This window comes from Engystomops pustulosus, chromosome 8 (assembly GCF_040894005.1).
Source record: "Engystomops pustulosus chromosome 8, aEngPut4.maternal, whole genome shotgun sequence".
In the NCBI taxonomy this organism is placed as follows: Eukaryota; Metazoa; Chordata; class Amphibia; order Anura; family Leptodactylidae; genus Engystomops; species Engystomops pustulosus.
The window spans coordinates 98,512,236-99,033,000 of record NC_092418.1 but is presented as its reverse complement, the minus strand read 5'-3'; the positions used below and the strand labels follow the sequence as shown (position 1 = coordinate 99,033,000).

Sequence of the window (520,765 nt, the reverse complement as noted above, 5' to 3'; positions counted from 1 at the left end):
GAAAAACTTGGATGGGGGGCAGGGGGTTATACAAGATAATGTGTGTGACTTCCCCCCTTTAACATCAAGCCCCCTAGTAGAGTCAGGTCCCTCTAGATCAGACCCTCCCCCCAATTCCCGTAGTGAGCCCCGTCAGGAACCTCCTAAAAACGCCTGGAGCCGCGGCGCTCCCTCCTTCACCTCCGGCGCGCACTACTCCGGGCAGGCGTTTAAGAGGAGGAACGTGGTGCGCTTTAAGACCCGAGGCACCAAGGATGATCTACCAGATAGGAGGTTTGTGGTGCGGGATCTCCTGTGCCGCCAGATGGGGTTCACGCCTGATGACATCCTGGCGGTCATTAACCTGCCAGACAGACAGGGCTACGATGTCAGCTTTAAGCTCATGTCTAGTCTGGACAGGTTCTGGGATAAATTCCCCCGGCTTAGGGACACCGACGGCTGGAATAAGTTTATTTTTGTCCCCATATCCAGGCCAGATACTGTGGTAGTTAATATAATATTCTGGAACGAGTCAGTTCCTCCCCAGGACATTCTAGTGTGGCTAAGGCGCCATTGTGATCTGCTGTCTGACCTCACTAAGAATAGAGATAGTGACGGTATCTGGACTGGAGGGTGGAAGGTGCTGGTAAAACTGCGCCAATATAACAATATCACCCTACACCGCCCCAACTCCTTCTATATAGGTAGAGAAAAGGGCGTCTGCTTCTATCCCGGACAACCACGAAAGTGCTTTAGGTGTGGTAAGATCGGTCACGTGGCCAAAATATGCACAGTGGCAAAATGCAACCTGTGTGGGGAGGTCGGCCATCTCAGTGCCACCTGTGAGACAGTCAGATGTAACCTCTGCGGAGAGATGGGCCACCCACACAAGGATTGCCCGGAGGCCTGGCACAACATCGCCAGGGACTTGTCAGATGATGAAATGGTGCAGGAGGCAGACGCCTTAGAGGAGGAGGCCTTGGTGTCGGGGCAAATTCTGACCAGGCGGGAGGTACAGCAGGGGTCAGGTGAGACAGTACCAGAACCCCAGCAGTCAGACAGCAATCAGGGGAATATGGAGATGGTCACTCGGGGCCAGCCTCAGGCAGCCACCTCTGTAACACTATCTGAATTTGAGGAGTCAAAGAAGAACAAGAGGAAAAAAAAAGATAAATCCTCTCGTAAACCTGAGGAAGATTGTAATTTAGGCCCAAAAACCAGGAGAAAAGCCAGTGGTGATGCCGGGGTCATGGTCCTATCTAACAGATATGATGCTCTGTCAGAGTCGGATGGGGATTATGAGAGAGAGTTACAGCGCATTCAAAATGAGTGTGAGGTGGACACAGGGGATCCTCCAACTAAAAAGAAGCCCCCTCCTGTAGAGGCTGCTGAGGAGTCAGACATGGAGACTGGTGGTGTACAGGGGGAGGATGACTCTGACATATGATGATGGAGGTCGCTGCTTTGCTTATTTTGGTTATAATGGCTGGGTTCTCTCTAAAAGTTGCTTCTAGCAACGTCAACAGCATTAAAGTAAGAAGGACCAGACACGCTGTATATGACCACCTAAGATATCTGGACGCTGATGTCATCTTCCTGCAGGAGACCCGTCTGACCACCTTGGGGCATCTCCGTGAGGCTGAGCGTGAGTGGCGGTCTGGTCCTTCTTACTGGTCACTGGCTGTGGAGCCGTACGCCGGGGTCGCCATACTGTTTAACACCACAGACGTGACGGTTCACAGGCTGACGGAGGTCGCTATGGGGAGGTGCCTGGTGCTGGAAGTGACCATCCATGGTAGGCGGCTCCGGCTGATCAACATCTATGGCCCACAGACAGTGACAGAGAGAATCCAGCTGTTCAATGAGGTGAAGCAGCATTTATTTACCTCTATCCCTGTAGTAATGGCGGGTGACTTTAATGTTGTCATGACTTCAGGTGACCGGTCCTCGGGCAGAGCAGTGCTTAGAGACTCCAGGGTCCTACAGAGCATAATATCACAGGCCCATCTACGTGATGTATTTACTTTGGACGGGAGGAAGCCTCGGTACACCTATACGTGTGCTGACAGGCACAGCAGGATCGATATGGCATTTGTGAGTCCCTCAGAGAATGTTAGTAGTATATGCGAGAAGGTTGTCCCATATTCTGACCATCTTGTCCTAATGTTTCACCTAGGAGCCACTAACCGCTCGGATATTGGTCGGGGGTTATGGAGGCTCAATTCTAGCATCCTGGATGATATCTATGTCCAGAATTGTATCCACTCCCTTTTTCAGGACCAGCTCCAGAGAGTAGACTTCTATGACAACATATCTGACTGGTGGGAGAACGTCAAGGAGGAGATCAGGTCCCTCTTAAAGAGACTGTCAGTGAAGAAGGGTAAGAGTAAGTACAGCCAGTATCTCAAGCTGCGGAAAGAATTGGAGTCACTGTATTCGGCGGGCGGGGATGACAAACAAAATATTGACCGACTGAAATCTGAAATAAAGCAGTATCAGTACAGCCGCTACACGTCCCTGGTAATAGAAAGAGATTATGGAAAACTGGGCGCTCCTGATCCGTATGAAAATTGCCGGGAACGTGTGGCCAAGAAATTGATCACAGGTCTCACTGACTCCCAGGGAGTTTTGCAGGAATCTCGGGAGGGTATCCTGGGGGTGGTGAGATCGTACTATGCTGAATTATTTCAGAAGAAGGTTTTGGATAAAGAGAAAATGGCTCAATTCTTGGAGGCAACTCCAGGTCCTGACACTAGAGATTTGGACTTTTCTCCTTTGACAGCAGAAATAACAGAGGAGGAGGTTAAAGAGGCCATTGATAAGTTAGGTCTGAAGAAGGCACCAGGGCCAGATGGTATAACATGTGAATTCTATAAGAAATTTAGAGACCTCTTGGCTCCAATCCTTGTGGATGTGTTTACTAATTGTTTAGAAAATCACCTGATGCCTCCATCCATGAGAGTGTCCTCCCTTATTCTGCTGTCTAAAGGTAAGGAGCCTAGTGACATCAAGAACTGGAGGCCGATCGCCCTCTTGAATGTCGACCGGAAGATTCTGGCAAAGATTCTGTTTTCTAGATTAGTCTGTTTGTCCCCGGCACTGTTGGCAGGCTCTCAGTACGGCACGGTAAGAGGGCGGAACATCTCTGGAGCAGTCATCTCGATAAGAGAGATGTTTGAGAGATGTAAAGCTCTGAGGTGTGGGAGATATGTTGTAGGTCTGGACCAGGCTAAAGCCTTTGACAGGGTTGACCACGATTATCTATGGGCCACTTTGTCAAAGTACGGTATTCCGGGACAATTTATAGATTGGCTGAGAACTTTGTACAGAGAGGCGAAGAGCTTTCCTCTGATCAATGGTTGGCAAGGGGACACTTTCAGGGTAGAGGCAGGGGTGCGACAGGGTTGTCCTCTGAGTCCACTGCTGTATGTGTTTGCCATAGACTTGTTTCTGCGATCACTGCAGCGGTGCGATTTTCAGGGGGTGCCGGTCCCCCATTGCTTGCCTTTGAAGGTAGTCGCCTACGCAGATGATGTGACTGTGGTGTTATCTGAACCTCGTGAGGTGGAGATGTTATCTGCAGCCATCAGAAGCTACTCAGAGGCGTCCGGGTCTCTGGTCAACCTAGAGAAGAGTCAAGCTTTCTGGACATTGGATGCTGCTCCTGGCTTTGATCTGCCACAATTCGCCAAGGCCTCCACCCATATTAAGATCCTTGGGGTGAAATTTGGGAGGGAAGATAATGCCAAACTAAATTGGGAAGAGAAGTTGGAAGCCGGAAATGCAAAGGTTCAGCGATGGAAGAACTGGAGGCTGACCTATAGAGAAAGGGTTACTCTGATGAAGACTTACCTGGTCCCTGTCTTCCTCTACGTCTCTGTTGTCTTTCCTTTGCCAGTATCTTTCTCCGCTAGGCTCTTTAGCCTGTTCTTCCAGCTTTTATGGGGGAACAGGTTGAACCCAGTAAAAAGAGGGATCACCTACCTGCAGAGGAGAGAGGGTGGACTGGATATGTTAAATCCAAGGGTTTTCTTTGACTCCATGTTTCTGAAAGTTAATTTTGGTTGCCTGGACTCAAACAATGGTCTCCTGTGGGTAAGTAGTGTCAGGGACTGGATATTGCCTTTTGCAGAGTCTTGGGTGCGAGGCGGCAGTCTTAAGAGGGGCCGATGGACTCCTGGCTTCCTCCCCCAGTACCTGGAGTATGGTCTCAGGTGCATGAAAAAGTGGAGGCTAGACAAAACATTATTGGAGAGTAACACCAGGAAGGACCTCTATACCAGTGTCTGTAGGACCTTTTATTCGTTACAGCCAGCTCTGAGGGACTGCACAACGGCCACCCTGCAGGAGAGCCTGAAGCTCCTTAATGGACCGAGGCTTCCAGCCAAATTCTTTGGCATCGCCTGGTTGTCTCTGCATGGGAAGCTTTTTGTCAGAGGAAATTTAAAATTCCTGAGTCTTTCTGACCGTTTGTGCCCCTTAGGATGTCAACAAGAGGAGACTATGGAGCATTTTACCACCGAGTGCCAGGGAGGGAGGCAGATATGGCAGGAGGTGTCCCGCAGGCTGAATATACCACGTCTACAGTCTCTTAAATACCCAGAGATCATCTATGGCAGTGATGGCGAACCTTTTACAGACCGAGTGCCCAAGCTACAACCAAAATCCACTTATTTACTGTGAAGTGCGAACGTGATATTTTAAGCAGTAATTTATTGCTACCTGTTCTTTCACATTTTTCAATCGTATCAGCCCCTGAGGCCACCAATACAGTTGAAAGAAGGAGGGCAAATCAGACTCTCATTGTAGCTTCTCTCCAGGGTCTCTCTGTACAGGAAGAATGGTTGGTCCAGCAGGAGAACATCCAAAGATAATGCAGCCCTGTCCACACCTTCTTACTTTCCCTGCAGTTCCAAACAGCCAATAAAGTGTCGCTTTAAAACGGTGCTGAGAGCAGCATCTCTTAAGTTGGCTGGGACTGCAGGAAAATTTGGTGGATTTGTTCCAGTGAACTCTGCCCTGGGGTGATAACCTGAGTGCCCACAGAAATGGCTCTGAGTGCCACCTCTGGCACCCGTGCCATAGGTTCGCCACCACTGATCTATGGGGTAACATCACACATAACGGACATTGACCGGGGGAACATGTACCTCATTATCACCATCATTAAGTATTATCACTGGCACAACAGGACTCGAGTCTCCATCCACAGCGAGACCTTCCAGCACATGACCGCAGTCACACTGATCATGTCTGAGCTCAGGTGGATCCTCCGATCCATAGAGATTAGGAAAAGAGAAGGGAATAGGAAGTTATGGAGGAACATAAGTCTATACTGATGCATCATGTAATTCTGTTTATTTCTGATTTTTTTTTTTTTTTTTTTTTCCCCCCTTAAACCAGTGATGGACATTTAAGTTATTATAAATGGAATTTTGATGTATGATTTCTTGTAAATTCTGATAAGAATGTAAAATGTATTTTGTTTGTTTTTTACTAATAAAAATTGCCCCCTATGTACAAGAATATAACTACTATAATACTGGCTCCTATGTACAAGAATATAACTACTATAATACTGCCCCCTATGTACAAGAATATAACTACTATAATACTGGCCCCTATGTACAAGAATATAACTACTATAATACTGCCCCCTATGTACAGGAATATAACTACTATAATACTGCCCCCTATGTACAAGACTATAACTACTATAATACTGCCCCCTATGTACAAGAATATAAATACTATAATACTGCCCATATGTGCAAGAATATAACTACTATAAAACTGCCCCCTATGTACAAGCATATAACTGCTATAATACTGCCCCCTATGTACAGGAATATAACTACTGTAATACTGCCCCATATGTACAAGAATATAACTACTATAATACTGTCCCTATGTACAAGAATAAAACTACTATAATACTACCCCCTATGTACAAGAATACAACTAATATAATACTGCTCCTTATGTACAGGAATATAACTACTATAATGCTGCCCCCTATGTACAAGAATATAACTACTATAATACTGCCCCCTATGTATAAGAATATAACAACTATAATACTGCCCACTATGTACAAGAATATAACTACTATAATACTGCCCCCATGTACAGGAATATATCTATTATAATACTGCCCCCTATGTACATCAATACAGCTGCTATAAAACTGCCCCCTATGTACAAGAATATAAATACTATAATACTGCCCCTATGTACAGGAATATAACTACTATAATACTGCTCCCCTATGTACAAGAATATAACTACAATAATACTGCCCCCTATGTACGAGAATATAACTACTATAATACTGCCCCCAATGTACAAGAATATAACTACTATAATACTGCCCCCTATGTACAAGAATACAACTACTATAATACTGCCCCCTATGTACAGGAATACATCTGCTATAATACTGCCCCCTATGTACAAGAATATAACTAATATAATTCTGCTCCCTATGTACAAGAATATAACTACTAGAATACTTCCCCCTATGTACAAGAATATAACTACTATAATACTGCCCCCTATGTACAAAAATATAACTACTATAATACTGCCCCTATGCACAAGAATATAACCACTATAATACTGCCCCCTATGTACAAGAATATAACTACTATAATACTGCCCCCTATGTACAAGAATATAACTACTATAATACTGCCCCCTATGTACAAGAATATAACTACTATAATACTTCCCCCTATGTACAAGAATACACCTACTATAATACTGCTCCTATGTACAGGAATATAATTACTATAATACTGCCCCATATGTACAATAATATAACTACTATAATACTGCCCCCTATGTACAAGAATATAACTACTATAATACTGACCCTTATGTACAAGAATATAACTAATATAATACTGCTCCCTATGTACAGGAATATAACTACTATAATACTGCCCCCTATGTACAAGAATATAACTACTATAATACTGCCCCCTATGTACAAGAATATAACTGCTATAATACTGACCCCTATGTATAAGAATATAACAACTATAATACTGCCCACTATGTACAAGAATATAACTACTATAATACTGCCCCCATGTACAGGAATATAACTACTATAATACTGCCCCCTATGTACAGCAATACAGCTGCTATAATACTGCCCCCTATGTACAAGGATATAACTACTCTAATACTGCCCCCTATGTACAAGAATATATCTACTATAATACTGCCCCTATGTACAGGAATATAACTACTATAATACTGCCCCTATGTGCAAGAATATAACTAATATAATACTGCCCCTATGTACAAGAATATAACTACTATAATGCTGCCCCCTATGTACAGGAATATAACTACTATAATACTGCCCCCTATGTACAAGAATATAACTACTATAATACTGCTCCCTATGTGCAGGAATATAACTACTATTATATTGCTCCCTATGTACAGGAATATAACTACTATAATACTGCCCCCTATGTACAAGAATATAAATACTATAATACTGCCCCTATGTACAGGAATATAACTACTATAATACTGCCCCCTATGTACAAGAATATAACTACTATAATACTGCCCCCTATGTACAAGAATATAACTACTATAATACTTCCCCCTATGTACAAGAATATAACTACTATAATACTTCCCCTTATGTACAGGAATACATCTGCTATAATAATGCCCCCTATGTACGAGAATATAACTAATATAATTCTGCTCCCTATGTACAAGAATATAACTACTATAATACTTCCCCCTATGTACAGGAATATAACTACTATAATACTGCCCCCTATGTACAAGAATATAACTACTATAATACTGCCCCTATGTACAAGAATATAACTACTATAATACTGCCCCCTATGTACAAGAATATAACTACTATAATACTGCCCCCTATGGACAAGAATATAACTACTATAATACTGCACCCTATGTACAAGAATATAACTACTATAATACTTCCCCCTATGTACAAGAATATAACTACTATAATACTTCCCCCTATGTACAAGAATATAACTACTATAATACTGCCCCCTATGTACGAGAATATAACTATCATAATACTGCCCCTATGTACAAGAATATAACTACTATATCACTGCCCCCTATGTACAGGAATATAAATACTATAATACTACCGCCTATGTACAAGAATATAACTACTATAATACTGCCCCCTATGTACAAGAATATAACTACTATAATACTGCCCCCTATGTACAAGAATATAACTAGTATAATACTGCCCCCTATGTACAGGAATATAACTACTATAATACTGCCCCTATGTACAAGAATATAACTACTATAATACTGCCCCCTATGTACGAGAATATAACTATCATAATACTGCCCCTATGTACAAGAATATAACTACTATATCACTGCCCCCTATGTACAGGAATATAAATACTATAATACTACCGCCTATGTACAAGAATATAACTACTATAATACTGCCCCCTATGTACAAGAATATAACTACTATAATACTGCCCCCTATGTACAAGAATATAACTAGTATAATACTGCCCCCTAAGTACAAGAATATAACTAGTATAATACTGCCCCCTATGTACAAGAATATAACTAGTATAATACTGCCCCCTGTGTACCTGTGTACAAGAATATAACTACTATAATACTGTCCCCTGTGTATAAGAATATAACTACTATAATACTGCCCCCTATGTAGAAGAATATAGCTACTATAATACTGCCCCCTATGTACAAGAATGTAAATACTATAATACTGCCCCCTATGTACAAGAATATAACTACTATAATACTGCCCTCTATGTACAAGAATATAACTACTATAATACTGCCCCCTATGTACAAGAATATAACTACTATAATACTGCCCCCCTATGTACAAGAATATAACTACTATAATACTGCCCCCTATGTACAAGAATATAACTACTATAATACTGCCCCCTATGTACAAGAATATAACTACTATAATACTTCCCCCTATGTACAAGAATATAACTACTATAATACTGCCCCCGTATGTACAAGAATATAACTACTATAATACTGCCCCCTATGTCCAGCAATACAGCTGCTATAATACTGCCCCCTATGTACAGGAATATAAGTACTATAATACTGCCCCCTATGTACAAGAATATAACTACTATAATACTGCCCCCTATGTACAGGAATATAAGTACTATAATACTGCCCCCTATGTACAAGAATATAACTACTATAATACTGCCCCCTATGTACAAGAATATAACTACCATAATACTGCCCCTATGTACAAGAATATAACTACTATATCACTGCCCACTATGTACAAGAATATAACTACCATAATACTGCCCCTATGTACAAGAATATAACTACTATATCACTGCCCCCTATGTACAAGAATATAACTACTATAATACTACCGCTTATGTACAAGAATATAACTACTATAATACTGCCCCCTATGTACAAGAATATAACTACTATAATACTGCCCCCTATGTACAAGAATATAACTTGTATAATACTGCCCCCTATGTACAAGAATATAACTAGTATAATACTGCCCCCTATGTACAAGAATATAACTAGTATAATACTGCCTCCTGTGTACAAGAATATAACTACTATAATACTGTCCCCTGTGTATAAGAATATAACTACTATAATACTGCCCCCTATGTACAAGAATATAGCTACTATAATACTGCCCCCTATGTACAAGTATATAACTGCTATAATACTGCCTCCTATGTACAGGAATATACCTGCTATAATACTGCCCCCTATATACAGGAATATAACTACTATAATACTGCCCCCTATGTACAGGAATATAGCTACTATAATACTGCCCCCTATGTACAAGAATGTAAATACTATAATACTGCCCCCTATGTACAAGAATATAACTACTATAGTACTGCCCTCTATGTACAAGATTAAAACTACTATAATACTGCCCCCTATGTACAAGAATATAACTGCTATAATACTGCCTCCTATGTACAGGTATATACCTGCTATAATACTGCCCCCTATGTACAGGAATATCTACTATAATACTGCCCCCTATGTACAGGAATATAGCTACTATAATACTGCCCCCTATGTACAAGAATGTAAATACTATAATACTGCCCCCTATGTACAAGAATATAACTACTATAATACTGCCTCTATGTACAAGAATATAACTACTATAATACTGCCCCCTATGTACAAGAATATAAGTACTATAATACTGCCCCCTATGTACAGGAATATAAGTACTATAATACTGCCCCCTATGTACAAGAATATAACTACTATAATACTTCCCCCTATGTACCAGAATATAAATACCATAATACTGCCCCTATGTACAAGAATATAACTACTATATCACTGCCTCCTATGTACAAGAATATAACTACTATAATACTGCCCCCATGTACAGGAATATATCTATTATAATACTGCCCCCTATGTACAAGAATATAAATACTATAATACTGCTCCCCTATGTACAAGAATATAACTACAATAATACTGCCCCCTATGTACGAGAATATAACTATTATAATACTGCCTCCTATGTACAAGAATATAACTACTATAATACTGCCCCCTATGTACAAGAATATAACTACTATAATACTGCCCCCTATGTACAGGAATACATCTGCTATAATACTGCCCCCTATGTACAAGAATATAACTAATATAATTCTGCTCCCTATGTACAAGAATATAACTACTATAATACTTCCCCCTATGTACAAGAATATAACTACTATAATACTGCCCCCTATGTACAAAAATATAACTACTATAATACTGCCCCCTATGTACAAGAATATAACTACTATAATACTGGCCCCTATGTACATGAATATAACTACTATAATACTGCCCCCTATGTACAAGAATATAACTACTATAATACTGCCCCCTATGTACAAGAATATAACTACTATAATACTTCCCCCTATGTACAAGAATACACCTACTATAATACTGCTCCTATGTACAGGAATATAATTACTATAATACTGCCGATATGTACAGGAATATAACTACTATAATACTGCCCCATATGTACAATAATATAACTACTATAATACTGCCCCCTATGTACAAGAATATAACTACTATAATACTGACCCTTATGTACAAGAATATAACTAATATAATACTGCTCCCTATGTACAGGAATATAACTACTATAATACTGACCCCTATGTATAAGAATATAACAACTATAATACTGCCCACTATGTACAAGAATATAACTACTATAATACTGCCCCCATGTACAGGAATATAACTACTATAATACTGCCCCCTATGTACAGCAATATAGCTGCTATAATACTGCCCCCTATGTACAGCAATACAGCTGCTATAATACTGCCCCTATGTACAAGGATATAACTACTCTAATACTGCCCCCTATGTACAAGAATATATCTACTATAATACTGCCCCTATGTACAGGAATATAACTACTATAATACTGCCCCTATGTGCAAGAATATAACTAATATAATACTGCCCCCTATGTACAAGAATATAACTACTATAATGCTGCCCCCTATGTACAGGAATATAACTACTATAATACTGCCCCCTATGTACAAGAATATAACTACTATAATACTGCTCCCTATGTGCAGGAATATAACTACTATTATATTGCTCCCTATGTACAGGAATATAACTACTATAATACTGCCCCCTATGTACAAGAATATAAATACTATAATACTGCCCCTATGTACAGGAATATAACTACTATAATACTGCCCCCTATGTACAAGAATATAACTACAATAATACTGCCCCCTATGTACAAGAATATAACTACTATAATACTTCCCCTTATGTACAGGAATACATCTGCTATAATAATGCCCCCTATGTACGAGAATATAACTAATATAATTCTGCTCCTTATGTACAAGAATATAACTACTATAATACTTCCCCCTATGTACAGGAATATAACTACTATAATACTGCCCCCTATGTACAAGAATATAACTACTATAATACTGCCCGTATGTACAAGAATATAACTACTATAATACTGCCCCCTATGTCCAGCAATACAGCTGCTATAATACTGCCCCCTATGTACAGGAATATAAGTACTATAATACTGCCCCCTATGTACAAGAATATAACTACTATAATACTGCCCCCTATGTACAAGAATATAACTACTATAATACTGCCCCCTATGTACAAGAATATAACTACTATAATACTGCCCCCTATGTACAAGAATATAACTACTATAATACTGCCCCCTATGTACAAGAATATAACTTGTATAATACTGCCCCCTATGTACAAGAATATAACTAGTATAATACTGCCCCCTATGTACAAAAATATAACTAGTATAATACTGCCCCCTGTGTACAAGAATATAACTACTATAATACTGTCCCCTGTGTATAAGAATATAACTACTATAATACTGCCACCTATGTACAAGAATATAGCTACTATAATACTGCCCCCTATGTACAAGAATATAGCTACTATAATACTGCCCCCTATGTACAAGAATATAACTGCTATAATACTGCCTACTATATACAGGAATATAACTACTATAATACTGCCCCCTATGTACAGGAATATAGCTACTATAATACTGCCCCCTATGTACAAGAATGTAAATACTATAATACTGCCCCCTATGTACAAGAATATAACTACTATAGTACTGCCCTCTATGTACAAGATTATAACTACTATAATACTGCCCCCTATGTACAAGAATATAACTGCTATAATACTGCCTCCTATGTACAGGTATATACCTGCTATAATACTGCCCCCTATGTACAGGAATATCTACTATCATACTGCCCCCTATGTACAGGAATATAGCTACTATAATACTGCCCCCTATGTACAAGAATGTAAATACTATAATACTGCCCCCTATGTACAAGAATATAACTACTATAATACTGCCCTCTATGTACAAGAATATAACTACTATAATACTGCCCCCTATGTACAAGAATATAACTACTATAATACTGCCCCCTATGTACAGGAATATAAGTACTATAATACTGCCCCCTATGTACAAGAATATAACTACTATAATACTTCCCCCTATGTACAAGAATATAACTACTATAATACTGCCCCCTATGTACAGGAATATAACTACTATAATACTGCCCCCTATGTACAAGAATATAACTGCTATAATACTGACCCCTATGTATAAGAATATAACAACTATAATACTGCCCACTATGTACAAGAATATATCTACTATAATACTACCCCCATGTACAGGAATATAATTACTATAATACTGCCCCCAATGTACAGCAATACAGCTGCGATAATACTGCCCCCTATGTACAAGGATATAACTACTTTAATACTGCCCCCTATGTACAAGAATATATCTACTATAATACTGCCCCTATGTACAGGAATATAACTACTATAATACTGCCCCTATGTGCAAGAATATAACTAATATAATACTGCCCCCTATGTACAAGAATATAACTACTATAATACTGCCCCCTGTGTACAAGAATATAACTACTATAATACTTCCCCCCTTGTACAAGAATATAACTACTATAATACTGCTCCTATGTACACGAATATAACTACTATAATACTGCCCCTATATACAGGAATATAACTACTATAATACTGCCCCCTATGTACAATAATATAACTACTATAATACTGCCCCCTATGTACAAGAATATAACTACTATAATACTGCCCCCTATGTACAAGAATATAACTACTATATCACTGCCCCCTATGTACAAGAATATAACTACTATGTCACTGCCCCCTATGTACAGGAATATAACTACCATAATACTGCCCCCTATGTACAAGAATATAACTAGTATAATACTGCCCTCTATGTACAAGAATATAACTACTATAATACTGTCCCCTATGTACAAGAATATAACTACTATAATACTGTCCCCTATGTACAAGAATATAACTACTATAATACTGCCCCCTATGTACAAGAATATAACTAGTATAATACTGCCCTCCATGTACACGAATATAACTAGTATAATACTGCCCTCTATGTACAAGAATATAACTACTATAATACGCCCCCTATGTACAAGAATATAACTACTATAATACTTCCCCCTATGTACAGGAATATAAGTACTATAATACTGCCCCTATGTACAAGAATATAACTACTATAATACTGCCCCCTATGTACAAGAATATAACTACCATAATACTGCCCCTATGTACAAGAATATAACTACTATATCACTGCCCCCTATGTACAAGAATATAACTACTATAATACTACCGCCTATGTACAAGAATATAACTACTATAATACTGCCCCCTATGTACAAGAATATAACTACTATAATACTGCCCCCTATGTACAAGAATATAACTTGTATAATACTGCCCCCTATGTACAAGAATATAACTAGTATAATACTGCCCCCTATGTACAAGAATATAACTACTATAATACTGTCCCCTGTGTATAAGAATATAACTACTATAATACTGCCCCCTATGTACAAGAATATAGCTACTATAATACTGCCGCCTATGTACAAGAATGTAAATACTATAATACTGCCCCCTATGTACAAGAATATAACTACTATAATACTGCCCTCTATGTACAAGATTATAACTACTATAATACTGCCCCCTATGTACAAGAATATAACTGCTATAATACTGCCTCCTATGTACAGGAATATACCTGCTATAATACTGCCCCCTATATACAGGAATATAACTACTATAATACTGCCCCCTATGTACAGGAATATAGCTACTATAATACTGCCCCCTATGTACAAGAATGTAAATACTATAATACTGCCCCCTATGTACAAGAATATAACTACTATAATACTGCCCTCTATGTACAAGATTATAACTACTATAATACTGCCCCCTATGTACAAGAATATAACTGCTATAATACTGCCTCCTATGTACAGGAATATACCTGCTATAATACTGCCCCCTATGTACAGGAATATCTACTATAATACTGCCCCCTATGTACAGGAATATAGCTACTATAATACTGCCCCCTATGTACAAGAATGTAAATACTATAATACTGCCCCCTATGTACAAGAATATAACTACTATAATACTGCCCTCTATGTACAAGAATATAACTACTATAATACTGCCCCCTATGTACAAGAATATAACTACTATAATACTGCCCCCTATGTACAGGAATATAAGTACTATAATACTACCCCCTATGTACAAGAAAATAACTACTATAATACTGCCCCCTATGTACAAGAATATAACTACCATAATACTGCCCCTATGTACAAGAATATAACTACTATATCACTGCCCCCTATGTACAAGAATATAACTACTATAATACTACCGCCTATGTACAAGAATATAACTACTATAATACTGCCCCCTATTTACAAGAATATAACTACTATAATACTGCCCCCTATGTACAAGAATATAACTAGTATAATACTGCCCCCTATGTACAAGAATATAACTAGTATAATACTGCCCCCTATGTACAAGAATATAACTAGTATAATACTGCCCCCTGTGTACAAGAATATAACTACTATAATACTGTCCCCTGTGTATAAGAATATAACTACTATAATACTGCCCCCTATGTACAAGAATATAGCTACTATAATACTGCCCCCTATGTACAAGAATATAACTGCTATAATACTGCCTCCTATGTACAGGAATATACCTGCTATAATACTGCCCCCTATGTACAGGAATATAACTACTATAATACTGCCCCCTATGTACAGGAATATAACTACTATAATACTGCCCCCTATGTACAGTAATATAGCTACTATAATACTGCCCCCTATGTACAAGAATGTAAATACTATAATACTGCCCCCTATGTACAAGAATATAACTACTATAATACTGCCCTCTATGTACAAGATTATAACTACTATAATACTGCCCCCTATGTACAAGAATATAACTGCTATAATACTGCCTCCTATGTACAGGAATATACCTGCTATAATACTGCCCCCTATGTACAGGAATATCTACTATAATACTGCCCCCTATGTACAGGAATATAGCTACTATAATACTGCCCCCTATGTACAAGAATGTAAATACTATAATACTGCCCCCTATGTACAAGAATATAACTACTATAATACTGCCCTCTATGTACAAGAATATAATTACTATAATACTGCCCCCTATGTACAAGAATATAACTACTATAATACTTCCCCCTATGTACAGGAATATAAGTACTATAATACTGCCCCCTATGTACAAGAATATAACTACTATAATACTGCCCCCTATGTACAAGAATATAACTACCATAATACTGCCCCTATGTACAAGAATATAACTACTATATCACTGCCCCCTATGTACAAGAATATAACTACTATAATACTACCGCCTATGTACAAGAATATAACTACTATAATACTGCCCCCTATGTACAAGAATATAACTACTATAATACTGCCCTCTATGTACAAGATTATAACTACTATAATACTGCCCCCTATGTACAAGAATATAACTGCTATAATACTGCCTCCTATGTACAGGAATATACCTGCTATAATACTGCCCCCTATGTACAGGAATATCTACTATAATACTGCCCCCTATGTACAGGAATATAGCTACTATAATACTGCCCCCTATGTACAAGAATGTAAATACTATAATACTGCCCCCTATGTACAAGAATATAACTACTATAATACTGCCCTCTATGTACAAGAATATAATTACTATAATACTGCCCCCTATGTACAAGAATATAACTACTATAATACTGCCCCCTATGTACAAGAATATAACTACTATATTACTGCCCCCCTATGTACAGGAATATAACTACTATAATACTGCCCCCTATGTACAATAATATAACTACTATAATACTGCCCCCTATGTACAAGAATATAACTACTATAATACTGCCCCCTATGTACAAGAATATAACTACTATATCACTGCCCCCTATGTACAAGAATATAACTACTATGTCACTGCCCCCTATGTACAGGAATATAACTACCATAATACTGCCCCCTATGTACAAGAATATAACTAGTATAATACTGCCCTCTATGTACAAGAATATAACTACTATAATACTGTCCCCTATGTACAAGAATATAACTACTATAATACTGTCCCCTATGTACAAGAATATAACTACTATAATACTGCCCCCTATGTACAAGAATATAACTAGTATAATACTGCCCTCCATGTACACGAATATAACTAGTATAATACTGCCCTCTATGTACAAGAATATAGCTACTATAATACGCCCCCTATGTACAAGAATATAACTACTATAATACTTCCCCCTATGTACAGGAATATAAGTACTATAATACTGCCCCCTATGTACAAGAATATAACTACTATAATACTGCCCCCTATGTACAAGAATATAACTACCATAATACTGCCCCTATGTACAAGAATATAACTACTATATCACTGCCCCCTATGTACAAGAATATAACTACTATAATACTACCGCCTATGTACAAGAATATAACTACTATAATACTGCCCCCTATGTACAAGAATATAACTACTATAATACTGCCCCCTATGTACAAGAATATAACTTGTATAATACTGCCCCCTATGTACAAGAATATAACTAGTATAATACTGCCCCCTATGTACAAGAATATAACTACTATAATACTGTCCCCTGTGTATAAGAATATAGCTACTATAATACTGCCCCCTATGTACAAGAATATAACTGCTATAATACTGCCTCCTATGTACAGGAATATACCTGCTATAATACTGCCCCCTATATACAGGAATATAACTACTATAATACTGCCCTCTATGTACAGGAATATAATTACTATAATACTGTCCCCTATGTACAAGAATATAACTACTATAATACTACCCCCTATGTACAAGAATATAACTACTATAATACTGCCCCCTATGTACAAGAATATAACTACTATAATACTGCCCCCTATGTACAAGAATATAACTACTATAATACTGCCCCCTATGTACAAGAATATAACTACTATATTACTGCCCCCCTATGTACAGGAATATAACTACTATAATACTGCCCTCTATGTACAGGAATATAACTACTATAATACTGTCCCCTATGTACAAGAATATAACTACTATAATACTACCCCCTATGTACAAGAATATAACTACTATAATACTACCCCCTATGTACAAGAATATAACTACTATAATACTGCCCCCTATGTACAAGAATATAACTACTATAATACTGCCCCCTATGTACAGGAATATAACTACTATAATACTGCCCCCTATGTACAGGAATATAACTGCTATAATACTGGTCAAAGTCCATAGAAGCAGCACTCCAATCAATAAGTGCTTCTTATTCCAAAATGTGTAACAGGCAGAGGGGCTCATTTACTAAGGGTCCTGTGGCCGCGATTCCATCGGGTTTCCCGAATATTTCCGATTTGCGCCGCTTTTTGTTGAATTGCCACAGGTTTTAGCACACGCGATCAGATTGTGGCGCATCGGCGTCCACGCGACAGAAAACGGTTGTCGTGGCCGTCGGACAGCACTTATATGCAGCGGGAAGAAGAAGGTGAACTCAGGCGGACTTCGGCGAAGCAGCGACACCAGCTGGATATCGGGCGCACGACCGTAGTGAATGCCGGCAGACCCGAATCCTCGTCGGAGAACGCGTCGATGGATCGCGACTGGACCTTCTCCATGAAGGCTTTTTCAAGAAAAGTGAAGGTGAAACGTTTCTGCTTCTATGGACTTTGTTTAATTACTGAATACAGGGTAGTCTGTGGTTTAAAACCCAACTTCACAGGTATCCAGAGCATTTCCTATTAAATTCACATAGCGGAAAGAAAATTTTCTTCACAGAACAGAAATTGTCAAACAGTTCCAGTGATTTAGCTAAAACTGTAAAATTTCAGGATATTTTTTTAATAAAGAGGTTTAATAATATCTAAAACAAGCATTTTTAACATAAAAACCTGAATAATCAATTTTCTAACTGTACATTCTCTTCAATAAACAAATTCTGGTAGAGTCAAACAGTGACTTTACATGACCCCCCCCCCCCCACTTGCTATCCAATGTTGGAGTGGAAGGTTTTTCCTACAACGTGCAACAGTCCTGCAACATCTGCTCCATTATTTGTGTTATAACCTTTTGAATGGAAATTGTGAATGTAGATCTCCCCAGTCACTAGATGGTGGTGGATGTATGCCCCGATGAGGACATGACCGAAGCACTCCGGCTATACCGCGACAGTCTGTCCTTGCTGATGATTCCCTTGTTGGCCAGGATAGTCAGGAAACTTTGACGGAATTTGTATCCTATAAAAGCGTAAAGAATGGGGTTAATGCAGCTGTGGGTGAAGCCAATGACTTCAGTGATGTAGAGAGCGGTGTCCAGTTGTTCCCTTCGGGCACATGTTTGGTTGATATGACCTGTCCTCATGAGAGAGTCAACAATGCCAGTGATATTATAAGGTAGGAAACAGATCAAGAAGACAAAAAACACCGCAAGGATGACCTTCATGGCACGGAACTTCTGCCTGTTTTTTGTCTGACAAAGGGTCTTAATGACGGAGCCGTAACAGAAAATCATGACCAGCAAAGGCAAGAAGAAGCCAATTACATTGCGTCCAATCCTGATGCGTATAATCCAGTTCTCTGTATCGTCTCCTAAGTCTTCGTGGCAAAGCCTTACCCTTGAGGGTGTCACGATTATGTTTCTAAACCAAATAGTCGGAATAGAAAGGATAAATGAGATGGTCCAGACGGCAGCGGTGATGAACTTCACCCAATGCTTCTTTTCTGTAAAAAGTTCTGTGGCCCAGACAATTGCCATGTAGCGGTCTACACTTATACAAGCCAACAAGAAGATCCCACTGTGGAAGTTGACTTCTTGCAGTATGGAGACCACTTTGCACATGCCAATGCCGAACAACCAATCGCTGACTCTGTAGGCGGCCCAGAAGGGTAATGTTATGGAGAAAAGGAGGTCGGCAAAAGCCAGATTCAGCAGGTAAATATCCGTGGATGACCTCTTCTGCTTGTTGTAGTAGAGAACGACTATCACGAGGCTGTTACCGACTACATTGAGTAAAAAAACAATGCTGTAAATCACAGAGACAGCGTATTTGTTGGTTGATACTGAATCTCGGCATGGGGAGGCGTCGTCAGATGGACTGTAGGTGTTGGCATCCGTAAAAAGTTCTGAAAAATCATCCAGGTCCACGTTTATGCTCATGGCTGATTCTGATGGAGAAGAGAGTAAAAAATTAATAGACATCAAACCATTAACGAATGTCTTTAATTTCTAAGGATCTTGAAACAGGACCTTTCGGATGAAAAAGATCAAGGGGCAACAAAATGGGCCAAAATTACTACCTAAATATGTGGAGTCCCCAATGGGATAATGGAGCAGCTGGTCAGGAACCAGCCTAAAACTTTCCAAAATCTTTGTCTGGCCACAGCAATGACATGATGTTAACTTCTGCTTTGCAGTCAACAACAGTTTTTGTAGACATAAAGGAGAAGTTTGGGGAAGGAGCTTCTCCCCCTATGCTACAATGCTGTAGGTTATCGTGATGGATCAATGATTGTAGGTCCTGACTAATAATCCCCCTAAACTCAGTCTCCTTGATTGTTAAAAAAAAGGTATGAGTAAAAAAGTGCATCCGTTTTTAAACACTGCACGTGGTTGTCTGTTTTTAATTGCGCAAATTCGGAAAACCGGACAAAAACGCATGCGTTATCTACGATCTGCAACTAAAAACGGCCCAAAAGCGCCATGTGTGACATCTCCCTTCAGAAGTAACCAAAATTATCAGACACCACAATTCCATTTTGTTCCGGGCCAAAACGTGATAGTATTCAGACAAATCCACCATTAAATTGGGTTTTTCTAGATGGGAAGGATGCAATTGCTTGAGTTCTGCCGCCCACTATCCATAAAATTGGAAAAAGTTTTCCATATTTGAGGAGCATGCGGGTCAAAAATCCCTTACGACATTGGTGGTATACTCTGTCAGTGATGTTGTGACCTTCGCTAAACATGGTGGACAAACTATTGGTGGTGCTAAGGAAAGAATTGGGCCCAGTCACTGCTGTTTCCTTTTAGTCAATAGAAACCTATGAGCCTACATAAAGCTGAACATGTGCTGTGGTTTACTAGTGATCATTGGTGGTGGTCTCCATGCTAGGACCACCACAACAAGAAATTAAAGTATCTGGAGCCTTCTGCATTGTGTCCTCCTATAACTCCTCCTGGAAATGTAGGTACAGGCTGGCACTGGTGCTACCATCCCTCCTGTCTATTGTCTCTACAAGGTTACACTTAAGGTGTTGTCACACATGGCGTTTTTTGGGCCGTTTTTAGTTTCGTAAAAAACGCATGCGTTAACAAACGCATCTGCTTTTAAAAAACGCATGCGTTTCTTAAAAACGCATGTGTTTTTGTCCGGTTTTTGGAATTTGCGCAATTAAAAACTGACAAAAACGCATGCACTAACTAATAACGGCCCAAAAACGGCTAAAAACGCCATGTGTGACATCACCCTTACAGGTCTCCAGGAAGCAGATATCTAGGCTCCTGTATTCACCAAGGGACTGGATTAGTTGCCTATATAAACACAACGTAAAAATAATCATCAGTTTCATAAAAAAAAGTCATGTGGTCCTGCTGAAATTGGGGCGCCAACTGACATCCCCACCTATCAGCAACGGCCGGAACTACAACGTATCTAGATATTAGGAGCAGCTAATATAAGATCATTGGTTGATGGCCCATGCTGATAAGTAACTGATGATCTATTCCAAGCAGAGATCATCACTGAACCAATGTGACGTGCAAGCAGTAAGGGTGCTGGCACACGTGGCGTTTCGAATGCGTTTTTGGTCCGTTTTTAAGTCTGTTAAAAACTAAATGCGTTTTTTAACGGACTGCTTAAAATTAAAAATGTAAGGTTAAAATTTTTTTATTTAAATTTAAAAATACAATCAATTTACATAAGATATGCATAAAAGTATCACAGCTCTCACAGCTTCAACGCATTTTGAACAGTTTTATTTCAAGAAATAAATGCGTAATGCGTAATAATTACGACCTGTGATACTTTTATACAAATTTTATGTGAATAAATTGGATTTGGAATTATTGCTTGGACCTGGTTGTAAGGTTATTGCAGCGCTGAGACATTGGCGGGATTTGGTGCTACATCAAGCACTGATAAGCTACAGCCCAGAGGTATTGAGGTAAGCAGATTTGAGGGGGGGGGGGGCGGGGTACTCACACCTCATATTGGGGATTTAGGCCCCTCCTGTGTTCCTGTTTTGTTTCTCTTCTTAGTGTCATGTGTTGTCCCTGGAGACAAATATTGATGTACATGCCAAGAATTTAGCTTCTCCAAGTTGACGATACAACACGATACAATATAACTTTCTTTGCAGAGAAGGAGGGGGTGTCTTCGTATTTTTGTGCTTATTGTACTTTGTATTAAGCTGCTCTACAGCCCCTCCCCTCTGCTCTGGGTGACTACTATAGTATCCACCCAGGGGCCTTCTGAAGCATTTATTTAGAGCAAAGAGGAGGAACTATAGAGTGTAAGGACAGTGCAAGGCAATGCAAGGACAGTAATAATAATCCTGGAATATAAATCCAGTCCTGTTGCTACTAATAACATATCCAAAGGTCTGATTATGCATCTCTTCAGGGACAATACATATCACTGGCTGCAAAGAGCACAGAGCTCAGCAGTGTGAGGGCATGCCTGCAGTGCGCTGCTTGCAAAGAGCACAGAGCTCAGCAGTGTGAGGGCATGCCTGCAGTGCACTGGCTGCAAAGAGCACAGAGCTCAGCAGTGTGAGGGCATGCCTCCAGTGTGCTGCCTGCAAAGAGCACAGAGCTCAGCAGTGTGAGGGCATGCCTCCAGTGCGCTTCTTGCAAAGAGCACAGAGCTCAGCAGTGTGAGGGCAAGCCTGCAGTGCACTGGCTGCAAAGAGCACAGAGCTCAGCAGTGTGAGGGCATGCCTCCAGTGTGCTGCCTGCAAAGAGCACAGAGCTCAGCAGTGTGAGGGCATGCCTCCAGTGCGCTTCTTGCAAAGAGCACAGAGCTCAGCAGTGTGAGGGCAAGCCTGCAGTGCACTGGCTGCAAAGAGCACAGAGCTCAGCAGTGTGAGGGCATGCCTCCAGTGTGCTGGCTGCAAAGAGCATAGAGCTTAGCAGTGTAAGGGCATGCCTCCAATGCGCTGCTTGCAAAGAGCACAGAGCTCAGCAGTGTGAGGGCATGCCTGCAGTGCACTGGCTGCAAAGAGCACAGAGCTCAGCAGTGTGAGGGCATGCCTCCAGTGTGCTGGCTGCAAAGAGCACAGAGCTCAGCAGTGTGAGGGCATGCCTCCAGTGTGCTGGCTGCAAAGAGCACAGAGCTCAGCAGTCAGAGGGCATGCCTCCAGTGTGCTGGCTGCAAAGAGCACAGAGCTCAGCAGTGTGAGGGCATGCCTCCAGTGTGCTGGCTGCAAAGAGCACAGAGCTCAGCAGTCTGAGGGCATGCCTCCAGTGTGCTGGCTGCAAAGAGCACAGAGCTCAGCAGTGTGAGGGCAAGCCTCCAGTGCGCTGCCTGCAAAGAGCACAGAGCTCAGCAATGTGAGGGTTTGCCTCCAGTGCAAGTGGAGAAGCTAAAATCTTGAATTATAAACTCATATTTCACAGTCCAGTTTCTACTAATAAACTTCTCTCCAGGGGCCATACCTATCACTGGCTGAAGAGAGCACAGATCACAGCAGTGTGAGGACATACATTCTGTACAATCTATAAATTCATCAATTACAGTCCTGCAGCTTCTAACAACCTACACAAAGGTCCGATTACACATCTCTCCAGGAACAATACCTAAGACTGTCTGCAGTGTATATGGTCACACCTCCTGACAAGTTCCCTTTTGAACATAAGCCTTTTACACCCTATATATGTTGCTTTTGTAACTGCTACCTGGCATTGAGATCCTTTGCTTAGCTTTATGAATGGTGACATTCTGTGTCTATTTTTTATTACTTCTATTGATAGCAAAAAGCATCATAACCTTACAAATATTATGCACATTATCAGCCAGGAATAAGGTTTTCTGCCTTCATTCAGGCTCTAAGGAGTTAATATGTTTTGAAGGGGAGATGCAAGGACCTGTTACCACACAGATACAGGCATTGCACAAAGCGCACGGATTCCTGACACCTGTGACGAAACACGCTGTTGCAACATATAAGGGGTTAATTTCCTAGGAGGTGTTAGTGTCCAGCTCGCTTTGCGGTTGTTGTTTTTCTTATTTATCGAAACTAAATGTTGACACAAATCATTGCAATTAAATTGAGGGAAATACAGAAAAAAAAATCACTCTCTAAAATGTGATTTATTTGGGTCTACACTACACACATTCTAACAACAGAAATATGTTGTATTTTTTGGACCGGATTGTAAGGTGCACCATCAATAAATGCCTGCTAAAACGTCAGGTTCCTATATAAGGCGCACCTGATTATAAAGCGTACCTGATTATAAGGTGCATCTGATTATAAGGATGAATGACCGGCAGGTGGCAGACCTGTGCACGGTTCAAGTACGGTTCATATATAAGGTGCACTGGAATATAAGGCGCACCTTTGATTTCTTCGAAAATCAAATGTTTTTTGTGCGCCTTATAGTCTGAAAAATAGGGTATGTGTATTCAGCTCCTGTGCAGAAGAATGTGTCACCATGGCTACAGACTTCAGACAGTCAGTGCAGTCTGATCCTGTCAGTCTGGAGGGAGATGGAGGAATATCAGAGGGCTGGATGGGACTACACAGGATTTATTTGTAGTCTGTAACCATGGAGACACATATGTCTGCACACAGAAGTAATTGGATCACCGGTGCCCCATTTATATAAAGATCTGACCCCCTTTTTTACTGACTTCTGGGGGTCCCTTCCATCAGACTCCACAATGTCCATGCCCTATGCCAGTGATGGCGAACCTTTTAGAGACCGAGTGCCCAAACTACAACCAAAATCCACTTATTTACCGTGAAGTGCCAACATGGCATTTAAGCTGTAACTTATGTGTTCTAAGTGTTCTTCCACATCTTTCAATTGTATCGGCCGCCTAATGCCACTAATACAGTTGAAAGAAAGAGGGCAAATAGCTTCTCTCCAGGGTCTCTCTGTACAGGAAGAATGGTGGGTCTAGCAGGATGACCCCCAAAGATAATGCAGTTCTGTCATCACCTTCTCACTTTTCCTGCAGTTCCTAACAGCCGATGAAGTGTAGCTTTAAAATAGCGCTGAGAGCAGCATCTCATAAGTTGCCTGGGACTGCTGAAAGATTTGGTGGATTTGGTCGTGTTTGGTGTACTCTGTCCTGCAGTGATGGCCTGAGTGCCCACAGAAAGGGCTCTAAGTGCCACCTCTGGCACCCGTGCCATAGGTTCGCCACCACTGCCCTATGCTGTGTACAGAGTATAAGTGTCCATAGTGGAAAATGCCCTTTAAGTTCTGGGATTCTGAGCAGTGTCCCCCTGGTCCAGGGCAGTCCTGCTTGAGGTGCTCTGTGCTGCTCATATGAGAACTGTAGCTCCTTGTGCAATATTCTGCCGTCATGGAGCAAGGTCCTCTTCTCTATTACAGACTTTGTTTATGACTCTTAGATCCCAGTTTCTAGAAATCCCCTCTGGTTGTAAGTCATGAGCTGGATGGGGGTCAGGAGGAGGGTAAAGGACCCCCACAACCATCTATAAAATTCTGCAAAGAGATGCCCTATGTCTGAAAGCTCAGATGCAACGGTGCTGGAAAGATGAAGAGGCCGCGGATCATCAAACGCCCAGTGACCGGCTAGTCCCGGGGAGCGAGGGGGACCGGCTCATAGGGATCTCTAAGCCTCTGAGTTACTCCAGCGCTCCACCATCTTGAATGCAAGGTCATCCTATAGAAACTCCCAGTACAAACTAACCTCCTATCCCTATGACTTGTAAAGCGAGGGACTCTGGGAAGCGAGGGACTCTGCGGTGCTTGTTATATGACATAACCGCATTGCAAGTGAAGGGGTTTGTGGGTTATTAATAACTTGCATCACTGAGACCCCTCTATGTGGCCATGTTGAGTCCAAAAGATACTGGAAGTACATTTTCCGTATTTACCAGACTATAATGTGGGAGGTCCTGTACTTACAGCAGCATAGTCCTCTGTAGTCCTCTGTGGTCCTCTATAGTCCTCTATTATCATCGCTTTCCTCTGCGCTGCTGGGAGTCATTGCCTCTTTATAGGACCATGGTCCGGTAATGGAACCATAATTACTATACAGGACTGTATGCTATAGTTACCAGACTTGGTTCTGTTTGTGGGCCTGTACTCACAGCAGCATAGTCATCTATTATCATCTATAGTCATCCATAGTCCTCTCTGGGTCATCTTTAGTCATCTATAACCATGTATAGTTCTCTATAATCTTTATGGTTCTCTACAGTCCTCTATGATCATCTACATCTATGCTGCTAGGAGTCACTGCCTCTTTCCAGGACTTCAGTCCAGTACAGGAACCATGATAACAATATAGGACAGTAATTCCGTGCAGAGATATTATAGATAACAGTTCAGCTGTGAGAACAGATCCTACACAGGGAAACATGGCTGATATCTGCATCACATAGACTGAGCATGGACATCAAAGGTGATAGCACACATGGCGTTTTGAACTTGTTTTTGGCCCATTTTTAAGCGGTCCGTCAAAAACCGCATGTTTTTTGAAAACGCATCAGTTTTTGACATGTTTGACCAATTATCTTAATTCAAACTGATCAAAAACGGATGTGTTTTTTGATGAACTGCTTATAAACGGGCCAAAAATGTGTCGTGTGCCATCACCCTAACGCTCGTCTAATTGGCATGTCCGCTCATAGCTCTGTGCCACCCATGTAGGGTCCCCTGTGTCTTCCAACCATGCCCCTTCCTTACATTACATTACAATATATTTGGGAGAATCCTCCCCTTGAGTAAAGTGCTGTCCTACATCCATGATGGGGACTAACTGTATGTGGTGGGATGTCCCCTTTAAAATCCAGAAACTGAGAAAGTAGCAGCACCTTTGTTGTGGTCTCAAGAAATTATCATATTGTCTGATAAAGCAAAATGTGTATAAAAATATATCACAAAAATCGACCCCCAGGTCTGTCTAACCCCCGTCTATATAATATACATAATATTCATGTACCTGATGCTTCATCAACCTCCGGAGGCTGCTGGTTCAGCACAGGGTTCAGCCAAGAAATGACTAATGAGGAACTGGCTTCATTGTCTTCTTCTTGAGGGGGGAGTGGAAGTCAGAAACTTCCCAAATTGATCAGAGTACCATCTCCAGGAAGATTATCTCCCCTCCTGGGATGGGGAAATCCTCAGAGGGTCCTGGGGGCTTATCACGTCACGTCCAGGAGGAGCCTTGTGTAACTATCACATGTAGGAGTATCATAGGTGCTCGCAGGAGGATGGGGCCATTCACTTGGGTTTCCTGTAAATTGCCCAATGCAGACCTATGGTAAAGCCGTAAATATGTGTCTTCACCCCTGCAGTATCTGCTCCTGGGAAAGCTGGGTGACATCACTATGGCCGGCATTAGCACAATGCAGAATCCTCACAGTGATACATTTCTTGCTACATCAATGGAATTGTTACTTATTTATCAAAACAACCAAAAGTGGCAAAAGTCAGCAACATTCATCGAGATTCTGTCAGCTCGGGACGTGTCCATGTAGGTGAAGTGTCCAGCATCATAATCCGGTCTTTCCAGGGAAAATCTGCCACCTAAATGCATAAAAACCTTTGTTTCTGTCAATATGCAAATGAGCATTTAAGTGCTTAAGGGGTGTGGCCACAAAATTACTGCAATCTCTGTCCTGCATTTTACATCGCAAACATTGGAAGGTATGAGATAAACCCTTAACTACCCTACCTCGCCTCAGGGGGTGCCCAATTCCTACACTACTCTTAGGTGATTCATTCACAACTACAATGTTCCTATTTTTTTAACCCCTTTCACACCAATGGATTTTTTTTAATCCCCACCTTCAAAAACCCATAACTTTTTATTTTTCGATGTAGGGAGCTGCATGAGGGTTTGTTTTTTGCGGAACACATTGGGGCACATTTACTTACCCATCCCGTCATGATCCCCGAGGTGCGTTGTATGAGGATTCGGAGCCCCCGCGATTCAGTAAGATTGTGCGTATAATTTCCTGCATGTGTCGCTTCCCTGCTCAGAGTTCACCTTCTTCTTCCTGGTGAATGTAAGTGCTTGGGCTTTGCAACACAATTTTAAATCCTGCGCTCAGTCCGAATCAGTCCGGTTGCCCAACGGCAACACCCCCCCGATTTGTGTCGCATGAAAGTCAGCGCGATTGCGGCAAAATCTGATCGCGTGCGCCAAAAACCCCAGTTAAAGGCAGCGCAAAACGGAAGAAATTGAAGGAAAAAAGTTTTCTTGTGGACTTTTTTTTGACACTCCTAATTGGTGCAATAATTGTGGGTTATGACATTTTTGATAGGTTTTCTTAGGTTTCAATACATTTCATTCAAAAAGTGATGCTGGTCAAGCGCAATGTATTTAAAATTCTTATACTTTCTCATGAAGCGACACAATCAGTAGCGCAAAAGTCCGAATCAGGCACAAACAGGCACAAAATTTTTTCAAGCAATAGTCTATGAATAGTCCGTCCACCCGGAATCAGCAGATAAGTCTAAGGCCCCTTCCACACTAGCGAGTGTGATGCGATGAACTCGCATCACACTCGCAACGCAAGCTGCCGGGAACGCACGGCCCGAACGCTGCACCGCGGGAGTGAACTCAGCATGTCAGTTCACTCCCGCGGTGCAGCGTTCGGGCCGTGCGTTCCCGGCAGCTTGCGTTGCGAGTGTGATGCGAGTTCATCGCATCACACTCGCTAGTGTGGAAGGGGCCTAAGGATACTGAGCAATTGATGCTTGACAAAGGGACAGTCCCCGTAACACTGCACCTCCTGCTGTATATTGTCAGTATAACGCTGTTTATACATTTTAAAAATTAAAACCTTTTGTAGATAGGGACACAGCAATAACATGTTTATACAGGCGGTCCCCTACTTAAGAACACCCAACTTACAGACGACCCCTAGTTTCAAACGGACCTCTGGATATTGGTAATTTATTGTACCTAGGCTACAATAATCAGCTGTAACAGTTATCACAGGTGGCTGTAATGAAGCTTTATTGTTAATCCTGGTTCTTATGACAACCCAACATTTTTCTGGGGTTACATTGATAAAGTATCCATTCCGACTTGCATACAAATTCAACTTAAAAACTTTATATTTATTTATTTTTACTGATTTATTTTTATTTGTGATCTATAGAAGCTGATTTGTCTTTTAGGTTTTTTTTAATTTTTCTTTTACTTGAACTCTAGGGAGTCTGATGACTTATACAATATACTACAATACTACAGTTTTCTATATAATCAGAGGATCTACTAACAGAAGGTTTTTTCAGAGACCCTTCAGTTCCCTCGGTGAGGCTCCTACACGGTGCCCTCCAAGAACATCACAGGGTTATCAGCCGTTTCCAAAATGGCAGAAGCCACTTAATTGGTGCCATTGGGGCAGATTTACTTACCCGGTCCATTCGCAATTCAGCGGTGCGTTCTCTGCGGACGGCCGGGATTTATTAAGGTAGTTCCTCCGCCGTCCACCAGGTGGCGTTGCTGCGCTGAAGAGCATCGGAACGCCCTGGAATACACCGAGCCGGGCCGAGTGAAGGTAAGTGCAATTTTCGCAACACATTTTTTAAAAAAAATGCGCCGGTTTTTCCGAATCCGTTGCGTTTTCGTTCGGCCACGCCCCCCTATTTCCGTCGCGTGCATGCCGGCGCCGATGTGCCACAATCCGATCGCGTGTGCCAAAATACCGGGACAATTCAGGGGAAATCGGCGCAAATGAGAAAAATTAGGGTAACACGTCGGGAAAACGCAAATAGGGCCCTTAGTAAATGACCCCCATTGTGTTTGATGGTGGCTCTTAAGGTCACTCCCTGGTGTTAGCTGCATAATGCCTGTGAGCCCACTACATATATCGTTAACAGGCAATTAGGGCATTAACATTGGGAATATTAAGCTACCTGAAGAACAAACCATTTATTATTGAATGTTTGCCTTAAGTTCTGGGTCAAGAATTATTTTAAATACAAAAATGATTTCTTTTTACATAAATGAGGCACCGCCATAGGTTCCAGACTTGTGCCGAGTTTCGCAAACCTCCATGTTGGACGGTGGTTGGACTATAGGAGGGGCATCTATGGACCTGTGGAAACGGCATGTACAGAATGCAAAACATGTGCTGATTGTTTGGCAGCGATCACATGTTCTGATTAGATTACATATAGAAAAGCGATTGTGAGCAGCACCACGTGTTTTTCATTGTTTACCAGCAAAATATGTTGTTCTTTTAGTTGCAGGCGCATGGAGCTCAGCTTAGCCCCTTTCTGTTCCAAGTCATATATATTTTCTTCCCTGCAGGTCCATGTCAGCTATAGGCAGTTAACATGCCATGTGTGACCCCACGTCTATAAAAGTACTAAGCAGCAAAATGGTTTGTGGGACAAATTGGACAAGTCAATTTAGCAGCTGGATGGGGTAAATACCGCCTATAGGTAGCGCAGCAGATCCGTATCCATATTGTCCCACCCTCATGGACTTGGGGTCTGCCCTGCAAAGGTTTGGTTAGACTTGAGCTTAATGGTAAAGTAATAGCGTCCCGGCCCAATGTGAGGGGGATCTACAAAGATAAGGGTAGTAGCAGGTAGTAGCTGACTACAGAAAGGGGGCGCTATAATCCATGGATAACAGACAAGGGGCATTAAAAGTAAGGGATAGCAGTAAATGAGGCTTTATTACTGGGGTCTATTAGGGGGCTTCAGTAAAAGGGACATCAGGAGGATATTAGGGAGTACATTATAGGGATAAATAAAGAAAGGGTGTTATAACCGAGGGGGCTTCTTGACAATGGCATTATTACTCACTCTCATTAATGGGTTTTATATCTGGGGTCCACAGTAGGACAACATTCCTCCCAACTTATGGAATGGTGAAAGAGTGCACAGCCAACACCCTTAACCCCACACCCTAGTTTACAAACAACACTCTAGCCCCCTCCTTATAATTCCCAATAACTTCTTCTACCCCTCTTATAATGCCCCCCCCCCAGATGCCCATTTATGATGCCCAACTGTGTCTCAGCAGCATCACTTACAGCACTTATTTGGGATCGTCCCGCTGAATCGGGGACAGTTGGGAAGTATCTTATGTAAATGTATCTATGTAAAGGGTGTGACTTCGGACATGTGGGGTACACCTGACTGTTTAAGGACGGTACCCCTAGAAGGGGGGCTGACGTTATTAGATGCAAAGAGGTAAAAGTTTGGGTACTATTGCACTTTAAAAGGGTTGGTGATCTGTGCCTTTAAGATGTGTTCTCACTCCTCCTCTGTTGCTTACCTCATAATGTCCTCCCCTCCTACAGGACCAGAGGGTATATATATGACTTATCACTCAAGGATAACTCCCTCTTTTAGGTGACACTAAAGCTGTCCCTCCCTCCCTATGTTACTAAGATGTTATGTAATTTTTTAATTAATTTCAAGTCAAAGCAGGCTTAATGGTGGAATATTTGAGATGGTGGTTGCTCGGTTGACCGACTTGTCAGCTGGGAGTCCAGCCTCCATACAGCTTCCAGAGCTCAAAAATGTGTGACTTTCTTCCAAGTGCCTGATTTTGGATATTATGGGTTAATCTATAAAATAAATAAAGCTGTGACCTAATTTTCCACCCAGCAAGAAGTGTCTGTCATATTTTGGAAGTTAGTTTACTGTTATTTGTGTTCTGGGTAATCAATTAAAGTGTCCTTATAGGTGGTTTACATAAGGTGTTTTGTCTGAATGTGCTACAGACTCCATCACTTCTGTCCCTCTGTGTTCCTGTAATCCTATGACCGCTCTATCCACCCCTGACAGTCCCAGAGACATGTGAAGTCGGCCCCAGAGTCATACACAAACTCACGAATGATATTCCATAGAATTTAAAACTGATCACAATTACAGCAACTTACCACCAGAGGGAGCACAAACATCAAGCTTCATTATGTACGGTAAGTATACACAAGCCCACTATCCCCTAGAAAAGTGGCCACAACACTCTTAAGATAAGGGGGATTTTACTAGATTTCTGCCATCTCTAACCTTGTCTAAGAGTTATGGCTACTTACTGTTTGTGAAATAACTACTTATTATATGCTGGATGTGACACTAATATGACCATGATAGATTTATTGTGGACTTGCCTAACAAATGTGACTAAACCATGACTTAACCAGTTCTGCACAAACAGATGATTAATTAGGTGCCCACGTATCTTAGCTTTGTCCGCCTAATTTTTGCATTTGGCTTTTCTGCTGTCAGATGTTTCTTAGTGCTTTTTCCTTACTGATACATTGTGGCGTTTGAGAAGTTTATCTTGTTTTAGAACAAAAGTAGCAAAAAGTCTACAAAAACACAGACAGCTCCAAGCTATTTTCCATGCCTGGTAGGGGGCAGCTATGATTGTGTGCCAAAATGTGACTATTTTGTTGCAACTTTTTCAAAAATATGCACCTTTCACTGGAAAGTGGCAAAAGAGAAAGAAAAAACCAAGCTATAAAGTAGAAACATGTGCCCCATTCCCCCCCCCCCCAAAAAAAAAGTATCTTAAAGTTTTTCCAATACAAGATAAACATGTGCCCCATCAATAATGATACTTAACAGAATGATATAAGTTTAATGGCAAATCCAACATTTTGTTTTTCACAAATCAATAGCTCTTGGAATTTAGAATAGCTTCTTCGATATCCTCCCCAGTTTAGCCTAGTCCTGAAGTAGATGCTCCTCCTATCTGAGATTATAAACCCTGTGAGACTGTCTTGTAAACATATCTATGGATTCAAAGGTAAGAGGGACTGTTGTTCCCTGCTCACAGAGGAGGAGGAAGGGGGAGGTCATGTGACTGTGCTCTCTGTGTAGCAAAGAGGTGTAGCAGAGCTGAGTGTGTTCAATGCTGTGGATGCAGAAGTCTCCTATACAGAATAGTGAGGTACAAGAGCTCCCATTCCTTATCAGTCCCGCCATCCCAGGCTGTGACTCTACAGAACTTTCTGGGGCTTATTTACTAAGGGTCCGCGAATCGCATTTCCGTCGGGTTTTCCAACTTGTGGGAGATTGCGCTGCCGGGAGAAGTATTTAGAAGCGCATTGTGTCGCATGCGACACAAATCGGTGGGGTGTTGTCGGACAATCTGACGGATTCGGACAAACCGTGGGATTAACTTTAAATTTGTGTCGCAAGATCAAGCACTTACAAGCAGCAGGAAGAAGAAGGTGAACTCCGGTGGACCTGAGCGGGGAAGCGACGGATGCAGAAAATCAGGCGGCGTTGTTCATTCTCGTTAGACACTCCGGATCGGGGGACGGGCAGGACCGGGTAAGTAAATGTGCCCCTCTGTGTCTCTTTTCACATCGTATAGCACCCCCTTCCCAATTTTGTACTTGCCACTTTGTGTACAGTGCAGAGAAGTTCACACAGCAGAGACTATACACTTAATGTATGTTACACTGCTGGTTCCTACTACTTATTTCCTCCATGGGATGAAAACTACCAGGCTAATCTCCCTGTAGATCCTGTATGTATACTGTACAGTCTTTGCTGGATTTAGTAGTAGTAATCTCAATGGATTTGCTACTCAATTACAGACTAAGAGTATACAAGGTATCCTGGGAAGTGAGGGAAACCTCATTTATACTCAGCTTCACTGCAGCTGAAGAAAATTTTTGAATGTCTTCAGAACAGAAAATGTCATGACTCAGTAAAAAGAAGGGCACATGACACAATATTGGCATCATTCTGTTAGTTTTTAAAGGGGGGATTAAAAAGTATGATTTGGTCAAAATCATTATGTCACAGGTGTCCTTGCGATCCTGGTAACGGATCGCGGGCACACCCGCGCTCCTCTCTGTGCCGATGTCTCTGCCCCATCCCCAGACTTACCTATCCTGGCTCCTGGTCGCCCGCATGCAGGCCGCACGTCTCCTGCCTTCCAGGCCACGCGCCCCCGCTCCTAGGGAGCGCACGCAATGACTCTTCAGAAAAGGCCAGCGTCCTTTTTATTGGCGATGGTCACTTCCGGGTTTCCTATATAACCCGGCGGTCTCCTTCACCCCCTGCCGGATCTTCAAGTCTTACCAACTGAAGTGAAAGCCTCCTGTGTGTATCCCAAGGTCCCCTTCCTGTGGTCGTGTCCAGTCGTCCGTATCCTGTGGTCCGTGTCCGTATCCTGTGGTTCGTGTCTGGTGGTCCGTGTCCAGTAGTCCGTATCCAGAACCCCCCAATACACGAGCCAACTGCCGAAGGAACCCCCCCAACACATGAGCCAGCTGCTGCAGAACCCCCCAATACACAAGCCAACTGCCGAAGGAACCCCCCAACACATAAGCCAGCTGCTGCAGAACCCCCCAATACACAAGCCAACTGCCGAAGGAACCCCCCAACACATGAGCCAGCTGCCGCAGAACCCCCCAATACATAAGCCAGCTGCTGCAGAACCTCCCTTTTAACACTTATAGACAGAATAATGTCACCTAAAATGGCTGTTACTGCTTAGACTGCTTTATTACTGACTGCATCACATTTATTACTGACTGCTCCACATTTATTCCTGACCGCGCCACATTTATTACTGACCGCGCCACATGTATTACTGACCGCGCCACATGTATTACTGACTGCGTCACATTTATTACTGACTACATCACATTTATTACTGACTGCGTCACATTTATTACTGACTGCGTCACATTTATTACTGACTGCATCACATTTATTACTGACTGCATCACATTTATTACTGACTGCGTCACATTTATTACTGACCGCTACACATTTATTACTGACTGCTACACATTTATTACTGACCGCATCACATTTATTACTGACTGCACCACATTTATTACTGACTGCTCCACAATTATTACTGACTGCTCCACATTTATTACTGACTGCATCACATTTATTACTGACTGCTCCACATTTATTACTGACTGCTCCACATTTATTACTGACTGCATCACATTTATTACTGACTGCTCCACATTTATTACTTACTGCTCCACATTTATTACTGACTGCTCCACATTTATTACTGACTGCATCACATTTATTACTGACTGCACCACATTTATTACTGACTGCATCACATTTATTACTGACTACATCACATTTATTACTGACTGCGTCACATTTATTACTGACTGCGTCACATTTATTACTGACTGCATCACATTTATTACTGACTGCGTCACATTTATTACTGACCGCTACACATTTATTACTGACTGCTCCACATTTATTCCTGACCGCGCCACATTTATTACTGACCGCGCCACATGTATTACTGACCGCGCCACATGTATTACTGACTGCATCACATTTATTACTGACTACATCACATTTATTACTGACTGCGTCACATTTATTACTGACTGCGTCACATTTATTACTGACTGCATCACATTTATTACTGACTGCATCACATTTATTACTGACTGCGTCACATTTATTACTGACCGCTACACATTTATTACTGACCGCATCACATTTATTACTGACTGCACCACATTTATTACTGACTGCTCCACAATTATTACTGACTGCTCCACATTTATTACTGACTGTGTCACATTTATTACTGACTGCATCACATTTATTACTGACTGCTCCACATTTATTACTGACTGTATCACATTTATTACTGACTGCATCACATTTATTACTGACTGCATCACATTTATTACTGACTGCATCACATTTATTACTGACTGCTCCACATTTATTACTGACTGTACCACATTTATTACTGACTGCTCCACATTTATTACTGACTGCACCATATTTATTACTGACTGCGTCACATTTATTACTGACTGCTCCACATTTATTACTGACTGCATCACATTTATTACTGACTGCTCCACATTTATTACTTACTGCTCCACATTTATTACTGACTGCTCCACATTTATTACTGACTGCATCACATTTATTACTGACTGCACCACATTTATTACTGACTGCATCACATTTATTACTGACCGCATCACATTTATTACTGACCGCATCACATTTATTACTGACTGCATCACATTTATTACTGACTGCATCACATTTATTACTGACTGCTACACATTTATTACTGACTGCATCACATTTATTACTGACTGTGTCACATTTATTACTGACTGCACCACATTTATTACTGACTGCATCACATTTATTACTGACTGCATCACATTTATTACTGACTGCTCCACATTTATTACTGACTGCATCACATTTATTACTGACTACATCACATTTATTACTGACTGCATCACATTTATTACTGACTGCATCACATTTATTACTGACTGCTCCACATTTATTACTGACTGCATCACATTTATTACTGACTGCCCCACATTTATTACTGACTGCATCACATTTATTACTGACTGCCCCACATTTATTACTGACTACATCACATTTATTACTGACTACATCACATTTATTACTGACTACATCACATTTATTACTGACCACTCTACATTTGTTACTGACTGCACCACATTTATTACTGACTGCACCACTGACTGCACGGATGCGTTTTTTAACGCATGCGTTTTTAACGATCTGAAAACGCACTAAGTAAAAACGGCCCAAAAACGCCATGTGTGTCTTCACCCTAAGGGGTTAAGGCAGAGGAGTGTGAGGAGGCACTGGGGATAGGGAGCATTTAGCTCTGGCCATTCCCAGCTGCTATGGAGGAGGCTGCTGCTTCTCTTCAGGTGCCCACATCTCTCTCAAGTTGAATTTCCCGCGCTGCTGACATGCCGAGCAGGGATTGGCTGTAGGCTGGCTCCTCCCCTCCCTCGCTCCCTGCTGTTTGCCAGATCCGGCGTGTACGGAGCAGAAAGTTGGTACACGCCCCTATATCCAGCCCTGCATCTCTGCGGTATCGCTGCGCTGCCCATTAGAGGGGCGTAACTACAGCCAAGAGGAGCCCGGGTCACACGGCCGAGTACGGGCCCATGACCCTGCCGGGCCCCGTAGCAACTGCTACGTCTGTTACGGCTGTAGTTACGCCCCTGGCTGGCCCTGTTGATCTGTTGTCATGAAGTTCTAGATTTCTGGTAGAAATAGGGTGTGATGTTGCCATCTAGTGGTCAGAAATAGGAATAATATATGTCTGATTATGTAGCAGTTTGCATTTACCTAGTTTTAGCCAATAATGTTATCTAGGGGAATTGAGATAAATGAGAAATGAAACCCTATTGATAAAATTAATGGAACATTCTGGAAGATTCCGCTCCAAATTTAGTATAAAACATTAAATGGGGCTCCATTTACTAATAATAATTCTTTCTTTCTATAGCACCTACAGATTACACGGCACTGCACAAAGCTTGCCAAATTGGCCTCAGGGCGGCACGTCTCCTGCTGGACAAGGGAGCGGCCTTTTGCAGGCTACCAGGCTGCTTAGTTACTTAGTACTTGCATCATTCAGAATCAAGTACTATTTCTTACAGTGCCGCGTATCTTCCCTGTGTGTATGTGTTTTGTCATGTATATATATATGTGTGTGTGTGTCTTCCCTGTGTGTATGTGTTTTGTCATGAATATATGTGTGTGTGTCTTCCCTGTGTTTATGTGTTTTGTCATGTATATATATGTGTGTGTGTCTTCCCTGTGTATATGTGTTTTGTCATGTATATATATGTGTGTGTCTTCCCTGTGTTTATGTGTCTTGTCATGAATATATGTGTGTGTGTCTTCCCTGTGTTTATGTGTTTTGTCATGTATATATATGTGTGTGTGTCTTCCCTGTGTATATGTGTTTTGTCATGAATATGTGCGTGTGTCTTCCCTGTGTTTATGTGTTTTGTCATGTATAGACATTCTAAAAATGTCCATGCACTTCAGCCATTCTTACAAAGCCAAGCACACCCTCCTCGAGTTGCAGAGCCAGAACAGCCTCCCCCAACATAGTCTGATGTGCAATGTTCCACCCGCTGGAATTCCAGCCTCGATATGTTAGATTGTGATTTATGTATGAAATTGAAAACGTATTTTATGTAGAAACAGTTTTGTATAAATAAAGCTAGAGGACGGACGCTAATCATGCCCCGGAAGAAGCACAGAGGCGAAACCCTGGGTCGGGCAAGGATTGGCGTCCTCGTGGAGTTATTTGTGATATGCGTATTTTTTATCTACATATGTGAGTAGAACTGGAAATAAAAGTTTTAAAAGTTTGAAACTGTCTACACAATGGGGGACATTAATCATAGTCTGTTAGACTGTTTTGAGCGTCTTTTAGCGCAAAAATCTGGCGCATCTCGTTAATTAGGCGCATTTATGCGCCATTTTCTGGCGCACGGCAAAGTTCGGCACTTAGTGGTTCTGAGTCCCTGCGCCTTATCTGACATAGTGAGTGCGTCCTAAACAGATGTTTGCACGGGATCTATCACAAATTTTCGCCCAAAATAGGCGCAGAAAATGCACCTACTCTGAGCAGGTGCACTTCCAAAAAAAATCACTTTACATTACTGAAAACATAATTTTTAGGTTCCAAAATGAAGAATTCCCTCTATGCAACATGGAAAATACTTCGGAGCAGTTTTAAAATGTAAAATTTCTCCAGTAACGACTTCATCACTTTCTATGGGATCATCTCTGTGAGTGATTATTGTCTTATTGTACAGATCTGAGAATATTATCAGTCTCCATTTCCTGTACATTATAATAAAAAAGGAAAAGACTCATTTCAGCAAGAATTTATTTATTTTTTTTTTTTTACATCTCTGTAACTTTTAGTCCCTGCAGTTACATCACAATGATAGTTTTTTTGGGCAGAGATGACGCCCTGAACGTTCTGTCACATTTTCTCAGTCTCCTTTCATTATTGCTCACAAATGCGATCTAACAATTAGAGACAAAGTTAGGCTCAAACGAAACGGACATGAGACCAGAGGTCGCACTAACATTTTTCCAGAAGGGTAAAAATACTCCTCTCACCATTTTTGAGGAGTATTTTTACCCGAGGAGGAGTATGAAAATTTCGGTAATACACCGCACACACTACACTCGCACACTGCACACACTACACTACACTCGCACACTGCACACACTACACTACACTCGCACACTGCGCACACTACACTACACTCGCACACTGCGCACACTACACTACACTACACTCGCACACTGCGCACACTACACTACACTCGCACACTACACTACACTCGCACACAGCGCACACTACACTACACTCGCACACTACACTACACTCGCACACTGCGCACACTACACTCGCACACTACACTACACTCGCACACTGCGCACACTACACTACACTCGCACACTGCGCACACTACACTCGCACACTACACTACACTCGCACACTGCGCACACTACACTACACTCGCACACTGCGCACACTACACTACACTACACTCGCACACTGCGCACACTACACTACACTCGCACACTACACTACACTCGCACACTGCGCACACTACACTACACTCGCACACTACACTACACTCGCACACTGCGCACACTACACTCGCACACTACACTACACTCGCACACTGCGCACACTACACTACACTCGCACACTGCGCACACTACACTACACTACACTCGCACACTGCGCACACTACACTCGCACACTGCGCACACTACACTACACTACACTCGCACACTGCGCACACTACACTCGCACACTGCGCACACTACACTACACTACACTCGCACACTGCGCACACTACACTACACTCGCACACTGCGCACACTACACTACACTCGCACACCACACTACACTACACTCGCACACTGCGCACACTACACACAGCACACTCCACTACACTACACACAGCACACACTCCACTACACTACACACAACACACACTCCACTCCACACAGCACACACTCCACACAGCACACACTCCACACAGCACACACTCCACTACACTACACACACTCCACTACACTACACTACACTACACACAGCACACACTCCACTCCACTACACACAGCACACACTCCACTCCACTACACACAGCACACACTCCACTCCACTACACACAGCACACACTCCACTACACTACACTACACACAGCACACACTACACTACACACAGCACACACTACACTACACACAGCACACACTACACTACACACAGCACACACTACACTACACACAGCACACACTACACTACACTACACACAGCACAGCACACACTACACTACACACAGCACACACTACACTACACACAGCACACACTACACTACACACAGCACACACTACACTACACACAGCACACACTCCACTACACTACACACAGCACACACTCCACTACACTACACACAGCACACACTACACTACACTACACACAGCACACACTACACTACACTACACTACACACAGCACATACTACACTACACTACACTACACACAGCACATACTACACTACACTACACTACACACAGCACACACTACACTACACTACACACAGCACACACTACACTCCACTACACTACACACAGCACACACTCCACTCCACTTCACTACACTACACACAGCACACACTCCACTCCACTACACTACACACAGCACACACTCCACTACACTACACACAGCACACACTCCACTCAACTCCACTCCACTACACTACACTACACACAGAACACTGCACACACTCACCCGGCCTTGCTCTGAAGTCCCGACATAAACGCAGCCCCGCTGTCTACAGGTATCGCGGGGCCTGCGCTCTCGCTCCGGAGCGCTGATGACACAGATCACTGTGTCACGTGTCCCGCTGAGCGGCCCGGTGCGCGCTGTGATCGCGGGACATTTACCTCTTTTGCAGCGCGCGCCGAGCCGCTCAGCCTGCGCGCTGCAAGGAATAATTGCCAAGCGTAACTTTACGCATGGCAATTATTTTGGGGGGTAATGGCGCCTCATCACGCGTCTATGACGCGTGGTGAGGCGTTAATGCGACCTCTGCATGAGACAAATCCAAAGTGCATTTACTAAGGCAGAACTAGATCCATCATAGATCAGGAGCCAAAAAGAAGATCAAACCAGGCGCAAAAATAGGCGAACCTGAGACCCACTATGATTAATGTCCCCCTATGTCTGGATATGTCTCTTATATACAGTGAGTGGAGGAGACTAGGACAGGAGTGAAAATATTGACGGTTTCTGGTCTGAATGGTGACTTATCCCTGAAAGTGATCCCTTGTGTTTGGTGCACAAATAAGGAGGAAACGTGCATGGATCGTCTTTTTCGTTTTTGAGCTCCGGTCACAAAAGATTTTTTATTCTACTGGATTATGTTAGACCGCCTGTATGAACAGAGAAAAGCCATTAATGATTTTTTGATGATGCAAGCGGACAAGAGTACTCCCCTGTGTAACTTTGATATCAACCACTGGCAGCTCATGCGTGACACCTGCCGTTTGCTCAGGCCCCTTGAAGAGGCCACGTTATTTGTCAGTCGCTGGGACTGCGGGATGAATAACGTCATTCCACTGCTTCATGTCCTGGAACTCATGCTGCAAAATCTGTCTGGTCAGGGCACTGGAGAAGTGGAGACTACATCTTATGGCCACATGAGTCCGGTGGAGGCTGAGCTGGAGGAGGAGGAGGAAATTGGAGCAGGATTTTTTTTTCCACTCAGGTGACAAGAGAGGAGGAGCAGGAGCATCTGGAGGAGGTAGAAGACAAGGCAGATGACCCAGAAGCATCGTGGCAGTATACTGTGGTTATGGAGACCGGGAGTCCCTCAGAGTCACTTGCGCAGATGGCCCGCAGCATGCTGCTTTGCCTAACTAGTGACAGCCGAATAGACAACATCTGGCATAGGGATGAGTTTTTGCTCTCCACCCTCTTGGACCCTCACTACTGGTCAAAAATGGGTAACATTTTTCCAGCTGCCGAGAGGGAGGAACAACTGGCGTACTATAGATGTTAAGGGGAGGATTTATGATATCCTCTTTTAGTTGGCATTGGTCGTGTGTTTCAAAGCAGTTGAAAGCATGTGTGCACGTTGCAAGGAATGACTCAGACACTTGCTGATTTAAGTCTCACTCATGCTCCCATCGCCCTGGGCAAATCAGCACTGCACAAGTTTATTTGGTTTCACAAGTCTATATAGAAAAGCAGGAAAAAAGTAGAAAAAGAGGAGCATACAAAGCATAACATATCAGACATCTTGGGTCTTGTTTGGAGACTTTTCTGCTGTCTCATGCTCACATCACCTCAGAGAATTCCTGAAATTCCTCAGCCTCGAAGATTTAGGTGCGGTCCACGATGTCGGGCAATTTTAAAATATATTCTCTGTTACCGTGCTTTTAGGAAACTTAGACAAGTATAAATGACAGGATTTGATCTGTCAAGCTAGGTTTACCTTATCACAGAGAAATCCTATGATAAGTTGGTCGCTGCCTATGTGCACCATTGTTCATCCACTGTCAGATCTGACCAAGGGATTCCTGGCAGTCATCGCTCACGTACTACTGCCACGGCTGTTGTGGGGAGATGGGGATGGGGGGGGGGTAGGAGCAGTAGCAGCTCCATCAGCAGCAGCTTAAGTCTGGAGTCCTTAATGAGCAACTTCCTTCACCCACCTAGTGAAAAGGGTAGCCGCCACCAGCAGCAGCAGCAGGACATGGAGCAGACCCTGCATCATCATGTGGTGGCCTACTTGGACAGCACTTTACCCCCCCCCCCCCCCATTTAGAGGATCCCCTGGACTACTGGGCAGCCAAACTTGATGCCCGGCCGCAACCTGTGGGGTTTGAAGTTGAGAATCTGTGCTGCCCGGCCAGTAGTGTAGCATCATAGCGGGTGCTCAGTGCGGCAGGGGCCATCGTTACCCCAAGGAGAACCCACTTGTCCACCGGTAATGTGGAGAGACTGACCTTTGTCAAGATGAATCAGGCGATTTCAACTCGCCAATGTCTAATGCATCAGATTATATCAGCCATGACCCTCCCCCAAATGTTGAGAAATGAGTCTGGATTCTAATTACCTGCCTCAGCCACTATTCTGATGCTGCCACCTGCCTGATGCCAAACATCTGCTGCCAGTTGCTCCATCGTCCTCCAACCATCTTTACTAGGGACTGGAATTGTCCGCCACCTCCACAAACTATCATTGTGCCACTTTGTGGTCTACCATGTTGCTGCCAGCTCCAGAATTTGGCATTGTGTAACTCTCTGACCTCCTGCTGCTGCTGCCACCTTTACCATTCTTTTTTGGCAAAGACATAATATTTTCAGGAAAATTGTAATGTATGATGCATATGGCATCTCTAATCCTCAAATTTAAATTGAAAATTTCAACTTCAAATTGATGTCAAACTTCATCATTGTACCACAATGTGGCCTTCCATGTTGCTGCCAGCTAAAGTATTTATCATCATGCCACTCTCTGACCTCATGTGCTGCTGGTGCCACCTTTGCAGTTGTTTTTTGGCAAAGACCTGATATTTTCAGGAAAATTGTAATAAAGGATGCACGTGGCATCTGTAATCTTCAAATTTAAATTGAAAATTTCAACTTCAAATTCATTTCAAACTTCAAATTCATTATAAACTTTATCATTGTGCCACTCTGTGGCCTACCATTTTGCTGCCACCTCCATAAAGTCATTGTGCCACTCTGTGGCCTAACCGGTAGCTGCCACCTCCTGCTCTGACCTTGTGCTGCCACCTACGCACTCTGTCCTTGTGCCACTTTGTGGCCTCCTGCTGCTGCTGCCACCTCCTCACTCTGTCATTGTCCCTCTCTGTAGCCTTCCATGTTGCCGCCACCTCCAGTCTGTCATTGTGCCACTTTCTGAGCTCTTGCTGCTGTTGCCACCTCCACACTCTGTCATGCTGCCACTTTGTGGCCTACCATGTTTCCGCCACCTCCATAATTTGTCATTGTGCCACTCTGCGGCCTACTCATGCTGCTGTCAACTGACCGCTGTCTCCCTGGAACACCTTGTGATTTCCATAATGCTGTTTTCACCCTCCACCACTCTATGATGTTACCACTATGTTTGGTTTTCCCCTTCATTTCATCTGTCAGAAGGAATGAATAGCCTCAGGATTGATAGCCAAAAGCAGAACTGGATACAGAACACAGAGGACATGCAAGTATCCCATTTACTGGTCATCTCTGTTTTGGATCCACTCCTGTTTGTTTTTGGCTTTAGCAATAATGATGAATTATTGACCGATTGAAAAAGGACAGTGACGGATGAAAAGAAAGGCAAAATGATCAGTGACGTCAATGCAGAATTACTGCTGACATCCTCTGCACTCTTTTGGGGGGTTTCTACATGTATCCGCGTTTAACAGAACAGGTTCTGTCGTAATCTATGGAATCATCTGAAGTCAGTGTAAAAAGAGTGCACTCTCTGATGTTATAGTGGGATCTTGGCCCTCAGCTCAGTCCTTTTGAGCTGGCACAGACGTTACCTTGTCAGTCTGCGTTCCTGCTTCGCTTATTTGGGGAAGTTGGCCTGTGTAAGTGCACATGGAAGTGAAGAGTGAAGCGATTCTAAGAGCGGCGGCTGTCATGTGCGCGTCATACTAAAACACATAATTGTTTGAAGACCAAACCACGCTTCCTATACATATTTGAGCATGGCACAACGTTCTACAACACCTCACAGGCTCTCTGCAGCCAGGAAATGCCTGTTTTTTTAACGTGATTTGTCATGATACGAATCTAAATTATTTTTAAAAATTCGGTGAATCGGGTCAAACCGAATTTCAACAAATTTTCCGATCTCTAATGACTGATGCTCCAGACTTCCCGGACCAGACTGCCTCCCTTCAACATACCCCTCTAGACAAGACTATGACTGACACCAGCCCATGAAGATTGAGGCCAGCCAAACTTAGTATATCTATCCTTACCATTGTGGACCACTTCACTAAATTTGCTGTTGTGGTACCATTCAAGGATGTGTCCTTATAAACCTCCTACGGACTGCATCAAGCTCTAAGAGTACCAACTAGCCAAATTCCTTGCCAGAGCTTTTTTACATGCACAACAACTCCATACTTAAAGGGAACCTACCACCACAAATCTACCTATAAAGGTAGATCGGGTGGTAGGTGGATCAATGGGACGTGAGGATAGCCCTTTTAAGGGTTAATCCTCACGTTCCCGCACTTCTTTAGTAATTTTTATTTGACTTTTATGGTAATTTTATTATGCGGCTACTGGGACGTGGAGTAGCCGCATCTGAGTTTACATGGAGCGGCTACTTCACGCCCCGGTAGCCACTTTACCCCTCCTACTCACCATCTTCGGCGCGCAGCTGCGCGCCCTCGTCCGACGATCCTGCACTCTGTGCATGCGCAGAACAGCAGGCCCGCGCCTGCGAGGTCACTGCTCCAAAGCCGGGGCTGCACAGGCGCGGGCCTGCTGTTCTGCGCATGCGCAGATGGCAGGATCGACGGACGAGGGCCGAAGATGGGGAGTAGGAGGGGTAAAGTGGCTACCGGGGCGTGAAGTAGCCGCCTCGTGTAACCTCAGATGCGGCTACTCCACGCCCCAGTAGCCGCATAAGAAAATTGCCATAAAAGTCAAATAAAAGTTACTAAAGAAGTGCGGGGACGTGAGGATTAGCCCTTAAAAGGGCTATCCTCACGTCCCATTGATCTACCTACCACCCGATCTACCTTTATAGGTAGATTTGTGGTGGTAGGTTCCCTTTAACCAGCGTTGCCCTAAATTACATTAGGAAGCAGATTTTAACTTCAAATTCTTGCATTGAGACCCTGTAAACACGTGATCAGGTCTAGTTGAGAAGTGACCTCCAGACCAGCAAGCTAGACTCGAAGTGGGAACTGAAACCGTACACAGTGATTGAGACTTCATACCCCCGAGACGACGGAATTCAGAAAGATAGTTAGGAACTGCAACAGGTTGAAATGCTGTTTGAAGGAGGAGCCTCCGGCTGACCTAAGAGCTCCTGGACCTTGTATTCTATGACAAGAGACACCTTACCAAGCAAAATGCAGGAGACGCATAATGCAGGAGACCCCCAGACGTGAACACTCCGTGTAATACATTGTCAGCACCCCAATAGTGCCCAATTTCTATTCCTTTCTAAATATTATTATTACTATCAGTCCCATTTGGCTATACCGGGTTTTGGTTCTGCAATCAACATAATCTTCACTGGTCTTTTGGGTTTTTATATGCATCTTACCAAGGGGTAACCAGGTGAGCACCTTCTGTTACATTACTAACTCTTTGGCCTGACAATAACATCAAAGGTGCCGTTCTTTGTTGTTTTTTTTGTTCTTTTTTTCTGTACTGAGGATGTGGATTGCTACACTTGAGAAATGGGGTTCAATAATTGAGTTTAAATAAGTAATCAGCTGCTGACAGTTCCATTCCTATTCCTCCATATAATAACTTATTACCTACTATATGGAGTCATAGCAGATGGGTGGCAGTGCCCTGCGAGAAAGAACAGCCTACAGACAGAGGGTCCTGATCATAACTTCGTAACTGAGATGTTGAAATCAATTAATTATATAGTTACTTAGTACAGTTGAATAAAGACATATGTCCTTCAAATTCAACCAAGGAGGCAATGGAATAGGACAGTGATGGGCAACCTTTTGAGGTTGGTGTGTCAAAATTCGCCAAAAAACCGAGCATAACTCGGGTGGTGTGTCACCTTTAGAAAAAAAAACTAATTTTGTGATATTAAGAGTTTAAATAACAAATATGTATAGTTATTTAACTTACCTGCTTAGTGACTTCTTTGTTAATCTGTCAGTTGGTTTCTTTTGTTGGTCTTGCTGTTATTTAACTTGTGTGGGGTGCCATGAACTAAGATAAGTGAGGGGGAGGGGGAATTCTTCCAGTGATGGCGAACCTGTGGCAGTCCAGCAACAGCTGGACTGCCACAGGTTCGCCATCACTAGTCTATATGCAGCTATTCTGTACGTATAATGAGTCCTAGTGACTTTTTTGTTGCTGAATTTCATTCGCTAAATCTTCAATTGAAGGCTGGTATTTTGTACACTTCAAGCCCAAGCAAGCGCTACTAAGTTCATCTGTCAATCTGTTTCTTTTGTTGGTTTTGATATTATTTAATGCTGAGAATAAGGTCTCACAAAAGTATGTAGAGGGAAAAATAGTAAGTAAAGCCATTGCTATATTTTTCAGGGTGCTAAAAGTGTCTGGTAACCGGTTCCAGGCACTCCAAATTTCCTGTTCATAGTGGCATTCCTCTTGATTCTCCAAGCGGCACCTTTCTAGGTTCTCAAGTTTTGACCTCAAGTCAACAAACACCTGACCCCAGATGCTTTCCTGAAATTCTACAAGTTGCATCTCCAAGTCATCAATTTGTATCCATTGAAAACCATTTAATTCCAAACTACTGTAGACTACTACATCAGGATACTTCATTATTTTCATGGTCTGTTCTAGGCTTCTAAATTGATTAAACCTGTCACTGAACTGGTCAAGTAAGGAGTCTAAAACATGCTGGTACTTTATATGCAAGGGTTCCATTTCATTTTGTACACCTGCACTGACCTTCTCAAAATACTTTGTTACTCGAGGAAAATACTTATACCGTATATACTCGAGTATAAGCCGACCCGAGTATAAGCCGAAACCCCTAATTTCAACACAAAAAACTGGGAAAACCTATTGACTCGAGTATAAGCCGAGGGTGGGAAATGCATTGGTTACAGCCTCCCAGTATATAGTCTGCCAGCCCCTGTAGCATACAGCCTGCCCAACCCCTGTAGCATACAGCCTGCCCAGCCCCTGTAGTAGGAAAAAAAATAACACTGTACTCATCTTTCCGACGTCCTCCATAGGTCCTCTTCTGTCTCAGACTGTCCCAGACAGAAGAGGACATACAGGTGATGTCAGAAAGGTGAGTTTTGACTTTATTTTTTTAGTTGACTCGAGTATAAGCCGAGTTAGGGTTTTTGAGCACAAATTTTGTGTTGAAAAACTAGGCTTATACTCGAGTATATAAGGTAAGTTTTAGTTTCTACATCTTGCTTGAAAATTTTAAGTTTACTTTCAAAAGCTTTTATGTATCCAAACATAACATCAATACTTTTGCCAAAACCTTGTAGGTTTAAGTTCAGTTCATTAATATGAACAGAGATATCTGTAAAAAACATCAGGGTATTGACCCACTTACTATCATAGAGCTGAGGAAAGTTTCCCAGATCCTTATCCTCAAGAAATACCTTAATTTCTTCAAAGCATTCCACAAAGCGCTCAAGAACTTTGCCCCGGCTCAGCCATCGTACATTATTGTACATCAGCAGTCCACTGTAGGTGGAATCAACCTCCAATAAAAGTTCAGAAAATTCTCGCTTGTGAAGGGGGCGAGCAGCTATTAAATTAACTATTTTTGTAACAACTGACATTAAGTCGTTTAAGTCAGTGAATCCTGCTTTGGCACATAAAGCCTCCTGATGGATAATACAATGAAAAGGCACAATCGGGTGTCCAACAGCTTCTGTAAACAACGTAACAAATGCGACTTTTTTACCCACCATGTTTGGTGCCCCATCTGTGGTCACTGACACAATTTTAGAGATATCAATGCTTAGGTCACAGAATGTTTGCATAACAACCTTACATATTTCGCTTCCTGACGTACTTGTTGGCACTGATACTAACTTTATCAACTCTTCTCTCATTGTGAGACCATCAGAATATCGACCAATATTGGCCAACTGAGCATGTGATGTGACATCAGTAGTTTCATCAAGAGAGATTGAAAAATATTTACAATTACTTATGTCTCTCTTTAATTGCTGTTGTACATTTGTGTTCAGTCTGATTATTCGGTCTTTTATGATATTTCTACTGAGTGGTAACTCAGATATTCTCTTACTAATTGCATCTTTATTCTGCATACCGTGAAATAGAACTGGTGCACATCTGAAGAAAGTTTCTTTAATAGATTCTCCCTCACTGAGTGCTTTTCCATGCTGAGCTATGGAGTGAGCGATTCTCAGACTTGCAGATGTTAAATTTGTAGAGCTTTTTACAAATTTAAGGATGGAATTAGATTGGCTTTTATGAAGGTGTAGCTGCCTGGAAATGTATTCCTTTCTTTCATCCTCACTTTTTTTCAAGAGCTCGGAATGATTAGTTTCGAAATGTCTATTTATATTCCACGTTCTGCTTACTACCGTTTCACTACATAGAACGCAAAATGATCTGCCATTTTTTTCTAAAATGCCATACATCTCAGTCCATGTCTCTTGAAAGGGTCGGCTACTGCTACCACCACTTCCTTTACTTAACTTTGTTTTTTTATTTTTTGGCTTCTCCATCACAGGGGCAGTGACTTATAGATAACCCCTAATTGCCTGCGGGCTAGCTGTCTTTTAGGAAAGGGCAAAGTTAGTAAGCAGAAATAGTTAACAAGTGTGCGCAGTGTGAAAAGGAGCCGTTCCTTATGTAAATTAATGGCGAGAAACGGCACCCATAGCACAGGCCGCTTCCAGCCTCCCCCTCACTTATCTCAGTAATGGCCAATCACACAGATATGTGATCACAGGGCCTCAGATATGCGTCCCACGTGGCATTCTGCTGCTCATAATGAATGAAAGAAGCGGATGTCCAAATTCATATAATAACTTTATGAATTCTTAAAAATAAAAAGACTTAAAAAGGCACACATCGGTGCTTAAACCAAACTAATGTCTCCAGTACTCCAAGGCATAGTTGTAAACAGGCTATACAGGCAGTCCCCGGGTTACATACAAGATAGGGTCTGTAGGTTTGTTCTTAAGTTGAATTTGTATGTAAGTCGGAACTGTATATATATACAGAACTTTTTTTGGTCTCTGTGACAATTGGAATTTAGTAATGTTGGATTGTCATAAGAATCAATATTAACACTAAAGCTTCATTACAGACACCTGTGATAACTGTTACAGCTGATCATTGTAGCCTAGGACTAAAGTACAATAACTTACCAATATCCAGAGGTCCGTTTGTAACTAGGGGTCGTATGTAAGTCGGTGTTCTTAAGTAGGGGACCGCCTGTATTGGAAATACAAAGAACAATATCAGTCACATTTATAGGATTTGGCAAATTCAGTAAAACATAAGAAAAAATATTCAATTATGGTATTCCTGTAATCGTATCGACCCATAGATAAAGATAACATGATTATTAGGCTTTACGGTGAACACCAAAAAAGAAAAAGTAAAAAATCCAGTACAGAATTGATGCTTTTCTACTCCTTTTCAACAATAGGAGATACCAACCCCAAAATGGTAACACTGGAAAAAGCGTCTCATCCCGCAAAAAAAAAATGCCATCACATGGACCCAATAACGCAAAAGCTAAAATTTTATAGCCTACAAAAGGGGTCAATGAGGAAAATACTGGCAGCTGCAGGGCGCTCCTTCCCTTCTGCACCTCGCTGTGCGTCCATAAAACAAGTAACGGCCACATGAGGGGGTATTGTCACAGTGCCCCCCCCCAGTATAGTCATAGGGCCCCCCAGTCTAGTTACAGGGCCTCCCCCCCTCCCCAATATTGTCATAGGGCCCCCCAGTATAGTTACATTCCCCACCCTTCCCCCCTCCCCAGTATAGTCACAGGGCCAAATCACAACCCTCCACATCACTATAGTTACCAGGCTTTTACCACTGGGAAAATAATAAATATATATTTACTTTGCATGTGCAGCAGACGCGGGCTGGAATGCAACGAAGTGCAGGTGTGATGACGTCACCGCGCAGGAAATCACCTCAATGCCAGGCGCCGCCGGGGAGAGGAATTTTGTGCTGAATTTTATTTCCTCTCAGCGCAGGGCGTCGGGGCCAGGGGCCGAGGCTGGAGCTGAGTGGGCCGGAGCAGGCACATCACAGGTCGCTGGGGCTGCTCTGTCTCCACGCTCTGACGTCAGTGCGCGGCCTCCGCAGAGCAGGATGGGGGAACAGGAGCAGCCCACCGCCCGACCGCCCACCTGCCCAGCCAGCCCACCTGCCCAGCCAGCCCACCTGCCCAGCCAGCCCACCGCCCACCCGGCCGACCGCCCACCCGTCAAGCCGGCCGATTGTCCACCCGTCCACCCGGCGTGTCAGCGAAAATGACTACGCGTGTCAGTGCTGACACGCGTGTCATAGGTTCCCCATCACTGGAATAGGATGAGGAGGAGATGTAAGGGAACACAATTTTAACTCCTTAAGGACGTAGCCAGTTTATAGCTTAAGACTCAGCCCCGTTTTTTGTATTCTGACATGCATCGCTTTATATGGTTATAACTTTTGAACACTGTTACTTATCAAAGGGCCTCATGTATCATAGTTTGGTCTCTCTGAGTTGAATTTTAGAGACATTTGGCGGCTCTTTTTTGCACCTTATGTACGATCCTGTCTTTTTACTTGCGATACATGTTCAGTTTTTCCTATCCTGGCAGGTGCAAATTTTGGCTTTTTTTTTAGACTTTTTGTTGCAAATGTCTGAGGAGAGGTGATTTTCCTAATTACATTACTGTTTACATTTGAATTAACAAAACGCATAGTAAACGCAATGTTAACACCTGCGTTAACGCAGCGTTTATATTGCATTGTGTAAACGCAAATGTTAACAGTAATGAAATAAGGCAAATCACCTCTCCTCTGCTGTTGTAGTTGGTTTCAAAATGCATTACACCGCTACGTGTGACCTCACCCTTAGAAGTAACCAATAAATTTAAAAAAAAAAAGTAAATGCAAAAATTTCTGAATTTTGACAAAAAAATTTACTGTGCAAAATTTTAAACATTTAAAGCATGTGAAATAATTCCAATTTACATGTTAAAATAGGGTCCATGAAAAAAATCCTTCCTTTGCACCTGACATGGGCAGGGGCAGATTTGCGCCAAAAATGGCGCAAAAAAATACAACCTTAGTGAAAAGTCGCACAGAACATCTGGGGAAAAAAATGATACATAAGGCACAAGGCATATTTGAAAAGCGACAAGTCAAAAGTTGCAAAAATGGTGCAAAAACTTCTAAAATTAGACAATTTGCCCAGCAGAAATAATGATACATTTCCCTTAAAGTGATTATGAGATTGTTTTTTCCTCACATGTTGTACTTCATTTTAGTGGTAAATTTTGGCTGATTTTTGCATTTATTTACAAAAAAAATGAAAAAATTATGAATTTTTTGAAAAATGTTCCATTTTTCGAAATTCTAAATCATTGCAGTTTCAGGCAGATCGATTTACCACCTAGATTTCCCATTTCCCATTTGTCTACTTTACATTTTCATAATTTTTCAAATGTAATTTATTTTGATGTCACGCGGCTTACAAATAGATTATCGATTTTCTGTTTTTTCAGAATTTACAATTTTGGGGATAATAACTGTTTTAAATGAAATTTTAAATATTTAGCATTAAACACCTCCTATATAATCAACCCATTTCCAAATCTGCACCCCTCAAACTATTAGAAACAGCTTTTAGAAAGATTGTTAAACCCTTGAGATCTTCATATATCAAAATATGGTGGAATTTAGGTGAAATTTAGAATGGTCAAATTTTGTTCAAAGTTATATGTTTATTTAGCCCTTAAATTTACACATTTCCAAAAGATAAAAAGAGAAAACCCATCTTACTATTTGTTATGCAATTTCTCCCGAGTACAGAGACCCCGACATGTGGCCGTTACTTGTGTTATGGGCGCACAGCGAGGCACAGAAGGGAAGGAGCGCCCTGCAACTGTCAGTATTTTAGTTTCCTCATTTTGTAGGCTATAACATTTTAGCTTTTTCGTTATTGGGGCCATGTGATGGCTTATATTTTTTTGCGGGATGAGATGCTTTTTCCAGTGTTACCATTTTGGGGTTGGTATCCCCTATTGTTGAAAATTTAGGAACTTTTTTTTGAGAGCAGGAGTAGAAAAACATCAATTCTGTACTGGATTTTTAACTTTTTTTTTTTTTTGGATTTCACCGCATAGCCAAATAATCATGTTATCTTTATTCTATGGGTCGATACGATTACGGGGATACCATAGTTGAATATATTTTCTTACGTTTTACTAAATTTGCCAAATAAAAACCTAATGTGGGGCAAAATCTACCATTTGTGCATCGCCATCTTCCAAGTGGCATAAGATTTTTACTTTTTTGGCTACAGTGCTGGTTGATGGCTTGATTTTTGCGGGACATGTTGTACTTTAGAACACTATAATTCTGGAGTACATATTTTTTGATCACTTTTTATTGCATTTTTTATGGGATTGCTTCTTCAAGATAATACCCTGCAATACTTATGTATTGCAGGGTATTACAGGCAGTCCCTGGGTTACATACAAGATAGGGTCCGGAGGTTTGTTCTTAAGTTGAATTTGTATGTAAGTCGAAACTGTATATTTTATAATTGAAGTTCTAGACAAATGTTTTTCTTTTGCCCCAGTGACACAATTTTTGCCTTAATTGGACCAAGGACCATCAATAAAACTTCATTACAGACACCTTACAGCTGATCATTGCAGTCTGGGACCATATTAAAGCATCCAGAGAGCTTCACCAGATGTCACAGAGGGCATAGGGGTCCGTCTTTTAACTATGGGTTATCTGTAAGTCGGGTCTCCTTAAGTAGGGGACTGCCTGTATCTGTGTCAGCCTATGCACATGCATAGGCTGACACTGTGCCTTTAGGATGAAGTCATAGACGCATCTTACTGGCATTGCCTGCAGGCAGCTCTAGAGTCCTGCTCAGACCCCAAGGCTGTCATAGTCAGTTTCTCTATTTTTCAGGCTGTGGGATCAGTAAGGAATCACACATAGGCATTTGGCTTGGTAAACACTTTTAAATGGAGTTGTACGTGTATAACAGATATTGCAATGATTGAAAGGTAGTTTGGAAAGTAAAAAAGAATGACGGCGCAAGAAGAAACAGGGATAGAAAGTCCAATGTCCCGTTCACAATAAATATAAAGATACAAAAATGTTCCTCTGCTTCAACGTCTCTTTCATCAAATTAATTGGATAAAAACAGTACCTCTAGACTGCTTCACTCCAAGCATGGGGGATTTTCACAGTATGGCGTTCGTCCTCCTGGAGTAGCTCACCCGTTCCTCAGCTTGAGGAGTGTTGCGGTGTACGTGTATAGTCTTCCGGATCAGGAACCTGGTCGCTCCACCGTTAGTTCCAATTGTTCCTCCAGAGCGTACGTTCCGCCAGTAGGAGGAGGAAAGGATCACAATAGTGTAACCAGGTTTTGTGTTATTAAAATTATTTTTAATCAATATACTCACACTCAATCAGTAAAATACAAGCTTTTAAAAGGTTTGTGCAGTCAGCACTGCTCGAGTTTCGCCTAGGAACAGCTTCTTCTGGGGATTGTCCACGCTAACGTGATCCCAGTTTTTATAGGTTCCAACTAGAGATGAGCGAACATGCTCGTCCGAGCTTGATGCTCGTTCGAGCATTAGCGTACTCGAAACTGCTCGTTGCTCGGACGAATACTTCGCCCGCTCGAGAAAATGGCAGCTCCCGCCGTTTTGCTTTTTGGCGGCCAGAAACAGAGCCAATCACAAGCCAGGAGACTCTGCACTCCACCCAGCATGACGTGGTACCCTTACACGTCGATAGCAGTGGTTGGCTGGCCAGATCAGGTGACCCTGGGATAGACTAGCCGCTGCCCGCGCTGCTCGGATCATTCTGTGTCTGGATGCCGCTAGGGAGAGAGCTGCTGCTGGTCAGGGAAAGCGTTAGGCTGTTCTATTAGAATAGTGTTAGGCAGGAGTGATTCTCCAAGAACCCAACAGCCCTTCTTAGGGCTACAATAACTCTACTTTTTTTTTTTTTTATTTGCATCTAGTACCATTTTGTGAGGAATTAGCAGGGGGACTTGCTACCGTTGTGTTTAGCTCTTAGTGGCACACATATCCACCTCAAACACCAAAGTGGGAAAATTTAGTAGGGGTTGGATTTCAATTAGGCACAGTCTGCCATTTTTCCTTTTTTATTTTACGTTTATTTTGTTTAATAACTCAGCGTCATCTCATCTGGCATAGTAGTGTGCTTTCATACTTGGCTAGAAAATAGCCATAGGAGAATCCAAACGGCTTACTTACGCCTACAGTAGCGTTATATATTTGATTTCTGGTTGATCTGCTGGTGGCTGTACTTGCTGCAGTGCATCTACTAGCCAATTGTGAGCAATTTGTAGTGAGACTTGCGACCACTGTGTTTTGCGCTTAGTGACGCACATATCCATTGCAAAGACCGAAGTGGGAAAATTTAGTAGGGGTTGGATTTCAATTAGGCACAGTCTGCCATTTGTCCTTTTTTATTTTACGTTTATTTTGTTTAATAACTCAGCGTCATCTCATCTGGCATAGTAGTGTGCTTTCATACTTGGCTAGAAAATAGCCATAGGAGAATCCAAACGGCTTACTTACGCCTACAGTAGCGTTATATATTTGATTTCTGGTTGATCTGCTGGTGGCTGTACTTGCTGCAGTGCATCTACTAGCCAATTGTGAGCAATTTGTAGTGAGACTTGCGACCGCTGTGTTTTGCGCTTAGTGACGCACATATCCATTGCAAAGACCGAAGTGGGAAAATTTAGTAGGGGTTGGATTTCAATTAGGCACAGTCTGCCATTTGTCCTTTTTTATTTTACGTTTATTTTGTTTAATAACTCAGTGTCATCTCATCTGGCATAGTAGTGTGCTTTCATACTTGGCTAGAAAATAGCCATAGCAATAGGATAGCATCGTTTAGTTTTAAAAACTCAAAAACACAAAAAAAAGTAAAAAAAAAATTAAAGCTATAACTCTCATTTTAAAAATGTTTAACCCGAGGGCTAGGGGTAGAGGACGAGGGCGGGGACGTGGGCGTCCAACTACTGCAGGGGTCAGAGGCCGTGGTCCTGGCCGGGGTGAGACACCACCTGCTTATGAGGGAGCAGGGGAACGCCGCAGAGCTACACTCCCTAGGTTCATGTCTGAAGTTACTGGGACTCGTGGTAGAGCACTGTTGAGGCCAGAACAGTGCGAACAGGTGATGTCGTGGATTGCTGACAATGCTTCAAGCAATTTGTCCACCAGTCAGTCTTCCACGCAGTCCACCCATGTCACCGAAATCGCCACTCCTCCAGCTCCTGCACCTCAGCCTCCTCCCCCCCAGTCTGCCCCCTCCCAGGAAAATTTGGCATTTGAACCGGCATACTCTGAGGAACTGTTTTCTGGACCCTTCCCACAGTCACAAACCACTTGTCCGGTTGCTGCTGAGCAATTTTCCGATGCCCAGGTTTTCCACCAGTCACAGTCTGTGGGTGATGATGACCTTCTTGACGTAGTGGAAGTGTGTAAAGAGGTGTCCGACGATGAGGAGACACGGTTGTCAGACAGTGGGGAAGTTGTTGTCAGGGCAGGAAGTCCGAGGGGGGAGCAGACTGAGGGATCGGAGGATGATGAGGTGACAGACCCAAGCTGGGTTGAGAGGCCGGGTGAACACAGTGCTTCTGAGACGGAGGAGAGTCCTCGACCAGAACAGGTTGGAAGAGGCAGTGGTGGGGCCAGACGGAGAGGCAGGGCCAGAGCTGGTGCATCAGCGCCAAATGTGTCAACTAGTGAAGCTCCCGTGGCGAGGGCTCTTGCGGCAAGGGCTAGATCTTCAGAAGTCTGGAGGTTCTTTAAGGAAACACCGGATGACCGACGGACTGTGGTGTGCAACATTTGCCAAACCAGGCTCAGCAGGGGTTCCACCACTACTAGCTTAACTACCACATACAGGCACTCAATCTATTCAATTTTTCTGGAGGGCCACCTACCCGGTCCTCTGTTTTAAACAATTTTTGGGAGTGCCACATACAGGCACTCAATCTATTCAATTTTTCTGGAGGGCCACCTACCTGCTCCTCTGGTTTGAAAATTTTTTTGGACTGCCACATACAGGCACTCAATCTATTCCATTTTACTGGAGGGCCACCTACCTGCTCCTCTGGTTTGAAAAATTTTTGGGACTGCCACATACAGGCACTATCCAAATTAAATTGTCTCCATAGCAGCCTCCACACGTTGTCTCCATTGCTACCTCCAAAAGTCGTCCATATAGCTGCCTCCATACATCGTCCCTTTATCAAACGAGGTGTGTCAGGCAGAAATTTGGGTTGTTTTCATGGATTCCACATCAAAGTTGTTAACTTTGTCGCCACCCTGCTGTGTTATCCACAAAATATACTGGCAAACTTTTATCATTTACCAATATTATTTCAGCGCTTCTTGCGCATCTGTTTACATTCCCCTCACCTGGCATATCCTAAACTTATAAGAACGCTACTACACTTGATCTTATACAAAAGGTTCTTAGAAGTGCTGTTTGGGGAGTAGCCTAGAGACAGGGGCTTGGATTGGCGAAAGCTCGCCTGGCATAGTTTTAACTGCAGCACCTTTAATCTACTACTAGTTCACTGCCTCCATACATGGTCCCCTTATCAAACGAGCTGTGTCAGGCAGAATTTTGGGTTGTTTTCATGGCTTCCATGTTAACTTTGTCGCCACCCTGCTGTGTAATCCACAAAATATACTGGCAAACTTTTATCATTTACCGATATTATTTGAGCGCTTCTTGCTCACCTCCTTTGGTTCCTCTCTGCCACCCATTGGTTTGAAGCCTGAGTCCATTTAGGGTATGTCGCCATGCCACTCTCTAGCCTGCTGCCGCTGCCTCTGCATGCCGTCCCCTATAGTGTCAGGGTCAATTATTGCATGTTTTAGATGCTATCTAGCTTCATTCTGTCACTCTGTCATGGCCATGCTGTTGCCCATAATTTTGGCATAATGGTGCGATTATGCAGCCTCAGAGGCATCCATGCATGCTGCCCCTGCTGTTTCCTGTCCATTTCCGTGGTGTTTCCATCCTTTTCTGAGGTTCCCAGGTGTTTGGCCAAGCTTCCCTGTGCAGAGCCTTGGTCCCCTTGAAAAATGCTCGAGTCTCCCATTGACTTCAATGGGGTTCGTTATTCGAGACGAGCACTCGAGCATCGGGAAAAGTTCGTCTCGAATAACGAGTACCCGAGCATTTTAGTGCTCGCTCATCTCTAGTTCCAACTCAAAAAGTTCTTTTTTGATGTTTCTAAAATGTTCACTGATTCGAGTTTTTAATTTTCTTATGGTCCTCCCCACGTATTTTAGACCACAAGGGCAGATAACCATATATGATAACCAGATAACCAGATAACTATATAACGTTATATATATGGTTATCTGCCCATGTGGTCCATGTGGACCTCAAGCTGAGGAACGGGTGAGCTACTCCAGGAGGACAAACGCCATACTGTGAAAATCCCCCATGATTTTTTTTTTTTTTTTTTTTTTTTTTCTCTTTTTCTCTCTTTTCTTTTTCCTTGGGGGGGGGGGCCCGAACACTTCCAGCGAGGGGGGGGGGGGTATAGGGGAAAAAGGAAATAAATAGGGACTCCAAGAAATGCATCGGTTAAGCTGCTAAGTTATGTCGCATAGAAACTATGATTAGCGCCTTGGGCGAGAAAGATAATGGTTACCGATGCGCTATCGTGTTTAAATATGTAAGATGCTATGTATAGAACACTTTATTGTGGATGGATGTGTAATTTTTATGTGAAAACCTAATAAAGCTTTTTGAAAATTAAAAAAAAAAAAAAAAAAAAAAAAAAAAAATCCCCCATGAAACGCATAGGGATTACATATTAGGGACTAACAGGGTCTGTAAGGGACAGTACTGGGACTGTCCTTGTCAGGGTGGGAGCAATATTGCGGGGTCAGGATACAAACCGATTGTAGGGCTTAATAGGCCCTGTACCTCCGGACCAGTACCGCTCGACCAGGAGACGGCGCATCGAAGACTGGTGAGATCCACCCTATTATTCCTTACTGTCCGGATTAATGTTGGTCCGTGGTTTTGAGAAGATGCACTGTGTCATATACTATAAGGCACGGAAAGGTATTAATGGGGACCGTGTCAGACGAGACTTATTGGAGGTCTGAACAAGCTCCCTTTCTGATGTGTTTTTGCTGACTAGATGGTTGATGCATATACTATTGTGGTTCACTGTGAACTTATTTCATCAGTAATTACTAAAAGTTACGTTTTACTTATGGTACTGGTACATTCTGCTCGATTTCTTCTCGCAAAAAGAAAACAGCTAAAAGCTGATGTTTGGAGGTCTAAACCTTTTAGTCTATGCACCAGTTCATTACTCCCTTGCGCCACAAACTTGCATCCCACTGAAAAATGTAAAACAGTTCTAGCCCCACCATGCGCCAAAATTAATAAATGCCCCTCAATTTTCAACCATATTTTTTGTATGACCCATTTATATATTTTTATAAATTAATTATACCTTCCCCCCTTAGTCCCCATTATGATGACAAAGCTTTGTAGTATGATATTTTCCTGCTCCATAAAGCCATTTCCAGGACAAAGCAGTCACATAACCATTGGAGTTGTCTTGTCTGCATTGATGTGTTTTCCCTTTTGCCCAGGAAGTTGAATCAGTAGGGAATCACACAGAGACAATGGGCCTAGTAAACACTTGTAAATGAAGGTAACTAGTTCCATTAGAAAGACACATCCTGGACATATTTGTTGTGCGGTGGGGTTGTTAAATCCATAACAAAGAACAACACACAGGGCGTCTTAAATGCTAAACTTGGCTGCTAACTAAGTAACACTAACACCCTTCATTTACATGGGGTAAAATCTTTCATCATTGGGGTGGGACATCTCCAAGAAGGGGCAGACCAAGAGGTATAAAAGACCAATGTAGGACTCACAAGGGCAGAACTTCTTGGATACAGAATCTTCTGACATGGAGGTAAATAACACTGAGGAGAGAGTGATACCCAAGGTGGAGGAAGAAGAGCCAGAGGAGCGAGGCTGGGAAGGAGGATCTGCTGCTGGTACCAGGGACCCTCAGAATGGTGAGTACTGACAGCCTTTCCATTCATTGCTTTATAGAAATTACTGCTTCTCTTCCATCTGCCTAAATCCCCCTTTATATATCATGTTCAGAAAAGTGTGTGGATGATGAGAGCATTCCCTGAAAAGAGTTTTTACTGTTTCCAGTTAAGTCTAGGTGAGGTGTTGAGGTATCTAGGATAAGCCCCCAAAAAGAGTAACGCTCAACAAGTAGATTAAATTATGTAATGGCCGATAACAAAGACACAGACATTGTTACTTTCTTTTTTTTTAACCCCTCTGCTCCTTGATTTATCTTTGGGCTGATTTCCTTAAGATAAATCGTGCTTTTATTTTCCCACAATTTTGTGCACAATTTCTGTAATTGGCGCAATTTTGTCGTAACCTATACCAATGTTTTGTTTATACCATTTGGGGACCGGAGTGCATTTGCAATTTTTTTTTGCGCAAATCAATGATACATCATGTGCCAACATCTGCCAGCAGTCACAGCTCAAAGATGAATTAGGTGCAAAGCAGGAAAACCAGTGCGCTGAAAGTTTCAGAGAATGCAGGAAAAAGTTTAAAAATAGCTGCAATAAGAGATACATCTGCCCCTATCTGTTGCAAGAATTTGTCACTGCCAGTGTCCGGGGCTGTGCGATCTGCTTCCTGGTGCTTCCGGCAGGACCCGGCTATAATACATCTGTATTACACTGTGTAAGGTGATGAATAGCTTGAACAAGCGATCAGTGGATATTTGGTATCGCCGCATCCGTAACAATCTGTACAATAACTTAGAAACATTATTGGGCCAGCTCGGTGAATGCCGTAAAAGCAAAACACGAAAAATTCGCCAAAAATTTACATTTTTCATAAAATCTCTTCGCAAAAATGTTCTAAAAAGTGATCAAAAAAAGTTATGTGCGCCAAAATGGTACCAATTGAAAGGACAACTCAACACGTAAAAAATAAACACTAAACTAGCTCTGTCAACCAAAAATTATTAAAGTTACGTCTCCGAAAATATGGCGATGCAAAAACAAAATGAGATTTCCTCTATTTTGGTTTTTTCCAGTAAAATTGTAAAAATAAATGAAAAACAATATAAATGAGGTATCACCGTAATCGTAGTGATCTGTAGAATAAAGATAATATAGTATTTTTAGTGTACGGTGTACGACCCCCAAAAAATATAAAAAGCAAGGAAACCAAAATTGACAATTTTCTTTTCACTCATTCATTCAAGAGTTAAGAAAATCTCATCAGTAAGCTACAGACCCACTAAAATGAAATATTTGTAAAGTGCATCTCATGTCGCAAAAAACAAGCCCTTATATGTCCAAATTGCCAAAAGAATAAAGATTGTATAGCCAATAAAAAGTGACAATGCATAATCTGCCCTGAATGGCGCAGCTTCCCTTCGATGCCCTGGCGTGCGCCCATACAGCAGGTTACCACCACATATGGGGGATTGTTATACGCGGGAGGGATTGGGTATCAAATTTTGTGGAGCGTTTGGTATTTTATCCACTGAGAATTTGTACATTTTTTGAAAAAACACATTAATTTAGCCAAAAAAAATTTACTTTCAAAATTGCATCCGATTTTGTTTTAACCCCTGTAAAACAATTAAAGGGTTAACAAACTTCATAAAAGTTGTTTTGCATACGTTGAGGGGTGTAGTTTCTATAATGGAGTAATTAATGGGGTTTTACTTTTATTTAGGCCTCTCAAAGGGACTTGAAACCAGAGTAGGTCCCTCAATAGCAGGATTTCGCATTTTTTATGATAAAGTGAAAAATCGCACCTAACGTTCAAAGGCCCATAACATCCTACAAAAATAAGAGTGTGCATAAAAAACCATGTCCACATAAAGAAGACATTCGGTGAATGTTAGTTATTAAGTTTTTTTGCTGTTATGACTATGTGTGGAAAAAGTAGAACATTTTGAAGTTCAAAAATCGAGAATTTTTCCAAATTTTCACCAGATATCTGATTTTCTCATAAATAAATGCAAAACATACCACCAACATTTTTCAACTAACATGAAGTACAATGTGTCACGAGAAAACAATTTTAAAATCACTTGGATATGTTAAAGCGTTTCAAAGTTATAACCACATAGTGATACAGGGCAGATTTGAAAAAATGGGCCGTGTCAGGAAGGTGAAAAGTGGCTTCAGCGTTAAGGGGTTAATGAGTGTGTTTTTGCCCTTATCTTTTGTTTGTAGTCAGGGCTCTCTTGGGCAGGCGAAATACAGAGACAAATTAGGCAAAAACCAGGTTTAGATGGCAAATTATGCACTGTTTCAAAAGGTGACTAATAATTGCCCCAATGCACCTTAAAAGTCACAAACAAAAACACAACTACAACAAAGAAAAATAAGTCCTATTTTATGTAGAAATGTTAGAAATATTAATATAATTTCATTTTTTTATTAACTAAATTATCAAAAAAACCTATTGTTTTCAGCAGATGACATCATCCAGAGGTCAGAAGAAAATCTTATATCTTCATATATTAAAGCCGATGATTGTGGTATCACACAAGATACAGATAAAGAGAGAACCATGAGCATGGATCTATCCTCAGCCCTTCACAACAAAGATCCATCCCCTGATCCTATTACATTGGGCATCTGTTCTGATACATCACAGACTAATCAGCAGAAAAGAAGTCACCAAAAGGGAGCTGAACATCCAAGAGCTTCCACCGTGGAGAAGACAATTTCATGTGCAGAATGTGACAAACATTTTAGGTCTAAATCAGAACTTGTTAAGCATGTGCGAATTCACACAGGGGAGAAGCCATTTTCATGTTCAGAATGTGGAAAATGTTTTGCTCAGAAGTCATCTCTTGTACCACATGAGAGAAGTCACACAGGAGAGAAGCCATTTTCATGTTCAGAATGTGGGAGATGTTTTGCTCTTAAGTCATCGCTTGTAGACCATAAGAGAATTCACACAGGAGAGAAGCCATTTTCATGTTCAGAATGTGGCACATGTTTTGCTCACAAGTCCTCACTTGTAATGCATGAAAGAATTCACACAGTGGAGAAGCCGTTTTCATGTTCAGAATGTGGCAAATGTTTTGGTTGCAAATCAAACCTTATTAGGCATGAAAGAATTCACAAAGGGGAGAAGCCATTTCCATGTTCAGAATGTGGCAAATGTTTTAGTCGTCAATCATATCTTGTGAGTCATGAGAGAATTCACACTGGGGAGAAGCCATATTCATGTACAGAATGTGGCAAATGTTTTATTCATAAGTCTTCACTTGTAGAACATAATTTAATTCACACAGGGGAGAAGCCATTTTCTTGTTCAGAATGTGGCAAACGGTTTAGGTGTAATTTGCAACTTATTATACATGAGAAACGTCACACAGAGAATCCATTTTCATGTTCAGAATGTGGGAAATGTTTTGCTCGTAAGTCATCGCTTGTACAACATGAAATAATACACACAGGGGAGAAGCCATTTTCATGTTCAGAATGTGGGAAATGTTTTGCTCATAAGCCATCACTTGTAATGCATGAGAAAATTCACACAGGAGAAAAGCCATTTTCATGTTCAGAGTGTGACAAATGTTTTATGTGCAAGTCAAAACTTATTATGCATGAAAGAATTCATACAGGGGAGAAGCCATTTTCATGTTCAGAATGTGGCAAATGTTTTAGTTGTCAATCAAATCTTGTGAGACATGTGAGAATTCACACAGGAGAGAAGCCATTTTCCTGTTCAGAATGTGGCAAATGTTTCAGTCGTAAATCACATCTTATTATACATGAGAGAATTCACACAGGAGAGAAGCCATTTGGTGACAGACCTTTAACTTACAAAGGAATCAAGGCGCAGAGGTCGTGATAAATAAGCCCCCAATATCTTCATGAACAACAGATTCACAAGGGAAAAAAAAACACATTTTAATTTTCAAATTGTGGCAACAGTTTTACTTAAGATCTTATTATAAATGAGAGAAGCCACATTTAATTTGTTTTTTGAATTGTATCTGTTAATGAGATTTTTGAGGATTTACAGGAAGTCTCCGAGTTATGTACAAGATAGGTTCTATAGGTTTGTTCTTAAGTTGAATTTGTATGTAAGTCGAAACTGTATATTTTATAATTGTAGTTCCAGACAAAATTTTTTTTGCCCCAGTGACAATTTTTTTGCTGTAATGTGACCAAGGATTATCAATAAAGCTTCATTTTATATTCAATACGGTTTATTTAGTTGGAAAGTGTTTGCATACAGTTCAAAAAACAGTGTAAAACATTTTTGGCAAAAATGACAGCATCATAACAGCAATGGGACACGCAGGTCCCAAGAACAACAAATGTGGATCGGGAGCCCTCGCATGCCGCAAGCACACTGCAGCGGGGTGGTAACATACCGAACCTGTACAGAAAAACTGACTCCATAAACCAATTATGACGAGTAATGAATAAGAGTAAAAGTGCAACTAAATATAGAGTCAGAAGTAATACATATTAATATGTTCATGACACATAATGCAGGACCGACTAATCAGTCCTCATGAAGCAAATAATAAGGGTAAGGGAACTAAGAGTAAAGGGAAGGAGGTTAAGTGGGGGTGGGGGGGTGCTTGGAGACAGGGGGAACCAGAAAGGGACCAAGAGTAGAGAAGACAACATGATGGATTAGGGACACAATACAACTGTCGCTCGCCGACGACTTCAGACGAACAATGCCACATACTCTGGTGTGCCTTTAAACAGGAACCACGGTTGCCAGATTCTAGTGTATTTCTCCATGGTTTGATTAACCTCTGCCGAAAGCTCCTCCATGCGACAGATATTAGAGAACTCATGAATCCACTTGAGGAAGGGAGGAGGGGTGGGGGATCTCCAATGACAGGGAATGACGGTGCGAGCAGCTGTGAGGTAAAACCTCAATAGGCCCTTTTTCTGTGACCCTATTGTACCCGGGAGGAAGGCCTATCTGAGCTCGGGTCTCCACTGAGCGGCCTGTGACCTTTTCGTAAGTAGCAAACACTCTGTCCCAGAAAGGTTTGAGAGCGGTACAATCCCACCAGACATGCAACATTGTTCCTCTGGAGTCATGACACTGCCAACATCTGTCGGACACTGTAGGGTAAAATTCGTGTAGGACTGTTGGGACCCGGTACCATCTTGTCAAGATTTTGTAATTTCTCTCCTGTGCAGAGCATGCAGAAGATAATTTGTGGGTAAAGATAAACATTTTTTCTTTTTCCTGGGGCCCAAACTCAACACCCAGTTCCTGCTTCCATCTTGCCAGAAATGCCGGGTCTTCTGGATGTAGCTCGTCTTTCAAGATGCCCAGCTGCTTAAGGGCGGCCTGCCTGAACCCCCAGTGCACCCTATCGAACGTCTTTTCGGCGTCAATAGATAGCAGACAGAATGGCATTTTTGGATGTTTTAGTGTGTGAAATCAAGTGTACCGTTTTATTGAGGATGTCCCGAGCCTCGCGACCGGAACAAATCCTACCTGGTCGCTATGTATCACAAAGGGAAGGAGCGGACCCAGTCTGTTCGCTAATATCTTTGAGTCTACGTTAATTAGCGATATTGGCCTGTAACTACCCGGTGCCGCAGGGTCCTTACCAGGCTTCGATATAACACTAATTGTGGCTGCTAAGGATTGGGGAGCAAAAGGGACGTCATTGGTGACGGCATTAAAAACTTTTGTGAGAAAGGGAGTCAATATTTCCCGTGCGAATTTGTAAAAAGCGGGTGTGAACCCATCAGGAACAGGGCTCTTTCCTGCTGGGGTTTCTTTAATAGCATGGTGTATCTCGCTTTCACTTAAAGGTTGTTCTAGGGATTCAATAGTGTCATCTGAAAGTGTCGGCAGCGCAGTGCTACTAATATAAGCATTTATTCTCTCCTTTTGCTGATGTTTATCCATGTCTGTAAATCGAGTGTGGATGTTATATAGGTCAGCGTAGTATGAACGGAATACATCTAGAATCTCAAGAGGGTTATGGGTTAGGGTCCCCCCCCCCCATGTTTGAATTTTGGGGATAAAAGTTGCCATACTACGCGGGTGCAAAAGTCGAGCCAGGGAACGGCCACATTTATCAGCATGGTCATAAAGGTATCTAGAGAACTGTGCCCTGTACTGAAGGTGTGTCTGGTCAAGTAAAGACCTTAAGCTCTCACGCTTTTCTGTGAGTGTGGCTAACACTTCGTGATCCAACGAGTCCTTATGACGCAGTTCTAATTCGCTAATGGCGTGCAATAGTGCAGTGATTTTAGCCGCTTTCTCCCTCTTCAACCTGACGCCATGCTGAATAAAAACTCCCTTAAACTCTCCCTTGAGGGTTTCCCATAGGAGGGGGGTGGAGTCATCAGAGTGCTCTTGCAGAAAGCGCTCCGCAGAGGTCTGCAACTCTGCTGCACATAAGGGGTCTTTGAGAAGGTTGTCATTAAGCCTCCATGCCCACTGCCTGTGTAAAGAGTCTGGGGGTGAGAATGTTATAAAGACCGGGGCATGGTCTGATAGGACCATATTCCCAATTGTGGCAGTGGGGTGCCATCCCAACAGTTTGCGGCTCACCCAGAAGGCATCTATTCTGCTATAAGTTTGGTGGGCAGGCGAAAAATAGGAGTAGTCCCTACCCGACGGATGGAGAACCCGCCAGACATCTGTTAAGCGCAGGGCATGTAAGTCTCGATGCAGGAGACGCATTAAGCGCACGGAGGTAACAACGTTACCTGAGGTGCTAGCAACCTGAGGATTCATTGTAAAATTGAAATCTCGCCCTATGATAAGTATGCCCTCCGCAAACTCTGTCAGAGTTCGCAGAATAGTTCGGCAAGCAGGAACCGGGCGTGAGTTGGGCAGGTACCAGTTACCAATTGTATAAACAGTGGTATTAATTCTCAATTTAAGGAACAAGTACCTCCCCAGGGGATCCAGTTTAGTTTCTAGGACAGAGTGTTGCAGTGATCTGTGTAGTCCTATGGAGACCCCCTTTGAGTGTGAATCGGAATTGGTGCTGTGGAACCATGTGGTGTAATTGCGGTCCTGTTTGGGTGGCACGTGTCCTGTTTTAAAGTGTGTTTCCTGAAGGAGGAGGATCTGCACTTTCTGTTTATGCATCCCATAGGTAATCTGGGATCTTTTTTGCGGAATGTTAAAGCCCCTTACATTAAAGGATCCTAGTTTAAGGGTTGCCATGACACCAAGCCTTCCAAAGCGAAAGGTAGTACAAGAAGATGGAGTGACCTAAGGCAGTAGGTCACAAAGGGAAATCACAAAGGGAAATCACGAGGGGAAAGTTAGGAAAGGTATAACTACACAAGGGAAGGATAGGTATTAGTGCACTTAAAATAACACGGTAAATAAATCTGAGCGACCGCTCAGAACAGTGGGGTATGTACTTTTAAAGCTGCAAACAGACCAGCTGAGCGCAGCACCCCTGAGGAACGTAGAATTGCCAGGGAAGGTGCCCCCGGGTCCCCGGATAAAGCTTCATTTTAGACACCATACAGCTGATCCTTGCAGTCTGGGACTATAGTAAAGCAATCAGAGAGCTTCACCAGATGTCACAGTGGGCAGAGAGGTCCGTCTTTAACTAGGGGTCGTCTGTAAGTTGTATGTCATTAAGTAGGTGTTGACCAACAAACTGTGCACAATCATTCCCCACAATCAGAAACTGAGAGGAAAGTGTAACTTAAAAGCAGGAATTTATGAATCCACTTTGGGCAGATTTCTGGCTTAATTTGCATTAATTTGTCCAAAATTCCGACAAGGTCTAAAGTTGAACTCTTCAGTTTTACAATGCACCTTCACACAGGGGCATGTCTGATGCAGGGACCATTTTTTTGGGTACACAAATCATGCAGGTATTTGGAGTATGATTTCATGGAGGAGTTATAGAAATACATCCACCAATCAGCAGCCTTCTCTATCACTCTCTCAGTTCCCTTTTAGGTCCACCCCAAGTTAGTTGGTTTTCTAATCTACCTCAATATCCCCGCTTCTCCTCAGGTCATCCGCTTCTACAGTCATCCAATTAGATTCCTACTTCATACAATTCTCTTTCAGGTCAAATGAAACCACCAATAATAAAGCTCTAAATTAATTCTCTTAAAACGCCCTCCATAAAGGTCACCAATCAAATCTTTAAAATTAACACCTATTGAAAAAGTGTGAAAATTATATTCTAGAAAATTCTACTCTAATGTTATAAATATATTGTGAGACAGTGGGGGTCCTTTATCTTATTTCGGATTGTTTTGACTAGTTTTTGCCTGTCCTTTTTCCATCAGTTTCTTTGGTAATTTATTAACCCTACTTTTTCCCTGTGTTAAATGGGGGATTTTTTAAAGATCTCTTTTTGAGACATTTGTTAGAAATATCGCAAAAATGTCTCACAAATGTCTCAAGTCACTTCTTTCCATTTTCTAAGCTTTCCTTAAGTATGGTTTAGTCTGGAGTTTTTTTGCACCGAAAAATGTTGCAAATTTTAGTCAATTTGATAAGATAAATGTCATTTGAGACATTTAGCACATCTGGAATAGAAGATAAATGTGTCTTACTGACAAAAAAACAAATGTCCGGCGGACATTTCAAAATGTCCCCAACAAAGGTGCAAAAATTGCAAAAAAGACAGAAAAAACAGGAAGAAACATAAAGATAAATGACCCTCAGTGACTGGTAAAGTGGTAGGAGATCACAATATTTCGCCAGATTCATGAAGAACATGCGCCAAAAATCTTGAATCTTGCACCATTTGTACACTACACGGGAAAACTACATATAGTACAGATTGCAATGTTTGTAGTAAATATGGGCCAATGTCTCATGTTGTCATGTTTTTTTATTTGATATCAAAAAGGAAAACAATAGTAGAGAGGGGGGTACAGAAATGAAGGCATTATAATGGTAACTATTATAACAAATTGTGTAAAGAAAAGGGTACATATAGTGTAGGCCACATTAACCCCTTCCCGACGCGCGCCGTACTAGTACGGCGCGTGCCGGGTCCCGGTGCATGGAGAGGGCTCGCGGGCCGAGCCCTCTCCATAGCCGGTAAGTCTTTGCTGCATATTGCAGCAAAGGCTTACCGGTAACACCCGCGATCGGTGCTAGCACCGATCGCGGGTGTTTTCTCCACGATCGCCGCCGGCAATGCTGCTGGCGGCTTCAAAGAGATGGCGCCAAATGGGCGCCGCCATCTTGTCGTGGATCGCTGCTCCCCGATGCCGTCACGGGGAGCGGCGATCCGTCGCCATGGTAACCTCGGGTGTTCCGAACACCCGAGGCTACTTCGTTTTAACCCATGCATTACAATGTGCTAATTGCACATTGTAATGCATGGGGAGTAAAATCCACATATACTGCCATACTGTAGTATGGCAGTATATGATAGGCTCGATCAGACTACCTAGGGCTAGAGTACCCTAGGGAGTCTGAAAAATAGTAAAAGTAAAAATAAAAAAAAGTTTAAAAAAAAAAATTATAATAAAAAAACCTAAAAATTCAAATCACCCCCCTTTCCCTAGAACTGATATAAAAATAAATAAACAGTAAAAATCATAAACACATTAGGTATCGCCGCGTCCGAAAATGCCCGATCTATCAAAATATGATAATGTTTTTTCACTATGTTTAACCCCGTAACGGAAAATAGCGTCCAAAGTCGAAAATGGCATTTTTTTGCTATTTTGAAAAATATAAAAAAATTAATAAAAAGTGATCAAAAGTTCGCACAGTCCCAAAAATTATAGCAATGAAAACGGCATCAAAATTCCCAAAAAATTACACTATCCACAGCTCCGTACACCAAAGTATGAAAAAGTTATTGGCCCCAGAAGATGGCAAAATAAAAAAAAAATATTTTGTACAGGAGGTTTTAATTTTTTTAAATGTATGAAAACATTATAAAACCTATACAAATTTGGTATCCACGTGATCGTACCGACCCAAAGAATAAGGTAGACATGTCATTTGGGACGCAGAGTGAAAGCTGTAAAATCCAAGCCCACAAGAAAACGTCACAAATGTGGTTTTTCACCATTTTCACTGCATTTGGAATTTTTTTCCCGCTTCCCAATACACACCATAGAATATTAAATACCATCACTATGAAGTGCAATTTGTTACGCAGAAAATAAGCCATAACAGAGCTCTTTATGTGGAAAAATAAAAAAGTTATAGATTTTTGAAGTTGGTGAGTGAAAAATGGAAGTGAAAAAACTGAAAAAGGCCAAGTCGTGAAGGGGTTAAGGGGACACTATAAGTTGGGGGGGGGGGCTAAAGAAATGAAGCCAAGAAATCAACTGAAAGGGGGCATAATAAGTGGGGGGATAATGGTATTGTAAACAATAACCCCCAGTTACAGTAGAAAAGCAAAATGTAAAAACAAAATAATTAAAGAAATAACATTTCCAAATCTTGGATATGATGATTGAGGAACATAAAGTAAAAATAAAAAAAAATTATGAAGAAATTAAAAAAAATAAATAAATAAAAAATGTGCCCCTCCAGTCACTAGCGTTACCCTTGTCACTTATGTCACGCCATGTGAGATAACAAGATTAGCAGGTAACACTGTAACAATCAGAAAAAAATAGCTACAGCATATAATAAAAATATACATCATTTTTATAATTCATAATTTTTTAATTTTATCAGATTTCAAGCTTAAAAGTTTAAGTGAAAAAGTAAAAGTCTAGAACGATATAATAAAATAAGAATCTTGTTTGTTTTCTGAAAAAAAAACTTGAAAAATCTTATTATAATGGAAAAGCTTTGTAGTATGATTTTTTTCCCAGTTACCAGGATATTGCAGTCACATGGCCATTGGAGCCATCTTGCCTGAATGGATATTCAATACCTATTTTTACAGGAAGTTGACTCAGTAGGGAATAAAACAGAGACAATAGGACTAGTAATCACTTGTAAATTAGGTAACAATTTCCATTAGGAAGACACATCCAGGACACATTTGTTGAGGGTGGAGGGGTCTGTTAAACCTGTAACAACACAAAATGCGTTATAAATGCTAAGCTTGGTTGCTAAGTAACCGATACCAACACCTTCATTTACATTGGGGTGGGACATCTCCAATCTACAATGGGCCTAGTAAACACTTGTAAATGAAGGTAACTAGTTCCATTAGAAAGACACATCCTGGACATATTTGTTGTGCGGTGGGGTTGTTAAATCCATAACAAAGAACAACACACAGGGCGTCTTAAATGCTAAGCTTGGCTGCTAACGAAGTAACACTAACACCCTTCATTTACATGGGGTAAAATCTTTCATCATTGGGGTGGGACATCTCCAAGAAGGGGCAGACCAAGAGGTATAAAAGACCGATGTAGGACTCACAAGGGCAGAACTTCTTGGATACAGAATCTTCTGACATGGATGTAAATAACACTGAGAAGAGGGTGATCCCCAAGGTGGAGGAAGAAGAGCCAGAGGAGCGAGGCTGGGAAGGAGGATCTGCTGCTGGTACCAGGGACCCCCAGAATGGTGAGTACTGACAGCTTTTTCATTCTTTGCTTTTGGAAATCCAATTGTCACAGGGAGGAAAAGAAAGTTTTCTCTGGAGCTTCAATTATAAAATATACCTGTTCCGACTTACATACAAATTCAACTTAAGTACAAATCTAAAGTACCTATCCTATACGTTACCCGGAGACTGCCTGTATAGGGGAAGAAGGATGGAGACAGGTAGGAGTGAAGCGCTGGAGATATTAGGCTGCTGTTTTCACTCTTTACTTTCTAAATATAACTTATTCTCTATTTCTATGCCATATGCCTATATAAACATATACAGTATATATTATGTTTAGAAAAGTGTGTGGATGAAGGGTAGCATAGAGATAGAGAGGCAAAGCAGTCCAAAGTAGCAGAAGTGCAGGGTTAAAATGGTACAGAGCTAAGAGATGCTGAAATATAGGGGTGCAGAGATGTACATGTATAGGGGTACAGGGTTCCACTGGTATTGAAGTGCTGGGACATAGCCATAACTTCAGTCATAACTGATATGTCGAAATCTAGATATGAAATAGTTAAATAGGTACAGTAAGGAAGGAAAAGGATGAGATGAGGAAGAGATGTAACACAATTTTTATAATAATAAAACCAGAAAGTATTGAGAGTTATTTTGGTTGAAGAGACATCTAGATCCTTTTGAAGCTTTCTACTGTCCCTACTGTGACCAGCGCCTGAGGCAGGCTACTCCACAGATTCACAGCAAGGAAGTCTTGTCTGTTCTGGGGATTAAACCTTTTCCCAGATGTCATTTCACCTGGGACAACTTTAAACCATATCTTTTGTATTTTTATATGAATTAAATATGCCCCGCTTATTGCCTATAATGATGGGAAAGCTTTGTAGTATGATATTTTCTTAGTCATTTCCAGGATATAGCATTGGGGCCATCTAGTCTGCATGGATGTGCATTCCCTATTGTTCTAGATGTGGAATCGGGAGGGAATCACTAAGAGACATTCGGTTTAGTAAACACTTGTAAATTAAGTCTTCTAGCTCCATTAACATTTGTTGTGGGGTGGGGGTAAACCTATAACAAAGGATAAAACACAGGACATCATAAATGCTCAGCTTGGTTGCTAAAGAAGTGAAACCAACACCCTTCATTTACATGGGGGAAAGTTTTTTTTCATTGGGCTGGGACATCTCCAAGAAGGGGCAGATCAGGAGGTATAAGAGATCCATGCAGGAGTCACAAAAGAAGAACTTCTTGTCAACAGAGAGCAGGTTATGTATGAGGAATATTACATCGGTGAAAGATCTTTAGATGCTGTAATCTTGGGATTTGCTTCATGTGCATGTAAAAAGAATATTGATTTTAGAAACAATGAGGGGAATTTATTTCTATATTCCCGCTGGTGTATGGTTCTACTAAGAGGCTCTGGCCAAAGTCTTCTTTGCTGTGTTGGACCCTTCTTCATGTCATAGTAAATGCCCCCCATATTTTCCCCTTGTACAATCTCCAGATACAATTGGATGTTGACGTCTATATTCATTTCCAACAGGAGAAGAATCTTCTGACATGGATGTAAGTAACACTGAGGAGAGGGAGATCCCCAAGGTGGAGGAAGAAGAGCCAGAGGAGCGAGGCTGGGAAGGAGGATCTGCTGCTGGTATCAGGGACCCCCAGAATGGTGAGTACTGACAGCCCTATTATTCATTGCTTTCTAGAAATAATTGATCCTCTGTCCCTCTTCATTATGCCTATATCCACCTATATAAATATATATACGACTAGAGTGCACGCTTTCCAGTTCACTCCAGGGGAAGTATCGCAGACAAGCCCTCAAAAAGGAGTAATGCTCAACATGTAGATTAAATTATGAAATGGCCGAAAACAAAGACTCAGACATTTCTTACTGTATGTAAGGAGATCTGAAAGACCCCATTCAAATATCTTTATGAGTTATGGTTCTGAAATCTGGAATTGTTTAGTTCTCCAAAGTTGGACATTACTTAGCAGTTACTTAATGTTAGTTCTGACTATTATTCTCATATATATATATATATATATATATATATATATATATATATATAATGCAGAAAAGTGTGTGTGGATCCATAGTAGCAGAAGTGCCGGGTGGAAAAGGTGCAGGGGCTTCATAGATACAGTGCTATGGAGGGGGGGATAGGAGCGTTGTGCTGCACAGGTATAGGAGTGGAGGGATGCAGTCTTTTTCATTCAATCCTGTCTAGAAATGATTACTTTTGTGTTTCTCCTGTATCCACCTATATATTAGCATGTTAAGAAAAGTGTTTAGGATGAAGCAGAGATATTGGGTATTGGGAAATGCAGATAGAGAGGCAAAGTGATCCATAGTAACTGATGTGCAGGGCTGAAAGGGTGTAGAGCCAAGGGATGTATTGGTATAGGGGTGCAGAAATATACAAGTATAGAGTTACAGAGATGTATTCCTATAGGGGTGCAGGGATATAGACATATAGGGGTGCAGGGATATATTGGTATAGGGGTGCAGGGATGTAGAGGAATGGGGTGCAGAGATATACAATTGTAGAGTTACAGGGATGTATTGGTATAAGCGTGAAGGATGTAGATGGAAAGGGATGAAAGCTATGGTGTAACTACAAGAGACTGGACCCCATATCAGACATTGGATTAGGCCCCCCTTCATATGCAAAAAAATATATTTATTAAGACATTTATATTCTAATATACACACAGAAACATTTATGGTCTTGTTTCACACAATAATAGGTTAGTCAGTAGCTGACGGTGGGTACTCACAGGTGACATGTCTTCTCCACTTAAGAAGCTCTCCCAGTGGTGACTTATCCGTGCAGAAAGTATTGGGGAGTGCTGCCAGTTTTTTGGAAGTATGTATAAAATGTGGTAAATGCTGGTCTGCAGAAGTGCAGATTTATGGGTGCATAGATGTTGATTTATAGGGGTGCAGGAATGTAGAAGTAGAGTGATACAGTGATGCTGAGGTATAGGGGTGCAGAGATGTACAGCTATAGGGGTGCAGAGATGTACAGCTTCTATGGACGCACATATGTGACTGGGCCAAGCCAGGACCACTTTTGTTTGTTTTTTTTCAAGGGCCACTTTAAATTTCCAGACCCCCCTGGATGCAGAGGTACAGGGGAACACTTCTGCTCTTGAACATATCTGGTGCATGTTTCATTTACCAATTTTATCCACTGACCAATTTATCCCAATATTATAGTCCTCCTCTGCCAAATTGAGAATAAAGTAATTATTATCTCTAGATAATATGTCACGGACAAGTAATTACTGACTAATTCAACAATTTACCATCAATTACCCTCATAGCAATAAAGGGAGGGAGTTATTATGGCCTTTCAAACAGAATACTTGCGGTGTTTTGTTTTTCTCCCTTTCTGTGCCTCTTGCACCAAAATTTGTGAAGTGTCGGCGCCATAATATTGGTGTTTTCCGACACTCTCGACTTTTTGACGCCACTTTTGAATCCAACAGTTTTCTGGCACCTGTTATTTTTTTGGCACATTTTTTGGCATAATCTGTGGCGCTAAATAAGAGCAGCTAAAAGCCGGACTAGGGAGTTCTAAACCTTTCAGTCCGTGCGCCAATTCATAAATCCCTTGCGCTACAAATTTATATCCCACTGAGAAATATAGGACGGTTCTAGCGCCACCCTGTGCCAAAAGTAAAAAATACCCCTCATAAAGTCTTTTTCATGTCCAAAATGTAAAATAGGTTTTATGTTGAGACCTGAGCTTAAGAAAAATTCACAAAGGAGCAAAGCTGGTTTTGTGTTCAGCATGTGGCATATCCATAAAGCTGAAATCTAAGCTGGTTAGACATGAGAGAATTTAGGGGGTTATTTATATCTTTTTCCCCCTCGCTTTGCTCTTTTTGAGTTTCTAGTGAGTGTGTTATTACCCCTAATTTTTTATTGTAGTATGCGATCATTGTCAAATGCAGGTTTTCTTTTTACGTTTTACTATAAAACTTTCAAAAAGGCGCAAATTTTTGCACATCTTAATCCAATGTCTTCTCTTCATCTGGTGTACAGAGTGTTTTTGCACAATTGTTTGGAACTTTTTAGGCACAAAACAACGGTAAACCATGTGCTTAAAATCTGGAAGCCCGAGAAATATAGAAACAAATTAAACAAAAAACTGGTTTACTGGTAAATGTTGAATTTCTATGCACTGTGTGACAAATAATTGTGCAATTACCCCAATGCACCTACAAAGTCAGAAAAAAACTCATCCAACAAAGAAAAATCAGTCCTATTTTATGTAGAAATGTTATAAATATTAATATTAACTCTATTTTTTATTAACTCAATTGTCAATCTACCTATTGTTCTCAGCAGATGACGTCACCCAGAAGTCAGAAGAAAATCTGATATCTTCAGATATTAAAGCCGATGATTGTGGTATCATACAAGATACAGATAAAGAGAGAACCATGAGCATGGATCTATCCTCAGCCCTTCACAACAAAGATCCATCATCTGATCCTATTACATTAGGCATCTGTTCTGATATATCACAGACTAATCAGCAGAAAAGAAGTTACCAAAAGGGAGCTGAACATTCAAGAGCTTCCACCACGAAGAAGACAATTTCTTGTTCAGAATGTGACAAACATTTTAGGTATAAATCAGAACTTCTTAAGCATGTGCGAATTCACACAGGGGACAAGCCGTTTTCATGTTCAGAATGTGGCAAATGTTTTACATGTAAATCACAACTTATTATACATGAGAGATTTCACACAGGGGACAAGCCATTTTCATGTTCAGAATGTGACAAATGTTTTACTTGTAAATCACAACTTATTATTCATGAGAGAATTCACACAGGGGAGAAGCCATTTTCATGTGCAGAATGTAACAAATGTTTTAGTCAGCAATCAACTCTTGTGAATCATGAGAGAATTCACACTGGCGAAAAGCCATTTTCATGTTCCGAATGTGGCAAATGTTTTAATCATAGGTCATCGCTTGTAGAACATAAGAAAGTTCACACTGGGGTGAAGCCATATTCATGTTCAGAATGTGGCCAACATTTTAGGTATAAATCAAAACTTACTATACATGAGAGAATTCACACAGGGGAAAAGCCATATTCATGTTCAGAATGTGACAAATCTTATAGGTGTAAAACAAAACTTAATAGGCATGAGCGAATTCACACAGGGGAGAAGCCATTTTCATGTTCAGAATGTGGGAAAAGTTTTAGTCGTCAATCACATCTTGTGAGTCATGAGAGAATTCACACAGGGGAGAAGCCATTTTCATGTTCAGTATGTGGAAAATGTTTTACACAGAAAGCACAACTTGTAGTCCATAAGCGATTTCATATAGAATGAGTAAAATGTTTTGGTAATTATTCGTTGCTTTTAAATCATGAGACATTTCATACGGGTGAGAAACCACTTCCATTTTCGGAATGTCGGAAAGGTTTTAGACAGAAAGTACAATCTGTTATTCATGAGCCAAGAAATCGCATCTTTAATAACATTAGATAATTCACACAGGAAGAAAACATTAAAATATTCTAATTGTTTCAACAGTGTTACTGTAATTCAGATCTTAATACACATGAGAGAAGCCACACAAGGGAGAAACCAATTGAATTTGTTTTTTTTTAAATTGTATTTGTGATTGAGATTTCTGAGGAATTGTATAAATTGTGTTAACCAATAAACTGTGTATTAAAAAAGTTGAAGGACTTGAGCAATTATTCACCAGAAACAGAGAGGAAAGTCTAAAACAAAAGAGGGAATTTATTAATCTATTTTGACCAGACGTCTGGCGCAACGTGCACCAAAATAAATGTCTAAAATGCCTTGTGGTAGATCGTAGCCGACACTTTAGACCAACTACAATGCGCCCAAATATCTCATCACACTGATCCAGTGATCTGGTACCTTCACACTGGGGCACATTATTATTCGTGTAGCAGGGTGCGCCCGAATCATGAAGGTTTTTAGCCTGTGATTTTAGATTAAGTCTCCAGGTGCAGGGCAATAATTTGGTGCATGGCACAAAGTGTCTGGAAGGACTCTAGACTTTCATGAAGGAGTTTTAGAACATGATAGAACATGGGTCTACGTGTACGACACAAATCGTGCCTTAAAAGTAATGAATAAAGTGCAGGGAAAGTGTTGGGATTCAATAGCTGAGCAATAATAATGCAGTGTCATAGAAGAAATTAGGTTGTGGGACCAACATATAATTAATATGCAGCACATGGCAAAGCCAAATTTTTTTTTAAAAAGTCTGCTGAAAAATCCGGTACAAAGCCCAAAATAAATGTCCCGCCACAGTGATCTGGCACTAGCAGTGGTTTATCTCATGGTATATTAATTATTATTATTTTTACATCATTTTAGCGCCACCCTGAAGCAAAAATAATAAACGCCCCTCTTAGTGTTTTATGTTGAAATGTTATAAATATTTATATTATTGAAGATTTTATCAACTCATTTCTCAATGTGCTTATTATTCCGAGCAGATTAAATCACTCAGAGCTGAAGAGAAAATCTGATATCTTCATATGTATCTTGTAAAATACCATAATTATCGACTTTAAAATATAAAGTGTGCAACAGGAGAATTGATTACCCCTCAGCCCTTCACAGTAAAGATCTATCCCCTGATCCTATTACATTGGGCATCTGTTCTGATACATCACAGATTAATTGGCAAAAAAAATCTTCAACTAGAGCTTCCACTAGAGAGAAAACATTTTTCATGTTCAGAATGTGGCAGATGTTTTATGTAAAAAAAATCAGAACTTATTAGACATTAAAGAAGTCACACAGTGGAGAATCCACATTCCTGCTCAGAATGTGGCAAATGCTTTACTTGTAATTCTTTGCTTGTAATACATGAAATAAGTCACACAGGGGAGAAGCCATTTTCATGTTCAGAATGTGGCAAATATTATGCTCGGTTGTCATCGCTTGTGATACATGAGAGAATTCACACAGATTGGAAGCCATTTTCATGTTCAGAAAGTAGCAAATGAGAAAATTCACAGAGGGGAGAAGCAATTTTTATGTACATAATGGGGCTCATTTACTTACCCGGTCCAGTCGCGATCCAGTGACACGTTCTCTGACAAGGATTCGGCTTCTGCCGGGATTCACTAAGGTAGTGTGCCCGATATCCACCAGGTGTCACTGCTGCGCCGAGGTCCGCCGGAGTTCATCTTCTTTGTCCCGCTGCATGTAAGTGCTGCACAAATGCTTTTTTAAATTCCGCAGTTTTTCCGAATCCGGGGTTGTCCGACCGCCACGCCTCCTGATTTGTGTCGTGTGAAAGCCGGCCCCGATGCGCCAAAATCCGATCGTGTGCGTCAAAATCCCGGGGCAATTCAAGGCAAAACGGAAATCCTCGGGAAACCTGATGAAAGTGCGCGATTCGGACCCTTAGTAAATGAGCCCCAATGTGGCAAATGCTTTGTAATACACAGAAGAGAAAACAGTTTCATTTCTAGAATTTGGGAAATTTTATACACAGAAATCACAACTGCAAAAACATCATAGAATTCTTTCAGAAAAATAAAAAACATTTAGGGGGGACTTTCAAACGTAAAACCGGTAGAATTATTTTCCCTGCTGCGCCTTAGTTACGAAATGTGGACCACAATATAAGTTCTTTTCCAATACTCATGACTTGTTTTTTTTCTGGGTGCAAAATTGTGGCACCGCATGTGAATCCGGCACTACTAATTTTCAGACTGATTTTTTGGTGCACTTTGTGGCGCACACTTAGTACACCTTCATGAATGGGGAGACTGTTCTAAAACTTTCTGCTCTTGTTCCAAATGATTAATCCCTGTGCCACAAACAAAAAATAATGAAGAAATAAAAAAACAAGATCAGGAGGTAACTAGAGATGAGCAAACACACTCGTCCGAGCTTGATGCTCGTTCGAGCATTAGCGTACTCGTAACTGCTCGTTGCTCGGACGAATACTTCGCCAGCTCGAGAAAATGGCATCTCCCGCTGTTTTGATTTTTGGCGGCCAGAAACAGAGCCAATCACAAGCCAGGAGACTCTGCACTCCACCCAGCATGACGTGGTACCCTTACACGTCGATAGCAGTGGTTGGCTGGCCTGATCAGGTGACCCTGGAATAGACTAGCCCCTGCCCGCGCTGCTCGTATCATTCTCTGTCTGGATGCCGCTAGGGAGAGAGCTGCTGCTGCTGCAGGGATAGCGTTAGGGTGTTCTATTAGCTTACTGTTAGGCAGGAGTGATTCTACAAGAACCCAACAGCCCTTCTTAGGCCTACAATAGCGTTATATTTTACTTTTTTTTTATTTGCTTGTGGCTGGGCTTGCTGGCACTAGTAGTGCAGCTCGTACCATATTGTGAGGAATTTGCAGGGAGACTTGCGAACGTTATATTTAGCTCTTAGTGACACGCATATCCACCTCAAACACCGAAGTGGGACAATTTATTAGGGGTTTGATTTGAATTGGGCACAGTCTGCCTTTTTTTTTTCAAAACTTAAAGTGACTTAAAATCCAGTTCTTGTGTGCTGTCAGTGTTAGAAACTAGGCATACAAGAACCCAACCGGCTTTCTTAGGCCTACAATAGCGTTATATATATATATTTTGTTGATTTGCTTGTGGCTGGCCTTGCTGGCACTGGTAGTGCAGCTAGTACCATATTGTGACGAATTGTGCAGGGAGTCTTGTGAACGTTCTGTATAGCTCTTAGTGACACACATATCCATCTCAAACACCTAAGTGGGACAATTTATTAGGGGTTTGATTGAATTAGGCACAGTCTGCTTTTTCTATTCTTTTTTTTTTTCAAAACAAAAAGTCATCAGGCACAGCACAAAATCCTGTTGTGTGCTGTCAGTGTAGGTTAGAAACTAGCCATAGCAATAGGATAGCATCGTTTTCTTAAAAAAACAAAAACACAAAAAAACACAAAAAAAACACCAAAAAAATTTACAGTTTACACTTTAATTTTGAAAATGTTGAACCCGAGTGCTAGGGGTAGAGGACGAAGGCGTGGGCGTCCCACTACTGCAGGGGTCAGAGGCCATGGTCCTGGGCGGGGTGAGACACCACCTGCTGATGAGGGAGCAGGGGAACGCCGCAGAGCTACACTCCCTAGGTTCATCATGTCTCAAGTTACTGGGACTCGTGGTAGAGCACTGTTGAGGCCAGAACAGTGCGAAGAGGTGATGTCGTGGATTGCAGACAATGCTTCTAGCCATTTGTCCACCAGTCAGTCTTCCACGCAGTCCACCCATGTCACCGAAATCAGCACTCCTCCACCTCAGCCTCCTTCCCCCCAGTCTGCCCCCTCCCAGCAAAATTTGGCATTTGAACCGGCATACTCTGAGGAACTGTTTTCTGGACCCTTCCCAGAGTCACAAACCACTTGTCCGGTTGCTGCTGAGCTCTTTTCCGATGCCCAGGTTTTCCACCGGTCGCAGTCTGTGGGTGATGATGACACTGTTGACGTAGTGGAAGAAGTGTGTAAAGAGGTGTCGGACGATGAGGAGACACGGTTGTCAGACAGTGGTGAAGTTGTTGTCAGGGCAGGAAGTCCGAGGGGGGAGCAGACTGAGGGATCGGAGGATGATGAGGTGACAGACCCAAGCTGGGTTGATAGGCTGGGTGAACACAGTGCTTCTGAGACGGAGGCGAGTCCTATAGCAGAACAGGTTGGAAGAGGCAGTGGTGGGGCCAGACGGAGAGGCAGGGCCAGAGCTGGTGCATCAGCGCCAAATGTTGCCCGTAGTCAAGCTCCCGTGGCGAGGGCTAGATTTTCAGAAGTCTGGAGGTTCTTTAAAGAAACACCGGATGACCGACGGACTGTGGTGTGCAACCTTTGCCAAACCAGGATCAGCAGGGGTTCCACCACTACTAGCTTAACTACCACCAGTATGCGCAGGCATCTGAATGCTAAACACCCCACTGAATGGCACCAAGCCCGTTCACCTCCGGCCGGGCACACCACTGCTCCTTCCCCTGTGTCATCTGCTAGTCAGCCCCCTGCCCAGGACCCCGGCCCAAACACCTCCCATGCGAAAACCCCATCTTCGCCTCCACGATCCTCCACAGCATCCACCAGCGTTCAGCTCTCCATACCCCAGACGCTGGAGCGCAAAAGGAGGTATAGCGCAACCCACCCACACGCCCAAGCCCTCAACGTCCACATCTCCAAGTTGCTTAGCCTGGAGATGCTGCCCTATAGGCTGGTAGAGACCGAGGCCTTTCGAAACCTCATGGCGGCGGCCGCCCCTCGGTATTCGGTCCCCAGCCGCCACTACTTTTCCCGATGTGCCGTCCCAGCCCTGCACAAGCACGTGTCAGAGAACATCCTCCGTGCCCTGACCAACGCCGTTTCTGACAAGGTCCACCTGACCACGGACACGTGGACGAGTGCTGCCGGGCAGGGCCACTATATATCGCTGACGGCACATTGGGTTAACTTGGTGGAGGCTGGGACCGAGTCTGACCCTGGGGCTGGTCATATACTGCCGACGCCGAGGATTGCTGGGCCTACCTCGGTCCAGGTCTCAAAGGCCTACTATGCCTCCTCCTCCTCCCACCCCTCCTCCACCTCCTCCTCTGAATTACCATCCGTGGGCATGGCGCCATCAGTCGGTAGCTCTAGGCACAGCAGCAGTGCCATCGCTAAGCGACAGCAGGCGGTGCTCAAACTGCTGAGCCTAGGCGATAAAAGGCACACCGCCCAAGAGTTATTACAGGGCATCACGGCGCAGACTGATCTGTGGATGGCCCGCTGAACCTGAAGCCAGGCATGGTTGTGTGTGACAACGGCCGTAACCTGGTGGCAGCTCTGCAACTCGGCAGACTGACACATGTGCCATGCCTGGCCCATGTGTTAAATCTCATAGTTCAGCGTTTCCTCAAGACATACCCCAATCTGTCTGATTTGCTCACGAAGGTGCGCCGCATCTGTGCGCATTTCAGGAAGTCCAGCACAGATGCTGCCACTCTCAGGGCAGCGCAGCGCCGCCTCCAACTGCCCGCTCACCGACTGTTGTGCGACGTGCCCACGAGGTGGAATTCAACACTAACCATGTTATCCAGATTTTACCAGCAGCGCAGAGCGATTGTAGACTGCCAGATGTCAACTTCCACCAGAACTGGTAGTCAGGTCAGTCAGCTTCCTCAAGTCTACAATGAGGAGTGGACGTGGATGTCTGATATCTGTCAGGTGCTGAGTAACTTTGAGGAGTCAACACAGATGGTCAGTGGTGATGCCGCCATCATCAGCCTCACCATCCCGCTGCTTGGCCTGTTGAAAAACTCTCTGGTCAGCATGAAGTCGGAAGCTTTGCGCTCGTCACAAGAGACGGGGGAAGAAGATTCCCTTGTTGATAGCCAAAGCACCCTTAGGTCTGTTTCTCAGCGCATATCGGAGGAGGTGGAGGAGGATGAGGAGGAAGAGGAGGAGAATGTTGGCGAGACAGAAGAGGGGACCATTGTTCAGTCCTTCACTGTTCAGCGTATATGGGCAGAAGAAGAGGAGTTGGAGGAGTTGGAGGAGGAGGAAATGGACAGTCAGGCCAGTGAGGGGAGTGAATTCTTGCGCGTTGGGACTCAGGCGCATATGGCAGATTTCATGCTAAGCTGCCTATCCCGTGACCCTCGTGTTCAAAGAATTTATTCCAGCACCGATTACTGGGTATTCACTCTCCTGGACCCACGGTACAAGCAAAATCTTTCCACTCTCATCCCTGGAGAGGAAAGGAGTGTGAGAATGCATGAATACCAGCAGGCCCTGGTGCACAAGCTGAAACAGTATTTCCCTTCTGACAGCGCTAGCGGCAGAGGGCGTACTTCTGCGGGACAAGTAGCAAGGGAGAGTAGGCGACCAGGCAGCTTGTCCAGCACTGGCAGGGGTACGCTTTACAAGGCCTTTGCCAGTTTTATGTCACCCCAGCAAGACACTGTCACCTGTCCCCAGTCTCGGGCAGAGTAGGGCTGATCTTTACAGAAAGATGGTGAGGGAGTACGTAGCTGACCATACCATCGTCCTAAATGATCAAACAGCTCCCTACAACTACTGGGTTTCAAAGCTGGACATGTGGCACGAACTGGCGCTGTACGCCTTGGAGGTTCTTGCCTGCCCTGCCGCTAGCGTGTTGTCCGAGCGGGTTTTCAGTGCAGCTGGTGGCATCATCACCGATAAGCGTACACGCCTGTAGACTGACAGCGCTGGCAGGCTGACGCTTATCAAGATGAATAAAGCCTGGATTTCTCCGCATTTCCATTCTCCACCAGGTGAAAGAAGCTGAACCTGAATAATGTATGCACTCCTCCTCCTCATTGTCCTCCTTCTCCTCCTCTTTGTACACTAAAGCAGAGGAAACTGGCTATTTTTTTGCCAGGGCCAACTGGCTCTGGCTATAGTACTCTATGTATTTAATTTTTCTGGAGGGCCAACTACCCTGTCCTCTGTTTTAAACAATTTTTGGGAGTGCCACATACAGGCACTCAATCTATGTAATTTTTCTGGAGGACCAGCTACCTGCTCCTCTGGTTTGAAAACTTTTTTTGACTGCCACATACAGGCACTCAATTTATTTAATCTTTTTGGAGGACCAGCTACCTGCTCCTCTGGTTTGAAAACTTTTTTGGACTGCCACATACAGGCACTATCCAAATTAAATTGTCTCCATAGCAACCTCCACACGTCGTCTTTTTAGCTGCCTTCACACGTTGTCTCCATTGCTACCTCCACACGTCATCGCCATAGCTGCCTCCAAAAGTAGTCCATATAGCTGCCTCCATACATGGTCCCCTTATCAAACGAGCTGTGTCAGGCAGAATTTTGGATTGTTTTCATGGCTTCCATGTTAACTTTGTCGCCACCCTGCTGTGTAATCCACAAAATATACTGGCAAACTTTTATCATTTACCAATATTATTTCAGCGCTTCTTGCGCATCTGTTTACATTCCCCTCACCCGCCAGAACCCAAACTTATAAGAACGCTACTACACTTGATCTTATACAAAAGGTTCTTAGAAGTGCTGTTTGGGGAGTAGCCTAGAGACAGGGGCTTGGATTGGCGAAAGCTCGCCTGGCAGCGGAGCGCCAGCTCCATCCCAAGATCCAACTAACATAGTTTTAACTGCAGCACCTTTAATCTACTACTAGTTCACTGCCTCCATACATGGTCCCCTTATCAAACAAGCTGTGTCAGGCAGAATTTTGGGTTGTTTTCATGGCTTCCTCATCAAACTTGTTAACTTTGTCGCCACCCTGCTGTGTAATCCACAAAATATACTGGCAAACTTTTATCATTTACCGATATTATTTGAGCGCTTCTTGCTCACCTCCTTTGGTTCCTCTCTGCCACCCATTGGTTTTAAGCCTGAGTCCATTTAGGGTATGTCACCATGCCACTCTCTAGCCTGCCCCTGCCCCCGCTGCCTCTGCATAGTCCCCTATAGTGTCAGGGTCAATTATTGGATGTTTTAGATGCTATCTAGCCTGATTCGGTCACTCTGTCATTGCCATGCTGTTGCCCATAGTTGTGGCATAATGGTGCAATTAAGCAGCCTCAGAGGCATCCATGCATGCTGCCCCTGCTGTTTCCTGTCCATTTCCGTGGTGTTTCCATCCTTTTCTGAGGTTCCCAGGTGCTTGGCCAAGCTTCCCTGTGCAGATCCTTGGTCCCCTTGAAAAATGCTCGAGTCTCCCATTGACTTCAATGGGGCTCGTTATTCGAGACGAGCACTCGAGCATCGGGAAAAGTTTGTCTCGAATAACGAGTACCCGAGCATTTTAGTGCTCGCTCATCTCTAGAAGGGAGTTATTCTACATTTTTTCCTAAACAGGAATTCTCAAGGATATCTTAACTGACCAGGGAAACCATGTCAAATCTGATGAGGGAACTGTGCAAGGTGTTAAAAGTGACCCAGTTGCACACATTAGTCTACCACCCCAGACAGATGGTCTTGTGGCACAATGTAACAAGACCTTGAAGGCCATGCTGTAAAATCGTGGGAGAGAATGAAGGGCGGGACTGGGACTGTCTTTTACCTTATTTTTTATTCTCAATTAGAGGGTTGCAGTCATGTCTCAAGTAGTGAATGGGGAAGAGCACCCAGTGATTATCTTTGAAAGAAACTGTCCTCACTGGAGATAAAATTAAGTCATCATTGAGTAAGAAAGTGGCCATAAAGTGGGTGCTAGACTTTCTTAGGTACTATTTATTGGGAAGGTTTAAGATAGTGTCAGACCATGCCCCACCATAGTGGAGATAAAGGGGAATAATAACCAGGACACCCGTTGGTTCTTGGCGTTCAAGATTTATCTTTTTTGGTAAAGCACAGGCCAGGAAAAATGCAGATGCTCTGTCAAGGTTGCATAATCTGGTGGCTGAAGTTGCAAAAACCCCTGGCTTTGAGCTGGAAAGGGGGAGGGGTGGAATGTGAGAAGTCAAAAGGGGCCATTATAGATAATAATAATTCTTTATTTATATAGCGCACACAGATTACACACAAAGCTTTCCAGATGAGTCCCTGTCCCCAATGGGAATCATAATCTAATCAACCTACCAGTATGTTTTAGAGTGTGGGAGGTAACTGGAGGACCAGGAGGAAATCCACGCAAACACAGAGAGAACATACAAACTCTTTGCAGAGTTTGAAACCAGGTCCCCAGCGCTGCAAAGCCGGGGTGCTAACCACTAATCCACCGTGCATTATTGATACCAGATGTCACCAAGGTGCCTGGCCTCAGTGAAGTGAGCCAGTTAGCGTTTGGTCAGAAACCTTAGGTTTTTGACATTTTTAATATGTAGTATGGCTGCTTCCCACAGTAGATCCGGTCTGGCTTTTACTCTAGTAATCAAAGGGAGGGATGACTACTCCCACATATCCAGGGCAGGTTTTGGCTAGCAGTGAAAAAGCCAGGAAGCTCAGGTGTGAGTGTTGTGTCTGAGTGTCTGCTAGAATTCGAGTAGAGCTGTTGTATATAAAGCAGCTCGGGACTGCTTTTGCCGCATTGAGGGTGCGGTCACACATGGCATTTGTGACGTGTTTTTAAATGCATTAATAAAACGCACACGTTTGGTTAGTTTGAAAGAGTTTTTCTTCATTGCTAACATTTTCATTGCTAACATTTTCATTGTTAACATTTTCACAGATGTTTCCACTTCAAACCAGCCAAACACATGGTAAATTGTAAACTATGTGTGTTTTAAAATGCATGCATTTCTGCGATACGCTTGAATATGGACAACAAACACTACGTGTGGCCGCACCCTGACTTCCCGCGCTGTTGGATAGATTCCACAAGACTGGGAGTCAGGAAAGTTTATATGGACTGGGGTTTTTCATTTCCTTTTAATTATGTAATGAAGATAAAGATATTTCTGTTTCATTAAACTGTTTAAAGCAAAATAAACACTTAACTTGGACTAAAGCTGGAGAGCCGAATGATTAGACCCCCCACAATATATATATACATGCATCCTCATAGACTAGGGGTTTATGTGAGCGGGGATGTCTGCGCTCCGGAATATGATGGCGCTATACAAATAATGTTTATTATAATAAATATTTTTTATTGAGGAATCTCTATATGGATTATAATGTGCCGGACCTTATTAATTGAATTTAGGTGCATTATATAAGTTTTTATAGGGGGAGCATATGTATTGAAATGGGAAAACTATAAGAGTTTATTAGGGAGTCATTATATGATTTGTGATGATGAAGGTAATAAAGGAATTGAAAAGGAGAGGAAATATGTGAATTGCAGCGGCGTAACTTGAGGGGGTGCAGAGGTTGCGATCGCACCCGGGCCCAAGAAGTTTAGGGGGCCCTTATGGTGTCACTTTCCCATATGAGAAGACTATTATTATTAACCATACATTATAGTCGGGGGCCCGGCACAGACTTTGCACTGGGGCCCATCAGATTCTAGTTACGCCACTGGTGAATTGTAATTATATATAGGAAACTATATGATATTTTTTGGAAGCATTATATACATTTAATGAGTTGATATATGAATGTACATGGGGAAGGCTCTATATGAATTGTAATGAGGTGCATCTTGTAATTTGTAATTGCTGTGGGATGAGTTTGCTGCAGCCCATTGACATGCAGATGACAAAACCTGCACCAAATCCCGCTTTCCGTGGAGAAGAAATAGATGATTGTAATTTCAGTCACCAAAAAATTAATGTATTATACAGCAGATTCATCTTATCTCATTTGGAATTTCTGCCCAGTAATCCTATAATATTGGATAACATCATTCCTAATGATATCATATCTTCTCCCAGGAGTCTCCTAGTGATATGATACGAGCAGCAGGTCCCCAGCATGATGTTCCTCACCCTAGGAATACCACACACCAATATAAAATATGAAATACATTGTCTGATGTATATCTTGTGGCTTTCTAAAGCTGAAAATCCTGGCAAGACCACATGTGTGTTTAAAATCCTTGATCATAACTTCATAGCAAAATGTTGCAATCTATGAATTGGGTGAATTGGGTGATATCCCCTGCTCCATAATGGATATGGCAGTCACATGGTCGGAGCCGTCTTGTCTGAATGGATTTGCATTCCTTTTGTTTAGGATATAGTAAACACATGTAAATGAATTTATCTCGGTCCATTAGAATGGCACATCCTGGCCACATTTGTTTATGGGGGAATGATAGAACAATGGACAACATTCAGGACTTCATCATAAAGGCCCTGCCCTTCTGGTAGGGAAAAGGCATCGACGCCCTTCATTTACATGTGGAAGTCCTTTCATCATTAGGGTAAGACATCACCAAGAGGGGCAGACCGAGAGATATAAGAGAGGCAAGAAAGACTCACATGGAGAGAACTTACTGGAGGTTGGTCTTATTGGAGGCTGAGGAACTGAAACGCTAAAAGGAGAGAGAGCAGATCTATATATATGTGGAAGAGCGAGCCTGGACAGGAAGACGGGATACTACTGCCATGGACCCCCAAAGCGGTGAGTACTGATAATGTTTCATCCATTTCTTTTTAGAAATTGATTGCTCCTCTGTTCCCCTTTCTTCTGTCTATATCCCCTACCTTAAAATGTGTTCAAGGATCTAATCAGTCATACAATTGGTAGGGCAATTAACTTTATATATAATAGATCTATGTACCAAAATATATTGTGTCTGATCTACTATGGGTAAAAATATGTGGTTGAAGAGAGCAGGGATGTAGAAATATTGTATATAAAAGTTAAATTTATCTACTAACCAATCTATCACAAGTCCTCCCCTGTCTACGGCTAGATCACATCCCTAGTGTCTTCTATGGACTCATGCACAGGGTTGTATATTCCACTGTCTCTGTATGAGTTGACTGCCTGTGCCAAAATACTCAGAGCAGGTCCTATTCCTACCCAAGTTTATGGAGTGCACATGCCGGTGACTGTAGGGAAACAATGAACCACAGGACCATTGTTTGTGGCCCAATACCTACACAGGTTTGTGTGAGAGAAACTTAACCTTCAGTTTATATGTCGAGGACAAAGATTACTAACTAATACAACATAAACCAATTCTTCTAGAAATAATATATAACAAAATAATGTCTTATTCATGTCCGAAATGTAACCCAGGTTTTACTTTGAAACTTGAGCTTTACTGAGAACTCACACAGGAGAGAAGATGTTTTTATGAGCTGGTTAGACATAAGGAAATGTAGTGCTTATATAGAAATGTTTTAAATATTGATATCATGAGTGATTTAATTAACTCAATTATCAATGTATCTACTATTCCCATCAGATATTAAAGCCGATGATTGTGGCATCACACAAGATACAGATAAAGAGAGCGCCATGAGCATGGATTTACCTTCAGCCCTTCACAGCAAAGATCCATCATCTGATCCCATTACATTGGACATCTCTTCTGATATATCAAAGACCAAGAGTCAGAAAAGAAGTCTCAGAAAAGGAGCTGAACAACCAAGAGCTTCCACTAGAGAGAAGCCATTTTCATGTTCAGAGTGTGACAGATGTTTTGCATTTAAATCAGAACTTATTAGACATGAAAGAAGTCACACAGGGGAAAAGCCGCATTCATGTGCAGTATGTGGCAAATGCTTTTCACGAAATTCTTTGCTTGTAATACATGAGAGAATTCACACAGGGGAGAAGCCATTTTCATGCTCTGAATGTGGCAAATGTTATGCTCGTAAGTCAGCGCTCGTAAAACATGAGAGAACACACACAGGTGAGAAGCTATTCTCATGTTCAGAATGTGGCAAATGTTTTGCGTGTAAATCAATACTTGTTATACATGAGAGAATTCACACAGGGTTGAAGCCATTTTCATGTGCGGAGTGTGACAAATGTTTTAGCCATAAATCAGCCCTTGTGAAGCATGAAAGAATTCACACAGGAGAGAAGCCATTTTCATGTTCGGAATGTGGCAAATGTTTTTATCATACATCAGATCTTGTGAAACATCAGAGAATTCACACAGGGGAAAAACCATTTTCATGTCCAGAATGTGGAAAATGTTTTACTCGGAATCTGGAGCTTGAAATGCATAAAAGGACTCACACAGGGGAGAAGCCATTTTCATGTTCAGAATGTGGCAAATGTTTTGCCCGTAAGTCAGGTCTTGAAATACACGAGAGAATTCACACAGAAGAAAAGCCATTTTCATGCTCAGTATGTGGCAAACATTTTGCCCATCATTCAGGGCTTGCAGTACATAAGAGAATACACACGGGCAAGAAACCGTTTCAATGTTCCGAATGTGGCAAATGTTATGCTCATAAGTTATCGCTTGTGAATCATGAGAGAATTCACACAGGGGAGAAATTGTAATGTTTAGAATGTCGCAAAATTGCTGATCTGTTTTAGAGCTTAGGACATAAGAGAGAAACCATTTTCTTTTTCTCAGTTAAAAATGGCATTGAGATTGAGAAGGAATCGTTATAATGTATTGACCAATAATGTGCGCATTTAAAAAATGTGGAGAACTGGTATAATCATTCAAAACAATCAGTAAAAGAGAATAAAAATTGTAACACTCAAAACTGTTCTGTGTCTACTTGTGTCTTTGGACAAGGCCTGATGTCCTACTGGTACAGGACCTGCGGTGATGTCAGAATCATGTGACTGATCACATGCTTCTTACATTACCGCAGGTCTCATACTGTCATGCTGCACTGGGGCAGGGTGAGAAGAAGAGGAATGGGGGAAGTGTGTGTGTATAGGTGAGCTGAGTGAGTGTGTATAGGTGAGCTGTGTGTGTTTATAGGTGAGCTGTGTGTGTGTATAGGTGAGCTGAGTGAGTGTGTGTATAGGTGAGCTGTGTGTGTGTATAGGTGAGCTGTGTGTGTGTATAGGTGAGCTGAGTGAGTGTGTATAGGTGAGCAGAGTGAGTGTGTATAGGTGAGCTGAGTGAGTGTGTATAGGTGAGCTGAGTGTGTATGTGGATGGATGATGCAGAGCTGTGTGTGTATGTGGATGGATGATGCAGAGCTGTGTGTGTATGTGGATGGATAATGCAGAGCTGAATGTGTATGTAGAAAGATGATGCAGAGCTGAATGTGTATGTAGAAAGATGATGCAGAGCTGAGTGTGTAAATGTATGTCTGTGTGCGCTGTGCTTTAGTGCGACCAACAGGGATATTTTAATTGGTGTAAAATATATTTTTCCTTTTTTTGGAAGCCTAAATCTGGGGTGCGTCCTATAGTAAGAAGCGTCTTATAGTCCGAAAAATACCTTATTTACATAAGTAACAATGTTTGTTTTGTCTTTTAACAGCAATAATAAGGATTAACAGTGTAAAACACAAGTTACTGCTTACATGGCACATGCATATCGTGATGAGTTTTGCAGATGCAGTCAAAATGCATCTCAAACATCTTCACCTTCTTCTTCCTGGTGCATTTAAGTGCATTGTCTTGGGACACAATTTGAATCTTAAATCCCACGCTCAGTCTGATTGTCCGACGGCCCGGTCCACGATTTCTGTCGCATGGAAGCCGGCGCAGCTGCGCCACAATTTGATCGTGTGCGACACAATCCCAGAGCAAACCCCTAATAAATACTTATCAAAGCTGGCCAAATCTCAAAAACGGTGAACATCTCGTCGAAAGTGTGATACGCGACGCTTAGTAAATAAGCCCCATTGTGTTTTAGACATGTAATGGCTCTTATTATGTATTTATTGTTCCTCACGGACTTGCCCACTGCATTTTCTATATTTTTTTAAACTTATCCAAAACGTAACTTTTTCTGGTTTAGGTCCTATTGTCAAATTGTATATCCTAAAGGGGCTGTAACTCCATGCATACAGGGCCCATATTATGTACTTGTTTTGTCACACAGGATTCATGCACTGCAGGTTTTCCTTCCGTGTTTTCCTGTTGCATAGTTTGCAGTATCTACCAGTTTCAGCAAAGTGGCTGAGATTTGAAGGGGTGTTCCCATTAATAGCATTTAGAATAAGGGGGACAAATATCTGAGAGCAGGGGGTCCCAGCCGTGGAGTCCACCATAATGAGACAATTTTGCAATTCACATTCAGATAAAAATTTTTATTGGTTTCCATCACCTTGTTTTATGAATTGACCAGGAAGATTTTTTGCCCTGCACTACATATATCGCTTTGGGGGTTGTGGCGCTCCTGCAGGGCTACAGTATTGTCTCTACAATGTGCCTCATGCTCCAGTAAAGAAATAGTTAGAAACAGGCTACAGCAAATTTGACCCTACAAATCTGCATACAGTGTTAGATATTGTCCCTTGATATTTTTGTTATCCTACCTATAAGCTGGTAGCAGCAGGACTGTGAAATATACATTTATATTCCAGTGAAATCTTTCCGCTGAGCACAACACAGCCCCGTCCCCTTTATTTTCTAAAAGCAGCAGCAGGTCTCTAGTTAGATATTACAGCTGTGGGGACGGGATGCAGAGTAGATTAATGGTTGGGATCACAGAGCACAGCAGTGTGGGGCCAGTTCCTCAGTGCCCTATGTCCAGATACAGATATAGGATATTCTCTGTACCATTAACAAACTAGCGCTCTGCAGGGGCGTAACTACAGCGGTAGCAGCCATAGCAGTTGCTATGGGACCCACAGTGTCAGGGGGCCCTGGCATTCAACCTGACACACTGAAGAATGGAGGATTTGCACCATTTTGGACAGGTTATGCTGAACATTGTACACCATGAAATCTAATAAAAATATAACAGTGCACATCATCCAACTTGAACGCCACAAGTGAACAAATCTAAAAGTTTTCACTTAGATATCTAATTTTTCTTTTATGCCTTTAGCAAGATCTGTAGGATCGATCCATCTGAATTCTCATGCGGCCGCACAACCTTTTATAAATATATGTTTTATTTATTTTCTATGCGTTTATATGGATTTAAACTTTTCTATATTTTTATGTTTTTTATTACGATTGCTTAGAAAGCAAACTTAGTCTTATTTTGTTATGTGCGTCCCAGTAGAAGCGGTAGAAGATAGACAAGCGTATCATTCTACGATAGTGCTGATGCTCTGCATTGAGGCTCTGACGTAGCACACAGAACGAAAATGAGGTTTTGTTTGTTTGTATGTATATAAGGCTCCTCATTATACAAACCGTTATCCCTCTGTATAGATGTGGTTTTAACCCGATGAAGGCATTGGACAAATGCCGTAACGGGTTGTTTCATTCACCCACCTATTGTGAAATAAGGATTTGGAACCTTAGAGGATGCTTTATCGGAGTGGATACTCTCAATTCCAGTGTACGGAACATCTGAATCAGAATCAGCAAAGTTCTAGGACAACACATGGGTTTCCAGGACATAACCAAGTCCTTTCACTAAAAATATCAGTTAAAAATGTACAGTATTGTACTGTATTTCCTATAAAAGGAAACCTACCATAAGGAATCTACCATCACAAGTAGATGTGATAGTAGATTCCTCCTACCCACGTCTGCCCTAATCTGTAATTTCAATAATCATGTAACCTAAATAGAGATGAGCGAGCACTAAAATGCTCGGGTACTCGTTATTCGAGACGAACTTTTCCCGATGCTCGAGTGCTCGTTTCGAGTAACGAGCCCCATTGAAGTCAATGGGAGACTCGAGCATTTTTCAAGGGGACCAAGGCTCTGCACAGGGAAGCTTGGCCAAACACCTGGGAACCTCAGAAAAGGATGGAAACACCACGGAAATGGACAGGAAACAGCAGGGGCAGCATGCATGGATGCCTCTGAGGCTGCTTAATCGCACCATTATGCCAAAATTATGGGCAATAGCATGGCCATGACAGAGTGACAGAATGAAGCTAGATAGCATCTAAAACATCCAATAATTGACCCTGACACTATAGGGGACGGCATGCAGAGGCAGCGGCAGCAGCGGAAGGCTAGAGAGTGGCATGGCGACATACCCTAAATGGACTCAGGCTTCAAACCAATGGGTGGCAGAGAGGAACCAAAGGAGGTGAGCAAGAAGCGCTCAAATAATATTGGTACATGATAAAAGTTTGCCAGTATATTTTGTGGATTACACAGCAGGGTGGCGACAAAGTTAACATGGAAGCCATGAAAACAATCCAAAATTCTGCCTGACACAGCTCGTTTGATAAGGGGACCATGTATGGAGGCAGTGAACTAGTAGTAGATTAAAGGTGCTGCAGTTAAAACTATGTTAGTTGGTTCTTGGCATGGAGCTGGCGCTCCGCTGCCAGGCGAGCTTTCGCCAATCCAAGCCCCTGTCTCTAGGCTACTCCCCAAACAGCACTTCTAAGAACCTTTCGGATAAGATCAAGTGTAGTAGCGTTCTTATAAGTTTGGGATATGGCGGGTGAGGGGAATGTAAACATCTGCGCAAGAAGCGCTGAAATAATATCCGTAAATGAAAAAAGTTTTCCAGTATATTTTGTGGCTTACACAGCAGGGTGGCGACAAAGTTAACAAGTTTGATGTGGAATGCCCTGCAATAGCTCTTGGGCGGTGTGCCTTTTATCACCTAGGCTCAGCAGTTTGAGCACCGCCTGCTGTCGCTTAGCAACGGCACTGCTGCTGTGCCTAGAGCTACCGACTGATGGCGCCATGCCCACGGATGGTAATTCGGAGGAGGAGGTGGAGGAGGGGTGGGAGGATTTGGAGGTATAGTAGGCCTTTGAGACCTGGACCGAGGTAGGCCCCGCAATCCTCTGCGTCGGCAGTATATGACCAGCCCCAGGGTCAGACTCGGTCCCAGCCTGCACCAAGTTAAGTGTAGTAGCGTTCTTATAAGTTTGGGATATGGCGGGTGAGGGGAATGTAAACAGATGCGCAAGAAGCGCATGATGCGCATGGAGCTGGCGCTCCGCTGCTAGGCGAGCTTTCGCCAATCCAAGCCCCTGTCTCTAGGCTACTCCCCAAACAGCACTTCTAAGAACCTTTTGTATAAGATCAAGTGTAGTAGCGTTCTTATAAGTTTAGGATATGGCGGAGGAGGGGAATGTAAACAGATGCGCAAGAAGCGCTGAAATAATATCCGTAAATGGTAAAAGTTTGCCAGTGTATTTTGTGGATAACACAGCAGGGTGGCGACAAAGTTAACAACTTTGATGTGGAATCCATGAAAACAACCCAAATTTCGGCCTGACAAACCTCGTTTGATAAAGGGACGATGTATGGAGGCAGCTATATGGACGACTTTTGGAGGTAGCAATGGAGACAACGTGTGGAGGCTGCTATGGAGACAATTCAATTTGGATAGTGCCTGTATGTGGCAGTCCAAAAAATGTTTCAAACCAGAGGAGCAGGTAGGTGGCCCTCCAGAAAAATGGAATAGATTGAGTGCCTGTATGTGGCAGTCCAAAAAATTTTTCAAACCAGAGGAGCAGGTAGGTGGCCCTCCAGAAAAATGGAATAGATTGAGTGCCTGTATGTGGCAGTCCAAAAAAGTTTTCAAACCAGAGGAGCAGGTAGGTGGCCCTCCAGAAAAATGGAATAGATTGAGTGCCTGTATGTGGCAGTCCAAAAAAGTTTTTAAACCAGAGGAGCAGGTAGGTGGCCCTCCAGAAAAATGGAATAGATTGAGTGCCTGTATGTGGCAGTCCAAAAAAGTTTTTAAACCAGAGGAGCAGGTAGGTGGCCCTCCAGAAAAATGGAATAGATTGAGTGCCTGTATGTGGCAGTCCCAAAAAATTGTTTAAAACAGAGGACCGGAAAGGTGGCCCTCCAGAAAAATTGAATAGATTGAGTGCCTGTATGTGGCACTCCCAAAAATTGTTTAAAACAGAGGACCGTGTCGGTGGCCCTCCAGAAAAATTAAATGCATAAAGTACTATACCTAGAGCCAGTGGGCCCTGTCAAAAAACAGCCAGTTTCCTCTGCTTTACTGTAGAAAGAGGAGGAGAAGGAGGAAAATGAGGAGGAGGAGGAGTGGATAAATTATTCAGGTTGAGCTTCCTTCACCTGCTGGAGATTTGAAATTAGGAGAAATCCATGCTTTATTCATCTTGATAAGCGTCAGCCTGTCAGCGCTGTCAGTCGACAGGCGTGTACGCTTATCGGTGATGATGCCACCAGCTGCACTGAAAACCCGCTCTGACAAGACGCTAGCGGCAGGGCAGGCAAGAACCTCCAAGGCGTAGAGCGCCAGTTCGTGCCACATGTCCAGCTTTGAAACCCAGTAGTTGTAGGGAGCTGTGTGATCATTTAGGACGATGGTATGGTCAGCTACGTACTCCCTCACCATCTTTCTGTAAAGATCAGCCCTACTCTGCCGAGACTGGGGACAGGTGACAGTGTCTTGCTGGGGTGACATAAAGCTGGCAAAAGCCTTGTAAAGCGTACCCTTGCCAGTGCTGGACAAGCTGCCTGCTCGCCTACTCTCCCTCGCTACTTGTCCCGCAGAACTACGCACTCTGCCGCTAGCGCTGTCAGAAGGGAAATACTGTTTCAGCTTGTGCACCAGGGCCTGCTGGTATTCATGCATTCTCACACTCCTTTCCTCTCCAGGGATGAGAGTGGAAAGATTTTGCTTGTACCGTGGGTCCAGGAGAGTGAATACCCAGTAATCGGTGCTGGAATAAATTCTTTGAACGCGAGGGTCACCGGATAGGCAGCCTAGCATGAAATCTGCCATATGCGCCAGAGTACCAACGCGTAAGAATTCACTCCCCTCACTGGCCTGACTGTCCATTTCCTCCTCCTCCAACTCCTCCAACTCCTCTTCTTCTGCCCATACACGCTCAACAGTGTAGGACTCAACAATGGTCCCCTCTTGTGTCTCGCCAACATTCTCCTCCTCTTCCTCCTCATCCTCCTCCACCTCCACCTCCTCCAATATGCGCTGAGAAACAGACCTAAGGGTGCTTTGGCTATCAACAAGGGAATCTTCTTCCCCTGTCTCTTGTGAGGAGCGCAAAGCTTCCGACTTCATGCTGACCAGAGAGTTTTTCAACAGGCCAAGCAGCGGGATGGTGAGGCTGATGATGGCGGCATCGCCACTGACCATCTGTGTTGACTCCTCAAAGTTACTCAGCACCTGACAGATATCAGACATCCACGTCCACTCCTCATTGTAGACTTGAGGAAGCTGACTGACCTGACTACCAGTTCTGGTGGAAGTTGACATCTGGCAGTCTACAATCGCTCGGCGCTGCTGGTAAACTCTGGATAACATGGTCAGTGTTGAATTCCACCTCGTGGGCACGTCGCACAACAGTCGGTGAGCGGGCAGTTGGAGGCGGCGCTGCGCTGCCCTGAGAGTGGCAGCATCTGTGCTGGACTTCCTGAAATGCGCACAGATGCGGCGCACCTTCGTGAGCAAATCAGACAGATTGGGGTATGTCTTGAGGAAACGCTGAACTATCAGATTTAACACATGGGCCAGGCATGGCACATGTGTCAGTCTGCCGAGTTGCAGAGCCGCCACCAGGTTACGGCCGTTGTCACACACAACCATGCCTGGCTTCAGGTTCAGCGGTGCCAGCCACAGATCAGTCTGCGCCGTGATGCCCTGTAATAGTTCTTGGGCGGTGTGCCTTTTATCGCCTAGGCTCAGCAGTTTGAGCACCGCCTGCTGTCGCTTAGCGACGGCACTGCTGCTGTGCCTAGAGCTACCGACTGATGGCGCCATGCCCACGGATGGTCGTTCGGAGGAGGAGGTGGAGGAGGGGTGGGAGGAGGAGGAGGCATAGTAGGCCTCAAACACCTGGACCGAGGTAGGCCCCGCAATCCTCGGCGTCGGCAGTATATGACCAGCCGCAGGGTCACACTCGGTCCCAGCCTCCACCAAGTTAACCCAATGTGCCGTCAGAGATATATAGTGGCCCTGCCCGGCAGCACTCGTCCACGTGTCCGTGGTCAGGTGGACCTTGTCAGAAACGGCGTTAGTCAGGGCACGGATTATGTTGTCTGACACGTGCTGGTGCAGGGCTGGGACGGCACATCGGGAAAAGTAGTGGCGGCTGGGGACCGAATACCGAGGGGCGGCCGCCGCCATGAGGCTGCGAAAGGCCTCGGTCTCTACTAGCCTATAGGGCAGCATCTCCAGGCTTAGCAATCTGGAGATGTGCACATTAAGGGCTTGGGCGTGCGGGTGGGTTGCACTATATTTGCGTTTCCGCTCCAGCGTCTGGGGTATGGAGAGCTGAACGCTGGTGGATGCTGTGGAGGATCGTGGAGGTGACGATGGGGTTTTTGTGGCAGGGTCCTGGGCAGGGGGCTGACTATCAGCTGACACAGGGGAAGGAGCAGTGGTGTGCACGGCCAGAGGTGAACGCGCTTGTTGCCACTGAGTGGGGTGTTTAGCATTCATATGCCTGCGCATACTGGTGGTAGTTAAGCTAGTAGTGGTGGAACCCCTGCTGATCCTGGTTTGGCAAATGTGGCACACCACAGTCCGTCGGTCATCCGGTGTTTCCTTAAAGAACCTCCAGACTTCTGAAAATCTAGCCCTCGCCGCAGGAGCCCTCGCCACGGGAGCTTCACTAGTTGACACATTTGGCGCTGATGCACCAGCTCTGGCCCTGCCTCTCCGTCTGGCCCCACCACTGCCTCTTCCAACCTGTTCTGGTCGAGGACTCTCCTCCGTCTCAGAAGCACTGTGTTCACCCGGCCTCTCAACCCAGCTTGGGTCTGTCACCTCATCATCCTCCGATCCCTCAGTCTGCTCCCCCCTCGGACTTCCTGCCCTGACAACAACTTCCCCACTGTCTGACAACCGTGTCTCCTCATCGTCGGACACCTCTTTACACACTTCTTCCACTACGTCAACAAGGTCATCATCACCCACAGACTGCGACTGGTGGAAAACCTGGGCATCGGAAAATTGCTCATCAGCAACCGGACAAGTGGTTCGTGACTGTGGGAAGGGTCCAGAAAACAGTTCCTCAGAGTATGCCGGTTCAAATGGCAAATTTTGCTGGGAGGGGGCAGACTGGGGGGGAGGAGGCTGAGGTGCAGGAGCTGGAGGAGTGCCGATTTCGGTGACATGGGTGGACTGCGTGGAAGACTGACTGGTGGACAAATTGCTCGAAGCATTGTCGGCAATCCACGACATCACCTGTTCGCACTGTTCTGGCCTCAACAGTGCTCTACCACGATTCCCAGTAACTTCAGACATGAACCTAGGGAGTGTAGCTCTGCGGCGTTCCCCTGCTCCCTCATAAGCAGGTGGTGTCTCACCCCGCCCAGGACCACGGCCTCTGACCCCTGCAGTAGTTGGACGCCCACGTCCCCGCCCTCGTCCTCTACCCCTAGCCCTCGGGTTAAACATTTTGAAAATGAGAGTTATAACTTGTATTTTTTTTTTACCTTTTTTTTTTTTTTTTTTTTTTTTTTTGTGTTTTTTAGTTTTTAAAACCAAACGATGCTATCCTATTGCTATGGCTATTTTCTAGCCAAGTATTACAGCACACTACTATGCCAGATGAGATGACGCTGAGATATGAAAAAAATAAACGTAAAATAAAAAAGGAAATGGCAGACTGTGCCTAGTTGAAATACAACCCCGGGCCCTAATAAATTTTCCCACTTCGGTCTTTGCGATGGATATGTGCGTCACTAAAACGCAGTGGTCGCAAGTCTGACTCCAAATTGCTCCCAATTTGATAGTAGATGCACTGCAGCAAGTACAGCCACCAGCAGATCAACCAGAAATCAAATATATATAACGCTACTGTAGGCGTAATTAAGACGTTTGTATTCTCCTATGGCTATTTTCTAGCCAAGTATTACAGCACACTACTATGCCAGATGAGATGACGCTGAGTTATGAAAAAAATAAACGTAAAATAAAAAGAAACTGGCAGACTGTGCCTAATTGAAATACAACCCCGGGCCCTAATAAATTTTCCCACTTCGGTCTTTGCGATGGATATGTGCGTCACTAAAACACAGTGGTCGCAAGTCTGACTCCAAATTGCTCCCAATTTGATAGTAGATGCACTGCAGCAAGTACAGCCACCAGCAGATCAACCAGAAATCAAATATATATAACGCTACTGTAGGCGTAATTAAGACGTTTGTATTCTCCTATGGCTATTTTCTAGCCAAGTATTACAGCACACTACTATGCCAGATGAGATGACGCTGAGTTATGAAAAAAATAAACGTAAAATAAAAAGAAACTGGCAGACTGTGCCTAATTGAAATACAACCCCGGGCCCTAATAAATTTTCCCACTTCGGTCTTTGCGATGGATATGTGCGTCACTAAAACACAGTGGTCGCAAGTCTGACTCCAAATTGCTCCCAATTTGATAGTAGATGCACTGCAGCAAGTACAGCCACCAGCAGATCAACCAGAAATCAAATATATATAACGCTACTGTAGGCGTAATTAAGACGTTTGTATTCTCCTATGGCTATTTTCTAGCCAAGTATTACAGCACACTACTATGCCAGATGAGATGACGCTGAGTTATGAAAAAAATAAACGTAAAATAAAAAGAAACTGGCAGACTGTGCCTAATTGAAATACAACCCCGGGCCCTAATAAATTTTCCCACTTCGGTCTTTGCGATGGATATGTGCGTCACTAAAACACAGTGGTCGCAAGTCTGACTCCAAATTGCTCCCAATTTGATAGTAGATGCACTGCAGCAAGTACAGCCACCAGCAGATCAAACAGAAATCAAATATATATAACGCTACTGTAGGCGTAATTAAGACGTTTGTATTCTCCTATGGCTATTTTCTAGCCAAGTATTACAGCACACTACTATGCCAGATGAGATGACGCTGAGTTATGAAAAAAATAAACGTAAAATAAAAAGAAAATTTTCCCACTTTGGTGTTTGAGGTGGATATGTGTGTCACTAAGAGCTAAACACAACGGTAGCAAGTCCCCCTGCTAATTCCTCACAATATGGTACTAGCTGCAAATAAAAAAAAAAAAAATTATAACGTTATTGTAGCCCTAAGAAGGGCTGTTGGGTTGTTGTAGAATCACTCCTGCCTAACAGTAAGCTAATAGAACACCCTAACGCTTTCCCTGAGCAGCAGCAGCTCTCTCCCTAGCGGCATCCAGACAGAGAATGATCCGAGCAGCGCGGGCAGCGGCTAGTCTATCCCAGGGTCACCTGATCTGGCCAGCCAACCACTGCTATCTACGTGTAAGGGTACCACGTCATGCTGGGTGGAGTGCAGAGTCTCCTGGCTTGTGATTGGCTCTGTTTCTGGCCGCCAAAAAGCAAAACGGCGGGAGCTGCCATTTTCTCGAGCGGGCGAAATACTCGTCCGAGCAACGAGCAGTTACGAGTACGCTAATGCTCGATCGAGCATCAAGCTCGGACGAGTATGTTCGCTCATCTCTAAACCTAAACTAACTTGAAAAAAAACTGTTTACATATTTCTGAAATAAAGTTTATAACAAGCCAATCTTCCCTCCCTCAATCCCTCTGAGCTGTGCAGCACTATATGTGACTGGTCCCATGACTCTATAAAATTACTTATTTCCTTACAAGCAGATGGATGGCAGTGCCCTGCAGGCTATTTTCTCCTGCACACTCATGAGGTTGGAGGTCCCTGATAATAACTGAGATAATGGAATCTATCAACTATGATGGGTGAAGCTATATATAGTAAGATATAAAGCTAGGAAAATACATTTCCAGGACATAGCAGTCAAATGGCCATTGGAGCCGTCTTGTCTTCATGGATGTGTATTCCCTATTGCTCAGGATGTTGAATCAGTAGGGAATCACAAGGAGACAATGGGCCTAGTAAACACTTGTAAATGAAGTTTTAAAGCTCCACTGGAAAGACACACCCTGGACACATTTGTTTGGGGAGAGTGATGAACCCATAACAAAGGACAACACTCAGGGCGTGATAAATGCTCAGCCTTTGTCTTGTAAACCGACCCCCTTCATTTACATGCGGAAAGTTCTTTTATCATTGGGGTGGGACCGAGGGGTATAAGAGGCCCAAACAGGACTCACATGGGGAGAACTTTCTGGATCTTCAAGATCTTACTGGAGGAGCTTAGACTAAGGGACTGATACACTGATTGAACAAGTGAGTAGGTGGGTTATGGGATATGTCACATCACTGGATCGTCTATAGATTTTGTTATCTACAGCTTTGCTTATTGCAATTCTTATTCTTCATGAGAAAATTATTGTATCTGTGGATAGAAATATTGTATAAATCTGATGGTATTTTAACTTAAAATACGATGGGGTGAATTTATTAAGACTTGTGTTTTTATTATTTTACATGTGTTTTCTGCCAGAAAACTGGCGGAGAAGGCATAGTAAAATCCCACCCCCATCGTTTTCTGTTGTACAGCCTACATTTTCTCCACTATCTTCTATATTAATTGCATTTAATTTTCTGATCAGAGATAGAAGATATGACATGGGATGTTTATGTCCATAATCAATTGCCAGGAAAAGAATCTTCTGACATGGATGTAAATAACACTGAGGAGAGGGAGATCCCCAAGGTGGAGGAAGAAGAGCCAGAGGAGCGAGGCTGGGAAGGAGGATCTGCTGCTGGTACCAGGGACCCCCAGAATGGTGAGTACTGACAGCCTTTCCATTCAGTGCTTTATAGAAATCATTGATTCTCTCTTCCTTTTCGATATTCCTATATTCACCTATATAAATATAACATGTGCAGAATAATGTGCTAATGAAGGGAAGCAAAGATACAGAAATAAAAAGGCAAAATGATCCTTAGTAGCTGAAGTGCGTGCTTAGTGGGTGCATAGATGCAGGGGTATAAATGTGCCGAGATCATAGAAGTGTAAGCCTGCAAAGGCATAGAGATGAAGGGCTGAAGTGGTGTAGGGGTGCTGATATATGTAGGAATATAGAGAAATATGCCCCATACAGAAGTGAAGGGCTGCAGATGAGGTATAGGGGTGCAAGGATGTAAAGCAATACAAGTGAAGGGTGCTTAAGATATATAGGATACAGGGATGTAGAGGTATTTATTAGCTTAAATGTTGCAAACAATATGAAATAAAGACCACTAGGGTATATTTTTTCATCATCTACCTGTTGAGTGCTGATTATTTATTGAACTCTTTCATATGTATCAATCTATTTTATAGTATCTATAATCTAATCTATAATCTATGGGCCAGATACTATAGGGGGAAACTAGGGGGGAGTCAAACTCACCCCTGCTGCCACATTGCCCTACTTCACCACTCAGACACAGCACCCTTCTAACCCGTTCATGCCCACTTGGTGGAAGTTGGCGTAAGGGGATAATTAGGTACAATTCCTAGCCATGTACCATGAATTGCATTTTACACAATAGAATATTCATACACAGTGATCTATGTTTTTACCATGGGGGGGGGAGGGGGTGATTTATCACAGCTTACTTGTATCAAGTAATCGGAACCTCTAGATTATATGTTGGGGACAAGTAATTCAACTATTCTACTATTTTGTATAGAAATATAATTCATGTCCACAATGTAACCGGTATTATGCTAAAACCTATGATTTACTAAAAATTCACACAGGAGAGAAGCTGTTTATGTGGTCAAAAAGTGTCATACTAGATATATAAAGCTGAAACCAGAGCTGGTTAGACATGCACAAATTTAGGGGGTCATTTATCTTTTACCCTTCTCTGTGCTCTTTTTGTACCTCTAATGAGTGTGTATTTTGTGTTGTGTGGTTTGTAGTCTGGGCTCTTTGTAAAATGCAGCTTTTTAAAAAATTTTTTTTTTAAAAGCTGCAATTTTTTACCCAACTAACGACACTGTCTTTCGTACACCTGGCGGGCAGTGGAGTATTTTTGACAGGGCAGATTAGGATTTCCATGGGCCCGAGGCTGTATGACTATTATAGCTACTACCAGTTTGGAATTCCATTCCGACATATCATACTAGAATCCAGCTTCTTGAGAAATGGAGGATGTGTCCCTTCATTTCTAAATTATATTGTATTATAGTCCACTTTGGATTTTTCTCCCATTGTATAGGCACAAACAACAATGCTAAATCAGGCACAAACATCTGGAAGCAGGTAAAATACTAAGACAAATTAGGTGGAAACCAAGAAAACTGGTAAACCTTGTGCACTTTTTAAAAAAGTTGCAAATAATTGTCACTAAAGTACAGCCTACAAAATAAATCCAACAAAGATAAACCTGCCCCTCAGTGTTTTATGTAGAAATGTTATAAATATTTATTTTATTAGATATTTTATCAACTAAGTTATTAATGAACCTTTTATTCCCAGCAGATGACGTCACACAGAGCTCAGAAGAAAATCTGATATCTTCAAATATTAGGACAATTGATTTTGGTATCACACAAGATACAGATAAAGAGAGCGCCATGAGCATGGATTTACCCTCAGCCCTTCACAACAAAGATCCATCATCTGATCCTATTACATTGGGCATCTGTTCTGATATATCACAAACTAATTGGCAGAAAATAAGTCAACGTAATGGAGCTGAACATTCAAGAGAGTTCACCACGGAGAAGACAATTACATGTTCAGAATGTGGCAAAGGTTTTAGGTATAAATCAAAATATCTAAGCCATGTACGAATTCACACAGGGGAGAAGCCATTTTCATGTGCAGAATGTGACAAACGTTTTGCTAGTAAGAAATCGCTTGTACGACATGAGAGAATTCACACTGGGGAGAAGCCATATTCATGTGCAGAATGTGACAAATGTTTTGCTCATAAGGAATCACTTGGACAACATGAGAGAATTCACACAGGGGAGAAGCCATTTTCATGTTCAGAATGTGGGAAATGTTTTGCTCGTAAGGAATCACTTGTACAACATGAGAGAATTCACACAGGGGAGAAGCAATTTACATGTTCAGAATGTGGGAAATGTTTTGCTCGTAAGGAATCACTTGTACAACATGAGAGAATTCACACTGGGGAGAAACCATTTTCATGTTCAGAATGTGAGAAAAGTTTTACACAGAAAAATGATCTTGTTAGACATGAAAGAATTCACACAAGGGACAAACTATTTTCATGTTCAGAATGTGGAAAATGTTTTACTCGTAGGTCATTGCTTGGAAAACATGAGAGAATTCACACAGGGGAGAAACCATTTTCATGTTCAGAATGTGGGAAATGTTTTATTTGTAAATCACAACTTGTGAGACATGAGCAAATTCACACAGGAGAGAAACCATTTTCATGTTCAGAATGTGGGAAATGTTTTGCTTCTAAATCAGTGCTTGTAGTACATGAGAGAAGTCACACAGGGGAAAAGCCATTTTCATGTTCAGAATGTGGAAAATGTTTTAGTTGTCAATCACATCTTGAGAAGCATGAGAGAATTCACACTGGGGAGAAGCCATTCTCATGTTCAGAATGTGGAAATTGTTTTGCTCATAAGGAATCACTTGTACAGCATGAGATAATTCACACAGGGGAGAAACCATTTTCATGTTCAGAATGTGGGAAATGTTTTGCTCGTAAGGTATCGCTTGTACAGCATGAGAGAATTCACACAGGGGAGAAGCCATTTTCATGTTCAGAATGTGGGAAATGTTTTGGTCGTCAATCACATCTTGTGAGACATGAGAGAATTCACACAGGGGAATAGCCATTTTTATGTACAGTATGTGGGAATCGGTCTACATTGAAAATAAAGCTCATTAGCTAAAGCTTATGAAATGTTTCAACCAATAAACAGTATATTAAAAAAAATGGAGGGCTTGTACAATTATTTGTCATCAAAAACTCACAGACTTAGGTTCTTACACACTAGTGAGAGTGATGTGTCCAACTCGTATACCTTTAGGTAGGCAGACATAGCCTCTATCTCGGGCACAGATAATGGGTAACATGTCCTCGTGGAGGAGAAATAGAAGTTGCAGTGACAGCCTCAAGAACCTGTTGCTGTTGCTGGGTAGCTAGCAACTGTTGCAGCATGGCAGTGAGTTACTCCAGCTGATCACGCTATGCGGCAATCTGCCGAGATTGGTGGATCACGATGGTGATTGGGCTTCCTGGGAGATGGAATCTCTGCGGGATCCATGGCCGGATCTTACTGTCAGACTCAGGGCTTGTGGATCCTCTGGACCACTGCAGACGATGACACAAGCCACTACCTGGGACCGGGTGGTACCCGGTTTTCACCAGAGCCCAACGCAAAGAGGGTTGGGCTAGTTTTGGCATGCTACCATCAGGTCTTTCCACAGGCGTGACTTGTCTGCAGTGGCGGCCAAGGTCGAGGTACAGAAACGGCAGACAATCTCGTGGTCAGGTCCCGGCATAAGGTCAGGGCAGGCGGCAGAGATGCGACTTCAGAGTCCAATCCGGGGTCAGCAACGGGATGTCCAAGCAGATGGGTACGGGAACACAGGCACACAGCAGCACGGAGGAACACTGGTAACACAGGATCACGGAGGGACTCAGATAGCACAGGAATACAGGAGACACAGGAACACAGGAGACACTGGAACTCAGGAGACACTGTAACGCAGGATAATCACTATAGAGATTTCTCTGAGGCTGTGAGGCATAAAGATCCGGCAAGGCAGTAAAAAAGGTGCTGGACTTTTAAAGAGGAAGTGTTCAACCAGTGCACCAATCTGCGGTGCACTGGCCCTTTAAATTTGAAGACGTAGGCGGCTTGGAAGACGGGGACGTGCGCGCACAGAGCTGGGCCGAGGATCCAGAACAAGGAGAAGTGAGTGGCGCTGGCGCCGCGCCTGCGAGCCCTGGAGAGCCAAAATTTTGTGCCCAAAAATAGAACAAGAGCGTTGGAAAACATTGCCAGTTTTCAGTTTAAAAGGCCATAAAAAATGCCCCCTATATGATTTATTATGTCATTTGCATGTAGTTTGTAATTTGCATGAACATCAGAATCAAAATCATGTAGAAAAAAATAGATTGAATTTGTGCCAAGACATTAACATGCTGCATATCATTAAATATTTCCATATGTCTTGTCCATTTAAAAGAAATACATCCCCGTTAATCTCATTCATCAGTATAATATTGCATTACACATATGAATAAATATATCTATTTTTTCAAGATTTCATTTACCATATATACTCGAGTATAAGTCTAGTTTTTCAGCACAAAATTTGTGCTCAAAAACCCTAACTCGGCTTATATTCGAATCAACTAAAAAAATAAAGTCAAATCTCACCTTTCTGACATCACCCGTAGGTCCTCTTCTGTCTCCGATGCTCCGGTGCCACCTCGGGTCCTTCGCATCCTCTTCGGGTTCTTCCGCTACTCTTCGGCTCCTCTGGCTGGGCAGGCTGTATACTACAGGGGCTGGGCAGGTTGTATACTACAAGGGCTGGGCAGGCTGTATACTACAAGGGCTGGGCAGGCTGTATACTACAGGAGCTGGGCAGGCTGTATGCTACAGGGGCTGGGCAGGCTGTATACTACAGGGGCTGGGCAGGATATATGCTACAGGGGCTGGGCAGGATATATGCTACAGGGGCTGGCAGACTATATACTGGGAGGCTGTGACCAATGCATTTCCCACCCTCAGCTTATACTCGAGTCAACAGGTTTTCCCTTTTTTGTGTTGAAATTAGGGGTCTCGGCTTATACTCAGGTCAGCTTATACTCGAGTATATACGTTAAATTTCACCAAATAATTCTATACATTGAATAAGTTGAATGATTCCCTCTGCAGTTCTGTTGTCAGGAGGTGCATGAAAAGTCTAGTACATTCTGAGAACTTTATCTCCTGCCACATAAAATTGTATTTAATGTGAATCATGTTCTAGTGTAAATTGAGATAAATACTGACAGGTGTTTGTACAGAAATTCTCAGCATTGTGACTGATAGACCATTAAAACATGAAGAAGACTCATGACAAGGGGAGTCTGACACAAACTTATCAATCATAAGATGTATTTTAGCATCAAACAATCCCCAAGAAAGAGACTTTGATATACTCTCTGATATTAACAAACCCGTGCTGTGGCGGTAATAACATCACTGAGTCCCTGGTGACAGCTGTCAAACCGGACCGTCAATCTTACTAGAAATGATTCGACAATTCGTGTCAGGATTCGGGATGCAGTTGTGGCAGCATGGTGGTGATTTGTCCCAGCTGTTCACGCTGTGCGGCAATCTGACGCAATTTCTGGAGCATGATGGATGCAAGATCGGGCCGACCGGGAAGCGAACCTCGACGGGATCCATGACCGGATCTTACTGTCAGGATTTGGGATCAGCGGATCCTCTGGACCACCGCAGAAGCCAACACCCAAGACTGGAATGTAAGTGACACCTGGTCTTCACCAGAGTCAGCCGCAAAGCAGGATGGTCATGTTGCGGCGTTGTTCCACCAGGCCGTTCCACAGGTGCAATTAGCCCACGGTGGCAGCTGAGGTTGAGGTACCTTAGCAGAAGACATTCTCGTGGTCAGGTTCAGGCACTGGGTCTTGGCAGGCGGCAGAGATGCAAGGTCAGGTCCAATCCGGGATCAGGAACACACAGGAACGCAGGAACATGGGAACTCAAAAGCAGGATCACACAGGAACGCAGGAATATCACAGGAAAGCTTTCATCTTAGTTGTTGACACAAAGATCCGGCAGGGTTTGCAGGAAGAGGCAGGCTTAAATAGATTTCCTGAAAATGGCCAATGCCAATTAGCCACACGCTGGCCCTTTAAATCTTTTGAAGCCAGAACACGTAACCTAGAAGTCAGGAATACGAGCGCACGGCCAAGGAGTATGAAGCTGGGCCGGTAAGTTGCGGAGGAAGATGGTCGCGGGACCACCAGTGACAGTATCCCCCCTTCGGCCTCCCCCTCATCCTGGGGTGGAGGAATCTCTGCAGGACCAGGTCTTGGTCCAGGATATAATCTTTCCACATACATATTAAACTCATATGAAAGATACCTGTTAGAAAAGGGACTCTCCTTCTGTCCCACTAACACCATGAATTGCTTCGATACATTTCTTGACTTACAAAAATTCATAAGGAAACTTACAATTAAGAGACATTTTGCGATTCAACAACAAAAACAAACCCATATTTGAGACTAATACAACCAAAGATACATATATACATATGGAAGTAAAGACCCCGAGCATTTTGTATCCCATTCATAACCAAAGCCACTTTATAAAGACCTTCCATGACCTAATACTAAGTGATTTGCAAAAACTAATCAAAAATAAGAATAAACAAAGGGCAGGCAGAAACAAGTGAAAAACCCCAAAAGACCCCACACGTAACGATACCACCAACATCTCACAAGAAGAATTCAGTTCCCTTAAAAAATTGGCCAATAATAATGACCTTATATTTAGGTCAGCAGATAAAGCGGGGGGGGGGGGCTTGTCATTCTACATTTTGTAGACTATGTAACTGAAGCCAAACGTATCCTATCCGATACACTGTACTATGCGGAATTAAAAGAAGACCCATTCCCCCAGCTAGAGAGAAAGTACAGAGGATAAATTAAACTTTATGCAGAATTAGGCAAAACAAAATTTCCTTCCAATAGAAAATCCCCGCCAATCGTATATTTATTACTTGCCGAAAATCCGTAAGAGCCTTACTTCCTCCCCCTTGTCGTCCAATTATTTCCAACACAAACTGTTTAACCAGTAATTTCTACAAAAATATGTTATAAATATGGGCATTTACCTCAGAGACTCTTCACAACCTATCAGCATCTTACATGATATCCCTTGGAAAAGGACTTCCTACTTGCCACCCTAGACGTCACGGCCCTATATACCAGCATTGAACACTCCTTGGGCCTAGCATGTTTCGAAGTCATTCTCGAGGAAGACAGAAATATGTTGCATGTTCAAAAACAATTCTACTTGACAGTCTTTCCTTCATCCTAAAAAACAACTATTTCACACACGGAAAACACATATTCCATCAGCAAAAAGGTATGGCCATGGGGAGTAAAGTACTTCCACCATATGCAAATTTATTCATGAATATATTTGAAAACATCTACATCACACCATCAACTATACATTCAGGAAAACTGATACTGTTCATAGTGTGGCAGGGGGACAACACATCCCTTGAACCTTAATAGAGATAAATAAAAATGAGTGGGGACTAATTTTTACCCCAAGCTATAGTTCAGTAAAGGTTGAATTCCTAGACCTTGAAATTGGACACAAAGATAGTAAATTCACTACAGCAACATTTTTTAAAACAGTAGATGTTAATAGTTATTTAGACTACCACAGTAACCACCATAAACCACCAGAACATTCCTTACAGCCAATTTAGGCGGCTCAGGAGGAATTGTTCAGACACTCAAGTATACAAACAACAGTGCCGAGTCCTAGTGAAGCGTTTTAAAGAAAAGAAATACCCTAGGAAACTAATCATGAATGCCATCCAAAGAGCTAGCCAATACAGTCAAATAGAAAGCCTTCAACCTAAGAAGACCACTGCTCGAAACAAAGAGGAACCATCTCCCCAAAAAAATTCATTACGACCTACAGCAAAGATAGTCAGAGTGTCCTGAATATCCTAAAAAAACAAAGGCCAAATCTGACCCATTATTAACTCAAATAGTACCAGAAAATATTTCATGTATATACAGGAGATCCCCCACAGTGAAGAACATACTAGCTCCCAGCATCCCTAAGCAATATAAAGCCAGTACAGAATCTCTAAACACCCACAAATGGAGCTCAAGATGTGGCAAGTCCCAATGCCTATGCTGCAGAATAATAAAAACATCTGACTCCTTAAAATCCAACAGTACCGGTGTAACATTTAACCTAAAATCTAGCCTGAACTGCTGCAGCAAATATTTGATTTGTGCATTGAGTGTCAATGCGGCCTTCAATATGTGGGAAGAACCACACAAGCCTTGCATCGTAGAGTCAACCAGCACAGGTTCAACATTAAACATAAGGTCCTCAAACATGGATTATCCAAACACTGCACAATAAAGCATAAAGATGAAAAGAAAATTCACCCAGAAACCAATAATAGGTTCGGGACCCTGAAAAAGAAAGAAATTTACTGGATTTACAGACTAAATACCCTGAAACCGGACGGTTTGAATGAAATGAGACCATACTGAATTGAATTGAATCCACTAGTACGAGACGCAACACTTTGCGATCTGCTTTTTGGACCACGTCGGCTTCCGTAGTCCATTGACTCAGATAATCGCGAAAACACTGCATTTACAAAACTATCCAAGTTGGTAGATTATTCCGATAGCGACAGCACATCAGGGATTGCACCTAATATTTCTTCCTCTACAGCGCACCATCGCTGAGTTTTTATTCATCTTCACGTCCCGCCGTCTTGGTACCTATTTTATGTACTTTTTAATAATTTGTCTTAAAGATCTCTATTTATTTAAGAAGTCGGAGCCGCGGGGTCCGGGGAAAAGAAGCCAGAATGTGAGTATAGATTTTTTCTTTTAAGAGGGCCCTGCTGTGGACAATTCATTAAAAGGGGACACCTGGGGTGGATATTTTATTAAAGGGGACCATCTAGGGTGGACATTTCATTAAAAGGGGGCATCTAGGGTGGATATTTAGTCAAAGGAGGCCATCAGGGTTGGCTATTTCGTTAAAGGGGGCATCTGGGGTGGATACCTAGTTAAAGGGGCCATCTGGGGTGGACATAACATTAAAGGGGGCATCCGGGGTAGACATTTCATTAAATGGGCATCTGGAGTAGACATTTCATTAAAGGTAACAGTCTCCTCAAAGATCATATAGCTATATCAGCAATTGTGAGTGCACTAGAGACTAATTATAGGTCCTAAACTGCAGTTAGGAACAACTATTTTCTAATATTATATCAGGATATGGTGTAAAACACCGATAATGTGTATTAAGCTGATGTACTAATCTCTAATAAATTGATGATAGCAGTCATTTTTTTTAACAAAACACATGAACAACAATGGCAACCAGAATCTTTGCTTGGCAATTTTCCCTTGTTGTCCCCAGGACATAGCAGTCACATGACTATAAAAGCCGTCTTGTCTTCATGGATGTGTACTCCCTATTGCTCAGGATGTTAAAATCAATAGGGATACATAAAAGAGACAATGGGCCTAGTAAACACTTGTAAATGAAGTTGTCTAAAGCCATTGGAAAGACACACCCTGGACACATTTGTTTGCAGAGGGTGATAAACTCATAACAAAGGACAACACTCAGGGCGTCATAAATACTCAGCCTTTGTCTTGTAAGGAAGCAAAACCAACCCTCTTCATTTACATGGGGAAAGATCTTTCATCATTGGGTTAGGACCGAGGGGTACAAGAGGCCCAAACAGGACTCACATGGGGAGAACTTCCTGGATGAAGATCTTATTGGAGGAGTTTAGACTAAGGGACTGAGACTCTGATTGAACAAGTAAGTAGGTGGGTTATGGGATATGTCACATCACTGGATCGTCTATAGATTTTGTTATCTACAGCTTTGATTATTGCAATTCTTATTCCCAATAAGAAAATGAATGTATCTGGGAACGTAATTTTGTATGTTTATAGGAAACTGATGTAATATAGAGTCTAGATACAATGGGGAAATTTATTAAGACTACTAAGTGGCTCCGGCCTCTCAGTAGATTACAAAGCCTTCTCTGCCAAGTCAAACCCCTTTATTACAGGTCTGACCAGGAAGAGATTTCATCTTTAATATGGTATTTTCTTGTTGAACAAACCTCTAATGTGGCCGATCTTCCCTCCCTCTTCCCTCCTTCACTCCCACTGTGCTCTGCAGAACTATATGTGACTGCTTCCATTCCTGCCTTATGCCTCTATATAACAACTTATTACCTTACTATACAGAGGCATAGCAGGTGTATGGCAGTGCTCTGCAGGGTATTCTTTCCTGCACACTCCTGAGGTTGGAGGTCCTGATCATAACTTAATAACTGAGACAATGGAATATATCAATTTTGATGGGTGAAGCTTTAAAGTATAATATTTTCCTGCTCCATAAAGCCATTTCCAGGACATAACAGTCACATGGTCATTGGAGCCATCTTGTCTTCGTGGATGTGTATTCCTTATTTGCTCAGGAAGTTAAATCTGTAGGGAATCAAACTGAGACAATGGACCTAGTAACACTTGTAAATGAAGTTTTCTACCTCCATTTGAAAGACACATCCTGGTCACATTAGTTATGATAAACCCATGACAAAGGACAACACTCAGGGTGCCATTGTTTGCCTTGTAAGGAAGCAAAACCAACCCCCTTCATTTACATGCGGAAAGATCTTTCATCATTGGGTTGGGACCGAGGGGTATAAGAGGCCCGAACAGGACTCACATGGGGAGAACTTCCTGGATGAAGATCTTACTGGAGGAACTTACATTAAGGGACTGAGACTCTGATTGAACAAGTGAGTGGGTTGGTTATGGGATATGTCAAATCACTGAATTGTCTAAATATTTTCTAATCTATGGCTTTCCTTATTTCAATTCCTATTCTTCAAAAGAAAATTATTGTATCTGTGGATTGAAATATTGTATATTTGTAGAATAATTATGGAATATTGACTGCTATACAGGTTATATTTTCACCACATCTCTTGTATTAATTGCATTTAATTTTCTGATCAGACTCCATAAGATGGTAGAGATAGAAGATATGACATGGGATGTTTACGTCCGTAATCACTTCCCAGGAGAAGAATCTTCTTACATGGATGTAAATAACACTGAGGAGAGGGAGAGCCCCAAGGTGGAGGAAGAAGAGCCAGAGGAGCGAGGCTGGGAAGGAGGATCTGCTGCTGGTACCAGGGACCCCCAGAATGGTGAGTACTGACAGTCATTGATTTCTAGAAATGATTGATCCTCTCTTCCTCTTCCATATTCCTATATGCACCTATATATATCATGTGCAGATAAATGTGTAAATGAAGGGAGCAGGGAAGCAGAAATACATAAAAAGGCAAAATTATCCATAGTACCTGGAGTGCAGGGTTGAATGGGTGGAGAAGTATGGGGTTATAGGGTGCATAGATGCAGTGGTGAAGGGGTGTAAAGTTTCAGGGGTGCAGGGATATAGAGCACTAAGAGTGAAGGGCTAAAGAGGTTTGAAAGGTCATAATAAATGTCCCCCAGTGGATCCATTGAATTAAACTGTGTTCTTTATTCCACAGATTAGGGTGAAATTTTTCTATCCATATGTTAAAAGGATTTGGCCCCCAGCCCTATGGTAGCGTGCACCTACCGTACCTCTGGCAATGCTACAGTTGATCTTAGGCAGACTCTATAGGGAGACACTAAAAGGGGGGGCAGTACCATTTTTATGCCAGCAAGAGTGTGCCTACCTCGCTGGAAATATATCAAGAGTCTGGAGCCATTAGATATATCCATATCAGCCAGAAGGGCAAGGCCAACATCAAAAGCTTAATATGCTTGACCCTATGTTTTAGAATTTGGGAATCCAAATATGGTGCATGGCCTATGCAAATTACCAATCTACCACAATATTGGAGTCCTCCTCTGTCAGAATTAGTGTAAAATAATTAGAACCTCTAGATTCTATGACAGGAGCAAATAATTGATGACTTATACAACTTTTTAACTATAAATTTTCCAATGTAGAAATATAATTCATGTCCACAATGTAACAGGTTTTGTGTTAAAATCTAAGAGTTACTAAGAATTCACGCAGGAGAGAAGCAGTTTCTGTGTTCAAAGAGTGTTTTTTTCCCTTCCCTCTGCTCTTTTTGCACCTTTAATGAGTATGTTTTTTTAACCTAATTTGTCTTTGTAGTCTGGGCTCTTTGTCAAATGTAGGTTGTCTTTCAGAGTTTTTAGGCTTACATTTTCAAAAAAGCTGCACATTTTTTGCGCAACTCATCTGGCAGATTAAAGGAAACCACTTCTAAAAATTAAAAGGCACCTCGAAATACTCACCTGTGCTTCTCTTCATTTTGATCCCGGCAGTGTTCTTCTTTAATGTTGACGCACCTGGATCAAGATGAAGAGGAGCGCAGGTAAGTATTTCTAGGTGTTTTATACTTTTCAGAACAGGTAGAGACACTGAGAGGCCCTGAGCTGCATAACTACTTAATCTGCTGTTTCAGGACTTTCGGAGGACCTTTAAAAATCCTGGAATGGCTCTTGGGTAAATGTGTATTGAAAGTAGGAACAGATGTACAAGGATTTAATAGTTTAAGGTCCTTCTCAGTATAAAGCTCTTTGGGTAGTTTGGGTGGCCATTGTCCCCCCCCCCCCCTCCCCCAGAGGGCTTGGGCCCCAGACCACGCCCAAACCTCCTACATTATAATCCACTACTGATTTTTGTGCCTTTTTTGCATGTATATAGGCACAAACAATGGCAAATCATGCACAAACTTTTGGAATCAGGCTAAAAAGAAAGACAAATTAGGCGGAAAAATGGTATACAGGTTAACTGGTAAACATTTTGTGCACTTCTTGTAAATGTTGCAAATAATTGTGCAAATATCCTATAATATAAACCTGTACCTTAATGTTTTATGCAGAAATGTTGTAAATATTTATATCATTAGATACTTTCTTAACTTAGTTATTAATGAACCTATTATTCCCAGCAGATGATGTCACACAGAGCTCAGAAGAAACTCTGATATCTTCAAATATTAAAGCAGATGATTTTGGCAACATACAAAATACATATATAGTGCATGCCTCAAGTAAGGATTTACCCTCAGCCCTATCCCCTGATCCTATTACATTGGGCATCTGTTCTGATATATCACAAACTAATTGGCAAAAAAGAAGCCAATGCAATGGAGCTGAACATTCAAGAGAGTTAACACTGGAGAAGACAATTTCATGTTCAGAATGTGGCAAAAGTTTTAGATATAAATCAGAACTTGTAAAGCATATGAGAATTCACACAGGGGAGAAGCCATTTTCATGTACAGAATGTGGCAATTGCTTTGCTCGTAAGTCATTGCTTGTATTACATGAGAGAAGTCACACAGAGGAGAATCCATTTTCATGTTCGGAATGTGGCAAATGTTTTGCTCGTAAGTCATCGCTTGTACAACATGAGATGATTCACACAGGGGAGAAGCCATTTTCATGTTCAGAATGTGGGAAATGTTTTGCACGTAAGTCATTGCTTGTAGAACATGAAAGAATTCACACAGAGGAGAAGCCATTTTCATGTTCAGAATGTGGGAAATGTTTTGCTCGTAAGTCATCACTTGTACAACATGAGAGAAGTCACACAGGAGAAAAGCCATTTTCATGTTCAGAATGTGGGAAATGTTTTACACAGAAAATGGATCTTGTTAGACATCAGAGAATTCACACATATGAGAAACCGTTTTCATGTTCAGAATGTGGGAAATGTTTCGCTTATAGGTCATCGCTTATAAAACATGAGAGAGTTCACACAGAGGAGAAGCCATTTTCATGTTCAGAATGTGGGAAATGTTTTGCTTGTAGATCAACGCTTGTAAGACATGTAAGAATTCACACAGGGGAGAAGCCGTTTACATGTTCAAAATGTGGCAAATGCTTTGCTGTTAAGTCATCACTTGTAAAGCATGAGAGAATTCACACAGGGGAGAAGCCATTTTCATGTTCAGAATGTGGAAAATGTTTTACGCAGAAAATAGATCTTGTTAGACATGAGAGAATTCACACAAAAGTTTTAATTTAGAACCTATTACACATGGGAGAAACCATTTTCATTTGTCTTTTGATTTCTATTTGTTATTGAGATTTTTGAGGAATTGTATTTATAATGAAATGTATTAACCAATAAATTTTCTATTAAAAATGTTGGAGGATTTGTACAATCACTCACCACAATCAGAAACAGAGAGGAAAATCTCATACAAATAGGGGGATGTATTATTCAACTTTGGCCAAACTTCTGATGTAATATGCAATTAAAAAACTGACTAAAATGTCTTGTTCCACTTTGTGGAACACACTTTAGACCAGCTCAAACATGGTCTAAAGCAATCTTACACCAGTGTAAGGCCTCTTACACACTAGAGAATGTTATGCATCCAACTTGCATCACACTTACAACATGTGTTGGCTGGGATGTCTAGGCTGAAAGCGGCGCAACCCAAACTAAACTCCTCGAGTGTGGCATTTCTTATTCGCTATCCAACTTTTTTTTTTTTGTGCACATTTTTATTTGTTGCAGCTCCTTGTGCTCTTTATTTATGAGTGGTGGTGCCACAATTTAGCTTTTTTTCTGACACACACCATTTTATATTTTTTGTTGCTAAATTTGGCTGCAGCTTTTGCAATATGATACTTTTCTAGTTTCCAGACACTTTTTTGGCCACAATTTTTGGCACATAATTAGACCACTCAAAAGCAAGTGTACAAAGTTCTATTTTAGCTACATGAATAGGGAGTAATTTCAGTCACTAAGTTATTAAGCTCTTCTGTAACAGTCAAAATTGTGTGCCAAAAATAGACGAATGCTTCAACAAGAATAATTCATGTGTTCCAGCATGTCAGTTCTGGTTGTTAGTGTTGGGGCTGGACGTTCCAGCCAGGTCACGTTTCAAGTGTGATGTGAGTTGGATGCATCCCACTCGCTAGCGTGTAAGGGGCCTAACACTGCGCCAGAAGTTATTGTCTCAGAGAAAAACTGCCACATCAAAAGACTAGTGTTGCCTTGCTCAGAGCTGATGTACCCTGCAACACATTGATAAAATCCCCCCAAAGTGTTCTACACATGGATCCAAACTGTTTGATGTTTTTGAGTCATTGGAATAGAGCCATAACTTCTATCCATGAGATTCACGCACAAGAGGCGGAGAAAGGGGAAAAAAATAAAAACACTAACAGTTTTATGTTTGAAAGTCCATAGTAAATGCCCCCCAAGGAGTTTAGATCAGCGGGGGCAACTCCTTCATCAACCAAAGGATAGTCCTCTACAATCCAAGCCTCCCCTTGGAACATATCAGCATGTATAGATGTCGATAAAGAAATCTATGAAAGCAAATAGCAAACATTTAAATATGTTTGGAAATAATTCCTCTACAATTTTGGTAGATATTTTATTTTGTTGCCATGTTTGTGATGTGATGGCACCAAAATTCAGCTTCTTAACTGACACTTACGTTTATTTGCAACTTTTTAACCACGGTTTGCGCCAAAATTGCGAATTTTTTTTTCCATACATTCACATCTGTATTTTAAAGACATATCGGGTGCAACAGGAATTCTTGCGCTGCTAGTCAAGTGGAAAAGTTGCAAATTTAGGCACAAATATATAAAAATTGCCAAAAAAGTCACAAAAATAAGAGGCATAAAAGAGAAAATTCTAAGATAAATGGCCCTCATGTGTCACAAGAAAACAATCTTATAATCACTTGGATTTGTTGAAGCGTTATAACCACTTATAGTGACACAGGTCATATTTGAAAAAAATGGGACGTGTCAGGAAAATGCAAAATGGCCAAGTCGTTAAGGTGTTAATTGATGGAACTCCATGCACTTTATATGTTAGTGAGTACTGCGCTTGACTATTTTTGGCACTCTGATTGGTCGCTACGTATAATTTTAGTGAAAAGCTGAGCCCCATTTTTGTTAGCAATACGGGTTTCAGTGGCTGGACCCCCACCGATAACACAGTTGTTAATGTCATTGAAAACCCCTTAAGGACTGGGTGGGGCAGTGAATATACTAATAGTAAACTTAGTAAAATACTATAGTAATGAGTCCCTATGATATTATTTATCCCTCTTAGCCCCATTACCTACCCCCCCCCTCCTGCAAATTGTGTCAATCAGCTTTGATCCTTCCTGTGCTTAATTCATATGCAGCCCCAGCACCCCTAAATATAAAAAGTACAAGAGAGGCACCCGTTCATGAATACACAACAATTGAACTATCCCAGAGCAGCACTCCTCATGACTAGTGCAGTGTCGGGGTCTCCTTAAGTGGTGGCAGGGGCCTGCACTTACCACAGGCAGATGTGGGCCACCTCCAGCCCTGGTTGTAAGGGAATTGTTATGCCGCTTCTAGCTACCTGTCTTTCTTAAATTTTATATATAGCTTTTTACTCTATTAATAATATGTTTTGGGTAAGGATATGACAATGGCAACAGCTTACAATTGAAGATCAAATGCCCGCCCTACATATGGACCACATCATAATACATTTATATATAGCACCTTCATTTAATGTGAATAATTTTCAAGTGTAAATTGAGATAAATACTGATGGATGTTTGTACAGGAATTCTCAGCATTGTGACTGATAGACCATTTATACATAAAGAAGACTCATGACAAGGGTCATGACACGAACCTATCAATCATGAGATGTATTTAAGCATAAAACAATCCCCATCGCGAGACATTGGCAAGGAGACTGCTGAAGTCTCACGATAGCACGATGCTAGGCTGGATTATATGGACGGCTTATGGTCGCGATGGCCGGATTATATGATTAACCAAAATATGTTCCTGCATCATCTCAGCTACACTTATGTGCAGGTATGTGTGGGTCAGAACAACCACTTCCAAATGGTAGGTTTCCTTTTATAACTGCTGGGATATGTAGTCCAGTTTACTGTACGAGAACATGTGCTTATGACTGCTGGTCTTAATCCCTTCTTCACATTCATTAATTCATATCAGCAGTCACATGACTATAAGAGACATCTTGTCTTCATGGATGTGTATTCCTTATTGCTCAGGATGTTAAAATCAATAAGGATTCATAAAAGAGACAATGGGCCTTGTAAACACTTGTAAATGAAGTTGTCTAAATCCATTGGAAAGACACATCCTGGAAACACTTGTTTGGGGCAGGGTAATATACCCATAACAAGGGATAACACTAAGGGTGTCAGCAATTCTCAGCCTTTGTCCAGTAGGTAGAAAGACACACCCTGGACACATTTGTTTGGGGAGGGTGATAAACCCTTAACAAAGGACTTGGGGCGTCATAAATGCTCAGCCTTTGTCTTGTAAGGAAGCAAAACCAACCCTCTTCATTTACATGGGGAAAGATCTTTCATCATTGGGTTGGGACTAAGGGGTATAAGAGACCCAAACAGGACTCACATGGGGAGAACTTTCTGGATGAAGATCTTACTGGAGGAGCTTAGACTAAGGGACTGAGGCACTGATTGAACAAGTGAGTAGGTGGGTTATGGGATATGTCACATCACTGAATTGTCTGTAGATTTTGTAATCTAGGGCTTTGCTTATTGCAATTCTTATTCCCAATAAGAACATGAATGTATCTGGGAAGGTAATATTGTAGGGTTATAGAAAACGGATAGAAAACGGATGTAATATTGACTCTAGATACAATGGGGGAATTTATTAAGACTACTAAGTGGTTCCGGCCTCTCAGTAGATTACAAAGCTTTCTCTGCCAAGTCAAACCCCTTTATTACAGGACTGACCTTGCAGAGGTTTTAGCTATAACCTGGTATTTTCTTGTTGAACAAACCTCTAATGTGGCCGATCTTCCCTCCCTCTTCCCTCATTCACTTCCTCTGAGCTCAGCAGAACTACATGTGACTGCTCCCATTCCTGGCCTATGCCTCTATATAACAACTTATTAACTTTCTATACAGAGGCATAGCAGGTGGATGTCAGTGCCCTGCAAGGTATTCTTTCCTGCACACTCCTGAGGCTGGAGGTCCTGATCATAACTTAATAACTGAGACAATGGAATATATCAATTTTGATGGGTGAAGCTTTAAAGTATAATATTTTCCTGTTCCATAAAGCCATTTCCAGGACATAGCAGTCACATGGTCATCGGAGCCGTCTTGTCTTCATGGATGTCTGTGTATTCCCCATTGCTCAGGAAGTGGAATCTGTAGGCAATCAAACAGAGACAATGGGCCTAGTAAACATTTGTAAATAAAGTTTTCTATCTCCATTTGAAAAACACATCCTGGACACATTAGTTTAGGGAGGGTGATAAACCCATAACAAAGGACAACACTCAAGGTGCTACAGGTTTGCCTTGTAAGGAAGCAAAACCAACCCCCTTCATTTACATGGGGGAAGTTCTTCCATCATTGAGGTGGGACCAAGGGGTATAAGAGGCCCGAACAGGACTCACATGGGGAGAACTTACAGGAAAAGCTCAGACTAAGGGACTGATACACTGATTGAACAAGTGAGTAGGTGGGTTATGGGATATGTCACATCACTGGATTGTCTAAATATTTTGTAATCTTAGGCTTTGCTTATTACAATTATTATTCTTGATAGGAAAATTATAGTATCGGTGGATGGAAATATTGTATATTTGTAGTTAAATGATGGAATATTGACTGTTATACAGGTTATATTTTCCCCATTAACTTGTGTATTAATTGCATAAAATTTTCTGATCAGACTCCATAAGATGGTAGAGATAGAAGATATGACATGGGAGGTTTACATCCGTAATCACTTCCCAGGAAAAGAATCTTCTGACATGGATGTAAATAACACTGAGGAGAGGGAGATCCCCAAGACGGTGGAAGAAGAGCCAGAGGAGCGAGGCTGGGAAGGAGGATCTGCTGCTGGTACCAGGGACCCTCAGAATGGTGAGTACTGACAGCCTTTCCATTCATTGCTTTCTAGAAATGATTGCTTCTATTTTTTTCTTCCATATTCCTATATCTACCTATATATATATATCATGTGCAGATAAATGTGTAAATGAAGGGAACAGGGAAGCAGAAATACATAAAAAGGCAAAATTATCCATTGTACCTGGAGTGCAGTGTTGAAATGGTGGATAAGTATAGGGTTATAGTGTGCATAGATGCAATTGTGAAGGGGTGTAGAGTGTTAGGGGTGCAGGGATATAGAGCAATAATAGTCAAGAGGTTTGAAAGGTCATAATAAATGTCCCCCAGTGGATCTACTGAATTAAACCGTGGTCTTTATTCCAAAGTTTCGGCTGAAATTTTTCAATTTATATGTTAAAAGGATTTGGCGCCCAGCCCTACGGTAGCGTGCACCCACATGTAATTTATCAGGTCTATCGCCTTAATGATGTTATGGATATGAGATTAATTTTTTATTAAATTTTGATTCAAGAAAATCAGTGTGGATGATGATTATAGAATGATACTATACAGCAATGGTTATGTTACCCAGATAATCTCCCTCTAGCAAGACTGCAGTTGGTCTTAGGCAGACACTATAGGGGGACACTAGAAGGGGGAACAGGACCATTTTTATGTCAGCAAGAGTGTGCCTACCTCGCTGGAAATATATCAAGAGTCTGGGGGGTCTATATATAACCAATTTTTAGAATTTGGGAATCCAAATATGGCGCATGAGCTATCCAAATGTCCAATCTACCACAATATTGTAGTCCTCGCTCTGTCAGAATTAGTGTAAAGTAATTAGAACCTCTAGATTCTATGTCGAAGACAACTAGTTGATGACTTGTACAACTATTTAACCTTACATTTCCCGATATCGAAATATGATTCATGTCCACAATTAACAAATTTTTATGCTAAAACCTTTACTAAGAATTCACACAGGAGAGAAGAAGTTTCTGTGTTCAAAAGTGTCATACTCAACATATATGAAGCTGAAACCAGAGATGGTTAAAGAAAATTTAATTTGTTTTTGAAGTCTGGGCTCTTTGTCAAATATAGCTTGTCTTTCAGACTTTTTAGGCTTACATTTTCGAAAAGCTGCACATTTTTGCGCGAGTCATGCCACTGTCTGGGGTGGGTTAAGGAAACTTCTAAGTAAAAAGCACCTCAAAATACTCACCTGCGATTTTCTTCATCTTGATCCAGGCAGTGTTCTTCTTTATTGTTGACACTCCAGGATCACGATGAAGAGGAGCGCAGGTGAGTATTATAGATGTTTTATACTTTTCAGAATAGGTAGAGTCCCTGAGAGGCCCTGAGCTACATAACTACTATTGGCGTACAAGTTTGTAATTCCCTTCTTACATATAGTTCTAGAACCAAACACCTTCTTGGGAAATGGAGGATTTGTCCCTTCTGTCTGCTTTTAATCTGTGTTTCAGGACTTTCATAGGACCTTCAAAAGTCCTGATATGGCACTTTGGTAAATGTGTATTGAAAGTAGGAACAGATGTACAAGGATTTTATGGTTAAAGGTCCTTCTCAGTACAAAATTTGGTGGGTGGTTTGGGTGGCCATGGGCCCTCCAGAAGGCTTGGGCCCCAGGCTATGCCCAAACCATCTACATTATAATCCACTACTGATTTTCGTGCCTTTTTTGCATCTATATAGGCACAAACAATGGTAAATCATTCACAAACATCTGGAAGCAGGTGAAAAATTAAAGACAAATTAGGCGGAAACAGGTCAACTGGTAAACCTTTGTGCACTTCTTGTAAAGATAAACAAAGATAAACCTCAGTGTTTTATGTAGAAATGTTGTAAATATTTATATCATTGAGCGAGGATGGAGCATGGCATAGGATGGAATAAACACCCTTTTTTTCACACTAACGGAGTGCTGCCAGTTTCTGTTTTCTCTATTTATATCATTGGATATTTTATTAACTCAGTTATTAATGTACCTATTATACCCAGCAGATAATGTCCCACAGAACTCAGAAGAAAATCTGATATCTTCAAATATTAAAGCAGATGATTTTGGTATCATACAAGATACATATAAAGTGCACACCTCAAGTAAGGATTCACCCTCAGCCCTTCACAGCAAAGATCTATCCCCTGATCCTATTACATTGGGCATCTGTTCTGATATATCACAGACTAATTGGCAAAAAAGAAGTCAACGCAAAGGAGCTGAACATTCAGGAGAATTCACCATGGAGAAGACAATTTCATGTTCAGAATGTGGCAAAAGTTTTAGGTATAAATCAGAACTTCTACAGCATATGAGAAGTCACACAGGGGAGAAGCCATTTTCATGTTCAGAATGTGGGAAATGTTTTGCTCGTAAGGCACTGCTAGTAGAACATGAAAGAATTCACATAGAGGAGAATCCATTTTCATGTTCAGAATGTGGGAAATGTTTTGCTCGTAAGGAATCGCTTGGACAACATGTGAGAAGTCACACAGGAGAAAAGCCGTTTTCATGTGCAGAATGTGGGAAATGTTTTACACTGAAACTGGATCTTGTTAGACATGAGAGAATTCACACACATGAGAAACCATATTCATGTTCAGAATGTGGCAAATGTTTCGCTTATAGCTCTTCACTTGTAACACATGAGAGAATTCACACAGGGGAGAAGCCATTTTCATGTTCAGAATGTGCCAAATGTTTCAATGATAGGTCTTCGCTTGTAAAACATGAAAGAATTCACACAGGGGAGAAGCCGTTTTCATGTACAGAATGTGGGAAATGTTTTGCTCGTAAGTCATTGCTTGTAACACATGAGAGAAGTCACACTGGGGAGATAGCATTTTCATGTTCAGAATGTGGGAAATGTTTTGCTCATAAGTCATCACTTGTACAACATGAGATAAATCACACAGAGCAGAAGCCATTTTCATGTTCAGAATGTGGGAAATGTTTTGCTTTTAAATCAGTTCTTGTACAACATGAGAGAAGTCACACAGAGGAGAAGCCATTTTCATGTTCAGAATGTGGGAAATGTTTTGCTCAGAAGTCATCGCTTGTAACACATGAGATAATTCACACAAAGGAAAATGCATTTTCATGTTCAAAATGTGGAAAATGTTTTTTGCACAAAATAGATCTTGTTAGGCATGAGAGAATTCACACATATGAGAAACTATTTTCATGTTCGGAATGTGGGAAATATTTTGCTTGTAGGTCATGGCTTGTAAAACATGAGAGAAATCACACAGGGGAAAAGCCATATTCATGTCCAGAATGTGGGAAATGTTTTAGTCGTCAATCAGTTCTTGTGAGACATGAGAGGATTCACACTGGAGAGAAACCATTTTCATGTACAGAATGTGGAAAATGTTTTTCACAGAAAATACATCTTTCGAGACATGAGAGAATTCACACAGGGGCAAAGCCATTTTCATGTTGAGAAAGCAAGAAATATTTTACATAGAAAATACAGCTTGTTTGAGAATTCACACAAAAGTTTTACTTTAATTTAGAACCTATTACACATGGGAGAAACCATTTCCATTTGTCTTTTGATTTCTAATTGTTATTGAGATGTTTGAGGAATTATGTTTATAATGAAATGTATTCACCAACAAACTTTGTACTAGAAAAGTTGAAGTATTTGTACAATTATTCACCACAATAAGAAACAGAGAGGAAAATCTCATTCAAAGAGGTGGATTTATAATACCTTGTGACACTTTGTGGAACATACTTTAGACCAGCTCAAACATGGTCTGAAGCAGTCTTACACCAGTGTAAGGCCTCTTACACACTAGAGCCAAAAAGAATATGCCTGGGAACGGGGGCTCCGGGCAGGGTAGGAGCACCCCGAAAGTCAAGATAAAGGAGGAACAAACAAGCGCAAACCTTGTGTGATATTGTTGAGTGAATGTTACACTAAATGTGAACATTTCAAAACTCACCTCAAATATGGTGGTAATAAGCCTTTTTAAATTGTTAAAGTACAGCTGCCTGTCCTTAATAACCACGTCCAACCATGAACCAGGATCCCATAGACGTGTAGAGAAATGCTTGCAAGGACGCCAGGGGTAGCGGACCGGCGCTCAGCAACTCGCTCAAAGAAAGTCCCAAGTTGTTGGAACCAATTCACATTAATTCAGATTACAGGTTGCAACCTGCACTGGCTCTGATGGCCCGACGTGTGCGTACCTGGCTCCTAGGCGCCGGCCCACTGCCAATTCTGATAAATTCCCAGCCCCTTCCTGTGTTCCCTGCCCTTGTTTTGTGCCTTGTGCCTTACAGATAGCTGTGTTCCATGCTCTGTGCTGTTATTGTGATTACCAGTTGTGACCCCAGTTCCATTCCTGATTACGCTCCTCCACTGTCTGCCTTGTCTTATTGCTATGTCCCCAACTCTGATCCCGTGCCGCCCGTCCTAACCTCCTACCTGTCCCCAACTACGATTTTGCTCAACATCTTTGTACCTTGCTGTGGCTGCCACCACGAACACCTGTGGAATGACCTGGTGGTACCACACCGCAGCCAGTCCAATCCGGTTGCCTCTTAGATTCCAGTCCCAGTTGTCGACTTACATCATCGTCCGCGGTAGTGTAGTGGGTTCACTACCCCTGGTGCGTGACAGTAAGATCCGGCCATGGACCCCGCCAAGCTTCCACCACCTATACTAGATCATACCACCGTCGAGGCCCAACAGTCCCAACAGGGTGAACAGCTCGGAGAAGTCACCGCCATGCTGCAGCAGTTGATGGCTACTCAGCAACAGTGTCAGGTTCCTGAAAATTCTTCTGCTACTTTGGTTTGCCTGCTGCCACTGAACCCAAGTTGAGACTTTCCATGCCATCAAAGTATGATGGGGACCCCAAGTTGTGCAGGAGCTTTATCACCCAGTGCTCGCCGCACTTTGAGCTTATGCTGACTCAGTTCATCAAGGAACGGTCTTAGGTGGCATTCATTATCAGCCTCCTCTCTGGGAAGGCCCTGGCATGGGATACTCCGATCTGGGACAGAAAAGACCTTGTTACAGCTGACATCACCTCTTTCTTCACTGAGTTCTGGTCCGTCTTTGAGGAACCTGCACAGGTGACTTCAGCTGAGACCGCTGTCAGGCTTCTGGGGTAGTGAAGCCCGTGGACCACCGCGGACGATGACACAAGCCAACATGTGGGACCGGAATCTAAGTGGCACCCGTTTTTCATCAGAGCCCGCCGCAAATCGGGTTGGACTTGCTGTGGCGCGGTACCACCAGGTCCTTCCACAGGTGCGACTTGTCCGCGGGTCGAGGTACAGAGTCAGCAGGCAATCTCGTGGTCGAGGACAGGCTGGAGGTCAAGACAGGCGGCAAAACTTTGAGGTCAGGGCTGGCAGCGGAGGAGCAAAGTGAGGAACAGGTCCGGGGTCACAACGGGAGGTCAATACACAGGTCACAGATAACAGCTTTCTCAAAGGCATAAAGAACAAAGATCCAGCAGGGTGTGCAGGGAGAGGCTCTGTTAAATTGAATTCTGGGATATAAATCTATTGAAGCCAGGGCATGCCCTAGGACACGTGGACGCACGTGCATGGCCGAGGACCCAGAACAGGGCCCCGGAAGCAGGAGCGAGGATGGGTAAGTAGTTGTACTATGAAGCGGGGCACACGGAGGGGCACGGGTGAGCCGCGACCCATGTCTCAGGTCGAGGGACCACCCGGGACTCATCTGTCAGTGATTACGCGCTTCGGTTCCATACCCTTGTCTCTGAGCTTGCCGGGAATGAAGCCCCTGATTCGGACCTTTAAAAAGGGACTTTCGGGGCAAGTTAAATATGCGCTGTCTGCAAGTGACAGTGACAGTGCAAGAGTGATCTCATCTCTTTGGCCACTCGGATTGTCATCCGATTTGCTGAACATACAGGGGAACAGCATCTGGAACAGTTGCAAGCCAGGCCTCAACGTTTGTCCCGCCTGGCACCTGTCTTCCAAAGACCGCTTCATCCTCCTGCCATCACAGCTGCAGAGGAACCAAAGCAAGTGTGTTGGAGTATAAGAGCAACAGCTGCAGCTTAATGATGGAGGAAATATACTGTACTGACAGTAGATGGCACTGTCCTGTTTTGTAGCTGTACTGTATATAAACACTGTTTATATGTGCTGTTTTATGTTGTGTACTCTCTGGTGTCCTCCATCTTGCTATCAATGGAGGTGATATATATGTGATGGTTGCTGTTCATTCCTCCACAAAAGGAACACAGTTTGTTTTTCTACAATGTCTGTGTGCTGCTGAAAGACAGAAAACTCTGTAACAAAGGCGACAGAGCTCGGCTGTCTCTCCAGGAGCGTTCCAGGCAACATCAGGAGAAGCTTTGCCTCTACTGTGCCAGCCAGGAACACTTCCTTCATTCCTGTCCTCTCTGTCCTCAGCGTCCGGGTAATGCACACACCTAGGGTTCTCAGGAGAAGCGTCCCTAGGTGAGAACAAAGCTTCTCTACGTCTGAACATTCCGTTCTGCTCAGCACAGGCACTGGAAGCCAGTTCCAATTTTCTGCCTTTTTGAATCCGGCAGGAAACTTTATGGATGCTGCCCTGGTCTTTCAGAAACGTCTTCCTGTGGTCCATCTTGAGAAGCCACTGGTCATCTTGTCAGTCAATGGGCAGATTCTTCTGGACCCGAACCGGTTCCGCACTGAACCCCTATGTCTACAAGTGGGGGTCTTGCACAAGGAGAGACTTTCCTTTTACGTGCTTACCCGTTGCACGTCTTCAGTTCTTCTGGACCTTCCGTGATTGCAGCACCACGCACCGGTGCTTGACTGGCAGGTGGGTGAAGTTCTCTGCTGGGCACCGGAATGCCAGTCACGTTATCTGGAACTGCCTTGCACCGACTCCACCGTCTCGCTTCCGAAGTCCACCAAGCCTCTGGTGGGTCTCCCAGCTCCATATGTGGACTTTGCTAATGTCTTTTCAGAGAAGCAAGCAGAGACTCTGCTGCCACACCGACCCTATGACTGTCCAATGGAAAACCACCTTCAATACTCGAGATGGGAACTTCAAATACCTTGTTATGCCCTTTGGACTCAACGGCGGTGTTTGTAACGCACCGGCGGTGTTCCAGGAGTTTGTCAACGACATATTCAGAGACTTACTTTATATATATACTGGTGTTCTCCGCTGACATTGAGTCCCATCGGGTCCATTTACACCAAGTTCTCAGGCGCCTAAGGGCCAATCGCCTATACGTGTAGCTCGAGAAGTGCCAATTCCATCAGACGAGTCTCCCATTCCTAGGATATATTATCTAAGACAAGGTACTACAAATGGATCCTGCAAAGTTGTCTACAGTACTTCAGTGGCCGCGTCCAGTAGGACTTTGAACTGTCTAGAAATTGCTGTGTTTCGCCAATTACTACCTGCAGTTTATTCCACATTTCTCCTCCCTGGTATCTCCCATTGTGGCACTGACCAAGAAGAACACCAACCCTAAGCTCTGGCCTCCAGAGACTGAAGAAGCTTTTACTAAGCTGAAGTCTACCTTTTCATCTGCTCCCGTTTTCACCCGGCCTGAGAAATCGTTCCTGCAAGAGGTTGATGCCTCCATTGGTGCTGGAGCCGTTCTCACCCAGAAGGAGCCCAAAGGCCAAACTCTCACCTGTTGGTCTCTCTTCTTCTCTTGTTTTAACGTCCTGATACATTTCCGTCCTGCAGAGAAGAATATTAAGGCTGATGCTCTCTCTCATGCCTCAGATGTTGTTGGGGAATATCCTGCTCCCAGACATATCAATTCTCCTGAACCGCTGGTTCTTGCTGCTCCAGTGGACCTTCGGCAACTTCATCCTGGCAAGACTTATGTCCGACCTGCCCTTCGGAAAAGGATACTGACTTGGGGACATTGCTCGCATGTGGCTGGGCACCCTGGGGTGCAACACTCTGTTGCCCTCATTTCCCCATTTCTACTGGTGGCCAGATCTGGTCAGGGCTGTAAAGGATTTTTTGGGCTCCTGCACTTCCTGTGCCCAAAACAAGCCATCTCATCTTAAACCTGCTGGTCTTCTTCTGCCGTTACCGATACCCAGCTGTCCATGGACTCAGGTGGCAAAGGACTTTATCACCGATCTTCCGTCTTCCTTGGGCAATGCCATCATCTATGTGGTAACCGTCCGATTCTCCCAAATGTCGCACTATGTTCCTCTGCCAGCTCTGCTGTCAGCTCCATACCTTGCCAGCCTGTTCTTCCTGCACATTTTCCGGCTCTGTGTACTTCCCTTGCACATTGTCTCGAACCATGGGGTCCAGTTTGTTTCCCATTTCTGGCAATCCCTGTGTAGTCAACTACAAGTGAAGCTGGACTTCTCATCTGCTGCAGTCCAATGGACAGGTTTAAAGGTTTAATCAGACCCTAGGCTGCTATCTCTGCCATTTTGCCTCCGTCTGACAGGATGACTGGTGCCATGGACAGAATTTTCTTACAACTCTCTGGACTCTGAATCTGCCGGCTCTACACCATTTTTTATTGTGTATAGACTACACCCCCGTCCTCCTCTCCCTCTTGCTGGGAGTTCTGATGTTCCTGCCGTGAAGGAATAGCTATGTCCCATTGACAATTCCTAGCTATAAACTTGGTCCTCGATTCCTGGGTCCATTTGAAGTACTAAAGCGTATAAATCCTGTGGCGTATAAGCCTTGCTTTCCTTCATCCATGCACATCCCGAACTCCTTTCACATCTCTCTCTTGAAGCCAGTCATCCTGAACTGCTTCTCTCGGAAAGTGCCTCCTCCTGCTCCTGAGGCTGATTCCACCAATGTCTTCAAGGTAAAGGAGGTCCTGGATATGAAGACAGTTAGAGGGAAGCAGTTCTTCCTTGTCGACTGGAAGGGGTTCGGGCCGAAGGGGAGATTCTGGGAGCCAGAGGTTAACATCTTGGACGTGGCCTTCTGCATAAATTCCTAAAGTCCAAGAAGAGGGGGAAGCTGAAGGGGGGTGGGTATAGTCACGGGTGCTCCTGTGCCCCATGACCCGGGTCGCAGACAGATCCATGCTCCTGTCTGTGCCTCCGGACCCCCACCACTGCTCTTACCTCTCCGCGATCCCACACTGGCTCCGCATGCGCCGGCTTACGGAGATTTAAAGGGCGAGACCGACGATAATTGGCGCTGGTCTGCTGCCACTTCTGCTAAATTCCCAGTCCCTTACTGTGTTCCCTGCCGGATCTTCGTGCCTTGTGGCTTAGAGAAATCTGTGTTCCATGCTTGTGCTGTTATTGTGTTTTCCCATTGTGACCCCAGTTCCGTTCTTGACTACGCTCCTCGGCTGCCTTGACCTATTGCTATGTCCCCGACTCTGCAATGACCACCGGGCTTGTCTGGGATTCAGGCGCTGGGCTGTCTGGAGGTATAGCAAATTCTTGTGGTCAGTGTACACACTAAAATGATGGAGAGCTCCCTCCGGACAATACGCCATTCTTCCAGAGCAAGCTTGATGGCCTATAGCTCTCTGTCTCCAAGTTAATAATTCCTTTCAGTGGGAGAGAATGAAGCTGCATGTGGAAGTTCGACCCATGGGCTCTTTCTGGGTGAGCACCGCTCCAGCTCCAATGGAGAAAGCATCCACCTCAAGAAGAAAGGGTTTGTTCGTGTCAAGCCTAGTGAGCACGGGAGCCGAGGCAAAAGCGTTCTTCAACTTGGAGATGGCCAGTTCAGCAGCAGGGTTGGCACCCTTCGTGGTGAGTGCCACGATGGGAGAAACCAGAGTTGAGAAGTGTGGAATAAACTGCCGGTAATAGTTTGCAAAACCCAGGAACCTCTGTATGGCTCGTCGGCCCTCTGGGCATGGCCACTGAAGAACTACAAACAGTTTTGTGGGGTCCATCTGGAAGCCTCTGTCGGAAATTATGTAACCAAGGAATGGAAGGCTGTGCTGGTGAAACTGGCATTTTTCTAACTTGGCATAGAGGTGATTGGCATGAAGTCGACCAAGAACTTGTCATATGTGTGCCTGGAGAGTACACTAAGATGTCATCTAGGTAGACCACGACACACATATAAAGAAGGTCTCGAAAAATGTTGTTCACAAACTCCTGAAAGACAGCAGGGGCATTACACAGTCCAAAGTGCATTACTAAATATTCAAAGTGCCCGCCACGGGTATTAAACACCGTCTTCCACTCGTCACCCTTGTGGATCCATATGAGATTGTAAGAACCACGGAGCTTGGAGAACACCCTGGAACTGCGCATGCGATCAAAGAGTTTTGTAATTAACTGCAGGGGATAGTGGTTTTTAACCGTGATTTTGTTCAGCCTGCAATAGTCTATGCAGGGACGTAAGAATACGTCCTTCTTGGTAACAAAGGAGAGACCTGCACCAGCCTGAGTGGAGGACTTGCGTACCCCTCTGCGGATTCTCCTTGATGTAGTCAGACATGGCAGCAATCTTGGGTACAGAAAGAGGATAGACACGACTTCTGGGAAGCGTGACGCCCGGAAGGATCCACAGGGCATTCATAGGGATGGGAAAGTCTCTGCTTGTTTCTTAGAGAAGACATCAGTAAAGTCCCGGTAACAGGCTGGCAGACCATCCAGAGACTTGGAAGACACAGAAGGACAGGACCGGAAATGGTGCCACCGTACATTGGGATTGGCATTCAGGGCTCACCAGTCTTCCATTTGAGGTTCGGGGCATGGCGTTGGAGCCAGGGAAAACCCAGAAGTAGAGTTGATGTGGAGCGAGGCAGGACATAGAAGGCCAAGTTTTCCTGACTCGAACTTGAAGACGGATAGGTTCTGTACGGTACCGGACCAGATCGGAAAGAAGCTGTCCGCTTACAGAGGAAATTATGTGGGGTGACTTGAGGGGAACCACCAGAATGTGGTGCCGGGAGAGCAGCATCCACAAAGTTCCCTGTGGAACCAGAGTCCAGGAATGCTGAGACTTGCACGGGAGCACCGGTGTCGACACTGAGGAGCACTGGAATAGTCAGACACGGAGAAGCTGAATTTACACCTAGGGACGCTTCTCCCAGAAGCCCTAGGTGCTGGGGTTTCCCAGACTTTGGGGACGGACTGGACAAGTCCTGATTAGGTGTTTGGGACTAGCACAGTACAGACAGAGGTTATCCTGAAAACATCTTGAACGTCTTGAACCAGGTGTGAATTGGGCTCTGTCAACCTGGATCGGGTTTTGGAAGACCGAAGGCAACCGAGGCAGACATGGAAACCAGACTAGAGGTTGCTTGTGCCGCAACTCTTCAGCTCGTTCCAGAAACTGCACATCTATCTGAGTGGCCAGGGTGATAAGACCACTCAGAGTAGCCAGCAGATCACGGGCAGCCAAAGCATCCTTGACTCGTGAAGATTGTCCCTTTTTAAAAGTCACAGATAAGGCCGAGTCGTTCCAAGAGAGTTCAGACGCCAGGGTACGGAACTTAACAGCGTATTCTCCCACAGAAGAGTCTCCTTGATTGAGGTTCAGTAGCGCTGTTTCAGCCGAGGAGGCTCGTGCAGGTTCCTCAAACACGGATCGGAACTCAGCCAGGAAAGCAGTATGGGTGGCCGTAACTGGATCGCTCCTGTCCGACAGAGGAGTAGCCCAGGCCAGGGCCTTCCTGGAAAGGAGGCTGATTATGAATGACACCTTGGAGCGCTCAGTGACAAACTGGGATGACATTAACTCTATATGCAGCGAGCACTGTGTAATGAAAGTTCTGCATAGCTTGGGATCACCATCGTACTTCTCATACACAGTCTTATCCTAGGTTTTGGTGCCAGTGGACAGGCCGGGACAACAGGAGAAGAAGCAGGGGTAGATGCTGGAACTGCCGCAGGAGTGGTCACAGGAGCCTGAGGCGGAGGCTGAGAGTCAAGCAGTCGTTGGGAGGCGGAAGCAACTTGACCTACAAGTTCTCCCTGATCAGCAATCTGCTGAGACTACCGGGTGACAACACTGGAAATTTCAGCCAGTATCTGACATGGCTCCTTGGCGAGGTCCATGGCCGGATTTTACTGTCAGGAATTTGAGTCTGTGGACCCTCTGGACCACCGCGGGAGATGGTAATAGCCGACACCTGGGACCGGAGTCTAAGTGGCACCTGGTCTTTACCAGATCCTGCTGCAAAGTGGGATAGTCTTGCTGCGGCGAGGTACCACCAGGTCATTCCACAGGTGCAACTAGCCCGCGGTGGCTGCCAAGGTAGTAATGCAGGAGACAGTCTGTATCCGAGGTGACAGCGGGAGAACAGCACTGAAAGGCACACTAGGACTCACATCAGGAATTGCAGGAGTTGGCACACAGATTAGGAACACAGCAACGGAATGGCAAACAGATCAGGTACACAGGAACTGACTGGCACACGGATCAGGAACATAGGAACGGACTGGCACATGGATCAGGAACACAGGAAGAACTGGCACACAGGAACGAAGGATACACAGGGGGCTTTCTCTTCAGCGGATGGTTTGAAGATCCGGCAAGGGTCACAGGAAGGGGCAGGAACTTATGGCAACCCAGCGCCAATTATCGCCGCGCTGGCCCTTTAAATCTTTGTGTGTGAGCTGGCGCGCGTGCCCTCGGAGATGCGGAGATGCGTGTCGAGCCACGGGAGCCAGAGAGACCGCCACTGGAGCCAGAGGTAAGTTCTGCTGGGCTCTGGGGGCACACGGAGGGACACGGGTGCGTCCGCGATCCGAGACAGGGATCGCGGGAGCACCCGTGACAATTGTCCTCTACAATCCAGGCCTCACCTGGATATGTTCAAAGCGTTCAAAAGTTATAACCACTTATAGTGACACAGGTCATATTTGAAAAAATGTCAGGAAAATGCAAAATGGCCAAGTCGTTAAGGTGTTAATTGATTCCATACACTGTATATATTAGTGAGTACTGTGCTTGACTATTCTTTGCACTCTGATTGGTTGCTTCATATAATTTCAGTGGGAAGGTAAGCCCCATTCTTATTAGCAATAAGGGTTTCAGTGGATGGCCCCCCACCGATCACACAGTTGTTAATTTCTCTGAAAACCAGTTAAGGACTGGGCGGGGCAGTGGAGATAATAGTAAACTCTGTAATATACTTCATCATAGTAATGTATACCTGTGATATTCTTTATCCGACTAAGCCTTGCAATTTGTGTAAATTAGCTTTTTGCCATGTATCACTTTCTTTCGACATGTTAGCGTACAAACACGGTTTTTCATCCTTTAATAGGGATAATAATACATTCAGGAATGGACAGGTTTTCTCCTCAGATATCACACAATCCCACATCTCAGCACTGGGACGGCAGCCATCATCTACTTACAACATGCAGCATTGTAATACTTACAGCAAACTATAGTTAGATGCTCATAAATCCCATAACATGTATTTATTGACTATACAGAAGTAACTCACTATTCTGTAAACTGGATTGCGGGGGCATCCGTTACACCCTGCACTGTGAAGATTTCTGGGGGAGAAGATGCTAGGTCCACATCTGTGGTAATGACTCATCAAGAAATGTTTTGCTTTTCTTCTTTTATTTTGGTAAGTTTTTACAAAACAAAATGTCACCTTCTCTTTCCCGGTGCTTGTAAGTGCGTGTCTTGCAACACAATTTTAATGTTAAATCTTGCAAGCGACCCCTCCCCCCCCCCCCATTTCTGTCACGTGCAAGCATACTAAAATCACAAAACGCAAATCGTAGGGAAACCCAACAGAAATGCACTCCGCGGACCCTTAGTAAATGAGCCCCTATATCTCCTGCTGATCTTAAAATAAATAAAGATGCATTTAAAGGAAATCTACCATCAAAGTCAGGTATAATAAACCAGGGGCATTTACTCATAGCTCCAGGCACAGTGACTGTGGTAATCTTCTTATATTTGTTATCCATAACAAATCTTATAATGTTTTATACTCCAATACAATTGGCTAAAAATTTACTTTCTCATTTATGTAATGCTCTCTGTATACACTAGATGGAGCTGTACAAAAAGAAATCTCTGCAGAAAAAAATACAATTTCTATTCACGGATACATTGAAAATGGTCAAATGAGCCCAGAGCGCAGCTTGTACGCAGCGAGGTTATATCTCTTTAATGTAAAATTTATGGAGCCTTTAAGCAGCAAAGGGATTTGTGCCCGGTGTTTGAGGCTAATAGCTTTAAACTGCTGTGAGTTACTCTGCTTAGCTGTAATGAGGTCAGATTGTGCACAGACTTTACTGTACATAAGTTTGTAAATTCTGCTAATTTCTCCATTTTTTGCTGATTTGGATAATGGCCTTAATGGTGCAGTCATCTCAATTTGTAATCTGGTCCTCGCTGGGATCACAAGATTTCATTTTTACTCTGGTCACTGCTGGTAATAGAAGAGCTGATGCTGATGAGTGGAAGCATCTACTAAGTGCAGGTGTCCTACAGGTAGCGAGCGGCTCAATATTCTGCGGATAAATGGGGTTGGCACATTAGGGGGGCCCCAGCATCGGCCTATGATAGTGGCCACACCCCCTCGTCGTGCCAGATACATCAAGAGATTTAGAACTCTTGATGTATCGGGTGGGCCAGGTCGGACCTGTCGTAGTTTTATGTAAAAACCAGCGAATAAATGTTTTGCAAAAGAACTCAGGTACAGGGTGGGAATTCCCCCTTTCATTGGCTGACGCCCCCCTATTTGTCCCCTCCACGCCCACATGGCGTATTCACAATTTAAATCACTGTTTCTTGCACTGCTCAAGAATTTTTCCACTGCTTCTATGCCAGAAAATCTCTGATGTGATGGACATGCAAGAGCCATTATTATCACAGAGAGTAATAGGAGTTGTGTGATAATAACTGCTCATGCACCTGTGTGTCCATCACATCTCCATGGACATATTGGGGCTTATTTACGAAGGGTCCACGGATCGTACTTTCATCAGATTCTAGAAATCTGCAACGCTGTGACAGGTATTTAACTGGGGATTGTGTCGCACGCAATCGGATTGTGTCGAAATTGTGCTGGCTTTCATGCGACAAAAATCGGGAGGCGGGCCGTCGGACGATCTGACTGACTGGACTGAATGCGGGATTTAACATTCAAATTGTGTCGCAACTAATGCACTTACATGCACCAGGAAGGTGGTGAACTCTGCCGGACCTGAGCGGAGAAGCGTCACATGCATGATATTGGGCGCACGATCTTTGTGAAATCTTTCATTCTCATTGGACAACGCACACCGGGGATCGCGCAGAGACCGTCTAAGTAAATGTACCCCATTATATGCAGTGGAAGTAAACTTAGAAGCTTTGTATAGCAGTAAAGCAAGAACAGGTCTAGGAAACGGTGGGGAAGTGATATAAAAACTATATTGGAAAATTGTATAATTTTCCTTACATAAACAATATCAATTATTTGCTGAAAGTGGACAACCATTTTAAATTGACTTATAGATTTCCTTTAAAGTAATATTTTCCTGTGTCTTTCCACTGAAATCTCCTCAGAGAGTAGAAACATCAATGGAAATGTTCTTTGGTCTTGGAAAGAATTAATCATTAATTTTTTAATCTGTTGGAAGGAGCTTTGAATGCTCTCGGGTACAATGCTCACTGCAGGAGAAAGAGCAGAAACAAGGCAAAGAAATATATATTAGAAAGGTATAGTATATGTAAATGTACATTACAAATAGAGATGAATGAGCACTCAAATGCTTGGGTGCTCGTTATTTGAGACAAACTTTTCCCGATGCTCGAGTGCTTGTCTCGAATAACAAGCCCCATTGAAGTCAATGGGAGACTCAAGCATTTTTCAAGGGGACCAAGGCTCTGCACAGGGAAGCTTGGCCAAACACCTGGAAACCTCAGAAACCGCCAGCTCCATGCCTGATCTTGGCATGGAGCTGGCGGTCCGCTGCCAGGCGAGCTTTCGCCTGTCCAAGCCCCTGTCTCTCAGTTCCTCCCCACCCAAAATGGGCCTGGGGGCCAGAGGGTTTACTTAGAAAAAATTATAATTTTCAAAGCAGACGGGGCTACAAACAGCACTTCTAAGAACGTTTGGATAAGATCAAGTGTAGTAGTACTGTTCTTATAAGTAATTGGCTTGGTTATGGCGGGTGAGGGGAATGTAAACAGATGCGCAAGAAGCGCTGAAATAATATTGGTAAATGATAAAAGTTTGGCAGTATATTTTGTGGATAACACAGCAGGGTGGGGACAAAGTTAACAAGTTTGATGCGAAAGCCATGAAAACAACGGGACGATGTATGGAGGCAGCTATATGGACGACTTTTGGAGGCAGCTATGGAGATGACGTGTGGAGGTAGCAATGGAGACAACGTGTGGAGGCAGCTAAAAAGACGATGTGTGGAGACTGCTATTGAGACAATTAAATTTGGATAGTGCCTGTATGTGGCAGTCCAAAAAAGTTTTCAAACCAGAGGAGCAGGTAGGTGGTCCTCCAGAAAAATTAAATAAATTGAGTGCCTGTATGTGGCACTCCCAAAAATTGTTTAAAACAGAGGACCGGGTAGGTGGCCCTCCAGAAAAATTAAATAAATAGGGTACTATAGCTAGAGCAAGTTGGCCCTGGCAAAAAATAGCCAGTTTCCTCTACTTTAGTGTACAAAGAGGAGGAGAAGGAGGAAAATGAGGAGGAGTGCATACATTATTCAGGTTGAGCTTTTTTCACCTGGTGGAGAATGGAAATCCTGAGAAATCCAGGCTTTATTCATCTTGATAAGCGTCAGCCTGTCAGCGCTGTCAGTCGACAGGCGTGTACGCTTATCGGTGATGATGCCACCAGCTGCACTGAAAACCCGCTCAGACAACACGCTAGAGGCAGGGCAAACAAGAACCTCCAAGGCATACAGCGCCAGTTCGAGCCACATGTCCAGCTTTGAAACCCAGTAGTTGTAGGGAGCTGTGTGATCATTTAGAACGATGGTATGGTCAGCTACGTACTCCCTCACCATCTTTCTGTAAAGATCAGCCCTACTCTGCCGAGATTGGGGACAGGTGACAGTGTCTTGCTGGGGTGACATAAAACTGGCAAAGGCCTTGTAAAGCGTACCCCTGCGAGTGCGGGACAAACTGCCTGCTCGCCTACTCTCCCTCGCTACTTGTCCCGCAGAAGTACGCCCTCTGCCGCTAGTGCTGTCAGAAGAGAAATACTGTTTCAGCTTGTGCACCAGGGCCTGCTGGTATTCATGCATTATCACACTCCTTTCCTCTCCAGGGATGAGAATGGAAAGATTTTGCTTGTACCGTGGGTCCGGGAGAGTGACTACCCAGTAATCGGTGCTGGAATAAATTCTTTGAACGAGAGGATCACGGGATAGGCAGCCTAGCAAGAAATCTGCCATATGCGCCAGAGTCCCAACGCGCAAGAATTCACTCCCCTCACTGGCCTGACTGTCCATTTCCTCCTCCTCCAACTCCTCCAACTCCTCTTCTTCTGCCCATACACACTGAACAGTGAAGGACTGAACAATACTCCCCTCTTCTGTCTCGCCAACATTCTCCTCCTCTTCCTCCTCATCCTCCTCCACCTCCTCCGATATGCGCTGAGAAACAGACCTGAGGGTGCTTTGGCTATCAACAAGGAAATCTTCTTCCCCCCGTCTCTTGTGACGAGAGCAAAGCTTCCGACTTCATGCTGACCAGAGAGTTTTTCAACAGGCCAAGCAGCGGGATGGTGAGGCTGATGATGGCGGCATCGCCACTGACCATCTGTGTTGACTCCTCAAAGTTACTCAGCACCTGACAGATATCAGACATCCACGTCCACTCCTCATTGTAGACTTGAGGAAGCTGACTGACCTGACTACCAGTTCTGGTGGAAGTTGACATCTGGCAGTCTACAATCGCTCTGCGCTGCTGGTAAACTCTGGATAACATGGTCAGTGTTGAATTCCACCTCGTGGGCACGTCGCACAACAGTCGGTGAGCGGGCAGTTGGAGGCGGCACTGCGCTGCCCTGAAAGTGGCAGCATCTGTGCTGGACTTCCTGAAATGCGCACAGATGCGGCGCACCTTCGTGAGCAAATAAGACAGATTGGGGTATGTCTTGAGGAACCGCTGAACTATGAGATTTAACACATGGGCCTGGCATGGCACATGTGTCAGTCTGCCGAGTTACAGAGCCGCCACCAGGTTACGGCCGGTGTCACACACAACCATGCCTGGCTTCAGGTTCAGCGTTGCCAGCCACAGATCAGTCTGCGCCGTGATGCCCTGTAATAGCTCTTGGGCGGTGTGCCTTTTATCGCCTAGGATCAAAAGTTTGAGCACCGCCTGCTGTCGCTTAGCGACGGCACTGCTGCTGTGCCTAGAGCTACCGACTGATGGCGCCATGCGCACGGATGGTAATTCGGAGGAGGAGGTGGAGGAAGGGTGGGAGGAGGAGGAGGCATTGTAGGCCTGAGAGACCTGGACCGAAGTAGGCCCCGCAATCCTCGGCGTCGGCAGGGTCAGGGTCGGCAGCCGCAGGGTCAGACTCGGTCCCAGCCTCCACCAAGTTAACCCAATGTGCCATCAGCGATATATAGTGGCCATGCCCGGCAGCACTCGTCCACGTGTCCGTGGTCAGGTGGACCTTGTCAGAAATGGCGTTGGTCAGGGCACGGATGATGTTGTCTGACACGTGCTGGTGCAGGGCTGGGACAGAACATCGGAAAAAGTAGTGGCGGCTGGGGACCGAATACCGAGGGGCGGCCGCCGCCATGAGGTTATGAAAGGCCTCGGTCTCTACTAGCCTATAGGGCAGCATCTCCAGGCTAAGTGGGTTGCACTGTACTTCCTCTTGCGCTCCAGCGTCTGGGGTATGGAGAGCTGAACGTTGTGCATGGAGACATTGGTGGATGCTGTGCAGGATCGTGGAGGCGAAGGTGTGGTTTTCGCACGGGAGGTGTTTGGGCCGGGGTCCTGGGCAGGGGGCTGACTAGCAGAGGCAGCAGATGACACAAGGGAAGGAGCAGTGGTGTGCCCGCCTGGAGGTGAACGGCCTTGGTTCCATTGAGTGGGGTGTTTAGCATTCATATGCCTGCGCATACTGGTGGTAGTTAAGCTGTTAGTGGTGGAACCCCTGCTGATCCTGGTGTGGCACAGGTTGCACACCACAGTCCGTCGGTCATTCGGTGATTCTGTGTTCACCCGGCCTATCAACCCAGCTTGGGTCTGTCACCTCATCATCCTCCGATCCCTCAGTCTGCTCCCCCCTCGGACTTCCTGCCCTGACAACAACTTCACCACTGTCTGACAACCGTGTCTCCTCATCATCCGACACCTCTTTACACACTTCTTCCACTACGTCAACAATGTCATCATCACCCACAGACTGCGACCGGTGGAAAACCTGGGCATCGGAAAAGAGCTCAGCAGCAACCGGACAAGTGGTTTGTGACTCTGGGAAGGGTCCAGAAAACAGTTCCTCAGAGTATGCCGGTTCAAATGCCAAATTTTGCTGGGAGGGGGCAGACTGGGGGGAAGGAGGCTGAGGTGGAGGAGGTGGAGGAGTGCTGATTTCGGTGACATGGGTGGACTGCGTGGAAGACTGACTGGTGGACAAATGGCTAGAAGCATTGTCCGCAATCCACGACATCACCTGTTCGCAGTGTTCTGGCCTCAACAGTGCTCTACCACGAGTAACTTGAGACATGAAGCTAGGGAGTGTAGATCTGTGGCGTTCCCCTGCTCCCTCATCAGCAGGTGGTGTCTCACCCCGCCCAGGACCACGGCCTCTGACCCCTGCAGTAGTTGGACGCCCACGTCCACGCCCTCGTCCTCTACCCCTAGCCCTCGGGTTCAACATTTTCAAAATTAAAGTGTAAACTGTAAATATTTTTTGTGTTTTTTTTGTTTTTTTGTGGTTTTTTTTGTTTGTTTTTTTGACAAAACGATGCTATCCTATTGCTATGGCTAGTTTCTAACCTACACTGACAGCACACAACAGGATTTTGTGCTGTGCCTGATGACTTTTAGTTTTGAAAAAAAAAAAAAAAAAAGAAAAAGCAGACTGTGCCTAATTCAATCAAACCCCTAATAAATTGTCCCACTTCGGTGTTTGAGGTGGATATGCGTGTCACTAAGAGCTAAACAGAACGTTCGCAAGTCTCCCTGCAAATTCCTCACAATATGGTACTAGCTGCACTACTAATGCCAGCAAGCCCAGCCACAAGCAAATCAACAAAAAATAAAATATAACGCTATTGTAGCCCTAAGAAGGGCTGTTGGGTTCTTGTAGAATCACTCCTGCCTAATCTAATAGAACACCCTAACGCTTTCCCTTACCAGCAGGAGCAGCTCTCTCCCTAACGGCATCTAGGCAGAGAATGATCCGAGCAGCACGGGCAGGGGCTAGTCTATTCCAGGGTCACCTGATCTGGCCAGCCAACCACTGCTATCGACGTGTAAGGGTACCACGTCATGCTGGGTGGAGTGCAGAGTCTCCTGGCTTGTGATTGGCTCTGTTTCTGGCCGCCAAAAATCACAAGGGTGGGAGATGCCATTTTCTCGAGCTGGCGAAATACTCGTCCGAGCAACGAGCAGTTTCGAGTACGCTAATGCTCGAACGAGCATCAAGCTCGGACGAGTATGTTTGCTCATCTCTAGTTACAAAGTATACTTTTATCATCTACTCTATTCAATTCTCTAATAAAAAAAGGTTTAGTTGCTTTTTAAAGGCTGTAATGTGGACTCACTGCTTTCCTTCCTGCTCCTCCTCCCCTCTTACAACATGAGTCTCATACTGAAGGACATATACTGCAAATGCACCTCCCTCTTCTCCCATCATTTCACCTTTCTTTCTGAGATACTGTAGTTTCTGACACCTCAATCCGCCTGTTGTCTTGCACTTTTCTGTTTGAATTACTTTTGTCTTATGTTCCAACAGTAAATCAGAAATGTGATCCATGTAACAAAATGATAGGACTAATAATGCATTTAGGAATGGGGAGGTTTTATCTCCAAACATTGCATAATCCCCGAATCAGCAGTGGACAGCAGCCATTATATACTCAGAATAAGTTATAACAAAAAAGTCAATGCTGAGCTCTCTTTTCCATGAACAGTACTCTCCTGTCAAAAAGTCACACATATCACTCCACCATAGTCAAGAATGGAAGATCCACAGCAATCCATCCAACGTAGCTCCTAAATAAGATCAATGGTATTGGCGTCAGTCCACCTCTCTATCTTGCCTTCGTGTCTTGAAACCAGTCATGGGTCCTACATAAACGGATCAAACCAGTTGTGCAGATCACCCCAAGAATAGTCTCACGCCAATAGTGTGGATCTTACTTAGGAGCTACCGACGTTGGATGGATCACCAAGGGTCTTTCATTCTTGACTATGGTGGAGTGGTATGAGTGACTGTTGTGCCTGCCAAAGAATATGGACCCTTTGTGTGCCACCAAACTTTGTTCTACTACGGATAATTCCATATTCTAACTAGGTGTCTAGGTGTCACATTTCCCATATTTCTTAATAGAAGTATGCAGGTTAGGGTAGTACATGGCTCAAACTTTACATGACTTGTGTGCCCAGCGTGCCAGTCTCAGTAAGTGGCCCCCATTGGCCATGATCCATCCATTGCAAGATTGTAAAGCTGATCACAAAGACTTCATTTACTGTTATTCATTATTAAACTTGGCTTGAGATTGGGAGATTACACCTGACCGGTCATGTATTTCACAATTGTCCTATCCTGGAAGGAACAGTACCTAAAACTGATCCAAGTTACACCATGGCTTCATCTTGTTGTTGTTTTTCAGGGAACATAACTGTTACAGATTGTAAAATTGTACCTCTTAAAGGGATTGTAATTATATGAAGACAGTGCAAATGTTAAGCACTTTAACATTTGTTAATATAGGTGTCATATTTACATTCATATACTCATTCCAGCAAAGTGGTGAGATTGAAGGGGGTTTTCTGTTAGCAACATTTATCCCCTATCTGCGAGATATTGGGTGGTCCCAACTAAATTTTTTTTTCCTTTCATAGAAATCTTTGTTAATTTTTTTCCATTTTACAAATTAAATAGACATCATAAAAACAACATAGCAATAATATCTAATACAAAAAAAATCCCTTATATAAAACTTCAAATGTAATATTGCTAGGATGTACGAATCTCCCACCTGATCCTAACCACCCCCACCCCCAACCTCTTCCGAACTTCCAAGAGGAGAAAAATAAGACGATCCCCATCAAACACTTATCACCTGCCATAAGTCCCCATTTTGACGACTTCCAGCATCTGCTCGTTCTGTAACCTGCACTAAAAGATTCATAAAAGTCAATGAAGCATGGGAAGATATTTTGCCTTATGCTATAGATTACTATGGGGCTTTAGACGTACCCTCCACCCCGCGATCAGACATTTATCCCTTAGCCTTATAATGATGTTAATGGGAAATCCCCTTTGAACAAATAGGCTCATACAGTTAAGTTTTGCAAATTTTTCTGAAAGGTATAGATCTATGTATATAATACATGGATGCCGGCGGAGACTATACTAAATGGGGCACAATTACTTACCCGTCCCGTTGACGCCGCCGATCCAGAATGTCCAACGAGGATTCGGGTCTGCCGCGATTCACGTCCAAGTTCCTGCATGTGTCGCTTCCCCGCTCAGGTCCACCGGAGTGCACCTTCTTCTTCCCGATGCAAGTGAGTGTTGATCTTGGGACACAATTTGGTTTTTAAATTCCGCGGTTTGTCCGAATCAGTCGGGTTGTCCGATGTCCACTCCACCCTGATTTGTGTCGCATGCAAGCCAACACCGATGCGCCATAATCCGATCATGTGCGCCAAGAACCCAGGGGCAATTCAGCGCAAAATGGTAAAAATGCACTGTTCGGTCCCTTAGTAAATGTGCACCAATGTATCAGGACCCACTCCATGCCTCCTCTATGCCCCGAGATGCCCATAGTGGCGTGCAGGTCTTAGAAACACAAAAAATGTCAGAGAGAGGAAAATTCTTATGGTTTCTCCACCTGAAATCTAGTGGAGAAGCCATAATAAATCTGGGCCTCACTGTCTACAACTTTGTATGGTCATACTGCTGTTAGACTCCCTTTAATGACTTGTATGTATTATGTGATGTATTACTATTAGACTCTCTCCACCGATCTGCTTGATTACCGTACAAGTCAGTGGATTAGCATAACTAGCGAAATTGATGTAACTGATCCAATGCCACAACATGCAAAATCTTCCCTCTATTCCTCATACAAAAAAATCTTCTACTGTTAATTGCCTTTAGTTCACGTGTGCCCATTCTGCTAATTTGCATAGCAATAAGTGATTCAGATGCTCATTAGAAATGCAAACTGTGAAGATTTCTGGGGTAAGACGCTGGGTCCACATCTACGGTAATGAAGTATCAAGTTCTCATTTTTTTGCTTTTCTTTTTCTTTCTTTTAATAAGATTTCACAAGAAAAACAAAGACAATTAATTATACCATTAGTTATTCTTGACTTAACGCAGAGTTTTCCCCTCAGGTAAATTGTGTATCAGATCATTTATTTCTGCTAGAACTCAGAATTTCATTAATTTAATGTAAACCATAGACTCCGTTTCATTACTACAATGATATGGAAACAGGCAATGTATTGTTAGGTTTAGGGTGACAGTGGGCATGTATCGCAGTGGGGTACTCCAAAATGTCACTTTACCAAAGTACTTGCTAGGCAAATATGTCCTTAAAAAAGAATTTTACCCATCACACCAGTAATAACTGCTTGTAAATGGTTGAAAATGATCACTTAAAATTATTTGCACTGTACCTTAATCACAGCAATTTTTCTGATATATCAATAACTAAGCAAATAAATATAGAAGAGTCAATTTCTGAATAGAAGAGTCATGTTTTCCCTTGACAGTTCTGTGTCTCTTCAAATCTCAGCCTCAGCATCAAAGAAGTCTTCTCCCTGTCCACCTTGTGTCTTCTTACCAGAATGATGTCCCTCTCACTGCTTGTTGTAATTAGCAGAGAGTACTGTGTGGAAAACTGCAGATATTCTCACCATTTCAGGAGCCCTCTGACGGGTGGGACCAAGTGGCTGTGGGCGGAGCCAACATAGACAAAGGCATAAAAAGTTTGGAGAACATGTCTGGGACCATGGCTCATGGTAACCAATAAGAGCTCCATTTTTCCACAGCAGTTTAAAATAGCTGTATTCATTTCTATGTACTGAGCTCCCCCTGGTGGTGGCTTCAGACTGCCGGTTATTCACTCCTGGCATGTATACTGGGAATTTATTAAAGTTGGCTAGTATAAATACATTCAAAAATATACTGTTCAGTATTAGGGCAAGGGGTGCAATTACAAGACAAAAAAGGTGGGGGCAACTACCTTTATTCTGGGTTTCCATAACATTTTTATACATCACTTATCAAAACATATGGTCCACAGAGGTTTACATGTGAATAAATGTATACTAGCCCAGGGGGTGCATACTTTTAATTTTCAATGAGGGTGTGTCTAAATGTACTCTATGAAAAGTAAAGGTTGCCACCCCATTGGCTAGAATGAGCTAATTCATATATAAATGGAGCTGTCCAGAACACTAGAGTATGGAGACATTACTTCAGGTTACATTTGTGTCCACAGTGGTTCTAGAATTACCTCTGTATAGGGAACAGAAAAGCCTCATTATAGTGTATCCTGTACCATTGTTCTGTATTGTGGCTGCTTATGTGCAGCCATACAGACTCTTGGAAGGATTTATCATAAGTCGATAATAATAAAGGCAACAGACCCCTGTCAAGGAGGGTACAACAAAAGGCTTCTATGTATCTGTCGGGAGGCCATGCCACCGGGCAACACTATGTCGGGTCTCACCTGGTGTTGTTTTGCGTAAAATGGTTTTTGAAAAGTAGGCAGTCGCGGGGCAGGAAGGTGAGAAATTGCAATTATTTTGGGGATTCTACACCGGTAACTAGCATCGAGGCACTGATAAAGGCCCCCATCTGTGTCTATGGCTCTGTTATGTGGTTGAGGCTTAGAATAGATATGGCCAGGCATGATAAGAAGCAGCAGGGATGGAGAAATAGACTTGTATAGGAACTAATCACTGATGCCAATGTGTTGATGCCGCCTGCCCTGACATTCTTCCTGTGGAGCGTTGGCGCTGGGCATCTCTATCTGTCACAGGAGTAACAATCATACGGGTCACCAGAAGGACCTCAGGGCGCACTGGGCGGCTTTTTATCTCAACTCAGTGTTGAAGGATTTGGAAATGAATGTTCAGGTCATCCATTCCCAGCAATTATTTCGTCACCAAATGTCAGATGTCTCTCGAAGCGAGTAATGGGGTTTACATTGACCTCTGCGAGTAGCTGCCATGAATAATTCTTACCATCTCTTCACCTGTTCCCTCCACCTTTCCGATGATTTCTGGGCCGTGTCACTGCGCTCTCTTTTATTTTTCTAAATATCTATTTATGGAGAGAAATGTCAGCCTCACCTTGTAAAATGGAGCCTGTTTACTAAGTGGCGTTTTTGGTATTTACAAAGATTCCTTTATTCTGTCCAAAAACGAGCAAAATGTCAACTTATTTTTACACCGTTTAATCATTACCGAAACTAGACAAAAAAATAAACAGCTCAGGGGAGTAAGAGATTAGCGGACAGTAGCGGGGCAGAACATCAACAAGACCTTGATATGTGATCCTGATGAGGCCATGAATAGGGGAAGAGAAACTGGGTTTGCTGATAATGATGATGAAGATTACAGTATAGACTGGCCAATTTAATTATTGTTAAAGAGCATGGGGACTGATTTGTGTGTGAAATATAGTCCACACATCCCAAAAAAAGGCATAAACATGAAACAAAAGGATTTTATTCAGTAAGTCAAAGGTTAAAAACATTTGGTGCCGCCATTGTAGATCCAGCCGTGCCAACTATGGTGTCAAGGGTCCTGTGTGGCTTTTATAGCAGGAACTGTGAAACCAATTTTACAATACACAGCAATACAGTGACATAATAATAATTCCTTTATTTATATAGCGCCAACATATTCTGCAGCGCCACACAGAGCTGCCAAATCGGTCCCTATCCCCATGGGGTTCGCAACCTAATCAACCTACTAGTATGTTTTGGAGTGTGGGAGGAACCAGAGGAACCGGAGGAAACCCACCCAAACACATGAGCAGGGGGCAGTGACAAGGGACGTGTGGAGGGGTGGGTTTACCAGACACAGGGGCTGCAAGGGAGCGGGAGAGAGCTTGACTTGTCTCCTGCCTCCTTGACAGCATCAATTGGAGAAACCAGGCTGAATAAAAGTGTTTTTGGAACGAAGCTGCAGCGTACAGAATACACAAAGAAACCATGAAAATACAATTACAGTCATCCAAAAGGTTCTGTTAGGAGTTTATAGTGTGGTTCTGTGGTGACAGGTTCCCTTTAATAACGCAACATTATTATATAAATATATATTTCTTGAATTGTAAAAACCTTATTAGTGACAGTTTCTTAGACAAGGTCACATGGTCTCTGTAATCACTTAGGCCCGCCCACATGACATCAGTGGCCTGGACATTCCATCATGTTGATGACATCCCAATATTAGTGACATCAAAATGATGGATTCTGCCTTTAGTATACAGTGTATGTGCTAGATACATCTGAGGGTTTTAGTGAAGGCCTTGATGATGGATGGTTATTTTTTGCTCAGAAATTTGCTTTTATTTGTCCCCTGTCATGTGAAGGGAACCCCCACAGGGAAAACACCAACAGGTTAGGAACATTTAGAAATTTATGGGTTCAATCATTCAGAGATCAGGGGCAATACATTAGTGTCACTTATCTCCTCATTATGATAAATATGACATTTTATATGAAGTTGCTTCTCTTTTGTCACCAACTATTTGCAATGTAATACTTTTCCTAAAAAGAGGTTCTACAGCAGCTGTGATATGTATCACACAGATCTGTGCCCCAGCTGCTGCCAAACTTCTTTATTTTACCTGCCCTGAATTTGTTGTACACTATCCACACAGGAGATAATGGGGCAGATTTATCAAGCTGTCCAATTACACCTCAGCTTTCATTTTAACCAGTGCTCATGAATATTTTAAAGGTGAGCTGTGATTGGTTGCCATGGGCAACTAAGAATATTCTGACTTTTAGACAGCTTGATAAATCTGCCCCAATATTCTGTGTTATGTGCAATTATTAGCCATTGGTAGAAAGCAAGCACTTTCTATTCACTGACCGCAAGCAGAGATGTTAAAAAATCTTAGCTAGGAAAGATTTTATTATGTAACAAATGATAATTATTTGATAAAAAATAGATAATGCAACATTCACTTATGACCCTTTTATAAAACAATGGGCGGTCTATGGAGAATCGGGCAGGGTATCAAATGTCTCCTCCACGTTGTATCATCACTTATAATATAAAGTCTCACCACTCATATTATATGTTTCTTGACAGTGGCCTCCTACACAGTCACCCAGGATCCAAAGAGTCTGAAAAACATAAGTGAGTAGTGACCATTATCCTATAAACAGTACGTATAGGGACTCATTTACTTACCCGGTCCTGTCGCGGTCCCGCGGTGCGTTGTCCGATGAGGATTCGGGTCCGGCGCGATTCACTAAGATCGTGCGTCCAATTTCCTGCATGTGTCGCTCCTGCGCCAAGGTCTGCCGGAGTTCCCCTTCTTCTTCCTGGTGCATGTGAGTGCGTGATCTTGCAACACATTGGGGCAGATTTATCAAGCTGTCTGAAAGTCAGAATATTTCTAGTTGCCCATGGCAACCAATCACAGCTCCCCTTTAAAATATTCATGAGCACTGATAAAATGAAAGCTGAGCTGTGATTGGTTGCCATGGGCAACTGGAAATATTCTGACTTTCAGACACTCGATAAATCTGCCCCATTTTGTTTTTTAAATTCCACGGTTTGTACGAATCCTTCCGGTTGTCCGACGGCCACGCCCCCCCCATTTCTGTCGCATGCAAGCCGGCCAAATTCCGATTGCGTGCGCCGGGGCCATTCAATGCAAAACGGAAATATTCAGGAAAACCCGATGGAATCGAGGTCCGTAGACCCTTAGTAAATGTGCCCCATAGAGTGCACCATGATGGACATATCTCACCTATCCCTCACATGTGTGACCTCAGAGATGAAGCCACCAAAATCTTTTATATCCAATATGTGGACTCCATTCATGGGTTGTGGTGGATGAGATGTGACATGATACTGCTAGGCTACCCTCCAGTGTCTAGGCCCCATAGTATTGATGGTTTAGGTCTTCTCTCCGGGGATACTCTAGGAAAGAGAGTGGCCAAACCCTATATCTGTTGGGTGTCACTGCCCTGGTTTCTGGTCAGGTCTGATCTATATAGACTAAATAGACAACACTAAATGAATACAGTGATTTCTGATGACCTAATTTTGGGTCGATAATGATCTGAAGAGTCTTGAGATACCATAATGTTTTACTTACTCTTTTTTTACCAGTCAGATTCTTCAGCTTGCAGGATGGACTTGTCATTTTTGGTAGCATAATACTGGTCCTACTGATCGGATTTGTTATCCACTTTCCGTAAGTTTTCAGCATCTTCAAGAATTATATTTTATCTGTAATGAAGGAATGAATGAGTATGTGAGGGACATGTAAGGGGAGGACATGTGTAATACTGAGTCACTTACAGAGTACTGAGATATTTTACTGAACGTGTTAAAGGGGTATTCCAGGAATAAGGATAATCTGCATTTAGAAAGTTCATTAAAATCTAATGTAATGTGTAATTGATTGTTATTTTCAATTCTGCTTGGTTTAGCAGAAAAAGGATTTTGACCTAATGTTTCACAGTTTAAAAAAACCTACTGGCCCTTTAATCCGTCCTGTGCCTTCCCTCCACTGGGAGAGGACACAGGACGGAAGATGGCGGCTGCTGCTGACGTCAGACGTTTGTGTCAGCAGCGTGAGGTCAGATCTGCCTCATCCACACGATCTGAAGCTGGGCCGTTCACATGACCTGCCATTGCCTCACACAGCAGAGAGCACAGCTTCCAGATCCTCTGCTCCGTGCTGATTGCTACAAAAAACAAAGTTTGCAACATTGTATCATGTAACCAGGTACAATCCATCTCCTGTATCTTTATTTAGTTCAATAAATAAACTTCACTTGTACCTCAGACAAGTGGATACAAGGCATATCATGCATAATAACATGCATGCTCCATAATCTAATAAAGAAATACATAAAATGTGTGCATCTATAGAAATGAAGATAATTGAAAATGTATCTCCTGTCACTAGATTTAGAGTATATATGAATATATAATGTATGTAGAATATGTATTATATATGGATATGGGATATTAATATATAGTTAGAGTAGATGTACATAGGATGTAGATAGAGTATGTGTGTATATATGTGTATATATATATATACATATACATACATAGAGTATATATATATCCTAAATCCATCTACATCCTATCCATATATTGCATTTATCTATATATACTATATACACTATATGCTCCTGGGACCAGCAGCGCTCAGCCTTCTCCACTAGTTGGCTACTACCATATAATAATACATAATCAATTAAAAAAAAACTGGTATACTCAGTCTAAGCATGATTCGCACATCCAAAGTGCAGCAGTAATTAATTATGTGGTGCAGTCTGCACCAATGGCCCAAATTTATCAAATGTAGTGCAGTTTGCCTCAGTATTAATAAATCTGGCCAGTGTGTTTACCACACTGTGATCAAGTGCCATAGACCTCTATGGGGGCTGTGATCTGGATGCAATACGGTCGTGTGAACAATAACTGGATGCACATAACAGTAGGAGAAAACTCCCTATTGATCTTGATAAGCTGAGGTGCTGCTGTATGTTACTACACTTAAAATGAAGATAAACTGGTTCAAAGCATCCAAACGCATGCGGTTTTAAATGGACAGAAAACACTTGTTTTAAAGCGATCCAAAGACGTGAGGTGTGGCAGCATCCTTAGGCCGGCGCCACACGTGGCGCTTTTGTCTGCGCTTGCAAACGCAGCCGATGCGATCGGGCCGAGGCCCGCCCCGGTGGGCGCGACTTTGTCTGCGTTTGCGTTTGCAAACGCAGACAAAAGCGCCACGTGTGGCGCCGGCCTTATGGAGCGTGTTGCGTTTTCATAGCGTTTGAAATGCATTAGAGCAGCTGATGAGAGTTTATTTGCCTAATTACATTACGGTTTGCTTTTGTTAACGCAATGTTAACACATGCGTTAACAAAATGAATGTGTTAATGTTTTTGTAAATGGAAATGTTAACAGTGATGTAATTAGGCAAATCGCCTCTCCTCAGCTGTTGTAATGCATTTCAAATACAATGAAAATGTAGGTCAAAACGCAACGTGTGAACGCGCCCTTACTGAGTAGCAAGAGCAATTGCTAAACAGAGACTCTGAAACACCTGTGGATTTCTCAGCTTAGGATGGACTCTTGGTTTTGGTTTTCTAATATTGATGCAACTACTAAGCAGGATACTGATGTGTAAAACTAACTTTAGGGGTGCGGTCACAAATCATGTATAACGCATGCGTTTAAAAACGCATTGCAATAGCTGTAGAGTGATTTGCCTAACTAAACAGCAGTTAACACATGTGTTTAAAAAACGCAACCGTTAATGCGTTGTTAACACATGTGTTAACATCACGGTTAACACATGTGTTTGTTAACACAATGTTAACACATGTGTTAGCATTTGTAACAGCTGTTTAATTAGGAAAATCACACTTCAATGCCTTTTTAAATGCATGCGTTAAATGCAACGTGTGATCGCACTCTAGGATGTAAGACTTCTTGGACACTGAAACATGGACACTAGAGATGAGCGAGCACTAAAATGCTCGGGTACTCGTTATTCGAGACGAACTTTTCCCGATGCTCGAGTGCTCGTCTCGAATAACGAACCCCATTGAAGTCAATGGGAGACTCGAGCATTTTTCAAGGGGACCAAGGCTCTGCACAGGGAAGCTTGGCCAAACACCTGGGAACCTCAGAAAAGGATGGAAACACCACGGAAATGGACAGGAAACAGCAGGGGCAGCATGCATGGATGCCTCTGAGGCTGCATAATCGCACCATTATGCCAAAATTATGGGCAACAGCATGGCCATGACAGAGTGACAGAATGAAGCTAGATAGCATCTAAAACATGCAATAATTGACCCTGACACTATAGGGGACGGCATGCAGAGGCAGCGGCAGCAGCGGCAGGCTAGAGAGTGTCATGGCGACATACCCTAAATGGACTCAGGCTTCAAACCAATGGGTGGCAGAGAGGAACCAAAGGAGGTGAGCAAGAAGCGCTCAAATAATATCGGTACATGATAAAAGTTTGCCAGTATATTTTGTGGATTACACAGCAGGGTGGCGACAAAGTTAACATGGAAGCCATGAAAACAACCCAAAATTCTGCCTGACACAGCTCGTTTGATAAGGGGACCATGTATGGAGGCAGTGAACTAGTAGTAGATTAAAGGTTCTGCAGTTAAAACTATGTTAGTTGGATCTTGGCATGGAGTTGGCGCTCCGCTTTCGCCAATCCAAGCCCCTGTCTCTAGGCTACTCCCCAAACAGCACTTCTAAGAACCTTTTGTATAAGATCAAGTGTAGTAGCGTTCTTATAAGTTTAGGATATGGCGGGTGAGGGGAATGTAAACAGATGCGCAAGAAGCGCTGAAATAATATTGGTAAATGATAAAAGTTTATTAGTATATTTTGTGGATAACACAGCTGGGTGGCGACAAAGTTAACAACTTTGATGTGGAATCCATGAAAACAACCCAAATTTCTGCCTGACACACCTCGTTTGATAAAGGGACGATGTATGGAGGCAGCTATATGGACGACTTTTGGAGGTAGCAATGGAGACAACGTGTGGAGGCTGCTATGGAGACAATTTAAATTGGATAGTGCCTGTATGTGGCAGTCCCAAAAATTTTTCAAACCAGAGGAGCAGGTAGGTGGCCCTCCAGAAAAATTGAATAGATTGAGTGCCTGTATGTGGCAGTCCCAAAAAGTTTTCAAACCAGAGGAGCAGGTAGGTGGCCCTCCAGAAAAATTGAATAGATTGAGTGCCTGTATGTGGCAGTCCCAAAAAGTTTTCAAACCAGAGGAGCAGGTAGGTGGCCCTCCAGAAAAATAGAATAGATTGAGTGCCTGTATGTGGCAGTCCCAAAAAGTTTTCAAACCAGAGGAGCAGGTAGGTGGCCCTCCAGAAAAATAGAATAGATTGAGTGCCTGTATGTGGCAGTCCCAAAAAGTTTTCAAACCAGAGGAGCAGGTAGGTGGCCCTCCAGAAAAATGGAATCGATTGAGTGCCTGTATGTGGCAGTCCCAAAAAGTTTTCAAACCAGAGGAGCAGGTAGGTGGCCCTCCAGAAAAATAGAATAGATTGAGTGCCTGTATGTGGCACTCCCAAAAATTGTTTAAAACAGAGGAACGGGTCGGTGGCCCTCCAGAAAAATTGAATAGATTGAGTGCCTGTATGTGGCACTCCCAAAAATTGTTTAAAACAGAGGACCGGGTCGGTGGCCCTCCAGAAAAATTAAATGCATAAAGTACTATAGCAAGAGCCAGTGGGCCCTGTCAAAAAATAGCCAGTTTCCTCTGCTTTACTGTACAAAGAGGAGGAGAAGGAGGAAAATGAGGAGGAGGAGTGGATCAATTATTCAGGTTGAGCTTCCTTCACCTGGTGGAGATTGGAAATTATGAGAAATCCAGGCTTTATTCATCTTAATAAGCGTCAGCCTGTCAGCGCTGTCAGTCGACAGGCGTGTACGCTTATCGGTGATGATGCCACCAGCTGCACTGAAAACCCGCTCGGACAAGACGCTAGCGGCAGGGCAGGCAAGAACCTCCAAGGCGTACAGCGCCAGTTCGTGCCACATGTCCAGCTTTGAAACCCAGTAGTTGTAGGGAGCTGTGTGATCATTTAGGACGATGGTATGGTCAGCTACGTACTCCCTCACCATCTTTCTGTAAAGATCAGCCCTACTCTGCCGAGACTGGGGACAGGTGACAGTGTCTTGCTGGGGTGACATAAAGCTGGCAAAAGCCTTGTAAAGCGTACCCTTGCCAGTGCTGGACAAGCTGCCTGCTCGCCTACTCTCCCTCGCTACTTGTCCCGCAGAACTACGCACTCTGCCGCTAGCGCTGTCAGAAGGGAAATACTGTTTCAGCTTGTGCACCAGGGCCTGCTGGTATTCATGCATTCTCACACTCCTTTCCTCTGCAGGGATGAGAGTGGAAAGATTTTGCTTGTACCGTGGGTCCAGGAGAGTGAACACCCAGTAATCGGTGCTGGAATAAATTCTTTGAACGCGAGGGTCACGGGATAGGCAGCCTAGCATGAAATCTGCCATATGCGCCAGAGTACCAACGCGTAAGAATTCACTCCCCTCACTGGCCTGACTGTCCATTTCCTCCTCCTCCAACTCCTCCAACTCCTCTTCATAGTTTCATAGTTTCATAGTTTCATAGTTTATACGGTTGAAAAAAGACACTTGTCCATCAAGTTCAACCAAGGAAGGGAAGGGATTGGATGAGGAAGGGATTTAGGGGAAACAATTCTATATAACATAACCATCAATGTTATTTAGGTGTAAAAAGGCATCTAGACCCTTCTTAAAGCTCTCTGCTGTCCCTGCTGTGACCAGCGCCTGAGGCAGGCTATTCCACAGAGTGACAGTTCTTATAGTAAAAAAGCCCTGTCGCCTCCGGTGATTAAACCTTGTTTTCTCCAGACGGAGACAGTGCCCCCTCGTCTTTTGATTTGATCTAATCTGAAACAACTTTCCACCATATTTTTTATATGGACCATTCATATATTTAAATAAATTAATCATGTCCCCTCGTAGTCGTCTCTTTTCCAGACTAAATAAATCTAGTTGTTTTAATCTTTCCTCATAACCAAGACCCTCCATACCCCTTATCATTTTTGTGGCTCTACGTTGAACCCTCTCCAGCTCCAGGGCATCCTTTTTATGGACCGGTGCCCAGAACTGGACAGCATATTCCAGGTGAGGCCGAACCAGTGCCTTGTACAGGGGTAATATTACATCCCTATCACGAGAGTCAAAGATTCTCATGCATTCATGCAGGGCCTGCTGGTATTCATGCATTCTCACACTCCTTTCCTCTGCAGGGATGAGAGTGGAAAGATTTTGCTTGTACCGTGGGTCCAGGAGAGTGAACACCCAGTAATCGGTGCTGGAATAAATTCTTTGAACGCGAGGGTCACGGGATAGGCAGCCTAGCATGAAATCTGCCATATGCGCCAGAGTACCAACGCGTAAGAATTCACTCCCCTCACTGGCCTGACTGTCCATTTCCTCCTCCTCCAACTCCTCCAACTCCTCTTCATAGTTTCATAGTTTCATAGTTTATACGGTTGAAAAAAGACACTTGTCCATCAAGTTCAACCAAGGAAGGGAAGGGATTGGATGAGGAAGGGATTTAGGGGAAACAATTCTATATAACATAACCATCAATGTTATTTAGGTGTAAAAAGGCATCTAGACCCTTCTTAAAGCTCTCTGCTGTCCCTGCTGTGACCAGCGCCTGAGGCAGGCTATTCCACAGAGTGACAGTTCTTATAGTAAAAAAGCCCTGTCGCCTCCGGTGATTAAACCTTGTTTTCTCCAGACGGAGACAGTGCCCCCTCGTCTTTTGATTTGATCTAATCTGAAACAACTTTCCACCATATTTTTTATATGGACCATTCATATATTTAAATAAATTAATCATGTCCCCTCGTAGTCGTCTCTTTTCCAGACTAAATAAATCTAGTTGTTTTAATCTTTGAGGCTGATGATGGCGGCATCGCCACTGACCATCTGTGTTGACTCCTCAAAGTTACTCAGCACCTGACAGATATCAGACATCCACGTCCACTCCTCATTGTAGACTTGAGGAAGCTGACTGACCTGACTACCAGTTCTGGTGGAAGTTGACATCTGGCAGTCTACAATGGCTCGGCGCTGCTGGTAAACTCTGGATAACATGGTCAGTGTTGAATTCCACCTCGTGGGCACGTCGCACAACAGTCGGTGAGCGGGCAGTTGGAGGCGGCGCTGCGCTGCCCTGAGAGTGGCAGCATCTGTGCTGGACTTCCTGAAATGCGCAGAGATGCGGCGCACCTTCGTGAGCAAATCTGACAGATTGGGGTATGTCTTGAGGAAACGCTGAACTATCAGATTTAACACATGGGCCAGGCATGGCACATGTGTCAGTCTGCCGAGTTGCAGAGCCGCCACCAGGTTACGGCCGTTGTCACACACAACCATGCCTGGCTTCAGGTTCAGCGGTGCCAGCCACAGATCAGTCTGCGCCGTGATGCCCTGTAATAGCTCTTGGGCGGTGTGCCTTTTATCGCCTAGGCTCAGCAGTTTGAGCACCGCCTGCTGTCGCTTAGCAACGGCACTGCTGCTGTGCCTAGAGCTACCGACTGATGGCGCCGTGCCCACGGATGGTAGTTCGGAGGAGGAGGTGGAGGAGGGGTGGGAGGAGGAGGAGGCATAGTAGGCCTGAAACACCTGGACCGAGGTAGGCCCCGCAATCCTCGGCGTCGGCAGTATATGACCAGCCCCAGGGTCAGACTCCACCAAGTTAACCCAATGTGCCGTCAGCGATATATAGTGGCCCTGCCCGGCAGCACTCGTCCACGTGTCCGTGGTCAGGTGGACCTTGTCAGAAACGGCGTTGGTCAGGGCACGGGTGATGTTGTCTGACACGTGCTGGTGCAGGGCTGGGACGGCACATCGGGAAAAGTAGTGGCGGCTGGGGACCGAATACCGAGGGGCAGCCGCCGCCATGAGGTTGCGAAAGGCCTCGGTCTCTACTAGCCTATAGGGCAGCATCTCCAGGCTAAGCAATCTGGAGATGTGCACATTAAGGGCTTGGGCGTGCGGGTGGGTTGCACTATATTTGCGTTTCCGCTCCAGCGTCTGGGGTATGGAGAGCTGAACGCTGGTGGATGCTGTGGAGGATCGTGGAGGCGACGATGGGGTTTTTGTGGCAGGGTCCTGGGCAGGGGGCTGACTATCAGCTGACACAGGGGAAGGAGCAGTGGTGTGCACGGCCGGAGGTGAACGGGCTTGTTGCCACTGAGTGGGGTGTTTAGCATTCATATGCCTGCGCATACTGGTGGTAGTTAAGCTAGTAGTGGTGGAACCCCTGCTGAGCCTGGTTTGGCAAATGTTGCACACCACAGTCCGTCGGTCATCCGGTGTTTCCTTAAAGAACCTCCAGACTTCTGAAGATCTAGCCCTCGCCGCAAGAGCCCTCGCCACGGGAGCTTCACTAGTTGACACATTTGGCGCTGATGCACCAGCTCTGGCCCTGCCTCTCCGTCTGGCCCCACCACTGCCTCTTCCAACCTGTTCTGGTCGAGGACTCTCCTCCGTCTCAGAAGCACTGTGTTCACCCGGCCTCTCAACCCAGCTTGGGTCTGTCACCTCATCATCCTCCGATCCCTCAGTCTGCTCCCCCCTCGGACTTCCTGCCCTGACAACAACTTCCCCACTGTCTGACAACCGTGTCTCCTCATCGTCGGACACCTCTTTACACACTTCCACTACGTCAAGAAGGTCATCATCACCCACAGACTGTGACTGGTGGAAAACCTGGGCATCGGAAAATTGCTCAGCAGCAACCGGACAAGTGGTTTGTGACTGTGGGAAGGGTCCAGAAAACAGTTCCTCAGAGTATGCCGGTTCAAATGCCAAATTTTCCTGGGAGGGGGCAGACTGGGGGGGAGGAGGCTGAGGTGCAGGAGCTGGAGGAGTGGCGATTTCGGTGACATGGGTGGACTGCGTGGAAGACTGACTGGTGGACAAATTGCTCGAAGCATTGTCAGCAATCCACGACATCACCTGTTCGCACTGTTCTGGCCTCAACAGTGCTCTACCACGAGTCCCAGTAACTTCAGACATGAACCTAGGGAGTGTAGCTCTGCGGCGTTCCCCTGCTCCCTCATAAGCAGGTGGTGTCTCACCCCGGCCAGGACCACGGCCTCTGACCCCTGCAGTAGTTGGACGCCCACGTCCCCGCCCTCGTCCTCTACCCCTAGCCCTCGGGTTAAACATTTTTAAAATGAGAGTTATAGCTTTAATTTTTTTTAAACTTTTTTTTGTGTTTTTTTTTTTTTTTTTTGTGTTTTTGAGTTTTTAAAACCAAACAATGCTATCCTATTGCTACGGCTATTTTCTAGCCAAGTATGAAAGCACACTACTATGCCAGATGAGATGACACCGAGTTATTAAACAAAATAAACGTAAAATAAAAAAGGACAAATGGCAGACTGTGCCTAATTGAAATCCAACCCCTACTAAATTTTCCCACTTCGGTCTTTGCAATGGATATGTGCGTCACTAAGCGCAAAACACAGCGGTCGCAAGTCTCACTACAAATTGCTCACAATTGGCTAGTAGATGCACTGCAGCAAGTACAGCCACCAGCAGATCAACCAGAAATCAAATATATAACGCTACTGTAGGCGTAAGCCGTTTGGATTCTCCTATGGCTATTTTCTAGCCAAGTATGAAAGCACACTACTATGCCAGATGAGATGACACTGAGTTATTAAACAAAATAAACGTAAAATAAAAAAGGACAAATGGCAGACTGTGCCTAATTGAAATCCAACCCCTACTAAATTTTCCCACTTCGGTCTTTGCAATGGATATGTGCGTCACTAAGCGCAAAACACAGCGGTCGCAAGTCTCACTACAAATTGCTCACAATTGGCTAGTATATGCACTGCAGCAAGGACAGCCACCAGCAGATCAACCAGAAATCAAATATATAACGCTACTGTAGGCGTAAGCCGTTTGGATTCTCCTATGGCTATTTTCTAGCCATGAAAGCACACTACTATGCCAGATGAGATGACACTGAGTTATTAAACAAAATAAACGTAAAATAAAAAAGGAAAAATGGCAGACTGTGCCTAATTGAAATCCAACCCCTACTAAATTTTCCCACTTTGGTGTTTGAGGTGGATATGTGTGCCACTAAGAGCTAAACACAACGGTAGCAAGTCCCCCTGCTAATTCCTCACAAAATGGTACTAGATGCAAATAAAAAAAAAAAAAAGTAGAACGTTATTGTAGCCCTAAGAAGGGCTGTTGGGTTCTTGGAGAATCACTCCTGCCTAACAGTAAGCTAATAGAACACCCTAACGCTTTCCCTGACCAGCAGCAGCTCTCTCCCTAGCGGCATCCAGACACAGAATGATCCGAGCAGCGCGGGCAGGGACTAGTCTATCCCAGGGTCACCTGATCTGGCCAGCCAACCACTGCTATCGACGTGTAAGGGTACCACGTCATGCTGGGTGGAGTGCAGAGTCTCCTGGCTTGTGATTGGCTCTGTTTCTGGCCGCCAAAAAGCAAAACGGCGGGAGCTGCCATTTTCTCGAGCGGGCGAAGTATTCGTCCGAGCAACGAGCAGTTTCGAGTACGCTAATGCTCGAACGAGCATCAAGCTCGGACGAGCATGTTCGCTCATCTCTAATGGACACTACTGTTTGACACCATCCATGCTTTGGCAGGAAGATGTAATGATAACCACAGACAGACAAAACAATGGTAGAGGGAAAAATGTGATTTATTAGCTATTATTACTGGAGTGGGATGATCACCTTGGAAACCACTGGGAGCAGGAGAGGGAGGCGCTATAACTGACATCTCTGTGAAGATAAGTAAAAGGTCAGGAAGACATGTCTCATACTAAAGGCTCATGGGACTTGTAGTACTGAGTGTCGGCCATCTTGGATATGACTCCACCTACTTTACAAACCCTATAAAGGTTTTCAGAACATAAAAACAAACTAAGTAACCTTAATTTTGTGATTGTTGACACTGTGTATTATTGTAGTAACATAATTATAGCATTATTGTTTTTTTTTATCAGAGGTTCATATTCCTGGAATACCCCTTTAAGTCTGTTATATCTATTGCCCCTTTATACTGCCCCCAATATTTATACATTAGATGTGGAGGGCTAGATCTATATTGCTTTATCTTATAAGTTTTCCTTACATTTTCAGTTATAATCACTGTTGTCGGGAACCTGAGGACCACCGTGAGGAAGAGCTTATTGAAGTATTGGTGGAGAAGCCTGGTAATAAATGTTTTATTTTCACCGACCAGTGGTGAAAATGGAGGCTTCTGGGTAGCAATATAAAAAAATAACAGACCCCCTCAAAAGATATCACTTACTATATAGAACTGATATTCCCTTTTGGAGAAGAGGGTGCAAGATCCGACTTAAGACGGAAACGAGGCCAAGTAGACCTGATACCTCCTGCAAACTATGAATGAAGTTACCAGAAATCCTGGTGCTGATGGTTTCTATATTATATATATATTTGTATATTATATATAGGTTTCTATATTGTTACCATTGATGATTGCTGGCCATCCCTCCATGTGTACTAGATATTACGTCTATGTCCTTCAGACCAGTAGATCCCATATTATTAATATGTATGTTGGGAATGTATTCATTCTCCATTGCAGTCCACCTTGGCAGGTGTAGGGTACATCATGCTCTTCTGCGGATTCTGGGTAAGGAATATGCAAACAAGTAAAGGAAATCTTCCATCTGGAATCTACTTACTGAAATAAATACAGTAGCAGATTCTCCAGGGCAGAGTGATCCAGAACTTGTTTTTTATGTCCCCCTATATGACCTCCTTTGTCCCTAAAATTAATATTTTACAATATGCAGATCACCTGCAAAGGCTACTGGAGGTGTCACCATAGCCTGCAGGGGCAGTGTACTGCAGTGGCGCCCCCCTGTGTACTGGAGGTGGAATAGGCCCACATCCCCTTCAGAGATCCTCTGCTTTGGCAAGAAGATTCCAGATGGTAGATTTCCTTTAAAGGGGTTTTCCCATGAACAAAAGTTAGGCCCTGTCAACGGGATAGGCCCTAACTTGCTGATCAGATGTCTCAGTACTGAGACCCCCACAGATCACGAAAACGAGGGATAGAGATTAATAAAGTAGAGATTAATGTAGCAGAACGGTCATGCACGGCCGTCTGCTCCGTTAGTCTGACGTAGCGAAGAGGGGTCCAACAGATGTAGGTGGGACTTCATCGGACCCCTCGTTTTAGTGATCTGTGGGGGTCTCAGCACTGAGACCACTGATCAGCAAGTTAGGACCTATCCCATGGATAAGGCCTGACTTTTGTTCCTGGGAAAACCCCATTAATCACTGGAGGCATGGTTCCCTTTTCCACCCTAGAGAACTTGTTTGCACATTGATATGTAGTAATATTATGTTGTCTCTTTCCATTTGGCTACACAGCCCTGTTAGACTTACACTCTTCTATAATGGGAGACATACGTCTATTCACTTCTGATCCTTTCCATCGTTTGTTCTAGATCCACCTGAGATTCTAACTAGAAAACTACCAGGGATTTAAGACCTAATAGTGGAACAACTGCTGAACACCATGCAAGAACCTGGTAGGAACCAGACATGACCATCGTCTATTGTCTTCTTGTGATTTATGCAGATACCCCAATATATAGTGGACGTCACATACCTCCCAACTTTTGTCAGAGAGAAATGGGGAAAAAATATGTAACGTGCTAAGAACGTTGTGGAAATAGTTTTTTAGCTTAGCCATGCCTTTTTGCTCCACCCCCAGCTCCCTGTCAAATTGTAGCCCCCAGCTCCCCCTTATATTAAAGCTCCCTCTTATTGTGCCCCCAGCAGGTCCCCCTTATATTGTGCCTTCTAGCATCACCCCTCTTATTCCCCCCCCCCAGCAGCTCCCCTGTTATTTTGCCCCCCACACACAGCAGGTCCCCTTGTTATTGTGTCCCCGACAGCAGGTCCCCTTGTTATTGTGCGCACTTTATAGTGCCAACCCCAGCAGCTCCCCTTGTTATTGTGCCCCCCGGTAGCTCTCCCTGTTATTGTGCCCCACAGCAGAAGCTCCCCCTGTTATTGTGCCCCCAGCAGCACCCATTGCTATGTGCCCTCCATCATCTTCCCCTCTGATTGTGCCCCCCCGGCAGCTCCCCCTGTTATTGTGCCCCCCAGCAGTAACTCCCCCTGTTATTGTGCCCCCCAGCAGCAACTCACCCTGTTATTGTGCCCCCCCCCAGTAGCTCCCCCTGTTATTGTGACCCCCGGCAGCTCCCCTTGTTATTGTGCCCCCCAGAAGCAGCTCACCCTGTTATTGTGCCCCCCCCCAAGTAGCTCCCCCTGTTATTGTGACCCCCGGCAGCTCCCCCTGTTATTGTGACCCTGACAGCTCCCCCTGTTATTGTGCCCCCAAGCACCTCACACTGTTATTATGCCCCCCAGCTAAAGCTCCCCCTGTTATTGTGGCCCCCAGCAGCTCCCACTGTAATTGAACCACCCCCAGCAGCTCACTCTGTTATTGTGCCCCCCAGCAGCAGCTCCCCCTGTTACTGTACCCCAAAGTAGTTCTCCCTACTATTGTACTCCCCATAACCTCCCATTGTTATTGTGCTCCCCTCCTCAGCAGTTCCCCCTGTTATTGCCCCCCGAGCAAAAGCTCCCCCTGTTATTGTCCCCCCCCCCCTGCAGTATCTCCCCCTGTTATTGTGTCCCCGAGCAGAAGTTCCTCCTATTATTGTACAACTCCTCCCAGCAGCCTCCCCAGTTATTGCCCCCCCAAGCAGCTCCCCCTCTTATAGTGCCCCCACAGCAGTTTCCCCTCTTATACTGCCTCCCCTCAGCTAATCCCCCTGTTATTGTTCCCCCACAGTAAAATAATAAACACATATACTCACCTTTCCCTGTTCCCCCACAACAGCTTCTCTATCCTCTCCTTCTGCTGCATGTAGCAGTGAAGACGGTAGGTAGGGATGACTTTATCAGGTGATGTCATCACACACAGAGGAAGCTGCAGTTGCCTGTGCTATCTCTGTAATCAGCTCAGTCGATGTCTGAAGAATACTGACAGAATTGATGTCCTGACACATACCTCCCCTGCGCAGGACAGCGGGACCCAGGACAGATTGGGCGGTATGGATGAGTAGGTAGAGCCGCTGTTCAAAATATAAGTAAGAAGGTACAATATATAGATGGCATCTAACAAAGATCTTTTGTTTTGTTTTAGGTCCCTGAGATACAACGAAGAGGCTGTGAAAACATTTGCTGAATCTGGAAACAGTCATCACTCTATTCTAGCTGTCTCTGTCTATCCCTCTTATTTGGATGTTGTACAAAGCGCACCAATATAAAAAAAAACACTAATCCTGGACAACCCCTTTAGTATTTAAACCAGGCACCTTTAATGATTTACCCACAGTTCTCAGGGTATTACCTATTCTTATTATTGTATAGCTTTTCTCACGCGGCCTCATGTCCTTCGTATTTGTGTCATTACTGCTGGAAGCTCTAAGTAAACACAACATGTTGTACCTTCAACCCAAAATGAACTTGGTTCTTTCTCTTTATTATGTTTACAAAATGAAAGTCATGGGATCGAGGGTGTGAATTTACAAGCGAATCGTGTGCAAACATATGAAGTATATTGAGTTCAAAAACTAAAAAAATCAAAACAAAGCATAAGCGTTATCAGAAATTTTTCAATGTCCGTGAAAATTCAGAATGATGAGTTACAACCTTTTAAGACTTTGTCTCGTCCTCTGATGACCTAACACCCATATAATATCAATATTAGTAAAAGCTCGCAGACAGCTCCCCCCTGCTCCATGGCTGTGCCTGGTACTGCAGTTCAGATGAATGTGCCTGAGAAAAAATTAAATGTAAACAATTCAAAATAAATTAAAATATTCGCTAAAAGAGGGAGTAAATCAGTAAGAGATCCAGAGCTCATGTTAGATTGCACCAATCCCTTACATCGTATGACCCTATTCTGTGGTTATACGACAATAAAGATGGAAATATGGATCCATATTTCATTATTAAGTTTTTGTAGTCATGCATAATTCCATGGTAAAACATTTTGTCGTTCTTAAATAAAAGTGTGCTTTATCACAAATCCCTGTTACTTATTACAGCTGACAACAGCAGCCAAGGTAACAAGTGGTGGAGGAGCCCTACTTCTCCAGATAAATCATGGATCAGTGGTTTTTCCCAAAAATTCTTTTTTTTTTTACCTCTTAAGCACTTAAACTTAATGGGAAATAATAGCATGTGTGCAACCTGTTACCAAGGGTCTGGCCTTTGTGTATTATCCCTGTACTGTGACATCATTGTGTGTATTATCCCTGTACTGTGACATCACTGTGTGTATTATCCATATACTGTGACATCACTGTGTGTATTATCTCTGTACTGTGATATCACTGTGTGTATTATCCCTAGACTTTGACATCACTGTGTGTATTATCCCTGTACTGGCACATCACTGTGTGTATTATCTCTGTATTGTGACATAACTGAGTATTACCCATGTACTGTGACATCAATGTGTATTATGCCTGTACTGTGACATCACTGTGTGTATTATCCATATACTGTGACATCACTGTGTGTATTATCCCTGTACTGTGACATCACTGTGTGTATTATCCCTGTACAGTGACATCACTGTGTGTATTATCCCTAGACTTTGACATCACTGTGTGTATTATCCCTGTACTGGCACATCACTGTGTGTATTATCCATATACTGTGACATCACTGTGTGTATTATCCCTGTACTGGCACATCACTGTGTGTATTATCCATATACTGTGACATCACTGTGTGTATTATTCCTGTACTGTGACATCACTGTGTGTATTATCCCTAGACTTTGACATCACTGTGTGTATTATCCCTGTACTGTGACATCACTGTGTGTATTATCCCTAGACTTTGACATCACTGTGTGTATTATCCCTGTACTGGCACATCACTGTGTGTATTATCCATATACTGTGACATCACTGTGTGTATTATCCCTGTACTGGCACATCACTGTGTGTATTATCCATATACTGTGACATCACTGTGTGTATTATTCCTGTACTGTGACATCACTGTGTGTATTATCCCTGTACTGTGACATCACTGTGTGTATTATCCCTAGACTTTGACATCACTGTGTGTATTATCCCTGTACTGGCACATCACTGTGTGTATTATCCATATACTGTGACATCACTGTATGTATTATCCCTGTACTGGGATATCACTGTGTGTATTATCTCTGTATTGTGACATAACTGAGTATTACCCATGTACTGTGACATCAATGTGTATTATGCCTGTACTGTGACATCACTGTGTGTATTATCCATATACTGTGACATCACTGTGTGTATTATCCCTGTACAGTGACATCACTGTGTGTATTATCCCTAGACTTTGACATCACTGTGTGTATTATCCCTGTACTGGCACATCACTGTGTGTATTATCCATATACTGTGACATCACTGTGTGTATTATCCCTAGACTTTGACATCACTGTGTGTATTATCCCTGTACTGGCACATCACTGTGTGTATTATCCATATACTGTGACATCGCTGTGTGTATTATCCCTGTACAGTGACATCACTGTGTGTATTATCCCTGTACTGGCACATCACTGTGTGTATTATCCATATACTGTGACATCACTGTGTGTATTATCCCTGTACTGTGACATCACTGTGTGTATTATCCCTAGACTTTGACATCACTGTGTGTATTATCCCTGTACTGTGACATCACTGTGTGTATTATCTCTGTACTGTGACATCACTGTGTGTATTATCCCTGTACTGGCACATCACTGTGTGTATTATCCATATACTGTGACATCACTGTGTGTATTATCTCTGTACTGTGACATCACTGTGTGTATTATCCCTAGACTTTGACATCACTGTGTGTATTATCCCTGTACAGTGACATCACTGTGTATATTATCCCAGTACTGTGATATCACTGTGTGTATTATCCCTGTACTGTGACATCACAGTGTGTATTATCCCTGTACTGGCACATCACTGTGTGCAGAGATCGTATTAACGCCTCACCAAGCGTCATAGACGCATGATGAGGCGCCATTACTCCCCAGAATAATTGCCAAGCGTAAAAGTACGCTTGGCAATTATCCCTGGCTGTAGTGTGTGGGCTGAGCGGTCCGGAGCGCACAGCATTGGTGTGCAGGACATTACACTGGCAGCGCGCGGGCCGGCACTGCTTAGCACACACTACAGCGCTGGTAGCCTCTAGACTGGAGCTGTTCCAGGTAGTCGTGATGTCACGGGAGGGGCGGAGCCTCCGGGAAAGGGGCGTGGCTTACTACGGAGTCTCCTCACAGGAAGTAGAGCTGTAATGGCTGCCTGCAGGTAGAACTAGTAAAGGTAGTGTGTGCATACATGTGTATGGAGGTGAGGGGGCCTGACAGGAGTGGATGTGATAAGGTCAGGGAAGACCTGTACGTTACATGGGACTGCATGTCTTGCAGGTGCTGAGTTGGCATGAGGTGTATTTTACATAGGACTGCATGTCTGACAGGTGCTGAGGTGGCATTAGGTATATATTACGTAGGACTGCGTGTCTGGCGGGTGCTGAGGTGGCAGGTGTATGTTACGTGGGACTACATGTCTGGTGTTGAGGTGGCATGAGGTATATGTTACGTGGGACTGCGTGTCTGATGGGTGCTGAGGTGGCAGGTGTATGTTACGTGGGACTGCGTGGCTGGCGAGTGCTGAGGTGGCATGAGGTATATGTTACGTGGGACTGCGTGTCTGGCGGGTGCTGAGGTGGCAGGAGTATGTTACGTGGGACTGCATGTCTGGTGCTGAGGTGGCATGAGGTATATGTTACGTGGGACTGCGTGGCTGGCGAGTGCTGAGGTGGCATGAGGTATATGTTACGTGGGTCTGCGTGGCTGGCGGGTGCTGAGGTGGCAGGTGTGTGTTACGTGGGACTGTATGTCTGGTGCTGAGGTGGCATGAGGTATATGTTACATGGGACTGCATGTCTGGTGCTGAGGTGGCATGAGGTATAGGTTACGTGGGACTGCATGTCTGGTGCTGAGGTGGCATGAGGTATAGGTTATGTGGGACTGCGTGTCTGGCGGGTGCTGAGGTGGCATGAGGTATAGGTTACGTGGGACTGCATGTCTGGTGCTGAGGTGGCATGAGGTATAGGTTATGTGGGACTGCGTGTCTGGCGGGTGCTGAGGTGGCATGAGGTATAGGTTACGTGGGACTGCATGTCTGGTGCTGAGGTGGCATGAGGTATTGGTTACGTGGGACTGCGTGTCTGGTGCTGAGGTGGCATGAGGTATTGGTTACGTGGGACTGTGTGTCTGGTGAGTGCTGAGGTGGCATGAGGTATAGGTTACGTGGGACTGCATGTCTGGTGCTGAGGTGGCATGAGGTATTGGTTACGTGGGACTGCGTGTCTGGTGCTGAGGTGGCATGAGGTATTGGTTACGTGGGACTGTGTGTCTGGCGAGTGCTGAGGTGGCATGAGGTGTATGTGAAACAGGACTGCATAAACAGTAAAAACACGTAAAAAATGACAAGGACGCAAATTCAATTAATAAAAAACCTTAAAAAAAACGCGTTCCCCCAACACAGACACCAAAAAAAAAAACCAAAATTTCTTTTAAAAAAAAAAGCATTTTACAAAGCAACTATCATGGATTTGCAGGGTCGGCTGCAGTCTGGCCCCAGGGGCTCGGCAGCGGCTGCCACAGTCTGGTCACATGGGGAGGGGGATACATTGTGCGTTAGCCGCAGTCTGGTCACATGGGGAGGGGGATACATTGTGCGTTAGCCGCAGTCTGGTCACATGGGGAGAGGGATACATTGTGCGTTAGCCGCAGTCTGGTCACATGGGGAGAGGGATACATTGTGCGTTAGCCGCAGTCTGGTCACATGGGGAGGGGGATACATTGTGCGTTAGCCGCAGTCTGGTCACATGGGGAGGGGGATACATTGTGCGTTAGCCGCAGTCTGGTCACATGGGGAGAGGGATACATTGTGCGTTAGCCGCAGTCTGGTCACATGGGGAGGGGGATACATTGTGCGTTAGCCGCAGTCTGGTCACATGGGGAGAGGGATACATTGTGCGTTAGCCGCAGTCTGGTCACATGGGGAGGGGGATACATTGTGCGTTAGCCGCAGTCTGGTCACATGGGGAGGGGGATACATTGTGCGTTAGCCGCAGTCTGGTCACATGGGGAGGGGGATACATTGTGCGTTAGCCGCAGTCTGGTCACATGGGGAGAGGGATACATTGTGCGTTAGCCGCAGTCTGGTCACATGGGGAGGGGGATACATTGTGCGTTAGCCGCAGTCTGGTCACATGGGGAGGGGGATACATTGTGCGTTAGCCGCAGTCTGGTCACATGGGGAGGGGGATACATTGTGCGTTAGCCGCAGTCTGGTCACATGGGGAGGGGGATACATTGTGCGTTAGCCGCAGTCTGGTCACATGGGGAGGGGGATACATTGTGCGTTAGCCGCAGTCTGGACGTTTGGTGTCAGCGGCGTTAGCCACAGTCTAGTGGTGGGAGGTTTCGGCGGGCCGCAGTGTGGTGGTGGGAGGATTCGGCGACTGTGGTTGGGGGGTTGGTGGCGTCAGCTCCAGTCTGGGCAATGCATGATATAATGCACTATAACTGCCTCAATTTGCTATTTAAACACAGAAGATACTGACACATGATTTTCTTATATAAATAGTGCAACATCCCCCACCGGGGCCTAGCCTTTGAAGTGAGGCCTGGAGACAGCCGGGGCCCGCTGTACCGGAGTGGCTGGCGGTTGCGGCCTAAGCACGCTATTGTCACGGTGCTTGGTACGGGGGAACCGGAGGGCTGTCCTACAGCCTGGCAGGTCTCCAGCAGGGTGGTGTTGGCAAGAAAAGATGAGGGAGAGGCTGCTATAGCGGATCTCCCTGGGGCAACCCCTTAATGTCCCGAGTGTGAGTCTCTGTGTGGTGGACAGGGTGCCGGTGATGATGGGAGTTGTAGTAGCAGGGACCAGACGGAGGCAGAGGTTGAAGAAAACAACTTACAGTTCTTTATTTGAACCGGCAGGAACTTCAGCAAACGTGCCTTTAACAGGTAGATGGAATACTGGAGAGGTATTTGGAGGGAGCCGCAGGATGTAGGTCACCAGCCTGGATGTAAGGGCAGGCTGGGAGGCAGCTGTGTCCTTAGAGGAGGCTTCAGCTTGGTCCTGGATCTCTTCAGGTATCACCCTTGAAGGTAGGATGATACCCCTTTCCTCACTACACTAACTCTAGTCTTATTGTTCCACTTCAGGCAGGGGCTAGGCTCTTCCTGCACTGGTATGGTGTGCTAGAGACTCTGAGCTACTGCTCAGCTAACTACTCTCTGCTTGCGTCCTGCAGACCCAGAGGGCCTGACTAGGACCGGTCTCTCTCCTGAGAGAGATTTCTCTCTTTCTCCTCTAGAACATTCCAGGCTAGGGGGTTTTATTACCTCCCTTTGGTCAGGTGGTGGCTGCTCCTCCAATTACCTCTCAGTGCACAGAGACAGGATGCAACACATATCATTGGATAATAGAAATTACATCACATATTAACATCTGCCTTGCCAGGCAGGATTAACCACTGCAATTTCCCCTTGATCCTATAAGGACCATGTAGTGTAATGTGGTGTTACCTACAGGTGGGACGTATTCGCAAGCACTACCTCGCCATTGCATCGGCGAGGGTGTTGCATACCCCGGGGGCAATTGAAAGAGCCGCCCTCGGCTCGACTACAGATGTTTTGGGGCACAGAGGGGGCTAAGGGCACTTCTGGGAAGTGCAGGCTATGTGAGGTGTAGGGACAAACCGCCCATGGTCCTGGAGACAGGCACCTGGGTTGGTGTCGGACTAAGACAAAAATATGTAAGAGCTGTATGACAGTTGGTCGCTGACGCCATTAAACCGAACTGTACAGTAGGAAAGGTGTGGTGTCATGTCCTGTAATCCACTCCTTGCACCAAGGCCTGTATATTTGTTATGTAAACACTTCTTCCCTGGCGGCAATTATATGGTGTCTATCTGCATTGCATGAGCATATGCGACACGAGTACCTCCTGACTGACAACCTTACCCATGTATGAGTGGCATCCAGGTGCTATCTCTGTAACACCCCCGGTCCCCGAAGGACCCGCAGTTTACGGACTACCCCCATGTGCAAACCTCAGTTTGAGGGATCAGGTAGCGGTCAGTGTTTTACACAAAAAGACGGTCCGACACAGCCACACTACAACCTGAAAAGCCTATGAAAGGGTTAATGCAGACTACTGGCAGATATGACAGTGTGCAACAGGTTAGCAAAATCACATTGGCTTAGCAGCCCAATGGGTACACATCTTATAACGTGACAACGTTACATAGGTAAATAGGCTACTCAGGGTAGCAGCATAAAATGTCTCTTTTCCTGAAAAGGAAAGGCATAAAAGTGCATGCATAATGTCCGTACCTAAAAAGGAAGGCATTAAGTGCAGAATAATAAGTCAATAGACATAGCAACTTTTCCCTGGAGTATCTGGCAAAAGTCTCTCAGAAGGTCTCTACTGACAAAGTCCATCTTCTGGGTACAGCCCTTGAGGTGGGGAAAGGTGCAATGAAGAAACAAAGGGTCTCCTCTTTTTGGAGAGGGACAGAGTCCTTTGAAGAAATCTCTGCTGTGGCAGAGGAAGGGTGCTATCATAGCACAAGACAATGTATAATCTCTTGACTGAGATAAATAAGGGTAAGAGTCTCAGGACTGTCTCTGGCTCTTTGGGGAAAATGGAGCTATACACACAATATGTACAAAGTACCTGGAGAGGGCTACAGCCCTTCAGGGATTAGTCAGTATCGCTGGGTTCAGCAAAGACAGGATCCAGCTCCTGCAGGGAATCCTGTGCGTCCTCAGCGGGAGTAGGTGCCGGCTGGGGACACCCGGTGGCAGCAGTGGATACTGCAGGTGCAGCAACATCCTCCGGACCTTCAGGGGGAGGAGCGCTGTCGCCCGGGGTGTCGGCTGTTCCAGCCGGGGGCTCAACTGAGCCAGGGACCACGGAGGGGTCCAGGAAAAAATAAACGGAGTCCAGCGGCCGCGCCGCGGCTCCTTCCAGCTCCGGTTCTTCCGGGGCCGGGTCATCACCCCATTGGTAACCGGCAAGGGGAGATGTGGGCCTAGACGGAACCTCCGGACAAGGTTCGCCAACCGGGATGTCCTCTCCCACAGAAGAGCCGCGGGACCTGGCAATGCTCCCGGCAGGGGAACTGGTGGGGGTGGCGCCCTGTATCATGCCCGGCCCATGGATGGCAATGGGACCCGTACTCACAATTACTGTGGATGGGGCATTCACGTGGGTCACCGCCCGGGGACTTGCAGCCGAGGAGGAAGAGGTGTTCGGAGACTCCGGCCACTCGTCGTCCTCATACCAGTCGTCTTGCGGGAAGTAACGGTCCTCGTCGGAATCGGGGATCCGGATCACGCCAGCCGCCCAGGGTCCTCGAGGTCCTTCCTGCAGGGAGAACTCGATGCACTCTCCCGGCTTCAGGTTGTGCAGGCTCTCCGGCAGATCAGGTCTCTTGACGGACCGGCGGGGTATAAATACTTCCCGTCCGGTGTAGTCCTGGGTGGCGAAGCCATAGCCCTTCCGCTTGTCGAAGAACCGGACCATGCCGGTGGTGCGGTTCTTCTCGACCCAAGCTCCAGCTGTAGATCGGCCGGCCATGTACCGCTGGGCCTCCTTCTCTCGGCGTCGCTGGTCTCGGAGTCGCCGGCGGGCGGCCTCACCTCGGCCTTGAGGCTGCGGAGGTGCCGGTGCTGGGGCTCGTGGCTCCGGTGCAGGCTCGGATCTCCTTGGACGACAGGTAGGTGCCGGAACAGGAGCAGGAACCACCGGAGGGTCAGGAACCACCACAGCGGGGCTAGCAGGCCGCGCAGCAGGAGTAGTAGGCCTCGGAGCAGGTGGAGCGGCCACACTAGGCCCAGGCGTTGGCTCAGCAGGAGTCGGGGCCTCCCCACGTGGCGCCTCCACGTGGACCCGCGGTACCGGGATGGTAGCCGGGATAGGGACGAGGAACCGCCCGGGTGGGATTTGGTACTGCGTCACCGTTTGGTAGCATGTCCTGGTGACGAAGGCCCGAGTCAAACCTCGGTGCAGCCGATGTCCAGCGGAGGGTCTTCGGACAGGCTGCGCAGAGACCACCACCATAGTCTCTAGGACCTCGTAAAAGTCCGGACGCTCCACAGGAGGGAGAGGCGGAGGACCCCACATGGCGTTGTCCTCTCTGTCCAAAGTCCACTCCAGTTCTGGCGCTTCTCTGAGGCAGGGCAGGAAGTCCGCCTCGAGCCAGTGGGAGGAGTCCGAGTCCTTCCCGCCAAGAGCTGTGGCGGGCTCCAATTTTTCCTGCGCCACAGGAGGCGGGGTTCGCGCCATTCGCGCGGGGGTGGAGCTTGATGCGTCATCTGGGTTTCCCGCCAGTGAAGGTTTTGGCGGGCTGGAATTATTTGCTGCGCCACAGTTTCTGAGGTAAAAATCTTCAGACACGGCAGCGCCGGATGTAGCAGAGCTGGTACAGTTCTTGCCAGGATTAACCTCTGGAGTGTGGGAGCGGCGCTCGACCGCACGTGGCAGCAGTATAACACAGTTCATTCCAGAAACACACAAGTCCTTGGGCCTAAACCCGGATGGCAGCGGGGTTAGGCAGCACAGTCTTTTAATAAAGGAAAGTCTTTAATGCCGTAATAAGGCACAGAAGTCTATATCCTGTTCGTGACGCCACTTGCAACATCCCCCACCGGGGCCTAGCCTTTGAAGTGAGGCCTGGAGACAGCCGGGGCCCGCTGTACCGGAGTGGCTGGCGGTTGCGGCCTAAGCACGCTATTGTCACGGTGCTTGGTACGGGGGAACCGGAGGGCTGTCCTACAGCCTGGCAGGTCTCCAGCAGGGTGGTGTTGGCAAGAAAAGATGAGGGAGAGGCTGCTATAGCGGATCTCCCTGGGGCAACCCCTTAATGTCCCGAGTGTGAGTCTCTGTGTGGTGGACAGGGTGCCGGTGATGATGGGAGTTGTAGTAGCAGGGACCAGACGGAGGCAGAGGTTGAAGAAAACAACTTACAGTTCTTTATTTGAACCGGCAGGAACTTCAGCAAACGTGCCTTTAACAGGTAGATGGAATACTGGAGAGGTATTTGGAGGGAGCCGCAGGATGTAGGTCACCAGCCTGGATGTAAGGGCAGGCTGGGAGGCAGCTGTGTCCTTAGAGGAGGCTTCAGCTTGGTCCTGGATCTCTTCAGGTATCACCCTTGAAGGTAGGATGATACCCCTTTCCTCACTACACTAACTCTAGTCTTATTGTTCCACTTCAGGCAGGGGCTAGGCTCTTCCTGCACTGGTATGGTGTGCTAGAGACTCTGAGCTACTGCTCAGCTAACTACTCTCTGCTTGCGTCCTGCAGACCCAGAGGGCCTGACTAGGACCGGTCTCTCTCCTGAGAGAGATTTCTCTCTTTCTCCTCTAGAACATTCCAGGCTAGGGGGTTTTATTACCTCCCTTTGGTCAGGTGGTGGCTGCTCCTCCAATTACCTCTCAGTGCACAGAGACAGGATGCAACACATATCATTGGATAATAGAAATTACATCACATATTAACATCTGCCTTGCCAGGCAGGATTAACCACTGCAATTTCCCCTTGATCCTATAAGGACCATGTAGTGTAATGTGGTGTTACCTACAGGTGGGACGTATTCGCAAGCACTACCTCGCCATTGCATCGGCGAGGGTGTTGCAATAGCGTCTAGCAACATTATATACAGGTATGAGTTATATACTTGTATTACTGAAAATTTCATACTCCTTCCCGGCTAAAAATACTCCTCAAAAATAGTAAGAGGAGTATTATTACCCTTCTAGAAATATGTTAGTGCGACCTCTGACTGTGTGTATTATCCATATACTGTGACATCACTGTATGTATTATCCCTGTACTGGGATATCACTGTGTGTATTATCTCTGTATTGTGACATAACTGAGTATTACCCGTGTACTGTGACATCAATGTGTATTATGCCTGTACTGTGACATCACTGTGTGTATTATCCATATACTGTGACATCACTGTGTGTATTATCCCTGTACTGTGACATCACTGTGTGTATTATCCCTAGACTTTGACATCACTGTGTGTATTATCCCTGTACTGGCACATCACTTTGTGTATTATCCCTGTACTGTGACATCACTGTGTGTACAGGCAGTCCCCGGGTTACATACAAGATAGGTTCTGTAGGTTTGTTCTTAAGTTGAGTTTGTATGTAAGTCGGAACCGTATACTTTATCATTGTAACCCCAGTCAAAAAATTTTTGGTCTCTGTGACAATTGGATTTTAAAAATGTTGGATTGTCATAAGAACCAGGATTATCAATAAAGCTTCATTACAGACACCTGTGATAACTGTTACAGCTGTTTATTGTAGCATAGGACTTAAGTACAGTAAATTACCAAAATCCAGAGGTGCGTTTGTAACTAGGGGTCGTATGTAAGTCAGGTGTTCTTAAGTAGGGGACCGCCTGTATTATCCATATACTGTGACATCACTGTGAGTATAATCCCTGTACTGTGACATCACTGTATGTATTATCCCTGTACTGGGATATCACTGTGTGTATTATCTCTGTATTGTGACATAACTGAGTATTACCCGTGTACTGTTACATCAATGTGTATTATGCCTGTACTGTGACATCACTGTGTGTATTATCCCTGTACTGTGACATCACTGTGTGTATTATCTCTGTACTGTGACATCACTCTGTGTATTATCCCTGTACTGTGACATCACTGTGTGTATTATCTCTGTACTGTGACATCACTGTGTGCCTTATCTCTGAACTGTGACATCACTGTGTGAATTATCTCTGTACTGTGACATCACTGTGTGTATTATCCCTGTACTGTTACATCACTGTGTGAATTATCCCGGTACTGTGACATCACTGTGTGTATTATCCCTGTACTGTGACATCACTGTGTGAATTATCCCAGTACTGTGACATCACTGTGTGTATTATCCCTGTACTGTGACATCACTGTGTGAATTATCCCTGTACTGTGACATCACTGTGTGAATTATCCCAGTACTGTGACATCACGGTGTGTATTACTGTGATATTACTGTGTAAAATATGCTGCTGAATGTCCCACGGTCTAATGGGGTCCCAATTCCATGTTTTGCTATGGGGCTGCATGGTTACTAGTTACACCTCTAATATTTGCCTTCTTAAAAGCAGCCTTTTACACTGACAGCATCTATTACAGATCAAGCCCCTTTTTGCATAAGGCCCCTGCACTATCGGTATTTGTGCTTGTTTTTTGGTGATGGTTCCACCATTAATGGTCATATTGATAAATATCTCTTGGATCTCCCAGGGCAGAGACATATCCGGCTCCCATCAGATTGAATGATTCTCTCTGCAGCTCTGGTGTCAGGAGGTGCAGGGAAAGTCTAGTACATATTGAGAACTTTATCTCCTGCTGATCTTAAAATAAATAAATTTCATTTAATGTGAATCATTTTCTAGTGTAAATTGAGATAAATACTGACAGGTGTTTGTACAGAAATTCTCAGCATTGTGACTGATAGACCATAAATACATGAAGAAGACTCATGACAAGGGGAGTCTGACACGAACCTATCAATCATCAGATGTATTTTAGCATCAAGCAATCCCCAAGTGAGAGACTTTGATATACTCGGCGGTATTACCAGTGCTGTGGCGGTAACGACATCACCCATTCCCCGATGGCGGCTGTCATACTGGTCCGTCATTCTTACTGGAAGTGATTTGCGAATAATAAATAGGCGAAATGGTAACAAATAATGGAAGAAGCCGCGCGGGGTTAATCATCTACTGCGGAGTCAAGAGATCTTACCAGAAATATCATATCATGTATTTTTGCTGAAAAACATCTACTTCATTCTGTGGATTCAACTATTGTAAAAACATTTATTGGGACATGACGACAGCGGCACCGAGCGTTACGTCTATACACCGGCCAAATATACTCGAGGTGGCTGCTACAGTCAGTTAACTGAGGATACAGATTCTCCATACAGACTTGAAAAGATTTACTGATCTTAAAGAGTAACCATCATTTCAGCTGATCTTTGATACTGTGTGTGGAGGAGTCGTGAGAACATTTTTCTAATGTACTTCATTAAGAAATAATGCTTAGTGTGTAAAGAATCAGGCTGCAAAGGGCCCCTTAGTTACTATGTTACTTCTACGTTGCTATGACAACTCTGTTACAGGTTTCTCTCTCTTCTCATGTTTGTTACACAGCTGTGAGTGGTAACACTTTCTGCTCTCTCTCTCTCTCTCTCTGGCTGTAGTATGCTATGAGCAGTATTTTCAAAGATCAAGCTGAAAGTGAAGGAGTTTATCCTCAGAGCTGTGTAACCAAACACAGGGGATTACATATTAGCTCATGCAGCCTCAATAGACACACATTGTACAGGCTGGGATATGCATCTCTATGGAAGGGTGTGTAACATCCTGCCGCACTGGTTATGTTACAAACTTGTGAACCTTTAATGCCTTCTAGTTGTAGGAGAAGTATGGCCAACTAATCCTGGTACTGCAGCTGTATAATATCAGCTTGAGAGTAGTTTATTATGTGACCAATCACAGTCCTTGTTATTATGATATTGTACAAAGGTACTTATTGGGATAACAAGCTTGCCGCCTTACAAGAGGAGTTTATAAACCCCCATGTGGCTGGAAAGCATGATCTTTTCTCTCTCTGCTCAGGATGGAATAAGAAGCACATGTGCCTGAGGTCTGCTGCCCAGACATGCGGCCTACCACTAAGGATTGCAGGTCTCTGAGCCATAAACCAAATTCCCTTTAATAAGGCCAGACATAAGACTTCTAGGCCAGACATCATCTTTGGGTGTCAGCAGATTTAGGAGACTGGTGGGTGAATCCAACAAAAGAGCCAAGGTTGGAACAGAGAAGACCAGAGAAGGGAGCACGGGAAGACGATGTGTTAGGTTTCCTACCACCAAAAGAAGGCTGCTGGTCAGGACCGGATGCTGAGTCCAGAACTCTTATCCATACATCTTACCTGGATACATACATTACTGGGGATCTGTACTAGTACTACAATCCACATAATGCTACATGATGATCCAACAAAACCTTTTATATCAGAACAGAAGAATTAGGGCCTCTTAGAAGCCTAGGGAAGCTTAGTAGGTGTAACAGTCTGTTTCTGCATGGCCATCATACATTTTTGGCCCTATATGAGCAAATGAAAGGCCACAAAATTTTTATGTTAAGTTTCATCTCATACCCTATGACAGTGGTGGCGAACCTATGGCACGGGTGCCAGAGGTGGCACTCAGAGCCATTTCTGTGGGCACTCAGGTTATCACCCCAGGACAGAGTTCAGCAGAAAGGAACAAATCCACCAAATATTTCTGCAGTCCCAACTTAAGAGATGCTGCTCTCAGCGCTATTTTTAAGCGACACTTCATTGGCTGTTTGGAACTGCGGAGAAAGTGAGAAGGTGTGGACAGGGCTGCAATATCTTTTTGAGGTCCCCCTGCTGGACCCTTCATTCTTCCTCTACAGAGAGACCCTGGAGAGAAGCTACAAAGACAGTCTGAATTTGCACTCTTTCTTTCAACTATATTGGTGTCCTCAGGGGGGTGATAGATGAAAGATGTGGAAGAGCAGGTAGCAATAAGTTCCTGCTTAAAATGCCATGTTGGCACTTCAAGGTAAAAAGTGGATTTTGGTTGTAGCTTGGGCACTCAGTCTCTAAAAGGTTCCCTATCACTGCCCTATGACATGCATAGTTTGGGTACTGTCACACTACTTTTACAGGAAAGTATATGAGGAGAACAGAGCTTGATCCTATTGAGGAATCCGAAATAATAGGGACAATGTTGGAGACTGGTTTAGCCCATTTGATAGGGTTCTCTCTTTTTATAGGTTTAACAGATCGAATATGGCAAAAGGTGGGTAGGTGTCATCATTGTCAGATGGATTATTGCTAACAATCTCAATTTGTTGCTTGTTCCTAATAAAGCCAGATGTTTCAATGTCACCTTTGCGTGATGATTAAACCTCAATGAATCAACTATTAACTTTAAGATATAAACCAGATTTAGCAAGTGCATCTTCAAAGTTACTCTTCAGACTGATTTTATCTTTTATTTGGAATGTTACGAGAGAAAGACCTGAGTAGACATAGGGAGAAAAAAAGCAAAAGGTAATATCTTCCCGCCCGCAGGCTCTTAGACCTACTTTCACTATTGTTTTGAAAACCTACAAAATGTTCAATAATAAAGCAGCTCAAAGGAAAAAAGTTCCCACCGCCGGCTGCTCGGTCTCATTAATTCACTCCCGATTCCTGGCAATAAGCATTGTTATTAAGTGCACACCTGGACACCAAGAAAGTTACTTTACACAAAGGATTAGTTCCTGGTAACAAGCATACTCCGTCTCTGCTGGACCTAATTGCACGCCAATTGCTTGTTTGAACTAATTTGTGCCCCGTTGATTAGTTCGGGTGATTGAAGTGCGATTAGCTCTAAAATACCAGGTTAACCGTTTACAAGAATAAAATGGCATCAGTTCAGGAGCCTCCTTCATTACAAAGTAACAATTTCACAGAATGGATAAAAAAAAATGTTTGAACACAAACTTTTTGTTGTATTGTTGTTCGGGGTGAGTTAAGGCCATTAACACAGCTAAGTTTTGGCAATTCCCCCCCCAAGGTATTGACTTTGAACCATAACTGCCTCCCTTGACCTCCGTTTTGTACCACGGACTGCACCAATGACTTCTACAGGCCCTGACTTTTGCCACTTGTTCTTGTTTCACCCCCTGGTGCCTTGCCTCAGCATGTCCTCATCCACCTGGACCATTTGGCACCAGTACCAGCACTATTCCAAAAGGTAGCGGCCTAAAGACCCGGATTTTGGCTCACGTGATCCTTTTTTGGCGCGGCTGCACTGGCTTTCATGTGACGATCCGACTGATTCGGACTGAGCATGGGATTTAACTTTCAAATTGTGTTGCAAGCCCAAGCACTTAGATGCACCACTAAAAAGATGGTGAACACTGTCGGACCTGAGCGGAGAAGCATCACATTCATGATATCGGGTGCACGATCTTAGTGAATCGCGGCAGAGTGCATTATCGTCGGACAATGCACTTTCGGTAAATTCCAGCAGCCGGGTATGTAAATGTGCCCCAATCTGTTGGATGACAACTGTGGAATCAGGCCTTGATCAAACCAATCTGGTTGTAAAGTGGGTCACAATTTCCCCTCTAATACATGGTGTAGAAGGAAGGAGCTCAATACACAAAATCAGAGATCAGAGTCTAAGATAACCTAATCTGACATGGCACATGTAGAACATGTCTTGTCTTTGTCTTGTTTTATAATAGTAGCATTTCCCAGCAAGTGGAGAGGTGTTATGGGGGGTGTACCCAGCGAGTCAGTGGGCCAGTGTAGGGCGCTCCTGACCTGTCATAGAAGTATTTTATGTTTCTTCTCTCTAGATTGAAGCCAAGTTGTAGAAGGAAAACTGTTGTAGTTCTCTTGGTAAATGGTGGGTACTAAGTTATGCATTAAATGTGCATTAAATGGCCATGGGCCCTGGGTTGTATAAAAGTTCTTGACCATTACGGGTCTAATTTTTAATAGCATATATTTGGGAAAGGGCAGGTCCATTCAGTCCACTTTTAGTTCTGCAGTTTGAGGACCTATATATGACCTTAAAAGGTTCTGATAGGACCCTGGTACAATTATGTGTGGAAAGCATGAGGATTTAATTGCTGGAGATCCTTGTCTTTATTATCCCTACAGGACAGTATCAATCTTGCCGGTGGTCAAGGTAGTCAGGTGGTCAAGGTGGCCACCCAAACCTCCTATATTATAATCCCCTGCTGTATACACCTTTCAGGAATACAAAAAAAGGAAGATGAGTATAAAATCCTATATTCGTTACTTATAAGAAGAGTGATTGAACTCTACATCAGAATTGCTACACAATCAACCAACCTAAACCCCAATGGAATGAGCTTGGCAGTTCCAAGCACCTCTGGGAACCTTTTGGAAAACCATTTAGAGTAACTACCTCACGACTGGTTAAATGACTATGCAAAGCTTTCATCAAAAGAGGGGCGACTATGAAGAATGTGTTCCCATTCTTAATTTTCCTGTCTTCAATACATATTCACAAATTTCGGTTATAACATTCGGGGCATGTTGGTGAGTTTAGAGAAGAATATATACATAGAAGGTACGGAAGAAATATAAACTTTTGTACAAAGTCCAAAAAAGCCTTACTACCCCTGTTTGCTCTTCTGTGTACAATGCTCAGGACTATGCAATTATTAAGGCGCTTTATAATTAAATAGTAATACGACGTGATTATTGAATATTTGCTTGGAAATTAAACCTATTCTTACAACCCCCTCCTCATAATGACATGTACGATGTATGAGACAATCCAGCTCATCCATTGTCTCTTCCATCATTTTATATTTTCAGTTTTTTCCCCCTTTTAGAGATTTATGGAGAACGTCCCATGAATGAGCAGCTGTGTTTACACAAGGCATAACACAATTGCGACAAATTTGCAGGAAGCTTTGAGAGTTGTGATGGATGTGACCGGTATAAACAGCCGATGCTGTCATTGGGAACCTGAGTGCCACATTGTACGCTGCAAGTCTGGGGCTTCAAACGTAACAGTGAGACTTTACATTCTGAGTGGTTGATCCTCCAGAAACATAAAATAAGTTCCGGAAGCTGAGATCCACATATCGTACAGTGGTTTAGACAATTCGCCCATGTGGAAATATGGATGTCGTTTTCACTGTACAAGGTGATTCAAAAGTCCCAGGACACATTCTTATTTCGGACACTACAGGGAAAATATCTGATACCCAGCAAGTAATGGGTACGGGGTCTGCCTTTAAGACTATGTCAGGAACATAGCAGCCATGTTTAAAGCTACCATTTTGGATCAAGGGCATAGTTCTAAAATGCAAGTTTGTTTTGTAGCATATGAAGGTGAATTTTCTCAGGAATCGATTGCCGTAATCAGTTTTGCAATACAGACAGGGTTAAGTACAAAATGGTTTGTTCTTAAGTTGAACTTGTATGTAAGTCAGAACTGTATATTTTATAATTGTAACCGCAGCCAAATTTTATTTTCTCTCTGTGACAATTGGATTTAAAAAATGTTGGATTGTCATAAGAACCAGGATTAACAAGAAAGCTTCATTGCAGATATCTATGATAACCATTATAGCTGATTATTGTAGTCTAAGGCTAAAGTTCAGTAAATTACCAGCATCCAGAGGTCCGCTTGTAACTAGGGGTCATCTGTAAGTCGGGTGTTCTTAAGTAGGGGACTGCCTGTATCTCTTGTGGTCCAAAATATATCAACACAGAAAGCTGTAACAAGAAAAGGGAATGTTCCCCGTGATGTACTGCTATTTGTTGTGTTTGTTGTGGTGCTGAAGGCGCTGGATCCAATCATTATGGGGCTCATTTACTTACCCAGTCTAGTCACGATCCTGCGGCGCGTTGTCTGACGCTGATTCGGGTCTGCCGGGATTCACTAAGGTCCGTGCTCCCAATATGCACCAGGTGTTGCTGCTGCGCTGAGGTCCGCCGGAGTTCACCTGCTTCGTCCCGGTGCATGTGAGTGCTGATCTTCCGTCACAAATTCTTTTTTAAATTTCGTGTTTTTTCCGAATCCGTCGGGTTGTCCTACGGCCATGCCCCCCCGATTTCCGTCGCGTTAAAGCCGCTGCCGATACACCACAATCCGATTGCAAGCGCCAAAATCCTGGGGCAATTTTGCACGATTCAGACCCTTAGTAAATGAGCCCCTATGAGTCCAAATGACAAGCTAAGAAGAATATTTGTGTTGAGAACTTTTGAACAACAAGAGATGATCAATATGATAGTCTTAAAGATAGCCAATAATAGACCCATTACTTGCTGGGGCATATACATTTGTCATTTTTTTCCGTTCATTTATGCAATATGGGGGTTTTCTGGGACTTTTTACTCTGTTGATCGAATAATTTAGTCAAAAACAATACAGGTATGGCAGAATAGAGGACAGATATTAAATGGGGATGATAACATAATGAAACATTTCCACAGTTCAGTTTGAACACATAACTTTGGAGGAAGGACTTAATGGGCAGTGATTAATAGTGAAATATGGGGCTAGGCCGGGATCTTTTATCTATTCACACGCTATAAAGGCAATGATCGGTAATGGGAAGAAGAATGTACAAGATTCACCATCTGCCGAGGATGATATGAGGGAAGCGGTGATTACAGGAGCGCCTGCTATGTCAGGGCAGAGGGGTCGCTCAACCAACAAATTACCAAGTTCGATTTAATGACTGAGGCAGGAAAATAAGATGTCCCATGGGTAGAGAAGGTGAAGGAAGGATCCAGTTATAATGGCTGTTAGCGTAAGATTAATAAACATCTATTCTAGAGACAGTTCCTCTGTGCAGGCCTGTGTAAATAACTAGGCCTCAACAGCATCTCCCCAGTCAGTGGATTACGATGTCTCTAATTAACACAGAGATGGTTCTAAGGACTTTCCGTGGAGTCTATATGACCATTGTACACACAGCCTTATTGCCAGCTAAATGTGAACTTCAGGTCTAGTTGAGTTTCAAATGTGTCCCTCAAGAATTGACAAGAATGATGTCTTTATATCTCTGATCAACGATTCATTAAAACCAAGCCTATGACTAGACCAGAAGGGAGTACATCCTACTGCAGAGGAGATCATCCACCAGAAGAAGTGTACAGCATGAAATACCCATAACTATTCCTAATAAACTCCAGATAAGTCATGTTTGGATCATCTAGGCCTGCATGAGGAATTATCCACTACCAGGTAATTCGGTTATGTCTTGTCTTTCTAGAGAATGTATATCAACTTTTCAGGTACCTTCTTCCTTCAAAGTTTGCAGAATGAACTACATCTGAAGACTTTGAACAGTTTATATTAGACGGTTGAATGATCTGAAATCTGAGGGTTAGAGTCATGTAAGTCTAACGTTTCATGGCCACCTTGAGGTTGTGTTGATCCACATAGACCTCACAAGATCTAGAATTAGTCCATCCTTTTTCCCTACCAGAGATGGGATCAGGTTCTGAAGAATATGGATATTGGGGTGACTTGGCTTAAATCTGGGAAGAAACTATTGGGATGTCTGATTAAAATTTTTCATAATGTTTTGTATACACTAAAGTTAATGTAGTCAAATTCCACCATAAACCCAACTAAGAAAATGTGTTGGTGAACAAGACATTAGGGTGAAAGAGGAATTCGGACCCAGTAATTGTCCTCAGTTTTGGTCCTTATGCTTCTCAGTTACATTCTTTATGTTTCAATACATCTTGTGCCTAAATTTTCTGAATGACTCACCTTCATGTTGTATAATAGTCTAATTGGTCCTGATGTTCCAAGAATAAAGTTAGAAGATCACAAATATTTTCAGGTGCCATGTGACTGATGATGAAGTCACAAGAAGGCCATATAATGTGCTCAAACACTGTGACCCCTTCCAACAACAGATTTGTGAGGGTGCTGGGACCCTTCACTCTTATATTGATAGTTTATTGTAAGGATAAATCCTCAATACTAAAGTCCTGAATAATTCCTTTAAGGCCTCATTAACACAATTGTGTTCAATTTACGGGCCACAAAGAACAAGCCATGTGGTATTGTTAGCGTCCTGTCTGACATGAGTGTACGAGTGTAGCTCACTCCACCAACGTTCATATGAAATTTACTATCGCCACCAATTCCGGCAAGAATAGGACCTGCTCTATAATGTGTAACCAGACGGTGAACCTGCACAATGGAGGTCAATGGTGCCATGAATTAACCTTATTTGGGCATGAAATCAAAATATAATAAATGATAACAAATAATATTTATCAGGGTTTAACTAAAGGAGTTGCAGAGACAACAGTAGTCCCTAGGCCCTCTGGAGACCTAAAGGTCCCTCTTCCTTATAATAAGGCACCACATTATAAATGGCAAATTTGAGTTTGATCTGATATAATGTATAAACTTTACAACACATTTTTTTTATTTCCTCATTGTGTATATATTTGGTATGCAAATTAGGTAAAAAACAAGTAGACTTGGCACCGACTCTGCTGGTTGTATTGTAAGGTAATTGACCTTTGTGAAATCTGTTAAAAAGTTACATGACCCTCGGCAAGTTCTGCTCCTGTCACGTGTACTAGTGGCTGCTGTGTACATTGTATTGGAATGTGAGAAACAAATTTATAGTTATCTAACCCCTCTTTCTGGACGAGGGGCGGATTAAGACCACTATAGGCCCTAGATTTATGAAAATTATAGCCTCTACAAAGTCTGGAGTCACTTCCTACATATGGTACAAGGAACAGTATTTTGGGGAATGAAGGATGCATCCTTTCTAATTGCTTTCAATCTGTGGATTCAGGACCTTTGGAGGGCCTTCAAAGGCCCTGAAAGGGCTCATGTGTACATGTGTATTGAGAGTGGATTTCATGGGTGAAGGTCCTTCTGAGTATAAAATTTTGTGGGTGGTTTGGGCAGCCATGGGCCCCCTAGAAGGCTTGGGCCCTGTGCTACTGCCCAAACTCAACTATTCAAATATTGCAACTTATGCATGTAAAGTGGTACAAACAAGAGCTGGGCATAATGGGGGGTATATTGAGATTGCTATTTACAATTTCAGTCTTAAAATTCCCCCCGGCCATTCTACACCCTGACATGCCCATAGTGGTGTGAGGTTCGTAGAAACCCGAAAAGTGTCAGGGATGGGGAAATTTATATGGTTTCTACACCAGAGAACTTGCAGAGAAACCATAATGTATCTGGTCCAATGAGTAGAGTTTCATAGTTTCATATGCAATGTACATTGTTTGCAAGATGTGAGACCCCTACTTTTAGGGCCTAAATGTAATCATAGTAGGAGCGCAGTGGTTGCTGACTATGGGACTCCATCTCTCATGGAGCTGCCTATATCATGTACGGCCCAGCAAATGTGGAAGGGGGTGAGTTGTCAAAGTGTTGGCCACAAGCTTATAATAACCGGTCTGATAGTTGCCATAATTTACAGATTATCTCTATTACTTGGATGATAATGATAAAGGAGATTACAATAGGCAATACTATTGTGAAATCAGGTCAAACTCTATAGATTTAGTAAATTAAATATTTAGCTTTTGTTGCACCCACCACCCTGTCACATTCCGGTATGTAGGTGGAATGACCGACAGTGTAAAGGCTCATAGATTTCACAAACCTCTTTCTGTGAATCTACAGTCTAGGCATTGAGGATTAGTCCCTTTAACGAGCGGAGGCGTTAGAGCAGTGCATTTTATCTATACCACTTGTGTACTGCAACACCCCTGCCAACTCATAACCAAGGTGGTAGTTGCGAATTGGTGCCTGTTCCATGTCAGGAGCTGTTAGGGAGACTGATCACCTCTCTGGAGAACTTTGTAATTGCAGCTGTAGCCACTGCCTGGTAAGGCAAGAGTTAACAATGCCAAATGTTATTGCCCAATTATATTTCTTGTGATATTGTAAAGCATGCTGGAAGCTGATTGGAGAAGTGCTACCACCTGACCAAGGGAGTATATAAACCCCTGGTGGGCGGGAGCACATGGTCTTAGGTCAGTCTGCAAAGTCAGAAGTAGGAGAGTGGGAGACTCCATCTTGTAGCACATGTCAGCTACTGTAAGCAGAGAGAAGTGCAGCTCCTGTGTATTAATACCAGGATGCTGAAGTGTCCACCCAAGCTGCCTGCCACATTAGGGCAAGTCAGGAGACTTCAGCCCCAGAGCCGAGGTCCACCATCTGGACTCAGCTCCATCTATACCAGCCCAGCCTGAAGCTACTATGAGGCTGTGAACAACCTTCCTGCGGACCAGTTATACACCAACAGCTCACCAGCTTACTGAATCTACTTCTACCGTTCGGCCTTTGCTTTCTTTTTAACATTGAATAAAGAACTGTAAGTTGATTTGCACAATGTTGCCTCTGTCTAATCCCTGGATACGTCTGCTTACCATCACGGGATCCCCATCCATCACCCAGGAATTCATTGTACATACACCTCAGGGAGAAACCACTGCATCAGCCTCTCCCTCAATATTTCTTGCACACACCTCCTGCTGGAGACCTGCCAGGCTGTAGGTCAGCCCTCCGGTCCCTATACCAAGCACCATGACCACAGCGTGCCCAAGGCCGCACTAGCCAGCCACTCCGGTATTCTGGGCCCCAGCTGCCTCCAGGCCCCAAGAAAAGGCTAGGCCCCGGTGGGGGATGTTGCAGTACCATATAGTCATAAATATACCGTAATTATACATTACCCAGATAACTTGATATGTCAAACTGTGATAAACTGGGAAGCACAGCTGGCTCTGGCGGAGCTCCCCCGTCCATTGAGCAATGTAAACTTCAGGTACCAGGTCATCAGGAGTGCATGGTTGTAATGTCGTAAGCCTGTCCCTTTTTCACTGTGATTCTTATATTATCTTGTATGCTACTCTATGCTGTTCAATTCAAACTAAATTACAATTTAGAAGATCCAAAGGTGAGGATTATAACCCTTTGTCGCTTCCTGATCACATCTAGGCAGGAAAGTAGTTCCGAACATCTTGGACAATTATGCCCAAATCTTCTGTAATGTGATCAAATTCTGATCTCTACATGTAAACCAGACAGACTTGATTGCCTCGATTTGCCTCCTTTAAGAGCTTCAGCCTTTCCCTGTTCTCCCAATGCTACCCTGTTACTCACTCCTTCAGTCCATCCTAAAGGCATCACCCACTAAGTCTCTCTTTTCACTGTTCATCCTCACTGACTGGGAGAGGGGAGGGGGAGGTAGCAGGATGAGTCATAATCTCCTGCTGCAGCTCCTACTATTCATCAAAGCCCAGGCATGTAAACAAAGAATCATGGAGGGTCTACACATAGCACCAAAGTAAGTAGCAGAAATGCTGAATCACTTAATGAACATTCACGGATTATCCACAAGGCAGAACAGAGTGGCCAACACCTTTAATTGTATTTCTGGATGTTTGGGATTGTTGTCCTGCTGTAGAATTAATTTTATAAACAATCCTATTTTTTCAGCATTCTTCTACAAAGGCCTAAAACTTTCGCCACTTGCGGCAGATAAGAGATCCCAAGAATGTTTTTTAGAAGGGTTATCTCCCCAGTCCAATTTCAGCTATTCTGGTAAACAGATGATTTTGGCCTGAAAGTTACCAGGGAGTGATGTAATATTGCATGCTTCCAATTTGAAGTAATGTTCCCTCTTTTGATAACCGGATGCTTTGGCATAGGTAAAGCATTAGAAATCACTCACATTGGGGTCTTAGAATAAAGATTCTGGCCTATTTGAGTAAGTAAGAGGCATTTTTTACATAGAATATGTCCACAAGGGACCAATTTCACCTAATTCTGGCCACAGACCTGAGAATCCAGGTAATTATTTAATACAATAAATCAAGAAGGGTTTTTACTCAATGGTATTGAGCCCCCCGCAGTCTTACACATAAGTACCTCATATTTCAGTGAATTTCCAATGTCCATTTGGTGAGTAATCCGAATAGATGAGTATTATTAGTCTTTCTAAGCATCCGCTCCGTGGTTCAATCCAGGCTTGACCACTTAACTATTCTTATATGTCAATTTAGATGCATTCGGGAACGTGAATTATTATCATTAGAACACAATGTTTCACACTTAAATTGTCATAGAATTACAAGTAGATTACTATCCCCGCAGCCCAGTAATGGCCCATTACACTGAGGACATAATGATGCAGGATGGGGGCCAGCAGTGACCTCTTGTGGCCAGAACATGAACTACTCATTCATATGTGACATACGCCAGGACAGGTAGATTAGCCTCTAATGCATCTGCTAACACGCAATTGTGTTATAACTAATAATTCAGAGATATCAGGGGCCACAACATCCCCCCAGTTATCACAGCTCATTGCAGAAATTTAAAACACAAGACTTACATACATACAGACATAGGGGGAGATTTATCAGAAGTGTCTGAGAGCAAAACTGTTCTAGTTGCCCATGACAACCAATCAGAGCTCAGCTTTCATTTTCCCACAGCTGTTTATAAAATTAAGGCTGATCTCTGATTGGTTTCCATGGGCAACTACAACAGTTCTGCTCTCAGACACTTCTGATAAATCTCCCCCATATGGAGATAAAGTGGGAAAATGGATTGTTAATAAGTTCAACCAAGTTCAACCAAGGTTCAACCAAAGCCAAAGTTACATAGGGTATTAGCCATGTGTTTATACTCTAGAGGGATATTTATGAAAAAAGTCTGAAGCAGAACTGTTCTAGTTGCCCCTATCAACCAATCAGAGCTCAGCTTTCATTTTGCCACCGTTGTTTATAAATTGAAAGCTGATTGGTTACCACGGCCATGAGACACTTCTGATAAATCTCCCCTTTTCACCATTATAAAGATTGATACTATAGAAAATTCATCATGAACCCTTGCACAGCATGTGAACACAATGGGGCACATTTACTTACCCGTCCCGTTGACGCCGCCGATACGGAATGTCTGACGAATATTCAAAGCTGCCACGATTCACTAAAATCGTGCGCCCAATTTCCTGCATGTGTCGCTTCCCCGCTCAGGTCGCCGGAGTTCACCTTCTTCTTCCTGGTGTACGTAAGTGCTGATCTTGCAACACAATTTTGAAAGTTAAATTCTGCGGTTTGTCCGAATCAGTCGGGTCGGGTTTGTGTTGCATGCAAGCCAACGCCGATGCGCCAAAATCCGATCGCGTGCGCCAAAACCCCCTGTGCAATACAGGGCAAAATGGAAATATTCGGGAAACCCGACAGAAATGCGCCCGACGGACCCTTAGTAAATGTGCCCAAAAAAGTATAAAAACAATCCCCTTTAACACAATGCACCCTTAAGATGAGGGCGCGATACAAGTTTATTCCAATCTAAAAAAAAAACCACTCAAATTCTGCCCCAACCTGGATTACCCACTTCTTCACACTGGGGCGCAGTATCTTCGAAAATTAGGGGCTGTAAGGTTGGGGCATTATTCGTTGTATCCCTTATTATTGTAGTAATTATACACACATTGGCCCAGATTTCACACAAGAAGTGCTCTCTGTAAGAGGTGCAGCTTCCTCACCGATGTGCAGTGTGTGGCAGATTATTGACTACTTACCGAGCATGATATTCACCTGCTCGGGAAGTGTGCACCATTTTTTCTTTGGTGCACCTTTAACATAGAGGGGGGGGGGGGATTTACTAATTCTGGCACAAGCACGACTGTCGGCATGGGAGATCAGTCTCCGTAAAGCACAGCTGGATGTATTGAAGTGGCTGGAAGTAAATAACGGGTAGACGGTAATAATCAGTCGTGCGCCATAAAAATGCCGACATCAATGAGATGTGCTCCAAAATCTTACATGGACTGCGCCATAATTTTGCTCTCTGACCATTTTTTCCTGGTCTATGGTGCACCAAAAATTGCACCTCGAAATGCAGACAAAATACACATAAATTTAACGGATAATGTGGAATGTGGCCAAAAAAAGACGGAGGAGTCGGGATAGTCGGAAACATCTGTTCTTTCTGGCGCAAACTCATTATAAATGATCCGCAACAGTTCTGCGCCAAAAAAAACGAAAGATCCCGGCATTTTTTAGGCGCAGAAACGATTATACATGTCCCCCAGAGTGTGCAACACAATTCTGTTGATTCACAGTCATAAATGTGGCGCACACACCAAATTGCCGCCGAATTACCCTTTAGGTGCAAAAGTGGCGCAAACACTTCATAAATACATACACAACTGTGTGCACATTCTTTTTAGTCAGACAGAATACCGGCGGCACAAACACTTTAATAATTGTTGTCCAGTGTAGTTTGGTTTACTTTTTAGTTTGCTTTTAGTCAACAACAAAATTGTATCTTATAGAAAACCCCCATGAAAACATATAGGAGGAGATTTATCAGAAATGTCTAAGGTAAAACTGTTCTAATTGCCCATGGAAACCAAGCAGAGCTCAGCTTTAATTTTATAAAAAGTTGTGGGAACTTGGCATGTGTAAGGGGGAGTCGGGTGTCATCCATCGTACAGGAGGCGGGGCATGAGGTTTGTTTTTGATTCTCCTGATTTGTGTTATGCTCCACCCCCTGCTTGGAGTGTTCCTTTAAAGGACATCTACCACCAAGATGAAGGATTGTAAACCAAGCACACTGACTTACTGCTGTGTGCTCCCTCTGGTAAGATCTGCTCTTTTTTAATCTTCTTATGCCGTTGTTTTTATGAAAAAAAGGCTTTAAAAATTATGCAAATGAGCCTGAGGGGCTACTGGCTCCATTAGGAAATATATGGAGCCCAGCACCTCAGGCTAATTTGCATATTTTTTAATCCTTTTTTTTTTACAAATCAGGTAATAAGAAGCTAAAAGAAGAGTAGATCCTGTCAGAGGGGGCACACACCAGTATGTCAGTGTTCTTGGTTTACAATCCTTCATCCTGGTGGTAGATGTCCTCCCTCCAGATACAATCATCTAGTCTAGCTTAGCCATTGCCTAGAAATATTAAATCTTTTTATACCTTGTGCTATAATCAGCTACTAGATTTTTCTAAAATGAAAAAAGGCATAAAAGACATCACATGATTTTTGCTCAATAATCAGTTACAGGAATTTACTACATATTCCCAGCCTCATCTTACAGTAATCAGTAACCACAATATTCCGAATCATCTCCGGCATTTAGTACAGTGATGGGTAACAGGCCCCTTGTAAATAATCACATGGGCTAATCAGTAACCAATATTTACCAAATAAACCCAGACAACACCTCCACAACGACAGCCAATCACAGTCCGACGTTCACATTCCTCATATGATGTCAGCTTCCCGTATAAGAACCTCCCTCCCGGTGACGTCAGGACAGTAGTTCTGCAGTAACAGTTGGAAAAAAACCTAAGGCCTAAGGACCGTGTTATTGTGGATTGGGACAGAGACAAGCGATGGCTCCAATCTTAGTGGATAACAGCAACTCAAATCTGCCTGAAAGGGACAATTATGTAAAGTAAGTGCCTGGCGTGGAAGAGCGGGTAATGGATGATGACAACTAAACGGGAATTATATCTCCCCTTATAGTCTGATAGACACAGGGGGCACATTTACTAAGGGTCCGCGGACCGCATTTTCATCAGGTTTCCTGTCTTTTTTCGTTTTGCGCCGCATTTAACTGGGGTTTTTGGTGCACGCAATCGGATTTTGGCGCCTACTTTCATGCGACACAAATCAAAATTGTGTCACAAGCCATGCACTCACAAACATCGGGAAGAAGATGGTGAACTCTAGGGGACCTGAGCGGGGAAGCGACACATACAGGAAATTGGACGCACGATCTTAGTGAATCGCGGCAGCTCCGAATCCTCTTCGGACAAAGCACCTCGGGGATCGCGAAGGGACGGGTAAGTAAATGTGCCACAGGGACTGTCAATGTTATCTACAGAGAGGTCAACGCTAATCGATTTATCATCCCATAAGAAAATAGCAAAAAAAATGGTGCTTGGCCGAGTTCTACCAATTTTACTTATTGGGGAAATTGTCTTCATACTTTTTGGTAAAAAAAAATGGAATGTTCCCATGTGGAAAAACTTACCTCAAAAAGTGGCACCAACTTTTTTCTGAAACTCTCACCCTTGTGTTATATTCAACTATGGGGGAAGACGAGGGCAATTTTTTTGGTGTATCTACAGATTGTGATAGTTGTTGGTTGTTTGTTTAGGATGAATTTGGGAAATTGCATATAAAAATAACATCAAGTCCTTCAAAGAAATTGTGGATAAGAATTAAAAATGACCTGTTCCCAGGGCCATCCTGTAAGGGGATCTTTAATTTCCAGTCATGTCAGTCAGTGTGAGAGGAGGAGTTGCGGATTTGTGGGGGTCTAATTACTGTAATCCCTGAATGACCCGGCACTATATTCATATATACAAAGTGGGGTTCATTTACTATGGGTCCAAACGCCGCGATTCCGTCGGGTTTTCCCGATTGTTTCCCATTTGCGCCGTTTTGCGCCGAATTGCCCCAGGTTTTTGGCGCACGTGATCGGATTGTGACGCATCGGCGCCGGCTTGCATGCGACGGAATTCGGGGGGCGTGGCCGTCGGAAACCCCGACAGATTCTGAAAAACTGCGGTATTTAAAAAAGAATTTGTGTCGCAAGACACGCACTAACATGCACCAGGAAGAAGAAGGTAAACTCCGGCAGACCTCGGCGCAGCAGCGACACCTGCCGGATATCGGGCGCACGACCTTAGTGAATCCCGGCAGGACGCAAATCCACGCCGGACAACGCGCCGCTGGATTGCGAATGGACCGGGTAAGTAAATGTGCCTCAGTGTGTTGAATTTTTGGGTTTTGCTCATGCCTTTTAAAAACTGTGTTCCCTTCAAACAGCTGATGTGTGAAGATGTTGTACCCCTTCCAACTTGATATTGCTGACCCAACCTAATGATAGCTGCTCAATATCTGTGTTCTGGAAAATCTATTTAAAGGGAACCTGTCAACAGCTTTTACACCACTATCCTACTAGTGCCTCAGGCGGGGGGTATGAAAAGTTTCAGACTGCTCTCTTTTATGTGAGATCTCATTTATAAAAATCTCCATAAAAGTCAGAAAAATTTGACTCTTCTTATCACATTTTCACATGAGAAGAGTCAAATTTAGTGAGTGCATGGAAAGTAACACTTCAGAATCTTCTGTTCTATAGCACCTAGAAACAAGTTTTTTTTGTGTGTCTTATTAAAGCGAACCTGCCACAAAGTTTTACCGCACTGAACTACTAGTTTAGTGCCCTTTCAAAATTCCCTCTTTTATGTGAACTCTCATCCATTTACCTAGGGAAAAAAAATATCCTCCAAAGTCAGGCAAATATGACTCTTCTCGTCCCATTTTCACATGAGATTAGTCAGGTTTAGTGGTTGCAGGGGTATTGTCACATGCTTTTTTGAGGCATATTAAAGATGAGAATCTCATATTACCCATCACATTAGGCTTATGGCTTTGTGAGCTACAGAACTGGACACGCAGGCAATAAAAATAGGCAGGACCTGGATCTTTATCTGCCGCTTGTATTTCCAACTATGTCATCAGCTGCCTGTATCTCTGTTTCTGTAGATCACAAAGACAGATCAAAAAGATGAGATTATTTTCTTTAACATGACACCAGCTGCATGTCTCTACCTGCTATAAAACAGAAGATAGTGGCATCGGAAGTGACATTCCCCCTGCAAATGCTAAACTTGACTCATCTAATGTGAAAATGAGTCATATTTGCCTGACCTTGGAGGAGATTTTTTTATAGGCAAACAGGTGAGATTTCACATAAAAGAGGAAATTCTTAAAAAGGACATCTCATACCTTAGCTGTAGAGAGTTAGTAGTTTAGTGGGGTAAAACCTGATGACATGATCCCTTTAAAGGGGGTCTGTCATCTCCACAATGGAAAAGAGCATTGTTTAGGGCACTGTATGAGCTTTCCAGAAATATCTTTCCTGTTCGCCATTGATCTGTCATTACAAAGAAAATGAATATTTCTGTCTTTGTGCAAATTAGCTACTCGGTGCACAGGGGGCGTGTCTGTGCCTCCTGGTGCACCTAATTTCTGCTTTCATCACTACACAGCATGTTCCTTTACATAATGTTTGACATTTTCTATAGAAATAAGGAGTAAAAAGAAGAAAATGGATGTTGACCTGAATTGTATATGTGATGCATCACATGACATAATACTAATGAGGGGGAGGGGGCAGCTCCCGATACTAAATGATGGTGATGTAAGGGATGTGATACCCTATAGTTCTGTCTAAGTAATATTTTGGAAGGAGACAAATGCCCATGACTTGTGTTTCTCTTCCTCAGCAATGCATTTGGATATGTTAAAAATCCGCACCTGGACCTGTTATCAGAGGACATCCTCTACCACTTTGACTTGGGAACACGAACACATGATCTGCCCTCCATGTTTGGCGATGTTAAGGTAATTCCGATATCTCTGTACAAATAAACGTGACATTTAGAGGATCTAATACTTCTGTTTCAAGTGTCAGTCAACAAATCATTTTTATTGTTGTGTCATTTTTGCTTTGTCTCATGTAAGTTTTGGAGCAATATAAAGCCACCTTCTCAGTCAATGTCCGACCCTTTAAAGAGCCTTGAGCCAAAACAGAGTCTACTTAAAAAGGATAATATTTGTCCTCATGTCACATGACACTCTGAATCTCTCTGACTTATAATCCCCGGAAATGTTTAATGGGTCTTCAATGGGTCAGACATTGGGGCACATTTACTTACCCCTCCCGTTGCCGTTGCCGATCTGGAATGTCCGACGAGGATCCAGAGCTGCCGCGATTCAATAAGATCATGCGCCCAATTTCCTGAATGTGTCACTTTCCCGCTGAGGTCCGCCGGTGTTCACCTTCTTCTTCCCGGTGCATGGGAGTGCTGATCTTGCGACACAATTTGGTTTTTAAATTCCACGGTTTTTCCGAATCAGTCGGGTTGTCTGACGCCCCCCGATTTGTGTCGCATGCAAGCCGGCGCCGATGCTCCACAATCCGATCGCGTGCGCCTAAAACCCCTGTGCGATTCAAAGCAAAGCAGAAAAAGTGGTGAAAATGCTGTGTTTGGACCCTTAGTAAATGTTCCCCATTGACTTACAAATTATCTACAATTATTACAGAATTCATGGATCCACAAGCTGTAGTAACCCTCCAACTAGGATCTGCCCTCAAAGCGGCTGAACTGCTTCTCTTCTTGCCCCATGTCATATCAAAACTAAACTAACTGTATACATTTATATTGGGGCTTATTTACTAAGGGTCGCAGATCACACTTTTGTCAAACTTAGCACCTTTTTGGGGGATTGCACGGCTTTGACAGGTATTTAACAGCGGTCTGTGCTGAGATTGTGTCGCACACAATTGTTTTTTGGCGCAGCTGCGCTGGCTTTCATGCAACACAAATTGGAGGGAGTGCCATCGGACGATCCAACTGATTCGGACTGAGTGAGGGATTTAACTTTCAAATTGTGTCACAAGACAATGCACTTACATGCACCAGGAAGAAAAAGGTGAACTCCGGCAGACCTGAGCGGGGAAGCGACACATGCAGGATATTGGGTGCACGATCTTAGCGAATCGCAGAAGAGTGCCTTCTTATTGGACAATGCACTTCCGGTGAACTCCGCGGACCAGGTAAGTAAATATGCCCCATTAAGTTTGCTCCCCCTAGTGGTGAGGGAAGGCACTAATAATTTTACTAATGAACTTTGGAACTATAAAGATAAGTAGAGGATGTGGAGCCGTTTGTGTAAAAACAATAATGCAAACTTTGAAAACCACATTGGGATGGATGATTGCCATCAATTCCTATACATTTCTACAACTTGAACACGATTGTTTCTCTACTAAACATAAAGTGCAGGACATTGTGCGGTCATTTGCTGCTTATATATACTGTATATTCATGTATTTTTCATATATTGTTATGGAGGATTATTCTCAGGAGCAGTCGTAGACAGAACTCATTTGTAATGTTCCTGAGCGTGAGCAAAGAAAAGTGATTACTCGGCGTTCTATTTCGGAGAACTGAGCTTGTAACCCTAACGTTCACTATTTGCCTTACTGCAGTGAAAACAAAGAGCAGCGTGAAGCCCAAATTACAACACACATACATCATACAGCTGCTTATTCCCACTTCAGCGCAGGCTGCATATTCATAACACAAATTCAGGGATCGCTACGTCATCCAAAACAGAAGATTTAAGTCCGGCTTGGTTTTTTAGGACTTTTCTTGGCTTTTCTGCTGGTCAGATGTATCTATATCTCCTTATTGATACATGTGGTGTTTGGACTTTAGTGAATTTGCAACTTTTTAAAACAAAAGTCTCCAAAAGTTGCAATAAGTTCCAAGCTCATTTCTACACCTGGTCAGGGGCAGCCGTAGATTTGCACCAAAATTTGCAACTTTTTTAAAAAAGTCGCAACTTTAACATCTGGAATCAGGTGATAACTCAGTAAACACTGCAGAAAACTAGACAATGGCGAACTTTGGACGGAGACTGTTTTAGGCGCAAAAAAGTCGCAAATGAGCACATGCGCCATGAAAAGTCTCAAAAATTATAGAAAAAGGCTGCATTACAAATATGCATCTGAAAAAAAAGGTATCATAGTAAAGACAGCATGTTATACAGCAGGAGGAGCTGAGCAGATTGTACATAGTGTCCTATCTGCAGGCAGCATGTTATAGAGCAGGAGGAGCATAGAATATAGTACATAGTGTTCTATCTGCAGGCAGCATGTTATAGAGAAGGAGGAGCTGAGCAGATTGTATATATTGGGGCACATTTAATTACCCGTCCGGAGGAGTTCCCGAAAGTGCATTGTCCAAGGACAATGCACTCTGCGGCGATTCACTAACATCGTGCGCCCGATATCCTGCATGTGTCGCTTCCCCGCACAGGTCCGCCGGAATTCACCATCTTCATGTAAGTGCTTGGGCTTGCTACACAATTTGAATCTTAAATCCTGTGCTCAGTCCGAATCAGTCGGATCATCCGGCAGCACGCCCCCCGATTTCTGTAGCATGAAAGCCAGCGCAGCTGCGACACAATCCCCTGTTAAATACCAGAAGTTGTGCAGGTGTATTCAGTGTCCTATCTGCAGTGCAATAGAGCAGGATAGGGAATGGGTGTTTGATCACAGGGGTCTGGCCACTGAGACCCCCAGCCAACACATGAATGGAAGTCTTTAAGTGCCTCCACGGTCCATATTAATGGAATATTCATATTGGAGATCCATTTTTTTTCTATAATACAGTATTTCGGTATAACCCCCTAGGGATATCTTATCACCTATCTACTTCCACAGACTATTAGACTCAATGGAAGCTTTAGAAACCTATATGCAGAGAGCTCCCCTAGTGGCAGCTGGTGGTACATTATGATGTAACTTGCACTGGGTTCTTCTCACCACATTGGTAGGTTGCGCCACCCTGGAAGGAACATTCAATTTTGTACAGTTTTGCATATTTATAATTCCTTAATTTTCTATTTTGTTTGTGATAATTCACATCTGCCGTACATTTATTACTATTCTCTTTTGCTGTCACTTTCCTTGCAGTTTGTCTGCGTTGGTGGAAGTCCAAACAGAATGAAGGATTTTGCAATATTCATCCAGCAGGAGCTGGGCCTGGACGGAGATGGCAGTGACATTACTGATATTTGTGCTGGCACAGACAGATACAGCATGTACAAGGCCGGCCCGGTGCTGTCCATTAGCGTGAGTGGCATTTTATTGAAAACTGAAAGATAACAAACTGCACAGACATATTCAATATTTGCCGGGTGTAAATGACTTTCCATTATTATTTATATCAGAACACAAAATTGAATCTTTCAGAGTAGAGGGAACTTTTTTTTATTGTATGGAAACAAAATTACTTTTTAATAGATAAGAAAGTTGAGCTCCTGACCCAATGCGCCCTCTAGTGGTCACATTTTCTCCCACACTTCGTTGGATCTTGCAGCTTATTTTTTTTCCGTGATTAGTTTTGGATATTGGATCCCAGAAGTTTTTCCCATTTGTTAATGTGATGCCATATGATTTATATATTTTGTGAGAACAGAGGGGAGGGGCTGTGCAGCAGGTTAATTAAGAGATCTAACACACCAGAGTGCTTTCGGTACAGCTACAATCCCGGAATATAAATGCATTTTTTTCACAGTCCAGCTGCCACTAAAATCACGGACATATAGTATATATATATATATATATATATATATATATATATATATATATATATATATACAGCTCTCCAGAACTGGAATACTATTCTCTCTGTAGCTTTTTATGTTGCTAAAACTCCCTTTAACAATCTTTGGTATTTTCACTAATCCTAAAAATAAAGTGTAGGGGATGTTTTAGCCATCTGGCAGTGCTGGGAATTACAATTGTCCCACAATGCCATCCCATACAGCCATGTGGTCAGGGAAGTATTACAGAAAGGAAAAATTGATGGAATCCAAGGATTACAGGGGTTGCCCACTCTTTTACTTAAATTGCCCATGCGCTTTTACTGCCTTAATAATAATCCCTGAATGATAATCAATTGATTCATCATCCATGATGCTTCCTTTAGTGCTGTCTGTAAACCCTCTGTTGATCTTTGTGTACATGTCTGAGCACTGATAAATAAGCCACGCCTCAGGTGCCTACAAATTTCCAATAAATTCCTAAATTCCAACTATAGCGCCTGAACTGTAAAAATGTTGTGCGCCCCCAAAAAGTGTTTACAAAGAAACAGAACCAAAGACACTACATAGATACAGTCTTATAATACAGATTACTAATGTTGAACCTTAGGTGCAGGGAAGTCAAGAGCGGGTGGCGCACAACAAGACCAGGTAATGGTTCCAATAGGTTTTCTTTAGGTTTTCTTTTTATTTAAATCATAAAAGGTACACAGAAGACACACAACGCGTTTCGGGGATCAGTGGTCCCCTTTTTCAAGTGGATTAGTGATCTGTTAATTGACGAAGAACAAAGGTGTATACACAAGAATGAGAATTGGTATAATGGGTTACTGGTAGATGTCGGTAAAAAGTTTTTCAGTTTTTTTGAATCATCATCTCTGATTTCACTGTTCCTATTTTATCCTTAAATACCATTGTATCTTATATCATTCACTATCCATCACCTACTATCCATCTGTGATTTATTATGCTTTATACTGTCACACACATCAACTTGTCTATTATCCATTACCAACTAATAATGAATTAAATAATGAATTTATATCCCACAATTTATGTTTTTTTTTTTTTTCTTTTTTCTTCCCATGTATTTTTATGTATCTTTTTATGTATCTATTTTTTATATTTATATATATATTACATCTTTTACATATACCTCATTCACCAATGATGCCTTATTGACATCAGGTCACAGATATTTTGTGATCCGAATTCTTAACCTTACACCTATTAGTCCCTTTGTGCTATCATATCATATCCTTATCTATACTGATATATATTTTTTAATAATGTTTTATACTCACTTATATCCCTCTGCTTCTCCTTTTTACCGACATCTACCAGTAACCCATTATACCAATTCTCATTCTTGTGTATACACCTTTGTTCTTCGTCAATTAACAGATCACTAATCCACTTGAAAAAGGGGACCACTGATCCCCGAAACGCGTTGTGTGTCTTCTGTGTACCTTTTATGATTTAAATAAAAAGAAAACCTAAAGAAAACCTATTGGAACCATTACCTGGTCTTGTTGTGCGCCACCCGCTCTTGACTTCCCTGCACCTACCTTCTGACTCCAGCCGAATTAGCAACTCGTGTCTGGAAAACAATAAGACGCCGGCTGCACCTTGACCTAAAAAACAACCCTTTCATGTCAACAAGAGAGTTGTGCCTTACTTTGAAGCACAACTCCATCAGGTAAGCGACTGTCCAACCACGTCATATACCCTGAACCAAAACGATATCACCCTATGAGCGCTGTTGTGTTCCTTATCTGCTATCCCTAATGTTGAACCTTGGATTACAAGCAGAATTTGTGCTTGTAATCTATGGAGCCAGGGGCCCTGGGCAGTCACCCATATTGCCCTAATGAGGATTCACCAATTTTCAGAATATTTGCATTAGCCATATGATGCCATCTTGATCAATCCTGCATAAAAAGGGAGCAATTTGGAGGTATTGAGCCACCCAAAATGTGGGATTGACCATGGTTGGTCTGAATGGTGATTTATTTGAGTGATTAAATCCATATTCATGTTTGTGGTAGTATGGGAGTGCGGTCGGAGGTGACCATCGATGATGATTAATACATTAAATACATAAAGGTTCCTAATATGAAGATCTCTATCTCCTCAGCATGGGATGGGAATCCCTTCAATCTCCATAATGCTGCATGAGCTCATCAAGCTTCTTCATCATGCCAAGTGCAAAGATGTGACAATTATACGTATCGGGACATCGGGTGGAATCGGTAAGGATCCCTTCTCAAAAATATTTGAAAACTCCATTATTGAAGCACTTCTTTCCCACATCTATAGGACATTATATTTCACTGCCACCTAAACCAACCCCAGGTGTACCACTAACATATTGGGTTTTGGATACAGTGAGATGTACAGAAAGAGGTTCTACTTAAGGGTTTTCACAGACCCACAATGTAAAAACATAAACATTTTAGAGAAACCCCCAATGTTTAGTTTATTTTAAGGAAACTGAACAGACAGTTGAGCTCAGTAGAGAATGAATAGCCGTCTATGTAATTTGGGCTGGTTCAGACGGACCGTTCTGGCTACTAGAAGCATCTAATAAGCAGATGGCTTGTACTATGGCATTCATGTGCCTTTATCAGGAATGGGCAAAAGTATTGTGAACTCATTTATCATACTTCTTATCCCTTTCACAACCTGCCCACTCTCCCTACCCCATCTGTTTTATAGTAATTCTAAAGTATCTTTTCTTAAAGGAAACCTACCACCACGGATTGGTAGATCCGGTGGCAGGTTCCTCTCATGTAGATTAGTATAGCCCTTTTTAGGGAAAATTTTTTGGTGGCCGATAACTTTAATAAAATTTAATTCACACAATACTCAAATTTTCTAAAGAGGCTACTGCGGTGTGGAGTAGCTGGAGCAGAGACTACATGGTGCGGCTACTCCACGTCCAAGTAGCCTCTTGTGTTCCGCCTACCCTGACATCTTCAGCACACAGCTCCTGGTAGCTGCTCACACTCGTCTGAGAAGCTGGGTTCTGCGCATGCACAGAAGCTCCGGCTTCAGGACCGAGACCGTACAGCCGGCGGCCTGCGTTCTGCACATGCACAGAACCCAGCTTCTCAGACGAGTGCGAGCAGCTACCAGGAGCTGCACGCTGAAGATGTCAGGGTAGGCAGAACATAAGATTCTACTTGGGCGTAGAGTAGCCGCGTCGTGTAGCCTCTTTAGAAAATTTTAATATTGTGCGAATTAAAATTTACTAAAGTTCGGCCACCAAAAAATTAGCCCTAAAAACTGCTATACAACTCTACATGAGAGGAACCATAATAGGTAGATCCATGGTGGTAGGTTTCCTTTAAAGGGATTTTGTTATAATAGAGATGTATTCCTTATCTACACAGGATAGTGGATGAACAAAGGATTGTGGGGGGTCCATCTGAGATCAGCTATACTTCCCTTAAACTGCCCAAACTGGCTAGGACTTCTGGGATCGGATCACCCTTCAATTCGACCCATAGGTCACATAATAATTATAATAATTATTATTCTTTATTTATATAGCGCCTACGGATTACGCAGCGCTACATAGGAATCATGGATGCTCCTCAAGACCTTAAAGGACTAGATGATTTAGAAAGTCCTCAGTAGTATAGGGAATATGCTTTGTGGAGGCAGCTGTAGGACCCTAAATCTGTTATTCCTCTTGGAAATAAATTGTCAACTGGCAACTTTCCCTTTTAGTAGGACAAGTCCTTATCCAATTTTCCCCAATGACAAGGGGTAATAGCTAGGATTTGCAGGAGCAGAACAAGACCATGCAGAGAGGAGATGCTCCAGAACTGTAATTTTATTGGACATGAAATTATTTACTAGTAAATAGATATCAGGAGAGAGGGCAGGACCTGTGAAATGACTGTAGCTCCTAGTCTATTGAGCGTAATACGTAGGATCACCCTAACTACATAGATGGCGTTATGATCATCCATCCAGTTCTAATTATATGGGGTGCTGTAACCTGCTCTCTATTCCAATAGTATATGTCTCTATTATAATGAATATGACACATAACATATGTTCCCATATCATTGTCTCTGGAGCACTAGAATTCTTAACACTAATTACTTGAGTGTTACTAAGGGTTACAACCCATCTATAGAGTGTTGGCGAATAATCTATCTGCCGTTACATCACCCCTGTGGCATTGATCCAGTTATTGATCCCCACTAATGTATGCATTGCAGGCATTGAACCAGGCACGGTTGTGATCACAGATATTGCGGTGGATGCATTCTTCAGACCGCAGTACGAGCAGGTCATTTTAGATAAGGTGGTTATCAGGAACACTCAGCTCGACCAGAAACTCGCAGAAAGCCTTCTACGCTGCAGCAAAGAGATCAATGATTTCCCAACTATTATCGGTCACACCATGTGCACCTATGACTTCTATGAAGGTAGGTGTTTCGAAATATATACTGTTGGTAGTCACTATGTCTTTTTAGTAATGTCTTTAATTGGTAATGATAATGGATGGAAATACCTCAGTAGGTAATATGTTAGTCCAGTAATTGGTATCTTCAAGTGACGTCCTCTGTATAACGCGTCATTTTGTATCTGCACATTCATTTCATTGTATCTAAAGTGCTCAGTATTCTATATTCTGACAAAGAGCTCCAGATCCTAATGAAAAAAAAAAAACAAAGTAAACTACACAATTTCAGCTAGCTGTACCCACCACTAGATGGAGCTTTTTGCATACCTGTTCATCAATCCTCATATTTGCATAAGACACAGGAGTCAATCTGCTGATCTGTTTCCACTGGAGTATTTGTGGGGGCAGGGCTTAGTAGAGAGGCGGGGTTAATAGAGACCGCCCAAGGTTGGTTGTCTTACCAGAACAGTAAAATAAGGCCCAATTTGACAAAGGAGAAACATTTTGTAATATAGTTTCCTAATATTACATATATTAAATTCAAACTAAAATCAAAAGAAAGTCGGAAACTAAAGGAAATAACTGGGATCATAACTTCTCCAAATGAACTGGAGTATATTATAGTGTAGTATAGTCAGAAGATTATTAGTGTTCAAGCAGTTGAAAAATACAGAAATCACAGCAAGCAGGGTTGTTGAATATGAAAATGCCTATGGATGAAGGAGAGAGATGGAAGCTATAATCCATTAGATTGCCATTTTTATAATTGGTATAATTATAATATATAGCAACACTGGTGCTTAGAGTACAAGCAGCCTAAGCCACTCCCTTGCTATAGTATTCAACCAGAAGCCTTTTACAGTGTTAAAGGGCATCTACCACCAGGATAAAGGACTGCATGCAAATGAGCATGAAGGTCTCCTGGCTCCAGAGGTGTTAATGGAGCCTGGAGCCCCTCAAGCTCATTTGCATACAGTTCTTCATCCTGGTGGTAGATGTCCTTTAACTCAGGACAGATAAGAGGAGCTTTTAATTGAACCAAAGTCAAGAGCTAAGCTCACAGCAGTGCGAAGCTGAGTGGTTTTGCTGAAAAAACAATTATAACAGGACCTTGGGAAAGCTGGGTCAGCATGCCTGCCTTGATCAACACTGAGCTTGTAAGTACAAATGGAGGTTAGTCAAGCATGACTAATCAACATGAGCTGGATCACTCATACACAACAGCTGGGGGATGGTGCAGCAATTGATTATTCTGTCTGGCAGGGAGAACAGTGATTGCATCATCTTCTCCTGCCGAGAAAAACTGACATGCTAGAAGAAGCACGGCAGCAAGCGCTGAAGGAGCCATAGAAGGGACAGAGCTTCATTATCATAATGTTATATCTGTTTTATCAGCAAAACCACTCAGCACAGGGATTTACCAAGATATGATCCTGCATCAGTGTAGCTACAGCATTCTCAAGGTATGTTTGCTTCATAATGCATCACATCAAATGGTAGATTTCGCATAGTAAAATCTGATGATGTATACAGAGCAAACTGCTCCACTACGTCTGGGGATTGTTTTTGCATTAGGGGGCGGGGCCAGCCCAAGAATCCTCCGATCCCCTGGTGGGACAGTCCACCCTGTATATAGTATTATACAGTGCTGGGATATATTTTCTGCATTTTAGTGCTTCTTTAACTATTTTATTATTGGATTCTATATGGGATATTGTGACACCCTAAAGCCTAGGGCACCCCGTATGATGGATACTAATTTCCCTATTATTACCAGCCCGATCCAGCACTGCTCCCCCATTAAGAAATGTTCTCCCTGGGATGGATTTTCAGTACATGTATTATTATTATTTCATGGGACGTCTCCTAGCAGTAAGCATGGACTGCGGGCAGAAATGGCTCATATGAAATAAAATAATTGTGTGTTTTTTGTGAGTAATAATATAAGGCCATGAGAAGTAAAAGTCATTTATTTCTAAGGTCAGGGGAGATTGGATGGAGCGCTCTGCTCATTTTCCAAGGAAGAAAAATGTGAGTATCTGCAGAAGGCGTATATAGCGGGAGTCAGGAACATCGAGATGGAGTCTTCAGTCTTCGCTGCTATGTGCCATTTATGTGGACTAAAAGGTATGTTATGCTTCCTATAAACGGTATATGAACACGATGCAATGGATTATGTCCTGTTTATATTCTGTATTATTTTGTTGTGTTACCTCTATATTGTCATTAGAGTATATACAATATCTAAATATTAGAGAATTATGAGCCGGAAATATTTTTTTTCATCATTTCTGTAGCGGATTTGACGTAGATTCATTAAAGGACATCTACCACCAGGATGAAGGCTTGTAAACCAAGCACACTGACATACTGGTGTGTGCCCCCTCTGGGAGTATCGATTCGCCTTTTAGCTTTTTATGCCCTTGTTTTTGAAAAAAAGGCTGTAGAAATCATGCAAATGAGTTTCAGAGGCTCTGGGCTCCATAGATGTTAATGGAGCCCAGAGCACCTTAGGCTCATTTACATAATTTAAATCAAAAGTAGATCTGATGGTCGATTCCTCCTTCCTCTGCCCTAATCTGTAATGTAATAATCCTGGAACCTGACTTGTCAAAAACTTTAGTTTAGTAATATGTAAATGAACTGCAGAGGCTACTGGGGCGTGTACTAGCCAGGCCGGGCACTGGGAGCCAAGGCTACTCCACGCCCCAGTAGCCTCTGCAGTTAATTTACATATTTCTAAAATATGGTTTTTAACAAGTTAGGTTTCACGATTACTGCATTACAGAATAGGGCAGAGGCAGGAGGAGGAACCTACCATCACATCTACTCCTGGTAGTAGATTCCTCATAGTAGGCTTCCTTTAAAGTGTTTTTTTTTCTTGTAAGTGTACTTACACGATCCTGAGCCAATGAAAGAGCTATAACACATCATTTATATGAACAGTCACTACTAGAGATGAGCGAACATACTCGTCCGAGCTTGATGCTCGTTCGAGCATTAGCGTACTCGAAACTGCTCGTTGCTCGGACGAATACTTCGCCCGCTCGAGAAAATGGCATCTCCCGACGTTTTGCTTTTTGGCGGCCAGAAACAGAGCCAATCACAAGCCAGGAGACTCTGCACTCCACCCAGCATGACGTGGTACCCTTACACGTCGATAGCAGTGGTTGGCTGGCCAGATCAGGTGACCCTGGGATAGACTAGCCGCTGCCTGCGCTGCTCGGATCATTCTGTGTCTGGATGCCGCTAGGGAGAGAGCTGCTGCTGGTCAGGGACAGCGTTAGGGTGCTAGTAGATTACTGTTAGGCATGAGTGATTCAACAAGAACCCAACAGCCCTTCTTAGGGCTACAATAACGTTTTATTTATTTATTTTTATTTGCTTGTGGCTGGGCTTGCTGGCACTAGTAGTGCAGCTAGTACCATATTGTGAGGAATTTGCAGGGAGACCTGCGACCGTTGTGTTTAGCTCTTAGTGACACACATATCCACCTCAAACACCGAAGTGGGACAATTTATTAGGGGTTTGAGTAGAATTAGGCAGAGTCTGCTGATTTTTTTTTTTTTTAGCTGTATTTCATTTTATAGCTCAAACTCATCTTGCAAAGCAGTGTGCTCTCATTGTAGGCTACAAAATAGCCATAGGAGAACCCCAACGGCTTACTTAGGCCTACAATAGCGTTATATTTTCCTTTTTTTTGTTTGCTTGTGGCTGGGCTTGCTGGCACTAGTAGTGCAGCTAGTACCATACTGTGAGGAATTTGCTGGGAGACCTGCGTCCGTTGTGTTTAGCTCTTAGTGACACGCATATCCACCTCAAACACCGAAGTGGGACAATTTATTAGGGGTTTGAGTAGAATTAGGCACAGTCTGCTGATTTTTTTTTTTTTTTTACCTTTATTTCATTTTATAGCTCAAACTCATCTTGCAAAGCACAAAATCCAGTTGTGTGCTGTCAGTGTAGGTTAGAAACTAGCCATAGCAATAGGATAGCATCGTTTTGTTAAAAAAAATAAAAAACTAAAAAAAAATAAACACAAAATTTTTTTTTTTTCAAGTTTACACTTTAATTTGGAAAATGTTTAACCCGAGGGCTAGGAGTAGAGGACGAGGGCGTGGACGTGGGCGTCCAACTACTGCAGGGGTCAGAGGCCGTGGTCCTGGGCGGGGTGAGACACCACCTGCTGATGGGGGAGCAGGGGAACGCCACAGAGGTACACTCCCTAGGTTCATCATGTCTCAAGTTACTGGGACTCGTGGTAGAGCACTGTTGAGGCCAGAACAGTGCGAAGAGGTGATGTCGTGGATTGCGGACAATGCTTCTAGCCATTTGTCCACCAGTCAGTCTTCCACGCAGTCCACCCATGTCACCGAAATCGGCACTCCTCCAGCTCCTGCACCTCAGCCTCCTCCCCCCCAGTCTGCCCCCTCCCACCAAAATTTGGCATTTGAACCGGCATACTCTGAGGAACTGTTTTCTGGACCCTTCCCACAGACACAAACCACTTGTCCTGCTGCTGCTGAGCTATTTTCCGATGCCCAGGTTTTCCACCAGTCGCAGTCTGTGGGTGATGATGACATTATTCACGTAGTGGAAGAAGTGTGTAAAGAGGTGTCGGACGATGAGGAGACACGGTTGTCAGACAGTGGTGAAGTTGTTGTCAGGGCAGGAAGTCCGAGGGGGGAGCAGACTGAGGGATCGGAGGATGATGAGGTGACAGACCCAAGCTGGGTTGATAGGCCGGGTGAACACAGTGCTTCTGAGACGGAGGAGAGTCCTATAGCAGAACAGGTTGGAAGAGGCAGTGGTGGGGCCAGACGGAGAGGCAGGGCCAGAGCTGGTGCATCAGCGCCAAATGTGTCAACTAGTGAAGCTCCCGTGGCGAGGGCTAGATTTTCAGAAGTCTGGAGGTTCTTTAAAGAAACACCGGATGACCGACGGACTGTGGTGTGCAACCTTTGCCAAACCAGGATCAGCAGGGGTTCCACCACTACTAGCTTAACTACCACCAGTATGCGCAGGCATCTGAATGCTAAACACCCCACTCAATGGCACCAAGCCCGTTCACCTCCGGCCGGGCACACCACTGCTTCTTCCCCTGTGTCATCTGCTAGTCAGCCCCCTGCCCAGGACCCCGGCCCAAACACCTCCCGTGCGAAAACCCCATCTTCGCCTCCACGATCCTCCACAGCATCCACCAGCGTTCAGCTCTCCATACCCCAGACGCTGGAGCGCAAAAGGAGGTATAGCGCAACCCACCCACCCACACGCCCAAGCCCTCAACGTCCACATCTCCAAGTTGCTTAGCCTGGAGATGCTGCCCTATAGGCTGGTAGAGACCGAGGCCTTTCGAAACCTCATGGCGGCGGCCGCCCCTCGGTATTCGGTCCCCAGCCGCCACTACTTTTCCCGATGTGCCGTCCCAGCCCTGCACAAGCACGTGTCAGAGAACATCCTCCGTGCCCTGACCAACGCCGTTTCTGACAAGGTCCACCTGACCACGGACACGTGGACGAGTGCTGCCGGGCAGGGCCACTATATATCGCTGACGGCACATTGGGTTAACTTGGTGGAGGCTGGGACCGAGTCTGACCCCGAGTCTGATTGCGGGGCCTACCTCGGTCCAGGTCTCAAAGGCCTACTATGCCTCCTCCTCCTCCCACCCCTCCTCCACCTCCTCCTCTGAATTACCATCCGTGGGCATGGCGCCATCAGTCGGTAGCTCTAGGCACAGCAGCAGTGCCATCGCTAAGTGACAGCAGGCGGTGCTCAAACTGCTGAGCCTAGGCGATAAAAGGCACACCGCCCAAGAATTATTACAGGGCATCACAGCGCAGACTGATCTGTGGCTGGCACCGCTGAACCTGAAGCCAGGCATGGTTGTGTGTGACAACGGCCGTTACCTGGTGGCAGCTCTGCAACTCGGCAGACTGACACATGTGCCATGCCTGGCCCATGTGTTAAATCTCATAGTTCAGCGTTTCCTCAAGACATACCCCAATCTGTCTGATTTGCTCACAAAGGTGCGCCGCATCTGTGCGTATTTCAGGAAGTCCAGCACAGATGCTGCCACTCTCAGGGCAGCGCAGCGCCGCCTCCAACTGCCCGCTCACCGACTGTTGTGCGACGTGCCCACGAGGTAGAATTCAACACTAACCATGTTATCCAGAGTTTACCAGCAGCGCAGAGCGATTGTAGACTGCCAGATGTCAACTTCCACCAGAACTGGTAGTCAGGTCAGTCAGCTTCCTCAAGTCTACAATGAGGAGTGGACGTGGATGTCTGATATCTGTCAGGTGCTGAGTAACTTTGAGGAGGCAACACAGATGGTCAGTGGTGATGCCGCCATCATCAGCCTCACCATCCCGCTGCTTGGCCTGTTGAAAAACTCTCTGGTCAGCATGAAGTCGGAAGCTTTGCGCTCGTCACAAGAGACGGGGGAAGAAGATTCCCTTGTTGATAGCCAAAGCACCCTTAGGTCTGTTTCTCAGCGCATATCGGAGGAGGTGGAGGTGGAGGAGGATGAGGAGGAAGAGGAGGAGAATGTTGGCGAGACACAAGAGGGGACCATTGTTGAGTCCTTCACTGTTCAGCGTGTATGGGCAGAAGAAGAGGAGTTGGAGGAGTTGGAGGAGGAGGAAATGGACAGTCAGGCCAGTGAGGGGAGTGAATTCTTGCGCGTTGGGACTCTGGCGCATATGGCAGATTTCATGCTAAGCTGCCTATCCCGTGACCCTCGCGTTCAAAGAATTTATTCCAGCACCGATTACTGGGTATTCACTCTCCTGGACCCACGGTACAAGCAAAATCTTTTCACTCTCATCCCTGGAGAGGAAAGGAGTGTGAGAATGCATGAATACCAGCAGGCCCTGGTGCACAAGCTGAAACAGTATTTCCCTTCTGACAACGCTAGCGGCAGAGGGCGTACTTCTGCGGGACAAGTAGCGAGGGAGAGTAGGCGACCAGGCAGCTTGTCCAGCACTGGCAGGGGTACGCTTTACAAGGCCTTTGCCAGTTTTATGTCACCCCAGCAAGACACTGTCACCTGTCCCCAGTCTCGGCAGAGTAGGGCTGATCTTTACAGAAAGATGGTGAGGGAGTACGTAGCTGACCATACCATCGTCCTAAATGATCACACAGCTCCCTACAACTACTGGGTTTCAAAGCTGGACATGTGGCACGAACTGGCGCTGTACGCCTTGGAGGTTCTTGCCTGCCCTGCCGCTAGCGTGTTGTCCGAGCGGGTTTTCAGTGCAGCTGGTGGCATCATCACTGATAAGCGTACACGCCTGTCGACTGACAGCGCTGACAGGCTGACGCTTATCAAGATGAATAAAGCCTGGATTTCTCCGCATTTCCATTCTCCACCAGGTGAAAGAAGCTCAACCTGAATAATGTATGCACTCCTCCTCCTCATTGTCCTCCTTCTCCTCCTCTTTGTACACTAAAGCAGAGGAAACTGGCTATTTTTTTGCCAGGGCCAACTGGCTCTGGCTATAGTACTCTATGTATTTAATTTTTCTGGAGGGCCAACTACCCTGTCCTCTGTTTTAAACAATTTTTGGGAGTGCCACATACAGGCACTCAATCTATGTAATTTTTCTGGAGGACCAGCTACCTGCTCCTCTGGTTTGAAAACTTTTTTGGACTGCCACATACAGGCACTCAATTTATTTAATCTTTTTGGTGGACCAGCTACCTGCTCCTCTGCTTTGAAAACTTTTTTGGACTGCCACATACAGGCACTCAATCTATGTAATTTTTCTGGAGGACCAGCTACCTGCTCCTCTGGTTTGAAAACTTTTTTGGACTGCCACATACAGGCACTCAATTTATTTAATCTTTTTGGAGGACCAGCTACCTGCTCCTCTGGTTTGAAAACTTTTTTGGACTGCCACATACAGGCACTCAATCTATGTAATTTTTCTGGAGGACCAGCTACCTGCTCCTCTGGTTTGAAAACTTTTTTGGACTGCCACATACAGGCACTCAATCTATGTAATTTTTCTGGAGGACCAGCTACCTGCTCCTCTGGTTTGAAAACTTTTTTGGACTGCCACATACAGGCACTATCCAAATTAAATTGTCTCCATAGCAGCCTCCACACGTCGTCTTTTTAGCTGCCTTCACACGTTGTCTCCATTGCTACCTCCACACGTCATCGCCATAGCTGCCTCCAAAAGTAGTCCATATAGCTGCCTCCATACATGGTCCCCTTATCAAACGAGCTGTGTCAGGCAGAATTTTGGATTGTTTTCATGGCTTCCATGTTAACTTTGTCGCCACCCTGCTGTGTAATCCACAAAATATACTGGCAAACTTTTATCATTTACCAATATTATTTCAGCGCTTCTTGCGCATCTGTTTACATTCCCCTCACCCGCCAGAACCCAAACTTATAAGAACGCTACTACACTTGATCTTATACAAAAGGTTCTTAGAAGTGCTGTTTGGGGAGTAGCCTAGAGACAGGGGCTTGGATTGGCGAAAGCTCGCCTGTCAGCGGAGCTCCAGCTCCATCCCAAGATCCAACTAACATAGTTTTAACTGCAGCACCTTTAATCTACTACTAGTTCATTGCCTCCATACATGGTCCCCTTATCAAACGAGCTGTGTCAGGCACAATTTTGGGTTGTTTTCATGGCTTCCTCATCAAACTTGTTAACTTTGTCGCCACCCTGCTGTGTAACCCACAAAATATACTGGTAAACTTTTATCATTTACCGATATTATTTCAGCGCTTCTTGCGCATCTGTTTACATTCCCCTCACCCGCCAGAACCCAAACTTATAAGAACGCTACTACACTTGATCTTATACAAAAGGTTCTTAGAAGTGCTGTTTGGGGAGTAGCCTAGAGACAGGGGCTTGGATTGGCGAAAGCTTGCCTGGCAGCGGAGCGCCAGCTCCATCCCAAGATCCAACTAACATAGTTTTAACTGCAGCACCTTTAATCTACTACTAGTTCACTGCCTCCATACATGGTCCCCTTATCAAACGAGCTGTGTCAGGCAGAATTTTGGGTTGTTTTCATGGCTTGCTCATCAAACTTGTTAACTTTGTCGCCACCCTGCTGTGTAATCCACAAAATATACTGGCAAACTTTTATCATTTACCGATATTATTTGAGCGCTTCTTGCTCACCTCCTTTGGTTCCTCTCTGCCACCCATTGGTTTTAAGCCTGAGTCCGTTTGGGGTATGTTGCCAAGACACTCTCTAGCCTGCCGCTGCTGCCGCTGCCTCTGCATAGTCCCCTATAGTGTCAGGGTCAATTATTGTATGTTTTAGATGCTATCTAGCCTCATTCGGTCACTCTGTCATTGCCATGCTGTTGCCCATACTTTTGGCATAATGGTGCGATTAAGCAGCCTCAGAGGCATCCATGCATGCTGCCCCTGCTGTTTCCTGTCCATTTCCGTGGTGTTTCTATCCTTTTCTGAGGTTTCCAGGTGTTTGGCCAAGCTTCCCTGTGCAGATCCTTGGTCCCCTTGAAAAATGCTCGAGTCTCCCATTGACTTCAATGGGGCTCGTTATTCGAGACGAGCACTCGAGCATCGGGAAAAGTTCGTCTCGAATAACGAGTACCCGAGCATTTTAGTGCTCGCTCATCTCTAGTCACTACATATGGGGTACATACTTGGATATACATATTGGGTAGAGATATTTTTTTGGCCCCCTAGTTCTCCTGTATCCAGGTACTACTGAGCCCTCTACAGTACATCCAATATACACGTCTGTTGCAATTCCCTGATCTATATAATGGTATGATATTACATGCTAGATATCTTTGGTTAGTAACAGCCTTCTATCCTTTCTCTTCAGCTGCCGTGGTCTGCGTGACTCTTCTCGACAGGTTACAAGGAGATCAGATCACGCACAGTCACGGCGTCCTGACCGAGTTCCAGAGGAGAGCGCAGAAGCTGATCTCCAGTTTTATCAAGAAGCAGCTGCACATGTGCACATAGGCCCCATCCTACGCTGCTATGTCATGCACTGTGTATATACACCCGCTACTGTGAGATATACCCTACACTAACAAAACTGTATATAGAATGCACTGTTCATCTTACAATGTTTCCAGAATTTGCATGTATTCAAATATTTAAAGGGATGGTGTTCTCTGGTAAAAGAAGGATTCCCTTAATTTACTTTGACCATAGATTGTCCTGTTTCGGAGACACTTGAGGACGCTTTGTTGGATTGGCTTGGATAGAATGCATGTGCATTTCCATGCATTCTGGAATAAGCACCATGGGGCACATTTACTATTGGGCGGTGCGCCAGTTTCTGTCTGACTTTGCACGTTCTTTTAGGTGCACACTGTTTGCACAGGTATTTAAGAAGTGTCTGCACCACAATTGTGTGGCACGCGACCCTTTTGTGGCCGAGCTGCACCGGTGCTCAGTCAAACTGTGCGCCAGATTTAAGTACGCCCTATATTAAAGGTGCACCAAAAAAAGTTGTTGCACTCTGTCGGGGCAGTGGAGGGGCCGTCAGATTCATGAAGAACATGCGCCAGAAATCCTAAATCTGGCGCCCCCTGCACACTACACAAGCAAACTGCATTTAGTGCAGCTTGCCCTGTTCTTAGTAAGTGTGCCCCCACATGTTTGGTGTTATTTGCATGCAAAATGCTTGGGCCTTATTCCAGAATGCATGTGTTTCACTGGACATGCATATGGGTTCTGTCCAAGCCTCTCCTCATTGTGTTTGAGATGTGTGAACACAGCCTCAGTGATCAGCTGTATCAAACCGGGTGCTGAGATTTCTGTTCCTGCAGTGGTAAACTACTTGCTTCAACAGTGACCTCACTGTTCTCACTCATGAGACCACTGAGTCCAGTGATTGACCCTAGTGGTCATAGGCGCTCTAGTATGCAGTAGTGGGTTATAATATAGGTGGTTTGGGCAGTAGCCCAGGGCCCAAGCCTGCTAGGGGGGCCATAGCCTACAAAACCACCCACCAAATTTTATACTGAGGCCTTCATGTACAAAATTACATTTTCATTTCAGGACCTTTGAGGGTCCACTAAAGGTCCAGAAACTGCAGACTGAAGGCAGGCAGAAGGCACCCAAGAAGCTTGATTCCACCTGGAAGTGAATTCCAGACCTGTAGGGGCTATAATCTTCATACTGCCCATGGGGCCCATGGCGGTCTTAATCTGCCCCTGCCAGCAAGGACTATAGGAAGGCGGAGCCAAAGGAGAGTGAACATAAGATTCCAGGAAATTTCAGTAACCCCTTTAATACTCAAAATATCATAGTGGATTAGGTTAAATAAAGACACCAACCTTCTAAACTCTACATTGTTGATCCAGAGGAAGGCGAAAAAACTTCCTTCACTTTGGACTTCCATCTAACATCAGAGTCCCCTCTTATAGTAGGAATGAGGGCCGATACGATTGTTAGCAGGCTGTAACCAGGTTGACACATTACACAGCATGGTAGCTGAGTACATAAAACGGATTCATAAAATCAATGGGAAATAATTCTTGCAAAAGTAAACCTCCCCTTTAAATCCAAACACATAATATTCTATACATAAAAGGAAAAATATCTTAGAAAATTGTCGAGGTCAAGGGGCAATGAATATGAATTTTCAATCCAAAACTTTCTCTTTCCCTGTAGTTTACTTGGCAGCAGGGGAGGGTTATAAATACCCTCATTCTTGGCTAATGATTTACAGCACTTTCAGGTCAGCGAGGTTTATGATTAATGAATATACGGAGATTGTTGCCAGCAGGTACAATTATAGCAAGTAGCCATTACAAGAGGCCCGAGCCGCTGTGGTTTTGGCAAGCGTCAGCCCTTGCAGTACATACATGATTGTTTATGCTGCGTATTATTGTATATCACTCGTGTTTTTATCTTCTCGCAGTCGCCGCAATATGGTTTTAATATAATGAATATTTTATGGATGATGCAAATTAATTCTGGAAGAAAACACAATAATAAAATCTCCTTCTTCTGCCGCGCTAAAACCAGTAAAATAAATAAGTGGGGGGGGGGGGGGGGGGGGGGTTAGAGGATAATAAACCTAATGAAATAATGAAAAATAAACTGGAATCTCTAAATAAAAATATATCAGTATAGAAAAGCCACAGCTAGCTGATATCCCTCATAAAATTATGATCTATGGTGATGGGAGGTTGCGAAACATTGGAGAAAAAAAAAATATAAAATCTTTCTTGTTTTTATGGAGCTTGGGCCACTGTTAAAAAACACTGAGATCACGGACAACCCCTTTAAAGGCTTGTCACTTTAAATAATAGGATGTGAGGGACTATGAGCAATCTCAAGGCTAAAAATCAAAGTATCCAATAGAAATCATATCTTACACTGACACTTTATTTAACTAACCCCCTATATTCATATATTTCTTCAATTTGATGTTATTAAAAAATTGGACCTGTGTGAAGAAAATTTCCCATAAATGAAGACATGACATGAAAGTACAGCTGTCCTTGGATACAACCCCTGCAGAGATTGAAAAAAGAAACACATCGTTTTTGTGGTTGTATTCGAGGATAGCAGTACTTTACTTATTAGAGACCATTTTGCTACAGTTATGGGAAATAGTGCATCCCTGGCCACTGCGTAAAGAGTGTGAGGGTGGTTGTATCCAAGAACAGCTATCTGTTTTCTAAAAGACAGCATGATCTCATCCATGGTAAATTATTTTCACACAAGTATATTTATAACATCCATTTGAAGAAATGTTTATATGACAAATGAGTTAAATTAAATGTGAATGTCCAGATGTGAATACCCCTTTAAGGGCTGTTGAAGTATAGCGAGCAGAGATCTTGAATTCTGTCATAAAGTGATACAAGTCTAAAATGTGTAACTTTTCATCATGAGAAAATTATAGCAAAATCAGAATACATACATATATATAATATACTCTATTATTATATACAGTATTATCATAATATATTATTGTATTTAGATTGTCTTATGAATCTTTATACTTGGTTTCTAACAATGATACTTCTTTCTATGCAGAATTTGTACTATTTTGGTGCTGAGATGGTGCTATATGGACAAATCAAAGTAAATCATTGTAACTCAAAGCGTACCTTACCTTTCAACAAACTTGCATAAATCATTATTCCTGCATTCTTGCATTTTTAGCAGTTTTCCTCTATGCAGTCTGTATACGTAGTTTGCAGTCCTCTCTTAGCTGATGGGTAGAGACCTAGCTGCTGTCACTCACTGCCCTTACTGCCACCTTCTGTAGAGCCTCTATGTAATCTGACAACATTGAGCTTCTGTCCTCTTGCTAGCAAGAAGGAATTCAGCAGATTTTTCAGTAAAATGCAGATTAAGAAAGAAGGAGGGAGGATAACAGCCAAAGTAACTCTGACAAGTTTCCCTTGTACTACTTATTTATGTAAAAGTTTGTTGAAGGTAAGTGGCCTTTTAAATGGCCATAGAAGAACTAATGAGTTAAACAATAATGAGGTGCAGAATGATAAAATGTGATTTCCATTACAGAATTTATCTGAAGATGTTGTATTTTTGTCAGTACTGTAAGGAATATTTGTATACTGTTATGTTTTGGTATTATATATTTTAATATGTATATAAAGGTATATAAATAAAATACTATTATTATTAAGTCTTTGTATGTTTTACATATCTGTAACATAAAAACAAAAAGTGCAATCCTATTATATATATACCGTACTGTACAAAACAATTTGTGAAATATTTTCAAAAAAGGTATTAAAAAACCCTCATCATACTGTCCGAAATCCTGCACTGATTATTTCATAGACAACTGCAGAGATTTATAAGTTTATACAGTATCTATCATGCCAGTTTCTGCATTGTCCATCATAATGATCCTGTGGGTAGTTGTATGTACAGCAGCTACAGGGATCGGAGATAACTGAAATCCACACACAACCCCTTAGATGCTGTGGGCAATAGTGACTGCAGCATCTAAGTAGCTTAGATGATAGGACCACTGAACTATACAAAAAATTTTTAGGGGACAAAGGGTTACGATAACAACCAGAGGGCTAATAATAGCCTCCAGATCTGCCTATGAGGCCATTTCAGAGGCAGGGTTAAATATATTGCCTGTCAGTCATTACTAACTATTCTAAAACATTACATAAACAATATTTTTTTAAATTAATTTATTATTTATTTATTATTATTTAATGGGTGACCACAAATAAATATACATATTGGGTACAAGTGAAATACACGGTAAAGAATTTTGTACAATAAGATAACTTTATTTATACAGCACAGCACTGAATCGCCACAGCTTGGCTGCATAGCGATTTAAAGGGATAGCTTAAAAATATCCCATCCATATATGTGAAAAGAATCTACAATATGTCGAATGGGAGAGGGTGGCACATGTATAGAGGTTACAAAAATCGCCAAGGTTGCCCAATTTTTATTAAAGAAAGTTCTCAAATTTTAATCACCTAGTTATGTTTACACAATAAAAATCGTTTTTAACGCCTTACTTTACAATTTTACACAGTTTTTCTGCTGTTTTAGCTCCTGTCACTCAGTGATGGTCAGTGTAAGTATACAGAGTGTGGGTGGGGACTGTCTAAGCAGACACTTCATGATCCATCTAGTGCTGTGAGATGCTGTGTGCTGACAATGTGCTTAGATTATCAGGGTCCAGGTTTATATTCACTTTCATTTAGTTTCTGAACATTCACTAGTATCTGACACAGAAAAAGTGAAATGAGACAGATGAGAGATGTTGAGATCCATGAGATTGTTATAACACACATATTGATTGATATAGCTCTGCTATATCTGAGCTATAATGAACACTGTCAGCACTGCTATAACTCCTTCCCCTGCTATTAAGATCTTATCTGTAGTTTGTCGATTTAGTCTCCTCACGCTGCTGCTTGTTGGCAGGAAGTGTCTGTGTGTAGACAGGAGAAGATATTCATGAGAAGAATCTATCCTGCCCGACCCTAAGTCAGAAAATTTATGGTCGGATCCCAGGGCAACTGAAATTGTATACAACAGGATTGATAGAGACAGGTTGAAATTATATCTTATATATTATTATATACAGCGAATTAATTTTGTTATCCTGAGAATATTTAAGAATCCTGTCTTTGTGGGAATACCCCTAGGGTCAGAAGGTAAGAGTTCTCCTTTTGAAGAGTTTGGCAATTAAGGCTGCCCTATCTGGGAATAACCCTTTAAGGTATGGAAACTCATTACACATGTGGAGGCAAAACCCGAACACACCGAAAGGCAAAATCAAGATCCTTGAATATTTATTATGGCTATATAAACAAATAAACCCGATTGTATCCATCACATCTTCACAAGGTATATTCTACAATGGACAATGTGTGGATGATCTCCGATAATGGATGATGGCAGGGTGTAGATGAGGCACATTACACAGCCATACACACAATGCATGTATTAAGAAAACATTTCTTGCCCTGGGGCCACCAGAAGTCAGCAAAGATTTTCCAATTTATGTTATGCTGTGTACAGCTATAAACACAGCGTAAACAAGAGCCGCTAACTTTCACCGGAGCAATGTATCTGTCACCTCCAGTCCATCTTTCACATCTAATGTCTCAATTTCCAGCCTCACACTGCTTAAAAAGACACTTACTGTACAACCGCATTGTGATGAATGGTGCGTGAGCTCCCAGGTCTGTGGGTATAATGGAGAGGACCCCCCCCCCCCCACTTCAGCCATGATATTACGACAATCCCAACAACACAATAGGCTATTGAACTATACGTTACACACTGGGGATTTTGCTATTTTTTGAATATTGTCGATTCCATATCTTTCCTTGGTGGTTTTGGTGGGAGGATTTTAGGTAAGATTTCTTTGGCATACGCGGTGTTATGCAGTCCCGCCTCTCGAAGAGCCATCTCTATGCGAATCCTTGGGTCACGGATGATCTGCAGAGGAATAACAATGAGAATTTCATGGAAGCTATCTAATTACAAAGACAAGCGGTGATGAACTATGACAGATGCACCCTGTACAAGCTAAAAATGTCTCACGTTACCAAATGCAGTTCCCATTAAGGAACCATATGTGGCCATTTTCCCCAATTTGCTGTGACTGAACAGAATTTTCCATGACAGTCCTGTGTCTAGGTATAAAAAAAGGGTGTAAGGTTTGTGAAACCCTAGGCCACAATTGATGGGGGGGGGGGGGGGGGTAAAGCAGATAGAGTCATAATCTCCTGCTGCAGCTCCTCCTCTTTTCATTGACCCTATTTTACCAATTGTACAGTTGGACTCAATCAGGGTCAAGGCGGCACTGATTGATCATTCATTGGGACCAAGCCCAATGTAATAAAAAGTTTCATGGGTCCAGGAGAAGGCTAGGTCATTTTAGATCGTCCCCTAAATAAATATTGAATTACTTCAATTTACTATAACTCTTACATATATGTTATGACACTAATTATGAATAAGAAAAACATCAAAGGGTTTGTTCAGAAAAAGATATGGTTGGCCTATCCTCAGTAAGGTGGATCAGCGAGGGCTGACCTATCAGCTGTTGGGTGTCAACTTCTTACAGCATTGTACCCCTGTGCCGGACAGAGGAAATGTACAGGTGTCAGGTGTTGGCCTACCACTGGACAGCTAATGAGGGTCTATCGTGATAAAATAACCTTATAAAAAAAATTTCTGGACCACCTCTTCAGCAGTAGGAATCACTCATTCATCTATATAGAAAAGGATCCATATGGTGAGACAAAGCTACTGAGCATGTGTGACCGCCAAAGCTTTATGCGTTGGGTGGACATTCTGCATGAAAATCAAACAAACAACAGGGGGCACCAAAACGAATATGTAACAACTATGTAATGAGAAAATCTACTGGAGAAATTTGTTTTACTAATAATTTTTTTTTTTAAATTCTATTTTTTGTGACCTAACACAGAAAGGTAACATTTAATCACAAGATCTTTTCATGATAATAGCCACATATTTTATTGCTATGCAGTATTTATTCCTATAATAGTATCTATAATCCCAATGACTATATCCTATTTGTAATGCGGTTTATTTTAAGTTCAGATTGGTAAATGTTCAGAAATGTTGTGCAGTGACTTTCAGCAGCAGCAATGACTGCTGGCTCGCTTTGTATGGGCAAGTAGGTCATCCCTGCTGGTGAGAAGGTTGGTGCATCTGTACTTGGATCATCTTTTACTTGGTTCTCAGAGGATTAAATCAGCTCCTTTTTTCCTATAAAACAGCAAATCTCAGGCAGAAAATATGACTGGAATGATAAAGGTCAGTCACAGCAAACGGAGCAGCGGCGGCTTGTCTATCAATCGTTATGAATCTAGTGGTGTCAGATAGAGACGAGTGTATGAAGGAGCCGTCATGTGCTTCTCTGGGTTATGATGAACACCTCGCTAGAGACTCCCCGAGCCCTAACTGCTGTCAGTCCAGTCATCTCACAATAAAAAATGATCAAAATCTCATCGACTCTATGTCATACAAAATAGAAAAACATAAAAGGTAAAATTTGTAATTATGAATATAAAACTCCATGGTTTGGAAAAAAGTATTATCAGACATTTAAAGGTTGCCATACAGTGTACACTGTATATCTATCTATCTATCTATCTATCTGTCTATCTATCTCATATCTATCTATCTATCTATCTATCTATCTATCTATCTATCTATCTATCTATCTATCTATCTCATATCTATCTATCTATCTCATATCTATCTATATATCTCATATCTATCTATCTATCTATCTATCTATCTATCTATCTATCTATCTCATATCTATCTATCTATCTATCTATCTCATATCTATCTATCTCCTATGTATCTCCTATCTATCTATCTATCTCCTATCTATCTATCTATCTATCTCATATCTATCTATCTCCTTATAAAATCATTTACATTGCTGCCAGAGATAAACAGACCCAATGGTTGGTTCGGGGTTCGGGTTCAGCTGGGTAAGGTGGCCGAACCCGACCATTGGGTCCGCTCATTTCTAATTACCATATTAAACAAATAATTGTCATTAAACACAATGCCACTTATTCAAATGACATTGAACTGGTTCTGTGGAGGAAATGGTAATGGTGATAGGTGGGACTAAGGAAGTGGCTTAACGAAAAATTGCCAGAGTTTACATTGGAGGAATGGGGGACCCAGTAAAATAGATCAACCAGTGTGTTCTAAGAACCCAACCTGAATGTTACAATCTCTATCCAGGCAACTGCTTTAATACAAGTTAGATGAAAGTTATACACATCACTGCTGACCTCCTGTTCGCTGTATGTGTACAAATCAAAAAGTGGTTTCTGAAGGACAATTTCTTCTTCTGCTCCAATGCCAAGTCTAGCTTTCCAGGCTTTAGTGTCGCTCATCATTCGGACCGGATCAAATTCAGCTATAACAGCCACCTGTATTGCAAAAATCAGAAAATAGCACAAGAATTCTAGATAAAAGCTTAAAGTGGTTTAGTGCCCCAAATGCCCTATATGGCCACTGTTTTTGGCCACATTAACAAGAACAAATGAGATACACCCAGTGATTGACATCTTCCTCTGTACATATAGTGATACAAATAGAGCTGTCAATCACTGCATGTGGGTGGGGTAATCAGGATCCTCACTGTCAATCACTGCATGTGGGCGGGGTAGTTAGGACTCTCACTGTCAATCACTGTGTGTGGGTGGAGTAATCATAACTCTCACTGTCAATCACTGTGAGTGGGTGGAGTAATCAGGACTCTCAATGTCAATCACTGCATGTGGACGGGGTAATCAGGACTCTCACTGTCAATCACTGTGTGTGGGAGGGGTAATCAGGACTCTCACTGTCAATCACTGTGTGTGGGTGGAGTAATCAGGACTCTCACTGTCAATCACTGTGTGTGGGCGGAGTAATCAGGACTCTCACTGTCAATCACTGTGTGTGGGAAGAGTAATCAGGACTCTCACTGTCAATCACTGTGTGTTGGCGGGGTAATCAGGACTCTCACTGTCAATCACTGTGTGTGGGCACAGTAATCAGGACTCTCATTGTCAATCACTGTGTGTGGGCGGAGTAATCAGGACTTTACTAACTATTACATGGGGAACAATTTTTTACTTTATTTCTGCTGAGTTTGATTTCTGTTGAGCTGTTTTAGAGTTAGACAAGCAACCATCATCGGCTTAAAAAGCATCAGACGTTTTCTGCAATGGTGCAATTTTTAGGTTTTTAATAAGATAATATAAAGCAAAGTTTTTTATACTTATATGTTTTCTATGTACTGCCTTGTTGCTGGCAAACCTTATTCATCTTAAAAGAACTACTTGGACAAGGGGTAACCCAAACTTAGGCTCTGCTTTGTAGTAGGTGACTGCGCCTCTGATGCCAGGTGATGCTGCCTGCGGCAAGAGGCTCATCTCCCCTCATGGCTCGTACACAATTTGACTTACAGTAACTTACAATACATAGCTTTTGCATAAATAAAATACCTGTAAATAAAATGTATGTAATATTTTATTTATCGTCCTTTCTATATGTAAATATATTATGATTTTTAAGACAATGGGAGGAAATACTATATCTTAAAAACTTGACTTAAACGGGGCCCTTTTTTGGTTTTAGATTCCAAAAGTCAATCAAAACACAAGTGTCAAATTTAACTCAACAAAAGGTGTTTTCCAGTGTTACGAAGCCCAAGGACTAGAAAGCAAATTGTCACATCTATTACAGCAGTGATCACGATACGAGAGGGCCACCATATGTTACCTGTTGACGTAAAGCTTCAAGCCTTCTCTGCCTCTCTAACTCCGCTTGCTCCTCATGAAGAGCCTCCTCCTTCCTCTCTGACAGACGTTTCTCTAACAACTGCTGCCGATAAACCACCCTGGGAAGAAATGTCATTGGAAAATGGATTTTATTAATTGCAGAAATCATGGATGTTACAATGTTGCCAGCACTGTATACATATGGCGGCGCTCTGCTCCATTTAGTACAGTGTCATAACAAGATATTTGCATTCCATTGGTGGCTCTGCCTTCTAAACGTCCACGTCCTTCTGACAGGCTTTGTGAGCGATGATGACGGGAGAGGTTTGGTGCCTATTTTTGGATCAATAGTTGTCCTGCTCATCTTGAAATCTTTCAGAAAACAAAGACGCAGGAATGCGAGCAGATGGGTGGAAGCCGCTGCGATCATCTTATTTTAGTGGAGAAGACAGGAAGATGAAGATGTTGTTAGCAAACATAAAGTTGAAGATGACGGGAAGACTTTTTTGGTCCCTGATGAATGAAGCACAAATATTTTGCGGAAACTACATGGAACCAACCTGTCTCTGCAGTGTAATAATAGAAATTCATGGACCCAAATTTCATATAGAGATGTCCACGGGGAGAGCAGAGGGTGTATATTATTGGTTACATTGCAGAGTATTCCTCACTGCCTGCCTGTACTGTATGTATGTTTCCACAGCTAAGTTAATATCCTATTCTACATAGTGTCCAAAAATCATGCTATGGAGCAGGAGGAGCGAAGCAGATTGTACATACTGTCCTGTCTGCACCAAGTCTTATCTTTTCACGGGGTACGGAGAGGTACGGTGCCGAACGTGTGCATGCGGTGCGCCCATTGCTGTCTATGTGGGACATATATATCGGCCGTATATACGTTCCCCTTACGACAGTGTGTCATAGAGCAGAAAGAGATGAACAAGTTGTACATAGTGTCATAATGGAGAGCAGCATGTTATATAGCAGAAGAAGCTGATGAGACTGTACATAACGTTATACAGGCAGTCCCCTACTTAAGGACACCCGACTTACAGACAACCCATAGTTACAGACGGACCCCTCTGCCCACTGCGACCTCTGGTGAAGCTCTCTGGATGCTTTAAAATAGTCCCAGATTGCAATAATCTGCTTAAAATTGTCTGCAATGAAGCTTTATTGATAATTCTTGGTCCTATTACAGCAAAAAAATTTGAAACTCCAATTGTCAGTGGGGCAAAAAAAAAAATTGTCGGGAACTACAATGATAAAATATACAGTTTCGACTTACATACAAATTCAACTTAAGAACAAACCTACAGTCCCTATCTTGTATGTAACCCGGGGACTGCCTGTATAAGGTAGAATGTTATAAAGCAGGAGGAGCTAAACAGATAGCACAGACTGTGCTATCATCAGTCAGCATATTATAGAGCAGAAGAAGCTCATCTGATTATACATAGTGTTCTATCTGCAAAAATAAATTTATAGAGCAGGAGGAGCTGAGCAGATTGTACATATTGGGGCAGATTTACTAAAAACAGTGCAGTCTGCAAGATGTGCAGTTGGCCTGTTTAGTGTGCAGGGGGCGCCAGATTCAGGATTTGTGGCGCCCGTTCTTCATGAATCTAGCGCTCCATGCACTGCTCTGACAACTTTTTTTTGGTGCACCTTTAACATGGGGCGTGAAACACAATTCTGTTGGACTTTGCATGTTAAATATGGCTCACCGTCCGACTGAGCACCGGAGCGCCCATTTCAGGGAAGAATAGTGCAGCCGCAACACATGTGGTGCAGAAACTTCTTAAAGGGAACCTACCACCACGAATCTACCTATAAAGGTAGATCGGGTGGTAGGTGGATGTATGGGACGTGAGGATAGCCCTTTTTAGAGCTAATCCTCACGTCCCCGCTAGCCTAGCATAAACTTTATTGACCGAATATGTTAATTTAATTAAGCGGCTACCGGGGCGTGGAGTAGCCGGACACGAGGCTACACGGCGCGGCTACTCCACGCCCCAGTAGCTGCTTTCCCCCGCCTACCCTGTGATCTTCGGCGCGCAGCACCTGGCAGCTGCGCGCCCTCGTCCGAGAAGCCGGAGTTCTGCGCATGCGCAGTAACTCCGGCCTCGTTCCCGAGATCGCGCATCTTGGCCGGAGTTACTGCGCATGCGCAGAACTCCGGCTTCTCGGACGAGGGCGCGCAGCTGCCAGGAGCTGCGCGCCGAAGATCACAGGGTAGGCGGGGGAAAGCAGCTACTGGGGCGTGGAGTAGCCGCGCCGTGTAGCCTCGTGTCCGGCTACTCCACGCCCCGGTAGCCGCTTAATTAAATTAACATATTCGGTCAATAAAGTTTATGCTAGGCTAGCGGGGACGTGAGGATTAGCTCTAAAAAGGGCTATCCTCACGTCCCATACATCCACCTACCACCCGATCTACCTTTATAGGTAGATTCGTGGTGGTAGGTGCCCTTTAAATAGAAGCAGTTTGCAAAGTCCAACAAAAAAACTGGTTCATGGACCTTGGTAAATGTGCCCCAGTGTCCTATCTTCAGGCAGCATTTTATAGACCAGGAGGAGCTGAGCAGCTTGTACATAGTGTACTATCTGTAGGCAGCATATTATAGAGCAGGAGGAGCTGAGCAGATTGTACATAGTGTCCTATCTGCAGGCAGCATGTTTTAGAGCAGGTGAAGCTGAGCAGATTGAAAACAGTGTCCTATCTGCAGTCAGCGTGTTTTAGAGCAGGAGGAGCTGAGCAGATTGTACATATTGTCCTATCTGCAGTCAGCATGTTTTAGAGCAGGAGGAGCTGAGCAGATTGTACATGGTGTCCTATCTGCAGGCAGCATGTTATAGAGCAGGAGGAGCTGAGCAGATTGTACATAGTGTCCTATCTGCAGGCAGCCTGTTATAGAGCAGGAGGAGCTGAGCAGATTGTACATAGTGTCCTATCTGCAGGCAGCCTGTTATAGAGCAGGAGGAGCTGAGCAGATTGTACATAGTGTCCTATGCCATGGCGGCTACTGCATCTATAGATAAGACTCATCAGAGAATCAGGAATTTCTCCAATAGTTATTAAGATCCCTGAAACTTCACTTGTAACAATATAGAAATGAACCCTAAAGCCTATAGTTTGCAGTTCTGCTTTCTATGACTATTGCAATGAAATATCTGTTAATGGTTTTCCCTCCAAACCTCTGTAGTTTTGCCCCATGTCCCGTATACATTACAGCTTCCCCTGGGTTTGCAGGATCGATACTAATCTTTCATATTTGTGAAAACTGCAGAAATTGCTGGGATCCGACATCCACAGCATTAAACATTTACAGCAATCATTTCTCGGGGCTTCACTGTTTACAGCCGCTAGAGCAGAAGATTATGAAGGCTTTCAAATAAAATGTAAAATGGAGATTTGTTTGGAAAAATTATGGAATTGCTAGAGATTATAAATTTCGAGAAATCCATATTTTTGTATTTTATGTTATTGGGTGGAAATGAGAACAGCGAAAAGTTTGCCTTCTCCGTGTTCTGACCCGTCTGGGCCGCGCTTCCTTACCGCTCTCTGTCTTTCTCCGCTTGCTGGGCCATTACTTTCTTCAGCTGCTCCAGGCGCTGCAGGTCCCGTCTCTGTTGCTCTTCCCACGCTTGCTGTTTGTCGGTTTTGTACTTTTGTATCTGTCGCGTGAAGAAAAGGAAAAATAAATAAAAAGAACCTTCATACTGAATTGCGCCTAAGCCTGCGTGACGAGAGATACAAAAGGAAATCCCCAAAGCTAGAACATTTTTATATTGTTTCTAGTGAATACGGTTATGTATATATGTGCTGCGAGGCTTGACGTTCCCGGCATTGTTTTCCAGGGGTTTCATTGCCGATTTCATTCCTAACTAAGTGGAAACATTTATAAGACAAAGCGACGCGTTGCATAATATCAACCGGCTGCACCTTCATTGTTACCCGTACTTTCTGGTATTTCAGTTCTGCTATTGATTCCCTGAATGGTAGGCATCACGTCGTACAATGAAGAAGGAAACAAATAAAAAAACTCTAAATCACCAATGGAACTGTAGGTTATTGTGCCCATGTACATTATGTACAATATGAAAACTTAAAAAAATAAAAAAACTTTTTTGTGTTTACAGTTCATATACAGACCTTTAAGTCTCCAGGGTAACAGACTACAAATAAACATTATGTAGTCTGGCTCTGTAGTCAAACTCTCCCCTTTGTCCAGAACTTTTGACTAGAACAGAAAGTAGTAGAAATGTTGTTTTTTTAAGTTCCTCATACTAGAAAGTGTTAAGAAAACTTCAGTCAGTGAGTTATATTTGATTAAAGGAAATCTACCATCAAAATCCATCCTGATAAACCAGGGACATTACTCATAGATCCAGGCACCGAAACTGTGATAATCTTCTTATATTTGTCATCCATGGCCGCCTTCCTTCTAAATAAACTTTTTAAATGATCTTAATGAGCCAAGAATGCTCTAGGGGGCTTTACCAGAAGCCCCCCCCACAGGCTGTTACACTGTCTTCCCCAGCTCCCTCAGCTCTTCCCCCCTCTCACTGTGTGCTACTGACGTGGATATACAGCAAAAAGAGTAAGGATGAAGGTGCAGAGGAAGGAGGGGGGCAGGTTGAGACAGTGTAACAGCTTGTGAACCTAAAGCATGGAGGGGTTCAGGTAACATCTCCATATTGCCAAATAAATAAACATATACTTAAGAACACCCGACTTACAGATGACCACTAGTTACAGATGGACCTCTGGATATTGGTAATTTACTGTACTTTAGCCCCAGGCTACAATAAACATCTATAAAGTTGTCAAACTTATAAAGTAAAAATGACACATTCTTTTTTTATTTAATAAAAGTTATAATTTAACACTTACCTCCTTCCCATCTTACCCTTACTATGACTGTATATTCCTAACACCCCCAGGGCCTTCTGACTTATTTGTATAATTTTAATAGGAAGGAGGCCATGGATAACAAATATAAGAAGATACCACAGTCCCGGTGCCTGGATATATGAGTAAGGGTCCCTGGTTTATCATGATGGATTTTGAGGGTACATTTCCTTTAAAGAAGAAAGGAATAGAAAAAATGGTAGACTAAAAAGAAAGTCACCAGTTGGATGTGTATCCTCGCCTACATGCAGAGTGTGTGGTCACACCCAGGACAAGGAGTCATAATGGACCTAAAAGGTGTCTCCTATTGTTATCAACCATTGCATTGCAGTTTGGAGGCTTTGTACGGATTTTACATTGTCCAATCAGAACTAGACAGTGTAAAGACACACCCCTCTGACCATGATAATGGCAACGACCACTTATCAATTTATTCATAGCTTTTCTAGAGGTAAAACAAAAGAAAAAGTCCAATTCAGAATCCCAGGGAAAAAATGTTTCAAACGTGTTATTTTTTGGGAAAAACAAGCAAAAGATAGAAAAGTCAGAAAAGTTATAGTACAGGTGTGCGGCACCACAATACCTGCTATATTATTCTCTGACTGAATTTGGCAATGGCTGGGGGAAACACATTGCTCAGATTTGGCCTGTGATAATTCTATCCCCGGTCACGTTTACTGGTAAAGAGAATCTGGAACTGTGTCTGATGCCGGAGTAATACAGACAAGATGTTGCAGGGGAGAACCTCTGGTTTCACATGTTGTATATCTATTTTATTCTTCTTTTCTCTCTGCAGGGTAAATAGAAGCTGTTTATTTACTTAGCATCTCCGTGCCATGCCGCCGGATATCACACTGGTGTCCCGCAGCAGGGTTTGCTGCAGCAATCATTACGTGGAGCCTCTCTGCAGCCCCACAGAGGGGAAGGTCTTGTACAGAAACTGAGAAAGATAGGCACCACTATGGCAAGTAACTATATTTTATCTACAGCACACATGAAGAGACGCAGAGGATCACACACAGTCATCCTAAAACCTGCCTTTACCACCCAAGGAGTTCATGAAGTTCTGATTCTCAGCTCCTCCTGCTCTATAACATGCTGCCTGCAGATATGACACTATCTACAATCTGCCCAGCTCCTCCTGCTCTATAACATGCTGCCTGCAGATAAGACACAGTGTAATATCTGCCCAGCTGCTCCTTTTCTATAACATTCTGACTGCAGATAGGACACTTTGTAATGTCAGCCCAGCTGCTCCTGCTCTATAACATGCTGCCTGCAGATAGGAAAGTATGCACAGCCTCATCTGCTATATAACATGTGACTTGCAGATAACACATTATGTGAAATTTACTCACCTTCTCCTGCTCACTAACATTCTGCTTGCTGATAGGAGACTATGTACAATCTGCTCATCTCCCCCTGCTCTATGACATGCTGCCTGCAGATAGGACACTATGTACAATCTGCTCAGCCCCTCCTGCTCTATAACATGCTGCCTGCAGATAGGACACTACGTAAAATCTGCTTTGCCCCCCCTGCTCTATAACATGCTGCCTGCAGACAAGGCTATGTACAATCTGCTATAGTGTGCATGAACTGCCTATTCCCACAATGGGCTGTGGCTGTTCCATTCTTTTCAACCCAAATAACAAATTAGGGAGCAACAGAAAAGATATGTCTGGAAAGCCTATAACAATGCTGTTTCGACTTGTTCTCCTTGATCTAAGTGCTAACAGACTTCCTCTAATCTATGGCCAGGTGCTGGATATGGATCAGTCTAAATCTCTACTAATTTGGGAGAGAGATTGATAAATCTGGGGTATCTGGAATGTATTTGGATATAATTATGCTCCCTTTTTGAGACATGAGTGAGATATTGGGTGGAAGCCTAAAGTCTTCCATTAGTGTAATGGGCTTTTCATAGCAGGAATAGTCAGGCTTGTATAATCCCGGATATTTGTACAGCTCCAGCGCTCATAATCAGACTGCTATAAAATATACATACGTAGCGATATCCCGGTGTGGGTAAAGTTTGCTTTGTTGTGACAAGGATGTACTGCAGTGCAGGGTACTTGACTGCAGCACTTTTCGGCATTCCCACAGTCTCTCTAGTACTGTTACAAAAACCCACATTTACAGAATAATTCAGGATACATTACACTCCCAGCACAATGCAGTAAGGAGAAGATTTAGAGCCTTTGAGGCATTAATGGCTTTAGCGAGGCCTTAAACAATCCTGCCAGGGATGTGCTGTGTAAACACCGATATCTAACAGCCGGCCTGCGCTAACAAATAGTTTTAATTAGGATGCATCAAGATATTTTCTGTAATCTCTTAAGCAACCGATGCAAATGATTGGTGCGTTCTTACTTTCTGTCTTTCGTTTGCTCGCTGGAGCTTTTCTTTCTCCCTCCTTTGTGTTTCTTGCTGTTCCTCCTCCCGTTGTCTCCTGGCAGCGATAGCAGATTCTAATCTCGCAGCTTCTTCTTGGTGTATTCTCCACTGCATGACCTAAAATTGGATTTGGGAAGATTTCAAACACGGTAAGTACAACAACGTAGACGTAAATCAAGTGCAGTATTTTCAGATAACAAAAAGCGTATTTGCTATTGTGTCGCACAGAAGAAAGTGCCAATACGTCCTATACAGTAGATCTGTTTCCTATGGACATAACTTGTTCAGCCAACAGTTACCCCTCCCGAACCTCCTCCCTATACTCATCTCTACACACTCTTGGCCAAGTGGGTTACTTATGGTTTCTACCACTTATTACATGTTTCCTGCTCCTGCATTTGATGGAAGCTGCCAGGCTGTCACCATATACATCCTGTATGTGCACTGTGCAGTGTTCAGTGGAATTACTTGTGGGAAACTAAATGGATTTAATGCTAAATTACTTCGAGAGAACACAAGGCATCATGTGGGCAAGCTAACTGGCCTCAGCTTGGGGGCACAGACTGACAGATATTAGTCTCCTCCCACTTCACCTCTAGTGAAAAAGATTTTTGTCAAACACTTTCAGAACAGAAAATGCAATAACTTTGGAAAGAAAGGGATGAGCAGCACAAAGTAGGCCTATTTCTGTTTGTTTTCAAAGGGGGAATCACATATAATAATTTGGTAAAATCCCTATAGCTTTACAGTTACGCTTTAAATTAGGCAGAGGGAACACATCCTCCATTCCCCAAGAAGGTGATTCTAGTACCATATGTAGGAGGTGATTTCAGACTTGTAGAGGCTATAATATTCATACAATTCAGGGCCCATGGCAGTCTTACTCTACCACGAGAGTACAAGTTATACCTTTTTTTTAAACTTCAACCTCATAAAAAACAGGGGGGAGATACAAACCCCTTTAATTATACCTTTGTGATAAAAAATGTGAAACATAAATTTATGTAGCATCTATATGTGTGAGCCCATAGAAAGACATGAAACAACAGCTAGTACATGTCCAAAATGTACATTCATTAGCAACACAACCGGGACTGACAGGAACATGGATATAGATGGAGATGTTGGTGGGGGGCAGATTGTAGGCTAGGACTAGAGCGGCTGGCTTAGTTGCGACTTAAAACTTGTGTCACGGTAGCATTTTGACCTAGGGTAGGCCCCAAACACCCTTGTCATGGGCCATCGGCCCTGTCTCGGTAGCACTATGTCCTAGGGTAGGCCTCATCCACCCCTGTCATGAGACCTGTCACGGTAGCACTATGTCCTATGGTAGGCCTAATCCACCCCTATACTGGGCCATGGGTCCTGTCACAGTACCACTATATCTTAGTGCTACTATGACAGGGCCCGTGGCCCATGACAGGGGTGGATGAAGGCTAGCCTACGATGTAGTGCTATCGTGACAGGACCCATGGCTCAGGACAGGGTCGGATGAGGCCTACCCTAGGACATAGTGCTACCATGACAGGACCCAGCAGGGTAACACAGAAACAGAGAGGTGACTAATCATAGCCATGGCTTCAATTGGCATCAATTTGGATCAATTTTCTAGCCAAAAGTCACACATGGTGCCCCTGAACATGGGTCCGCTCATCTCCACTCTCTATCTCATCAATTACAATGCAATATACAGTAGTTTCCCTCTACCCTACTTTATATATGGCTACTCTTCTGTAATTGCCACATACCCCTCTCATACATACCCTCTCATACCCGTTGTGTTACTTGCGATGAATGAAGACGTTCAATGAGTGATTTCAGCCTGCTACACTACCCATAAATGACACCAGTAATTTACCGTCAATAGTAAAGCTGGTATTTAAGTCATCTTTTCAGTGCATGTACATGATAACTGTGACTGCGCTTTCAGGAAAGCGTGGGAGGCAGACAATGCCTTAATTGCGAAATTATTAGTACGGATCAAACAGTGTCACATTTGTGAGAAGCCTTCAACGTTTTCGCCAGCCTCCATTCATATCACGTCTGAGTAAGGTTGTGTGATCCCGACAGACAAAATAAACTCCTTATTGATTGGTTCCCATATGAGAAGCAGCAGATTTTTCTCAGCTTGGTATAAATGATGAAAGTGACATGAGAGGATTCCGCTAGCTCGGGGTGTTACTCAACAGATGTTCTCAAGATAAATTGCACAGAGAAAAAAAAGGTTGGTTTCTGCCCAATATTTCAAATAACGAGAAAATGACAAAGTAATGGAGGTTCCTTATGAAGGGAACACGGGCAGAGAAACCGTGTGCGTGCGAATGAATCAATAACAATGTTACATCCAAGAGCAGATTAATGAGGCAAATTGTATCCTTTATAGAAATGTGATGGACCTTCAGGGGTCAGTTTAACAGAGTTCAAATCGCGAAGGATCAACCAAGGGACGGCATGAAAGATAAATCCTCCTGACATCAAATCATTTATATTCTTCTCGTAGAGATGCAATGCTTGTATTTTTCCATTACAATCGCATGCCCAATGGTAAAGAGAGGTTCAACAGTGATGGATAAGGAAAGCAAAGCACTTCCAGTTCTGTGGTGGACAACCCCATCTTAGATCATGGTTTTCCTTGGCTGCGCGGGTCTTAGTTTCACAATCCGGCTACAGTTTGCTTAAAATGTATATTATTTTGGAAGTACTTTTCACCAACTCCAGCTCGTTACATGTTTAATAGGGGGCTTCTCTACTGATTCTGACACAGATGGAATTTTTTCTCTAGCCGCCACCATTCCTTACCAATCAGTCCCATTAGTTTTGGCTCTCTAGTGTCAGGTGGGGGGTTCCAGGCTTTCTGCTCCAGCCTAGGACCACCCAACGGACTGTAAAGAGCCCAGTGAGCATACCTTGTACCAAAACTAACAGGACTGATTGCTCTGGAACGGAGGAGAGACAACTATTAAAGAGTCACCTGTCACCAACATTTCAAGTAATACCCACGGGTAAATATTTAAAGGTCCTCCCCGTATCATTTAAAATTATCTTTCACCGAGGTACTGTACCACAATTACAGCCATTTTTCTGATATGCAAATAAAGTAGGGATGAGTCAACTTCTTAACAGAAGAGTCAAGTTTTCTCACAGGTAGCCATTGAACCACACCTCCTTCTTTTGACTGACAGCTCAGTGTCTTTTCAAATCTCAGCCTGAGCAGACAGGAAGTCCCTTTCCTGTCATTGCCAGAATGCTGTCCCTCTCACTGTATGGTGTATTTAGCAGTGAACACTTTAGCAGGAAAGCGCAGATCTTCTCGCCATTTCCCCCACCTGCGATGGGCGGGGCCAATTTACCAAAGGCAGGAAACGTTTGGGAAGGTTTACCACCAGGAGCAAGGAGATTAAAGCTGTAACACCGATGCCGTACATTTCAACAAAGGCACAGTGGGGGCAGTAAGGCTTATTAGGGCTCATTTACTAAGTGTCCGCGGACCGGACTATCGTCTGAATATCCAACGATTTCCGATGTGTGCCGCATTTAGAAGGGCTTTTTGTCGCATGAGATTGGATTTTGCCACACACAACACAAATCGTGGGGCGGGCCGTCGGACGATCTGACGGATTTGGACAACGCGCAGGATTTAACATGTCAAATTGTGCCGCAAGACATGCACTCACATACACCGGGAAGAAGAAGGTGAATTTTTTTTATAACCTTAAATAACTCTACAATTGTTTTGACAGATACAAGTATGGGTTTTCAGGCTAACTGTAAAATTAGTACTTTTAAACATTAAATTTCCTCATCCCTCTTTGTCAATTTTTTGAATAAACTGACATGTGTATAAAGAATAACTATATTTCTCAGAGTATGACTTGTATGCTTAATTTTCCCTGAGCTCAGCTTTAGGATGCGGTCACACATGGGGTTTACACTGCATTTAAAAATTCATTGCAAATCCCCAGGGGTGGTTCTCAGCTCGGTCATATATTCATTTGCATTGTAACACATGCATGTTTTACTTTGTTTAAAAATGTAAACCACTGGGTGCCTATTACCTATCCAGAACATCAGCAGGTTACAGGCTGTAAACGATACTTTTTGCAGACACCCACATTGTGGCGAATTAGTTGGAATTTGAGAGTACCTCAACCCAAGTCCAGTGGTCAAGGGCTGGCTATTAGGAGCCAGATTGGCTCTGCTGCTTGGGCAGAAAGCTGGCATTTTCTGTGGCAACAATAAGTTGCACATTAAAGAAGGACTGACAGGCTGGGTTCACATCTCGTTTTGTGCCATACAATGTAAGGTCAGGGAGATTCCGATGACTGCCTGCTGCCAATGGGCAGGATGTTTCGCCAGTGACATCACAGTCCTCATTGGACATCACCAGCTTCCCTTCTCCTGTTGAGCGATGTATCTGCTCAGTGAGCCTGGAGGAGGGATGCAATACACGGCATCTACTCCTCATAGGCTTCTAATGTTGGCGAATCAGGATGTGAAGGTGGCATGGGAGAGCTGGCCAGACCAGGAAACTAACTGGAGCTTATTTTGTGATGACCCAAACAGTGGGAGATTTACACCTATAGGTAAGAAGGGCCTGCTGTAACCATAGAGCCACTTCCTACTGTCTAGTATGTAGAATGTAAATAAGCTAATAATGTTCATGGTTAACGAGTACTAATGGATTACCAGAGAGTCACAATGATGGTGCTGTATGAGAACATATAGGTTATCAAGGGGCCCATTTACTGTACATGCATTGGAGGTCCTCTACAGGCTGCGTCACATGTGCTCTGGAGTTTCATTTGCATGGAGAATTCATGGGAAAATTCGGTGTCCCCCCAGAAACTCAAAGTGACCTATTATTTATGGCCTATCTTGCATCACTGGTGGGCCCATTAAAATAGATTTTATTGCAATATTTATTTTTTAAAAAACCTTCTTTTTTGGAGCAAAATCTTTGAAAACATAAACTTATATACACAACTTCTATATACAACTTTACATGAAGTTCAAACTTTATTTTTATTAATGAACTGCAATTATCCACTCTTTTTAGTTGAGAATTTTAAATAGCGGGTAGCAATTAATCAGGGCTTGTTTTTTTTTTTTGTAATTATATTTGATTTTTTATTCTTTTTATACTGCAATTATGGAATTATAATCATAAAAAATGAATGATTAATTCTTTCTGAAGGTTAATAAATCTAAGCACATAACAGAAGAGTATATGGAGCACACTAGCCAGATGCTGTGGATTAGGAGATAACTCATATTTAAGGCTTGGAGACTTGTTTCCTTGTGTAAATCTCTTAAAGGGAATTTACCATCTACATTTTTACTAATAAAAACTAAATACTGATAAATACTCTTGCTGTAGAGGATGCCTCATGTCTATGGCGATGGTAGAACCTCCTCTTCTTTAGGTGTAGAAGATGTCCCCTGTCTATGGTGATGGTAGAACCTCCTCTCCTCCAGACGTAGAGAATGCCCCCTTTCTATGGTGATGGTAGAAGCTCCTCTCCTCTAGGCATAGAGGATGCCCCCTGTACATGGCGATGGTAGAACCGCCGGTCCTCTAGGTGTAGAGGATGCCCCCTGTATATGGTGATGGTAGAACCGCCTCTCCTCTAGGTGTAGAAGATGCCCCCTGTCTATGGTGATGGTAGAACCTCATCCCCTCTAGGTGTAGAGGATTCCCCCCTGTCTATGGTGATGGTAGAACCTCCTCTCCTCCAGGTGTAGAGGATGCCCCCTGTCTATGGTGATGGTAGAACCTCCTCTCCTCTCGGTGTAGAGGATGCCCCCTGTCTATGGTGATGGTAGAACCTCCTCTCCTCTCGGTGTAGAGGATGCCCCCTGTCTATGGTGATGGTAGAACCGCCTCTCCTCAAGGTGTATAGGATGCCCCCTGTCTATGGTGATGGTAGAACCCCCTCTCCTCTAGGTGTAGAGGATACCCCGTCTATGGTGATGGCAGAACCACCTCTCCTCTAGGTGTAGAGGATGCCCCCCTGTCTATGGTGATGGTAGAACTGCTTCTCCTCTAGGTGTAGAGGATGCCCCCTGTCTATGGTGATGGTAGAACCGCCTCTCCTCTAGGTGTAGAGGATGCCTCATGTCTATGGTGATGGTAAAACCTCCTCTCCTCTAGGTGTAGAGGATGCCCCCTGTCTATGGTGATGGTAGAACCTCCTCTCCTCTAAGTGTAGAGGATGCCCGCTGTCTATGGTGATGGTAAAACCTCCTCTCCTCTAGGTGTAGAGGATGCCCCCTGTCTATGGTGATGGTAGAACCTCCTCTCCTCTAAGTTTAGAGGATGCCCTCTGTCTATGGTGATGGTAAAACCTCCTCTCCTCTAGGTGTAGAGGATGCCCCCTGTCTATGGCGATGGTAAAACCTCCTCTCCTCTAGGTGTAGAGGATGCTCTCTGTCTATGGTGATGGTAGAACCACCTCTCCTCTAGGTATAGGGGATGTCCCCTGTCTATGGTGGTGGTAGAGCTGCCTCTTCTCTAGGTGTAGAGGATGCCCCCTGTCTATGGTGATGGTAAAACCTCCTCTCCTCTAGGTGTAGAGGATGCCCTCTGTCTATGGTGATGGTAGAACCACCTCTCCTCTAGGTATAAAGGACACCCCCTGTCTATGGTGATGGTAAAACCTCCTCTCCTCTAGTAGTAGAGGATGCCCTCTGTCTATGCTGATGGTAGAACCACCTCTCCTCTAGGTGTAGAGGATGCACCTTGTCTATGCTGATGGTAGAACCACCTCTCCTCTAGGTGTAGAGGATGCCCCTTGTCTATGGTGATGGTAGAACCACCTCTCCTCTAGGTGTAGAGGATTCCCCCCTGTCTATGGTGATGGTAGAACCTCCTCTCCTCTAGGTGTAGAGGATGCCCCCCTGTCTATGGTGATGGTAGAACTGCTTCTCCTCTAGGTGTAGAGGATGCCCCTTGTCTATTCTGATGGTAGAACCACCTCTCCTCTAGGTGTAGAGGATGCCCCTTGTCTATTTGATGGTAGAACCACCTCTCCTCTAAGTGTAGAGGATTCCCCCCTGTCTATGGTGATGGTAGAACCTCCTCTCCTCTAGGTGTAGAGGATGCCCCCCTGTCTATGGTGATGGTAGAACTGCTTCTCCTCTAGGTGTAGAGGATGCCCCTTGTCTATTCTGATGGTAGAACCACCTCTCCTCTAGGTGTAGAGGATGCCCCTTGTCTATTTGATGGTAGAACCACCTCTCCTCTAAGTGTAGAGGATTCCCCCCTGTCTATGGTGATGGTAGAACCTCCTCTCCTCTAGGTGTAGAGGATGCCCCCCTGTCTATGGTGATGGTAGAACTGCTTCTCCTCTAGGTGTAGAGGATGCCCCCTTTCTATGGTGATGGTAGAACCACCTCTCCTCTAGGTGTAGAGGATGTCCCCTGTCTATGGTGATGGTAGAACCGCCTCTCCTCTAGGTGTAGAGGATGTCCCCTGTCTATGGTGATGGTAGAACCACCTCTCCTCTAGGTGTAGAGGATGTCCCCTGTCTATGGTGATGGTAGAACCGCCTCTCCTCTAACTGTAGTGGATGTCCCCTGTCTATGCCAATGGTAGAACCACCTATCCTCTAGGCGTAGAGGATGCCCCCTTGTCCTGGTCACAGGCCTGGGTATAAAAAAAATCTTTGGAGAGATCCTTGTACTGCCCATTCAAGTATTTGTACATTCTAATGAGGTCTCTCCTCAGCCGATTGGGGGACTTGGCCGGGAATGAAATGATGAGCAAGTGTCACGTTGGGTTATGGTGATCGGTGTTATGGTGTAATCGTTCAGGACTGAATGTCCTCTGTATCCCTCCCTTTTCCCTACCCCTCTTCCCTCACAACTCTGTGGGATTTTTGTACAAGGTTATAAGAATGTTTACTTTACCAACTGGAAAATGGACTCACCGACTCTCTTACTTGGAAAATGGACTTACTAAACACTGGAGTGACAGAGCCAAGTGGAACACAGTGAATGTTTCTGGGACTCTTCCCCCTTCTTCTGTAATCCCTCAACACCTATCCTCTTTTCTCCATTGGGTCTAATGTTAGGGTCACAGGACAGACCTTGATTAACAGACCAAACATGGTCAAAGGCCACTGGTCATTGAAAGAGACTGGACAAGGCAGTTCTACCAAATGTTTTATGTATAACAATATATCAATTTAGTCAGCTCAACTTCTATTTCAAGCTGACAAAATACTCAACTTGACAGGTCACTGTGATTACTTTTTCATGGAAATAAAATGAAAGGGGTTGGCTACTAATTCAGAACTTTAACAGGCTAAGTATAAGACCCAGATAGGGTCACACATATTATACTGCCAGGATCCTCGGGTTATAAAGTGGTTATAAAGGAGGGGGTGTCCAGGCATTGATGACTGCAATGTCCCCTCCATGTGCCACAGGAAGTCCTCAGTCCTGCTACCCAGTTCTCACATGATTTGAGGCTCCCGTTGGCAAACCCAGAACTTTAACACAATGGGACATATTTACATACCCGGTCCTGTCGCGATCCAGCGGCACGTTTCCTATGAGGATTCGGGTCTTCTGGCGATTCAGCCAGATGTCCACCAGATGTCGCTGCTGTGCTGAGGTCCGCCGGAGTTCACCATCCTATTCCTGGTGCATGTAAGTGCGTGTCAAGCAACACATTTTTTTTTTAAATTACCACAGTTTTTTTCCGAATTCGTCGGGTTTTCCGATGGCCACGACCCCGATTTCCATCACATGCAACCCGGCGCCGATGCAACACAATCCGATCGCGTGCGCCAAAAACCCGTGGCAATTCGGCGTAAACTGGTAATTTTCAGGAAGTCCGACGAAAATGAGCGATTCGAGCCCTTAGTAAATGAGCCCCATTAAGTATAATATGGGTGACCCGATTAGGATATCTTACTTACCCTGTTCAGTTTTGGGATTAGGTGTTACCGGATAAGTAAGATCCATTAACACCTTTAAAGTAAGATCCAGATTACTTCCTTTATGGTCACATTTCCGCGATGAGATATTTTTATCTGCTTCCATTTATATATCTCAAAGTTCTAGACTGAATAAAGCAAGTAAAGTGTATTGAAATAAAACACTATTGGACACAGATCTGCCTTTTACACAGAAGACCTGAGACATTTCGGTCTGTTCTTTCTGTGACAAACACCTCTTACAATCTGACACCTAGAACAGAAAAGAAAGGCCCACTCTGACAATCTCATTCTCACCTTACAAGAACTGTCATGTCAAAGACAGAAGGGACTTCAAAGTTTCTTGCTTGAATCTTCCTTGTATGTTACATTTGATAGAATGTGATGATTCCCTTCATTGTGTTGGAAGGAATATATCGTATGACATTATAAAAATATAGGTGTTCTATCCATATTCTAGTCCTTATGTGTGGCAGGAGAACGGAGCTCAACCCTAGAATTGAAAATGTTGACTTCTGCATCTTTAAAGGGGTTGTCCACTTCCAGCAAATAATTGATATTGTTTGTGCAGCATTCCCCAACGGGGCCTAGCCTTTTCTTGGGGCACTGGAGGCAGCCGGGGCCCAGAATACCGGAGTGGCTGGCGGTTGCGGCCTTGGCATGGTAGTGGCACGGTGCTTGGTATGGGGACCCGAGGGCTGTCCTACAGCCTGGCAGGTCTCCAGCAGGTGGTGTATGCAAGAAATTAGATGAGGGAGAGGCTGTGGTACTGGTTCTCCCTGGGGTGACCCATAGAGTCTGTAGTATGTGTCCCTGGTAGATGGATGGGGCGCCCTTGGTGGTGATGCAGCCGTAGAAGGGACCAGACGGAGGCAATGTTGTGCATAAAAGTAACTTACAGTTCTTTATTCGAACTAACATCAGCAACAGGCCAATGATTCTGTACAAAGGCAGATTACTGGAGTGATCTTGGAGAGGGAACCTCAGGAGTTGTGTCACCAGCCTGGATGCAGGGGCAAGCTGGGATTTAGCTGTGTCCGATGCTGGAAGCTGCAGCTTTGTCCTGGTTGTTCTGTGTCACTCGGTGTAGAGTTGCTGAGGCCTAGGAGGCCTGTGGTCAGAGTAGTGTACTCTAAGGTGTCTTTGGTAAGAGAGCTGGATTCCAAGAGCTCCTCATGTTTTGAGAGGTGGGTCTAAGAGAGCTAACTCCTCCCCTGACTAAGGGTTTAGTTAATCCCTGGTCAGGTGATCTCCCTCTCCAATCACACTCCAGCTACAATAGTGGAACATCATTGAATGATAACATTAACTAACATTAACCCTTGCCTATCCAGGCAGTATCGACCGCTGCACAATTATCTGAGCATATGTGTAGTGTCCTGCAGAGGAGCTGATCAGACTCACTACTAGGGGAACAGACATATTATGGGCTTATTCGCAACAACTCCTCTGCCTTGCATTGGCAAGGGTGTTGCATTTGTGTAATGCAACTTATACAATTTTCCAATACACTTTCTGTATCAATTCCTCACAGTTTTCTAGATCTCTGCTTGCCAACCTTTAAAAAATTGGACCTGGGTCATGTGATGTCACACAGGTACACAGCTTGTTATATCCCTGGTAATATAGTGACACACAGGTGCACGGCTTGTTATATCCGTGATCATGTTATGTCTCACATGTGCATGGCTCGTTATAACCCTGGTCTTGTGATTTAACACAGGTGCACGACTTGTGATATCCCTGGTCATATAATGTCACACAGGTGCACTAACGACTTACAAAAAGTAAGTGTACAATGGGGATATCCACTTAAGCTACAACATGAATAAGCTACATTTTATGTAAAGACGTTTCAGCTACTGTGATTGCACTGTAGAGTGGATATATTTATATCCTAAGTATAAGAGAGAGATATAACATTATGTGACTAGGCGCAGAGGTAAAGATTTTCCATATCAGAGATAAGAGGGTCTTACATGTCACAATCACTTACCCTTTCTTTAAGTTCACTGCAGATCTCTTGCTGACGTCTTCTGTCATGTGCTACAATGAGCTCTATCTCATAGACAGAACAAGCCTCCGCAATGGTCATCGCCGCCTTGATGAGAAAATCTTTCTTATAGCGAGTCCAGCTCTCCATCAATGCATTTCTTTGATCTTTATTGAAGCGATGTAAGTCCCACATCTTTTCATGGCTCACCTACACGGGGAACATAATGTAAGTGACAGCCAAGCTCCCTCCTATGCCCTGCTCAAACACACGCAACAATGGGGACCTGCGGGTCATGGTCATCACAATGGACAGAGCCGAGTTGAAAACAATTACAGAGTCACGCACACCCATCTTATTCCTGCAAGCCTGTGACATGGTCTGTCAGGGGGATATTAAGAACTATTCAGTGTTGTAGAAATGGCTTTCCATAGGCTACAGTATGGCCCAAGCATGTGCTTACTCATTCCCTTAAAAAAATCCTGGTTTGTAAAATCCTATTCCTTGCCATTGCTTGGCCAAAGAGGTCACAGGACACTTGGTATTGCCGCTCTGTCTTGTAAAGAAGGGTCAGTATGTTATTTTATCTTCCATCTGCCCCTTAAAATTATGCCCATGAGCCAGATGGGTTCTGTGGGCATTACCAGAGCATCGCCAAGCTATAGCTTCACAGGCTGTAACACTGTCTCACCCTCTCCCCTGCTTCCTTAGCACTTCTTCTAAAATCTCCTTTTAAAACTTTGCAAATGAACCTGATGGGTTTTTGGGGGTGTTAACAGAGCCCCTCTGTGCTGCAGCTTCACAGGCTGCTACAATGCCAAAGGAGCACTTCCACCTCCTACTGTGGAGATTACATCAGGCAGAGGGAGGGGGAAGTGCTCCTCAGACACTGTAGCAGCCTGTGAAGCTGCAGCACAGAGGGGCTCTGTTAACACCCACAGAAGCCCATCTGGTTCATTAGCATAATTTTAAAAGGAGACTTTAGAAGGAAGGGGGGCATGGATATCCCCTGGCTTATGATGCTAGATTTTTATAGTAGTTTTCATTTCACTTTAAAGAGGACCTTTCACCATTTCACACACACACACACACATACATACACACATATATATATATATATATAAAGCATTAGAAGTCCAGCAGCACCAAAAAGCATGAAAAACCCCAAAATACTGGTCTTGACACACCAGACAATAATAATCCACAAAGAAAAGAGACTGCACTCCAAATTGAATGTGAACAAACGGATGGGAGCTTTATTAGCCCAAGTGCAACGTTTCAGACCCTGTTCCAGATCTGAACAGTTGCTGAGATATCAGTCCCAGTATCTGATCATTATAATCCTCTCTACTGTCAGAGAGCAGTTGCTGTGAAGGGGCTTGTGTTATAATAATCTTTTCTGAAGATTAGCTTAACACCCTTGGTCCAGCTCCACCATTCTGACAATGGAGAGGATTATAATGGTCATATGTCTGATACTGATACTGTACCAACCGTGGGGCTAGAAAGAAAATTCATAGTGCCCCTGAATCTGTGTAGCAGATCTCCACATGTGTGAGGGTGGTGAAAGGCTTTTTTTCCGCTTATCTGGTATGATATGAGTACTTTTACTTTTTGCTTCATATGTTTTTTAAAAATTTGACGTCATGATCTGTACTTTGTATTGGTATCCTTCTGTAGTACATGCAACTTTCTTATCGCTTTTATATGCTAAAAAATTGTCCAGTGTTCACCAAACTGCACAAATTACAGAACAGTGTTATTTGAATTTTATTGTGGCCTTAAACCAGTAGGGCTGATGGTCCACACCTATTTCTCTGACCCTGGAAATTTGTTTGTAATCCACTCTAGTCCTATAAAACACACATTGGGGCACATTTACTTACCCGGTCCTGTCCCGATCCCACGGTGCGTTGTCCGACGAGGATTCGGGTCCGGCGCGATTCACTAACATCGTGCGTCCGATATCCAGCATGTGTCGCTGCCGCGCCGAGGTCCGCCGGAGTTCACCTGCTTCTTCCTGGTGCATGTAAGTGCTTGATCTTGCGACACAAATCCTTTTTTAAATTCCACGGTTTGTCCGAATCCGTCGGGTTGTCCGGCGGCCCACCCCCCTGACTTCTGTCATGTGCAAGTCGCGTGCAAATCCGATAGGGTTTTATTGGTATTTTTTAAAAAATTTTTATTGTGTTGGTGTTTCTTTCTTAACTCTGGTACACTGTAATAATTTGCAGTTACTCCTGCTCACATTTTATACCAAAAGGTGTTGGACTTTTGTAGTTAACAAGCTAATTAATCCAAAAAATAGCCCCCCTCCCTTCAAAATTCTCACTTCTTCACCATACAGTATGTAATTTTTAATAATTGTAGTTATATCTGCTTCATTGTGTGACACACTAGCGCTGGAGGCTGTGATATCTGCCCTCCTGTGTGTAATGCCAAGCTTTCTATAGCCATTGTCACCTCTGCACAGTCGTGCCAATGCCGGTATTTTATGTCCTACGATTTGGCAGTAGGTAGAGATAATTATGGCATTATGCTACAGCTTGGAAAATGTTCAAGAATACTTGTTTGATAATGTTATACATAGACCCTGCTGGATCAAGTGAAGCTGTGAATTGTGTCTCACAGCTGAGACTAGGTCAGGGTCTAGGCATGAAAGCCATGAATGAAAGTAGAAGTCGGGGTGCAGGTCCAGTATAGAACATTATGCTATCTCTCTAATGATGGAAAATGTTCTATGTATCCGAATTATTTCACTCAGTAAGAAGAAGTAAGAAAATATAGAAATAACTACTTTGGTGTTTCCTCTACTAGTGGTAAGTGTTCAATTTCAAATTAAAAAAAAAAAACATATTTATTGGAATTCATTAAATACATATTTTTGCGCTAAACACCCATAAACACATATAAACAGGCGTTCTGAGTTCACTGTGCAAGTTCCCCAAGACATATATTTAGTTGTAGTCTTATATTCCACCTTTGTCCAGTAGGGGGAAATGTGTGATGTATGTGTAAAAAAATGTCAAAATGTGGTAGTACACCCAGGCTTCAGTTTACTGTAGTTCTGTAGGTTCGTATCATGAGCATTGTAGCCGGAACATTATCTTTCTGCTTTACTTTCCGCAACGCGAGAGGAGGTGCCGGCATGAGATCTTCAGATGTGAGTCACATCTAGTTAACTCCTTACCAACATGCGCCCACTGTTACGCCGCAGGTTGGAAATTGGTGCATGGAGAGGGTTCATGTGCTGAGCCCTCTCCATAAAGGGAGGGTGTTTGCTGCATATTGCAGCAAAGACCCATTGATTACACCTGCGGTCAGTACTGGCACTGATTGAAGGTGTCAACTATTTAAATGCCCCTGGCAAAGCTGGTGGACGCATTTAAATTGCAGGGGCACATTTCATAAAACCAATTTACTTCTCACTTCAAAGTTGATTTTCTGGATGATGCCACCACACCAGGCTATGAAAGAAATATCATCTAGAAGCTGCTCAGCTGCTTGACAACATACTGGTAGTGGTTTATTAAAGGAAACCTACCATTTAGAATGGTAGGTGTAAGCTGTAAGTACCGAGCACCAGCTCAGGGTGAGCTGGTGCCGGTACTTACTTTCGTTAGTGTTATAAACCGCGGTATCGCGGTTTTAACACTCTTTAAACTTTAGAGCAGAAGGGGCTTCGGCGACCGTGCGCGCGCTACATCTCCGCTATTTCCTATGGAGGCGCGCGCACAATCGTGCGCACGCAGCGCCGAAGCCTCCTCTGTTCTAAAGTTTAAAAAGTGTTAAAACCGCGATACCGCGGTTTATAACACTAACGAAACACTGAATGGTAGGTTTCCTTTAAGCCAATTTCTGATGACAGGTTTGCTTTAATGATTTTACAGATCCTGTAGATTGAACTGTAGCATCTACTGTGCCGCTCTCTTAACGCTTCTACCACAATGGCTTTACTACCCTAAGCCATCATTTGCATGTTCATGATGCAGCGCATGTTCTTACAATGTTCTTATCTGTGTATTCATACATATCTCATAACTATACTTACCAATTCCTGTCTGGGTTTGCATGGAAGATGTTTAGATAGCATATCCAAGTACAACGTTCTTCTATTAGGAAGGTCACTTGGATACTGGCTGACAATTGTTTGAAAGATCCAGTGATCTTCTTTGCTCCATTTGCAGTCCCTGTAAAAAGAATAATAAAAAGCGATATTCTATAGTGTATACGGCAGTTTAATTGCTTGAAGAGACCTCTATAAGTCAATGGGGCTCATTTACTAAGGGTCCGAATCGTGCACTTTTGTCGGGTTTCCCGATGATTTCCGATTTGCGCCGGGATTTTGGCGAACGCAATCGGATTTTGGCGCGTCGGTGCCGGCTTTCACGTGACAGATATCGGGGGCCGTGGTCGACGGAAAAACTGAGGAATTTAAAAAATTTGTGTCGCAAGATCAGCACTTACATGCACTGGTGAACTCCGGCGCACCTCGGCGCAGCAGCGACACCTGGTGGATATCGGGCGTCCCAGAGAGCGCGCCGCTGGATCGCAACTGGACCAGGTAAGTAAATGTGCCCCAATATGTATGAAGTCACTATTGACTTGACCAGGAACATTTGTGTCAAAGCGTATGTTATAAAAGACCACAGCTCATTTTATAGGAAATCTAGCATCAAAATCCATCATGATAAACCAGGGACATTACTCATAGATCCAGGCACAGTCACTGTGGTAATCTTCTTATAATTGTTATCCACGGCCTCCTTCCTTCTAAAATCTACTTTTAACATTATGTTAATGAGTATAAAGTGCTACGGTGGCGTTGGCAGAGCCCCTTGATGAAGTAGCTTCACAGGCTGTTACACTGTCTCCCCCTCGACACTTCCCAACTGCTCCTGTAATATCACATATTAGGAGAGGGAAGTGCTCCTGGACAGTGTAACAGCCTGTGAGGCTGCAGCATGGAGGGTCTCTGGTCATACCAAATACCATAATGTTAAAAGTTTATTTTAGAAAGAAGGAGGCCATGGAAGACAAAATTAATGAAATTACCGCAGTGACTGGGCCTGGATCTATGAGTAAGTGTCCCTGGTTTATCATCTTGATTTTGATGGTAGATTTTATTAAACATCATTGCCTTGCTTTCTGGCTTTTTTGATTCCATCAGAATAAGCCCCTGGAAAAAGTAAAAATGGTCTGGTCTGAAGATGAAATAGGTAAACAGATCCTCGATTTGCAGCTTGGATGGACTGTGGGAGGCAAAACAAAGTAGGCGACGAGTCCACTCTAATGGGGAAACAGACTTCTTAGAAATCTGAAAGTGACTGAACACAAACATCTTGAAGATATGCAGGGAAGACATATTGCAATTAAGTTCTCAACAACACAACAGCATCTGCTGATAGTCGTACAATGTCAACTTTCTAGTAAGATGTTAAGCACAATCCTCTACATCTCCTTCCTCCACATATGTCCCTGGTGCCGTCCGTATCCAAAGGAGATAAATCAAAATTGATTTAATTTTAAAGTCTACATCAATTATATCTTCTCTTCTCCTGCCAACATTGCGTCATGTAGCCTTCTCCCATACAATACGGTATGCCTCACCGAGCCAACAGATAAAACTTGGCTTTGGAGTTGAGAGCCTTTATAAAGAGCTGAAGGCTGGAGCCAACGTATAGCCAAATCACTTCTTACCCACAGGCCAAACAATAGAGGAACCTCTGCAGTAGATCCAACTTGGCTTCAACTACCATCAGTAATAATGCTCGCTTAATAATAGCTTGTCAAATTGCGTATCTCTTGGATCTCTTTTCCCACTCTATGATCAACGCTGTTTTTAAAGCTACGCATATGGGTGTAGTATCAGCAGGGATATAGAATGGCACCTACTGGGTGTGACTCTCCACAAAATTTCCAAACTTTGGATTCTATAGATAACTGCCCTGGATTAGGACTAAGTGTGACCATATACATTAGACAAAAGCCTGTGTTATGAATTCCAATCATAATCATAATACATGCTTGTTAAATAAAATGCAACCAATGAGGTACCCTTATCATATGGATATGTATATCTAAATCTTAGGATTATTCACCAAGCTACTGCTTACCAGGCCATTGTTTTCCAGGCAATTGCTCACTAGATGATTGCTCACCAGTCCATTGCTCACTGGATGATTGCTCTCCAGATGATTGTTAACCAGGAGATAGCTCACCAGAAGATGGTTCACAAGACCATTGCTGGCCAAGCAATGGTTCACTAGATGACGGCTCACCAGTCCATTGCTTACTAGATGACGGCTCACCAGTCCATTGCTTACTAGATGACGGCTCACCAGTCCATTGCTCACTAGATGACGGCTCACCAGTCCATTGCTTACTAGATGACGGCTCACCAGTCCATTGCTCACTAGATGATGGCTCACCAGTCCATTGCTCACTTGATGATTGTTAACCAGGAGATGGTTTACGAGACCATTGCTCGCCAAGCAATTGCTCACTAGATGATGGCTCACCAGTCCATTTCTCACCAGATGATTGTTCACCAGGAGATTGCTCACTGGATGATTGTTCTCCAAACAATTACTCACCTGGAGATTGCTCACTAGACAATCATTTACCAAACAATGGCTCACTGGATGATTGCTCTCCAGAAGATTGTTCACCAGGAGATTGCTCACCAGACGATTGCTCCCCAGATGATTGTTCAACAGCTGTTCACAATCAACCTACTTCTAGTATAGTCACCTTAGGTCAGAATATTATCTGAAGAAGATCTTGTGTAGCTCTGTGTGTGCTATATGGCTCGCTACATGATTATCAATTCTATCCTGAGACAACCCATAAGCACGACTAAGATGGCCTCCCACACATTTTTTATGCCGAATTACATCTCAGCACACGGGAGAAACTGTGACGAACGGCAACAGACATTTTCTTAATTGGACCTGATGAAGGGAGCAGTTCCCCTCTGAAACGCGTTGTCCATCATTTTACGCTTTTTGAATAAATAAATCGTTGTGAATCCAGAGCAGCGTGACATCAGCCTACTTTTATTCCTTTTCTATATAAATGAAGGAATTATTATTTATGAATTATTATATTGCTCCCTAGGCCGCGTGCGCAGCAGTGACTCGAGATTTAAAGGGCCAGCGCAGAGGTGATTGACGCTGGCCACTTCTTGTTCTATATTTAACCCAATGGCTCCCATCATTCCCTAACAGATCTTTGTGTGTACTCCATGGTGAAAGCTCCCCTGTGATATTCCTGCGTTCCTCTCTGTTCCTGCGTTCCTGTGTTTCCTGCGCTACCAGAGTCCCTCTGTGTTGCCTTGTTACTTGAGTCCCTCTGTGTTGCTGTGTTCCTGTGTCCCGTGTGCCTGTCCTCCCGTTCCCACCTGCCTGGACCTCCCGTTGCTGACCCCGGACTTGACCTTGCACCTCTGCCGCCTGCCCTGACCTTCTGCTTGGACCTGACCACGAGACCGTCTTCCGCTAAGGTACCTCGACCTCGGCTGCCACCGCGGGCTAGTTGCACCTGTGGAACGACCTGGTGGTATCCTGCTGCAGCAAGTCCATCCCGCTTTACGGCGGGCTCTGGTGAAAACCAGATGCCACTTAGACTCTGGTCCCAGGTGTTGGCTAGTACCATCTCCCGCGGAGGTCCAGAGGATCCACTGATCCTGACAATCTTAATATACTGTTTAAAGCAAATGATCCTATAAAATCCATTGACTTAGACCCTGTGATGTCACTAAGCCCTTTAATACCATCCTATCCTTGTACAGATGGGCTATTCTGAGAAGATGTGGGAGGCTGAGCAGACAAAGCCATCACAATACTTGCTTGGTCAAAGTCTTCAAAACATCACATTTTTATGCAAAGCCAAAACTTCAAAGCACATTTCTCTGAATTACGGTTAACTAGCCTTTCTTAAGACTTGCTGGAAATGAATGCCAGCTAATGTGAAAGAATCTTAACACAAAGCTGCGTTTCATGATATCGGAAGTGAAATAGGCCACAAAACTCCTGTACCCCCCTAACAGCCCTGAAGCAACGTGAAATTGCTAAGGAGTTTGATTCTGTACTAAAGCCCATTGTCTTCCAGAGCAGGTTCATACATCTGTTTCTGTCAGGAACACTCAGTCCTCCTACACTTGTGCAGAAACTAGCACAGTATGACTCCCAGGTCCTTCTCCTCACAAAGACATCTAATTACTCTGCCAAGCCCAAGACTTTAAACAGGGGATTTCCACAGAAATGAATAAAGAAATGACTCCTGTGTCACTAAAATCTCATTCACGGGAGCATTTTAACAGATGCAATAAGAAGCAGATTACGGCTGACCAGCAGATATGAGCCGCGCCGCGAGGAGTCAGCTTAGACCGCACTCTCTTCACAAGCCGGCCAATAATCAACACTTGCTTCTGTGACTACAAATATGTAAAGAGTTCTTTGAAGGTTTAAGTCCTTCATCACAAGTACAGGAGCAGAATTAAAGAGGTATTCCATAGTTGGATGTGTCATAACTACTTAGGATCTACAGTATCTGCCAAAAGTTACAACACCCCCTCACATTTTTGGAGACATTTTATTTTATCTTTTCATGGAACTGAACTCAATTGTGACCTCTGTACCTGCCTACTTGCCAGGTCCTGCACTAACAAGCAGGCGGAAAGTGGTCGTCGTTCCCTACTATTAGCTTGTGCTCAGACGACAAACAAACAGAAAGACAGACAGACACCCATCCAGGAAAAAATGAAAGTTAATCCAGCACAAGCAAATTCTTTTCAATCCGTTGTTCCTGTATTGACAACAAAGGATTGAAAAGAATTCGCATGTGCTGGATTGACTTTCATTTTTTCTTGGATGTTCCTTACGTCTGGGTGCAGTCTCCGAGTACGATGCCATCGATAGTTGGGGTGTGCCCTTTGTGTTCTTTTTAAAAATAGACAAGCAAATTCTGTATATTTGGGTCAAAACCAGAATGGTGGCGAAGTACACAATCAAAAGGCAAAGAGTAGTCAAAAAACTAAGCAAGTATCAGTATACCAACAACAGAACAACTGAGGTGGTAGAACAACAAAAGCCAAGAGACCAGATTAACCAGAGCTTGAGTAAGGTGAGGGACAGGTATATGTGGAGTTCCAGGACGCCACGCCAGCTCCTGATTAGTTTGGCCATACATCACTCAACCCACACCTGACACACACTTAGCTCCAGATAAAACCACCCAACTTTCCAAACACACAACCAGCTCAGCCAAGGGAACTAAACTCTGCAGACCAAGCTCAAAGTCTCAAGCAGAGAGGGTTGCTTCTGGGTATGGTTCACAAGCTCCGAACTCTGCAGCTGGAACCATTTTACATACTCTTTACATAAAGAGTTTTTACTGGATCAGTGATGGTGTTATACTTTGATACCATGGAAAATTGTGTATATCTTGTATAACAGTGTAAATTTTGTGTCATCAAAATAACTGAACAGAAAGCCATTAATGTCTAAACCACTGGCAACAAAAGCGAGTAAACCCCAAAGTGAAAATGGATAAATTGTCATTATTTTATGTGTTCACCATTATCTTTCAGAACTGCCTTAACTTGAGCATGTAGTTCACTAAAGCGTCACTGGTTACAGCCACTGGAATCCTCTTCCTCCTCCATGACGACATCACAGAGCTGGTGGATGTTAAAGACCTTAATCTTCTTTACCTTCCGTTGAGGATGTCCCATAGATGCTCAATAGGGCTTATGTTATACAAGTTGTACACTGAATAATAAAATTGGACAATTAAATTGTATCAAAGTGTCATATCTTCAACGATGTCTCATAAACAGATATAAGAAAATATTTCCAAAAATGTAAGGTATGTACCCATGGGACAGCCCATTTTATTAATCCTTGCTAGTATAGAGACAGAGAAGGTAGACTATAGATATTCCATATTTACCACAGTGGCTCAAGTTTATTTGGGTGAATTTAATTTTAGTTATTTGGGTGTATCTTATAGCTGCTAACGTATATTGGTAGACAATTTCACTGTGGCTTACTGTAGGGATTGCAACTTCCAAGTGCCTGTCCACTAAGAGGTATCCCCATTTCATATATTTACGCCAATTCGCAGGAGAAAGTATGCTCGGCTGTGTCTATGATGAGTATGGTGTCAGGGGAACCATATTTTGAGGATAGTTGTATATCCAAGTGGTGGGTGGTGGATTTCACAGACATTGATTGAAATGCCTGTACAATTTTATTTGTAGCATAACTTTTACTTTTATTTTAGCTTATTTCGCTCTACATCCTGTGTACTACACTCGAAATTTGGAAAATTACGAAACAAGATGTTTTTATCAAGCCCTATTCCGAAGGGATTCAGGCATGGCACACAACGTGGACTGGTACACCGGGACTGGCTGGAATGCAGAGCTGCTACCATCTGTTCATTTGCCCCCTTTATTAAAATTGATAAGCCTTTTTCACCAGATTAAGATCAACAACGTGTTGTACATTTTGCAGAAATTCTGAATATGGTTACAGATCCTAGCAGATGCCAGCATCACAAGGCAGAAGGCTTTCATCTGAAGGGAAGTCTATCTGCAGCTCTTGTTAGTATTCATGTGCAGGCATAAGGAGCTTGGCACAATGTGGAGAATTTGGCACCAGGTAGTAGCCAAGCCATATGTATTGGCAGCTTTATTTCAGCTGAACAGCAATATTGCAATTGTAATCAGATGCAAATATCTTCCCGTATGATAATTTGTGTCTTTTTTTTTTGGCTATGTATAAAAAAATAATCTATTTATGTAATGAATGCAAGAAGAAAGAGGAGGTTACTTAGCCCACATTTGTGAAGTGTGATCATGTTGTAGCCTCCTACTACTTAACCAGACAGGTTGTGAGTATAATTTAACAGCTAACAATATTGGCACACACAGAAGATATGAGGTTAGGGTTATATTAGCGAGTGTAATATGCACTGGTATGTGATCCCTGGAGATGACCACAGCCTCATTAGCGTAGATCTGTGATCTGTGTATGCCCACAGTTTAACTTCAGTGTCTACAGGGAATCTGAGATACATCTCCTGTTTCTGACTAATACTAGAAAAAAAAAAGAGTTTTTCAGTAACACGAAGGAGCGTGGGAAGTTCTCACTATGTTTCAAGGAAAGATGAGTGACAACTAGAGAAGAGTGGACCCAAAGTTTCCGTTTGGGGTTGCGATGCACCCCACGTGACCTGTACATATTGTCTGATTGGTGACCAATCCAGAAAATTGATGCTGGTAGCTACTAGCCATAGCTGTCAATGGTCAAGGGGATACCACTGGCCAATCAAAGCCATGCCTAGTTGCTATAGGCTGTTCGACCGCCAATCTGGCAATATTTTCAGGACCCCTACAGAAACTTTAAGTCCACTCATCTATAGTGACAACCACTACATTGCCCACAATCAGGGTCACATTATATTGAGGGCACACAAAGCAAGAAGGTGTGGGGCCTCCACCATGAGGATCTAAGAGGCTTTCATTGTCTACTCTTCTTGACTGGTTCTAGTGATCTACCAACTATATACACAATTTGATCTTGAAGCTTTTTATAGAGTATATCATGTTCGTCTAAGAGGATCAATTGTAGCCCTGTCTGTTGAAGAGCTTAAATACTCATAGACTTAGTGGTTATGTGACTCCCATATGTTCCAATGGATGTGACCGTAAACATGCACATGGTATCTATCCTATTTTGAGCTGCAATAGGATATCAAGAGATCCAGGAAGGAGGAGACCCCATACAGTTTTTTGTGCAAGAGCCCCCAATAACATCAACCTCCACAACCTCCATAAAATGTTTTGTTTTTCTGGCTGGTAATTATTGCAAAAACATGGGGGTGGTATAAATTAAAAGCCGGAGGAACCAAGAGTCGCCACAGGACCTCCGTATCATTTGTATAGTCTTCTAAACTTGTTTTTATAAGATTTGTACCAACCCTGCTTACAATAAAAACAGTTCCATCCCTGGAAGAGACGAGTATGTGAGTAATGGCAATCTACCATCAAACAGACCTTCCCCATCCCCAAATCTTCTGTTTCACCGCTATCCAGGTTCCTCATTAATGTCTGGATTCTCTTGACACACAGGAAGCACTGCCCGGCCAATCACTGGCTGAGATGAGTCACCGATATCGCCAGTGAGTGGAGAAAAGATCATTTCCTGTCTGTGAACAGGAAGCAGGAAGTACAGACCAGTGGCGCACCCCAGAGGGCATCAAAGAGAACAATGAAAGAGAGGCGAGAAGAGTATTTCTCATTATATTTGTTTCATTTTGGTTGAAATCGAACCGGACGAATGTGATAATGTAGTAAGAGCAAAACTGCAATGTTAAACTTTTACATGTATGGACATTGGGAATATTGTTAGCGGCTTCTTTATGCTCAGTGGTGCTTTAATAACATAGTGAATTATTGCCTATTCTTCGACTTCCTTTCAATGATGATTATAAAATAGATAATAAGGCTTTTTTTTTTACTTCCTTAACCGATGCAGAACTGGTAATTGAATTTCAGATGTTAAATTATCATTTGCTACAATGTTCTGGTATTAGCTGTAATGCTCTAATTCATAGTAAGTGAAATGGAAACATGTTTTTTATTTCGTTTGTGATGCTCACGGATTACTCCAATGCAATTCGCGCTAATCCTTTTGCAGTTACTGTAGTGGGAAATTAAATATTATTTCGGCAAGGTAATAAATATGAGACCTCGTAGTGCTGCAGACAGAGAACAAATAAAAAATAATGTCTTGTTATTCACGCTCACTGCTAAGTCCTCTTTGCTTAAAGGAATGAAACCATAGAGCAGAACTGTCCGGCCTTCTCCCGCGATGTGGTGGGTCGCAGGGTAGATAAGTTCCAGAAACCTCACTGAAAATGTAAATAGTGGATTTTTATGTGTGTTAAGTGTTTTCATAGCCAGCGCTGCCTTCCAATTTTAGTAGGCATTAGCAAGTAAAATAGCATAATAAAAATAAGATTATTCCGGAGACTCTGAGATACTATCGGGGAAGAAGCACATAGAAAATTTTTAAATGTCAACATCTTGTCTCGTGTCTAGTTAATGACTCTGTTTTTACATAGTCTTATACAAGCCCCTGAAGGAAGGAAACGACTCCACCTCCATGTTCTATTGCATGCATTATTAAAGGGGTTTTTAATCACCTTCACCAACCGCGAAAAATTTGCATTCTTTAACATGAGTCTCTCCAATGATACTGGTGCAATTATTTTCTCTAGCCTCCGCCGTTATAATAATAATAGCAATAATAGCAAATCTTGTTCTCAAGAAACTAGTGTTGTAGCTGCTACAGCCAATAGGCTAACTGGGCTTCCAAATGTGGGTGGTTCCTGTGGTGGAGTCTAATAAGCATGCAGAAACTAACAGATATGATTGGGAAAAGGAGGGATTACAGGAAACCTTACAAGTGCATAAAATTCAGTGGAGCATAGGAGTTGGCATAGGTGATGACATGCAACATCCCTGCCAACGCATGGGATAGGTAGATGTGGCAAATATGCCAGTAGCTATCACTATCATTGATCACCTCACTAGGAGTTCTGTAACATGTGAAACTTAGTAACTGCAGCTTGAAGCCACTGCCTGGTAAGGAAAGAGTTAACATGTAAAATGTTATTAACCAATGACATCCTTTGTACCATTGTAAAGCAAGCTGGAAGCTGGGAGGGTGCTGCCACCTGACCAGGGGAGTCTAAAAACCCCTGGTGGGTGGAAGCACATGGTCAGACCTCATGGTCAGAGACTCCATCTTGGAGCAGAGGTCTGTTTCAGTAAGCAGATGAGAGTGCAGCACATATCTGTGCTGCAACAGCAAGTGTCATAATACCAGGAAGCAAAAGTGTCTCAGGCCAATGCCTGACACCCTGGGCAAGTTAGGAGACTAAGGCCCAGAGCAGAAGTCCACCATCTCCATCTTTACCAGCTTATCCTGAAGCTACTACCAGGCTGTGAGCAAACTTCCTGAGGACCAGCTATCTCTTACCAGCTCTCCAGCCTGCTGATTCTGCTGCTAATGTAATGCCTACCTTTTGAAGCTGAATAAAGAACTGTAAGTTGATTTGCACAATGTGCCTCCATGTAATCCCTAGATTAGGCTGCTTCACCATCACGGGCTCCCCATCCTCCATCACCTAGGGATTCCTATATACACCTCAAGGGTTGTCCTTTCATCAGTGTCACCCTTTATTTTCTTGCACACACCACCTGCGGTAGACCTGCCAGGCTGTAGGCCCATCCTCCGGTCCCAATACCAAGCACCGTGACCATAGCCTGCCCAAGGCCACCTAAGCCAGCCACACCGGTATTTTGGGCCCCGGCTGTATACAGTCACATTAGAAACTTGTTGGTTGAATGCACCACTACGGACAATACCATCCAACCATCTTATGTAAGGGTGTAACTTGGAGAGACTGGGCCCTATAGCAGTTTTCTTCATTGGGCCCCGTTCCCAATCTCAAACATTTATATACTTGTATAAACACATGCACTTATACACTCGTACACACCCATTTATATACACACATATTATATATACACACAAAGTATGTACATGTCCATATATTTATACACATACTGGGGCACATTTACTTACCCTTCCCGTCACGATCCCCGAGGTGCATTGTCCGACGAGGATTCGGAGCTGCCGTGATTCACTAAGATCGTGAATCTGCCAGAGTTCACCATCATCTTCCAAGTGTGTGTGAGTGCATGGCTTGCGACACAATTTTGAATGTTAAATCCCGCGCTTAGTCCAAATCAGTCGGGTTGTCCGACGGCCACGCCCCCCGATTTGTGTCACATGAAAGTCAGTGCGATTGCGCCAAAATCCGATTGTGTGCGCCAAAAACCCCAGTTAAATGCAGCGCAAAACGGAAAAAGTCTGGAAAACTGATGAAAATGCGGTCCGCGAACCCTTAGTAAATGTGCCCCACTTTGTATGCGCATCAAGTGTATATAAATACACTGTATACACATGTATTACTTATATATACATTAAACATATAGCATAGACAAACATACATACATACATACATACAGTATTTAGACATCACAAACAGAGTATATACCCACTATACATCATAGCACGGGGACAAGATGTCCCATGCTCCAGGCTACTAATTAGTCATGCCTCCTGCATGACACGTGAATTCAAGTGAATAATTAGCAGTCCGGAGCACCGGACATCTTGTCCCCATGCTCCGGCCTAATTAGAAGTCTTTTTTACAGGTGACTCCGGTATGTCAAGATTAAATACTCCCAAAAGCAGTTGTTTTGGAGTAAGTATGAATCAGGAGCTGAGCAGCTTATACATAGTTTCCTATCTGCAGCCTATCATGGCTTGTAGGCATGAAAAACCCTCTAGGTCAGTTGGTCAGAGAGGGTGCGTTCCTGGGCCATGCAGTTGACCGTTCAGGTTCAGGCAATGGCACAGTTGTACACATTGCAGCGCTGTGCTGTCGCCCACAGGGATTTATTAGGAGGCCGGAGCCAGAGTGTCATACTTACCTTTGCGGTCTCTCCCGGCGTCCCGCGCTGCCATTTCTACGGTCTGTGCCCCTGTTTGTTCAGTATCCGGTCGGCCATGCCCACCCGTACCTATTCCCAGTGCTCTACAACGCAGCAAAGCTTCTGTGCCCCTGTTTCTTTATCTGGGCACGGACCGGAGAGATGGCAGCATGGGACGCCAGGAGGGACTGCAAATGTAAGTACATGTTTATTTATTTAAGCAGCCCCCCACAGCCACCAATGTTTTTTTTTTTCGGTCAACCCCTTTAATGCTAATATATATTTATCTGTGGTTATTTAATCCTGATATATATTAATGCTTGAGGTATATTTATTTTTGGTCTATATTTATATGTGCTGGATATTATTTTGTACTGTTTATTCATTGCTGGTAAATATTTATATGTACGGCCTAGGGTGAGGGTGGGAAATGCATTGGTCACAGGGGCTGCCCTAGTATATAGCCATCCAACCCCTGCCCCCAGAATATAGCCAACCCCTACCTCAGTATATAGCCAGCCCCCTGCCCAAATATATTGCCAGTCCGCTGCCTGCAGCAGCCCCCTATCCTTGTATACAGCCCGCAGCCCCCTTCTCCAGTATATAGCCAGCCCCCTGCCCCAATATATACCCAGCTTCCTGCCCCTGTAAATAGCCAGCCCTTGCCACTATAGAAAGCCGGACGACACACACAATATGATGACAGCAGCGGCTGAGGTCATAGTCTGCGTGGTCTATTAGCGCTATATGTTTATTACTGATTGGCCTTATTGTAGGTGATCCCATAGCAGTAGCCCTTTTGGATCTTATTCTTATGATTTTTTTTAATTGACAGAGGTGGAATTTAATTTTTCCCTTCGCACTGATTCTGGTGCATGGGGATGGCGCCATTTTGCTTCTCTTCCTAGAGCGCCAAAGTTATACAATTGACCTAGGCTGAAGCACAATAACGCTGTGTGCGCTGGGAGCTCTGGGTTAGCAGCACACACAGGTGAGGTGCGTAACATAATGGCACCGTGAAAAGTGCAGAGCCCTGATAAATGTGTCCTATCTGCAGGCAGCATATGATAGAGCAGGAGGAGCTGAGCAGGTTGCACATTGTATCCTAACTGCTGCAAGGATATTATAGTGCAGCAGGAGTTGAACAGATTTTACAGAAAGTCCTATCTGCAGGCAGAATGTTATAGAGCAGGAGTCAAAATTGAGCAGCGCAACCCTTAGTAAATAAGCCCCTTAGCGTCTTGTTTCAAGGATATTATACAGCATGCAGAACCAGAGGGAAAGGTGACAAATAGACTGTGCTGCCTGTGATCCGAAGAACGTCATAGGGTAACATCTCCCACCTGTCTATGTCTTCACATTCTCTATCAAGTTCTTCCACCTTGGACTGATATAAGCCAACAAGCTGCTGGTATTCGGTCAAAATGGAGGTTTTCAGCTCGGGATATGGGCAGTATAGCTCCAGGAGGACCGCTGGCACTTCACCAAAGTGACATCTCATTTCTTCTGAATCAACACATTCCTGCAAGAAAGTCACTTTTCAGCTGAAATAACTTGTATTTCCTGCGATTACTATTTTAGACTGCAACCACCCTTTACGTACCTGAAGGTCACATTGTAAAAGTTCATTCTCTATTACCCGCTGCTCCTCGGTGAGTTTCTCAATTAATGCTTTTTGTTGACTCTTAACAGATTCAACCTATGAATATACATATCGGAGCAGAAATCACTGACATTTCAATCACACAATCAGTAGTAATTATAGAACAGTAAAGGAGACCTAGAAAATATGGTGACAGTCATCGGCCTAACAGCAGCCGCCATTATCATTATTTGCTGCACTGCAAAGCGATGAATAACAAAGGCCGCCATCTTTAATTACCTTTCTATGGATAGAACAATCTGCAAACATATATTTGCCAATATAATCAGTAATTAGGAGCGTACATGCAGAGAATTATGTGACATACACAAGACCTGATTGATTTTGGGGGGTTATGGCTACACCTTCCTCATCAGGTTACTCTGATGAGGAACTTAGCTGTAGTAATCAGGTGGTGCCAGATTGTGAGGGATTCAAGCAGTAGGACCACCGATAAACTCATTTTAAAGATTGATATATTGTATATCTGCAGGCAGCATGTTATAGAGCATGAGGATCTGAGCAGATTGTACATAGTGTCCTATCTGCAGGCAGCATATTGTAGAGCAGGAGGAGCTGAGAAGATTTTAAATAGTGTCCTATGTGCAGGCAGCATGATATATAGTAGGAGGAGCTGAGCAAATTATCAAGAGTGCCCTATCTGCATGCAGCATGTTATAGAGCAGGAGGAGCTGAGCAGATTGTACATAGTGTCCTATCTGCAGGCAGCATGTTATAGAGCAGGAGGAGCTGAGCAGATTGTAGATAGTGTCCTATCTGCAGGCAGCATGTTATAGAGCAGGAGGAGCTGAGCAGATTGTACATAGTGTCCTATCTGCAGGCAGCATGTTATAGAGCAGGAGGAGTGAGCAGATTGTACATAGTGTCCTATCTGCATGCAGCATGTTATAGAGCAGGAGGAGCTGAGCAGATTGTAAATAGTGTCCTATGTGCAGACAGCATGTTATAGAGTAGGAGGAGCTGAACAGATTGTAAGTAGGGTCCTATGTGCAGGCAACATGTTATAGAGCAAGAGGAGCTGAGCAGATTGTAAATAGTGTCCTATGTGCAGACAGCATGTTATAGAGTAGGAGGAGCTGAACAGATTGTACATAGGGTCCTATGTGCAGGCTGCATGTTATATAGCAGGAGGAGCTGAGCAGATTATACATAGTGTCCTATCTGCAGGCAGCATGTTATAGAGCAGGAGGAGCTGAGCAGATTGTACATAGTGTCCTATCTGCAGACAGCATGTTATAGAGCAGGAGGAGCTGAGCAGATTGTAGATAGTGTCCTATCTGCAGGCAGCATGTTATAGAGCAGGAGGAGCTGAGCAGATTGTACATAGTGTCCTATCTGCAGGCAGCATGTTATAGAGCAGGAGGAGCGAGCAGATTGTACATAGTGTCCTATCTGCAGGCAGCATGTTATAGAGCAGGAGGAGCGAGCAGATTGTACATAGTGTCCTATCTGCAGGCAGCATGCTATAGAGCAGGAGGAGCTGAGCAGATTGTAAATAGTGTCCTATGTGCAGACAGCATGTTATAGAGTAGGAGGAGCTGAACAGATTGTACATAGGGTCCTATGTGCAGGCAACATGTTATAGAGCAAGAGGAGCTGAGCAGATTGCAAATAGTGTCCTATGTGCAGACAGCATGTTATAGAGTAGGAGGAGCTGAACAGATTGTACATAGGGTCCTATGTGCAGGCTGCATGTTATATAGCAGGAGGGGCTGAGAAAATTATAAAGAGTGGCTTATCTGCATGCAGCATGTTATAGAGCAGGAGGAGCTGCGCAGACTGTACATAGTGCCCTATCTGCAGGCAGAATGTTATAGAACAGGAGGAGCAGAGAAGATTGTACATAGTGCCTACCCACAGGCAGGTTTACACTACATTTTTAGTTTGTGGGAAATTATATAATAGATCGCCTGTTCGCTCCTATCAATGACTGACAGCTATTTTTGTATTCACAAAGTGGGGAGGATGTTCATCACTGACAAGGTAAGCTCCTATACAGAAATATTAGATACTTTAATAAATACATGACAAGCTAAACTGTAGTCTCACAACCAATGTAGAACCAGTATTTACCAAAATATGGTCAGTGTATGGTACCTGGATCGGGGGCCCTCTTGGTTGTGTTTCTCCCCCCTGGGATGCACCCATAGCTATAGCTCTGGGTCAGCATGATGTGAAATCTAGTTAATGACCATTATACATAAAATTAATAATAATAAAATGAAACATTTAGGATTTATGTCCAGCAATTCTGCTCATCGCGGTTTAGTGGGCTATTACGCATCCATCATGGAGAGCCTATAATAGATATTTTTATACGTTCGCTTGCCATTCCTGTATCAATTCAATTTGCTCAGTTACCATGAGAGGCAATAATAGAAAATAGAGTAAGTAAGTTTGATGAAATAAGAGGTAAAACACCAACCTGCTTCATAATATTCGCCGGATCAAAGTCATTTTCCATTGGGGACTGGAGGGAAGACTGATGTTGTAGTTGACAAATCCTGTGTTTTAAATCGTCCCTCAGCTGCCAGATGGGATGTATTGTGCATGCTTTATACTCATCTCGCTCCTCGGATAATTGCTGTTCTGCTTCCAAACAGAAAGTTTTATCACTTAATGGCAAGTGAAAAATTAAGCCCTTGACTGCCAGCGGGAACGCCGGTGCAAGGAAGAGCATAGCTTAGAGGCTCCTCTGGGAGCCCCGAGGTTAAGCGAGTTAACTTCTTCCATCCTTTTTATCTGTCTGTGCAGCTTCTCTCATATTTTAGTGCATGGTTTGCTTTTCTTATCAGATACATTCATAATGTATAGAATCTTTATCACGTCGGAGGAGGAGAAATCGAATATTTACAGAGAACTTTCAAGGAAAGGAAACTCTTTAGGCTCGGAGGGGAAGCTGTGGGTTAGGATAGTCAGGGGTTTTTGTAAAAGTTGTATGAGATTAGAAAAAAGGGTTTTTCACTTGGGACAAAACTCTGGCTAAATTCTCCATGGTGGAAAATCAGCAGCGGGTTTGTCTGAAATCTGCTACTATGTTACACCTCTCGTAAATCCAATAGTCGTCAATTGAATGGTAAAAGAAGGTCAAATAATGGGGGTCATTTACTAAGGGCCCGATTAGCATTTTCGCGACGTGTTACCCGAATATTTCGATTTGCGACAATTTTTCCTGAATTGCCCCGGGATTTTGGCGCACGCAATCGGATTGTGCCGCATCGGTGCCGGCATGCACACAGATCAGGATACTGTATTATTCTTTGTAGTTTTTAGCAACAAAGAATCTTGCTAAAAAGTGCCTGCATCCATAGAGGACTGCCAGACCCTCCTGACCGCTATTATGGAAATCTGGTGAAGAGCTGACAAAGCGCTTCATCTGATCTCTCCCTCTCTCCCATGCACTGCTCTTTCCCTTTCCCTGTGGGTTCCAACATGAATATTAATACAGGACCTAGAGAGTATGTCATAAGCATGTGACTGATCACATGATTCCAGCATCACTGCAAGGTCACTGCACTAGAAAGAGAGTTGCAGAGATTTGCATACTTAGCGGCCACGAGCACCGGACATCTTGTCACCATGCTCCGTGCTGCTAATTATAACTTTCTTTTCTAGGTGATTCAAGCGTGTCAAGACTACCGGCGGACAGAACTGCTCACCTAAAAAAGTATATTACGATGAACATACTTTAAAGTAAAATAGACAGAAAAAGCAGGAGACGTTACTTAAATGCTGAAAACATGTAGAAGTAAAAAAAAGTACATTTTCGCTAGACACCAGATGAATGATAAGCACATATTGCAAAAAGGGAAAATAGTAAACTGTATCTTCACTCAAAGGAAATCTACCATTAGACTCACTGGCAAACCACAATCACTTACCTGTTTATCTCTTCTTCTGGCGTCCGGAACAGTGTTTGTTATAACCTTAAATCCACTATATTTAAAATAGTTTTTAAAATATGGTAATGAGCTAATGGTCCAGAATTGCCTCATCTAATCCCCTACCAGTTGCACTTTTTTTGAATGTATTCACTCCCCCGCTCTCTGATGCCCGCCTCGCCCACCTCTGTGCTAGGCAGAGAACTGGTGATGTGGTGCATGTTAGTAATATATATATATACACACACAGACAGTCCCTGGGTTACGTTCAAGATACTTAAGTTGAATTTGTATGTAAGTCGAAACTGTATATTTTATAATTGTAGTTCCAATTGTAATGGGACCAAGGATTATCAATAAAGCTTCATTACAGACACCTTACAGCTGATCAGTGCAGCCTGGGACCATAGTAACATCCAGAGAGCTTCACCAGATGTCACAGTGGGCAGAAGTGTCCGTCTTTAACTAGGGGTCGTCTGTAAGTCGGGTGTCCTTAAGTAGGGGACCGCCCTGTGTATTGAGTTTTAGCTCATATAGGTCTCACACCTACATGGTCTAACAGGTACATAATTAGATATGGTTTATCTTTAAGAGTTGACCACATTTATGTGATAAAAAGGAGTATTCTTATATATGGAAACATAAGCTAATGCAGGAAATAGCATAAAATCACAACACAAGCTGCAAAAGCTGCAGTTTTATCTTATCTTTTATCTGAATTTGTGCCGTTCCATACAGTTCCCTAAAATTTCCTTTATTTCCAGCACCCATAGAAGTACAGATAAAGTGCTGAGTCTATAATAACATAATACATTATTGCTACAGTCGTGTGCTCGCGTTCACCTTGCAGTAAGGCGCACCCCTGCAGCAGCTTGTCAGTCTTTAGACGCTTGAAGTGCACATGACCTTGTTCCCTTGATGAGAACATTAAAACATGTATAATACATGGAGCAGAAATTGAAGACGATGCAGTCAAAGAATACATTTGTTGGAATTGCTTGATCCGAATTCTTGATTCCTTGGTTCTGTCACCTGCGTTGTGTTAACAAGGTGTTTCCGTCTCCCCCTTAGTCCATGTTTTATTAATGCGGCTGCTCCGGTGCTCTCGTGCATTACTGTCAATTTGTTCTGCTGATATCATTCCAGAGTCTCCCACGTCCGCTCCTTGGATGTTTCCCTTCTTCTATTCAATGTTTGTCAGATATTATTTACCGCTGATTTTCACATTTGCATGGTTAGCAGAAGCTCATGTCTATGTCTACCCTGCTGTGTTCTTGGGGAGGTTGATTCTGTATGATATGAAGAGGCAGATAAGATGTGGACTGAATCCTTAAAGGAAATCTACCATCAAAATCCATCATGATAAACCAAGGGGACTCACTCCTAGATTCTGGCACCCACCCTGGTAATCTTCTTACATTTGTTATCCATAATAATAATAATAATAATTAATAATGAGGCTTCCTTTCTTCTAAAATCAACTTATCTTAATTAGCCAAAAGGGATCTGGAGGTGTTACCAGAGCCCCTCCTTACTGTAGCTTCACAGGCTGTTACACTGTTTCCCCTCCTCCTCTACTCCCTCAGCATTTAACAACTCCCTCTGCCTACTGTAATCTGACTGCAGCATAGAAAGTTTCAGCACACATTGGGAGAAGGAAGTGCTCCTGTACAGTGTAACAGCCTGTGAAACTACAGCAAAGAGGGAGTCTAGTAATCGCCACTTGTGATGTGCAATTTAAGAAACAACATAGTCTTTAATGTTATGCAAGTTAGCTTCTTGGTGCACAAGGCACACGGCTTCTTCAGCTGGTGCACTCACTTTCTTTTTTCACATGTTATTTTTAGGTAAACTGTTTACACTATTGATTTGCTATTAATATAAACTGTTTTCAGTTTGAGTCCCAATTATGTAAATAGAGCAGAACTGCAATACCAATCACTGCCACTATAAAATGTACAGCACTGTGCTTGGTAAGGAGTTCACTTCAAACAACTGATTGGTGTAGGTGTTTCTGATACACTTGGCATAGGATCCTTAACAATTTTTTTTAATCAGCAGTGGTCCGGCTACCATCAACCCTGCTGATCGGTTCCTTGAAGCAGTCTTGAAGCTGCAGTGAGTGCCACGTCCATGTTCATGTGTCTGGAGGCCTGTTTGCAACTAAGCCTCCTTTAACTAATTGTAATGCTACCACTCAGTGCTACAGATTCACAAGTAGCTACAATGAGAAGATCATGTCTCACCCAACTCCCTGCTCTCTCCCTCCACCACTGTAATCTAGCAGCAGAAAAAACTGCAGGGGGAGGGAAGACCTGATCTGCTCATTGTAACAGCCTGTGAAGCTACAGTACTGATGGGCTCTGGTAACGCCCTTCAGGCTCCTTAACATAATTATTAAAAGGTGGTTTTAGAACGGAAGGAAGCCACTAATAACAAATATAAGAATATTATCACACAGTGTCTGGATCTATGAGTAAGTGACCCTGGTTTATCAAGATGGATTTGCTGGTGGATTTCCTTTAACACTCGATAGGATTCCTTCTCTCAGTGATTCTTACCTTCCTTATCTGGCAGTAACACTACGAGCCTGGGTGCCATGCCAGCCCTGTATCTGGCGCTCCCACTCCCTCATCACAGAACAGTTTGTGCATCATGTATTCACTTCCCCCGGCTTCCTGATATATTCCTTCCATTATATATTACATGTAGATAATATTTGTGGAAGATGGGTAAGAGGGGTTATATTCACCTTAAGGCTGTTACACAGGTACATTTTATTAAACACTGTGACACACAATGGATCCATAGCTTAAAGGGAAATATCTTACATTTCTATTATTCCATGCGGAATCAATTGGAGTGAAGAATAGGAAGAATAAAAAACTAAGAATTCCCATAGATTTCCCACAGACATTCATTAAGTGACAATGTTACTGTCATGTAATGAAAGGGTTATTCCAATAATTTATAAAAGACCCTAATGAGCCCTAAAAGAGGCAGTAACCTAATAATAAAAAATCCTCACCTAACCTCACATATACCTAAACTCTCACTGCCACCCCTGTCCCGCACATTACACTTGAGAAAACACATATATGGGACGCATAATTATACTCATAGAACCTGATTATAAACCTTATATGTAGTGTCCAGCAGCCTCCCTTATTCCAGCAGCTCTTATTAAAGAAATGCTCACAGTAGCCCCTTAATGAGATGTCAGTAGTCGCCCCCTTAATGAGATATCAGTAGTCGCCCCCTTAAGAAATGGAAGCAGAGACCCCCTTACAAATGTCAGCAGAGCTCCCCTTAAAAGAAATGTACCACCAGGATGAAGGATTATAAACCAAGCACACTTACAAGCAGGTGTGTGCCCCCTCTGGTAGGATGAGTTCTTCTTTTAGCTTCTTATGCCCTTGTTTTTACAAAAAAAGGGCTTTAATAATTATGCAAATCTGTTTCCTTAAAACCATGCTAATGAGCCTGAAGGGCTCTGGGGGGCTGTAGCCTGTGAGGACACTTCCCCCTCCCACTGTGAGATAACATCAGACAGACAGGTTTGTGTTGAGAAAGTGGAAAGGGAGACAGTGTAACAGCCTGTTAATTTATAGCTGTTAATTTACACCCCTCAGAGCACTTATGAGTCATAAGCATAATTTTAAAGGTGAATTTAGAAGGAAATCGACCATGGATAACAAATATAAGAAGATTACCACAGTCACAGTGCCTGAATCTATGAGTAATGTCCCTGATCTATTATGATGGTGGATTTGCTCTAAAGTCTGGCTGTAGATGAAGCGCTGGAGCACAGCTGTAAGGCAGGGCCATAGAAGTTAATAGAGTATTGGTCTCACATATGTTCACCAGGATCCATTCGCCAACCCCACCTCTGATAGATGGAGGTCCCAATGCTTGGACATTTGGCGGTCTGTGGGACAACCCCTTTAATCTCTTCCTTTCCTTTGATCCTTATTTGTGTGTTATTGGAAGAATAATCTCTATGTATCTCCACCTCCTTCCTTACCCCCCTACTATCCTGGAAGAATAATCTCTATGTATCTGTACCTCAACCTCCTTCCTTATCCCCCTACTATCCTATGCAGTTCATAAGACAACTGGCTGCAGCAGGAGCCTCCCCGCCTTCCTCTGTTTGCAACTGGACATAAAATCATTAGGCCCGATCCATTTTCTAAGTCCCGCCCCTGCAAAAATTCCCCAGGCTGAGAGTAAAATAATACGTTTGTCTTTATTGTTCAGTTTTAGCTTTGGTTTTCTTTTGAGCTACAGGAAAAAATATTACATCTCTGTCATTCTCCGCAATGTGCCGGCTTCTAGGTGTAATTTGTAAGTACATTAGTGACGTCAGTGACGGAGAGTTCTATCTTATGATAGTTGTTATGATATACACACGTATCTATATGATACTTACCAAAGGCTTCCATCTCTTCAAAGAACTGACAAGTTTTGCTTTTATCTTCCAGGAACACTTGTAATTGTAATTCTGCTTTATCTCTGTAATAACATAAACATATTGAAGAACTAATGAGCTTGATCCCAAAGAAGAGATGAGACTGCACTGGAATAAGTAAGGGAAAAACATTGGGGGTCATTTACTAAGAGCCCGAATCACGTTTTCCGGACGGGTTATCCGAATATTTTTCCGATATGTGCTGATTTTTTCTGAATTGCCCCGGGATTTTGGCACACGCAATCGAATTGTGGCGCATTGGCGACGGCATACACGCAACGGAAATGGGGGGGGCGTGGCCATAAGAAAACCCAACGGATTCGGAAAAACCGCCGTACTTAAAAAAAAAAAAAAGTGTCGCTTGACACACGCTTACCTGCACCCAGCATAGGACGGTGAACTTCATGCACATGTATTTATAAAGTGTCGGCGCCAGTTTTGTGTCGTGGCTGCTCTGTGTCCGACAAGACAGAAAAATGTGCACCTAATGGGGCGTTCCGGTGCACAGTTGGACCGTGCGCCACAATTCTGCAGCATGAACAGAGTGCACCGAAAAAAAATAATAATGGTGCATTCTGTATGAGAAGTGCAGGGGGTGCCAGATTCATGAAAAACGTGTGACATGTCATGAAGCTGTAGCACACTGCACCCTCTACAGGATAACTGCACATATTGCAGTTTGCACTGTTTTTGATAAATGTGGGCCATTGGGTTGGGGAGACATGGATGTAGGTCTCCTCTGCCTATCTGGATGACCTCAGGAGATGGAACACGCAGGAGTCTTCCTTGAACAATTTATGCCCATTTCTATGAGTAAGTAGAACCTGTTTCGTTTTTTAGGTTACTTGTTTGCAGCACAGTTTAGGACATTGGGTTACACTTGGTCCTTGTACGTTTGTTCATATTTGCTTCAAGGCTTTTCTTAGAGTCTTCAGAAGCAGAAGATGATGATCAAAACCTCAACTGAAGCTGGGCCCAGGTAAGTGTCATGGCTTCTGCCATTAAGTCTACATTTAGCCTTAAAGGGGTGGTCCCATCTTAGATATTTATGGCATACATGTTTGTCTGCTTCCCATATAACATTTTCGCATGGAGCTGCACCAGCACAGAGGGGGGAGGCTCCTGCTGCAACCAGTCGTCTTACTGTCACAAACAGATTTCATTTGATATATTTCACAGTTTTAATTGGTAACAGTGGACACAATGGGGGTCATTTACTAAGGGCCCGATTCGCGGTTTCCCGACGTGTTAACCGAATATTTCCGATTTGCGCCGATTGTACCTGAATTGCCCCGGCATTCCAGCGGACTTCAGCGCAGCAGCGCCACCTGGTGGACGGCGGAGGAACTACCATCATAAATCCCGGCCGGACCCGAATCCAGCGCAGAGAACGCGCCGCTGGATTGCGAATGGGCCGGGTAAGTAAATCTGCCCCAATAAGATGAAAGGGTAAAAAGTCTTAAGGAGAATTTTTTATCTATTATTGTAATTTTCTATTTGTGTAATGGCGGCCGTAACCTAGCCGCACAATTTGTGGTCAGATCGCAGCCCCCATAGAGGTCTATGGCACCCGATGACACTGCGGGGCAGATTTACTTACCCGGTCCATTCGCGATCCAGCGGCGCGTTCTCTGCGCTGGATTCGGGTCCGGCCGGGATTCATTAAAGTAGTTCCTCCGCCGTCCACCAGGTGGCGCTGCTGCGCTGAAAAGCATTGGAACGCGCTGGAGTTCACCGGGCCGAGCTGAGAAAAGGTAAGTGCAAGCTCCGCAACAGATTTTTTGTTTTAAATGCGGCGGTTTTTCCGAATCCGTCGGGTTTTCGTTCGGCCACGCCCCACGATTTCCGTCGCGTGCATGCCAGCGCCGATGCGCCACAATCCGATCGCGTGCGCCAAAATCCCGGGGCAATTCAGGGGAAATCGGCGCAAATCGGAAATATTCGGGTAACACGTCGGGAAAGCGCAAATTGGGCCCTTAGTAAATGACCCCCTGTGTCTCACAATGTCCTCTCTAAGGGTGATGCCACACATGGCATTTTTGGTCCTTTTTAAAGCAGACCGTTAAGAAAACCCTGCATGCGTTAAAAAACACATGCGTTTTTGAAAAACGCATGCGTTTTTTGATGACGCATCCGTTTTACCAATTATCTTAATTAAAACTGGTCAAAAATGGATGAGTTTTCAAAAAGGGGAGGGGTGAGGGGCACTCACCGCCCCCCCACCTCCACCAGGTAAGGGTGAAGACACACATGGCGTTTTTGGGCCGTTTTTGGGCCGTTTTTACTAAGTGCGTTTTCAGATCGTTAAAAACGCATGCGTTTTTGTCCGTTTTCATTGCGCAATTTCGGGAAAACGAACAAAAACGCATGCATTTTTAAAAAACGGATGCGTTTTTTAACGCATGCGTTTTTAACGATCTGAAAACGCACTTAGTAAAAACGGCCCAAAAACGGCCCAAAAACGCCATGTGTGTCTTCACCCTTAGGGCCAGGGTGAGCACACATCTGCGAGCAAGAAGTCTAATATATTTTTAGATGTAATTTTGTGTTTAGTAAGAAGAGCTATAGCTATTGATGGGAATATGAAAGTGTTGATGTAAAAAAAAAATTCTGATGAATGTTTTCCTCTAATCATAGGAATGGTATTGGATAAATACACGGAATAACACAACGTAATTATAGGTTTCCTCTTTCTCACCTGCTCTCACTCAGTCGCTTGTTCTCCTTCCACCACACCTGCGAGTGCTGCTTACAAAGCGTTTGCTCTTTTGTTACTTTAGATGCATGCTGGATTTTCTTGACCTAGTTTGAAAAAAATAGCGCAGAAACGTAAAATGACTGGAAAATCATGGGGGAGAAGGCGGTTGGATTCTTGGGGGTTGGAGTATAGGATGATATGATAGGTGGGTTTTACTTTGGGGGGAGGAGTTAATGGGGGCTTTTAAGGGGTGACAGGAAGGGCCAGCCATCTTTGGTGGCCGAGCAAAATTGTCCCAAAATTGTGATGATTTTGGTCATGTCCGGCTTTACTAATAAAAGTTCTTCATAGACTGCTTGAGGGGGTGTACCTCAGCAGTTGGTTTGGTTATATGTTTGGTTGGTAGCCACATTCTGCTCTCGCCACTCGCCAGGAGGTTAGCGGCTTGTGGATATGATAGTTGTGGTTTTGCACGCTGAGCGTGATTTTGAGCAGTATTCACAACTATGGTTGGTTGGTTATGATGCCGGACTTAGGTGTTACTTATTAATTTTAAAAGTGATCCAGCTTTGTTGTCAAGTACTCGACCACTTAATTTAATAATACTGATATGTTTGTTAAAATGCATATATATTATTATGTTTTAATAAAGTTTATGTTTTACAGATTGTTACAAGATTTGAATAAAGCTGTGACCAGCACTTTTCCAACATAACTTTGTCTGTGTTTTATTTAGTTAGTGTATGATAGCTAGGCCTTTTGCTTAATAGCTATCCCCCCCCACCCCCTTTTTCCCCTCAGCTCAGCCCTGCCCCGGTCATGTTGGATCCATCAAGGTGTGTGTTTAAAGGGATATTCTCATTTCAGCAAATTAATGTTATTGTTTGTATTATAAAATGTTATACAATTTTCCAATATACTTTCTGTATCAATTCCTCAAGGTTTTCTAGATCTCTGCTTGCTGTCATTCTATAGAAAGCTTCTATGTTTACTTCCAGTGGACAGAAATCTGACCATGGTCACACCTGTGTGACTATGGTCAGGTTTCTGTCCACTGGAAGTAAACATAGAAGCTTTCTATAGAATGACAGCAAGCAGAGATCTAGAAAACCTTGAGGAATTGATACAGAAAGTGTATTGGAAAATTGTATAACTTTTTATTATACAAACAATAATATTAAGTGCTGAAATGGGACCACCCCTTTAAGCATCTGCCCTGATCTGCCCTGATTTCATAAGTTGGAAAATGGTAAATTGGAAAAACAAATTTACCCAGACATATTGGGGGATATTTATCATACGCTCGTGCGCCAGCGTATGATCGCCCCGCCGCTGCAAATTCGCAGCCCGATACATGAAGAGGCTTCTGTGTGTCCGCAGGGGGAGGGATGGGGTCAGTGTGTATAGAGGGGGGGGGGTCAGTGTGTTCGTGGGGAAGGGGGGGGGGGTCAGTGTGTATAGAGGGGGAGGGGGGGTCAGTGTGTCCGCGGGGGGCGGGATGGGGTCAGTGTGTATACAGGGGGAGAGGGGGGGTCAGTGTGTCCGCGGGGGGAGGGATGGGGTCATTGTGTATACAGGGGGAGAAGGGGGGTCAGTGTGTCAGCAGGGGGGGGGGGGGTTCAGTGTGTCAGCAGGGGGGGGGGGGTTCAGTGTGTCCGCAGGGGGGGGTGAGGGGGTCAGTTTGTCCGCAGGGGGAGGTTGGGGGGGTCAGTGTGTCCACAGGTGGAAGGGGGGGTGTCAGTGTGTCCGCAGGTGGAAGGGGGGATGTCAGTGTGTCCGCAGGGGAGGGGGGGTGGTCAGTGTGTCCGCAGGGGAGGGGGGGTGGTCAGTGTGTCCGCAGGGGAGGGGGGGTGGTCAGTGTGTCCGCAGGGGAGGGGGGGTGGTCAGTGTGTGGGGAGGTGGGGGGAAGTGTGGCCACTGGAGGGCGGCCCACTAAGGCTCTGTCGCCCAGGGGCCCACTAAAACCTGGAGCCGGCCCTGAATACTTGGCATCTGTTTTGGATCTTCCTAGGTCATCCATTCCAACATTCCAACACCCGACGAAAGTGCAGCCGCGGAGCCCTTAGTAAATGAGCCCCAATATGTTTACGAGCCCAAGCCAAAGGAACTGCTAATAGAGCCCCCTTTAATATTTGTTCTATATATTTGCTGGATTACGGTCAGCTCCATGCACGCTATCAGTAATCCAGCCTTATGCTTGGTAAGTACAGTACTTAGACTTTACGCTGCCTCTATCCTTTATCTGTCAGATACAATTAAGCAGCCAAGGAGCGACTCTGGCTATTGGCAGCACTTCTGGATTTCAATCTTATAAGCAGAGGGGAAGGAATGATGATTGTGATCTATCCATGTGTGCATTACATGGATTAGATTTGCAATGAGGACAAAGTCATTCCAATAGAGAGATCCTGAGATTTCCTTAGTCATCCGCACTGCATCTAATTTATTTGTCTCTGTAAAGCTCCCTACTGTCCTGATATTCTACTCACATTCTTCCATCAGAACTTTTTTGCTATTATATGTACCAGATTTTCAAGAATATGATTCCTGGATGGCTTCAGGGTTCAGGTAGGGAATTATAGAAGGTGAGGAGTACAGGTGTCTTGAAGGGAACCTGTCATCAGGAGCCGTTTTTCTGGCTCTTCCGTGTCCCCATAGAGAATAGTGTGCACATTGCCAAAGTGTTTTTATAATAAAACTGGCTTTTTATTATAAGAAAAGTTAGATGAAAGTTTACCTTTCTCTCTGCGTCCAATGGTAGTGACCAGTGAGAAGCAGGCCCCTGCCTCCCCCCTTAACCCTATGGAGACCGCTCCATCATGCGTCTACAGGCTGTTACACTGTTCTTGCGCATGTCGCCCCTCCCATTGTGCGCTGAAACTTTATTCCCTTGGAGTGGAACGTCTACAGTGAGAGAGACTACTGAGAATGGCTGTACTGGTGTTATCTGGATAACTGTGATGTCTACTCGCCTCCTGGAGGGATAATTTGCTCTACACGCACACGTGACCACAACAGCAAAATCACTGGCCTCACAGGTCATGAGCCGTACATGCTGACCATTGAGGCCAGTGAATGGCTCTGTAATATGTGAATGATATTGCTGCTGGAGGTAAGCAGGGAGGACTAGAGGAGTAAAGAAGTGATAATACATTTTTTTAAATTACACTTTGTCCAATTTCTTGTAAATCTTTTTTCTCCTGTAAACCATGACATTTTCCCTGTTACATTCTATAAGTGTATGGTGCATTTGTTCTTTGTATATACTTGTATAGATATAAATATACAATAATAATATAATATATATATATATATATAATAATTATAATATAATATAAATAATATTTATATAGTCATTTTTGCTGCATGGAGTAACTATGCGATACAAAGGGCCAAGCAGCCGTGCCTGGCATCGGGGGTTAATACAGTTCATTTTTTCTCTAGCAGATGTGAGAGATCAAGATGTCCAGCACGTCTGGCCGCAGTCCAGCCAGTCCCTCAAGCTATCCAAACCCTGCTCCCTGACACGTACAACAAAAACATCTATACATTTCTGTTCTTTGCAGAACGTCTTGAGAAAGATCAGGACCCAGGACAAATCTGAGATCCCCCCCCCCCCCAAACGGGAAAACATCTTGACCTCGATCCATAATCCTAAATTTAGCACCGAGCCCTTGATCCAGGGCTGGGACTTGCTCTTTTTACTGTGTGTCTGTCTGATCCTAGGTGGGCTATTGATCTCTATACGAGATGATTTTGTCTTATTTTCTTGCTTTAGGAGTAAATCCCCCAGGTTTCATCTTACCTCCTTTATTCGGGTGCGCTTGTGGTTGTAATTTCCATCCGTATGTCTTATCTTTTCTCCAAACTGGAAAATAATTGCTCCCATCACACCTGATGAAGGTAAAAGCGATCCCATACCTGTGGAGCCACGTAACCTTTAAGTGAATGCCGCCTGACTACCTGCCAACGGTTCCATCAAATAAATGAAGCGCACAGGGACGCTGCGGCTCGCCGCTATTTTAAGGCGCGCTTACTTCTATTACTACTCGCTTTTTACACACAGCGATAAAATATGTTGTACTTAGCTCAGAGCTTCCAGCTTCACATCCAGTCATTTCATGGCAACACAGCGGAACAGATCTGCGTGCAAAATGCTAAATATTCTCCCCCGCTGAAAATTTTGTTACTCCTGTGCTGGCGGAGCATGATAATGGGGAAGTCTTGCGCACAGGGTTGCGGCGGCTGACACCAAAGAACATTGTTCTCGACATTGGGAATGAAGAGAGACACTGGAGCCGGGGCCATATCTTCTTTGTATTAGCTGAGATTCCCCCCCGGTGAGTTGTGAATCGGACAGGTAATGAGCAGCAACGCTACAAACTATCTTTTTAGATCTGACGTGATGAGTTTTTGGCTTAAAGGGAATGATTTCAAAGAGTAAACCTGTATCTCCCATTCTCAAGGCAGAATTCGCTCAATGAGACGTGTGAAAGCCTGACAAGGCTCAAAACTAAAAACTACAACTTAAAGGGGTGTTCCCATCTGGGCATTCACATTTAATTAAATTCATTTTCCATATGTAAACTTTTCTTCAATTGGATGTTATTAAAAAAAATGTTCCTGTGTGAAGATAATTTCTCATAAATGTAGTCATGTTGTCCCTTAGAAACAAGATGGCTGCCTTGGATACGACCACCTTACATTTTGGCACGGTGGCCAGACCTGAGCTATTGAGCTCTGCCTGACCACCAGGATTCAGCAATCATTACCACAGGACGGCTGTGGGACCTGCAGTAACTACTCGGACATTTAATATTCAGAAACTTTTTGTTTCTTTGTGCAATCACTCCAGCAGAGGTGGTCGTATCTAAGGAGTCAGTCTTGTTTCTAAGGGACCATATGACTACATTTATAAGAAATTATCTTCACACAGGAACTTTTTTTTTTAATGACAACTAATTGAAGAAATGTTTATATATGGCAGATTAATGACACTGAATGTGAATGCCGAGATGAGAATACCCCTTTAAGCTTCCATCTGTTGGATCAACAGGCGTTGGACCCCCCACTCATCTAATACAGAGGAACTTTCCTTATATTTTTAGGTATGTTCACATGCTGAGAATCTGAGACTGTATCCCTACTCATAGGATAGGGGATTAGAATATGATCAGTGAGGATCCAACTAATGGGACGCCCCACAGATCACGAAAGTGGACCGTACTGAACCTGTTGTAGCCAATTGAACAAAGCAGCAGGTTGAGAATGTGTCCTGTCAATCCAATCAATACTATTGGACAACTCGGAATTGGCAAGCACATCCCTCATTCACTGTCTATAGTAGCAGTGAATAGAGCAGTACCACCCATGCTTGACCAGCTGCTTCATTCGATCAGTGAGAACGGGGCCCAAGTTCTTCTAAATTGACAGGGGTCTGTGATCTGTACGGTCCTAGATGGCCATCAACTATCCTGTGCAGTGCTAGTACGTGTATGGATCTAATCAGAAAATGTGGCACCACAAACTATTCTTTCTGCAATGGTTTCAAAGGTTTTTTTTTAATGAATTTTTAGGTAGACGACTTCTACAAAATCCAATCCTGGTCACAAAGAGCTGTAGTCTGTCTTGGGAAAGCAAGACGGATTTGAGGGAGATTTCAAAGTGAAAGTAAGTTTAGTGTTGAGGGGTAGGGGCAACCAGAATAGTTTGGAAAGAAGCAGTTATCGCACTGTAAGGGGTGTATAGGTGTGTGTGGTGTAAATCCTGAGGTAGCACTGCATGAAATAAATGTGAAGGTGCTGTCATATGGCATTTCAACATCCTGGGCATGCTGGGAAGTCTGCTGGAGGTGAGAACCACGATACTACCCCTCTTTGGGTCAGGGCCTTCTTTGTGACATCCCACAACTACAAAGATAGGGGCCTAACTATGGTGGTAGCAGCCATCGCAGCTGCTGTGGGGCCTGCAGTGTCAGGGGGCCCCGACATCTGACCTGACACACTAAAGAATGTAGGATATTCACCAATGTATACATACAATGTTGCACATTGTACAGCATTACATGTACATAAGATATATGATATGTATGTGAGCTGTATCTGCGATGTGTATATGCTGTATGTGTGTATATCTGCTATATGCTTGTATATGGCACTCTGTGTATGTATGTGCTATATATGTGTGTGCATGAATATATAAATGTATGATTGTAACACCCATATGTGAGTATTCAATAATTAAGTCTGCTGTGGGGCCCTGCCGCTCCCAGTTAAGCCCCTGTGCAAAGAGGTGCAGTATAAGGATTGTAACAAGGGTTCCCTGGGGTTTACCCTATTTTACCTTCACCTTCAAATGGAAACATATTTAATTTTTGATGGAAGATAAGTCATATTTTGTGTGTTCCTTTCAGTAACCTTTGAGGTTAGAATCATGTGACTTATGATCTAAAAATAAATTTCTGGAATTTCTGGAATGTGATTCCAATTCTTGTGCCAAGAAATACCCCCCTATATTGACAGTATATGGAGAATAATAATTCCTTTATTTATGTAGCGCACACAGATTACGCAGCGCTAGACAGAGCTGCCTAATCGGTCCCTGTCCCCATGGGGCTCACAATTTAATCAACCTACCGGTATGTTTTGCAGTGTGGGAGAAAACCGGAGGACCCCAAGGAAACCCAAAAAAACACAGAGAGAACTGGGATATGAACCCAGGTCCCCAGAGCTGCAAGGCTGTAGTGCTAACCACTGAGCCACCGAGCTGCCCAACACATCTTATATTTCCAGTTTTGTTTTCCAAAACCAAAATGAAAACTTCTCGGGCCTCTTGTTTTGTGGCGGCGACTTTGTGTGTAGTAAATACGGCCATCCCATTGATCCTGACACACTTTAATGAACTTCATTCCTCTTTCTAAATTCCTTCCATCAATTGTGCGGTAACTGAAGAGACTGTAGTCATCGGGGAGCAGGGGAGAAGCTGGACGGAGTTTATGGCCATCATTTTCCTGCCATTCAGTGTCTGTTTACTGCAGCCAATTCCTACTGCGATCCGTGATAAAGTGTAATTACATCTCCTCCGCTGAATGAATTGCCTACATTCTGATGTATTTATGCCGTCCTTATGAATATTCCTTTTATCTAGGTTTGCATTCTATCTTTCTAGATGTCTAGGTTTGCCCTCAGGAATTTTTTTTTCCGCTTGAAGAAAACTGAAGGACGTCTGTAAAACTTTCGCACTTTGTCCGGAGCGGCGTCAGATGATTAATCCTGTGTTCCATGAAGGATACCAGGAATCAACAGGGGATTATTGACTTAGATATTACTGTAAGCTTGGGACCCGATATTTAGCACAAGATCATATAATAAGGACATGATTCCCAGACGTTTATCAGATAGCAAAGCATGCTGGGATATGTTATCAAAATTCTAAGGAATGTAATGATTTCTTTACCAATTGTATCTCTATATGTTAAGCCTTTTACAGACAAGCAAAATTCAGAGGCCTTTTTGTTTTAGTAAAGCCGCAAATCCTGATCATACCACAAACTAATGACTTCAAAAGACACCCATGTAAGTTCAGTGTAACAGCATAGAGCAGTTATAGAGCAGGGGGAACTGAGCAGATTTTTCATAGTGTCCTATCTGCAGACTGCGGGCAGCATGTTATAGAGCAGGAGGAACTGAGCAGATTGTACATGGTGTCCTATCTGCAGGCAGCATGTTATAGAGCAGGAGGAGCTGAGCAGATTGTACATGGTGTCCTATCTGCAGGCAGCATGTTATAGAGCAGGAGGAGCTGAGCAGATTGTACATAGTGTCATATCTGCAGGCAGCATGTTAAAGAGCAGGAGGAGCTGAGCAGATTTTTCATAGTGTCCTATCTGCAGGCAGCATGTTATAGAGCAGGAGGAGCTGAGCAGATTTTTCATAGTGTCCTATCTGCAGGCAGCATGTTATAGAGCAGGAGGAGCTGAGCAGATTGTACATAGTGTCCTATCAGGAGGCAGCATGTTATAGAGCAGGAGGAGCTGAGCAGATTGTACATAGTGTCCTATCAGGAGGCAGCATGTTATAGAGCAGGAGGAGCTGAGCAGGTTACACAATGGGGCACATTTACCAAGGGTCCGGATGCCGCATTTTCATCGGGTTTCACTGTTTTTTCCCGCTTTGCTCTGAATTGCCCCGAGTTATTGGATCACGTGTTCGGATTGTGTCGCATCGGCGCCGGCTTGCATGCGACATAATTGGGGGGCGTGGCTGTCGCACAAACCACGGTATTTAAAAAGCAAATTGTGTCGCAAGATCAGCACTTACATGCACCGGGAAGAAGAAGGTGAACTCCGGTGGACCTGAACGGGGAGCAACACATGCAGGAAATTGGACGGACAATCTTAGTGAATCGCGGCAGACCCGAATCCTCATCAAACAACGCACGGTGGGGATTGCGACGGGACGGGTAAGTTAATGTGCCCCATAGTGTCCTATCTACAGGCAGTATGTTGTAGTATTGTGGTAGGACCTAACAGCCATCTAATATGTACGGAAGTGTCCTGATTCATTCCTCATGGCAGATGGCAGAAAAAGAAGGATCAGGCAGATTTCAATATGCCCAATCAGCAGTGCTGAATGGCGGCAGCTTCTATCCTATTTCCCTACTAAAAACACAGCACACTTGGCTTGGTACTTGAGCATACGGGTTAATGAATACGATACAATACGATACAACTCTTTATTGATAGTTTTTGAACAAACATGTATCATCTAGTGTGTGAACATACCCTTGGCAGAAGCTATGTGGCGACATCCGACATCAATTACAGTTAAATTGCAGATTTCCTACATTGCAATCTCAATATATACAAACAACCTGGTTTCCGGGAAGAAGGAGAAATTCCAGGATGTTACCACCTCCGGCACTGTGTCGCTATGTAGCTCCAGTCTAAGATTTGCCACAAATATTGGTGATACCGCTTACTTTGAATCCCTAGTATAGAAGCTTTTGTTAGGATGACATTGTAACCCTTTTATTGCGTTGGTTTATCAGAAATCAAGCTTCTAATTTACTATTATAATTGTATTTTGTACAAGTACAAGGTCTATTAATACCACAATTACCTCAGATTCTGAAAGTCACGGGTCAGCGCTAGAAACTTTTCCAGCTGACATACTGGTGCCGCAGCATATAACACGATGTAAATTAGTTAGAAAGTTTATATCAAAGTTAGAACTTCAGGCTTATATAATGAAAACTCATATGGCAATATTCCAGCTATATTTAAGGCATAATTAGTTGCATAATCTTTAATTAAAGCCCCGATAACGAGCCGGGTTGCGCGTTGCCCATCGCAACTGATGTGCGCGTAGTCCTTCAGAGAGACAACTCGGCGCCACCCGTGGCCAGGCGTACAATCATAACAAATGAATGAGCATAATTAACACAAATGAGGAAATCTGTCTCAGATGCTTGTAAACCTATCGCCGCGCACAGGTAGCTGGCACAGCGGGCGGTAATAACTCAAAAGCCGTATGCATAGTAACACACCTGCCAATTATGCACAACTCAGATGGAGAACACAAAAATGTATTTTGTGAACATGAGGATTGTCAGGTTTCGGGGGTTAGTGAACCCCCTGGACCACCGCAGACGATGACACAAGCCGATACCTAGGACCGGAATCTAAGTGGCACCCGGTCGTCACCAGAGCCCGACATAAAGCAGAATGGTCTTACCGCGGTGAGGTGCCACCTGGGCGTTCCACATGTGCGACTTGTCCGCGGTGGCAACCAAGGTCGAGGTACAGGAACACTAGGCAGTGTCGTGGTCAGGAACAGGCGGATGGTCAGGGCAGGCGGCAATGATGCAGAATCAGGAATGGAGCTGGAGGTCAAGGCTGGCAGCGAAGGAGCGAGGTCAGGGGTCACATCAGAATACAGGAATCACACAGGAGTAGCTTTCTCTCATGCATAGGCTCAAAGATCCGGCGGGGGTTGCTGGGAGAAGCTGGCTTTTCAGGAAACCCGGAAGTGACCAGCGTCAATCAACGGAGTATTGGCCCTTTAAATCTGCGAGTGCCGGCGTGTGCTCTGATAAACTATTTGACATAAAGGAAAGAAATACGATGCACTAATTCTACCGGTCGTAGGTCCCAGTGCTTAAAGGGACTCCATCACCAGTGTTTACCCCACTAATTGAATATCCCCCTCAGGTAGGACAAGAAATGTCCTTTCTAAAATTCCCTCTTATGTGTGAAATCTCTCCCGTTTACCAATAAAAAATTTTCTTCAAAACCATATGTAAATGAGCTCAGGAGAGTCATATTTTACCCGAGAGGAGTCAAATTTAGAGGCTGATGGCAGAGTGTCACTTCAGATGCCCCTATCTTTCGTTCTATAGTACACAGAAACTTCGGTGCCATATTAAAGATAAGAATCTCATCTTTCTGAATGCATAAGGCCTGTGGTTCTGTGAGCTACAGAGGTAAAGAAAAACAAGCAGGTAAAACATAGTTGGCAACATAAGATGGAGATAACGTTCCCGTTTCAGTATTTGTTTTAGTATCTTCAGTAAGGAAAGCATGATGTGGTCTCTGATAGAAGAGATTCTTATCTTTAATATGACACAGGATGTTTCTATGTACTATAAAACAGAATATAGAGGTAACTAAAATGACTCCCCCCCCATCCTGTCTATCATGCAAAATATGACTCTACTCAGCTCATTTTCACACAACTTTGGAGATTTCTTTATGGATAAAATGGGCAAGATTTCACAGAAAAGAGGGAGTTCTAGAAAGGACATTTCATCACCAACCTGAGGGGGCTGGTAGTTTAATGGGGCAAAATCTGGTGATATATTACTTTTAATGTATAGGGCTACACCAGTACTTTGAAGAGTTTTGAATCTTTACTGCAGGCATAACTATATAAGGGATATTAGCCGTATCTTTCAATCACATTTATATAAATGTGGCTGATATGCTCCTGGGGGGGGCTACCAGATCCTGTCCAGACCCTACCCCCCTTCCCTGCCCTCCCCACCTCTTGCCAGCTTCTACTCACTGTAGATGCGCAAATTAGCACCATGGCCAGTGACAGAAGTAGGGGGGTCGAGAAGTGCCCAGGTGGTCGTGATGCTGGAGTCTTGAGGTGCTCTGGTAACTCCCCCAACAGCACTTCAGCCACATTTACATAAATCTAAGAGTAATTTTTAGAACAAATGAGCCAGCTAATATCCCTAATAAAGTTATGCATGCAGTAAAGATTTTAATCTCTGAACAGCACTAGTGATGCTTTGTAGAGGTTAAATTAAGCAATTAATTTCCTTTAAAGTGGCATAGACTCACAGCACGGGAAGGTCAAGAATTTTAGAATTCCCTCTTATATGTTAAAAAAAAAACCACTTCTATGCAAATGAGCTGAAAAGAGTCTTTTTTTGGCCTGAGATGAGTCATTCTGAGAGTCTGGTTGGGGGGAAGCATCACTTTTTTGCAGCCAGATCTTGTGCAGTGAGCTCTGCAGATTTTTGTGGCAGATAACTTATAAAAAAGCATTAGCAAAGCGAGTGTATGAGCTTGGCGGCGAGTGTGCATTGATCTGAAGTGTGTGCAGTGTCTTAAGTGTGACTTACGTTTAAGGAAGGAGTACTTTTTGGATCCAGCAACAAATAGATAAGTGCATCTACATTTTTTATTTCCTGATATTCATTGTGTGATTTTTATTGCAACCAAGTAGATCTGCAGGTATTTTACTTGCATAATCTGTATATTGTGTGGGGGGTATAGGGAGGCATTCACCTTGCTTATTTAGACAGTATAGTCACAGGTGCTGCCTAATAAATAGTGGGGTGTGGCTATCTAATTAGCAGCCTTTATATACTTCTGTGGTCAGTTTGTTTGGTGGTTTGCAGCCAGATCTTGTGCAGTGAGCTCTGCAGATTTTTGTGGCAGATAACTTATAAAAAAGCATTAGCAAAGCGAGTGTGCATTGATCTGAAGTGTGTGCAGTGTCTTAAAGGGAACCCGTCACCACTATTTTCACAAATACAGCTAGTGACAGGTTCCTATAGAGCTCTAATAACTATCTGACACCCTGCTTGTAGCTAAGAATTATGCCCCTGAGATTCCCATATATTCAACTTTATAGTTTTATCTGGTAACTAAGCATGGCTACATGTAGTCCAGGTGGGCGTGGCCTCCTCGGGCTGAATCCAGCAGCTCCTCCCCATGCCTATCTCTGTATGCTGCTATAATGTCATGTGACCAGGGTGACATCATCGCAGGTCCTATAGCTTTTGTAGCATTAGGAACTATACACTAAGCATATATGTCATGAAATCACAGCATATTTTATCACATGAAATCACAGCAGCCTGCATGGAGAGGAGTAGAAGTCCATGGAGGCTGCTGTGATGGTTTTATGTGGTCATATATGTACATGGGGTATAGTTTTCATATTAAGTAGCTCAAGGACCTTTGATGATGTCACCCTGGTCACATGACATTAGGCCACGCCCCCATGGACTCGCTCCAAAGCTGCATAGTTACCAGGCAAGATTATAACTCTGATTTTATGGGGATCTGAGGGGAACAATTTTTAGCTAAAAGCAGGTGTCGGATAGTTACTAGAGCTCTATAGGAACCTGCCACTACCTGTATTTGTGAAAATAGTGGTGACGGGTTCCCTTTAAGTGTGACTTACGTTTAAGGGACTTAAGTTTGAGGGGCTTTAGCAGGTAACTTCTGTGTTACTTTGACTGTAAATTCTTCTTTCTGTGCATATTTCTGTTGTAATCCCCATTAGAACAATGGACTCCATAAGTGGCATTGCTACACGGTGTACATCCTGTGCCATGTATGCTTTCCTTGAACAGCCGTTCGAGGGGGAATACTGCTGTGTGGGGTGTGTGAAAATTGCTCATCTGGAAGCCCAGATTCTGGATCTAAATGAGCAGGTTTCAAGGCTACGGGCAATTGATAATATGGAACGAAGTTTGCTGCTCCTGGAGCACAAACTCTCTGGGGAAGATGGATGTGGGGAGGGAAGTATGGAGGTGCAGAGTGAGGGGGCAGCTAGTTGGGTAACATGTAGAAGGCGGGGTAGAGGGAAGAGTTGTAGAGAGTCTAGTCCTGATCTGGTGCACCCCAATAAGTTTGCCAGGCTGGTGGATGAGGGGGATATCAGCTCTGGAGTAGCAATGCTGCAGAAAGACGTGGCCGCTAGCAACCAGGGGAATGTCTGCTCCGGTAAGAAGGGTAATGGGAGCACAGGCAAGGTCAGACAGGTGCTGGTAGTGGGAGATTCCATTATTAGGGGAACACACAGGGCAATCTGTCACAAAGACCGTGCATACCGAACAGTGTGTTGTTTGCCGGGTGCTCGGGTTCGGCATGTTGCGGATCGGGTTGATGGATTACTGGGAGGGGTTGGTGAGGAACCAGCGGTCATGGTCCACATTGGCACTAATGACAAAGTAACAGGTAGGTGGAAGGTCCTTAAAAATGATTTCAGGGATTTAGGCCATAAGCTCAGGGCAAGGACCTCAAAGGTAATTTTCTCCGAAATACTGCCTGTACCACGTGCCACACCAGAAAGGCAGCGGGAGATCAAGGAGGTAAATAAGTGGCTCAAAAGTTGGTGTAGGAAGGAGGGGTTTGGGTTCATGGAGAACTGGGCTGACTTTTCTGTGGGCTACAGGCTCTACAGTAGGGATGGGCTGCACCTCAATGGGGAGGGGGGCGCCGTTTTAGGGGAAAAAATGGCCAGAAGGTTGGAGGAGTGTTTAAACTAGAGACCTGGGGGGAGGGCAACTACACTTGTGCAGGGCAAATAGACGGTGTACATAGAGAGCTGGGAAGAGTCATAGTCCATGGGGGAGGAAGGGGGGCTGGAATGAGATTGGGGAATAAGGACAAAAGGAATACGGACAGGGAAAACCATATAAAGTGTGTGCACACAAATGCCAGAAGCCTCACAAACAAAATGGAGGAACTGGAACTCTTGATGTTGGAACGGAAATATGATATAGTGGGTATCAGCGAGACATGGCTGGACAGTAGCTATGACTGGGCTGTTACTATAGATGGTTATAGTCTTTTTAGAAAGGATCGTATAAATAAAAAAGGTGGAAGGGTTTGTTTATATGTGAATTCTTGCCTCAAGCCCGTCCTGCGAGATGACATCAGTAACGCAAATGTGGAGTCCCTATGGGTGGAGATAAGAGGAGGGAAAAAGAATAATAAAATATTACTAGGGGTTTGTTATAAGGCTCCAAATATAATGGAGGCAGCAGAGGAAATGCTGATAAGTGAAATGGATGCGGCTTCAAAGCATGGTGAAGTACTTATCATGGGGGACTTCAATTACCCAGATATTGACTGGGGGGCAGAAACCTGCAGGTCCTTCAAAGGCAGCAGGTTCTTGTCAACAACAAAAGACAATTACCTGTCGCAACTAGTCCTGGAGCCAACAAGAGGGGGGCACTGCTGGACCTTATCCTTACCAACAGACCTGATAGGATATCAAAACTACAGGTTGGGGGGAACCTGGGGAATAGTGATCATAATATCATTGATTTTGTATTACGCTTTACTAAGCACGTTAGTGAAGGGGCAACCAACACTCTAAACTTCAGGAGGGCAAATTTTCATCAACTAAGGGAAGACCTTAAAGGCATAGACTGGGATAATGCTCTCAAAGACAAAAGCCCCCCCCAAAAATGGGACTTTTTCTCATATATTCTGAAAAAGTCCTGTGAGAAACACATACCTTATGGGAAAAAGCATAAAAGGAACAAGAAAAAGCCTATGTGGCTAACTAGTCTTGTAAGGAAAGCAATAAGGGAGAAAGATAAGGCGTTTAAGGTGCTAAAACGTGAAGGTAGCGATGAGGCATTACAGGATTATAGAGAGAAAAATAAATCCTGTAAAAAACAGATAAAGGCCGCAAAAATAGAGAGAGAAATATTGCCAGGGAGAGCAAAAATAATCCCAAATTATTTTTCAAGTATATAAATGATAAGAGAGTGTGGGTCCCCTTAGAAATAACATGGGGGTCATGGTGGAAGGAGATGAGGAAAGGGCCAATCTACTGAATGTCGTCTTCTCAACTGTCTTTACCCAGGAAAATCCCCTGGTGGAAGACACAATGAGGAATAATGTAAATTCTTTTTATAATGTCAACAGTTTAACCCAGGAAGAGGTACGGCGCCGCCTCGCAACCACTAAGATAGATAAATCACCTGGGCCAGATGGCATACACCCCCGCGTTCTGCATGAATTATGTACGGTGATAGACAGACCGTTATTTTTAATATTTGAAGATTCACTGAGGACTGGTTATGTTCCACAGGAATGGCGCATAGCAAATGTGGTACCAATATACAAAAAAGGATCAAATAGCGATCCTGGAAACTACAGACCCGTAAGTCTAACTGCTGTGGTGGGGAAAATATTTGAGGGGTTTATTAGAGATGCTATCCTGGAGTATCTCACTGTGCACAACCTTATAACCCAGCGTCAGCATGGGTTTATGAGAGATCGGTCCTGTCAGACTAATCTGATTGGTTTCTACGAGGAGGTAAGTTCAAGACTGGATCTGGGGGATGCCGTGGATGTTGTATATCTGGACTTTTCAAAGGCATTTGACACCGTGCCACATGAAAGGTTGGTATATAAAATGAGACTGCTGGGAATAGGAGAAAATCTGTATCTGGGTAAGTAATTGGCTTAGTGATAGAAAACAGAGGGTGGTCATTAATGGCACATTCTCAGATTGGGTTGATGTTACCAGTGGAGTGCCACAGGGGTCAGTATTGGGGCCACTTCTTTTTAATATTTTTATTAATGACCTTGTAGTGGGTTTACACAGTCAAGTTTCAATATTTGCAGATGATACTAAGCTGTGTAAAGTAATAAATACTGAGGTCGATAATTTAGCATTACAGAGGGATTTGTGGAAGCTTGAGGGATGGGCAGAGAAATGGTTGATGAGGTTTAATGTAGATAAATGTAAAGTTATGCACTTGGGCCATGGAAACAAAAAGTATAATTATGTTCTAAACGGTCAATTACTTAGTAAAACTGAAGCTGAAAAGGACTTGGGGGTATTGGTGGATGGTAAACTTAATTTTAGTGACCAGAGCCAGGCGGCTGCTGCTAAAGCAAATAAAATAATGGGATGTATCAAGAGAGGAATAGATTCTCATGATAAAGACATAGTTTTGCCCTTATACAAATCCCTGGTCAGACCACACATGGAATATTGTGTACAGTTTTGGGCACCAGTATATAAAAAGGATATAGTAGAGCTGGAACGGGTGCAGAGGAGAGCAACCAGGATTATTAGGGGAATGGGGGGACTAGAATACACTGACAGATTACAAAATTTGGGATTATTCAGTATAGAAAAAAGACGACTGAGGGGAGACCTCATTACAATGTACAAATACCTGAACGGACAGTACAAGGATCTCTCCAAAGATCTTTTTATACCTAGGCCTGTGACCAGGACAAGGGGGCATCCTCTACGCCTAGAGGAGAGGCGATTCTACCATCACCATAGACAAAGGTTCTTTACTGTAAGAGCAGTGAGATTATGGGACTCTCTGCCGCAGGAGGTTGTAATGGCGGACTCTATGTACATGTTCAAGAGAGGCCTGGATGCCTTTCTGGAGAGAAAAAATATCACGGGTTATGGGGATAAAACATTTATTTAATTCTTGAAGGTTGGACTTGATGGACTTGCGTCTCCTTCCAGCATTATATACTATGATACTATGATACTTTTGACACCCCTATACAGGCGGTCCCCTACTTAAGAACACTCGACTTACATATGACCCCTAGTTACAAACAGACCTCTGGATATTGGTAATTTACTGTACTTTAGCCTTAGGCTACAATAAACAGCTGTAACAGTTATCACAGGCGTCTGTAATGAAGCTTCATTGTTACTCCTGGTTCTTATGACAATCCAACATTTTTAAAATCCAGTTGTCAAAGAGACCAAAAAAGTTCTGGCTGGGATTACAATGATAATCTATACAGTTCCGACTTGCATACAAATTCAACTTAAGAACAAACCTACAGACCCTATCTTGTATGTAACCCGGGGACTGCCTGTAGTAGGCTTTATAGCTCATATAAACCATGGTTTTCATATTATGTTAAAAATACAGATACAACCAATCAAATACTGAGGAGGAACGTGGATCTTTATCTGCAGATTGCATTCCCCACTAAAGTGGGGCACATTTACTTAACCAGTCTCGCAGAGTTCACGAAAGTGCATTGTCCGACTATCCTGCACTCTTCCGCGATTCACTAACATCATGCGCCCGATATCCTGCATGTGTCGCTTACCTGCTCAGGTCCCCGGAGTTCACCTTCCTCTTCCTGGTGCATGTAAGTGCATTGTCTTACGACACAAATTGAAAGTTAAATCCCGCGCTCAGTCCGAATCAGTCAGATCGTCCCACGGCCCGCCCCCCGCCACACATGAAAGCAGCGCATGTGCGCCACAATCCAGTTGCATGCCGCACAATCCCAGCGCAAACCTTTGTTAAATACCTGTCACAGCCGTGCAAATCCCGAAAACCGTGAACAGTCCGACGGAAGTGCGTTCCGCGCCCCCTAGTAAATAAGCCCCAGTCTGTTTATATCCATGGCTGTAGAAAGATAGTGGCTTCTAGTGATGCCCTCCAAACATCCTCTAAAAGGGACTAATTTCAGACAAAAAGTGACTCTTCTCATTTGCCTATAACTTTAGTTGGTTATATCTTATAGGTATATGGGCGTCTTTTAACATAAAAGAGGGCGCTGGTAGTTTAGTGGGTTAAGATCTGGTGACAGTGTCCCTTTAAGGACTTATTGTAATGTCATGTGGATATATATATATCAGGTGGTACGTATAGCGGTTACAGCTATGTATGGCTGCCACGCTTGGGTCCTTCTGTAAATAGAAAACTTATTCTAAAATTGACAATCCCATAGGGAGCTACAGCATAATGATGGCTGGAAGCCAAAAAATGACTGAACAGAAGGGAACGGGCTCTTCTGTGCAACTTGTTTGGGTCTGGGTAGATTCTATATAAAGCACCTGTACACTTCTTCCTATAGTTATACAGCACAAACTGAATTTTGGAAAGAATCCAGGCATAACAAGCAGCAGCAGACAGAAAATGTATGTTCCTAGTCTGGCATCTCCATATAACCATCCTTCAGCTATAGCGGAGCCTAATATACAGTGTTTTATAGAGCGCAGCCTGGAACGTCCTCCCTTATAATTCATCAAACATTTGTGGATCTTATTAAAAGGCATCTGTAATATATTCCCCATATTCATCCTGTGTAGCGCCGGGCAGAGAACAGAAATCCTTTCATCTCCTTTCCTAATTTCACCATGTCAAATTCATTTTTAATGATCCGCACTTTACGTGGAAAATCAGCTTTTTTTCGATTTCACAAAAGGCTCATTTCTAGGGGGATTATGTGCCAGTCATTCCGCTTCATTAGAAAGTATTCTTCACAGGTGAAGAGGCAGAGGTAAAAAAAAACCCGCACAAATGATGGCGCCCCACGAGACAGACCGGTGACGTTTTATTAGAGCGCGGCTATAAACCCATCTCGTTGTTTTATATTGAGTTCATGGATTTTATTATATTAGCTCATCTTCTAAAACAAATGTATACCTCCATTATATAAGATGGATGTCATCCCCCTATAGGCAAGATCGGGACCCTAGCAGGGCCGGCTCCAGGTTTCAGTAGGCCCCTGGGCGACAGAGCCTCAGAGGGCCCCTTTGTAGTGAACTCACATGGCGGCATTAAAAATTCTGAAACTAAAACAGTCTCCTGTTTCCTAAAATATTCCCTAGTTTATCATCCCAAACAGCCCCCACATGGTAATTTTATATACAGCCCCCTCATGGTTATTTTATATACAGCCCCCTCATGGTTATTTTATACACACCCCACTCATGGTTATTTTATATACAGGCCCCTCATGGTTATTTTATATATAGCCCCCCTCACACCCTATGGATTAACTAGATACAGCCCCCCTCACCCCATCGATTCCTTAAGTACAGCCTTGTGTGCCCCCCCCCCCCCCCCCAGAAACTCTGGGCCCCAGCTCTGGGTACAGTTAACCCCTTCCCATCAGTTCCCTTTTTCATTTTTGCGTTTCCTTTTTTTTTTCTCCCCTCCTTTAAAAACCCATAACTTTTTAATTTTTCTGTGTGCAGAGCTGAATGAGGGTTTGTTTAATTGCAAAATAATTTGTTCTTCCCAGTAATGGTCTTTAATGAGACACTCCAGTAGTAGCAGATTCATTGAATTACACCTTGTGCTGGGCCTGAAGGGAGGAGCAGGACTCCAGGTTCTAGGAATACAATGAAAATGAGTCCTGCTCCTCCCCTTAGGCCCTGCACCATGTACTATACAATGAATTAGATTTGGCTGTAGTGTTCCTTTATTATAGCATGCCGTGTACCGGGAAGCTGGAAAAAAAATTCCAATAGTGGTGACATTTACAAAGAAAACCCACATTTGCACCATTTTCATGTGGGCCATGCTTTTAGGACTTGATTCCAACATTTGGGTTTACCATCGTCAATAACCGGTTTTTTAGCTTGATAAATCGGGACTTTTGGGATGCGGCGTTACCCAATATATCTATATCAGTTATATGGAAAGGGGTGTGAGGTTTTTTAAGAACCCCTGGGTACTTTAAACCTAGGGGATCTGATCACTCCTGTCATGTTGCCATGTACTGCAATACATGGCAGGTGGATGCCAGATTTGCACATCAGAGACAGACAGTATTTGCAGATATGGGCAAATGTACGGCTCTGGATCGCTGCGTCCCGATGAAGCCACAAGGGCTATAATCCCTGCCAAGGAAGCTTTGCTGGTGACATTTAAAGGGTTATCACCCACAATCGGTGCCAGCATTGATCACAGGTGTTAGCCATGAGTGTTTGCTAAAATTTGGCGCACTTTGCACAACTTGACAGATAAGACAATTGTTGGATATACACCAGAAAACTGACTTAACTATACTGTTACATTCACCACCATGTTATGCTGTTAAGCAATAACTTTCTAAACATGTCCATGTTAAAATCTTCCCATTATTTGTAACCCAGTGTGATATTCACAACTTGGCTGTCATTGTCAGTTTTGGGAGAAGAGTTTTCCAGTGTTGCGCCATGTGATCCAGCAAAACAAAAAAAGCTGTATATAACCAGATATAGCTCCACCAATAGCTCTTAGCTAAATTCCAGTGAATGAGGATGATCAGCAATACCAGGCACATCCTGGTGGCAACGATGGCGCTGTTTCTGAAAAATGAAGGCCATGGTTTCTAATCCAATACAAATCCATTAATGTTTTCTATTTCCTGATACATTCAATTTTCTCAATGGAATTCTTCCTTTTACAATGTGCTAAGTGATGGCTGGAAGGATGAAATAAAAGTGAAATCCGCAGGTGTTTGTCCCGATGTGCACTTCCTTGTGTGTAGAACAGCTGGCAAGGTGTTCACAGGATCTCAGTTTCCTGGCGAGTGTGTTTTTTGTCAAGCGCTGAAAAGACACTATACATCCCACCGTGTAATTGGAAACTGACGTGATCCTGGCACGCCTGCCTGAGACACACAAGAAAGATGATACTGATGTAATGGGAACTGCTCCATGGCGGCATCTGGCACTTAGAATGAATCTTAGTGTTTTCTTTTACAATCTTCAGAGAGATGGGGAGAAGAAAATCACTTGAGCTCAGGGTCAGCCGTGGTCTGTCTTCTCACATCATCCCTCTATGCATGTAGTATATGCAGCTGGTACGCCAAAGGAGCTACGAGGGTGATGAAGGAAGAAGATATCGGACAATACGGTTATGTAATTATGGTAAACAGAGCTATATTACACCATAAAGGCACTGTTCAGAATGAGAAAAACATGGCTGCTTGTGTGTTGGCATGCTTCATGACAGGACTCCAAACATCATAGCTATATATGCGATGCAAGGAGTCTGTGCTTCCCCGTGGATCAACAGCACCGAACTATAATCATAATTACAGGTCAGAAGGTTTTTGTGGTGGCTCCTTGCATCACATATCACTAGGATGCTGGGAGTTCTATCCCTGCACAGTATTCAGCACACGGAATCCAGCTGGGTTTCACGGGTCGAGTATCTTCATGTGTTTTAATCCTTAGCTGCCATTCCATACACAATGGGGGGAATTTATAAAGACTGGTGCATCACGTTACGGCCTCCTAGGAAATCCCCACCACACACGTGTGTTGGAAGATAAGCCGGATAACGCTGGACCTTGCGTAGAATTCATTGAATTCCAGAGCAGAACTTGCATGGTAACATATGGAATGCAAACAACTGACCACGGAGCGGTTGTTTGCGGCCCAAGAATATATGCAATGGGAGCACTCACCGGAGTGACAAGACTGCTTCATACTTTTGCTTACCTGAGTGCCAGAAATTGGGCCCCCGCTGATGTAATATTCATTACCAATTCTAAGGGTAGGGGATCAATAAATACATGGAATACCCCTTTAGGCCCCTTGCGCACAAACATGTGGAGGACCAATATCTGACTACACAGCTCATGGCTGGATATCAGTTTTGGTGCAGTGAGCACACGTTGGCTCATTGAACCGTGACCACGCACAGGAAAATATTTCACCGTACTACAGCGTTAGCTTCTAGCTTCTTCTGTGTGCGGCTGTATGCTCCTAGGCGAGTATAAGTGGGTGTGCATGGGGCCTCAAGTCGTAAAAAAAAGATTGTGTGGAAGTAAAAAAGATCACTAGGCCTCTTTCACACAAATGTATGATTTCTCCAGTCCTGTATTTGGTGCCGAATGAATCAGTTTACACGTGCCATTTATCCTCTGTATGTGCACGATGTAACCGTATACGTATAAAATACGGTGGGCTGGCAAATGATGGCTGACTATTGGTTGGCTGACAGAATGTCCCTCCCACTGGTTCTGATCTCCCTGCATCCTGCACGTAAGTACAGCAGCACAACGTGTATTTTAAACATTAACATAGACTTTTATAGGGCTTACGAAATTGAGAAAATAGACATCAGCAATAGACATGCTTGATATTTTTCACGGTACGGCACGGTGGATAATATGGCCATGTAAATAACGGCCATATTGCCCACTGAAATGAATGTGGTCGTGTGCTACCTGTATGAAAAGGGTACGGTATAGACAGCATTTGGCCGTTTTCATATGTTTGTGTGAAAGAAACCTAAAACCACTTGCACACAAGCGTACAGCCAGCGCTGGGGAGAGGAAGGGAAAGCACTACTCACCCCTCCCATCTTCACAGAGAAGTAAATGGCCGACGGCATACGACGGACAGATAAAGGACTTGTCCTATATTTTTCCGTTCACGGATATGGTGCAGTAAGTGTACACCCCACTGTGTCCAGGCGCTATGGGTATCCACGGGGACCTATTTCCAGCTGCAAATTGCAAAATGGGCAGAAAACCCTATGGAAATATTGTTTACCGTCACCGGCTGCCGACCAAATGTGAGAGACATGGCTAATTACTGCGATCCCCAATTATAGCGCAAGGTCACACTGGTGACTCAGGATGTAATTCTCTTGTCTATACAGACTTTTCATTCTGAGTTCTCTGTCCTAGTCTGGAGTCTTCATTTCCTTTGAAGAGAAATAACATAAGACAGAACCAGGACAGGACGACCTCATCTGTGCAGTATATTCTGTACATTAATTAGAGGATGTATCTCAGTAGCGCACTGGAGGGACATCCAGGCCACCATCCAAATAAAATGATACACGTGTCCTCTATTCAGTTCTGTTATGCTTCATCTCTTTCCAGTGTTTAAAGGGTCTTCTAAAGTTTAGAAGTTATGTCTTATCCACAGGACAGGGCACAACAAGGTGATCGGTGAGGGTCCGATTGTTGGGGCCCTTATCATTCACGAGAACAGAACTGAACGGAATCTGGAGAATGGGGATCATGTTCTGACAAATGTTTGGGAGTGTTGAAAATATACAATCACATTACCTGCTTATCTCCGACTGCTCCCATATACAATGAATGTAGCGGTAGGGCGGATGCTCATGCTGCTGCTCCACCAGTCAGAGAGTACTATGTAAGTACCAGAAGTAGGACCCTCGGCAATCACCTTGTTATCCTCTATACCAGTGATGGCGATCCTTTTGGAGACAGAGTGCCCAACCTACAACCAAAACCTACTTTTACGTCACAAAGTGCCAACATGACAATTTAAGCAGTAACCTATTGATCCCAGCTGTCCCACAAGTTACGATCGTGTTGGCATCCTGAGGACACCAATACAATAGAAAAAATAAGGAGAAATTTGGATTATAGCGTCCTTCCAGGGTTCCCTGAAGAGGAAGAATCAGGGGACCCAAAGCAGGAGCTCCAATGATAATTCATCTCTGTCCACACCTTCTCACAGCCTGTAGTCCTGGCAGCCAAAAATAGCACTGAGCATGGCATGTCAAATGTCTTGAAGCCTTGAGTCACGTCTAGCAAATTCTGTGCTGGGGTGAAGGCCTGGGTGCCCACAGAAAGGGCTCTGAGTGCCACCTCTGGCACCCGTGCCATAGGTTCGCCACCACTGGGCTATACAGTGGAAGGGAATTACTTAGAAACTTGGGATAAACGGTGTAAGAATTTGTCAATAAGCATGGGAAGTGTAGAGAAACCTGGGCCACCAGCTAAACAAAGTGTATGGCCAACTAAACCAAGTGGAAGAGCCACGGCCTCCACTAAGAAACTCTATGCCCCTGACTGGTTATTCTCCCACGCACAATATTTTACTATCTTATACTACAATACTATATCACATTCTTACAAATATTTATATATCATTATTATACATAATCGAAAGTTTAGTGCAATAATGTGTTACATTGATAACAAAGCCAATGTTCTGCACCGGCCATCACAATGGGGGTCATTTACTAAGGGCCCGATTCGCATTTTCCCGACGTGTTACCCGAATATTTCCGATTTGCACCGATTTTCCCTGAATTGCCCCGGGATTTTGGTGCACGCGATCGGATTGTGGCGCATCGGCGCCGGCATGCACGCGACGGAAATCGGGGGGCGTGGCGGAAAAAACGCCGCATTTAAAAAAAGAAATGTGTCGCTTGGGACGCGCTTACCTTCACTTGGTCCGGCCCGGTGAACTCCAGCGCGTTCAGATGCTTTTCAGCGCAGCAGCACCACCTGGCGGACGGCGGAGGAACTACCTTGATGAATCCCGGCCGGACCTGTATCCAGTGCAGAGAACGCGCCGCTGGATCGTGAACGGACCGGGTAAGTAAATCTGCCCCAATGCGCTGATCTCAATCATACTGAATAATTATGGGCAAAGCTGAAAAGGCAACGTGGGAGCAAGGCGGCTACAAGCAGGGCTACAAAAGTTCTCTAAGAGGAACGGGCCCAGATTCTTAAAAACTATTGAAGCTGCAGTCACATGCTGCTTTTCTAGTGAAACGCATGTGATTGTTTACCGATCGCACGCGCTACTCTGCAAACGCAAATGCACGTCTGCACATCTGACAAAAAAAAAAAACGGCCATGAAGAAACCCATAGAAGACAAGTCCCAGTATTCCCCCCCTGTTGACGGCTCTTGAGCAGAAAATCCTTTCTTTAAAAGTTTGCAAAAGTATTGAAGACTCGCTGCCAGATTCCGCTAACCAGTCTGTAATATATTCTCAAGGGGATGAATAATAATGAGCGATTTTACATGAGCGGACACTCACACCTGTTTGGTTCTAGTTCTCTCCGGATATTAAGATTTCCTACATTGTAATAAGAGAAGGAATAAAATGAAAGTGTTAAACCTCGTCACATATTAGAGATGATTAAATATGTAGGAAGCGTTTGCACAGTCTTTGATGTGCAGTTTACATAAGCGGCTTCCATTCTCAGCAGGATACTCGGCACGGATCTACAATATCTCTACCACCAAATAATAAAAAGAAGCAGTGATTTATTGTAAAAGCAAATAACCGGTTGCTTTGGGCTACAAAACATGTGGTCCTTGTTCTGTATTATTAAATTAAGAGAATTACAGAAGCAGCGATATCAATGGGAAATCTTCAACCTTTCATTTGAATTACAGCAAAACTGCAGTAACTTGGTTCGGCCACAACACACAGACCGGCGCTGTCTGCTTCCTGTTCCATTCTCTAGTATCAGCTGATGTGTTATTTGAGCTGACACTAGAAGCATACAAAGGGGACACACTGCAGCTTAAAGGTGACTGGATGTACATGGGTCTTATAAATCTAGAATATGACCGTACTGCAGAAATAATACATGTTAGTGATCTTCCTTAACCCCTAAGGGTTTTTTGCACTCATTATTCTTTTGTCCGTGTACAGAGCTGTGTGAGGGCTTATTTTCTGTGCAACAAATTTAACTTTTCCGTGACGTTATTTATTATTCCATGCCGTGTACTGGGAAACTGGAAAAAAAATTCCAAAATGTGCTTAAATTAACATAAAAATGCACATTTGCGTCACTTAATTGTGGGCTCAGTTTCTACGACTTTCACTGTGCGCTCGAAATAACACCTCTGCTTTATTCTTTGGTTTGGTGCTTCACTTTCGCTCTACTATTTATTAGATTTTTCATGTGATGTAAAATGGTGTAAAAGTAACATTTCAGACGTGACGTGTGACTGTACCCTCAAGTTTTCTATAGCAGGACAGCAAGCAGAGCTCTAGAAAATGGTGAGGAATATCAATTAATAGCTTAAAGTGGATAACCCTTTTAAATTTTACCCGAGGGATAGTGATTGGATTTCCCTAGACAAATCTGTATTCCATAAAAATGAATATTTGTCAGTATCAATGTCAGTATCTGAGAAATGTAACAATATTATTTGAGGACTTGTAAAGTACTTACTACTTGGAAAGACTTACTAAAGTAAGCAGCTCCGAGCGCTACCCCATTATTAGAAGTGTTAAACCGCCAGATTTATTGGAACATTCTGATAAAGCTAGCGAATACCGCACTACAAAGCGCTCAGAACGGCGGACCAAGCTTACAGCAGCCCAGCGTATTCATGAGGGGGCGGTCCGAGGCGCTCTCCTCTCCTCTGCTTCTACCCCTCCCATGCCATAGGCCTGCGGTGACCGCCAGGCTTCATGCGTCCCGCCCCCTCATGAATACGCCGGTCCGCTGTAAGCTCGGTCGGGCGTTCTGAGGTTATGGGACTGCAGTGTTCTCTAGCTTATTGTTATCGTTATGTTGCGATAAAGCTAGTATTTGGACACTGCTATTACTGGGGTAGGGCTAGGAGCTGCTTACTTTAGTACTTTTTTTAGGGTGACAGGTTCTCTTAAAATCACGACTATCAAAGTGATAGTTTTCCTTTAACAAGAATAAATCTTTATTTCTATAGCGCCGTCTTATTTTGCTGCACTTTACAGATCATGGGGGACAAATACAAACAAAATCAAACATTACAGAGTAATAACCTTGTGAGGAATGAGAGTCCTGCTGGCGAGAGCTTACAGCGTATAAGGAAACAACACTTCTCTCTGCTGACACAACATTGCTCCGTTCCGGTCTCTGTTTACTGTTCGATATTATATTGGGCACAATGGGGCACATTTGCTAACCCGGTCCAGTCGCGATCCCGCAGCACGTTGTCCGACAAGGATTCGGATCTGCCGGGATTCACTAAGGTGCGCCCGATATCCAGCAGGTGTCGCTGCTGCGCCGAGTTCACCTGCTTCTTCCTGGTGCATGTAAGTGCTGATCTTGCGACACAATTTTGTTTTTTAAATTCTGCGGGTTTTCCGAATCCGTCCGACGGCCACGCCCCACGATTTCTGTGGCGTGAAAGCCAGCACCAATGTGCCACAATCCGATAGTGTGTGCCAAACTCCCGGGGCAATTAGGTGCAAAACGGAAATATTCGGGAAACCCGTCGAAAGTGCGGCGCTCGGACCCTTTGTAAATGAGCCCTATTGACTGGCAAATGCAGTCATCGGGTAGTCCGTATTTATGAATGATTAGAAAATAGTAAAGAGTGTGATGAGGGTAATGCAGCCTATTAGTCCAATGAGTCATATCCAACACATTTAGCAGGATGGGGATTTACGATCTGATGACAAGGACACATCTAGAAAATTTCTCACGACGACTCTCTGCAAAGATATAACTATACTGTAGTGTAACCAATGCAGCTGTCAAAGACATCACTGACTGCTGATGACACCCGGATCAGCGTGTACATCACATGTAGCCTTCATACTACTGTGGACGGCCAGGAATGACTGATCGATGTGACATCCGAATGTTTCGGACTCCTGAGATGTAGTCACACACATGGTGGAGGAAATGCAAATCTGTTTTCCAGGATGGGTGAGGGTGGTGGCACAGGTTAGCTTTTTGAACCCGTTTTTAGTCCATTTTTAAACAGTCCGCTAAAAAACGCATCAGTTTTTTACCGTTTTTGTCCGTTTTTCCCAATTATCAATTAAGAAAATTGGGAAAAAATTTCAAAAACGGATGCATTTTTTAACAGAATGCTTAAAAACGGCCTAAAAACGGGTTCAAAACGCCACCGTCAAAAGTAGATGGCGACGTCACATCACGTTCCGCTAATTTCTTTGCAGCTTTGTTTTCAGGCTTCGTGTTTCTGCAGTTTCCTTATTAAACACAACTGATCACAGCCAAAAATCTGAGAAGGGTTTGACATTTTGCTTTGATTGTATGGAGTGGGTTGTGGACGTCGCAGATGATGTGTAGCTATAGGATGGCAACCACAAGCTGTATTTTACTGTTAACAAACTACACTGGCGCGGCGCTCAGGATCACTCGGCTGCCGGGTTTAATGAACTTTCTGAACGGCGCACTAGACGGATGGGTTTTAGTAAGTGGTTTATGGCCAAGAAGAATAATAAAGAGAATCTAGCAGCTAAATATTTGGCTAAAATAATAAAGTTAGGAAGAATTTAAAAAAAAAATCTGTGGTTGCAGGAAACTTTATTGTTTCCCTATGGTTAAAAATTGCCAACATTTGACATCAGGGCTCTAAGACCCGGCCTCCACTATGGCCTCTGTCCTCCAGCAGATCCTTAAAGAAAATCTACCATCAAAATCCATCATGATAAATCAGGAACATTGCTCATAGATCCAGGCACCGTGACTGTGGTAATCTTCTTATATTTATTCTCAATGGCCTCCTTCCTTCTAAAATCAACTTAAACAACTAAAGTAGAATTATGCTGGAGGGGGCGTTACCGTAGGCCCTCTGTGCTGAAGCTACATAGGGCGTGATATAGTCTCACCCTCCTCCCTGTTTTCTCAGCACCTGTATAGCACCTGCTGTAATCTCACACAGTGAGAGGCGGAAGTACTCCTGAACAGTGTAACAGCCTGTGAAGCTGCACCACAGAGGGACTGTGGTTAGCACCCAGAGCCCTTCTGGCTCATGATTATAATTTTTAAAGTTGATGTTTGAAGGAAGGAGGCCATACATAACAAATCTAATTAGATTACCACAGTCACGGTGCCTGGATTAAGTGTCTCTGGTTTATCATGATGGATTTTGATGGTAGATTTCCTTTAAAAGGTCACTTCGCACACATGTCTATTTGTATCCTTAAATTCATAGAATTATAAATTCTTTCTTTTTTCTAAGGCGTAAGTAGATCAAACCTCTACAGTCACCTTGAACAGCAGCTCAATGGCTTCTTAGAGAGAAACTAACACCATATTTTGACTAAGAAATCTCATTGGGGCTTATTTGCTAAGGATCTGCGGTTCGCATTTCTGTCAGACTTCCCGACGTTTTCGGGGATTACACGGCTGGGACAGGAATTTAGAAGGGGATTGTGTCGCACGCGATCAGATTTTGGCACAATCGCGCTGGCTCTTGGTCCTGATTCGGACTGAGCGCAGGATTTAACTTTAAAATTGTGCCGCAAGACCAAGCATTTACATGCACTGGGGAAGAAGAAGGTGATCTCCGGCGGACCTGAGCGGGGAAGCGACACATGCAGGATATCGGGCGCATGATCTTAGTGAATTACCTATCCTCGGACAGGTAAGTAAATGTGCCCCAATGACTCAACCCGAACATGAACTGGTGTCCCATTCATACTGAGAACAGAGTCAGAAGTCCCAGGACACCCTTTTATTTCAGAAACAAAAGGGAAAATGAAATATTTAAATTCCCCAGTAAGTAATGGGGGAGGGGGACCTATCTTTTGGTCTATGCTAGAGTATTGAAAGCCGCCATATTGGACAAGGGCAAGTTTTTCCAGTTGGAAGGTCATAGCAAAGAGATTCTACATAGTTTCATGATGTTTCATAATGATTGGATCAGGCGCTTTCAGCTCTGAGTTCAGCACCAAGGACCCCACATCACATAGCTGTACATCACAGGGAAAGTTCCTGGTTGTTGTTACAACTTTCTCTATTGATGACTTTTTTTAATATTACAAATCTAATTGGAGAATTTGACAATTCTGGTCTTTTATATGTTACGTGATCTTTTTCACATTGAAAAAAAAAAAACTCGATCCAATATGGTGGCTTTCAAAAAGGAATGAATATTCTGGATATAACCTAAAAGATAGGCCCCTCACCCATTACTTTCTGGGGTATCAGATATGTCATTTTCACTTTTGTTTCTGCAATTAAAGGGTTTCCTGGGACTTCTGGGACTTTCCTGGGACTTGGTGCAGTGCTGTGTTTGGGGAGTAGTAAAGAGACTGTAGAGTCTCTGTAGTAGGGTCTCGGTAGGGTCTCAAGATGTTGGACCCTCCACCAATTTGACACTAATGACATATCCTAACAATAGGTCTTCAAAGTCTATGCCCTGGAATAGCCCTTTAAACATAAATGAATATACAGAATCGCTATTTGCATTATATGATGTATTGGGGTTAAACAGTGAAACAATAAACTGAATGTTATAATCCACCAATTAGTGAATGACTTCAGACAAATGACGACAATATGGCCCCCATTATCCATGTCCATTTTGGTGGAAATAATCCTGCACTGTATTTATAGCAGGTCTCCCTTCCCCTAATGATTTAACCCCTTCCCTTATAAGTGCGCTGTAGTTTGCTGCCCATAAACGCTGGTTCTATCAGCATATGGTATAATCACTGCCTGAGGATTAGGAAGAGTAATGGGTAAATATCCCCATTTCTGCAAAGCAGGAGGTGCGAGCGCTGAGCTGTGCTAAAGTGGATGAAATTACAAATCTGTGCAGGGAGCCCAGGGCCAAAACCTCCCAGGACCTGCATGTGACATTGACACATGGACATGCGCTCTGTAAGGGAGGACTGGTAATTCTGCTCTCATAAAGCGGTGTCCTAGATGCAATGAAGGACAACGTGGCGAGGAGACCTGACGCTACGGAGAATATTAATGCACACTAAATCTGAAATGTATCACATTTACACGCATAATAATTCAGCATCTTAATAATATAATGGCTTAGTGTGACCATGGATAGGACCCCATGTGCGATTTATTTAGAGGGTCATCGCATTGTTAGATGTAACACATTTGTTCCATAAAACACTGAATAACGCTTGCCTTTACGCTGTATAGATAATATTCTTTTACATAGCAGGCTGCAACCCAGTGTATAATAATATGCATGTCCACCTAAGAACCTAAATGGGGGACACCCTGCAGACCCTCAGATAAATAAGGTGTACCCCACTTGTCAGGACATAATCCTTGCAGTATATGGTACTATAGCTGGGAGGACTCCTATCGCAAGGAAAGTAAAAAGAGATTTTCAGCTTCCAGAAGGGGAAGGAGATGGATATAAACCAGATCCTGCCCCAGTGAGCACAGTTTTTCAGGAGAACCAAACAGACTAGATTTATATATACTTTTGTAAGAACAGAAGGGACTCTGTGCTCTGTGTAGCGGCCGTGTGGAAGTACAATAGCTCTCCAGGAGGTGCTGAAAACCGGAAGGTGTTGAATCCCACTAATCGGATACCCAAAGTTACAGAAACAGTGTAATTCTTTCTCCTGCACTTTCCGTAACTATAATTCACCTACATAAACAGCATAGAATAGCCATATTTAGGGGAAGATTAAGTGACCTCATCCAGATATAAGATTTTTTGTAATGGTTTGACATTTACCGCCTACATACGGTACCATAATCAAGTTTCTTGGGAAAGGAGGATGGGTCCCCTTCCACTTCTGCAGTTTGAGGAGCTTCAAAGGCCCTTCAAAGGTCCTGGATGTGCTCATGTATATATGTGGGTCAAGAGCTGGCACAAATATATGAGGATTTCATTGCCCACTCTTTATTATCTCTGCAGAGTAGTATCAATCTTAGTGCACTGTTTAGGCCCCCTAAATGCCTTGGGCCCCAGACTGTCGACCAAACCGACCCTATTACAATCAGCTGTTAAACGCAATCACCTGTTTCCGGAACGATGACCACCTCACTGTGGTAATGGTAGGGCAATACTCATCTCAGCAGTGAATAGGTGAGATAAGAGTACCCCATAGCATCTGCCCCCTGGAGTCTATTGAGTGGTACAGCTCTCTCTCTCTCTCTGTAATATATATATATATATATATATAGCAGCTGTCCATCACTATGTAAGTAAGATCTCTTACTTTCCAGTTTTCCAAGATCAGGCAGCTAAGAATGTTATTCTGCCTGGAAAGGGAAACCTGATGGCAAATAACAGGAGTAAGAACATTGGCTTCTGTTTTGTGAAATAAAGCGAATGTTATATACATTGCCGAGGAGGGATTTGTACCTTTAATTGGATGCTGGAGGAGGCCAGTTTCTTGGCTTCGGTTAGTGCGTGCAGTTGCTGATAGTCTACAGGTCTGTATTTCGAGCTGCCAAATCCATTCTTCATGCGAACCACTAAATCTCCTGGTCCAAGGAAATAAACAGAAACAACAAACAGAAGACACATTAAAGCAGGCTTTTAGCTTAAAGGAGGTGTCACAGCCAAAAGCATTCATCACAAATTCACAGAATGGGTATCAAACACAAGATTGATGGGCGCGTTAATGTTGCGCTCCCAGACAATGGCCAGAATGGGGGCCCCAAATATTTGAGGTTGAGGGACAAGCCTGAGTGAGTTTTCATGTTCTGGATATTGATGTGGGTTCTAGCAGTAGTAAACCCACCCTACTTCCATTTATGACCTACCAGGTGGAGCTTTGCAGTTTATGTAACTTCCATAGTAGCTAATGAGAGTTGTGTCAACAATGTAGAAGAGTATGCTACTCTGTGGGGCACATTTACTAAGGGTCCGAACGCCGCACTTTCGTCGGGTTTCGCAATTATTTCCGTTTTGCGCTAAATTCCCCAGGTTTTCTTGCGCACGCATTCGGATTGTGGCGATTCGGCGCCGTCTTGCATGCCACAGACATCGGGGGCGTGGCCGTTGTACAACCTGACGGATTCGAATAAACAGCGGAATTTAAAAACGGAATTGTGTTGCAAGACCAAGCACTCACATGCACCGGGAAGAAGAAGGTAAACTCCGGCGGACCTCGGCGCAGAAGCGACACCTGCAGGAACTCAGGTGCACGATCTTAGTGAATCGAGGCAGACCCGAATCCACGTCGCGACAGGGACAGGTAAGTAAATCTGCCCCTGTGTCTGCAATTGTGTGTCCACTTTCATGCATTTTAAAGAAAATCAACTATCAAAATATGGCATGATAAAAAAGAATGGCTATAGGAAGCATTACCAGAGCCCCTCTGTGCTGTAGCTTCACAGGCTGTTACACTGTGCAGCAGCACTTTCCCTAGTCCACTGTGCGAGATTACATCAGGCAGAGGTAGGTGGGAAGCACTGAGAAAGAAGGGGGCGGGGAGGGGGAGACAGTGTAACAGTCTGTAAAGACAAATCACGGATGGGCTAGGGTAGCCCTTCTGTCTCGTTAGCATACAGTAAATATCAAAGATGAATTTTAGAAGGGAGAAGGCCATGGATAACACATATAAGAAGATGACCACAGTCCCGGTGTCTGGATCTATGAGTAATGTCCCTGGTTTATCATGATGGATTTTGATGGCAGATTTCCTTTAATGCAGAAGCTACCATCTTTTATGTTACATAAGGAAGGGATCATCTGATAAAGGAGCAGTAGTTCCCCATAGCTAATACGATAATATATAATAGTAATGGAAGCATTGGGTCACCTATTACATATGAGTTTGTTAGGCAGCGGGTTTGGATGACGTTTTCCTCGTGTTCCCTTACATGATGATGTGGTGACGCCCATGTATCCCTCCCTATAATAGTGTTTTTCATTTTGTAGCACTGACATTTAAAGGTCTCAGTAATAGCGCTAATGTGAATTTCTTGTGACGTCTTCCGCTAACATTACAGAGTCCTTGGGGTCCGCGGTTGAACAGCTCTGCTGTACGGATACTAATCCTGCTGAGATGGGGAATATCTATCATTGCGAGACTGCCAGAGATATAATCCTGCTGAATCATCTAACAATATGAAATGCTTGAAAAGCGGATGCCTGGAAGACTGTAATCACGTCAACTATTTCTCTACCTAAAGAGTTAAATTCTGTCCTGATCTTTTATTTTTGGCCTTAAACGTTAAACTTTTCTGTGTTTCAAGTAGTTCAGTAATAAAAAGAAAATGTGGATATTATATCAAGTTATGATTTTAAAGGAATATGCTGGGGCAAAGACCAGATACCAAGCTCCAGGCTTCTCTGCAGTCTCATGGACCTTGGACTTTGTATATAAGATGGCGGCTGATGGTTCAAGCAGAAGAATTTTTATTTATTTATTAATAATTAATTAAGTTATTTTATACTGTTCCCTTATAAAGAATGGTTGGACCATTATACAAGCTCTTATACCTCTTGTGTCACCCCCTCATCTTCATAGACTGTGAGCTCTTGTGTCACCTCCTCATCCTCATAGACTGTAAGCTCTTGTGTCACCCCCTCATCCTCATAGACTGTAAGCTCTTGTGTCCCCCTCATCCTCATAGACTGTAAGCTCTTGTGTCACCCTCATCTTCATAGACTGTGAGCTCTTGTGTCACCTCCTCATCCTCATAGACTGTAAGCTCTTGTGTCACCCCCCTCATCCTCATAGACTGTAAGTTCTTGTGTCAGCCCTCATGCTCATAGACTGTAAGCTCTTGTGTCACCTCCTCATCCTCATAGACTGTAAGCTCTTGTGTCACCCCTTCATTCTCATAGACTGTAAGCTCTTGTGTCACCCCCTCATCCTCATAGACTGTAAGCTCTTGTGTCATCCCCTCATCCTCATAGACTGTAAGCTCTTGTGTCACCCCTCATCATCATAGACTGTAAGCTCTTGTGTCAACTCCTCATCCTCATAGACTGTAAGCTCTTGTGTCACCCCTTCATTCTCATAGACTGTAAGCTCTTGTATCACCCTCTCATCCTCATAGACTGTAAGCTCTTGTGTCACCTCCTCATCCTCATAGACTGTAAGCTCTTGTGTCACCTCCTCATCCTCATAGACTGTAAGCTCTTGTATCACCCTCTCATCCTCATAGACTGTAAGCTCTTGTGTCACCTCCTCATCCTCATAGACTGTAAGCTCTTGTATCACCCCCTCATCCTCATAGACTGTAAGCTCTTGTGTCAACCCCCTCATCCTCATAGACTGTAAGCTCTTGTGTCACCCCTCATCCTCATAGACTGTAAGCTCTTGTGTCACCCCCTCATCCTAATAGACTGTAAGCTCTTGTGTCTCCCCTCATCCTCATAGACTGTAAGCTCTTGTGTCACCCCCCTCATCCTCATAGACTGTAAGCTCTTGTGTCCCCCCTCATCCTCATAGACTGTAAGCTCTTGTGTCCCCCCTCATCCTTATAGACTGTAAGCTCTTGTGTCCCCCCTCATCCTCATAGACTGTAAGCTCTTGTGTCACCCCCTCATCCTCATAGACTGTAAGCTCTCGTGTCCCCCCTCATCCTCATAGACTGTAAGCTCTTGTGTCACCCCCTCATCCTCATAGACTGTAAGCTCTTGTGTCACCCCCTCATCCTAATAGACTGTAAGCTCTTGTGTCACCTATCATCCTCATGGACAGTTAGCTCGTGTCACCCCCTCATCCTCATAGACTGTAAGCTCTTGTGTCACCCCCACATCCTAATAGACTGTAAGCTCTTGTGTCACCCCTCTCCTCCTCATAGACTGTAAGCTCTTGTGTCACCCCTCTCCTCCTTATAGACTGTAAGCTCTTGTGTCACCTATCATCCTCATGGACAGTTAGCTCTTGTGTCACCCCCTCAGCATGTTACCAGAACCCACCCATTCTGTAGTTCCATAGTCTCCATAGTTTCATAGTTACACTGTGAAGGAGCACTTCCCCCTCCCACTGTGTGGGATTACAGTAGATGGAAGTAATCTAAGTATTTGATTATATCTGTGTAAGGAGTTGAGCCGCTCACATTTTTCAGACTGTTATTTTGGTCACTTTGGATATTTTCAACCGTATGAACAAACCACACGAGGAGTAAATATTTATATTTTTATTTTTCTACTGTAGAAGGAAGATGGAAGGGGGAAACATTGGAACAGCCTGTGAAGCTGCAGCACAGAGGGCCCCTGGTAACGTCCTGAATCTATTAAGTGTCTAGTAAGTGTCCCTGGTTTATCATGATCGATCTTGATGGCAGATTTCCTTTAAGGGTAAGTGACCTGGGTCTCCACCATCAGTTTTTCTGGCATAACATAAAAGTAGCAAAACGTAGACTCTGTGCTATGCTGCATTTGAATACCACATACCCCTATCATAAAAAGTGTGTTTTGGGGGAGCAGGAGTAGGTAGCTGCCCATCAAATTTAATATAATTTGATAGTGTAATCGTCTCCAAGCTTGTACAGATTTCAGTTTCTGTTGCAGGATTGGGTGATAGAGGTGAAACTTTGCTTTGGCACCCAAGAAATCAAGACTGGTGTCACATGGATCTTTGTAACCAGGAATCACTGTGTGTGTGGCTCTGGCAGCAAGAATTTCCTGCCAGGTTTCCTGTAACCACTGTCAGTGTCGGACTGGCCCACCGGAGGACCAGAGGATCCTCCGGTGGGCCCTGGCTCAATCCAATACTGAACCCCAGAGGTCCATCTCAAAACACCACAATTTGGAGACTGCAAGAGTGTATTTCCTGGGGTAAAATGAACAGTGGGCCCCCAAATTGATTTTCTCTGGTGGGCCTAAGGAAACCCAGCCCGACACTGACCACTGATATGAATGGTGTATAATATGACGAGTTGTTTCCCTTCTGAAGCTGTGGTGTTATAGGCAGGTGTGGCCCTTTAACGTGTATTCTCGCTGCGCTGTCGATATGGGCCGAGAAGTTTTCTGTGCACATATTGACTGCAAGAACTAATGATCTGCTTGTATAGGAGTTTACACAACTGGGGTTACAAGGCGGCGGCGATCATTAGAGGCCTCGTCCTGCGCTTCGCCTTTCAAGTCTCCCTCTGAAGACGCTGGGCCGGGGACGGTGGATTGTGTTCAAAGAAAGTGAGAAAAAGAAGCAATGTTATTTTTATAGACTTGCTGCAAATATCAATCTTGTTACAGGCCGGAGGGACGAGCTCTTGGATAAAGCTGCCGCCATCAATCAATAAAGTTCCTAAAAAAAAAAGGGGGCCGAATGCTGAAACGGTTTACATGTACGCCTTTCACTATTCTCTACATGAGAGGTCTAAGATGTGGCTGCATTTAGGGACGTGTTTGTTTTATAGATGATACAATATTGGACCGCTCCACGCTCCCTAATGAACGATTCCTCGCCGAGCTGTTTGCTAAGCAACATCCGAAATATGCTTGGCCCATTGCTGAGCATCGCCAGTCACTGCCAGCGGGTGACATCTACTGATGTCCACAAGTGCTGACTGCTCATAGTGATGGCGTCCTCAATGCAGCACAAGAAAGGGAACAAGCACCAATGGAGGGGGGGCAGGCAGTCAACTAAGTATTTATATGTTTAAAGGGAACCTGTCAGGACTATTTGGGGCAGTAAACCACTAACAGGTCCAAATAGTTAAATACTTACACAAGTCCGCTACTGCTGATGCCTATTCGGTGGGTCAGTACAGGCAGGGTTCACTGGATCACTGGAGATAAGAATGATAAAGCCAAGCCGATAAGGAACCAATAGCCCTGACAGGTTCCCTTCCAAAGGTTGTGTCCAGTGTCTGACTGGGTTTCCTTAGGCCCACCAGAGAAAATCAATTTGGGGACCCCAGGAAATATACTCTTGCAGTCTCCAAATTGTGGTGTTTTCTGATGGACCTCTGGGATTCAGTATTGGGTTGAGCCAGGGCCCACCGGAGAATCCTCTGGTCCTCTGGTGGGCCAGTCCGACGCTGGTTGTGTGTGGGATTGTAACTCAGCTCTTTAACCCCATCACACCGATGTCCTTTTTCGTTTTATTTTTCCGTTTCCATATTTTGCTTCTCTTCTCTGAAAATCTATAACGTTCTTATTTTTCCATGTATGAAGCCTGCTTGGAGGGCTTGTTTTCTGCATTTCCTAGCGGTAGTATTTAATATTCTATGTACAAGGAAACAATTCCAAATAAGGCAAAATTGGCGCTCTAAATGACATTACCCCTCTATTCTCCGAGTGGATAACAAATTTATATACATTTTATTAGGTTTTCAATTGTACAAACAAAAAATTCGCCAAATAACTTTTTCATACTTTGGTTAATGGGGCTGTGTGAGGTGTCATTTTTTTTGTGGGACATGTCAAAAAGTGGCAATTCAGGGATTTGGCCGCTATTTTACATTACAAGGTTCACTGCCAGGAATTATCGTTTTAATATTTTGTTAGATCAGGTCTTTTTGGACCTGGCGATACCTAACATGTTTAAAAGTTATTTTGTTTATTTTATTTTTATACACTGTCTCCCCCTTGCTCCATCAGCACGGAAATTACAGTAGGAAGAGCTCACAGCACAAGTGCTGAGGGAGCAGAGAGAGACAGTGTAACAGCTTGTGAAGCTTTAGCAAGGAGGGGGGCCAAAAGCCCAAAAGATCTTCCAAAGCCTTTCTGGCTCATTAGCATAATTTTAAAAGTTGATTTTAGAAGGACGGAGGCCGTGGATAACAAGTATTAGAAGTTTACCGCAGTCATGGTGCCTGGATCAATGAGGAAGTGTCAAGATGGATTTTGATGGTAGATTTCCTTTAATCAGTGCGATGGTGTATATAGCCAGTCCTGCTCCCTGCCTGAGCAGTGATTGATAGCCTTTCCTGTAAGACTTTGTATGAGGTTAGAGCTGTCAATCACTGTGACTGGGGAAGCTGGCTCATAGGCTTTCTGTGGCAGGATGAGGAGAGATATATACATGGGAATCCTACATTAATTATCACGGTCTCCCTTGCTTTTTTATTCTTGGATGAGGGAGCTGGGGAGACTGAAAGAACTGATTTAATGCTGCGGTCACACGATAGATTTGAAATATGTTTTGAAGTGTATTTTGAGCAAATATAGAGTAACTTCTCACCAAAGAATACGCAGTTGGTTCTAAACGATTGTGTTCCGTAAGAAGCAACATGTGTTTTGCCTTTTAACATGCAATGCAAAGGGAAGAGCTATGATCTCTGATTGCAGGGGGGGCTGTACTGCAGGGGGAGGCTGTGCTGTGCTGCGGAGGGGGGGTCTGTGCTGTGCTGCGGGGGTTGGCTGTACTCTGCTGCAGTGGGGGAGCTGTGCTTTGCTGTGGGGGGCTATGCTCTCCTTGGGGGGGGGGCTGTGCTCTCCTTGGGGGGGGGGGCTGTGCTCTGCTGCAGGTGGGGGGGGGCTGTGCTCTCCTTGGGGGGGGGGCTGAGCTCTCCTTGGGGGGGGGCTGTGCTCTGCTGCGGGGGGCTGTGCTCTGCTGCGGGGGGGGGGGGCTGTGCTCTGCTGCGGGGGGGGGGGGGCTGTGCTCTGCTGCGGGTGGGGGGGCTGTGCTCTGCTGCGGGTGGGGGGGCTGTGCTCTCCTTGGGGGGGGGGCTGTGCTCTGCTGCAGGGTTGGGGCTGTGCTCTGCTGCAGGGAGGGGGGCTATGCTCTGCTGCAGGGAGGGGGGCTGTGCTCTGCTGCAGGGAGGGGGGCTGTGCTCTGCTGCAGGGAGGGGGGCTGTGCTCTGCTGCAGGGGGGGGGCTGTGCTCTGCTGCAGGGGTTGTGCTGTGCTCTGCTGCAGGGGGTGCTGTGCTCTGCTGCAGGGAGGGGGGCTGTGCTCTGCTGCAGGGGGGGGCTGTGCTCTGCTGCAGGGGTTGTGCTGTGCTCTCCTTTGGGGGGGCTGTGCTCTGCTGCAGGGGGGGCTGTGCTCTGCTGCAGGGGGGGGCTGTGCTCTGCTGCAGGGGGGGGCTGTGCTCTGCTGCAGGGGGGGGCTGTGCTTTGCTGCAGGGGGGGGGGCTGTGCTCTGCTGCAGGGGGGGGCTGTGCTCTGCTGCAGGGGGGGGCTGTGCTCTGCTGCAGGGGGGGGCTGTGCTCTGCTGCAGGGGGGGGGCTGTGCTCTGCTGCAGGAGGGGGCTGTGCTCTGCTGCAGGGGGAGGGCTGTGCTCTGCTGCGGGGGGAGGGCTGTGCTCTGCTGCGGGGGGAGGGCTGTGCTCTGCTGCGGGGGGAGGGCTGTGCTCTGCTGCGGGGGGCTGTGCTCTGCTGCGGGGGGCTGTGCTCTGCTGCGGGGGGGCTGTGCTCTGCTGCGGGGGGGCTGTGCTCTGCTGCGGGGGGGAGGGTGTCTCTGACTACCTCAGACACCCTGCAGGCATTGTAGCATTGTAGATCATAGCCATATCTGAACAAACCTTTACTAAAACATCCAATTACCTTTGTATCAGCCTTGTACCGCATACATTTAGAAGGAATAGTTTGACTCAAACACAAGGCTTCTTTAATGCAGTTTTTAGTTAAAATACAAAAAAAGAAACTTATTTGACCACATCGTCCAAGTGATAGCTGCCCGGCTGTGTCTTCTAATGCTCTCACTTGGCTGCAATTAGAATATGCCCAGCATCCTAAAACTGCCTTTCTGGGGAAAATCTGCGGTCTGAATGCAAGTAATCTCCATATTTAGGGCTATTTCACACAAGCTGTGGTCGGCCCATGATGATGCTGTGCCAAGGTCCCACCACATTGCCAAGGAAGGGATTCCTTGCATCATATTAATATATGATGCAAGGAATCCCTTCTTTCCAGCTAAACTGCGGCACAATTTTTCAAAGCTGAGCAGGAGTCATTGGGCATTGAAATTAGAGAGCACCAGACCTGGTGGTCATACCCATGATGCACCAAAATGCACATCCGCATAGGGATAAAGATTTTTCTGCAGTCAGATCATAGATTTATTCAAGAAAGGCAAGAACATAATGCAGGATAAGTGTTTAGTTTATATGTGTTTATAGTTTATATAAAAAATTATCTTAAAATGACTGTATTTGTTTTACATGAACCCCAGGAATACATGGAGGCTACACTATACTTACCATTGTCTCTGCTCCGGTTGGTGGTGATGAATGAGCGCACGTCTCTTCCAGTCATGTCTCTGCACCTAAATGAAAAGCGGAGATTAATAAAACATACACCGGGGAGCGATCCGCCACACATCACCATATCAAAAGCCGATGTCCTCCCACATCTATGGGCTCATTACATCAAACAAGAGCACGAGCAGCTAAATTATATGATATCATCTACACACAATCATTTCTACATCTTAATCTATAGAAAACACTCACTCGGCTTTGGGGGATGTCAGGAGAGAAGACATTGATAGGGCGTCTTCAAATAGTCTGATAGGGAGGAACCAGCTGTGACAGTGGTTTAAAGGGATAGTCCATATTCCACAATAACTCCGCATTACTGAGCAGGCCTGACAATGGGGTCTCTGCTTAGTCTGACATTGTGAGTACCAATTTGAGTACCAATTAGGTTCCCGAATATGGGGTAACATGTGCCAACTGTACACCAGTACATGATACTTTGCTTTGAAGTCAGTGCAGTGCCCGGGTTAGGGGTAGCACCAAAGCTATGCTCGGTCTGCCAGGCACCATCAAAGTGTCACCACGTTTTACATGATGGTATGGTGTGGTGCACCCCAATGGGAAATAAGTCTCTTAGTAAGTTTCTTAGTACCCTAGTTGCAGGCTAGGAGCCCAGGGTCTGTGACAGAGTATCCCTGTCTCAGCTTCTTCTTCTGGTTGCTCAGAAGAGAAATCTTCTCCGCCAAGCTCTGTTCCCTAACTGCAGACACTAAGGACTGGGACTATTCTCCTTATATACTTTCTACCACAGGAGGAGAGGTTACATTTAGGAACAAAAATAATCACAAAACGTTCTCCCATAGTTCTCCCCATAATACTCTATGGCAGCAAGTTGCTAAAGTGTAAACAACTTTCCAGACAGCACCTGTCATTCTAAAGGTTAGGGTGTCTGCTTGTCTGGTAAACAAGCCTGTTTGTCTTCTGCAAAACAATCTCTACTTTTAGCTGGAAAATTACTGACTTCTCTTAAGCTAGAGATACACAGTCAGTCTCTCAATGTTCATTAACCCTTTCTACTATACTACACAAATACAGTAATAATAAGCAATAATGTACATGACAATACAATAGATTCATGCAAGTAAAGTCTTGATGTACAATAAGTAAGAAGTACTGAGTTTGCATAGGGGAAACTACAAATGTCCAAAGTGCAATGCTCCTCTGATCCAGGGCACTTCCTCAGGCTGCCACTGCGGTCCTTAAAGGGGGTGGAAGAGGAAAACAAACAGCACTCTGTAGGACACCTCAGAATCTATGGGAAATAAGACCCGGACATGAACAGAGGTATTGAGTTTATCATCTGGTTCATAGATGTAGTAGTGGCCCAGGATTTTATATTTTTATGGTTTATTGGGGGAGATTTACAAAGCAAAATGTGGTCAAATTTACAAATTGCTCCAAAAAATTATCCACATAGCAGGAGCCATATTGATATGGGAAGTGTCCACTGCTTTAAAGGGGTTGTACCAAGTTTGATTGGTATCCCCTATTTACAGAATAGGGCACAACAATCTGATCGGTAAATGGTCTGACTGCTGGTTCCCCCACCAATCAAGAGAATGGAGAACCCAGAAGGGCGGGGCTTCCATCATACAGCAGCGGTGTATCATAAATCTCAGTGTGTGTGAGAGTGTGGGACATAGCAGAGTGCATTGCTTGGTCATTTTCAATGCTCCCATGGGAAATAATGGGACCCCCCCCCCCCTCCTTGTGATCATGAAGCCCTAGCAGACAGACCTCCTGTGGATAGGGAAAAACAATCAAACTTGGTACTTTCCCTTTAAGAGCGCTATGCGTTGGTAGCCACCTGCGGTGATCTTACACCTATAATGCTGGGATGGGTGGGTTTTATTTTACCAAACATGGGACCCGTACTCTAACCACTGCTCAAGGACACAGAGTAGTGGTTTAGTGGCCCCAAACCCTGTGCCAGGATCCCTTTAATGGGTTGACCTACAGGCTAGCTACCTATAGGTGTCACTACGCAGACAGACTTCTTCCATCAGACCAAACAAATTACTAAAGCTTTATGCAATGTGGGCACAGGCTGGAGAAAGAACTAGGCTCCAGACGTGTCATTGTCAGGCGGACTTGTCATTGTAACAAGTATATTGCAAGCAGCAGTAGGGGGCGCTAATGTTCGTATAGAGGTACATCCCCCATAGTATCAGACAAATATTTTAATAATTTTAGGATTTTCCATGTGATGCATATGGATGACCGTAATGAGATATTTGCATCTCAGCAGATTTCTATGATTGTACATCATGTGTAACCTGGAATGGTCATCGCAGACAACTAACAACCGCTCAAGTCTTACAGGACACAGTGTAGGTACCACCTATGCTCTGCGGCTTCCCTTGAAGACCCCTGACTTTGACCCATGTCTGTTTGTGCTTAGATTTATTCCAAGTATTTATGGTCCACAAATCATCCCCCCTGAGCGGTGGCTGTCCCTTCATGTATGAACAAGCAGCAGTAATGACTCCTCTTGCGGCGTAGTACTCTGCTATTATTCTATACAAAGGACTTCCAGGTGTTGTAAAACTACTAGTCCCAGCAAGTCCTGAGAGCTGCAGTCTGTGATCTGTCGTTTCACAGCAGGGAAAGAGCTGTGGGCTGTAATGGTGGAGAATCTGGTGCGTCCCTTTCACTACTCACTAGTAAAAATATCAGAGCACATTTACTAGGAATGGGGCAAACTGCACTGAATGCATTTTGCCAGTGTGGTGTGCAGGGGGCGCCAGATTCAGGATTCCTGCTGCATGTTCTTCATGAATCTGGTGCTCTTTTGTTGGACTTTCCAACGTTTTTGGGTTTTGCAGGGCTGTGACAGGTATTAAGCAATGGATTGTGTCGCACGTGATCGGATTTTTGCGCAGCTGCGCTGGCTTTCATGTTACACCCATCGGGGGGGAGGGGGTGGGGCGGACCATCGGACGATCCGAGTGATCCGAGACAATGCACTTACATGCACCAGGAAGAAGAAGGTGAACTCCGGCAGACCTGAGCGGGGAAGCGACACACACAGGGTATCGGGCGCACGATTTTAGTGAATCGCGGCAGAATGCATTATACAAGGACAATGCACTTTTGAGGAACTTCGTCGGACAGGCAAGTTAAAATGTGTCTCTATATATTTAACTCCCTGTATCTCTGGTTCGGTAGCTGTCTGAACTACAAGCCTGATATAAGAATCTGGTCAGTGTTTAAAGATAGCAAAGTTTATCGTTAATACTGTATATTCTTTGAGAATGGCGTGCATCCAAAATACTAGAAAAATCCAACATATAATGACCTCTAAAAAGAGAAAACTACTTTTCATTACCTATATCTAGGACTTGTGTCTCTGTTCACAGCCAAACCTGCATTCAGCATTGCTCTGGCTTCCCGTCAGATGATATACTGTAGTTAGAGGTAAACTGTTAGGTCACATTTTTGACATGTGCAATGACAGTGTGACAACCCTTGTGCAGCCGGATTCTGATCCTCATCTGTCCTGGGAGCAATTCACGCAAAAGTCTCACCAAAATGCCGAAATTGCTTCCATGGCCTGTGGGGCTTTTAGTATTTGCCACAATGTTCTTATCTTTCTAGACATAACATTGTAGCCAGCGAGTATATAGCATATAGTATATAGCTTCAAAAATGTTAATATGGCTTTCAGCAATGAAAAACGGATTCAAGACAGCCAAACGCATAGTAAACAGGCAAAAACAGATACGTTTTTAGTGCGTGTAAAAGCAAACCAAGAACACACTGTGTGACGCACTCTAACGTGCGTTCACAAGTTCAGTTTTTCAGATGCAGTTTTGAAGCCAAAAGTAGGTGTGGATGATAATGGGTGAGGACTTTGAGAGACGTTGCAACTCCTCTTTTTTCACTCCTTTCCTGGTTTGGACATCAAAAACTTCATCTGAAAAACTGATTGTGTGGACGCACCCCTAGAATCCTCGGTAATGAGCTCATAAGGGTTTCAGGTTTCGGTATTTTGTGTCCAGTAATATACCACAGAACGTGTGTGATTTCCAAACCCAGCGGATCGGGTGTTCTGTACAGAAATGATGAATGATGATGAAAGTGTCTGAACAATGGTCGGCCTCGCACCTCCAGCATACCTCTGGGGTTCTTTTGACTACACACAATGGTCTCTGACTTGCAGACGTGTCACCATCTCGCACAGAGAAGACTATTGTGTTACCTTTTGTCTGAAGTTCTCCCTTGATTTTCTATTACGGGCTTTCCATTTTGCACCGTTTATGACCATCGCTACTAATTGCCTATTAATCGAAACAATGTGTATAACGCTTCATACATCCAATTCAACGGATCAGGTAATGAACTGCGAGCGGCGGTTTCGGGTTTCTAATTGCCGTAGGGATTGGAGCTCAATTACAATGAGATATCGGTTAGTAGACGGATATGAGAATCCTCCATAGGACATAATGCACCTGACGAGGTCCATACGGTTAACATTTTTCTTAAATTTCTCTGTTATCATCAATTACTCCTTATGTGACGCAACATATTGGACTGATCCACAAAAGTAATGAATGACGCAGCAGCGGACAAGAAGCGTCCATCTGCCAAATGTCACATCCATATTTGATGGTCTGGATGTGTGATGTAATCTCTGCTCCCAAGCTGTCAGTGGCGGCTTTTAACATCTTCTGACAAGTTAGTAAGATGTCAGAACATGTCACTGGTGGGGGTCTGCGCTCTCTGACACCCCTCCCCCCTCTGCTTTTCCAGGAAGGAGATCACTAGCAAACAACTTTACAACATGTCAACCACACATCATGGCCATAGATAGAAGAGCGATCTGTCTGGCACCTACCCGAGAGGATGGAAAAGAGGTTACTCTTCAAGAATCAAACTTTCCAACCTGTCAAGTTAAAAACATGTCATCTGTGCTGCTTGTTATAGAGCAGGAGGAGCTGAGCACATTGCACATAATGGGGCTTATTTACTAAGGGTTCACGGAACACACTTTCGTCGGATTTTGGAAATTTTCAGGATTTGCGCCATTGTGACAGCTTTTTAGAAGGGGATTGTGTCACATGTGATCGGATTTTGGCGTAATCGTACCGGCTTTCATGCGGCAGAAATCGGGGGGCGGGCCTTTGGGCATTCTGACGGATTCGGACTAAACGCGGGATTTAACTTTGAAATCGTGTCGCATACAATGCACTTGGAAAAAGAAGGTGAACTCCGGTGACCTGAGTGGGAAAGCGACACATGCAGGATATCGGGCGCACGATCTGAGTGAATCTTACTGCTGGGCTCTACAAATGGCGAAAGATAGAGCACGCTCTATCCGGTGATGGCACGGTATGGTGACAAACGTGTATGCTCCCCGTACCATACTGTGCACAATGCACTTGTAGTGCGCCCGCATGCTAGCTGCTGTTTGTACGATAAGCCGCATCACAGTCACATCTCAGCCGCATGACGGTGGCTCCATTTAGTTGCCCCCTATACACCGGGGAGAAACCAGTGGTGAAAACTGCGACATAAACTCATATGACGCCGGCTGAACATCTTTGCTGTATTTAGATTTCTGTGTGGGTTGTACTGTGCACAGTGTATGTGACCTGTACGGGCATAACAGACGTGGTAAACACTACTATAATAAGGGAACACTATTTTGGAAGGTTACTTGCAGATGGTCTCCTGGGAAGCCGGGCGCTCATTACAGGCTGCTGACACCACATTGCTGGAGGCAGCCAGGGACTGAGTATCACTTCCTTGTACCTTCCTTCACAGGTGAGTTTCCACATTCAGGTTTTTTGATGCCAAAACCAGGTACAAATAATAATGTGTGAGAACCTAGGGTTTTTTTTTTTTAAGTGTAAACTTGCTTAACAGCCTTATTGCATTACCAGACGACTACTGTAGGCTGGATAAAGGCCGGGCAGCTCTTAGAAACCTCAGAGCCGTTTACTAAGCACCAGGGGCCCCTCACTTCTATTCACCGGGCGCATTGTGCAGCTATGCGCAGAACATTAAGAAAGCAAGAAAGCAGGGGCTACAACAGTCCTGCAACAGTGCCATATGAACTGCCACCCAGCGCCCCACCAGAGACACCCGACCCAGCTCCCCACCAGAGACGCCCGACCCAGAGCCCCACCAGAGACGCCCGACCCAGTGCCCCACCAGAGACACCCGACCCAGCGCCCCACCAGAGACGCCCGACCCAGCGCCCCACCAGAGACGCCCGCCCCACCGCCCCACCAGAGACGCCCGGCCCACCGCCCCACCAGAGACGCCCGACCCAGAGCCCCGCCAGAGGCGCCCGACCCAGCGCCCCGCCAGAGGCGCCCGACCCAGAGCCCCGCCAGAGACGCCCGACCCAGAGCCCCACCAGATGCGCCCGACCCAGAGCCCCACCAGATGCGCCCGACCCAGAGCCCCACCAGAGGCGCCCGGCCCACCGCCCCGCCAGAGGCGCCCGACCCAGCGCCCCGCCAGAGGCGCCCGACCCAGCGCCCCGCCAGAGGCGCCCGACCCAGCGCCCCGCCAGAGGCGCCCGACCCAGCGCCCCGCAAGAGGCGCCCGACCCAGAGCCCCGCAAGAGGCGCCCGGCCCAGAGCCCCGCAAGAGGCGCCCGGCCCACCGCCCCGCCTGAGGGGCCCGCCCTTTAAGTGTAAACTTGCTTAACATCCTTATTGCATTACCAGACGACTACTGTAGGCAGGATAAAGGCCGGGAAGCTCTTAGAAACCTCAGAGCCGTTTACTAAGCACCAGGGGCCCCTCACTTCTATTCACCGGGCGCATTGTGCAGCTATGCGCAGAACAATAAAGAAAGCAAGAAAGCAGGGGCTACAACAGTCCTGCAACAGTGCCATATGAACTGCCACCCAGCGTCCCACCAGAGACGCCTGACCCAGTGCCCCACCAGAGACGCCCGACCCAGGGCCCCACCAGAGACGCCCGACCCAGTGCCCCACCAGAGACGCCCGACCCACCGCCCCACCAGAGACGCCCGCCCCACCGCCCCACCTGAGAAGTACCTTTTTCCAGTGCCCTACGTGTAGATACCAGCACGTGAAGGTTCACATAATCTGAATGGGTCTTGCAGAAATCCAAATAACCCTTTAGATAAGTAGAACAAATATGCACTCACATAAATTGTGCAAACAAACTGCAGATTACAGTAGCTGTGAAATCCACCCTGATTTCCACACATTTACTACACGGTAGTCACTACAGCGCAGATGTTAGAATCCTCAGTATGTCCATATTCTGCTGCAAATCCACGAGGGGATAAGAATTGACATAAAATTCCACGGTGACTCCATGTACTAAAGGTTTAATCTGCCTTCAGGTTTAAAGAATCCTTGAAAGAATTTTCTTAGTAAAAACTAAAAAAAAAAGTGAGACCGTCATGAACAGAACATGCAGGTACTTAATATTTTTCTCTGACTGACATCAACCTAGTTCTGTCTATAACTGGGTCAGAACTATATTTACACTCCCAGGTGTCACTTTAACATTGATTTTCTATGAAATAAACATAAATTGGCCACCTTGTGTATGGCTGAACATTTGGAAGCCCGGCTTTAACATTTTTCATAAAACCCCATAGTCCTCAACTAGTTGTAGTCAGACAGTGTGGACAAGCCGTCTGAATGTACATGACCAGATGCTACAGCCCCTGGCAGGTGGGGGGCGCTGTTGTGTAGAGAAAACTTGGAGGTGGCCCAGCACTAACCAAGCGCTGGCTTACGGGTCCATTATACAATGCTCTGTAATACTGAAGCTAGTGATGGCAATTACAGCTCTTCTTAGTGAGCTGGCTCATAAGGCTCCACTCACTAAGAAGAGCCGGCTCTTCTGGCTCCTGAACGGCTCCCTATTAAATATATAATAGGGAGCCGCAGGCCAGTCAGGCGCCCGCACCACTCCATTTCTAACCTGATATTATCAGGTTTAAGGGGGCGTGGTGAGCCGTTTAGGGACGGGGTTTTAGTGAGCCATCGGCTTACTAACGTGAGCCGGCCCACGTAGTTCACACGAGTGAGCCGGCTCTTTGTGCGTGCTCGTCCGCAAACGACCCATCACTAACTAAAGCTCCATGTTATCACTGGTTTGCCTATGAGCTCTGTTATAAATTTGCAGCATTTTTCAGCATAGACTGGTTTTTGGCAGGGCTGTGGAGTTGGTAGGCAAAACCTCTCACTCCTCAATTTCTCTAACTCCAACATACATGGGGCATGTTTAAGTGATACATTTACAGTAATAATTGGGCTTTTTATCACCGTTAAGATACAATAACTAAGTTATTTAGGTAGAACATAAAAAATATTTGTTGGAATAGAACCAAAGAACTACAACTTTATTAAATTGTAATTATTCAAAACTCTATATGGGGGGAAAAAAGCAGTTTTCAACAAAAATGTACTAAATAATAATCGCCCCCAGCAGATCCTCCTTCATAGATGACCTCAAGTCTGGCCTAATTTTAAGGCTAGAGAACAGCCACTGTACAGTGACCTTTACAAACAAGAGGAAAAGCAAACTAAAACATAAAGCAGTATATAGAGAGAACACACACTGGACATTCCTGGCTTCATCCAGTTTTCCTGATTACTCTAGCAGATAATTGCAGTTATTCCTTCCCCTCTGATCTGTAGGGGTGAAGCTTTATTACTGAGCATGAGCAAAAAGTGCATTAACTTAAAGTGGTTTTCCCACGAAAGAAAATGTGTTGTACATACAGGTACATAAAAGAAACTTGTCTTCGTGGGAATATCCCTTTAAGCACATACTTCACTGAACTCCATATTATTCCAACTCTACGAAAATGGTGTCCGACTCCAACTCCACAGTCCAGGTTTGCTGTGCTAGAAGGGCCCCCAGCATGTGGACTTTTGTGTGCAGAGGATGTATTGCTATTTTAATAGTCCTTGGATTAATGCCCGGTTGAAGGTGTTTATCATCTATCTCCTGTCTCGTGATTTATCTATCATCTATTTGTCTAGTTTATCTATTTTCTATCTATATACAGTATCTGTCTATAGATATTTATCTATCTAGGTTTTTGTCTATTTATTCATCTATATATCTTCTGTCTACCTATTATCTATCCCTCAATATCTCTTTACTGTATGTATTTCTCATATCTATCTGTAATCTACTTTATATTTATCCATCTATAAATCTATTGTCCATCTATAAATTTATACCATATTTCATATTTATCTTTAAATCAACCTAATTTCTCCTACAGTCCCATATTACAGATACTTATCATACTAGTGTTTGTAAACTACTGCTATTATTGAGCAGGGCTGAATGTTACTGAATGTGACTGTTTATAAAATAGTTTTATTTTGGGGCCCCACTTTTAGTTTTGCCCAGGGCCCCACTTTGTCTACAACCAGCCCTGACTAAACTTCAAAACTGTCGTATTACTGTACAGTAGGAGAGTCAGACACTATGAATAATCACTATAAGTAATAACCTAAGCTTCTCAATTATTCAAGCTCACATGTCAACCATTATCCTGATAATCGTTGTCACATGATACCACAGTCGCCCCTGTGTCCGAAACAAAGAAGTTTTATTTCCTCGGCCGGCCCATGAGAATATCCGGTGACACCTTAGTATCATGAGACTATCAAATGATGAATGAGGGAATAATGTATAACAAAGTAACTTTAGGGAGATCTCTACTGTAAAAGGTTTCTTCATAGATATATTTCATACTTTCTTAAAATAATATTTTCCATCCAAAAAACATTTTTAACATGAAGAATTACATTTTAAGGATTTTTGTGATTCCAGGGATCAAATCCGGACAGAATCAGTCTCCTTCCCCCTCCGGCAGCTGACAATACAGTCCCTTCTTACTTCCACTCTAAGGGTGCGTTCACACGTTGCAGTTAAGGGTGCGTTCACACGTTGCAGTTAAAACTGCATCACAATCAAATTTGAGGTGGTTTTAGGTGCAGTTTTGTCAATTGAACAGGTGAAAGACATGAACTGAACGAATGTATTTGATTTTGAAGGGGAAACCTGCTCCACAAATGGCATTCACTCATTCAGTTCATGTCTTTTACCTGATCAATTGACAAAACTGCACCTAAAGCCACCTCAAAGCTGATTGCCATGCATTTTTAACTGCAACGTGTGAACGCACCCTAAAAATCTCAGCTTCATGGTCATGTACAGCAGAGGCTCCGCTCCTTCCCTGACAGGCAGGACACAACTATTTCTATTGGCTGCCCTGCTGTGCACAGAGTGTCGCCTGCTGCGTCCACCAGCATTCAGCTCACTGGTGGACTTGCCACTTGCAATATACTTTGAACACCAGGTGGAGCCACATCATGCAGGAAATGTTATTACTCTTCCCTTGTCATTAAATATCATATACATTATTATCAGTGCTCATTTTTTGATCTACACTCACAATAGGGTACAACCCCATCAACCCCTCAGGATGGGTCCAAATACCGCTAAATCCTTGTAGGAGAAGCTGCTGTGCACTGATTGTTTCCCATGTGAGGTTCAGTTAAATTAAAGGGTTAAATGGTTATTACCATCTGAGACAACTGTGTTATATTCACAGGATATGCTATAAATGTCCATTAGACGAGGTCTCACTTATGGGGTCCTGCATTCTTCTTGAGTACAAGGGGTACCTGACCTCCATGAGCAGTGAGTGAAGACATCTGTGCATGCATTGCTTTTTCCATAACCGTCAGGGTTGGTCACACGTAGCATTTGCATTTAGTTTAAAAACGCAATGCAAACGCCGGAGCTCGGAGCTCATTGCCGAATGCATGCGTTTCAGTGGAAACACGTAAGCAATCAGGCTGAGCCCCGCCCCCGGGCGTTAGCATTGCGTTTCTAAACCCAATGTAAACCCGCTGTGTGACCGCAGCTTCTAAGTCTATGGGACTTTTAGGAACAGCTGATTTTTTAAAATGAAAATACAGGCAGTCCCCGGGATACGTACAAGATAGATTCCTTGGGTTTGTATTTAAGTTGAATTTGTATGCAAGTCGGAACTGTATTGGCTTTTCTACATTTTTTACTGTAATGGGACCAAGGATTATCAATAAAACTTCATTACAGACACCTTACAGCTGATTATTGCAGTCTTGGAGTAAAGTAAAGCCTCCAGAGACTTCACCAGAGGTCACAGTGGGCAGAGGGAGTCGTCTGTAAGTCGGGTGTCCTTAAGTAGGGGAATGCCTGTACAATGAAAGATATTGTAGAATTCACCATATTGCTAACTGATCTAGTATATACTATACATATATATCTGGCTGATACGGAAACATTGCATGGTGACAGAGCAATAGATATGAACACGGGGCAGGTTATGACTGTACACAGAAGGTCCGATATCTGTACCGTGTTTTGGTGATCTCGAGAGGAGATTGTCGCACCCGATGAGCGCTTCTACATTTACTATTCATTGCAACTGCACTTCTCATGTCTGTATAGAATAGCGCAATATTGTGGCTTTGCAGTATGGAGATAATATAAAGAGAGGATTGAGGTCACAGACAGACCCCATTCTAGCTGCTTAGTTACTTTAATTCACAATTTAAACACCAGACCCTTTCATGGCCACAGCCTGAGTTGAACCCTCAATATAATTTTCTCTGAATCTAAATTTCTGTGTTAATGGATTCTTTCATGTAACAGTTCTGTTCTCTTAAAAAAAATAAAACTCCAAATCCCCTGCAGAGATTCAGTTGGTTTGAGCCACCACTAGAGGGAGATAACTGCATACAAATGTATTGTTACAGGTATCGAAGAAGAATACTGAAAAAGTGAGGGAGGAAGAATGAATTTTAGAATATTGATTAAACCTGTATAATGATTTGGATCAGGATTTCCTGATTACCCCGCCCACACACACAGTGATTGACAGTGAGAGTTCTGATTACTCCACCCACACACAGTGATTGACAGTGAGAGTTCTGATTACCCCGCCCACACACAGTGATTGACACTGAGGGGAAGATTTATCCGCGCTTCTGTGGCGTTTTTTTGCCACACTGCAAAAATCTTCAATTAATCCTCTAACTAAGCCACCTTTGCACTATGTAGATATGGAGGGAGCATGAAGCAGGCGTGGCCACTGGTAGAATGGGTTTACTCCTCCAGATGTATTTGCTATGCCGTGTATGATAAATCTCCACCTGTGAGTCCTGATTACCCCTCCCACACACAGTGATTGACAGTGAGAGTCCTGATTACCCCTCCCACACACAGTGATTGACAGTGAGAGTCCTGATTGCCCCTCCCACACACAGTGATTGACAGTGAGAGTCTTGATTACTCCTCCCACACAGTGATTGACAGTGAGAGTCCTGATTACTCCACCCACACACAGTGATTGACAGTGAGAGTCCTGATTACTCCACCCACACACAGTGATTGACAGTGAGAGTCCTGATTACTCCACCCACACACAGTGATTGACAGTGAGAGTCCTGATTACTCCACCCACACACAATGATTGACAGTGAGAGTCCTGGTTACCCCGCCCACACACAGCGATTGACAGTTCACCCGCCCTCTACAGAATACAAGATAATTATACACTGTTTGTTATTTGCAACTTTAAAGTCAATTTTAAAGGGATTGTCCAGGTAAAACATGGGACAAAATGGTAAATAGTGGTGTTAAAGATTTAAATCACTACTGACTTCTAGTTTCTCCCTAGATACCCAGAATAGTCACAGGATGACAATTATTAATTATCAACAGGTTGTATCTGGTATTGTAACCACTTATTGGAATTGATGAAATTCTTTACCATAGAAGTCGCAAAATTGTGTCTGACTTATTTCTGGGGTGCAGGATTGGATTAATTCCACAAACAACCTGCGGGCGGTAGTGGCGCTGTTTAGTCATCCTGTACAACCTTTTGAGCCGTTTCTTACTATTCGCCTGTGACTAGTGATATGTGTCGCTGCCTCATGTTATCGCGGTATATCGCAGCCTGCACCTCGCGTTATCGCGGTATATCGGCAATATATCGGCTATATATCAGGATAACACCGGACTCTCACCTTTATTCCGGGCGGTCGCATGCGATAATTTCCTGTCACGATACACCCGGGATAAATGCCCCGTTTCAGCACAAGCGGCTCCTCCCACTTTCAGTCAATAGCATCGGTAACTGAGGCAACGGAGCCCCGGTGTCTGATTGGCAGCTTCGGATCCAGGGGGTTGTCCAATGGTACGGCGGAGAGGGCGCGACTCGTCCAATGGCAGGCCGGGAGGAGAGCGGCTGCGCCGTGACGTCACACGGCTGGAAGCCCGGCGCTGCTGCTGCGGTGTGCTCGCTAGAGGGGATCGGGCTCCCGCACCATGGACACGGGGTAAGAGTCCGCCTGAGGAGCGCGGCTGCCGGCGGCTCTGGACACTCATGAAGCTGCAGGATCCGGTGCCCGGGGAGACGTGAGCCGGCAGGTGAGTGCGCGGCGTGTGTGCGGGGGGAGGCTGTGCAGCGGCGCCCGCCCCGCTCTCCTGCTGCAGGATCCGGGCTCTGCCGGGGAACTTTTCTGTGTGCGGCAGGAAAAGAGACTTCATGTGGGATCGTTACCTGCACTTCCTTCACCTCCACTCCCGGGCAAGATACGGGAAGCCCCAACACGGACTATCCTGGGAACCCATCCGTATTCACTGCCACAGGAACCCCCCATAATGTGCATTATGCACCGGGGAGCTCCCCCCATAAATAATGTACAGTGCACTGGGGAGCCCCCCCCCCATAAATGTACAGTGGACTGGAAGCTTCCCCTCCTATGTATACATTGCAACCAATAGCTCTCCTCCCCCATGTATACATTGCCCCCTGAGCCCCCCTCTTTCCAGCACAGTACACCATGGAAGCTCCACCCCCATAATACCCAGTGCCCCTGGGGTCCCAGTATACAGTGGCCCTGGAGCCCCCCTCTTCCCAGCACAGTACACCATGGAAGCTCCACCCCCATAATATCCAGTGCCCCTGGGGTCCCAGTATACAGTGGCCCCGGAGCCCCCCTCTTCCCAGCATACAGTCCACCATGGAGATTCACCCCCATAATATATAGTTCTCCTAGAGCCCCTACCGCAATACTCATGCCCGCAGTATACAATGCCACTGGGTTGCGCCCAGCCAAGTATGCAGTGCCTGGGCAGATGTGCCTTGGAGAACCCCCCCCCCCCAAAAAAAAAATAAAAATAAAAAAATATATATATACACAGTGCCCCAGGGACCTCACACCTCCAGAATATTTGATGCCCGGGGCCCAATGTTGGTCCGGATCCTTACACCGAGACAAGGCACATGGGGCAGATGCCCACCGCTTTAGCCGCTAGACACTAGGTAGGGTCCCTTTATGTTAGCGCCCGCTTTTAGGACCAGGAACCCACAGCAAGGACCTGACATCCCCATGGTGCATGCACAGTCTATGATTTGTATTAGAACTATTGTCCTTGTACCTTTATCCTGCTACTACCACCGGGGCACATTTCCCCTTCTTGCAGTCACCTATCTTCTGCCACCCCACTAGTGCCCGCTGACACTGACCCACACTGATATTACGTTTAATTTGGGTCTTTGTGCAGCTCCTGCGGTCACACAGATATTTGCACTGTTGTTTGTTTTGTTCCCACCCTGCGTTTGAGGAGTGGGCATCACACTGGAGACCCTTTGAGAGCAGGTTGTGTGTTCTGTGCCCGGCGAGGGTCGATGTTTCTTGTTGTTGTAGATATTGTGGTCCGGCCTTGCTTGTATGATGCACCAGTGTGTACCCATGTGCTGGCACAGCTGGATGGCTGTGAATGAAGTGGGTTACTCATCTTACACTGGCACTGTATTAAGTTTTACTAGAAGCTGTTTCTGCAGCGTGCCAGCCTGTGCCACCCCTCCTGCCTCTCCTCCTGAGCTCCCTGTGATGAAGGTCACCACTGCCTCCTGTACGGTGCTGACGATTTCTTCATCTGCGGCTGAGGATGAGATGTGACAGCTCTCTGCTGCTTGTCATTATGTCAGTGACTTCCATGCTGACCCCCCTCGCCCCTTCTACATTGGCTCCTTGTAAATTAAGGGAAGAAATGTGAAGGTTGCAAGAAAATGCAGAGAGAAACATAAGATGCGAGTGCTGCAGCGCTGCAGACTGGAAAGTGCTGCTGCCTCCAGCTGAGGACTGGGCAGGTGTGAGGAGGAATGCCAGGAATGTGTGCCGGAAACCCAGGATATGCTACCAATTGCTCAGGGCATACCCATGCCAAGGCTTTGTATGTTATGTTATTATGGGATTTATGCACAGGGATGTGTACAGATGTAGCAGTGCTGCTTGTGCTCATATATGTCTATAGAACTTAGCACTGCTACATCTGGCTTGATTTCTGAAGGTCATGTTCTCCTTTTGGGAGTTTTAGGGTTAATCATGGATTAGTAAGGAGTCTTTCTTTAACAAAACTCCAGCGCCCTCCTCTGTTACGTCTAGTTCCTCCCTTTCTGTGTGGCACGTTGCCAGTTGTTCACATTGATAAAGACTGTAATGTAACAGATTAATGGGATTGTTATAACGGTGTGTTATATCGCTCCTGGTGACTACCTCCGGCCTTATTATTGATCCATGATATGTTTTGCATGTATAGAGGTTACTTTATCTTTGCCTGCAGAATTTCATTGGACCTGTAGTAGCTCCTTGTGCCACCTTACAGGACCCCTGACCTATTCATGTGACTGCATTGCACTCATGGGGTAATAAAGCTCCTTTGGACGCTCTGTAACTGGCCTTAAAGGTGACCTTTAACCATCTCCACCTATTTGCTTTCTTTAATATGTTTCACTCCATTGATTCTCACACAGTTGGATTTTTTTCTCTAGACCCCATTGTACCTGGTTGATTATTTTGCCTCTTAATATGTCAATAAGACAGTCTACTGTCATGTGGGTGGGGTTTGAGGTTATCTACTCCAGGTAAGCACCACCTACCTGACATAGAGCTTATTAAGACTATTGGTTCCCAAAACAAATGCCTTGGATTGCTCCACAACCAATAGAGGGATAGAGAAATTCCAACGAGTAAAGGATGCAAAGAATTTGAGTTGAAAGAGGTGATGGGAGCAGTGGATAACTAGGTGACTCCATAATTATGTTTCCACTTTTGCACCCATATACTTTATTAAAGGGATTGTCCAGCGACATCAAGTTTCCTCCTAGGCAATTACTTGCAGATGGGTGGGGGTCCCAGAAGTGGGACCTACATGGATCAAGAGAAAAGAGGCCAGTTCTACCCCCAAATGAGCATTCGTCTGCTGCTCTATCATCTGTTTGACATTGATGGAGATTTTGAGCACTACTTCCATCAGTTCCATAGTGAATGTAGTGGCAGCACACATGTCCAACCAGCAGCACCATCAATTTGGGGTACAATGAACCCCCATGATCCATGGGCCCCAACAATCACCAAGTTATCCCGAAATCTGTGAACTTGATCTTGGTTCGCAAAGGAGTCAACTTTTTAAGATGAATGGACACAGAAATACTACATTATATAGAATTAGATCATCCATTCACTTGTTTGGAAAAGCTGGGTGACAATCGTATTATGGTTTGGCGCACTTCATATAAGAAGTTCTGGTCTGGATGTACGTTTACTACACTTGATACAGGGAGGTGTCTGAGTACAGGAGACGTCTGCTTACATTGCTGGGTGTGTCGCTTACTCCGACATTGACCCAGCAGGAGCCGGAGGCCCTGGCACATTTACACATGTGAATGTACACAGCTGCCTTTTACAGCCGGCGGTGAAATAAGAGCAGGGAAGTGTAGAGAATAAGAAGCCGCTGAACACTCTGCTCCGTATTGTCCTGTAGTCACTGCTGGAATACTGCAGGCTTAATATAACAAGGTCATAACAATGGATATATGGCGGCTGTTGTCACTTGGGGGTCTAAGAGACCCTCATCCTGGTTGCAGATAGTTGTGAAAGTTTTGTATGTTACTTTGAGTAAATTTCCAGACGATGCAGAGCTGGAGGGGCAGCACGTTATAGCAGTGGTTTCTGCCCTGTGACAGGGCAACTGCAGCTCAGGACCTTGAGTCAAAGGTCCCCCTCTCTCCAAACCTATATCATGTTGGGGACATCCCTGTTCGAATGTATTCTATATGTCTGATATGGATTTTGGCACTAAATGTCTGCCCTTTTTTTTTTTTGTAACTTGTTATGCTTTACCCCTTAGGCTCTTTATGGTCTCCAGTGATTCATTGTAATGGTGTCGGGGCCACGTGTGGCTTTATTCCTATAGTTAATGTGGCAGGCGTCACAGAGATATTAGAATTTACCAGAGATCTTTGGTGCCTTAGTGTGGGGCAGGAGAGCCCATTCCAGATCTCAGCAGTACAGGAATTTTGAGACAATTTGGGTGCATTCTCCCGCTAAGGTGCACTCAATGCTGTATCCTGTTATATAGGTGGGAGATGAATATCTAATATAATGAACAATGTGATGACAAATGAAATGATGACTTTGTGGTTACTTGTGTTCTTCTACACTAAATTGTATTTAATTTGTTGCTGAAAACAAAACATGTGCTTTTCTTCTATCTGTTTGTCTTGTATGGGGCTGTTTGGAGTTGTTGCTTTTTCTGTATTATTATTATTAATAATAATAATCTTTATTTTTACAGCACCATCATATTCCGTGGCGCCTACAACTCATAGGGGACTTATACTAATAAAATACTACATTACAAAGTGCAAATAGTCATGTATTTAGGTTTTGCTATTACAAAAAATAAATAAATATCCTGTTGATATATTATTACCTATTATGCTAAATAAACTCCAAAAAAATCTATATCAGTCAACCAAAGTCAAATATCTTGTAGGAAAATTCTGGAACAATAGTATTGATAGATCTGTATCTGATCGATGGGCTCCTACACACTCACCATTTATCTGATTGCAGTGTTCATGTGATGTGTAGTTGGGTTCCAACTTTGTCTGGGGACGGACTCCACCCATAAAAGTTATATGACGCAAGGAGTCCCTGTGCCTTTACTATTCCCGCATAGATGCAAGGACTCCTTGCTCGATATATAACTTTTATGTTTGCAGTACGTTATTCAATCTGTGACATGGGGCCACCATACATTTGTGTGAATAGACCCAAAGGTAGTCCTACAAGTAAGAGACATATATACACTATGCCATCTTTTATTTATGAGCATTTTATGGGATTGGTCAATACTATTGATACATTGCTCTATATTCTGATTGAATTAAGTGCGTTATGATCTCTATGACTGTGTCCTGTAGACTGCACCTCCCGGGGCTTCAGAAATTCTGCCGACCCGCATGTTTGAATCGAGCCGTGTGCACGATGCTTGTAGCTGAACTGACAAATCTGTCTCCGAGGGATTAGACCGGATCACGTTCTGCTTTATACTTTGGGAAGATTTAAGCCCCGGCTCTGTTAATTCAGCACTCGCTTTCTCCACCTCTGACCACTGCGGAAAGTCTCCTGCCTTGGATTGATGCAGACGAATGATTTCACCATTGTTCAGCTATTCTTCCCCCAAAACCTCCCATACAAATTTAGCACTTTTTGTCTATCAGCAAATTGTGGTCACATTTGTCATACAGAAAGTGATAAAAGATTGGATGATTTTTTTTTCTTTTTCCTACCATGGATTTGCTGGACCGGTCCACAAAAGTCAACCAAGTTTAGAATCTGTTGGTGGTCCTTAAAGAGAATCCTGCATCTCCTCTCCATCCTATCTCTGTACGGAGCTGTATTGTGAAGTGACCTGGGTGACATCATCGCAGGTCCTTTAGCTTTTTAGCATTAGAAAACTGTACACCAAGCATATATCTTATGAAATCACAGCATATCGTATCACATAAAATCACAGCAGCCTGCATGGAAAGAAGAAGTCCATGGAGGCTGCTGCGATTGTCTTATATGGTCAGATATGTACATGGGGTACAGTTTGCTAATGTTAAGTAGCTAATGGACCTGTGATGATGTCACCCTGGTCATATGACATTAGGCCACGCCCCTCGACTCACTCCAAAGATGCAAGTTTAGAACTTTGATTTTATGAGGTTTGGAGGAATACTGGCGTTGGCTAAAAGAATGTGGTCAGATAGTTACTAGGGCTCTATAGGAAATTGTGGTGACATTTTCCCTTTAAGGTAGAACTCTAGACTTCTATCTGATACTTGATAGAGCTCTTTATACCAAATCTATGCCATTCGGGTGCGGGAACCTTCAAAATATTGGGTTTGGAATGGTAAGATCTGGTAATGCTTTGTATTGGTGGTCACGCCCCCGTGACGGATCTGACCATTGTGTTGCAGTCCTTCTGATTGAGTTCTGACCAGGTGTAATCAGCTCCTGATGAATAACAGCCACGTTAAAATAATCTCCAAAAATAAAACGCTTTCCATATACAGAAAGGCCAATTCCTGTTGAATCCATCAAAAGCGCAAATGATCTTTGATGTGTTTTCATTCCATGTTCTCTGTGCAGATTGTACTTCATGCCTGGTTAGATTTGGACATAAGACTCAGATCTATTGTGGATTCTCCCGCCCCCTCGTGCAGGATGGCAGTGTTTTTTTTTTAATTTTTTTTTTTAGTAGAAAAAATGTCTACTTTTGTAACTAGGTTAACGGAATTATCTGTAAATTGTGTGTATTTGACTATACATTGTAATTTTCTCCAGCTCTGTGCATGAATATACAAAGCTTGGTCACAGTGCGAGCAGCTGTACGGGTTCTTACTTGTGTTCTGAAGGTTCTGTTCACCCTTTCGTTATTAAAAAGCGGGGAAAAATAGTGCAGTATTCTGTGTCTTTGTACGTAAGTACGTAAGTAAATGGGTAGCGCCAGGTGAATAGAAGATCTTCCGTTCGCCTTCCATTTTTTAGTTTCCATTAAACTTTCCTACAATGGAAAGCCACAAAACAGGTGTGACCTGAGCCTGAGAAGCCAGCAGACTCTGGTCACCTCCATCCAAGTGTTAGGGTGATGCCACACATGGCGTTCTGTTTTTCAGATGCACTTCTTAAAGAGGACCTGTCATCCAAAATTTCGGCACTAGGAGCTGCTCACTAAAGTAAGCAGCTCCTAGTGCTTGATCAAACGCCGCAGTGTTAGAGTGATAGCGTTACCGGAGGTTTCCGGTAACGCTATCTAACACTGCGGTGGGGTACAGTGTAATTGTCGGCCAGCTCACAAAGCTGTCTGACGTATTTATGAGGGGGCGTGGCTAGGGGCGGTAACTGCCCCCTCATGAATATGTTGGACTGCTTTGCGAGTGGTCCGAGGATTACATTGTAACCACCGCAGTGTTAGCGCTACCGGAGGTTTCCGGTAACGCTATCCTTCTAACACTGCAGCGATTGTTCAAGCACTAGGAGCTGCTTACTTTAGTAAGCAGCTCCTAGTGCCGAACTTTTGGGTGACAGGTCCTCTTTAAGAAGTGTCTCTATTTTTACTCCACTCCTGGTTTATGCATCAAAAACTGCATCTGAAAAACTTAACGTATGGATGCACCCTAAAGGGACTTTTTACCACCTTTACCAATCTCAACTTATAAGTGAGACAACAGTTATTTCTTTATTCTCCACCGTTGCAGAGTAATCGCTTTTCATTATTTTTGGACCTCCTTTGTCAGATGGGTGGAGCCAAGGTGTCTGCTCCTCCCATGCGCCAGCCTTGCATTTGTAAACGCCGTGCTTTTGGTGTACATGTGACTGCACCCTCATAGTGCAGCAGTATTTTTGTATATGCAGTGTCCTTCATCAGACTATGATAGAAACTGCTGCAGGATAAAGCTCTGTAATTGCCGCCTCTCTCTGCAGAACTGGATCTATGACCGTGATTACAGGGAAAGATGGATTAAGCTATAAGTGACATTCCGATGCTCCATGTGATAAGGCCTGGGTGGAAGTACCTAGCGGCAGAATGCATGATGGGCGAGGAACAAAACCATATAATCAGAGTTGATTGCAGATTGTAGTGAATATGAAGCAGCCCTCGAGCTGCATCCACAGAATGTATTTATTGTGATTAACCGCTTAAAGGGACTGTCCACTTTCAGCCAAAAACTTTATATAGTTTGTGTAATGAATAGTTATGCCGTTTTCCAATATACTTTCTATGTCTATTCCTCATAGTTTTCAAGATCTCTGCTTGCTGTCATTCTACAGGAAGCTTAATTTTTCCTTGGTCATGTGATGTCGCACAGGCGCACTGCTATATCACAGAAAGTAAACAGATCTGTGTTATAATGAACCGTGCACCATCCACTTGTTTTTATTGGAGAACTTGTGGTCTAATAAAGAAGAAATTATTTCATCTCCAATCCCGAGTGATCATTGGATTGTGCTGGACAAATTCTTGAAGTTTTGGCATTTCTACCTGTAGGCTGCGGTGTGTCCGTGGATGCGATACCATCATGAGACTGTGAGCATGTTGGATTTTGGTGAGCTGAACTACATCTCATTTTTTGGATATATTTAAACAATGAAGCGTCCTATATAATGAGATCTAAAAAATGGGAAGGATTTGGGGAGGGATTTATACAGAAAGTATTTGTATAACTTTTGTTTACACAAACCATATCAATTATTTTCGGAAACTGGACAACCCCTTTAAATTCCTTAAGTTATGCAGCGTACGGTGCCTTTTAGGGCTACAGAACAGTGATCTGTTTGCTATTGTTTTTATATAGTTTGTTTGAGCTCTTGGCTCCATGAATTCTCCTCCAGATAGAAACCTGGAAAGGTTCAGATTTATCCACATGTAGTTCTGGGTTCATTATGTGTTTATCCGCTGAGTTTTGCGAGCCTAACTCTGGCACAATAGACCTGAATTTTTTTTTTCTTTTTCATAATATGCATTTATTTAACCATTTGCATTTCAGCATTTGCTGTGATGGATCCTCCCCCCGTCCCCTTACTTAGTTAGTCTGGCAGCTATAATACCTGTAGTCATTTTGCATTGTGCCTGGCTGCTTATTAGGAGGCGGTGATGAGATACAGTCGTGTGTACTTTTAATAATCATTGCCGTCTGTGTTTTTTTTTTTTTTTTTTCCCTTTAATTTTTTTATAAATTTTTTTTCTATTTTTTTGATGAACTATATGTACAAATGACTATTTTGTAAGCTGCAGATGAGCAATACTGAACATAGTCATATATTCTTGCAAAACTACAATATTTTTTCACCTTGTAAGGCACGATGGCATCTGTAGTACTGGTAGGAGAACACAGCGGAAATGGATTTCTGTACATTGCGCTTAAACCCTTTAGGTGGACTCAAGGTTTGTCATCCCCCTATCCTGTGGACAATCTTATCAGCAGGGGGTCCGACTGCTGGAAACCTACCAATAACAAGAAAGGACACCCACCATTCATGAGAAAGGGGGTCCTGTTCTCAACCGTTAAAAGTAATAATAATAATTTCTTTATATAGCGCACACAGATTCCGGAGCGCTGCACAGACCTTGCCACATCAGTCCTTGTCCCCAATGGGGCTCACAATCTAATCAACCTACCAGTATGTTTTGGAGTGTGGGAGGAAACCGGAAGACCCGGAGATAACCCACACAAACACGGAGAGAACATACAAACTCTTTGCAGATGTTGAAAGAAATGACAAGTTAAGCGTCTCTCCTGACGCACCAATCAATACTATGGATGTGCCATAAATTGTTGAGCAGAGCGCTGAGATATCTCCAGGAGTCTCGTAGACAGTGTTTGAGAGTGCAGTAGGTACCCGAGTGCTGTGCTTGGCAATTTCTGCCACTCTCATTCTGTTGAATGGATCAATTATTGAGAAGAGGGCTCTCATTAGTAGTCTGTGGGGTACATCCCCATTATAGGTGGGGGTCCCAGCAGTTGGACTCCCGCTGATCAGATTATTCTCCCCCGTCCAATATGTAGGGTACAGGGACAACCCCTATAACCTCTAGTAGTATTTCATTCCCCCCTAAAAAATTGGCCTTGCATCATGTGTACTACCTTCAAGAAGACCACGGCTAATGTTTTCCATCCTGAGATCCTGTTTCTAGAAGTCCACAGTCGTCCGTTAAGAACAATAGCATAAAAACACGTACAGATGGAAAATTGTCCACCTTGTCTTGTGTGCTGGCTAAGGCTACATTTACACAGAACGTGTGCCCGCCGTACCGTAGCACAGCCGGCACGCCTTGGCCCATTGCCGGCCTATGGGGGACGTAGATACGTCCCCCAACGGCCGTGTGAATGAATCCTAAAGCCTAAGACATACAGATATTTTATTAGGCAAAACTCAACTTTAATCGTTTAGGCACCCTACTGGTGACCATACACCCTAGGGCTGTCTCAGACAACCGTGGTTGCTCCATGATGGGACCATGCAGTGTACTGTTTCACAGACTGATGCGCTGAGTCCAGTTCCTCGCATTGTGGTCAAAGTGATATGATGCTAGGAGTCCCTGCTTCCCAGACTCATGGATTCATGGACCGACCACGGGTGTCTGAAATGTCCTTTCTCATTTTTTTTTTTTTTTTTTGCATATTCGTGGTTGCAACAGAATTCTGACGGATACTAGTTCTACCTCTGACAAATGCTCCTGATGACGCAGTGTTTACATGCCCATCTTTCTCGTCTTGAGCCCCTTCTACCTCCCACAGACTGAAGCGTATGTAGTGATGCCAAAAATTATGCAGAGTAATTGAAACCATAAAGTATTCGTGAGTCTGGCTGCTCCCTTACCATGGAGTTCATGATGGGAGCATTAAAAGAACCTCATTTATTCCGTTTTCCAGTATATTGCTGTTGCCATCTGAGGAATCCCATTTCCCTGCATCGGGACAAGTTGATGTTTGCAATAAACGTAAATGGAATGTGTTGTAGGAAATCACATGATGGCGGCGTGTATGAATAATGGCGCTGACTGATGGGGGGGGGGGGGGGCGATGACGACTCCTGAATATGATCCGCTTGGGGTTGGCCTTTAAATGTTGACATAAATCGCTTTGCCATTTAGTGGGATAAAGTTTTTTTCTCTCTTCCCTGAGTCGCCTGGCGTTTGACAGGTGCGATACCCACTGGTGTTATCAGTAGAAGATCCCTTCAAGTGTCTTGTTTGTGTGACTGAAGATTACAGCCAGTCTCCGAAAATTTTACTTAATGAGCGTGCAGAGAAATCTGGTCAAAGTGTTACCTGTCAGACAGATCTGACAACTGCGGCTTCACGAGAAAAGCTGAAATAAAGCCTAATTACAGTTTACAGTCATTAAATGATATTTTGCTGTTACTTTTCTCTTCATTTCGCTGAGGGTGAACATATCACTAAATCATTGCATTTGTTCTTTCCATCCCTTTTAGCTTCTCGACTGTCTTACCAGTATTTAAAGGGATACTCCACGCCGTAAAAAAATTGTTATTGTTATTAAGTTGCATATTGTAAAGGTTCAGTTCCCTCTTCTATTGTTTTATGTTACTTCTCTATTGCTCCATTGCTTTTTTGTTTCATGGGATTCTACCATCCCACCCAAGCATTATAATGTCTTTACCGCATGTCAATATCTGCAAAGAGTTTGTATGTTCTCTCCGTGTTTGTGTAGGTTTCCTCCGGGTCTGCCGTTTTCCTCCCACACTCCAAAACATACTGGTAGGTTAATTAGATTGTGAGCCCCATGGGGACAGGGACTGATTTGGAAAGCTCTGTGCAGCGCTGTGTAATCTGTGTGCGCTATATAAATAAAGAATTGTTATTATTGCAAATTTATTTAGGAAGTTTCTCCAATGAAACCTGATTGGAACAGACCTTTTTGGTACAAATGTCATTTTCCTGTTTGAATACACCGTAAAGGTATAAATCACTTGCAGGAATAAAAATTTATTTAAACAATTTTTACAACTTGTAATTTTGGTCTCTATGCCGGGGCAGACCGGTTTGCTACTATGTTACCTGCTACGGGTAACTTCTTCTTTAGAATAAATCACTTGGGTTAAGCTGGCCTCTAGCCCCCCACACCTTCCTGCAGAGTATCTCACCTGTGATCTCGCCCCACCCGCTGACTGCTGCCTCCAGCCTCTTTGCCCAAGGCGCAGTTCATATGCCTCTCGATAAATATTTAGTACACACCCAGAATTTCAAAGGAGCCCAGGCTTTTGTTCCTCGGAAGTCTTGAGGAGTCTGTGTTTACACTTTGCTTCTTTTCGTTTTTATTTGTATTCGCAGCAGATACAGAGAGCAGGGCTGACAAGTACAACCCAATCGCAATGTGTGCAATGTGCTGCGGGGGGAGAACTCCGCTTCTCAAGAAGTGATCTGGGTCCCAGATTTGACTCCTGTTTCTGTTTAACATTAACAGAAATGTTTGCAGATAGAATACTGCGTCCCTGTGCCCGTAACAGTGTTCATTTCTGTACAAATCTTTGTACATACATTTTGCATCTGCACATGAGATTTTCCAAAATCTGTTCAATATCCACATTTCTTTCTGCAAAAGTTACATACAGAATTTTTATTGTTTTTTTTTTTTAAATTCAGTACTTTCAAAATAATAAATAAATAAATAAAATTTGGGTAGAACAAAGAAATAAATGTCTCCTTACTGCTTGTGATTTGTGTAGACGCCCAAAATTGTCTACACAAATCACAACTAGTAAGGAGACAGGACCAAGCTTTCTGACCCAGGGACACTCTCCTACTAAGTGTTGACACAATGGTCAATAGACACTTATTGTAAGAAGAGCGGAAAGGGAGACCCGTGCGAAGAAGAAAAGAGAAAATTGGGAGGGGGGGCAGTTTAAGAGAACACAAACACATCGGCTTCCCAATCTCATGCGGTATTTCCCACCTAAGGAAACCTTAGAACTCAATCAGAGGGGGATACAAGATTGATCAGTCATCTCCTGACTACAGGAACTGCAGGCAGAAGAAGTAGGGATATGGTGGACCTCCTCCCATCCATTCCTGGTGGCCTTAAAATCCTCTGTACTGTGAATAGGGAAGTTGGTCAATTTAATAAATTGTCAAATTATTATTATTATTTTTTAACCTTCTGTAGCAGCATCAAGGTCACTAATGTGACCACCATGACCTTGGATGAGTTCTGGTCTCTTAGGTAATGGCCGGCTATGGAGACTATCGCAATACATTTGCAGTTGCGCTATAACCCTGCTTGCTGTACAATTGGGAGGGGCTAGGTTGTATGTTGATATTGATGCAGTAGGTTTTCGCAGAATAACTGGTTTGGTTAGATAACCGTAATGATGTGGTTGTTATTGTTAGTATTCCACACTTATTGTAGACTAAACAGGCACAGGATGCAGTCTTATCAGCCATGAGGACTGAAAACACTGGAAGACGCGCTGAGATTAGTTTATGCCAGGTTAGTAGTTTATCACTTCTTCTGCAGACTCTGCTCTCATGTGTAGACATGTGGTTTTGCATAGATATTATGGACTATTAGATGCTACATTTCCAGCAAATTCATTATATGTATCTTTCTTGTGCCAGGAGATAAACCATTGGCAGAAGTTTCTGGCAGCACCCAGGCTCCATCTCCCAATCGTCCAAAAGTATATATCTATTTTTTTTTTGTAACTGTGATTAATTTTTAAGTCTATGAACATTAAATGTGCAAAGTTGGTCCACCTCCTGAGAAGACAAGGCCAGTCATAACCCCAGTGTAGGAAATGCTGCTTTTTAGAATCAATGGTTCTTGGACTTTGTTTCCAAATCGGAAAAACCTGGAGTTTGGATGTGTGGTCTCGATAATCTGTCCAGAGATCTGTGGTGCCTCAGTTTTGGATGCAAAATCCCAATGGCCTTTTGTGTCTATGACTTGGCCAATATGGATCTCGTAAGCCACTCTACCTCCTGCCGACTGTTTCCACTGCAGAGTGCCTGTGATCCAGCCGGGTACTCGCAGGGCCGGTGCTGAGATCTCGGGCACATTGCACATACTGTACTCATTGGGGCGTTACGTGTGAGCCAGAACTCCAACAATTTGATGAGGGACGAATGGAGGTGGCAAGTAGGCCGTAGAAATGGCTGGGTTGTTTAACTGCAAGATCGAGCTACTCCACCTCCTTGACTGCATCTTGGGCAAGAAGAAATTAAGCGATGTCGCCCACATATGAAAACATGTTCTGAGGTCTTCCAACCTGTTGGACAACCTGGATTTGGAGGAGTACACATGGTGACAGGTTCCCTTGACAGAATAAGGGTGGTGAACTGTCCACTAGTCTTGGGGAACATGCCCTCAAGGTTGTAAATGGGTTAAACTAAATACCTCCCCTAGGCCCTAAGACGGCGATGGCGAACCTTTTAGGGACCAAGTGCCGAAAATACAAGCAAAAGCCATATATTTTTCACAAAGGCCAATTTAAAGTAACAGGCCCCGAGGACACCAATACAGGAGAAAAATGGAGAAATTTGTTTAATTATTATTGTAGTTTCTCTCTAAAGTCCCCTTAATAGGATGGATCGCAGGTCTGGAGAAGGGGCCACAATGATAATCAAGCTCTGTCCACACCTCCTTGATTCAGGTCTTGAGTCCTGAATGGTGACCTTTGTGCTGGGTGATGGCCTGGGTGCCCAGAGAGAGGGCTCTGAGTGCCACCTCTGGCACCCGTGCCATAGGTTCGCCACCACTGGCCTAAGAGATACCATCGTTTCATGATTTCATTTCTGCATATTTTAGTTCAAAAAGTTTTTTTTCTCTGTGTTCTTTTTGATTGTGGTTTATATAGAACAAGGAGCACTCTCGACCTGGCACCCAGTAGCTGAACCACCATTTTTTTTCTTCTTCCACAGATTTTGTGCCAAGTATATAATACATGTCATTATCTACAACCTTCAAAAACCAAAATAGTCTTGGCGCTTTCAGCAGAGAATTGTTATAACCCCCTCCACCTCCCCCCACCAATCCTCAAAGTTTTGGCTTTAGTCATGCTGTTTATTGTTAGTTTGTAATTTATGGCCTCAATTTGGGAAAAAATGCAACTTGTTGGCTTCCTAGAGGCGACCAAAATACCGCAGGATGATCTCATAGCCTTCTTTTGTCTTGATTTATGTTTATATTAATTACTTGTAGCTCTACTTTTGGGTACTGGCTTTCCCTTCATGGGAAATCTTGGCCCAGAACGGAGTTGTACGACTTGTGATAAAGGGAGGTATACAATGGGATCAGCATTGGGCGTATTAGTGTTCTACTCTACTCCTCAGCATCGTAGATGTGCATGTTTGGTACATGATGGACATCTTCATAATTATTTTTGGCATCTCAAGCATGTTTTAGACATGTTATTTGACATTTGTGTTCCTAGGAGACCCTAATATTCCAGACTTCCAGAATAGTATGCGCTAGTACATCACACGTCGTTAAGGGGTCAACAGGGGTGTTCTAGCTCACAAAGCTGTTATTACTTGTGGGCAATTTGGGAGCTGGTAGACCCCTTTTAAAGAAGACCGGTCAGCTCCTTGTTGGTTCAGAACTCAGAAACCCTGTAATAATTGCAATTGCCAACAAACCACCGGCAGTTGCGATTATTTCCCCCTTCACGGCATCTTCATGACAAGTGGGTGTGAAGGTGGGCGTGGCCGGCAGAGAAGTGGGCCGGCACTGGGCTTGTATGCTGCATGCACTCACTACTAAATAAATGTGCATTGTTCTACCTAGCATACAAATATATTCTGTGCAGCCAGCGGCCGAATACATCTAAAGGCTGGAGTCTCTTGATGCATCCGGCAGAGGGGCAGGGACTTTTTCATACACTGGTGCACGAACTGCGTATGATAAACTGAAAGCAGTTCAGGCTAAAACGTGATCTACTTTTCAACTAAATGGGAATATGTCTCATAGAGCTGAATGTGTGTTCTCAAAAAATATTCTTGCCAACGTTTTTTGGTGTTCCAAATACAGCGAGGGGAGTGAGCCGCTGCCTGATGGTTCTACTTGTGGCGTAAATGAAATCTTACATTTGCTTTTATGCCTTATGAACTAAACATACCTTGAGAATGCTTTGACTACACTAAAGCTCAGTTTAATCCCTAAGCTGAGTGATTTTGCTGAAAAACTGTGATAAGGAGGCTCTGTCGCTCCTATTGCTCCTATTGAATTTTATCATTGTTTATTGAGCAACACTAGTAGGATTTGGGATTAAACAAGATGTGTTTCTGCATCAGAGTAGCTACAGCATTCTCAATGTATGTTTGGTTCACTGGAAATATTGGTTTCAACCAACATAGCCATATATCTGTATAGCCAGCATTAGCTTGTCAGATTAGGAAGTTCTGCCTCCCCATCTCTGTTATAATGCAGGCACTAATAGTACTGTTTGCTTCTCTCCAAAGCCTTTCATCCATTTGTTCATCATTCCGCAATTGATTTTCAGGTCCCAGATATCAACATTTGAAACTTTTTTTTTTTTCTCCATAGAAAGTGAATTTTCCTATAAAAAGGAGGTATTCAACAGCAGAATTTCCCTACATTGAGCAGAAACATTTCCTTAACAGCTTCACATTTTTATGTTTTATAATAAATGATACGGCAGCAAAAGCAGAGATTAAAACATGCCGGCGGTTTCTCTACGCGTCGCGCTTTGTGGCATTAACCTTAAAGACTCTTGCGTTATCTAAAGCTTCTCTATACGCCGCACAATCGTGATATATTAAACTGTCTTCGAAAAGACGCACCATAGACTTCCCAAGGACGTATAAAGTAGTATATTTATATAAAATACGTTATACTTGGCTCGGAATACAGACGAATGCACAAAAGTGGTGACTATTCTGTAAACAGAACGCCACAAGTCGTGATCGCCAGCCAAGCGCTGGAAACCATTGTGCGCTGGCGTCCCACTGATGCTATTCCTGGCGGAGCGGAGCCAACTCTGTTTTATCTGGAAATACAAACCGTTTACAAGAGGCCGATGTTTACTTGTAGTTTTTCTCTCGCCTGAAGGTGTTTTTTTTTTCATACGAGTTAAGGAATATTCTCCCGGCACGGATCCTTTCATGCCTGGAAGATCAACCGCAGGCGGAATGCGGAGAAAGATACCTTTTTAGGTTCCGTCCGTGTCTTTATAAATACACGGAGCACGTTGGAGGCTGCTGGGAGACTCCCTTCTAATCTCATAGGGACCTAGGCAGACGGGATTTTGAGAACTGTGCCGAATTGGATAAGGTCTGGGAAAGAGCCGGGTTTCACGGTCACTTTCCATCAGGAGAATGTTCTCCCGTACAGCGTCCCACTATTGATCCCCCACATAATGTATTGTCCAATAATTGACTCTCTTTCAGGATAATGATACGGTACAGTCTTTATATTTCCATAATCTACGTTCATCTGCAATGTACAAGCTCTATTATAAGCCTTGATTTGGCAGCGAGTATTACTTATGGTGTTTTTTTTTTTTTTTTTTTTTCTAATTCAGCAGCAATTTATATTCTTTTTGTCTCTTTTATTTCTTGTACTGTGCAGGGGAAATTGGATTGTCTTCAATAGACTCGGATAAAAGCAGCCCTCAAGATACCGGAGTCTTGTAAATACAGGCCTGCTCGCAGCTGTAGGGGTTCACTCCTTCGATGTGGTTGGCTTTGTTGTAGGAATTTCATATGCGAGGTTAGAATCCCGCTCTCTAATTTAAGGCCCACATTTCGCCAAAGTACTGTGGCTTTAGACGGCCATTAACTTTAATAATGGTGGGTCTTGCTTAGCAGCCAAGTAGGGTATATCAGATTTCTGTTTATAGGATAAAAGGGTCACTTTAATTGACTTTTTTTTTTTAAGTATACTTTTTATTGTCCATTTTTCCAATTAATAAAATTTCTGGTTGTGCAGTGCTACATTATTGAAACGCTTGGCTTATATTAATAAGTGAGCTGGTATTGTGTATAAAAGTCCTGGAGATGGTAGCTTTTTTTACCGATTTTACTTTAAAAGCAGTCCTTCCATATGCAATGCTGCAGGCAGTGTTAGTATTGTCCCTGGAGGTTTGTGTAAGCATAACCTTTGTGTGTGGTTTAATAGCAGCAGAACTGTGAAATACATTTCTATTCCAGGATTATACAGGGACTGCTACACTGGGGGACAGTGCTCTCACTGCTGTGCTGTTAGCTCTCTGCATTGAGCTGCTTTACAGTCCCTCCCCTATGCTCTGAGTGAGCGCTGTAGTTTTGTACCAAGTGTCTGTTACAACTTTTACTCAGAGCAGGGGCTGTGAAGTGGGAGATGTCTTAATGTCTCAGACAATAGACCAGTATAGGATTAGTCGGTTCACTGTGTTTGATGCCGGATGATAAACTAGTGCAGTAGAAGACAGGTGGGTCCTATTTTGCACCTCTTTTTAGTTGGTCTAGTTTGCTGTGCCACAAATTTTCCGCTGCATGAGCTATTTTCTGTGCCACCAACCTCCCTTGTCATAGAGGACACACCCTATTTCAGACGAGTCAGAAAACTGCCTAAAAATGGTCTAAAACCTTGAGTGAATGTGGCTCGGGGCATTTCCGTTGCCAATCAGTCTGTGGAAAAGATGCAATTATACATTAGGATCTATTGCTAAGAACTGCTTAGGTTTTTAAATTTTATTTTAAAGTATAATTTTCGTAGTAATCAGCGTAAAAATCTTGATATTGTGGCTACTCTAGGTCTGAGTGGTTCAGTGCTTTATTCTTGACCTCTTGGCTCTAATATAGTTGTTTCTTCAGCTCTGTCTAAAAGTATAAGTGTGATGGTCTATAGCAGTGGTGGCGAACCTATGGCACTGGTGCCAGAGGTGGCACTCAGAGCCCTTTCTATGGGCACTCAGGCCATCACCAGAGATGACTCCAGGTATCTTCCTGCAGTCCCAGACAGCCCAGGACTTGCTGTACACAGAGGTATTTTAAAGTGACAGCTCTACCTGGGACTATTTTCTGCTTTATTGGTGTCATCAGGTGCTGGTATCAATGTAAACTGTGACAGAGAAGGAAGTATAAATCACAAATTAAATTTCTGTGTTGGCACTTTGCGATAAATAAGCGGGTCTTTGTTGTAGTTTGGGCACTCGGCCTCTAAAAGGTTTGCCATCGCTGGTCTACAGAGTTCCTTGACAATTTCACGACAGACCCAACTTTGCCCCGTAGTAAAATATCATGATTTCAATGGAGCCCTAACCCAAATCCTAAACTGAAGACTTTACAAGCTGGTTAAATTCCAGTGGAGAACTCATTAGAAAATAATCCAATAATTTGGGCAGTAACATGTTGGGTCCGGTCTCCGGTAGGACACTTATCTGTTGGCTTCCATCAGTGATAATAAGACTCTATATATAATGTAGACCGACCGAAAACCTGTGGCCCAAGAGCTGTTTATCTCCCACAAACTTGCTCTGGGCATGCGCCAGATGTAATATACCAAACATAGAATCTCTGAACTCTGCAGGAAAGTTCAGTTCAGAGATTTAAGGTTCAGTCCACTAAATCCCCCACACACACAAGGATCACTTTGTAACCTCCAAAGTCACAAAATAATAAAGCCAAAAAGCTAAGAGTTGGCAGAAGCTTTTTGTGCACAGCAATGACTTGGCTGTTATGACTACACACGTCTCTTAATTGGTTATTAGCCCGTTCATTAATTAAACACCTCATGTTTTCCTTTTTGACTCCTACTTATCAGAACTTCATGTAATGATAGGTGTCAGAGGAGCACCCACGGGGCTGCACCCATGACTGCGGCAGAGCTGAAACGCGTCCAGTACGTCTGTCTGTGTGGGATGACGATTTCCTAATATCTCCTCTGCAGATCCTATTTATTATAACTGTCCGCAGTCATTACTTCTCCTCGATTCTCTATGGTCTTGCCAAGGATATCACGGCACTAAGTAACCGCGCTCATCAGTGTCAGCCGTGTTCATTAAAAGTTTAAAGATCTGACGTGACGCAGAGTTTTCTGAAACTACTTGTTTAATTGCATGAGGCTGCAATACAAGGACACGACCTGGAGGCTGATCAAACAAGAACCATTTGTGTCCTAAATTATTCCCCACTGGATCTGGATGGCAAGATGATGGCTGCGTGCAGAATGACGATTCTGCTGCCTTCAGCAGATGAATCAAAGTAAAGCTGGACTTACCTGATACACCTGTATCACCCAAATCATCTATTATCAATGGGTCCGGCTCTCCATCAAACATCCCTGATACACCATCTGCTGGCCTCCAGACTCATCTCAATGGTTGGCAATGGGAGGTTGATATGGATCAGGCTGGTGGATGACATCTGTATTTTAAGCATATGGCTACACCTTCTCCCTGGTGTTGCGTCTACCGATGGGTCGTCATGTGATAACAGGAGTCCTTGTATCCCCATGATAATAGTTTGCCGTGGGGAACGCACATGAATGCATTATCATGTATTAAAACGAAGCGTGGGCTCCTGTCCCCAGAGCAGTGTCCCTGATTTGCTGCACAAAAAGTGTTGTGGTTCATAATGACATGCGGCATGGACAGTCCTCTGAAGAACCCATTTTTTCTTTTATGTAATAACATAACACCCTGTGATTATACCCTCAGCCTACTGCTACACCATGTATTTCTGGATGTTTGCTTTTCGTTTTCTATAAAGCCTCATGAGGAGGTATTTGTAGGTTAGCAGCTTATTTTCGCAGTCACAAGACCTGAAACCTCTGCCCTCCACTAAGCGCTGATAATCCTTCAGTGAGGCTTTCCAGGCTGGTTTTACTGCATCCAAAACATGGACTCCCTCCCCCGGCTATTTTAGGCTGTGTAGGGTTTGGTGAACATTTTGTGCATTCCCCCATCTTTGAATGGGTCCGGTGGATTGCTGAGCCACAATGTAGATAAGTCTGTAGGTGGAATATAGTTTTAAAAAAACAAAAGCAAACCCAAAATGACTACGCATTTTACTCTGCGGTCCCAACACATAATGACTCTCCCAATTGGAGACCTCAATGCTCACATGTCCTGTGTGCCGAGGCCACCAACTAGTCCACAGTGAACATGATGTCTGATGACATTAAACTGAGGGACCTCTTTAGAGTATAATATGGTCATTGTGTTCTTCTTAACTTGCAGGTGATATCAGGACCACATTGTAATTAGTGTTTGGTCGTGGTTGCACCAATAAGTATCTTGGCTTAAGCTAGAAAGATTGCAAGAGATAAGAGCCAAGCCTTAGCCACTACATATCTTGGCCATGAGTAGACCAGGTATATCGGATACCGCACCTTAAGACTTTAGGGTAAATAAACAAGGATGTAAGTTTCCTCTTTGTGCGGTTTGTTGCTTGTTCTTGTGCTGCACACAATAAGACGTACTGTATAATAGCCGATCAGATATGCCACGTGAGTGTAATTATAGCCATCCTGCCACAATTTCTATCATTCCACCTTCTCACACACCTAAAAGCTAAAAATGACCATTGTATTATGGGTCTTGCAGACGAATCCGCTCATCTCTACTGGTAAAATTCCTTTGAGCCCTACCCCTTTTAAAGGCATCGGGGCACATTTTCTTACTCGTCCCGTTGCAATCCCCGAGGTGCGTTGTCCGACGAGGATTCGGAGCTGCAGCGATTCACTAAGATCATGAGCCCAATATCCTGCATGTGTCACTTCCCCAGTGAGGTCCGCTGGAGTTCACCTTCTTCTTCCCGGTGCATGTAAGTGCATGGCTTGCGACACAATTTTTAAATGTTAAATCCCACACTCAGTCCCACTCAGTTGGGTTGTCTGGCAACCACGCCCCCCGATTTATGTCGAATGAAAGTCGGCGGCAAAATCCAATCATGTGCTCCAAAAACCCCGGTTAAATCCGGCGCAAAACGGAAAAAGTCACGAAACCCGAAGAAAATGCAGTAAATGTGCCCCATTGTTTTGTGTTCAGAAGGAATTTTGGACCCAATTGAATCCCTTAAAGGAAACCTACTATGAGAAGTAGATGTGATGGTAGATTCCTCCTGCTGCCTCTGCCCTAATCCGTGATTTAATGGTCCTGGAAGCTTACTTGTTAAACTTTATTTTAGTAATATGTAAATGAACTGCAGAGGCTACTGGGGCGTGGAGTAACCTTAGCTCCCAGTGCCCGGCCAGACTGGTATACGCCCCAGGAGCCTCTGCAGTTAATTTACACATTGCTAAAATATAGTCAAGTTAGGTTCCAGGATTATAAAATTACAGATTAGAGCAGAGGCAGGCAGGAGTAAGTAGGACGGTAGATAGTAGATTCCTCATGGTAGGTTTCCTTTAAATTTCCCCCGAGGACCCCCTTGTAATACTCTTTGTAACAACCATCGGTCTAGTTGATTGTGTTCTCTATATTCTACGTGCAGATCTCCTGAGCTTATTTGACCACAGACAAGTGTTGATTTCGCCCAAATGTTTCAGAAATGTCTCCGACGCCTCCGCTGACTCTGGAAATAAAAGTATGAATTGGAACAAAGCTGTGGCGCCTGACAATGTGCTCTGGATACAGGAGGATGTGTGTAATGTCTCTCTTCTAATAATCTGATACCAGGATTGTATTGTACCCATGTAATACAGAAGAAATGATCAGCTACTTCACAATGCTTATTGTTACAGCAGCGTGCGGCGTATTATAGCAGCTTCTTCTGGCCGGGAAATTTGTTTTTGAGCATCATTTTGCAATTCATATGGTAATTTTTATATAAAAAGTTGTCTACTTTGGTAAATGTGTTCTCTAACTTATGTATTTCATCCAGTGTTTCAAAGAAGCAAAGGAAACTCTGAACAGGTCTAATCAGACTTCAAAGGGTTATACCAAGTATGATTGATTGTTATACCCTATACCCTATACCCCTGTTATACCTGTACATAGGCTATAACAATATGATCAGTAAAGGTCAGACTGCTGTGGACTCCCACCATAACGAGGTCCTATTCTCGCTAATTGATGGATCGACGGTTCGAAAATGTGTTCTCTTGCATTAATAAATACTGTGTTAGTGTTTGCCAAGCACAGCGCTCAGGTATCTCCGGCACTGCCATTCATTGTCAATGAGAGATACCGGAGTGCTGTGATAAGTAATTTCTGGCACCCCTATAGACAGTGAACGGGAGTGCTGGAGATGCCCAGTGCTGTGTGCGACAGTTTCTGTGACCCTTATAGTATTGATTGGAGCATGTGCCAATTTGTGCAGCCCCCCCCCCTCTCCCCTCCTCATGATTGTCCGGGTCTCAGCAGTCATACCCCGTCAGATCAGGTTGTTCTCTCCTGCATTGTGACTCAGTACAACCCCTTTTAATCCTTGAAAATTTCAGCTCTGAAAGCTGACATTATGGGGGACATCTATAAGCCCTTTGCCAGTTTCTGGCATAGAAATGCTGACATAATTGCAATTTCTTGCACACTGCAAGAAATTGCAGTTATATTTTCGACCACCACCACCCACGCCATGTGGGGATGGAGGGACGCGGGCAGCCACGGAGCGTTCCTGTCCCTTCCTTGCGTACTTTCTGAAAACATGTGAACTAAACTATGCCTGGTCGGGTCTGACGTACTTTTGCCAGGCGCCACAGTGGTCTGACGGATGCATCAAGAGGCTTGTGCACGAGCTGTCCGTGCTTCCCTCTGAAAACAGCGCCACGTCTGTGTGTAGGTTGTGTATGGTATTGCATCTTGGTTAAATAGAAATAACTTCAATGTGTTATCATGTATGCCATATGGCAGTGATGGCGAACCTCTGAGAGACCGAGTGCCCAAACTACAACAAAGACCCACTTATATTTCGCAAAGTGCCAGCACAGAAATGTAATTTATGATTTATACTTCCTTCTCTGTCACAGTTTTCATTGATGCCAGCACCTGAGGACACCAATAAAGCAGAAAATAGTCCCAGGTAGAGCTGTCACTTTAAAATACCTCTGTGCGCAGCAAGTCCTAGGCTGTCTGGGACTGCAGGAAGATACCTGGAGTCATCTCTGGTGATGGCCTGAGTGCCCACAGAAAGGGCTCTGAGTGCCACCTCTGGCACCAGTGCCATAGGTTAGCCATCACTGCCATATGGGCTTGCTTAGCTGGGACTTGCCCCCTCTTCCATCGATCAAACTTGTACCTCCATAGTCTCCTCAGATTTTGTATATAGCGATGCATATTAAGGGGTAAATAGCTCCAGAATACCCGTACTTCTACTTGTATGAAGATTGGCATACTGGGGTACAGTAGAGCCCCTTAGAGGGTGATCCCTTGGATCTCTGACACAGCAGCCGTTGGATAACATGTACAGTGTGCGGTAGGTTTTCCAGGACCAATATGGTCTCTTAGCATTTTAAGCAGCCAGGTGTGGGGAATGTGTCAGCGGGTTGAGTATGCAAAGTTAAAATATTAAAAATAAACACACATTTAGTTTGGGAGCCGAGCGTTTCGCCCATTGATCTGGAGAGCGTCTTTCTTCAGTGCCTCTTTTGATCTCCGTCCTGTGATCGCTTTGCCTTGACGTGCAGAAAAAGTTTTTTCAATAAATCGAAAAGGTGCGAAGGGGGGGGGGGGGGGGGGAAAGACTCTTATGTCCATTTTACATCTTCCAAATTGATTACTCAGCGACGACATGTGGAGACGATTTATCCCAGTAGGGTAAAAGTAGTACAATTACACATCGCGTGAGGGCATTACACATGGCATATGCCACACGTGTTTGTGGCACCACAGCAGCAGAGGCAGAAGTTGTACGTTGCCGCTTGGTTTAGAGGGAATCTAGAATTATCCTGTTATTTGAGGACTGCGTCTGCCGCCTGTGCGCCTGGTTACTCTGTATATCCAGCACAGCTGAGGATAGCCCAGCGGGGTGCGCTCACACTCCCCACAACTCTGCATGACTTCTCCGCCATGCGTGACTTTGTGTACTATGAAAAGGACTTCAATTGCACACCAAGTTTCACCTCCGCCGCCCTCTTCTCTTATTTTTAAAACAGAACGTTTCACCCGTAAATGACCGGACACTTTTTAATCTATCCAGACAGTGAATAAATTTTCCAGAAACTTTATCAAGCAGGATTGTTTTTTGTTTTTTTTTTCCTAGCGAACTTGAAGGCCTCTTTGTGGCCTATGGAAGGTTAGAGACAAATTGGGGAGACGCTCCGTCCTGTAGTGCTGTGGTTCAGCGGCGCAGTCTCCAGTTCCATCACTTCTAGCCCGGATAACTGGACTGCAACTGACTTTAGCAATCACATATGTATGAAATATCTTGGACTCCAGTCACACTGTGTAGGTTGCAGGGAGTTTTTTATTGATACAAACTATTATACGTGACGTTTCGGTCAACAATAGATCTTTATCAAACTCCGTCTGTAAAGTGGAATCAGTAAAGGGAGGTATGCTTGTAGCAATGTAGCGCTGCCCAGAAGGAATAGCGGTCTGTGCCGCTTAGTGGAGCGCCACACTCCACTAAGCGGCACAGACCGCTATTCCTTCTGGGCAGCGCTACATTGCTACAAGCATACCTCCCTTTACTGATTCCACTTTACAGACTGAGTTTGATAAAGGTCTATTGTTGACCGAAACGTCACGTATAATAGTTTGTATCAATAAAAAACTCCCTGCAACCTATACAGTGTGACTGGAGTCCAAGATTTTCTTACACTATATGGGATTGGGACCCTCTCCAGTGCACCTGCATCGAATACTTGATTAAGTGTGCAGCCAAAATCCAATTTTTAAACATATGTATGAAATGTGACGTATTGGTATCATATCAACACGTGACGTGGAAGGCTCACCGTGTAGAGTTGCAGTCCAGCTGAGAGGTAAGGGGTGCCATGATTTGCTGTGTTTTAAAATATATATAAATGAAATGTACCATCAAAATTCATCACAATAAACTAGGCCTCCACACTTTTAAATTATGCTAATGAGTCCAAGGACTCTGGGTGTGTTGCCAAAACCCGTCCACGCTGTTGCTTCAGACTGTTAACTTTCTCCCTCTTCCCCATGCTCCCTCAGGAAGTGAAGTGCTGCTGCACAGTACAACAATCTGAGGGAACTCTGGTAACACCCTCAAAGCCCTTCTGGCTCATTACCATAATTTTAAAATTTGTTGTAGAAGGAAGGAGGCAATGGATAACAAATATAAGAAGATTACCACAGTCATGGTGCCATGATCTACGAGTAAGTGTCCCTGGTTTAGTTCCTTTAAGTTACCCCTAGTCACATAGGGCTTTTCCAAATAACCTAGGACACACCTTTTAAAAGGATTTCCAGAGGTTTAAAAACATGGCTGCTTTCTTCTTCCGCTGACCATGGGTTGTGCATGATATTGCAACCAAGATCCATTTTCATTTCTATACGGGTGACCTGCAAAAGTGGCACAAACTATGGGCTGTTTGTGGAAAAAACATGTTTTTTCAATCCCCGGACAACCCCCTTTAAGTTTACCATAGAGACCCCGCCGGACGCTTGTCATTGTGGGGGAGATTTATCACATCCATTTAGATTGTCCATTAGCTTGGACCTATTGAGACATTTGTAACGGCTTTACATTTGCAACATTCCGGATTCTTTGTGGTCTGTAATAACGTTTGGGGGATTATTGTTACCTTTCATATTGAAGTCTCATAATTTTCTCTTGCATCAGAGCCAAAGTTTCTTGCAGAGGGAAAGAAATTATAACTTGTCACTTCTTGATTTGGTTTACAATTGTGTTCTTATGTAATATAAAGCGAGTCTTGGTATTGCAGAGCTGTAATGTCCCGCTGCTTGACGCACGTCATTCGCAGATGGTGTGTGAATTTGCATAAATATCAGGCTGTCTTGGATCTTTCTTGCCACGTAATTTCGCCTAATGCTGGACGCACATGAGATAACATCAGTTTCTACCAAATCCTCCCACGTACACAAGCAATCTCGTCTCTATACCCCCTATGGGCAAGAAAGTTTCTTATCTCTCCAAAATCCAAAGGCTTGATTCCTCTCCCTGACGTTGGTCATGTGACCATCTAACGTCTGAGGGGTTGCATTTTTTTTTAATGACGGCATAGGATTTGCCTTTCAACGTGGCCGATACTTCGTTCTTACAGTAAATAAGGCTACTGACCGGAGAGCAACCTACCCCATAGAAGATAAAGGCGTCACTTCAAATGCCCCAATGTCTTTTGGTGCGTTTTAGTGTCATCTTAAAGGGCATGTACCACCAGGATGAAGGATTGTATGCAAATGAGCCTGAGAGCCCCTCAGCCTCATTTGTATACAGTCTTTTATCCTGGTGGTAGGTGTACTTTAAAGATTATTATCTAATCCTTCAGATTGCATGTGCCTTGTGGTTCTGTCGGCTACAGAACCAGAGATACAGTCAATTAAAGACCTAAAGGAAATGTGAGCTGCAGATAAAAATCCAGTTTGCACTTATTTCTTCAACTGTCTGTATCTCTAGTTCTGTAGAACACAGAACCACAAGTGATCTGGAAGATGAGACTCTTATCTTTAATATAACAGATAAAGCACGTTTCTAGGTACTACAGAAGCCAAGATACGGGAGTCTGAATGGACATCTCCCCCTGCAGCCTCTCAAAGTGACTCCTCTCCAGCAATAAATGAGTACACAGGTGAGATTTGACACAAAAGAAGGAATTTTAGAAAGGACATTTCAGACCCGACCTGATGGGGCTTAAAAGGGTAAAATTTGGTGATCCCTTTAAGTCAAAATCTCATATAAAGTGATACAACATGTAGTTAAATGGTCTGTATATTAGCAGTGATGTGGCTGCTATCGGGTAGCAGTGAACTTCTCTGCACGTTGTATAACGCTGAGGATCCTCTGCTATCCCAGTGACCCCCCCCCCCCCCCTTCAGTGCATGTATAAACAGGAAGACTGCGGCACACCCATCACACAGCGCCGCTCCTGCTGCTCCGTGCCGACACACTGCAGCAGTGTATACCCATTCTGTATGGTAATGTGTACAGCCCAGCACTTCTGTCATCCAAATGTTAGAGTATATATTAAAATATCTTATTTCTATAGCACCATTATATTGTATAGCGATTTACAGCTTTCCACAGTAGTTTCTACTCTAGGTCTGTTAAGGGCTTTAGGCTGCTTTAGGATACAGCAGAGCTATACCTCCGTCTCACCTGCAAGATTGCACATTTCTTTCCACTGATTTTGTCAAGGTGGTCAAAGGTCACAGAGCAGCGTTCAGTCCCTGAAATCAATCAGCACACGTGGTCCCTGTTCCACAGACTGCGCACGTTCATGTCTTCCCTTAGAACTAAAGCTTTGGGTATGTTGTAATCCAAGGTTGTCCGCTTCCCGTACCGCTTTATTGCAGTTGGCACCCATTCACTTCCATTGGCAATCGGGACATCTGTTTGAATGGCCATAGTGCCTACCGTAACGTTGGAAGATTTGGGCTTCATGTGGAAAGTGGATGGGTGAAGACCTCGCCCCTTCCCTCCTGCACCTAGCTGTATGCCACGCCCAGGTATGGCCCGGGTGAGCATGGGCTTATGGAAGGGACCTCAAGGTGTTGGCAGAATGCACCAAATTTGTCAGGACCTGGTGGGCTCCTAATTTGTATAGGGGTCTGCCCTCCTCACTTGGACTACAGCTTGCCCAATGCATTTGTTCTCGGGGGGGGGAAGATATGAGCTTACTCACACAAATGTGCTCGGGCTGTGAAACATGGATCGGTGTGGTGCTTTATTTTACAGGCCGAACACTTCCATTGAGTTGAGTCCATGCAGAGTCCAGTCCAGTGGTTTATTCCGGGGAAATCCCACTATTACATGGAGCGTTTTTCTTAGACCGTGGGCAACTGGCCCTAAGAGAACATTTGGGGCGATTTGGAACACAAACCACGCACAGGTTCTTATGGACCAGTGGTTTTGTGTCCCAAATAGCCATGTATTTTTCCTTCCTTGGCCAGAAAAAAAAAGCTTTTATGCTTCCACCGATCTGGAGTTATTGGTGCCTGTACAGAAATGGAATAAACCCTGCGCTGTACCTCCCACTTCGTTGCACTGCCACACGGGTAGGGTGACTTTTGGACACTGAACCACAGGCCCACAAGGACCTTGTTGCCCAAAATCGCTCTGGCAACTTCTGGGCAACTGAAATCAAGGGCTTTTCAAGGACTTTTTTTTCCCTAATTAGAGAAGAGTTAAATTCTTTAGAGGCGAAAATATCAATATTTGTAAAAAAAAAAAAAAAAACCCATCATTTGTTGGCGCATGATAAACTATGCAACATCTGCTAAACTTTCCATAAACTATCACATTAGTGCAGCCTGACTGAGAACAATATATATATTTTTTAATTAACTTATTTCCCAAACGGCCGCTTGTACGAGCCATAAAACAACAAAGCGGAGGAACAGACAGAGACGTCTCCAAGTGCAGAGATGGAGGCTGAGGGAATGGAGTGATATGACGCTTGGTGTTCAGAGCCCTCAGCGTCGCCTTAACGGAGCGCGGTAATGAGATGTCGCCCATCGTGTCACCAGGAGCAAATCACAGCACATGGTGTTAATAAGTGACTGCTCCGAATAGAAGACAAACAATTTACATAAATAATAATGAGTTGGAAAACGGCACAGTGTAACGGCCATTATGGGTTTAGAGCTTTTGTGAAACTTTCCGTTCCCTTCGGGATTTGCTTGTAGACAAAAACGCTGGATGATGTCCCTTGCTTTTCGTGCTTCTTTCCTTTGGATTTGGACTCATTGTGCACTTTGGTCCAAAATGGGGGGGGGGGGTTGTAAAAAGTTGCAAATTTCTAGTATCGGTAGAGGAGAATCCACTGTGAACGTGAAGGAGTCTGCTCTAGGGGCAATTGCTTGTAGAAGTAGTAGTGGAGGAATCTTCTAGAACTGCTACCAGTGCTGCTACTACTTCTTGTAAAGGTAGGACCTGCTGATACTACTACTGGGACCTGGTGGGGTAATCTTGATAACTATACAGAGGGAAGTTGCAAATTTACACAGTGCTGCTACTAAGGAGGGTTTCGGGGCGTCACGGCTACTTTTCCTCTTACTGGGATGTGATGCGTATGGAGGAGACTCATCTTTAGCGTTTGCTGCATTCTTAACTTTCTGATGGTGTGTAATTGGGGTTCATAGTTTGTTTGACGCAAAAAGTTTTCTATTGGGGTGGATGGACACTTCATTGTTGAGGAGGCAGGGGCTACAGAAGAAGCAGGTTGGCTCCTTCACCAAAACCACAAGATCATCCAGTTTTTTTATATGGATATATAATGATGTCTCCCCACCAGTATACAGTGTAGCAGGGGCAGGTGATGGAATAGGGGGTACCCTCAGCGTGGCATCAGTTGCTTTATATAGGGAGGGATCCCTGTTCTTGTGGTCATGGGGGAACAGCATTGGGGCCGCCACCGATTTTAGATTGTGTGGATAGAGGATAACAACAAAACTTGGTAAAACCCAACAAGCAAATACAGTTTTGTGCTGATAACTTTCCAAGTACAAACCAAAATGTAGCATTTACATAAAATATCATCTTCTGATTTCGAGGGAAGTTACCAGGACGCGTTGTGACGGCCTCAGATGATTTATGTCTGGTTGTAGTACAGGCAGTACTAATTGTTCTTTAGTTGAATTTATATGTAAGTCAGAACTGTATATTTTGTAACCACAGCCTAATATTTCTTGGTCTCTGTGACAATTGGATTTTAAGAATGTTGGATTGTGATAAGAACCAGGAATAACAATAAATCTTAATTACAGACAACTGTGATAACTGTTATAGCTGATTATTGTAGCCTAAGGCTAAAGTATAAAGAATTACCAACATCTAGGGGTCGTATGTAAGTCGGGTGTTCTTAAGTAGGACGCCGCCTGTATAGGCACAGCAGTCGTCATGTGGGCCGCAGCGCGCCATATTTGCATAAGAAGAGTTGTTTTCATTAGCAGAACTATGTGAAGTGATTTTATCCCATGAGGCTTTGTGCAGCGTCTGTAGGGGATTACAGTATTTACCAGTGCGTCTCCATTCATGTTTGCATAGGACGTGTTTCTATTGGAAGTATGCAGGCCGATTTTCTTTCTTTCTCGTTGTCATTGGGCTGACAATGGGCTTCAGAATATGTGAGCTGCTGCAGTTTCTCAAACCTAAGATTTGCAGAGCAAGTCAGATAATGGCCCCACGTTACACGGGAACAATGGGGATGTGACGCCGCTTCCTGCACAATGGACACACGGCTAATCTGGTAGGAAAACACGCGTCAGCACTTTATTTGTTGCATGCTGCGAGCGCTACTTTTACTGTTTGTGTTATTTGGTGTCAAGTGCACGCGCCGTGCTGTACACAGAGCTGGGGCTTTTACAGCTGCAGATATGGAAGCCATGTTGCTGACATAATAATTTATGGGGATAACAATCTAATCGGTGGTGGTCCCAATGCAGAGCCCCCACCGATCACAAGAACAAGGGGTCCTGTTCTCATGTAGTTAGAAAAACGGCAGGTCGTGCTGCTTTCTTTCAAAAACTTAGGCCACTCCTGACCATAGGTAGTGAATGGCATGGCAACTCTGCTCCAATTGCAATACCGGCACAAACCATGGGGTGGCACATGTTTTGGAAGAAAGTTTCCATGTTTTTTAAACTTAGGGAAACCCCTTTAAAGGAAACCTACCACCATGGATCTACCTATAAAAGTAGATCAGATGGTAGGTACATCTATAGGACGTGAGGATAGCCCTTTTAAAGGCTAATCCTCCACAATCTTTTAATAACCTAATAGGCAGATTTTCTAAAGGGGCTACTGGGGCGTGGAGTAGCCGGAGCTGAGGCTACAGGGTGCGGCTACTCTACGCCCCAGTAGCCTCTTTGACCCTCCACGAAGCCTGGCGTCTGTGCATGCGCAGAACAGAATGCTCGCGTCTGAAGGGTCAGTGCTCCGAAGCCGGAGGTACTGCGCAGATGGCTGGCGCCGCAGGCGAGGGCGCGCAGCTATGAGGAGCTGCGCACTGAAGACATCTGGTAGGAATGTCAAAGAGGCTACTGGGGCATGGAGTAGCCGCGCCGTGTAGCCTCAGCTCCGGCTACTCCACGCCCCAGTAGCCTCTTTAGTAAATCTGCATATTAGGTTATTAAAGTTATTAAAAGATTGCGGGGATGTGAAGATTAGCCCTTAAAAAGGCCTCATGACCAAAAGAGGCACCTACCACCCGATCTACCTAGTCACACAGTTCTAGGAGTCACACAAAGAATATATATTTACCACGGGGGAAATTTATCATTAAAATTTGTCTTTGACTTGGTTGTGTATGTTCAATTCCATTTTTATTTTATCTGAATTCTACAACAGAGTCTATGTATGTTGTTTTTATGTTTTTGTTTTTTATGTTATTTTGGTTTTCTTCCTATCTTCTGCCGCATACAAGGTTCATTTACATTCCGCTTCATCTCTGGCCTTAGACTTTCCCTTCTCCAGCCTTGGGTCTTGAATATCTGCCGCCTATTGAAGGTCTGCCTCCCATTTATAGCGTCTTGCTTGTTTTTCTCGCTTGTAAGGGTGCCATGCAAACACAGAGCCGAATTGTCTTCAAGTCTTGGGAAGTTCTTGCAATTTGAGAAAGTGACATTAAACTTGTTAGCAAATTATCGTCTTTGAAGATAATTACTGGTAGAAAATGTTTCCCCTCTAATTGGAGCTATTTGTGTCATTGGAATAAATAACCTGTTTTCCAAGTTGAACTGATGCTTTGTTATTATTTTTTTAAAATTTTTTCTTTGCAACTAGTGATAAACTATTGAGTGTCTGAAAAGATCCTTAAAGGGGGCGTCCACTTTTATCAAATAATTTGAATATTGTTTGTGTGGTGAAAAGTTACACAATTTTACGATATACTTTCTGTATCAATTCAAAACCGTTTTCTAGATCTCTGCTTGCTGTCGTTCTATAGGATGCTTTGTTGTTTACTTCCCGTGGTTAAAAAAAAAAGTCCCTGATCATGTGATGTTACACAGGTGCACGAGCTGTTATATCACAGAGTAATAATCAGACCTGTGTGAAATCGCATGACCAGGGATATGACGAGTTGCACATGTGTGACATCACATGACCAGGGATATAACGAGCCGTGCACCTGTGTGACATTACATGACCAGGGATATAACGAGCCGTGCACCTGTGTGACATCACATGACCAGGGATATAACGAGCCGTGCACCTGTGTGACATCACATGACCAGGGATATAACGAGCCGTGCACCTGTGTGACATCACATGACCAGGGATATAACGAGCCGTGCACCTGTGTGACATCACATGACCAGGGATATAACGAGCCGTGCACCTGTGTGACATCACATGACCAGGGATCGGTATTTATCCACAAGAAGTAAAAAGTTAATCGGTTTTTATATGGGGGACACCTGGTGCTGACTTGCACTGCACTTGATAAGTGCAAAAAAACAATTATCTGATATCTGTCCTCAGGGTAGGTGACAAATATATTATGGATGAGGGCTCAACCCATACGACCCTCATTCTTCTCCTCCCGCCATCTCTCTGTTCTCTGTCCAACTTTGAGCCAGTTTTCAACTACGAAGTATTGATACAGTTGTCCCGTATTGTTTGTCTTTACACCTATTTGGAACAAGAGTTTTATCGCTTCCACTGAAGTGTCACAATCCTCACAAAGACAACTAGTCCCCCATAGGGAGTTGTCATGGTGTCATGTTTTACCTCCATGATACGTTGTGATCAGTCATGATGTAATGGTTTACCTCCATAATTTATTGTAGCTTGTCATGGTGTCATGTTGTACCTCGATAAAACGCTGTGGCCGGTCATGGTGTCATGTTGTACCTCGATAAAACGTTGTGGCCGGTCATGGTGAGATGGGTTACCTCCATAGTACAATGTGGCCGGTCATGGTGTGATGGGTTACCTCCATAATACAATGTGGCCGGTCATGGTGTGATCGGTTACCTCCATAATACAATGTGGCTGGTCATGGTGTGATGGGTTACCTCCATAATACAATGTGGCCGGTCATGGTGTGATCGGTTACCTCCATAATACAATGTGGCCGGTCATGGTGTGATGGGTTACCTCGATAAAACGTTGTGGCCGGTCATGGTGAGATGGGTTACCTCCATAATACAATGTGGCCGGTCATGGTGTGATGGGTTACCTCCATAGTACAATGTGGCCGGTCATGGTGTAATGGGTTACCTCCATAATACAATGTGGCCGGTCATGGTGTGATCGGTTACCTCCATAATACAATGTGGCCGGTCATGGTGTGATGGGTTACCTCCATAATACAATGTGGCCGGTCATGGTGTGATCGGTTACCTCCATAATACAATGTGGTTGGTCATGGTGTGATGGGTTACCTCCATAATACAATGTGGCCGGTCATGGTGTGATGGGTTACCTCCATAATACAATGTGGCCGGTCATGGTGTGATTGTTACCTCCATAATACAATGTGGCCGGTCATGGTGTGATTGGTTACCTCCATAATACAATGTGGCCGGTCATGGTGAGATGGGTTACCTCCATAATACAATGTGGCTGGTCATGGTGTGATGGGTTACCTCCATAATACAATGTGGCCGGTCATGGTGTGATGGGTTACCTCCATAATACAGTGTGGTTGGTCATGGTGAGATGGGTTACCTCCATAATACAATGTGGCCGGTCATGGTGTGATGGGTTACCTCCATAATACAATGTGGCCGGTCATGGTGTGATGGGTTACCTCCATAATACAATGTGGCCGGTCATGGTGTGATTGTTACCTCCATAATACAATGTGGCCGGTCATGGTGTGATTGGTTACCTCCATAATACAATGTGGCCGGTCATGGTGAGATGGGTTACCTCCATAATACAATGTGGCTGGTCATGGTGTGATGGGTTACCTCCATAATACAATGTGGCCGGTCATGGTGTGATGGGTTACCTCCATAATACAATGTGGCCGGTCATGGTGTGATGGGTTACCTCCATAATACAATGTGGCCGGTCATGGTGTGATGGGTTACCTCCATAATACAATGTGGCCGGTCATGGTGTGATGGGTTACCTCCATAATACAATGTGGCCGGTCATGGTGAGATGGGTTACCTCCATAATACAATGTGGCTGGTCATGGTGTGATGGGTTACCTCCATAATACTATGTGGCCGGTCATGGTGTGATGGGTTACCTCCATAATACAATGTGGCCGGTCATGGTGCGATGGGTTACCTCCATAATACAATGTGGCCGGTCATGGTGCGATGGGTTACCTCCATAATACCCCACAACCATAATGTTATGCTCTTTTCAGATCAACAAATACCTTAAAATACACAAGTACACCATTATTCGATTGTGGAAAGAGAATTTCTGTGATCCCTCTATAAATCACAGGCCGGGCTTTGAGAAGTGAATGAATGCCTTTCTTGTTGTGCATTAACCCTGTTAAAGGGATTGTTCATGATTACAAAAAAACATGACTGAATAATCTGAATAAGATTTGCTACACTTGTCCATAGGCCGTTGGGTTCACTAAAGTGGATAGACATGTGCTGCCACACCACATGTCCCGGGGATAGGTGTAACTCTACTTTTGGGATAGACAATCAATGTGTTTGAACCTGGGTTAAGCCATTTAAACTGGTTCCCATCTTCTACCGTTTCATCACCATCTCCACTATTGTGGTTACCAATCACTTATCACCATTTTATTTCATATTCAAAACTTTGCTGTGATTGGTTGCCTTTTTTTTTTTTTATTTATTTTTTAAATCTGCCTAAACCTGTTAGTGTAATTGGGTACATGACGTGATAATGACTTGGTGAAATGGTTTTTGTTAAGGTGCCTACTGTACCGGATGATGCCATTGGTGTCTGCGGTGACCTGGATGATCAATCCAAGGACCAAATGACAGTCTCATTATCTTTTGTCAATGTGACTAATAATCCTAATAGACACACGAAGACCTCCACCCCAAGGACATCTGATTCCACCAGTATAGTCACATTTCATCATATACATTACGTTCATATATAATAATAATTTTTCGGTGACTATGACCTTTTAATTTATTAGGAGTTGTTGGAAAGGGTAGGATACTATATGTTCCATAGGACAGAGGGACTGGAAAGAAGGATGACCATGGAAGCCAGGCTATTGTGTGCCAAAGGACACCTTGTTGTATAAGCTGAGTACCGTATTTTTCGGATTATAAAGCGCACCGGATTATAAGGCGCACCATGAATAAATGCCTGCTAAAATGTCTAGGTTCATATACAAGACGCTTTGGATTATAAGGGGCACCGGATTATAAGGATGAATGACCAGCAGGAGGCAGACCTGTGCACAGTTCAAGGCAGCTGTTGTCTGTAAGTACGGTTCATATATAAGGTGCACTGGACTATAAGGCGCCCCTTTGATTTCTGAGAAAATCAAAGGTGCTTTTGTGCGCCTTTATAGTCCAAAAAATATGGTACACTAAGGAGGAAAATAATCTGTGGTTTAGGGGCAAATTGAAATTTCTGTAACGATTTGCATTGAGTTTGGATGTTTTCCAGCATTTGCATTGGTTCCCTTATGGTAGCCCGATTTTTCTTTTGATCAAAAGAATTATTAGGCAATGGATCGGTGAAACACACATTGCACTTTTAAATATCAGAGATGCGTTTTTGATGCATCTCCATAGACTTTGGATAGGACGTTTGTCACACATAAGTCTGATAAAACCCATTGAACACATTTGAATGGGTCAGTGTTCAGCGCAAGCCCTAGAAGGCAGAAAATCGCATGTGCAAAACACTTTTTGCGGCCTAATTGATGGAGCCATTAGTAGTGCAAAGTTTTGATAGTGTTGGAAATCACAGAGGACATTGCTCCACTATCACCTGCACTCTCAACCACGGTCTGTCTGACTCTCCCATAGTATTGAATGGTGGGGCAGGACATATGCTTGACCAGAACACTAGTGGTCCGTTCTTGTGATCCGTGGGGGTCCCAGCAGTCCGACCTTCAGCAATCTGCTTGGTACAACCCCTTTAAAGGGGTTGTCCGAGAGTTATGAAAATAAACTAAAGGTGGCCCGGAGGGGGCTGCTTGAAAAAATAAAGATCTACTTACCTTACGGCGACCCTCCGATGTCCCGCGCTGCTGTTGCTCCGGTCCGGGCACCATGTAAACAAGCATGGCCTCCAAAGCTGGACTCGGCTTTCGGCCGGACCCGTCAACCTTCCGGCCTGCATTCACAATGCGTCCAGCACCAGAAGGTAAGTAGATCTTTATTTTTTTAACCAGCCCCCTCTGGCCACCTTTAGTTTATTTTCATAACTCTCGGACAACCCCTTTAAGACTCTAGCGGCACAATGGATGAACCCACTCCCAATCTATAGGATATGGATCTGTAATACAGCAATATTCATGACTTCTAACAAAAGTTTTTCTCTGTTTTTTCAGTTTAATGAAGTATTCTTAAATATGGATTTTGGTAACGAGCTCTAATGAGATTTCATAGTTCACAGATCCTGACCCGATAAGTACAGAACTACTGCATATAAAATGAGAGCGAGTCTGACCTCGGCTCTGTCCATAAAACCATCTCCTCTCAGTCCATTAATTAGCGCCAGCCATTGGCCTTCAGGATTTCGGTGGGGATGGGCACCTTGACATTAGAGGGGGGAAAAACTTAACATAACTTGTCTTCACAGTCGAATACAGCAAGTTACAAGGATTTTTTTTCTCTTCGTGATTTATGTATCAGGTCCCCGTCCTAATCACACTAATTACTGTAACGAGCCTTCACTTGTCAGCATTAAGACACAGCGGCCTTCACGCCCGCTCTCATTTAGCTTCTGATTCCGGCACCTTCCACAGGCTGATACCTAGCGGGGGCTTATTTTCAAGTCGCGCTGTCTGGCTATCCCCGGGGACATGTTTATCTCGCTGCAGTTCACATCTCAACCAACAAAACGCAGTTTAATGTAGAAATGTTCTAGCAAATAACAGCGATGATCGGGTACGCTGCCTGTCTACAGACGGGAATATTTTATACATTTTTGGTAAATTTTAGGGAAAGGAGAGTTGGCGGCCTACTTGAATAGATGTTCTTACCTTTCCAGATATACTAATGGAAGCTATTTATTTCTAAGTAATAAGTATGTGAGTGTTGTATTAGACTGAGAGAGATGTGCAAGAGCTACACATATAGCGTCACAATATACTGCAGCGTCTGATTCCCGAATATCCAGGTCTGTCAGAATTGAGACTGTTACAGGTGTGTTCTATGTAGGCCTGGAGGAAATGGAAGAAACATACCATATCCATGCATGTGTTGGCCTGATAATGAAGCGCCCTGGGCCCCATACATACGCCAGAGCCGTGAGCTACACAGCCACGTGCTTCTCAGAGAGAATACCTTTATGTATATAGCATGCCTCTGATAGAGCATGCTACGTCTGTTATTTTTATGGCATCTAGCAGCAAATGATCTCAGAATGCATCCGATTTTGGGGAATATGCAGATTATGTAAAGGTATTGACACCATTAGGTGTCATAGATGTGTATAAGGCTGCGTGCAATAGGACTTTGGTTCCCAACCTTTTTGTAACCAGGGACTGGCTGCATGCAAAAAAAAAAATAATTCCATGGACCAATGGGAGGAGCGGGTGGCCTTACCCCATACCTAACCTCAACCCATTGGGGCACATTTACTAAGGGTCCGTCAGACGTATTTCCGCCAGGTTCCCCGTTTCTAATTTGCCCTGAATCGCACATCAGCGGATTGTGGTGCATCGGCGTCGGCTTCCATGCAACACAAATCGGGGGCATGGCCGTAGGGCAATCAGACTGATTCTGACAAACCGCGTAATTTAACTTGTGTCGACACGCTCTTACGTACACGGGGAAGAAGAAGGTGGAATCTGGCGGACCTGAGCGGGGAAGCGACACAGGCAGGATATCTGGTGCACGATCTTAGTGAATCGCGGCAGCTCCGAATCCTCGTCAGACATTCCAGATCGGCGGCGTCAACGGGACGGGTAACTAAATATGCCCCATTGTGTACTCACAAAAATTAATACACCCTAATTAGCATTCACACAATATATGGCCTTCCATTGTTGCCTCCAAATAGTATAAATCCACCTTTCTGTGGTTCCCCTTAAATTTACCCCCCCCCCCCTATAAATGGTATCTTTCTGAACCTTCACCCACTCTTTTCCTTTGTGCTATGAAAGTAAATAAATCTGATACTCTCCTTACCCAGGTAACCCTGCAGCATCCTTCTGTAAGGCTCTGTAGCCTGGCGCAGTGTGATGACATCATTGCATCTGTCTGCTTCAGAACTGTGCACATCTGCAGAAGCATAGAGGAGGACTCCTGATTATCGGATTCCCCTTCCCCCAGTCCCCAATTGTTTGGCTAATGCCCTGGATGAGGCTTTCCACGACAAGGTCTTGTTTTAGTGTCCGCAGTTGGGGGACTGCTGCTTTTAAAGTTCCTAAATTAATTCTCTACAATATATATTAATCAGGAGTTTGATGTCTTGAATTAAAATATTTCCCAGATATGATATTCCCATATGCACTGGGAATGGAGGTTTTAGGTTCCTGAGTTGGGTTCCACCTGGAAAATAATAATAATATAGTTAATAACGAAACAGGTAATCAGCGTCATGTGTTCTGAAATCTATGAGAATTCATTTATGTAGGATTACAATGGTGTAGTTTTTTTGCAATGGTTCCAGATTCCTAATATCAGTGTCTGTTACCCGTTGGACCAGTCGAAAGTGCACTTGTCTCATGTGAAACAGCAAGTGCACCTGTAAAGCCTTTGGCGGCAATGGACTGCTGTGTAGAATTATTGAGCATTCGTGAAAGGGATTTACGTTCAGTATATATAATGGCTTCCATTGTTGCGTTCCACTTTCGTCCACATCCTCCAAAGCTGTGAATTTTACTTACAACAGCTCCCCCAATGGCAGTATTATTGTGAAAAATGACTAGAGTCTCATGATTGTTATGAGCATGAAGTCATGAAGAATTCGTTTTACAAGCAGGCCATTGCTCTGGGCTCACGCAACATGAACCACTCCACTCTACGTGTAGCTTAAAAGGTGATACGTCATATTAATGTCCCTTTAAAAGGGAGGTCTGTCACATTGAGCGGCACTTTCCCTGCAGCGTGCCATGTGATATTGATGAACGCTCATAAATGACACCATAAACAGCTGACTACCCCCGTGTGCCGATATCGCGGAGGCCAAGTCACGTGCATTGTTAGCAGTAAGTGATGGCGTGCCAAGTATTTCACTGTTATGGCCGAACCATCTACAGGAGATGGTGACTACGTCAGGCGTGTATTGCAGGCAAAAACCTGATCATTGAAACGAGTCCCAAAGGTAACTACCTGCCCAGAAGTTTAAGTAGCAGATTTCATGTGGAAATTGCCTGGTGTCTGGTTGGAGGCCAAAAAATTCAGTCTAATGTGAATTCGCTTCAAGCTAACATCTGTGATCTTAAATTACTCTGAGGTTTACAGCACGTCGGTAATTACTTGTCCAGCCTAATCAATTGCTTGTGATCAGCAGAAGGTTTGCAAAAAAGGTGTTTTATTTGTACCTTCCTAATATCGATATCAGGAAGTCTTGTTATCTCTGGTGGTTTCTAGTGTGGTCTTTGCACCAGGCTCCGTTTAATGGGAATAAGACCCACTGCATTATGGGATCTTGGCGAAGCTGAATGGGTGTATCTGACAGCAGCCAACTGCTTGAATGTTTTTATTGAAGGGTTAACTAGGGAAACGATAATGCAGACTATTAAAATAAATTCGCCATTACAAGCAACTTACTCATACATGTTTCCTGGCTTGCGGGATTCTTCAATATAATCCATGGTTATGAGGCTTGGAAGTAGCATTACTGGATGACCTACAATGACTAGTCTCAATATTGGGTGACCATGAGTCGGGGAGGGAGCCACGTGTGACGCACTCGAACGCATGTGTTTACAAATGCATCACGACAGCTGAGAAGAGGAGATTTGCCTAATTACATTGTTGACGGCATTGTAATTAGGAAAATCTCCTCTTGGCTGTTGTGATACGTTTGTAAACGCATGCGTGAACGCACCCTATCAGATAATTGGTGTCCAAAGATGAATGGACTAAATGGGCTGGTTCGTCCGCCTGACCCAGATGTATTGCCGATTGGCGGCCAAAAGATTGATCCAGCAAATTGGGGAATAGAGGATGTGTTCCTTCTGCCTTCTTTAGGACTTTCAAATGTTCTGAAATTACTTTTGTGTACATGTTTATTAAGAGCAGGTTCTTCTCCGTATCAAATTTGGTGGGTGGTTTGGGTGGCCATGGGCCCCCTAGAAGGCTTGGGTTTGGACTACCGGCCAAACTTCCTACATTATACTCCACTACTATGTCACACCAAGATGGGAAAGAGGGTATATATTCACAAGGGCTCGGTGTCTGATTGTAAGGGTCGTGCCCATGGTTTTCTGTGCCATCCCTGACCCTTGCAGTTGTGTATCTATAAATGGATGAGAAGAGGCAGGGGGCAGAGTGACAATACTATTCTTGGTTAATCCCTGTGCTCAGTGGTTTTGCTGATAAAACAGATATAACATTATGATAATGAAGTTTTGCCCCTTCTATGTCTCCTTCAGTGCTTGGTTCAGCGCTTCTCCTAGCATGTGAGTTTTTCTCTGCAGGAGAGGATGATGCAATCACTTTTCTCCCTGCCAGACAGAATCATCAATTGCTGCACCATCCCCCAGCTGCTGTGTATGAGTGATCCAGCTCAGGTTGATTAGTCATGTCTCGACTAATCCCCATTTGTAATTCCAAACCATGCTGACCCAGCTTTCCTAAGGCCCTGAATGTTATAATTTGTTATTTCAGCAAAACCACTCGGCTGAGGGATCAACCAAGATATGTTCCTGCTACAGCATTCTCAAGGTATGTTTGCTTCATAATGCATCAAATCGAATGGTAGGTTTCCTTCAAAGGAATCGGGCTGCACAAAAGGGGGACTTTCCTAAGGCGAGAAAGAAGTGTTGTGGTTTATTTTTGAGGTTTACAAATAACCTTTTAATGAGCCTCATAACTATAGTTGTTGATTTGGGTAAATATGGCTCTGCTTGGTTATATCTGCTGGATTGTGGGAGTACCAACACTCTGATATTTGTGGCCATAAGAAAAACCTCTTGCATAGTGGTACCCGTAGTCGGGAAAGCCCCTTTATGGGCGAAGAGAGTCTCTGGGACTGGAGGACCTGCAGCACCCTGTATTACATGGGGAACATGTTTCTTTGTAGGGCACTGTAATGCTTAATTTGTCCTGTGGTGGCGCTGCAGGAAAACTTAAAAACTTGCCAGGATTTTCTGCAGATTACACTTGTCCTAAAGTGTGTATGTCAGCAGAGTACTGATGGATTTCACGTTGTGATCCACATAATTCTATATGAATGTGGTCTGTGAGCTTAGCACTGACTGGTTCTGGCAGGCAGCAGAGTTGTGAGTTCAGCTCTGGCAGGACACGGTGTAACACGAGATCAGGACAAGATAAAGCAAAGCAATTTACTCAACATTACTCAGTAATGTTACTCAATGTTATGTGTGGACTCTCTAGATGTGAACACTGTAATTAATAAAAAAAAACATATGCAAAGTCGTCCTGTAGTGTCACACTGCCCTCTGGCTCGCATGAATTATACAGATCACGTGCCGGTGCGGCTTCTACTGAAATCCTTCACTGCCGCTCAATGGTTTGCAACATTGTGCTCTGTTAAGTAACATTTTTGAGTAATCGACTTTGAGGCTGCATTCACAAGTTCCAGTTGGATTGTGTTTCCAAATGCAATCCAAGCGGAAGGGACTTGGACCGCATCTGTGATAGGACTTGCCACCCATATACGACAGGCCTAAGACCCTTCCCGTTCCGGTTGCAATGCGTTTAGAAACTCAATATTTTTAGCACATATTCACCGCAGATCTCTCTTCCAGAAATGGAAAGGGAGAAATCTCCTTTGTGCAGATAAATCTGGACATGTGAATCCACGTTTTGCAGTATGATTGACCACAGATTTTGGACCAACAGATTCTTACACCCATTTCTCGTAGGTTTTATCAGAAATCTTGTTGGAGCTAACTTGACCAAGGGCAAGGGCTTTAGGATTAAGATGTGGCAGAAATGATCTGGAACAAACTTCTCAAACTCTAGATGTTGTATTTGGACTACACCCATGGCACTATAGCTGCTGATTTGGTTGTCTTCTCTTGTAGGCATCTGGCCTGGTTCCTTGGTGGGATGACTAGATGTCCTTCTATAGAGATCGGTCATCCCAACCATTAATGTTAGGTTTCAGCATGTCCAATACTTTAGTTATCCGGCAGATGAGCTTTTATAAGTATTTATCGATATGTGGGCCACCATGTCATATATGCTTTGCTTTGGCCCTTCTCACAAGGGGCCACTTTTCTTGATGAAGGCGCAAAATCCTAGCCTGGAAACAGATTTCAACAAGGTCTACCTCCCCAAAAACACCTTCCAGAAGCGGGTTTTGTTTATTATATATTCTTCTAAACTCTCATGGTCCAAGCACAAGGGTTAAATGTTGAATCGAATCCTGTAATATCTTTTTATTATGAAGCTGGTGACTTGGTTTCCAGACTACAGCAATGCAGATTCTGAGTAAATCTAAGGCCTGTGAACACAAGCATTAATAATATATCTCCTCACATGCTGGGCAGACCTTTTTCGATGGAGACCATTGATCTCGGATTGTGTTCTTCCTGCTTTTAGCTGTCAAAATGAGAACGGAGGATGAGCAACAATCAATTCATGTGCGCGTGTAGCTCTAAGCAGATGTGCTGTGTCTTGACTTGTGGTCTGGCATCCATTTTATTGGTCAGTGGTTCCCTAGCCAATGCCGCTTCTCACAAAATAGTCTTCAACCCCCCTTGGACTCTAAACATCAATATGATTGACAGGACTACTTAGAAATGAAGAGGTGGTTTGTTTATTTTACATGACTGGATGCTCCGGCACTAAAGTTGAAGATGATGACATGATGGCAATGATGACCGCCGTGACGTGGCTGCGCACCGGCAATGATGACCGCCGTGACGTGGCTGCGCACCGGCAATGATGACCGCCGTGACGTGGCTGCGCACCGGCAATGATGACCGCCGTGACGTGGCTGCGCACCGGCAATGATGACCGCCGTGACGTGGCTGCGCACCGGCAATGTAAATGGTAGTAGTCGTTGCATTTAGCCATTGAAAGACCTGGGAGTAAGTCTCCTCCGGGAGGATCCGCAGTGACGTTCCGTACAGCTGCTTCCGGATTTGAATAATTCTCTTTCGGTTCCATCTGAGTCCTGCAGTGATAGGTGTAATGAATGTGTCTGATTGGTGTATTGTAGATAAGATTGCCTGACTGTGGAACATTTCTAAAGTAATTTTGTTTTATTTCCTCTGTGAAAAAGAATTGGCTACGAGATTTGCGTTTCACCTGAGCCCGAGTCTGTGAATTGTTATTGTTTTGCAGCTGACAGATGTGTGACAAATGTTTTCTTAGTAATGTGACTGGCCATGGGGGCTGTATCCAGAGAGAGGAGCTTTTCAGTGACGCGCCAAACTCCGGGTTTGATGTGTTTTGTGTCTTGCCGCGCTCCAGTGGTCTCTTGAATAAAGGTAGACAGGCAACGACAGGCACGGAATGTATCAAGATATAGAATGTGATGCATCCGGTTTGCTGCTTTAGGGTTGGCCCTTCTGGGCTGCCGTAAATAAAGCCTACTCATTTTACTTTTATTCAAGTCCCTTTATGTAATGTTTCCTCTTGCTGTCATTGAATGGAGGTTGGGTCATGTCAAAAATTGGTTGATGGCGCCAGTTCAATTGAATGATTTGTTCATGGATAGGCCTAATCTTCTAGAGCCTAAGGTTGTTTTCACACGTTACGCTTGAATTACATTTTGCAGCACAATTCTAGTGTGTCAGGGAGAATTAACTCCCAAACATAGATTTACATTTAGACCAAAAAGTTTGCGTTCAGGAATTAGCAGCACATGTTTTGCTGGTTATCAAGGCATAACAGAGCTAGTTCTCTAAGGGTCTAAACCCATCTACATTCGGGAGGTACTAATCTCCTCTATGCACTTATAGTAGTAATAATAATAATAATTCTTTATTTATATAGTGCACACAGATTACGCAGCGCTGCACAAAGCATGTCAAATTGGTCCCGGTCCCCATGGGGCTCACAACCTAAACAACCTACCAGTATGTTTTGGAGTGTGGGAGGAAACCGGAGGACCCGGAGGAAACCCACGCAAACACGGAGAGAACATACAAACCCCTTTTCAGATGTTGACCTGGGTGGGACTAGAAGTCAGGACTCCAGCGCTGCAAGGCAGAAGTGCTACCCACTCAGCCACCGTGCTGCCCTGTGTTTTCTAATGTGTGAGCATGGTCCTATAAACATACTGTAGATTTTTAGCATGGAAATTGACCTGAACTGGAAATTTGTAGATCTGCTGTATGTCAATTTTCTAACATGGACCTGAAGCAGATTTCTCATCCGAACTAATCCACATTCACCGTGGATTTCGTGCCAGATTTAAGTTGGTGGCATTGGACCACCTGCAGTTGCCACACTGACATTGAATGACCAAGAAGCTACGGCTAATTGAATGGAACTAGAATGTGGACCACGCTTGGGGAGGTTTAGACTGTTACAGGCCCTTGGTGTATAAATATTAAAGCCCCTACAAGTCTGGTCTTCGCATCCCAAATATGATACTAGAATCAGCTTCTTGAAGAATATGACCCTTCTGCTGCTTTCAATCTGGGATTTCAGGACCTTTTTAGGACCTTCAAAGGTCCTGAAATGTCTCTTGAGTTCATGTGTATTGAGAGCTGGAACAGATGTAGAAGGATTTCATGAGTGTAAGTTCTTCTCGGTAAAAAAATTTGTTAGTTGGTTTGGGTGGCCATAGGCCTATTAGAAGGCTTGGGCCCTTGGCTACTGCCCTGCGGCCTATATTATAATCCACTACTCTACTACTGACCACTCTTTATTACAATGATAAACCAAAAGGTGCTTACACGTTCCTTTAAGACTTGAGCAAAACAACTTAATTGAATATAATGGTTGAATTGGTTTAGCAAAAATCTCTAGGATTTCTGGGATTTTCAGAGGTTCACTGGAGCTTTTCATTAAAAAGCCGACTTCCATCTCCGTAATTATCTGCTATCTTCATACTCTGCCTCATCGCCTACTTATATCTACGCTTTTTTTTTTGCTTTTTTTTTTATAAATATTTCCGATGGTAATTTTCTTCATTATGTATTCTAGGATTGTTATGAGCTCTGACCCTTCCATAATCATGAGCTTTTTACTAGACAAATCTGCATTGTTTGGATGTTCGGGTGGGTTAGAGGGTTTTTAGGCTCTAAATCACTTGAAATTATCCCGCTAAAGAAAAAATTTTACTAACCGTAATAGCTAAAAAAAAAATAGTCCAAGTCCATGTAGATGGAAGTCCATGGACCTAGCTTTGTAATACGGCGTAGGAGAAGGCCGAAATCTGGATGGCCCCATAGCAAGAAATTATCTTATACAGTAAAAATAAGGGTTTGCAGTGTGTAGCGCCTCCATTTTTTTGTCTTTTTTTACTTATGTAGATTAAAGTTGAACTTGGCTGCTTTCTTCTTGACACAGACTCGTCCATCGGTTGCACATTTACTCCGCCTAGAGAAGAAAGCAGCCACGAGTCACGACAAAGGTTGACAAGTAAAGTCAACAAGCCAAGTAGATTTGGACACATTTGAAAAGTGGTTGAAAACGTCTGTACGTTGCATCTACTAACATCGGTCACGCCTGGAAATGTTATCTTGACCATCATCAAAAAGTTATTTAAAAAAATTATTGGATGTATATAGTTTGTATCAACCCTTGAGTTGTTGCCACCACCAACCCAACATGTTATGGGCGGGATGTGACCAATGATTTACAAGTTATTCAAAACCACATGAAAGTAGAGGCTTCTGTCTTCACTCAAGTCAAATATAGAACACATGACGACGTGCGAATGAGGCAAACAATCTACAGACAAGAAGTGTAATGTACATATGGTCCTCTTCTGCAGATCACCCACCAAAACTCTTACAAGAGACCAACATCTGGCGTGGTTGGAGACGCAGAGCATTAGGATTGTCATATTTTTACTCCTTTTGTGCAAGACTATTCCTATGCCAAAATGAGAGCTATACCCTTCAGCTCCTTGTATCGAGGCTAGACATGTAAGTTTTAAATTTTTTTATGGTTTTGGATTTGTGTGAAATCCCTACCCCGATTAATTCCTCCTTTTACCTGAGAATAAAGTTGTAGATGAACAATATGTAAATTGAGGGTGTTTGCTCTGCCGAAGAACTGTACCACTACTTATTCAGTATGGTTGAGGCCTACAACTGTCTCGAAACATAATTTTATAGGAACACCTGTGCCTTTAAACGTGATCCATGTTCTGGCTGCATTTCTGGACACCACTAAAGACTGCACCAGAGGAATTGATAGTGAGGTTTGTACCACGCAAATTGCGGGTCTAATATGGGACAGTAGAGTACCAAAAATCTTTCTGATTATGGTTCAGCTGGACTGGGGCCATCATGTAGACCACATGGACTCTGTATGGTGTCTCAAAATGGTATTGGAAAAAAGAGAAAACTCTCCCATGCCTTAAGAAAGGTTGAATAGAGGTTTAGTGTTTTTGCATCCAGACTTTTCCCATCTATGTCTGGTCATTTAGGGAGCCCTTTTCTGCAGCTGTTGTCCGTGCCAAACTTTCCGGTAGAAGGTGGGACTTCTGACTCCAGACTCCAGCCCCTACCCATGCTTCTCAAGGCATGTGATGGGTTAGGGATGGCACAGAAAGCCTAGCGACTTGTAACCGGACACCATGTGACATCTCCGGTCACATGACCACAATGGGCTTTAATTACATTGTAACCAGTCCCTTGCAGGTAGCTCCCTCTTTGTCTCATGGTCACATGATGTGAGGTTATGATGTCATAGCAAGTCATCCAGCGAAGTACTTCCTGCATCATAGAACGGTGGCCTATATTGAAGCAACTTGCAAGCAGAGAAACTGTATATTAGTACGTTGCTTGTAATATAGAGTATGTACTAATCGTGTACGTCGCCCTCATACGTCTTCCAGTAGTATTCGGTAGGGTTCTTGTGCGCTGACATGAGCGGCCTTAAGTGAGAACCATAACCAATCCTTTAATAAGCGAGAAATGTAGAATGATACATCGGTGACCTCTGCCGCCCTACAGCTGTGCTCCATTTGTTCGTCTTTGCATTTCATTCTGTGCATTGATTTCTACTTCTTTCTCTTACCATGTGAAGAGGAGTAAATAGTTTGCTCGTCTAAAATGAGGAGACCCATGTGCCCTCTTCTCCTTTAGAATCTAAACATTTTGCTGTCATTTCTAGGTTACCGCTGGTTCTAGAACAGTGGTTCCCAACCTTTCTAATGCTGTGACCCCATAATACAGTTCCTCATGTTGAGGTGACCCCAAACCATGTACAAGAATATTGTATTCGTGCCAAAAAATGCAATAAAATCGTGGCTCGATGGCTTTAGGCGACCCCTGTGTTTTGGTCTTTCGACCCCCGCCAGGGTCGCGACCCACAGGTTGAGAACCGCTGTTATAGAAGGTGTGTGTCAGCTGGTGTAACCATTGCTCCGCTTTACTCCATCTGTACCACCCTCCGGACTTACCTCTAGGGTGGTTTCTTGCATATCCCAGTGCACTGGATAACCTAGTTATGCAGTTATATTTAGATTGTATGAATGGTACAGTGGTGCCTCCATATATTCGGGAGCTCATGGCCTTCCTGATTGGTCCAGTAAATGTGGTCGGAACGTGGAAGTTGGTAGATCCAATGGTAGGTTCCTCCTTCTGTCAGACAAACTGTTCTTGTGAAATAATTTTATAATGGCAAACCTAATATAAACTTTATCAAACTAATATGCAAATCAGCGAATGCTTCTTTATGCCCTAGTATCCTCTACTATCCCACCTACTTGCTTGTCCTAGTCACACTCCTCACATTGCTTGTAAGCTGTAGTTGTTCCCACGGCTTCTCCAGAGCTCTGTGCATGCGCAGTAGTTCTTGCTGTAGCACCAATATTCTCAGAGCCACACGCTCCAGAGAAGCCAGCGAGACAGCTACAGCTTACAAGCAAAGTGAGGACAACAAAGGCTACTGGGGCGTGGAGTAGCCTCTTCCACAGCCCGCTCAGGCTAACTCACACCGCAGTATCCTCTAATGATGACTTACTCATTTTCGTCATTCTACGCTACTCACCACCACCGAGCGCTGTCCCTTAAAATAATTGGTGAGGATGCCAGTGAAAAGAAAAACGAACACAAACAGGCGCTGCCCCGCCCCTAGTGCACCAAGAAGGCAATTTGCATAAAACAGACTTCTCTCTACAATGACAGATACAGAAGATGCCTTTTAGAGGCAGATATGTAGATTTTTTCTGAAAAAAATTAGCAAAACCTTTTTTTACCGTTTGTTTTAATGCCATGTAGAACCTACGTTTTTTTTTTTTTTTTTTTTAGAATTTCCACTCCTGTGTTTGTTAGTTTTTAGGTCATCTCTTTTGAAGAGTAGACATTCCTCTGTACCTGTAATTGGTCTGGACCTCTTAACCCCATTGTTACCGGAACAGACTAGATTTTCCGATGATTTTTGCTCGCACAATGCTTCACGTTTTGTTGAGCAGAAAATCTTCGATTCAGCAATTCATTGTCGAGGCTACGCTTATTGACCATGACACTGCTCGCTCAATACTGTGTATGTGAAACTTTTTAATCGCTCCCTATCACTAGGGGCGTGTGTGTTTATAGCTTCAACAAAAGCTTTTTTTTTTGTTTTGTTTTGTTTTTCAACTTAATCTAAAAAGGAATCTGCCTGTTATTGATCTCAGAACAATGCACTATATAGTGATATTTATATTGTGTTTTGGTTTTTTTTTTCAATTTTTTTTTTCTTGTTTTACAAAATTCATAGTTTCCTTTTGTAATAGACATCTTTTTTTCCAATTCAATTGTACCTGGCGCTTCAAAAGCCGGAATTCATCAAAAACGGTCAATAGCGTCTGACTGCGTTTACTTTGTTTAGGGACCAGGGCTAAGAATGAATTTTGAAAATGGATTTTATTCATCCGGTCACAGAACAGGAGACTGAATGATTATTTTACCTTTTTTAAGCAGTTGTGCTTTTTTTTGTGTCTTGGATTACATTTCTGTAAATTTTTTCATCTCTTTTTAATATTGTTTTTTTATATATAACGTTTTACGATCTATAAACCGTTTTGTAACTTCTTGTTGAGCAGCACCTTCATCCCTTTTGTCTCATCTGAGACGGTTACATTGCGTGTATGGACGCAGTTAGGCTACATTCAGACTGCCGTTGCCTGCCGTACCGTAGCACGGCGGCGCGCGGAGAGAGGGCACCCCTCTCCTTAGGAAAATAGGAATTGTCCCATCTTTCTATGGGGTACGGAGCGGTACAGCTCCCATGTGCGCACATTGCCGTCTATGGGGGACATATGTCGGCCGTATATATATACGTCCCCCTTATGTTTGTCTGAATGTAGCCTTAGTGTGTATGCCAGGAAATCCCTCTATGTACACACGGAATCCATAGATTTATACTGCCCTCCTTTTTGCCTCTGTCTGCCCCATTTACTTTTTGCATCCAGCAGTAAACACTTGTGGAAAAAGCGCTGGAGAGCGACCTATACGCTCAGAGGACCACCGGATAGTGGATAACAAGCCGATCTGTGAGGGCGTATGACTTCTGTGACCCCCAAAGTAAAGGAGTATGCAATATAGTCCCTTTGGCCTCCCAGTGGGTGAAATAGTTGTGCCACGGCCTCTCCTTGGGCGACATAGTTGAATAGTTGTGCCGCAATCTGTGCCAAGCACATACAATACTGAGCATATACCATCCTCGCTGCTTTCTTTCCTCTGCCAGTTATATTGTGTTCTATTATGGAGTAAGATAAATGCAGCGTATTTCTTCTTATCCATCTGATAATGAAGCCGTGACATGGAAAGGGTGTTTCAAGGATACACTGTATGTATGGAGAGGCGAGCGTTGCATTGCGTATAGAAAGTATAATTGCAGTAGCTTAGCCGTGGCGCGTGGGGATCGGTAGAAATGCCTCGCTCTGTAAACAATAGGCAGCATTTAGGAGGAAATTGTAAATCCATTCATATCCACGCAGAAGAGTACATCTTTCTAGGAAGAAGCACAAACCATTTCCAGAGGTACTGGGGGGTGGGGTGAAAAAAAAATCAGATCTGCAGTGCGTTACCTCGTCAGATGGAGAAAAATTAGGCATTCACCCAGCACTCGAAACTCAGGATTAAAATTGCATCTTTAATTACATCATATTAAAATCCGATATATAAGATCTACGAGTTTTAAGCCTTCGCTATGCAGCTTTTAGTCATGGTCTGAGATGGACCCATGCCTTTTAAAAATGTAGTCAATATATTTTATCCCTTTCAGACACTTTTAGTGGTTTTGCTGTGTTGAATTTTTTTTTTTTTTTAAGCTAGTTAAAAAAGTTGCTAAACTTTGAGCAGAAAACACCACTAGTTCTGGTTCTGTCTCCCTTGTGTTGTGGTTTCGGTTCATATACAAAAACATATTACATAAATCCCATCACAGCACCTTGAAACTTATCCTCATGAAGCAGGAGGTTCCATTTGTAACACTTTGGAAACATGTGGATGTTTTGCTATGGTAAAGGGACCACCCCCTGGCAGAGCTCCTCATGGGCGGTCTTCTCAGTGTGGATCTGTATTCACACAGTGTATGGGGGCCCTTGGCCCCGCCCCCTCTGCCGACCCCACAGCACTGTAAAATTGAGCTGTAAACCAAAGGAAAAAAAATAGATTTTAAGTTTAGTCTCTTTAAGTTACCCCATTCATTATTGGCTAGAGCACTAATTACAGGTTACATGTTTTTGTCTTAATTATTATTTTCTCTTTCTACTTGTAGCCCATTTCCCGGCCGCTCCCCTTGTTGCTTGATCCCTTTGGATCGCACCAGAATGCCGAGCTGTGACCTTTTGTACTTGTGATCGGGGCGGCACAGTCTGCAGGGTAGTTTACAGCCGAGTCCCGTTAACTAAACGGCTTCTGAGGAATTTCACAGAATAAACAGTTTAGTTTTTTACTTTATTACTCGCTATCGGGTTTATGTAGGGACAAGTCTTTAACTCAAAATGTTTAATTTTTAAGTTTTTCTGTTTTTACTTTTAGTTACTTTCCTAACTTCTATTAAATCTTCCTAAGATTGCTTGGTCTGTTCTATTGGCCATCATATTGTAATCCGTACTCGGTAATACTAGAATTTTTCACTGCAGTCTCTTGATCCCTGGTAATATTCTTCATAGGGTGGAAATGCTGGGTTTGGGCCAGTTAAAAAAAAAAAATAAATAAATTCAACACACATACAGAATGTGATAGACCAAATTGCCCTAAGCAAAACTATTCCTAAAGGGAACCTGTCATCAGATTTTACCCCATCAAACTATCAGTCCTTTTGGAATTGCCTCTTTTACATGAAGTTGTCACCAGTTCTTGTGATGGGTGGATATCCCACCAGTTGGACTCTCCCACTGGTCATGAAATGGCGCATTATCTAAAATTTATCTGAATACCGTTTAAGCAGACCTATTATTTTCCTTCTGCTCCTATGTCTTATTGTATCCTCTAAGACGCTGACAATTTGTATTCCCTCCGCCGCAAATGAATACGTCTTTTACACGTTTTTTTGAAAATAAAAGTATTTCCACTGGTGATTGACATTGCTTTATGAAATGTGTTGTATCTCCATTTATCTGTCCTAAACAGTCACATGTATCTGCGAGGCAGCGATCAATCAGTGTCCTGTTCACAGCGGCTTTAATGGAAAATGTCTGCGAGGAAAGGGAAAACGGGAAGCCTCTTATTTCCTCATTTTTAGTCTGTGTGAGATTTTTATTTTTTTATTTTTCTTTTGAACATGAACTTGGCAGAGTCTCGTTATTTGGCTTAGCTTGACAGAATAAATGGTGTGGCCGGGACCATGGGAATATGAGAGGTTAATTTCAGCACCGAAAGGAAATTTGTTAAAGTTGTTTTAGACACACGAGTGTTATATAGTGTTAAAAATACTTTAAAAACCTCTTATACTTACTTAAAGATCTCTTCTCCAGCGGGTCTGCTTAGTAAGGCCAAAGTAGTCCACCCTGGCCAAAGTAGTCCACCCTGGCCAAAGTAGTCCACCCTGGCCAAAGTAGTCCACCCTGGCCAAAGTAGTCCACCCTGGCCAAAGTAGTCCACCCTGGCCAAAGTAGTCCACCCTGGCCAAAGTAGTCCACCCTGGCCAAAGTAGTCCACCCTGGCCAAAGTAGTCCACCCTGGCCAAAGTAGTCCACCCTGGCCAAAGTAGTCCACCCTGGCCAAAGTAGTCCACCCTGGCCAAAGTAGTCCACCCTGGCCAAAGTAGTCCACCCTGGCCAAAGTAGTCCACCCTGGCCAAAGTAGTCCACCCTGGCCAAAGTAGTCCACCCTGGCCAAAGTAGTCCACCCTGGCCAAAGTAGTCCACCCTGGCCAAAGTAGTCCACCCTGGCCAAAGTAGTCCACCCTGGCCAAAGTAGTCCACCCTGGCCTTTTTGGGACACTATTCCTAAGGATCCATATAGTCCTGCCACTTTCCATATAAGATGTCTTCCCAGCTCTCTTGACACATCTATATTTAGAGCTACATTTGTGCCGTTCCTCGGTTCCTCACAGGCATTACCATTATGTTGTCAACAGGGTGTGCTGCCATCTAGTCAATACTGGTAAAGTGTCTGACTGTGTAGCAATAACTCCTCTAAAAATTGAGAACACACAGTTGTAAGTTTTTGAAAGGAAACCTGCCATCACTGAGCTACCTACCAAGGTTTATCTGGGATGGTAGGTTACTGTGTAGTGTAGCCTCATGCTTTTTGTAATAAAACTTTTTGTGCCCCAGAACCTAATAAAACTTAAATCTGATGTATATGCAAATTTTCTTAAGAGGCTACTGGGGCTTTGAGTAGCCGCGGGATGGAGAGGCAGCTACGACTACTCCATGCCCCAGTAGCCTCTTTCGATCCCTCCTACCCCAGTCTTGAGCTTGCAGCTTGATGATGGTGATGGTAGGTTTCCTTAAATTTCTCTATCATGTGGAAGGTGAACAACATCAAAAAAGTCAAATAAGAACTCGTAGATTTGATTGCCCCTCTAAGCTGCCCCTACACCTGAGGTCTTTTGAACCTGCCACTGACTTTCAACAGGGATGAGATTAAACCAGCATACAGACCCCGCCAAGCATGATTATTTATGGTGGGGTCAGATTTGCTCCGACTAAGCAGGAGGCTCTCTCTGTGTTGACCCAAAACTTTGGTGGACACCATAGGGGTGCTGTAATCTATTCTGAAAATGTCTACACACAAGTTCCTGGAGAAACCAAAACATTGTGTAGATTTGCTTTGTTGTTACAAGATGTTTAGTATTAGCTCTTTAACAACATGTGGGAGCCCAAACATCTGCTGTCGGCAAACCATCTGCTGAGTCTCCGAAGCCTTCGCACCTTTGCAGTTGTGGAGAACACACTGATAAATTATCCACATAGTGTTTTGTTTGAGAGCAACTTGGGCGGAGAGATCAGTCAAGTTTATGTATTTTACCTCCTGTCAATTGATGATATTGTGAAGATATCCCAATTATAACTGCTAAGGTCTGACTTCAACTGACTAAGGTCTGACTTCAACAGAATGAAGGGGCTACAGGAATAATTTGCTCCAAGTTGGGCAAGAACAACGGTAAATGCACACTTGCATTGGCTTTCAGTTACACACTCTGTTTAAAGGACATCTATCATCAAAAGTTTATCGGGGCAGGTACTACCAGAGTCCCTTTTGTGCTGCAGCTTCACAGGCTGTTACACTGTGCCAGAACACTTCCCCCTTCCCCTGCATGTGAAGTGACTGCACAATGACTGCATGATCAACCCCAACCCCATGTGAAGTGACTGAACGATCAACCCCACCCTGACTCATTAAGCACTTCTGACTCATTAACATAATTTTAAAAGTTGATTTTAGAAGGACGAAGACCATGGATAACAAATATAAGAAGATTACCACAGTCACAGTGCCCAAATCTATGAGTAGGTGCCCCTATTTTATCATGATGGATTTTGATGGTAGATTTCCTTTAAGCAGAGTGTAAGAGAACTAAAAACAGAAGGCCATGAGAAAGCCTTCATATAATTTAATGGACCCGCAGTTAAGCATCAGTTATTAATGCACGGACTGCTGAGCTATAAACTTTCACGGTTTTCATCCGACAGCACATGTTGTATCTCAGATAACTATAAAACTGCATATCTGTGCACAATCAGACTAGGGTCAGATAGTAACGGCTCTCCTAATGGGGACTTTGCTAATTAAGGCCGTCTTGTAGATGTGTAGAGACTTATAGCCATTGATGCTCCCCTGGAGGATTCTGGTAAAGATTGCATAAGGAAGCGTGTTTTTTTCTTTTCCCATCCTGTAAGTCATGCCTGCATGAGGCTTCCTCACAAGGTAGCAAAAGGGGGGTGGTTTTCCTTTTCCCATCCTGGAAAACATATTTGCATATTTTCTCACAACCAGACTACACACAGTGGTGCACATTTACTTACCCGGTCCTGTTGTGATCCCGCGGTGCGTTGTACGTCGAGGGTCCGAGGTCTGCCGGAGATCACCTTCCTCTTCCTGGTGCATGTGAGTGCTGATCTTGCGACACATTTATTTATTTTTTTTAAAATTCCGCAGTTTGTCCGCCGGCCACGCCCCCGATTTCTGTTGCGTGCAAGCCGGGGCAGATGGGCCACAATACGATCGCGTGCGCCAAAATCCCGGGGCAATTCGACACAAAATGAAAATATTCCAGAAAATCGCGGTCCGTGGACCCTTAGTAAATGTGCCCCAGTCTGTCTGTAGTCGCATATCCATGGAGACACACAGAACTCTATTTGAGCTGTAAACACTAAACAGAAGCCTATTCAAAATTAATGCGTTTTGCAGAGTTTTTTTGATGTTTTAATTCTAGATACTTTGTGTAATAGTCTATTAATCAGTAATATCACAAATACCAGCAATTAATAGGCTTCCAATTGCTCTCCGGAGACGCGGCTCGGTTAAGTGGTCTGCGGTACGTAGACCAAATAATGTCACATGTCTGCCTTATTTTTTTTTTTTTTACTGTTACATTTCTGGCCTTCTGTTCCATTGTGTCTAGTAATATAGGACACATCTGCGACCCTGTGTACATCCAATCAGTCCGCGCTGCGATGACAACTTATTTACCTGTTCATCGGCGAGACCTTGGGAAATAAACATGAATTCATCATCTTTCTTTAGCAATGTTCCCGAGGTTTGAGAACATGGCATTCAGCTGGTCTTGACATGAAAGGTCAGGCGATATTATCCGGTTTGTTTGCAATGCTATTAATTGCTCTCCTGTTGTTCTGGTCTACTGGGCGCTGTTGCATGAAAGGGCATTGCACGGCCGAGCCGGGAAGTAAATGTTGTTACTATATCGGATGCAGCGTTTTCTATAGGCTTGTTTGCTTAAATTGTGCAAGGGGAAATGTATAGACCGTATCCATGGCAACCCATCGATTCTTGACACCGGCTACACTTATGCAAATTTATACTTATGTTAGAAGATGATTGCATCCAGTGTTTTTGGCAAATCCAAGACTCAATTGTTGTACTGAAGAGTCCGTAAGAGTGGGCGGTGTCAATTTTTTTTTTTAAAGGGAACCTTTAAGCACCCCACACATGTGCAGACACACCATGCTGTAGGGGCTGCTACAGAAATGCACACGCACTTTGAATTTTCTTTCTAGCCCCCACGGATGCTGAGATATCAGTAAAAATATCTGACCATTATAATCCTCTGCACTGTCATAGAGGAGGAGCTGGGAGGGACATGTTTTATGCTAATCTTTTCTGACATAAAACACGCCTCTTTCTTTGCTCCAGCCCCTCCTCTATGACAGTGCAGAGGATTAATAATGGGCAGATATCTTTGCTGGTATCTCGGCAATCGTGGGGGCTAAAAAGAAAATTCAAAGTCCCCCTGGATCTCTGTATCAGGCCCTTATATGTGAGGAGGTGAAAGGTCTTCTTTACAGAGGACCTGTTCTTCTTTTTTTATCTCTTTATATTGTTTTACTTCCATTACGTTGCATAGCTGGAGAGTGTGTCATTGTTTTGCTTCCCAATATATCGAGAAGTGTTTGCTCTTGTGACTCTGCCTGTGGTTCCTGTGGTTTCCTCCTGTGGTTATAAGTGCAAGTCACCCTTCACAGTCTAAAATCTGACTCGAAATCTTTGCCCAAAAGTTGTGTGCGTGTGTGAGGAGCCGGTGATTAAGAAATAATATATATTCTTTTCGTCGTAGTTGTGTAGCTTCTACATTGTTGAATCCATATTGTAACGGGCTATTCTCCAGTGTGGACAGGCAGTACCCCGGGTTGGGTACAAGATGGGGTCTGTAGGTTTGTTCTTAAGTTGAATTTGTAGGTAAGTCGGAACTGTATATTTTATCATTGTAGCCTCAACTAAATTTTTTTGGTCTCTGTGACGATTAGATTTTAAAAATGTTGGATTGTCATAAAAACCAGGTTTTAACAATAAATCTTAATTACAGACGCATTTAAAAAGGTTACAGCTGATTATTGTAGCCTGGGACTAAAGTACAGTAAATTACCAACATCCAGAGGTCCGTTTGTAACTAAGGGTTATCAGCAAGTCGAGTGTTCTTAAAGGAAACCTACCACTTAGAATGGCAGGGGTAAGCTGTAAGTACCGAGCACCAGCTCAGGGTGAGCTGGTGCCGGTACTTACTTTGTTAGTGTTATTAACCGCTGTATCGCGGTTTTAACACCTTTTTAAACTTTAGAGCAGAAGAAGCTTCGGCGCTGCGTGCGCACGATCGTGCACGCGCCTACATAGGAAACGCCGGAGACGTTGCGGTCGCACGGTCGCGCCCAGCGCCGAAGTCTCTTCTGCTCTAAAGTTTAAAAAGTGTTAAAACCGCGATACAGCGGTTAATAACACTAACGAAAGTACGTACCGGCACCAGCTCACCCTGAGCTGGTGCTCGGTACTTACAGCTTACCCCTGTCATTCTAACTGGTAGGTTTCCTTTAAGTAGGGGACCACCTGTATTCGCATCGTACATACACTGTAATTGTACACAGAGCGGGTGGGTTAATGGTGGGGTTGATGGTGGGGGCTCATTACACTCATATGTTGTGTATTTATAATCCCTCTCTCCCGATAGACTTACGACCCCACTACAGAGACTACTCTACCAGTTTAAATAACCGTTTCGCCAATCTCTGTGAAAACCAGAGTCTGACAAGGAGCACGGGACAAGGCGAATGTTTCCGTGTATTAAAAATAATAGCTTGTGATTTGTCAAATTAATCACTTGAATAACTCCTTTAATTGCCGTTGTGGGGGATGTGAGTGGCGGTGTATTTTGAGGACGTCGGCGGGCTTGCGTCTCATTGTTTCTCATAGTCTAGTTATAATGGAGCTAAGCCCTTACTGTATGAGAACAGAACAATCAAAGTTCATTAAAAGTGCAGCCAGGCAAGTATCGCTCACGGTTTGCTTGTTTGCGCAGTTTATCGGTGTTTTCTGTGAAGTGTTTTTCAGCTAAGCTAGTTTTAATGAAGGCTTAATGGTGAACATTTTTTTGCCCTGATTTATTAAGGGCCTTTCTTTTTCATATCTGTAATGGATCATTTTGCTGTTGTAGAGTCTGTGTGATTCCTTCACTTAGCTGGTTGTCCTGCTGCTCATTATATAAGCACGTTGCTCCTGGCTATGCCAGCTTTGTCAATACTTTTCTCGCTATAGGGTTTGTAACCGGGTTAGTGACCGCTTCTGTCATTTCTAGGACTCTCTCTATTTAAAGGGAACTTGTCACCAGGTTTTACTCCAATAAACTAGTGGCACCCTAAGTTGGGTATGAAATGTCCTTTCTAAATTTACCTCTTTACGTCGAAATCTTACCGATTTACCTATTATAAAAATAAATCGCCTCCAAAATCATGGGAAAATGAGCACGGAAAAGACCTATTTTGCCAGAGGTGAGTCAAGTTTAGAGGCTGCTGGAGGGAGCATCGCTTCAAGTTTGGTTTACTTTGTAGTCTATGAGCTCTAAAGAGAAATTTGATTACTTGCTGATCTACAGTTTTTGTAACCGGAACCAAACCTAAACTACAAAACTGCATTCTGTGAATATTGCTTTCTAAAACCCCAAAATGTGGGTTTTTTTCACATAATTTTAATCCCTTTATCTGGGTGCTGGTGAATGTGGACGGCGGCAGGTATCGGCATGCTTGGGATGATGTCACCAATATCTGAAGGATGAAGCTTTCATCACACATTATACCCCATCCTCTGTGTACACTGGACTCTCCACAGTTTAGGGATTTGTGATGGGTTTTTGCAGCCTCTTTACCTTGTTCCGGCGTCTGATTATTGTGATTGTTGAGTCAATGGCAGGACGAGTCCCAACAGCCTCGGAAATGTTATACGTGAAATCGCGTAGTGTAGAGGCAGACAACGCCCAGCTATGATGGCGCTAATCCTGGGAAGCCTCAAGCTGAAAGATATCAATAAAGGAAACCTGTACAGTTTAGTGAAAACACAAAAGTACATGGTGAAAGTGAAAACACAGAAAAAGTTACTTAACTTTTTGCAACTTTATTTGATTTGTTTGTATAATAAATAACAAAAATATTTTCCAATTTTTATTTGTAGGTACCATGCCAGCTCCTGAGCAGACTCCCATGATGGAGGAAGGGCTGCCGAAAGCCCCCCAGGATGCTCCCACCACCACAGGCATGGAGCCAGAGTCCACAGCCACTAACATTTTGGCCTCCGTAAAAGAACAGGTGAGTATTTTATACATGAAAGATAAACTCTACCAGTAATATTGTTTTATGTTCTTGCCCCCAGCTCTGTTACACTACATTTTTATAGGTAAAAAGTGCCAAAATGATCACATTCCCAGCATTCCGTGTCCACCATCTATTGTCAGTAGTGATGTAATGATGGGTGTCAGTCTTATCTATATAGAGGTCATTGTACAGGGAGGAGGATATAAGCTGTGACATCATCTATTGTCAGTAGTGATGTAATGATGGGTCAGTGTTATCTATATAGAGGTCATTGTACAGGGAGGAGGAGATAAGCTGTGACCATCTATTGTCAGTAGTGATGTAATGATGGGTGTCAGTCTTATCTATATAGAGGTCATTGTACAGGGAGGAGGATATAAGCTGTGACATCATCTATTGTCAGTAGTGATGTAATGATGGGTCAGTGTTATCTATATAGTGGTCATTGTACAGGGAGGAGGAGGAGATAAGCTGTGACATCATCTATTGTCAGTAGTGATGTAATGATGGGTCAGTGTTATCTATATAGAGGTCATTGTACAGGGAGGGGGAGGAGATAAGCTGTGACATCATCTATTGTCAGTAGTGATGTAATGATGGGTCAGTGTTATCTATATACAGGACATTGTACGGGGAGGAGGAGATAAGCTGTGACATCATCTATTGTCAGTAGTGATGTAATGAGGATTATATTAAACCCCTATCCAATTATCAAGTGTTAACCCTATTATTGAAAAGTAAAATTGCAATATTTGCTACTTTATATTAAATATGTGTTTTAATATTTTTTTTTTAACTCTTTATAAATTATTAACAAAAATATACCTGGTTAAAAACATAGGTCATTTTTTTCATTCTTCTAAATTTCTGTAATAAAAAAGAACTTCCCACATTTTGAGTTAATGGCCACAAAAGGCCTACAGCAATGTATGTTTTGACAAGTACAAGCCTTTCTCCATGGCGGATAGTCTATATGGAGTAAACCTGACAGGTGTATGATTTCCCTGCAGCGCCACCACTGGGGAAGTTGGCAATTATATAGAACCCTTAGAAAGCCTTGATCTGTATTGTTACCATGCGATGAGGATCCAGAACAGAAGATTTCCTTCTTATGATACATACAAATAGGTTTTGTAAGCTATACATGCCTTGCGGTGGTTGTAGCGCCCCCTGCCTTTCCTGTGAAGGATAACTTGAATATGATGTCTCCGATTTCACAATTGCATCAAATAAAATCATATAAACTTTTTTTTTTTCTTATTGCTGGACCTTACAAGAGGTTCCTTTTTTTTTTTTTTTTTTGGCTTGTCCTTTACTGTCCTGTAAAACCCTGCCCCCGCAATGCAAAGGGTTAATCCGTAAAGTTTCTCTACTACAGGATATGACTAATAAAATAGAGTTTCCTCCTACCGAATATGAAGTGTAAATATGTATTTTTGAGTCGTCTTCTTCCTTCTAACTTAAATCCGTTTCTGGGAAAACTTCTTGACAACCGGTACTTTACTGTTACACCCCCCGCTGTGCCGCTTCTCCACATTTCCTAGACTGTTGAATAGAAAATTTGTGTAAGTATATAATGATTCACGAATCAGCCGTATCGCTGCCTACCTCTAGACAAGCTGTGGAAAGGCGGCTGACAACATCGACATGAGCAGCTAATTTCTTAGTCTACAAGAAAATTAACGTTATTTTGAATAATTTACCACTTTTTGGTAGTTATATGATGGTGGTAGATTTTGTTTTGGCCCTGTTCACATCATGTCTTACACAGGTACCAAGCATTATGCCCCAATGTATCTATAGTGACCCATTCACCTGTTTGAGGCCCCAAAGTATCCTCCGTTACCCTATTTTGGGACAGTATACATTGTATACTGAATATGTAATTTCATTGTAAGTTTTGAGAAAGGTATATGCAAATAGCTTTTCCTGAAAGGGAACCCGTCATCAGCAATTGACCTAATAAACCACTTCCAGTCTGCTGTCAAACAGGGTAATACCTTCTAGCTTTTGTTTCTTCCATGGTCCAGTGTGGTGGCATCATCTAGAAAATCGGCTTTGAAGTGAGATGTTATTTGGATGTATAAAGTCACGGAGGAGGAGCGTTTAACACTGGAGTCAAGGTGTGGAGCTCTGAACGTCTCCTCCTCTGTGATTGACATCCTTCATTGGACTTCAGGAGATCTGGTTAGTGATGTCTCCGGGTGCAGGGCCATCAATTACAGAGAATGGGACTTTCTGAGGAAGAGAGCTTTACTTCAGCGTTAAAATCTCCGCCTTCTTGACTTGACAACCAGTTTACATCTCACTTCACAGTTTATTTTCTGGATGATAGAACCACACTGGGTCATGAAAGAAACGTGATCTGGAAGGTGTTCAGCTGATTGACAATATACGGGTAATGTTTTAATAGGTCAATCTGACCGGTTCCCTTTAAATAAGGCAGCTCCCAATAGATCAAAGCCTGACTTTCAAGAAGCCTTGTGACATGCCACCAAAGAAATCTGCCACCAGGATGAAGGATTGTAAACCATACACACTGGCACACTGATGTGTGCCCCTTCTGCCAGGATCTTCTCTTCTCTTAGCTCCTTATGCCCTTGTTTTTACAAAAAAAGACTTTAAAATCTATGCAAATGAGCCTGAGGTGCTCCAAGCTCCACTAACGCCTATGGAGTCTGGAGCCCCTCAACCTCATTTGCATATTTTTAAGACATTTTTTTGTTTGTGTTGTTGTAAAAACAATGGCAAAAGAAGAGCAGATCCTGCCAGAAGGGGCGCCCTATGTAGACCTATAGCTATTGATGGAAAATATGCACAAAGTTTTCCAGGATGGAATCAGGAAAACCACGCTTTTTTGTTATTTTGTAAGGACAGATTTCAGTCTTCACCAGAATTCTCACTGGAGCATTCATGTCCTTTAGAGGACATCTACCACCAGGATGAAAGACTGTATGCAAATGAGCCTGAGGGGCTACTGACTCCATTAACACCAATAGAGCCTGGAGCCCCTCAGACTCTTTTGCGTACAGTCTTTTATCCTCGTGGTAGATGTCCTCGAAGTCTCTGGATTTTTTTTCGTATGGAATTTTAGTGTTTCATTATATTTCGGAGGAATGAGGAGTAAATTATTCTATGTCATTTAGACTATAGTACCTTTTTACTGAGGGTTTTTCACATGGATGTCTCGGTGGTGACCCCTTGCTGTCGGCAGGATGGCCAGCGATATGTTGCTTTGCGTGTCCTATGTGTGTCTGAGAGATTTATATGTGCTGCCATCACATCTTCTGTAGTCGTAACTGACCCAGGGCCTCCGCACTGGGCCTCATTACAGATAAGGGCATTAAATTGGACCTCTGTAGGGTTTATGTTATCATCTTGCAGCATAGTATATTATATCTTTGACTTATAAAAAAAAATCTCTAGTTAGGGGATTTTTTTTTTCCCCCTGAAAAGACAAAACAAAAAATATTAACACGCAAACTGCAGCACGTCCTGATGCCTTGGGTTTGAACTTGCCAGGAATTTTGGACATTTTTATGTTTTCCCCAATACAAAGTCGGCACTTCTTACTTTCTTTTACATCAAATTTTGCATTAATCTACAGTGTTATGTTATATACATTACTAATTATTATTACTGTATCTGTATAGACTAGTAGAAAGGGTTAATGAACATTGAGAGGCAGTTCTGACTCTAACTCTGGCGAATCACCGTTTCAAAAGCACACACACTCGATATAGGGATTGGCTGTTGCTTGTTTTAAATTGTTACTGTGTTATACAAAATTTATGCCATGACTAAGAGCACCTAATGCTCGAAACGCGTAGGAAAACCACTGCCATGTCCCCTGCAATTTTAAAATGAAGAAATAAAGAATATATTGTTTTTTTTTTTTTAGAAGTGCTGCGACCCTTTGTTACTTTGGATCAATTTTATCTATATTAAAGTAGAGATTATTTTGCAGAAGAAAAACAGACTTTTTTACCAGACCAGCAGACAGCTGGACCTTTAGAATGACAGGTGCCATCTGGAAAGTTGTTTACACTTTTAGAAACTTGCTGCCATAGAATATTATGGCCACTGAATGTAAGAAGGTTGGACTTGATGGATTTGCGTATTTTTCCGACCTTATATACTATGATGCTACGAGAAAAAATATCACGGGTTATGGGGATAAAACATTTATTTAATTCTTAAAGGTTGGACTTGCGTCTTTTTCCGGCCTTATGTACTATGATATAAGGAGAACCCAATCCTTAGGGAATGGAGCTCAGAGGAGGAGTAGGCCAGTCTACTTGAGCAACCAAAAGACTATTGCTTAGCACCTGAATTTCTTCAGTAAAGAAGGAAACCATTGACTGAAGACCCTGACTCTAAGGACTTTTTCCCCATGGGTGTACACCAGGTCTTACCATCCCTTCCGGGTAATACCGCAACGATGCCTGGCGGACCCATTAGAGCTTTGGTGCCACCCCTAACCTGGGTGCTTCACATCTGTATCTAATACCTATAAAACATATGATTGAAAAGTTGGCCACCGTTTGAGGAGGGAAGAGATCAGGTACATACAAAAAGGGGGCCTCTCTAGTCATAGCTATTAGATCCTTCAAGGAGCAAGCTCTGCTCTGCTCTGTCCTTGATTTATATAGAGGAACCAATTAAAGAGAGGATCATGTAGACGGACTAGAGTTCTAGTTAATAGCACTTTCTCGTACAAAGAGCTCTCCATGTTCCCTGGATAATTTATATCCGCCCTTTATGACTGTGAGCTGCACCTGACCTAATAATGTCCCGACTGTCCTTGCTCAGTACTCCGCAGTCCAGGCTCCTCAACGGGCAAATTCTACCCAAACCCCATTGTGTATTGTAGCAGCAGAATGATTTGCAGTCTTCTGAATTTGTTTTAGCCGGCAGCACGAAGAAAAACAAATTGAGACTTCTGCCAAGTCAGAGTCTCGTAGTGGAAAAAACTGAGGTTTTCTGGTATTCTTGGTTCTTCTCCCACACAATGGTTTTAGTATAATTTCTATGAAAAGCGCGACTGTTCCTACAGAGAAGCTGTGTGCTAAATGAAGGATTGACTGCTGTAATTGTAGGGACCCGGTTACTGCGTTAGATCATCATTTCAGAAAACCACAGCAACAGCTTAAAGAAGCAAGAAAGTTAAAGACCAAGTAATGACCAAATAAATGCGACTGCTTCGAAGAACTAAAGAAATAAGATGAAGTATGAGATTACACATCCTGGTCAAATCAAGATTCATGGAAGAATCTGTCATTTTTCAAAAATTGTTATATAGTTTTATAGGAATTAGACCCTTTTGAGAGTTGGGGCAGTCCAAATGTAAGCTAGTGGGTCTGCATTGTACTTAAATGGTTAAAGGAAGTCTACCACCTCCCCCAAGCGTTATAGTCTTCTGCCAGCATGTTTTAAGGAAATGCTCTGTTTTTCCCCCAGCATATCTATATATTATTTCTGTCCATTATGCAAATTCTGAGAAATTTCCATTTTAATCCGTATGCTAATGAGACAGTTGGTGCACCTGAGTGTGTCCTCAGGGCCTGGAGGACTGTGATTCTTGCCCACATCACTTCCCTCCTATTCTGGTTTTGTTTCATGCTCCTCACAAGGCAAATCTTCTGCTTATCTGATGGTGAGGGTCATAGTCCATGCAGTAATAGCAGTGTTTCAGCTGCTAAGTACATGTTCGGGGTGCACCAACTACCACATTAGCATAAACATGGAAAAGGGAATTTCTCACAAAATGCCTAATGGACAGATATAATAACAGTATTTTTGCTATCTTGGTGCATTTCGCTACAACGTGCTCATAACAAGAGATAAGCGGACGGACGTTTGGTTTCAGCTCACGCAACCTGGACATTTCGTCGGATTGGTAGCTGAACAGCCAATCCTGCAAATTGACAACCACAGCAACTGGATATGATTGGCTGTTTGGGCACTAATCCTGCAATATGTGCTGGTCGGACAGGACCCAGAAGTAAACGTCAGGTCCACTCATCTCTACTACAATAAATGGGTGTGTATATATGTATGTGTGTGTATGTATGTGTGTGTGTGTGTGTGTAATATATAATATATTTGTCTCCCCTGCCTTCTGCTTGTGATGACTTTCACCCTGGCAGCTCTTACATGCAGGAGGCTGTTAGTAGTACATGCCAGGAATACACTGGAAACACTTTTCAACACACAATTATACAGGACTGGAGTGGATGATGGATGGGTCTTGTGATATATTATGAAAATATATGTAACAAATATACTTATACTTTTTTATGCATAGATTTGGCCTTTGTTTCAATTCCCTTCTACTTCCTACATAACTGGAGTAACATTTATGGATTGTTCCAAGTGTTCAATGTCAGATCTTAGAAAAATACATGCTTTATATCAATTATGAAGAGCCCCCACCAACCCCCCTTCCCAAAACTTTTTTTTGTAAAAGTCTTCAATCTTTTGATTTAAGACCCCCCCCCCCCCTTTCTTTTCTGGTCCTGTATGTTTATCCCCTTGGACCTAGAGAGTACTGTCAGGTTTTCGGTAATGAACACTCGCTAGTGATTTAGCAGAAACTGTGGTTCTATGAGAGGATCCTAAACAGGACAATAAATATGAGGAATAAAAAAGGAATTTCAATAAAGCTGCTCGGGCTGCTACGTGCTCCCAATGTGCAGTGTTCAGGAAGGCTGCATTATGTGTATTACAGAGGCAGCCATGTAGGAGACGGTTACATACTATGCTCAATATCGCTGGTTTATGGACTCTATATTATGTGATACTACTGCATTGGGATGTTAATGCCTCATAACTGAAAGGCATATTTCCAATGAAGGCTAATTTCACACTACTGGTCTTTACCCTCCGGTTCTTACCCCTGGGCCTTACCCCTGTTCTTTATCTCTGGTCGTTACCACTGGTCCCTACCCCTGGTCCTTAAAGAGGTCCTGTCACTACTAAAGTAAGCAGCTCCTAGTGCTACATCAGAGGCAGCAGTGTTATCGGAAACCTCCGATAATGCTAGCAGAGTCTGCCGCGATGTACACTAGAAACGCTTGCCTCTTCCCCCGGACCGCCCTGTCCACTGCACAGGCCAGCGGTGACTGGTGAGCGTCATGCCCCTAATCCCTCACCCTCATGAATACACCGCATCACTTTGAGCGTGGTCTGGCGTTTGTAGTGTAGAGGCTTCCGATAACACTATCAGTGTAACACTGTGGCATCTGTTGTAGCACTAGAAGCTGTTTACTTAGCTCCTGGTGCCGTTTTTACAGGCGACATGTCCTCTTTAAGTAAAGAATGGAGGTTTAACGTATCAATAAAAAATCCCATTGATCTCTATCTCAATGTAAATATCATGTCATGGTCATTTAGGCAGGTATCCGTTATCCATGTGTGTTTTTTTCGAATGGAGGTAAAGTCCTGCAGCCTGTGTTATTATTATTATTTTTTTTTTTTTTTTTGTTCCAAAAACGTATGTATAATGGATTCCTGCCTTAACGAAACACAACAGATGACATAAAATTTACATTATTTTCAATGGGATTTTTTATTTATACGCTAAAGCTTTGTTTTTTTGTTTTTTTAACGGGGATGAGGAATGGTAATGTGAAATGAGCATTAGCCAGTAATAATATATGCATGACATACCATAAGTGTCCAAAGGATGCTGCACTTCCATGGCTCCCATGTACCTTAAGAATAAGGGTTCCCCTACTTGAGGAGAGTTGGCCACGTAAAGCTCCTTCCATTATTTTTTATGATATTTCTAAGAATAGCTGAGCTCCCCTGTAATAAGGTTTTCCTGGGATTTCCCCTGCCATATTAAAGCTGAGGTCCTCCTCTTTAAAATGACTCAAGAACATGAGACCTGTGCTTCTAGGTGCCATGGTTTGATAGATATAGCTGTTTGATTCGAGCCCACTGTCATGTCGTTTATACATGGGTTATGTGCATGACGTATATAGCCATGACAGTCGTGAAGAGGTTAACGTGGATTTAGAAATCATGGCTACTGCAACTCCTGGCCTTATTTTGTGCTGTTATTGTAGCCCAGCTGTATGAAAATGATTGTAATTTAGCTGCAATACCTTGCACTACCCAAGGTCAGGTGTGGCGCTGTATGTGCAAGAAAGTTCACCCTCCAACCACTCAAATTTGTTATAAGTGCAGTTTGGGGGACAAGTTAAAAATTATAACCCATGACTTCTGTACAATGTAAAACTTGCCCAAAAAGTCTAATTACTGATAATTCCCACATTTTGATTTCCAAAAGTTGCACCCAATGTACAGGAAGGTTTCGCTCCATATATTCTTATTAAGTGTTATCCACTTGTATGTAAAACTCCTCGGATAGGGATGACATTTATAAGCGGGGGGGGGGGGGATAAGTGGAGCAGCAGGCAGGACACTATTCTTTATTGCTGAATGTGTTGTCATTCACTTCATTCCTATCCTGCAATTCCTGTATCGTCCGGCAGCCATTGATGTTTAGCATGGCGCCTTTTCTGGTAATTACGGCACATTGAAAGGCACAGAGGAGAGCGTTTCGGCTGAGCTCCTGTATAGACTTGCTCACAAATCCCTTTTCATCTCGGTGATTTCTGCAAAACTGCGGCATCCTCTGTACACAGCAGCCATCCAGCTCCTCCTGTCACTCCCAGGCTTACGTGTCTCTGCCATTCCCCAGACTTATCTTCCCTGCTCCGAGACGCTGCAGGAATGTTGATTTACAGAAATGATCAGCTAAGGAGCAGGTAATGTGTATGCAGAGGTCCAGAACCATCCCTGATGGTATATACTCAGGTGCCATTGGATTGCAAACCCACTCAGCCGTACTGCCTGACCACGTCTGGCAGCCGCCTGACTAGCCCTGGCCACAACTGTCCGCCGCCTGGCCACAACTGACTGCTGCTTGAGTTTGAGGGTGCAGCCACGCGTTCAGTTTTTCAGATGCAGTTTTTGAAGCCAAAAGCAGGTGTGGACCGTAATGGTTGATGACTTATCAATTAAGAATCTCTATGTTCACTCCACTCCGGGTTTTCAAATCAAAAACTGCATCTGAAAAACTGAACGTGTGGACGAAACCCTAAAAGAGAAATGCGTTTAATTGAAATAAATCGCCTGTTAGTCCTGGATGGATCCTGTTGGGATCCACATTTTTTTTTAGAGACCATGAGCACGTCATCTGACCACTTAAAATAAACAGCCAAAAACTGCTTTTACGTGCCACAATTTCTCTTGTTGGGCACATTATTACATTTTTCACTTCCAATTTGCTGAAGATTCATGATAATTTTCCACTGCATTTTATTTATGAAACATGTGGATGGGATTTCTTTTAATCCACCTTTTTACACTGTGATTTGTAAATCGCTGTGGTTGCATTTATACAAGGAAGAATCGGTGCCTAGCCCACCAGCTTTGATGTCTAACCCAACTGCATCTGAAAAACTGAAAGTGTGGACGCACACCCTTAGGGTGGTGTCACACGTGGCGTTTTGGACCCGGTTTTAGTCCATTATTAAGCAGTCCATTAAAAACGTATGTGTTTTTAAAATGCATGTGTTTTTTAACGGGCTGCTTAAAAACTAAAAACGGGTTCAAAACGCCACGTGTCCTTAGGGACACTGCAACAGACACACACACCAGCTAGCTTCTTAAGAGCCTGTCATAGTCTTAACAATGCACCCAAAAAGTTGCATACCACCAGTGAGTGGAATCCTTAGAGATGCTCCAGCACTTTGCTCAGCAATTTTGGCAATTCTATTGAATGGAGTGGCAGGACACATGTTCTACCTGCCGCTCCACCTACTAATGAGAACAGGACCCCATATCTCCTATTCTTGTGGTCTGTGGGGCACCTATACAGCCAGCCACCCTATGCATGCCATGAAAAGAGATTTCTTTTCATGTGACAATATGGCAGATAATGGATTTCTAGCCATGAGCTCTTGATCCAGGGATTCATTTTAATTACGGTAGCAAATTTGGAGTCTGGGTGGAATTTTTGAAAATTGACTTTTACCTAATTAGGGTTTCTTGCTCTGGATCATTATTGCAGGATAAAGGGCTGAGCTAGATGAATGGATGTCTCTTGCTGTGTTGTAGTATTTGGTTTTATTCTACATTTGCTGTGTATCCTCCTATATGCCGTGTCCTGTTCCTAAATCCTTATAAAGATATTTGACCTCTGCAGGGCAGTAGTTATTACTTGGATTACGAGTGGTGCGGAGATGATCTATTTCAGACCGAACACACAATGTGGAGTGTACCAGGACTTCTCATCCCGTGTTCAGAATGCAATGCATGTCACATAGTAACATCAGTCACTTATTATCTTGGTTGTATTCCTGTTACTGGTCATGTAATATGTAAGCCGTGGGCACTTCAGGACAAGTGGAGGAGCCAGGATACCCACACTGAGGGACTTTGTCCTGTATCCGATAGGTGACAATGCTCCGCACTATTAATGACTATGTCCTATCTCTGGGTGGATCCCTAGACTTTGCCTGCATTATGTAATTAAGGCACATTTATCTTGTATTAGTAAGTTTCTCAGATTGTCTATCAGACAAGGAACACTGAGGCATCCAACTGAAACAAAAAGTAGAATCGGCATGCTACATTATAGTAGCAGAAAAACTGACAAATCCATCACATGACGGCCAAAAATAGTGCCCCAATGGGACGCTGAGAGGTCATTATCTTTTATCTGCAAAGCCCCTTTAAGGGACATCTACCATCGGGGTCAAGGATTGGAAACCAAGCACACTTACGTGCTGGAGTGTGCCCTTTACACTCTTCTTTTACAACAAAAAAAGGCTTTAAAAAAAAAAAAGGGCATAACAAGCTAAAAGAAGAGCAGATCCTTCCAGAGGGGACAGACATCAGCATGTAAGTGTGCTTGGTTTTAAATCCTTGATCCTGATGGTAGATGTCCTTTAATGGGGTTTTTGTCAACCATGATAGTTTCCCCCTATCCACAGGGTAAGGGATAAGAGTCTGGCTGGTATCTGACTACTGGGACCCCCACAAATATACGGTAAGTACATATCCCCGAAGTTTACAAGACTGGGAGAATTGATTTCAGTAATTGAGTGAGGCCTCATGTAGACGGCTGGACGCCTGGACTAGATGCTGGGCATAGCCCATTACCAGCTGGAGAAGGAGGGCGCGATCCTCAGCCTTTCCCTCCGTTGAAAGCCTAAGCGTCTGTGCTACAAGTATGGCAAAGTATGGGACATTTCTATATTGTACGCTGTCTTTGTGACTTGGTCACAATGTGGTCAACGCACTGTGATTGGGTGCCATAAACCTCTAATGGAGCAGAGACTTGGCCGCAAATTGTGCAGCCGGATCAAAGAACCCCATACGGTCATGTGCATGGAGCCTAAAGCTGTAGGTTAAGCATGCGTCCTGATGCTAAATTCACGGAAGTGTCAGAAATTGCAGTACATAGTTTTTTTTTATCTCCGCCGCTTCCATTTACTGTCTGTGAGAGTGCAGGAGATAGCCGAGCGCTGTGCTCTGCAATTTCCCGGGCTACTATAGTATGGTATACTGCAAACCGGACCCCCTGTTATTTTAAATAGCTTATGGTCAGAGCAGTCGGACCCAACCCATTAATAGGGGATAACAATTGAAGTTCATTCAACCCCCTGTAAGAACACTTAGTAGCATAGGTTGTATTGCTGTACAGAGACCGTGCCATTTACCATCACCTGATCCAGAAGCGGGCGGCCCCATCGTAGTGTCGCGGCCTATTCTTCATGCTGCTGGTACCCCTCTCCTTAAAGTAAATAGAATTGGCAGATGCATCCCATCTCTAACCAGCCATGGACACCCCTTCCAAAAGAAAAAACCTCAACCCTGACTATATCGGATGCTTTATGAGGACACTCCGAACTTCAAGATTTGTTTTTTTTCTTCTTTTCATCAGTTCGGTTTCTTGGCAGCTTTCTAATTCTCTTATTATTTTATTAAGTGTAACTACTTCTCCACTTAATTCTATTTAATCCGTAGTCATTGAGCGCTATGATATATTACACGAATTTTGAATCGCTTATTAGATTAGGCTTTGATTTTTTTTATTTTTTCACTCAATTTAATTGTAATTTCTTGTAATTGAAATATTATAGGTGCAGTAATTTCATGATCATCCCGGTTGTGTGAGAGAGTAGCAGCTCTGTTTTATTTTACAATATTAAAGTTTTATTACTCCTTTTTTTTTTTAAATCCCACATATACCGTATTTTATATATTTTTTTTACCTACATTATACTGACTTCCCATAGTGTAGTGCCCACTGCATGCCTCCCATTTATACAAAACTGTACAAATAAAACACATGAATTCTGCAAAATTGACTAATTTTGTTCCAAATGTTTACCCTGCCACAAAGGGTTGATCTGCTGTAAAGCACAAGTCAAATCATTTGATTATCCTTGGCTTAGACTAAATTCACATCAGCATTATTGCTTCCGTTATGAGCTTCCTCTCAAATGTTCCAAAACAGCAAAACAAATGTTCTAAAAGTAAAACCAGATACTCAAATAAAAGCCTAAAATACCCCAGAGTCGCCTATTGGGCTCTGTTGGGGTCGGTCATTTAAACCATGTTGAACTTGTAGGTCTTTAACAAAGCAGAACGTAATGGATTTGTCACCCCCTCTGGTTCAAGTAAATACTTGTCTTTTCTTACAATTCTTAGGCATCATTTCTTACTACTCAGTGTTGTGCCAACCTTCCTGGAAATCACACCCAGTTGTCAGTGTGGTTTATCGAAGAAGATCTAGTTTGTACCATAATTATTATTTCATGGCAAGTGAAATATTTTTCTTGCTAAAAATTGTTACTCCCTTCCTTACCCCATTATGTTTTGTCCAAATAAGGCCATAACTAGTAAGGTTCCAGATCAGTGAGGCGGTCGCTGGCCTCAGTGCTCATGTGCACAAGAGTTGTCAAAAAGTTTGTACATGTGACCACCAAGGTCATTAATTGGTCCTTGTCAGTGACGAGAACATCTCCACTGTTTTGGACTGGAGAAAGAAAAGGCGGCCATGCTATTGGGAAAGAGAATCGGGTGTAGATTTATATGGCTGCCTCTTCCATTTTATACCTTTTTTTGTTTTCTAGTCCGTCATTAGGACTTTTTTGGTTGCGCCAGCGTCTACTTTTTTTTTTTTTTTACCTTTTGTGACCTACCCATGTTTACCTTGCTTCAAAAGCTTTTCATGTAACCCTTTTCATGTGTCACCGCCTCCATCTCTCCACCCTCTGAAAACTTTTAACACTGTTTTTAGTACATTCCAAACAAATGGGGATCTTGTCTTGATTGATCTGGTTGTGGTTATTCATTGTCACCTGTACAAATTTACTTTCTTTATTGGGAAAAAAAAATTGTCCTCTGCTCATGTGTTTATATGGGATTAAGAGTTACTGAAATTTTTGTCTCCCTTGAACCAAAGTTTTTAAGGATTAAACAGATTTACCCAATTTCCAGAACTGAAAAATGTTCTATCTTGTATGAGAGAAGTCTTGTACAATCTGGTCAGAGTCTAATTTTGTTTCATACCTTTTGATTTCCTAGCAATTTTCAAGTTGATGATTAAAATCACTCCTCCTTTTGCATATTCTCATCATCTGTATTTTCATTATTTTCCATTTTCTACTTCAGGTCAGTAGTTAAAGTGTAAATTGCTTCTTTCTGTCTGAAGGATAAAGAGAACTTGTTAAAAAAAAAAAAAACAGATTCAATATTTCTTTAATTATATTTTTAAATGCAATAAATAGGTGGAACAAAAAAAAAAGCCGGTAAACGAAAAGTGTCGGGGCTCAAGGGGCCCACTTTCAGGAATCTGTGGCCTCGTCGGCCTATGGGGACTTGGAACTAGTGACTTTTCAGGGCCATCAATTGGCCGAAACTTGTCCAGTATCCCTGGCACTTCTGTCCTAGATTACGGTACCGAAGAACATTATTCAAGTGTTATTTGGTTGTTTATCCATTTAAAGATCTTACATTTTAGACCTTAATGGAAACCAACCACCTCCAAAACACAAACCCATTAATACTCAACCCCGCTTCTCTTCATCTTGATCCCGGCGCTGTACGTTGCTAATCTTGACACACCGAAATCGCCTAGAAAACAAAGTTATAATTGGCAGTACAGGGCGTGGGCACAAGATGTCTGGTGCTCTGGGCTGCTAATTATGCACACCCTCGCCGCCTCCCTCTCCCATGCTAATAGAGGATGGTGACGGCACGCAAGAGGCGTGAACTCACCTCTCTCCCATGTGCCCAGCATGGGAGAGGGAGGTGGCGAGGGCGTGCATGTTTGGAGGTGATTGGTTTCCTTTAAAGGGGTTTTCCCACAAAACAAGTTAGGCAGTGCCCACAGGATAGGGCCTAACTTGCTTATCGGTGGGCTATTTCCGTCAGCTCCACAGGGATGACCGGCTGCTCTAGTCATCTTGGAGAGTGACGAGGCACCCGACTGGGGTTCAAGTTACACCCTATCCAGAGGATATGGCCTAACTTTTTTCATGGGAAAACCCCTTTATGCAGCGGTCACACATTCCACTAACGTTCATAATGCAATACTTGCGCATGGGAGGCAGGCTTCTGCCCGATCGCCTATGCGTTTCCAGGAAAACACATGTGATTGGTAACTAGACCCCGGTGTCTTGTATTAATGCAAGTTTCTTTGGAAACCCATATGCGATCGGGCCCAACCCCCGTGCGCTAGTGTTGCGTTTCGAAAATGGTGCTAGCAGAACGTGTGACTGCAACCTTAAGCTTCAAGTTATGTATCTGGCTGTTCAGGTTTTTTAATTTTTTATTTTTGTGCCATTTAAAAAAAAAAAATCTTTTTATAGAATGAACCTTCATTGGTTGCTATATTCCACCCAGGTGTTATTTGTATTCCTATCCACCTGTGGGCCCTGTACACTTGCATTACAAATAAAACAACCTTGCAACCACTTGAGTTAATTATGCATTTGAGGAAGGAGCGGGATAGATTAGATTCATCTTTTAGCAGCACAAGGGGGTATTCACTGTGTGACTTAGACGTCGCGTGGAGTTCTATGGGCTCTTAGGAGACTCTTATAAATCCCTAGAATTGATTAAAAAGACAGATAAAATAAAAGAGCAGTAAATGTTAACTTGACAACTGATTACATCATAATGCGGATCGAGTTTCTTGATTTAGAAAGATTACAGCATACCTCCAACCAAAGCTAAAAAGTTGGTGGCCAGTTTGAAACGTATAATTTGCACACCCTTTGGTCCGTTGTATTGTATAGTGTTTGTGAGGGAGCAGGTATGTGCACAATCTCCAGGACTCCGCACGGGATGGGTGACCTCTGGATGGAGTAAGCAAGTCTACAGGGTCTCCAACACAATGCTCTGGCCTCAGTGTTTGGGTGGATAAAAATTGGACAGTGTTAATCTATGCCAAATTTACGAAAAGTGTCCGATGCTGAATTTTAACTTATTGTAACTTATGAATAGCCTTTTCATCAAAATATGTGTGGCCCACTTCTGAGCCATCTACCTTTGCTTAACCACACTCTTTTTATATGTTGCAACATTTCATTTACTATACGATGTGGAGAAATTTGACACAAACTTTAATACCAAGGTCTATCTTCTAGGCCTATTGGGGGTCGCAAGGCTGCCTGCTCTCGAGGCCTTTGGGGGGGGGTGTCGCATGGCCACCTGCTCTCGCGGCCTTTGGTGGGGGGTGTCACATGGCCACCTGCTCTCGCGGCCTTTGGTGGGGGGTGTCGCATAGCCACCTGCTCTGGTGGCCTTTGGTGGGGGGGTGTAGCATAGCCACCTGCTCTCGAGGCCTTTACGGGTGACAAGCCCACTCTGTAGGCCATGGGGGGTAGCAAGGGCGCTCTCGAGGCCTTGGGGGGGGGAGTTGCAAGGGCGCCCTCGAGGCCTTGGAGGGGGGGGTTGCTAGTCCGCTCTTTTGAGGCCTTGGGAGTCGCCACCCATCTGCTCTCAAGGCCTTGGGAAGTCACAAGCCCCCTCTCGAGGCCTTGGGGGGGGGGGGGGGACGCAAGCCCGCTCTCAAGGCCTTGTTAATTATATTTAAGTATTCATGGGGCTCTGTGCTAAGGAAAAACCATCCAGGGAGGGACAAAATCAAGGCTACATCAGGTGCCAGAGCTTTATTTTGAGTCCTGACAATCCTTATGAAGAAGTGTGGCCTGCTTGGTGGATTTATTATGTATACAGAATGTGATGTACTTAAATATCTCGCACTCCTACCAGCGGCACTGGATGGTCCTCTCCCCCTTCAGCCATATTTTCCCTTTTGCTATATGTTTACACAGTGAGATCACCCTTTAGGTTTCCGTTCAGCATTCTTGGGATTTACTGGATGCGTGGAAGGCAGTGAGTTTCTCCCATACGTCTTCGCTGCTGATATCTTCAGAGGTTGTAGGCGGATATCTGTTCTGCTGGCGTGCCAGGCTGGATGTGTCATGAGACTGATCATCCACAGATGACCATTACTTACAGGAAGCTCCGTACAGAACACAAATATTTCACCTGCGCCGCTGGGAATGATCCTCACCGCCAGCGATACGGTGTATGGACTTGTGGGGAGGGTCAGTGCTAACCTGTTCCAGACTGTGAAATGTTTTACTTATTAGTCAAGTGTATACAGTAGTATAATATATGCATGCTGGTCAATCATTGATCACTTCCTATCAGTTCTAGGAGTAGTGGGCGGTATAATGGGAAAGAAAAATAGTAAAGAAACCCTTTTACGTTTCATTATTGCTTTTATACTAAAAGGAAAACTGCCAGCGACACTTAAAGATCCAGGCACCACAACTGTGGTAATCTCCTTATATTTGTTATATTTGTAAGTTCCTTCTAAAATGACCATTTAAAATTATGCTAAACAGGTTTAAGGGCTCTGGGAGGCATTACCAGAGCCCTGCTGTGTTGTAGCTTCACAGGATGTTGCACTTTGCATCAGCACATCTCCACACAGTGGGAGGGGGTACGAGAGCTCCTGCACAGTGTAATAGCATATGATACTACAGTACTTGGGGTCCCTGGTAACACTAGCTACATCCCTTTCGGCTCATTATCACAATTTTAAAATGAATTTTAGAAGGAATGAGGTCACGGAGAACATATATAAGAAGATTACCACCGTTACGGTGCCAGGATCTATAAGTAAGGGCCTGTGGTTTATCCATGCTAGATTTTCATGGTAGATTTCATTTAAAGGACATCTACCACAAGGATGAAGGATTGCCCCCTCTGGCAGAACCCACTTTTCTTTTAGATTCTTATTCCCTGGTTTTAAAAAAGAATAATACTAAAAAATTTAATTATGCAAATGAGTCTTAGGGGCTTTGGGCTCCAAATGTGCAATGGAGTCTGCTTCATTGGTCTGACGGAGCAATGAGGGAAGCACTGAGACCCCCACTGATTAGCAAGTTACCAAGTCTAGTTTATGGGAAAACTCCTTTAAGTATTTCAGGTGAGGAGAAACTGAAGTATAAAATCCTCCCAAAATCTAGTGTTCGGCGGGTGGGGTGGATCAAACATTCCAATGTACTTCTGTTGTTAGTGGAAACCAAATCAAGTCTGTGACGCATAGAGGGGTAGTCTGTTGTATAGCAGTTAAAATGATAGGTCACTATAAGAAAATAAGCAGGCACTTCCGGAAGGGAAAAAAAAACCTGGAGTCATCCGAGGCTTCCAGTATTTTCTGCAGTGGGGTACGAGGATCAGGATGGTGGAGCAGGGGAGGGGGTGAGATTATTCTGTAGAGCTCAGTGTTGCAGACCGGTTCGGATGTTCCATTAATGTAAAGTACAGTTTATCTCGCACGCGGCTCCTGCACATTTAGATAAGTTTAAGGTTTCAGGCTACAATTGTTCCGGCGATGGTAAATGACAGTTCATTTGAAGTCGAGGCGTTAACAAGTCCCCGGTGATTGCTCCATAGCAACTTGTTTATGACGGTGAGATATAAATATGCACACGTATCATCATTATGCATCCCTCTGATTAGCTCACTTATAGATGCAAAGTCTCCTAATTCTCGCCTCGTTTTATGTCTAGAACAGACATTTTCAAAGGGGAAATAAAATGTAGTCTCAATGTAACAGCCTGTGATGCTTTTGCACTGAGGGGCTCTGGACCCAGAGCCCTTCTTGTTCATTAACATAATTTTAGATGAAAGTAGTCCATGGATAATCTCCAAATATAAGGAGATCACCACACTTATGGTGCCTGGATCTGTGAGTAAGTGCCCCCGGTTTATAATTTTTGATTTTGATGGTTGATTTTCTTCAATGATTAGCCTCCTCTGTCTGAGGTGGAGGTTGCTCAGATGAACAGATACACTGCTCACTACTGGAGAAAGAACAGCAGAGACAAGGCAAAACTTAAGTATATTATAAAGTTAACTATTATCACCTACTGTATTGATTTCTAGGGGAATAAAATTATTTAAAATGTTTTGATACGCTTTAAATGTGTATTTCTAGATTAGGGTCCGTGATCCTTACGGCTTTGCTAGGTTTGTGTCTGATGACTCTGGGCACCCCACCAGTCAGCAGTTTGAAGAGGCTGCAGCCTCTTTAATAAGTTCAGTTTCCTACACTTGGATTACCGTATGTTCTCTGGGACTGGCGTTGAATAAATGTAGGAGGGGGAGTGTTAAAATTTTAACAAAATTATTTATAGAAATTTTCACAAACATAAATCGGAAAAGGGAAAAAAAACCCTCCATTCCGTCTCTATTTTTGGAGAACCGGATCCTAAACAATAGAAGGAAAAGTGCTTCTGCCAAGCTCAAAGATATCATGACACTTGTCACATAGGGACAGACTTCTTACTTTGAAGTTATATTGGGATCTTAGATTCCTGTGTTTTAGTATCTGACTCCATTTCATTTTGTTTACAAAAATTAGTTTAGAGCAAAACTCTCATCTAGATGCCAGGGGTAACCAGGCACCGCACGCCACCTATCAATTAGATCCCAGCTGGAAGCCTCCATGACCTCTTTTGAAATGTGTATTTTTCACCTGAAGCATAAATATATTGTGGTTTATTATGAATCTGAATCCCCCACTATAGACAAAAAAGTTACAGTATTTTGTGTTTTAATGAATTTCTTGAGGCCTAATGACATGATGTGAGATTAAAGCCAAACCAGTATATCTTTTCCAGAAGGAACCGATTCCAAACCGTAGACAGCACTGTTTGGACGTGATTGTGTCTCCTCAAGGCGGCCTTAGATGACCCTAGTGAAAAGCCTCACTCAGTTAAACCAGTTTCCTACACTGTACTGAAGAGATGTAACCATGTCAAAACAGTGCTGTCTACAGTTGTTCCTTCTGGAATAGATGTACTGGTTCGGCTTTGATCCCACAGCATGTCATTAGGCTTCCTGAAGTTCCTGCTTGATGGTGAGAGAGATGCTTTACAAGGCAACAGAAGAGGCAGTGGTTTTGCTTGTCCCATCCTAGAGAACTTTTTTTGCATATTTCTCAGAATCCCCTAGTGGAGCATCAATGGCTATAAGACTCCACATCCCTGCAAGGCGGCGTTAATTGGCAAAGTCTCCATAAGGAGAACTCTTACTCCCGGACGTTTGTGCTACCTGCTCATTCGGTGGGTCGAACACAAATTTATTGCTGTTGCCTCATGTACAAGGCCGTGTTTTCCATAGATCTGTATGCCAGTGGACTCTCTCCCATTTCTTACAGAATACCTAGACTATTGGCCATCATGGTAGTAGCGTATACTGAATAGTTAAGCAGAATGTTTCAGTTCTGGTTATTCCGGTTTCTCTCCACACTCGGGTTACTATAAATAAATCCTATTAATCATTTATTTACCAAAAGCACCCGTTTTGTGTGCAATAGAAGTCTCCCGCAGGCGGTCAGCACTTTGACTAATTGTGTTATTACACTACCCATAAAAATGGTTTTAAGCATCCTCAACGTGAAGGAGTTGCAGCGCCCTCTGGTAACAGACCAAATATTCTATGGTATTGGTTGTTTCTCCAGGTGGATGCGCCTTTCCTTTCACACACTGAAGTATATAAAAGCATTTAACTTAACAAAACAATGTTCTTGCGCATGTTTCCTTTCTGGAAAACTACAAATTAATCTCTGGAAAGATTTTGGGCGGGGGCTCGGCATAAGCAGTATGCAGTAAACTCTTGAGCTCCCCCTAGAGGCAACTTCAGGTGGTCATAATTGTATTATACAGCTGTTTACTGAATGTGTGTCTCTGTATCACAGCTCTGACCGCTGTTAGGATATATGTGGGACTGATATCTGATTAAATTATCCATAGAAATTTTGCTGACATGAATGAGGTCAATCTTTGCCGACCCATCACCTGACAGCAAACGGAAAAGCAAATCCAACATGTGGAAATGTGGTCTTAATGCTAAGTAGCTGACAATATATTATATAGTACTTTAACATTAATAAAATGGATTTTTTTGGATTTTTTTAATTTAAAGCCAGTACGGTATAGCTTTTTGTAAAGATATTGAGCTATTGAGCCCTCTCCTGGTCTGTAACACTCCAGTCTATTTGTATCTGGTTATTAAAAAAAAAGTTGTAAAAAAAAAAGTAAGATGTAAGACTATAACCAGCAGTTCCCTGTAGCCTCTAAGCTGGTAGAATCTGATAAAAGTAAAGATTCTCCTATATAAACCTCGGAGTTGTCAGAATAAGAATTTACATTATGGTCACTGATTATTATAATCAATTCATATAGGAAAAAAAAAAATCTGTGCCGTGCTCTGTAAAATTGCATTATCCTAATCAGGTGGATGTGGTCTGCATTATAATCCGCACTGGTCCATCACGTGGCTTTTCAAGGTCGTATAGAATAGGTATAATAAGCCGCTCTTATAAATGGTAATTCCATATTCCATACTGATTACATCTTCTGACAAGGCCTGAAAGAATTATTTTATTCTCTGCTCCTTAGAAATCGGGTAAATGGTCACCTTTCAGACACAAAGGTGTTCAAAGGATTGGCACTCAGCTTTCCCAGACACCAGAATGCCAGGTCAGTTATTCAGTAATAGATCCTACTTCACTGTTTCCTGTTGAACAAAGAAATGAACAAGCTACTCGGCTCCTCCTGCTATATAACATGCAGCTTTCAGATAGGACGCTTTTCATAATCTGCTCTATTACCAGCTCCCTGCAGATAGGACACTATGTACAAACTGCTCAGCTCCTCCTGCTTTATAACATGCTGCCTGCAGATAGGACATTATGTACAAACTGCTCAGCTCCTCCTGCTCTATAACATGCTGCCTGCAGATAGGACACTATGTACAAACTGCTCAGCTCCTCCTGCTCTATAACATGCTGCCTGCAGATAGGACACTATGTACAAACTGCTCAGCTCCTCCTGCTTTATAACATGCTGCCTGCAGATAGGACACTATGTACAAACTGCTCAGCTCCTCCTGCTCTATAACATGCTGCCTGCAGATAGGACACTATGTACAAACTGCTCAGCTCCTCCTGCTTTATAACATGCTGCCTCCAGATAGGACACTATGTACAAACTGCTCAGCTCCTCCTGCTCTATAACATGCTGCCTGCAGATAGGACACTATGTACAAACTGCTCAGCTCCTCCTGCTCTAAAAACAGCTGCCTGCAGATAGAACACTATGTAAAAACTACTCAGTTCCTCCTGCTCTATAACATGCTGCCTGCAGATAGGACACTATGTACAAACTGCTCAGCTCCTCCTGCTTTATAACATGCTGCCTCCAGATAGGACACTATGTACAAACTGCTCAGCTCCTCCTGCTCTATAACATGCTGCCTGCAGATAGGACACTATGTACAAACTGCTCAGCTCCTCCTGCTCTAAAAACAGCTGCCTGCAGATAGAACACTATGTAAAAACTACTCAGTTCCTCCTGCTCTATAACACTATGTACAATCTTCATAGCCCCTCCAGCGTAGTGATGTTATTTAGCTAATAGAAGCGGTAAGTGAATACAACAGACTCCTAAGGGGAGATTTATCTAAAGTGTCGGAGAGCAGAACTGTTCTAGTTACTCATGGCAACCAATCGGAGCTCAGCTTTCATTTTCCCACAGCTGTTTATAAAATCAAAGCTGAGCTCTGATTGGTTTCCACAGGCAACTAGAACAGTTTTACCTCAGACACTTCTGATAAATGTCCCCCATAGTTATGTCTTTGTGTCATGACGGTCAGGCTGCTGTGTATTTATGCACTCCCCACAGAGGTGTGGGAAGAAGTGACCGTCTCTCACCTCATGAATGGCGTTACTTGATTCTCCTTGGCCCTAATTTAAAAATCTGTAATGGGGCCCCCCAGCTGTCTGGTTATAATTCTGGGATCTTATGTGGTAATGTAGCCTGGTGGCTTCTCTAAGGTGATAGGCGTCCGAAAATCGTAGCGACTGCGCCATTATGAATTTATTATAAAACAGGAAGATGTTTTAATACGGATTTTATATACAAATTCACATTTAATTGCGTCGCTAAAAAGACTGTAATTTACCGTAATTACAATACGTGTCTACAGGCCGTTCCCAATCTCCGGCTCCGACAGAATAAAGACGTGATCTTATCTCGCCCCGTGTGATCCTTGCCCAGAGTAGTCCCAGGCCTGGAGGAGAGTCCTTATCACACATCAATATTCACTACAAGGCTTGACTTACCAAGTGCAGCTGACATTGTGTCATCTCATGAATACTTCTTGGAAATAATGAAGTCACTCGCTTCCCCCTGTGGTACCGAATAGTGGATACAAATATCCATAATGACAGGGGTTGAAAATTCAATCTGCATTTGTCTAACCCTTTGCTGATGATAGGAATAGCCTGCGCCTACCCAGAGATCATCTATTTCAGATAAATCTACAATTTAGCTTCTAGGTACTGTCACCGCGGTTATTAGAATGGCTTCAGATAAGTGACAAGCATGAAATGCCAAGTATATGTGCGCCAACATGTCACCTGTAATATATGCCAGCGCCGCAACGTGATGGAGACTACCACTTTATGGGCCGAATAAATACACGGGGAAATAACACTAGACATTAGTAATCTAAGAAGCTATGTGTAGATCATCAGTCTCTGAGGAACCAGTGATGGCGATGAGAGATTGAGCGCTATTTAGTATTAGTACGATAAGGCAGAGCTAATGATGGCCGTTTCTAGTTTTTGACAGCTAAAATTACCGTATTTTTCAGACTAGAAGGCACACAAAAATTCCTTTGGTTTTCTCAGAAATTAAAAGGTGCGCCTTATAGTCCAGTGCGCCTTATATATGAACCATACAGACAACAGCTGCCTTGAACAGTGCACAGGTCTGCCACCTGCTGGTCATTTATCCTTATTATAAACTGCGCCTTAAAGTCCGGTGCGCCTTATGTATTAACCTAGATGTTTTAGCAGGCATTTATTGATGGTGTGCCTTATAATCCGGTGCGCCTTATAGTCCGAAAAATACGGTATTAGAACAAAAACTATATAAATTCAGTATTTTGAAAAATCGGACAATGATGTCGAATTGAAAAGGGGTTGGAGCAGGAGGATCAGGCTACGCAGGGTTTGTTTGTAGTCTGTTACCATAGAGACACACTGGTCTTCATAGGAGCTGTAGTGTAGATGCACAGTGATAGGTTAACAGTTTTCAAAGTTTGTAAACTTATCCTGGATCAGTGATGGATCATGCGTTACACCGTGATCTTGATGCAATTTAATAAGGTTATTCTGTGGTTAGGAAACAAAAAAGTTGTGCAACTTTTTCATTTCCCTCTCAGTCATAAGAAAAATAAAAATCACATGAATGTAAGTGTGTGTGTGTGTCACTCGTCATGAAACACAATATCCTTCGGAGAGACAAAGAAACCTCCTCTGTATGGCACCACGATGTCTGTACAATCACATGACAAGTGCCCTAACAAATAATACAGTGCCCTGCTCTACTAGTCTCTCACCAGGACAACGCAGAACTTTCCCATAGTCACAATGTAGGCAACCATGTGCGGCACCCAGGCTGTATTACAGGCGGCGCAGGTGGATAAAGGAAGGTGGGAGCTGTTACCTTTCTGCTCTCTTCATAGAAAGTTAGGCAAACTTGATGTAAGGTTCCATTTACACGAATGTATGCCAGGAAGACTACGGCCAGTGAACATGCATCCAGCGCCATGCAGAGGAGGAGGGGTGACCTCTCCATAGAAATGCATTGCACAGGGGACATAACACGGGGAACGATAGGGTGCTCCATACGGCCATGGCCGGCTATGGGGGGCGTATGTTCGGCAACAAGCTTGGGAACAAACATAATTCCGTTATATGGTAGTGTGAATGCAGCCTAAATCTGACCAAAACTAGGGGCCTGCTCTATATTTAGCAGTGCGGCTTCCCCTGCCCGGTTAGGCACGGTGTACTCCTCACACTGTGACAAGGGTTCAAACACCTCAATTAGACAATAGACCTAAAATTGTGCGGCCATCTGCCGTCACCTATTCTGTCTTGTGCTTGTAGCCTTATTGATGAATATCAAAGTCATTGTATACAGCATTTTAAAACATGTAATGGTCGTAATTTGTAATGCTAGCCTAGAGCCACCGTGGATTCGCCCTTAAATTGTTTTAAAAATCATGCAGATGAACCTGAGGGGATACATATTTTTTTTTTGCTTATACAAGGTACCAAGAAGCTAAAAGAAGAACAGATCCTACCACAGGGGGCAAACATAAGGATGGCACTGATTGGTTTAGAATCTTTTATTCTGGTGGTTGATTTCCTTTTAAACTTCTTTTTTTTTTCTCATCGTTTTTATGCGTTTCTTTATTTTTCAACTAATTTTTCCTATGTTCACACTGCCCTTAACTTACTAAATAGATGCTTCCTGTTCTGTAGAGATCACTTCTGGACAGTCATCATCTTATAACCATCACAGACAGGATTACAATGATGGGTAACATGTAAGCACAAATAACACAAGATCAATCATTCCTAATAAGGGATGGCCACTCTCCTCTTCCTCCTCTTCCCTGCAATGCATGCCCCCAAATCTCTCTCATAGTAGAATACACTTTCCTATAACCTACGTGGCCACTGTAAAGAACATCTGAGTGTCATAAATAGCTTGTGAAACGTCACCTGATAATCTTGTACCAAAGATAGCATAATAGAAAGATCGCCATACAGAAAATATAAAAAGCTTAAAATATTTCTTAGTCTAAGTGTGAAAAAATGTAGAGGTGTTTTCGACCCCTTTAAATATGGGTGTGATATGTGTTTTAAAAGGCCGCACAGGATTTGGGTATAGACTTGCATCGGCTATTGTTTTGCCTTCCTCCCGCTTACATTGCGGCTGCTGGATCCCTGCTATCTCCTCTGCTCACAAATGAATCAATGACAGCAGTGGGAGGAGATTTGTATACGTTTGGCCAATTTTATATGCAGATATTAATTTGCATGGGGGGATGGGATATACATGTATGACAGGGGAGAATAATATTTACCCGCCACCCTCTTCCATAATTTTAGTTTTATTTATTCCCTTCCCAGCGCTGGTTTACAGAGGTCATAATAAACGCTATGATTAGGTTAATTTACGATAAACGTGTGTTGTCTGTGCTGCAATATAGAAGATGGATTATATCGCCTGAGCATATAATACACTGATTTTGTTTGCATTAACAATAGAAGCCTTAACTTTAGCGCTAGCTATAGGGATGGTGTTTATCTTTCTAATTGGATTCTTGGTTTTAAACCGTTTTTATTATAGGGATTGTCCACTACTATGTAAATACAGCTTTATCTTTGTATTATTAAATATGCAACTTTATGCCTTGTTCTTTTATCTTCTGCTTGCGGAGTGTGAATGGAGACATTCTTAGGAGTATTCAGTGACTGAACGCTTATCTTGACCAACCTCTGTGACCTTCGTTGTTATAGGTTAGCCTAACATAAGTTGGAGTATATACAGTAAATTTACTTTTGCAGATTGGCCGTTAACTACCCCCTTCCTCACACTGGGTATAGGGTGATCCACAAAGAAGCTTTCTGTTATCTTGAATGAAAGGGCACCAGAATTGGCAAATTCTCAGGACTGTGACTTAAAAGATGGCTACCATGCAATGAATTACCAAATTTATTTTCGGGTGTGGTCATACGTTGGGTTTACATTGAAACAATTCAAAAGCTGTGGAGAGGAGATTTGCTTGATTGCATTGCGTTTACTATGTTAACATAATGTTAACATGTTAACAAAGTGTTTACCTGAACACAATGTTAACACAAGGTTGACACAATGCAATTAGGCAAATCATCCCTCCAAGGCTGTTGAATTGCGCTAAAAAACGTAATGTAAACGCAATATGTGACCACATCTTTACAATTTTACATTGGGATAGATTTTGAACAGGTTGGGTTCTAATTATTGGTGGTGTCATGAGTTAAACCTTCACTGAACTGATATTGATAACCTATACTGTAAGTCTTCTCTAAAGTGTATATATAATATATAGAAAAGCGAGCTCTCCAATGAATGCCATTGTACAAGACTGGTGGATAGGAACAGGACAGCAGGATCAGACTACACAAGTCTTGTTCGTTGTCTGTTACCATAGAAACACAAAGATGAGCAGACACAAAATTATCTTTTTTGGTTCCATTGAAACTATTAAAACTGTTTGTAAAGGCAATTAGCTGCTCTAAAACTCCTTAGAAACAAATGTATCTTAGGCCCGGGCTGGAACCCAGGTGTAGCATACCGCCGGCTGGGTGAAGCAGCGCTCGCCCCTCCCCTCTCCATAGGAAGTCATGGAGCTGGGCCGTACATATGGCGAAAGGTACAGCAAGCGGTGGACAATACGGCTGTTCAAATGGATGGCTGTGTTGCTCATTAACGTGAATGTGTCCGTGTGCTACATGTACTAAAACGGTACGGTACAGGTAGCACTCGGCCGTGTTAAAACATTTGTCTAACAGGGGCCCTATACTTAATATTTGTCCCTATTACCTTTTTTGTTTCTTTCCCGAAAACACTATTGTTGGTTCTGCCCCCAGTGTTTATATGTCTTTGTATAAACCGTAGAGTAGATGAAATTACTCATTTCTTTGCTCAGTTTCTCATTCTTTCCTCAATTTACGCTTGACAATGTTATGAATTTTTGTCCAGAGATTAACCGGCCGGTTTTTACAATTTAAGAGGAACTTCCCCGCCGCTGGTGAATTGCAGATAAAGGTCAATAATAATCCATGAAACGTTCCGATCTGTCAGTACGGTCTCCCTTATAAAAATGATAATAAATGTGTTTTGCGAGCACTTTTGCAGGCAGATGGGTTGTGGCCCCTTGCTAACAGCTTCGCATAGATTATTTCTCGGCTCCTTGGTCGCCTGTGCATGAATCAGTGTATTTGCAGATCACCTGAGGCTTCTTTCTCATTTCCTTGAAATTCCAGGAGCTGCAATTTGAACGGCTCACCAGAGAGCTCGAGGTGGAAAGACAAATTGTTGCCAATCAGCTTGAAAGATGCAGACTGGGAGCGGAGTCGCCAAGCATCGCCAGCGTAAGGTACACATTTTAATGACTCTGTTTGCTCCCATACTGTGAAATGGCCATTTCCATGAACCAGCCACTGTGCAGAATGTCTTTCACTGTTTACTCGCTGCTCTACTTGCTTTTTGGGAGTATTTATCGCTAATGTAGGCGATTTTCCCAAAATAAATATTTGACTTTCCATCAGCTTGGGCTAATTGTGCATCATTTTCTTGCACTCTCCATCAAGGTAGGTAATGTATGTTGGGTTGGCTTAGGTCATAACGTAAAGATGTGCTTTTCCCCCTCTGTGTTTATTTTTATGTCTATTTATTCTGAAATAGCGTTGTGGTGTCCCAAAAGGGAGCTATAATGATGGTTGCATTGGTTGTCATCCAATCTTCCACCAAAACGAAGATATTTAAGGGAAGGGATTTTTTGGAAGATTGGAAAACGTCCAGGAGCTCTGAGAAAAAGAGCACACAGATGCCCCACGCTGGCTCTCCATTCCCACATTGACCTGGTACTTCTGTTTTTCGGACCTGCAAACAGGGGGAAGTTATAGGGTCAAAAGACCAACTCAAGCCAAAAAGTGGCTTCCTCGGATAAGGGGACAAAACTCAAATTGAAGTCCCCTGGAAAATGGAAATTACATCCCTTGGTCAAGGCGGCTACTCATTGGATGAAACGGATGGAGGTGCTTTTTTTTTTAAGGGGTTAAACACTTTACCTCATGTTTTTTTGTAATGTGTGGGGGGGGGGGCTGGAAAATATGTATTTTACCAATGTACATCTATTAATAGTTCTGCTCCCCCACCCCCTTACACGATTGGTAGATGGATCATATGCTTACAACTGTCCTGTAGGGAAATAATAGATTTGTTTTATGAGACTGTCCCTTAAAAGACCGGACAAAAAATAGACCTAAAAAAGACGCAATACTTGCTTGTCACTACAGTCTTCACCTCTAGGTAACATACATACACTTGAAAGATGTAACCAGCCTTAGGAGTAATCCTCTAATTTTTGAGCCAATTCTATCATCTGTTATTGGACATCATTTTTTTTTTAATAGCCGCCTTTCATTAATGCACCGTTTTTTACCCAGATTGGGGGAGATGTATCAATCTGTCTACACCAGAAAGCACCTGAAATGGTGTGCGCCACATTTATTGACGGTTTTAGACCATTTTTAGGAAGTTTTCTGACTCGTCCAAAAAGAGGTGTCCTCGGTAACTTGGGGGCATGACTGAAAACTCTTGTGCACCAGAAAATATAATTTTGTAACGGGACAAACTAAGACCAACTTGGAGGTGCAAAGTATTCTACTGCACCAGATTAATCATCTAGTGGAATAGAGAACTGTCCAGTTCTACTCTGGACTGGTCTAAAGACCAAAACATTAGTAAATCTCCCCCAATGTTCCCCCTCTACTTAAATAAGCTCTAAATTTGGGTACAGGCCGTTAACCACACATGGAACAATTTACCATGCTACAGTATACCCATTATATTGGTGCTTTCTCTCTGCTCTTCGAAGACGTATTGACCGACCAGCTTCTTTGTAGCGCGGAGACGTTATCTAGACTTGCTCCTTGTCACTACGTTCTTATAAATGACACTTGTTTCGCAAGTGCCTCTAGGCTGTCCGATTCCTATCTGCCAGGTGGAGCAACACCACAGACATAAATCTTAAGCTGTGACAATCCCAGAAACCTTTCTACTGTTGAATGTACAAAGTTATGTGTAGGGTAGGAGATCATCCGGGATGCATACCTCAGGAAAGAAAGTGGATTTTTTTTAGATAAAGTTCTGCAGACCCGATCACTGATGGAAGATGCCTTTCGGTTAGAGAACTGAAATGTAAGGGGTTTTTTAATCAGTTTTCCTGCGTCTGCAGGAAAATCCAACAAATAATATTTGGAGATTGAAATTTTGTCGATTTCAAAGATATTGTAATAGATGTGGAAAATTTTTCTTCGAATCCTAATCGCGTGCATTCACTCTTAGTTGGCAACAAACCTCCTTTCCTTGGGGCGCACACACCAACTGGTCATGGTTTACAGAACTACAGGCAGTGATGGACACCCTGCATCTAGTTGTTGCTTTTATGGTCATCTCATCAATGCACATAATGTAATATGAAGTTTATAAAAGTAATTTTGGAGACTAGAGTCTGACATTATCCGTCTAATCTCTAGCGAATCCATTCCCCGTAGCCACGTTGGGCCATTCAGTCACATTGAGGCAGCTGACTGTGGAGGAGAGACATCACACAACTCTACTCGTGGCATTTTATCAAAATATATCTTATACTGTATGTACATAAATCTGAATAAATCACTCTCTTTAGGGCCTGTAAATGAAAGCCTCATTGAAATGATAATCCCCCTGCCCGTGGATGCACAGTGTGTGGGAGTGCAGCAGAGACTTGTACCGGGCTCATTGTGACCCGCCAATGCAGCTTTCTAAATGCTCTCTATACTCCCATATGTTTCATTATAGCTTTTTAGATCTCTGCCAACTCTGCAATACTTAAGACCCTCAAGTATAATATTTTCTGTCTTGACCAACTCAGCATTTGCTTTGGATCACTTAGCATCTGCTCAGTCCAGAATGTTGGCAAATATTAATGGCGAGAATTCCCGTCAGTTTGTTACCGACTCATCGAAAAGACTCCACCTGGCAGCTTATCTGCCTTAAGCACAAAGGATCTGTTGAAATCCACTAATCTACCAAGTAAGGCGCAATTCACACCTGTGTTGGTTTGTTCCGTTCCGTTACATTCTTAGTTTTAGTTGAGAGTAAATTAAACTAAAAATGGAAGGTCTTCTGTTCCCCATTGACTTCAAGGGACAGAAGTTTATCTTCCATTGCGCTTCTACTAATAGCGAAAAAAAGACTTGGGCTCCTGTACTGCTATTTGGTAATTAGAACCATCTGAATGCATCTTACCTCTTAGAAGTACTAGTGTAGATAACTCGCCTACTCTCTTATTATGAGATTACTCTGATCATTGTGTCCCAAAGTATACAGCAAAGCTGAGAAGTGACCTGCAGAGTCGGAACGTGTCAGCAAGTTGGGTCTTGGCCAACAAAAACTGCATTATTTCAAGATGTTTTTTGTTATTTGTCGCACAACGTTTTTAAGAAGGTATGGCTGGCTGGTGTAGCGGGCATCAGGTTTGGACACACTGTGTCCCAGGATGGTGTGCTTATACGATTGTGTTTGACAAAGGCCTGCGATAGGCCGAAACGTCACTGATCTAGATCGTTTTCATGTAAATAAAAAGCATCACTTGGCATCATACCTAAAGGAGTGCTTGGATTACTTTATTAAGGATATTCTTTGGGTGGGAACCCTAATCCTTAACAGCACCCGTTTGTCGATGTGCGACAGCACAAATCAGACAAGAATTTATGTTGGGTTCCTTGCCAGGAAAGGGGTTTACCCATAAAAGTAATTTCTCAAATTTCAATCCCCTAGTTAAGTTTACGCAATAAAGATATTTCTTATTTTGCTCAGTTTTATTGCTGTTTTAGCTCCTATCAATCAGCGATGTTCAGAGTGTGTGCCCCCGCTCTTTAAGCAGACACTTCATGATCCCTCTTTGCTATTAGATGCTGTGTGCTGACAATGTGCTTAGATTATCAAAGTACAGGTTTATATACACTTTTATTTGGCTTCTGAACATCCATTAGTATTTGATACCGAGAAAAAGAAAATTCAGACAGATCGGAGATGAAATATGATGAGATCAATGAGATGGCTATAAAACACAATGGGGCAGATTTACATACCCGGTCCGTTCGCGATCCAGCGGCGCGTTCTCTGCGGTGGATTCGGGTCTGGCCGGGATTCACTAAGGTAGTTCCTCTGCCGTCCACCAGGTGGCGCTACTGCGCTGAAAAGCATCGTTCCGCACTGGAATTCACCGAGCCGGCCCAAGTGAAGGTAAGCGCGTCCCAAGCGACACTTTTTTTTGTTTTAAATGCGGCGGTTTTTCCGAATCCGTCGGGTTTTCGCTCGGCCACGCCCCCCGATTTCCGTCACGTGCATGCCAGTGCCGATGCGCCAAAATCCGATCTCGTGCGCCAAAATCCCGGGGCAATACAGGGAAGATTGGCGCAAATCGGAAATATTCGGGTAACACATCGGGAAAACGCAAATCGGGCCCTTAGTAAATGACCCCCAATGACTCTCTCTGCTCTACTATCTCTGCCATAACATACACTGTCTAGTCTCCTGTGCCTCCCTCCACTGGATAAAGATTGTATCTGTCTGTAGCTTGTAGATTTACTCTCCTCACACTGCTGTTTGCCGGCAGGAAGTCTATGGGTGTGTGAGCTCATCTTGGAATGCATGGGTGGGGGCTGCTGCAGAGAGCAGGTCACGGCAGTGTCAGACAGGAGAACAATCTGTCCTGCTCTACCCTAGACTTATGATTTTCGGTCGAATTCCGGGGCAACTGAAAATGTATACACCAGGACAGATAGACCGGTTGGAATTATATCCGCGACATTTTGTATTCTTCTAAACAGTGAATTAGAGAATGTGTGTTATTTTGTTATCCTGAGTATATTTAAGAATCTCGGCTTCGTAGGAATACCCCTTTTAAAGAATCATATTTACCCAATTTTAAACCTTATCTAAAGATCTGGTAACTACATTACAACCTTCAGCACCAGGATCTGGAGGAAACTTTCCTTGTGCAGATAACTCTTTCTGCTCTCATGAATTCTGTAATAAACCTTATAAACAATATGATGTTTTATACAGGAAACGCTAAGTCAGAACCGACCTCAGATCCGGGTTTGCACAATACAGACTTTGTAGTTATTTGCATGTCCTCGCATCCTTATCTTCACATAACATTTGGTGCCAGCATTTGCATAATTTTTGTAAATGTTATACTAATTTACATAGATTTCCAGGACTGAGCTTCTCCTTAGACACTAAGGCTTTCAACAAATGTGTGAGAGTAGAAATCAGAATATTTAGTTGCCTCTGTTTTTGCCCCATTTGCGGGTAGCCCCAACGATTACAGGAATAGACACCCAGAATTCCAGAGAAATGGGACAAGTTCTGAAATAATTGATGGATTGGCAGGTCGGGCAAATGTAATTCCTGGAAAAATCTTTTAATTTTCCAGTCTTGGACAATTCAGGAATTTTTATGTTTTCAGTACTTTCCCTTTAAAACCATGTCCTGGCTTTATGAGGAAGTTACAGAACATTTATTGTGTGGGTTTGGAGGTTACGTAAAGTTCAGAATGTAAGTGTGTCAGCTGACGGCCCCCGCCGCGTGTGGCCCGGGGCCGTTCTCTCTCGCTGGCCGTCTTGTAGTATATCTGTGGCCTGTTTATGTCTTTTATTTTTCTTCTATTGCGCCCTTTATGCCGCTTATGGGTTTACTAGTCGTTGATGATCTTGAACTATTAAACCCTGTATGCGGCACCTGAGCGCTCGCCAACCGTTCTGTGCGATCACAGGAGCATCAATCACTGGTCAGCGTCCGCAGGACTGTATTATGTTTATTATTATTGTACTGTAATTTACTGAATCACAAACCATGATGAAGCCGCTTTTAATTACTCCGGCTCATTGCAATTCTGGCCACATGCATTTCTTCCACAAGTCAATTTCGTCCAGGATGTCGAATATCCAAATAGGAATGTCTCCCATCAGCCGGAATTAAAAATGCATGTCTTAATCGGCGGAAGGCCAGCCTCATGCTTAAGGTGTTTGCTATACACACGTACTCTTCTTAGAGGAGGATTGGAGTTCACTGAAGCATGCTATTAATACTGTGTCAGCAACAGCAGAGGAATGAGGATTTTTATGTATTCTCCCTAGAGGAATCCAACTTAAAGGGGAACACTTTCTACAAAAATGTTTTGATGTCCTGTCATCAAGAACAGGCACCATAAAACACATACACACACAATGACTTTGTGCTGGGCATCCCCAATTATGCACGCCTACAGCGTGCGCTGTCATACTTTTTATACAGTTATTTCAAGACTAATGATAAGTTCCTGAACTATGAGGAAAAGACCCACCTGTAAGTGTTTTTAGTTCAAGTTTTGCCTGAGTGTGATACATTGACTCTTCTCTTCAGAAGTTGATTCATGTCTACTCATCGGCATATAAGGGGAAAAAAACATCTATGCTATGGGGGAGAACTTTTAACTCTTTACCTGCTGGTATTACTAGTGTGAGGGGTAAAATTCTATTGACAGGTCATCTTCAAAATGGCCTCCTCAGAAATTATCTTAGTTTGGGAACTCCTGCCAACATGGCAGCATATTGTTTTTTTTTGGAGAATGTAATACATAGGAGCCACCAGTCCTAACTATCCTAAGCCCAGCGTAAAGATTCCTAAAAGAGTAGTTGAGAGAGTACATGATCTAAAGGGACAGTGCATGACTCTTAAAGGGATATTTTCATGTTTAATAATTACAGGCGATCCCCTACTTAAGGACACCCAACTTACAGACGACCCCTAGTTATAGGCAGACCCCTCTGCCCACTGTGACCTCAGGTGAAGATCTCTAGATGCTTTACTATAGTACCAGACTGCAATGATCAGCTGTAAGGTGTCAGGTGTAATGAAGTTTTATTGATAATCCTTGGTCCAATTACAGCAAAAAATTTTGAAACTCCAATTGTCACTGGGGGAAAAAAATTCTTTGTCTGGATCTACAATTATAAAATATACAGTTTCGACTTGCATACAGATTCAACTTGAGAACAAACCTATGGAGCCTATCTTGTATGTAACCCGGGGACTGCCTGTATTACATATCACAGGGTATATCATAAATACATGATAGAATCATACCACCTATGGGACCCAAACTTGTCACAGCACTCTGTTGACCCCCTACTCGGAGTCATTCAGATCGCAGAATTTGTTGTGTATGCGTGTAACCTCTCTATTCATGTGTATGGGAACTACTATTTCCAGCATACACCTTATCAGAGAGTGGATGTGTATGAATGGCCGCCAGAACGGGTTGAGTGGACCTGACTTGAGACAAGTGTGGGTCTCCGTGGGGCGACCTGAAACTATCATGTATTTATGAATTATCCTGTGTATTAGTCATAGAGATATTCCCATCTTAAAAAAGTTTTAGGTTAAACTTTGCTCTGTCTGAGCTTTGCCAAGACTATCCACAGTCTGGGTACTGAAACTACCCTGAAATCTTACTAAACTGACTCTCTACTATCATTGGTCCTAGACCGAAGCGGACGGCTTGACTCCGCCCTGTTGATAGATCTAAAAATCAGGCAAGTGGGAGTGGTAGAAAATTGTGACTACTTCAGGATTCTGTGGATGTAACATCTTTTAAGTGGAGTTAATTCAGACTCGTGTAGACTTCATTTCATGGATTTACCAGCGATTTATCTGTAACCTGTTTTGTAGTGATAAACCATAAACTTCTCCTTTTACTCTGCATGTTTTGATATTCTAAATCAGACCTTTCCCCTCTTTTCTTTTCATATGTGCTGTTTTTATTGTGACTATTTGTTCTCCTTTTCTCACGTACAATGTCGGCCTAGCCTTGACTAGATTTATGTTTTGCTTTTTATTATATTGTATGATGTATTTTTGTTTGCGTTTCACCTTATTATTGTGTCGGGCTGATGGTTTTTATGCATGAATTATACTCCTTTCTTCTGCTTTCTTAGTTTTGTGTTTTTCTTTATACTCTTTATATTGTAAATTTCAGCTCTGCCGCAAATGGTCTATTAATACCAGTTCTATTATATTTTAATGTTTTTATTGTTAAGAACCTCCTGCATCTTTTGGGTCCCTTCATGTTTAATCATTTTGACCACACAAAGCAGAGGACAAGTTTACATGTGGTCCCTGGAGATCTGTGTAGCAACGCCTTTGCGGATAGTAGCAACCGAACAGTGAAAAATGGATTCCTATTCTAGGTTTTATCTGTCCGAAGTTCACTGGTGTATGTCCTCACACTTCTGTGCTCTTAGCTCTCTGCATTGAGCTGTACCACTGCTCCTCCCCTGTACTCTGAGTAAAAGCTGTAGCAGGAAACTTGTTGAATGATAAATTCAGATGACCTGCAAATAACAGATGAACCACAGACCATATCTGTGCCATGAAGAATATTGGACTTGTTCTATGTATCTGGGGCCTCTGATTGGCTGCAGCAAGTCCTGCGACCACCAACACTTCCCCTTTAACATCAGATCAATTTACGTAAATTTTTTTTTTCCACCCATGCCCTCGTGGGGTTGTGCACTATTCCTGGAAAACTCTCTTGTTGGCCAATCCTGAGGATAAGCCATCAATGTCAATTCCTTGAAAATCCATAGATGAGAGGAGAATCTGGATCCCGCTGTAGAGCAACGATCACGAAGAGAACTGCATCAGCAAAAAGTGTTGTGTTATTACATTGAAAGGAGTCATTTAGGAGAATAACATTGCACTAGTCTCTGGCTTTTGTCTAGAAGTGAGATATCCCCAGATTATTACAGGTACTACTGAAGTATCAGGATCACATCGATCACGTGGAGCAGAGTCGTGCGCGCGCTCTAATCTGCGGTAATGCTTTCTGCTCCCGCGACTGTTAATTAGCATTGCCTGGTGATACAAGTAGCGGGTGCGGAGGGTTTGTGCCGCCACACACGTATAATCATGTAAACAGAATTAAAGAGAAAAATACTGCTCATCTGCGGAGAAATACGTCTCGCTAACAAGTATTTTCCTTCCTCTGTTTAATAACTGCGTGGGTGGCACCGTGATGGGAAGGTTTCATCAGAGCACGGTTCAGAGCAAGACTGGCTTCACACATTTTGCAAATTTTACTGTTTTTTTATTTTTATTTTTGAGGAATAACATGTACATAGAGGCAGAGAGATGGAAACTAATAATTTATCACGTCTTTAATTTTTCAGACTATAAGGCGCCCAAAAAATCCTTTTGATTTTCTCAGAAATCAAAGGTGCGCCTTATATATGAACCCTACTTACAGACAACAGCTGCCTTGAACTGTGCACAGGTCTGCCACCTGCTGGTCATCAATCCTTATAATCCGGTGCGCCTTATATATGAACCTAGACAGTTTAGCAGGCATTTATTGATGGTGCGCCTTATAATCCCGTGTGCCTTATAGTCCGAAAAATACGGTACATAGACATTATGATATACAAGTGTGTTATCGGAGGTAAGCTGGGTTCACATCACGTTATTTCCCAAATGTTGTAAAGAAATGTCAGGAGGATTGGGACGTGTCCTCGCAACATATGGCACAGACCTATCCCACCGTATGCCTATACAATTGGAAACATCGCCCGGGGTCCCCCCTCCCTTCTGAATGCGATGGGTGGAGTGTACAGTGTACATCACCAACAACCGGCAATTGGCTGCTGCCAATAAACTGAGGGAGGGGGGGTGCTAAGCGCATATGTCGCTCAGGCGGAGGCAGCAGGATGAAACCGGGTCCTATCTCCTGCATCCGCTCCCCATAGCAGTCCTCAGCCTATGCTAAGTGCATACGTCGCTCAGGCAGATGCTGCTGGATGAAAAGACAGCTTGTTATGAACAGAACATTTAGTGGCCAGGCGGAGGCAACAACTGTGCCTCCGTCTGCCACTATTTGTCATTGTATATGCTAAGTGTATACTTTGGGTGCTTTCCCGACATATTTAAGCTTAGGGTATACAAATAACGTGATGTGAACCCTACCTAAGTGGCATCATCCTCCCCTACACTGGCAACAAACTCTCCGCCACCTCCGTAGCTATCTAATGGATACCAGTATTTGGTCCACTAGGTTACAATGGCTGTAATATGTAAAAAAAAAAAACACATATTGATAATTCGAAATGTGTCGCAAGATCACATTTCGGCCCGTTCCACACTTGCGAGTGTGATGCAATGAACTCGCATCACACTCGCAACGCATGCTGCCGGGAACGCACGGCCCGAACACTGCACACCGGGAGTGAACTCAGCATATCAGTTCACTTCCGCAGCGTTCGGGCCGTGCGTTCCTGGCAGCATGCGTTGCGAGTGTGATGCGAGTTCATCGCATCACACTCACAAGTGTGGAACGGGCCTTCCTCTTCCTAAGTGTTAGCCTTCGCCTTGTTTCTTGTAACCCCCTCCTGTTATCTTATGTATTTTTAATGGATTGTAAATAAACAATGTGGACGTTTATAAAGAAACTGAATTATCATAATTTTTTTAAATATTTTCATTCCACATTGGTCCATTGTCACTTCCTATTCAATATACAGTGAATAGTCGACAATCAACGTAGCCTAGTAAGTTTTTTTACCAAAACATGGCAATCATTATTTTGGGCAGGTAGAACATAAATACATTTACAGTGAACCAAATCACCCATTGGAGTGAAAGGGTTGATGAAAAAGAATACGTCGTACACTGGAGAATTCTGGGCCTTCCTTCATGATGGAACACTACTACACAGAGGGACTTTTGATTAATTTTGCAGATAAATGTGGGTACTTTGACAGAGCAGATGCAGAGCTGATGGGAAACCATTTTCGGTTCTGATTCCTGAGAAATCACGAATAAAGGCAAAGGACCATTTACTTGTTCGGGTGGCACATTATTGCTACTGCCATGTATCGATATATGACATTGTGCATGGATTTCCTTATCAACAGAGGAAGAATGAGGGACTTTGCAGCCTGTTCCACTCCCTACTATATACAATATCTGGTGCATGATGTCATTCTCAGGAAGGGGACATTCTGATGAAGGGAGAGCTGGACTTCCGTGCTAAATTCTCTGTGACTTGAGAGCTCTCATTTCCATTACTGCAAACATAATTTTCTAGATGACTCCAAATCTGAAAAAAATCTTGATATTTTTTTTTTTATATACAAAGTTGGTGTTATCTGTAGGATAAATTGTATCCCATGTATCGAGCAATATGCAAAAATATATTGCAATATAAAGAAACGTAAAGTTGTCTTATCAGCTCCGCGGCGGCCATAACATAACTGGCTGCAGATGCTGCAGGATCCTGCTTCAATAAAAGGACAATTGTGGGATTTAATGATAAGGAAGCTTGAAAGAGGAAAGATATCAGAATCGTACATTGCCACAGTACATAATAAATTGTGTTTTTTCTAAATAACCGTGACATTTGCAAATGACCTTCAATAGGCGATGAATATGCAAGTAGGGTAACACACGGACACGTTATCTATGTTCATTGCAGCCTATGTTATACCTGATTATTCCCATTCCTTTTTTTGCTATACAGGACATAATGGAGGAAACTTTTTGATACTCGGATACTATACTGGAAGTCTAGTATCTACTTGTATTCACCATGCCCTGCTTAATAATGGTGATCCTTAAAATTGGGAAGCTTTCTGATAGCAGCTCAGTTTGGACCACTTAATGTGTTGGACTTTAGACAAGTGCAGAGTAGGACTAGACAGTTCTCTGCTGTGACAGATTAATCCCTGTGTCCGATGCTGGATGATTAATCTGGGGGAGTAGGAGACTGGCGAATCGTACTATGCACCTCCTATTAGTTGGTCTGGTTTGCTGTGCCACAATATTGAATTTTTTTGCCGCGCAAGCTATTTTTTTTTTTTTTGTCCTTCCTTTTAAAGGAAGCTTCATTGTTTATGTTCAATGGATAGAAATCTGTCCATGGTCATGTGATGGGACACAGGTGCACGGCTCGTTATATCCCTGATCATGTGATGGGACACGGTTGCACGGCTCGTTATATCCCTGATCATGTGATGCCACACAGGTGCACGGCTCGTTATAATCCCTGGTCATGTGATGCCACACAGGTGCACGGCTCGTTATATCCCTGGTTATGGATGTCACACAGGTGCACGGCTCGTTATATCCCTGGTCATGTGATGCCACACAGGTGCACGGCTCGTTATATCCCTGGTCATGTGATGCCACACAGGTGCACGGCTCGTTATATCCCTGGTCATGTGATGCCACACAGGTGCACGGCTCGTTATATCCCTGGTCATGTGATGCCACACAGGTGCATGGCTCGTTATATCCATGGTCATGTGATGCCACACAGGTGCACGGCTCGTTATATCCCTGGTCATGTGATGCCACACAGGTGAAAGGCTCGTTATTTCCCTGGTATTGTGATTGCACACAGGTATACAGCTTATTATCTCAGAGTAATCAGATCTGTGTGTTATAATGAGCCATGCACCTGTGACATCACATGAAGCTTTCTATTGAATGACAGCAAGCGGAGATCTAGAAAACTTGACCGTCAGGTGGGCTGAGCTTGAGTGCCAGTTGACTTGTCTAATAAGAGGTTGAATAGTCGATTACTTGCATTAGTCTGGTATCCGCTTCTATCTCTGTACACATGTACCATGTATCTGCTCTGTGTCCCTGCTGCCACCTCCTACAGTAAATCTATAATAATATAAGAGTAATTCACACTTACTTCTGCGCCCACAAAACCATAAATATCTGCCAGACACAACATTAACAGCAAACAGCGCTCGACTTTTGTATGGAGCGGAGGCCGATGTTGCCTGGAGGTAACGTTTTTGTGAAAGAAAACAAACTTAATAGCGATAACTCAACAAATGGCAGGTGAAGCCTTTCAGATACAATTGCGGCAGCTGCTAATCCCACAGACACTGCCGGCTCCATCCAGCCGGGCACAACGTAATGGAAAAGGAGCTGGTGACGAGTGCCATCCATGATCAGTAATAAGGATTTCCTGGGGCAAACCCTGACGTTTTATTAAGAAAGCCTTATCTAAGGATCTGCGCTCTGAAAAGAAACACTTTTAGCTTTTTTGATTTCCAACTTCTCAATGGGGGAAAAAAAACTCTTGTGCGTTCACTAAAAAAGTGTATGGTGTTGCATAGGCTCTATCTTGCACCAATAATGGCCATTGGGTCACTACTGCTGATTTTTGGGGTGCATCCACACGTTCAGTTTTTCAGATGCAGTTTTTGATACCCAAACCAGGAGTGGAGTGAAAATAGAGGAGCACTTCTTAATGATGAGCCCTCACCCACTATGATCCACACCTGCTTTTGGCCTTGTAAAACTGCATCTGAAAAACTGAACATGTGGCTGCACCCTTATAGTAGTAAGCCTGGCCTGTAGTCTGTACTAGAGGGAGATAAAGGGGTTGTACCAAACTTGCATGTTATACCCTTTCCTCGGCATAGGGCATAACAAGTTGATCAATGAGGGTCCACCTGCTTGGACCCCCTCAAATGGACCCACAGCAATCTGGTGAACAAGGGTCCTGACCTCACTAATGGAGTGGGAGGTGGAGTGTTCATTCTACAGCTTCATTAATTAGTATTGGATTTTTTTTGTAATTGTCTTCTCTTGTAGACCATTACTTGGAGTGCCAGAGACAGCTGAGGGCTTAGCTCAGCAACTTTCAATACAAGTGGTCCCCTACTTACCCGACTTCTAGACGAACCCCTAGTTAAAGACGGACCCGTCTGCCCACTGTGACCTCTGGTGAAGCTCTCTGGTGCTTTATTATAGTCCCCGGCTGATAATCCTTGGTCCCATTACAGTAAAAAATTTAGAAGCTACAATTGTCACTGGGGCAATAACTTTTGTCCTGATCTACAATTATAAAATATACAGTTTCAACTTGCGTACAATTTCAATTTAAGAACAAACCTATGGAACCTATCTTGTATGTAACCCGGGTACTGCCTGTATTTCCATAGTATTGAATGGAGTGGCAGGACATATATCTGACCTGCCGCTCTACACCGTAGTGTGCAGGGAACCCACTGTTCTCTAGATTGCATTGGTCCAATCTCTAAGATTGATCAGATTGTTATCCTCTAACTTGTATATAAAGGGATAATGGACCGATTTGATGCAACCCCTTTAAGGGACTGATGGATACGACCTTGAAACATAATGAGAATCTGGCCCCCATGTGAATGGATTTGCGAGATATGTACTTGGGATAGGGATAGCTTTTGTTAGACGGATGGGACAACATATCTACATAATTTGCCATGATAGTCCATTAGATAGGGCTGGGACCCACATCTATCTATTGAACTTCAGTTCCCTTCAGTAAGAAAACATGTGGTCAAGCATGTACAGCTCTTTTATGGAAGTTTTGAGAATAGCCTAACAAAGAGGCCGGAATCATAAGTGAATTAAGTTGTTCCTATATACAGGGCCACATCTCCACTCACCACAGGGTTGGGTATTCCCTGGTTTTATGGTTTTATTCTGTGAATACACTATTAAAGATTCAGTTCACTTTGACAATGAACCAATGTATATCCCAGCATCTGAAGAAGAGTGAAGGACGAGTGAAGGAGCACATTGCTGGTATACCCTTTAGTTTGAATGATGAAATGCTACAATACCAGGAAAATCCTATGGACAGACCTAGTGCCGTTTTTTGGAGAAATTGCACAATTTCCCTCCAGTTATAAACCTCTAATTTATGTGAGCGGTTCCGTGCAGGTATTTAGTAATGTGTAGGTTCTGTCTTTGCAGCGGAGCGGCTCTATTCGAATTTGAGCAGCGGCCATTGCAGCAGATTGTCCTGCTTATTACTCGATATTCCATTACCATGTACTTATCTATCTGTATCAGCCAAGCAGATGAAATTCCCAGCAACAAATGGCTTTACGAGCCTGGCCTCCGAGAACGGCCAATCAGTTCATCTCATGCGGAATTAGCTTCGTTACACTTCATTATTCATAATGCTGCAAATTTGACTGTCATTTTCCTCTTAGCTTCATTGGCCACCACACAGAGAGATACATTGTGTGAGGATGGTTTAACTTCATTAGCCGCCTTTTAATGGGCTCCATTCACTTTGTTAAGGAACTATCGCTGTCCTGACTCGCGTATCCAATCTGCTTTCGCAGCCGCCCATTATTCCTGATTTACTCGTGAGATTCCAGGTGGAGATAAGCGGCACATTGTATATTTTGCATTTGATGTTTCGGTGGCTGCGCGGGAATAGACGACGCGGCGCACTTTGTATTATGGATTCATGAATGTACCTAATGTCTGATGTGCTTAAAAAGTAACAAATCATCATAATTCTGCATTTAATCTCCTTTACATCGATGCACATCCCCTGGCGGTATGCATTTGCTTTGTTATCTTTATGGTAATTCTTTTAAGTATGGTTTTACACGTTGTTGTAGCAGAAGAACTTTTTTCTACTTTTTAACACACTGTACTCTCACATAAGTATCTTACCGTATTATATTCTACATGAGCATCCTTAAAAATGTCCTGGATTCAGATCTAACCAAGACCTCCCAGGGCAATGGTGGCACTCTGTGCTCTCGGCGTGCACCCATGCCAGCACAGATTTCTCCAGAAAGGACTCGAGGCCTCTTCCTGCAGCCCATGATGTTTTGAAGCAACAAATCACCCCTTGCAGAGCCTAGAGGAGGAGCAAAGAGCTGTGGACGGGGTTGGATTTTTACTCGAGCTCCTAATCCAGGCCCCACCATTCATACTGTTCTTGGGGGCTCTTGAGAGATTCTACAATGACAATTGGTCAATTTTTCCTCCTTCTTTCAACTGTATTGGTGGCCTCAGGATGCCCGTTCGATTCGAAAGGTGTGGAAGAACAGGGAGCAATATGTAACACTTTAAATTGCTTTGTTGTAACTTTACGATAAATGTTGGCACTCGGTCTAGGTCCAGCATCACTGTCATAGTGTTACTCCCCATCGGTTTCCTTTTGGGTTTTTCAAAATCCCCACACACATTTCAAAAATAACAATTTAGAATGCATGTTTTATGAGGGAAAAGTGATGGCAATGATTATAACGGGCTGTTGAATTGGTTGTCACTATTGGTGCAAGAGAAATAATGTGCTGGTCCAGAGGTAGGTAGAATTTCCTTATTGTTTCTCCACCTCAGGCAAACAGTAAGAAAACTTCCAATCATGGATAACAAGCTGATGAGTAATGGTCTGACTGCTGTGACCCCAAGCAATCTGGAGAGCATGGGTCCCGTTCTCACTAATTGGTGGGTCAGTAGGTCGATTCAATAGTTATGGGAGTGTCGTAAATTTCTGGGCTTCCATAATATTGAATAGTACGGCAGAATGCATTCTCATGCTGCCGCTCCACACATTACTTAGACTGGGATCCTGGTGCTTGAGACAGTCGTGTTCCATTCTCATGATCGGATGGGATTCCAGCAGTCGGACCCCTTACCGATCGACTTATTATTCTCCTATACAGTCCATAGAGAATAACCTAAATAGTTTTTAGAACCCCTTCAAGTAGGTTACTCCTATATAGACCGTCTTCTTTGAGGAGTGTTGGATCTGGAAGACCGATTGAAACAGATTAGGAACAATGGCATGACGATAACATGGCAGCGAGACATTGCCTTTTGGGGCCGGATGAAACCAAAAGCCATATAAAATCATACAACATTGCAAAAACTGTGTTGAATGAGCTATGAAGTAATTTTAGTGGTGTCTCTTGCAGTTCTCCGTAAATGTGACCCTCTTCTATCCAAATACGGAAGGCCGTCGCTTCTATTCATGTCCACAATCAAATCACCATTTCGCCCTGGAACAAAATTGTTCGGTTCGGTCTCAGCCAGTGGCTGCAGGGAACTGATGATTAGCAAAGTGATAGTTGAGTGTTCCCTGAGTTCAGACACAAGCGAGGAAGCGGCCACCCCAAGCGTTGCTTTATTAATAACATTATTCATTCTCTGCATCGAGCGGCCGGTGAATACAATGGCTTAATGACTCAAGCCACAGTAAACTGCAGGAGGACACTCCCATAACAAACAGAAATTAAATTATATCTTTTCATGAGAAATGGGGATTAAAGACAGGTTGCAAAAGCTCATCACACCTACATTTCAAATATGCCTTTCTGCTTTCTCTAAGCATTTACATTACAATACAATTGTGTTTTAGCTTATCTTTGGGGGTTGAGCTTTTGTTTGGATGTATTTCATAAAACATGTGACTTATCTGTGCTGCTCACTCCTCAGCCCCCATTTTGTGCTCCTGTTCAGCTCCTACCTCCTGCTCCTTTAGAGCTCACATGAACTGACATCAGTGGGGGAAAATGAGGTCCTTGATGACAGGTTCCCTTTACAGCAACCTGTTTTTTTTATAGATAGATTTAGTCTAGTGGTCAAACTCCGAGTACATCCATCAGAGCATAGAGCATAGAGATAGTGGTCTCTAGAATGGAATTGGCAGAATTTTTTAAGAGGATCTGCCATCTCTCCTGTACTTTTCTATTCTTCTGTTGTTTTTCTTGCAAATTTATCAAAAAATTGACAGCTGGGTTTTATTATTCGTTATTTAGTCTGATCTCACACTGTCGGCGCTCCTTGGGGGATAGTGTGTAGGGAAATCCCACCATGACCTTACACTCAGTGGAAAGAATAGTTAACTGGCTGTTCTTTACAATAGCAGGCATGACTTCACTGCCCATGTAGAATCCAGGTAATGGAACTAAACTACTGAGCATGTGCGACCACTGTTGGTTCCACATATTGGGTGGATGTTCAAAGAGGTAATGTTTAGGACAGGAGGGGTTGTTTTAAGAAATATGATAAAGCAGTAGCTCTAAATTTTAATATGTCTGAACATTTTATGTTAGGAAAAATGTAAGGATTAGAGAGTATGTGAGCTTCAATGAAATCGCTAGTGCCCTCGCCAATCACAGAAGTTTGAAGGACCCCGGTTGCCCTATCTTACCGCATTGTAACCACAGGTTAAAGCGTTCCGGCTGAATAAATCGGTGCCGGAGCTCATTTTGTCACATCGCCAAACCCTTCATTAATATTGCATTTGTTTAATTAAAGTCTCTTTATTATAATCCACATTGCTTTTGCATAGTTAAAAAAAATGAGGTGGCAAAAATGTCATTGAGCAAGTGACATCTGTCGCCGGGCACTTTACATTGGGCCTGGTGGAAAAGCTACTGAGGCGGGGGTGCTGTAAAGCAGATGTGCTACACTTGTTCTCCGCGCTCCCGCTTTACAATCCATTATTTCCTTGATGTGCTGCTGGGGATGTCTTTGTCCCATGGGTGACACCGTAGTGACGTTTTCTCAGATGCTCAGAGTTCACTTTACAGATAAAACTTTCAGAAGCAGAAAATGGCTGCGTTAAGTTGCCATCTGGACCTCTGTTCTTAAGCTGTGTCTAATTGATGCAGAATTTGTACTTTTGACCCCTCTATTTGTCCATCTTTGAATTTATGCTCCTGTTCCTCTAAAATTTGTAAAAAATCCTAATAAAATTCAAACATCAATGTGATAACTCGTATAAAACCACCTCATTGATGGCCATTTTTCGTAATGCGATTGTGTAGTTTGAGCCCCGTTTTCTCCAAGCTGCTCAAGGTTTTAACAGCTGATCCTCCTTAAGAAATATCAGCGTATTGGGTCTGATAATTGCTCCAAGATTATTAAAGGGTTTGTACCGAATTTTAAAAACATGGAATCTAGTAGAACATTGGCACCAAAGTTCAGAGGAAACTGCTCTTTCTCCACTTTGCTCCTCTGACTCCTCTCCCATCTTTATGTCTTGACTTTAAATCTAAAATGTTCTAAATTATATAATATCATACAGCTAGTGTCAGGAAACCGTGTGGAAATGCAGGAGTGGACCAGTGAGGACTACTCACTCGCTGTTACCAAGCCCCGTGCACCAATCAAGCTTCTACGAGGTACGATCTGTGACTGTCAGCAGGTTGCGGACCACAACTCGAGTGCTGACAGGCCACATGCAGCCGGCCGATGAGAGTTGTGCACCCTCTTCTCATTTGCTTTTCTGAGATGTGTGCTACACTTTATGTACATGCTCAGTCATGAAGTTCCACGGCTACAGATCAGAGGAAAAAGGCACTGGGAAGGAATACCCACTTATGCCAGAACTGCTATTGTTACCAGAAAATGGGATTGGGGAGTTGGAGTCAGAGTTGGGGAAATGGAGGAGTTAGAGTCGGAAATTTGTAGACCCAGACTCCAGACTCCACAGCCCGCTTCCAAGCCTCTATATGCCGGTTGTCTCAGAAATGATGGGTGTAGACCTAGCTGCTGCGACTCTTTTCCTGCCCCCTTCCCTCTTCTATGTAACCTTTTATCCTTGGGAAGCTTTTCTTATTAACAAAACTTACCAAATGCAAATTGACTTCTGGAGTTCTCTCAATGCCACCAGTTAGTAAAATCTGAGATTGTGGAGATGACTGATCTCTGCCAGTCTCGCTGTGTGATTGTCACATCATCTGGAATAAGCTGCTTTCACTTAAGGCTATGGGGGAGAAGGAAAATAAAATCAATTTTTCTATATTCAACGAAAGATAGGAATCTCTCTCCTTCTGTTCTGAAGATGCCAAAAGGAAATTGAGGAACGGCTGATTTTGTCTGCTTCCGTGCCCGGGCTTAGCCGTCCCTGACATTACATGAAACCATTTTCCGAAGCTTACGGAGAGTCTGGACATGTTTTACACTTTGCTTTGCTTTTGTAAGATGAATTCCCAAGGAGAAGCTTCGGCTTTGATTCTTACAAGACTGTAACCTTGTCACACACTTTGCCTTGGTTTTTCTGCAATGGGAATGTTAACATATGAATGTGTAATAAGTCGACTAAGTGTTTGCGATGTTGGAGCTTGCTCACTCGCAGAACTGACTGTTCAGTACAGAAGCCATTGTGTCTTCTGTGTAACAAGCTTTTTATTATATTTTATAGCTGGAAGGGATTTTGTACTTGTAAAGCATATCTGCTTAAAGGCAGGGGAGCTGCTTTATTTTAGGTGATGGGCGATACTGTACAGCATCATCTCAGGTCCTGCAACATCTGCAGCATGTACCCGATGTATGTAGCTGATCACATGAAATCGCAGCGGCCTCAATGGAGGATGGGGAGAAGTAGAATTCCGTGTGATTTCATGTAATTGGTTATATGCATGGTGTACAGTTTGCTATTGCACCAGATAAAGCACCTGTGATAAGGTCACTATGGTCACATGGGGAGGGAGAGATGGGAGGGGCTGCTGATCAGGATAACCCTTCTCTGATACCAGGGAATATAAGATAAGTTGATTCTTGTGGGTGTAAGGGAAATAATTATTAGCTAAAAGAAGGGACTCTGTTAGGACTTTATAGGAACCTGCCCTTAGCTGTATATGTGAAAATGTGGTTTTCTTTAAGGGGGAAGTAAAGTGTCTACTACTGTGGCGGCTCCTGGAAGCTGTGGAATATATTTGGTAACTAGTTTCCTATCTGCTGTTCAGCTCATTTTTTGTTCTGTTGTTCCTTTAAACAAGCACCAAGTTTCCTCTTTACATTACTGAGCAGCTGTTCCGCTTCTTCCTGGGTAATTTGCCTACCGAGGCCACTGTTCTGTAGCGCTCTGTGGCAGAAATGGTAACGGCGCTATTGTTATCAGGCATTTCAGCAGCTTGCTTTGCCGTTTAACATGTAAAAAAGTTGAGAAATTGATTTACATTTTATTTTCCATAGTGTGTTTGGAAGTTAATGTTTCCCCTATAACGCAGAGTTTTCCAGAGAACAGAACGTTCACTTCCGCCATTATTATTTATAGAATGTGTATAGATGCGGTACAGCCGATCAATAATACATCATTACTAAAATAAACCTACACCCACTCTCCTTCCTCGTTCCCAGGGAGGTGAGGTACTCGCCAGTACCTTCTCCTTGAGCAGCGCTAAGCAATGCTGTCACTTGGATTGATGCAGGAGGTAAGCGTTTATCAGTAATGAGGTCACCTCTGTTTAGTGCCCCCTGTAAGTAAGAAAACAGAAGCCGGTTTACGATCAATGTCCTTCTTTCCTTTATGCTCTCCTGCTCAGATCCACATATTGGCTATTGCGGCGCATAGGGGAAGGGCTGTATAAAGCTGCGGAATCCGCAACACTAACATTGTAATTTAATAGAAGAGGCCGGAGCTGATATGATTCTACGATTCCGCTGGATATTTTCTGATTTCCTGAAATCGCAATGGTTTACGCTGCTCCAATGCAGATGAGCAGAAGGCAAGGTTACATTACTGCAACATATTGGTTGAAAAATATTTTAATAAATGTTGATATTCCCTTTTAAACTTCCTTCTAAAAATGGCTTCACTCTCGTACATTGGTTGTGTCTGGTATGACAATAAACTAATACCTACCAAAACTCTTTGACATAAATGACTTGTTTCTGAAAGTTGTAAGGTGTTTTTTGCCGCCCCCCCCTGCCCCCAATTTTTCACCAACTTTGCCAACCCCGATTTTTATTCTAAGTATTCTTCCATAGTTGGAATTTTCACTCTTCCCCTCTATTCCTGGGTAATTAACCCCATAATTTCCTCCGTTCAACTACCAAGCCATGGTTGGGGAAGTAGCAGTTCAGTACATGTGGTGGGGGCAAACCAAAATTGGATGAATTGGGTTCTGTTACCAAATAAGTATGTAGAAAATAGAAACATTTTGTTTTAGGAACTTTTTCCTCAGATGCTGATTTGCTACATAGAGTAGGCAAGAATTGATATCCACTGTGTCACATATGGAGACGTAAGTGTACTTTGGAGTCTACAGCTTCCATATCTCATCTTAAGTCTATAAAATTTCCTCTATGCAGACTACTTTGATCCCTTCTTCATTCATTTTTAGACAAAAGAAGCCTAAGCAGGATTTTCGGATGGCTGATGAGCCGTGGCACAGTCTCCATCTGTTTAAAGTGGAGATTGGAGAAGCTTTAACGCTGATCTTTAAGAACCCTTGCGCCTCTTGATTGCCGTCTATAAACCTATACGTCCCTATAGATGTCTTTTAAGCTTGCGACTTGTGAAAATTCCATTAAAACAATTTCCCTAAGAAAGTGATCCCGCTTGCTGCACCCACGTATTGGTTATGAAGTCAGCCTGGCTGCCAAGGTGTCATTTACGGACTGAAGAATCACCCAAGTGTCAGTCGGTGAGCGCGGCAGACACTGACATCCATTGTATCCCGCTTTAATGTGTAATCTCTGTGAGGAAGTAACTTGGTGACTGGAATTTTTATGGATGGATCAGTATCTTTTCATTCCTTTGCAGACAGAGATCTTTTATATGGGGAGGGGGTAAATATCTCTCCTCCGAGAGCCTCAGTTCTGCCGCTCAATGTTTTCGAGTCTCCTCATCTACTGCTTGTGCATTTCTGGGTGCGGAGTGCAGCGGCTCTGCAAATCGGAGGCTTTCATCTGCCAATATAAAGAGCGTCAGCACTTTACAATGAGTGAAGAGGCAAATGCTGCTGAAATCTGCTGCCATGGCACATATATAGGAGCTCTGTCTATGTACAGAGAACTTTGTAGCTTTACACATAAGCTCTATAAAATGAAAACATTGAAATATAAGGAATTTCCCCAAAACTAGGATTTCTAGGATTCCCTATTTTTATATTCGGTAGCAATCCCATTCCTGGGACTATAGTGACTGCATTCCCCATATAATCTACAGTGGCTGTTCCTAGGGTTAGAGGACACCCTGTACTATTCAGTTAAATCAGTACCACATGCATTCTCTTATAACATCTGACATCATTGTTCCAAAAGGCTCCTCCAAGCACTAAAGCCCTTTCACAAAGGTAATGGATGGTGATATTTGGAGTCAAACCCCACAATCATGCAGGTCCTCTATATTTAAGTCCCAGAAAACCCCTTTGAAGGGGTTGTCCCAAGTTTGTGCTTATCCTGTGGGTTGGAGAGAACAATCCGATCGTTGAGGGTCAGGAGAATGGACTTTCACTATTCCTGAGAACAGGGGGCCACGTTCTCACTAATTAAAGGAAGTGGCAGGACGCTCATGTGTCCTGCCTCTCCGTTCGGTCATAGCGGAAAGTTAGAAATTGCCATGCATAATGTTCGGCCATCTCTTTCATTCACCTCACTGTCTGTAAGAGTGTCTGGATAGCCTGTTGCTGTCCTCACCCATTGCCAGTGCTACCTTACTATTGAATTGAGCAGCGCAAGGTTCGACCTAATGTGTGATTTGTGTGATTTTTTTCCGATGATTCCGATAATGTTCCTTTTGTAGAGATCTAGCTGTCATAAGTCCCCAGGCAGTGCTCCTTGGGAAAATGTATTCATATTAGTCTTCCTCCAGAAAGTAGAAAACTGACTTAATTATGCTGCCGGTAACTATAATATATGTCACTGCTCGACCCTTAAAAGAGCTTTGAAACGTGACTAGAGGTTTTAACCAGGGTCTCCTCTGCAGAAATCTCTTCTTATTACTCACGAGTCCAGTAATCCTGATGTGTATTGATGAGTCGCAAAAAGTTGTTAACTGAAGAGTGGACCTTTGTGTGATCGGTGGTGGTGCGACCTCAGCCAATGAGCTCGGCTCAATCCGTAGTCTGAGACACCCGATGGCTGCATTGTCGTACATCACCCACACAATTCCTAAGCCTAACAATAACCTATCCTACGGTCATAAATCCCCTTTAAACAAACATGGAACATTTTCATCCACTTCTAACCTTTTCAATGTGTGTTTTTTGTTCTTGAGTCCCAGTGTTTCTAGAACCTCCTACAATGCTCCTATGAGGCCTGTACATGGTAGTTCGACTGTTCATTAAGTCTCTTTTTCTCTTCTTCTGTTTCAGCTCTACCGAGAAGTCATTTCCTTGGAGATCAGCAGGTAAGGAAAAACTAATCCCGTAATGTCTAGAAGTTCATTCCTTATATTTCATTATTCAGCTTGGAGGATAAAGAAACTATGGCACGCCAAAGGGTCTGGGAAGTAATTATCGGCCTTGTATGTTAGGGTGTGTTTAGTGTGTGTTATGTGCGTGTTGTAATCCTTATAATGACTGTGCAAAGTGAGGAAACTTTCCCTGCTACTCCTCCATATTACGTAATCTTCTCAACTTTCACTGAATTCTTCTTTAATTAGTCACTGAATTTTAAGGCAGAAAAGTGAGAAGAACCTTTTGAACTTTATTTCTTAAAAAAAAAAAAAAAATTCTCTCCAGTCTGGATGTAATTCCACTGATCAGTGTCTGGACGCAGTATCATTAGTGCTGGTTTTATGGAGATAAGGGAAGCCTTACCCCATCTCCTCACTGACACCGCTAACCCTACTGAAGAGAATTCTCAAGGGAGGGGTGAGGATGTGGTGAGGGAGACTTTGTGTGACTCAGCTCTGCTACATAAATGACTACTCCCTTAGGAAGGTGGGGGTTAAAGAGAACCCGTCATGCAAAATAACCCTCCTAAATTAAATATATTTTTATAAACTGCCATTAGAGAGCATTGCCTCTATCCCTTCATTGTCCCTCTACATGCCTGTAAACCTAAGCAATGAGGTCCTAAAGCTGTATGCAAATGACCTGTGAAATGTCCAATGAAGCATTAGCATATTCAAGCTGTCCACCTTATTCATGAGTGGGAGGTACAGCCACACCCCCAGTGCATGACTGACAGCCTGTGTAATGATGTGAGGCTGTATAATGATGTGCTTCCTGGTGCTGGTGGCCACGCCCCCTGCAGCCTGTGTGTGCATGTGTGTGTATAGGAGAGATACAGCAGCTCCAGGCAGCCATGTTACAGCAGAACATGTCAGATTCATGTGTAGCTGATGTCTGTGTCTCTCACCTGTATATTAGGAGGATGCAGCATGTCAGCAGATGCAGCACACACTAGCCATGCTTTACTATACATTACACACAGACCTGAGCAGGGGGAGGAGAGGGGAGGGGTAACAGGAGTGACATCACTGCCTCTGACCATGTGACCAGCCTCATTTACATAATAAAGATGATTTTACAATGATTAATGTATGAAATAACTAGATAAAGGCTGGGATGGATCCTTGTGAGCTGCTCCAACAGGTAGAGGTGACAGGACTAGTGGCAGAGACCTGATGACAGGTGTCCTTTAAGTGTGACGCTGGCTATGTAAAGCGATAGCTAACTTTCTCCTCACCCCTCCCTAAGGATTTCTCTTCAGCTGGGTTAGCATGTCCGCGTCAGTGAAGATAGCAGCTTGATTGTATCTTTAGCATCTCCCCTCCTCCATAACTGGAACAGAGGTCTTTTTTAAGAAGAATGGTGGCATCAGTGGAACATCAGTCTAAGAAACTTGCTTTGTGCGCTGGTGACAGTGTTCAGTCCATTGATACGAGATTTTGTCCAGGAAATCCCTTCATGGCACTGAGCGAGTTTCTTGTATTGAGCTCTCTCACGGGACACAGGTTACCACATGCACCCATGCATATACAGAACAACTTGATGGTATTACCAGAAAATGTATTCCATGCAAACATTGTACAAAATCAGAGAACTTGACAATTGCTGTCATGTTCAGATTTCATTACTTCCTCTTCAGAATTAACTGTACTTTCTCATGGGAATTTCACTTCGCATATTCTAAATATAGATGGTCAAATGTGTCCGTGACGTGACAGATTACCCATTTATTTATATCATGAATGTTTTTTTTGCAAATTCATTTGGTCATTTAAAGGTTCTCCACCTTTGACCATCACTTGAGGTTCCTTGACAAGTGATTTCAAGGCGTCCTCTCTACTGGGACCCCCTGCAATAGGCTGTTTTGTTCTTTGGAGAAACTTGGTAATTGTTAGGTCTTCAGTATTTGATCTTGGAGTCTAATTCTTGGGATCCCACTGGACCCAAAGGCTTAGACCAGGAGCAGACACCAGACTCCCTAAGCCCATCTTGCCTGGCTACGCCGCCTTACCTGTGAAGTTGCCCCCACGAGGGACAAGGACACTTGCTGGATGAACCCAATGATCCCCTGACGAGCCCCATAGGGCGAAACAAGCCTTGTCGGGATTCAGGTTTTCATACTCCTTTCAGGACTTGCATCCCACAACGCAGGAGCCAAAAACCTATTTTCGGCACCTCTGTGTTAACATTAAGACCAGAACCTGACTCCACCTGCCAACTAGGTCTATAACAGGGCCAGTCATTGCAGGGTCAGGTTCCAGTCGGGCCTATGGTTAAATAGGACCATAGTCCCGAGGCTAGGCTATCAGGGTATACTAGATTTGCGTCTAAAACTAGGGTGTAATAGGGACTTTCTTTGTGACTACAGTGTCATTTAAAACCCTAACCCATACGGACATAACGCTTATCTTCTTACCCTCCACCTTTCGTTCTCTGTGCACTCCTTTTGGATCATCGATCCACCCCACTGTGACCAGTTACCACCTTACTACTGACTCTGGGGTAGCCTTATGCTGCAACACTATATCCTAAGGAGTCCCACGGAGCCCATACTCGGAAGGTATTGAGATGTACGCAGTCCCGGAGGTGAGCCCATCCTTTCATCATATATTATAACTCTCAGGCCGCCCCGAGCCTTCTCTCACACCCCTCTTGATCCATCTTATTTTTTAGATCGATCACTGATGCCGAGGACTTGAACATGCAATGCAAAAGTTCCGAACACACAATTTGTTGTAAATAGCTGTAAATAAACAAGCACTATCATACTTTCAAATCATGAGTTGTATTTTTCTTCATTAACTTTCACGTGATTACTTGAGGGCTATCTCAGTAGACCCCCTGAGAAACCCAAGACATACTTTTTATATTAAGATCCAACCCTGTTGGTAGCTGTAGACTACGGCGTAAGTAACATCTTTGCATTACAAAAACTTGGTTCTAAGATAAAAATCATGCTGAACATGTTCAATTCATAAGGATAGGCTTTTCCTCTAGAAATACTTATCACTCCCTCAACAGTGCCTTGCAACCTATAGTAGAGGTTCAAGAGACCTTTCCTAAACACCATTTGTCTAATCTGTAATATTGTACAGTATCTGACACAAAGGAGCCCAATTAATTTAGCTTGATCCCATTTATTAAAGGAACACATTTTGTCAGCATGTTACAAATTAATTTACTTTCTTCAAAAGAAAAAAAAAATTCAGATGTTTCTTAAAAATTAGTAATTAACTGTGCCGCAGTGAAATGTCAGTGTAACATTTACAGTCTGACTACCTTCATGATCTGGAAAATTTTAATTGTTCTCATTAAAGTTTACATGAGATTTCAGGATTTCTGCCCCAGATTTGCCCAGTTGCTAAATTGTGCGGTTTGTTTTTTATCAACGTCATAAAAACATGTTTACATGTGTGGGTCCAACTTAAAGGGAAAGTGCTTGTTTTTGATGTAGTCTGTTTTACAGACGGTTCTCCTGGTAACCCCCCGGAATATCCCTTTAATACCTGTCCATGGCTGACTTTACTGAAATAGCGGGTATTATAAAGCCGAGGTCATCATCTGGCCACTCCCCGAAAATTCGGCCACACTAGTTTTCTAATCTATGCAGAGGCGGGCGTGTAGCTATACGCTATAGTTCTGTGATTTAGCATGTGCCACGCAGAAGCCTCTCACACCAGCAGTTTATATTGGGTTTGACTGATGTGCCAGCTTCATCCCCCCTCTGCGGATGAGTCACTGTATTTGTTTTTTACTTTTATGTCAAAATTCAAAAAAAAAAAAAAATTTTTTTTAAATTTAAAGCTTTTAACACTTTGAATTTTTCAGTGTGTGATTTATTACTTTTACAGCTTTTTAAAAAAAATTTAACGTACTATGTGAAACTTAGACCTATGGTCATTTATAAGAACTGACGTTTTTTGTCTCATTATTTTATTTCTTGTTTTCTTGTACACACTGCAGTGTGGATTGCATTATACTTGCACTGATTTTTAGACTGGTATTGGCTTAAAGAGGGTTTCCAGGGGCAGCTAAAAAGGGTTTTTTTTTTTTGCCTTGTTCTGATTCTCTGCTTCTTTTCTTTGGAGCCTGCACCCTGCCAAGGGGTTACAGTACCCGTTTTGGCCAAGAAGTCACGAGTGAGGAACTTTAAAGTTATCTACCATCAACATCCATCATGATAAACCAGGGACACTTACTCATATATCCAGGCACCGTGACTGTGATCTTCTTATATTTTTTTCCCATGGCCTCCTTCCTTCTATAATCAACTTTTGAAACTATGTTAATGAGCCTGGAGGTGTTACCAGAGCCGCTGTGTGCTGCATCTTCACAGGCTTTCACCGCTTCTCCCTCTACTCCCTCATTACTGCCCCTCCCTCTGTCTGATGTGCTCTCACTGCAGTTCGAGCACACAGGAGGGGGGAAGTGCTCCACAGTTTAACATCCTGTAAAGCTACAATACAGAGGTGCTTTGTTAGCCACAGGAGCTCTTTGGTCTCATTAGCATGATTTTTTAAAATTAATTTTGGCAGAAAGAAGGGCATGGATAACAAATAAAAGAAGATTACCACAGTCACAGTGCCAGGATCTATGGGTAAGGTCTCATTCACAGAGCCGTCAAATTTGTGGCCGCATATACGTCCCCATGGACGGCAATGGCGGTGGTCCGGTCTGTATACCGTGCTGTACACCGCAAAAAGATAGAGCATGCCCTATTTTTTACGAATGTGCGGCCGCGCGCCGCTTTTTTCACATGTCCCGTGCGGGCATACCGTGTGTGAATGTACTCTGAGTGTTTCTGGTTTATCCATACTTGATTTTGATGCTGGAATTCCTTAAAGCAGGTCGCAGACACCAAAGACCAGCAGGACCGTAGCAATGACTTCCTCTGAACCCTCCTCTATACCCTTTTCTGCTGTGCCGGATTTCCAGTAACACCAGCTTTACACGTATTTTTGGCCCATCACAAATTTAAAGGATTGAACATTCCATAGTATTGGAGTATCGGAAGTTCTCTGGATTTCTGGAGGTCCCGTTCTCATGACTAGTGTGGAGGTCCTAGAAGGTGGACCCTCCTGAAATGTTGTTATCCCCTAACATTAAATTTATATAAATAGATTAAATAGAAGCTAAGTACAACCCTTTAATGCAGATCAGCAATAGCTCACAACTACTATATATATATTGTTGCTGTTTTATGAGAATTTTAGCCTTTTTTTTTCTAATCCTGACCTTGCATATCTTATTGATGAAAAATGAACGTTTATGACCTCGTTCAGGTCAGTTCCTTCTTTGTTATCATAACCTAGCAGCCATTACCGGCGTTCTTCCAGCTGTCGGAGCTAAAAGAGAGTATGACAGCACGTGCCTCTCGGCTCGTCTCTTCACGCCGATCGCAATTATCAGCATCCGTCACTTCGCAGGAGTCGCTTTTGAAATTTTTTTTTTTTTCTCCCTACGCCGTGAAGTGCTTTCTGATTTTTATAGCATGTCAACAAGGCTCATACAGCCTGGAGTGCGGGATTAGTGCCATTCCGATCTCTCCATAAGGTGATTGTACAGAGTCATCACAACTGCATCCGCCGCCATAATGCATTCACCAAGCCGAAATTATTTGCATAGCTCTTGAAGGCCTCCAGCAGCAGGCCTAAAATTAAATCATCTGAATGGGTTCTTGGCGTCCCGTGGAACAAGTTCATTTAACGAAATGATCCTGATGAGATGCGGGCGGCTGCGATCGCCTTATTTATGTGTGCTGGCGTCGCAGCTGGTTGCTTGACATCCATGATCGTTCTCGTGACATTCCCCGATTGACTGATGTCTATAGTAGATTCTCTTCACACATGTTTTGAAGTGTCGACTGTCTCGCACTTGATTAAAAATGATGAATAATTCAGCTTGCCGTTCCTTCTATCGCTACTTACACGCGGCACAGCAGGTAGTGTGTTTGTAAATGGGAAAATACCGCTTCCTACCAGTAACCAATATAATTTCACGGGGTCCGTGCTAATTGTACCCATCGTATAGTAAGACCCCGTTAGAGATAATCCAACATCATCTCACCAGTTCGCCTAAGTCATCCCGATCCTTGTCAGGTCTATGATAAACCATCTCAGTATGACCCTTGTGTAGATTTAGCTTCTTTCGAGTCCTTGCAGTCACATCACGTACATGTTCACACCAGAAAATGGGTACCACAATGAAAATTGTTAGAAGTTACCACCAGTTTCGTGCAGCTCCCCAAGCTTTTAACCCTGCCTATGTCTGTGGCAGTGTTCTGAAGATTCAAGGGGATGGAGGTTCCGGTGGTTTGAGTTTGCTTGTGGATCCCTCGGGGCATGCCCAATGTGCAGGATCTCTGCTTGCTGTCCTGCTATGGAAAGCTTCTATGTTAACTTCCAGTAGATGGAAATCTGTCCATGGTCATGTGATGTCACACAGATGCGTTGTGATACTAACAGCTCGTGCATCTGTGTGACATCACATGACCATGGACTAATTTCTGTCTACTGGAAGTAAACAGAGAAGATTTCTGTAGCAGGACAGCAAGCAGATATCTAGAAAACCACCAGGGATTGATGTAAAAAGTATATTGGAAAATTGTATAAGTTCCTTACACAAACCATATCAATTATTTTCTGAAAGTGGACAGCCCCTTTAAAGGGGTTTTCCCACAAATCAAAGTTAGGCCCTATGCACAGGATAGGGCCTAATTTGCTGATCAGTGATGAGACCCCCAGAGATCACAAAAAAGAGGTGTCAGATGGGATCCTAGTTACCTCAGTCGGACCACTCGTCACTCCCGGAGAGCAATGGAGCAGACAGCCGCGTATGACCATCCTGCTCCATATATCTCAATGGAGATGACAGAGATGGTGCCAAGCCCAATTCAAAAGATTTGTTTTGGCCTTGTCAGTTTTACTTTTATACATCCACTAATAACTGGTCTGTCTACTGTGTCCCCTACTTAAAGGGAACCCGTCACCAGGAGACCCATTTTTTTGCACTCCCCCAGTCCTCACAGAACATAGTAGATACACTGCTAAAGCGTTTTTTGTATAAAAATATAAAATGTTATATAGTACCTTTCAATACCATGTACTCTGTGATTAGGCACTTGTCCCCTGGGATTGGCTATACAGGAGCAGCCCCCTCCCCCCCCCTTGGCAAACCGCTCCTCCATGTATCCTTTTCAAATATATGAATAACTCCCATCATATATTTGAAAAGGACACATGAAGGAGCAGTTTCCCAAGGGTGGGGGGTGGGACTTCTCAGTCACAGGGGCCTAGTATCTAGTCACAGAGCACATGGCATTGAAAGGTTCTATATAACATTTTTTTTTTTTGGAAAATCTATTTTTTTTTTATACAAAAACTCTTTAGCGGTGCATATACTATGCTCTGTGTGGACTAGGGGAATGCCAAAATGGGTCTCCTGTTGACCGGTTCCCTTTAAGAACACCCGACTTACTGATGACCCCTAGTTACAAACGGACCTCTGGGCTACAATGATCAGCTGTAACAGTTATCAAAAGTGGCTGTAAAGAAGCTTTATGGTTAATCCTGGTTCTTATGACAATCCAACGTTTTTAAAATACTATTGTCACAGAGACTAAAAAAAAAATTGGCTGGGGTTACAGTTATAAAATGTACAGTTCTAACTTACATACAAATTCATCTTGAGAACAAACCTACAGAATCAGTCTTGTACGTTACCCGGGGACCACCTGTATGTATGAAAGGTCTAGTAATGTTGAGCCCTCCAGAGCAAAGGCTTCTCTCTAGCTTAAAGATGAGCGTCCATGTTAAATTACGATTTTTGAAGGGAGCATGAGCATTATTTTGTTTAAAACACAATATACAGGCAGTCCCCGGGTTACGTACAAGATAGGGTCCGGAGGTTTGTTCTTAAGTTGAATTTGTATGCAAGTCGAAACTGTATATTTTATAATTGTAGATCCCGACAAAAAAAAAATTGGCCCCAGTGACAATTGGAGTTTAAACATTTTTTGCTGCAATGGGACCAAGGATTATCAATAAAGCTTCATTACAGACACCTTACAGCTGATCATTGCATTCTGGGACTATAGTAAAGCATTCAGAAAGCTTCACCAGAGGTCAGAGGGGTCTGTCTGTAACTATGGGTTGTCTGTAAGTCGGGTGTCCTTAAGTAGGGGACCGCCTGTATCTGTTTGTATCCATCATGTGATATTAGGTGTTTACCTATGTCTTCAGATCTGGGTGGGGCCACCATAGAATTTGAAGTGTAAAGGGGTTTAATTGATGTTTTTTGTTTTTTTTAACTTTTGAACCTATTATGATGCTTTACTTTGTATGTTTGCTGGAGAATTACTTTAATTTTACATTGATTTAGGCTGGGAACTATAACGCTAAAACATGTCCCCATGACAAGTGCTTCTTTGTATTCAGCTAGACTGGGCGGACTCTCTTCGGCTGTTTGTTTTTACGATAAGAGGCATCTGAGTGGTTTTAGCACTGAAGATGGTAGACTTTAGGTCAGCGGAAGGAGCGCTTTTGGCTCTCTAGTTATTTAAACAACAATTTATTCTATTATTGGAGAAGAGGGCTGGTTAAAGAGGATGTCGTCTTTGGCGTTATGCCATCTGGAATCCTGCATTAACCTTATCCTAACCCCTTAATAAAGGAGTCTTTGAAACTGAGGAATTAAACTTCAGATTATCACCACCATCCATTTTTTTTTTTAAAAAAATCTAAAAATGGGATTTAAACGGTCATTGACATAATAATTTTGTTCAGTTTACTCTCCATTGTTAGCACAATGAGCAAATGGCGCTCCTCTTATTCCGAAATGAAGTGAAGATTGAGAACATGCTTGTGTATCTGTGGAGAGGGAAAGAGTATACTTGCCTTGAAGGCACTGGATCTTCTCAACAGTGGTGGTCCCAGAGGTTGGACCACCACCTGACAAACATTTACGTTTTGTCCCATTGGCTTGTATAAAAGTAAAACTAAAAGATTATCATAACATTCCTGATGTTGTCTCTGGATGAGTGTAGAAGTCTTCTACCAAATACTTGATAAACATTCCAGATAGTTTAGAGTTGAACAAGCACCTCCAGGAGGAATAGGATCTATGGTACCCAATAATTTTCAACTTTTGACTTCAATTTTGGGACCATCAAACATCTTTAGTAACACGGCAGTGAACATCCAAGATAACATTTGTAATTGATATGAACTTTAGACCACATGCATTTGGGTTTACAGTACAGTAGTTGGAGCATTCCAAAGTCTTTCTCAGGACTTGCCAAAATGTTATAGTAGTTAAACAAAAAAAAAATCTCGTATGCAGTCACAGATCCAATACGTTTATTAACTGATATGTTGGTGCAATTTTTAGATCTTTAAACGCTGGCACCACTTACATAGTTTAGTAAATGTTTACTTTCAGTTTGGGAACAAAAGTTCTTTCTTAAGGTCATTGTTACAGTGAAGTCATAAGACAAGTGTATTGCTGTTAAGAGGGTATTTCCCTTCTCGGTGGTGATTACCGCGCTGTTTACATGTCACAAGTTGATGGTTTATTTTTGCTTTCAGATGCATCATCCGGAGGTCCCCCTAAGCAGAGACTATCTGACTCTACTCATCCCAACCACTTCCTCATCAGATCTGACCCAGAACCTGTGACCATGTACTCCCCGGAGCAGACGTCACTCCATGAAAGTGAGGGTCTGTTCTGGTTATTTCTTATTTCTCACCACCAGAGTCCCTGAGCAGTTACTGTCCGCATTGGGTTAACCTCAACGCTCACATTTTACTACTTTGGTTTTATTTAGGATCCTTAGGCAACTCAAGAAGCTCAACACAAATGAACTCGTATTCTGACAGCGGTTACCAGGAAGCCGGGACTTTTCACAACCACAATGTGGGTAAACCTGAACTTCGGCAGCAACACTCATTCTCAGGATCTTCCAGTAACCACCTGGTGAGGTCCTCAAGGGCTGAAGGCCAAGCCTTAGTCCAGGTACCTTGTTCTATGTGTATACTGCTATTATATTGTGTTCACCCACATTTCTTTTTGTATGTTACTAGATTTCCTTTGTCAGATGTTTCTGTAATGTGAAAAATCCGTAGTAGTGTAATATTATTATGCTTTTTATGCTTTTGCTCATTACATTGTTCTAAAGATATGATTTATCATCTTGCTGGAATTGCTTTGGCTGAGGTGGCGGTGCCTTATTATATTTTCGACTTTTTATTGTACACGTCTAGAAATATTTCCATTCTTCAATTTCAGTTGTGTTTAGCGCTGGGAAACTGCTCATCAGGAGGATTTTCTGACTTTATCATTGTTTACATTGAATACATCGCCTCCTCATCCACAGTGTACCTGCTCGAAACTCAGCTTCAAGGGATTCTTCGGTTTTTGAATATAATAGGAAAGAAAGTGTTTAGATATACTATAATTTCATATTTAGTTTGAAGGGGTTATCCACAAATTCAGGGGCAGGGGTGACAAATTAAAAAGAAAAAAAAAACTTCTTGTCCTGCTTTGGTTCAAACATTGTTCTTGTACTAGTGGTCTACAATGGCTGCAACCGGCTTGAAGTTGTGCAACGTTCTTGGCCTCCTTAGGCCATGTGATGTCACTTCCTTTACAAATGGCATCATGTACTCCTAGCAGGCCAATCTTTGATGTAAATGTCATGTGCCCATGACCCCCCCAAGACTACAAGCTCAGTTCAGGCACTGAAGACTGTAAGTACCTGACTAACGCAGTACCAGACTAACTCAGACACACCGGCCATGGGCCCTGTGGGGTTTTCCATACAGCATCTATAGCTATCTTTGCTTTTTCCATAATCCCAGCCATGTCTATTGTAGCAATAGACCTCAATGGTACTAGTTAGGACAAGTAGACCCCAATGGCACTAGTTAGAGCAGTGGACCCCAATGGCACCCGGTAGGACAGTAGAGCCCAAATGGCACCCGGTAGGACAGTAGAGCCCAAATGGCACCCGGTAGGACAGTAGAGCCCAAATGGCACCCGGTAGGACAGTAGAGCCCAAATGGCACCCGGTAGGACAGTAGAGCCCAAATGGCACATAGGAGACATAGGAGAGATCCACATGTGCCAGACCATTAAAGTATGATGTATCTGCATACTATAATGCCTGAGATTAGAATGTCCTTTTGATGAATTTCAGGTCAATTTTGCTTCACCAGAGATTTGGACCATAAATACTGGGGGATTTTTTTATCTACTTGTTTTTATGGCCACTTTATCCTAAATCTATTATTTTGGTAAATTAGCCATTAAAAGATAACGCAGTTTCAGTCTACAGTTTTTCTAATTTGTAGACTCTTGAACAGCAAAATCTTACTAATAATATATCACTGAGCATTTTGCAGGCCATATGTTAATCCAGGGAGACTTGTTTCACATTAACCACTGTGCTATACTTTACGACTGGATACTAACATTCAGACTGACGAATCATGAAATGAATAGTGCCATGAAAAGCTGAAAAAAAGTTCTCAATCACTATGAAAGCCAACTAGTAAATTACGTAATGCAGCATTTGTCAGATTTTATGGTTTTATATACAATTCTTCTATTAACTCTGATCCTTTTTCGTTTATTTGTAGCCATCCAATGCTATGGCGGCCAATCGGGCAGTTCGACGGGTTAGCTCAGTTCCCTCCAGATCACAATCCCCTTCTTACGTCATTGGATCTGGTGTTTCTCCGTCTAGAGGGTCCTTGAGAACTTCACTCGGCAGTGGCTATGGTTCTCCATCCATCACGGATTCACGACCGCTTCCAGCTTCCACCACCTATTCTTCTACGACATTGCCTTCTCAGAGAGCAGCTTCTCCATACACAATACGAAGGTCCAACTCCCCAACGGGAGTTCGAAGGATTAGTTCACTCAGTTCTAGGCAAAACTCCAACCCAAATGGCATGACCTCAACTTACCAAACACTGGGTACTTCAGTTAGAGTTGGTTCCCCGCTAACTTTATCTGATACACAAAATAGAGTTGGCACATCAACCCAAGCGCCAATTGGATCCTCCTCCTCTCCAAAGCGAGCGGGAATGACTGCAGTTCCACAGCACGTGGGAACGTTACCGAGGAACTTGCATGAGATTGACCAGTATAGTCATCAGCCTTTCGATATTTATGAAAGAATGGTTCCACCTCGGCCGGATAGCCTTACAGGTTGGTAAATATGTTGTGATGTAATTGCATTTAGTGTGGTAGTTCAATGAACCCATCATGTATGGCTTTTTTTCGTTCCTGAAGAAGACAAAAATGTGATAGCCGAAGGTCAAGCGGGCATATTGTCACAGCTTTATCTTAGTAGAACGAGAAGCGTATGAATCCCTGGTCTAAAAATAGACCACTTTTAGGGTGTCATTGAGCCCTGTTGCCTTTTGGACCACTGTGCAGCTGCCAGCTACCCAGCTACCCATAAAAATGCCTTTATACCAGTTTACTTCCTTTGTGCTTAGGGAAGCCACCTTTAAAGTGATATTCAAGTAATTATTGATAATTAATCTTATTCTTCAGCTACATTCACCTCTTGGGTCCTAAGGAAGAGAGGCTGAGCAACCCTTGGCTCTCTTATTCCAATAGAGTTTAAAGCAGGATATGTATGACTGGCCTAGTGGCTAACCTATAATTCCCAGAATACTTCATTTAAAGGGATTGCCCAAGTCTCAAAAAAACATGCCTGCTTTCTGGTTTAACACTCGCCATGGAATATATGTTGTAATGAAGCATTACTGTACAGAAGTGAATGGGGCTTAGCTGCAGTACCACATACAACCTGTGGCCAGGGTGGAGCAGTTTTGTATACGAATAGTGCAGATGATAACAGTAAACTTCATAATATACTTTATTAAGTAAATATGAGCCTGTGTCCTTCTATTTCCGCTGTTTTAAGCAGTTTGTGTAAATTTGCTTTCTATGTAGTATTGCAGCTTAGCCCTATTCACTTCCTTAGATCAGTAATTTAATACCAAGATGGAAAAACTATGTATGACCTTGTAACCAACATAAAGTATTTAGAAGTAAGAGATTGGGCCATAAAATTTAATCCTAAATGGACCTAAATCTTAAAGAAATGTTTTTTTTCAGACCTGAACTGTGCAGGTGATAATGTATATTTGTAAGATATTTCATTAAGTAAAGCAGCTTCTTGGTCTTTTTTTTTCTGCTTCTTTCTCCTGCGGTGAGCAAGCTCTGTCCACTTAAGAGATAAGTAGGCAATGAGAATATTCCCCTTTATGATTCGGCTCTCTAAAGAATCAAGTCACTAGACACTTTATCATGTTCCTTTACTTCTCAGCTGTCAGGACACACCCGGAAAACTGGGGGTGGAGCTTATTGGGGGATTTTAAGATTTAGGTAAATTTCAGCTTTACAGATGTTTTTACGGAGAAGCTTTTGTTTTTCAATCTGGACACAATCCTTCCTTAGTTCCTTTGCAGACATCGTCCAGTTTCTGTAGTAATTACGGTTGGTTATGACAGGTGTGTGCAGCGGATGATGTGAACAGACGCACGCAGACGATTTGCTTCCATTTTCGTTATTTCTCGCCGTGTAACGACTTTCTTAACATCGAGGATGTTGGTGATTAGCAGTCTGAGCTTCCCTTTATCATGTCATTCTGTATTCAGCGAGACCTTCCTCTTTTGTGCCTGGGGCAGAAATGTACAGTATTTCCAAATCATAGCGCGCCTTTGAGATGAAACGATTATCTCGAAATTCAGATCAGAAAAATCTTGCCAGGTGGGAATGGCAATTATCAATAACAAATTGCCCAATCTCCATTTGCTATTTTTCCACGTAATTGCTTTTAGATGAATTGTATTCTCAGCTGAGGCAATGATTCGGCGCATGTGTCGTAGTCAGGGATCGGTGTTTAAATGCGCGCACCGCTCTCGCATATCGAAAAACATTCATAATCCTAATGTCATGTTTGGAGAAGAAGAAGCACTTATAATTATGTTTTGTCACCGCATATTCACAGTCGGAGATCTTATTACTCGCTAATACTGAACAATTCTGAGTTGGAGGGAATGATTTGGGAGACATGACATAGACATGTGTGTTTTGCTGACAATTATTTTTCTTCCACGCGACTTTTGAGTCATCTGTTGTTTAAGATTTCTTAAATCGGCTCTTTTGTAATTAAGTATAAAGTATTTGGCGACATGCCACGGCACATTAACCCTCATGCATGTTCCGATGCCGATGTCAGTGGTTTCCTGTCACGTGGCCTGTACATGTCGGGTTCTGTTCACATTACTTGTGTAAATTACATTTGACATGTACAGTGCAGGTGTGGAAAACATTCCAGAAAGTAAGAATTCTTTCACAAATAAGGAGTACTGATGGATTTTGCCGTTTGATCAAAAACAAAAGCTAAGAATCCAACTAAATCCAGTCTATATTTGGTGTACCCAACATCTGGTTTCAATTCTTCTTCCACACATTTGGTGAAGGAACTCGACAGAAAGTTGGTTCCAAACATCTTGGAGAACCAATCATAGATCTGTGGGTGGACACTTGCTCACGTCTTTCTGTTTAGTCATGGGCAGACTGGATGATGGGTAGATCAGGACTCAGTGGAGGCTATTTCATTATTTCCAGGACTACTTCTTCTTTACCTAGAGCAGTGATGGCTAACCTATGGCACTCGTGCCAGAGGTGGCACTCGGAGCCCTTTCTGTGGGCACCCGGGCCATCACCAGAGATGAGTCCAGGTATCTTCCTGCAGTCCCAGACAGCCCAGGACTTGCTGTGCGAAGAGGTATTTTAAAGTGACAGCTGTACCTGGGACTATTTTCTGCTATATTGGTGCCTCAGGGGGCTGGTATCAATGAAAACTGTGACAGAGAAGGGAGTATAAATCACTAATTAAATTCTGTGTTGGCACTTTGCGATAAATACGCGGGTCTTTGTTGTAGTTTGAGCACTCGGTCTCTAAAAGGTTCGCCATCACTGACCTAGAGGGATTAGATAAAGTTCAATTGATCTATGATTTGTGGTCTTGAAAATAGGGGTCTCATTCTCCTAAATTGATGGAACAACAGGTCAAACATCCATCCGGCCGCTCCATTCAATGTCTATGAGTCTGTAGGAAATGGCAGGAACGATGCAGCACTGTATTTATCACCTGAGTGTAGTACTGTAATATCTAATAGCCATTGGAAGTGTACTGTAAAATAATTTGTAATGAATTAGGAGTCAGTCATATAGTCCCATAAATGAAATAAATTAATTAATTGGACTTTCCATGTCACATGCCATTGTACATATCCAAATATCATTATTTCCTTGGCTCAAACTGTAACCAAATAATTTTTGGACCCTGAGACAATTAGATTTTTAAAAGAAATGTTGGGTTGATAAGGGAACAAGAATTAAAGGAAACCTCCCACAAGGAATCTACCAATAGATGTAAATTTGATGGTATATTCCTCCTACCTTGCTCTGCCCTAATCTTTATTTTACTAAACCTAGCCGCATGCCCAAGAAACTACTGGAGATTGGAGCAACCTGCCCGGGAAAGGCTACTCCACGCCCTAGTAGCCTTTGCAGTCCCACCTCCTAGCACGCTGTCTTTATTCTTGCGGTTGTGCACAAGGACTAGCCACACTGCCGACTTCTATGGAGCTACTGCATATGCTCCCGTGCCGGATTGAGCACATAGGTGCACTCTGCTTTATGCATCTGCGCATTCCCCACTCTATCCGGCAGGGGCATGTGCAGTAGTAGTATAGAATCCGGGGGGCACAACTGGTCCTTTCATGCAGCCGTAAGAATGACGACAACACACTAGGACAGTGGTGGCGAACATATGGAAACGGGTGCCAGAGGTGGCACTCATAGCTCTCTCTTTGGGCACCCTTGCCATCACCCCAGGGCGGGGTTCACCAGACAGGACTCAAGGTCTCTTGCAACCCAGGACCCTAGAATGATGATCCAAACTTCTTCTCCTTCTTTCTACTGTATTGGTGTCCTCAGGGGCCTATACAATTTAAACCTGTGAAAGAGCAGGGAGTAATAAGTTACTGCTTAAATTGTCGCATTGGGGTGGGTTTTGGCTGTAGTTTAGGCACACGGTGTCTACAAGGTCACTGCACTAGGAGGTGGGACTGCAAAGGCTACTGGGTTGCAGAGTAGCCTTTGCCGGCCAGGTTACTCCACACCCCAGCAGCCACTGCAGGTAATTTACTTATTACTTTAGTAAAGTTTTTATAAAGTTGGGTTAGGGTCTTGGTTTTAGTAAAATAAAGATTAAGAGAAGACCAGGCAGTTGGAATCTAGATTGCTTGTGGAAAGGTTCCTTTGACAATGAAGCTTCACTGCAGATACCTTAGCCTTGATCATTTCAGCCTGGAGATAATTTTTCTGCATCCAGCGAGCTTCACTTAAGGTCACAGTGGACAGAGAGGTCTGATTGTAACTAGGGGTCATCTGTAAGTTGGGTGACCTTAGGTCAGGGACGCCTGTAATGGGAAGAACAAGCACAGACTAGTAGAATGATTGTGACCTTACCCCATTTATCACTACAGAATCTCTGGGACAGAGACAAAATATTTGGTCAGATATAGCAACACGTTAGGGATTTCTGAATGTTTATAGCCCCGTGGTGAAGACACTGTATGTACTCATCAGGATCAATACAGTATTTACAGGTCCCTTTAGGCTGAAGTGTCAGAATCCTGAGTTGTTATAAAGTGTATTTTCTGTGCTGAATAAAGCCGTGTGATATATTCTGGATAATATTTGTCATTCGGGGCATCCTTTTCTGTAATCCTTCATCTGTTATAGGTTTCCGTGTCTTTGCTCTTTATATCATCTCTGAATGGCCATTCCCAGGTTTTCCCCGGTAGAAACATATAAATAAATTGCCATCTGGGTGTTGCCATTTCCCTTGACAATGTTGTCCTTCATAATCTAAGATTGTCTGCACTGATTGGATGTTGCGACTATGTGCAGGGACACACCCAATTGTCAATTTATTTATAGGACCGATAACAAAGAGCAGCACAACATGTAGTTCTAAGATGCTCCAGGTCTACCACAATAGACCTGTCAGGAGAGGTGACATGGCTTCAGGTTTTGGAAGATCATGAAGAAACCTCAATTTTGCCAATGATTTCTAATTTTCTGCCCCTTATCACTTTCAGGTTTAAGAAGCTCTTATGCAAGTCAGCATAGCCAATTAGGCCAGGAGCTACGTTCTACTGTATCCCCCGACCTGCAGATTACCCCTATATACGAGGGGAGAACATACTACAGTCCTGTCTACCGAAATCCCAACCACGGAACAATTGAACTGCGCCAAGGATCACAGACGGCGGTGTACCGTACTGGCTCAGGTGGGTTTAAGGCTGTTCTTAGTTTTGTTTCCTATAGCTTTTTATTCCAAAATTATTGAATTTTTCTTGGTTCTTCATTCATTATATTGGCTATTCCCTGATCTAGAACAGCTGACCTGTGCGCATGGCGTCTAAAACTAAAGGTTAAAGTAGCTGATGCCTGCAATAGAGTATCCTAAAATTTGGCTTGTTGAGAGAGTGGATAAGAATAGTTCCAACATTAAGGACAGAATTCTTTATAGCAGTGAGAAATTGTATACAAAACTCCATATCCCTTGCATAGAGTAGATCAAATTTTGTCTTCCTGTGTTCACCACTAGAGGGAGCTATTTCAATATAATGTATATTTTAATCTAAGCAATCATGCAGCTAGTAAGAAGAGGGCACCTGGTATTAATTAATCAATGTTTGGCAAGTTTGTTGTGGTCTCTATAAAGCGCTCTTTAACACTTAAAGGGGTTGTTTTTGTAATTCCCTTAACAAATGGATAAGGGATAACAATATATCTAATTGATAAAGCTGCAGGGTGAGTTTTGACACCCAGTTGTAAGTTTATACCTGTATTCCTAGGAGGAATAAAAGTGGTACAATACAGAGTTGTATAAAAAAAAATATTCTAAAATTTTATGGAGAGTACAGGTTGTTTTTTTTTTAGATGGCAGAATGATGTGCTGACAGGTCCTCTCTAAAATACAATATTCATAGGGTATCCACATGCATTTCCCTTAGAAAACTGCAAAGGAATTTAAAACCAGGACAAGATTGTGATTTTGTGAAGTTGTGTCTCCGGGGGCAGAGTTTACATACTTGGTGATGGCGGGGGAGATTAATTAATCAATACTCGGCAGGTTTGTTGTGGGCTCTATAAAGCGCTGTGTCTGTATCGCAAGACAGTGATGGAAGCGGCGGAGCCGGCCGCGGGATGATGAATGCGCTATATACATGAGATGTGACCATGTTACTCCGCACAAGAGTCATTTGTACTGGACCTTTTGTATCAGACAATTACCACCGGACCAGTAAATCAGCCGCCACTGATTATACCAGAGCCGCGCCACAAATGATTTAAACTAATGGTTTGATGGACGCGAAAACAATACGCTGCTGACACGTCTCCCCGGTGTACAGGAATGTTCTGCAGCACAGAAATACCCAACTCGCTAAAACTTTAAGAGTACTCGGAAATTTCCACTTCTTTTATTGCTAGAGTCAAAGAATCCACCTCATTACTGCGGTAATTAAAGTCTGGAGGCCAATTAGTTAAATGGATGTTATTGATGCCCTTGAAGGGACATTACTTATTACAGTAGCGCATGTGGAGAAAGTTGTGCCATAGGGTTTTCGGTTAGTAATTTTATAAAATTTTATATTGTCCACTTTCAGCTAATAATTGATATTGTTTGTGTAAGAAAACGTTCTACAATTTTCCAATATACTTTCTGTATCAATTCCTCATGCTTGCTGTCATTCTATAGGAAGCTTCTGTTTACTTCCAGTGGATAGAAATCTGTCATTGGTCATGTGATGTCACACAGGTGCACGGCTCGTTAGTATCACATGGCTCTGATTATTCTCTGTGATACTAACAAACCGTGCACCTGTGTGACATCACATCACCATGGATTGATTTCTATCCACTGGAAGCAAATATAGAAGCTTCCTATAGAATGACAGCAAGCAGAGATCTAGAAAACCACGAGGGATTGATACAGAAAGTATATATTGGAAAACTGTACTACTTTTCCTTACACAAACTATATAAAGTGAAAATCCGCTTTTAAAGGGAACCTATCAATTGAACAAATCCTAAATAACTAAACATAAATTTGAAAGCCATCATGTAGCAGTACAACTATCCCTATATTGTTTAGGGATTGTTCACAGCCTGTTCATAAAGTTGACTCACCCTCTATGCAAATGACATGCGAGTCCAATCATAGTCTTTCCTCTGAGCGGAGTCCAGCATATTCAGGTTCTTGTAGCTCACCCTCGCCTCCTGCTTACTGACAGATAAGAGGTTGTGGTTTCTCTTCATGAGAGACGCTGGCTGTGTGTGACTCGCTGAAAATAATCCATGAGGGAGGGGAAATGAGGGAACTGATTTCTCTTCATTGACTCACACACAGCACATATCTCTCTCGTTCTTGAGGGAGGGGTGAATGGTGAAAAGCCGAGTTCACTGGCCTGAGTCAACTTGATCAAAAGACTATGGAACTTTATAGGCATGGAGAGGAACAATATATGGATAGTTGTACTGCTGTATAATGGCAGTTTTCGATTATATGTTTAGTTAGTGTGAATTAGTTTAACTGACAAGTTTCCATTTAAGGCGATGGCAAAGCTGTCTCATAAAAATATGGACAACCAAATCCAGCAGATGTTGATCATTTTTTTATCTCAATTATAGAATTGACCTTCAGTCAAGAATTGACCAGCCATCAGATGGCACTTAACTACACAATACAACCAATAGAGTTACAGCAGTGATTCGGGGAGTCGACAGAGGGTATAGAATTAAGTTTTTACAAAAATACATTGCTGCATTGGAGTTTAGACCTTTAAAAGGGTTTTTGAGTCCTAGCAAGTTAGGCCAATCCACAGGTAGGTATTGGTGGGTATCACAGTGTTGCACATGAGATGACCAGAGCAGGCAGTAGCGCATGCACTGGCTGCTCCGTTCTCCAATCTCTATGGCGTTGACGGAGATGGCCAAGCACCCTTCTCTGTGCCAGAGAAATAAATGGAGCAGCCGGCGTAATCACGACTAGCTGCTCTCTGCGTAGAGATGAACGGAGCAGCCAGTGCGTGCACTACTGTCTGTTCTGGTTATCTCAATTGTGACACTGAGATACTCTCCAATTAGCAAGGTAGACCCTATCCTGTGAGGTCTAACTTTCTATAGCTGGAGAACCCCTTTAAGGAGGAGCAGGGTAAAGTTCCCATTATGGGAGACATACAGTCTATGTTGTGCTTCATTGAGTATTGTATGTTAAGAGCCTCAAAATGAATTCATTGTGGTAGTTTAAGTAGCTTTACTTCTGCACCCTGAAATTAATTTGTCTCCCAAATACTATGGTGTTGTGGTCTCGGTAGGTTATTTCCGCAGTAACATGAAATATTTCAGCCAGTGACTTAGATTGCCTTTGCACTTGCCAGTATATGGCACAATATTATCTCACTTTGATATATTTATGACCTCTCCAGCGCTCCGTAATTCTAACCCGATCTCTCGTTCTAGGGCCTCCTCCTCCTCCTCCACCGCTCCTTTACTCCCATATACTTACAGCCCTGAGGTTTATATTAAGAGGAAAGTCGCTTTTAGTTTTTACTGCTTAATAAAGAATTGCTGGAATAAAATTTCCTCTGCTGAACAGCTCCACTTTAATAATCCATGGAGTTATAGTGAAGGCGCTCGCATCTGACACCGCGATGAAAAGAATAAAGGCTCGTCTTCTCCTCGGCGTGCTGATCCCTGACCGCTTCTTGCGCTCGTACTCTATAAATGGCTCGTTCTGGCAACCCAGTCTATTTCATACCTTGTCGGAGACGGCTCCCCCATTAGCCTCAATGACCTCATGCAAATAACCTTCCCTATTAAACATCCATTAGGTGCGATGGTGCTCGGCTCCTGTCAGTGAGAGCGGGAGCTGATCATAATATAAAGTTATATTACCGTCTGCAGGCTTTAATATATGGCTGTCTTAGCGCCATTACAAGTGTCGCTTGTGATTGTCTCCCGGGCGTGGTGCGCTCTATTAACTCGCTGATGCACGGCCCTTAATTATTAAAAACTGCATAGGAATTTTTCTGGTCCGGGTTACAAAAAGTGTACAGGACCCATAGTACTATAAAAGTGTCCAAGGTACTGGAGGAAAAAAAACTAGCACCAAGAGTCAGGCAAAGCTTTACCACATTGCAACCAATCAGAAAACTGTATCATTTTGTCTTCTAAACATTCTGTTATTCCTTTATTTATTCCTCCAGTTTTACATGTTAATATTTTGTATACATTTTTTTGATGCTTCTGTGAATCTTCCTCCCTTTTGTGTATCAATTCTGTGTTATATCAAAAACAAAAAGGAATTACCTTTTTTAAATATTTTTTTATAATGGATTTAAGAAATCCACCATCTAAATCCATAATAAATCAGGGCACTTACTCATAGATCCAGGCACCGTGACACTGGTAACCTTCTTATAGGTATTATCTATGGCCTCCTTCCTTCTAAAATCAATTTGTATAATTATGCTAATGAGACAGAAGGGCTCTGGTGGGAGTATCCGGTGCTCTAGCTTCTCTGGCTGTTACAATGAGGAGAGCTGGTCTCGCCTCCCACTACACATCCTGCTACTTCTAGAATACACAGGCAGAGGGATGGAGGGAGCAGGAGGTTGGGTGAGACATGTTCTGCTCATTGTAATAGCTTGTGAATCTGAAGGGCTCTGCTATGCGTAATTGTAGTTGATTTTAGAAAGAAGCAGGCCATGGAAAACAAATATAAGAACATTACCAGTTATGGTGCCTGAATCTATGAGTAAGTGCCCTTAGTTTACCATGGCGATTTTGATGTTGGTGGTCTATATGTTGATTTTCAGGCCCTGTATAAGACAACAAATCACTGCCATTTTTTTTTTTTTACCTCCCAGGTTCTAGCTCAAAAAATAGCTTTTATTTTATTTTGTCTGGGTGTAAATGCTTATTATTAATATTATTATTGTGCTATTATTGTACTAGAGATGTTATTTCAATATGGTCTTAAACCTATCACTCCCCAACTTCTGCAAAACTACTACTCTTAGCCAGCCACAAAAAGTTAGTATTGGTGTAAAATAGTTACATTTAGGCATTGTAAGAAAAAAAATATATATATTTTTTCGGAGTTGGTACATTATTAGCAGGTTATGACCAGCAGCGAGGCCCCTACTTGTGGTGTATATAGACATTGAAGACACAGGTAAAATCTGTTCCATCGGTCTCACTGTGAATTAACATTGATTTAACACTTCATCGTACTCTGTAATAATCTACAATGCTGTATGTTACGTCTCCATGTGCATGATGTATTATATGTGTTGTACAATTACAATTGTGTTCTATTATAATTTGGTGTCAGATCGATGTCTTCTCCCCCCCACGAGCCATAGGGTATATACTTACTAATCTCATAGACACACAGTAGTTACTTTTGTACAAAAATCTTTTTGGTCCCCAGATCTCATAGTTGTTGGTGAGATCATCTAACCCTCCACGAGTATTATATTACGGCCAATCCAAAATTTTTATATTCTACAAAGTTATGCAACTTGATGTATTAAATAATATTGTTTTCATTCTCTGAGTATCAGCAGATTAGGACACAAAGTTGCACGTCTTCATAACCGATCCATGATGGATAGATCCTTATGGATGTAACATATAAGATTTGCCCGGTCTTCATGGACACTTGTAAAGAGCATCAATACTAAAAATACTTAAAGGGAACCTGTCACCAGGAGAGCCATTTTTAGCACTCATCCAGTCCCCACAGAGCATAGTACATACACTGCCAAAGTATTTTTGTATAAAAAAATAGGTTATACAGAAAAAAAGATATGTTATATTGTACCTTTTCATTTGCATCTGTTGTGTGACTAGGCACTCGTCTCCTGGGAGTGGCTGGAAAGGAGCAGTTTCCCCCCCACCCTTGGGAAACGGCTTCTCCATGTGTCCTTTTTAAATATATGAATAACTCCCCTCACTCGGGATTGGCTGTAGAGGAGAAGGGGGTGTCGCTAAGCCAAGTGATTGGCGTTTTCATATATTTGAAAAGGACACATGGAGAAGTTCACACAGCAGATGCTAATGAAAGGTACAATATAACATATCTTTTTTTTCTGTAAAACCTATTATTTTTTTTTTTATTTTTTTTTATACAAAAACACTTGTATGGCAGTGTATGTACTATGCTCTGTGGGGACTGGGGGGGGTGCTAAAAATGGGTCTCCTGGTGACAGGTTCCCTGTCTGACACTACACAGAGGGCAAATTCTGCCTGATTTTTTTTGCCCAGACCTTATATACACCTTATAGGGTTAATTAGGTGATCTTTTAACCACCCACATCCTAATGGTGTACTTGTACGTTTTCCGGTAATGGTGGACTAATTTTTTAGATTCAGTAGCGCTCCCAGTGGTCACGGAGGTCTGGTGTGAACTTATCGTTTTATTTTGCTAGGGTCTGGTAATCTACACAGGACATTGAGCCAACGTAACACTCTTGCATACCAAAGAAATAATTATGCTCTCAACACTGCAGCTACCTATGCTGAGCCATACAGATCGATGCCGTACCGGTTATCAGAAGGCGGATATAACAGGATGCCACACGCAGCCCCAGCAGATGATGGAACTACAAGATCGCCATCGATTGACAGCATACAGAAGGATCCCAGGCAAGTAAACTATAGAAAACGAGCAAATAACTTGCTGAAGGCTATGGACACCTTTTGTACCGAAATATGTTTCATTGTACATTAAATAATAATAATTCCTTTATTTATATGGCGCACACAGATAAACCACTTTCTAAATGGTCATTATTCAGAATTTCCCCTCTGATTTTATTAGTTGACGTAAAGCCTGTATAATTCTACATCTAGATGGCTGTCCTGTTGCTCTACTATTCCCTCCTATATACTAATGTAGTTCTGGCTTCTGTCTATTATAAAATGGGCACTGTTTATTTTGAGGAGAGAGAGCGCCACCCTTGTGGCCTCTGCCTGGTATTGCTGCTTAGATTCTTTGAATTATTTAAGGCAATCACAGACCACTAGTAGACAGGAGCAGCACCGTTCCTATAGAGAGAAGTGGCTATAGCATCAATATAATCTCTCCATTCTTTCACTGTATTATTAGCAGTGTGCGATTACCCTGGACAGGAAGATTTTATGCTGCCATCTTCTCTCCTTACAGACGTCCTTTACCTTACATTACCTAGATATCTACTAATCCTTAATAAGCACCCTGCCTCCCCCTGTCATCTTATCACTTATCATTTTGCTTTGCTTGACATCTCAGTCACGTTCCTCCGTGGTCCAAGTGGCCGACATCACGCTAGCTGCGAAATGCCGGCTGTAATTGGTAAATCGTACTTCTTTCCCTGCTATTGGAATGGGCTTCAAATCAAGTGCAAGTCACGTATTTCATACCTAGAAATGAAATGATACCTTCTGGAATCTGAAGCAGAGCGTCCTGACCATAAATTATTTCTTGTTTTGTTGCGTAAAGTGAACCTGGCAGGTGAGAAGCTGAGCTCTGTGATATAAAAGCCTAGTACAAAGCTGAGAAAACTAGACAAAACTCCTAGCAGAGACCATAAGAGTCCTGATTACCCCGCCCACACACAGTGATTGATAGGGAGAGTCCTGATTACTCTGCTCACACACCGTAATTATTTCACCCACACACAGTGAATGACACTGTGAGTTGGGATTACTCCGCCCACACACAGTGATTGACAGTGAGAGTCCTGATTACCTTACCCACACACAGTGATTGACAGTGAGAGTCCTGATTACCCCGCCCACACACAGTGATTGACAGTGAGTCCTGATTACCCCGCCCACACACAGTGATTGACAGTGAGTCCTGATTACCCCGCCCACACACAGTGATTGACAGTGAGTCCTGATTACCCCGCCCACACACAGTGATTGACAGTGAGTCCTGATTACCCCGCCCACACACAGTGATTGACAGTGAGAGTCCTGATTACCCCGCCCACACACAGTGATTGACAGTGAGAGTCCTGATTACCCCGCCCACACACAGTGATTGACAGTGAGAGTCCTGATTGCCCTGCCCACACACAGTGATTGACAGTGAGAGTCCTAAATGCCCCACTGTCAGGACTCTCACTGTCCCATCTGGGAGTCCCCTCTAAATTTACTAAAAAGTCCCGCTTTTATACTTAATAACTATATAAGACTGAGCTCAACTTCTCTCCATCTAATAAATTCCACTCTCCTTCCCATTATTAGGAGGTTTTCTGTTAAGACACGTAGCAATAGATTAGAACCATTGGTGGAATCCAGGAATAAGACTTGTTCTTCTGTGCGTTGGCATCATTTCTTTTCTATTGACCTTTATGATGTGCAAACTGAGCCTTTTCCTCTATTTTTGAAAGCCATGAATGGATTTGTAAAGTACACAGACAATAAATGATAGTAAACCCAGTTCGCTGCACATAGCAAGAGAACAGCGCCACCTATTGGTCTAATTTAAAAGGCATAATGAAAATTTAGCAACGCAAAAACTCCATCTGTGTGTGGTACTGCATCCTGTGACCGATTACAGGCCCTTTGTCAACACATTGGGGTCCAAGTGTGTCAAACTCTGGGGGAGCTGTATTGAGAGTAATTGGATTTAAGTCTTCAGCTTTTGCCTTGTTTAGCTGCTTAACATTCCATATCATCCATTCAACATGGTGCTTGTGTAGTTCAGACCTATTCAGGTAAATGGGGATAATCTGCAATATCAAGAACATCCACTATACAGTGTATGGCGCATTTGCACCGAATATAGAGATGAAGTCTGCGCCCATTTCCTCCCGCTCCCTCATGTAGTACATAAAAATATGTTCACCTTAGTGTAGCTTCTGTCTATTTTAGTTGATGACTCTGTGATCATCTTATTAACTCAGAATTCTTTAGGCAACCACAAATTGTAAAACATCTGATTGCTGATGTTCCCTCGATCACTTTGGTGTTGGTTTTCATAAAATCCATCCAGCGCATCCATAGATATGGCCCCCAGAAGTCTGTACATTAGCGCATACAAGCAGAGGGGTGGTAACCGGGTTTTTTTTTCCCGTGGGGGCGTGGCTCGGTTTGCTGTATGAACATAAGCCCGCCTCCTTCGGTAGGAGGTGCTAATTCACATTAGGACTTTCAGGGGCCATATCTTTTGAACAGGAGTACAGATTTTTAAAAAACAAACACCAAATTGATCAGGGGAACCGAGGCAATCCCTTCAGTTGTATCATTTCGCTTTTAGCCCCTTTTGCTTAAATTCTTGAAAATGCCATAAAAATGCCCCATGTAATTCTTTTCAGCTTAGGCTTCTCCTACTACCTAATTTTACCTGTTTTTATTGGCTTGATAATTACCCATGAGACAGCAGCACTTTATGATGCCGCAGTAAGGTATTTGTGCGTGTGTTGTACTGGTTGGATAACTTGAGTTGGCACAAGCTTCGGGTACGTTGGTTTATTACTTGACTGAATATGCCAGGACCTGTCATGTACTCCTATCACGCTTGTACGAGGTGCCGGGGGATATACAGGTAACGAAACCTGGTCCAGAACCCTTATTGTCTGCATTATTCACTCTGTGACCCGGTTTCTGCTGTTTGTTGGTCCTATCGATCCGCCATGGCCCCGTGCCTGGTCTTGTTTCAGTCATCCAGCCAGCGTTCATGTTTCTCGGGTGTAATGCGATTAGCACTACATAGCTTTTTGATGTTAGGAGCTGCGAGATGTTTGCCGGCCTTTCTGATATCTCTACGTTCATGTGTTCGGGGTTTAATTTATTACCCCTGTTTAATATTAAGTGATGTCAAAAGAGCCTTGTGGTTTAATTTGCGTTACAAACTGCTCCAATCTACATTGTAATATGTGTTTTCTGAAAGGAATAGCGAGCAGGTTGTCCTCCTGACCTGGTTATAATAGACTTATAATTTATTGCTGAACAGAGAAGTTAAAGGACCACGAACAGCACATTTTCTTATACAAGAAAAGAAAGGAATTATGTTAAAAAATGTTTGCACTGAATATCCGTTGCAGATTCTAGGGTGACTCGCACTATGGCCGGAGCTGGCCTCGAGTAGTGGGCACTGGCCGGAGCTGGCCTCGAGTAGTGGGCACTGGCCGGAGCTGGCCTCGAGTAGTGGGCACTGGCCGGAGCTGGCCTCGAGTAGTGGGCACTGGCCGGAGCTGGCCTCGAGTAGTGGGCACTGGCCGGAGCTGGCCTCGAGTAGTGGGCACTGGCCGGAGCTGGCCTCGAGTAGTGGGCACTGGCCGGAGCTGGCCTCGAGTAGTGGGCACTGGCCGGAGCTGGCCTCGAGTAGTGGGCACTGGCCGGAGCTGGCCTCGAGTAGTGGGCACTGGCCGGAGCTGGCCTCGAGTAGTGGGCACTGGCCGGAGCTGGCCTCGAGTAGTGGGCACTGGCCGGAGCTGGCCTCGAGTAGTGGGCACTGGCCGGAGCTGGCCTCGAGTAGGGGGCACTGGCCGGAGCTGGCCTCGAGTAGCGGGCACTGGCCGGAGCTGGCCTCGAGTAGCGGGCACTGGCCGGAGCTGGCCTCGAGTAGCGGGCACTGGCCGGAGCTGGCCTCGAGTAGCGGGCACTGGCCGGAGCTGGCCTCGAGTAGCGGGCACTGGCCGGAGCTGGCCTCGAGTAGCGGGCACTGGCCGGAGCTGGCCTCGAGTAGCGGGCACTGGCCGGAGCTGGCCTCGGGTAGCGGGCACTGGCCGGAGCTGGCCTCGGGTAGCGGGCACTGGCCGGAGCTGGCCTCGGGTAGCGGGCACTGGCCGGAGCTGGCCTCGGGTAGCGGGCACTGGCCGGAGCTGGCCTCGAGTAGCGGGCACTGGCCGGAGCTGGCCTCGAGTAGCGGGCACTGGCCGGAGCTGGCCTCGAGTAGCGGGCACTGACCGGAGCTGGCCTCGAGTAGCGGGCACTGGCCGGAGCTGGCCTCGAGTAGCGGGCACTGGCCGGAGTGGGCTGTGCATCCCAAATAGGTAAATTAGTATTATAGGGGACCCTAAAAACCACATCATTTAGTAGTCAAAATTTTGGCTTTTGCATTTGACTTGTTCCTATGAATCTAATATATCCGACCCCTTGACAGTTGTCACTGTCACCAGATAATCAGCGTTCTTCACATCACCCGTCAGCGGCTTTAGCTTTAATGGCTGTTCTGTGTATAATGTGACGGCTTTTCCTGCTTCATTTTACTTTGTCCTTTTTTAGAAACTGTGTTGGGTATTAAAATGAATTCAATACAAGAAGCCATAATAATCATTCATGTAACTTTGTCTCCAGGTTTTACCCCAATAAACAACCAGCCCCCCAGGTAGAGTATGAAATCCCCCTTGTAGAGTTCCCTCTTATATGTAAAATAACATAATTTAACCTATAAATAAATCTCCTGCAGGTGTAGTGTAAGGCGCCCTTATTTTCAGTTCTATAGCACCTAGAAACAAGATTTTGGGTGTAATTTCAAAATCTAATTTTTCTTTTTTGCTAATTTTGCTTCTGTGAGCTACAGACCCCGACGATACTGAAAGTGAAATTTGGGATTTTTAAAAGTATAACACAGTGGTCGTAGCTGGTGGGATTCAAAATGTTACCAAAAAAAGTGCATCCAAAATGAGCTGTGATGTGTTTAAAATGACACCTTATATTAGCGTTTACAGTACCTCATGCTACCTATAAAGGCCCTCTTCTGTAAGATGGTGCTGGTGGGCCAGAAGTATAGTCCTTTCTTCCTGTAGATCCAATCCGTCTAATGAAAAAAACACATAAACTGCACAACGCAAATTAAGGTAGCTGGAACTAATTTTTCAGCCCACATACCCAAAACCAAAGTTTCGTAAGGGACCTAGTTTGATGATGTGGAACCACAAACCTACAAAAATATAACTCTACTTCTGCTCATTTTCACACGAGAGAGAATTCTAGAAACAACATTCCCATACACCACTTATTGGGGCTAGTAGTTTAAGGAGATAAAATTTGGTACCTAGGTTCCCTTTAAGTGAGTAGTAGTTTGAGGACAGTTGAAGTAAATAGCTACAGGCAGCTATCGATCTATAAATAGGTGTGTGCAAAGATAGCAATAACGCCTGTACAAGTGTCTATTACGCTTGTACAGGCAGATTTACTTTGAACAATTTTACTCTTAACTTCTTTTCCCTCTCCCTCTGACTGGTTGCTAGTTGCAGTCCATTCATTGCAGCAGCCGGCAGGCTGATAGAAGATCATGTGACCGGAGTGCAGATCTCTGGTCACATGACCTTTTGCAGCAGTGGGGAGTGTGCTTTACTCGTGCCCATGTCTCCGTGTAAACTTCTCGATGGGATCTATCAGTGTGACAGCCCGATCCTGTATTACTAAAAATTTCATACTCCTTCTCGACTAAAAATACTCTTCAAAATGGTGAAAGGCCTATTATTACGTATATTATTACGTATATTAATGTTATAGTGCGACCTCTGTGTGTGTATTTATTATAGAGACTCTGAATCGGTGCTTGAAAGAATCCTATTTTCTTATTTCAGGGAGTTTGCATGGAGAGATCCCGAGCTTCCTGAGGTCATCCATATGCTGCAGCATCACTTCCCTTCAGTGCAAGCAAACGCAGCCGCGTACCTGCAACACCTCTGTTTCGGGGACCATAAAATAAAAATTGAGGTAAGAGAAACGTGGGAAACGTGTTTGTGCCGGCTTCAGCACATACAATAACGCATTGTGCTATTTTTGTTATTTTTATGTCTGCATCAATTAGGGAATCGTGACCCCCATTACACATTATTGGAGTTTGGAACAACCTAAAGACGTACAGAGAGACATAAACGGAAGAATCTTAAAACATTTTAAAAAAATCCTGATAAATATGTGTTCAAACGTGTGCTGGGTTTGGATAAATAAAAAATAAATGTACCATATATACTCGAGTATAAGCCTACTTTTTCAGCACAAAAAAATGTGCTGAAAACCCAAACTCTGCTTATACTCGAGTAAAAGAAATATAGGTTTTACCAGGTAAAATAAGGGGCCTCTGCTTATACTTGGGTCGGCTTATACTCGAGTATATACGGTAATCCCGTCTTGTGCAGCTAAAACGTTCCAAGATTGAGTTGATTTTTTTAATTCTTTTTTGCTATTGCAAAGGCATGCCTTACATCCACATGACTGCGCCTGCCAATCAGTGGCCTCCACAGGGATCCCGTCATGTTCAAATGTGTGGAAGTGATTGGCTGCTGCAGTCACATGACGCAGCGAGGTAAACCTAAACTGACGAAAATTCATCAGAACGCTTGCACCGAAGCAGCGCAGGATTTTAATAGTCAGTAGTTTTACTCCTAAAGCATTCCGATTTTTAATGTATAAAACTGGTTATCATGTCTTTAGTTCAAAAGAATGTTAGGAATTTCCTAGAAATTTCCTTTCCATTAAAAATAAGGACAGACGGACTTGGCGCCGCCTAGAGCGCAGAACTCTGGTTATTAATAGTCAAATCATTAGTAGTAGAGTTATTATCGGTGGTTTCTGAAGACTCGATGCGACGCGTGAATAAGCTTCAGTACAGAAACCATCTATGAGCCAATGAACTGAGACGACAAGTTACTTGATGGCGTGCTGCAAACAATCTTTTTCCAATAGCCGTCAGTCTGCGTGCGGGAGGGGCGGGGAGGGGGCTTTGTATTCAGATCAGTGACCCGACTGCTGCCAAGAGTGACCGATCTTTACAAAATACAGCGGCTTTTAAGACACGCGAGAAAAACTCCGAAAAATCCATCTAAAATGACCCGCATCAATAAATAACAAAGCGTTTTCCCTATAGCAATAATTGTGTTTTAAACTCCTCCGAAATTATAGCAATCTTTTCCCTGTCACCGAGTAGCAGCCACGTTCAGGCGGCAGGAATGAAACGCTGTTATTTAGGTCGAACCATCTCGTCTCTCTCGCATGAATTGTGGATTTTCACCATCATCCAAATTGGTTGTATAATAGTAGGCGTTCTCCGAATCCTCACTGTTGTAGTGTTTCATGTCAAAGGGAAAGATTTTTCTGTTTTATTTTTGTTTAAATTTTTTTCAAATCACCAGCGAGAGATTGTCTACTGATAGGACTAGAGATATTTTGATTTTTAAAATACCATTGGTTTCCCAGTTTGTGCAGTGTATAGCTGTAGTGTTTATTGTGCTGCTGTGTGTCTTTTGCTTTGTTTTACAATCAAAAAGTTTGTGGGAACAGGGTCGGCTCCAGGTGTCTGTAGGCCCTTGGGCGACAGAGCCTCAGTGGGTCCCTTTGCAGTGAACTGTTATGGCGGCATTAAAGATTCAGAAACTAAAACAGTCTCGTGTTCCCTAAAATATTCCTTAATTTATCATCCCAAACAGCCCCCCTGTTTCATTAGGTACAGCCCTGCCTCACCCCCATGGATTCCTCATGTACAGCCTTATGTGGGCCCCCCCAGCAGCTCAGGGCCCCAGCACTTGCCCAGGAATGCCCAGTGCTGGCGCCGACCCTTTGTGGCAATTACAAATAAGTTTCTATACTTTTCACTCTTTCTTCTTTCTTTATCTGTCAATATTCAGACCACGCGCAAAAATATGGGTAAAGAATTCAACATTAACTAGGAAACGCAAGGAGGGAGAATGTACGTGCAATATCCCACTATAAGGCCTCGTCCATATGAACGTTCTTTAGCTAGAACAAGGCTTGATGTAGTTTCATGGTTTTATATATGATCCAAAAGCTTGAGCGTAAATTATGGCCATTGAGCACCGGTTGACATCCTCTTGTTAATCTCATCAGGTTTGTCGACTCGGAGGAATAAAACATCTGGTTGATCTTCTGGATCACAAGGTCCTAGAAGTTCAGAAAAATGCATGTGGCGCCTTGAGGAATCTTGTATATGGTAAATCTACTGACGAAAACAAGATTGCGGTGAAGAACGCCGGTGGGATCCCAGCTCTCCTGAGACTACTGAGAAAAACCAACGACCAAGAAGTAAGAGAACTGGTAACCGGTGAGTGGAGCGTCTATACAAACCTAATCAATGCAAATGTAGTTGTTCAATGTTTTGATGGATCCCTTGGCCTTTTTGACGCTGATGCTCAATCCATAACATCATTATCAGAACTGTGGGGGTCTCGTGTCTGGAGTTATGTCTGATGGGTCACAGCATAGGCCTTGTGTGAGGTTAGGTATGGGATAGGGAAGAAGGGTTTGAGCAAAGGAACTTTAAGAAGAACACTTAAGTCAAGAACCACGCATCGTATCATACTTGTTCTTCACACTCTGGGTCACAGGGGGATCTTTGGTCAAACAAAAGATGGTTCTGTAGCCTCCAGAAGAAGCGAAAAGATGTGTATTATATGGGATCATTTACACAAACTTGTTGGGGATGAAGACTGGCATGGGCTCTCAGCTGTATAAATATTATAGCCCCTACAAGTCTGGAAATCACTTCCTACATATGGTACTAGAATCGGCTTCTTGGGTTCCTTTTGCTGTTTTCAATCTGTGGTTTCAGGACCTGCAAAGGTGGTCCCGAAATGGCTCTTGTGTACATGTATATTGAGAGTAGTAACAGATGTAAGAAGATTTCATGGATGAAGGTCCTTCTCGGTATAAAATTTGGTGGGTTTGTGTGGCCATGGGCCCCTAACATGCTACCACCCAAACCGCCTACATTATAACCACTACAAACTCCCATGCCGACAGTGGCATAAATAGTAGAGGCTGGGCCCCATTGCAGACTTCTGAATTTCGCGCTGGAGAGGAGGAAGAATGAGCGCTTCTCACCCCTCTCCATAGAGCAGCCCAGGGATGTCACAGTAACACAGTGAAATATGTCCCATATTGCGCCATTCATGGTCACGGCACGGTGAGACAACATGTGCTAACCGCACAGTGACCGGGCGTCATTGGGGAACGATATACGGCGCCAAATTGTGTGTGGCCGCATATTTGTCCCCATTATGTTTGTGTGAGTTCATATATGAGATCATATATACATATCTGTGCACAAATATACACAAGAAGTGCCACCCACAGCATATATATATATATATATAATATACACCATACAGCAAATACACATCAGATATACACAGCCATACATTTATACACTGTTACACACAATGTGCAGCATAACATGTATATAATAGCACACATCCTCCATTCTTTAGTGTGGCCGGTCAGATGGCCGGGCCCCTTGACACTGTGGGCCCGTAGAAGCTGCTATGGCTGCTACGCCTGTAGTTATTGTGATGGTCTCAGATCTGAGAAATGCAGCCAGAATATAGAGACTGGTTCTGCTCATGTGATGAGCCCTAAAGGTAAACCTTGAGTAGGGAATGCAGCTGCAGTAGCTCAGTGTGTAGGTGAGACTGCATCCTGTATTACTACAGAGGGTATATATGTACAGAAACGAGTGCACTCTGAATTACACTGTGGGCCCCTAGCTAACTGTGTGAGCCATACTGAGGATGTGAGTGATACAGGTCGTATTCTGCCCTTGTCCAGTGTATGTTATCATATTTGAGCGGTGACCGGAGCAACAAACGCCGTGTGATTTATATGGAAATGGAAGTGCAAATGGCGCGGCCGCTAATTAAGATGTTTGTAATGCTGAGTGTCCTATGATTGCAGAACGCCGATGCTTCCCGCTACTGTTTTGGTAATTTGTTTCCTCTGCAATTTCCATTATTACTATTATTTATTTAAAATCATCTCTGACGCCGAGTGCCCTGATTATCTAATGCATTAACATTCAGTCTCAAGCTGCTATGATATTGGCACAAATAATTGAGCGCCGTTCATGAATTTCCTAACCTAATGTTCTTTTTTTTTTTTTTTCTAATTTCTCCCCCGACATAATTCACAAATGAAAAAAATGCCGCCTTGATAAACAAGTTCTCGGGCTAATGATTGATTTAGCTCCTGGTAAATGTTCCTGACCGGGTACAGCCCCCTCCTGCGTTTCGCTGTCACATTGCCGAGTACACAAGCTCATTATTATTTTATTATGGATGTAATTATCAAAATGATCTTGCACAAATATGATTGCCAGTCAGGTTTTTAGGATGTGACTGCAGCTGAGTCAGTAGCAAAGTTGGATAAGACATTACTTTATAAGCCACGCCCACATAGAGATGCAGTTATGTGGCACTTTATGGCAATGAGACGTAACACTGAGAATGCGGTGTATTTTACATCACAGACACGATTAACATCTCCTCCTCCTCCCTGTACAATGACCTTTATTTAGATAACCCTGACCCATCATTACATCACTACTGACAATAGATGATGTCACAGCTTATCACCTCCTCCTCCCTGTACAATGACCACTATATAGATAACACTGATCCATCATTACATCACTACTGACAATAGATGATGTCACAGCTTCTCTCCTCCCCCTCCCTGTACAATGACCTCTATATAGATAACACTGACCCATCATTACATCACTACTGACAATAGATGATGTCACAGCTTCTCTCCTCCCCCTCCCTGTACAATGACCTCTATATAGATAAGACTGACCCATCATTACATCACTACTGACAATAGATGATGTCACAGCTTATCTCCTCCTCCTCCATGTACAATGACCTCTATATAGATAACACTGACCCATCATTACATCACTACTGACAATAGATGATGTCACAGCTTATCTCCCCCCCCTCCCTGTACAATGACATATATATATATATATATATATATATATATATATATATGTATATGTATATATGTATATGTGTGTGTGTGTGTATAATAACCCTATATATATCGGTATCCTCTGATCTATTTTTAATATGCCTATCAGCCTAAAGTGTTTCATGGGCATGTTCCAGAGCCCCTCTTTGGTCCAGCTCCAGAGCTTTCTCTATGCCCTCTGTTGCACTTAAGAGACATCCACCTCCTCTTCTGGACCTCCATTCATTCCTCCATGTCACTGTCCTCCCACAAATGATCCCAGAAATGATCTTTGTATTCAACGGTTCCTTCGCTCCATTGTGCCAGTACTCAGTATAAACCAAGGTTAGTACAATGGGGATGCCGTAAGAAAGCTTTACTGCACATTGGTGGCATCCTGTGAGAGTATAATGATGTGGCCTAATGAAGGAAGGTTCAGAACTGGTGGTTGTATCTGAAGTGAGGTGGGAGCTGTAGAGAAAACGCTGGAGCCAGAACTCAGAAGGGCTCTGATAATGCGCCTTGAAGCACATCAGACTAATTAGCATATTTTTAAGCAATGATTTCCCGGTGGAGGGGGGAGATCCTTTTTTGAGAGATTGAAGCACAAGTATGTATCGGTTGTGTAGAGAAAGACCTTCAAAGAGGGCTAAAAAGCCCTGATAAGTCTCCTTTAACCTCATTATATAGAGTTTGTATTATCCATTCCCTGCACAGTCTTGTCCCTCTCGAGCTGCATCTATGGATTTGCATTTTGGAAATTAGCTTTCATCCAAAAGGAGAAATGCTGTCTTGTTAGTGTCACCCATCGGAGATGGCTACTAATACAGTGACGCTAGCTAAACTGCTTTCTACTGAGAGAAAGCTCATTTGCATACGTTCCCATAGTGCATTGCAGATAACAGCTTTGTGTCCCTAATGAGAACCTGAAACACAACCCACTATTCATTTTCATTCTGTCAATTTTCTAATCAATATAAAAAAAATCCAACTTTCCCAGAGTGTGCAGAGTGGCGACAGAGCTGAATTATCAGGGGGTTGTCCATTAGCAGAATTATGAGTGCAGCTCTGGGTGATTTATATCCAAATCAATACAAGATGAGTAATTGAAATTCTTCCTTTTCTGGTTTTTATAAAATCTACATTAAACAATGATGTCCTGCCCATAATCTATGACCCAAGTCATAATTTTACGATAGAGCCTGATCGGAGGAAATGGTTGGCAGCTGGTTACCTTCCAGCCAACTCTGTAAATGTAATAATAATGAAAATGTCCATTACTTCCTTTCTTCTTATCCGGAGAGAAAAAAGTTGTTTTAATGAAGTGCATCGCAACGTCTGAACTCTTTTTTCCGACACTTACTTTTTCATGACATCTGAAAATGAAGTGCCGCCGTTTCACCTTTTCTGCCAGTCTGTAAATCCTGGCTGTGACTGCCCCGGCACATTTGATATTCCCCACGCGTCGTCCTCAGAAACTTAGCCATTCGTCGGAGTTAAACCTTCTCCTTCTCTCTTGTTCAACTACATTTACAGCTTCTTCTTTTTTTCCGGCAAATAAAAACGGGCAAATTCTCATCGGTTTCCTATCAGTAGCTAATGGAAACAAAACAAAAGCCGGAGCGGATGGTCAGATGTGCCGCTTTCCTTTCGTGCCAAAGGAGAGAACGTTGCCTCACAATACGAGCAGTGCAGTCAGCCATTTTCTTGTGTACATTTATTTTACTTTTTGCAGATGTCAGGTTGCCTAGCAACCCATTAGCCCCCTTCACACTCGCTGATCGCAGATCGGCACGCCTGTACGTTTGTTCGGTAACGGCTCCTGAAAAATTCAATTACGTCTCAAAGTATCAGATGCTACGGCCAAAAACCCACGGTCAAGGCACAGAAGCGCATAATAAGCCGCCATGTCTGGTCATTAGGAAGGTTTCCTCGGACAGTTTCCGAAGGCCGCTCCCGTCATCTGTCATATTCCCGCAGCAGCTCGGTGTAAACAAACACAACGCGCTCGATGGGTTTCTCCGCAATTCCCGATGATCATCTCTCTAATAACATAACTTTTTGTGGATTTGCTTTCAGGCGTCTACTACGTTCCTAATTATATTGTCGTAGGCTGAAACTGGTCACAAATCTCACTCGACTTCTCCAGCGAAGCGGAGACGCCGTATGTGAATAAAAGATGGAGGGAATATTTCTTTTCAGTTTCACAACGTGCTTATAATAATATGGATAGAGAGGAACGTACCAGTAGTGGAGCAGCAGGAAGACCGCCACACCACCGCCTCATCACCAAAGGGAATTACTTAGATTATTCCATTGATGTCCTGTCTATAGAAAAAGTTATCGGTAACCGATCAGTGGGGTCAAGCTCAATGACCTGCTGGTTGTACCTGTGGCCTCTTCACAATAGACCAGGCATCATAAGGTCCTGGGTATTACAACTCTGCCTGATTTGCAGCTTGTTCCCATTCCCTTGAATTGGTCTTGGCTGAAGACTAAACTCAATGGTATTTAGGTGTAATAACCTGTGGATAGGTGTGATAGGTATGGCACGCCAGAAGGCAGCCATCTTAAACAAAATCAAACATGATAAACCAAAGCCTTACTGTGGTAATCTCCTTATATTTGTTATCCATGGCCACTTTCCTTCTAAGACCAACTTCTCAAATTATGCTAATGACCCAAGCCCTTCTGTGATCTGGCTTTACAAGCTGTTAGACCATCTCACCCTGTGAGACAGATGAGACGTACCAGTTACAAAGTTAAAAACCATAATTTTAAACGTTGTTATTTATGGCCTCCAAACCTTCTAAAATCAAGTATAAGGAGATTATATTTTTTAACATGTATATACCAAGTTAGCATATTATCCGCTATCCGTGATCAGTGAGTGTCTGTCACACCCACATGACCAGAGTATTAGGATCACCACCACCATGACTACTTGGAGCTAATTAGCATGCAAAAAAACTTGTCAGTTCCAACAAAACTTTGTTGTAGACAGCACTGTTTCGACCTGCTTAGGTCTCTTCAGTACAGTGTAGGGGGAACTGGTTTGGCTGAGTGAAAGGCTTGTGACTAGGGTCGGGAAATAAGAGTTCTCCTTACGGAGACTACACGGTGGCCTTAATTGGCATTCTCCATAAGAAGATCTCTTACTTCCCGACCTTGGACAGAATTTCATTTTCTTCAGTTTACTTTAAGCCAACAAACTAGTTTGAGGGGGGAAAAAAAAGTCTTCAGTAACCTGATGATCTCTGGTTGTCCCCTGTGGAGCACGAAGTCTGTGCTTTCCTGGACATCCAGAGATATATAGATATTTCTAACTCTGATCTTTCCCCAATTTGCTCTTGAAGACTTGTATATTCTTTAATAACCCGTGAGATAATCTCCTCTCTAATCCTCACCGGTGCTCTCAAGTATGATGACTTTGACCTCAAGTTCGATCACCATGAATATAGAAAGACTCATCCGTCTTCTGCCAAATGTTCGGAGATCGTACACCGGAGACCAGAGCTTTCCAGTCTTGGCCTGGCTTATATATCTGTTGTAAAAAAATGAGTCCTTTCTCCATATTTATAAAGTTAATGAAGATATTTTTTTTTACAACTTTTGAGTAAAGTCATTCTAGTTTTCCTGGCTCTGCAGTTGCACATGGCCTTGGGTGTTCCCTAGGGGTTTGTTCACATGCATATTGAAGGTCCTGAAAATTACTGCAGGCATTTCAAGAGATGGGGAGCATCTTAATATCCCTAAGTTTTTTGGGATTTTTTTTTTTTACATTTTTGTTATCGCTTCTGCTGACGTTTTCTTGAGTATTTCACTGACATTTTGGCTCAAAAACAAGCGACTACTATGTAAAATACACTGGAAGATAACTTCATGGTTCAATGTCCTGGGCAATCTGCACCAAGCTGTTCTGAAATGCTTCATCCAGGAGACCCCTACAATAGTTACTCGAGAGGGAAGTGCAAGGTCAGACTATGGGGCTTCGCAGCACAGTGGGTCCGCGCCGCCCGATGCAAGTCAGTGATCTGCCGGTTGGTCACTGACTGACGGACCAAAATGTGCCAGAAGGGGAGCAGCAAGGGATTGTGGAGGAGAGCACTGCTGCGTATGTGTTTAATCCATTCCAAAACCTGGTAATAAGAAAAAAAAATAAGGGCAGTACGGTGGCTGAGTGAGTAGCGCTTCTGCCTTGCAGCACTGGGGTCCTGGGTTTGAATCCCACCCAGGTCAACATCTGCAAAGAGTTTGTATATTCTCTCCCTGTTTGCGTGGGTTTCCTCCGGGTCCACCAGTTTCCTCCCACACACCAAAACATATTGTTAGGTTGTTTAGATTGTGAGCCCCATGGGGACAGGGACCAATTTGTCATGCTTTGTGCAGCGCTGTGTAATCTGTGTGCGCTATATAAATAAAGAATTATTTATTTATTAAAAATCCAGATATACAACCCCTTTACATTGCAATACTACTTTATTGATCACATGGGGGGGGGGGGGGCATTGTACATACTTCCGGCAGTAGTTACACACAGAGACAGACTTAACGTTACAGTTACATACATACACTACGAGAGTCGTGTTCTTACATGTTGCTAGTAACAGCACATTATAGGTGAACAAGACCACACTATATGACATAAGGTAATATATTAATAAGGTAATATACATAAGGTAATATACATAAGGTAATATATTACCATTATAGTACGACACAAGGGACAATAACCGTTAGACACAGGATGGACAGACGTGCATAGAGGGAACTGCTTAATGCTCTCACGTGATAGGACAGCTGAGTCATTTCCCTTTAAACAATTTCAGGGAATAATAACTTGGTGGACAAGTGTCGGGGCCGTTCCCATCAGATTTTATAAGCAAATTCACTGCTATTATGGAAAGTGAGATTGCCAGGCATAGGGAACAAAGTGTCAGAGTTCTCAAATATTCTCCATTCTTCACTTCGCTCCTTCCGTTCTCTGTTCTTTCAAGTGTTTCAGAGCGTGCCTGGAATTATCCAAGTTTTCTCTACACCAGAAGTGGAGACAGAGCCCCCAAGAGCCCGGTTACAAGGGTCTCATTCAGCCTGAGCTGGAGGAAGCCTATGGGCTATGATTGAAGTGTGTGGCTCAGCACCGGTGCAGGAGTATTATTCCGTATTATTATATTCGCACATAATAGAAGGTGTATTCTCTGGGTGGCCTCCGCTGCGATACCGTGCAGCATCGGCCACTCTGCAGTCACAGGACTCCAAGCACTTTAATCACTGTAGATTGGGTTTAATAGGTGCCCATTATATATACTTATCCATTATATATACTTATAGCTTATCTCTCTGTAGAACAGGTTTCCTGCGTCCCACACACTATTCATTCTGCATTCCCAAGGCTCCATGATGTGTATTACCCCATTGTAATGCGTCTTTTATTCCAGCGAGGTACAAGAAACCTATAAAATGGGGACGATATTGTGATATCAGGACTGCCACTTTAAACATAGGGTTTTTTGGGGATGTAGATGTCGAAGAGGGAGGAGGATCTAACATTTGGGAATATCCATCAAGAACCTCTAACAAGCCATAAGTCGTATGTAACATATGAATTTCACTGACATCTGCAACAACCGAGTGATCCAAGGCCTAGAAGACTCTGTACACATGCAATAATGTCCTTCCTGACCCGTGTCTATGGCTTCTCACCTAGCCAAACCATTTCTCTGATCAGATTCAATGTCTTTGGTCTGTATTCCTTTTAGCAGAGACTTATTGCTTTGGCTGCTATCCCACATCATGTCGTTAAGGCTTCTTAAAAGTCAGGCATTGATGTAGAGTGACCAGCACTAGAGACTCAGGTTTCCTTTTCCCACCCTGTAATGGATAATTGCATTTTCTTTACACACAGTTGACTTATGGCGGTATCCCAATTGAATCCACGATCTGTATGGTGGCTTTTTGTGGCATAAAAAAACCTGAAAAACGGATTTTATTCATCCATGATAGTGTCTACTTAGAAAACCAGCAGATTGTTTATTCCAGATCAATTTTTTTTCATTGCTTAAATCTTATGTGTGAACTGGTCCTAAGGCAAAATACGGTAATCCTTGATATACTGGGGGAACTGCCACGCAATGGCCATTGTTGACCTGTGATTGGGTTCAATTGGTTTCCACCGAAGCTTCCTTTCCCTTAATGGCAAGGATAACCATGAATATTTAACTCTTGATGTAACTTGCACTTTTACACCGACCACAATGGGAACATGACCACATTTTCGTTTTTTAAATCTGCTATATTGTTTTTGGGTTTTTTTTCTTCTTTTCTAAACCTATATCCTCCCGGAGAACACCTCCCACCCCCTCCCCATACCCCACATTGTTACCTGGGCATGTGAACTGTGGCCCAAGATTTGACTCCGCGCCAGTGTACTTGACCTGTTGTCATTCCACTTGGTTGGAATATAAATGGGATCCTTATTGAGGACTCCGGCGCTGGCTACACTAGAAAATATATAAGCACCATCTTTGTCTCGCTCCGTGGAACAGTCACCCTCTAAGTTAGTGCCGCTCCTGGCTTCAGGTAGGAACATTATGTCGTTGTTTCACATGGATGGAAATAATCAAAGAAGCTTTTTACAACTTGGCTGACTTCTATGCGATGGCGACTTTCACGTTACTGCCTCTGACAAAGCAGAACAAGGAGAACATTCTGCTTTTTGTCACCTCTTTGTGAATGTCTCACCTTTTTGGCCGGTCACCTGCGATGTTTGAGTCTTATTATTATTCTTATAGTCCGCAAAAATGTAGAGCTCCGGTGCATTAGTGATCCGGTACATCGCCCTCCGCAGCTTTCAAGGGATTTCATACCGGTAACAATAGGCTCTTACAGATGGAGTTAGACGCCTGATATGAAAATGAGATTTAGCGGTTCTATTGATTTTGTTTGCGTGAATACGGCTGCACTTTTTGACATTGCTTTCGCCCTACGTGGCTGCGAATGTGAAGCGCCGATCATTCATCATTTGTGTTTTTTCTACAAACCGGTTAAATAAAGGTTTCAAAAAACGAATTTCGTATTGACATTATTTATAAATTCTCATTTATACAGACTAACAAAATATAGCCGATTGTCCTTGGCAAGTGGTGCTGAGGTTGTCTGATGACTATCGATGCTGTTACGTAGGCGGCCATATTTTATCTCAAAAGCACAGAATGGGGCTCGTTTACTAAGGGTCCGAATACCGTATTTTTGTCGAGTTTCCCGATTCTTTTCCGTTTTGCCCCGCGTTTTTGGTGCACGCGATCGGATTGTGGCGCATCGGCGGCAACTTGCATGCGACAAAAATCGGGAGGCTTGGACGTCGGACAACCCGACTTATTCGGACAAACCCCGGAATTTGAAAAGCAAATTGTGTCGCAAGATCAGCACTCACATGCACCGGGAAGAAGGTGAACTCCGGCGGACCTCAGCGGGGGAAGCGACAGATGTAGGAAATTGGACGCACGATCTTAGTGAATCACGGCAATCCTCGTCTGACAACGCACGGCGGGGATCGCGATGGGACGGGTAAGTAAATGTGCCCCATTGAGTAGTAACACAAAGATACCTCACTGATACCGTTTCAGCACTTTGATGGTTTCTGGCTCTAGACTCTACTTCCTGTTCCTGCCCACTTTCCCAGTCCTGTGCCAATGTAGCCAATCGCCGCATAATCCAAGTAAGCGACAGTAATGACTCTTATCTCAGATTTGTTGAGATTACTGGGGACCTCAGTGAGGGGAGAATCTGGAAGGTTTATGCTTATTTTATTTCATTAACCTAAACTGGTGTTACAGACCCCAAAATCTGTAAAAACACTACATACCTAACAGATGCCGTTTCGGCATTAGTGGGGTCCCTGCTGGTCTCTACTGCCTGTTCCTGTTTACTTCACTAGACATATACCAGCTTAATCAAACACTGGACACAGATTACACTTTCCAACTCCTGTGCCATCTTAGCCAATCACTGGCCACAGATGGTATCCACCCAAATCTGTCGGAATACGTTACAACCAGGGGCGCACCTGCCATGAGGCGAGTTGAGAATCTCGCTCAGGCGGCGCGCCTTCTACTGGATTAAGGGGCGGCATCGGGCTCACGCCCGGCACATGCTCCAACCCGCTCATCTCCCTGCCCGATGGCCTGTCCATTTCCCGCCCACCCCCCCGGCACATGTACCTGTTTGCCGGCACTTCCCTGTGGCGTCCCACTGGGCGGCACATCCTCCGCCTGCCGGCACATCCCCCGCCCACCCCCCGGCACATGTACCTGCACGCCGGCCGGAACTTCCCCATAACATCCCGCCTTCCGGCACATCCTCCGCTCGACCCCCAGCACATTACCGGCCGGTACTTCCCCATAATGTCCCGCCCACCACCCCGGCACATGTACCTGCTGGCCGGAACTTCTCTGTGGCATCCTGCCTCCCAGCACATTCTTCACCCGCCTATGGCACCTGTACCTGCAGGCCAGCACTTCTCTGTGACGTCCTGCCTCCCAGCACATCCTCCGCCCGCTGCCCGGCACTTTCCCGTGACATCACCCTCCTGCCGATCGGCACCTGTATCTGCCCAATTGCCCTGCACAACCCCATAACTGCAGCCCCACCTGTCCTCCCTCTCCGCCCCCGCGCACTCCCCTCCGCTCCCGGCTCCGGCTGCAAACCCCCCCCCCAACCCACCCAGCTCCGGTCCAGGCTCTGCCCCCCCCCCTCCGATCCAGGCTTCGGTCCAGGCTCTGGCCCCCACGGCTCCGGTCGCCCGCCCCACCAACTGCCCACCCGTGACGAAGGACAATGCCAGGACAATAGAAACAGAAAAAAGTAAGGTAACTTTTATGTATATGTATATATAAGTATGTATAGATGTGTATGTATATGTGTACATGTATGTATAAGTGAGTATGTATGTCATTATGTGTATATTTGTATGTATAGATGTGTGTGTAATATAGATACATATATGTATGTATATATGTATATTCTGAATATGGTGTGTGTGTATATTTGCTGTATGTATGTGCAGTATGTGTATATGCTGTTTATGCAGTTTGTATATGTATTTGCTGTATGTATACGCAGTATGTGTGTGTGTGTGTGTGTGTATATATATATATATATATATATATATATGCTGTATGTTTATGCAGTATTGGTGATATTTATTGGGGTGTCTACACCATGTAAGTGGCGTAGAAGCCCTGAAATAGTTGCAAATTTTACGCTGTATGCATTTTATACTACATGGCGGTACGCTGTATACTACATGGCGGTACTATGTATTCTTTTCATACTACATGGCGGTTCGCTGTATGCTTTTTATACTACATGGCGGTACGCTGTATGCATTGTATACTACATGGTGGTATGCTGTATGCTTTTTATACTACATGGCGGATCGCTGTCTGCTTTTTATACTACATGGCGGCATGCTGTATGCATTTTATACTACATGGCAGCATGCTGTATCTATTTTATACTACATGGCGGCATGCTGTATCTATTTTATACTACATGGCAGCATGCTGTATCTATTTTATACTACATGGCGGCATGCTGTATGCATTTTATACTACATGGCAGCATGCTGTATCTATTTTATACTACATGGCGGCACGCTGTATCTAATTATACTACATGGCGGCATGCTATATGCATTTTATACTACATGGAGGCACGCTGTCTATTTTCTACGCTGTATCTGATATATTACATATATGGGGGGGGGGGGGCGTCTTTTTATGGCTCGCCTCAGGCAGCAGACGGGCTTGGTTCACCCCTGGGTACAACTTTTGTAACAAAATCACCTACTTCTACTTTTTTCTTTCCCTCTCTAGATGGCATGTATTTTTTTTAATATGTTCTCTTCCACACAGACCCAAAGTTTTTAGAAGTGATGGATCTCCTACAATACGTTGGGTCATGCGTTAGAGAGTGGTTTTCCCCCACTTATACATATTAAATATCTTTTCAAAGTTTTCCTTCATCTCCATGCTTGGTGCTTCTGACAGACGCGTCTATCTGCTTTATAGAATCATTGAAAGTGATGAGTACAGTCAGAAGTTCTTCCCCAGCGCAGTGTTCTACAAGGCCATATGGAAGACGTGTGTGTTTTGCATTGATAATCCGCCGCACAAGTTCTTCACAACAGTTTTATATTAAGTAGCTGGAGACCGCAGTTGTCGGCTCTGATTAGGAGAGTATTACTTGTCTGACGAACACCAAGAGGCAAATCCACCGAGGGCGGACGTTAAGGGAAGGTTTCTAATAATCGGTCCGTCACATCTGAGGACACGTTACAGGGGAATGAGATGATGTTATGAAGATGACACAACGAAACTCAACCTGTAGGTACAATCCCGTCTGGGTCACAAAACATTTACAAGGGATAAGATGTCAGAAAAGGACAAATGGTTGATATAATGGTTGAAACTTTAACCCTTAAAGTGTGGCAATTATATAGCCCACCTCTTATAGGTAGGGGTCCAACAGCTGGGACCACCATCATAGGAAGAGAAAATAGTGAGACCGGCACCACCTACTCCACACGGTTGTCAGACAGAGGAGCGTCCCAGAGTGTGAACTGACCGGATTTTGTTGTTGCCCGGAGGTGCCCGTGCCAATATGCAGTAGATACAAATGTCAAGATAAGAATGGAAAGGCGGCACTCACCGGTATATACAACGTAAAAGTCTTTATTCGGACGGACACAGGACAGGAGTGATGCACGCCACAACTAGGCGACGGGCCGTTTCGCGCGTACAGCGCTTTCTCAAGCCTCAGACCTCGCGAGATCTCTGAGTGCGGTTGAAATACCCGCCCTCGACTCGCGTTGGCTAGGCAACATGAAACAATGCAATTAAGAAAAACACATGACGCGTGTCTTGGGCGCACATAAACAATGTTGCGCACCAACACAGACGCCGTACAGTTTACATTAAAATCAAACATCTGGTATACTACTAGGTAGGCAAACAACTTAAGCAGACACTTCATGGGTTAATACAATAAGACAAGGGTTAGAAGCAGAACAAAGCAAAGGTATGTCCATTCCAGAGTACTGCAGTATCACCTACATCGGGAATAAGTGGTAAGGTATGTTGATCGAGAGGCCGAAAGAGGCAAGCAAAAACCATAGGAACAGAAGAAGAGAGAAAAGGGGGGCAGGAGAAACAGAAGAGAGGAGCAAAGAGCGTAGGAAGAGAAGAAGAGGGAAAAGAGGGACCGGAGAAGCAGAAGAGGGACGGAAGGTCAAGAAATAAAAATAGTGTGGAGAAAGGGGACAGATAGAAAGAAGAAATATCGGCCAGACCAACAAGAAAATGTATATATATGTGTAGCAAGGTGTCGATATGGCTGGAAATACAGGGTCATTAATAATACAGTTAGCCAACCGCATTTGTCCGGTAGGGGTGACTTATAAAAAGACGCTCATGTCGTTCCTGTCATTTAACCCCATTGGGCCCAGTGCATTATATCTCAAAATCAGTCTCCCTTCTCGTTGGAGTAAGTGTTTTTGGCGGTCACCTCCCCGGGGATCTATATCTATTTTTTCCAATCCCATGAATCTCAAAACATTAGGGTTCCCTCCGTGTTCTTCTTTTACATGATTGATTAATCGGGGACAGCCTTTCCCCGTACTTATGGAGTTGCGGTGCTCACGGAACCTCACAAATAGATTTCGAATGGTCTTACCAATGTAGAAAAATTGACATGGACATAATATTGCATACACTACGAAGGTCGACCTACAATTAATGAACGACTGAACTCTATGGTGAGAACCTGCCAAGTTTATGTGGTCAACTTGTAAATAAAAGCGACAAAAGTTACATGTACCACATTTGAAGTTCCCAATTGGAATATGTTTTTCTAGCCAGGTATTGGTGGAAACAGGTAAGTGGCTGGACACCAATTCAGTTCTTATCGAGGGACTACGTCTGAAAGTGACTAATGGTTTCTGTTTTCTGTACATGTGGTACATGTAACTTTTGTCGCTTTTATTTACAAGTTGACCACATAAACTTGGCAGGTTCTCACCATAGAGTTCAGTCGTTCATTAATTGTAGGTCGACCTTCGTAGTGTATGCAATATTATGTCCATGTCAATTTTTCTACATTGGTAAGACCATTCGAAATCTATTTGTGAGGTTCCGTGAGCACCGCAACTCCATAAGTACGGGGAAAGGCTGTCCCCGATTAATCAATCATGTAAAAGAAGAACACGGAGGGAACCCTAATGTTTTGAGATTCATGGGATTGGAAAAAATAGATATAGATCCCCGGGGAGGTGACCGCCAAAAACACTTACTCCAACGAGAAGGGAGACTGATTTTGAGATATAATGCACTGGGCCCAATGGGGTTAAATGACAGGAACGACATGAGCGTCTTTTTATAAGTCACCCCTACCGGACAAATGCGGTTGGCTAACTGTATTATTAATGACCCTGTATTTCCAGCCATATCGACACCTTGCTACACATATATATACATTTTCTTGTTGGTCTGGCCGATATTTCTTCTTTCTATCTGTCCCCTTTCTCCACACTATTTTTATTTCTTGACCTTCCGTCCCTCTTCTGCTTCTCCGGTCCCTCTTTTCCCTCTTCTTCTCTTCCTACGCTCTTTGCTCCTCTCTTCTGTTTCTCCTGCCCCCCTTTTCTCTCTTCTTCTGTTCCTATGGTTTTTGCTTGCCTCTTTCGGCCTCTCGATCAACATACCTTACCACTTATTCCCGATGTAGGTGATACTGCAGTACTCTGGAATGGACATACCTTTGCTTTGTTCTGCTTCTAACCCTTGTCTTATTGTATTAACCCATGAAGTGTCTGCTTAAGTTGTTTGCCTACCTAGTAGTATACCAGATGTTTGATTTTAATGTAAACTGTACGGCGTCTGTGTTGGTGCGCAACATTGTTTATGTGCGCCCAAGACACGCGTCATGTGTTTTTCTTAATTGCATTGTTTCATGTTGCCTAGCCAACGCGAGTCGAGGGCGGGTATTTCAACCGCACTCAGAGATCTCGCGAGGTCTGAGGCTTGAGAAAGCGCTGTACGCGCGAAACGGCCCGTCGCCTAGTTGTGGCGTGCATCACTCCTGTCCTGTGTCCGTCCGAATAAAGACTTTTACGTTGTATATACCGGTGAGTGCCGCCTTTCCATTCTTATCTTGACAGCTGGGACCACCATCAATCACAAGAAAATCTTCCCCAGTGATATGGGAAAAAAGGTTCTGTTCTCACCAATTGAGAAGCAGGCCGTGCATGTGTCCTGCCGCTCTATTGATTCATATGGATGTTTCCAATTTTACAGAACATATCGCTAATGTATCTCCGGCACTCCCGTTCACTGTCTGTGCTAGAGAATGCTCCACCCATCAGTGAAAACGTTATTCCCGTTCTTGATATTGCAGGCTGACCCGCACCGAACACCTACTTGCCCTCTATTCTGTGGATAGGGTACTGGTCCAACCCCTTTAAATAAACTTCTAAGAATGGCTTTTGAGTATCATGTGAAAATTTGCCATGAAATATTAGAATAAAACTCCATTATTAAAAAAAAATTCTGAGAGACAGAATTAAAGACAAAACGAAATGATTATACTTTTTTGCCAGAAATCCCACTTAAATGAGTATTCTCTCCTGGGCATTCTCGGTTAATTTAATTCTTCTGCCATATACATTAATTTCTTCAATTGTATGTTATTTAAAACAAATGTACTCTTGCGAAGATAATTTGCCATAAATGTATGCAGAAAGAAATGCAGTACTGCTGTCCTTGGATACGACCACTGCTTCTGGAGGGATTGTGCAAAGAAACAAATTATTTTTTGCTGATGAAGTGACCAGGAGTCCATGTCCCACAACCATCCTGTGGTAATGAGCACTGAATCCAAGTGGCCAGGCAGGGTTCAATAGAGCATGCGTGGCCACTGCACGCCAGAGTGTGGTGGTGGTCGTATCCAAGGACGGCAATCTTGTTTCTAAGGGACAACCTGGCATAATTTATTGGAAATTATCTTCATGGAGGTACATTTGTTCAAGCTGTTGTTCCCACCCACCCCATCTCAAATATTTAAAAAAAACAGCGTCTCTCAATCCTTTCAGTGAAGATTATGCTTCACATTTTATTCTAGAAAATGCCTTCTATGTGGTATATAACGCATCGGGCTTGTAATGTTCTCTCGTCAAGAGAGATCCCCAAGCTAAACTTTCCCTTTTCACATTTTAACTACATTCCAGAGACGCCAGACACTAATTAGTTTCTGCTCTTGAAGTAAAAGGCCGTCTATTACCAGCCCGTTATCTTTTTAATTAAATTGCTCCATTATATATTTTTTTTCCGTCATAAACATGCCTGTACCATATAGTAAGCAAACCTTGTGCCTTGTACATCCTCCTGAAGCTTAAGGACATCATCTAAGAGTGGCCGTAAAAAGTTGCAATTACCTGTTTTTATTTAATACTTTGTATTGTGTAACTAAAAAAATATAAAAACGACTTCAAGTGTCATTGGAAAATAATTAAATATATTTTGCCCTACTCTGGTCCCTACTCATTGCTATGTGACCCCCATTTACTCTCCTGTCCAGAAAGAAATGCTGGGTCAGTGGTTCATCCTGTGAGCCGTGATTGGCTGCAGCAGTCACATGACCCCTGACCAGTTGGGAGATCAAACAAAACGGCTGTGCTGCAGAAACGGGAAGTCAGAGCTGATTTTTTTTGTTTTTTTTTTTTTTTAATTTCTCTGAACTTGATGGTTCATTTTTCATTTTGCAGGGTGTATTAGGACTTGGGGCTAAAAAGTTGCTTAACTTTCTAACTACACTGTATTCCTTATCTCGTACTGAATGTGTTTTAGCCCAGAGCTATGTTGGAAGCCATCAGTAATCAGCTTGTTAAGACTCACTCCGAGCAGCTTGGCCAATCTCCTACATTTAGTTACACATCCTAGAATGCAAATATCTCAGAGTAATCTGAATTTGGGGATATTTCAGCACTGGTATCGGCAGAATTGTGATCGGAGCTCTGGAGTATAACACTGGATCCGGTACATGGTGGTTAATTTGTGCATTTGCTCCCCTTTTTAGGCAATTTCTTTTTCTTACTTTTTATTGTACAGTATTACCCTGCATTTATAAGTATCATGGCGCTTCAAGAACGTCCAAATACAGTATTTTTCGGACTATAAGGCGCACCGGAGTATAATGCGCACCATCAATAAATGCCTGCTAAAACGTCTAGGTTCATATATAAGGCGCACCTGATTATAAGGATGAATGACCAGCAGGTGGCAGACCTGTGCACAGTCAAGGCAGCTGTTGTCTGTAAGTGCAGTTCATATATAAGGCGCACTGGACTATAAGGCGCACCTTTGATTTCTGAGAAAATCTAAGGGTTTTTTGTGCGCCTTATAGTCCAGAAAATACGGTAATATGAATTTGGGGATATTTCAGCACTGGTATCGGCAGAATTCTGATTGGATCTCTATAGTATAACACTAGGAAAGACGCTGGATCGGAACCTGACACCAGATATTAAACTAGTATCCCCCTCAGGTCAGGTATGACATTTCTTTCTTGTATTCCCTCTTTTATGTGAAATCTTACCCCTTTACCCTAAAAAAAATCTCCCTCAGTGTCATGTGAAAATGACCAGAGAAGAGTCATCCTTTAACTGAGATGAAGTTTAGAGGCTGCAGGAGAAAGGTCACTTCAGACTCTCCAATTTGGTTTTTTACTACCTTGAAACTAAGTTTTGGAGTCAAATTAAAGTTCAGCATCTCATCTTTCAGATTGCACCTTGGTTTGGGTTTTTTGTGGTCTACAGAACTGGAGATATAGGCAGTTAAAGAAATAGAAGGGAGCCGGATTTTTATTTGCAGCTCACATTTCCAACTGTCTGTATCGCCGAGAGCTACAAGCCTGATGCAATTTGAAAGTTAAGATTCTTATCTTTAACATGACACCATGTTTCTAAGTCCAGTAGAAGTGAAGCACCACTTCTCCCTTGCAATAAATGACTCTTCTCTGCTCGTTTCACATGACTTTGTAGATTTTTACAGGTAAGTGGGGGAGATTTTACATGAAATAGGGAATTTTAGAAGCGACTTTTTATACCTGAGGGGGTTACTGGCTTACTGGGGTAAAATCTGGTGACGGGTTCCCTTTAAGGCCTCCAATTCTCACTCCTTAGCAATGTTGTGTATCCTCCTCCCAGTGTTTTATGGACTTTGCGCTCTGTTCTTGCAGGAGTCCTGTGGAACTTATCATCCTGCGATGCTGTAAAGATGACGATTATCCGCGATGCTCTGTCTCCGCTCACAAACACTGTGATCATTCCACATTCCGGACTGAATAATTCCTCCTTCGACGATGATCACAAAATGAAATTCCAGTCGTCGTCGGTTCTTCGAAATACTACTGGCTGCATGAGGTAATGGGAGGCTTTACTGCTTCCCGGGAGCGGGGGAATCCAATATTCAGAGGTGTAGAGGTGGATGGGAGATTTTATTGAGCAATAGTAGCAAAAAAATATATATATACCGAGGTAGTAAATGGGGAAAGTGATAAAATGTTTTCATCACTAAACGTTAGCTTTTTCCAGTGACAGCTAGTTGGGGTGATCTCTAGTGTTAACCCTTACTTGTTCTGTCTCACGTTTACCTATAATTACTTAAATATTAGGATAGTCCACAAAACGCCAATTTACAGTTTCTACAGTTTTAGTTCCTAAAATTCCATAGCACCAAGAAACATGCTTTTGGTGTCATCTTAAAGATTAGATGTGTACAGGTTTCTTATCTTTAACATCGGGCTTGTCGGTCTGTGTTACAGACAGGTAAGAGATAAAGATCAGCTTCCCCCCCTTTTTTTCAGCTGTATCTCCTGGCTCTGTAGATCACAGAACTACAGTGCTGGTGTGACTTGAAAGATGAGATTCTTTTCTTTAATATGACCCCAGGTGACATATGACTTTCGATTTAAAAAAACAAAAAGTCTCTTCCAATCTTCTTTTTTGAACCTTTTTTTGTTTAATTTTACAATCACACAACAACCCCCTCCCCCTCCCTTTGAGAGGACTTGGGAGGAGATTTTTAATTATTTTTTTAATATATGTAAACAGGTGAGATTTCTCATAGAAGGTAATTCTAAAAATTACGTTTAATACCCTACCTGAGGGGGTTGTTAACCCTTATTGCTAGTTTAACTATGTACAGGCAGTCCTTGGGTTATGTACAAGATGTATATATACATATGTATGAGCATTCACACACCGGTACTAGTCTACCATAGGGCTTGTTACCCGGTGTATTGGTAATGGCAGCCATATTGGGTATTTTGCAGAAACATAAAACCCTTAATTGGATTTTATTTTAGGCTCACTTCACATTTGCATTACGATTTAGAGCCATGACATTAATGCCGGATCCATTTTTAGACTATCCCGTCCATCCCCAACGGACTCAATTGACTTTGTACAGTCCGTCAAGTTTCCTGCTATTATTATGTGATAAATCGCCTTGCAAATATTCCTGGCTTCATAAATATCCACTTTTTATGGTGTATAGAATTTTTTTTTTTTTTTGCAGAACAGAAATTTTTACTCCAACTCCCTTATGTTTTATTTGATCCCGTCTGAATGGTATTTTATTTTTTTTTGTATTATTGATGGCGCTCATTTTGTTAAATCGCGCTTTTGTTTCTCCAGGAATCTGAGTTCAGCGGGGGAGGAGGCGCGCAAGCAGATGAGATATTGTGAAGGCCTGGTGGACTCCCTCCTCTTTGTGATTCAGACCTGCGTGAACACGTCAGATTTTGACAGCAAGGTATTTTATATTTATTCCTGGGGTAATAACGCGTTTTACACCTTCTCATTTTCCCTGCATTAAGCAATCGCTTTTCGTAAAGCCTCAGCCACAGGCGGTTTCCTCCCGTCTGCCAGTGCTTAGAGGTACAAGATGTTTCAGAAATGAAGTTTGCCGTCTCTCTCTGTCGCGCTTTCCCGTCCCTGGTGATACAACAGATAGCTGTGCATCCGATGCCTCCTGTTGCTGCTTTCTCTGAGCGCTCTGATCGATGAGTCCATTATGGCTTGGTCATGTGCTCTGCGGCACCGCAGGGGGTGTCATACTTTCACAGAGGCCCAGGAAAAAGCTCACAATATTCACACTTCATTGTGTACAAGCAATTCCGCTTTACAGTGACTGCCCAATTATCGTCCTCCTTTAACACTTTCATTTATCCCACCCAAAAGCTTAGCACGGCGCTATCTGACTTTGGATGGAATAGGGGGAGCCATAGCTGTTAAAAAAAAAGAGGAGGCACGGTAACGCAGGTTACTGCTGCCATAGTTTAACAAATGTGACACATCCTCAAAGAGGTTTTCTATCAATATCGAGATTTGGTGCCCGCACCGATCCACCGCAAACCACAACGTGGACAGAGCATGAAATAAATGTCGTAGTCAGATGTAACGTTACCATTTTCAGATAATGTAGGTCCGGCTCAAATAGAAAGCATACAAATACAGGATCCATATAAAGCATCTGTACCATGTTTGTCTGTTATCCCCTATCCATAGCAGGTGATAACCAGCCGATAGGCAGGAGCAGGGATGTACCAGGGATAGCAGCTGCTATGGGGCCCACAGTGTCAGGGGGACCGGCCACCCTACCTGCCAAACTAAAGTATGGAGGATGTGCACCATTATATACATATTATGCTACACAATGAACAGCATATGTATATAACAGTACACCTCTTCCACAGTGCACAGCTATATACATATGTGAATATGAGCGTATCAATGTGTGGATGTGTATATGTGATATGTGTATATATACATATAATATATTTATATGTGTGTGTGTGATATGTATATGGTATGACATGTTTATATACTTCATGTTTGTAAATGTATGTCTGCACATGGTACTATATGCATGTGTATAGTAAGGTGTGTTTATACTGTATGTGTGTGCTTATATACCGTGCCTGCATATAATACAGTATGACTATGTATGTTATATGCTGTATGTGTGTTTATGTTGTATGTGCATATATGGTGTGTAGATTTTTATCCAGTGCGTTTTTATTGTGTATATACTAGGTGTGTATATTTGATGTTTATATATACTCCATGCGAGTATGTGATGTGTATAGATATGTGTGTATAAGTGTATAAATGTGTGCTAGTGTACACATACATGTATTTTTTTAAGCGGAAGCTATGGGAGCCAGCTTCTCCTAGTTACGCTCCTGGTGAGGACTCCGACCTCTGTGATCCCCACCGATTAGAAGAACAAGAGGAGTCCCGTTCTTTCGGTAGAAGATCGATAATTGCCACTCCATTCAATGCTGCTGTAGGAGCAACGAAATCTGAGTGCTGCAGATAGCTGAGCGCCGTACGCCATTTTCCAGGCTCCCATAGTATTAAATGGAAGCAAACCACTTGCTTAGAGCCTTTCTGAACAGGACCCCCATCCTTGTGGTCGGTGGGGGTCCCAACAGTCGGATTAGATTGTTATCCCCTAGAAAGCTCGGTTCACACCTGCATTGGATTTTCCATTTCACTTTTCGTTTTAGGAGAACGGAATGGTGTCTAGTGGTAATAAAAGACGTGGCCTATCCGCTATTGTTTCCACTGTACAATAACTGAAGGGGGGGAGGCAGAGCCTGGTGAACACAAGTCTGAACTTTAGCCTATCAATAATTTTTGGTATAACCCTTTTAAAGTGTCAAAGCATACAATCTATCCGCCAACAATCATGGCGCAGACGGAGCCCCGAAGCGGTTGTATAAGTTGATTTTGCATTGATCATTGATCCCTCGTGTCACATGCCGGCTGAGCACACACATGTCCTGCCATTCTCATCACCCTGGGAATGACCTATTTTTGATTCTTACAAAACACTTTTGACATTTATTAAACTTCTGTGCACAACGATCACGTAGGGAAGGAAATTAACCCCCAACTGTGACCCCCCCAGAGTATGGAGAGAAGTGGCGGTTTTCTTGGACAAGACATAGTAAAACACATTCTCCTTTTCTTTCCTGTTTTGATCCTATTATTGTAGAATTAATCTTTAATCCTTTTTTCCGTACATAATTATGGTGTCCCCCGTTTTGTCTGGTTAACAGCATTTAGAAAGCTACTTTACAGCAGCCACGCAGACTGAAGACACAGTAGTCTGGAAATGATTCATTGTGGGCATGCTTTGTGACCTAAGCAGAGGTCAATGGACAGGACATGAGCCAGGGCATTAACTCTTTCAAAAATATAGCTTGTCACCTATTTTTAAATAAATGGGCACAAAACTGCAGTTCCTAGGGTCCACCACTACACAGAGAAAGGTGCTGCACCCTTTGCTCCATTCTCTGTTTTGATTCAGGTACCAGAGTCTGCTGTAATCGACTGATCGGTAAGGTACCTGAGTGTCCAAAACAGCGCCACACTTGTACATTGGTGGCCGTGGTCGGTATTGCAGCTGCTGGCACTTGTTTGTTGGTAGGAAGCTGCCATGTTCTACAGTGAATCTTAGAATTGTGATAATCATTTTCAATCTAGGAAATGACTACAAAACTCTTGATAAATTGCATTGGGCACAAAGCCTTATTTTATATACTTAGTTTTAATTGTTTTTTACCCTTCTGGGGCACTTAATGGTTCCATTTACCGATTCTTCCTCCCTGCTGCACAGTAATACGCTATACATGTTAGCTGTAAATTACTCTGTAATGTGTGATCAGATGTTGCACTTATACTACATTATTGAAATCTGCATGGAAATGCGGATCTGGAGACCCATCATCTTGTTACCAGGCAGTCAGAGCGATGGGAACATTGTAGTATCATAGGATTGGGGGTAAGGGAAGCGCACACAGCGGACCCCATGCGATGCATTAGTCTGCCGAGCGCAGGATGATGCCAACAAAACAGATTGTAAATGGGTTAGAACTTCTCGTTTTGCATCCATGATTTATGTATGGAAAACTTTGTGCGAAATCTTCCCGTTCTCCTTTACCAATCTGTCTGGTTTTGCAACCAGTTGGTTAATATTGTGAGGATCTCCTTCTGTCCGGACCATAGGCTTTGGATACAGAGTGCTCATTGCATGGGATTTACCAGGACTTGTACACCATTTTTCTATGTACAAGCTTTGAAATAATTGCAATGACTTGTAAATTTCCCGCTTTATGCCACCCCCACGCAAAATGGCCGCATCCTGTAGTGACCGCTGCAGGCCGTTCCTACATATGTACTTGCTAAAGCCAAGGACCTTTCAAGCCTTAGCTGGTATTGGCGCAGTTTTACACCAGGGAGGTCCTGGAGTAGATTTGTATAATGCAGCCACACCCCAGATACATCATGAGGCCAGAGACTCCCGATGTATTGGGTTTTGCTGAGGGGAGGAGCTTTCATCATACATCGACACGTGACCCGATAAAGTATGATAAATGTCCTCCAATGAGTACAACGTTGGGAATTGTAGCCATGATAAATATTTCGCCGCAACCGATTTTATGTTGACACAAATGCCTGGGGTGCAATAATTCGTAAGACCTCCCTCTATCTGAGCAGGACTTTTGTGCATCCATACTAGCAGTGTCCTTTTTGTTGACATCATTTTGAACACCGGATGGATCATCAATAAGATCTGTAGGTTATTGGTGGAATACTGGAGACCATAGTGGTTGGGGATGTCTTCTCCTGGGCTTCTTCAGCCCTGTATTTGTCAGATTCTCTTCTCTGGAAGGTCAATCCTTGATACCTTTACGGATTGAAAAGACTGCAGTGTTCAGACCAGAGGACAGCGCCTTACAGTGTATAGTGGTAGCGCCTTGGTATTGCCACTTTGATTCATTCACTGTTATGGGTATGACCTTCAACCAGGACATTTGCAAAGTGGACAGCAGGTCACCAGCTTCGAAAATGAAGGCGCCACTGCTGTTGTTAGTTCCTAACCTGAGTCAGTGACGCTTTATGTGACGTTCTCAATCTAATATTACCTATGCTGAGAATAAGTCATCAACGTTGTAATCTACCAAAAAAAAAAACTTTAAAATGGTGTAATGAACACTCAGGGATTGGCAAAACAGATCCTGAGATAGTTCATGTCATCCAAGGTGGTCCTGTATCTCCTCCAGGAAACCGTACAATACCATGTATGGCAGCAGACTACTGAAAGTCATAAAACTTCAGAGTGTAGCGAGAGAGCCTGAAATTCCTCCTTCTGGTCCTGTTCTATTTAAAAATCCTTGGAAAGTTTCCATCACTAACAATATATTGGTAAAGTTAGTAAACTTGTTTTATGTGCTTAAATGCATGGTCTGTGAAGGCGCTGCAGAAATTATGCTAGGGGTTGTCCAGGAAAGGAAAAAAAAATTGTGCTAATTTTCCTCGAACAGCGCCTCCTCTCGTCTTTAGGCTGCGTTAATCCCAATTCTACAAAATGCAATACCAGACGCAAGCTACGGGCAGAGGTGGCGCTGTCTCTTTAAACCTTTCTTCTAATCTGTTGGGTTGTTGTTTTGGGTTTTGTTTTATTAGATTTTTTGGGTGTATTTTTAGTATATTCATGAGCAGTCGTCCATAAGCGACCATGTGCCGGCGTCAATTAATTGCTGGATAACCCACTGCGTGGAGTTTTGTTTCATTAATTGGAGACGCGTCTCCCGGAGTCATTAACACACTTATCTTGTGCAGTCTACATCGCACATTACATGATGTTTCCCTATAACAGCGGCTCCTCTGCTGCCGAGCTCATTACCAGAGAGTGACAGACACTGACACTGCATTTCCTTCTCTTCCAGACAGTAGAAAACTGCGTCTGCACCTTGAGGAACTTGTCCTACCGCCTAGAATTGGAAGTGCCTCAAGCTCGCTTGTTGGGAATTAACGAAATGGAAGAATTCTGCAAGGAATCCCCCAGCAAGGAATCCGACTCGAGTTGTTGGGGGAAAAAGAAGAAGAAGAAGAAAAGACCACCCCAAGAGGACGTGGTGGGTGCTGTCAGTATCATTTCAATCTTCATAATTGCTTAAATAAAGATATTTACTTATTACGTTACATTCATCAACCATTTATAACCAAGTGGTAGAAAAATGGAATCAAACATTAGTCACAATGCCAAATGGCATTGATTCTGGATTAAATCCCCCAGACTAGGAGGCCCGCCGTCCTATATATCGTGGCCTTGCAGCTTCTGGATATGATTCTGGTGCTAGTTATGTCTTGCCAAAGCACACTAGAAAAATCATGAGCAGAACCCACACTCTCACTCAATTCAATTCTAGCTGCCCTAAAAAATGATCACGGTGTCCTGGCTCTCAGGCATGCTGGATTTATAGGAAATCTACCATTAAAATCCATCATAATAAACCAGGGACATTACTCATAGATCCAGGCACCGTGACTGTGGGTATATCTTCTTATATTTGTTATATATGGCCTTCTTCCTTATAATAAAAATCAAGTTTTATAATTATGTCAATGAGCCTGAGGGAGGATCCTACTAAGTTGGGTCAGTCCTTGTCTGTCTATAGCCATATAGTGTCACTAGTCATTACTTGTCAAGCCACAGAAATAAAGTGATTTCAAGTGTTTTTTCTTCTCTTTACAGTGGGACGGCGTAGGACCCATTCCTGGACTTTCCCAGTCTCCGAAGGGGGTGGAGATGCTCTGGCACCCTTCTGTAGTTAAGCCATATCTGACTCTCTTAGCTGAAAGTTCTAACCCTGCGACATTAGAAGGTTCTGCCGGGTCTCTCCAGAATCTCTCTGCTGGGAACTGGAAGGTAATAAAGCAATGAAGTTTGTTATTCAGACGACCGCTTACTGGAGATCTAGTTACTGATATATGTAATAGGGCCAGGGATGGGACACCAGCCTCTAGATGTAATAAAGTTGAGGGATTTCCCGCCGGAGCGGTAAATAATTTCTCTCCTGTCTTTGTAGTTTGCAGCATACATTAGAGCGGCGGTCAGGAAAGAGAAGGGGCTGCCCATCCTGGTGGAGCTGCTGCGCATGGACAACGACAGGGTGGTCTCTTCTGTCGCCACGGCATTAAGGAACATGGCGCTAGACGTACGGAACAAGGAGCTAATAGGTACGTAGCAGGAATCCAGAGATGAAACCTTCCCTGGATGTCACAAATAATAATCTCTCACACACTAATTCTAATTTGTCTGATCGCTCATACTGAACACTGGTCTGCGAAAGGAGTTTACAGAATAAAACCAAAAAGGAGAATAGAAATAATTGGTTGTTCTCCTCCACTTGTTTTCCAAGATCTGAGTTTAATAAAGTTTTACCAGAAACAAAAGCTGCTATCAGAGGTGATAAATGAGCTGGATCAAGTCTGGTTTATAGTTGTGTAACCCTACGGGTCACACATTAGCGCAATGACTCTGTTTAGAAGCGGAATCGAAGCACACGGAGTGGCGGATCCCATATGTGTTTCAATGGAAAGGCATTCGATTGGTAACCAGCACCCAGTGTCTTGTATTGTCTAAATGCAAGAAATTGGGTGGTGGCTACCATTCACATGTATTTGCATGGAAACACATATGCGATCGGGCTATTGCACACCCCAATGTGCTCTGATGCAGTTTCTAAGCTAACATGTGGCCACACTTATGGCTCATTCACACGAACATAGTGTCTCGTTCACACCCATTGCAGTCTATGGCACCTAGTCACTGTGCGGTGAGCACACGTTGTCTAACCTGCTACGGCCCGGGCGAACATACCATGTGTGAATGTAGCCTTACACAGTATTCAAAGGACTGTTCCCACAATGTCCACCTGCTACCATCTAATCGATGGAGGTCTGACTCACAAGACCAGGTCGCCTATACGAGGTCTATGCTCACCAGAGGTCCAGCCACCTCTGTCTGGCTCCATAGATAAATCTTCTTTCCTTTTGTCTATGTTGGCCCCGGCCACTACAGCATGACTCCGCCCACTACCACCTGGTCCCGCCCACCACAGGGTGTGTGAAATGGTGAGAAGACTTTCAGTTCCCCATATGGTGCTCACTGCTAACTTCACCATGCAGTGAGAGGGACAGCAGTCTGGAGAAGACATCCTGTCTGCTCACATCAAGCTTTGAATTAAGGAGGCGGGTTCTCTGGCAACCTTGAGCAAACTTGACTCTTCTCTTCAGAAGTTGACTCCTCACTACTCAGAAAAAGTAAAAGGGTGAAGGGTAAAATCTGATGACTGATCTTTATAGGGTCAAAAGCCATACCCTGAGACACAAAAGCAGGGGGTGCAGCGCTAAATCTGTTTCAACTCCTTCACACCGTGCCATCACAAAATATCGATACCCCCCCTAACCCCAATGCTGTACACTTAGTATTGTCCTGGTTCATACGATATTAACGTATATTGTTCATGGTTTATCATTTGAACCGACAAACTCATGGGATATTTCCATAAAAATGATTTCATGTCTGTCCTAGGCAAGTATGCGATGCGAGATCTTGTCAATCGGCTGCCAGGAGGCAACGGCCCCAACGTCTTATCGGATGACACCATCGCGGCTATCTGCTGTGCCTTGCACGAGGTCACCAGTAAGAACATGGAGAACGCAAAGGCTCTGGCGGATACGGGAGGCATAGAGAAACTGGTGAATATCACGAAAGGAAAAGGAGACAGGCAAGTACTGGGGTCGCAGTGTAATCCAGAGAATTAGTACAGAAATAACACATAATGAGCAATTACCAGTCTGGATAGCGCTGATCTGCCGGGCGTCATCTCCCCCACCACAGCCTGAAACCTGTTGCTTTTAATTATTCCTTTCTGGAGGCGGCTTGGCCGGAGCTCTCCATAGTCTCTGCACCTCCTGAAGCCGCATAAATACTGTAGATTGTCATTAGATTTTGCAGCATCTGTTCATTAATTCAGACCCTCTTCATTAGAAACCTCTGGCCATTTGGTTTCACAGCAGGAACAAGGAGACAAAGAGGGATCCATGTTCTTCTCAAAATTAGATTAATGTTATTAGATGAAAATCAGATTTTAATTTTTGTCATAAGTCACGTTGTCTCCTCTCCATGTATTCTCATCTTCCCATAATATAATTCATCTCCATCTGAAGACCGTAAGTCATTAATCGGTGATGTGGTGGTCTCTGTGGTGCCACGGCCTTCAATGACTTCTCTCCTGTAATACTGTACAAGTCCCTACACTGGTCCCTATCACCATCTATGATTTCATCTACATGTAAATAAAGGACCTGCCACAAGATAATACTCCACAATAATAAGAGTAACCTCACTGCTTAAAGGGGTATTCCCATCTAGACCAAATGTCCTAAATAGATGTAGGCCCTACCCACCTCTGGGAGCCCCACCCAGCCCTGAATATGTGTGGTTTGCCCAAAGTTTGGAATGGAGAGTGGCCGTACGTGTGCAGCCCAGCTGCGGGGAGGAGGTCCATGGACCCGTGCTCCCGAGATGTGTGGGTCCTAGATGGTTGGATCTTCATCTATATAAGGCCATACCCTGTGGAAATGTCATAAATACTCTAGGTTGTAAAACCCTTCACCTCTGGTACTTTTGTGAATTTGTGCCACAGTAAAAATTCCATGTTTTCTGGGTTGTGTTGTTGGAGTTACACATCGCTGTTACTAGTTGCATTATCTGACGACTCTCTGCTCTCTAGGTCTTCATTGAAGGTGGTGAAAGCTGCGGCGCAGGTGCTGAATACACTCTGGCAATACAGAGACCTCCGCAGCATCTACAAGAAGGTAGGTGGATACTTGTATATATTATCTGGACTTATGGAGCGGGAGATAGAAATAACGCAATTATGAAATAAACCCTTTGTACCACCTTTTAGGTCTAAAATTCATTGCAGATTCACGTCATAGGTTGTATTTTTGATTGTTTTTTTTTTTTCTTGGACTTCCAGATTCTTGCCTCCTAAAATAGTCGTATTAAAATATTGTTGAGCGGGAACTTTTCAACAAACTTTGCATAAAACTAAAGATCAATGCAAAGTGCTTCATTCTCCATCTATACTGGAGATCTCACTATCCTCCCTCCTTTCCACATCTTTTCAGTTGAAATTTGCTGTATTCTATCTTGCTAGCAACACAGAAGCTTAGTGAGATGTCGGATTACATGGGAGTCTATGGATAGGGGAGGGCAATACAGTTGGGTATCCACCCAGCACCTCACAGACAACTGCAAATCGACTACAGAGGGAACAACTGGTAGAAAGTGAAGATTATATTATCCTTAGAGGACATCTACCACCAAGATGAAGGGCTTTATGCAAATGAGCTTGAGTGGCTCCAGGCTCCATTAATACCTATGAAGCCTGGAGCCCCTCAGGCTGATTTACATACAACACTTTATCCTGGTGGTAGATGCTTTTTAATGCTCAGAAGCCGTGTTATTCCTCACGTACGCATTGGGCTGCTGATTTCTACAAATTTTGGTGAAAGGTTCGGAACACTTTAAATGTAGTTTTAGTTTTTTATTGATTGCCTACAAATTTGGGTAAACCAAATGTTATAGAAGTTGTCCTCCCCGTAGCCCCGTACTATCCAGGCAAACCAAATTAAATTTGGAGAATCGACTCCTCCAATGTTCTCCCAGTTGTTCTATCTTTCTGTTTTGTAAAGTTTGTGTTTCATTCTCTCCGAATGAGCGGATATGAGCGACGCTGCATTTTATATACGACAGAAAATAAAAACTGATTAAAGAAAAATGTCAATACCAGCCCTCGGAGGAGAGCGCTTTATGGCTGCCTTCATGTTCTGAAATACGTAACGTAAAATGAAAATTGCATATCTGTGAGTAGCGTGGATGGCAGCCATCATTATATCCGCTGCTGTGGAAAAACAACCCAGTGTGAGCGGCTGGTGTTACTAAATTATACATACAATGCGGCAGCGAGGAGGAGCCCTCACCTGTACTCATTATGTCTGATGTCTCCTATGGCTGGGATAAGCATATTCATGGGGTGACAACTGTAAGGTCACATTGTCGTGTTAGTTCTAATATTGTCACAGAATCTTATGTAGATTAAAGGGGTTGTCCAGAGTTTTAAAAACATGGCTGCTTTCTCCAAAAAGAGCCACACCAGACCGTGGGTATTGTGCAGTATTGCACCTATGCTACATTTATCTCTATACAACTGAGCTGCAATACCACCACTCACCATGGTCAGGGTGGTGCTGTTTTTTAGAAGAAAGCAACAATGTTTTTCAACCTCCAGACAACCCCTTTAAGAAAGGGCAGTCTTATCTTCTAATTTCTGCTGTGGTCTAAGATTTGTGCACTGATTGTCACATGCATGCTGCTGTGCACACCCATGATGCAGCCTCCGGACCAGAACCGACGGCTCACACATCTTATTTACGATATGTATTTCTAGCATCTAGATATTGTTACTGTCCATAGAATAGTTAATCAATATCAGATCGGTCACTGTGCTATTTACTTGTGCTATGCTGTAGTTACCTGGGCTTACCACTACACAGAGAATGGAGCTGTTCTTCCAACCCCATTCTCGCTGTTCATAATGGCTCCGTAGTTCACTTTTTCTATGGATAATTGGACAATATCTGGCAGCTAGGAAACCTCTTTAGGTTTCTTCTTAAAGGAAACCTACCATTTCAAATGGAAGGTTTAAGCTGTAAACACCGAGCACCAGCTCAGGGTGAGCTGGTGCCGGTGCTTAGTTTCGTTAGTGTTAAAACCGCGGTATCGCGGTTTTAACACTTTTTAAACTTTATAGCATAAACTGCTTCGGCGCTGCGTGCGCACGATCGTGCGCGCGCCTACATAGGAAATGCCGCAGGCGTTGCGTGCACACGGTCGCGCGCAGCGCCGAAGCGGCTTCTGCTATAAAGTTTAAAAAGTGTTAAAACCGCGATACCGCGGTTTTAACACTAACAAAACTAAGCACCGGCACCGGCTCACCCTGAGCTGGTGCTCGGTGTTTACAGCTTAAACCTACCATTTGAAATGGTAGGTTTCCTTTAAAGGACATATACCCCCAGGATGAAAGACTGTATGCAAATGAGCCTGAGGAGCTCCAGTCCCTATGGAGCCCAGAGCCCCTCAGGCTCGTTTGCATACAGTCTTTCATCCTGGTGGTAAGACTTGTGCCACCGCTGATGTGCCAGTGTTGCTGATGGGGGTAAGCATTGTGGTGGCTTTGGTGAACCCAACCTTAACAGGTCTACCCTTCCCTAATTGTATTGTCTTTGCTGTAAACTTTCCACCTTCTGGGGTCATCCTTTTAAATATCCGGATTATGGTTTTGTTTTTCCATGTAATAGTGATCACTAATACCTGTATTTTTTCCCAGGACGGTTGGAATCAATCTCATTTTATAACTCCTGTCTCGACGTTAGAGCGCGACCGATTCAAGTCTCATCCATCGTTATCCACCACAAATCAACAGATGTCGCCCATGATCCAGTCAGGTCAGTGTTCACACAGAGACACCTGCTCTCCGCTTACGTCAGCAGCTAACCCTTATATACAGATCCGTGATTGTCCTTAGCTGTACTTGTTGTTACATCCCGGTAGCTGCGCGGTCCACATAGCGATAGCCTCTCCCGTAACGTCGGCTCATTCTGACGAGTCTTGTCTGACTCCAGTCCCCGTAGCCTCCGTCTCCTTCACTTCCATAATGTGCTTGGCAGGCATGGAGACAGCTTGACAGCTAACGGGGAATCGCATGCTAAGATATATTACCAACCTCATCACTGACTGCCTCAGGCACTATACCTGCAAAACGCTTCTTATATTGTTATATTATATGTTCTGCAAATCATAACTACATTCATGTGATATGGAAATACCAAGACAAAGCTAGATGAAGGAAAATTGTGTGGGTTTTTTTTTTTCATTTCCAGCAGTTTCGACCCCTCAATGCTGCTGTCATTGCTGTACACAGGATTGGGGGGTGTACCCCGCCGGAGGGGGGGGGGGGGATATTCCTGCATGTTTTTGTACGAGGCTCTCTCCACTGAATGCACCCACAGACTGCTCTAGCAGCCTCCTGGTGGCGTGTGTCATTGCTCAATGCAGAGGGCATGGACTGGGCAGCACAAAATGCAGAGACCTAGGGTAATGACATGATGGGGCAGTCTGGTGGGCCTATGCCTTAAAATATGGACCTTACAGAGTGAGCTGGGAGCAGCATCACATGACTGTTCCTTACAGAGTGAGTAGGGGGCAACATCACATGACCTCTCCCTCCCTAATAGGCAAAGTTGTCCCACATCTTGGGAGCTATTGATTTGCGAAAGAAAAAATATTATCAGAGATGCTCGTCAATAAATTGTATTATCTTGCCTAAAATTTCCATGCAGGAGACCAAATCTATCTCTCCAGCCACCATTAGTCCGTGGCATCTCATAGTCCCTAGCTTTCTTACCAGGAGGAGACCTTCTCATTCACTATTTGCTATTACAGAAGGGGATTTAATAGTTAATTCTGTGTTTCTTTGGTTTCCCTCTTTCGGACAGTGGGCAGCACATCATCGTCACCAGCATTGTTAGGAATCCGGGAGCCGAACTCTGGGTATGAGAGAACACAATCCTCTATGCAATACTACAACAGCCAGGGGGAGTCCTTGATACACAAGGACATGTATAGTGGTAAGTGGGGGCTTCACACGTCTCATATATGGGCTCTACAGGGGATCATTGAACTAATATATAGTTACTTATGGATCCCAGATCCCCCACTATGTTATTTCTGATTCTCCTCATCCATCCTGTGCCCTACAACCAGGGTGTCTCCCAACATCACAGGAAATAGAGGCCGTCCAGACACCGGTCGGAGTGATGCATCTCTGCCGGTGATTGACTGAGCAGCTTCTCCTGAGCAGTTTCCTGTGGTGTCAGTGGATTTGGTGGACATGGTATCCGAAAGATGCAGCAGTAATTGCCAGAAAAGAATCAAATCAGCACAAAAACGATAAACCCGTTTTAGCTTTGGAAAGCAAAATTGGTCTTCAATCTTCTTGGATAAAGACTTGTCACTTTCAGATGTGTCAATTCTGCCCGTAATGTAGATACCATTACTGCAAGACGACAGAATGTGTATATAACCCCATTGGTCCGCAGAGCTCACACTCTGATTACAGAGACACTTACCCGTGTGTTATAATGGGCTGCGGCTCCCGGTGGTCCGGTGTAATGAGGTTGCTGATACCATTTTACCATAAACACTGTGGGAATAAAGCGCGGATTGAATGCAATTTATTACGCCTCTCATAAGTAATGGCTTGTGACACTTGTCAGATTGTACTGGCGTCGTGCAGCTGTCTCTCATCTTCCCGCCCTTCCCGCTTCTCACCAAAGCTCAAGATTCCAGAATTTCATTAAATCCAATGACCCCCGGGGAGGGACAGGAGGCGTCTACGCGATTAACTGGCATTGAAGGATCCATGTGTAATAGTGTATATGTTGTCAGGTGGGGTGCAGGGTCACAGTGTGGTGATGGCCGCCTTCAGGTGAACGGGAATATCCGGGCAGCAGTCCACATCCTCGGGGAATACTAAATATAGAGGGGGAACTAGAAGAATAGACACTTGTGCCATTGCCTATAAGTATAATATGGTACAGTGTCACTGCATAGGTGGGCATAACTAGTGATAAGCAAACCCGAAATTGTGTTCTGGACGTGAACCACAGTCCGAGTAAGACCCACGAGTGTTAACTGTATAATTGCCACAAGCAAAGTTGCTCACAGCATTTAAATTGATGCAACATTTAAACGGTTAATGCCTGCGACCGGTACCAGTGGGCGTTTACCAGGGGTGGGTTGAGCCAGACACAGACCCGCACCACCAATGTTCAGCACGGATCCAAACTTTACGGTTGTCATCCGCACTCGACACTAGTCATCACAGCAATAGTCACACAGGACGGTTTACACTTTAGAGGCGAGTTATATGACTTTAACCCATTTAAAGGACTTGTCCACTTTTAGCAAATAATTTGTTTTGTTTTGTTTTTTTTTGTTTAATGAAAAGTTCTACAATTCTCCAATATACTTTCTGTATCAATTCTTCACAATTTCTAGATCTCTTCTTGCTGTCGTTCAACAGGAAGTTTCTTTGTTCACTTTCTGTGGGTGAGAAGCCATCCCTGGTCATGTGATGTCACACAGGTGCACGGCTGGTTAGTGCTTCTGTGTGACATCACATGACCAGGGACTGTTTTTTTATCCCCAGGAAGAAAACAATGAACCGTCCTATAGAATAACGTCAAGAGGAGGAATTGATACAGAAAGTATATTGGAAAATTGTATAACTTTTCATATACAGAAACAATATCAATTATTTGCTTAAAGTGGATGACCCCTCTAAGGCCCAGTGGACACAGACCATATGGTATTTGGCTCAGTCGGAAAACTGTGTGCCCCCTAAACATATGTCGGGGACCTTGGACACCTTCATATGCATAAGCCCAAAATCTTATATGTACCAAATACTAGTAAAATCATAAACACAAATCCATTATATTCCTCCATGTAACTATCTGTAACCAGCTCGGCCTCCGATGGGACAATTCTACTGGTGTATTCGGAGCATGTTTCATCTTTCAAGCGTCTGTCAAATCCTAAAATTACCAGATAGAAGAGATGAGTTGGTGACACTGGCGCAGACTGTGAAGCGCCGTTGTCTGGGGGGGGGGGCAGTGCTCGGGAGCGGGGACATCCATTTAGCGTATCCTGGCGGCCTGGTGACAGCTATATTGTCCACATTGCTGTTTGTTCCCGATGTGCTGAGCAAATGTTTTTTTTCTCGCTCGCATCAGATACTTACAAACAGATTGTAGTGTAAAATGTCTGTGCACAATCTGTGACTGGAGGGGATAATATATTGTCCAAGGAAAGTAAATGGATGATGTTCTTCTTCCAGGGTCCAGCAAAGCCTCGCCTATCTACATCAGCTCTTATTCATCACCAGCGCGGGAGCAGAGCCGGAGGCAGCAGGTCAGGGGCAACGCTTAAGCTTTTACTGTAATATCAGTCATTCACATTTATATTTTAGGTGTTCATTTACATAAGTGGACGGGGGCAGCACCCCCCATAACATTCATAGGGGAGGTCATTAATGTCACATGACTGGGGTCAGACAACAGTTGTTTAAAGTTGTCGATGAACGCCAATCCCAAGTCTGTGAAGTCAGCCGATAGCTCAATTAACCCCGCCCCTTATCAGGTAAACAGGTCCCCTTTAACCCGATGAATTAGGGTTAAAACTAGTGTGTAGAGGGGTGACTGACAGGACTGATGTTCCCTGTTATACATTCAGGAACCTGAAGAGCCAGCTCTTTTTAGTGAGCAAAACATAAGGATGCAGCTCACTAAGAAGAGCCGGATTTCCCATCACTATTCTGTTGATTAGCTCTAACTTCGTTTTCCTCTTCCACCCCTGCTGGTTCAGTGTCTGTACTAAGCAATCTGGATTACGCTGCAGTATATACCTGTAAGAAAATCTCAAAAGATCTAGAGATAAAGGTTCCCAACTCTCCTTTAAGAAGATTACCCCTTTAAATAACATGAACACAGCCGGAGGTCTGTGACCGTGTCCACCGCCGCGTCAGCAGTTTGTGAGTCGCTATTGTCGGGTTGTAGCGAAGACGCCAAGTAAAATTATAGATTGAAATTTCCTGCTGTTCCTCTTCAGCCCGGAGCAATCATTATGTCTAATATCACAGCCACACGCTGTCGCTGTTGTTTAATGATTAAAAAAAAATAAGTCAATAAAGTTCTTTTTGTTTTGGTCGGTTAATAGAATCGCCGGCGGCATTTCCAAATCGGTAGGTTCCGATTCCTATAACTAAAGAAAACGTGTCACCTGATCCCAGATCTGAGTCCTAGCGGTGGCGGAGCGCAGCCTCCCTCCCGCTCCGTGATATACAGATTCCTAAAACCCGCTTAGCTTTTTCATATTAGAACAAAATACCCCAAAACGTGTAAAATCTGCAAGCCATCGGCATCTGACAGGGGCCGGAATCTTCCTAATAGAGGATACAAGGCTCGGCTGCCTTTGGTTCTTAGAATCCGCTTTATGAAATGATGAATCGATATTTTTATGCATTGCCGCCTGTGAGCTACGAGAAACATTCTGCAAATATCTGTCTGATCTCTAGTAATAAAGGGACGACCGGCGGCCCGATGCGGCTTCTCTTACCGCCACCTAGTGGTGATGGGGGGTACTTTTCGGTAATGACTACGTGTATTAAATCCTATGGAAAAACCCAAATGCAGATACTATCTTGTCGCAATAGTTATGTCTGAAGATAATACAGTATACAGGCAGGCCCCGGGTTACGTACAAGATAGGTTCTATAGGTTTGTTCTTAAGTTGAATTTGTATGCAAGTCGAAACTGTATATTTTGTAGTTCCAGAAAAAACATTTTTTTTTGCCCCAGATCCAAAACTTTCTGCTATAATGGGACCAAAGATTATCAATAAAGCTTCATTACAGACACCTTACAGCTGATTATTGCAGTCTGGGACTATAGTAACATCCAGAGAGGTCACCAGAGGTCACAGGGGGCAGAGGGGTCTGTCTTTAACTAGGAGTCGTCTGTAAGTAAGGGACCGCCTGTATTGAAAACTAACTGTGTGTGTTCTTTCCCTTCCAGCAGCCTCACCAGCTGTATTATAGCCCCGAAGACTCCAACAGGAAAAACTACGACTCGTACCGGTTGTACCTGCAGTCTCCGCACAGCTATGAGGATCCGTATTTCGACGAACGCGTCCAGTTCACCACCACGACGGCGGCGGATCAGAACGCACAATACGGACTAAAATCAACCACAAACTATGTTGACTTTTACTCCACTCGGAGACCTTCCTATAGATCGGAACAGTACCCGGGATCCCCGGACTCCTGGGTGTGAGACCCGGGGGAGGCTGGATCCGTGGACTCCGTACTAGTAATCATGCTTGACTCGATTTCTTTGAATGGCCTTATTTGCTGTTTTTTTTATTGTTGGAAAAAGAAAGTGAAATTAAAAAAAGAGAGAGCGAAGGACCATGGCGGACGTGGTAAAAAATTTTTTTCAGAAGGTTTAGCCTGAATGAGAAGAAATAAAGCAAGAAGGGTGGGTTTTTATATAATTTTTTTTCCATTTTTTTGTATTTTTTTTTCCTTTTTTTTTTTTTTTTTTTTAATTTCTTTTTGTTTTGCTGTTTTGGGTTGTAGCTCTTGCTGCTTGTAGTTGTGTAGTTTGGTGATGGTGCAAGCTATGTGAGGGAAGGTATGCGATTGGTGGGGGAAAAAATGATTTTGGGTGTCAAAAGAAGAAAAAAAACTAAGAAAATGTCTACGGTCAAATCAAATCTTGATATTTTTTTTAATGTGAATAAAGTCTCGTTGCGATTTAGTTTGTACAGAATTACGGATCCGATGAATGCTTCTTTGTTTTACTGTTACTCAATGTCTGACCTTGTATGCTATCCTGTCTTGTAAATTTTCTCTCTCACCATTGTAAATACAGCAGTGCGTTCCCGATCGTGCGGGGGCCGTCATTTGTATCGCGGTGTATCATGGGGAATTCACTGAGATTCCGGAGATGTAAATCACGATATTAAACGCTAACATTTTTACACGTAGACTCATCTAAGAATAGAAGATAATCTACGTTTTGTCCATTCCCTGCTCTTTCATAAGTCTCACTGCCATTTTCTATGCACATGGAAGATGAAATAAATGTGGACGTGTCATCCACGGAATATGCGCCTGTGTATCCGTCTGCTCCTCTGTTAGTCAGAGTCGTCGTGTATGTGTTCTGCATGTCTGGTGATGGCTTCATGTAAGTGAATGTCCATTATGCATCAAGAAGTTGTCCAGGCTTGGGAAACTTCACATTGTAGAAATAGCGCCACTTCTATTTAGGGGTCTTATCTGGTACTACAGCTCGACCCAATTTTAAAGGAAATCTACCATCAAAATCCATCATCCACCTACTAATAGATCCTGGCACTGTGACTGGTTAATCATCTTATATTTGTTATCCATGACCTGCTTCCTTCTAAAATCAATTTATAAAAATATGCTAATGAGCCAGAATTGCTTTGGAAACGCTACCAAAGCCCCTCCTTGTTCTAGGTTCACAGGAAGTTACACTGTTTCACCCTCCCTCAGCACTTACCCTACTTCCTCACACACTGGGAGGAGGAAGTTCTCCTGCACCATGTAACACCCTGTGAAACTATAGTACATAACCCCTCCAGAGCCCTTGTGGCTCATTAGCATAATTCTAAAAGTTGTATTTTAGAAGGAAGGAGGCCTTGGATTACAAATAAGAAGATTACCACAGTCACGATGCCTGAATGTATGAGTAGGTGTCCTTGGTTTATCATGATGGATTTTGATGGTAGATTTCCTATAAGTGAATGATACTTGGCTGCAATTTTACATGCAGTTCTACACTACTTATGGATATAAATAAGTGGATGCAACTTTCAGTTTCAGCCGCCTGACCTGGAAAATGGGCGGATAGGCTGTTTGGCTTGCCGATCCAGGATTTTGTCCGGGTCAGACGGCTGAACCCCTTCAGCTTCAATTTAAATTGTAATCCTAGAAAGTGAATTTAAAGAATCCCTTTAAAGTAGGGATGTGTTGCCAAAATAATAACTTATTTTATGTTATTTTTTTTCCCACATTTAGAATGGGCTACTAGAGGGAGAATACTCTTGATACTGTATCAATGCAAAGCACAGAACACAGAAAATCACTACTCGGTAAAGGACCTTTGATGATGTCATGGTTAGGGAGGGGCATGTCTCCTGTTCTCCTGAAAGCAGGAGAACAAAATTGGCTCCAGATCAGTACAGAAACCTTTAACAGTGCAGACAGCTTTGTTTTCTGGCTCCTCCCCTATCATGATGTCATCACAAGACATCACATTTAATATTTTAAGCAATTAACAAACAATTTTTTTTTTTTAAAAGCATTATTCATGACTCACGCTTTCACCTTTTGCGATGTCATCCGAAATTAGTGCTATGAAAAAACTTCTTTTTATAAGGAAATGCTTTTATTCCCTGTTTACCACAAGTGTGATTCTGAACTGTATTGACTTCTATGAGACCTGGCAACAGCCAATCCCAGGTGTTACAGATTTTATGGATTGGTTAGAGGGATTTGCCCCATTCTGAATAATGCAGCGGATCTTGGTTGGACCCCAAGGGATCAGACATACAAACGTATTTGCTGATCAGGCCCCTTTCAGAAACTGATGGGAGAATTATTAGGTAGAAGGGGCTCATCCATCAATAAGCCGGAGATGAGAGCGGATATGTCATCTTACATGTCTGTGTATTACATGAACGAAATACTAATATGGAGTACTATGTAGTTCTTGATTTCCCTTGTGGTAACGCTGTAGAAGAATTCAAGGTTTTATTGCATTATAGTATAGTTATCGCATCTCTGTCTTATTACAAACTCTGCATTTCTGTGTCCATCACATCACCATCCAGGGCCGGATTATAGGGAGGGCTCCAGGGGTGTGCACAACAGGGCCCCCACCACCAATGTCCAACAGCTGTGAGACGACTGTCTTTTGGGTGATGCCAATACGCTGCACGTGTGCCTTCCTCCAAGTTGTGACGGTGACTCCCTGGCTCTCGGCCCGCTCTATGAGAGGAGGATAGAGAACTCTACGTGAAGCAGTGGAACTTGTGTGGCTACTGGGACTAGTAGTCAGTACTACTGCCACACTGTGCCAGCCAGGCCAGCAGCTAGGATAACATTTAAGAAGGAGAAAGTTTAGAATGTCAATGATAATTTAGAATAGTGATGTGTACTACTGTTTGAGCTACATTCAATGGGGTCCTTAATGAGATTTCACACCCAGGGGTCGCCACTTCTCCACCTTAATCCAGCCGTCACCAACACAGATGGGTTTTTTTTTTTTTTGGAACATTAATAATTCTTATAGCAGCAAACAGAGACCTTGACTACCTTTAGGAATCGGTACAAAGAGTTCACATGAAAATTATTTAGCTTTTTTTACTATACAAAGAATTGTGTCCATGTTGTATTGTTTATTATGCCCAATTTACGCCTTGGCCATTGTAAAGTTTTATGCAAAATTTGGGATTCCTACAACAAACACTAGGTGGAGCTCTCTGCAATAAATTAATGGAGTTATTTCCCCCTAGTGGCTGCAGGTAGAACTGTATCGTTTGTGCCTGGCTGTTGAAGGAACACTGAATCTATCAAGATAAATCATGATTAGGGTTGAGTGGTCCCAAACTGTAATATTAAGGTCCATGCAGAACATTGTGATTTGGGCCCACCGGTAAATCTGGCTTTAATCCTTTAAAGGTAATTTGTTTTAATGCATTGTGAACGAAACATACCTTGAGAATGCTGTAGCTACACTGATGCAGAAACATATCTGGTTTAATCCCGGAACTGAGTGATTTTACTCAAAAAACAATTATAAAATTCAGGACCTTGGGAAAGCTGGATGTAGACTGGCTGCTTTACATAAACATATTATTTACACATGTCTGAACTGTCCAGACCTGACTAATCAACCTGAGCTGGATGACTCATACACAGCAGCTGGGAGATGGTGCGGCAATTGATTACTTTTGCCTGCCAGGGACAACACAGTGATAACATATTCTCTTATGCTGGGCTGGACAAGGCTGGAGCAGTGCATAGTTTGGGTAAGAGGAGAAGCGCCGGGGCAGCCACAGGAGCGACAGAGCCTCATTATCATAATTTTATAATTGTTTTTTCAGAAATTTAATTTTTTCTACTGAATGACATGTCATCAGCCATGTTTCTTTCCTACCATAGTCCCCATGATTAGTGTAAAGGGGCAGATTTGGCACATGGAATATATAAAGAAGCTGCTGTTCCATTTTTTTTTGTATGAGATAGAGAACCTCATCAAAGAGTTATTCTATGAGGAATTTCAGATATGAGCCGAGGTTGTTCAGTTCAGAGCACCAGTAACGTTTCCCATTGTAGGTGACATTACCTTATATGATGCCAAGTTCTACAAGATGCATAAGACACTTTTCCTGGAGGACAGGTCACTTATAGGGGCAGGACTGATTCCATAAAGGACATATACTGGACACATATATGTCACCAGCAGCACAATCTCCTACACCAAAAGTTTGTACATTTTGGAGTTTTGGAGAGGGAGGGAAGATCCAGTTGAAAGAGATGCAGTGCCCTGCTGCAGCAGCTAATACTAAGTTTTGTATTGTACATGTATTGCTTCATTCGCATCCATACTGTGCAGAAAGCAAATACCATTTTATAAATTCAGAATGCAAGTCACAATGCAGGTCCAATTTGCGTATGCTTGAGTTATCCTAGTGGTTGATATATGTGGTACCTGAGACTGTTGTTTCTTTTGCGACTTTTGTCTGAAAAGTTGCAAATGTCGTCCTTTTAAACTATTGCCTACGCCTGCTGTGGATTGGAGTTTATATGCGCAAAACATTGACTTTTTCAGACATACACATCTGGAAATGAGTGTAAAGCCTGCAAATGATGACGCGATTACTGTAAAAAGTAGCAAAAACTTTGATAAATGCCCCTTTACCTGCAGAGTGTCAACATAAGTTTATGGGATTGGTGGAAATATAAGATATAGATGGAAAAGATTCCAAATTGAATTGATCTGAAATAATGTTCAATGTACATTTGACGCTGGAAACAAGTATAAAACCCTTCTAGTCCTCTAACACAGATAAGCTCCTATCTTGTTCCAACAAACTTTCCCTCGCTCTGGGATGTATGTAAGTATTATCTATCCGCCATTTTGAAGCGCAGCTGAAAAGATATGGGGGGGGGAGATTTACAGAAATATCTGAGAGCAGAACTGTTCTAGTTGCCCATGGCAACCAATCAGAGCTCAGCTTTCATTTTCCCACAGCTGTTTATAAAATGAAAACTGATCTCTGATTGGTTTCCATGGACAACTAAAACAGTTTTACCTCAGAAACTTGATGATAAATCTCCCCCAGGGATATAATTATGTGGCTGAAACTGGCCGACTCAAACCGAATCTAGGAACCGATGACTAAATTTGCACTTCACAAATGGCCAGGTTGAGATTTCAGAAGTTACATGGACGATTTCTTGTCAGAGATCTCATAAACTCTCCTCCCTTCTGCCTCTCAGGTTTGGACTTGCTTGGAGCATATAAGACACGGGTGCGCCCTGTCAGCTTCAGTCGTGACGTTTGCTTTACCTTCACCCTGTTTACTGACTTCTAACAGATGTGACTGACATACCTCCCAACCGTCCCGCTTTCGGCGGGACTGTCACACTTTTTAACCCCAGTCCCGCCGCCCCGGGAGGATAGGGGAATGTCACGCTATTCCCCGCATTGTCCCGGGCCAGGAGACTGAGTCCCGTCTCCTGGTCCCGGGACCAGGGTCCGACTTGCCTGGCTGAGGGTGACCGCGGTAACCGCGGGGGGTTCGGGTGGGCAGGGCACACCAGCTGGCTGCAGCACACACTACCTCTGGGGATCATCACAGCAGTGAATGTGGTCAAGGACCTTCGATGAGGTCATGACCATGTGACGCCTATGTGGGAGGAGCTACTGAAGACCCCGGTAGAGGTTGCTGCCATGCATGCCGAGGTATGTATGAGAAGTTATACAGAAGCAGTGCAAGAAGGTGAGACAGGTATATAATGTGTGGGGGGCAGTGTGACAGGTATATAATGTGTGGGGGGGCAGTGTGACAGGTATATAATGTGTGGGGGGGCAGTGTGACAGGTATATAATGTGTGGGGGGCAGTGTGACAGGTATATAATGTGTGGGGGGGCAGTGTGACAGGTATATAATGTGTGGGGGGGCAGTGTGACAGGTATATAATGTGTGGGGGGGCAGTGTGACAGGTATATAATGTGTGGGGGGGCAGTGTGACAGGTATATAATGTGTGGGGGGGCAGTGTGACAGGTATATAATGTGTGGGGGGGCAGTGTGACAGGTATATAATGTGTGGGGGAGCAGTGTGACAGATATATAATGTGTATATATGTGATCTAGTGAAAGGGGGTTGCTTTAAAATTTTTCTTTTTTTTTTCAATTTTTTTAAAAAAATGTTACCATTATTTTAGACTCTCTAATATAATATACTGGAATACTAGTGTATAGCAATATTACTGCTGATCTCTAATAGCCTCTCATCTGCTATTAGAGATCATTACACATGGCAGGCCTACTAGTCTCAATGGGACTTTAGGCTACCATGACAGCCGATCACCAAGAGGAGGAGTTTGGGAAATCAGGAGGCTGCTGGAGGAGGAGGCTGGGGACAGGAGGAGGAGGAGGCTGGGGACAGGAGGAGGCTGGGGACAGGAGGAGGAGGAGGCTGGGGACAGGAGGAGGAGGAGGCTGGGGGACAGGAGGAGGCTGGAGCAGGCTGGGGAGCAGAAGGAGGAGGCTGGAGGACAGCAGGAAGATAGAGGATGGAGGGGCTGGGGGACAGGAGGATGCTCGAGGCGGCTGGGGGACAGGAGGATGCTCAAGGCAGCTGGGGGGCAGGAGGAGGCTGGAGGACAAGAGGAGTATGCTGGAGGAGGAGGCTGGAGGACAGGAGGAGTATGCTGGAGGAGGAGGCTGGGGGACAGGAGGAGTATGCTGGAGGAGGAGGCTGGGGGACAGGAGGAGGAGGCTGGGGACAGGAGGAGGAGGAGGCTGGGGGACAGGAGGAGGCTGGAGCAGGCTGGGGAGCAGAAGGAGGAGGCTGGAGGACAGCAGGAAGATAGAGGATGGAGGGGCTGGGGGACAGGAGGATGCTCGAGGCGGCTGGGGGACAGGAGGATGCTCAAGGCGGCTGGGGGACAGGAGGAAGCTGGAGGACAAGAGGAGTATGCTGGAGGAGGAGGCTGGAGGACAGGAGGAGTATGCTGGAGGAGGAGGCTGGGGGACAGGAGGAGTATGCTGGAGGAGGAGGCTGGGGGACAGGAGGAGGAGGCTGGGGGACAGGAGGAGGAGGCTGGGAAATCAGGAGCAGGCTGGAGCAGAAGGAGGAGGCTGGAGGACAGCAGGAAGATAGAGGATGGAGGGGCTGGGGGACAGGAGGAGGATGCTGGAGCAGGCTGGGGAACAGGAGGAGACTGGGGGACACGTGGAGGAGGCTGGAGGACAGGGGGGCTACAGGAGGAGGCTGGAGGACAGGGGGGCTACAGGAGGAGGCTGGAGGGCAGGGGGGCTACAGGAGGAGGCTGGAGGGCAGGGGGGCTACAGGAGGAGGCAGGGGGATACAGGAGGAGGCAGGGGGCTACAGGAGGAGGCTGGAGGACAGGAGGAGGCTGGAGGACAGGAGGAGGCTGGAGGACAGGGGGGCTACAGGAGGAGGCTGGGGGGCTACAGGAGGAGGCTGGAGGACAGGAGGAGGCGACAGGAGGAGGCTAGAGGACAGGCGGAGGCTAGAGGACAGGAGGAGGCTACAAGAGGAGGCTGGAGGACAGGAGGAGGCTGGAGGACAGGAGAAGGCTGGAGGATAAGGGGATACAGGAGGAGGCTGGAGGACAAGGGGATACAGGAGGAGGCTGGAGGACAAGGGGATACAGGAGGAGGCTGGAGGACAAGGGGATACAGGAGGAGGCTGGAGGACAGGGGGATACAGGAGGAGGCTGGAGGACAGGAGGCTACAGGAGGAGGACAGGGGGCTGGAGGCTACAGGAGGAGACTGGAGGACAGTCTATATGTTTTACATGTTACAGAGTTGCATTAGGGGATATTATATTGGTCCACGGGAAGGGGGGCAAATTAAGGGGCGTTGTAGCATTTGGGGACCATCAAGTTCGATATTATACTATGCTTGAGGGTGGGACAATGGGCGTGGCTTAGAAAAAGGGGGAGGAGCTTTGTGTCCCTCTTTCTCTTCTCCAAAAGTTGGGAGGTATGGACTGAGAAGACGCGGTGACGTGTGGGATTAGGAGAGGCCTGTGTACCGACACGCTCCGGGATTTCACGCTTCGTCTCTTTGTTGTGTCACCTCAGCTGCAGCATTTACAGAAACAGCCCAGAAAAGATAAAAGATCTACCAGTGATTGTCAACCAGGGAACGTTCCTTGTATTATCTAGTTTTAACACATACTGGACCAGTCCAACAAATCAATATTATACAGTCTCTGCCCTTCCTTTAAAGGGGTTTTCCCACAAAACAAATAAGGTCCTATCCACAGGATCGGTGGCGGTCATACATTCCGCTAGCGTTGCATTCATAAGGCGACGCTAGGGCACAGGGGGCGGGCCTCCGGTTTCTAGGGAAACGCGTGCGAAAGTTAACCAGGCCCTGGTGTCTTGTATTGTTTAAATGCACTGGACAGGGTCACCAGAATCTCATAGTACATGGGGTGTGATGTATGGACTAATCCTCTGTACATACAGTACAGATGTCATCCTGTCCAGACACGTAGAATACACAATGAATGGTCTCACTAATCCCCTGGGAGCAAAGTCTATAGAAAACTAAAAATAATATTATTCCAAATTCCAAATTTTCAAATCTATCTGTACAAATTGGATTTTACCAGAAAATAGATGTAATGTCAATCATTTCATTCAGGGAAGGTGGAAACAGATAATTGGGAAGAAAATGGAGCAGAACATAAAGCTCCGGTTGAGATGGGCCGGAGATGTGTGCGAGGGATGGATGGACGGGGAGATTGGATTCATCTTCCATTGGCTGATTTTGTACATTTATATATGTTTATAGGTATTTATGCTATGAATGTTTATTTGTTTTATTCTCCATATGGTGCTGGTTGTCAGAGAATGATGGGTGTTGTTGTTTGCAGACGTTGAGAAGTTAATGTTGGAGGCCTTGGCCTCAGACAACATTAAAGGGGTGGTCCCATGTCAGGAAATAAATCTTACCGTTTACATAGTGAAAAGTTATACAATTTTCCAATATACTTTCTGTATCATGGTTTTCTAGATCTCTGCTTGCTGTCATTCTACAGAAAGCTTCTATGTTTACTTTCAGTGGACAGAAATCTGACCATGGTCACACAGGTGCACGACTCGTTATATCACACACAGCTCTGATTACTCTCTAACGAGTCGTGCACCTGTGTGACCATGGTCAGATTTCTGTCCACTGAAAGTAAACATAGAAGCTTCTTATAGAATGACAGCAAGCAGAGATCTAGAAAACCGTGAGGAATTGATACAGAAAGTATATTGGAAAAATTTATAATTTTTCATCATGAATAAAATAACAGTAATTTGCTGAAATAAGAATACACCTATTTGTATTCTATAAAAGTGATAAAAAATTATAAATCTAATATAATTTTTGGGATTTGACTGAAAAACTAGCAGCATGTTTAGAACCAAAAGCAGACAGCGCCACACACTGAGTAGTGGTCAGCCCCATTTACTGCAGCCTTACCAATAATTAGTTTAATCAATCTAATGTGTATGGCGTCCTTAATATGGATACAATCCCCATGAATACGCAGGGATTTGTTTCCTTCCAGCCTCCGGGCAGACAATTTCTCTCGCTGTGCGACTGAACGGTTTCTATGCATTCAATTTCCTGGATGACAGAAATTTTCCAACCTTGTTAATAATCATTTTTTTTTTCGGCCAGGGCTTCTACATACAGTATCTATCACAGAATAAAAATGATGAAAATGATGGAATCCATTGGACCTGATCATTATCTGTCCTGCGGCAATTTATTTCTGCTCCGATTATAGAGATTGGATGAATAAACCTATTTCAGCATCACCTTCCTGCTAGGAGTCACTTAGCACCATTCCTGAAATATTCATCCACTAAAGGTATACAAGTGCGACATAAGAGCAGGTTATACGGACTCCATGTATGGATGTAGCAGTGCTCATTGGGGCAAATTTACTTACCTGGTCCTGTTGCGATCCCCGATTCGGACGGTCCGAAGAAGATGAAGTCCGACGCGATTCACGTAGCTTGTGTGCCCGAGTTCCTGCATCTGTCACTTCCCCGCCGAGGTCCCCCGGGGTTCACCTTCTTCTTCCCGGGGTGTGTCTTGCGACACAATTCTAAAATGTTAAATCCCGCGTGTATTCCGAATCCGTTGGGTTGTCCGACTGCCCGTCCCCCAATTTGTGGCGCGTGCAAGCCGGTGCCGATGCACCAAAACCCGATCGCGTGCACCAAAATCCCCTGTTAAAAGCGGCACAAATCAGAAATAGTTGGGAAACCCAACGAAAATGCGCTCCGCGGACCCTTAGTAAATGAGCCCCATTGTGTTTTACAATTGTTTTATTTGAGACTGATCCACAAGAGGATCCTCGAAAGGCCCAGGATTTAACCCAATACTAGACCACAGAGGACCAGAACCACAACCTAATGTATAGGCTACTACTTTATGGGTAAATGGGCCTCCAGAATAATTTTACAGGTGGGCTTAATGGTGTAACTTTATTTTATAGACAGTTTTCCAGGGTTTCTTGATTTATGGGTCTTGGATGTTCTTCAGGTCATCCAGATGCTACGACGGTGACCCTCAACCCGGTTTGTCTGCCCACCAGAGGGGAAGGTTTGTATCGCCAAAAAGTTTGTGGGCACCAAATGAAACCCCACCACCTAGTGTGCGCATACACCTCATCATTGTACACTCACCGGCCACTTTATTAGGTACACCATGCTAGTAACGGGTTGGACCCCCTTTTGCCTTCAGAACTGCCTCAGTTCTTCGTGGCATAGATTCAACAAGGTGCTGGAAGCTCCTCAGAGATTTTGGTCCATATTGACATGATGGCATCACACAGTTGCCGCAGATTTGTCGGCTGCACATCCATGATGCGAATCTCCCGTTCCACCACATCCCAAAGATGCTCTATTGGATTGAGATCTGGTGACTGTGGAGGCCATTTGAGTACAGTGACCTCATTGTCATGTTCAAGAAACCAGTCTGAGATGATTCCAGCTTTATGGCATGGCGCATTATCCTGCTGAAAGTAGCCATCAGATGTTACAGGGTACATTGTGGTCATATAGGGATGGACATGGTCAGCAACAATACTCAGGTAGGCTGTGGCGTTGCAACAATGCTCAATTGGTACCAAGGGGCCCAAAGAGTGCCAAGAAATGATTCCCCGCACCATGACACCACCACCACCAGCCTGAACCGTTGATACAAGGCAGGATGGATCCATGATTTCATGTTGTTGACGCCAAATTCTGACCCTACCATCCGAATGTCGCAGCAGAAATCGAGACTCATCAGACCAGGCAAAGTTTTTCCAATCTTCTACTGTCCAATTTCGATGAGCTTGTGCAAATTGTAGCCTCAGTTTCCTGTTCTTAGCTGAAAGGAGTGGCACCCGGTGTGGTCTTCTGCTGCTGTAGCCCATCTGCCTCAAAGTTCAACGTACTGTGCGTTCAGAGATGCTCTTCTGCCTACCTTGGTTGTAACGGGTGGCGATTTGAGTCACTGTTGCCTTTCTATCAGCTCGAACCAGTCTGCCCATTCTCCTCTGACCTCTGGCATCAACAAGGCATTTCCGCCCACAGAACTGCCGCTCACTGGATGTTTTTTCTTTTTCGGACCATTCTCTGTAAACCCTAGAGATGGTTGTGTGTGAAAATCCCAGTAGATCAGCAGTTTCTGAAATACTCAGACTAGCCCTTCTGGCACCAACAACCATGCCACGTTCAAAGGCCTCAAATCACCTTTCTTCCCCATACTGATGCTCGGTTTGAACTGCAGGAGATTGTCTTGACCATGTCTACATGCCTAAATGCACTGAGTTGCTGCCATGTGATTGGCTGATTAGAAATTAAATGTTAACGAGCAGTTGGACAGGTGTACCTAATAAAGTGGCCTCTAATTACGAGATTAGAGATTCCTAGTCCTGTTGTTCTGCTTTCTCCTCCGTCTCTCCTGATATTCCTTATCTGAGCTGCTGACTATGTGTGTAGTGTGGAGGATGTGCTCTGTTATATACATATTATGCTGTATAATGTGCAGTATAACATGTATAACGGTGCACATCCTCCACTCTTTACTGTGTCCGGTCGGCTGCTGGGCCCCCTGACACTGCGGGTCACCTCTGTAGTTACACCCCTGCACAGGGCTAGACCAGCAATGCAAACTAGAAAAGTGTCACGACAGACAAATTATTGCCTGTCACCATATCCATCTTCTTAATCCCACGAGGAGGAGACTAAGAGATAAGAACGGTCATTCGGTAGATGCCGGCGCAGTCATTTGTCATGTGGATACATCCTGGAAGTTGGATTCTCCACGGGACAGAAGGTTTGAGTCAAACTTGACTGAAAACTTCCCCTCCATGAACTTATATATCTGTGTGAAGAGGAAAGGACATGAATGATGGGTATGTTCTATACAGTAGGTGTGCAGGATATAATAGGAAGGTGGAGGTCAGTGACCTGATCACTCTTGTGATAATATAATAATTTCTACCACTCTACTTACTATGGAGGATTCTATTGTCCACTAATAATGTTATGACCTCAACGTTCCTAAGTGTAAAGCACATAACCCCCCTAAATAATGTGCAGCTAGAGGAAGTCCCATTGAACATATCAGTCCGGTCCAATGGTTTGATCTCCGGTGTTTTCCGAGGAAATTTCACAAAAGCCACCTTAGATGTCTCCATAAGCACCTCCATTATATTTTCCCTAACACATCTGACTCCGATGGCTCCAGAGCACCTACCACAGATCCCAAATCTCAGCCCCTGCTTATGTCCAGTACTGGTATGGGACCAGTTCTCCAAATATTAGATGTTGAATATATTGGGGCTTATTTACTAAGGGTCCCACGGTCGCATTTCTGTCAGGTTTTCTGACATTTCCGTGGATCGTGCTGCCGGGACAGGCAAGGGGATTGTGTCGCACGCTTTTGAATTTTAGCGCATGGATGTCGGCTTTCATGCGACAGAAATCGTTGGGCGAGCCGGATTCGGACTAAGCTTGGGATTTAACATTTAAATTGTGTCGTAAGACACTGCACTTACATGCACTGGGAAGAAGAAGGTGAACTCCGGCGGACCTGAGCGGGGAAGCGACACATGCAGGAAATCGGGCACTCAATCTTAGGGAATTGCGCCGGAGTTGGACAACGCACAGCGGGGATCGCGACAGGACCGGGTAAGTAAATGTGCCCCATTGTGTACTATGCCGCCTAAATCTCTGCACTTGGAGGATATTCATTAGTGAGGACAGGTCTGTATGTTACGAGCAGTGTTATAACATACACAGTGGAATGAAGGTCATACAACGAGCAAAGCCCTCATCATATATTATTTCACAGAAACCTAGTGCTTTTTATTGATTCCTTTTCTTAGAGTAGGTAATCTATAAACCCGATCAGCTGATTGACGCCATTGGACGAGTACAGTGACCTCTTTACATTTGGCCAAGCACAGCGCCGTACATTGTATAGTGGCTGTGCTTGATATTGCATTTAAATCTCATTCACAAGAACTCGTCAGCGTCTGGTTATGTATGAGCCACCATTATCTATACAAGTAAATAATTGTAGGCTTACATTAATAATAACCTTCACCATGAGCATACACTGATATCACAACCAATTAGTAGAATATTTGTGGCATTTACTATATCGCACAGTGTCAGGCAGTCTCCACGAGATCGGGATAATTGCTGGAGAGAAAATATTATGTGCCGCCTGTTACTGAGGTCCGAGGGAGAAGTGCCACCTGGAAACTCAGTAATTGCACCTTGTATCTAGTACAGAACTTATTACTTATGTTTATTTAACATTCCATGAACTATTGAGGAACTGAAAGAGTAAATCTTAAAGGAAAATCTACGATCAAAATCCATCCTGATAAACCAGGGACATTACTCATAGATCCAGGCACCGGGACTGTGGGTATATCTTCCTTCTAACATCAACTTTTATAGTTATACTGACATCACACGCATGGGAAGCGGAAAGGGAAAGCCAGAGGATTAATTGGAATGAGTCTCCCAGTCTACCAACATATCCTACATTTAAGGATCATGGTCTTCAGGGTTGGCTCCAGGTGTCAGTAGGCCCTTGGGCGGCAGAGCCTCAGTGGGCCCCTTTTCAGTGAACTCATATGTCGGCATTAAAAATTCTGAAACTAAAACAGTCTCCTGTTCCCTAAAATATTCCCTAGTTTATCATCCCAAACAGCCCCTTCATACCCAATGAATTCATTAGATACAGACCCCTTTACCCCTATGGATTCCTTATGTACAGCCTTATGTGGGCCCCCCCAGCAGCTCTGGGCCCCGGCACTTGCCCAGGTATGCCCAGCGCTGGTGCCAGCACATCGGTAATGCAATTCTTTCTCGATTTCCTCTAATTGTGAGAATCCGGCAGTGAAATATTTCCCTTCTAGCTGTCACCTCCACTTGTCAATCACGAGACCACTATATAACGTGGAGTAAATTACACTTCATTTTGAAGGAAGAATATATTGCGGATGCATAGAACACTTACAAGAAGTGTCTGAACGTGGACAAAATTCACGTCCACCGGGTCTGAAACTGCAGGTTGATGTCTTATTTCTAATGACTTGTGGGAAATTCACTTTCTCTTTATATTCAGAACTCCCCTCCGTCCTCAGATTTACATATAAATCACTGTCATATTAAACAGACTGGGAGCTGGAAATATGGAGACGCTTCCCTACTATTTCATACACGTCAGGAAGGTTTCTTACAGAATTACTTCTTGTAAAGATTACTGATGAAATTCCTGTATAAAGCAACAGATGATATTATATTATTTCATTTTTTTATATATTTTTATATTGTTTTAAAGACCTACTGGAAGTAAATGGGAGGTGTAGATTGTTATACTATATATTACAATCCAAACAGGGTTCAAATAAGATCTATTAAAAAAATGTTATATACAAGCAAAACCGCTGCATTGTAAGCAGGGCCGGCGCCAGCACTGGGCATCCCAGGGCAAGTGTCGGGGGCCCAGAGCTGCTGGGGGGGGGCCACATAAGGCTGTATGTAAGGAAACCATGAGGGGGCTGTTTGGTATGTTAACTAGGGAATATTTTAGGATAGCATACTGTTAGTTTCTGAATTTTGCATGCTGCCATGTGAGTTCACTGCAAAGGGGCCCACTGGGGCACTGTCACCCAGGGGCCACTGAAACCTGGAGCGGACCCTGATTCTAAGCTCCAGAGCATAGTCCATAGAAGAAAGGAAAAGAGCCAGCGTGCACAGGTGAACAAGTTAAAAAAAATTAAGTTCATATAAGTCTTAAAAGAGTTGGAGGGACGTCCAATTGTGCAAATTAATGAATGGGGTCCCTCAGCTGGACCCCACGTCACTCTCCAAGATGAGTGGAGCAAATGTCCGTGCATGTCTGATTGATGTAGGACCACACCGGGTGCCACTCCTTTCAGCTAAGAACAGGAAACTGAGGCTACAATTTGCACAAGCTCATCGAAATTGGACAGTAGAAGATTGGAAAAACGTTGCCTGGTCTGATGAGTCTCAATTTCTGCTGCGACATTCGGATGGTAGGGTCAGAATTTGGCGTCAACAACATGAAAGCATGGATCCATCCTGCCTTGTATCAACGGTTCAGGCTGGTGGTGGGGGTGTCATGGTGTGGGGAATATTTTCTTGGCACTCTTTGGGCCCCTTGGTACAACGCCACAGCCTACCTGAGTATTGTTGCTGACCATGTCCATCCCTTTATGACCACAATGTACCCAACATCTGATGGCTACTTTCAGCAGGATAATGCGCCATGTCATAAAGCTGGAATCATCTCAGACTGGTTTCTTGAACATGACAATGAGTTCACTGGACACAAATGGCCTCCACAGTCACCAGATCTCAATCCAATAGAGCATCTTTGGGATGTGGTGGAACGGGAGATTCGCATCATGGATGTGCAGCCGACAAATCTGCGGCAACTGTGTGATGCCATCATGTCACTATGGACCAAAATCTCTGAGGAGCTTCCAGCACCTTGTTGTATCTATGCCACGAAGAATTGAGGCAGTTCTGAAGGCAAAAGGGGGTCCAACCCGTTACTAGCATGGTGTACCTAATAAAGTGGCCGGTGAGTGTATATATATATATATATAGCATGGTGTACCTAATAAAGTGGCCGGTGAGTGTATGTGACATTTTTGTAGCATTAGGTGCGTTTTCATTGCATTTTTCAAAGCGGTTCAGTTTTTAAAAACGCATGCGTTTGTGGTCTGCATTTTGAAACGCATGTTATTACAGCACAAACAGCAGGGAGAAGATTACTGCATTTTTACAAGATTTTGCTAGATTTACAACATTTGAAAAATTCATTTGAAATCGCAGCAGAAACGCAACAAAAACGCCACGTGTGTCTTCGGCCTCAGGCTGCGTTAACAAGTGGCATTTACATTGAGTTTTGAAAAGCAATACAACAGTTGAGGAAAGGAGATTTAGGGTGATGCCACACATGGTGTTATGAAACCATTTTTGGTCCGTTGTTAAGGCCGCGGTCACACGTACCGCTAGGCGTCCGTTCATAACGCGACGCTAGCGCACAGGGGGAGGTCCTAGGCCCAAACGCACATGCGTTTCCAGGGAAACGCATGCGATCGGCTGAACAATCGCATGCGTTTCCCTGGAAACGTATGTGCGTTGGGGCCGAGGACCTCCCCCTGTGCGCTAGCGTCACGTTATTCACGGACGCCTAGCGGTACGTGTGACTGCGGCCTAAGCAGTCTGTTAAAAAACGCATGCGTTAATAAACGCATCCGTTTTTTGAAAACGCATCCGGTTTTGACAGGTTTTCCGTATTTGCGCAATAAAAAACTGACAAAAATGGATGCGTTTTCAAAAAACAGATGTGTTTATTAATGCATGCGTTTTTTAACGGACTGCTTACAAACGGACCAAAAGCGGTTTCAAAACGCCATGTGTGGCATCACCCTTACCCTAATTACAATGATGTTTACAGTGTTAACAGATTGCATTGACAATTGTGTTTTGTAAACACAAGTGTCAACAACAATGTAACTAGGCAAAGCACCTCTCCTCAGCTCTTGTTCTGTGTTTCAA

General features: G+C 43.4%; 6 protein-coding genes across 17 annotated transcripts; 3 read left to right on the top strand and 3 right to left on the bottom strand.

Moving 5' to 3' along the window:
- Positions 1-19,044: 19,044 nt before the first annotated feature.
- LOC140074824 (C-X-C chemokine receptor type 2-like) lies at positions 19,045-27,487 on the bottom strand. Its single transcript, XM_072120031.1, has 2 exons — positions 27,290-27,487; positions 19,045-20,312 (listed from the first exon to the last, which is right to left on the bottom strand). Exon 2 carries the CDS (start codon positions 20,302-20,304, stop codon positions 19,255-19,257), a length of 1,050 nt encoding a protein of 349 aa, XP_071976132.1. The 5' UTR covers positions 20,305-20,312; positions 27,290-27,487; the 3' UTR covers positions 19,045-19,254.
- Positions 27,488-47,195: 19,708 nt separating this feature from the next.
- LOC140076162 (general transcription factor II-I repeat domain-containing protein 2-like) lies at positions 47,196-49,129 on the bottom strand. The gene is made up of 2 exons (XM_072122672.1): positions 48,251-49,129; positions 47,196-47,699 (listed from the first exon to the last, which is right to left on the bottom strand). Exons 1-2 carry the CDS (start codon positions 49,127-49,129, stop codon positions 47,196-47,198), a joined length of 1,383 nt encoding a protein of 460 aa, XP_071978773.1.
- Positions 49,130-62,614: 13,485 nt separating this feature from the next.
- LOC140076161 (uncharacterized) lies at positions 62,615-124,942 on the top strand. Its single transcript, XM_072122671.1, is given in 9 exon segments — positions 62,615-63,985; positions 68,405-68,412; positions 75,965-76,957; positions 89,397-90,444; positions 93,245-93,282; positions 102,426-102,602; positions 104,292-105,633; positions 115,795-116,626; positions 123,749-124,942. Coding segments are annotated over 9 exon segments (6,924 nt in total). The 5' UTR covers positions 62,615-62,693.
- A 66,459-nt stretch (positions 124,943-191,401) lies between these two features.
- On the top strand, positions 191,402-214,717 carry UPP2 (uridine phosphorylase 2). The gene is made up of 7 exons (XM_072121969.1): positions 191,402-191,550; positions 194,396-194,513; positions 197,656-197,814; positions 200,425-200,539; positions 202,523-202,732; positions 204,691-204,837; positions 212,536-214,717. Exons 1-7 carry the CDS (start codon positions 191,489-191,491, stop codon positions 212,676-212,678), a joined length of 954 nt encoding a protein of 317 aa, XP_071978070.1. The 5' UTR covers positions 191,402-191,488; the 3' UTR covers positions 212,679-214,717.
- Positions 202,747-323,159, bottom strand: CCDC148 (coiled-coil domain containing 148). 5 transcript variants are annotated; one of them, XR_011849459.1, is made up of 17 exons: positions 322,590-322,838; positions 309,494-309,558; positions 300,807-300,928; positions 268,998-269,101; positions 266,261-266,343; positions 260,376-260,542; positions 257,891-257,986; positions 257,631-257,809; positions 244,762-244,900; positions 240,714-240,920; positions 229,752-229,892; positions 226,023-226,141; positions 222,468-222,585; positions 220,988-221,128; positions 218,479-218,636; positions 203,038-203,420; positions 202,747-202,958 (listed from the first exon to the last, which is right to left on the bottom strand). XR_011849459.1 is itself a non-coding variant. In XM_072121966.1 (15 exons), the coding sequence occupies exons 2-15, from the start codon at positions 309,546-309,548 to the stop codon at positions 218,490-218,492; spliced, it is 1,818 nt and encodes a 605-aa protein (XP_071978067.1). In that variant the 5' UTR covers positions 309,549-309,558; positions 323,126-323,159; the 3' UTR covers positions 217,968-218,489. The 5 variants fall into 5 exon arrangements, 4 of the variants coding, with proteins under 4 accessions (XP_071978067.1, XP_071978066.1, XP_071978068.1 ...); XM_072121966.1 differs by lacking the exons at positions 202,747-202,958; positions 203,038-203,420; positions 322,590-322,838 and adding an exon at positions 323,126-323,159 and having other exon boundaries at positions 217,968-218,636; XM_072121965.1 differs by lacking the exons at positions 202,747-202,958; positions 203,038-203,420 and having other exon boundaries at positions 217,968-218,636.
- PKP4 (plakophilin 4) lies at positions 322,803-504,472 on the top strand. 8 transcript variants are annotated; one of them, XM_072121960.1, is made up of 22 exons: positions 322,803-322,992; positions 382,421-382,554; positions 410,063-410,175; positions 433,754-433,788; positions 443,422-443,553; positions 443,661-443,848; positions 445,474-446,047; positions 451,033-451,224; positions 457,438-457,654; positions 463,537-463,669; positions 465,800-466,013; positions 484,988-485,171; positions 486,447-486,564; positions 491,552-491,749; positions 492,361-492,534; positions 492,695-492,845; positions 494,203-494,398; positions 495,407-495,491; positions 498,068-498,185; positions 499,236-499,367; positions 501,641-501,714; positions 503,376-504,472. In XM_072121960.1, the coding sequence occupies exons 2-22, from the start codon at positions 382,426-382,428 to the stop codon at positions 503,631-503,633; spliced, it is 3,615 nt and encodes a 1,204-aa protein (XP_071978061.1). In that variant the 5' UTR covers positions 322,803-322,992; positions 382,421-382,425; the 3' UTR covers positions 503,634-504,472. The 8 variants fall into 8 exon arrangements, with proteins under 8 accessions (XP_071978061.1, XP_071978065.1, XP_071978058.1 ...); XM_072121964.1 differs by lacking the exon at positions 322,803-322,992 and having other exon boundaries at positions 443,422-443,547; positions 491,552-491,740; positions 503,379-504,472; XM_072121957.1 differs by lacking the exon at positions 322,803-322,992 and having other exon boundaries at positions 443,422-443,547.
- The last annotated feature ends 16,293 nt before the right edge of the window (positions 504,473-520,765 follow it).

Bases quoted from the DNA above. Each gene is read 5' to 3' on its own strand.
- LOC140074824 (XM_072120031.1), bottom strand. From the start codon at position 20,304: ATGAGCATAAACGTGGACCTGGATGATTTTTCAGAACTTTTTACGGAT.
- LOC140076162 (XM_072122672.1), bottom strand. From the start codon at position 49,129: ATGCAGAATAAAGATGCAATTAGTAAGAGAATATCTGAGTTACCACTC. The intron at 47,700-48,250 runs GTAGAAACTAAA...TTACTTGACCAG, and splicing joins TTAAAATTTTCAAGCAAGAT to TTCAGTGACAGGTTTAATCA.
- UPP2 (XM_072121969.1), top strand. From the start codon at position 191,489: ATGGCTCCAATCTTAGTGGATAACAGCAACTCAAATCTGCCTGAAAGG. The intron at 197,815-200,424 runs GTGAGTGGCATT...CTATCTCCTCAG, and splicing joins GCCCGGTGCTGTCCATTAGC to CATGGGATGGGAATCCCTTC. The intron at 204,838-212,535 runs GTATGTTATGCT...CTTTCTCTTCAG, and splicing joins CCATTTATGTGGACTAAAAG to CTGCCGTGGTCTGCGTGACT.
- CCDC148 (XM_072121966.1), bottom strand. From the start codon at position 309,548: ATGACTGGAAGAGACGTGCGCTCATTCATCACCACCAACCGGAGCAGA. The intron at 257,810-257,890 runs GTACGTAAAGGG...ACTTTCTTGCAG, and splicing joins TTTTACAATGTGACCTTCAG to GAATGTGTTGATTCAGAAGA. The intron at 221,129-222,467 runs GTAACATATGGT...TTTGCAATACAG, and splicing joins TTGAAGCTTTACGTCAACAG to GTGGCTGTTATAGCTGAATT.
- PKP4 (XM_072121960.1), top strand. From the start codon at position 382,426: ATGCCAGCTCCTGAGCAGACTCCCATGATGGAGGAAGGGCTGCCGAAA. The intron at 466,014-484,987 runs GTGAGTGGAGCG...CTGTTCTTGCAG, and splicing joins AGTAAGAGAACTGGTAACCG to GAGTCCTGTGGAACTTATCA. The intron at 494,399-495,406 runs GCAAGTACTGGG...TCTGCTCTCTAG, and splicing joins ACGAAAGGAAAAGGAGACAG to GTCTTCATTGAAGGTGGTGA.